Below are 576,716 nucleotides of genomic sequence, written 5' to 3'. Positions count from 1 at the left end.
ATTTCTCCTGTGCAGTTGTCTCAGCTGTGCAGTAGCCCATCACTTTCTTAGGTCATTTGTTCAAGTGTCCTCTTCAGAGAGAGTTCTGTCTCTCCCAACTCCCTGGCACCTTACTGAATGATAAGACATTGTCTTACTTTTCAATGACTGGTTCGTCATTCCAGTCTTTCTCACACAGAATATGAACTTCAGGGCAGTGGGTTTTGTTTCTTGTTCACTCTTCTATCTCCTAGATTAGGCACACACAGAATGAATATTTATGCAATGATATGAATATTCATACCATCCTCCTAAAGCCCCATTCCTTGAAAGAAATGGCATTTCTGAGCTGGACATTGGTGGCTCATGCCTGTAATCCTAGCTACTCAGGATGCTGAACTCTGAGGATCACAGTTGGAAGCCAGCTCACACTGAAAAGTCCTCATGAGACTCCTTTTTCTTTCTTTCTTTCTTTTTTTTCAAAATTTTATTATCAAACTGTTGTACAGAGAGGTTACAGTTTCATACGTTAGGCATTGGATACATTTCTTGTACTGTTTGTTACCTTGTGCCTCATACCCCTCTCCCCCCTCCCTCTTTCTTTCTTTTTTCTTTCTTTCTTTCTTTCTTTCTTTCTTTCTTTCTTTCTTTCTTTCTTTCTTTCTTTCTTTCTTTCTTTCTTTCTTCCTTCCTTCCTTCCTTCCTTCCTTCCTTCCTTCCTTCCTTCCTTCCTTCCTTCCTTCCTTTCTTTCTTTCTTTCTTTCTTTCTTTCTTTCTTTCTTTCTTTCTTTCTTTCTTTCTTTCCTTCTTTCTTTCTTATTTTCTTTCTTGCCAGTCCTGGGGCTTAGACTCAGGGCCTGAGCACTGTCCCTGGCTTCTTTTTGCTCAAGACTAGCACTCTGCCACTTGAGCCACAGCACCACTTCAGGCTTTTTCTGTGTATGTGATACTGAGGAATTGAACACAGAGCTTCATGCATGCAAGGCAAGCACTCTACTGCTAAGCCATATTCCCAGCCCCAGGTTCCTTTCTTATTGCTTCCCTTCTGTCTTAGGACTTTGTCTGAATGCTGGAGGTGGAGTGGGTTGTTGCTCAGAATTAGCTATTTGCTCTCCCAAATCTCTGTGGGAAGTGTACTCTGCTCTTCCCCTTGAATTTGAACTATCTTATGTGACTCACTTTGTCTGCGGAGAGAATGTCAGCAGGTGTGGCTCAAGCAGAGCATGGAATGTGCTGGCCTGGTTGGACTTGCCTGTTAATGCCTCTGCCATGCCAGTAAGAACTTCCCTTTGTAGTAGGTCCCTTCAGCCTGAGCTTGAGAACAGACACATGTAGAACAGAGAGTTGAACCCCAGCAGGGAGGCAGGCCCTCCCAGATCTATAGCTGGAAGGACAGCCATTTAGGGAACTTTCTAAGTGAACAAATGATTGTGAGTCTAAACCCTGAACTATAAAATGATACCAAAGCTTGAATCTTAAATCTCCCTTAGAGATCCCTGGGTTGAAATCTTGGTCCCCAGATAATATTGGGTTATTGGGAGATGGCAGAACCTTTAAGAGGTAGAGCCCAGTGGGAGAAAGTTAGGTTAATGGAGGTATATCCTTGAAGGGGATATTGGGACCTAGCCCCTTCTCTCCCTCCTAACTTCTAGGCTCCCAAGAGGCGAGCATCTTTACCATATACTCCCTAACATGTTGCTCTGTCTTGTCTCAGACATAATAGATAGCCATGGTCCTGAAACCATGAGCCAAAATAAACCTTTCCTCCACTTCATTTGATTATTTTTTTCAGCTATATTGTCACAGTGATGGGAAACTGACTAACACAGGTCATTTGTTACGTAGTGAAAGCTGGCTTTTGGTGGGTCCATGCTCACTCACAGAAAAGCAATAGAGTATAGAGGAATGATATAGGAAGGCCTGGAAGTGACATAATTCACATCTACTCACATTCCTGACATTGGTACACATCTGCAGGCTGGGAGCGGGGTGGAGCTGGGAGAGCTTCTCTGTGGCTGGGAAGCCATAGGTTTAGCTACCACTCTATTTGTATAGAAGAAAGGCAGATGGACCTTAGGGGCTGGGTAGCAGTAGCTGCTGCATGCAAACAATGAAAGGAAATTCTTACTCTGGTGGAGTGAAAGGCACAGTCAGAGGAGAGTCTCTAGAAAAACAAAATGCTTGAACCAAAGCTGGGGGGAATGAGTGGGACTTTGCCAGATGGCAAAGAAAGGATTCTTGATAAAAAGCATTCTTGATAGAAAAGAAAACCCACCAATATTCATAAAAAAGAGAGATATATGGGATTTCACTTAATAATGATGTGGTAGAGAGTGACTAGAGAATCTTTGATTTTCTAGAAAGAGAGTAGATGTAAACATAGCCACTGCCTATTTGTGTAGCTGAGAGAGCACATGGTTTGTCTGATTTTCACTTTTTATCCTGATGCTTTTTTAAAAAATGATTTTTGCACTATCACAAAAGAAAACAAAACTGAGGCAAAAACTTTATAATTTGCAACATAGGTTATGTGCAATTTTTTCATCTTGAGTTCGTTTGTCCTAAAGGATGAGGATCTGGGCATGCACTCTCACTTGGGGGTTCCCCTCACTTTTTTATTTTATTTTTTCTCTTTTGGTCATGTCACTTGAACTCAAGGCCTGGGCACTATCCCTGCTGTCCTTTGCTCAAGACTAGCACTCTGCCACTTTGAGCCACAGCTCCACTTGTGGTTTTCTGATAGTTTTTTGGAGATAAGAGCCTCATGGACTTCCCTGCCTGGATTGGCTTCAAACATTAATCCTCAGATCTCAGCCTCCTAAGTAGCGAGGATTGTAGGTGTACACCACCTCACTTTGATATGGCCTTCATCCTGGTGGCCTCATCACTTCGCATCTGTCCTGAACATCTATATTCCCATTCAACCTTCCCATCTCTCCCTCTCCACCTGCTAGCTGAGAGGCACCTCCCTAGCCTCTCACTTCCTTGGAGAAACTAAATGAAAGTGCCAGATTATCTCTGCACCAAGAGATGAGGCTTGTAGTTTTCATTGAACATTAGAGAAGAAATACAGGCTGTCGTATAGTGATTGTTACATGGTGGGTTGTGCCCTCTAGGTGGGCTAATTCCTGAGTCCATTATCCAGACGGTAGCCTCAACTCCTGGGAAGCTGGTTGTGATAGGCCTCTCTGTCTCTGCTTGCTCCCTCACATTGCCCTAGCTAACAGAAGCTAGAGCCTACATTTGATGTGGCTTCCTGGTCTTTATTCCCTTTAAGCGATCCTTCCAGGCAGGAAGCTTTACAAAGAGATGAAATTTATGTGGCATCAGCAGAACCCCATCCCAGATGGTCCAAAGCTGAGAGAATTCTACCAGGCAGGTGCTGCTACGTGCCTGCATCACTTAGGGACTGATAAATCACAGATGTCTGCATTTGCAACCATAAGTATGAAGTTTGGATGCAATCACTCAGGATTCCTGAACTCATCTTCTTCACATTCTTACAAAACTGCTCAGCTTTCAGTATCCTAAGCCAGCTAAATTAAGAAAATGGGGGGGGGGGTGAGGGGAGGGAGAGAAACTTCTGGTAAGCCCATTATTTTCTACATGAAAGCTCATTAGCCATGTGATTTTTTGGAAAAGTTCCCCCATGACATAATGTGCCTGCAGTTATGCTAGGAAGAGGAGGTAGTGGCAATCCTGCTGAGAAAGTATTCTATAATTATTTAAGATAGAAATCCTTGCAATGAGACTTTCAAACGACAGTATGGCTTGGCAGCTTCTCACAACCTCAAGCAGAATACCTGAGAAACCAGAAGAATGTCAGTCCACTTCCTGGGGGGCTGATGGTACAATCAAGGGAACACCAGACAACCTGTGTTCCAAAAGTGTCCTAGAGGAGGCAGCCCAAGGTGGATCCCTGCCCTTCCCTGATCACCCCCATCAGCCTTCCCATCTCCCCTTCTCCACCTGCTAGCAGAGGTCTGAGTAGCTTATAGCTGTGGGGGCCGGAGATTAAGCACCAAGTGGGCTAAAGGAGCCCAATAGAATTAGCTACCAAGAAAGATTAAAAACTGTAGAAATAGATATGTATATTCCCAACTTCTCCCCCCAAGACCAGGATTCTGTATCTGATGCTTTTACTCATTGGCTGGTGCTCTACCACCTGACGTGTGCCTCCAACCCCTCAACTTTTTTTTTATCATTCTATAGAACAGAGAACTCAAATTATTTGTTATGTACCTGTGAATATAAAATGTTACCAAACTTCAGACCTCTAACCTTTCATTTCTGTATTTACCTTAGTGCCAACTGGGAACAAGCAGGCCACAAGCACAATGAGTAGTGTTGCTCTAGAGAATACCAACTCTTTCTTCCATCTTAGCTAGGCCATCACCTCCTCCAGGAAATCTTCCTGATGATCTTCTCCTATCCCACACCTGAGCTAAGTGGTTTCATAGGATCCTCTGTGTTTCCCCTGTCAGAGCACTGATAAAGTTACTCCATGCTCAGCACCCCTGAGTTGGGAGTGCTGCTAGTTGCCTCTATATGTGTCTACTTTGTGTAAAGACTCAGGGTACCAGCAGAGTAACAATATCACCTGTAAGTCAACTGGACAACAGAAGTAGGTTTCTGTAGAACTATTTGTGTAGGTAAAAAAATAAATTCTGTATAAATTTAATTTAACATGGCATGAATTATAGCTTGTGTCCCTAGTTTAGCAATGTGAGCACAGAGTTGTAATATGCTTCCAGATTTCAGAGATGGTAAGATGTAGGAACATGTGTCTTTGACCTGATGACATCTGACTGTTAAATCCCATTATCTTTCTTTAAAGTAAAGCCTTAACAGTCAAGTGAAGATTTTTTACAAAGAAGGAATACATGCAGTAAAGCATATTTACATTTCTGACTATGAATGCTCTTGCCAATTAGGGCTTTGTGGCTTCTGGTAATCCTTTACAGATATTGTCATTAATCTTTCCTTCATTCCTCCAAATTATGTATGTATGCCCTCAGTATCCCTATTTACTCACCCGCCACTTACCACTCAAGTCAGTAAAGCCCTGGTTGGCTAAGTTAGTTACCCAAGAGGTTGCCCAGAGTGAGTCAGAAAACAATGGAATTTCCATTCTCTGTACCCCCAGGTAACATGGCCTAAGGAGATTCTGGGAAGATCACCCACTAAGACAGTCCAGTAAACTTCATTAATGAAACAGGCCTGGTCTTGCCTCTCTTTTTCTGTCTTCATATGGATAACTAGTGAGTAAGGACTATGACATCTGGTCTGGGAAATCATTTCTTTGAAATGCTCATTATTCAATCTGTTAAGAGTATTATCAATGTCTCAGGACTAAACATAGCCATAGGGGACAGAATCTAATGATAGATAAACATGAATCTGTGTTTCTTTGAATTTAGGACTCAGAAATCTCCTAATGGCCAAGTTTTAATATATTATTTTGCTCAAGTATGACAAGTGATTTCATAGCTTCCTTTTACTTACTGGGAAACATTGATAATTAGAGTGTGCTTGTATATGTTAAAAATAGCTATTAACTACAATGATTTGGGACTTAGCCAACTGGATCTGATGTCAAGTGTGAACAGTGCATATATAATCCATATATTCAAGGGCTACCAGTATAGAAATAATTAATATTAAAGTTGAACAATGCAACAAAAATAACAATAAGAATACCAAGATTTCCAGGTAGGTCAGTGGTAATGAGTGGAGGAATGGAATATTTAGAAATGATGAGCTAAAAAATACCTTATCACCTCATGTTAATAAAACATGCGGCCATAGATACAAGATGAAAGCAACCATTAAAGTCCTATGTCTTTCTACAAATACCTGTGTATGACTCAGTAAACACATTGTGTTATCCTAATGGCCTAAGCTAATTTCTGACAAAGCCAGCACCTAGAGACCAGGAGAAGCAAATGTTTGCCTCGGAGGTCATCCTTTCTCAGTCTCTCTGTCTCTCTGTCTCTCCCTCTGTCTCTCTTTGCCTCTCTGTCTCTCTGTCTCTCTCTCTGTCTGTCTCTCTCTCTCTCTCTCTCTCTCTCTCTTGCCAGTCCTGGGGCTTGAACTCAGGACCTAGGCACTGTCCCTGAGCTTCTTTTGCTCAGGGCTAGCACTCTACCATTTGAGCCACAGCACCACTTTAGGTTTTTTCTATTTATATAGTACAGAGGAATCAAACTCAGGGCTTCATGCATGCTGAGCAAGCACTCTACCACTAAGCCACATTCCCAGCCCTGCCTTTCTCTTCGTGAAGGTCTTCTCCAAAAAGCAGTGCTGTCCAGCTGTCTTATTAGCACCCTACCTGGGCTCCCTCTATTTCTCTGAAGAGTCCCAGCATTCTAGTGGCTTCTCTCCTTTTTGCCAAGGCAGAATTCTCATTCCCTTTCTCTCTTGAAACTTGGAAAGCACTCTGATTGAGCTGTTAGCGATTAGTATTTGACTGATCATGTCCTATAACTTTCTGTTCTCAGCTCTACATTTTTTTAAGTCTTCAAACCATGTGCTAATGGTGGAAATCAAACAGTAATAAAAAAAAAGCTGTGTGTGCAGACAGAAGATGGTATTTAAACACACATCCATAAACATGCAATATAAATGTACATCCATTTTCTTGGTATATCAGTTATGTTAGATATCAATGAACAAAAACAAATTCTGACTAATTTCAACAGAATAGCATGAACTTGATGTTATGGAGCAACAGGTAGTAATGGTAAACTTCAAAAGGGAAGTTGAATATTCAGGCAGGATGTCACAAAGTTTGAGTGAAAGGAGGTTTGCGTTAAATGACTCCTTTTACAGGGGTATCAGCTCCACCAGCCATTTTATCTCTGTTCAAGATCCAGTTTCTTGAATAGCATCTCTTGAATCAAGGACCCTCTCTTCAGCTGGGGGAGGCAAGGCCCCTTGATTGATGAGTGAGAGAAGGCATTGCAATAGTGTAAGATGTGGCTACTATTCCCAGAAGAGCAAATGGTCACCTGTTAGATGGCTGGGACTGTGTGTTTTAGTCAATCCCTTGACTCTTCACAGTTTCTCCCTTTCTTATTTTATAGCTTGCACTTTCTTATGAATCCCAATGAATTCATACAATAGTTCCCATAATAATAGCAGCCTTAATAAAGTGCCTGGTCAGCCCATCCTGCTCTCAATACTCAGTTCTTTGTCCACCTTTTTTTTTTTTTTTGCCAGTCCTGGGCCTTGAACTCAGGGCCTGAGCACTGTCCCTGGCTTCCTTTTGCTCAAGGCTAGCACTCTGCCACTTGAGCCACAGCGCCACTTCTGGCCATTTTCTGTATATGTGGTGGTGGGGAGTTGAACCCAGGGCCTCATGTATACAAGGCAAGCTCTCTTGCCACTAGGCCATATCCCCAGCCCCCAATACTCAGTTCTTAATATGATATTCAAGCACATATCCATAAACACAAAGTAGAAAGAAAAGTCGAGAGTTGTTGGTGTAATACTTGCCTGCCATAGGTTCTATCCCCAGAAATTGAAAAAAAAACTGTGGCTGTAATAAACTAATTATTTTAAAAAGAAAGTCAAGTATTAGAAATTCTAATAGCTTTCTGTGCACACTGTGTCAGTATCCAGGTGTAGCATACTTCAGTTTAGTCCTTTGGGAAGTGTGCTAGTTAAAATGAAGAGAAACCCAATTAAATCTAGTGCCATGCTCATCTCTTCACTAAATGATTGGAGTTCTGTCTTAGTTGGGCACTGTTGGCTCACGCCTGTAATCCTAGCTACTCAGGAGGATGAGATCTGAGGATCATGGTTCAAAGCTAACCCTGGGCAGGAAAATCCTTGAGACGCTTATCTCCAATAAACTACTAAGGAAAAGCCATAAGTGGTGTCCTGGCTCAAAGTGGTAGAATGCTAGCCTTGAGCACAATGAAGTTTGGGGACAGTGTCCAGGCCCTGAGTTCAAGCCCCAGGACTGATAAAAACAAAAAAGAGTTCTGTCTTTGTGATAGCCATAGATCTGTCCTCTTAGAATGTACAGAAATCCTTGTGTTGCTTAAAGTAACTTTTCTGGAAGGTAACTCTCAGAATCACTTATTTAAACAAGGTCTGATTAATGCCCAATTGAAGGAACGGTGCCACAGATTAATATTTAACCCACTAGAAGGGGTAACTGTGTGTCAGGGGTTCAGGAATAGGTCTGATGCACAAGTTGACTCAGTTTCTACCTCGTTAGCACTCCTAGGGTCACCCCAGTCCCTAGACCAAATTTCTCCTTGCCTTCATTCCCCAGCCTCGCCTCCATGAAGAACTTGGGAGGAAACATGGAAGGCGAAGACTCAAGCTATGACTTGCTAACCAAAGGCGTAGCTGAGTTTAAGTTTAATATTTACTTAGCCAAGAAATGCTCTAATTAAGACTAGCTCTTCAAATCTTAAAGCCCCGCCCTGGAAGGACAGAAATGAGTTCTCCCAAAGGGTTTTGTCCTGAGGGATGAGTAATGCTTTCTGCCCTACACCCAGATGTTTCTGAGTTGGGGTTAGGCAGCTCTTCCTTTCAAACTCAAATGACAGCACCACCCAAACTATGGACTGAACTTTCATAGGATGGATCTAAATCACTTCCAGAATAGGAGGTGCTTGTGTAGATCTCCAGGGAAAAAAATAAGAGCTAGATATCTAGAGTGGAAAGGAGTGTGTGTGTGTGTGTGTGTGTGTGTGTGTGTGTTGTATATAGGGGGCAGTTTAGTATAGGAATAAAAGCAACAATCAAATGTCCTGGGTTGAATCTAGACTCTATCATTTTCTATGTGATCTTTTCTATCCCCAGTCCTGGGGCTTGAACTCAGGGCCTAAGCACTGTTCCCTTGCTTCTTTTTGCTCAAGGCTAGCACTCTACCACTTGAGTCACAGTACCACATCTGGCTTTTTCTATATATGTGGCGCTATATAAGAGGGCTTCATGTATGCGAGGCAAGCACTCTACCCTAGGCCATTCCCAGCCCTCCCATGTGATCTTTGATTGCTCACATCTCTATGTCTTAGTTTTCTCATGGATAAATTGTGATGATTGTTTTGCCCTCATGGGCCCTGGAGAGAATTAAACAAAATAATCCATGTAAAGTGTTAAGTACATTATAATTGCTTAAAATATCTCCTATTTCCATTTTATCATTCATGTGATCATCCATTCAAAAAAAAGATTCCCTGTGCCCAAATTGTACCAAAAACTGTGCAAGATAATAATACATGAAACTGCTTTTCCCAAAGAAGCTCACAATTTAGAAGGGAAACTAACACAGACTTTATCCTTCTATGTTGTAATAATTTCAATAATAGAGGCACAATCTAAAAGTATGATTAATGTGCCCACAGCGAAGTCTTTCCATGGAAAATTTTAGGAAGGCTTCATAGAGACATTTAAACTGGGTCTTTAAGGATGGTTCAGTTTTTCGCATAAGGAATGAAAAAAAATAGTTATTCCAGAAATAAGGAACAGCCTGAGCACAACAATGAGAAAAATCCTTATATGTTTGGAAGACAACAGAAAATATGGTTGAAGTAGAGGGTGCAAGGTGGACTTGATATGTGATGAGGCTAAAAAGTCAAGGCCAAAGATGCCGTAGGTCAATTATTTTTCATAATTAGGTTTCCATTGAAGAAAAGAGGAATATGAAAATCAGATTAATTTTTTAATGTGACTATGGCCACAGTTCAGCACAGAGACAGTTGAGATGTGTAAATATGATGCTTTATTCAGTCTCAGTCACACTACACACAAATCACTTCTGTTGTTATTTTATTTACAGCTCATTTTAAGTATGAGAGGGTAGGAGTTGCTAAAGTGTTGAATGTTTCAGAAGCAGAATCTTTAGAAATATCTAAAGATTTTTTTTTGCCAGTCCTGGGACTTGAACTCAGGGCCTGAGCACTGTCCCTGGCTTCTTTTTGCTCAAGGCTAGCACTCTACCACTTGAGGCACAGTACCATTTCTGGCTTTTTCTATATATGTGGTTCTAAGGAATCGAACCCAGGGCTTCATGTATACAAAGCAAGCACTCTACCACTAGGCCACATTCCCAGCCCCTATCTAAAGATGTTGACAGAGTAATTATTCATAAATATTTATCCCCAGAAAACTAGGTAATCTGTTCAGCAGATCTCTTAGGTGCCTTCAACACACACATTTATCACTTAAACTGGAACCTATGCTGTTTTTCTTCTGATTCTTTTTTTCCTCCTTTCTCAGTAATTTTTGTTTGCTTGCTTGCTTCTTTTTGTTTCTTGAGCCTGGGTCTTGCTATGTAATTCAGGCTGCCTCTAGAGTGCTGCGATTACAGGCACTTGTCTACACACCCAAAATTTCCAGTGATTTTTAACTAGACAGTGTATGTGTGTGTATATGTGTGTGTGTGTGTGTGTGTGAGAGAGAGAGAGAGAGAGAGAGATGGTTTTTACTTTTTTGTCTGTCTCAATTTCTTTATTAGTTAGGTTTCCCAGTTGAAAGTGACAGAACCAAGCTTAATGTAGAAGAAGATGAAGTAGAAGATGAGGAGGAAGATGAGAAAAAATGAAGAGAAGGAAGGGAACTAGGAGGAAAAGAAGGAGGAGGAAGAGGTGCAGGAGGAGGAGGAGGAGGAGGAGGAGGAGGAGGAGGAGGAGGAGGAGGAGGAGGAAGAGGAGGAGGAGGAGGAGGAGGGAGAAAAAGAAAACTAGGAGGAAGAATAGGAGTAGAAAGGAGAGGAAGAAGATGATAAAGAAGATGAGGACCCAATGAAGACAAAGATAAAGAAGTTAATGATGATTAGTTTGTATAACAGAGAGTTGAGAACTCCAGGGATTTGAATTTCAGGCACAAGTAAATCAATGATCAACAGATTCCATGAGCCAACGTATGTTCCTAGAAGATGCAATACTCTAATTTATCTTATCGTATACCTACTTCTGTGGTAGAACTGAATCAGTTATCAAACAAGGGGTACATGTGAAGTTTTAGACCAAAAGAAAAAAATATGGCTACAGTACATACAAAAGTGTTGGTGAGGCTGAGTGCTGGTGGCTCACACCTGTAATCCTAGCTACTCAGGAGTCTAAGATCTGAAGATCACAGTTTGTAGCCAGCCAGGGCAGAAAAATCCCCATGAGACTCTGATCTCCAATTAACTAATCAAAAACAACAAAAAAACAAACAAACAACAACAACAAAAACTGGAAGTCGGGCTGGGGATATGGCCTAGTGGCGAGAGAGCTTGCCTCGTATACATGAGGCCCTGGGTTTGACTCCCCAGCACCACATATACAGAAAACGGCCAGAAGTGGCGCTGTGGCTCAAGTGGCAGAGTGCTAGCCTTGAGCAAAAAGGAAGCCAGGAACAGTGCTCAGGCCCTGAGTCCAAGGCCCAGGACTGGCCAAAACAAAACAAAACAAAACAAAAACAAAAACTGGAAGTGGTGCTGTGCCTCAAAGTGGTAGAGTGCCAGCCTTGAGCAAAAGAGCTCAGAGACAGCACCCAGGCCCAGAGTTCAAACCCCATGACTGACCAAAAAAAGGAAAAATTGGTTAATTAGAATTTCAGCAGCTTATTCTTAGGCTGTGTGCTTCACAAACAACAGTACTTCTAGGCAATAGAAATGTAGTTTCTATCCAGTGCTAGTGGCTCATGTTTTTAATCCTGCATCTCAGGAGGCTGAGAACTAAGGATTGCAGTTCAAAGCCAGGATGGGCAGGAAACTCTTATCTCCAATTAACTACCAAGTATCTGAGATGGAGCGGTGGCTCAAGAGGTAGAGCCTTAGCCTTGAGCAAAAGTAGCTCAAGGACAATGCCCAGGTCCTGAGTTCAAGCCCCAAGACTGGAAAAAAAATTCAGGGAGAGCTCCCAGGTCCTGAGTTTAAGCTCCCAGGACACACACACACACACACACACACACACACACACACACACACACGGTCATTTGCTGTAAATTCTGTAAGAAAAGAGTAATTCTTTGAGGAATCATTACAAAAATGGTACTAACCATCTGGTTGTTATTACAATCCTGGGCTATGGGGTGGAGTTAGCCAAAGCAGAAGCACCTTTTCATTGGCTAAGGTCACCTAGCTTTTTAAAATCTTGGGGATTCTTGCGTTTACATTCTTGGTTTGGGGATTACTCTGGATTTCTGTTTATGAATTCTTCTTAATTCAGAGGAAAAGACTCTAACATTACTATACCTCTTCACCCAGAGATATGCTTGTACTTTGCCCAGCCCTCAGTTACATTCCCTGTGCCCTTGCAAACACACACGCACACACACATGCATCATTATTACTAGATCTGTTTCCTGAAAGCTGACATTAACATATTCAGGAAATTTGCAAGCCAATGAGTAAACACAGTATTAATTATGTTTGGATCAACATTAATAAATTGTATTAAAAGGAAATATAATAAATTCTCAAGAATTCATCACTCCTTAATAAATAACTGATATTGTGTCTATATGGTGAGACTATCTCTTCCTAACTCTGAATTTAGGAATTCATGTTGGCAACTTGAAACTGGCCATGGTGGGACCATTGACATCATGGAAACTGGCAGACACTTCAAGGCCAGAGCTGGTTGTTAAACTTTCCCCAGCATAGCACCTGCACACACTCACAGCCCAATGGTATAATTCTGGCTTAATTTATAACATGAGTATCTCCGCCTTTACTGTATGTCTCAGTATAACATATCAAGAAAAAACTTGTCATGTATCAAAATATTGTAGTATAAACATCATTCACAATTAGAGCTTCTTACCAAGATATTTATCTGCCTACCAATGCAACTATTAGAAATTTAGATTTCTTTTTTTATATCCCTTTGAAAGCATCCCATATTATGAAAAGACTCATGCAAAGAAGAAACCTATGGTATCTACTTTATTAGGTGTGGCATCTTTTACTCCTTTGCTTTAAAACTGCATTTAAGAACACTTCTGGCTCAGAACCAGAAGTCTTGACAATTTCCCAAGTCCTTGAAAGAGTAATCGCTCAGTAGTGAAGGATAAATTTACATTGGATGACTCTTCTGGCCTTTCTTACTAACAGAAATGTATTTATGAATTCAGTGGTTTTTCACTCTATGATTTCCTTGCTTAGTACAATTAAGCCAAGCATAAGCTCAAAATAGAACCAAATCCTGAATAAATACTGTTTTAAGGCTGATGTAATTTCTTGCTTTTTGCAAGCTGCAATTGAACATGCATATCTAACAGACCAGCTGTACAGGGGGCCGGCCAATGGGTTAGATTTTTAATCTGCTTAATGGGATAAAGGTTAGCCATAATTAAATATCTTTGAGCTTGACTCTTTAAGTGCAACAAGTAAATGACTTTGAATTAAATCCAACTGGGGAATAAGACAAAGGCATTTATTAAGGTAGCTATTTTTGAAGGAATAACTCTCCTTCTAGTCAAGATACTTGAGCCAAAGGCTGTGTGTGTGTGTGTGTGTGTGTGTGTGTGTGTGTGTGTGTATTTACATATATACTTCAGCTTATTTCTTATTTATGACATTCATAAAAAGGGTAGGTAGATTAGTTTCTTCATTTCAGCTTTTCCTGAACCTCACACTTTTCCTTTCATACTTTGATTTCCATATTGTCCTGTGAATTCACGGGAAGAATGCTTAAAATCCTGAAGCACCAAATGCCTTGAGTACCAAAGATCTGTTCTAAATCAGGCACACTAGAAATTCTGCGTTTCATATCTAAAGGCTACAAAGGGCAGGCAAATTTTGCTTTGGGAAGAGTAGTTTCCTTGAAGAAGAAAATGTGAGTCCGAAAGTGATGAGCGATGGCCTTGACCAGGGGAGCAGCATTCCCATGAGGTGCTCACAAGTCTAACGTCCCGCATGCTCAGATCCTATCAACAGCCACTGTTTCGAGATCCTGAGTCTAGTCCAACACGGAGCTGCCATGAGTTGACATGTCAGTCCTCTGCTACTTTGCCCAGGATGACTGTGGTCTGAGAAGCTGCCTTTGCACATGTAGCCTTGCCTCCAAGCTCCATGTTCTTCTTTCTATTCATTGACCAGTAAAGAACCCATCCACCCTGCTAGCCACTGAAACAAATCCAAACCAAATAGCCAGGTTGTCAGGATTCATTGCTGATAATTCCATCTGATTGTCTGAACTACTTCTGTAGAGAAGTCAGGGATCAGAAGACCAGAGGAGGAGTGGATGAAGGAGAAAGAGAGGTAGGGGGCTGTTTCATCAATATCTTACTCAAAGACAAAATAGCATTCATCGTGTGAAAGCAACAAGAATTTCCATTAGCTTCTCTGTTGCCTTTCTCTAACAGCTCCAAAGATCTCTTATAGCCTAAAATTTTAATCTTGGCCATTATTATTACTTTTGCTTCTTGAAACTATGCTAGAAAGACTGATGGCAAGAGGATCTTGACATACCTTCACTTCTCTAATACATATACACATATACAAAGTCACATACACACATAAACTGTACATATTGACACACAAACATATAGACACATACAGATATAGATATATCACAGATACCTATCTTATCTAGCTAGCTAGCTCTCCTATCTGTATCAGCCCTGACACCTGAACTACTTCTGATTATGTCTCCCATGTTAACAAATATTTTTCTGGATCTCTGCTTTGAGAGCACCATGTTGTCTGTCCTTCCTTCCTTCCTTCCTTCCTTCCTTCCTTCCTTCCTTCCTTCCTTCCTTTCTTCCTTCCTTCCTTTCTTTCCTTCCTTCCTTCCTTTTTTCTTTCTTTCTCTCTTTCTTTCTTTCCCTCTTTCCTGTCCTTCCTTCCCTCCCTCCCTTCCACTCTTTCTTTCTTCCTTTCTCTCTCTCTCTCTCTTTCTTTCCCTCTTTCTCTCTCTCTTTCTTTCTTTCCCTGAGCTCTTCAGCTCAACGCTAGTGCTCTACCACTTGAGTCACAGCGCCACTTTCAGTTTTCTGGTGGTGAATTGGAGATAAGAATCTTGTGGGAGGAGAAAGATGGCGCCGACAGAATAGGGAGGCACCCCGACTCGCTCCAACTGAATAGCGAGCTGGGAACTCCAACACCCAACACCCCATCAAGAACCCAGCAAAACCAGCAGCCAGAAGCAGTGGAGAAATGCAGGAAAACAAAAAGGAGCAAAAAAGAAGAACGGAAAACCTACACGGAGCCGGAGAATCTCTGGGGCACCCTCGCCCCACCAGCTGACCCTGGCCCAAACAGGGCCAGGCTGGGAAAGGGGAACCCGGCAATCAGCAGACAGGCTGCCCGGAGCGCAGAATTCATATAGCAGGAGACCCCACGGACACAAGGGAGGGTGCGGAACAAGACACACACCGGCAGCGATGAGAAGTTCGGGTCCACACCGGGTTCGGACAAGGGAACCCAGCGCCGCAGAAAGAGAGAACCGGGGAAGCCACCACGACACTTCGCCAACCCCTGAAGGACCAACGGCTGCGCGGGACACACACACAAAGCAGCAAAAGTGAGTCCCCCATTATCCCCTCCCCCAACGGAAGACCAGCTATCAGAGACCCAAGCCCTACAAAGAAGCTAGATCTCCCTCCCTCCCCCTCCCCACCCCGAGGGAACAAAGAACCCCCAAATCAGGCGGGGAGCTCCCTTCAGGCGCTGGGAAGTCAGTTTAGCAGGGGAAGGGCGGAGCAGCCCCAAGGCCACACAGGTTCCTGAACTGGCAGAACCGGCCCCGCCCCCTTCCTAACAGGGGCCTGGGGACGGCCGGCAGGGCAAGCCCCACCCGAGGCGCCTGGACCTCGCAGACTCTTACAACTAAAATCACAGGCGCTGGTGGGCAATACCAGCACAGTAGGGTCACCTGAGCCTGATCACGTCCCCCTCTCACAACGGAGGCGAGGTCTGAGGGTGCTAACCCACACCCGGACAGTCGATCCCACTGGGCCCCACACATACCGCCCCCCCCGCAACGGACTTGCGGGAGGGCGCAAACACAACCTGACAACCCAGGGCTCACCCTGGGAGGCATACCCCGCTAAAGTGCCTATTGTAGTGGACGCACAGTGCACAGGAGGGTGGGGCCCCCGGCGACAGCGCCTGCTCTGGTAGGCGTACCCTGCACCGGTGGGCGGGGCCACAGCGACAACACCTGCTGCCATAGACACGCCTACACAGGAGGGAGGGAAGAGCTACAAACCAAACCTGAGAAGCTATTCACAGATCTCCAGATGCGCAAATCACAAAGAAACATAACTCAGTTCATCAAAGGGCAAGCCAACTCGCCAGCTCCAAAAAGCAGCACGACTGAAGAGGAGATGGAGACTAAAAAAGCAAATGAGGCCATGTTAACAGGAATGATCGAAAGTGTCAGAAATGAAATCAGAAAACAATTCCAGGACTTTAGAGCGGAAATCTTGAAGGACACCCAGGAAGCCAAGAAAGAAATGGAAGCAAAAATGTATACAATGCAAGCCTCGTTTAAAGAAATGGAAGCAAAAATGGATACAATGCAAGCCGCCTTTAAAGAAAATCTCCACATCCTGAGAATTGAAATGCATGAAAAAATAGATTTAAAATACAACTCTTTAAAAGAAGAAATTTCCACTACCAGAGCTGATATGACAACCATAAATAGCTCTCTGACATCCATAAACTCCGCAATTGAAACCATAACACAAAGAGTGGACCATATAGAATCCAGAATCTCTCGCCCGGATGATGAAGCAGCCGACAACAACCAGAAAATGACCACACTCCAAGAAAAGGTGAAGCTTCAGGGAAGACTAATCCAGGAACTAATGGACAAAGACAAGAGATATAATCTGCGCATAATTGGAATAGAAGAAGGAGCCAAATACCAGAGCAGAGGGCTTAATCATGTTCTCAATAAAGTTATTGCAGAAAACTTCCCCAATCTCACAGAGGACCCCATCCAGGTAACCGAAGCCTATAGGACACCTGGCAGACCAGACCCCAGGAAAGCCACCCCAAGACACATAATATTCAAGACTACAGACCTCAAGATTAAAGAGCAAATTCTGAATTCAGCCAAAGTGAAGAAGGAAACTTTCTTCAATGGGAAGAGGATTCGAATAACATCCGACTTATCCACACAAACTTACCAAGTTCGAAGTGAGTGGAAGAACACCATCCAAGTACTTCAGAATAACAATTTGCAACCTCGGATCAAATATCCAGCGAAATTGGAGTTCACATTCGAGGGGAAAACCAAATCTTTCCACACCAAAGAAGAGCTAAAGGAGTATGTGAATAAAAAACCAGCCCTACAGCGAATTCTAAGAGGGGAACCCCAGCTAACAGAGATCGTAAAAGACACACAGACAGAATCAGAAAGAAACTTCAATAGCCAAAGTCCAGCAGAAAGACCAGCTCACTAAAGACAAGAAAAAAAAAAAGAGGAAAAAACAGCCCAACAAGAAAATGGAAGGAGAAAAAAACACCCTTATCCTTGATCTCTTTAAATATAAATGGTTTAAACTCCCCGATAAAGAGGAGCAGACTGGCAGAATGGATTCGCAAACAAAAAGTTGACATCTGCTGTCTACAAGAGACCCACCTTACAGCAAGGGACAAAAACAGGCTTCGAATGAAAGGATGGAGCAAAATCTACCAAGCAAATGCACCCACCAAAACGGCAGGTGTAGCCATTCTGATCTCAGACAAGCTGGACTTCTCATTAAAGTCAACTCAAAAAGACAAAGAAGGACACTACATATTAATACAAGGAATAATCCAGAATCAAAAAATCACGGTGATAAATGTATATGCACCAAACAAAAGAGGCCCTACATATGTCAAGCAAATTCTCACAGAATTACAGAACAAGATAGACGCAAACACAATCATAGTGGGTGACTTTAATACTCCTCTCTCTCCAAGGGACAGATCCAACACCCAGAGGATTAGTAAGGGAGCTGAGGACCTAAATAACACCATTTCCCAAATGGATCTAACAGACCTATATAGAACCTTCCACCCTACAGAGACCCAATACACCTTCTTTTCAGCAGCCCATGGATCATATTCCAAAATAGATCACGTCATAGCCCACACAAAGAACCTCAGCAAATACAAAAGTATTGACGTCATCCCATGTATTATATCTGATCACAGTGGATTAAAGGTAACCCTCAACAACAAAGGATACCACAGAGGCTATACACACTCATGGAGGCTAAACCCCACGCTGCTATCCAACACTTGGGCCACAGACCAAATTAAAGATGAAATCAACGAATTCATAAGCCACAATGACAAAGAAAACACATCACAAAGAAACCTGTGTGACACAGCTAAGGCAGTACTGAGGGGCAAGATCATTGCCCTCAGCACTCACATTAAAAGAATGGAAGCAGAGCAGGTGAATAACCTCACGATGAAACTAAAACAACTGGAGAAACAAGAAATGACAGAATCTAAAACGACTAGGAGGGAAGAGATCACAAAGATTAAAGAAGAGATAAATCTGATTGAAAATAGAAAGGCCATTCAACAAATAAGACTAAAAGCTGGTTCTTTGAGAAAATAAACAAAATTGACAGACCCCTTGCAAGACTTACAAAAAAAAAGAAGAGACTCATATATGTAAAATCAGGGACTCCACCGGAAAAATTACAACAAGTACACACGATATTCAAACAATCATAAGGAGCTATTTCCAAAACCTCTACTCGGCAAAAAACAATAATTTTACAGAAATGGATCAATTCTTAGAGAAGTACAAACTGCCCAAACTGAACCAAGAAGAAATAAATCAACTAAATAAACCAATAACTTACGGTGAGATACAGGAGGTAATCAAGAACCTCCCTACTAAGAAAAGCCCAGGCCCAGATGGATTCACCAACAAATTCTACAAAACCTTTAGTGAGGAGCTAATACCAATACTCCTCAAACACTTCCACGAAATAGAAACAGAGGGAGAAATCCCAAACTCATTCTATGAAGCTATCATACTCATTCCCAAACCAGGCAAAGACCCAACAATAAAAGAGAACTGCAGACCAATATCACTAATGAACACAGATGCAAAGCTCCTCAATAAAATATTAGCTAACAGGATCCAGAAACTGATCAAGAAAATCATACATCATGACCAAGTAGGCTTCATCCCTCAGTCACAAGGATGGTTCAACATCCGTAAATCAATCAACGTAATTCACCACATAAACAGATCTAAAATTAAGAATTACATTGTTATCTCAGTCGATGCCCAAAAAGCCTTTGACAAAATACAACATCCATACCTATTAAAAGCTTTGGAGAGAACAGGAATAGATGGAACATTCCTCAAAACAATAAAAGCCATATACAACAGACCAACTGCTAATATCATATTAAATAGAGAGAAACTTAAATCATTCCCCCTAAACTCAGGAACAAGACAAGGATGCCCACTCTCCCCACTTCGGTTCAACATAGTGCTGGAATCCCTAGCCATAGCAATAAGGCAAGAGGAGGACATCAAAGGGATCTACATCGGCAAGGAAGAAATCAAGTTGTCCCTATTCGCAGACGACATGATCTTATATCTGAAGGACCCAAAAAACTCAGTACCCAAACTCCTACACCTAATAAACCAATCTGGCAAAGTAGCAGGATACAAAATCAATCCACAAAAGTCAGCAGCTTTTCTGTACACCAGCAATAGACAAACAGAAAAGGAAATTATGAAAACAATTCCATTTACAGTAGCCAAAAAAAGAATAAAGTACCTAGGGATCAACTTAACCAAGGACGTGACGGACCTATTTAATGAAAACTACAAAAATCTAATAAGGGAAATCAAAGAAGACACAAGGAGATGGAAAGACCTCCCATGCTCATGGGTAGGCAGAATCAATATAATGAAAATGGCCATATTGCCCAAATTGTTATACAAATTCAATGCGATACCTATCAAAATCCCAGCCACATTCTTCACTGAAATAGAGAAACCAATCCATAAATTCATATGGAACAGCAAAAAACCTAGAATAGCCAAAGCAATTCTAGGCAAAAAAAGCAGTGCAGGAGGTATCACAATACCAGACTTCAAGCTCTACTACAAGGCCATCATAACAAAAACAGCATGGTATTGGTATAAAAACAGATCGGAAGACCAATGGATTAGAATTGAAGACCCAGAAATAAAACTGCACTCTTACAGCCAACTGATATTCGACAAAGGAGCTAAGGACATACAATGGAATAAACATAGCCTCTTCAACTACTGGTGCTGGGAGAACTGGGCAGCCATATGCAGAAAACTCAAAGTAGACCCAAGCCTATCACCATGCACCAAGATCAACTCAAAATGGATCAAGGACCTCAATATCAGACCTGAATCCTTGAAACTACTGAAGGACAGAGTAGGAAAGACGCTAGAACTTATAGGCACAGGAAGGAACTTCCTGAATAGAGTCCCAGGGGCACAACCAATAGGGGAAAGACTCGACAAATGGGACTACTGCAAATTAAAAAGTTTCTGCACAGCTAAGGTCATAGCCTCCAAAATAGAAAGACAGCCAATGATATGGGAAAGGATATTTACCAACACAGCAACAGACAAAGGCCTGATATCTGTCATCTACAGAGAACTCAAAAAACTAAGCCCCTCCAAGCCCAATAAACCTATTAGGAAATGGGCAAAGGAGCTAAAGAGAGACTTCACAAGAGAAGAGATAAAAATGGCAAAGAAACACATGATGTTCAACATCCCTGCTAGTAAAGGAAATGCAAATAAAAACAACCCTGAGATACCACCTCACACCAGTTAGAATGGCCTATACTCTGAACTCAGGAAACAACAAATGCTGGAGGGGCTGTGGGGAAAGAGGAACCCTTCTCCATTGTTGGTGGGAGTGCAAATTAGTATAACCACTTTGGAGAACAGTATGGAGGTTTCTCAAAAAGCTCAATATAGACCTACCCTATGACCCAGCCATACCACTCCTAGGCATCTATCCTAAACAGCAAAACCCAAGATATCAAAAAGACATTTGTACTTCCATGTTTATCGTGGCACAATTCACAATAGCCAAAATATGGAATCAACCCAGATGCCCCTCCACAGACGAATGGATCCAAAAAATATGGTACTTATACACAATGTAATACTACATAGCGATTAGGAATGGTGAAATATTATTATTCGCAGGGAAATGGTCAGAACTCGAAAAAATAATGTTGAGCGAGACAAGCCTAGAACACAGAAAACAAAGGGGCATGATCTCCCTGATATATGACTGTTAACAAAGGGAGACGGAGAGACAGTAGAGACCAAGTCTGTGAATACTGTATATGTTTTTGATACATTGTATATTGTATATATGTCTACCTGACCTAGAGAAGGGATAGAAAAACAGGACGTAAAATATCACAAGAAATGTACACACTGCCCTACTATGTAACTGTACCCTTTTTGCACAACACCTTGTAAAAAAATTTGTGTTCAATTAATAAACAAATAAAAAGAAAAAAAAAGAATCTTGTGGACTTTCCTGCCTAGGCTGGCTTTGAACCATGATCCTCAGATCTCAGCCTCCTAAGTAGCTAGGATTACAGGTGTGAGCCATTGGCACTCAGCATCTTGTGTTGTTTTTTCTAACCAAAACTTATCTAATGTGATCATTCACTTTTTTTATTTGAACCACTGATTCTTGGCATTAAATTTCTCACACTGTATATTTTAACTTCTGTCAGTGTGATCTATAGAATAGAATTGTTTGGTCCTAATGCCAATAAAGAGAATGCTTGCTTACCAGGAGAGTTAATTTTCCTTTCTTACCCTTGCTGACTCACTTCAAATCCTGGTTAAGTGGAGTGCCTTGGCCTTACCAGCCACCTGATAACCATGGAAATCACCTTATTTGACTAGAGGACATGGACAGAACAGAAGAAGAAGCCTTTGACTTGGTTTAGACTAGATAAGAAACCACTCTCCCAGACCAAATGCAGGCAACAAATTTTTCCCTGAGATCCGAAGGAAGTGGAGAGAAGTTCATGAATGACAGATGCTAGGGAGGGCAGACAGCATTGGGATTATAAGTTCACCCACGACCAGATCCCTTCAGGTCAGAACCAGTGGGTAGCTGAGAATCCTAATGACTACTTCCTCCTCCTTCTTCCTGTCCCAGTCCCTGTCCCCTGCCACGGCACGGCACGGGTTTTGACTCCCTGGACACTTATCTCTGGAATGTTGGCCTCAAGCATTCCATAGCCATACTGAAGAGAGAACTCAGCCAGTCATGTTTTTTAGTATTGTTTCTGAAATAACCGCGATGCAATTGTTACTGTTAAGCAGTGTTCAGTAAATATGATTATGTGCTGTATGACTTTGATTCTTTGGTTACAGTATCTAAAATTAAAGAGTACCATTCCAATGGTAGGAAAAAGGAAAATAAACAGGTGAAGGAAAATACAACAGAAGAAGGGGGACTTTTATTGTGACAAGAAGTACCAGTGGATCCCTAAAAAGACACACAGAAGCCAGAAACGGGTGGCTCACGCCTTTAATCCTAGCTACTCAGGAGCCGGTGATATGAGGTTTGTGGTTCAAAGCCAGACAGGGCAGGAAAGTCCATAAGATTCTTAGCCCCAGTTCACCACTTTAAACACACACATGTGCACACACACAGAGAAGTGGTCAAAGTAGTAGAGCGCTAGCTAGCCTTGAGCAAAAAAGCTCCATGACAACACCCAGGCCCTGAGTTCAAGCCCCACAACTGACCAAAACAAACAAACAAAAACATGCGGAACAGTTTGTGAAGTCTGATTGCCTGAACAGCAAAGAATACCTTGGGACTTAAACTGAGCAGTCGTAATGGGGACTGGCTGTCCCAAGCTGTGGCTATTTAGGGTCTTGGTTTGGTAATGGAAATCTCTTCATGTGAATTGTTGAGGCCACCTTTAACTCCACCTAAAAGGATCAAGGCATAGGTACCTGCTGCCTCCATAAGAAGGTGTTTGTTGATCATAAACCTAGAGTGCTCGTTACTTTTGGAATGTCTCATATGTGGGGACCAGCCTGTTTTCTGCTTGGACTTTATGACCTGGCTTTCTGCTTACACTAACAATACTACACGTACTAAAGGGGTCTCCAAGCTGTGGGTGCCGCTTTCCAAACCAGATGATTCTGCTCTTTACCCATTGATGTCTGAGATATCATGAGTAGAATGCTTAAGGTTCAGCAAAGCATCTGAGCTGTTTATATGAGTGAATTCAGGCCCAGGGATAATCGGAGAGGTGCAAGTTTATTGACATGTATGGAAGGCTGCTCATGTCTAGCTACAACTTTCATAAATCTCTCTCTCTATTTTTTTCTTTAGTTATACAAAGAAGTTGCCATTCAACATGTCAATTTGTAAGTACAAACATTTTGATTGCTATCAGCCCTTTTTTTAAAAAGAAAAACTTATTTAATTTAATATTTTTTAATGTAGTTCCAAGGAATTAAACCTAGGACATGATAGTTAAGCACTCTACCACCAAGCCACATTCTCAACCCTGATATCAGCCTTTTATCATTCTCCTCCATCCCTCCCTTCACTTTCCCAGTTTCATGGGATTATACCTTGAATATTATGACTGCTTTCTCCCCCTCACTAAAGAACTAATGCCACCTGAGCAAGGATTTGAACCCCGGACCCTCAGTCTGATGCTCTACTGACTGAGCCATCCAGGCTTCATAATATATTTTTTAAACAAAACAAGCAAAAGAATAAATTAGCCCACACATTTCAAATAACTGATCATTTCATGCCAAAGTTCCCTAAACCTACAAAGCCCTCCCATGGTATTTTCCCCACTAGCAAAATCTTGTACTCAGCCATGATGCCCATGTATTGACAATGTCAGCAATTTCTATTTAGAGACAAACCCGAGACAAAGAAATCTTTGCTATAAATTGTTACAGCAGTGTGACACATGGCTGGTCTGCCGCTGAGGTCACAGCACCATGGGCCTCTCACTTCCTCCTCAGCTTCTGGTTCATTCCACCAGGTTTCCCCAATCTCAGTGGCACTTGTAGGACAATTCTGCCTGCCCTGCACTTATCACTGGTAATAATAATAACTAGTAAAAAAACAAACAAACAAACATAAGAAGCGTTGTGATCTTTCACATCCTCACATAGTGATCCGAGTCTTAGAAAGCTTCCCAAACTCCTTGAGCCGCCCCTCCACACCCCCCCCTCTGCGGGGGCCAGGCCTCTTTTCCATTCTCAGTGTGACATATCAGGCTCAGATGCCGGGCTGTTCCACAGTGTAAGAGCTTGTAGGTCACGGTAACATCCAACAGATTCATTAAGATGGTAATCACGAAAGAGAAAAGGCCAGACGATTTGGTTGAATGCTGAGCCTTGTTCTAAATCCTCATATAGAATCCTAATAGGCCTGGGAGGGAGAAAGGGATTTGAGGCACTGTTTTTGCAGAAGAATTTCAGAGAACACAGCATGGGAATGGAGTTGTCAGAAAGGAAAGCCATGCATTGCAAAGCCCTACTGCAAACAAGCTGAACTCTAAGGGAGAGGTCTTAACTAAAATATAGCATGCCATATAAACAACTAGCTCTCCAGATGCCTACTCCACTGTAACAGGTGAAATAATGTAACATTTTTGAAGTAAGGGGAAGGGGCAGGTAAAATCAGGAATTCCCTGTTTCTAGTCAATGGCTAGTCAATGGCAGTGACTTGTCTAAGAACATAGTACCTTTCTTCCAGCCCTGTCTTTCTGAGCTAGGCACCTTGCTACAACCAGCAGATGTTCCTGTAGATTTCCACAGACCCACCTTGGCTTCAAATGTGGGAGGCAGAGTGTGTCAATCAAATACAAACTCCCTGGAGACACATCTCTTCAGCAAGCGTGCCTGAGGGTCCTACCTCCCCCTCTCATTTCTGCTTGGATGTGCCCTGCCTCAGTGGCCTTCCAGATGAACCCATACTGGCTTACACAGTGGACTGTGAGGTTTTGCACACGGGGAGCCACAACTCAGTGCAATCTACAGGCAACCATGATCCTCCATAGGTAAGGTCTGAAGAACAGACCACCTTGAATGTATAATCCTACTCTGGGAAGAAAAGTTGATGAAAGAACAACAGTACTATGTAATTTCAAAGAGAAAGAACTGTCCTCTACCTTTATCTACTATTTTGACTACAAATTCAAGGAAACTTGTGAAATTGCTTATTCTAGAAGTCTCAACTAGAAGATAAGTCCAAAACATTTTCCTAACAATAAGTACTCTGAACAGTCACTTTCTATTAATGGATACATGTAGCAAGTACTAGATTTAGAAATTTAGAACGCAGCAAACAAATCATCTTTCCTATAATCTTAGTGGGAGGTTGCATGCTTGCTTTTGAAGTAACTTTATTTCTTTCTCTGTCTACTTTTTTTTGTGATAAATTATTGTAGAGAAACCCTAATGCTCATCACAGCTTGCTCTGGGCTAATGTTCTTCATTAGCGCTCTCCGCCCCCCCCCCCCCACTTCTTTTGATCAAAGAACAAGTCAAGGACGTCAGGGCGATCTGGCTGCAACATCTGTCATCTCATTGATAGCCAGGGTTGATTCGGCTGATCTGGCTGGCTAGGCGGGTGTCCCCTCCCTCCCTCACTGCTCCATGTGCGTCCCTCCAGAAGCTGCGCGCTTGGCCTAAGAGGATGACCATCCCAGATAGAGGACCAGTCTTCCGTCAAGGGTATACAAGTAGCTGTGCTCCCCTGCTACAACCTCCAAACGAGCTCTCAAAGAGCAAGTCAAATCCCAAAGGAGGACTGGAAGAGTCCTGGAAGCCCCTGGTGCTTCCTTAGGAGGCCCCACATCATATGCTTTTTAATTTTGATGGGATTCTTGTGCCACAGCAAGAGTGGCTGCCATGGGAGTGGGAAAACAGGGACTGAGAAGACTGATTTTGGGGGGTATTAGGAAAGTAATCAAGCTGGGGATGCGTCTTGGAAGTGCAGATGGAAGGAACAAAGGGGCAGGAGAGGCAAGCTCTGAATCTGTAGCTGTTGGGGACATGTGCACTCCTGCTACTGCCTCCTAAAAAGCCAGCAGGCAGGGATGCCCTGTTGTACAACTCCAGGATCACATTCATGCTGGGAATTGTGCAGGTGAACTTGGTGCATGGATTTCAGCCTCCCTGCCTGAGGGGAAGAGGTGATCAGGACTAGGAAAGTCTTATCATTGTCCCCCTACCCTGCCTGCCTCTCCATTCAGAGTCATGTGGTTGATCAGGCAGGCCGTGGAAGGGCTGAACAAGTGGGTCCCTGAGAGCCAAGATGTGCTCAGTGCAGGAGACGCTCTTCATGGTTTTCCATATCTGGAAAATTATCCTACTCCTCCCCCAAAGAGGCCAATGACCAAGGAAGAAGTGAATGAGTTTTTTTTAATGTGGCCTTCTAAATTATAGTATCTGTCCTATAGATTTCCCACCAGATCCTTTTCTGATGTCTGTTTCTCTAAGTGGCCCAAGGCCATGGGTGTGACAACCAAGGTTGTAGTTTGGAGCCTGGAGTAGGTAGCTCATCAGGCTCTGAGGTCCTGGAGGACCTCTCAGGCTATAGAGCAAATGTTGAGGGGCTGTGGTAAGGACAGATATGGGCAAATCAGGAGATGGGGATCCCACAAGAGCTTAGAATAGAGAATACAGAGTTCTCAAAGAAGAGAGGATAGAGTTCAAGAAGTGGAAAGATCTCAAGCTTCCATGCTTATCATGTTCCTCTCTGAGAGCAATAATTCTGTATCCCTATCCTTCTGCTGGCTTAACTCCTCTTATCTTTCCTTGGCTTTTCCTACCACCTCCCACTATCTGTAGGTGTCTTCTGTCAGCAAATTTAGCTACCTCAGAGACTTGTGCCTTCTGCTTACTCATAGCTGGCTCATCTGTAAGCTGCCCATCATTGCTCTTCTTTCTTACGTCCAAACTGCAAAGACAGAGCTGACCATCCTAGTTAGGACACCAATAGCCCTCTCTATTTTAGGAGAGGCCACTCGCCAGTGTGTAGAGTCCCCCACCATTGTGTCCCTTAGGAGGAAAATGGGGATCTTTTCCTTAGAAGAGGACTCCTAGTTTACAGCACTTGGTTTTCTCCATACAAGACAAAGTGTGAGGGCTGGGAATGTGGCTTAGCGGTAGAGTGCTTGCCTGGCATGCATGAAGTCCTGGGTTCGATTCCTCAGCACCACATAAACAGAAAAGGCTGGAAGTGGTGCTTTGGCTCAAGAAGTAGAGTGAGCAAAAAGAAGCCAGGGACAGTGCTCAGGCCCTGAGTCCAAGCCCCAGGGCTGGCCAAAAGAAAAAAGACAGTGTGAAATTTTCTTCTGTTCCACACTAACCTGAAATATCCTTGCTGCTGAAGGTCCTCTTAGCAAACACATGGACCATTTTTACTATTTCACAGTCTGGAGGTCACTGGCCTGAAAGCAATAGCTGACCATTATCTACCTGCCATTTTATAACAAAACAAATATCCCTAACTAAACCTTTATTCAAGGCTGTGAATAATAAAACTTGCTGAAGGAAGTGGTGGGAGCCACATTGCTTAAATCCTTTCAGAATTGCCTGAATGAAGCTCTTCACTCCGGCTGCACAGAGAATAGACTAGAGCTGACCCTGAGGGCCATCCATAAGATGACCTCAGAGCTTTTTTCCCCTGTGTCTAGTTTCTATGAAGGAGAAAGGCCGCAGCTGAACCAATGAAACAAAGATGTAAGCTCACAGCCCCGCCCACCTCAAGCCCTTTAATCTTTAGTTGGGTTCTAATTCCAGACCATTTCCACCAGAGATGTTTTCAAAGCATCCACACATAATGTCATTCTAAAATATAAGATCATCTTCTCTCTTTAAAGACAGAACTCATTTCAAAGAGCCTTTCGTGTTTCCATTTCTTTTTTCCACAATTACTACCCATGTCATCAGGAATGAACTCTGAATAAGTCTCCCAAGTCCCTCTGGAGCTTCAAAATGCTCTCCACATTACAGCAGTGCAATGCTCCCTTGCAAGGCTCTGGCAGCCTGTGTCATGAAATAAGACTTGTTTGCTCTTTGGGACACAGATAATTACATGTCAGCTTCTCAGGCAACAGCTAGAATCCAGAAAAGAAAAGTAACAGCAGAAAGAACTGGGCATCTTCTGCAGGAAGGGTAGCTTTGCTTTCTTTTCTTCTTCTTTCATTCATTCTCTCTTTACAAAGCAGAAGTATTATTTATCAAGAAGGAAGTGTATGCATTAGCTACCATGGTAACTTGTTACTACTGGCACTGTCCAGGCCAATTAAGTCCCTTTCATAACACTCATGTTCTTTCTCTGACTTGAGAAAGCCACTCAAGTCAGAGACAGATAAGTATCTTACAAGCACTAAGCATCAGATGTCCCTCCATTGACTTTCCTGGAAATCTCTCTGCCCACAATCCCAGGTTTTTGGAAGGGCCCTAGGTCCTAGACTGTGCCCAGCTCTCGCTCTGGGCAGAGGGAGAGCTCCTTTAGCAGAGATTAGCCTTGCCACTCTACCCCTCTGCACTCACTTCGTATTCCCTTTCCAGTTAGATTCTGTGTCTCCCTTCTTTGACTCTATGGATATCTTCTCTCCTAAGGCTTTTTGCTAGGCTCCATAGTCTCAGCTCTCATATATTTTAGGCTTGTCTGTAAGATCTAGCACTTATCCATCTACCCATAGATCCATCCATTACATATTTATTATATACACTACCATAATATGGTATATATCATATTACATACAGGGTTCAGGGAAACTGAATTTAGTAAAGAGTTTTTTTTCCCTTCCCTTCCTTTCCCCACTCCCTTTCCACCTTCCCTCTGTTGGTCCCTCCCTCCCTTCCTTTTTATTTTTTGTAGGATCTGGCTTTGTGCCTGAACCAGTCTAGCCCACCATCCTCCTACTGGTGTTTTCCTGTGTCTCTGGGGATGAAAGGCACTGCACCCAGTCATTGTGTTTTCCCCAAAGCTGGAATTACAAGCACATATTGCCATGCCCAGCTGTCGAGTGAGATGGAGTCTTGAGATTTTTTTTTTTTTTTGTAATATCAGTCATGGGGCTTAGACTCAGGGCTGGGACACTGTCCTTGAGCTGGATTTTGCTCAAGGTTAGTGTTCTACCACTTTGAGCCACAGCTCCACTTCCACGTGTGTGTGTGTGTGTGTGTGTGTGTGTGTGTGTGTGTGTGTGCGTGTGTGTGTGTGATTTATTGGAGATAAGAGTCTCACAAACTTTGCTGCCTGGACTGGATTTGAACTGTGATCCTCAGATCTTAGCCTCCTGAAGAGATAGAATTACATGTCTGAGCCACCAGCACCCAGCTGAGTCCCAAGAATTTTTATACTTTGACTGGCCTAGAACCACAATATCCTGATCTCTGATCCCAGTAGAGCTAAGATTACAGGTTTGAGTCACTGCACCTGGCAAGAAGAATGGTTTCTATCTTCAAGGAACTTCTAGTATAATGGATAAGGCAGATAATTATTTAAAGGCTGGTCATTTTATATATGGGACTATTAAATTCTTATTATATGAAATATTTATAGTAAAAAATTTCACTCTCACTCTTATGAAGATTGTCAGTTCTCTATCCTGCAAACTTCAACAAATTCATTGAAATCAGTCAATGTACATATCCATGCATCTGGGTTAGAGTGAACATACAGTAGATAGCCAACAATAGTGGACAGGAGAGAGACCACATCAGAATAAAAATATTGTTGTGTAACCCAGTGAGTAGAGTTGAGCGCTAGTGGCTCACCATGTGGAGAAAATACACATTGCCTCAGGATTTGTAGTGGAAAAAGGCTTAATATGTTTAGCCCAGTAGCTCGGGACCAGTACAGTAGCTGTTCATAGCCGGTGTGTTCCTCAGTACTTTGTGTCCATGCCACACAGATTGGAAATTACTTCAGTGGTTCATAGTGTTAATACAAAGAAGTGCTTCATGGAACAGTTTCAAGTGAAGAATGCCCATATTTTATGTATATACAATTAAGTAAATATTAGGACTATGATTTTAAAAAGAAATTCCTGTTGGGCATGATGACACATGGCCTTCATCCCAGATAGGAGGGAGGCTGTAGGTATGAAGATTACAGTCCAAGGCTAACCCTTGGCAAAAACACAGACTTTATCTGAAAACAACCTAAAGCAAAAAAGGCTGGAGTTGTGGAGGGATTGCCTAGCAAGCAAGCCCCAGGCCCTGAGCCCAAACCTAGATACCACTAAAGATGATGATCATGATCATGGTGGTAATAATGGCTTTTCTAGAACCCCTTTCCTTTAGAATTTTTCCCAGGTGCCTTATTTATAAGGCAGGACCTTGGGGTTCCCTCTTTCTACCTGTACTTATTCAATGCACCCCATTAATTAGAAAGAAGATTGAAGCCCCAGCCAGATTGTTGTTGGGTATGTGATGATCATACTCTAGGGCTATTTCTGGAGGCCCTGGAGATGCTTAAAGAAGAGCACCTAATCCAATCTAGGGAATATGACATGGCTCAGGAAAGACTCCAGTGTGACTTCTGAATGAGTGTTAAGGGATGGACAGTTGTTTCTTTGGAACAGAGTTAGTAGCAGTTGAAAAGCCCCACAAATAAGCAAAGAAAGTTCACCCTTTTCAAATCGTTGCAGTTACTTAATGTGACTGGAGGCTTTGGCATAATAAATTCCTAAAAAGGTAAGCTAAGGTAAAATGATCCTACCTCAACACCCTCTCTGTGTGTACATTTGGCAGCCTTCGACCAAGGCTCTGGATATGGTTGGCACCTCACTGACCTCTGAACTTCAAACCCAATTCACAGTTCCAACCATTTTCTCAGACGTGCTTATGCATGACTGGGTGTGAGAGACTGGATATTGAACTCAGGCAAACTCACCTCTGTCTGCATTTACTTATCAGCCTGCCTGAGCTCCATCAAGCTTGAGGCCGGGTTTCTCTAAACTAAGTGTTGAAGTCAGGCTAGAATTGGAAACATCATAAATGTCATTACCCCATGATGGCTGCAAGGACCTGTGAGCTCATGGGAACTGAAGAGTTTAGTTCACAGTCTATAAGAGGCCCCCTTTCTAGAGGGGAAACCATCAAGTCCTATACTGCTTATTATGGTCTTCAAATTGTTGATTGTGACAAAGCAAGTTGTGTACAGGAAGCAACCGCTTCCTCTCTCCTTTAGAAGGCTGAAGTTTTTTGATCTTAGATAAGAAGCCATAAATAAAATTATATAAACAATGATTCAGCCTTTGCCTTTTCTTTCTTCTAATCTTATAATGGTACATCAGTAACAACTTTACTACTATTTTCCTTCAGTTTTCACAGTGCATAAAAATAGGAAGAAAAATATAAATATGGACAACAAATACTTGGAATTTGTATTTCAGACTTTTTGAAACTTTCATTGTAAGAAGACAACTGATTCATTATTGGCTCTTTACTTTGCTAACCATGTATGATTATGCAAATATTCCCCAAAACAGAAAATATAACTATATTACCCCATGCCATTGGGGACATAAGTTTTAAAGCTCTGTGAAGTCCCCATATTAAAAGTATTCTCTCAGGCATGACAGCAGATCCAATATTTAATTCTGAATATTTAAAATTTAAATTCTTGCAACCATAAAGAAGTGAAAAGCCTGCTCATTCTCTAAATAGAGGTTGAGCTTTCCAATATACTATTTTTTTTTCAAGGATAAAAAGAACGGTAGTCACTCTCTGTATGTTAAGCTAGTTTATGCTATGTAGCTTCTTTGTGAGAATTGGGAATACAAATATGGCCCATCCAATATGCACAATAAATATTTGTCATGTACATAGTGATTGAGTTAAACATCTCATATTTGAGAATATTCTAGAGAGAAAAGCCTGAGAATAAGACTATCATTAACAGGAGAAAAGAATTTTTTATGTTTAATATAGTAATACAAAACAGTTTTAATATTTAACATATATATTTATATTTGTATAAAACCATAGCAATACATGCTTATAATTTGAATCTTATAATGCTATAAAATCTGCTATTCATAGTAAAGCTTATCTTCCAAGCTTATCAAGGTAAAAGCTTCATTCAATGCTATATAACAGTTATATAATTGTACCTTTGTTCTGTTAAGCTTATTTCCTTCATACTACTTATTTCCCAGTATTGGGCTTTGAGCCCAGGCCCTCAAGCTTGCTAGGTAGACGTTCTACTGCTCTAGTAATGCCCTCCAGTCTGCTTTTGATCAGAGGACAGTCTTGTGGTTTTGCCTGGTGCTAGCCTTGATTGTAATCCTCCTATCTATACCTCCCAGCAGCTGGCACCAGAGGTATATATACCACAGCCTCAGCTTGTTTGTTCACATGAGGGTCTTGCTAAACACGCATGCGCGCGCGCACACACACACACACACACACACACACACACACACACACACACACGCTGGCTTTGAATCTTGATTCCCCAATTCCAGAATAGTTGAGATGACAGCTGTGTGCTACCATGCCTGACCACTCATACTAGTAAATTTGATGGTATAAATACCATGTCTATGACTCTAAACATTTCCAAGATGCATATTCACTCAATCATTTAGTCTACCTAACATATGTTGAACTTGGGCTAAGCCACTCTGTCAGGCATGAGGAATCCAAGGTAAGCAAGACAGGGCTTTGCTCTCTAGGAGAAAAAAAAGTGAGGTGTTTAATGTGCACAGGAGGAATGAAAGAGGGAGGGATTGGGTCCAGATGGACAGGCCTTGCTCTATGAGTTCCTTCTATAGCATAAGACTGACTTGTTTGACTCCTTGTCCAGGTACTTAATACGTTTATGAGTCTGGTTTAATAGATTTATTCCCTTCAATTCCTTAACTTGTCTCATCTACAAAATAAAAGCAATCATAGCTACTCATCCATCTCACAAAAGGAGCCAGTGCCTGGAAAAATCTCTTTAAAAAGTGTGTGTGTGTGTGTGTGTGTGTGTAATATTTCCACATTATGGACAGTGTATTACATTACAAGTATTATGGCAAGTTTAGAGTTGGTTGTGGAAGAGGGAGATGAAGAACTGCTGAAGGACTCAAAAAAAATGACTAAGAAGGCAAATCTAGAATAAAATGGGGGATCAGAGACTAAATGTGTAATAAACACAGGAAGGGCTCCAGGTGTTTCCTATCTTTGCCAAGAACCAAACAAGAAGAAATAGATTTAAATCCCAGCACAAGGCGTTTAAGTTAGGAATAAGGATGTTTTGCTCTAAAGAGATGTTCAAATCTTAAAAAAGGGGACTGGGAATGTGGTTTAGTGGTAGAGTGCCTAGCATGCAGGAAGCCCTGGGTTCAATTCCTCAGTACCACATAAACAGAAAAAGCAGGAAGTAGTGCTGTGGCTCAAGTGGTAGAGTGCCAGTCTTAAGCAAAAGAAGCGCAAGGACAGGGCCCAGGCCCTGAGTTCAAGCCCCAGGACTGGCAAAAAAAAAAAAAGAAATCTTTAAATGGCTATTAAAGGGAGACTCAGGTTCTCCTCCTGTGGAAGTCCTTGCAAACGGGGAGAATACAACCATGTTATATTGGCCACAGTTCAGTGCATCTTACATACAATAAAGCTTAAATACAAGAAATGCACAATTGAAGGATGGTAGAACTATAAGTTATCCCTGTAGGGGAGAACCCAAATCTAAGACTGGAATCAGGCCCCCCATTCATCCTTCTAGACAGAACAAGTATTCCTTCTCTCTGGCAGGCCTTCATTATTCTTTGTTCCTTTGTAACTTCAGCTGCCTCATAACATAGCTATATAGACCAAGGTCCACAAAAGCCATTCACCTTAAGGCCAACCAACAGCCAGCTGCTTTCCCTTAGGCACTTGAGCTGATCCCCATTGTCAGTGTAATGCTAGTCCCATGCCCAGTGCTGTAAGGCTAGTGAACAATGACTAACCCAAACCTGTAAGTTATGGCCTTTACTTCAGTGGTGTGTGGCTTGAGGATTCCCATAGGTGCTTGGCAGGAAACCGAGAACACTGGAACCTAAAGAAAACAATTAATAACTTGGCTATTTTCCAGATTCTATAAGTAAATGTTGTACTATTTGAATCAGACCCATTCCTGAATGGCACGGCTCTTTGTTAAACTAATTGCCCCATATGATTATACTATAGCTTGGAGCATGGGCTAGCTACTTTTTCCATTCTTCCTCAATGGGAAGGCTGCCTCTGTATTTGTATAGCCAGCAGAGAAAATGGCAGAAAGAGGGAGTTTCTGCTGTAACTATTTTTAGTGGCTCGTAAACTCAATATTCCTTGGCCCGAGGCTGCACATGCTTGATCTGAGCCCAAGGGGAAGTAACTTTGGAAAGTTTGAGCAAAATCCTCTCCACGGCTGCTTGGCTTGGGTAAGGGTGACAGAAATAAGTGGACTTTTAGAAAAACAGGTCTGTAACTTTGGGCTGTTGTGGCACTAACTGCTGGAATTGTATCTGAAGCATTTCCTTTCTGATTTGCAATAGAAGAGGGGCAAACACTTATGGTGCTCTTTTTGGGGTTTCTCTTAGGATTTTTTTTTTGGGGGGGGGTCAGAAGTGGGGCTTGAACTCAAGGCCTGAGCACTGTTGCTGAGCTTTTATGCTCAAGGTTAGCACTCTACCAACTTACGGTTTTCTGATGTTTAACTGGAGTTAAGAGTCTCATGGACTTTCCTGCCCGGGCTGGCTTTGAACCTTGATCCTCAGCTCGCAGCCTCCTGAGTAGCTAGGATTACAGGCATGAGCCACCAGTGATAGGCCAAAGGAAGCAGTTTGGCTCCATCTCCAATCATGCTTTTTTTTTTTTTAAGTTCTCATTCTGATCTGGAATAAAGGAAAGGGAACTTATTTCTTTTTCAGATGAAGGCATTCAAATAACTAAGAGGGAAACTTGTCTTCATGTTTTACAGACATTGAAACCAAAGGACAAGATTTTGTGCCAGCCCCTATGAAGAATATAAAAAGTGGGCTCTTGAATGTTAATATGTAGAGTTCTTGTTTGTAGAGGTGGAGGTGCAGAAGAAATCTAAACAAAACTGATGACTTTTATACAGAAATCCCCTGTCACTTCCCAGAAGTGAAGCTATTTGTTCAAAGCAGAGGAAAACCAACTTTTTCTTCCATAAATGCAAAAAAGAAAATCCATGTGTTTATTTATGCATCTATTTATTTCTTCAACTAATATTTATTGAGTGCCCACAGATTTATACCTTCTTTTTTCTTCTGGGAATGGGAAGTTAATAGGTAAGGGGAGAGGTAAAGAAAGAATGTGATTGGACAACTGGGAGCACTGGAAACAACTGGGAGACTTAGAACACTGCTAACCAGTGATCAGATGCCTCCCTTGAATGTTTGTGCTTGCAGGTTTTGGAAGCACATCCCCCACCCAGCTGGCTATCAAGATGCCCAGACTCTGTCCTGAGACAGTTGGCAGGATGCCATCACACCTACATCAACCTTCTCGATTCCTTGCTCTGTCATCCATTCCCATGGGAAGCTCTGAGTTCCCACACATCCTCAATCAGGAAGGTCAGCACGGACACATCTGTGTGAGGCAGGGCGCGGCTGATAAGCACCAGCTGCAGGTCCCTGCTTTGCCCTGAATGCCACATCCTCCTCTGTATCAGCTACTGCAACAAAACCACAGACCCGTCCCACAATCCTGTTCACAGCCAGCCTTGGAAAAGGGGGAAAAAAAGGAACGGTCAGGGAGTGTGATTGGGATGCCTGCCAAACAGGCTTGACAGACCTGGCATCCGTGCTGTTGCTGTAAGCAGAGGTGGAGGAGATGTGGAGTATACTTCTTCTGAGGTTTGGCCTTCACACTGAGAGAGAGGAATACATGTACTTTCTTTTTTATTATAATAATTAGCACAGGGTGTGCAAACTGATGGCATTCATCCCAATTTGTGCTATTTTCATACATGCGTATCTCATGCATTGATCATGTCTGTCCACCTCCTTTTAACCCCTTTCCAGTCCCAACCAACTAATCTCTCTTGTACTTTCAGGCCTTTCTAATGCTTACAGTTTGTGAGGTATATGTGTGTGTGTTCTTGTGTGTGTGTGTGTGTGTGTGCAAGTGTGCACATGCACCAATTCCTGGAGCTTGAACTCAGGGCCTTAGGCACTGTCCTCGAGCTTCTTTGCTCAAGGTTAGCACTCTACCACTTGAGCCACAGCTCTACTTCTGGCTTTTGAGTGGATAATTGAAGAGAAGAGTCTCATGAGCTTTCCTGCCTGTGCTGGCTTCAAACTGATGTCCTCAGATCTCAGCTTCCTGAGTAGGTAGGGTTACAGGTATGGGCCTCCAGTACCTCGCTATTATCTGTTCTTTTACCAACTGCAGTTGGAGAAGAAAAAACAGACCCTTTAATTTTTTAATGTATACTTTTTTTTTTACACAAGGTCTCATTGTGTATCCCAGCCTGATTCCAAACTCTCTAGGTACCTCAAGTTAGCCTCAAACCAATGATCCTCCTGCCTCTTCCTCCACAGTTCTAGGATTACAAGCATGAGCTACTATGAACAACTCACCAAAATTCCTGGGGGGAGGGGAGTTCCTGGGGCTTGAACTCAAGGCTTTGTACTTGAAAGGTAGATACTCTACCAATGAAGCCATGCCCACAGACCTTATTTGCTTTGGTTAATTTCAAGGTTGAGTTTTAATTCATGCCCTGGCAGATGTGAGCTGTGACACCCCCCCCCCCGGAATTGTGCTTCCTTTGCTGCTGGGAATGACAGGCCCACACCACTATGCCTAACCACTATGCTTCCACCATAGCTGGGATAACAGGTGTGTGTCATGACATGCAGTCATTGGTTGAGATAGAGTCTGGTGACTTTATCTTTTAATATCTGGGCTGATCTTGAACCTCTATCCCTGAATCTCCACATCCCAAATAGTTAGGGTTACATGCTTGAGTCCCTATACCCAGCTAAGCACTTTCATTTTAAACAAGATCCTAGGTGAAGGAAAATTGTTGGTCCCTGAACCACACTGAGAAGCAAGGCTCTACTTTAGTCTTCCCTGTACCCCTCACCAGGAAAAAAAAAAGTAATCACAAACTGTATTAGATGAATGATAATATCTCAGTGTGAAACATGGGGTGGTCATTTGCCCATGAAAAGCAATCAGACATTTTTTGCCCTTTTTTCTAGTAGGAGGAGGGTTCAAAACAGCAGAGAGAAGGAAAGCTCTCTTTTCTCAAGTTGTCAAAGTGTGAGCTAGAACCACTGCTATCAATGATGCCTTTCTCACAAGTAGATTGCTCTACATTGCCCAGACAGGTGAGAGAGATAGAGGAACAGAGAGGAGGTTAACTGTGTTCACTGTCCTTGTTCTAGTTGTTCCTAAGGGCAACTCTGCCTGACCCTTCTAGTACTTTTTTCCATGAGTGTGTAAGTTATCCTTTATTGCTGAAACCAGTGATTCCCAACCTGGTTTCCCACTATAGTCTGATGCTAGAGACTTTGATTTGCTGAGTCCAGGATAGGACTTGGGCATAGATCAGTTTTAAAGGTCCTCAGGTGGTTCCAATGTAATGCCAAAATGGAGGCAAGATAAATGAAGCTCATTCAAGTGGAGTGTCCCTCAGCAGCCACTGAAAGGGTCTAGGACACCACTGGTCAGACACCACTGGTCTAGGAGAAAAGGCAGATAAGCTAGACAGTGGGACAGTCTTCAAGGAGGATCTACACCCAAAGGATCTGAAATGGAGTAGAGGTCAATGGTCAGCCTTCAACTACTGATCTGCTCCTTAAACCCTGTGCCATGCGATGCCATATCTGAATGATGTGCAGTGCCCTGTCTTGCTTTGTTGCTGAGGAATTCATTCGTGCTCTGTATTATATGCTCCTTAAGGGCAGGAATGGTGTCTAAGGCCTCCTTCATTTTTTCCAAAGCATCAGCCACTATATGCATTTGCTGACCTCTCCAAGTGAGTCATGGGTATCCAAGCATATACAAGAGTGGGTCAGAAGCTGGCCTCCAATTGGCAATCTTCCTGTTTCCTTCTCCTCCTGAATGCTGGGATTACAGGCCAGGGCCATCATGCCTGACTTACCAGAATTGCTATCTTAACAAGCTTTGAGGTGATGACCAAATTGTTGATCTATGAACATCACTGGGAGTAGCAAGGTTCTACTTTAGTCTCCCCAGTGCCCCTCCCAAGGGTAGAAACAATCAGGAACCAAATTGGACCAGTGATGTATCCCAGTGTAGACCAAGGAATGGTCACTTGTCCATGGGGAGCAATCAGAGTTGTTTTTTCCTACTGGGGGAGGGGCTCCAAACAGATCTAACTCTCCCCAATTTCTTTAATTAGAACAACACCCTAGGGCAGTTGACTTAGTTCCCAGCGAGTGTTTTGGAAGAGAGGAAAGAAAGGTTGGTCAAGTGCTTATTTTGTAGTTTAGACTCACTTTTCAATCACGAGTGGATGGAAGGTGCCAGAAGTGGGAGGATCAAGGAGTTTGTGAGCTCTCTTGCCACTTCAGGTTTAACAGCTTGTCCTCTTGAAATAGAAATAGCTGCTCACTCTTTTTTTTTTTCCTCCAAGTTCAGTCTCTTTTCTCAGAAACGCAGTTGCTGGTGGAAAACTGACACTCCCTCCCAAGTCCATAACAGCTGTCAACCCCAGAGCAATAGTAATTATCCCTCAGCCTTCTTGCTAAATTCCAGTGATAGTGTCTGCCAAGGCCTGGGAGCAGATGTGGTGGAGTTGGCAGCACCTCCTGGTGCTCTCTGGGTGGTATCCTCTCCCCTTCCCTCAGGAGACCTGCGGGAGGGGGCCTCCAGGCGAATCATCCAGTGCATGGGGTGAGGGCGTGGGGATGAATGGGTAGATAGGGAGGAATCCTTGGAGAGTGGGTACAGAGGCCTGATGCGAGCTGCAGGACGCATTCCATGAGCTCAAAGAATCTGAAGCATGGGGCTTGAGCTGATGACCAAACTGACATGTAGCTTGCTAAGGAAAAACCCTAACTGAAAACTCATTAATGTGGAAGATTTTTGCAAACATAAATACTCATTCTTTGTTATTTTTGCATGGATAAGAACAATAGCATATATAAGATACCTTCTGTCAACAAACCCTCTTTCAGAAGCCCAGTGCTTGGCTGCAATCTTTAAGCACTTATTCTGACATTAACTTGCTTCATAGGCTTGGACACATTCAGTTAAATTGTCTAGGCCTTGGATTTCTAATGGCTGGATATCTATCTACAGTCCATTCTAACAACATTTTTACAATTCACCAAATTTTCATTGCTAATGCTAGGCACAAAGGTCAGTAACCTTCAAATAACACATGTGTGGAAAACTAATTACAATTATTGGAAAGAAGGGCAGGGGGCAAGTTTCACGTGAGTTGAGTCTACATGGATGTTAATTTCTTTTATTTCATGGAGATTTCTTGCACAAATAAAAGGCTAATAGGGAAGAAATTGTTGCCTCTACAATACAGCCTTTGAATATTAAATCTCTTTGGCTTAGGGAGATTCCTTTTTCTAGCCCTTTAAGAATTTCTGTTGTGGGAGGGGGGTATGAGGGACAAGGTAACAAACAGTACAAGAAATGTATCCAATGCCTAACGTATGAAACTGTAACCTCTCTGTACATCAGTTTGATAATAAAAATTTGAAAAAAAAAAAAAAAGAATTTCTGTTGTGCTGGTTCTCCTTTCTTCCCTCCATCTTCCCTCACTCAGCTCAGTGGAACCCAGAGATGTTTTCTCCCATCACACCTGGTAAAGACATGAGCATTGGGGCAGGAATGGGCCAAAAGAGTCAGCAACTATTTGCTGTATAGGCTAAAAGAGAAAGAGGCAAATGGCAAAACATGTCTGGCCAGAGCTCCCCTCCCAGGCCATTCATTCCACAGGTGGAATCCAGCCATTTCTTCCCAGCTGGCTCTGAAATCTGATGCCTCAATGATTGATTTCACCATCTGACTCCCTAGATCTTGCAGGCATGCATGCATATTAGGGTAGCAGAGCAAGAAGGATATCTCCAAGAGTGTGATAATTCACACTTCCTGATAAGGTTTCAAATACCATCCTCCCAGTTTCTTTCATGCTTGGTTGCAGATCTTTCTATGGATAGTCTAAAAATACTCCTCACCATTATAATAAAGCAAGTTGCTTTTCAACTTTATAATGGTATGAAAGTATACCCATACAGCCATAATATTTTTGCCTTTCAAATATTATTCAATGTTACATGGAATATTCAATACTTGATCATAAAATAGGCTTTGTGTAAGATGATTTTGCCCAATTGTAGGCTACTGTAAGTGTTCTGAGCACATTTAACCAATCTAGATAAATGTGTCTATATATATATAATATGTTATATAATATATATTACATGTATAATTATATAGTTATATAGCTTTATATATAGTATATAAATGTGTCAGTATATATAGTTGTCAGTATAATCAAATTACTGGTTAAATCATTTTTCTGTCTTGAAAATAAGACTCTCAGATAAAGTAATCCTACGATGTTTTAAATATATAGAAGGGGAAAGCATACATATCTATTATCCACCCACAAGTATTTATTAAATGAATGGAAAAATGAATCTCTTAGTAAGTAGAATATATACATATACACATATGTATTCCATTTAGCTTTCTTTGATGTGTTATTTGAAACAAAACTGTGCATGTAAGTGAGATACCATGTACATGTGGCATGGCCCATGGTATATGAATGTTAGCATTTTATATTCTCACTGAAAAAAAAAATCAGTGGCTCAGGATCAGAATGTTATTTTGCCCAATCTCTCTTCAGAGATCTGACTGAGTTTGGTAGCCATTGGCTGTCCTTTTCACTCTATCTCATTCCATTTCCTTTGTACAAAACTTGATGAGGATGATTAGCTGTGATGCAGGGCCCTAAACACTTCTCTAAAGTGGGGCTTGAAGAAAAGGACAAGACGTGAAGATGTCTCAGTCTGTTTGTGTTCCTGTAAAGGAATACCGCAGACTGCTTAATTTATAATGAACAGAAATGTATTGGTTCACAGCTCCAGTGACTGAGAAGTCTAAGATTGGGGAGCTGGGTACAGCAAGGGTGTCTGGATGCTTCATCCATGGCAAAAGATTCAGCATGGTGGGAAAGAGCAACAGAAAAGGGGGCCCACTCCTATGATAACAGCATTTTATGAAGAGCCCACTCTCATGATATGGCATCAGTCCAATCATGAGGGCGAAACTCTCACTGCCCGTCTCTTGTTTTGTTTTTGTTGCCAGTCCTGGGGCATGGACTCAGGGCCTGAGCACTGTCCCTGGCTTCTTTTTGCTCAAGGCTAGCACTCTACCACTTGAGCCACAGCACCACTTCCTGCTTTTTCTATATAGGTGGTGCTGAGGAATAGAACCCAGGGCTTCATGTGAGGCGAGCACTTTACCACTAGGCCATATTCCCAGCCCCCACTGCCCGTCTCTTAATATGGTTCTGGTGGCATGAGTTTGGGAGGGAGCAAACACTCACATAATAGTAAGACAGTGAGGACATCCAGCTAGCTTTCCAACTCCCTCCAAGTCTCTATTGGGCACCATGGGTTTCTACAGATCTCCTTCTCCCACTAAAGGGATTAGACATAGTTTCTGGCCTCATACTACCCTTGGTGTCCCCACATAAAGGCAAAGTACAAGAGTCATTCCAATTTGAAGGGCCATTTTTTTTGCTATTTATGGACACAAGGACAAACAAGAGATAGCAAGCCTTATAAAGTACATAAAGCCACTTTATGTGGCCTGGAAGCAGGCTCCCAATGAGGGTGAGGCAAGTGATGGTGAGTCACACAATTACTGGGTTGGATCTATCCCTGTCCTCATCTAAAATTGTGTTTGCTCCATATTTTATGTATTAAAAGAATTATTTTGCTTTTTGATGTTTTGGTACCCCTTTCCATTTTGACTGAGTCAACAGAGTTTGACAACATTAGGCAACTGTGACAGTGTCTGGTTCACTGAAACCCAATGAGGGCAGGATGTCTTTCTATCACTCAAGTGTGGAAATGTCCGAAGCTTGAGGGAATCTCAATGCTATTGTGGAACGTGGAAGGTGAGCGTGTCTGTGGTTCTATTCACTACCTGGAAGAATTGTTCTTTCCTCTCATTCGGCAGCCCGCCTTTGAGCTCCCTCAGTACCTTGGATCACCTGAAAGGATAACTGTTTGGACTAGCATATTGGGTCATGTGCTACCTCCCGTAGACCTGTAAGTTTCTATGCAAGGATGTTGTTTTCACCCTTTCTACCTAGCACCAAGCACCATGCTTGGCTTGGGCTTATTCAATAAATTTTTATAGCATGAATAAAAAATTAGTCAGTGTGTCTGGCACATTCGAAATATTTCTGGAGACACCTTTTTACAGTGTTTATTATTATGTTGCCATGAATTTTTTTTTTTTTTTTGGTCAGTCCTTGGCTTGAACTCAGGGCCTGAGCACTATCCCTGAGATTCTTTTGCTCAAGGCTAGTGCTTTACCACTTGAGTTATAGCTCCACTTCTGGCTTTTTCTGTTTATGTGGTACTGAGGAATTGAAGCCAGGGCTTTATGCATGCTAGGCAAGCACTCTGCCACTAGGCCACATTCCCAGCTCAGGCATGAACTTTTTGTACCAGAGATTATCTAATAAGTCAGAACCCAAGTGCTTTATAGTTCCATTTGTGAGAGAGTTCTGTTACACCTAGAGCCTAGTCGTTGAGGAAATTCCTTAGTAACTTGGTAAACCATCTGTCATTTGACGCCATTATTTTAGTGGATGAAAGTTTTATGGAATTAACAAGGGCCTTTGGATAAAATCCAACTCAAATTGATTTAAACAGAAAATAAGAATGAGAGCAGGATATTGGTGGTTCATGCCGTAAATCTAGATACTCTAGAGGTGGATATCTGAGGATCATGGTTCAAGGTCAGCCTGGACAGGAAAAGTCCACAAAAGTCTATCTCCAATTAACCAGTGAAATGTTAGACTGGAGGTGAAGCTCAAATGATAGAGTACCGGCAATGAGTGAAAAAGCTAAGCAAGAATGTGAAGCCCTGAGTTGGAGCCCCTGTTAAGGCACAAAAAGAAAGCAACAACAACAATCCAAGGGAATAGAATACAATAGGATTGTATCCTAGTATTGTCAAACTCTGTTGACTCAGTCAAAATGGAAAGGGGTACCGAAAATATAAAAAACGAAGATAATTACTTTAATACAGAGTAAATAAAATCTCAGCTTAAGTAATAGAAAAGTTCGGGGTGGCTAACAGCTCCCAGGATTAAAATGATAGAAAAAGACCTCTTCTCTCATGTATGAAGGATAGGTTCAAGTATCCTGGGGCTCTTAGGCGACCTGCTTAACAGTTCCTGGTGAGGAAGAGTGTCTTCATGTTAACTACAGGGAAGTCCTGGGAGCAACTGACTGACGGAATCCCAGTCATGTGCTCACTTGTGAATGTGTCATGGGGCCAAAGAGAGTGGCAGACCTCATTCAGATCTGTGTTATCCCCATACCTGTGTCAGAGGACAAGCAGGAAAGATCAGCTTCACCTGCCCTGCACAGCCAGGGCTCCTAGCAGGAAGGGAGGTCCATCACGGGAGAATGGAGTGATCTGTGGGCGGGTCTAGTCTTCAAGTGCCTGCTGTCCTCCTACACTGCCACACCACGTTCATCATACTTGCTTTTCACTTCGTGTGTGTGTGTGTGTGTGTGTGTGTGTGTGTGTGTGTGTGTGTGTGTGTGCAGGTCCTGGGGCTTGAACTCAGGACCTGAACACTGTCCCTTAGGTTTTTCTGTGCATGGCTGGCACTCTACCATTTGAGCCATAGCTCCTTTCTGGCATTTTACTGACTAATTGGAGATGAGTCTCACAGGCTAACATTAACCACAATCTTCAGATTTTAGCCTCCTGAGTAGTGAGGATTACAATCATGAGGCACTGCTGCCCAGCAGGAGACTGTCTGTCAACTTTGTTCTAGAAGCTTAGAAAACCTTTGGCAAGGGCTGGGGATATGGCCTAGTGGCAAGAGTGCTTGTCTAGTATACATGAAGCCCTGGGTTCAATTCCCCAGCACCACATATATAGAATACGGCCAGAAGTGGCCCTGTGGCTCAAGTGGCCTTGAGCAAAAAGAAGCCAGAGACAGTGCTCAGGCCCCGTAGCCTTGAGCATAAAGAAGCTAGGGACGGTGCTCAGGCCCTGAGTCCAAGCCCCAGGACTGGCAAAAAAAAAACCAAAACAAAACAGAACAAAAAACCTTTGGCAAGTATTTGAAGCATAACTCACCCCTCTACCCAGCATCTTCTAAGCAATACCTCAGATCCCTGCTCATCTGAGAACACACCCATCTGTTTGTGTACATATTGCCATATGTAAATGTCTCATTTCCCTTATTACATTGTGAAGTTCTTTCTGGAAAATGACTCTGTGTCTTTATTCATTTCTGTTATCTGAAATCTAGTCCAATGTCTGGTTTATACAGTAGTTACTAAATAGGGATAGAAAAATGTGTAGATCTGTTCAACTAAAATGTTTTAAGTGGCAGGTTACTATACCCCTTTTGTTTCTATCGCTCAAAGTGCTTGGTTAGTCTGGTGTGAACTCGATCTGAATGTTCTTTCAAGCTCTTCCTATACTAGACTGTCAGAATTAGGAAGATTAAATCAAGAGCAATGAGCACAACCTGGACATCCTGGACATCCCAAGGGTCCTATTGTACCCTGGGCGGTGTCTTTATTATGCACTGGTTGAGGGAGGACGGCAGGTCCCATACTTTGACTGGAATTCCAAGACTTGCAGGTGAGTGCAAGTGAGTGGGGATGAAAATGGGGTCCAAGAGTGAGGATAGGACCACATCAGGACCACACTGCTAGGTAAAGAGTCAGAAAAGGATTCAAAATAGAGAATCTAGAAGCCAAGAGAGCCCTGGAAGGAGATATTCCACACGATAGACAGGATAGGGCTTGGCACTGCAAACCTGCCATTGAACCTGTGAGGAGAGAGAGATCATTTGGTGCTAACTTCTTAGGTTCATGCAGTGACAAGCTGAGGGCCACCACAGCATGCCACATGTCACAGGACATGATGGAGACAGAAGTTTCAGCTGGGCTGCCCTTGCAACCTGCTTTTGGAAGCAGTGCATACAAAAGACAGGCTGTAAGACAGGTTCTTGATTCAGCTGCTCTTTGGCAACCCAGATTCTAAGAGCAGTGCTTCTCCTCTCACACTGAGGCAAAATTGGCTTCAATGCATCTGGTTAATATGGTCATGGGCAGTGCAGATAAACAGCCCAGGCTCAGCCCTCCCTGGTCACCAAATGTGCCATTCTTACTCTCTGAATAGCTGGCCAGTACTTGCAGCCCATGTTGGGAAGTAGGGAAGACTACGATGAGCTCCCACAAGGAGAAAACAGGAACGTGTGTTTCTATTCCTTTATAATTCAATAGAATTTAGCAGGATTTTAAGAACTGAGAAACCAGATTTGAGCCACTTTCCTCTCGGAAGGAGATACTTTTATTCCCAGCCAGCTTACGTCAGAGCAGAAGATGGGGCTCTGATAAAACAATGTCTTTATTTCCTATGTATATTTCTTTGTTCCGAAAAGAGCACTAATGTGTTTTCACGTTGGGTTCAAAGAAGAAATTGCCCTGAGAGGGGGAAAAAAAGAAAAACCACATCTCTTCTAGAAGGGCAACGAGGACATGAAAACCTTTTCCACTAAATCTTCACCCTGCTAAGCTAAAGCACTAGATTTCCTGAGCCAGGGTGAGTCTCTGGCTCAGGTGGTTTTTAATTAAAGCAATTTATATTCCAGGAATGTGTGCACACACAGGCTCACACAAAATCAATGAACTCAAGAGGGGAAATGGATGGAGAAAAAATAAGTAACCAAGAAGCACTTACATGAAAAAGCAAAAGAAGTTTAAAAAAAAATTGTGTGCATTGCCTCATTTCAGCCCAAAGTTGGTGTGTGTTACTCACTCTTTAATATTGCCCCCCACCCCCGCCCACAAAGTGAGGCTGAGTTTTATTGTAGGTAAGCTCTGCTCCTATTTTCCTTACATATAAACGGATTTGCACGTGGAATAATCAGCTGCCTCATTGCTTAGAGCCACCCAGCATGAATGAGGTACTAATGAGTGTCCCCCTTGAACATGTACCGCCCTTTTGTCATTTCCATCAAGTTTTCTGGCATATAAATATAACCCCACATTCTTTTATGAAATACATAAATGCAAGAAAATAGTCGCTTTGCTTCTTTTCTGGAGGCCGAAGGAGAAAAATGTCAAACACTCATTGTTCTGTGCTCCTAACAGACCCCTTTTGTATAACTGGTATGACTTCCAGCACAAAGTTCTTAAGTGCAGATAATGGCTTAAAAGGCAATCTGAACTCGTTCTGTTATGTAGATGAAAGAAAGTCTTTAAAATTAATCTATGGCATCTCTGAAGAAAAAAGAAGGGCACTCATCCAATTCATTTCCTTGGGCCAAAGCAGTGAGCAAAGCAGAACAAAAATGCCAACATTCTGCTGCTCAAAACCCAGAGTCTGCCATGGCCCAAGCACAGAAGACTTAGCAACCCAGTTTTTGCTTCTAACCTATCACAGTTTGGAAACAGGCAAAGGTGTGTTATTAGTCAACGTTATCACTAAATTAAAAGTTGGTATAAGGGATCTGATTAAACAAAATGCGGCAAAGGCTTAAGAACCTTTTACATTGCTATTCTGTAACAAAGTATTTATTTTCTGAGATGCAAATATTTAAAGGAGATAAAATAATCTTTATTTTAAGATTAGAAGACAGTCTGAAGACTAAAGGAAAATAACTGAACAACGGTGTGTGATAAATTAGGATTAGTGTCTTGGGAAATAAGCAGGATACCTCACCTTGGAGTATCAATTTTATTAATAAAATCATATCTTCAAAAAACTTCTATTAAAAAAAACTTCTATTACAATAGACACTACATCAAGGAATCAAATACAAGTGTCATCACCAAAATAAGCAAGATTAGAATAAGAAAGATTAAGGATTAAACAATGTAGTTATTTGGAAGGCTAAGGTTTCTGGAATGGTAGCTTAAAGCCAGCCTAGGGAAGAAAAAAGTTCTAAAAACCTCTTCTCAATGAAGAGCTTTTATCCTAGCTACTTGGAAGCCTAATATAGGTGGATTATGTCTAGATTGGCACCTGATCAGGAAGTGAGACCCTATTTTTAAAAATAGCAAGCAAAAAGCCAGGCTGGAGGCATGGATCAACAGTAGAGTGCTCATTTAGCAAAAGGGTTTGATCAAAATTCAAACCCCAGAATCTCCAGGGGATTAAAAAAAAAAAAAGGCATCTGCCATTAATGAAAAGAATTGGAAGTGCCTGATCAGAATGAATAAGAATTCAGAGGGAGCAGTTAAAAGAATAATTATGTAATCAATACTGTTGTATCCACATGCACAGCATTAAGATATATTTGTGCTATGGTCTGAATGTGTCTCCTCCCCCCAAACTCACAAAATGAAATGGAACCCCCAATTCCATAGTGCTAGAGGAACAGAGCTTGGGGTCATGAGTGGGATTAGTGCTCTTATAAAAGAAATCCCCGAGAGCCCACTAGCTTCTTTGCTCCATGTGGATACAGCAAGAAGGTGCTATCCATGAGGACAGAGCTTAACCAGACATTGAATCAGCTGGTACCTTCATCTTGAAATTTCTGGCTTCTGGAATGAAGAAATAAATTGGTGTTGTTTATAAGTCACATGATTTGTAGTATTTTTGAGCAACCCAAACAGACTTAAAGACACACAGGACTTTTTTTAAATGTAGGAAAAATACCCCTGATAGTTTGTTAGTATATTTTGTCACTTGTTTCATTTTGAGAAATGTGAAAGAGAATATAAACCATAAAAAATAATTTGAATACATGAAATATACTATATATGCTATACTACTGTATCATTGCCCATAAAGGAACAATATTATTAAGTCAATCCCTTAAACTAAGCTCTAATAAATATATTAGTAAATATGCCAGTACGATTTGAGTAGGAACTTGGCAAAAATATTCTAATGTGCATTTTTTAAAAGCCCCTATATGAGTACCAAGAAAAATCCTAAGTATAATGATCCTAAGTACAACTTCTCAAGTTTCAAAATGAACCATGAAACAATTACAATTAGAACAGCATGGTAGTATTAATGAACAGATTAGTAGGAAGCCATTCTTAAAAGCTCCATAGTAACCTAGGAAATACATCAAAGGTTTTTAGTGTTTGATGGAAGAGTAGATTAATATACGAAAAATGTGGATCTAAAAAAAGAAGTGTTTAATAACGTTAGGAAAATATAGTAGCTTTGATCTCAGGTTGAAAGTTCCTGAGGAGTCACGCTGGATATGCTTTCTAGTTCTAGCTAACTTGAGAGGCTGAGGCAGGAGGATTCCTTGAGCCCAGAAATTCAGAGCCAGGCCAGGCAATATGGCAAGACAGAGAGAGGGATGGGGAGAGGAAAGGAGAATATGAGATGGGGGGGGGGGCTAAAAAGGGAGGAAGAAAGAGAACAGACTGAGAGAGCAAGAGTGAGAGAGAGGTTTTGGAAAAATTCCTTTATACTGGCTAACATAAGAATGAAAATTCCTCTAGGTGCTGGTGGCTCACACCTGTAATCCTCAGAAGGCTGGGTTCTGAGGATCATGGTTCATATTCTGGGTAGGAAAGTTCTTGAAACTCTTATCCCCAATTAACTACCAAAAAGTCGGAAGTGGAACTGTGGCTTTAAGTGGTAGAGCACCACCCTTGAGCACAAAAGCTCAGGGATAGCACTTAGACCGAGTTCAAAGTCCAGAAATAGCACACAAAAAAGAAAAGGAAATTCCTATTTAATAAGACTAAGTCTTAGCTAATGTCATCAATGTTTCTCAAATTTGATAAATTTATAGACTACTTTTAATGGAAAAATTTCTAGTTAGTTCAAGCAATGAGTCAAATTATCTTTTTTTTTTTTTGCCAGTCCTGGGGCTTGAACTTAGGGCCTGAGCACTGCCCCTGGCTTCGTTTTGCTGAAGGCTAGCACTCTACCACTTAAGGCACAGTGCCACTTCTGGCCTTTTCTGTTTATATGGTGCTGAGGAATCGAACCCAGGGCTTCATGTATGCTAGGCAAGCACTCTACTACTAAGCCACATTCCCAGTCCCTCAAATTATTTTTTATAGTCAACAATATTTAAATATAAACACAAAAGTAGCTATATACTTTTAAAGAGTTTTAACACTTAAATATTAAATGTATCCATTAAATTTTTATAATTTAAGTTATAAAAATTCATAATTAAGACTTATAAAAATTTTAGGATCAGAAAAATTCTAATAAGCTGCACTTTTAGAATGTGATATAGAATATTCTATAGAAAGTAAATTGCTAGAGTTGGATTTAGTAATAGGAAGATGTGCTTGGTTGTTTTCTGTTTCACTTGGTAACTTGATTCTTTGATCTGGACTATGATGAACCATTTATTTGAGGCTTCTTTTTGTTGTTGTTGTCATGCTGTTGTTTTTAATGCTCACAATTCAGCTTTTATCTATTGATTCACGATGTTGGTTGTCCAGTCAATTTAACACGTTGTCTTGTATACAAAGTTGTGTACAGGGTGGCATTGAAGGTTTAGCACCAGTTCCCTTTGAAACACAGATGCAGATAATGAACACCAGACAGCATTTGGCTTCAAGATGATCATCTGGATGATCCAGAACACTCTGAGATTGCTTTCCTTAGATCACAATCCAAAGGAGAGCCCAAATTTTAGAAATTCTTTTAGAATGCGTACATCTAAGCTTTAGAAACATTACCTTGGTTTTATTCCAAGTAGCAATCTCTTTATTATTTTTTAGTACAGGATAGCATAACACATTAGGAAGTCTTCTACGACTGTTACAAATGAGACTTTGTGACTTGATCTGTATTTCAGATACCAATCTTTGGTGGGAACAAATTGATACTCTTTTGGAGATAGACAATGCATATCCCATTCTGCAGATTCCTGAGTGGAGGCAGCCAACAGTACTCCAGGCGCACAGAAAAGTATGAGTAAACTTAGAGGTCAAAGTTGTTCCTACTTAAGATGGAAAGTTAGAGGTAAGAGGCACAGAAAAGTGAAAATAAAACTTACATCAGAGGTCAAAGTTGTGCCTAATCAAGAAGGAAAGCTAGGGGTCATCACTAAAACCACCCAGTCTTTGACTTGGTAGGGATCATTTCAGCTTTATTTTTATTTTTCTGCCTTGGTATATCATGCCTCAAGGCACACGGCTCCTTCTGGGATTTATGCTTAATACACACCCTGTACCTGGGTGTCCTGTCCTGATACAGAGGACTAGATGAAAACTGATAATCTGAGACCAGGAACCAGCCCTCGGCTTGCAAGGTATGATCCTCTTTTAATTACTGGTCCACATGGGGATAGATGCTTACCATGGGAAGCCACTGGTCTTCTACAAATACAGCTGTCCCTCATTGGACAGCTGCCAGATGCTCAGCAGCTTAGGGAGCCCTTCAGATAAGTAGCGCCTGGGGTTACCTTGCCTCAGCTACGACATGTGGAGGCACAGAACTCAGGTATCTGGGCGTGAACTTGCCTTAGTCACAGAGAGACTGGAGAGAATGTTCCTTCAACTCAGACCAAGTTACAGCCACCTCCCCAAATACCAAGAAAACATCACCTATCCATAGTTACTGTTATGACCAGAAGAAATCATTTGTGACCAGAGCATCAGAAGTTGTGCCAAGTAGAGTCACTTCTGAGTGTTAAACAAGATAGCAGCCAGTATTAAACCCTAGCCTTCCCGTGATTGAAGCTTTGGTGTAGCACAGCTATATAGAATCAGAACATTAACTCAGTTCCATCATTGTTAGTAGTAACTATAGTAAGAACTGGAGTCCTGATTTTCAGTGATTGGATTTGACTTGTTTGTACATTTGGGGTGACATGCCAAAATCAGATATGCTCTCCTCCTGTACTTACGTTATTGTTTTTGTTTCTAGGATCCCCAAAGTAGAATTTGGTATATTATGAAGGGAGAATTTGTCTTACTATTGCTAATAAGGAGCTTTTTAACATTAGTCAAAATTTGAAAGCCAGACACATATAAACATGTTCCTACATGCACAAAAGGGAGGATGTAAACTAAACTGTTAACAATGATTATCTCAAGGGAGTGGTATCAAACGGGGAAGGAGGGGTGGAGTAGCACTTTCTGTTTCATATAGTTGTCTAAGCTTCTTTGTTTCATTGTGACTTAAAACTTTGATTTTCACAAAACACAGGGTGTTTTTTTTTTTTAGAATAACTGCATTCACTTACTGAAAATGCAACTAGGTTTGCACCCATGCCGTAAGTAAATGTGACTCAAGGCTTATTAGAATAAGTTGATTTGGGTTGATTATTAGGAGGGACCAACATAACCCAGAGTATAGCCTCTCTCTACACACAGGAGGACTGCTTTTTCCCTTTCCTGTCCTCCAGACCTCTGGATTGAAAAGTAATATGAAAGAAAGTGGGAAGATTATCACCCTTTGTATGATATCTAGGTAGTAGTGATGGTAATTCCCTGGGATCATCCATGAAAGCAGAAAATCCAGCCTCAGTGGCATGAAGATGCCAGAACATAGGCATGGAAAGACCTCACCCCAGAGATGAAATTGCTCAGCCATGCTATGGCCTCTGGGCCAATACATCCATGATGGCATGCTACTGTAGAACCTGGTATGTTCTAGTGTGTTGGGCTGTTGAGAAACAGGACATGCTGCTTCTGTTCCAGATTGAAATGAGGAAGACTTTCAGCCTGGGCCTTGGTCTGCTCTTCATCCTTTAAGTGAGTCTCAATTCAACAAGGAGACTGAATTTCCTATGTCATCTCTGTGGTCTCTTGTAGTACAAAAGCTTTATGACCTTTAAAAGTGTTCCCTAAACCAAGACTTAAAGTTCTTTCCCAATCCATCTTTTTAAAGCCTGACTTTAGAGCTGGAATGTGGGTCAGAACTAGAGCACTTGCCTAGTATGAGTAGTCCTAGATTCTATGTCCCTCTCCGTTACCACAAAACAAACAAACAAACAAAAACCATGCAAGAAGCCTGACTTTGAACACAGAAACTCAGGCAGGTACATAGAATAATAGGTCAGTTACAGTTGGCAGAACCTATTTTTTCAGGATAGAAGTGGAAGAACTCAGAGACATGCTGTGCTCAAGGCTTTCCCTGGATTTGTGTCCTCCATACTCCATCACTGAGATGGGAGATAGAGGTAGGAAGTCTCTCCTTATCTCCACAGTGCCTAAGACATTAGGACCATGCCAACCATTCTTCAAATTGCATGCTAGCTCAGGGGCAGAGCTGCGTATGGCCCAACATCTCTTAGGGGTGTGACGTGTCTCTGATGGTTCTTACTTCTCCAATGAAGAAAATGGGACCGCTAAGAAGAATTATTGCAAAGGTGATTATAAAGAAGGGTTTCAAAATGTAGAAAGTTTTGGACAATATCTAGCAGGTAAATATTCCACAAGTGTTAGTTTTTATTGCCATAATTGATTACCTTGTTGTTGAATACCAATAATATGTCTCATCTAGTTTGGGGTGGGTTTCTGTGAATTTCACAATCATGGATGTAAAGTAGGAGTCTCCTACCCCTCCCCCCCACTCACCCTCTCTCACACAGGATATCACTATGTAGCCAAAGTTAGCCTGGAACTTACTATGTTACCTCAGGCTGGTCTCTCTTAATCCTCCTGTTTCAGCCTCCAAAGTGTTGGAATTACAGGTAGAGGCCATCATGCCTAGCATCCTGTGTTACTTTCTGCTAATCTATGTGGCCGTTATAGAAAGAAATTAGACTGGCTATCATATTGGTTAATTTTCTGTCATCTTCATAATATTCTGTGTATATCCTATTATGAATATTCACATGTGACCAAATTGAGAGCAGTTGATTTTTGAGTCTTCCAGAATAGTAGAGATTTAAATATTCCAATTAAAATTTCTTTAATGCAGTATGAAAAATTATACAATATTATACAAGTTAATCCTTTGAATCTTATAGTATTTCTTGCATTTCCCCCTGCACTACTTCTGGTTGTAATGACTTGAAGTTACTAGGGTATTGATGAGTGAGTCTATGCCAGGAGAGACACAGCATGAATGACTCTTAGATCCAAGATCAGGAACTGCCAAACGCTTATTAAACAACGGGCTGTGGCATTGCCAGTGGTCATCTTGAACTAGGCTGCAAAAGTTTTGCTTCCAGCACCGAATGTGCTAAATAAATTCCTCTCCCTAAGTATACATATTAGACTCACTGCCTTTACTCAGGCAGCCTCTTATAAACCAGTGGTAAACATTTTGATTAGTGAGAAGTGTTTTCACGTCTGCTTCGTTCAAGCAGAAGTGCTTTTCTCTTCTCACAGAAAAATTGGGACAAGGCAAATATCATCAGCCCCATTCATTTCCACTTGCAGTTTCAGCTAGTATGTAAATACAAGGTACTGAGGACCAGAAAATGCCTTAAATTAGCACAGTATTATAATGGCATTGCCCAGTTGCCAGGGTGTGATGGGAAATTGGCATTCCTAATGGAGCTGTGGTGAATATTCATTTTTCCATCTGGAAACGAACGAAGCTTGAGTCATTTAGGAGATTGGAAAGTAGTGTGACTTCAATATTGCAGCTACCTAAACTTTACAATCGTGACAGTGGAATTCATAGTCAAAACTGAATGTTCCTGTAAATGTATGTAAATGAGAATGAGAATGGAAAGTAATTAAGTCCATTTTTCAGAGGTAACCTGGGGCTCTTCATTAGAAAAAGAAGAAAAAATCCTGGGTAGGCAATCCAGGACTACACTTGATCACAATTATAGGGCCATAGGAATTTGGATAAGTTCTCTGCTCATTTCACCACAGGAATCCAATTTCAACAGGAGTTGCCAGTCTCCCCTTAGAAATACAGAATATTGGGGAAGTGGAAGGAAATTGAATAACTCAGAGACATACCTACGCCATAAATAAAATCCTGTAGTTGGAGCTTGGATTGAAAACCTCCTGGGGATCGACAGCTCCGTTCCTCTGTTAGAATTGCTCTTTGGAAATTAATGGGCTTGGCTTTGTATCTCCAACTGTTCTGCACAAATGAACCAAACTGAGAATCAGTTGGAGTCACTGAAGCTTAACACAACTCCAGCTATTGTTTACATGGCTCCCATGAACCCCCTGTGCCAAACTGATTAGATTTACAGTTCATTCGATAAGCCTGTCTGCTCATGGCACATAGGCAATGAACCTTTTCATAAAAAGAAACCAGAGATGGAAACGGGAGAAAAACACACAAAATCTTCAGTGTAGAGGGAGGCTGTGAGACTGGTAGGGATCATGTAAGTGTTTGGAAAGCCTCGCTTGTGCTAGATCCTTGGGCTCAGTGTTGAAATGACATTTTAGGGTTTGCCTCTCTGCTTACTAGAACCTCTGCAATACTGTTTGAAAAATCCTTCGTGGTCTTGGATATGTTTAACACGGATGCGACTAAGGACTAGGAAAGTCTCTTAAAAATAGAGAGAAACTGGGTCAGGGAATACTGTGCAGAGCTGTGGAAGCTACTGACAGCCACACAATGACAGACAGGGTTGCTTTTGTCTCTGGTTCTTCCCCACCCCCACTCCAAGCTAGAGGCCAGTGGAAAGTGTATAAAACTTACTCCATCGGCACATGCATAGGTCCATTATTAGTCATGGAGTCATGAAATCATCACTCTCAAAATGCTTGTCTAGTCACCATTTAGGCAGAATCATTCATCTCATTTCTTAGCATATGATTCAATAACTTTGTTAACTATAGCCTGGTAGGGCAGACTTAGTTACTCAGTGAAAATGCATTGGAGGCGTCCAACTGAATAAAAGCTGATACCCACTATCAGAGGAGTACCATATGGGCACTTTATAACATACCTGTTTTAGCCACTCTTCATCATAAAGTATCCCAAAACTAGGAACTTGAAACAATACCCGTTTTATGAATACTGCACAATTCTGTGGGTGTTGTGGGATTCAGCTAGGGTTTGCCTGAGTGATTCTTCTGTAACATTTCATGTCAGCTGAGTTTACTGGGTAGATTTTAGCTAGTGGCTGAGCAGGTTCAGAGTCCAAGGTAGCTTCACTTCCATAACCTTGGCAGGACCACCTGGAAGGCGGGGGCTCAGGGTCTACCTGTTCTCTTGGCTACTCTACCATGGAAGTCAGATTGTTTACATGGTGGCTCATGTCTAAGAGCAAGTGCCCCCAAGGATCCCAGGAATAAACTAAAAGCCCCAGAATTTCATATTTGCTGATTTCTATTGGTCAAGAAAGTCACCAAACCGATTTTGATTCAAGAAGGGGAGTAGAGCTGGGCACTGGTGGCTCACATTTATAATCCTAGCTATTCAGGAGGCTGAGATCTGAGACTCAAGATTGGAAGCCAGCTGAGGCAGACAAATTAGAGATTCTTCTCACCAATTAACTACTCAGAAGTGGTATTGGGCACAAGTGATAGACTAGCCTTGACAAAAAGAATCTCAGGGACAGTTCTCAGGCCCTGAGTTCAAGCCCCAAAAGAAAAATGAAGAGGAGTAGACGCTACCTCTCAGAGGAACAAAAATATCTCCCACAAAACTCAGATATCTTAAACTTGTCTCAAGCACTTTCTTGTACCTGAGAAAAAGAATTCTGTAGTATATGTCAATTATATATCTTACTCAGTTATGGAGGGGGAAAAGAAGAACATTTCAAGGTAACTTGACAAAATCCCTGCTACAAAAGGCATATCCCTTACTCCAAAGATGCTATATTCTTTACCAGGCTTGGTTTTAAATTTGGTTTTATTGATGTCTCTCTCCCCACAACATGGCTTTTAATACTGATACGCACTGGGTACTTAATAATATTGAGTAACATTTGAAAGATGCATTAAAGAGAATATATTACTGAGCAGTATTATACTGCTTTCAAGTGGTAACTCTTAGCTGGAAATTTTACCACCAATCTTGAATAAATCACAGAGAAAATTGATGTTTATGCAAAATAATTGAGCTTGTATTAAACACATTGGATGTCTTTGTTTTTTTGTTTCCTGGTCTGCCATCATGGTAGTGGTACCTTAGACCCTCACTCACCACAGAGGTCTCCAGAACTCTGGGTGAACAATGGTTGTGGCTTTGAACCCTGTCCTATTAGCACTTCAGGTGTGAGCAGAAGCCAATTTCCTTCCATGTTTAATTTTCACTGCAATACTAAGTCCTGTCTCCAGTGTTCTTCAAGTTCATGGGCCTCAGCCTTGATGCCCTACTATTCAATGCATGCCTTCTCTGAGGAATGTTTCCCTAAGAAAGCCTTGCTGGCACAGAGCTTTCTGCCAGCTGGCCAGTGCAATCTGAGTGGGGAGAGGGGAGGGTGCAGTTATTTACTGTTGGCTGGGGTAGGTAGTGAGAGGGTGGTTAGAGGAGGCTATCCCCTGAGCCATTTCTTTCCTACTTCTCATCTCCCTGTCTTCTTTTTGCTTGGTTTCAGAACAACGAGACACACTGAGTGTGGCAGTTTTTTGAGAACTTTGGGAAAACACATCAAAGAGTGAAACAAATACGTTTTCTAATTTGGGTAATTTAATTCTCCAGAAACCTGTTGTTTTGTTCAAAGGATTTCTGGATTTGATCTCTTCTCAAATACACCCCCTCCTCCCCCATTCTCCCTTTAACTACCCCCCTCCAAATTATGTGCTAAGAATTTCCACTCCAGATTAAGCAGTCTACTTTCACTTTTTTCCTAGGTATTTTTGAATTATTGGCAAGATTATAGCATTAGAGAATCTGTCCTGAATAGTGCCTTAATAATTGGCCAACTTGGTATGGAGCTTTTCCCTTTCTGTGAGAATTACTCACCTGGGCAGGGAACATATGCACTTTGGATATGGTGTGCTGTGGGGTGTGCTCCATTTTAAGCACAAACAAAAATAAATAAATTTAAAACCTTTCAACTTTAAAGAAGTCCCGGCATAAAATAATGATTGATGAAAAGCATTAGATATTTTTAATAACATTCATGTTCAAAGCCCAATGTTTGGCTCTAGATACACAAATGATTACAGCATGGCTCCTACTGTGAAGGAACTAGCAGCTTAGGAGCAGATAGCCATTCAAGCAGATAAATCCCAGCATCACTCAATATGATTTAGAGGAGAGGTGCACAGAGTGCTGGTCTAATCTAAGGACAGTGAGCCTGAGCAGATGGATAGGTATCTACTTAATGGTTACTTTCTTCTTTGAATATTCATCTTAAATGGCAAATATATGTATATACTACAAAATACATGTATTGTTGAAAATACTTGAAATATATATACATATATACATACATATATATGGTGTGTGTGTGTGTGTGTGTGTGCGCGCATGCACACGTGCCAATATTAGGATTTAGAAGTCACTCTCACTATACTTTCTGGCTTACAGATGGTGCTCTCATACTTAATCACGGCTTCAGTCTAGCTTACTTGCTAGTTAATAGGAGGAGGAGAAAGAATTTTGACAATTTTTCAAAACCCAATTCTCTAGGCCTGAGTCTGCTGAGAGGATTATAAACATGGGCTACCAGCATATATATACATATATATGTATATATATATGTATATATATGTACATATATATGGATTTGTTTGTGATATGATGCGATACACACACACACACACACACACACACACACACACACACACACACCTATTTTTTTGTGCTAGTCCTGGGGCTTGAACTCAAGGATCAGGCACTGTCTCTAAGCTTTTATGCTCAAGGCTAGTGCTCTGCCACTTGAGCCACAGCTCCACTTCCAGTTTTTGGTGATTAATTAGAGATAAAAAAAATCAGGACTTTCCTGCCTGGACTGACTTCAAACTTCAATATTTAGATCTCAGTCTCCTGAGTATCTAGGATTACAGGTGTGAGCCACTAGTACCCAGCTCAAATATACATACACATACAAACACACATACACATATGCACATATATATACACACATATATATGTATATGTATATATATATGTGTGTGTATAAACTTATTTTTTTGCCTTTGACTTAGATTGAGGCCAGGCATGACAGTCCATGCCGATAGTCCCAGTCCTTGGGAGGCTGAGGTCAGAGTATCATGTGTTTGAGGTCAACCTTGGCTACTTAGCAGGACCCTGCCTAACAAACAGACAAATAAATAACAACAATAAGCCAAGCAGATGACTCTATAACCACTAACAACATCCTTAGCTACAGCCAGCACATGAAGGGTATTTTATAGAAGTATGTATAACTTTAATTATTTACAGAATGTAAAATAGAAAATTCAAAAAGCCCTTCAAAATCAAAGAAGTGATGGTTTTCCTCTCTCCCATGCTGTTTTTCTTTTTCTTTTTCTTTTTCTTTTTTCTTTTTATCGGTTATGGGGCTTGAACTCAGGGCCTGGGTGCTATCCTTGAACTCTTTTGCTCAAGGCTAGCTAGCGCTCTACCACTTGGAGCCCTGGGAGCCACAGCTCCACTTCAGGTTTTCTGGTGGTTAATTAGAGATAAGATTTTCTTGGCTTTTCCGGCTTGGGCTGCCTTTGAACCATGATTTTCAGATCTCAGCATTCTGAGTAGCTAGGATTACAGGCCTGAGCCACCAGAGCCTGGCCCTCCCATACTTTCTTACCTCCTTTTCAACAAATATGGCCTTCTTTACCTAACAGTTTCTGTAACCAAAGGCAACTAGGGTGGGTTGGCCACTTTGGGCAGATTAAGCTTCTGAAGCAACAGAGTGGAAGTTCTGCATCGTAGGAGAGTCCTTCCGATTTGTGAGACTGGGTAAGGACATGCATCCCCCTGGCTAGGCTTCTGAGTCTCCCACCCTTTTGGAAGCAGGAAGAGCAAGGAACATGTGTTTATGCACAAATATCCTAGCCTAACTGACAAACTGTTGCTGGTGGCTTTTCCCTGCCAGAAAACACATTGGATGAAGATCACACTTTCTGAACGGGTACAATTCCTTGTTCAGAAGCAGGAAATTTGGTCTCAGTGGACGATTTGCCTGCCAAGGTTGAAGAGTGGGTCCGAGGGAGTAGGTTGGGTTATGAGATCAGAAGTCAGGAAATCCTGAATCTTAATTTGGTCAGACAAACTGGCATCTGTCTAAATGAAAAGTCCCTGCTTTGGTGTCTCCAGACATAAATTGAAGAACAGGGCTTTTACCTTATAAAGATACACCAATTTTAGGGTTTCTATAGATTTTTGAGATGTGATAGAAAAACAGCAGTGAGATCATTCTTGTTGTCAACGGGGAAGTCCAGAAATACATTGTATAATGCAGAAACATTTGGCCTTTTACTTTTGGTCATGTGACCTGAGACAGCAAAGCCATTGTTATAGGGACATTCTCAGCTATTCTGTGGTTCAAGTTTTTGTATTCTCCCACTTTTTTCTTTGTTATTTATCTATATAGATCACAGTGCAAAATTTACTGCATTATTTTTTTATTTGTTTTGTTTTTGTTGCCAGTCCTGGGGTGTGGACTCAGGGCCTGAGCACTGTCGTTGGCTTCTTTTTGCTCAAGGCTAGCACTCTACCTCTTGAGCCACAGCGCCACTTCGGGCTTTTTTCTATATATGTGGTGCTGAGGAATTGAACCCAGGGCTTCATGTATACAAGGCGAGCACTTTACCATTAGGCCATATTCCCAGCCCTACTGCATTATTCTTAAATATTATTTCTGGTGTTAGCACTGGGGCTTGAACTCAGGGCCAGGGGACTCTCCCTTAGCCTTTTCTACTCAGGGCTGGTTCTCTACCACTCTGCCACACCTCCATTTCCAGCTTTTTTGCTGATTAATTGGAGATAAGAGTCTCAGGTACTTTTCAGGCTGGGCTGGCTTGGAACTACAATCTTCAGATTTCCATGTCCTGAGTAGCTAAGATTACAGTTGTGAGCCACTGGAGTTCAGCTTGCTCTTAAATATTCTGTTAAATATGCCAGTAGAGATCTGTTAAGTACTTATAATAATTAGGTACTCTTAATTATCTATATGCAAATGACTTGCTTCCAAGATTCAAATATTTTGAAGAAATTTTCAAGTTCAAGGTATAATTTTCCTATCCAGTCACATGCTTTCTTGACTACTTTGTCAATTTATTTTAAGTCATATTGCCATTTTAATATTAGCAGAAAGATATATTCAGTAAGCTAGAGCTCCAAACAAAATTAATAGTGGTTTTTATGTTGGCTGGGATTTTGGAACGTTTACACCATGAACTTTTCCACTGGTGGAGTGGATGGATCATGAAAAGAGGAAGATGAGAATCTATTTAGAAAAGTCCTTCTGGGGCTGGGGATATGGCCTAGTGGCAAGAGTGCCTGCCTCATATACATGAGGCCCTGGGTTCGATTCCCCAGCACCACATATACAGAAAATGGCCAGAAGTGGCGCTGTGGCTCAAGTGGCAGAGTGCTAGCCTTGAGCAAAAAGAAGCCAGGGACAGTGCTCAGGCCCAGAGTCCAAGCCCCAGGACTGGCCAAAAAAAAAATAAAAAATAAAAAAAAGAAAAGTCCTTCTGCTTCCACTTCATCCTGTTATCAGGCCCCTACGAGCAGGCTGGTCCTCTTAGCTGTTTGTTTTTTCTGAAGTTATGATGCTGTGTTTAAGTTACCTTGTTGTTTCTCCAAACATTGGCAAGCTATCCAGAGCAAGCACAAACCAGATGCTACCTAACCCTCAGGCACTAAGAATCAGTGATATGATGAGGGCTATTTGTCAAGCTATAACCAGAAGGAATGGTTATCTTGACCATTTATGCAAGCGAATTTGGGCACAAATAACCTCATTTGAATATCCCATCCCCCATGGTTGGTTCTCAGTAGCTGAACAATCTTATTTTGTTTTCTAGTAGGCTTTCTGCTCCTTCATTTTCATAGCTATTATTTTACTCAGCATATATTTAAGAGTACTATATACTTCACACACATAAATTCATTTAATCCTTGTCACAATCTGTTGTGCACAAGAATGAATTCTGGCCACTTAGTAAACTGAGTCCTAGTGAAGTAATTTGTTCCAATTCTTCAGCTGGATAAATGGATTAGACTAAGCTACTTTCCTTCAGTGCTTGTCTTCACCTGAATTGATACATTCTCTAGAGATCATTGGCTTAAGATTTAATTCAAAATTAATTGTTGCTTTGCCTTTTTCAGAGCATTTTGTTTTGTTTTATTTTGGTGCTGGTACTAGGGCTTGTACTTAGGGCCTGAGCAATGTCCCTTACCTTTTTTGCTCAAGGCTAATGCTCTACTTCCAGCTTTTTCTAGGCTAATTGGAAATAAGAATCTCACAGACTTATCTGCCTACACTGGCTTCAGACCAATATCCTCAGATCTCAGCCTTGTAGAATTACAGGTGTGAGCCACAGTAACTGGCTTAAGGAGGATATTTTTATAGAAAGCAAATGTTAGAGTTTGGATATAAAAGGTCCCCCACAAAAGGCTCATTTGTTGAAGGCTTAGTTCCCAGATGGTAGCTCCAATCTTTGAGAGGTGATTGGATGGGGGGCAGGGCACTTACCTGAGGAAGTGGTCATTTAGGTATGTTCTTGGGTGCTACATCCTGTACCTGGATGTTCTCTGTTCCTCTCTCTCTGATTCCTAGCTGCCACTCCATTCTCTTTCAGTACCATGCTGTATCTTACCACAAGCAGTGGTAAGGGGCAGTTAACCTTGGGCTAAAACCTCTGAACCCATGAGCCACAACAAATCTTTCCTGCATTAAGTTGTTTTCTCAGGTATTCTGTCCCTTAAATAAATTAATGAAAAAATACACACTCCCCATTTAGCCTTTGGAGACTACATTGTGTGTGGCATGAGATACATATAGTTTCATGCTTGTTTCTAATGATGGCTGGAATGCAAAACCAAACTTGCCAGGTAAGGATTTTCTCCTAGCCTTGGGAGCTTACTTTAAATTTAGCTTGATTCACTCAAGGTTTGAATTTATTTCTGGGTAGCAAACTGTGGCTTCTTAGCTAAGAAAAATTCCCTCAAAACAAACTGAAGTACTCTACATTTTAATGAGCTCATTGTAAGTGAATTCCAAATATTCTAAGGCAATTACTTTAAAATAGATCGGGGTGTTAAAATAAGCCAGTTTTGATTCATCTGATCTCAACCAAAGGAAGGTTTGCCTTTATCATATGTGTAGTGATTTAGAGCCAATAAAATATCTTATTTTAAAACTACTCAGGTTCAGTGTAAATGAGAAAGCCCCTGGAATCTTTATACAAAAGACAATTAAGAAACGTTGTGGGAAAACTCTTTTACTGAAACAAACAAACAAAATCTGCTGTTGAAAAATAAAATCTCTACTTGAAATAATTTTACTGATATCTAGATCACAAATACTATATGTATAACATGAGTCAAATGCATAGCCCATGAAAGATGTAATTTTAAAGCCTGTACCTAAGTAGAAATTCTGGCTTGAGAATGACTAAAGTAGATTCCAGGAGATGGAAACTGTATCAAGCATGACATAAATTTTTCACAGTTTTCCATGGGGGACCAATATTGATTTGTTAGTTCCCCTACCAGATACAATATTGAACAAACATAATTTTCTTCCAGTAAGGTACTGGTAAAACATAAGAATTCCAGAGCTCTTATCTGAACAAATACCTCATTCATAATCTCAGTCTTCATTGCCTTTTAATGTAAAATTTTTATTTTGTAAGTATCTTCTTAGAATCTTTTCCTTTTACGAGGCAGTTTTGCTAGTTGACTGGATTTGCAGCACCCCTTTTGGCAACATGTATATTTTATTACACACACACACACACACACACACACACACACACACACACAGCCCAATCCCCATACTGTTAGCACATCTTCATCTTTCTTTTTTTTTTTTTTTAATCAAGCCATATCTCTTCCTTTGGTTTCAGATGAGCATCTTCCTTGTCTTAGCTTTATCTTTCTATTGAAACTATGTACCTCATAGTTTTACCTCATTGATTTTAGCCATCTCAATTGCTTTCATTCCTTTAGCCTCAGAGACAGAAATATCTATAGTGAATCCCCAATGACCTTTAAAGTTCTCTTTCATAACACTTTTGTAAAATACTCAACTCTATTTGACCATGGAAATGATAACCAAGTCACTAAACTTGATTGTGGTAGCCAGGAAGAGATCTTAATCTTCAAAGAGTTTGTGTTAAGAGTCTCAGAGTTTAACTCAACTTGAAGTATGTTCAGCATCCTAGGCAGGAGATATATGGAAGGTAGGCAGGCTTATAGCTGACAAGTTTTTCATCTGTGATATGTCCAAGGCATAAGGAAAAAGAAAACAACTAATCTCTCATTTTTCTTCTCTCTCTCTCTCTCTCTCTCTTTCCTTCTGTCCTTCCTTTCTTCTTTTTCTTGGTGCCAGTACTGGGGCTTAAAGTTAGGGCCTAGGCACTGTCCCTGAGCTTTTGTTTTTAAGGCTAGTGTTCTACCACTTGAGCCACAGCTCTACTTCCATTTGTGTGCTTAATTGGAAATAAGAGTCTCATGGGATTTCTTGCCTGTATCAGCTTTGAACCATGACCCTCAGATCTCAGCCTCCTGAATAGCCAGGATTACAGGCATGGGCCACCAGCACAGGGCTCATCTTTATTTTCTTTATCCCATCTTTCACCTTGACAAGTCATCCTTCAGTTTAGTATCACCATATGTGATATTTAGAATTTCTTTTTTTTTTCTTTTTGTGGGTCATGAGGCTTGAACACAGGGTTTAAGCTTTTCTACTTAAGGTTAGTATTCTACCACTTTGAGCCATAGCTCCACTTTTCTGGTGGTTAATTGGAGATAAGAGTCTCACAGACTTTCCTGCCTGGGCTGGCTTTGAACGAGGATCTTCAGATCTCAGCCTCTTGAGTAGCTAGGATTACAGGTCTGCATCACTGGCACCTGGGGATTTAGAATTTCAATTGGGCAGAATCAGTGTTTGAAATCAAGTAAGAAGAACACTAGCATTCACACATGTAAGAAGAATCAATGAATGCCCTGCAAAACCAAGAGAGATGTGTTGTTTAGAATAATTAACAGCTGTATGCCAATCATTTGGAGCCATTACAGTACTAGGACTCATGTAGAACCTAGTGAGTCCTAGGTAAGTGGTCAGGTTGTGGGCTGTTGCTCTTGGGGAATCAGGGCACCAGCTTTTCCAACCAATTCACAAGTATTTAGCAGCCATGTCACTGGCTGAGAATGATTCTGGTGAGGCTCATACTCAAACATAATAGTGTAGATCCTGTCTCTCTGGATTAGCACATGTTTACCATGAAAGAAGAAAGGCTAACTGGTGACTAACCTGCATGAAAGAAATCACACTAGTTTACTAGATGATTATTTCCAAGAGGTTTTCAACCTTGAGTGTTCTCCAAGATCATCTACTGCATTTAAACTTTGGACGATATCTGCCTGCAGTTACTGATTGTTGGGAAAGTGGTACAAATTCCTAAGGTACTATGGAGGGACTGACTCTGGCAGCTGCTACCACCTGTGGAGATCCTTGCTGTTCATGCAGCTTTTCTGAGTGCCTCTGGCTGTTCTTTTGGTAGTAATTCTCCTTATGCAGAAGGATGCCTTCCCCCCCACCCCACCATTCCCCACCCCCCAACACACATTGCTCCATCTCTTTCCCGGGACTGCATCCTGCTTCTATTTCCAATGCAGGATTCCAAAGAGAGCTCCCTGGGTGCATTCCAGACGCCTTCAGGCCAGCACTTTTTTAACCCTTTCATGCCATGGGATCCCTTTGGCAGACTGCTGAAGACCATGAACCACTTGTCAGAACATTTTGAATGCATAAGCTAAAACACATGAGTTTTAAAAGGAAGCCAATTATATAGAATCTTACCAGCAAAAGTTTTTTAAATTGTGATAAATGTACATATTCTTCTTTATTGATATACTATACACCATGTAGATGAAGCTCTATTAGCTACTGTAATTTGAGACATTTGCAACTGTATTGTCCTGTAAAGAAACTATGGCTTCTACTGGTGATTAAACCATTGACACTTAATCCTCTTGCCCTTGTAATTTGTTGCCTGCATTCATAATGGAAGGAAATGCTAAATGTCACAAGTTACTAAAAATAAAAATGTAATTTTTTAATTCTCCTAGTTTTTTCTGCTTTTTGGGGGGGGAGGGGGGCTGGTCGTGCAGCTTGACGTCAGGGCTCTGGGCACTGTCCCTAAGTCTTTTTGCTCAAGAAGAGTGCTCTATCACTTTGAGACACAGCTCCACTTGTAGCGCTCTAATGGGTAGGAGGTATAGATTTTCCTGTCCCTGCCGGCTTCAAACCGCAATCCTCAGATCTCAGCCTCTTGAGTGGCTAGGATTACTGGCATGAGCCACTGTGGCCCAACTATCTTCCTAATTCTGAGTAGCTCTGAGTTAATTCTTTGTATTCTAGCTACAAATCCTAGCAAAATAAAGCTGTCACTAGGACGAACACTTCACGAAAGCTCTACTTCATGCCCTGTAGGTAGATATCTTCTTAACCACTGTGTTGCCTTTTGGCCTGATGTTTCTCCCACTAGCTAGGCCAGGAAGTTTGGGACTAGGAAAAAGGGACAACGCATGCACCCCTGAGTGCTCTCTTTTACTGCTAAGAGGTTTCTTCCCAGCATTGGTACCATAGGAAACCAACATTTAAATTTCTGGTTCTAGTGTGACTTCTCCCATCAGCTCTCCTCATCACCTGGCCACAGATCCCCTGATGATCTTGGGGGCAAAGCTAGGCTTCCATTTTCTTATCTATTGAAGAAAAAAAGCATTTCACAGGAGAACTAGGAGTAAATGAGGTAATGGCTGCGTTTAGTGAATTGTACAGCATTATCAAGGTGTGCGCTGTTACCATTTTTCCACCGTAGGGTCTTTGAGGAACCAGAAAGTATGCAGTGCCCGCCTGTAAGAGTTGGGCACAGGTCAAGCAGTCCACAGGCCCGCCTAGAACTCGCACCTGAGCTGCAAGCCCCAGGCTGCTTCCGGCAAGCAGGCCGCGGCAGTACCTGCACTTTTCTTTACGGACAGGTAGTAGACGACTTTCGGGTTCCGCGCACCGCAGGGCAGCAATCCAAGAGCTTCCCTCCCGAGAGGCCGCGGGGAGAGGCTGCTTGGTCCGGGGGTCGCCCCGGGGTCTCCCCGACAGGTGCGGGGCGGCCGACGAGGCCAAGGGCGGTGGGGGGTGGGGGGAGAAGGGAGCGGTGGGAAGGGCAGAAGTGGACGCGCGTTGGAGGGGGAGGCCGCGGAAGGTGCGAGCGGCGGGCCGGACAGCGCGCGAGGAAGGGCCGGAGGGGCGGGACGGGGCGGGGCGGGGCGGGGCCGGCAGCCTCGTCACTTGATAAAACGCCTGTGAGTCTCCAGAGAACAACGGGCTCATTCAGCTATCGGGAGCCGCGGGCGAGGCGGAGCGGCTGGGCTGTGAGCGGGACCCGTCCGGGGGGTGGGGCCGGGCGCTGTGGCGAGAAGGGGCGAAGGTGGCCCCGGCCGTACGAGGCGCGCCCTGCAGCCTCGGACCCGGAGGCGTACGCAGCCCGGAGCGCAGCGCGGGCGCGGCAGGTCCCGGCTCCTCTCCCTGAGCTCCCGCTCATGGCGGCCGCGGGGCAGCTGTGCTTGCTCTACCTGTCGGCGGGGCTCTTGCCCCGGCTCGGCTCAGCCTTCAACTTGGACACCCGCGAGGACAATGTGATCCGGAAATCTGGGGAGCCCGGCAGCCTCTTCGGCTTCTCGCTGGCCATGCACTGGCAATTGCAGCCCGAGGACAAGCGGCTGTGAGTTCCCCGACTCTTCCCACACCTCCCCTCTGCCCCCCCCCCCCCCCACCGGGACGTCGGACCGGCGGGAGCCCGGGCGAGGGCGCGCCCCGGAGTTCCCGCCCGCCCCGCGTGCCCGGCTGTGCCCGGCCCCGCCCGGGACTCCGCTGGCCTAGAGAGGAGGAGCAGGGTCGGGGTCGCCGGCCAGTGGCGCTCAACACTCGCGCGCTCCGCAGGGCACCGGCCCTCTCGCGTGCAACCTTCTCCTGGAGAGAGTTTACTTTTGTTGCTGTTTAACGAAGTGCTTTTCTGCCCGTTCGCTCCCAACTCCCCCTCGCGCCCGCCCCCCCCCCCCCAGGCTTGTGTGCTGAGATCCCGGCAGGTGGCACGCTTTGCTCAGCCTCACGTGTGTGTTTCTGGCTGGGGTGGAATGGAGGGGCCGCGCCGGGCTGCTGTGGGGTTGCTTGGGGCGGTGTCCCAGTAAGATCCAGGCCCACGGAACCTGGGGTCTCCTCGCTGGAGTTGGGAGAGCCACTTTCCTAAGAGTTCTGCGTGACTTCCCCTGATGGCTGGGCGCTCCTTGTAGGGGACGCTCTTTTGCCCGCTTTTTTCCCCTAAAGGATGGATTTAACCAAGCACCTGTTAGCTGGACTAGATCAGCTGAGAAAACAAGTTTCTGTAGGGGTGTTCCTGTTGCCCTCCTTCCCCTGCCCAGCCCCCTAACCTTTGGACCACACGGAGACCCATGGGGCCCCTGCTTGGGTTGGGCTTGGCCAGGGGTTTAAGCGAAATGCCCGATCTGAGCTGGGATGTAGCAAACAAGGTTCGGAAGTGACAATCGCCCCCCTCCCCCCCAGCAGATCAACGCTCCTCCCAGGAGAAAGTGGAGACTCTCCTTTTCTCTTTAAACAGTGTTTGGTTCCCACATGACCGAACTCTTTAGACTGGAGAGAGTATGCTGGAGCTTAGTCGCCCTAATCGCTGTGGGGCTGCATTCTTGATCCCTTGCTACTAGGGACAACCACTCTGAACAACAAAAGGTTCCCACCCCCCACCCAGGCCCTTAGCTGAACCTAGGTCCTTCCAGGACCAACAGACCAGAGAAAGCAAAGTGCAGCCACAATTTAATAAGAGACTGTTTAGAAGCCAGTGAGAGTTTTAGATCTGGAGGAAATCCTGATTTCCGCTAACAAGTTTGGAATTTGTAGATACTGAATCTTAATGTCAGGTTTTTCTGGTAGGTGAAGCATTGGCAAGGCAGGTGGTCTGAGTTTGCAGGCCTGGCCAACTGTTTATACCCTGCTTTTTCTCAGGACTGTTAACTTGTGAGTCTGAAATGAGAGGTGGATTCTGTTACTCAGTTTTTGAGTCATGTTTAATGTCTCAGAATACTATGTGTGTATGTATCTATTGGAGTGATGGAACTTGCTCATAGGAAGTGATTGTGGGCAGGCAGAGGGAATGCATTCTCCCTGACATTCTCTCTGCCCCAGAGACCACTCAGACTGGTGGTTTCCTTGATATACTTGTCCACGCAAACATGGTGAAGGGGAAATATTGAGGCAAGAAATATCCTCAGATGGAGTTTGCAAAATGTACTTTTAGCCAGGAATCTCTTGTCATCAAGGTGAGCCACATGCCTGTTGAAACTTGTCACTACTGTTGGGCTTTTGTGGTCTTAAAGCTGACACAGGTCTTCTGAAGGGCAGGAAGAAGAATGCTATTGTCTCCTCACACCTTCCAGAAATGCTGTCCTTAGGTGCTCATAAAGCAGGAGACCCACCCAAAGAGACTCTACTTTTCCCTAAATTCCCAGGGTAGAAACCACACTGTAGGGGGCTGTTGCTTGTGTCCAGTTCTGCCCCACTCTATCTTAGACTATTACAGCTACTTTGGACCTCCCTGGAGAATCCATATACTTTTGCCAACCATATCACACAGCCTTTTGCTAGAGAAGAATGTGCATATAAATGACAGCTAGTGATTTGAGACTTCTGGTCCAGTTTCCCAAGCAGGAATATTTCAGGGAATTGATGGGAGAGAAATAAAGTCATTCCATTTTTGGCCATTATAAATAATGTTCATTTACTTTGAGCTTTGTTTCTTTGAGATATTACAACTTGATCAGGTTGTTGTGAAGATTAAAAGAACACAAGAACTGCTCAGGGCCTACCTGCCTAAGTAGTAGATGCTGATAGTGATAAGTGTAAAAGTAGTAACTGTAGGCCTACTGTGTGCCAGTTATGGCAGACATTTTGTGATACTAAGTCTGCCTGAGAGAAAGCAAAAAGCTATTGTTTGGTTAATATCCTACACTCTCAGCCATGTTTCTGAAATCCAAAGCAACTTAGCCTTAATTAGACTCATAATAGAGGCAGATTTACTGAACAAGTGACTGTGAGGGAGAAGATATATGAGAATTGCAAATAAACACATTGTTACAGAAAACTTAGTATATATTTTTCTTTAAAATTTCCTACAATGCCATCTACATACTTAATACCTTTAACTCTTAAGATTTTATGGCAGAATAATATTGTGTTTGAGAGCCCCGAAACAAAATTTCATGAAGGTTTTTTAGGCTGCTCAAGAAGTCTAAGACTGTAAGATTATTATTAGGTGGATGGATGCCTGTGATCTTTAATTTCTCTTAGGTAGGTAGCATTGAATCATCCTCAGAGATTGAAGGTATGTGGTTGTGACTGGTTATGTCCATCCTATGAATCATCCCACTGCTCTTCTGGGAAGAGATGAATCTATGTATGACCACAGGGTAGAATCTGGGAGGAGGAAATCATGCACAGTGAGCCTCACCTGGGGAGATTTTGGATTGCTCCCAGTCCTCTTCTTTTAAAGGGCACCTCTCTCTATCTTGTCTCTGTTTCTCCTCTCCTCTCTTTCTCTCTCATTACCATTGTTTTCTAGAAGACCTAACTTTCTGACTATGATATTTCTTTCCTCTTGGTTTGACTCAAACTTGTCATGTTCTACCTTTAAAAATCATATTTTCTGGGCTGGAAATATGGCTTAGCTGTAGAGTGCTTGCCTTGCATTCATGAAACTTTGGGTTCAATTCCTCAGCACCACGTAAACAGAAAAAGCCAGAAGTGGCGCTGTGGCTCAAGAGTTAGAGTGCTAGCCTTGAGCAAAAAGAAGCCAAGGACAGTGCTCAGGTCCTGAGTCCAAGCCCCAGGACTGGCAAAAAAACAAAAACCAACAAACCATATTTTCTGAACTAGATAGAGATCCAGTCTCATGGTCTCCATTTACAGTTGAAGAAACTGGAGTTGAAAGTTGTGAAATGTCTTGTACAGAGTCTCACAGCTGCTAAAGCAGAATCTTAACCGAATCTGGATTTGAAGATGGTATTTCTGACTCATACTCATGCCATCTCTAAAAGGAAAAGTCAAAAACGTCCTTCAGACCTGCAGAAATTGGCAAGTAGTTCAGTTTTAGAAATGAACTATGTCATGTTGATTTATTATACTGTTTCCCACATGGATCAGGACTATCTATGTGACTATTGGTGCCTGGAGAGTCTCTTCCTATTGACTCTTACTCCAGCTGGCCCTGGACCAAGTTCTAGGTTCTCCTTCTCTAAAAGCCTGGTGCAGTGAGACTGTCATTAGCCAGAGACGGGAGTTGTGTCCAGGAAGTATACCTAAGTTCTTGGCTTCCTTCATTCTTTCTCTATTAGAATGTCATGTGGCCTCGGGCTATCTTCCCAGAATGGTTGGGTCACCTTGAGTCCCAAGAGTAGAGATAAATCCAAAATGTGCAAGGAGATTTAGAGGAAACATCATGATTGTGTGTGTGTGTGTAACAGAAATAGACAAGTTTAATTTGAACACAGGCCTGTGTGAGACTTTCTAAATGTAATGACTTGGTTGGAAAAAAAGGGGGTCAACATATTTATGTAGTATAAATACTTTTTCAGCAAACATCATAGGACAAAAAAAGTTATTCTGCATTCTTAGTAATATGGCCTATTTTAGCCTAACAGTATACTAAGGGTTTAAATCTTTGTAATCAAAAGTTCTGGGGCTGGGGATATGGCCTAGTGGCAAGAGAGCTTGCCTCGTATACACGAGGCCCTGGGTTCGATTCCCCAGCACCACATATACAGAAAACGGCCAGAAGTGGCGCTATGGCTCAAGTGGCAGAGTGCTAGCCTTGAGCAAAAGGAAGCCAGGGACAGTGCTCAGGCCCTGAGTCCAAGGCCCAGGACTGGCCAAAAAAAAAAAAAAAGTTCTGGAACTGTGATGCTTGGTTCCCTGAAGGCCTGGGCTTCGCATGTTAATTGTGGCTAATGAATTCTTCAGCATTTTCAGTAGGGACAGTGGACACAAAGCAGAAATTCTGTCAATGCTTAGATGACAGGGCCAGGTGTGCCTGAAACACTGATCCGGGCAGAGTCTATTATCTCAAGGAAGAATATAATCAGATCTCAGGGACCCATCCCATCCTGCAATTCCTCTTCCCTTCACTGTCTGCCGCACATGTGCCTGACAGCTCTGACGTTCACCTGTTGTCCATCATCTTCGAGGGTGATCTAATCTCTTCCCAACAGGATAATAGGTTCTGGGAGGGCAGGGTCTTAGGCTCATCTTTGCCTGATAGCACCTGCCATGTACTTGCAGATAGAGCAGAGTCATATCACACACTCAATTTAACTTGTGAAATCAGCGATCCCTGCTGAGGGGACAGAATGGGAGGAGAGGGAACCATCCCTTTACTTAACCCTTTGCCCTTCCCTGCTCAGACCTAAGTGTCTGTTGTCTCTGGGGAAAGAAGCTATGGCTGTGGTGGAAAGAGGTGTACAAGAAGTTCATTCAGTTTTGGCTTTGAGTTTAAGGACCTAGGTCCCAGCAAAGGGATTTTTCATGGTGATTTTTTTTTTTTTTTTTTTTTTTTGGCCAGTCCTGGGCCTTGGACTCAGGGCCTGAGCACTGTCCCTGGCTTCTTCCCGCTCAAGGCTAGCACTCTGCCACTTGAGCCACAGCGCCGCTTCTGGCCATTTTCTGTATATGTGGTGCTGGGGAATCGAACCTAGGGCCTCGTGTATCCGAGGCAGGCACTCTTGCCACTAGGCTATATCCCCAGCCCTTTCATGGTGATTTTTAATGACACTTGGGTTTTGACCTAAAGGCAGACTTTTGAAGTTAATACCAGAAATACAAGCTGCCTTGTCCTACATTGGGGTGCTCAGGGTTTGTTGGATTGGTTGTATAATGAGTCTAGTTAGAGAAGAAGGGCTGTGGGAATAGAGCTCCTGAAAGCAACTTGATAGAGTATGGGGTTAAATGGAAATAAGCACGTGTGGGCACTTGCAGATTCATAGTGGAAATTTTAGCTATCCAAGGAGAGTAAAGGAATCTTGGGTATACTTAACTCCCTATGTGGAATGGCAAGGGCTCCTTAGTCCTTAGTAGGGTCCTGAGAGCCACAGAGTGGCATCTGGAGGTTGGTTTGACCTTCAGGGAGGATGGTAAAGACCAAGTCCTGCAGAGTGCCGATCTTGGGGGCTCCTAGGACCAGATCTCTTGTGTCAGTTTCCTTAAGTGTGATCCAAGAATCTGTTTCTACAGTTAGTTATCTGGGTTTGCAGTAGAAGGACTTTCCTGCTGGGTACTGGTGGCTCATCCCTAGCTACTCAGAAAAGTAAGATCTGAAGATCACAGTTCAAAGCCAGCCCAAGCAGAAAAGCCCAATGAGATTTTATTTCCAATTAACAGCCAGGAAAATTGAGTCAAAATGCTAGAAGTTAATGCTCAAGCTCTGAGTTTAAGCTTCAGTATTGGCATTAAAAAACAAACAAACCCCAAAGGGACTTCCCTTGTTTGCACCAAAGGCAGCTGTGATGCAGTGATCCTAGAGTCAGCCGGAGTCAAATCGCCTTCTGCCCTTTGCTAGCTAGTTCAGGAGTTCTCACTGCATTGTGCTTCCCTTTCTCCTGCCATAAAGTAAGGATAACTAAGCCTGAGACTCATTCTGGCCCAAAGGAAGCCCTTGGTGCTTGTTAAATAGACACAGAAGGCAAAGATATAAGAGGCAGAGTGGCCATGATGTGCTGGGCAGAGTAGGTCTGAAGTCTGGCCTGCCTGGCCTGCACATTGTGCATGCTTTCTTCTTTTGATAACGTTTAAGTTTACACTTTCCATTTCTTCCTTTCTTTCATTCAGCGGTTACTGTATGCTGGGAAAACACACCTCAGAACTGTGTCTGTAGCCTTCTATAGCTGCCAAGCACTAAAGGTTTCAGTGTTCAGTGGTGGGTATACAAGCAAGATGAGGTTTCTGGGAGGACAGTGACTAGAACACCTTGGAGCATGGCTGGACAGTTGTAGGATAAGTTCACTGGTAAGGACTACCAAGTGTTTGGTTGCCAGGACTTCTCGGGGTGTGTGTGTGTGTGTGTGTGTGTGTGTGTGTGTGTGTGTGTGTGTGTGTGTGTTTGCCAGGACTTCTCGGGTATGTGTGTGTGTCCCGCTAGTACTGGGGCTTGAACTCAGGAACTCAGTTTGGCTTTTTCTCCCAAGGTTGGCATTCTCCCTCTTGAGCCACACTTCCATGTCTGGCTATTTGCTAGTTAGTTGCAGAAGAGTCTCAAGGACTTTTCTTCCCAGTTTGGCTTCAAACCATAGTCCTCCGATCTCCGCCTCCTCAGCAGCTAGGATGACAGGTGTGAGCCATGGGTGCCTGGCCCTTCTCAGACATCTGACTCTGAAAGGACCCTCACACCCCATCTTTGATGGACCATTTATATTCTATTTAGACCAGGCTGATGATTTATTTTTCTTAGTATTTTGAAGTTAATGTATGGCAAGAACGAATTTGCATGGAAATATCTAATTATTGATGACCCTGCTGCCTACAGTTGGGAAGATACTTGGTCAGATATCCTTGAAAGTAGAGTTTTCTTCCCAGATTTGTTTGTTAAACTGACATTTAGAATAGCAAACCACGATTCCACAGAACTAAATTAAGAGGCTAATTGTGAATTAGTCCAGAAGTTGGGCAGGCAGCTGGACCCTTCACCAGACTCAGTCCCTGTCAAATAACAGGGTGGGATGACCACCGTCTCATCTGTTGCTGTCTGGCTTTTCTGTTTAGATAAACAAGGCAGGACAATTGCAAACCAGCATACTGGTCCTGTGGTTGGCGTGCTTGTGTAACAACACCTTTCACTGGTGTTTGGGGGAGCCGGACCCTGTCTCACTCTCATGCTGGATTCCAATGTTGGGTATCACTGGTGCGTTGTTGAATCCAAATTGGCACAGAAACTATTTAGAAAACCATCAAGTCTCTGAAACCAATTAAAAGATAAAGAAGAGTATTGAGTTCTGGGGGGACGGAAGTGCCATTCAAAACAGGTGCTCAGAAGCCAGACCCAGTGACAGGCGCCTTAAGTGCCTGCTGTGGGTCCATTGCCCACCAGCTAGCTCTATTTTCATGTCATATGATCCGAAGCTTGCTCTGTGTGTGTGTGTGTGTGTGTGTGTGTGTGTGTGTGTGTAAAACCATGTTAGCCTATTTCTTTAGAGAATTTAGGCTTTTTAAACCTTGAACTATCAAAACAAAAATAAGCCTCAGGGTAATTTGAAAGAGGCCTATTAGGTTAGTGATAAGAGGCAATGGGGAAGCACCCAGTAATGCCTACTTAGAAAAAGTCTGCTCTGTTTGGTGATATCAAGGCTATGGAGGCTTCTTTTTGAACTGAGGCTATTTTGATTGTTGGTGTGCCAGGGTTTCACGCAAATGTGATGAGCATTTTAGACTCAGAGGATAGAAAGACATCAAGTTGTCCTGAGATGATACCCAGTTGGTACTTGTGGGATGAGGCCCTTCTCTTTAGAACATGCTGACACTGCTGTAAAGCAGCTTGACATAAAATTAACTAGAGGACCCTAGTCACTGTTGCAGCTGTTCTGGGTGGGGTGCTGTTGGTAGATCTGGGGGTGTGGGGCTTCCCTGATCTCTCCCTTTGCTGAGGAGAAGTCCTTCCTCAGCGGGTTTCTGCTAATGCATTTGTCAGATGATGGCTTACTTGGCTGTAGGTGCTTGGTTCTTTAGAACAAAGCTAGTGATAATAACAAGCGGTAGGGTGGAAGTGTTTAGAGTTTCCCAAGGCTCCAGGGAGACTGGAGATAGGTAGGAAAAGGCTATTTGGAATACTTGAGCAAGTGATGTGGGGAGTCTGCAGATAGGAATTAAGGAGCCCAGCTTTCGGTGACATAAAGGAAACTTGACTTTTCAAACAAAGGAGAACTCCAAGAGGCTCAGACACAATCAGGTGGATGTGCAGAGACAGTTCTAAGAAAATATGATATGGATGCTCAATATTTGGAAAAGGCTGGGGGCTGGCTTTTAGGTCAAATGTATTAGTCAGCTTTCTGATGCTTTGACAAAGTACCTTAGAAAGTCAACTTTCAAATCACTTTTTGGCTTTTGGTTTCAAAGGTTCTATTGACTGGCTCCATTGTTTTGGGAGCAGAACAACAGTGGGGAACAAGGCAGAAAATTATGGTAGGGATCATTTGCTGGAGCAAAACAGCTCACTTGGCATCTAAGAAGGAAAAAGAAAAGAAGTAAGGGAGGAGAGGGGGGAGGGGAGAAAGAAGGAAAAGAAGGATAGAGCTGAAGGAGACTGGGAGTGAGGCAAGGAGAGACTGAGGGAGGAAGGAGCTGAGGTCCAGTCTTCTCTTCTAGGGCACAGCCCCAATGACCTAACTTCCTTCCCCTAGGCTTCATGTCTGTCACTGCTCAATAACACTAACACAGGCCTTTGAGGACATTTAAGAGCCTGTCTATAAGAATGGGGGAGGTGGAAAGAGACAGAGAGAGAGAGAGAGAGAGAGAGAGAGAGAGAGAGAGAGAGAGAGAGAGAGAGGCAGAAGTGGGTATGAGTCTTCTAGAGAGGCTCAAGGACAGAGACCTGAGGAAGACCAAGGGAAAGGCCTACCACAGCAGACAATCCCAAAGGAGAGGAAACTTTAGGAGTCTGGTAAGTAGTATCTTAATGCCTAAGGTACTGGAAGGCCATCTCAGTTATAATTTCAGATAAGCCAGTTTGGAAAGAAAGGGCTCTACCTCTGAGGAATGCCTCTAGCTCCTTTTATTTATTGATTGATTGATTATAATTCCTCCTACTGGATACTTGGAGATAGGGTTGCACTTTTGCCCCAAATGCTGGCCTAGTCCCTAGCTACTACACCTACCTTAGTGGGTTCTAATGCTTTCTTCGTATTCAGTAAAGTCCTTTGGCTACTCTGAGGTTGACTGAAAAGGGTAGTCAAGTGTAGGGAGGCTCCTAGGACAGGATCCTGAGGACTCACTCAGACAAAGGTGGCAGGAATTAAGATCTGACGGACAGTGATATCCTTCTTGGAACTTAGCTGCAGCAACTCTACTATCTGCAAAGATTTTTCAAGGTCTTAGGATAAAGCTTGGTTAATTCTTTGATTTGTGTTTGTTTTCTATTTCAGCCTAAAAGGCACATGGAATTTTATTATTATTTGAATATCAGGAAGAAATAAAGACTATTTTTGTGTGTGCTGGTTCTAGGGCTTGAACTCTGGGCCTGAGCCCTGTCCTGGAGTTTTTGTGCTCAAGGCTAGCTCTACCCATTGACTCACAGCCCCACTTCTAGCTTTTGGTGGTTAATTGGAGATAAGAATCTCACAGGCTTCCTGCCTGGGCTGGCTTTGAACTATGAACCTCAGATGAGAGCTCAGCTTCCTGAGTAGCTAGGATTAAAGCTCTGGGCCTACCAGAGAAATCCTAGTGAACATCTTGATTTGATTTGCTTTCCTGTAGGAGTGTATTTAACAGGTACTCACTGAGTATTTATGGTATTAACACTGTACACGAGTGCTGGAGGTACAACAGCAAATGGAATAGACAACAGCCTTGCTTATGTTCTAAGGGAGACAGACAGTAAACAGGTAGTGGGCAATGAATGAGGGTAAAGTAGAGAAAGGAAGGGATGGGGAATGGCTAGACAGTCAGGAAGTACTTCACTGAGAAGGTCAGGTTGCAAGAAAGAACATTGCTGACAGAGTGGGCAACAGGTGGAAAGGCCTGAGGGAAAAGCAAGCATGCTGGTGAGTCAGGAAAATCCAGGTAGTCTTCTTGGAGGCAAATTGTGTATGGCTGGGGCTGGGAATACGGCCTAGTGGCAAGAGTGCTTGCCTCGTATACATGAAGCCCTGGGTTCGATTCCCCAGCACCACATATATAGAAAATGGCCAGAAGTGGCGCTGTGGTTTAAGTGGCAGAGTGTTAGCCTTGAGCAAAAGGAAGCCAGGGACAGTGCTCAGGCCCTGAGTCCAAGGCCCAGAACTGGCAAAAAAAAAAAAAAAAAAAATTAAAAAAAAAATTGTGTATGGCTTTCTAGGTCATTTTACTCCTGATGAGATGGAAAGCCATTGGAGGGTTCTGAAAAGAATGTGGCATATTCTGAATTTGGTTTTGATTTTATGTAGTGCTAAATATCAAACTCAGGGCCTGGGATATATAATATAAGGTAAGTGCTTACTCCACAGAGCTACATCTTCTAGATTTTTTTTTTTATGCTGAAAATCTTTGTCCTTAACCATGCTAGGCAAGCACTCTATATCTTCAGGCTAGCCATGTCCACAGTTCTCAATTTGATTTTACATGGATTTCTCTGGCTGCTTACATTGACGATAGACTGGGAGCAAGGATGATATAGTGAAACTGCGTGACATGGTGATGCACACTTATAATCCCAGCACTTGAGAGGTCGAGGCCAACCTGGGCTGTGTAGCCAGCCCTTTTTTTTTTTTTTTTTTTTTTTTAAGGCTTCTGTTATAACACAGCCACAGGTTGGATTCTGGAACCAACAGGATGTCCTATGGACTAGATATGAAGCAAGAGGGACAGGGCAGGAAAGAATGTGTTCAAGCCTTTGGGCCTGAGCATCTGGAAAGATGAAGCTGCTCAATGGTTTGGGGAAAATAGTGAGAGTGATTGATTTGGAGACAAGCAGGAGTTTGTTTTTCGTCATGTTAGGTTTAAGCCTTCTAGACCCATGAGCAGAGTCATTGGCAGTGGAATGAGTCGGGTTCACATGTAAAGGTCTGGATTGAAGCACAGCTGGAGGCTGCATTTAGAATTGATGAACTGGAGGAGGACCCAGGGATAGAGGATAAGGCTGGCACTCTTCCTTTATCTGGGGTTAGGAGATGAGAGGACCCAGGCCCAGAGGCCCAGATGAATGGCCAGTAACATAGGTGGGGGCTGTGAGAAGCACTGTCCTGTAAGCCACCTGACAGGACAGAGGTCAGTAGGGAGGAGGCCCTTGGTGATTGTCCTAGAGCCCCTGTGGAGGAGGAATGGGGACAAGGACTGATTGACTTGTGAGAGGAAAGAAGCAGTTAGACAGATCAGGGACTTGGGGATTTGCTGAGATATAAGGGACATGTTCAAAGCCATTTCAGGCAGGAAAGTCCATGAGATGCCTATCTGCAATAAACTATCAAAAAGCTGGAAGTGGGGCTGGGGATATAGCCTAGTGGCAAGAGTGCCTGCCTCGGATACACGAGGCCCTAGGTTCGATTCCCCAGCACCACATATACAGAAAACGGCCAGAAGTGGCGCTGTGGCTCAAGTGGCAGAGTGCTAGCCTTGAGCGGGAAGAAGCCAGGGACAGTGCTCAGGCCCTGAGTCCAAGGCCCAGGACTGGCCAAAAAAAAAAAAAAAAGCTGGAAGTGGAACTGTGGCTTAAGTGGTAAAGCACTTGCCTTGAGCAAAAGAAGCTCAGGGACAGCACACTGGCCCCCCGAGTTCAAGCCCCAAGACCAGCACCAAAAACAGCAATAACAATAACCAAAAAAACCCTCAATCTCATTCTTTGGTGCTTCAAATCTCAGCCTTCTGAGATCTGGGAAGAAGGAGGAGAAAGAAAATGGGTGTGTGTTTAAAAACCATTCCTAATCCCATGTCCTTAGCTTGTATTTGGGCTACAGAGAGCTACAGCTTTTTATTGAGCTGAAGTGTGTGTGTGTGTGTGTGTGTGTGTGTGTGTGTGTTATGTGTGAACTCAGGGCCTACCCACTGTCCCTTAGCTTTTTTTACTGTACCTCTTGAACCACACCTCCACTTCTGGCTTTTTTTGAGTGATTAATTGGGGATGAGTTCCCCAGGCTTTCCTGTACAGCTGGTTTTGAACCTCATTCTTCAGATCTCAGCCTCCAGAGTTGCTAGAAATATAGGCATGAAACACTGGCACTTAGCACTGAGCTGAATTTTTACAGTCGCTGGCCTAGGATAGCTGCTGTTCCAGGGTTTAGTATTGCTCTGCTGGTGTGGTCTCTATGTCCCCTGGAGGCAAAGTAGACACTAGGGTGTGGAACAGTGGGTGTGTGTTGCACAGTGTGGAAGTGGGTGGCAGGAATTCACAGGCCTGAGAGCCAAGCCCTCCTGTTCCTCCTACTGGCTAGTCAATTTAGCCAATATCTACTGCACTAACTGAATAAAAATAAACTATGGCCTTGAGTTCTCTGGGGGGTGGACAACTTAGCCCTTTGATTCTAAACTACTGTCTGTTTTCAGTCTCTTTGTTCAAGATAAGTAGTGTGGACCTTGAGGTAAATCGAATGTGAAAGGAACAGAGGCATCTTTGGAGTTATGCAACACTATGACTCATCAGGATGTTGGCATTCATCCCCCCAGGTGTTCCACAGTTTGATATGCTGCATCTTCCCCAGGAGACAGGAATGTTTATTTTGTTAAAAAAATATGACTGGGCACCAGTGGCTCATGTGTGTAATGCTAGTTACTCAGGGGCCTGAGATCTGAGAATCACAGTTCAAAGCCAGCCCAGGCAGGGAAGGCCATAGGACAACTCTTATCTCCAGAAAACTAAGCACCAGAAAACTAGAAGTGGAGTTGTGGCTCAAAAGCTTGAGCACCAAAGCTCAGGGACAGTGCCCAGGCCCTGAGTTCTAGCCCCATGATTGACAAAAACAAACAAAACTAAAAATGGAGATATGGCTTAAATGGCAGTGCCTGTTTGAGTGAAACAGCTAAAACTGGAGGTCCCGAGTTCTGTATATCTAAGGAAAAGGAACTAGGCACCCCCCCCCCCGCACCAAATTTAAAAAAAACCTACACAGACACATACAAAAGAAATTTCAAATCTTCATAATGCAGAATGAAATATGTATACTATTTTAATATGAAACTCAAGACTTTAAAGACATTTTGAGCTTTTGGTAGTTACTTTGTTTGTACATGTAAGGTTGTCTCTATCATTGGGTGTTGTTTGAAAAGCACTAATAGTCCAACCTCATTTCTATACAAGGAAGACAGACCTAGAAATTTCAAGGACAGCCAATTAGTAGTGAGGTTTGATGCCTGATGCCACTCTGCACTGTGTCTACGTACCTTTGCTCAGTATAATTGTGTCCTTTAACTTCAGTTTTTGTTTGTTTGGTTGGTTTGTTTCTTGCCAGTTCTGGGGCTTGAACTCAGGGTCTTGGCACTGTCCCTAAGCTTGTTTATGCTCAAAGCTAGCACTCTACCACTTGAGCTACAGTGCCACTTCCAGCTTTTTATGTTTATGTGATACTGAGGAATCAAACCCAGGGCTTCATTCATGGTAGGCAGGCACTCTACCACTAAGCCACATCCTGAGTTTAGTTACTTTAGTTACAGATACTATTACACACACACACACACACACACACACACACACACACACACACATCCACTGTTGCCCTTTCTTTCCCTTGCTAAAAATTGGACTGAGTGACCACAGTGTCAGCTGAGTCTCAGAATTCCTTGGGACCATCCATGTAAGTCAGCATGTGCTACTGTACAGATGTTTGCATGTTACATGAGCACCTCTCTGCCTTGCTGGCCCATGACAGGCATTCCATCCGTGTCTGCCTGATGCATATGGCGGCTGTTGGTTTGTGAGCCAAAAGAACAAGACTGACATCTTGTCCATTTTTCATTCAAATCCAGAGAAATCAATATTCCATAGGTATTTCTAGAGCTCTGAGTTAATTGAATTGCTCAGATCTATTAAAAGCATCTACAGAATAGGAACTAGGCTGACAAGTTCTTTAGAGTAATTCTTTCCACCTTTGTATTAAAAAAAAACTTGTAGTAAAATATGGCTGACATAAAATTTACATCCTAACCATTTCTAAGTGTAGAGTTCAGTCATGTTTACATACAGTCACATTGTAGTGAACACTGATACTTGTTAAGCTGATTCTGTATTGCTCAGAAATGATGACCATCATAAGTATTGGTTAGCTAAGCTTGAACTGGATATAGACTAGTGGCAGTGGAAATAAGTTTAACACATTTATGGTAAGAATTGAAATTCAGTCTCATACTTAAATTCATTTTTCTGTCTGGATAAGTTGATCTTGCTAAGTTCAACTACTAGTTGAATTTGCCAGTTGTGTACCTGGCTACACCTGTGACCCATCACCAAAAGCCATTGAGAAGTTAGAGTAATTCACCTTAGGTCCTTAATTGAGTCTTTAATATCTTGCTATTACTCTTGGTGTCTTAAAATGAAACTGAGAGCTACTTCAGTCCCACACTGAAGGCAGAAGCTGACCTTCTTTATGACAAAGGGGTTGTACTCAGGGGTCAGAGTTCCAGAGGAAGTGCCTGTTTGTTCAGAGATTACTAGTTGCACTATGTGTGGTGTGGTAAGGCCATCTTTAGTTTGTCTTATGAATAAATGCTTTCCTCTCCACTGACTTATCCTCACTTTTCTTCTCTTTAGTCTTGTTAATCTGTTACCTCTGAATGTACATATTCCTTTTCTGTACCTCATATCAATTCTGCAAACACTAATTTTTTCTTTATTGTCAAAATGAAGTACAGAGGGGTTACAGTTTCATATGTAAGGCAAGTACATTACTTATACAACTTGTTACCTCCTCCCTCATTTTTCCCCCATCTTCTCCCTCCCCAGTTCCCTCCTCTATGAGTTGTATGGTTGGTTTACACCACTTGGTTTTGTAGGTATCGCTGTTGCAATGGTTTGTCTTTTTATCCTTTGTCTCTCATTTTTGGCATTTCCTTTCCCTTCCCTAGTTCCCTAGTTCTGTCTGCCCAGATGCTGTTAAATTTAATTGGCTTTGTTATTACTCATGTGTTCATGTTAAAACTTCTAATAAGTTCTTTAAAAGCTCTCAGAAAAGGAGCTTCTTGAAAGTTCTGAATTGTGGGACCTCTGAAGACCATCTTGGGGTTGATTTACATGTTTTTTCCTAGCATTTCAGTGTAGAACCTAGCACTTGTCATGTCTCAAATCAAAATGTGCTTTAAGAGAAATCTAAACCAAGATGTGTGACTTGTGTGTACAGTAGGCATAGTCTAGTACTACTACCCAATAATGTTTTGTAAATTCTTGGCCACTGAAATGGTATACCATCTGCCCAAATCGGGAGACAAACCAGGGAAGGTCTAAAGAAGCATATACTACTTCCTCCATTTTATAGATCATGAGATGAGGGCTTATAACTGGTCATAGCTGAGCAGCCAGCCTCTAACAGTGCTTTTCCCATAGTCCCCTTCTCTGCCCTCACAGGTAAGTGGACATCCGTCTTTGTAAAAATGTCAGTGCTGAAGTAGATACACAGGTCTGTCTAAATTCCGTCTATCTGTTTTTCCATCTTAGAGAGTTGTGGAGATGACCAGCATTCCTCAGGAGTCAGGCTTAGATTTGCCTTCTGACCACAAGCACAGAAGCAGCTTTGTGTTCCTTGTATTTTCTCTACCCCCACTTGTTATCTTGGAGCCCTCCACTCCCTGAGTGAGGCTGGGGATAGAACCCAGGCCTTGCAAGCCTTACCTCTGAGCTTCATCCCAGCTCTCTGAACCTCTGTACAAGGAGTCCTGATTCCTACCCCCTCCCCACCCTGCCACACCTCTCCTGGACTGCTTTAGATAGAAGGAAGGTGTCATCTCTGCCTCAGGGGCTGACTCACCTGTGTCCAGTTAACCCTGTACTTCCTCCAGGAAGTGGCTGCTGCTCCAGCCTGGTTTGGCCGTGTCCCTAAGGTATTGGGACCCTACAGCTATATAAGAACTTATTATACTTTCACTCCAAATAGTGGGACTCTCCGGGACTAGACTGACTCATCCTATCCTTCCTAAGGGAGGACATGAGGGGTGAGGTGTTTGTGTTTGATATTTTTCCAAAGCTGAGTGAAATTTTTGCCAACTGACAACCGTCAGTCAACATTGCATTTTATTCTGCACTTCCTTTAACTGTGGTGCCATTAGAATGCTCACCTCCCTCCTCTGAGCTATTGGCATTCTCTTTGTTTAAACCTTTCCACTCTGCTTTACGTGGGCACTTTATTGTCGTGGCTAGCTTGCCAGCAGTGCGTGCTTCCCAGTAGGTGTGTGCCCATGCATTTTTGGTAGATGCGTTATACCTCGGTAGAGTATGCTGTAAAGAATCAGCTTTGACTTTTCTGCATGCAACTTTCTCTGTAGAGAGCATGTGTGAGCTTGTTTGTGCAATCATAGGTTTGTTTTATGACCTCTGGCCACTGATTTTTACCTCTATGACTATATGTCATTTTCTTTGCAAGACTTCAGTGGCTCTGGGATCTGTTGATAGACATTATTTTTTTAATTACATATTAAATAAGTAATACAGTTGTGTGGTACAAAACTGGGAGAAAATGAGGGAGGGGTGGCACTATTCAAAAAGAAATGTATTCAATGCCTGATTTATGTAACTGTAACCTCTCTGTACATCACCTTTACAATAATTTTTTAAATTAAACTGCAACAAAATACATGAATACATTAAAAACTACCAAGAATTGTGGAGTGAAAGTAATACTCTATGGTTGTTCTGTAGTTGCCTTGTTCTTCTTGGAGGCAGCCATTGTTTTACTGGTTTGTTGTGAATTCTTTCCACATACTTTGTGGTTGAGATATGATTTGTCTCCCAGAGGTTCATGTGTTAAAGCCCTGATGCTGAGAGGCGCTGGGACTTACAGAGTGAGACCTAGTGGAAGGTCATTAGATCATGAAGGTGTGCCTTCAGAATTAATAGTTCTTGAGGAACCCCAATTAGTGCGTGAGAGTACGTTGTTATAGGAAGGAGCCTGGCCCCTAAGTATCTGTTTTCCCATTCCACCCTGTGATGTCTACATGTACTCCCTCCATAGTGGTATTGTTAGTCATGGGTGTTATCAAAGCCCAAACCTATGAGGCCACTCACCTAATCTTGGACTTCCAGCCTCTAAAACTGTCAGCTAAATAAACCTCTTTTCTTTACGAGGACCCAGCTTCATGTATTTTGTTGCAGCAACAACAAATGGACTTGTACAGTACTTCCATGTATTTATAAGAAAATACATACCTACATAATATTGTAGCATGCCAGGTATATTCTGTACCTTGTTTCTTTTCTATTCTTTTCTCTCTTCACTGGCATGTTTTTGACTTGTGTCTGCATGGTATTTACTTCAAAGATGAATCATGATTCATTAAACCAGCCTGAATGCTTAGGTAATTTCAGATCCTTAGCTGTTTAAAGCAGCGCTGCTATGGAGAACTTTGTACCTCCCTGGTTTGACCTAGATGATTACTTCCTCATGCAGTAGCATGCCCAGTGTTTTAATGATGTGGCTGATTCTGGAGGAGTGGCTGCCTTCTCATTTGGTTCACAAAATGTCCTAGCCATCTTGTATGACTACAGGCCATGCTACCAGTGGGGTTGGCTGAGTATGGTTTTGCCATGCCAGCCTGTGATGGGGCAGACAAGAAGATATGAGCATCTAGGAGGGGGTAGCTTCCATAAAAAATGAGTTGATTATCCTAATAGGAACAGACCCAAGGAACACAAATGCAGTATATAGCAGTTAAACATACTGAAATAAGCCTATTCCAGTTGGTAAATAGTTTTGCACCAAGCTACCTGAGGGTCTTTTCCACTGAAATGGCCCCTTTTTCCATAGGACCTCTTCTCCCTATCACATAGACTCCCCACAACCCAGCACCAAAATGGCAAATGTCCTAGGAAGCCTCTGTGCCACAGCTTTAGTGCTGTGCCACCGCTTGTGCTGATTAATAGGTTCACAAGCTGTACTGGCTCCTAAATATATTTTAAATATCTATCTAAGTGCAGGAGTGGACCAATAAAAGATACAAATGTATAGCCATGTAACTTGGTTTCTGTAAATATTTATGTTGATTTTTTAATATCCTTCCAAATCTAGCTTAAAAATTATTTGCTCTTATTGCACTATCTCTTTTGGTTTTGCATTTTGCTTTGTTCCTTCCTGGGCTAGGAAAGTATGAATAGCTGCTCTGAGGCATCTGTAACTAACTTCTTGCTTCACCATTTGAGTTCCAATCTTGTATCTAAGATGGCAACATCTATATTGTAGGCATGTGATAACAAGAGCAAAGAGCAGAGCCAAAGGCACATGCATGCCATACCACTTTCTATGGAAGATTTTTAGAAGTGATGATGGTCTGCCTAGAAAGGGAGGCTGGTACCAGAAGTCCTCTTACAGAGTGGCCTAATAAAAAGCCTTTCACCAACCAGGCTCCATTGGCCACATCTGTAATCCTAGCTACCCAGGAGGCTGAGATCTGAGGATCTTCGTTGGAAGCCAGCCTGGGCAGGAAAGCTTATGAGACTCTTATCTCCAGTTAACCACCAGAAAACCAGTAGTGGAGTTGTGGCTCAAATGGTAGAGTGCTAACCTTGAGCAAAGAAGCTCAAGGACAGTGCCTGGGGCCCTGAGTTCAAGTTCCACATCAACAACAAAAACAACAAAACCCTTTTACTATGGGAAAAGGAGAGAAGCAATTCTGAGAAAAGCTAGCTGTCTCTGGCACAACTAAGCTGGTTGTTTTACCTATCTCATTTAGAAAATAAGCTATGTGATCATATCCTTTTCAAAACTGCAATTGTGGATTTCTTAAGCTTTTGGAATAATAAAATGAATATGGCAAGCAAACCAATTGTGAGTTTGTTAAAGATACCTTTTCTCTTCTAATTTTTTTTTTTTTTTGGCCAGTCCTGGGACTTGGACTCAGGGCCTGAGCACTGTCCCTGACTTCTTTTTGCTCAAGGCTAGCGCTCTACCTCTTGAGCCATAGCCACAGCGCCACTTCTGGCATTTTCTATATACGTGGTGGTGAGGAATCGAACCCAGGGCTTCATACATGCTAGGCAAGCACTCTGCCAGTAGGTCACATTCCCAGCACCCTCTTTCTGATTTTTATTCAAAACATTTTTACTTAAAAATATGAAACTTGAAGTCATTTGTTTCCTTTGCAAATGAGATATTTATATATTCTCTTGCCAGTCCTGGTACTTGAACTCAGGGCCTGAGCATTGTCCCTGGCTTCTTTTTGCTCAAGGCTAGCACTCTACCACTTGAGCCACAGCACCACTTCTGACTTTCTTTTATATATGTGGTGCTGAGGCATCGAACCCAGGGCTTCATGTATGCAAGGCAAGCACTATACCAACTAGGCCATATTCCAAGCCCTGATATGATTTATTTTGATAGCATCTTTTAAGAAACTTTTGAGTTAGCATTGATATGATGCTTGTATACTTGACATATAAAAACCTGTTTGGTGTTGAGCATTGGTGGCTGATAGCTACAATCCTAGCCACTCAGGAGGCTGAGATCTGTGGATCATGGATCAAAGTCAGCCAGAGCAGGAAAGTTCATGAGACTCTTAACTCCAGTTAACCACCAAAAGCTTGAAGCAGAGCTGTGGCTCAAGTGGTAGAATACTATCTTTGAGCAAAAAAATCTAAGAAACGAACACGCAGGCTCTGTTCACACTCCAGTATTGACAAAAAAAACAAAGCCAAAATTATTAATGATGATGAATTATAAAAATAAACATTCTCCAACAAAGATGTACTAGACAACTACTTTTGCCAAGGCCTGTATGAAGGCCAAGGATGAGACTGTGGGCTCCTATTCCAGCACAGACTTACTCCTTTGGAAGAAAAACTCACTAGAGATTGGACTCCTATGAAGACAAATGTAACCTTACAATTGAAAAGGCAGGTGTCTGATAATTTAGAAGAAAAGGGATAAATGCCACATTTGACAAGATTTGGCTAAGTTTGTGGAACTAAAGCTTGGGACAATTGGAACTTGGGACTTTTCCTCTTCCTCTTTCTTACTTGATAGCATTGTTTTTATTTTAATACTTGTGACTGATGTCTTACCAGTATAAGTTGCTTGATCAACTGCAAAACTCTTTTTAAACTAAAAGCTTTATTTTTATGTGAACTGTTTATAGATTTATGCCTATACTTTATGAATTTTTTTGAAGTGGAATCGTGTGTGTGTGTGTGTGTGTGTGTGTGTGTGTGTGTGTGTGTACGTGTACCCTGCAATTGTTTGAACTCGGGGCCTTGTGCTTTCAGTCAGCATTTTTGCTCACAGTCATTGCTCCACCACATGAGCCATATCTCTAACCCAGCATTTTTGGCAGTGGCTCTTGTGATTTTTACATTATTGGTGCTAATGGTATTTTTCCATTGAGGTCTTTAAATCACACTGAAAACACATCACAGGGATAGAACCTTCCTCATCCTTCCTCATCCCCTTCTCCATTTTGCTGCTCTAGACACTTGAGCTGGTATTCCCTCTAAGTGGTAGAACTCGGTGTCTGCAGCTTTCCTTTCTTTTTTTCTTTCTAGCACATGGGAAAGATATAGGAGCTACAGGAGGTGAACTGTGGATCATAAGAACAGGATGTTCTTTATGCACAGGTTCTATTGCTTTTAGTCAGAGTCATACCTGATGGAAAATGCACAGAGTCAGGTAAGAACCAGGACCCAGAGGCTCAACATCACATGATTTCATAGTGACTGGAGCCTAGGTTTAGTTTCAGCTTGCTCTTTCAAAGTGATATGGAGGAAGGGAGCAGTTCTTGTGAAATTTTGGGGTGGCAAGGGCAAAATTACTGCTCTTATGATTCAGTTAAAGACAACAAGTAATTGTTTGGGCTCCTGTGGTATAGATGATAAAGCACTTAATAGTCCTTAATTATAACCAACTCCTTATAAATAAATACTTTTTTTTAAAAGTGGTTAAACAAAGTGCTTGACTGATATTATCAAATCAAGCAGAATGCAGACTGGGGTCTAGTGGTTCAGAGAAAGATCAGAGAGCCAGGGAGGAAAGCTCCCTATTGTCACTAAGCAGCCTCGTAGCCCTGGGCAAATTGTTTCTCCACTTAGAATTTGGGTCCACATTTGTGAAATGGATGTAGTAATAGTGACTACTGAATGAGCTCATAATAGAATGCTTTTTACATTGTAAGAGAATGGGAGATGGAGGCTTCCAAGGATTACAAATAATAGTTTGGGGCTGGGAATGTGGCTTAGTGGTAGAGTGCTTGCCTAGAATGTATGAAGCCCTAGGTTTGATCCCTCAATACCACATAAACAGAAAAGGCTGGGAATAGTGCTGTGGCTCAAGTGGTAGAGTGGTAGCCCTGAGCACAGAGAGGCTCGGGGACAGAGCTCAGGCCCTGAGTTCAACACCCAGGACTAGAAAAAAAAAATAATAGTTTTCTTTTTTAGTTGGGCACTGGTGATTCATGCCTGTAGTTCTAGCTATTTGAAGCCAACCCAGGTAGAAAAATCCTTGAGACTCCTATCTCTAATTAATGAGCAAAAAGCCAGAAGTTGAGAAGCAGATCAAGTGATGGAGTGCCATCCTTGAGCAAAAAAAAAGCCTAGCTTAAACTGGGCACTGGTGGCTCATGCCTGTAATCTTACCTACTCAGGAGGCTAAGATCTGAGGATCCTGGTTTGAAGACAGCCTGGGCAGAAAAGTTCATGAGACTCTTATCTCCAATAAACTACTCAGAAAAAGCTGGACATGGTGCTGTGGTTCAAGTGTTGGTACTAGCTTTGAGCACTAAGAGGCTCCCGGACAGTGTCCAGGCCCAGAGTTCGAGCCCCAGGACTGGCAAAAAAAAAAAGTGCCTAGCTTGGGTTTGAGGCCCTGAATTCAAACCAATGTCTGCGCGCACACAGAGTAGCTTTTTGAACTAATTTGCAGGTACGGTATGTTTTTCTTGGTGATTTCTGGAAACATAGTGTTCTAAACATGACTTTGTAGTTCATAGACTAGAGAGACTCAGCCTTGTAATCAACTTTCTGTGTAAACACGAAAACTCCATGCTAGAAGGTGAATAGATTTGTTCCACTGTGGGTTGTAGCTCACACTTGCCCAACTGGATCAGCCGGTTAGCATAGTTAAAGCTTTGATTTTTCTTGGCCACATGCCCTTGAGGTTACAAAAATTAAGCTAAGCTTTCTGCCCTTGAGGAGTATATAGCCTGATTAAGTGAGGGTGACAGAGAGCCTGGCCCCAAGGAAATTCACTTCGGAGAGGGTGAAACTTGAGCGAGATCTTGAAGACAACTTGGTCGGTAAAGCCTAGAGCTTAAGGAATGGTGGCTATAGAGCTGCTGCAGATAGAGGGGGATATCAGGAAACAGTGTGACAGAGGCCTGATGGTGGAGGAATGGCTGGCTCTAAGTTGTACTGGGAAGAAGTGTGGTCCCTTCTTCCCAGGCTTGTATGGGACTATCCATTTCAAGAAAATGTCTGATCCTGGAGTTATGCATCTTTTTTAATTTTATTTTTATTTTTTTTGGTCATGGGGGCTTAAACTCAGGGCCTGGGCATTATTATCCCTGAGTTCTTTTGCTCAAGGGTAGCACAGTTACCATTTTGAGACCCAGTACCACTTCCAGTTATCTGGTAGTTAATTTGAGATAAGAGTCTCACAGCCTTTCCTGCCTGGACTGCCTTTGAACTGTGGTCCTTAAGATCTCCGCCACCTCAGTAGCTAGGATTACAGGTGTGAGCCACCAACACCTGGCTGAGTTCTGCATCTTAAAAATAGATGGAGGTATATCTAACCCTCCAACTACTGAGACTTATTTGAATGCAAGTATAATATGTAAGGACTTTGTATAGTTAATGAACATCATATATATATATACATATACACACACACGTTTTATATATATGTGTGTTATACGATTTATATGTGTGTGTGTGTGTGTGTGTGTGTGTGTGTGTAGTTAGTGCACTACTCAAATTTGCTGCTTCCTTTGCCCAGAAAAAAATTAGGGTGCATGAGTAGTATCTGTTTAGGATTGTATGGGTCCTGATTATTGAGTGCTAACAATGTACTAGGTGCCACTCTAGGGACCTTTTTCAGGGGACAAGCGTCCCAACAGCCATGAAGCTAGTGGCATTCTAGTAGAGGAAAGGCAATGGTAGAATTGCATTACCTCAGGCACTGATGAGGTCTGAGAAGATTATCCCATAGAATGAGTGCAAGATGGAATTTAGGGAGAGCTTTTAGCTAGGATCATCAAGGGAAAGCCCTCTGAGAAATCAGTTGAGTTTGACCTACGAATAATGAAGAAAACAACCCATCTACATCCACAGCAGGCGTGTTCTGAGCTAGGGGAAGCACTTGAAAAGGCTATGCAGTGGAAGTGAGGGTAGTGGGTTCAAAAGAACAGAAGGAAGATCCTTGTGGCGGAGAGCATGCAGATGAGAGCCGTCCACTGGGAGCCTCACTTGGTTGGCCGTGGAAAGCTACACAGGTCTGTGAGCAGTGATGGGAAGTGACTTACGTGTAGGCAGAAGAATGCACTGTGGAGGATGTGTGGGGGAGGGGGAACAAGTGTGGACTCAGACCAGTTAGAATGGATATATGATAGTGGCTCACATCCTGTCATAGTGAAGGAGCCACTGAGGTATGAACTAGTCAGATTCAGAGGAAAATGGACAGGAGCCCATGCAATATATTGATGCACACGGGATGTGGCTTAGAAGGGGAAAATGAATAATCCAGGGTGTGACTCCTAGGTCTCTGGCTTCAGTACCTGGGTAGATCTGTACATTTAACACCCTAGGGGAACTTTATATAGGGGGCCCACCTGTTAGAAATAGCTTAGGATGTTGGAGGGGGTCAAAATAGGAATAAGGACACCAAATGGAAAGGAGCAAGGCCATGTGTACTTCTGCAGAAGGGTGCACCATCAGCCAAAAATCTGGCAGGCAAGCATACAGAGTAAGCAGGCTGCTCCCTTTCTATCCCTAACTCCTCTGCTCACATTGGCTGAGCTCAGGTTCACAATCTGCAAAAGGCTGGGGCTTAATTAACAATATGGAACTAAAATTCAAGGTGCTTGTAACAGGATGTCTTAATTAAAGTGGAAAAGGATGTATGTAATTAAAATGTAATTAGCAAGGGCTAAAGCTACCTAGCTAAAACAGGAACCTTTCAGAAAAACAGTTCACTCAAGATTAATAGAAAGGAAGCAAACTACTTTGATAGAAACTATCCTCACACACCCATGGGGAGAAGTTGATTCTGTTTAGCACATAGTAAACGTGGGATGCTAAATGGGGGTGTATAATAGACAATTGGGTGTCTCTGAGTATGGAGTTGAGGGGAGAAGTCTAGGTATAAGAGAAGCTTTGAGAGCCACTAGTGAGGAAATGTTTCCAGCTCCAGGAACAAAGTGGGAAGGGTCTAAGAAGTGATGGAAGAGAAGCAACCAGGGATCCTAAGGATATGTTTGGCAGCCATTGAATGACTCAGCACATCAGCCTCATTCTCCATCCTCCCATCATCCAGTCTGGTTCCTAATTGAACCTGATTAGAAAGTCAGAACTGAACTAGATCTGCAAAGTCCCAGAGATAGTCAGGCTCTTAAAAGTTCAGAGAAGTGAGCCCTCAGTTTCATTCAGTCTCCTCTTGTGGGGCAATTGGAGCAATGATCATAGTAGACACACAGATAGTGGGATCCTTTACACAGGGGAAATGGCTATGTGGTAGCCTCCTAGTGTTACTGCTTCAGGTGTCACCAGTGAGTAGCTGTCCCTGGTCCCTGTCCCTGTTCTCACTGCCAGCTTTACCCACATTTGCTATTGGCCCATTGTGTTTCATGCTTTGTGTCAGGAGCCCCCTCTACTGCCCTGAGCTGCAGCAAGCTGCACTGGTCTCATACTTTCCAAGCATAAAATTAGATACTAGGACAAGAGTCCCAGCCCTTCCTGAGTCTGTTATAGTTTTGAAATCACATAATACTTAAAGATATGTGTATTATCTATCTTACCTGCTGTCTTTTCTCTCTCTTATTTTTACATATTAATTTCCTTCTCTTATTTTACATATCAAGATCACAAGGGAATTTGACATTCTGGGAATTCTGCTCAATGCTGTAATGAAATGTGGTTTTGAAATTTGACTCTATAAGAAGTAGAATGTAAGTCAGTTTATGATTATTTGTTATTCAAATAGCTGTGCACGGGAGTTTCAACTTAATACATCTGTTTATATATATAGTGCATCTTGATCATCCTCTCCCTCCCTTTTAAAGCCCCACCAGTCTCTTCAGTTTCCAAGTTCCATTTTCATATATATATACATTGAGTATATACCATTGAGTATATACCATTAGCTTTCTTTGTCCAGCTTCCTTCCACCCTCCAGTTCTTCCAGGTGGTTAATGGATGACGCCTTCAGAGGTCCCAAGTGCAATCTATGCAGGTGCTCTCTGAATCTTCATCCCTGTTTCTGCAAAACTTGGAGCTCAGATGGGATCAGGCTGGGCTCTTTGAACTCTTCAGGTAATGGAGACCATGGGCCATAGATAAGCAGAAAGCCTGCCAGAGAGATGGATGCTGTGTCCAGTTACGGTACACAGCAACACAGGCTTCACTGATGGTGGAGAAGATGTTTGAGATCAAGGAGGAGTTGGGGACAATGGAAATGCAGATGAAGAACCTAGCAGGCTGATGTGGGACTTGTTCAGATGCCTCTCCATCAGGCTGACTGTGGGTGAGGCTTGTTGTGGGGGGCAGGAGGAATAATGGTGGTGGTGAGGCTGCATTGAATGATACTTCTGCTGTAATTTCTGTCTCTGAGTAGCCATGAGAGAAGCCAAAATCAGTTCAATGGAGAGAGTCAAAAGTATCAGGGCTGTTAATGCTACAGGTATAAGACTTGAATAAAAATTTAATCTTCCCTTATCAAGTTGACATTTCTTAAGCTTTTTCTTAAGACCTCCTAATAGGTTCATCTTGGTGTTTGTTTTAGCTGGTAAGCCATAGGAAGAGGCCTTTGCATTACTTATCTACCTTTTCTTTTTTTGGTCATGGGGTTTGAACTTGGCCTGGACGCTGTCCCTGAGCTTTGTGCTCAAGGCTAGGGCGCTACCATTTGAGCCACAGCACCATCATTTCTGGCTTTTTTTATTTTTTGAGTAGTTCATTGGAGATAAGGGTCTCAATGGACTTTTCTGCCAGGGTTGGCTTCGAATCACAATCTCAGATCTCAGCCTCCAGAGTAGCTAGGATTATAGGTGTGAGCCACCAAGTGCCTGGCACCGAGGCACATATTTCTGCCTTTGGGGTCCTTTTAGCCCCTTGTTTTTCCCAGAATGGTGTTTGGGGCAAACTGCTCTGAGACCTTGTCCTTAAGCTTTTGCTTTTGATGGACTGATTCCTTTGTGTGTGTGTCTCTGGAGACTGTTTATTAGGAATCCTTAGAAATCAAAACCTCAGGCTCCTGTAATAGGTCTGGTTAAAACACAGAGGTGAAGGCTGGGAATGTGGCCTAGTGGTAGAGTGCTTGCCTTACATACATGAAGCCTTGGGTTCCATTCCTCAGCACCACATATATAGAAAAGGCCAGAAGTGGTGCTATGGCTCAAGTGGTATAGAGTGCTAGCCTTGAGCAAAAAGAAGCCAGGGACAGTGCTCAGGTCCCAAGTTCAAGCCACAGGGCTGGCACAGATTAAAAAAAGAGAGAGAGAGAGAGAAAGAGAGATGGGGTGAACCAGACACAGCTAGGACAGAGTAATATCTGGGCTCGGAAAGTACTTGCTGTGCCAGGCGCCTCTGGCTCATGCCTGTAATTCTCTAGCTACTCAAGAGGCTAAGATCTGAAAATCACAGTTCAGAGCCAGCCTGGGTAGGAAAGTCCAAATAAACTGCACAGAAAAAACAAGAAGTGGTACTATAGCTCAAGTGGTAGAGCATTAGCCATGAACACAGAGAGGCTTAGGGACAGCACCCAGGCTCTGACCAGTTCAAGCCCAAGGACTGGCAAAAAAATATATATATATATATATGTATGAATGAACAAATGAATGCCCAGATAATTGAAAGGTTGTGCTCAAACAGAATATAAGATACACACACACACACACACACACACACACACACACACACACACACACACAGCTTTTCTCTGCTTTGAGGCCTAGTTTGAGAATCAGTGGAAAGTTTTAAATCTTCTGTGTTAAAACTTGAAATTTCTTTTACTTGTGTAATGTACTTGATTTGTTACCCATAGGGTGTTCTTGAGGTGCCTAGCATGGAGCTGGGTGATGCGGAAAGCGAGTGAACAGGACAGATGGGGCCTCTGGCTTGAGGGCTCTGGCCTTCTGGTGAAGGAGGAAAAGGAGCAAGAATCACATAGGCTCTAACTGAAGTAGTGGTTTGTAAGGAGTAGGGCTTGGTGTGACCTGGCAGGTATGGGAAAGACACCCCAAAAGAGAGAAAAGCCTTGGCAAAAGCCCTGGGCCAAGAGAGAGCTTGGTGGCTAGAGGGATGTGAGTAAACAAACCCATTGTGGCTAGAAGTCAGGGCGTAAGGGAGAGAGTCAATCCAGTGCTCCTTTCACAAGTACTTGACGTAAAAGGTTTAAAACCAAAGCCGCCATCACAATTCAGGTGTCAGCACATAATTTAATGTGACTAAGAAAGAGCCAGTGTAGATTTCCTGCTGCGGTAGGCAGAATGTTGCCCACCCACGAAGCCTGTGAGTGAACAAGGCTAAAGGGGTAGGGGTGGGAGGCTCAGGTCGGTAGTTCCCTCTCCTGGATTATTCAGGTAGCTCTGACAGTCACAGGAATCTTCATATTGTGGAAAGAGGTTTGAAGATGCTGTAGTGCTGGCTTTGCACTTAAAGGTATCACACAGCAAGGAAACTGGGTGGTTAAGAGCCTGGAAAGGACAAAGAAACCATTTCTTCAGAACTTTCAAAAAAAGAACACAATACTGCTGATGCCTTAATCAAGAGATCTGGGTTGCACTTCTTTCTGAACTAAGGAACTGTAAGAAAATCAGTGTGTATTTTAAACCTCCAACTTGTTAATAGTAGCAACTGAAAACGAACACACCAATTGGTCACCACAGGTAGCTCACATCTGTAATAGCTACTCTCTAGCTACTCAAGAGACAGATCTGGTGAATCATGGTTTGAGGCTAGCCTAGGCAGAAAAGTTCACTAGACTCCCATCTTCAAAACAACCAGCCAAAAGCAGAGCTAGAGACATGGTTCACGTGGTAGAGCACCAGCCTAACCAAGTACAAGGCTGAGTTCAAACTCCAAGACTGCCAGAAACACCACTTGTTGAACCCAACACATCACTGCATCGCTGCTGTTACACCACCTCACTTAGTTATAAGGACATCAACCGTTTCCCTGATAGCAAAGAGCAGTGGAAGACATTCCTGCAAGTATTACCCTTGCTATGATTGAGCTGCTGACCATTCATTCATTCCTCAGCAAATATTTGTTGAGGGCCTGCTCCCTGAGCTTGGGACAAATCTGTGAATAAAAGTAGCAAGAAATGTGACCTCAACAAAGTCTTATTCTAGATGTTCCATAACCCTGACCGGTGCAGAGGGCAGTAAGGGGCAGGGGTTCGTGTCCAGCATTCCACTCAACAGTGAGCAGTGCTATGGAGCTGGGAAAATGGCGGCCACTTTTCCTTGTCTTAACTGCTGGTAGAAAAACTATAGTTTTAGGCAATGTTTATACTTCAGTGGTTTCCTTTTAGTTTGTTTTGAAGTGATTTTAAAGGACTGATAAAACCAGACCAACTAAATCGAATAATGTCTGTGAAAGCACAGCCCACCACTGCTGGATGTAACTTTGTAAATGCAGAGTTCTGAGTATTTTTAGATCTCTAAATAACCACACCAAATAGGAAAATAGTCATTTCATAATTCTCCTTAAAAAAGAAAGTGTAGCCGGCTGCCTGTGGCTCAAGCCTATAACTCCGGGGGCTGAGTGCTAAGGATTAAGGTTCAAAGGCAGAAAACTCCATGAGGCTCTTATCTCCAATTAACCATCAAAAAACTGGAAGTGAGGTTGTGACTTAAGTAGTAGAGCTCCAGTTAAGCGGAAAAAGCTAAGGGGCAGTGCCCAGGCCCTGGGTTGAAACCTTAGCACCAGAACACGTGTGCGTGCATGTGCATACACCCATATACACACACAGGAAGGAAGAGAGGGAGGGAGGGAGGGAAGAAAGAAGGAAGAAAGGAAGGGAGCAAAGAAGGAAGGAAGGAAGGAAGGAAAGAAGGAAGGAAGGAAGGAAGGAAGGAATAATAAGAAAAGGCAAGTGTATAGTGGCTTAAAGCCTAATGGGGGAGGGGGTTAGTCTGAATGACTGACAGAGGCAGAAGTGCAAGGCTTAAGTAAAAGTATGGGCTGTGTGTGTGTGTGTTCTGGGCCTGGGCCCCTGTCCCTGAGCTTTTTTGCTTAAGGCTAGCTAGCACACTAGCATTTGAGCCACAGCTACTCTTCTAGCTTTTTTGGTCATTAATTGGAGTTTCATAGGCTTTCCTACTGGGGCTGGCTTTGAGTTGTGATCCTCAGATCTCTGCCTCCTGAGCCGCTAGGATTACAAGCACTAGCCTCTGGCTCCTGGCATTTGGGCAAGTTTTAATGTCATCTCTGCTAGTCTCTGGGCTGGGAACACAGGGGAGGCGGTTCTTCATTTTAGAGAGTGGAGTAAATGGCAGAAGTCCCCAGTCCTCTAGCATTCTGCTGGTGGAGGGGCAGGGACATTCCTGTGAACCACTGGCCCTAGGAGAACAAGCATAGTGCCCTTCGCCCACAGGTGGAACAGTGGCTGCCTGGAGTATCAACCCTGGGTGGGGGGGCAGGAGGAGGAACCTACTGGGCCATTGGAGCTTTGGTGACCAGACAAGCTGCCCTCAGCCTGGTCATGGGGAGCCTGAGAGGTCTCCCAGGTGGCCCTAACTCACCAGGACTTGACAGTGGCCACTTCTGGCATGGCCTCACTCTGGAGTTCAAGGTGCTGTGTCAGCACTTTGTTCAGCCTTTCATCTAAGGCTGGGCTGATCAGAATGTTTGTTTTCCAACCTGGTATGTTTTTGAATGAAAGGGGGCAAGTGACTGCTGAGCTTGCAGTCACTAGGTGTGTCCAGGTACTATCCTCAGGGAAACTTAGGTATTCACTCAGCCTCTCCATGGCCTGGAGGCACTATTTCCTGGGATGTCTGAGCTCCAAAAATGTCATAGTACAGACTAGCCTTTATGGAAGGACCTGAGTCTCAGAAAGGAGTAGCAGCCCAGGTGTCCTTCCAAACACACTTGTCCACAGCAAGGAGATTTGTGATATCATGGTCCAGAAAAGATGGTAATGAAATTCTTTATGCCCATGCACATGAAGCAAGATTTATTTAATATTACTTTATTTTTGTGCCAGACCTTGAAATCAGGGCCTGGGTTTTGTCCAGGACTCTGCTCAATGCTAATACTGTACCACTTGGTGGTAAATTGGAGATCAGAGTCCCACAGATTTTCCTGCCTGGGCTGGCTTTGAACCACAATCCTCAGATCTCACCCTCTTGGGTAACTAGGATTACAAGCAAGAGCCACCAGTGCCCTGCTTCACTTCTGGATTTTTTGGTGGGTAATTGGAGATAAGAGCTCATGGACTTTACTTCTTGGGATGGCTTTGAATATCCATCCTCAGATATAATTCTTCTGACTAGATAGGCTTACAGGCCAGAAACTGTTATATGGTAAATTATCCAAGAAGCAACATATTGAAGGATCTAATCTTGGAGTTTTTATTAGAGCATTAGCAGTTTGCAGGCAGCCAGTTGCTACAAAAGCCTGCAGCCCACAAATACACTAGCAGGAAACAGGCCAGAGAGAGAACAAAAACAATTCCAACAAACCAATCCAGCTTCAATGGAGAACTGACTTGGGACACTGTGGTGACCGGAGACGAGCCAGAAGACAGGACACGGGACTCGAACATGGAGACATGTGGCATGGCATAATGGCGCCTGAGCTGACCCTAAATAGGGTCAGGTCAGGGGGCTCGGTCACAGGAAGCTCCCAGTCTCAGGCACTTGACTGACAGGTTCAGTAACCTATAGGCCAGGTGCCCACCCCTACCCCCTTCTCTAGGGATTCAGGAGCACCTATCACCTGAGGATGGGATTTCCTTTCCTCTAGGAATCCAGGCACACCCATCAAGACACAATGCCAAATAGTGCAACTCACCATGTGGCCAATGATGATGCTGGCCAGATCTGACCTCCATACTACAAAACAGGCTGCAAAATATATTTTTCACTCTCAGATTCCTCCACCTTACATTTGTGCCTTTACTTATTTAATTAATTTATTTATAATTTGGACAGGCCTCATGAAGCCTGGATTGATTTCAAGCTTCTTTTGAACTCTTGACCCTTTATTCTCAGCCTGTCTGTGCTGTGATTACCACTTTTTACTTTTTGAATGGCAAAAGTTAGACTAATGAATACATCACCCTAAAACTTTCTCAGTTGTTTCTAGTTGTGGATGCCTATACAGGTTAATTTCATTTTAAAAACACACTAAATAAAATACATTAAAATTTGACTTAAAAAAAAGTTCACTGGGGCTGGGAATATGGCCTAGTAACAAGAGTTCTTGCCTCGTATACATGAAGCCCTAGGTTCAATTCCCCAGCACCACATATATAGAAAACGGCCAGAATCCCCAGCACCACATATATAGAAAACAGCCAGAAGTGGCGCTGTGGCTCAAGTGGCCAAGTGCTAACCTTGAGCAAAAAGAAGCCAGGGACAGTGCTTAGGCCCTGAGTTAAAGGCCCAGGACTGGCAAAAAAAAAAAAAAAAAAATGGAAGTTCACACTCAAATTTCATTCCATTCAGAACTAATTCTTGGGGTGTTGACTTGTGGTTGCCAGACTTGGCCGCTTGAAGTATTCTGGGAAATTGTAGTAGACATTTCTCTCTGGGGTAAAGTCAAAGAAGCTTACAATGTGTGTGACAGAAATAAAACCATTTTTAAATGCATAGTACATTTTAAGTGTTTGTATAAATTGAGTGATTGAATGTTGTCAGTTGTCTATTTCATTTAGTTTGCAAGTTGCCCAAAAATCCTTTTCTGGAGGTTTTTCCCTTTATTTGACTCACACATGCTATTTGTTGTGGACTTGGTGAGTAATGGGTACTTGAAGCTGCTGTGGTCAACAGTTCGGACATTGACCTTCAAACTAGGGAGACTATCTAGGCTAGGATGAAACTGATTCTGTAAGAAATAATTGGATTTTTCCCCGGTGGTTCCAGATAGATACTGGCTGGGTATCTTGAGTTTGCTTCTTAGTTCTGCAAGGTTCTCTCTCAGACGATGTCTGTCTCTGTCTCTCTCTTTCTCTTTCTCTCCCTCTCCTTTCCTCTTTCCCTCCCACCGCCCTCTTGTGCTCATACTGGAACTTGAACTCAAGGCCTGGGCACTGTCCTTTAGTTTTTTTGCTCAAGGCTAGTGCTCTACCAGTTGAGCCACAGTTCCACTTCTGGCTTTTTTTGTTTGTGTGTTTGTTAATTGGAGATAGAGTCTCATGCAGTTACCTGCCTGAGCTGGCTTTGAACTGTGTTCTTCATATCTTAGCCTCCTCGGTAGCTAGGATTATAAGTGGGAGCCACTGGCATCTAGCCAGGGTTATTTCTAAAAGGCAGAAGTGCAGTGGAACTAGGGTCTGTGACCTTCATTGGGAGGAGCCTCAAGGAAGATAGGTGTGGTCAGCTCTGTGACACCTCTCCCACCACAGGACCCAACCAGTAATCTTCCTGAAGGCAGGGACTAGTATAGAAGGGTGGTGGGTCTGGAATCTACTGACCCCCAAATGACATCTTTCCCACCTCTATGCAGAGTACAGGCTGCTGGTGTTTAACAAGTGAAAACCAGTAAGAACAGGCCACAGGATTGAGGTAAGGGTGTAGGAGAATGTTGATGTGAACATTGTACAAAGCTGAAATGGATCACAGTGCACAAAAATAAGGGATGAAGTCTTACAGAGACAGGAAAGACCAAGTCATGACAAAAACCAAACCAACCCCAATAATAGGGCTTCCAGTATGAGTACTGGCACTTGGAGAATTACACCCTCCCCTGCCTGGGGTTTGAAGGGGTGCTATGCAGTCTGAACTAGCTGCTGGAAGTGAATCCTCCCCTGAAGTCCCCACCCAGACTGCCTTTCATAATTTCTGCCAGAGTGAGACCACCCCAGAAGTAGATTGTTTTATACTACAGCTGTTGGGAAAATTGAGAATGGAAAAGGAATAGGCCAGACTTGATCCTCAACAGGCAAAGACTGTTTATTGAGGAACAGTGAGGGGCACAGACCTTCTCATGGGATTGGAGGCTGTGCCTAGAACTGGATTTTGGGGTGGGCTTATATAGAGCTTAACAAGGAAGTAGAAAACAGAAAGAAAATAGGTTATGGTCTCTTAGGGACCTATTTTCTGTGGCCAAGCCCACAGTGGAATGCTACCTGAGGCAAGGGGCTATTATTGTCCCTTGGGGACCTAGGGTAATGTCCTTGGCCAGGCCCTGGTTGGAATAACTGCCTGCCAACTGGCATGTGGCCAAGCTTGTCAAGCTTGACCTTGGGAATAAGGCAGGATTCAATCCTTCATATTCCATCTTTAGGTGCGTAGAAAGAATGAGCCTAGGAGAGTCAAGTCCTTCATATAAGTTCTTTGATACCTAAAAAGAATGTGCTAAGGGCTGGGGATATAGCCTAGTGGCAAGAGTGCCTGCCTCGGATACACGAGGCCCTAGGTTCGATTCCCCAGCACCACATATACAGAAAACGGCCAGAAGCGGCGCTGTGGCTCAAGTGGCAGAGTGCTAGCCTTGAGCCGGAAGAAGCCAGGGACAGTGCTCAGGCCCTGAGTCCAAGGCCCAGGACTGGCCCCCCCCCCAAAAAAAAAAGAATGTGCTAAGAGGGGAGCAACATGGAGTTATGAGAACAAAGCAGATTCCCGTCATTTGAAACCCTGAAAGAGTGTAAAAAGTTGAGGGATGTTGTCTTTTCTGGCTACTTCCTGCTGACATGGGGGTGTTGAGTCACTGGAGCTGGAGTCTTCGGGGTCCAGGTCTGTACTGGGCAGGGCAGGGGGGTGTAAGGGAAGCCTCCAGTTACCTGCAATAATAGGACAGCCTTGACTTGCTTTCGGGTAGTATCCTAAGTGAGGGCTGCTATCCTATTTAAGAGAAACTTCTGAAAAGAAGATCAGGCAAAGGCTGACAAGGTGACAGTACCTGGTGACATCAAGCCAAAGGCTGACAAGGTGGCAGGACCAGTTAACACACACTGGCCACAAGCCAGAAAAATTCCATTTGGAGCATATGCCCAGTTGAGGATCATTACAAGGAAGGAGGAATAACTGGACTGGGGGCAGGAAGGGAGTGTCTAGGGGTTTTGGCAACTGGGTAGTGGACTGGTTGGGAGTAACTAGTCAGAGGCTACTGTATATAGAAATAGCATGTAACTGTAAGGTCCACCCCGGGAGGGCTCCAGGCAGATGCCCCTGCATTACCTAGGTAATTGGCATACCACAGCCCCCTTCCCTCACCTGGCCGCACCTCCCCACCCTTGCCCTAGATAAGGCAGCACTGGTCAGGGGTCACCCCTTCTCCCTGGCCATGTATCATCCTGGCCATAGGCCAGCTGTTTGGAAATAAACTTTTCTCTCCTGCCTGAACACAGGGTGGTGTTTTCTTTATTGGCTGCCTACTTTAATAAACCTTATAGTAACAAAGGCAAGAATGTAAGTTCCTGTCCAGTTGGAAGGTAGACAGGTATGGATATTAGATGGGCAAGCTTATTAACTAGCTCCTGGCTCTGGTTAATTTTGAAAAGGTGAATATACAAAAACCCCTTTTACTTCCAATTAAAGGAGATCAAATAGAAATATAGTTATTCTGAATTGCAATATAACACTTTAGAGTACTAATTGAGGTTAAGACATTGTAGTTGTCACTAAGCCTTCGTGATTACAATAAAGAATGCAGGAGTTGGTGTATTAAACACAGGGAAAAATAGCATTTGAGTTAAAAAGGTGTTCATTTGAAGGACCCTGACATAAACACTTATTCATACACTCATACCATCTGCTACATATTTTCTGGGGAAGAAACATTAAGATAATTCTTACTTTCCAAATCCTTTCTTACCCAGAGGAAATCATTTTTGTTGCCTCAATTCTTTCCCAAGGCTTTCTTTACTTTCCTCTTTACAGTTTTGTACTGTGGAGGTCAGATCTGGCCAGATCTTTGGCCACAAGGTGAGTTGTACTATCTAGCATCTTGTCTTGATGGGTGCCTGAATTCCTAGAAGGGAAGTCCCATCCCTAAGTGATGGGTGTTTGTGAATCCCTAGGGACAGGGGTGGGCACTTGGCCTATAGGTTACTGAATCTGTCAGTCAAGTGCCTGGAACTGGGAGCTTCCTATGACCCAGCCCCCTGACCTGACCCTATTTAGGGGTCAGCTCAGGCACCATTATGCCATGACACAAGTCTCCATTTTCGCGTCCAGTGTCCTGTCTTCTGGCTCAGCTCTCCATCCGAGCAGAATTGGTTTGTTGGTATCATTTTTGTTCTTTCCTCCCTCTCTGGCCTCTTTCCTGCTAGTGTTAAGTGTATTTGTGGGCTGTGGGCTTTTGTAACAACTGGCTGCCTTCAGACTGTTAATGCTCTAATAAAAACTGCATTCAATCCTTCAATATGTGGCTTCTCGGGTAATTTACCATATAAGAGTTTGAGTTTAAAACTTTTTTCCCTTGGCTTGTGGGGCTAGGTTTTAAAGAATCTGTCCCAGCCATCCCAGGGGACCATGCAGAGATAGAGATAGTCATGGACACGAGAAGGTTTATAAGGAGGTTTATTAGTGGGGCCACATCTCCCACGAGAGAGGGAGAGGGAGCAATATGACATCTGCACCTTAATCCAGGTGGTCGCTTATATAACTCTGGGGCTAAGGGGGAAGTAGGCAGGTCTGAATGGTGAGTGGGAGCGGGCCATTTTAGCTCTAGCACAGGGAGTTCAGGTATGGGTAGAGCTGGGGGCTAGTGGGATGGGCTGAAGACCTGAGGTGGGGGAAATACTAACAAGGTTATCTTCAGAACTGCCTAACTGGGCTGGGGTTATGGCCTAGTGGCAAAGAGTGCTTGCCATGTATACATGAAGCCCTGGGTTCAATTCCCCAGCACCACATATACAGAAAATGGCCAGAAGTGGCGCTGTGGCTCAAGTGGCAGAGTGCTAGCCTTGAGCAAAAAGAAGCCAGGGACAGTGCTCAGGCCCTGAGTCCAAGGCCCAGGAATGGCAAAAAAAAAAAAAAAAAAAAAAAGAACTGCCTAACTGCCTCAAGGTGATTAACTGTGACTCCACCCAGCCCTTAGCTTTGGCAGGATAATTTGTTACATTTTAGGCTTATATCATAGCTGGCTGGCTGGCTGGGTCTCATTTCTTTTACAACTTCCATTAGTAAAGATTTTCCCTTTTAACAGTTGCAATCAGAAAGCCAATAATTTTTATACCATGATGACAATTTTCATGTATTAGGCATGCTTAGGTTTTTTAAAAAATGAAAATCAGCCATAAGATTTTTTGGAATTCCAATGGCAAAAGACATTTTTGCCCACTGTGTGATAGAATCACATGGTCAATGCTAGGAAAGCATACAATGCTAAACAAAATACAAGGCAAAACTTAAGATTTAACCAATAACAGAGTTTAACAGAAAACCTTTGAAACAATTTTGGCAAAGCTTTGGGGGAGAGTGGAAGTCACATGAAATCCCACCACGTGGCCTTTGTCTCTTCCTAGGTGGGTGTCCATCTCCTGGGCCAGTGGAGAATTGGGGAAGGGAGGGTTGGAATGTGGCCTAGTGGTAGAGTGCTTACCATGCATACATGAAGCCCTGCACCACATACACTGAAAAAGCCACAAGTGGCGCTGTGGCTCAAGCAGTAGAGTGCTAGCCTTGAGCAAAAAGAAGCCAGGGACAGTGTTCAGGCTCTGAGTTCAAGCTGCAGGACCGGCAAAAAAAAAAAAAAAAAGTAAGAATTGGGGGAGGTAAGGGCTCCTCTAGGGGCCTAGAGCAACCTCATAGAGGAGTTTTGCCTTAAGGGAGAAATTAAATATCCAGATTTTGAAGCAAGCAAGCTCTGGAAAGAGAAAAGGAATGGATTAGTGTCCAAGTCCTGAAGGCATAAAGGATAGGTTTGTTCTGGGTATGCTGTTTGTCTAACTGCTCCAGGGACAGTTTTCCCTGAAAAGAATCCAGACCCACTGCAGAGAGGAGGAATAAAGGATGGGGACAAGATTTGGGCTTATGGAACTGCTGATCCACAGCTGGTAGCCTTTAAGAGGGAACCTAGAGGGGGGTCCCTGGGACCCTGTCTGCTGCTCACTCTCAAGGGAACAAGTTGAAGGGCAGTGAGTGGGAATGGAGGTGGTGTAATGGTAAATGATCTCTGGGCTGGAGGTCATCAGAGAGACAGAGAAAAGGGAGGGAAGAGATGGAGATTGCTACGAGGCAAGGAAAGTTCCCTTTCTAGAGGAGGGAGCTGGGAGGCTTACAGGATCTGGTGAGCAAGGCAGGAGAGCAGAGGGGACAGACTTGAGTGGAGGTCAGAGCAGGGTTTGGTGGGCAGAATAGGATGAGGGGTGGGAGAGGGCTTGGGTGTAGGGGACCTTGGACCCCTTGCCATTTTGTTGGAGAATAGTTTAAATCAGTGAGAGTAAAATTGAAGGTTCTGAACCTCTGGCCAACAGTGGCCATTGTTTTCATGATAATGAGGCCAGATTTCAATAGACAAACAGGTCAGTTTTCTTTGACTGTAAATCTGTCAGCCAGAGAGCTTTAAGATTAGCCCACAGGCAAGCCAATAGGGTATCTCTGGGAGACAATTTGAAAAATTTGGTAAGACTATGGAGCCTGTCCCACCCTTCAGGTGTCCCTAGAGCTTTGGGAAGGCAAACAGAGACTGAGATCTGAGGATTGCAGTTCACAGGCAGCCCTGGCAGGAAAGTCCACAAAACTCTTAGCTCCAATTAAGCACCCAAACCGGAAAGAGAGTTTAATTGCTCTAGTGGCTGATCACTAGCCCTGAGCACAAAAGTTCTGGGACAACACCGGGGCCCTGAGTTTAAGCCCTAGGAAACACACACACACACACACACACACACACACACACACACACACTCACACACTCACTCACTCACACAGTGCATGATGGGAGGAGAGGGGGGTGATTATGATTCAAGTACATTTATGTGTGTGAGAAAGTGTTATCATGAAATCATTAAAAAAATAATAAAATGAAAAAAAAAAAGCAGTGGATAGAGCAAACCAAAAGAAAAGCTAGAAAAAACAGCCCAGGAACACAAAGCAAACTTCTGGAGAAGTCACAGACAAAACAGACTTTTGAGGACATATTGAATGCACACAAAAGAATAGGATCTGTTCTGTTAAAGGCACAGTCAGAACAAAGGGGCCCTTCTAGAAATGTCAAACATAACTGCTGAAATTGTTAAAGCTCAGTGGAGATACTAGGAAGTAAAGCTGGAAACTGCCAGAACCTAGACAGGAGAAACCAGAAAGAAAAGATAGATTATCCCCAGAGCCCAATACCTGACTAAGAGGTTTCAGAAAGAGAACAGAAAATATAACTACCCAGTGAGATGATGAGTGTAGAATAAGAGGTATTCCTGGAAGGTAGTGTCCTAAGCCCATAGCATGAATGAGACTGGTCAGAGATTAGTACATGAATAAGATAAATGGCTTGTTCTGCTGACCAGAAGGCCCAGGTAAAGCTAGAGCTTGCAGGTCACCCTTCAAGCAATGCCCCTCTCATAGCAGAACATGGGCTGGATGCTGGAGTACATTACAGCAGGTCCTCCCATGGATCTGAAGAAAGTTCTCTGTAGAGTCATCTATACCCAAACACAATTAAGACAGTTTTGTTCATATAAAGACTAGATTTATCTATCACATACTGTTAGGACAATATTAAAGTAATTTCAAGTAAGAGTTAAATATAGGATCCTGTGGCAAAGCAGATCACTCCAGAGTAGCTTTGGAGGAGAATGTAGCCAGCGCCTGGAGAGGAGACCCAGAGGGGTGAGCCATGGGTCTGTGTACAAGAGGCCCAGGGAGTGGGGCTAAGGGAGTCTAAACAAAGACAAGGTCTTGATTTAATATAAGGCATGACTGATGCACCAAAAAACATCAAGAAAACCAGAAGTGATCGCTGTGCAGCCTGCAACCAACAGCATGTAAGGGGCAAATCTGTCTGACCTTCACACTAGAGATAGTTTCTGTTGAGCCAAGGGTATCTGATATTGCTCTCAGATAGAAGAGAGGATGCTTTAAATATAGCTTGGTTCAATACTCGATAATAGTTACCTGGCTGTGTCAAAACAGATGGCTAGACTGTGGCCAGACACAATACAATATAAATGTATTGATTGATGTACTGATGTATAGACAGAGGGCAGGACTTGGGTAGGTGTCAGAATTCCCATAGCTTTGTCTTATCAATTGGGGAACCAAATGTTAGTCGTGTTCTGGTGGCTCATGCTTGTAGCCCCAGCTACTTGGGAGGCTGGGAAAAGGAGGATTGCAGTTTGAGGTCAGCCTAGGTAGAAAAGCTCGCAAGACTTCCCCCCAGTAGTGTGTGCCTGTGATCCCAGTGACAACAGGAAGCATAAAAAAGAAATGGTGTAGAGAGGCCCAGGCACATACCTGGGCAGAACACAAAACTGAATCTCAAAAACAGCCAGCGAGAAACAGCTGGGAGCATGGCTCAGCAGTAGCAAGTGTGAGGCCCTAAATTCAAACCCTTACTACAGCCAAAAAGAAAAAGAAAATATAAATCAAACATTGAAGGAGAAATCAAAGTTTAAGTATTTAAAACAGCAGCAAACAGAACTATAGTTATTAACTGTAGACTAGAAAGTAGCAAATAGTTTGTCTTTCTAGATTTGTAGGGCCAAAAGATGATTAATCAGCCCCAAACTGATTATAATCCAGTCATAAACATCATAATCCAGGGCCAGGAACATTCCAAGGTCCCTATCTCAACCAATGGCTGGGAATAGTGGTATGTGTCCATCATTCCTAGTTACTAGGGAGGCACAGGTAGGAGGTACAGGTAGGAGTAACACAGGTAGAGGCTGGTCCTGGGTAAAATGTGACAGTTTTTTTTTTTTTTTTTTCCTGAAAAATAGCTAGCAAAAGGGATAGCTTTAGTGGTAGAGTGCTCACACAGGGTCCTGGGTTCCCAGTCCCACCAAACAAAGCAAAATCACATAATCTAAAGTACCTCTAGAGTAACAAGAGATTTGCCTGTGTGGGCTCTAAGATGACTTTGAAATTCTTTCCTTTGTTTTATTTATTTATTTTTAATTTCTTATTCCTACTTATTTTACCAAAACATAAATATTGAGTTTGAAGGCGAGTTAATGTAATAGTGACAAAGTTGCCACAATAATACCATCTTCTCATTTTCTTGTTTTCAGATCTTAATATGGAGCAACTAGGAAGGCTGTATGAAATCAAGCCATAATGGTGTCCTTGTTCTAATGAAGCAATCTTTCATGTTTCTTGGGACAGAGTTGCACAGCTAGAGGCAGAACCCTTAATCCTTGAGGAAATGAATTATTGCCAGAGACAATGAAGCAAAGCTTGCTATTGTCCTTAAGGTTTAAAAGCACCCCAGTGTTGAGAATGTTTGAGTAAATCATTATGCACAAGTGTAACACTGTCCTTAGAGGAAGACTTGAACGCAGAGCAGGGGTGTGGCTTATTTGAAGACTTGAAATATCCTGCAGCTAATAGGTAGGGAGTCCTGAAGATTTTGAGCCTGTGATTATGGTTTAGACCTGTAATACAGGAATTTATATCCTATCCTCAGTTTCTGTCATACATTTATATCACCATTTATTACTTAACTGGTAGATTAAAAAAAATTCTTCCCAAAATATATTTCTTTCCACAGAAGAGGATGTTGTGGTTTCTCAAGATTTGTCTTTAAACATGTTTCCAGTACTTTGGAATCCCCAGGCATTTTGAAAACTCAGTGGGGATGCCTGTCCCCAGGCCCTTGTCATGAGCAGTTTGCAGCTGGACACAGTGCTCCCTGGAGTGTGCCCCTCCTACTGCCCTGGTCCTAGTAAGGAATTGTTGTGCACATGCCTTGTTGTCACACCAGACTGTCTGGGGCACTCACCATCAACAGTGCTTGAGGGAAGAAAGCTGGGATTGGTGCTGAAGCCAGATTTTGGCTTGGGCAGTGGGTCCCCTGGGTGGGCAGACCCTTCAGCACCAGGAGTATTCTTCTAGCTCAGGATCCCACAAGAGCTGAGCACCTTAGACCTGTTACACAGGGCCTTGATACTTGAGGTTAGGGTTGTTCTTGAGTATCATTGTTCAGACACTGCTCTGTTTATGCTTAGTTATTTGTTCCTGCCAGGCATGCTGGCTAATGGACTGCAACCTGCCTTTACGCCTGTTGAAAGGGGAATTAAGCCATAGCTTGTTTTCCAAGTCAGCCTGGCAGCTTTGAGGATTAAGAGCCTGCCAGACGACTCAAGAGTGCAACTGGGGCTTGGATTTTGTGTATGGAGTTTCTACCCGGCCTTCTCCCTGACTCCATTTTACCTGGGGGCCAGGTGTGATGGAGGAGGGTGCCACCTGCTGGCCATGTCGTCTTGGCTCCTCTTCCATCTGCTCTGGGACTCACACATCCAAGGTGCATGCTGAGCCCACAGGGACACCGGGCAACAGCTCGCGTTGTTCTCCATTAGACACATTGATATCCTTGATCTTGTAGAGACTTAGTCTTTTCCCTCAAATCACCCTGCTGGTTCCTTCCTTGTGCAGTCCACTGTCATCCACAGCAGTGGCCCCAGGTAAAATGGGACCTCCTCTTCAGGAGGTTGGCATGATGGGCCATGATGTGGCCCCAGCCCCTACTGCCGCATGTGTATTAGCCCATGAAACCAGAGACACCCAAGGGTGGAAGAACAGGGAGAAGAGGGCTGGAGGAAGCAGACCTAATCAGTTCTGAAGGATAGTCTTTGGCCTCTACAGTATGTTCCCTGACACTTCTCCCCAAAACCCCAGCTTGTCACCACACTGGCCCCCTACTCTCCTCCTTTCTTCAAAGAGCAAAAACTACCTTTGCTCAAGCTGTGCTCCATTGCCTCCAGCATGGCTGTCACCTCTTGGTGACACTTGCTCCCAGGTGGGTGTAGGTGGACATAGCCCTTGTCCTATTATTGCTGTATGGCCCCAGGCTAGAGGTTGAAGAGTGTGGGCAATTTCTGTTCAACCTTAGGGAGATTCATTACTCTTCCCAAGGACTCTCCATGCAGGTTTGTTAATGGAATAAGTGAATGAATGAGTGAATGGAGCATTCAGGAAATTTTAAGCCTCCTAGGAGCCTCCTTGGGTATGAATACAAAGAGGAAGTGATTAGAGGAGACAGAAAAACCTTAGGGCCTCCTGGCTGCCCTTTACAGCTTGCCACTGGCAGTTGGTTAACTTTACCCAGCCCAGCTGCAATAACCCTCCCTTTATGCTTTGATTTGCCAGGATTGGGTCTTAAACCTATCTATATAAAAACAGTTCTTGTTTCATGGCTCTCAGTTTTGCCCTTTCAACTAGGTTGTAAAACTCCTTAAAATCTGAAGGAATGGAGACATCACCCCAAGGTAGCTTTTATCCTGCCTTTTCTCCCACCTAGAGATGTTAAGACCAGAGTCATGATGAACCTCCCTCCAGGCCTCTGTGCCTTCAGAGACCTGAACCCAAGCCCTAAGCTGGCCCAGCATCCCCACTTTCTCTCCTGGTCCCTTTGCATTTCTATTTCACTGTCATCTTGGCCTTGTTTCTGCAGTTGTATTTGTGTGTGTTGTGTGGACCAATCAAAGACTACCACTATAGTCTTTGTAGCTGCCCAAGCTGCTGAAGAATTAGTGGATTCTTCAGCAATCTTGGTAGCTCGGGGCTCTAGTTCATTTCAATAGTAAATGTATATAAAATTTAACCCCCCATATTCTCTTCCTTTTGTCACCAGCTTGCTCGTGGGAGCACCTCGCGCGGAAGCCCTACCATTGCAGAGAGCTAACAGGACAGGAGGCCTCTACAGCTGTGATATCACCTCTCGAGGACCGTGCACACGGATTGAATTTGATAATGATGGTACGTTCTGTCCTTACTCATATTTATTTGGCCAGCTCTCCTGTACCCTTCCCAAAAGAGGTGGAGTTTTTTATGCTTACTGGATAGAGGGCCTATTAGTTGTATCGGTCTTGACTTTATTTTCCCTCAAAATACATACTTTGTGAAGAACACTAGAATGCCACCTTTTATTGCATTAATATGGTGTGTTTATGTTGCCATCTAGTGGAGTGTTGAGGTTCTACAAGAGACTGCTGTAAAGCTGAACTTGCAGAAGTGGAAAAAAAATAGAATGCGCATATCTTATACTCAAACACGCTTAAAATATTTGGGAGAAAATCTGTTACTGTTAAAAAATATTTGGGGCTGGGGATATGGCCTAGTGGCAAGAGTGCTTGCCTCGTATACATGAGGCCCTGGGTTCGATTCCCCAGCACCACATATACAGAAAATGGTCAGAAGTGGCGCTGTGGCTCAAGTGGCAGAGTGCTAGCCTTGAGCAAAAAGAAGCCAGGGACAGTGCTCAGGCCCTGAGTCCAAGCCCCAGGACTGGCAAAAAAAAAAAAATATTTGGGAGAAAATTTTTCTTTTTAAAAGTTATTTTCTAGTATCAGAATTTGAATTTGGGGCTTCATGCCTGCTTGGCTGGTACTCTACTACTTGAGCCACATCTCCAGTCCAGCATTTTACTGATTATTTTGGAGATGGAATTTCGCTGATTTTTTCTGCCTGGGCTGGCTTTGAACCATGATCCTTTAGTCACAGCCTCCTGAGCAGCAATTGTTATTTTTCAACTGATTAAAAAATGATACATATTAGTTGTAGGAAACTTAAAAGTACATAGACCTATAAAGAAAGGAAAAACATGGGAGGAGAGAGGAAGGGGAAAGGGGGGAGATGAGGGAGGAGGTAACAAGTAGAACAAGAAATGTACTCACTGCCTTTCATATGAATCTGTAACCCCTCTGTATACCACTTGTCAAAGTGGTATATTGTCAAATAAAGAAAAAAAAGAAAGGAAAAACAAACCACTGATAAACTCAGTATCTAGACATATTGGCTGTTGGACATTTTGGTAATTTTTCCCCTCTGTCTTCTTCAGTGTTCTCATATTTTTATAGTGATTCAAAATTGAAATCAGTTCTGTGTTGCTTCTCATTAAGGAAGGAAAAACCTTGGGTACAGAATCATAAAGTGGGCTTGACATGATACTGAAGTAAGGCCAGGTACTGATGGCTCAGTAGCTATTCAGCTATTCAGGCAGCTGAGATCAAAGCTAGCCAGGGAAGAAAACTGTAAGACTCTTACCTCCAATTAGCCATCACAAAACCAGAAGTGAAGCTGTGGCTCAAATGTTAGGGTGCCAGCCTTGAGCAAAGAAGCTAAGAAATAGCACTTGAGGCCCTGAGTTCAAGCCCCAATTCTGTCATACCAAAAGGAGGGGGTACTGAAGTGAGCACCAATGATATTCATGGTCTGCTCCCCCAAAATATACTATTTGCCAACTGATACGGAATCTCAGGCATTATCTCCAATAATAATTTTTTAAAGAATAATTTAGAAATGGCAATACAAAGAAGAGTAACCACTTTTTCTTAGTTTGGTTGGTAACTGGACCTTAGAGGGTGGGCTTACACTGTCACTTTAAAGAGTTTCTGTTGAAGGGCTTCCTCTAGTTACATAATTATCTAATACCTTACATATAGGATTTTTCTGAAAGAGTCTTACCAATGAACATTTATTTGTTCTCCTAATAAGAAATCAGTGTTTTGGACTGAATAACTGGCTTTACTAGATGGCTAGACTTGGAGTCAGACAGTTGGGGAGGTTTTTTGTGGTTTTGTTTATATCTATGGGCTCCTAGCCAGTGCAGTCACCTAGAAGTGCTAACCGACTGTGTAACCTGTTGCTCTCCACAGCTGACCCAATGTCAGAAAGCAAGGAAGATCAGTGGATGGGGGTCACTGTCCAGAGCCAAGGGCCAGGGGGCAAAGTGGTGGTAAGTAGAGAACTGCATTCCTCCCATCAAGCTGGAGGGCTTGGTGTCAGCAGTACTCAGCCCTGCCCATGTGGAGTTTACCTTCTAGCAAATTCCCTGCTTTAAAGCAGGACTTGGTGTCAAGAAGACTCTACTATACTTCTCCTATGATTTCTAATGTACTGCTAGACAGTCAGACAGCTTGCTACAATTTTCAGATCCTGGTCCAGGTTAGCTTGGGCAAAAATAACGAAAGCAAAAAGGAGTAGGGGTGTGAGTCAAATGGTAAAAGTGCTTGCCTAGCAAGCATGAGGCCCTGAGTTCAAACCTTAGTCCTTCAGGGGGAAAACAAACAAGCGAAAAACAAGACATAGTTTCTGTCCTAGGGACTTTTTGGTTTTATAAATAAATTATTGAGAATATATGCTTGGAAGGTGTTATCTAGTAATTTTTTTGACTTTTTTTTTTTTTGGCCAGTCCTAGGCCTTGGACTCAGGGCCTAAGCACTGTCCCTGGCTTCTTTTTGCTCAAGGCTAGCACTCTACCACTTGAGCCACAGCACCACTTCTGACAGTTTTCTATATATGTGGTGCTGGGGAATCGAACCCAGGGCTTCATGTATACGAGGTAAGCACTCTTGCCACTAGGCCATATTCCCAGCCCTTGACATTTTTTTATTGTGAAGATGATGTACAGAGGGGTTATAGTTACATACTTAAGGTAGTGAATACATTTCTTGCCACACTTGTTATCCCCTTCCTCATTTTTCTCCCATCTTCCCTCCCTAGCCCTCCTCCCCTCCGGCTTTCAACATTTTTTTTAAACCTTCCCAATGATAGACATCGTCATTCTAATCTACAAAGCTTATGAACTCTATGAACATTAATAATAGGACAATTTCTTCCAGGTTGGGTGATATGTACATTTCTTTCCTTTTGCCTAGTATAATCTGTTCTCTCTTTTTCTCTCATTTCCTCCCTTCCCCCACGGCCCTTGGGTTACTTAGTTCACTTTCAACAATGTCCATTGCAGTTGTTGGGCCCCCTCTACTGTATTTTTTTCTGTGCCTTCCTCCTATTTTCCCTCAGATGTGCATGTGTATACAACACATGTGAGGTATAGAATATAGATAGGGTCCTGTAAATACTATAAAACTAATTTTTATTTTATTTATTTATTATTATTTTTTTTTTTGGCCAGTCCTGGGCCTTGGACTCAGGGCCTGAGCACTGTCCCTGGCTTCTTCCCGCTCAAGGCTAGCACTCTGCCACTTGAGCCACAGCGCCGCTTCTGGCCGTTTTCTGTATATGTGGTGCTGGGGAATCGAACCTAGGGCCTTGTGTATCCGAGGCAGGCACTCTTGCCACTAGGCTATATCCCCAGCCCTAAAACTAATTTTTAAAAGGTCCATTGTTTCCTTATCTTTGGAGTTCTTTTCAGTCTGTATATTGTTTTAGGTACATTTGAAGTAGTGCGTGGGTCTTACTTTTTGGTGCATTTCACCCAAGACTCTCTTTTTGGTCTCACTGTGTATTGATATCTTGGGTCCTGTTTGCTTTGTTGTGTCTCCTTGCAATTTAATTCTATCACCCGCATATCAGGGAGGCCATGCACCGTTTGTCTCTCTGTTCTTGGCTTTTCTCTCTCATCATGATTTGTTCTAGTCCTGTCCATTTCCCTGAGAATGCCATTCTATCATTTCTATTGGCTGTGTAGAATTCCATTGTATACAGGTACCACTTTTTTTTTGACCCATTCATCTGTAGTGGGACATCTGAATTGTTTCCATATCTTTCATCCAGTAATTTTAAAGCCTGATTTATTCTAAACATCTTACCAGCAGTGGAGGCAAAAGGAAAAAGAGGGTGTGTTAGGTACATTGTGCCACATGGCTGTGGGGTGCTTCCGCACTGTAATTTGATCTTCTTATTACAGGGAAAGGGAGTGGGTAGTAAGAAAGTGTCTTTGTTTTAAGTATGTTTGTTTGATCCTTGTGAAAATAAGACCAGGATTTGTCTCCTCCAGAATGTAATTGTTTTCACATTGATGTGGTAGAAGAGCCACTAAAAGCCAATGAAGAATGTGAAGTAATACGGTATTTCCCCTTGTTGTTTATGTGTCAGGTAAATTTACAGATAATTTGCCCATGGAAACAAACTGGCATTTCAGTATTTAAAACATTACTCTGTAAGTGAGAGTAAGACAGAAATCCTGGCTAGACACCATGGTCTCTAGTACCATTGTGGGGAAGGTTTACTGGTTTGAGACCCTGTCCCAAGATTAGAGCACATTTAATCATCCTACTTAGAATTACTACCTTGACAACTTTATCAGTTCTGTGAACATGAGTGGCCTCTCCTATTTCATGTTTGCAGACATGCGCACACCGATATGAAAAAAGGCAACATGTTAACACGAAGCAGGAATCGCGAGACATCTTCGGCAGATGTTATGTCCTGAGTCAGAATCTCAAGATTGAAGATGATATGGATGGCGGGGACTGGAGTTTTTGTGATGGCCGATTGAGAGGCCATGAGAAATTTGGCTCTTGTCAGCAAGGTGTAGCAGCTACTTTTACTAAAGACTTTCATTACATTGTGTTTGGAGCCCCTGGTACTTACAACTGGAAAGGTATGATGTCTGAATTTTCAAAAACAGCTATTAGAGTCGCTGAGTAGTTCCTACAATATGCTTAGTATGGAATTTAGGCCATGTTACCTTTAAGTGTATTATAAAACACTTGTATGTTATAAACGTGGGGGGGATGTTACATCTCTAATAAAGTAAAATCATGGGAACTGGAGGCATGGCTCCACTACAGAGCACCTGCATAGCAAGTGAGAGGCTCTGAGTTTAGGGCCCAGATTACCAAAAAGAAAAATTAAAATAAGGGAACATGTTTTAGTGTCCTGTTTATTTTTAAACCCCCATGTACTAGTACATTAGTACATTACATTAGTACACATATTTAATTTTTTTCTCTAGGAATATAATAATTACCAGAAGTTGTTTTTAGCTAGTGATTTGAAAACTGAGAATTTAGTGGTATGTACCAATAAGGGTGTTGATATGGATATTTCTTTCATCATGCCTTATTGTAAAAGGTTTTTTGTTTGATAGCACAGAAAGTTAGGAGAGCAGATACTTGGCATATTGGAGAACTTTCAGGTGGTGATTTCAGACAATATGACATGGAATGGTTCGTGACATTATGTAATAATTATTATGCATGAAAGGAACTGAAGCAAGAGGAGGGGGATGGCTGCTGTATTCTAATTGGATGAACCTGGTCAGTTCCTATAATAAAGTTTAGCTTCTCTGAAGAAATTAAGCAAGTATAGAAAGCTGCTGCTATGTCATTTAAAAACAAACAAACAAAAAAGCAACCTAACTCTAATCTAGGCTGAAGAGAAACACATTGATCTGGACAAAGACTTTTTTTTTTGCCAGTCCTGGGCCTTGGACTCAGGGCCTGAGCACTGTCCCTGGCCTCTTCTTGCTCAAGGCTAGCACTCTGCCACTTGAGCCACAGCGCCCCTCTGGCCGTTTTCCATATATGTGGTGCTGGGGAATTGAACCGAGAGCTTCATGTGTAGGAGGCAAGCACTCTTGCCACTAGGCCATACTCCCAGCCCTGGACAAAGACTTTTTGAAAAGGATTTTTATTAAAACAAATAATAAGATTGTCATGCTTCAGAAGACGCTTAGGAAAAAATTTTCCCACTGAAACATTCTTGTTTTCATTGCTATTAGAAATTATTTTGGGGGCCATGAGCCTCTGTATGTCCACCCTAGTAGTCTTGGAAAATGATTTCATTTCATGTACATATATCTATGTCATATAATGCAATCAATCAGGCTAGTTTGACCTAATTAAAATAATATGCTCAATTTAGGAATAGTTTTATTTTAGCAATAATAAGTGACATCTGGTCAGCTGTGGTAGCTCAGACTTGTAATCCTAGCTACTCAGGGGGCAGAGATTAGAGGATAAAGGCTCAAGGCTAGCCTAGGCAAAAAAAAAGTTTGCAAGATTTTATGTCAGCCAATGCTGGGCCTGATGGCCCGTGCCTTTTATCCCAACTATGGGGAAGAACAATGATTGGATGAAATGGCATCCTTCTATCATCTCCAAGACCATGGGGAGGTACAAGTAGGAAGGTCACAGACTACAGTGGCCCAGGCATAAATCAAGACCATACCTTGAATATATCAAATGCCAAAAAGGGATTGGATGCAGTTCAAGTGATACAGTGCCTGTCTAGCAAGCCCGAGGCCTGAGTTCAATCCCTAGTACTGCCCCCAAATGGTGCTATCTCTAGTAAAACAAAAACAATAAAAATACTCATCAATTATGTGTATTTTAATTAGTGGAAACACATGTTTTTATCAGCCTTGACTTTAAATATTGCTGTTTTAAAAAGTCACATTTTAGTTAGTGCTTATTTCTATATGAAATATTTTTAATACTTGTAAATATTTCTGAAAGATGAAATTTTGGTCTAAGCAATTTAAAGAGAAGGTCAATATCTTGATTTTGATTGATACACAATAGAAAATAAACAATTTGATGTAGGATTACAAAGAACATAAAATACCGTGTCTGTCAAGTTCATGTCATTTAAAAAATTAGTTTTCTGCAGGCCTTGTTGACTAAGTAGACATTCCATTTTCCATCTAATAAGATGACTTTTGAAAAATGCATGCAATTATTATTATTATTTTGTCATTTATGGCGCTTGAACTCAGGGCCTGGGCTCTGTCCCTGAGCTTTTTTTGCTCAAGGCTAGTGCTCTACCACTTTGAGCTACAGCCCCATTTCTGGTTTTCTGATGAGTAATTGGCAATAAGAGTCTCATGGACTTTCCTGCCTGGGCTGGCTTTGAACCATAATCCTCAGATCTCAGTCTCCTGAGTAGCTAGGATTACAGGTTTGAACCACCAGTGCCTAGCTACATGTAATTTGTTTGTTTGTTTTTAATGAGTGGAACAAATTTCTTTTACATAGATTTTTACATGAACATGCTCAACTACCTTTAAAGTCACCTCTCTAATCTACCTTTTTTCTAAACTTTTCTTCCTGTATTTCTTGATGACACGGGATGTTTATTTGGTGCCATTTTATTTTGTTTCATCTTCATTTTTTTGTTGTCGTTTTTATCATTTCATTCCTTTAGGGATTGTTCGTGTAGAGCAAAAGAATAACACTTTTTTTGACATGAACATCTTTGAAGATGGGCCTTACGAAGTTGGTGGAGAGACTGACCATGACGAAAGTCTTGTTCCAGTTCCTGCTAATAGTTACTTAGGTAGGAGAGAGGGCAGGTGGCATGCCTCCCTTTCAGATGTGATCCTTCCTAAAGGCCTCCAGACCCCTGGACTTCTAGGCTGATTCTAGGCCTGGAGCCAGAAGACTTGCTATGCCTGGGTTATCTAGAGGCACCCCAACTGCTGGCTGGGGTCCTTCCCTTTTGGCTTAATACTCCATCAAAGGAGGACGAGACCTGTTACACTTAGAAAATCATTTGTCCTTCCTCTTGGAAGTCTGTCTCTTGAGCAGACTTGGTGTCTAACCTGCAACAGGCCATGTGTGTAACCAGGAGAAAATGCCTGGGTGTTTATAGTGGGCTGAGCCGCCTTTGTGCTCCCCGCAGAGCCTCATTCTAGAAATACTCTTAAGAGCTACACTTATAAAGTTACTTTGAAGTGGCAGGTCAAGATCTCTAGATCCTTCCTCTGTGATTGCCATTCTCTCCAAGGGTTGGCCGTCCATCTCGATTGGGACTTCCATGTCATGGCCTGGTGGGCGGCACTGGGGCTCTTGGCTGAGGTTGAGCAGGATGGCTAACACAGCCGGAGGACACCCAGATTGTGTCTAAGTGCCAGTTCCTTAACTCCTGAGGCTCGTTTGCATTACTAATGGTGGCCTAAATTATTCTTGTGCATTATGGTAATTACACAAAGGCTTTTAAAAGCTTTAATTCTTGGTATGAATTGACATAAAGAATAATTACTGTTCATTTCTTGGAGGAAAAAAAGACATAAAAAATATTCTAAACCTAAATAGTAACCTATTTGTTAAAATGATGAGAAAAGGACCCATATGCTAGAGATATTGCTAGAACAATGGAAGATAGAAAAGGAAACAAAGCAGGTATAGGTACATAAATAACCCCAAACAATGTGTTAGTAAACATATTTCAAGTTATTTTAATTCTATAAATATGTATGAACTATACTATTAATGGGGAAAAAACACTTTTAAGTCATACATTCCAACTTCCATAGAAAAACTGGATATTGGGGCTGGGAATATGGCCTAGTGGCAAGAGTGCTTGCCTCGTATACATGAATCCCTCAGCACCACATATATAGAAAACGGCCAGAAGTGGCACTGTGGTTCAAGTGGCAGAGTGCTAGCTTTGAGCAAAAAGAAGCCAGGGACAGTACTTAGGCCCTGAGTTCAAGGCCCAGGACTGCAAAAAAAAGAAGAAAAAAAAAGAAAAACTAGATATAGAAGAGAGAAGACTGAAATTAAATAATATACTTGTTAGGTACAGTCTGTGTGCTGTGAGTCAGTTATTCTCCGCCCCCCCTCCTTTTTTTTTGTGGTGCTGGGAGTTGAACCCAGGGCCTGTACATTCTAGGCTGCATGCCCAACTATATGTCAGCTACTGTACTCAGTACTTTACATATCTGTAATACAATATGAATTATTACCCAGTACCCCTTTTTTCTTTGCTTTTTTCAATTGATAAGTAAACCTCGGATAGAGGGAGCTTGATTTTGTAGTCCAAGTTAGACCACTGATAATACACACGCACACACACATACACACACAGAGAAATCCTTTGGAGAACTGGAACTGGGAAGCAGCTGGCGTGTGAACGGTTTGTTAATGGCTCAATGGCTCCACAGGATAGGAAGGGAGCTCAAGGCTAGTGGTTTGCAGTCTCACATATTAAACATGGGTTTTCATAATAAAAGCCTTTCAAGGTAAATGTCAACAAACCAATATTTTATTGGAACATATACTAACCAGCAACCTAGCTTTCTTCAAATGTGTTATTTAGGGATTATGTATGATGGGAAGTATTTAATTTTAATTGTTCTGGTCAGGAAGGTAGCACTTTGGTCTTCTTTTAGATGGCTATGGATTTCATAAACTGTTAAAGCATAGGAACATGTAAAGCATTTTCTTAAATGCATTTTTCCAGTTTGGGGAAAGGATTTCTTCCAAAGTAGATGTCTGAAAAAGAAATGGAGTTTGTATTGTTACATTTCGCTTGTCTGTGCTGGGAGGGAGGCTGTCATTTCAAAATATTACTGGGTTTGGCGACTAAAATGATCTGCCTGAGGTTTTGGATGTAGCAAAGAAGATGGCTTGCCGGGTACGACAGTGGCCTCATCCTTGAGCGAGAATGGCAGTGGTAGTCCTGCCTGTTACCAAGCATAATTATTTTTTCCTCAATCTCTTCCATCCCGTGCATGTGTACAGGCCTGCTGTTTCTGACCAGCATTTCCTATACAGATCCAGATCAGTTTGTTTATAAAACACGGCCTCCCAGGGAGCAGCCTGACACATCCCCTGATGTGATGATGAATAGCTACCTAGGTTTGTGACCTCTGAGATGACAAATAAATTGTCTTGGTCATGGTCATTTAAAAAAATTTTTTTGATCCATACAGAGCATAAATCTTTTTATTTTCAATTTCATTTCAAGTGAAGCACACACAAAAAGCATGGCATGATGGAGGCTCTGCTGCCAGATGGTTTTCAGAGCTGGATTCAATTATATCACCCTGTTCCAAACTTAGGGCTCATGGTATTTTTCAACTCATTTCACAATTTGAGAACTGCAAGGGTAGTGGTGATGCGTTTCATGAGTAAAGCTCATGGGGGGGGGGGTGCTTATATAATGCTACTACTATCCTGCCTTTGAATGAAAAGATTTGCTTAATTTTTGAAGAGTTTTAATAATGAGCATTTATATTTGCTATCTAGCAAATCTTAGTGCCCAGAATCTGATATCCTAATTTGTGCTTTATAATTGGGCATTCCAACATTTTCTCCCCTTTGAACTAATATGTAACTGACTCCCTAACAATCACCTCTATTTTTTACGTAAGTTCTCAAATACTGTGTGGCATCATGCATGGCTTTGTTTGCATGTTTGTGTCTGAGAACTAAATTGGTTCAAAATAATGAAATGGTGTACATGATGTATCAAGGAGATTGATGAGCATTAATTCTGTACACATTAGAATGCTGGTTACTACAGCAAAAAATCTATAGCATACAGTAAGAGCTAGGTCCTGGTGGCACACATCTGTAATCCTACCTACTTCAGAGGCTGATATCTGAAGATCACGATTTGAAGATAGTCCAGGCAGAAAAGTCCATGAGACTCCTATCTCCAGCTAATCAGCAAAATGCTGAAAGTGTAGGTTTGGCTTAAGTGGTGAAGCACCAGCTTTGAGCAAAAAAGATAAGAGCGAGCATGATTGAGTTCCAAGTCCCAATATTGGCACAGAAGAGTAAAATAAATAATACTAATGCTGTGGATGGGATTGTGTTTTCTGTACTGATGTGAGACTTTAGACTCTAGCTTGCCCTCCTTTATCAGGATTGTAATATTAAGATAGAGTTCAAATCCTAAAGATTCATAAATACTTCATAATTGAAATTATACAAGTGTTAAATAGCACAAACCTTTTTTTTCTTAAAAGTCTTAATATGCACAAAAAGCAGCAAAATGTCTCAGTACTTTTTACTCACGTTAAATCTCTTAGCTATATAACTCGTATTATAAATATGAGTGTGGGGTGGGGTGACAGAGGCAGTGTCAGGAGGAGAGTGGGTGGGTAACAAGGGGAAGGTACCCATGCAGGGTACTTCCTAAAGTACAGGATGGATGTAAGAGGCTGCATTTTGTCTTTCTAGGCTTTTCCCTGGACTCAGGGAAAGGTATTGTTTCCAAAGATGAGATCACTTTTGTATCTGGTGCTCCAAGAGCCAATCACAGTGGAGCTGTGGTGTTGCTAAAACGAGACATGAAGTCCGCACATCTTCTCCCTGAGCACATATTTGATGGGGAAGGTCTGGCTTCTTCATTTGGCTATGACGTGGCCGTGGTGGACCTCAACAAAGATGGGTAAGAATGTCATGTATGTATTCGTTTCTCTACAGGAGCTGCTTGAACTTAGGGCCTGAACACTGTCCCCTAGCTTTTTCACTCAAAGCTGGTGCTCTACCACTTGAGCCATTTTTGCTGGCTAATTGGAGATAAGAATCTCACAGAGTTTCCAGCCTGGGCTGGCTTGGAACTGTGATCCTCAGATCTTGGCCTCCTGAGTTGCTAAGATTACAGGAATGAGCCATCAGCACCACGTGTGTTTTGTGGTTCCTTAAAGGTGTTGGAACATAAAAAATATCCTGTTGAAAGCCGGGACTGGTGACAAAGTCAATATATAGATGATGGGTTGCTCTTTGGGGTATGGAGTAGTGGAACCTGTGCTGGTAGACCCCTATTGCACTGTGGCTGTAACTTGAGAAAATGGCTTTGAGTTCCTACCGTCAATAGTTTTGGAGTGCGTGTATTCTAATCTATTCGTATTATTTTTTATGTGTGTTAAATGTTTTCACCTGTGAGATATAAACTGTCCATTAGTGGTCCTTTATATTCTATCTATCTCCACCTAAGCTTATCAGAATTCTGGCCAGTGGTTCACAGTTCACCCCCTTCGTTCTGGTTTTAGATGGCAAGATATAGTTATTGGAGCTCCACAGTACTTTGATAGAGATGGGGAAGTTGGAGGTGCAGCATATGTCTATATTAACCAGCAAGGCAGATGGAATAATGTCAAGCCCATTCGTCTTAATGGAACCAAAGACTCTATGTTTGGAATTGCAGTCAAAAATATTGGAGATATTAATCAAGATGGCTATCCAGGTAGATAAGAGATGGTAAATGGTTATAATTCATCCATGGATTATGTGGTTGGGGAAAGGAAGAGTGCTTATGGCATCTTATTTCAAAACATGGTACTGGAGTGTTTGAAAATGTCACGTTTTTACAAATGTGATATTGTTGACAGATATTGCTGTTGGAGCTCCCTATGATGATCTTGGGAAGGTTTTTATCTATCATGGATCTGCAAATGGAATAAATACTAAACCCACGCAGGTAACTGGATAACCTGGGTTTCTACATGTACAGGCTCAGCTTTTTTCTTTGTAATGTACTACTTACAAAGTAAATTTTCATTCAAACCTTATTTTATTTACAAATCTACAATAGTATATGTGTGTATATATGTATATATATGTATATGTATACATACATACATACACACTTTTTTTTACTTATTTTTTGGCCAGTCCTGGGGCTTGGACTCAGGGCTTGAGCGCTGTTCCTATCTTCTTTTTGCACAAGGCTAGCACTCTACCACTTGAGCACATAGCGTCACTTCCAGCATTTTCTGTTTATGTGGTGCTGAGATATCGAACCCAAGGCTTCATGCATGCAAGGCAAGCACTCTACCGCTAAGTCTATTTTGTATTTATATTTTTAAAAATGCTACTAACTCAGGTGTTGGTGGCTCACACCTGTAATCTATCTCAGGAAGCTGAGATGTGAGGATTGTGATTTGAAGTCAGCCCAGGCAAGAAAGTCCATAAGACTCTTTATCTCTGATTAACCACCAAAAACCTGAAAGTGGACTGTGCCATAAGTGGTAGATTGCCAGTTTTGGGTGGAAAAAGCCAAGTGAGAATGCAAGGCCCTGAGTTCAAGCCCTAGTGCTAGCATAACACACACACACACACACACACACACACAAAACATGCTGGAAGATAACTTGAAATACAGCTAAATGCAATGCCCTGCTTGTTTTAATCATAAAATTTTTTGGATGTTAGGAAAACAACGCAATCCAGAGCAAAAGACTGTTCTGTCCTGACAGCAGGAAAAGATGAAACTGTGACTTATTTTTCTTAGTACTTACTAAAAATGAAACTGGGAAAGCAAAGTAAATGGTTGTAATTACATGGAGAATTTAGATATCAAAAACTTTAAATTGCTTTAGAAAAACAACACATTTGAAGGACATGTAAAGGAGTTAGGTTTGAAATTCAAGTAGACACCAAGAATGGGTTCATTTGTTCTTTGAAATATGTATAACTCAGATGAATTTAAGAAATACAATATATTCAGTATTAGATCATACGAATATTTATAGTTTCTTTGTAAGTGAGCTGAAACTTCAAGAGAAACCTTTGGTCTATTTCCAAGTGTAGCATAACAGACATGTTTGGTGCCCACTGTCCATGCTGGTGTGTCTTTCTTCTAGGTTCTTGAGGGTACCACACCTTACTTTGGATACTCAATTGCTGGGAACATGGACCTCGATAGGAACTCCTACCCAGACATTGCTGTTGGCTCCCTTTCAGACTCAGTTGCTATTTTCAGGTGTGTTATCTTTGACTTCAGCATATTCTTTAAGTTTTGATCTTTGAATTAAAATTTGTAATACTTATATTATCAAGGTACAAGTTTGTATGAATATTAAAGTTTTCTTTTGGGGGGGTTATACTAATATACTAAAAGCATTGTGTAAAATCTTGTTAGTATTGAACTAATTGAGAAATTAGTAAATGATTTGTCTTCATAAACATATCTTCAAAGCTGGGCACTGGTGGCTCAAGCCTGTTAGCCTAGCCTCTCAGGAGGCTAAGATATGAGGATCACAGTTTGAAGTCAGCCCAGGCAGGAAATTCTGTGTGTGTGTATGAGGAAGGGGTGGGGGGAGGGAAAGAGAGAGAAAAAGAGAGAGTTGTGGGGCTTCAACTCAGGGCCTGGACACTGTCCCTGAGTTCTTTTGCTCAGCTCAAGGCTAGTGCTCTACCACTTAGAGCCACAGTGCTCTTGACTTCTGGTTTTCTGGTGGTTAATTGGAGATAAAAATCTCATGAACTTTCTTGCCTGGGCTGGTTTTGAATGGTGATCCTCAGATCTCAGCCTCCTGAGTAGCTAGGATTATAGTCATGAGCCACCAGCATCACAAAATGCTAGAAGGGGAGCTATAACTCAAGTAGTAGAGCACTAGAGAGTGCTAGCCTTGAGCCCAATAGCTCAGGGACAGTGCCTAGGCCCATACATAGTTCAAGACCCAGATCAGGGGGGAAAAATTGTGTGTGTGTGTGTGTGTGTGTAAATACATACATATACATACACACACACATATATATATATATACATATATATAAATAACCTTCATTTTCTTTCTGTTGATGAAAAAACAGAATTTCCCAGCTGAATAATACGATGTATGACATAAAATCTGACAGAACAAGGGGCTGGGAATATGGACTAGTGGTAAAGTGCTCGCATCATATACATGAAGCCCTGGGTTTGATTCATCAGCACCACATATATAGAAAAAAGCTGGAAGTGGTGCTGTGGCTCAAGAGGTAGAGTGCTAGCCTTGAGCAAAAAGAAGCCAGGGACAGTGCTCAGGCCCCGAGTCCACGCCCCAGGACTGGCAACAAAAACAAAACAAACAAATCTGACAGAACAAAGAACATAAAGAGGGAAATTCTTTGTAATTCAGCGTTCATTCTTTCTAAAATTTTTGATTTGTATTCTTTTAGTTTTACTTTCTGTGATTGTATGTGTGTATTTCACAATCTTCACACCATACCTCACAACCTTCACACCATACCATTTGTATTGTTTGTAGCCTGGTTTTGTCCATTTATGATCACAATGACCTCTCCTATGTCATTGAGCACCTTCTGAAATGAAGGAGTCCAGGGCTTTTGTGCCCAGGGCTAGCTTCAAACTTCAGACCTCTGAATCTCAGCATCCTTAGTAGCAAGGATTACAAGTGTGAACCACTTGTGCCTGGCTTTTTACCATACATTTCTGAAAGGGAAGGTGGCCGTGTACTTGGAGATTTGATTCTTGGACACTGGGCCAATGCCTACCTTTGCACATCCCTTTCCACAACTTTTATTGTTGCTGGATATTGCCACTGGAAAATGGTTGTTTTTTTTTTTTTTTCCCTTTTTCCTCTTCTTTAAATTATGTATTCATTCATTGGTACTGGGCTTTGAATTCAGGCCTGAGCACTGTCCCTTAGATTTTTGTTCAAGGCTGGTGGTCCATCACTCGAGCCACACCTCCACTTCTGGTTTTTTGCTAGTAAATTAGAGATAAGAGTTTCCTGGATTTGTCTGTCCAGACTGGCTTCAAACCACAATCCTCAGATCTCAGCCTCCCAAACAGTTAGGATTACCGGCATGTGCTACTTGTACCTGGCTAGATAACCAAAGTTTGGGTTAAATATTTGTTTTTGTCTGTGTATATTGATATTTGAATTTTTTTTTTGCTTTCCTATCATCACAAGTAGGTTAATGATGTACCCTAAAAACTAGCTTCATTCCTCAGAGACAGTCTTGCAAGCAAATTTCAAAATCCCTTGATAAGAAAAGGAGAATTAATCCTTTTATTTTATAAATGAGGGAATTGAAATCAAGGCTTTGTTTTGGTTTCTAAGGCTGTCTGAGAGTGAGGTATAGTTCCTAAATCTTGTCAACCCCAGTTCTTGGTACCTTACCACTGAATCATACTATTCCTCAGAGAAGCTAATAAATAAATGCTAATTCAGCATAGGAAGAAGCTAGGAAGATCTGCCTTGTGTGGTTAAAAGATACATTTTCCCTCGCTTTGATGTGTACTATATTGTTTCTTCAAATTGTGTATATTAGGGTGCCGTTAGCTCACACTTGCAATTTCAGCTATTCAGGAGGCTGAAATCTGAGGATCATAGTCTTAGCTAAGCTCAGGCAGACAAATCTAAGAGACTTATTGCCAATTAACCAGCAAAAAGCCAGAAGTGAAGTCAGGCCCTTGATGGCTCACATCTATAATCCTTGCCACTCAGGCATATGCTTGCAACCTTAGCTACTCAGGAGGCTGAGATCTGAGGATGGTGGTTCGAAGCTAGCCCAGGCAGGAAAGTCCGAGACTATTTAGTAACTACTAAAAAGCCAGAAGTGAAGCTGTGGCTCAAGTGGTAGAGTATGATAGTCTTGAGCACAAAAGCTCAGGGATAATAGTCAGGTCCTGAATTCAAGCCCCAGGGCTGCCCAAAAAAAGGCCACAAATGGAGCTTTGATTCAAGTGGTTGAGCATCAGCCTTGAGCAGAAAAGCCAAGGGACAGCATCCAGGCTCAGAGTTCAAGTACTACTACCGGCACATACAAACACAAAGAAATTATGTTTGTTATACATTTAAAAAAGAAAGCAGCACATCCATGTTTATTGCTGCACTGTTGACAGTGGCCAAGACATGGAAACAACCCAGATGCCCCACTACAGATGAATGAATCCAAAAGGTGTGGTACCTGTATACGAATTCTACACAGCAATTAGAAATGATAAAGTAATGGCATTTTCAGGGAAATGGACAGGTCTAGAACCAATCATGTTGAGCGAGACAAGCCTAGAACATAGAAATCAACAGCGCATGGTCTCCCTGATGATGTGGGTGTTAGAAATAAATAACAAAGAGACATGACAAAGAAAGCAGGACCCTAGGTACCAATTCACGGGGAAGAGGGAAGAAATTAGAGAAAAAGAAGGAACATATTACACTAAGCAAAGGAAAAGAAATGTATATGTATGTATCACCAGGTCTGTAAGGAATTGTTTTATGGTTAATAATCATAGAGGTCATAAGCATTGTAGATTAGATTGACAATGTACATCAAGGGTAAGATTTTTTTTTTTTGGTTTTTGAAAAAAAAATGAAAGCAAAGGGGTGAGGGGCTAGGGGGAGGGAAGTAGAGAGAAAAATGAGGAAAAGTAGCAAGTATGACAAGAAATGTGTATGTATTCACTACCTTAAGTATGTAACTGTAACCCCTCTGTATATCATCTTGACAATAAAAAAAAAAGAAATAGATCTTAAAAAAGCAGGCCTCAGACAGAAATGTGTGTTAATTTATATCACATCAGTTTGCTAATAGCATTATGTGTAAGTACTCTATAAGTATGGAACTGATTGTAAAACACTTAGGTGAATAAGTACAGTAAATGAGAAATGTGAATATTTACCTCTTAAATGTGCTCTCAACACTGAAATTAAGTATGTTCCTAGTTGATTAGTATCTTAAAATCTGAAACTGTCTAAATATACAGTAAAATGAAAAGGTAAACATACAAAATAAGGGGTCATGGAGGAACAGGAATGCAGGCAGTGCTTTCCCTTTTACTGGCCTCTGCCTTTGTTGTGAATGGACTCAGGCCCTTTACAGCCTACCAACAGATTGATTCCAGAAGGCTGAGCTGGGATTTGGAACAAATTTTCCTATAAAAATACTGTTCTCCAGGATGGCTGGGTTTACCACAAGCCCACCAAAGTAAGCCTAACTGAATCCATGTGGAAGTGAAATTGTAGACCCATTCAGAGTTTTGGCTGGGGAGCCATGGAGGGTGGGACATGGGATAGGATCTTACCCGCCCACCTGCATCCCTGCCCGCCCCCAACTGCTATGAACTAGCATGTCATCTTGGCTTTGACATTGCTAAAGCCACAGGCCCCAGGTAACCTTTTGGGCTACCCTAGAGTGAAATACAAGAGAGAGTGAAACTTTGTTTTCACATGAGGAACAGAGTAAAGGTGAGGAATTCCAGATGATTGAGGGTTGACAGAATAGAGATGGGAAAAGGATAGTAGGAACTCACTTTTCTGCTGACAGAGCTACTGTGAGGTTAAAAAGGTTATAGTCTGTTTTTTAAGGTTGGGGATGAGAGATTCTGAGAAGGGATAAAGGACAAATTTTTGCAAGATGGAGACTTAAAAGTTTAGGATTGGTGTATTGTCCAAATTTGCATAGAGACCCTGACATCAGCCTAGAGTTAGATGGATTATTTGTATAAATTTCATGGAAAGTATTTTAACATATAATTATATATTAAATCCTTATAATTAAAAATGCTTATATTTGACAATAAACCCTATAAACTTGAATAGTAAGAGACATTTTACCAAACAGCACACTACAACTTATGCCAAAAAGACAAAAGGTAAATGCTGGTGAAGATGTGGAAAAGGAGAACTCTTTGTGTCCTACTTGTGGGAATGTAAGTTAGTGCAGGCCTTATGGAAAACAGTGTGAAGGTATACACACACAAACACACACATATACACACAAATTAAAATTAATATTTCAGAAGTATCTACACTCCTATGTTTGCAACAGCACTATATACAGTAACCAAGAAATGGAAACAACCAACGTGTCCAACAGCTATTGAAAATGAATAAAGAAAATGTGGTGCATATGCACAGTGGAATACTATTCAGCCATTAAACATGAAATCTTGGCATGATGATGTGGCTAGAATTAGAGATGATTATGTTAAGTGAAATAAGCCAGGCACAGAAAGACAAGTGCCCCCTGATCTCACTCATATGTAAAATTCATAGAAGTTTGGAGTAGGACAATGGTTACCAGTGGCTTGGGAAGATGGAGTAGGAGCGGTTGGGCAGAAGGTACTAAGTTATAGTTAGTTAGGATAAGAAGCTCTAATGCTACTTCTGATAGGGGAACAAAGACACCAGTTAAGTACTTGATTTTGAATAGTTTCTTTTTCAGTATGTGGGATTGAACTCAGGGCCTTGGATAAGCTAAGCAACATTTCTCATTACCACTTGAGCTGTGTCCCCAGCCCTTGAATGTATTCACCATAAAATGATAAATATGATAAGTTCACCTGAATTTAAACATCACACAAGCCAAGTGCTGATAGCTCACATGTAATTTCAGCTGCTTGTCTGACTGAGATTTGGAGGATCACAATTTAAAGCCATCCTTGGCAAAAAAAAAAAAAAAAAAGCCCATGAGACTCAGAAATAACCAGCAAAAAGCCCAACTGGCTGGACACCAGTGGCTCACCTGTAATCCTAGCTAGCTATTCAGGAGGCTGAGATCTAAGAAAAATGTGCAGATACTTTGAGTGAAACCTCTGTTAGAATTTATCCTACAGCTAACCTCAGGAAGCCCAACTAAGATGGGTTCTATACTGACCAGGAGCTGGTAAAAGATGCTACAATGATAGAGCACACTACCACTAGGTACGAAAAGCCATGAAATAGACACATGTGTACAGACAGGAGGAAACCTCCAAAGTATTTATGAATGACAGTAATAAGCAACATATAGAAGAAAAAAAGCCCCCTTTCAGTTTGCCCTGTATGCATTTTTACTATTTAACTATAACAGAAACATATTAACAGATACCTTTAGGCTACCTGGGAGGTTTGAGTATACCATAACAGAGATTATTTGCTCTAAGACAGCAACTTACTCATTGATAGTAAGTTTGTATATTTAGAGGTAGTATAATTTTAAATTATGCAAGAAATATACATTTATACCTACTTGAACAGTGGAGAGGAAAAGCACCTATCGCCAATTAACCATCAGAAAACCAGAAGTGGAGCTGTGGCTCAAAGTGGTAGAGCACTAGCCTTGAGCAAAAGAGCTCAGGAACAGCATCCAGGTCCCTGAGTTTAAGCTCCACAACTGACCAAAAAAAAAGGGCACCAAAGGCTGAACTGATTCTTCATTTTTTTTGTCTTAAGATCCCGGCCTGTGATCAGCATTCAGAAAACGATTACAGTAACTCCTAGCAAAATTGATCTCCGCCAGAAATCTGTGTGCGGGGCCCCCAGCGGGATCTGGTAAGTCTTTCTGGATTCCTGGGAGCCTCTTTTGCTTACAACCATTCTGCTGCCCCCAAGAGCCAAGGAAGGTCAAGGTCCAGGGTGAACAGGGCAAAGGCAGAAGAAACCTGTACAGTGACTGTCACATTTTTATTCATCAGTGGCCAACAATTGGGGTGGGGGGGAGAGGCTCAGAGGGAGAGCTTGGGTCTGTGTTGGGTGTTTTTCTCTGCAACAATACATCTTTTAAGAAATACTTGTTTGATTTTTATACAGCCTCAAGGTGAAAGCCTGTTTCGAATATACTGCCAAACCCACTGGTTATAATCCTTCAATCTGTGAGTACCTAGTACATTACAAAAATATCTTCTCTCTGCCAGGTTGAACATTCTGCATAAATTACAGAAAAACAAAACTGCTGTAGCCCAAGTAGATCCTTCAAGTCCCATTTAAGAATTAAGTGTATCTGTGGTCTCCCCTTTAATCAAGAGGGCATAGCACCGTGAGGGAAGGACAACTTTCCATTTGGTCCCCATTTGAATTTTCCAGAGCAGATGGTTTGGGACAGAATACATTGGAAAAGTACTTATTTGCTATCGCAATGGTTTTCTTGGTTTTTGTCTTTGCAAAGCAGTGTGGAAAATTGGCTTTGTGGTTGTGAGGTGGGTGTGTATGGGGAAGAGGGGGTGTAGAGGGACAACTATTGGAGCCAGAGCACAGCTGGAGTTGAAATCAATACCAGGGACAACTCCTGGGGCCCCAGATCCCCAGAGCTGTGCCCCTAGTTTCCAAGGGCCTGTGTACTTGAAGAGTGGCCCTGGGAAGTAGGAGACAGGCTCTGAAATGCGTTGAGCCTTGAAGCTGAATGACCCCATGGTACAGGGCAAGTCTTTAACCTTTCCATTTAAATTTTCCCTAAGAACAAGGCCTCTAATGGCCCTCAATTCGTAGGATTATAGTGGTGGCCACATGAGAAGAACATGATGGAAAGCAGTTTGTCTTGTCCATTATTCTGCTTCCTTACTCTGTAATCCAAATTAGGATTTTTGCCAGGTTTTTGAGCCAGCTAAAATAGTATTTATAGCTGAGGTTCTTCCTGGTATGTTTTAAGAACAGCCATCGCTCTTCAGGTATGAGCCACTTCTTGACCCAACTACAGAGTAGAGACAGTAGTGTGTGGGTATTTAAAGACAATCCTTTCTTCAAAGAGCAGAGCTTGGTGTAGTCAGTATGCTACCTAGAGTCGGTGGAGGATCAGATTGCTTGATATGTTATTTCATCAGTCTTTATTTCACTATGATTACTAAATTCTAAAGTATTCCTGTTTATTTTAAAAGATGAGCCCATTGCTGGGCTCTGGTGGTTCATGCTGTAATCCTAGTTACTCAGGACACTGAGATCCAGAAAATCTCAGTTTAAAGCAGCCTAGGAGCCAGGGGCCGGTGACTGACACCTGTAATCCTAACTACCCAGGAGGCTGAGATCTGAGGATTGAAATCCAAAGCCAGCCTAAGCAGGAAAGTCAGTGAGACTCTTTATCTCACAGAAAAAGCCAGAAGTGGCACTGTGGCTCAAGTGGTAGAGTGCTAGCTTTGAGCACAGCACCCAGGCTTAGATTTCAAGCCCCAGGGCCAAGGGAAAAAAAAGGAAAAGCATAAATAAAGCCAAGCCAGCTTAGATGGAAAACTCCATGAGACTCCAATTCCAAAATAACCAGTCAAAAGATGGACTGGGGACATGGTACAAGTGGTAGAGCACTAGCTAAGCAAACAAACTAAGCCAGTGTGAGCCTCTGAGTCCAAACACTAGTCTCACCAAAAAAAAAGTGTCTCTTAATATCCCAGAATTTAACCTAATTCAAATACACTCTGACTCTGCTCTTGACTGTTTCTCATTCTTAAGGTTTTTTTTTTTTTTTTGGCCAGTCCTGGGCCTTGGACTCAGGGCCTGAGCACTGTCCCTGGCTTCTTCCCGCTCAAGGCTAGCACTCTGCCACTTGAGCCACAGCGCCGCTTCTGGCCGTTTTCTGTATATGTGGTGCTGGGGAATCGAACCTAGGGCCTCGTGTATCCGAGGCAGGCACTCTTGCCACTAGGCTATATTCCCAGCCCCTCATTCTTAAGTTTTGATGAAGTTTTATGTAATTGTAATGAATACTTAGGAAATAGAATGGTTACCTTTGATTATATTCAATGGGTTATGAAAAATAATGGTTTAAATATTCTGGGTATATTATTATTTGTGTGTGTGTGTGTGTGTGTGCATGCGCGCGCATGCATGTGTGCCAGTCTTAGGGCTTGAACTCAAGGCCTGGGCACTGTCCCTGAGCTTTTTTTTTTTTTTTTTTTTGCCAATCCTGGGCCTTGAACTCAGGGCCTGAGCACTGCCCCTGCCTTCTTCCTGGCTTCTTTTTTCTCAAGGCTAGCACTCTATCACTTGAGCCACAGCCCCACTTCTGCCTTTTTTTATATATGTGGTGCAGAGGAATCGAACCCAGGGCTTCATGTATGCAAGGCAAGCACTCTACCACTAGGCCATATTCCCCTGAGCTTTTTTTATTAAGGCTAATGCAGTACTACTTACTTAATTCTGTTTTTGTTTGTTTGTTTTGTTTTGTGTTTGGGTTTGATTTTTTTGGTATTCATTTGGAGGTAAGAGTCACATAGACTTTCCTGCCTGGGCTGGGCTGGCTTTGGTCTGCAAACGAGATCTCAGCCGCCTGAGTAGCTAGGATTATAGGCATGAGCCGCTGGCACGGGGCTATTGTTATTATTCATTTATTTGTGGTTTTTTGCCCGTCCTGGGGCTTGGACTCAGGGTCTGGGTGCTGTCCCTGAGCCTCTTTGTGCTCAAGGCTAGTGCTCTACCACTTGAGCCACAACACCACCTCCAGCCTTTTCTGAGTAGTTTTTTGGAGATAAGAGTCTCACCGACTTTATTGCCTGGGCTGGCTTTGAACCACAATCCTCAGATCTTAGACTCCTGAGTAACTAGGATTACAGGCGTGAGCCACCAGCCCGGACTGTTGTTAATATTTTTAAGTCTGTTTTCACCCATTTTTTTCACAATTGAGGCTCCATTGGCCTTCATCTTCAAAGATTTTAAGTTGTTCTCGGGTGGTTTCTTCATCTCCTTCTGTCTGCTGGCAGATTCTTTGTCTGGTCTCTGCAGATCTGCACAAAGCATTTCTGATGCAGTTGTAGCAGGATCTTGTTCACAGGTGCTGTGGTTTTTCACTTTGCCTTTTCATGCAGCTGGCGTTTTGCCATGTGGCTTTTAATAACAAAGACCTACACCACAAATTCCTTGGGGTCTCTTATGCTTTTATTATCACTTGTGTAATTTTACCCAAATGTAGTACCTTACCCTGTCTCCTGGGTCACAGGCCTCTACTTGTGTTTGTAATGGAATAAGAGAAACAGGAAGAAAGCTGTGATTCTCAGGTACCGAGTAGGAATGAGAAAATGTTTATATTTTATTATTCTAACAAGTGTGTGTGTGTTGGTAATGGGGCTTGAACTCAGAATCTGAGCACTGCCCCTTAGCTTTTTCACTCAAGGCTAGCATTCTGCCACTTGAGCCATAGATCCACTTCCAGCTGTTTGGTGGTTAATTGGATATGAAAGAATGTCTCACATACTTTCCTGCCCAGGCTGGCTTCAAATTGTGATCCTCATATCTCAGCCTCCTAAACAACTAGGATTACAGGTGTGAGTCAACAGTGTCTGGCTGACTGCCATTTCCTTTTCAAACCACTATAGATTATTTGATTCTCAATGTAAAATCTCATCAGAACACTCTTTCCTTTACATTAACTTTGATATAAGAGAAATCACAGACTAGCTAGCTTTAATACAACACTAGATACTATGTATATTGCTTTTATATTCTATAAGTGTTCCATTTGCCAAGTGTTTGTTGTTGGCCTGTAATGGTTGGAACTTTTCCTCTTGAAGACAGAGAACACTTGCTTTCATTACTTGTATTTGATTGGTGTTGTGAACTTCTAAATGAAATAAAAGAGCTTCCATAGAGCTGCCTAATACATCTAGAATCTTCTCCCAGTATCCCAAAATGTGAGCGTATTGTTTGGCCAGAATATTTTTACATGGCAGTCCTCAAATGCAGCGTTCCTGCGTACAGATATTTATAATTGAACCTTAATGAGTATTCTACTTGGCCTGGCCCTCAGAGGGTCGGCCGAGGTGGCTTGCCAGGATTTTAAGAGGATGTGAGTTGTCTGGGAGGTTGTAGAAGGTTACCATGGGTTTGGTAGATAAACGGTTTTAATGCATCCACACCCTCCCATACTTTGGCTATGGGGCATTCAATATGTGAGCCTTTGTCTCGCTCATTGTGAAGTTAGCAGGTCACTGATAAGTGGATGATGTCAAGGTTACAGAGGGCCTAAATTGGGGAGCATTCCATCTGGCAGCTGTGACATTTAAGAATTCTTCAGATAGACACAAATTACTATTGAAACGGATGATGTTTCTGAATTTTGGTTTCAAATAGCTGTCAGGAATAATGTCACATGTGTGTGTGTGTGTGTGTGTGTGTGTGTGTGTGTGTGTGTGCCTGCCTGTGTCTGTCTGTCTCAAATGTGTTGTAGAGCCAGCTACCTGACTTCTGCTCATGTGTTTACATACCCTGTTTCTCTCAGGTGTTGGTAGTTGCTGGGACTCTGGTAGTGACCAAGCTCTGCTGTGGTTCTTGGCCTCCACTTGGCCCCTTAGTGAAGAGTCAGCAATCGCAATGCAGTGGGCTTGGAGATTTGGAGACAAAATACTCCTGGTTATGCAGTAGGGCAGGTTTCCTGAGGGAGGAGGTCAGAAGGAGACTGAGAGCTAAAGGAAGAGGAGGGTTAGCCAGGAGGGAGGAAAAGGAGGCACAGGAGACTTGCATCTACGTGGCAGTGTAGAGCAGCCAGCTTTGTTTGTGATAAGAGATGCTAGCATCTCCACGCCTTACTGTAATGACCTTGGGTCTTCTTTTCTTGCAAAGATGAAGAGAGTATTCAAATAGATGCCTTCTATTTGAAAATTTATTCCAATCTTAACATGAATATTGGGAATAAGCTGTTCATTTTCTGAAGCAGATTTATTTTTCCCCAAGGCTACCTTCTCTGGGCCTTGGCACATGTTTAGTTTGCTTTTCCCTTCTGATGGTTAGTGAGTGCCTAATGAATGTCACCAATTTAAGTATTGGCCCATGGAAAACATAGTGAGCACCTCTATCCAGTGACCCGATGAAGAATGCATTGTCAAGTCCAGAAATGAGATTTTGATAATCCAAATCCTGGCAGGCCTCCAAGGTCCATTAGTAGAGGTAATCAAGAGCAGGCTGCTGTTCTAGACTGGCAGGTTGCAAACTTCAGCTTTATTATTCTGACACACATGCGTGTCAGCTTCTAAAAAGAAAATTGTTGACCATTTGTATGTGTGTGCACGCGTGCATGCACACGCGCGTGCATACCCACATGCGCACTGGTACTAAGGTTTGAACTCAGGGCCAAGATGCTGTCCTAGTTTCTTTTGCTCAAGACTGGCATGGTACCACTTGAGCCATAGCTCTGCTTCTGGCTTTTTGCTGGTTTATTAGAGATAAGAGGTTCTTGGATTTATCAGCCCAAGTTAGCCTTGAATTAGGATCCTCACTCAGAGCTCAGCGTTTGGAGTAGTTAGGATTACAGGCCTCAGCCACCAGTGCCTCGCTCTCAGAGAGTCTTACATAGCAAAGGTCCTACTCAGGAGGCCACTGAAACCGACTGCAGGAAGCAGGTACTGAGGGAGTGTTGGGCGTTTGTAGTGTCTTTAGTCCTCTGTGGTTTTCTGAAATTGAGCCAGAAACAGATTGATTTGCAGCTGCTGCAAGTTTTGGCTTATTCTGGAGCTCCCCCAGGTGGCCCAGTGAGAATTTAGCTTTACAGTGCTGTCAGAAGGAAAGGACAATTTGATTCAAAGTATCACAGATTATCCAAAGATTCCTTGTTGAGAAATAGGAATGAAACAAGGGCAGCAGGGAATTAAATTACTTCAAACGGAGCTCAACATACCTGTAGCTGGATGGTGCGTGAATATATTATGAGTTAATACGGGTTTGTTCATTTTATCTAGCAATCTTGGGCACATTGGAAGCTGAAAAAGAAAGAAGAAAATCAGGGCTGTCATCACGAGTTCAGTTTCGACGCCAAGCCTCAGAGCCCAGGTACACACAGGAGCTCACTCTGAGCAGGCAGAAGCAGCGCGCCTGCATGGAGGAAACCCTCTGGCTGCAGGTGAGCTCAGGCCTTCAGCTGTGAAGTGATGCATGCGCAATCATGGAACACATTCATCAATGCAAGGCCATCCTCTTGGAACCCCCACTTGTGTTTTGATTGTATGTCACTGTGGACTTTGTAGGAAAACATCAGAGACAAATTACGGCCCATCCCCATAACTGCTTCTGTGGAGATCCAGGAGCCCAGCACTCGCCGGCGTGTGAATTCCCTCCCAGAGGTTCTTCCCATCCTGAACTCCAACGAGCCCAAGATGGTCCATACAGACGTAAGTCATCCTGACTGATTGTACTGGAGATTTTGCCATATTCTAATGCTAAATCAATGTCTCCAAAAGTAGTAGAACTAGTATGTTAATAGTATGTTTTTGAAGTATGTAAAATTGGACTGAGAAGGCCTTCTTTGCAAATTAGCATTGAACATAGAAACCTATGAAAAACAGATTGAGAGCCAGAGAGTATTTGTCTTATTTTTGGAGACTATAAGGTAATTGAGACTGTAACTGGCAGAGCTTATGTTCTCACGTTGTTTATCCTATAGCTATGTATAGAAAGAAAAATAGGTTTTACCATTAAAAACAATGAAATGGGAAGTAGAGCTGTGGCTCAAGTGGTAGACTGCCAGCCTTGAGTGACAAAGCCAAGCAAGAATGCAAGGTCTTGCGTTCAAGCCCCAGTACACCCCCCCACACACTTATACCCCCGCAGAGAGAGAGAATGGTAAAATGCACCTTGGTCCTGGTGGCTCATACCTGTAATCCTAGCTAAAAATCTGAGGATCACAGTTTGAAGCCTTCCCAGGGAGATTCTTATTTCCAATTATCCAGCAAAATTCTGGAAGCGGAGGTGTGGCTCAAGAAACAAAGCACCAGCCTTGAGCAGAAATGTCAAGCAAGAGCATGAGGTCCTAAGTTTAAGCCCCAGTACCAGTACCAAAAATTAATTTAAAAAATTTAAATGAAGGAAAAATATCATTAGAACATTAACGAAGGCATATGAAATTCTGTAAGACAAAAATACATTAGCAGTGAGTAGTCATTTCATGCCTAATGCAGCCTAGGTCATCTTAGGAAGAAAAAAATTGTTACGTGGCTTGCTGGAGCTGTTACCTGGGCTCAGGATTGTGGGATGCAAGGTTAGTCTGGGAGCTATAACATCTTGATCTAATATTATTATTTTGGTGCTGGGATTGAATGCCCAACAAGCTAAACCCCTGACCTCTTTATCTATACTTTGTCAGTTGTTTTTGTAACCAAATAGAACCTTTATACTTGTGTATACTTTGTGTCGTTTGATGTTAGTATCTCTTGTCAGTATATGGTCAGCTCCAGAGCCAGGTTAAACAAAGCAGGAAATCATTTTCCTGCTCAGCAGAGTGACAATTCAATGCATTATTGAACATCATACTAAATGCCTCTCACCATTTGATTTTCTAACTGGAAGCTTTCTCTCTCCCATCTTAACAATGAGGCTCACAATAATGGTATGTCCTCAGAGGTTCACTGTGAGATTAAATGCTGTAAAATACATAAGTCACCAGGTGCCAGTAGCTCACTCCTATAATTCTAGCTACCCAGGAGGCTGAGATCTGAGGATCATGATTCAAAGCCAACTGGGCAAGAAAGTCTATGTCCAATTAATGACTGAAAAGCTGAAAGTGGAGCTCAGTAGAGCACTACTAGCCTTGAGCAAAAAACACTCAGGGATAGTACCCAGGCCCTGAGTTCAAGCCCCAGAACTAACACACACACACACACACACACACACACACACACACACACACACACACACAAAAGTATTAACTAGCATAGAGGTTATTAGTCATTCTTACAATTAGCTGTTTAAAGTAGAATGGCAGTATCCCTATGTAACTATGGAGAAACTTAAGTGACATGTGTGGAATCACATTGCTCCACAATTGGCAGAGCTAGGTTCAGAGCCCAGATCCTCTGGTTTTAAGGCTCACACCCAGCTGCCTTGAGGCTCTAGTGAAAGCATCTGATACAGGAGACAGCAGGGCAAAGAGGTAGGGCAAAGCATGTTGGAGCTTGAACTGAGTGATGACTTTCACCTGAGGAAATGGACTGTATGGAAACTTCTTTAGATGCCTTTCTGCTTTTGTTTTCCTACAGGTACACTTCTTAAAAGAGGGATGTGGAGATGACAATATTTGTAACAGCAACCTTAAACTAGAATATAAATTTTGTACCCGAGAAGGAAATCAGGACAAATTTTCTTACCTTCCAATGTAAGAATTACTCTATAGCACTTAGCAACAATGACTCTGGCTTGGATTGGCTTGTGGTTAAGCCACTGTTATGGAGAATGTATTGAGGATTCTCTCTCTCTCTCTCTTTCTCTTTCTCCCCCCCCCACCTCCCTCTCTCTCTTTGTCATTACCTTTTAATAGTCAAAAAGGCATACCAGAACTAGTTCTAAAAGATCAGAAGGATATTGCTTTGGAAATAACAGTGACAAACAGCCCTTCCAATCCAAGAGCTCCCAAAAAAGATGGAGATGACGCCCATGAAGCTAAACTGGTTGCGACATTTCCGGACACATTGACTTACTCTGCCTACCGAGAACTGAGGGCTTTCCCTGTAAGTAGTTTTGGGGAGGAATGGGAGGGGAAACCTAGCACCATGTGGCATGTGAGTAGATGGTGACCTAGTGCCTTTTTCTGCTACAGGAGAAACAGCTGAGTTGTGTTGCCAACCAGAATGGTTCCCAAGCTGACTGTGAACTCGGAAACCCTTTTAAAAGGAATTCCAGTGTAGGTGATTTCATCACAAACGAACCATGTTTCACCGTGCTGAGTGCCAGGACCATGTCTATATGCTTGGCCCATGTTAACAGCTATTTCTATTATTTTTTTAGGTTACCTTTTATTTGATTTTAAGTACAACTGAGGTCACCTTTGACACCACAGACCTGGACATTAACCTGAAGTTGGAAACGTAAGAGTTTCTCCAGCCTTCCCGTTCAGAATTATTTCATGAAAACCCTGGCAGTCAATGAATTGGCACTGATCTAACTCCTAAAAGGAGTGTAATTGTAATGAGAAAACTGACTGTTAAAATAAAACCCTATTGTTTCCTTTTCATTTTCAGAACAAGCAATCAAGATAATTTGGCTCCAATTACAGCGAAAGCAAAAGTGGTTATTGAACTGCTTTTATCGGTCTCTGGGTAAGTGTTTGTATTTAGCATAACAAATCAATGTTTGAAAGAACCATTTACAATCCTCACTAAAACTGGTGTTTTTTTAATTTAACAGAGTTGCTAAACCTTCCCAGGTGTATTTTGGAGGTTCAGTCCTGGGTGAGCAAGCTATGAAATCTGAAGATGAAGTGGGGAGCTTAATTGAATATGAATTCAGGGTGAGTTGGATCTTTTTCATGTACCAGAAGCTAAGATAACTTGGCCGGTTCTGGAATTGGTAAATTTGATAAATGAGTAATTGTACATTAATATTCAGTTAAAAATGAGTTTGCCAGATATTTTATTTATTTTTTATTTATGGCCAGTCCTGGGGCTTGGACTCAGGGCCTGAGCACTGTCCCTGGCTTCTTTTTGCTCAAGGCTAGCACTCTGCCACTTGAGCCACAGCGCCATTTCTGGCCATTTTCTGTATATGTGGTGCTGGGGAATTGAACCCAGGGCCTCATGTATACGAGGCAAGCACTCTTTGCCACTAGGCCATATCCCCAGCCCCAGTTTGCCAGATTTTAAGTAACATATTGATATACAGTAAAAACTTTGTATTAGTTTTTGAGTGGAAAACAAGTGTCAGTTCACATAGACTTTTAAAATCTAGTTCAGTTTACTAGCATTTTCCTATGTATGTGGTACAGAAACAAAGTAGTACTTGATTGCTTCCCCCAGAGTCTTTCAAACAAAGAACTCTCCAAGTTATTTCTATTTGACTTTCGAAGGTATAATTTCTTTCTTCCTCCATTATAAGGTTGTCTTTCTTATTGGTCATGGTTGAAAGAATACTGTTAGCTTCCCTTTCACATTTTGCATTGGTTTCTTGGTACTCTACCACTTGAGTCACAGCTCCACTTCCAGCTTTTTGGTGCTTAGTTGGAGAGTTTTGCTGGATTTGTTGCATTTGAAAGTGCTTTGGGGATGATTTTGATGCCCCAAGTCTCTTTTGAAAATGAGCTGATGTGCTTTTCCTCTAGACAAATCTCCTTGCAGAGCACTAGGGCACTTAGAATTCCTCTGTAACCTGCAAGCTAACTGAAAGGCCCAGGGCAGGTGTTTAATAAATGTCTGCTCCTAATGGTGTTCATGGTCTTAGTGTATCTTTTCTCTTTTAAAAGAACTGACTTAACATTTCTCTACTTCAATCTCTCCTGTCTCTGGAATCTTCTTAAAGTAGAGAGTTCTGGTGAAATGAAGAAGAGGAGGCAAAAATAAATCCAGAATATAGACTTACTATACCATTTCTTATCTTGTCAACAAACAAGCATCTAAGAATTTAGTTGAGAAATTCCAACCATCAATTATTAAATAGGTCACTGTGGTATTTTTTAATCAAAGGTACATCAAAACATTTCTCATGTAACTGTACAGCTCAGTTTCCTTGTCTTTATGCAAATTCCAAGCAAGATCATTAATAGGCTTTTGGAGTAGGCTTTGAATGGCAGGGTCTACTTATTGGAAGTACAGCACACATTTGGCTCCTTCAGATAAGACTGGGTGGAGAAAGTGGAGAGACAGACAGAAAAGACACCAAGGCTTTCCCTGAGTCACAGGAAGGAAAAGAACATGGCATATGTTTCAGAGTCAACTGTGGCAGCCTCAGAAGATCAACTGATGGAGACAATATTATAGGGGAAAATATAAAAAAAAAAAGCTGTGTAAGACTTCAAACAAGACTTTGAATGGCAGTCTGGGTGGTGTAGATCTAGTGACAGATTTTATGCAGGAAAGGCAGGAGAAGAAGGCAGAGTCATTTGGCAATATGAAGAAGATGCAGCTAAAGAAATGTAGAACTGCTGAAAGAAAACTTGGAAGGAGGACTTCAGTGATAATGCTAAATAGTCTACAAGCATGTCCTGAATTCTGTCCATGATCTGGATCCATGAACGTTGGGTGCTCATAGGATATTTATGTCTGAGTTCATGCTCATCTTTGTGCCTCCCTTTAAAATGTTGCTTCTTTTACCATGTGGCTTCAAAGTGGTCTATGAAAGAGAAACATGTCTGTGTGCCTAGTAATATTTCCACTAAAAAGTTACCAGGACATCTGCCATAAGTATTGTTATATGTTTGCTAATAAACTCTAATTAAATTTAAAAAAAAAAAAAGAATCTCACAGATTTTTTTGCCTGAGCTTACTTCAGACTATGATCCTCAGATCTCAGCCTTCTGAGTAGCTAGGATTACAACTGTGAGCCACAGATGTCCAACACAAACCCATATTTGTGGTAGTGAATGTAGCTAGAGGTGGTGTACAATAAGGAAGGCTCATGATGGGCTCTGAGTCCTCTCAAAGCAGGTGGTCACAGTGGCTGTGTCAACTAAATGATAATAAAGATGAGTCTGAAGACCTCCCATAATTCATATGTGGGGCTCAATCTGCTCATGCAAATCACATTCCCAAAAGTGCAGTGAGTGTTGAGATGAACATGCAAAATGGCATCAACAGGCCTAAGCCCTGACTCTGAAGGATGAAGAACAGGTCGGGTTCTCTTCTGGTATCACTTAGAACAGCTGAGTCAAGGAAATGGGTGGTTGTGGCCTCTGTGCAGATCTGGAGGGACAAGAAGTCTTCAGGTTCTGCAACAGTCCTCCCCACCAAAGAGGACTCTTCTTCCTTTGGGCTCCTGCTGCAGGAAGTGTCTCTGTTCTCAGCTCTCATTCCCAGGCACATGTCTGTCACATAGCTTTCTACAAAATCTCCTCCAGGCAGAGGAGGACAGAGGCAGCTTTGTTTTCCAGTGGATGGATTTCCCAGAAGCAGTTTGTGGGTAACTCTGCTTGGCCTAGGCTCTGTCCTCTGCCAATCAGGTGTTATAGTATTAGTTACTTTTGTGTAGTGATGACCAAATATACTTCACATAAACAATCTTAAGAGAAGGACTTATGTTGGCTCACTATGGTCACTTAAACAGAACTTCATGGTGAATGTATAGAAGCTTGTGGGAAGTCACTTCACCTCATGGTGAACAGGAAGCAATGGGGGAAGGCCAGCACTGAGCTAACTCTACTTTCTCTGTCTCTCTCTCTCTGTCTCTGTCTCTGTCATTGTCTTTGTCTCTGTGTCTGTGTCTGTCTCTGTCTCTCAGTCTCTCTTTCTCTCTCTCTCTCTCTCTCAGTCATAGGGATTGAACTCAGGGCCTAGGCACTGTCCCTGAGCTCTTTTGCTCAATGCTAGTGCTCTAGTACTCTGAGCCATAGCACCACTTCTGGTTTTCTGGTGTTTAATTGGAGATAAGAGCCTCATTGACTTTCTTGCCTGGGATAACTTTCAACCTCAATCCTTAGATCCCAGCCTCTTGAGAGTCACCAGTACCTAGCTTCCTTTTTTTCTTTATTCCATTGGGACCCCAGCCTATGGGATTATGCTGCCCACACTAAGCGCCCCTCCTTTTTCCCCATTCCCAATTCCCAGCTAATTGTCTCTGGAAACTCCTAGACATACCCAGAGGTATGCTTTACTAATTTCCTTGGTGCAGAGGTATGCTTTACTAATTTCCTTGGTGCTTTTCAATTCAGCCAAGTTGACTGTCATTAACCATCACACAGAACAATTCACAAGTGTACCCAGGACTATTACCTGAGTTTGTTTAGAGAATGGAGTGTATCTGTACTGCTAATAAGTCTGTTGTATACAACAGTTGGATAAATTTAGCCATCATTTCTCTTTGCCATTTTTTTGTTTTTATTGACAAGAATCTTTAAGCACAAATCACTGCTTTGAGCACTCGATACCAGTCCATTTTTGGAGCCTATACAGTTATTGTAGGATGGTGTTTCTTTTTCCCCCCTTGACAATAAGAGTTGCTATTCATTTTATTTTATTTTTTGAAGATTACATTGATATAACATGTATTGTTTTCTAACAGGTGATTAATTTAGGTAAACCTCTTAAAAACCTTGGCATGGCAACCTTGAATATTCAGTGGCCCAAAGAAATTAGCAATGGCAAATGGTTGCTTTATTTGGTGAAAGTAGAATCCAAAGGATTGGAAAATGTAGTTTGCGAGCCACAAAAGGAAATAAACCTCCTGAATCTAAAGGTATGTTGGGGTTATCTAAAGTCTCTGCAAATGTAAACAGGGGAGGCTGACCTTTTGAGGGGGAAATCATGACGACTCTGCTAGGAAACTAGCATTCTGACATGTTGAGACATTTTTCCCAATAACTGACCATTACGGTACTTAGAATACATAATAGTCATTCAGTGTTTGTTGAGACAAATGACTTTTTTTTTAATGTTTTATGACTTAACTGTATAAGGAAGACTAGAATGTGCTTCTACAGGCAGACCAGCAGTATTAACTCTAAATTGGATCATGACGAACACATTACAAAAGATATGTATACCTTACCAAGTGACCTTGAGAGTGATGTCATGTAGATACATCATCATTAGATGACAAAATGTACTCAAGGCTATACATATTTCTTACAAAGTGAATGTATTTTATTGAACTATGCTTATGCATCACAAAATTAAAACCTTTTGTTTTATTGGCATGTGTTTATTGCATAGAAACATGTATTCAGTGTGATTATGTGTGTGCGTGCACACGTGTACACTAGTTCATGTGTCCCTCCTGGGGCTTGAACTCAGGACCTGGGTGCTGTCCCTGAGCTTTCTTTGCTCCAGGCTATAATGCTCTCCTGCTTGAGCCACTGCTCCACTTCCAGCCTTTTTTCTGGTTAGTTGGAGATAAAGCGTCATATAAACTTTCCTGTCCCTGCTGTCTTTGAACTCTGATCCTCAGATCTCAGCTTCCTGAGTAGCTAGAGTTAAAGGTATGAACCACTGGCATCCAGCTCATTCTTTTTTCTTTCTTTTTTTTTTTTTAATGTGTCGTGGAGCTTGAACTCAAAGCCTGGGTGCTGTCCCTGAGCTCTTTTGCTCAAGAGTAACACTCTACCACTTGAGTTGTAGCTCTACTTCCCATTTTCTAGTATTTAATTGGAGATAAGAGTATCACTTTCCTGCCCAGCCTGGCCTTGAACCGTGATCCTCAGATCTCAGTCTCCTGAGTAGCTGGGATTACAGGCATGAGCCACCAGCACCCTACTTTATTCTTTTTTTTTTTTTTTTTGATGGTTCACGCGCCTCAGCCTCCAGAGGGCGGGGAGAAGAATTTATTATGATGACAAAGGCGGAAAGGGAAAGACTTGGGGTGACTGACTGATTGGCTGACTGGGCTGTCCATAAGATGATGTCATGAAACTTCCCCTGTGGGTGGGGATTACAATCCCCCAAGGGCCAGACCTCTGCCATTAGACACGTGGCCGAACCTTCTCTTCCGGTTGAGGCCGGAAGGTGGGAGGGGCTAGCTTTTACACTGTCCCAGGGCTGGGGGAAGGTTATTCTTATTTTTAATAGTAAATATTCATCAGGTATTTATTGTCTCTGATGCTCTACTATGCATCATGCTTACGTTTTCTCATTTTATTCTCTCAGTAATCTTCTGAGGTATTTGTAGTATTCCCATCATCACAGGTGAGGACATTGAGATTCAGAGACAATAAATAACTTCCTCGGAATTGCTCAGCTTTTAACAGCAGATGATTCTTATTTAAACTCCTCTTTACTTAAGTCTATTTAAATTCCCTCTTTACTTAAGTCTATACTGCTCTATACTTAAGTCACTGGCTTATTATGTTCCGGATTGATGAAGGTTTGCATTATCATTGCCTGTCTATTTTATTTTAAATTCTAAGGTAATTACATATGATGAGTAGGGTGTTCATAATTGGAAGGCAACAATCTGAAATGTAGAAGAGAAAGGTGGGAGAGGTGACACTGATCTAGATGCATTGTGTCCATAAAGTGACATGTTGAGTTGAACATGTAAGTAGTTGTACAACTACTTAATGACCAAAATGGTCCAAAAGAACCCAAATCGGAACCACTTTTGGTGCCAAGAATTTTCACTATGGAACCCAACTTGTGTAAAACAGATGTCGTTTTAAAAGTTTTCAATCCTCTTCTCTGAATTAGCTTCTCTTTCTTTTCTTCAGTGTCTCATAGTCATTCCATATCTACTGACTGTCTGCTGTAAGTTAGATCCTGAGCTAGGCACCCAGGAAAAAAGCTGATTCTGGTCACAGTGGTGCCATTTGCTTACAGTTTGGGGGAGACAAAGGAAATCTCTTTTTCTTTCTCAGAGTTCAACTCAAGGTATTAGTTGAATAAACTACTCAAAACAGTCCAATGAGTGAGCCAGAAGTTAGAGTTGTCTTAACACTTACCTGGTTTTACACTTGAGTTATTTCTGTGTTTTGGGTGGTGATGGGGGAATTGATACTAATTATGTGAATTTGGCTTTGTATGAGACGAGACTTATATGATAATACCAAAGAGTGAGATAAAGTAGAACTATTGTGGTCTAATTCTTTTTCAGGAATCTCACAACTCAAGAACGAAACGGGCGATTGCTGAAAAACAGATAGATGAGAGCAGAAAATTTTCTTTATTTGCTGAAAGAAAATATCAGACCCTGGTGGGTACTTCTCTAGACTGTGCTCACATGACAGAGGGCAGGGGAAGGGACATCCAAGTATGGTGGATTCTAATAATGGCCAGTTTCCCTGTCTCTCTAGAACTGCAGCGTGAATGCAAGATGCGTGAATATCAGGTGCCCACTGCGTGGGCTGGACAGCAAGGCCTCTCTTGTTCTGCGATCGAGGTTATGGAATAGCACATTTTTAGAGGTATGGGTCTACCATGAGACTGTCCCGGGTGTTATTTGTCATTTAACTGATGTGCTTAATGTCTCCCGCAGGAATATTCTAAACTCAACTACTTGGACATTCTTGTGCGAGCTTCCATCGATGTGACCAATGCTGCGGAGAATATCAAGTTGCCCCATGCAGGCACTCAGGTGACAGATTCTTGGCTTCCAGCAGGCTCAGGGCCCAGGATAAAGCTTCTTCCTCTGTCCTATCCCCCTGCCTGGGGTCCTGCTCTTTAGAATCCTGTCCCCATTAAAGAGAAAATGGGTGTGTGTCTTAGACACTGAATTTTATTAGAATCACTGAAAGGAAAGAAGTAAACTTCAGGTACTCTAATAAAATCTATGGTTGATGAGTTGTTAGCTCAGTGGAAAACTGAGGTGGGGGGGCGTAGCTTGAAGAAACACTGTTGGGATCCATCTTTCCCCTTGATGGAAGGGGCTTGATGCCCCTCCCCCAGCCCTGGGGAATGCGGCCCTGCTACCCTCTCTGGATCGGAATCCAGAGAAACCGGTTGGGCAAACAGCCCCCAACCCAACCCGCTAGCCAGCCTGGCGCCTACCAACCCCGCCCTGGTTCGGCGCATTCGAGTGACGATAGCCCTTGGGGGTCAGGTGATACCTTTCAGCCTATCGACATCCTGGCCAAACCCCTCCCTCGGAATCATCTCCCCTTGTCCTTGTCTCAATAAAGTTAGTTCGCTCTAAGAAGCTAGCCCCGTTGCATGTGTACGCCAGACTTCTAGCGATAAGGAGGCGGGCACACATCTGCGGCAGATCACGTGCGCGACAGGTCGGAGCTATCTCCCCCGTTCCACTCTAGCTTATCTGCAGGTCGGATGACTAGGGGAGAGGGCGTGAAAGGGAGGGTGAAAAGAAAAAAGTAAGAGTCCGAGCCAGGAGGGGCAAAAAAGCCCAACAAAACACAAATACAGCCCTGAAGCTACAACCACTCTTGGAATGCCTGTGCTCTGTATAGCCAGCCACAGTTGTCTAAAAAAGAAAAAGTCTCTCTAGGTGTATCTAAAAAGGATATTTGTAAAATGAGTGTCTGATTGTGAACCTTAGAGCAAGTGTAGAATCAGTTCTTTCTTTTGCCATATATATGACTTTTCAATAATGGAAGGAAATTATCATGGCTCTTGGGACACATCTCAGCTGATTCTGTTCAGAGAGTTGGCACACATGTTCTTGGCTGGCTCTTGTTGGGCAGTGGGATACCACAGGGATGAGACAGCAGCGGTGGGTGCCACCCAGTTCAACTCATCCTGAGCCTTTATCTTGCAGCATCTTAGTACTAGCCTAAAATGTTAAACAACAAATGTTGCCTGAGCTTTGTGATAGAATTTGCAGCAACTGCTGTTTTTTGTTGTGCTTTACTGTAACTCCCAGGTGGCTGCATCAAAATGTATTGTAAAGCTGTGTTTGCTGTCTGTATCTTCTTGAGCAACAGGAACAAATGTAAATGTATATCCTTAAATGTGGCCTTGTCTTAGAGGGTATTTGCTCAGGCTCCATGTTTCCATTTGTAACTTTGAATCTTGATCATTTGTTTTCTTAACTTTCTGTCATTGTAAACTTTTGTCTTTTTTTAAAACTGAGAAGTAGGTTCTATATGTCTTCATCCAAGTAGGGGATCAGACAAGATGCAGAACTTTATGGTAACCACTAGTGGGGATTTCTTTCTTTTCTTTTTTTTTTTTTTACACATTTTTTTCATTTATTTATTGTAAAAGTGATGTACAGAGGGGTTACAGTTTCATACATAAGGCAGTGAGTACATTTCTTATCCAACTTGTTACCTCCTCCCTCATTTTCCCTCACCTCCCCCTCTCCCTCCCCCCCATGAGTTTAAAGTTGGTTTACACCATATAGTTTTTTAAGTATTGCTATTGCATTGGTTTGTCTTTATCCTTTTTCTCTCCATTTTGGCATTCCCTTTCCCTTCCTTAGTTTAGTGGGGATTTCTTGTAGGAGTCTACATCAGGATCCTAATAATTATTACATATCATAATTGGGAATTGGGAATGAGCTTGTTCTTGAAGAAGACACTGGAGAAAAAAAGGCTATTATTAGAACTCTTAATTTTTTCCCCCAATACTGGAGATTGAATTCTCAGTGCTTTGGTACTAGGCTTGCATAAGCAAGTGCTCTACCTCTTCAGCTACACTCCTAGCCCTTTCATTTGGATTTTATTTTTAATTCAATGTCTCATTATCTTTGCCTCTGCTAGCTTTGTCCAAGTTCTTAGAACTTGTAGAATGAATACTTCTGAATGAGAAGTAGAATTCGTATGCGATCTTACTTTGTTTAATACGTAGATATCTTGGCTAGAACCTATTTCTTTGGAAAATAAAGACATTTTCTTATCTCTAGTTTTCTGATACCTCCTGCATTTTCTGTGATTTCTGAGATACAATAGCTTAGATATCCTGCTTTTTCCTTTCCTTGAGCATTTTAAGGTGTAGTTTTTCTGGGCTTAAAGATTTGATCCTAATTCAAGTGTCAGGATGCCTTCCTTTTTATTCCCTCATTATGGGGTATAGTTGCATCTTTACTGTGGTTTCATTTATCTTTTCCAGTCTTTAAGATCATTTTCTTTAGAGATGGGAGGGAAAAGTTATATAATACAGTCTTGTTATTAATATCAAAATAATTTCTCATTGCTTTTACTCTGATCCTGCTTTAAATAAACAAAAACTTAAGAAAAATCTTTTTGTTTATTACCCAATTTCAGGAGTTTTCTATTAACTTCTTAAAAAGGGGTAGGGGGCAGGCACTAGTGGCTCACACCTGTAATCCTGGCTACTCAGGAGGCTGAGATCTGAGGATCACACTTGAAGCCAACCTAAGCAGAAAAGTATATGAGGCTCTTATCTTCAGTAAGCCACCCACTGATGAGAGTTTAAGCCCTTTTTCTCTTATGAGTATAATGATAGATGAAGTTCACATATGTAGGTTACCACATAATAAATTTTAGTGAAACAAAAATACTATTTTTGGAATTCTGAAACTCTGCACGTTTCTACTCGCCTTAATCTGTCATTGTTCCTTAATAACAGTTGCTATGTCAGTATGACATAGGCTTCTCTGGGGATTGTAGCCAACTGGGTCTCTGGGGAGACCCAGTTGGTCTCCCCTTGACCTGGTCCTACAGCTCCCTGATTCCTCTCAATCCCAACTGAAGAAAGGCTGTTGTGCCAAACAAGAAACAAAACTCTTCAGTTGACAGTGTAAGTAAACAAACAGTCTTGCTGATCGGCTCTTATCCTGATTCACAGAGCATTGCTGACCTGTAAATGTGTAGCTAATCCAGCTCCTGATTTGAGCCCTCAACCTTTGATGCTCAATGAGTCATTTTCACAGTGTCTAATAAAATTCCCAATTCTGACTTAAATGGTATGTAGAGCTGGAGCTTAGAGATGCTGCTGGATTCCCACCTATCCACTCACCTTATTGTGTATTCTGTAAAACCCAAAATTATCTTGTTCAATTTTTAGGCTGTTGGGCAGCATCCATTTATGGGTGTGGCTTTTCCTACTATCTGCCACTTTAAAGGAAATGGGTCACCATGTGATTATAATATGGGTGAATCCTTGCCACAGACCAGTCTCTACTTCTGAATTGACCAGAACTCTTTTTTTCCCAGTCCTAAGCTTTAAACTTGGCATGGGTGCTGCCCCTGAGCTCTTTTTGCTCAAAGCTAGTACTTTACCACTTTGAGCCCACAGCTCTACTTTTGTTTTTGAGTAGTTAATCAGAGATAAGAGTCTCACAGATTTTTCTGCTCAGCCTGGCTTCAAACCATGATCCTCAAATCTCCGCCTCCTGAGTTGCTAGTATTACAGGCATGAGCCACCAGTGCCCAGCTTCAAAACTTATTTTTACAAATGATGATAGCTTTTCGTATGCTACCATCTACCCCAAGGATCACCAATGCCTTCCCTGTAGTACATAATAGGAAACCAAGGCTAAGTGAGATTACCACTTAGGTTAACAGAAGTCATCATTGATTACAGTCATCTTATCAGCCATATGACTATGTTGCTTCTTCATTTGTCTCTTGATTTATTTCTTCTTTCCTCCTTTCTTTATGGATGTTCTTATGCTGGACCAAATAATCTCAAGGAAAGAGGGTTTTAGTTTTAATCTTACTCATATATAGAGATGGAAAGGCAAGGGATAGCCATAGGCCATTTGGGGGCTGGGAGCTTGGGGAAAACCTCATTTAGAGTCTAAAAGGAAACATTGCAGCTGATGCTACATATACTAATGTTAACTCATGGGTTTAAAAAAAGCAGTCTTCTACTATTAAGTTTTTCTGTAAATCAGATGAAGTTGATAAACTGTTTCCTAGTAGTAAGAATGGAAATCCTTGAAGAAGATATGTTTTTAAAAGAATTATGGTACAGTGTAGAAGTACACATAGAAGAATACTTTGGCAGAATTTGGAATTCATTGCTAATATAGAGTCTTAACTGAAACAATTTCTTACAGATTAAGTCTTCTCTGTGAGATTTATTTGCTGTTTTCTTTTCTTTTTAATGATTCTAGAGGTAGAGCCAGAACCTTTACCATTAGTTTGCATTGCTAGGCAAGCATTCTAATTCTGAGCTACAACCCTTTCTCACTTTATAGTCTCTTAATTCAGAAATATCAGGAACATGTATGTCTCTAATTAGTGTGATTTGCAAATTACGTTCATAGCAATCACCAGGGCTTTTAGGCAAAAAGTGTGTGTGTGTGTGTGTGTGTGTGTGTGTGTGTGTGTGTGTGTGTGTGTTGGGACTTGAACCCAGGGCTCCACATGCTTATTTAGCCTTTTTTACTTGAGGCTGGCTCTCTATCACTTGAGCCACACTTCTACTTGCAGCCTTTTGCTGGTTGGTTGGAGATAAAAGTTTCTCAGATTGGTTTGCCTGGGCTAACTTCAAACTTCAGCCTCAGATCTCAACCTCTTAAGTAGCTAGGATTACAGGAGTAGCTACGATTAACTATTTCTTTTAGGGGGATGAAAGGGAGGCGCCCCCCCTTTTTTTTGGTACTGGGGATCAAACCCAGAACATTGTACTTGCAAGGCAAATGCTTTGCTATTGAACTTCATTCTAGCTCTCTTAAATCTTGATCAACAGTTAAGACCTTTCAGACTGCCAAAGTACTGTTAATAAAGAATCCTGGCATCATGAAGCTCTTTTGAATTCTAGTGGACATCATTTAGACAGTGGGCATACCTAAGTTGTTACCAATTGCCAAGAGCAAGTTTTTCAGCTCCAAAATAAGTACTTCAATTGACATTTGTCTGATATTTGCTATTAAAAGTTTATAGAATTTAAGCTTCTATTCAGCTGCTCTAAGCTGCCTCCAAATGAATCCAGGGTCTAATTTGTCCACACACATTTTTGTAGAAGATGACACTGAGCCATGTCAATTGATTATATTGTATATTGGGTATTTAGGGTGGTATCCTAAGAAAAGGTTAAAATAGTATCTATCCATCATGCATCATTTTACATTTTAATAACATATTTGAAGTTTGAGAGTTGTAAGCTACTTGTATATAGACTGACTCTTCTGTCCACTACTGAACATTAAAAGTTTTTTTTCTCAAAAGGATGTATGTATATAGCTCAGTGATAGACACTTACCTAGCAGGTACAGGTTCTGAGTTTAATCTTAGCACCAGAAAAATAAATAAATAAAAACAATACCAGCTAATCTAGTTGAAACATGATTGCATGTTAATTGATAATTGTTGAAATAGGATGATGATTATGTGAAAACTCATTACACACTTTACCTTTGTTAAATCTTTGTAAAGGTAAGTTTGCAAGAACTAGTTTGTCAGAATATAATCCACCTTTTTCCAGGTTATGGGGAAACACTTTCAGGGAATATCTTATTACGGGAAAGGAGCCCCCAGGAGAAAGTCACATCTGTCGGCTTTGTCCAAAGTGTGTTCAGAAGCAGAAATAGAACAGTGGGTTGCTGATGTCAACTCATACTCCCATTTATGATGGTCTGTTCTCTTTTGTGCCCTTTAGGTTCGTGTGACTGTGTTTCCCTCAAAGACTGTAGCTCAGTATTCAGGAATAGCTTGGTGGATCATCCTGCTGTCTATTCTTGCTGGGATTTTGATGCTTGCTTTGTTAGTATTTTTATTATGGAAGGTAAGTTATATCTGGAATTTTAGTTCCTTGATAGAAACTTGATTTCAGGCTTTAAAAATGTGTTAACACTGGGCCATATGTGTTTTTTTTCCTTTTCTTTTCCTTAACACTTTTATCATGAAAATTTTTCAAAGTACAGCAAATTTGAGACAATTTTACAGTAAATGTCTATTTGTCTACCTAATAATTTGTATTTAAATATATTTTATTTTTACACAAGAATTTCTTATGAATAAATTTTAGTGTCTTTTGCATATAATTTGGCATGTTTGGCAAATGACAAACTTAAATTTTACTCCCTTAGTACTTTCTTCACCTAAGATCAAAGTCTTGGATCTAAGCAAAATTGTTGAGTATGAGATTTAATCTAAATTTGTATTCCTGCTAATTTCCTGTGAAGAAATGTTTGTGGCAACTATTGGTTTGTTACACTTGCAAGTAAATTAGAAAATTGAAAGTGTGAGACCAGATGATTAACTCCATCTCAAGAGCATCATTATAGCCCATATCAAATATGGGTGAGGTCTGGTTTTAATATGATGTTCATTATTAGAATTTGGCCTTCTAACTAAAGATAATTTAATGTCTTCTCCCTGCTTTTCACCTGTAAACAGTCTATATTATGAAAAAAAGTTTCTGAGATGATTATACACCTCTGTTGCCCAAGTTTATAAACTGTAAGGTTTGCACATTTCCAATAAGAAAGGGAGATCTAAAGTTCCTTATCTGTAATTCCAAATTGCAAAGTAGTTCTGGAGACTAAAAGTTTGCAATCACTTTTTCAACAGCAAAACCTAATATGATATGAAGAAAAGCGGCATATAGTTGATTTCACTGAAGAAATGTTAGCTTTTTAAAAATTATAATTGAATATGTGTACAGCTAATACTTCCAAAAATGCCAAAACATCTGGAATCCAAAACATATCTGATCCCCAAGGGTTTGGGTTAAATTAATAGTCCCCTGGGATCAACCCATCCTTTTCCTTTCCTTGGATCTAAGTGTATACTAGACAAGGGTTCAAAGATATTTTTATTTCCAAATTTTGGACACCTCTTGTTTTGCTTTATTCTTCCAATTCATTTCCTTTTGAGGTAATTTTCTGATGTTCTCCCAGACATAGGAGGACACTATAGGAGTTGCTCTGAAAATGACTTACTGAAGAAAAGTTAATTGGGGGATTTAGTGTTTGAGGATGGTTTTGTACTCTCTAGAAGAGGTCACAAAGACAGTGTTTTTTTTTCCAGAGCAGATCTTATTGTCAGTCTCTGTCCTGAAGAAAACATAACAGAAATTGAGAGTTAAGAAACCCAAACTATGTATAATCTTGGGTCCCTGGTCTGCTCAGCTGTTCAGTGGTAGATTGGACTAGATGATCCCATTAGGTGTTTTGAAACTCTATCCTTATTTTCAAGAAGACTCTAAAATATCAGATAATATTGATAATGCTCACATGAAAGTAAACCTTATAACTACTTTATATTCTTTTTAAAACTGAATCATTTTTAATCAGAATGTTAGTGTTAGGATTGTTGGGGCAAAAGAATGGATAGAAAGAAGGAGTATAGTCCAGGGACCTTTAAATTGAGTTTTGTACATCTGCCGAGTGGCAAATAAACTAAGATAAAGATCTCTTCCTTAACCAGAGGAGTTCTGGTTTTAATCTGCCATAAATATTGCCTTTTGTATAAGATTTCCTTTGGATATAAAAGAGAAAAAGTCCTCCAGGCTGATCTGTTCACTTTAATTGTTTTTACATGAAGACTCTCATGCCCAGGGATATTAAGAATGTTATGAATTGGAAGCTAGATCAGAGCTCTTGGTTTCTGGTTCATTCTTCCTTCTGCCTAATACTCACATTTCATTATTATGTTTAATATGCATTACACCAGAACCCACAAATATCAGGATAGATAGTCTAGTTCAGTGCTTCCCTGTAAAACTTCCTATAATGATGAGAATGTTCCAGTATGATTGGTAGCTTAGAGTCACTGCAATTGAGCACTTGTAATATGGCTAGTACAATGGAAGTATGACATTTTAATTTAATCTAAATTTGAATTAGCCAGGTGTATCTAGAAGCTACCACGTTGTACATCTGCATTTAGATTTTTACCTTCAGCAGTTACCAGACTAGGAAGCAGAATTTTCCAGGAGGGATGTATATTTCAGAAGACACTACCAAGGCCTTATGAACTTGATGAGAGCTTTTTGTAAGTTCTTTATCATTGAATGAAGGAAATGGTAATAGAAAGTAGAACTATACTTTTATACTCATTTAAAGTGACCTAACCTGAGGAACAAAGGGTCCTATCGTTAAGGGTTTCGTGATAGTTCAGAATTTGGGAAAATGACAGCAATCATTCTATCACGATGATATATTCAAATTTGTGTTGTGATTTATCCCACAAATCCAAGGCCTTACGTCAATGGCACTTGTTCCATAAAATTTACCATGAAAAGCAGGAAAACAGTATATCTGTATTTTATTTGCTCTTGTGCTAAATTCTAGAGATTTTATTTTCTAGCCTTTGTCTCAGCAGACTACAGAAGTCAATTTTTTGCCTTTTTTTTAAAGAGTGCATATTCTCATGCAGGATGAAAGTACCTAAAGCCACAATCAGATGTGTGTGTGTTTTCCTTTTTAGAAAGAACTGAGAATTTCTGCTACAAATAGAAAAGTCAGTAAGCCAGCTATCCATACAAATGCATGGCTAGAAAACTCATGGTAATAGAAGGTGCTGAATGCTGTCACATTGTAACATAGTGCTGTGACTACTACTCCCTTCCAGTTGATCAAAAATGGTTTATGTCGCCAGCATTGTGGCTCACACTTGTTACCTTAGCTACTTAGGAGGCTGAGATTTGGGGATCACAATTCAAAGCCAAGTCTGGGCAAAAAAGGTCCATGAGACTTTTACCTCCAATTAACCAGCAAAAAGATGGAAGCATGACTCAAGTGGTAGAGTGCCAAACTTGAATGAAAAGCCAAGTGAGAGCTCAAGACCCTGAATTCAAGCCTCTACCTACACCTACACACACACACACAAAAATGGTCTCTGTAAATGAACTTAAGTAGAAAACAGGTTAAACCCTCAGTAGTACTTTTGTTTAGCTTTGTATCCTCTAAACTGTAAAATTGACTGAATACCTTGCTTCTTTGTAGTGTGGTTTCTTCAAGAGAAATAAGAAAGATCATTATGATGCCACATATCACAAGGCTGAGATCCATGCTCAGCCATCTGATAAAGAGAGGCTTACTTCTGATGCATAGTATTGATCTACTTCTGTAATTGGTAATTGATCAATGTTTCATAATTGCTAGCTATGTGGGACCTGCTATGGTTGTGGTGGCTAACTTGTAAGAGCAACAGCTTGCTGTGTGTGTCCCATTAACAGATGTTTCCAAATGTCCACACTGGCTTGCCTTGCTTGGATTTATTTTATTTATTTCACTTGAAAGCACACAGTTTTTTATTTAATGCACAAAAGAATCAACACAGGTGAGTTACATGTTCTTATTTAAGATAACCTACATCAATGAAGAAAATCTCTGTATTGTGTACACACAAAAGGAGGCTTTAGACCTTCTCAGTACCCAGTTGTTAGTCCTGTATGGAGCATCCCACTTGGAATTTCAGAGATGCATGAGAAATCATTCCAGATTTCTTGTCTATTTTGGAATTTCCCAGGGATAGAAGCTTGTGTTGACTGGCTGATTAACCTGTTGCATGCTGGAAACATTGGGTTTCTCTTGACGAAGAGGCTTCTTCTCCTCTTTTTGTTCTCCTTGCTATATAGAAGTGATGGGGCAGGCTTCAAATGCTTTTTTACAGTTGCTCCAAAATTGTTTTATGCCAGCTTAGCATGCAATGTTCTTTCCCTGCATATCTCCTTCAAGCCAAAGACCATTACAACAAAGAATGAGCATCAGTGTGATGCACCATCTCCTACTTTAGGATATGGTCTTCTACCTTTTAAAGCAACCTACACTCTACAAAATTCTGGTATGAAACATGTTTTGAACAGTTTTTATTTCACTATATTGTAATGGAGTTTGACCCTATTTCATCATCCCTCAGATTTTACTCTGCCTTGGGTCTCAGTTGATTTTGAATTCATGTTTTGCTTTTCTGATTTGTAAGTCTGTGGGAACATGAATCGTTGATGATTCCTTTTTCCATGTTTGTGGGCATGAGAGGATAAAACTACTCATGTAGCTCCCTTTCATGGCACAGCCATGTGAACCTCAACATGCAGTTTTGATTTTAAGGTTCACCCTTTATTTCCTCCTTTTTTAAAATGGCCAGGCAGCAGTCATCATATTTGGAGATGGATAAGTACTTTGGCTTCTTGCACAGAGTAGTAAGTGAATCTATGTAGAAATAGCTCAGCACAAAACTTCTTAGTTCATTTAGCCTGTTAATTTAATAATTACCAGGAAAATGATTTCTGCCTGACTCCATGATTTTTTTTTTTTTTTTTTTTTTTTTTTTGCCAGTCCTGGGCCTTGGACTCAGGGCCTGAGCACTGTCCCTGGCTTCTTTTTGCTCAAGGCTAGCACTCTGCCACTTGAGCCACAGCGCCACTTCTGGCCATTTTCTGTATATGTGGTGCTGGGGAATCAAACCCAGGGCTTCATGTATAGGAGGCAAGCGCTCTTGCCACTAGGCCATATCCCCAGCCCCTCCATGATATTTTTATATCATAACATTTTCACCATATCTGTCTGTTCCTGTTACATAATAAACACATTAATCATCTATTCTAAGTATCTTCATTTTTATTTCAGCTTACATTTTTAATGTGAAAACTCCTTAAAAATTTTTTCTCATTCATTAAAAAATTGAATCTGATAAAAATTTTCAGGCCTATTCTCACAGTAAACTTTGGGTCAAATTGACTATTTTTAAAACAGGGAATAAAATACAGATTCATTTGCATTATGAATGTAAATATTGTCTTTTCTTTTTGCAAGAGAAATTAGAGAATATTTCAAAATTCACTATAGCAATGCCTTCCTTGAATCCTTGATTGATTTTTATTGCAGAACACAATTACTTTGTGGTTTCTTAATGAAACAGTCTAACTTAAGCACAATAACAAATCTAGACAATGCTAAGGAAAAACCTTCTAGCTAATGAGAGATATGATAACGTGTACTGATACTTTGAGAGCACATCCATTGGAACATGGCAAATTCAAATAGTAGTTTATAAAATATTTATGGTCTGATTTATATTTTATTAGCAAGAAGCAATTTTTAAGTTGTACTTTTTTTTTCTTAAGCTGGGTGAGTGTAGTAACACCTATAACCCTAGTGTGAGGAAGCTTAAACAGGAAGATTGTGAATTCCTAGCCAGCTTGGGTTACATAGCCAAATCCCATGTCTAAAAAGATTTTGTTGTTGTTATTCTTATAATGATCTGACATCTTTTATCTTTGATGTAGGGACTTTTTTTTTTAATGGAAGCAGTTTGGCAAATTCTTAAATTGTTAGTTAAAAGGTAGCAGCTAACATTGTTATAAAATGTAAAAACAGCATTGGACTTGGCTTTCTTCCAGTTTGACAACCTTTTTCTTCCTCTGTTTATTCCCCCTGCTGTTAGGTCTTTTTAACCTGTTAGTTTCACCCCTTAGTTCAAAGGTACACTAGCCAGACAGAATACTTAAACATTCCAGTTTAGAGCACTTCCCAATTTAGAGCATTTTTTTTTCCAGATGAATTAATTGGTGTCTGTTTCTCTCTCCCCCTTCTCCAGTGTGGATTCTTTAAACGCTCTAGGTACGATGATAGCGTCCCCCGATACCATGCCGTAAGGATCCGGAAAGAAGAACGAGAGATCAAAGATGAGAAACACAATGATAACCTTGAAAAGAAACAGTGGATTACAAAGTGGAATGAAAATGAAAGTTACTCCTAGGGGGGGAAGGGGTGTTCAGAAACAAAACATCACCATGCCCAAATGCCTTTTTCTTTCCAACTCAGCAATTCAAATGGATTTGAAGGCCTGTTCAATACCTGGAAGTTTGATTTCAGACTGACTACACAGTACAAACGAACCTACTGTGGATATTGTTACACAGCCTAAGGCTTCCTGTTTTGCACAGCCAAATTAAGACCATTGGAATGGACTTTTTTTTTTAACTGCCTTAATTGAACTTTCCAGGTTGCCTTTGTTTTTGGTGTGGCTGACTTACATGTGCTGGGGAAGGGCCTGCCTACTTACACTCCCAGGGCTTCCGATTGGGATCTGGAGGAGGGCATCTAGGATCACCCACACCACCAGAGTGACTGTCCTAGCCTACACAGCCACCCTAGAGTTCACTGTCCCCGGGGGTCCAAGGCTTTGCCCTCTGGGTAGCCATGTCTCAGTTGAAAGTGCTGTCTTGTGTTAAATGTGCAATAGAAGGTGATGATGCCATCCTGCCCTGTCTCCTACAAGTGTGAATTCTTGCACACGCCAAATGCATACAGGCTTCACTACAACACACCGGTGCAACAGACTTGAATGCTAGTTATACTTATTTGTATATGATATTTATTTTTTTCTTCAAACCATCTTGTTATTGACTAGTGGGCCAAAGATCTTTCAGGTAGGTTTAACCGAACTGAAGTTTAAAGAAAAGAAAAACAACAACAACAACAAATAGGTGGTCATTGGTTTAACCTAAATTGCTTCCTGTGAAAAGAAAATAGTAGCCCTTTATAAATGTACCAGAGTTGCTTTAATGATAGAAACAAACCTTTTTTTTTTTTTTTAATGACAATCCCTTCCCTAAACCAGAGACCTTTTCATTCTCATCCAACATTTGGTATTTAGTAATTTAGAGCCCTATGTGATATTTCTAGATTCCATGCTAAACTTTCAGGATCTCATGGAGAAAATGCCCATTGAACTTTGGGGCATGTTTACTCACTGCTGCAAATACTGTGTATTCAGAACTTGAAAGGAACAGTGAGTGGATCCAAAGGGACCCATTGTGATACTACTGAATGAGTATCTGCCACTAAAATGGCAATTCTAGTTAGATAGAAGAAACACCATGGCTCTTACCTTTTGAAGTGTCATTAAAGCTATTTAATCCGTGAGTCTATTTTTTTTTTAACTGTACTTTCTCTCCTGTCTAAATTTCCCAAATGCCTTTGCCACTACATTAGCAAGATTTTTAGGGCTGAGATTTAGCTCAATAGTACAGTGTACTATTAGTACCTAGTGTACCTATAGTACCTAGTGTGCACAACACCCTTGGTTTGATCCCAAGCACTGGCCAAAAAAAAAAAAAAATTCTAAGTGGTAGAAGTGGGTAGAGAAAATTTTGTGTGTGTGTGTGCCATTACCATCTTGAACCCAAGGCACTGTCCCTTGGCTTTTTTGCTCAAGAGTGCCACTCTACCACTTAAAGCACAGCTCACCTCAGCTTTTTGATGGATGGTTGGAAATATGAGCCTCACAGACTTTCTTGCTCAGGCTGACTTTGAACCATAATCCTCAGATCTCAGCCTTCTGAGTAACTAGAATTATAGATGTGAGTGACTGGTGCCCAGAAAGACTTACTCTATACATTCAATAGAGGTTGAACAGAAATGAAAGACTGTTGTTTTCTTAATTATTGTGCTTTAAACTGTTATATGGGGAGCAATAGCAAACAGGTGCTAATTTGCTTGAATATAGTATAAGCAGTGTCTCAAATCTTTTAAAAGAACAAACTACAGTTATATGTGCCATTTTTGCTTTGGACTTTTAATCTTTTTTTCCCCTTTCCACAAATCTACTCTTAAAATGCTAAAGACTTTATTCTGGGTATAGTTTGGTATTTTCATTTATAAAAATAATTTTACAAATGATACTTTGTTTACAAAAATTCTCTAAAACAGGTCATAATAAAGTTGCACTTTCTTACTGGAGGAAGTTGGAACCTAACACAATGGCTTGATAAAATACTAAGAAGCTGTTATCCTGACATGTTTGTAGACCTTTATTATAAAAATGAATGTCCTGAATGGGTGGGGGGAGGAAGTGTAGTTTGACAGGAAAAAACAAGAATGTTGTGGTGTTTAAATTTATAGTTGTTAAAAATGTCATCTCAAGTCAAGTCACTGGTCTGTTTGCATTTGACACATTTTTATACTAACTAGCATTGTAAAATTATGTCATGAATAGAAAATACCTGTGGATTTTTGTATAAAAGTGTGAAATAAATTTTTTATGAAAGTGTTTATTGGTTAGTAACAGCATTGTATATGTTAAACTCTAAAATTATAAATGACAACCTGAATTGGCTTTTCTTTTTTATTTCACCAAGCCAAACTGAAGTTTTCAATATTTTTATTCTGAAGATTCCCATGTCATGTCATGTCCCATGTCAGATCACCCAGAGATATTGGTATCCAAAGGAATGCAATGTAAATATAATTGGAATTTTGAAAATCACATTTTAAATCTGGTGTGTGATGGATGCTTAAATCTTTAGAATTTCTTTTTTCTAGAACAGAAAATGGATGTGTACATGGCTTAGTCGACATGCTTCTAAGCTGGGGGCTGTCTGTATTGATTTTCCTTGCTTCAAAGGTTTATGTCTGTAAAGGGGTCAGGAATTATGTAATGATACTGTGACAGAAAAAGAAGTTCTTGTGATTTAGTTGCTTCCTTCTAGGTACATGTCTGCTGTGAGAGCAGTCCAGCTGGAACATGTATGTGCCCTGAATTTATCACTAGGGCTGGTTTTATACCAATTGGAAATACTTTGTTCAAAACATTTCATTTAGATTTAAGCAGTGTTATGAAGTCTCTAGCTAGGTTATTAGAACTTAATAAATGAAAATAAAGCATGTATATAGTACCTAGACAAGTTAGCTCACTTGGGCATGAATAGATTTTCTATCCAAGATGTATTTTCTGTCTGACATGACATGAGTAACAGTTTTTTCTCCTTCCTTTCTTAATATTTGTATTGTTTTGATCTTCTTTGGTGTTTGAAAACAAGCCAATATTACCACCAAAACCAAACCAAATAAAACAACAACAACAATGGTTGTTGCACAGTGGCTTTTTCTTTTTCTTTCTTTGTTTTTTCTTTTTTTTTTTTTTTTTGTTGCCCCTGCTCATATATCCAGGGCCACCCTGTGACAGAGTCTTAAAAGAAAAGTTGCAAATATGGACACTTCATTATTATCACCAAGAACCCACAGTGGATTATTGTGATGGTTTATGTTAGAGCATCCTGGCTGAGAATCTTCTAGAATATAAGGAGATCATAGGTGGAGGATATTTTCAGTTGTCCAGATTGGAGAAGGAGGAGTCTAACCAAAACATCCACATGACATAAAGACAGTATAGGACAACTGTGTAGGAGGACAGGTTGGGATTTGGAGATGAGTTTTAAAGGAAGAGTGAATGCTGGGTGCTGAAAAGTGCGTTCTCGGGACCGAGAAGACAAATTGTGGGGAAATTGTTTAGTTGGCATGAGGAGTCTAAAGTGAACAAAAGATGATTCCTCAAGACCAAAGGATAGGGGCTGACTACTTAGGTTGAGAAAAAAGGCAAGTTGAACATGGTGAAGACAAACAATGATTTTCCTAGTGGCTATTGCATTTAGCATCTATTCAAACCCATAGGCTTTGATTATGGCCAGGAATAAGTGAGTTCTTTACTCTTCTTAATATTCAATGTATGTATGTGAAAATAGAACTAGGAAAATTCATTGGATGGGTTTAGAGAGATGGGGGAATGATGAAAGGGATGACAAGATGCAGTGGGGTTGGAGGTGTGGCTCAGGTGGTAGAGTGACAGTGAGCAAAAGCATCAGATACTGAGTTTTGACTTGGGTCTGAGGTGAGTGGGGCATAGGATTGGGAGGGGAAGTGTAATATAAAGACATGATGAATTGAAACTCCTTTATACAACTTCTAAAAGGTGTTAAAATTAAGCATACAAACAGGAGTTGCCAGTCTAGGAATGTGTCCCATCCAGCTGTTTAGATACATGAGTGCCAAGGCCAACTCAGCCCTGGTGTTCATAAAGGGGAACCCGGCACTGGTGTCACACCCCTGTAATCCTTGCTGCTCAAAAAGCTGAGACCTGAAGGTCACAGTTTGAAGCCAACCTTCACTGAGACTCCAATTAATCACCAGAAAACTGGAAATGGTGCTGCAGCTCAAAGTGGTAGAGCACTAGCCATGAGCAAAAAGAGCAAAGGGACAGCGCCCAGGCCCTGAGTTTAAGGCCCCAGAACCAATTTTAAAAAAAACAAACTCATGGCCAAGTCATCTAAAGATACATAAACTAATAAACACAAACCAGAGTGCCCCATGGGCAAAAGTAACCAGGTAAGGGGAATGCTTATGCTAGAGAGTCAAGAGTAATTTTTGTAGCAGCAAAGCTTAAATGCCTCAGTCTGCCTGGGTCTATCTCAGTCAGGCTGCCTGTGTCAGTGCATGGACAGACCCACTATAGGAGAGGTTGTTGTAAGGTTAATGTCAGTCATGAGAAGTCACATGTTGAGAGGCCAAATTGAGTGTCTTATCAGAAAGCCAGCATCTACAGGTGGACTCTTCTCACAAAGACCTACATAGTCCCACACAACCTGCACCAAGCTTCTCAAGACAAAATCAACATGTTTGAGTGGTGATGAAACACCATGATAAAGGGATACATTTGCATCCTCTCTGGGGCTAAACAACATGATTCATTTGCATATCCTCTAAAAGAGTGCTCTCCTTGCCCTACCCACCGAGTTAAAGGATGGCTTGTCCCACTTCTAGGCCTTTGAAGCTGGGTGGAAAGCCTCCACCACCCCGCTAGACATCAGGATGTCTGTGAGAACAAGGTAGCACCATCTAGACCTGGTCTCCCTACTTCAAGGTCAGACTTTTTTTTTTTTTTTTTTTACTATTCATCCTTCTAGAACATCTGTGAAAAAAAAAAAAAAGTCAAACTATTGGGTCAGAATGTGCTGCTTTTATCTCAGCCTTGTAGGCAAGTCTTCAATTCACAAATAACTAGTAGAAAGATACAGTGAATGTGCTCCTGGGGGTTTGTCATTGTGAGATACTTGTGGTTTTCAATCATTTTCTACTGGAAGTAAAAATATCTAGGTGTGTTGAATTAGACTGAGTGCACATACAAATAAAATTGTGTGTGTGTGTGTGTGTATACATGTTTGCCCTGGGCTTGAACACAGGCTTGGTACTGCCTCTTAGCTTGTTTCAGAGTGGAGCCACCCAATTCACAAATTGCAGTCTGCTTAAATAAAGTCTTTAAAATTGTAATGTGCTGATATTTTTGCCAATTCCAGTTTTTCCAAGTGCAGAATGCTCTCTGTCCATACTTATAAATATTCAGGGCTGTACTACATAACCTTCCCCTTCCTCCCCTCCCCCACCTCACACACCAAACCCACCCCTTCAAACTCCTGTGGAATTGTCTCCACTGGTTCTGGTACTTTTTTTTTTTTTTTTTTTTTTTTGCTAGTTCTGGGGCTTGAACTCAGGGCCTAGGCACTGTTCCTGTGCTGCTTTTGCTCAAGGCTAGCACTCTACAGCTTAAGCCACAGCTCCACTTCTGGCCTTTTCTGTTTATGTGGTAATGAGGAATCCAACCCAGGGCTTCCTGCATGCTAGGCAAGCACTCTACCGCTAAACCACATTCCCATCCCTTCCAATACTCTTGAAAAATTCATTCTCCTTTTCTCTCCCCCCCCCCCCCCAGTTTACCCAAAGATACAAAAGATCTGGTCACACTGTTGTTCATTGTTGTTGTAACCTATTAAATGTCTGTGTTAGGAGCACTTGCACAGTGAACCACCCTTAGCAGTCTTCCCCCTTCTTCCCCTTTTCCTTTCCTTAACAAAGTGAATCCCTCTCCAGGCTTCCAGCAATTTGTGAGCCTTCCCAGGGGATCTCAGCTGTAGCAGGCAGAGCTGAGCGGGTTGCAAACATAAAGCTGTTTCCTCTAAAAACAAATCTTGCTGAATAGATGCCCTCCCTCCCCTGTCTGTGCATAAGTAATAACTTGAACTGATGGCACTTCTTCAAGAAGGCAAATATATGCAGGGCAAAATTGTGCTTCAGTGGAACACCAGACTTTGTTTAAAGTAGAACTTCCTTCTCAGGGTATTTGTCATTGAACTATTTCACAACTCTGTAAATTGCAACTGATAAGGCACATAAATCTGTCAAGTAGAGGGGACTGTGCTCCTGGGGTCCCCAGTAAAAAGCTAGATTTGCAATCTTTGCAAATCCCCATCTGTATTCCTGTTGTTTGACTTTTCCACTGAACGTGTCACACCATTATTTTTCCGATTCCCTCATTTAATTGGTATGTTACATTTAAAAAAATCTGATGAGGGCTGGGGATATAGCCTAGTGGCAAGAGTGCCTGCCTCGGATACACGAGGCCCTAGGTTCGATTCCCCAGCACCACATATACAGAAAACGGCCAGAAGCGGCACTGTGGCTCAAGTGGCAGAGTGCTAGCCTTGAGCGGGAAGAAGCCAGGGACAGTGCTCAGGCCCTGAGTCCAAGGCCCAGGACTGGCCAAAACAAAAAACAAACAAACAAAAAAATCTGATGAGTTCATTTTATACTTGCATAAGTCTTGATTTTCCTTTTTTTTTTTTTTTGTCTAGTATCTGGAACTGAAGGTTGAGGCAGGAAATGATAACACACTCAAAAGGGTGTTTAATGGCTCTTTTTAGGGATTCAGGCTGAGTTAAATAGCCAGAGATAATGAAGAATCCTGTTAAGCAACACAGGGTGTCTCTAGGTTCTTTGGGCTTGTGGAGGGAGCTGTAGCCACACTTAGAGGAACACAGACTCTGCCCTGCAGAAAGGGATTAGAGAAGAAATGACTGTCTCCTCTGTTTTTGGTCTCCGAACCCTATGAAGCCAAAGGGAAATGAAGACAGTCTAGCTTGTTTCCCATCATTTTCCCCACCCTTTTCAGCCAATATAGAGTATAGGAACTTAGGATCTGGCCCAAATATGTTATATAGGAAACACTTATGGAGGCTGAAAGTGTGGTTATATATTGTATATAAACAAATATAAATCTTCTTTGCTAGAAACAGAAGCCACAGTTTGAGAGGTTGAATTGGGAGTCTTTATTAGAAAGTCAGTGTCTGCAAGTGGGCTCTTGTCACAAAAAACTGCCACCTTGCAGAGCCTGCACCAAGCTTCCAAAGACAAAAGCCACAAGCTTGAGTGGTGACAAAGCCCCAGCACAAACAAAGGCACTGGGAGCAGGGCTATCCTCTCTGGGTCTAAACAACAGGATTCATTTGCATAAATAGAGCCCTCCTAGCCCTACCAACTGAGCTAGGCACCTGCAATTCAAAGGATGGTCTGTCTTGCCTCTAGGCCTTTGAAGCTGAGTGGAAAGCCCCCACCATCCAACTAGGTACCAGGATGTTTGTGAGAACAAGGTGGCATCATCTAGATCTGGTCTCCCTACTTCATAAATAAATAAAGCAAGTTCTTTAGTAAAGTCTTGTAAGATATCCTCCACTCTGGATCTTAAGCCTTTGCCAAAGAAGAAAAAAGTAATGAAAAAGAAAAGGAAGAGTTGACATCCATTTATATGTGACCTTATGGAGGCTTGGGGATTTAGCTCAGCGGAAGAGCGCCTATGGCAAGAGCAAGGCCCCGAGTTCCGTCCTCAGCTCTGGAAAAAAAAAACAAAATACTATAAAAGACCAAAAAAAAAAAAAAAAGGTAATGTGACCTTATTGCCTATTCTTTGTATATCACATTCTGTGTATATCAAACAAGTTAATTTTCAGTTGGATGTTTTAGATAGCATCAGAGATGCAAATAGGCGCTGGGGGCTGAATACTCTTCCTGATAAAGTAAGGCCGGAGTCCAGAAGGAGGGCAGAAGATAACTTGAGAGGCTGAAGTAAAATAACTAGCATGGTTGAGAGCTGTTTTAAGAAAGTCTAAGGAGCAGGGGAGGCCTCAGAGGCTCATGCCTGTAATCCTAGCAACTCAGGAGACTGAGATAGTAGGATCAAGGTTCTAAGCTGGCCCAGGCAACAAAGTCTCTAAGACCAAGCACCAAAACCGCTAGAAATGGAGTTGTGGTTCAAGTGATAGAATGTTAGTCTTAGGTGAAAAGCTCAGGGAGAGTGCTCTGGCCCTCAGTTCAAGCTCCAGAACTGTCACACATACACAAAAAGTCTAATACTAAACTTTGTTTTCCTCCAAACTTTGATAAAGTCTGTTTCAAGAACAGTACAGATACACATATAAGTGGTTCTTATAAAATCTTAATAAGATAATCAAGAAGAGTAATAAAGATTTTCTTAGAAAGATTGTTGGTGTTTAGTAAGTCCTGGATTGGTCCTATACTGACAGTCTATTGTTTCACTATTTATGTCACCCAAGGACACAGATATTATGCCTCTTTTTTTAGGTAAGCAGCTGGAGGCTCAGAGAAGTTAAGACACAGAAGGACACATAGCCAGCAGATTGCAGAACCAGGATTCAAAACCCAGGCTCTTTTCATAAACCTCCCTACATCATCTTTGCCAAGCTGGGGTCCAGGCTATTGACTGTAGGTCATTGACAAGAGCTGGGTCCTCCTCTAAGGCTGCCCATCTCGTGGGGAATTTTTGCCCATACACATTGAGTTTTGTCATGTCCAGTCAGATCTGCCTCCATCCAGGGTTTCTACCTTCAAGCCTTCTATCTACTGTCTGGGCAAACAACCTCATTCTTCTTTCATAGAGGGACTCTCTAATATTTGAAGATATGGAAAGGAAAGGAAGGGCCTGGTTTAAAAAAAAAAATAACAAGGCCACAAGACTTCTGTCTTGGGTGTCAAAATGCCAGCCAGGAAAACATACAGGTGAGTAGCTGACTGCCCCTGCCAACATGGGTGTTGAGACACTTTCCTAAGAAAAACAGGACTCTGTTTTACAGACCTGAGAGGCTAAGTTTTACAAGGTTGCCCTTTCTTGTGTGCTGTTTTGCAGACAGTTAAATTTTATATGCTTTTTGTACAAAAACAGAACTCTCAAAGAATAATAGCCAGTTAAAATTCATTGCTAGGTGAAGCGATCTGACCTCTAATTCACCCTAGTTACAGAAAAACTGGTCAATCCATTAATGCCATAAAAAAAAAAATCCACATCCCCCACGCAAAATATAAACCCCTAGACTCTGAGCCTGCTTTGGCTTGAGTTTCCCTCTTGCCTTTCCTGTGTCAGAGCTTTATTCTATACTCTTAATAAACTTAATTTGTTTGCTACTATGTCATTAATATTCTGGACATGAAGTTGGGAACCCAGAACTACTTACTGTTTCAGTCCTGCAGGAAATTAATAAATAAATAAATTTAAAAAGGAAAACAAAACCCAGTAGAAGTATCAAAGCCAAAAATGAGACACAGGTCATGTATTTGTGGCTCTGGCCTGTAATCGTAGATCCTCTGGGGGCTGAGATCTGAGGATTGCGGTTCAAAGCCAACCCAAGCAGGAAATTCCACGAGACCCTTATCTGCAATTAACCACTCAGTAACCGGAAGTGAAGCTATGGCTCCAAGTGGTAGAGTGCTAGCCTTCAGCAAAAGAGTCCAGGAACAGCACCCAGGCCTTGAGTTCAAGCCCCATGGCCGACCAAAAAAAAGATAGCTATTTCTCTAGCGTGTGTGTGTGTGTGTGTGTGTGTGTGTGTGTGTGTGTGTACGGATTTTGAACTCAGGATCTTGCACTCTCAGCTTTCTTGCTCATGGCTGGCCACACCTCCAGCCCGGCATTTTGCTGGTTAATTGAAGATGGAGTTTGGGGACTTCCAACTGCGCTCCTCCAGGGCTTAGCCCCCTGAATAGCTAGGACAGATAACAGGCGGCCAGTCGCTGGGAAAGTGACTTTTACTAGTAACTGGTGTCTTTGCAGCTCTCCGGGTTGCATTCGCCATAAGTGGCAGGAGAAGGGGCGAACCACAGCGCGGGCCAGACAGGACGACTTAGGAAAGGAGACCCGGGAGAAGGTGGCTAGGCACAGCCCCGACAGCACCAAGCCCCGCGTCGCCCCCGCCTCCACCTGCGGAGGTCCCGCCCATACGGGGGAGTGGCCTTGCCCGGGGCGGAGCTCCGGCGGGGGCGGGCTCCACGGCGGTGACAGCCGCGACCCGCCACGTCCCGCACGTAGCTCCTGGACGCGGCGGGGAGCGGGGGGCTGGTGTCGGGGGCACGGGCTCCTCGGGCGGCGCTCGGCATGAAGCTGGCGCGGCTGCTGCTCGGAGCCTCTTCGGGGGGCCCCGGTTTAGGGTGGCGCCCCGCGGGCCCCAGCGTCAGCCGCGGCCTGACCTCGGATTCCAGCTCTGGGCCGGCGTCGGAACGCGGCGTTCCGGGCCAAGTAGACTTCTACGCGCGCTTCTCGCCGTCGCCGCTCTCCATGAAGCAGTTCCTGGACTTCGGTGAGTGCGGCCCGGGCCTCCGCCCTTTGTGCACGCCCCGCCGGGGAGCAGCCACCGCGCCCGTCCCTCGCGGGGCTCAGGGCACCGGCCCTTCCCACCGCCTCCTTCCTGTGCAATGGCGCTTCCTTCCTCCCCGAAGGTCCCGACGCCTGCGGGCCGGGTAAACAACTGGGGGCGGTGGGGTGCCTGGCGCTGCGGCCAGGAGTCGGAGAGCGGCCGCCTCTTCGCGCCCGCGCGGCAGGTGCGCCCGCGGGGCCAGGCCCGTTGCCCCTCCCGGTGTTGCCCCTCCAGGTGTCTAGTTCGAATCTGCCCGGTGATGATCCGTGCAGTCACACGTTGACTGCCTACAAGTGGGGTGATGTTAGGGAAACAAGTTCTAACTGGCCCGGTATTTTCCTCGGAATGTTTTCTTTAACCCGTAGCTCCCAGGTTTTCCACCTACGAGCGCGTTCCTTTTGCATATGCAGCGAAGAAGTCGTGTACAAGTGTAAAGTGCACGGGCAGAAGGGGTTGTCCAGTGTGCGGCTTTTCACCCCGCTGTTCCCTGGAGGGTGTGTGACAGATTGCAGAAGGGAGACATTTGACTTTAATTTCTCATCCGGGAAAAATGAAGAAAGGGGCAAACAGAATGTACACTTTACAGCCCTCAAGTTTAAGTAGAATTTTAGTTTGCTTTGGTGAGTGCTATCAGGTGAACACCATCCTTAGCTTGAAAGATAACCCGTAGTCTCTTTATCTTAAAACTGGTTTACAGTGGTAAGGTTTCCTCCCCCCCCCTCTTTTTTTTTTTTTTTTTCTCAAAGCCCTCAGGTATTGTTTGTACTTTCAAGTGACTAGAGTGTGGTGAAGGATGAATTTTACCTGGTTCAGAAGATGTTTTTCTCTAATACTGTAATTCCTGTTGCTGACTGTAAGTTTTGCTACTGTTGACTGCTAAAGCAGCAAGATTGGAATTAGTGTAGAATGCAGTGCTGAGATAGTAGGACTTTTTAGTATAACCTTTAAGAGAACCTGGTCATTATGATGGTTCTACTCCTCTGGCCTGCCAGGTGGCTGACTCTCTCTGGGTTTTCACCCTGTTTTCTGGCTTCTGATCTCTTATGGACACTTACTGCTTTTCCCATTGTGTTCGGTTTCAGGATCCGTAAATGCATGTGAAAAGACCTCATTTATGTTTCTGCGGCAGGAGTTGCCTGTTAGATTGGCAAATATAATGAAAGAAATAAGTCTTCTTCCAGATAACCTTCTCAGAACCCCATCCGTTCAATTGGTACAAAGCTGGTAAGATTCCATCTTGTGTTGTCAGTTTCAGTGGATTTATGGGCTTTTTAAAGATCTAAGGCAATTTTTTTTTTTTTTTACTATTTAGTGGAGTCTTAAGTAGTATCAGTAGTCCTCTTCCGCCTTATGTGTGTGTGTTATGAATGTATGCATGTGTATTTAGGCTTACTTTCCTTTTTTGTTCTTTTTTTATAATTTAAGATTTATGTTACTAAATCTGCAAAAATGTTACATAGAAATAGCTATCTCTCTCTCTCTCTTTTTTTTTTTTTGGTCAATCATGGGACTTGAACTCAGGGCCTGGACACTGTCCCTGAACTTTTCTGCTCAAGGCTAGCACTCTATCACTTTGAGCCACAGCTTCACTTCCAGCTTTCTGGTGGTTAATTGGAGATAAGAATTTCATCTACGTTCTTGCTCCTGCAGGCTTCAAACCACCATCCTCAGATCTTAGCCTCCTGAGTAGCTAGGAATACTGGCATGAGCCACTAGCACCAGGCAAGCTACCATTTGTTGATGGTCAAATATTTATGTACATTTCTTTTAATTCCTTAAGTAATCCTCTGGGACTGCAGCTCAGACTCATGAGTCACTATATAATGTGTCTGTACATCATCAGAATGATGAATGTCAGAGATTTTTTTTTTTTTTTTTTTGGCCAGTCCTGGGCCTTGGACTCAGGGCCTGAGCACTGTCCCTGGCTTCTTCCCGCTCAAGGCTAGCACTCTGCCACTTGAGCCACAGCGCCGCTTCTGGCCGTTTTCTGTATATGTGGTGCTGGGGAATCGAACCTAGGGCCTCTTGTATCCGAGGCAGGCACTCTTGCCACTAGGCTATATCCCCAGCCCAGAGATTTTTTTTTAACAAAGTGAATTAATTTCATTGTATGTCTTATTATAAATTACAAAAAGTGGGCTGGGAATGTGGCCTAGTGGTAGAGTGCTTTCCTAGCATGCATAAAGCCCTGGGTTTAATTCCTCAGTACGCCATAAACAGAAAAAGGCTGGAAGTGGTGCTGTGGCTCAAGTGGTAGAGTGTTGTTCTTGAGCAAAAGAAGCTCAGGGACAGTGAGTGTCCAGGCCTTGAGTTCAAGCCCCAGGACTGGCAAAAAAAAATTACAAAAAGTTAAAACTTTTTTTCTTCTAGGTTGTTTATTTTGTGTGCTGGTCCTGGGGCTTGAACTCAGGGCCTGGATGCTGTCCAAGAGCCTTTGTCCTCAAGGCTCTAGCGCTCTTGCACTTGAGCTACAGCTCTACTCTGGCTTTTTTTTTTTCTTCTTTATTGTCAAAGTGAAGTACAGAGGGGTTCCAGTTTCATATGTAAGGCAAGTACATTTCTTATCCAACTTGTTACCTCCTCCCTCATTTTTTTCCCCATCTCCTCCCTCCCCAGTTCCCTCCCCACCCCCAGTTGTATGGTTGGTTTTCTAAGTATCATGTAATCTGTGGGATATACTCTAGCTTTTTAGTGGCTAGAGAGGCGACTTTCAGGGACTTTTCCTGCTTGAGTTGACTTCAAACTGCAATTCTCAGATCTTAGCCCCCTAGGATTATAGAGGTGAGCCACTGACACCTGCCTTAGTCTTCTGATTTTTTTTTAAATTTATTGACTACATGGATTAATGAGTTCAGTGTGATATTTTAATATGTGCACGCCCCAGTTTAAAACAGAAGTTTCTGAGTATTGGTGGCTCATGCTATTTAGGAGGCTGAGTCTGAGGATCATGGTTTGAAGCCAGCCCAGGCAGGAAAGTCTGTGAGACTCTTATCTCCAATTAACCACCAGAAAACCATAATTGGAGCTGTGGCTCAAAGTGGTAAAGTGCTAGCCTTAAGCATAAAGGCTCAGAGACAGTGCCCAGGCCCTGAGTTCAAGCCCCATGAATGACAAAACAAAAAAACAACAACCCAAAACTGAAGTTTTTGAAAGCTTGTTGTTCCTCCAAAAAATTGATAGTGAACATTTTATGTGTTTATTACTATGTGACACCTAGCTGTAGCCTTTCTTAATGTTATTAATCTTTAAAGTGTTATTCCCTTTTTTTTTTCCTCTTGGTGCTGGGGTTTTAACTCAGGACTTCACACTAGGCTATAGCTCTCATCACTTGAGCCACATTTTCAACCTTTTTTGCTTTAGTTATTTTTTAGGTTGGTACTGAGATTTTTGTCCTACTGGTCTGTACCTCAGTCTTTCTATTTTACCTTCCTGTGTAGCTGGAATGACAGGTATACTATCATGTCCAACTTTTACACTGAGATGAGTTCTTGCTAACTTTTTGTTCTGGCTGGCCTTGAACCATGCTCTTCCTGATCCTGCCTAAGTACCTGGGATTACAAATGTGAACCACCTTGTCTGGCTAAAAGTTTTATTCCTTTAAGCGCTATCTATACATCTACCTATCTATGTTGTAATTGGCCGGAGTGGAATATATTTGGCAAGCACTCTTACCATCAGGCCACATTCCCAGCCCGGAAATAGCCTTTCTGAGGAAGCTTTTTTCCTGTTCGTTCTTTTTGTTTTGCCAGTCCTGGGCCTTGAACTCAGGGCCTGAGCACTGTCCTTGGCTTCTTTTTGTTCAAGGCTAGCACTCTGCCACTTGAGCCACAGCGCCACTTCTGGCTGTTTTCTGTTGTATATGTGGTGCTGAGGAATCGAACCCAGGGCTTCATGTATACGAGACCAGCACTCTTGCCACTAGGCCATATTCCCAGCCCTCCCGTTTCTTAAAATTCTTCATTAAAAATTGCATAATCCTGTTTTTTGAAATCTGTTCTTGTTCAACATGGGACAGGTATCTCATGAATAATTAGTTTTCTTTTTCTGGCCAATATAAAGAAAGTTAAGGTATAAACAAAACAGCATCTATCAGAATCACTTGACTACAGAAGAAAAAGTCTTGTTGAAGTCTGTTATTTGTCAGGAACAGCTTCCCAAATATACATACATATTCATAGAATTTAAAGACACTTTCATTGCTCCTGGGTAAAGTTCTTAAACCAATCAGGACTTAAAACTGGTGAAAAGGGTAATTGAATGTCCTGTGTGGTAATTTTAGCCCTGGCCCTTGTAGTGTTTGCCTTTGCCCTTGCCTGCATGACCTTGAGAAAATAAATTGCTTTTTTTTTTCTTTTTGGTCATTTCTAAATACTTTGTTGCCTTAAATTTTAAGATAAACCAGGAGCCTATATTTTTATGACTTTCATGTTTTATTCAGTTTTGTTTTTAAACAAGCATATAGCATTATGTAGGTTTCCAAGAAATATTTGTTAATTGGACCCGAACAGCCAAGTTTCAGGGCTAGAAGCATGGTTCAAGTAGTAGAGCTCTGCCAAGCAATTTAGCTGAACAAATATGAGCCCTAAGTTCAAACCCAATTACTACTACTACTACTACTATAATAAAATAAAGGTTTTTGCTTGCCTGCTTGGCACTCTACCACTTGAACCATATTGCATTACTCAAATATGAATGTGTATAAAAATCCTACTTCAGTCATAATTTATAACAATATTGTACTTTTAAAATTATAGAATATTTAAAATAGGTTTTGAGATAACTTTCACAGTATTTAATTTTTGGAATGTGGAAGAGCAAACCGCTATTGATTTGCATTTTAGGTACATCCAGAGTCTTCAGGAACTTCTTGATTTTAAGGACAAAAGTGCTGAAAATGCTAAAACTATTTATGAGTAAGTACCCTAGTTGAACCTTATTCTAAACACAGTTTTTATATCTTCAAACATCATATGAAAATTAATCTGTTATGCTTAAATGTGCTATTTTTGGGGAAATTGAATAACTTTTAGATTCCTACTACTTTTGGAACATCTGGTAGTTAAAGCAGCCCGTATAAACAAGGCAGATGCTTCATATTCCTCGTTACATATGAAAAGCCAAAGCTCAAGTGTGATGATCAATGGAAATAAAGGTGTACAGTTTGGACTGTTGAGAGAATAGATACCTTCCCTTAGCTCCCTCTGAGTCTTGTGTTAATGCTCCCTAAATAAGCTGCTTTTTTCTATTAACTAAAAGTTGAAGCTGGGTATGGTGGCTCGTGCCTTTAATCCTAGCTACTTAGGAGGCTGAGATCTGAAGATGACAGTTTGAAGCCAGCCCAGGCAGGAAAATCTGTGAGACTCTCATCACCAATTAACTGCCAAAAAAGCTAGAAGTGGAGCTGTGGCTTAAGTGGTAGAGTGCTAGTCTTGATCACAAAAGCTCAAGGACAGTACTCAGGTCCCAAGTTCAAGCCAGCATGTACATATACACATGGAAAGTTGCAAGTCTGTATTTTCACTGTAAAACTCCCAATTTTGAAAGATTGGTAACTAGTTACAATTCTTTTGTTATACTGGATGACAACAACAAAACAAAACACCTTGCCTATGGATCTCTATGACCTGTGATTTATAAAATAATGTTAAGTAATACGACCAATTTCATAATCAACATGCCAGAATTGATAAACCCTCATAGTCACCTCCATTACCTGATGGTGGGAAACATCTGGCCCACAGGTGTACACGGTCTCATCATTGGATATACGGACACAGAATGCTTCTTGTTGGCTAACCACTTAAGTCTTCTCATATTGATAATTTTGTGGCCCATAACGATCTTACAAATATCCAAATGGCCCATTGCATTTTGATCGTTACAGAGTATGCTTTCTCTGCTTGCTCTTACTCAGAATCTCTGGAATTCTAACTTCAATAATGAGTTGTCAGATGACTCTAGTTGATAAAGGATAAGGAAAACTCTTAACCCATTTACAGTTGTGTTATGTGGCAATCTTACTCTAAGAAGTCAAGAATTAAACCGTGATAGTCTTATTCTGGAGGGCCTTAATCTTTGATAGATCTGGTATATTTTATTATCCAAAATATATTTCAGTTTAGGAAAATGCACATTGATGTTTCGCTTACTGAGCTAACTGTTTTCTAGTCTACCATTGTTAATTAAGTTTATATTTTGGAATTAAACCCATTTGTCACAATATTTGGCTGTCTTGACAGACAGGTTTGTTTAGCTTTACAGATACTGTGATCCGGATCAGAAACCGACACAATGATGTCATTCCCACAATGGCACAGGGTGTGACAGAATACAAGGAAAGCTTTGGAGTGGATCCTGTTACCAGCCAGAACGTTCAATACTTTTTGGATCGATTCTATATGAGTCGCATTTCAATTAGAATGTTGCTTAATCAACACTGTAAGTGTCCCAAAGCCAAGAGAAGCATTTAGAAATGTCTGTTAGTATTTTAAATTTATTCAAACATTTATACCAAATGTCTGTTGGTATATTCTAAATTTACTTAAACTTCCTTTAAAGAGAACACTGTTTTTTTTATTCAGAAAAGTGTAAGTAGACTTCCATACAAAGCAGATTAATTTTTTAATGGTAAACTGAATTAATTTATTAGAAAAAAATAATTTAAAAAACTTTCATTTTTAATTTGGGTAAATAGCTTCAATTGGGATACACATAATCATATATAATCTTAAAGACAAAATTACTTGGTAATTTCTGGTGAAATTAACATGTTATTAGCACAGTTTTGTGCAAAAGGTCTTTCACTGTGACATTTCCATACTTGCATATAGTATATCTTACCCTCTCCATCACATTCCTTATCTCCCTTCTCCCTTAAAATAAATTCAACAGGTATTGTCCTATTTTCTATGTGCTTATTTTGACTATTTATATCCACTTTGCTTTACTGTCTCCATTGGCTCTCCTTACTTGCTCTGGTACTAGCCCCACCATCAAAGCCTGTTTTTACTTCCTGCCATTTTTGGTATATTGTACAACATTTTTTGTTTTGTTTTGTTTTGTTTTGATGGTCCTTGAGCTTGAACTCAGGGTCTGGGCACTGCCCCTGCGCTTCTTTTGCTCAAAGCTAGCTCCCTACCACTTGAACCACAGCGCCACTTCGGGCTTTTTCTGAGTAGTTTGTTGGAGATGAGGAGTCTTATGGACTTTCTTGCCCAGGCTTGCTTTGAACCGTGATCCTCAGATCTCAGCCTCCTGAGTAGCTAGGATTGCAGATGTGAGCCACTGGCACCCCGCTCCACAAAAGGGTTTTACTATGACATTTTACACCTGCATGTATTATATTTTAATCAGATTAACCCCCCTATATCGCTCTCTTTTTCCTCACCCTCCCTTCCCTCTTATTGTTTGCCAGCTTTCAGTGAGTCTCCTATTCCATCTTTATATGATACATTTTTATATTATTTGCCCTCTATCTTTATTGAATATGAATACTGCATTTAAGGACATTCAGTAGATTTGCTTACTTTTTATTTGTATTTCTAATAGCTTTATTGTTTGGTGGAAAAGGAAGTCCTTCTCATAGAAAACATATTGGAAGCATAAATCCAAACTGCAATGTGATTGAAGTTATTAAAGGTATTCTTTAATTTCTAAAAGGATGCAGAAATCCAAATGTTGACTTGTTTTTGCTATTAAAACATCTGTTTGTGTCATTAGATAAAATGTTAGGAGCAAGTATGTGTCGTTAAATTCCTTATAACATTAGTTATTCATTATTTGTAAGATGAATGTTGATAGACTTCTTTGCAAAGTTTAGTGGTACAATCTAGTGTATCTGTTTCCCAATCTAGTGTATTAATTTCCCAAAATTTAAGTCCCTAGTATCCTCTTTCTAAGTCCTTACATCAGAAACAATTTATAAGTTTGTTTTATATCTTTTCACACTTCTTTTTCTATTTATACCCCATATGCCCACCCACAGACAAAATAATTGGTTTTACGTTTTTGGTTGTTTTTAGAAAGTGGAATGTTAACAGATATTTTGCTAAGACAATGCATAGGGATGTACTCCAAGTTTCTTAGTAGCTATGTAAGATGTTATCAGTATGTGTTAATCTGCCCTCCTGTTGAGATACATTTGGGCTATTTTTATTTTTTTCCCATAGCCAGCAATACTACAGTGAATGTCTTTATATATATTGATTTTTTTTTCCTGGTCTGGAGTTTGAACTCAGGGTTTAAACATTGAAGATTGTTTGCTATGCTTGTTTATGGTGTTCTGATATCTGATCCATATTTGCAGCCTGACTTTTTGCTGATTATTTTTTGGAGATGGAGTCTTGAGGGCTTTTCTGTCCAGGCTAGCTTTAAACCATAGTCCTTTAAGATCTCAGACTCCCGAATAGCTAGGATTAGAGATGTGAGCTACCCGTACTCATACTGGTTTTTTTTCTTTTCTTTTTTTTTTAGTATTTTATCAGGAAATATTTCTAGAATTGAAAACATTTATAAACATTTAAAATGGGTTACTTCCAAAAAAAAGCAAAATAGATTAACAGTACATATTCTGTATACCTTCTCCAGTTGTTTTGATTAATATATTATAAATATTTTCTTTCTTTTTCTTTTTTCTTTTTCTTTAGCTTCTTTTATGGTATATTTTTCTGTGCAGATGTTATTAATTTTTGTAATTTTTCCTTTGTAGCTGTTAGGCTTTGTTGTATGAAAGACCTTTACCACCCTAAGATTGTAAAAGTATATGTTTTTTTTTTTTTGCCAGTTCTGGGGCTTGGACTCAGGGCCTGAGCACTGTCCCTGGCTTCTTTTTACTCAAGGATAGCACTCTGCCACTTGAGCCACAGCACCACTTTTGGCCGTTTTCTGTATATGGTGCTGGGGAATTGAACCCAGGGCTTCATGTATATGAGGCAAGCACTCTTGTCACTAGGCCATATCCCCAGCCCAAAAGTATATGTTTTCCTGTAATGAATTTTATTTTCATTTGTCAATACTGTTGCTCTCTTACTGCATGAACCAAGTAAATTTATTTAATGCTTTTTTGTTTTGTTTTGAATACTAGATGGCTATGAAAATGCTAGGCGTCTTTGTGATTTATATTATATTAACTCTCCTGAACTAGAACTTGAAGAACTAAATGGTAAGCCTGCTTTGTGTTGTCCTTTCCTCAGTGATTAGTGTTATCTTTACCTGACAAGAAATCATAGAGAACTAAATTTGTTTCGCTAGAGAAAGACTTTTTCCTCAACTCTTCACGGTTACAAAGGCTGAAGAGCAATCATATAGAATACATATATGTACACACAAACCCATATACATATATGTATGTATAGTTAGATTTCTTATGAAAAGCATTTTAACTTTTTCTGCTCCATTTTTCCTTATGTAATTGATAGTTTTGATTCTTTGCTTATTTTTAATTTTCTTGATAGTCATAGAAAAATGGTGCCAAGAAAATTACATTTGACTTTTGTATACACTTTAGTAACACAAGGATTATCCTTTTTTTCTTCTTCTTAACTCGTAAACCATTTTTATTATTGAAGAAGTCAGATGGCTAGGTGTGTAAGAGAGTTAAAAAATGAGCTCATCTACTTGAATCTGTTTCTTTCTGGTGGTCTTTCCTTTACCCTGACTAGTGCCTTTTGGACAAAAAGGGTTTAGTTCTCTTGGAAGGAGATTGATGAGGCTCAATGTTTTCCTGGCGGTATGTTAGTTTGACGGAGGAGGAAAGCATTTCCTAGATTCAGATGATAATTTAAGAAGGTAGTGGGAAGAATCAAATTAAATAGGTTTTTCTTAAGCCATATTCTTATCCTCAGAGTAGGAGAGTAGTGGAGGAACTTACCAGTTGAAAATAGAATTTCCTTGTGGTTTTCTAAAGCTATATTGATCCTTGATTCACAATGGTACCATTTAGTAAATAATCACAATGTACACATGACAGCTGAGGAGCCTGAACTGCTATAGGCAATGTTCAGATGTCCCATTCTTGTTCCCAAGGGCTAGTTTACTTAGAGGAGAGTCTGATTATTGGTTGAATTAGAGTTGATTTATTGGTTCAATTATTCTAAAGTATGATGAATTATTCCTTTGCTGTACTAGAGGTCTGTTTTACACACACATAGCCTCCCTCCTCCATTTGCCTCTTCCCTGGGCTTCTGTTAAATGTTTGAATGTAGAATTTGTGCTTCTTGACAAATTGATGCTAGCTTACCATATTTTTGTACATTGAAATGTCTGAAATAAGGTAGACACCTAGGTGACACATTCAGAAAACTAGAAAATAGCTTTTTTTTTTTAAACCTCTCTTTGGAAAGTATAATTTCTACATAAAGATTGAGTGTCCTTTCAAAGACTTGCCATGAAAAAGAAGTCAGGGAGGATGGTTTAACTTGCTAGACTGGATTGTAAGGGATGGCTACAGGGCCTTTGTCATTGTCAGCTGTAAATGTTAATGAGGGTGGGGTTTAAGCACAAATATTGCAAAGAAATGGTGTGACACATTAATACTGTCCTCCATAATTAACATTTTCTTTTCACCACTACACAATTTTTTTTCTTAAAAATGCTGTAAGCACATCTCTCTGTACTTTCATATTTTTCTCTTCTGCTCTGTAGCAAAATCACCAGGACAGCCAATACAAGTGGTTTATGTACCATCCCACCTCTATCACATGGTGTTTGAACTTTTCAAGGTTTGTAAAATGGTATTACATAACCTCTATCGAGCCCTTGCCTCAGGATAGGAATCTACTCCGTGAGTCAAATATTCCTTTGGGTTCTCCTGCTTCCTTAAAATATGCCATTTCATGTCATTCTCACATAACACTACTAGAGATAGGCCTTTTGTTAACATGACAGGCACCTCCATATAGTAGTATAGTCCAGATTTAGGAGTCAGAAAGGCCTGAGAATTACTCCACTTATCGCATGACTTGTCCAGTAGGTCACTTAAGCCGTCTGAGCCTCAGTTTACTCTTCTGTGAAACAGGCATGATTCTATCTAGGATTATGAAGATCAGGATTACCATACTAAGTGACCAGTATAGTAGCGGCATATTATAGGTGCTTGATGAAGTTACACTCATATTTTCATAAACTAAAAATGTTTAGAAGAGTGATTTTTTTTCCTACCACTGGGCCCCAGTAATAAGCATACCTTGTTTTTTCCTCCCTGAGAAAGTAATTTATATTAGGCACGGTGGTGCATGCCTATAATCCTAGCTGATGGGGAGGCAGAGGCAGGAGAATCTGGAGTTTGAGACTAGCTCAGGCACAATTGGCAAGACCCTAATTATTGTAGAAATGAAGCATTAAAAAAATGAAAGACTACAGTATGGCGAGTGTGGCAGAGACCTTTCCTACCAAACTTAAGGTCCTGAGTTCAATCCTCTATACTGCCACGTACACACACAAAAAAAATCAAGACAAGTTATTTATATTATTATGTTATTATATTGGCTCTTTACAACAAAATTTGACAACTATGTCTGGCACCAGTGACTCACAACTATAATCCTATTTGCTTAAGAGGCTGAGATCTGAGGATCGAGGTTTGAAGCCAGCCTGGGCAGGAAAGTCAGTGAAACTCTTACCTTCAGTTAATCACAGAAAAAGCTAGAAGTGGATCTGTGGCTCAAGTGGTAGAGCACTAGCCTTGAGCAAAAAAAAGAAGCTCAGGGGCTACTACCCAAGTCCTGAGTTTAAGTCCTGGGGCCAGTACACACAAAATTTTTTTTTTGAAAACTAAATAAAATTATGCTGGTAATGTTGAGAGGACCTTTTGCTCCTCAGTGAAACTTGCTGGTTGTCAAGGCGGTGGGTGATGAGTGGCACCTATCTTTGTGGCTGAGCAGGACTGTCCTAAATCAGACACTTGTAGTCTTTCAAATAACTGGTGGCTTTCTGTCTGATGATACAAAAGAAAAGTGTGATAAAACACAGAAAACTGTCTCAGAAAGCAAGAGTTCAACAACGCTCTATGCTAAAACAATAAGAATGTATCTAATATCTTACACAAATTTCAGTGGTAGAATAAATAGCACTAGGCACTTAAAATGTTAAAGCTATTTTTCCCTTGAAATTTCTGTCCCACAATGACTTGTGCACAATGATGCATAATAGAATCCTGTATTCTGTAACATTTTACAAAAGTCAGTACCAGTGGCTTTCGTCTAGAATCTAATATTAAACTGCCTTTGATAGAGTAGATGCAGTCTCTTCTGGGATATTTGCTCTTGTTTCCGAATTCAGCCCAGATGTTTGCATGTTTTACTTATATTTAGTTTTAAGCAGGTTCTATTCCAGTGCTATGTGCCAGGTTGATAGTATTTAATGTTTATGATATGTTGAAATGGATCAAAAAGTTTTACAATGTAAATATTCTTAGTTTTAAATCAGTAGTAAGAGAAACAGTCATTTTAAGACCATTACTACTATATGAAAATTTTAATTTCCTCTTAAAGAAAGTGTGTTGTTAGATCTCTGCAGGAGATGCAGGCATGAGGCCCAATCTGAAAAGTAACTAGTGCAGCAAAGGGATGAGGACATGATTCATGTGGTGGAACACTTGTCTACTAGCACAAGTCTGAATTCAAGTCCCAGTACCACCAGAAAAAGAACAAAAGAAAGATAGAGGGAAAGGATGGAATTTGGACAACTGGTTCTTAAAAGATACATTATGTCCATTATCTAATAAAATTATAAAAATGGGCAGAATTTCCTGCTCTAATGTAAATTAGTTAAAAGTGTTTAAAAGACTAGTTTTGGAAAATAAGTGAATCTTGGTTGGAGTCTTTAAATCAAAATATCCCGCAAGTCCTTTAAAATTAACTTTTTAGTAAAGCAACTATGACTATAAAATTATTGTTCTTTTGCATACTATTATTGGGATTATTTTTTAAGTTTATATAGTACATATGTTTTTGAAAATTATGATTAGCATTTTTTCTTCCAAATTTCTATTTTTAATGTAACCCTAATATATTTCAGAATGCAATGAGAGCAACTATGGAACACCATGCTGACAAAGGTGTTTATCCTCCTATTCAAGTTCATGTCACACTGGGTAATGAGGATTTGACTGTGAAGGTGAGGTTTTTTTTTTCCTTTTTCTAAATTAATGGATAAGCATGCAAAAATAACCATACACATACTTTCTGGAAGATGTAATTTATTCCTAGGGGAAAGAAATCTAGTCTACAGGTAATAATTACATTGCTTTATTCATCTGGCAGATTATAGAATCATCTAGAGTCTGTGTCTATTCTGGTTCCTAATCCAGGTGATTAAACTGAAGTAAATCTGAAGACAGACAATTTAGCCATTATCATGTATATCTACTTTTATAAACCTAAAATAAACTTAAATTTTGGCATAAAAATAAGCCTGAAATTTGGGTATTTGCATTGTAATAGAGTAAGTACATTAATTTTTCATTTTTGAAAATTCTTTTTAGGAGAGAAAAACTGGGAGGGAGAGAGGGGACGGAGTTTTTTTGTCCAAAAAGAAATGTATTCTTTACCTGACTTATATAATGTAACCCTTCTGTACATTACCTTTATAAACAATTAAAAGATTACAAATACTTTTCAAAGCCAGGTACTGGTGGCTTATGCCTGTAATCCTAGCTACTCAGGAGGCTGAGATCTGAGGACAGTACTTCAAAGCTGTTACTCCCAAAGGAAGCTTCAGTACTTCCATTCTCCATTTCCATCTTTTGCCAGTCCTTGACCAGCGCTAATCTGTTTTCTCTCTATGGATAGCCCTCTTTCTAGACATTTCATAGAAATGTAGTATATGGTCCTTTGGGTTTCTGGGCTTGAACTCAGGGCCTACATACTGTCCCTGCATCTTTGTGCTCAAGGCTAGACTCTACTACTTGAGCCACAGCACCACTTCTGGCTTTTTCTGAGTAGTGTGTTGGAGATAAGAGTTTCATGGACTTTCCTGCACAGACTGGCTTCAAACCATGATCCTTAGATCTCAGCCTCCTGAATAACAAAGATTACAAGTGTGAGCCACCAGCACCAGGCAGTATATGGTCTTTTGTGACTGGTTTCTTTCACAAACTATAGCCTTACAGCACAGATCAGTAGTGCATTCCTTTGAATAGTATTCCATTAGATGGGTATCACATTTTCATTATCAGTTGGCAGATATTTGCTTTGTTACCATTTATCTGAGTCATGAACAGTCATGAGTAAGTTTTGGTGTAAACATATGTTTCGGTCTTCTTAGATATTTATCTAGGAGGTACTATGTGAGTTGAGTCATAGGTAAGTCTATGCTTTTTTTGAGGAACTTCCAACTTGTTTTTCAAAGTGACTGTGACCCTTTACATTCCCATCAGCAGTATGTCACAGTTCCAGTTATTCCCACATCCTTATCAGCATTTTTTACTCTCTGTCTTTGATTAAATCCATTTTTGAAGGTGATGACTTACCGTGATTTTTATTGGCATTCCTCTTGACTGATGATATTGAACAGCTCTTCCATTGCTGATTGGCCATTTGTATGTCTTTCAGGATCTATCAAATAAGCTCCTATGCACAGTTGTGTGGGCTGTTTTGTCTTTCTTTTGGTGAAGTGTATGGATTTTCTCCAAGGCATGTTATGTATGTTGTAGATACTAGTCTAATAAAATCTGATTTGTAAATACGTTCTTCCATTTGGTTGGGTTATTTTGATTTTCTTGGCAGTGTCCTCTGAAGCACAAGTTTTAAATTTTGAAAAATTCTAGTTATTCTGTTTTTATTACTCAGGCTCTCAGTCTCACAGTTACGAAACCATTGTGTACTTGAAAGTCTCAAAGATTTGTTCTTGTTTCCTTCTAAGAGGTTCATTGTTTTAGCTTTTAAACTGCACAGAGCTATGGCTTAAATAGTAGAGTGCTAGCCTTGAGCTGGTTTTAGCTTTTATGTTTAGGTCTTTGATCTATGCTATATTGATTTTTTTCTTCTTAAGACTATCACTCTTGCGCCACTGCTCCACTGGCTTTTTGGTGTTAGTTGAAGATTAGAGTCTCATGGACTTTACTATTCAGGCTTGCTTTGACGCTGGATCCTTAAATATCAGCCTCTTGAATAGCTTAGCTTTCAAGTGTGAGCCACTAGCACATGGCTTAGGGTGATTTTTGCATGTGGTTTAAAGTGGGGGCTCCTTCTGAGTAACTAGTTGTCCTGGACCAGTTTTTAAAATCATTAAATAGTTGTACAAAGGAGTTCCAGTTCAACGAAGCATTTTATGAATACAATGAATCTTGATCAATGTTACTCTTTCATCATTCTCCCATATGCCTCCCAACCCCACCCCTGCCCTCAATTTTCTCTTTCTTTCCTTCCTTTTTCTTTCTTTCATTCTCTTTCTTTTCTCTTTTTCTCTCTCCTCCTTCTCTCCCTTCTTCCCCCCTCTCCCTTTCCTTTCCTTTCCTTTCTTTCTTTTTGTACCAGTCCTGGGACTTCAACTCAGGGCCTAAGCACTATCCTTGAGGTTTTGGGGGTTTTTTTCCTCTCAAGGCCAATGTTCTACCTCTTGGGCCACAACTCTACTTCCAGAATTTTGGTGGTTAATTTGGAGATAAGAGTATCATATTTTCCTGCCTGGGCTAGCTTTGAATCATGATCCTCAGATTTCAGTCTCCTGAGTAGCTAAGATTACAGGTGTGAACCACTGACACGTATAATTTTGTGTATAATTTTGCATTTATTTTTCTTATGTATTATTGATGTTATTTGAAATGGAATTGTTCTCTTGGTTAAACTTTTTGATTTTTCATTGCTAGAAATACAATTGATTTTTTTGTACTACATCTTCTACCACTGAACTCCACTCCAAACTGTCTATACTGGTCTTGTATCAGTATAGGTTTGCCGAACTTATTTATTTTTACTTTTATTTTTTTGCCAGTCCCGGGCTTTGGACTCAGGGCCTGAGCACTGTCCCTGGCTTCTTTTTGTTCAAGGCTAGCACTCTGCCACTTGAGCCACAGCACCACTTCTGGCCGTTTTCTATATATTTGGTGCTGGGGAATCAAACCCAGGGCTTCATGTATGCGAGGCAAGCACTCTTTGCCACTAGGCCATATTCCCAGCCCTGAACTTATTTTTAACATTAATAATTTTTTGAGAATTACTTAGGATTTTTCATATGCTATCTGCAAATACAGATTGTTGCATACCGGATACCCAGGTGGGCCTCGAACCCACAAAAATAGTCCCCCGCACTCAGTCAATTGGACTAGGAGTCTGTTTAGCTGTGCACAGCTTCTGTTTGCCACCACTGGGATGGTGACAAAAAGCTCTGGGGCCAAATAGGGCTGGAATTTTTTTTTATTCAAATTTTTATTATCAAACTGATGTACAGAGAGGTTACAATTTCATACGTTAGGCATTGGATACATTTCTTGTACTCTTTGTTACCTTGTCCCTCATACCCCCCTCCCTCCCCCCAGGGCTGGGATTTTAAGGGCAAGTATCTCATGTACCACTTGCTGGTGGTCATGGTGTAAGAGTCACATTTACCACACTCAAGAGGTCTGGCAAGTTAGGCCAAGCAAGCAAGCAAGCAGATATACAGAAGCAGAATTGCTGTTAGTGATTACAATTCCTGTAAACTCTGTAAACAAAGCAATCAAAGCAATACAATTCTTGGTTCTGGGTGACTGGTTTTAATTAGCCTTAAATTTTTCTTTTCCTAGAACTTCCCCTAAACTGAGTGGTCTTCCTCATTCCTTTCTTTTGACAAAGTATAGCAGCTTTGGGCTCCTGTTATTTGGCTTAGGTTTGCCCTTCCCTAGGCCCACTACCTTGTCTAAGCCTGCTGTTCCTAGGGACTCAAAAAGGGGGTTCCCCTACACCTTTCACTTGGTTTCCACACAGATTTTACTTAGTCCCTTTCAATCTGATATTCTTTGCTTGCCTAGTTGATGTGTCTAGTCTTCTAGTACAAGGTTAAATAGAAGTCTCAGCTCAGAAAGCTTAGTGGTCATCTAGTGATGGAGCTAAGATTTCCTTAAATGCCTGGAACCATTAAGTCTTGTAGTGTTTGCCAAGGGACTCTGTAGGCAAGAAAATTCCTTAATTTCTCAGACTGGCATTTGGGAATTCTGCCTTCATATTTAGATCCAGCTTTTACACAGCCTCTAGGTTTGTTAGGATTGAAAACTCAGGACCTTCTCAGGTTTTTCTTGAGCTTTAGCTTAGCTTAGAACATGAGTATGGCCTTCTAGATTCCCAGGATTTCACTGGGCTTTTCAAATTCCCTGTGGCCATCTCAGTACCTGTTTTTTTTCTCTGTTTAGCTCTTTGGTTATCTTTAACATTTGCTCTAGCATGTGCCCTGCCTCTGGCAGTTCTTACATTCCTCCATGACCTCTAATTGTTTTTGACGTGTATTTCCAGGAATAGGGTGTGGGTTGTTAGACTTTTGTACAGCTTTCCTGGTGGCTACCAGTTGCTGGCTTCACCGAGAAGGCATGTTATTGATGTTGGCTGCGGGGGAAAGTGGGGAGGGAGGGCAAGGAGGCTGATGGATGGGATGGAAGAAGTCAACTGCCTCAAAGCTCTTCTTCTTTTTTTTTTTTTTTTTTGTCATTCCTGGGGCTTGAACTTGGGGCCTGGCCACTGTCCCTAGGCTTCTTTTGCTCAAGGCTAGCTAGCACTCTACCACTTGAGCCACAGTGTTACTTCTGGCTTTTTCTGTCTATGTGTTACTGAGGAATTGAACCCAGGGCTTCATACATGCTAGGCAAGCACTCTACCACATTGCTAGCCCAAGCTCCCTGTTCTTTATACAGATTCAGCAAGCCTCTGGTTAATATCCGTGATTCTGACCATTTTTGCCTTTTTTAGTGTCTTATTAGAGAAGAAACATCTGGAGATCCTTTCTCTACTATATTTACTATTGCCCTTAAGCTATTCCTTTTGTGAAGATTTGTGTTTAATGCAATTTCTCTTTAATGTTTTAAAATTATGATAAAGTTGATATATAAAGGGGTTGCAGTTATATAAGTCAGGTAAAGAGTACATTTCCTTTTGGGCAGTGTCATTCCTTCTCTCAATCTCAGTTTCTCCCTCTCATCCCCACCCACAAATTCTATAGTTTATTTTCAACATAGTGTGTTCAGTGAGTCCCACTGCTGTATTTGTTCACCCTTTGTCCCTCCCTCTCCTTACCATCTCAAAGACAGATAAATGAACCAACAAGATGAAAAGAAAACAAAAACAGCAACCAAGTAAAAACTTATTTCTACTTCCTGGAGTTCATTTCAATAAATATTATTTTATATGACCAGAGGCAAATAAACATGATACCTTTGTGTTCCTCTCCTAAGAGTATCCTTCTTTGGTCTTACTGTGTGTGAGTGCCTACAGTTCTGTATAATTTACCATGTCCTAGTGTATTTTAGATCTAGCTTCTGCATAGGAGAGAAAAGATGTACTGTTTGTGTCTCTGGGCTTGGCTTACCTCACTTAACATGATTTGTCCTAGGTCAGTCCATTTTTCTGCAAATGCAGTTTCTTTTTGCTCAAGGCTAGCACTCTGCCACTTGAGCCACAGCGCCATTTCTGGCCGTTTTCTATATATGTGGTGCTGGGGAATCAAACCTAGGGCTACATGTATACAAGGCAAGCACTCCTGCCACTAGGCCATATTCCCAGCCCAATGCAAATGCAATTTCTGTTTCTTTGAATGCAAGCAGTTTTAGGTTGCTTGGTCTGGTTTGTTTTAACTGAAGTTTTTAGATCTTTTCGAGTTTGTTTTGTAATTGTACTGTCATTAGACTCAATGTGGACCTTTCTTTCCAATTCCACTGGACCTTTTGGATTGACCATTATTTCCTTAAAACTTTCCTTCTCATCATATCTGGAGAATGCTGGGCCTCAGTAAATTATTCTCTGATTTTTCCTTTTCCTTCTGCTTTCAATTCTTAATTTTTTTTTTCATTTTTTTGTCAGCTGTGATGCTTGAACTCAGGGCCTGGGTGCTGTCCCAGAGCTCTTTTTGCTCACTGCTAGTGCTGTACCACTTTGAGCCACAACACCGCTTCCAGTTTGCTGGTGGTTAATTGGAGATAAGAGTGAGGACTTTTCTGCTGGGGCTGGCTTTGAACTGCTGTTCTCAGATCTCAGCCTCCTAAGTGGCTAGGATTACACACATAAGCCACCAGCAACCCAGCTTACTCTTTTTATTAAACACTTTCCATGTAGCTAGGATGACAAGTGTGTTCTTCCTCATCCAGCTCTTGGTTGAGATAGGGTCTTGTGAACCTTTTGCCTGGGCTGACCTCAAATGCTGTTCTCCACTTCAGAAGAAGCTGGGATTTTAGCTGGGTGTTAGCCACCAGTCCTGGCATTTCCTTTGTCTTTTAATTGTTTATTCTGTTCTTTGGGATTTCTAAGACTTTGAATTCCTATCTTTTTATTGGGTTTTTCTATTATCTTCTAAATTTTCAGAAGTTCTTAGTTACAGATAAAGCTGTTTAAAATGGAATGTTCAGCTAGGGTCTTGAAAAGTCGGTTCTAGGAGAATTCATTATAGAAACCCTACCTGTATTAGGCCCTGTCTTCACCATTTCTCCTTTTGAACATGTTCAAGGTCATATGAATGCACCTGTCTTTGTAATTTTTTAAAAGATATTAAAGGCTTGATTTAATTTCCTTCAATGGAGATTTCATCCCCAGTAGTTACTCATCCCCATTAGTTAAGAAATCAAGTATTGGCTTTGTTTTGATTTGTTTCCTTATTCTTTTAGTTTGTTCAAATGATTGACATTTTTCACCTTTTGGGGGGACTATCCTCTTGGGGACCATATTGACACTTTAACTTAAGAGTCTTATGTTCCCTTAGATTTTTTGTTTATGTTTGGTTCTCTATGACTTGAACCATGTCTCTAGTCCAGCATTTTGCTGATTAATTGGAGAGAGTCTCACATACTTTTCTACCTGGGTTGGATTTGAACCTTGATCCTCCCTCTAGATTTCAGCCTTTGAATAGCTAGGATTACTGGTGTAAGCCACTAATGCCTGTCCATTTTTCACCTTTTATTCTGCAAAAATCCTGTGGATGAAGTTTTGGTTTTTCTTTTTTATTTCTCTGTTACAGCTGCTGCTCTTTCAGATTTTGTGTGAGGTCTTTATTCAGTAATGTAAGTGTTTTGGCTCTGTGTCTTTTCAATAAAAATGTAAATGTCTTGAGTTATTCACTGTTGCTGATTTTATAGACTTGATCATGGAAATCTGTTGGCTAAGAGACTAGGAGTACCAGGTGAGTGCAAGGCTAGTAAATGCCAAGGCTTAAAGCTGTCATCCAGAAGTGATTCCTTTCCTGTTTACTACATGAATTAGCCCAGGGATTCAATGTTAAAAAGAATCAGGAGGTTAAGAATGGCACATGTAAATTAGATGACATTAAATGACAATTTGTGCATTGAAGAGAAAAGTCTTAAAATAATTTGGCAGACTTTTCTTCCATGGCCTTCCTGCTGATAATACATGACTTATCACTTCCCTCATTTCTTTGTCACAGGCTACATTAACCTTTTGGATTTCGTTTCCTCTTAACCAGAGGTTTCTTGTTTATTTTTCACATCTCTCATCATGTTTGTCAGCAGAGTACCATTCTTACCTTGAGTGTATACATGAAATGTCCATGTCTTCCACGATCCCTCCTTTCCTCTTCTGAAAGGACTGAGACCTGATCATCTGGTAGTTCTCTCGGAAGCTCTGGTGGCCACTGTATAATACACTGATTCTGGATTATTGCGTTGTTCAGCTGCCAAAGGCCTTCCCTTTATCGGTTTTAGCCAAGTTCCCAACATTTGCTTCTTTATCTTTAGTGAGATGCCACTTCCCATAGCCCCTCCCTTGGTCCTTTCTTTCAGCTTACTGCTGAAAATCCCTTCCCACTTTACTACCATACTGTTACAGCTTGTTTGGCCAGGTGATTAATCTAAGAAACCAATGAAATATTTATTTTGAAACTTAATATCTATTCTATTCTAATATATTGTTTACTTAATAGTTACAGAACACACATACTTCTTACTAATGTTACCATGAAATGCTTCACAGAACATTGAATGTTTTACAAAGTCATAGACTTTAAAACACACCGCGAGTTTTAAAATCATTTTATTAAAATAAATCACAAGGCTTTGAATTCATAGTGATGAGTGATTTTATGTATATATGTATGTATGTATATATATCGGTTGTGGGGCTTGAATGCAGGGCTTGGATGCTGTTCCTGAGATCTTTTGCTCAAGGCTAGCGCTCTACCACTTTGAGCCACAGCACTGCTCCTGAATTTCTGGTGGTCAACTGAAGACTGGCCTTCCCTGCCCAAGCTGGCTTTGAGCCTTGATCTTCAGATCTCAGTCTCCTGAGTAGCTAGGATTACAGACATAAGCCACAGTACCCAGCTGACTTTGTTTTATTTTGTAGTGGGAACCACTATTAGCTCAGGCTCATCTCTAACTTGCAGTCCTCCTGCCTCAGCCCTTGGAATGTGGGGATAACAGCCATGTACCACCATAACTAGTGCTAAAAACAATTGTAAGCATACTGCTACATGGAAGTTCTTAATGAAGTCCTTCTATACTTTTAAACGATAGTTACTTAATTTTAGATGTATTAGAGGTAGATCTTCAAGTGATATCTTCAGACAGAATTTGTGGAGGGCTACAGATGTGGCTCAAGTGGTAGAGCATAGCAAATATGAGGCCCTGAATGCAAACCCCATTACTACCTCTTTCCACAGAAGACAGACATTTTAAAAATTAAAAATAGGAGGCTGGAAATGTGGCTTAGTGGTAGAGTGCTTGCCTAGCATATACAAAGCCCTGGGTTCAATTCCACAGGTCCACATTAACAGAAAAAGCTGGAAGTGGCTCTGTGGCTCAAATGGTACAGTGCTAGTCTTGAGCAAAAGAAGCTGAGGAACAGTCCCCAGACCCTGAGTTCAAGCCCCAGGACTGGCAAAATAAATTAATAGATAGATAGATAGATAAACAGACAGGAGTGAAGATGTAGCTCAGTGGTAGCTGAGCACTTGCCTAACCTGTTGGAGACTGTGGGTTCAATATCCAGCAATACTAAACAAATGAACACATTTTAATTTCTGCTATAAAAGTAGTTTCATTCTGTAAAGATTCTTAAATAATACATAAAAACTCCAAGCTATTTACTCCTCAAAAATATATTAACCTTATACAGATATTAAAAGAAAATTTGTTACATATGACAACTCTGAAAATGGCTGTAGTAGATTAAAACGTAGGCTTTACTACAGGTAGGAGTCTGTATTAACTGGAAAGGAAAACAATATGTATATAAGTGACTAAGTTCATCTACTACATAGTTATTTGAGTTGATAAATATCCCAGGACTAATATAAAGAGCTCAGAGCTTCATAACTCACTAAAAAGCTGCCCAGAGTTCTGTGTTGTAAAACTGTTTTTAGATTTGATCACAATGAAGTAGTTCCAGTTTTTCCTCTCTAAGAAAGAAAATTACAGTTTTGTTTTATAAAGAAAGCAATTATTTTTTTAAAAAATTAGAAGTAAACACAGAAGAAAGTTGTTCTAAATATAAAATTGTACATCATTTGATGATTTTTACAGACAGAATTATAAATGTTTCTTTCTAACTTTGTCATTGCTGCCTAACTCATTGTCTAGACACCTGTCATGCTAGCACATCTAGTTGTACATTTATAATGTACTTACTCCCATGTTTAGGCTGTTCTACTTTAGCACTGAAGTGGAAGCTTTTGTTCATACTTTGCTCATATTTTGTGTTCTTTTATTATTTTTCTTTTGCTTTCTGTGCTGTTACTGGGGGTTTAATTTAGTGCCTCATGCTGTCATGCAGCTTTTTTCACTCCCTGCTGCTGGCTTACTTTACCACTTCAGTCATGCCTTTAGTCCCCTTTTCTGTTTATTTTCTTAGGATTAATTTCTGGAACTGGCATTCCTGAGTCAGAGTGTTACTTGCATTTTAAATTTGATTGTGGTTGCCACACTGCCCACCAGAAAGGAATATTAAATCAATTATAAATAGTGAATTATGTATTAGAAATTCACATAGAAGAGGAGCGGTGATAGCTACCCCAGTAAGAGCATTTTGTATTTGCAACTTTGTGGTATTTATATTTAAGAGCAGAAGTCTTTGCCAGCCACTAAGCTGCGATGTTGTACGTGTTAGTATTTTGTTGCTGTGAGAATTGATCATCTGACTGATCCTTTTCTCATCTTAGATGAGCGATCGAGGAGGTGGTGTTCCATTGAGGAAGATTGACAGACTCTTCAACTACATGTATTCAACTGCACCCCGGCCTCGTGTTGAGACATCCCGAGCAGTGCCCCTGGTATGTGATCCAGAAATAATGATGAGAGATTGTGCAAATTGCTTCAGCAGGCTCTGACTGCCAAGTAAATTAGCTAAGCCTACTGTGTAAAGAATGCCAGAAGGAAGAAGAGAAATTTTTCTCTAAGTTTAAATATACTTGGAACAGTTTTTATCTTTTATTAAAATGGATACAAGGTAGATGTTTTGGAGTTTTGTGGGGTTTTTTGAGCTCTCACTGAGCTTGGTGCTGCTATCACAGGACGTTTTTTGTGATAAGCCACATGTGGTATTTGGCTCCATGGAGCAGGCTTCCATATGCCCACAGGCAGGTGATGCCAAGTGATAAAGCTAGGCATCTTCTTAGAGTTTTACTTTTACTGGCATAGAGGGACAAAGAAGGGAGGTGCAGCTTTGGTATTGTAGGACTGCTGTGGAGCACAGCATAGATAGATCTAACTTGTCTTACCCCATGTCCCAACTGTACCACATCCCAGAAGTGAGTCTCTGGGAACCATGGCATCCAGCTGCTGACATCTTAATGCCCAACCTCCTCAACTTGACAAATGGAGTTATTAGGAAAATTGACTAAATGTTTGCAAAAATATTTTTTGTAATGAGTACCTAATGTATAATAAATATGTAACTGCTTTGCAGGCTGTAAGATTATGTGAATTCTTAAGAAAAGTGACTTGACATGGGGGGCAGTCTCCCTTGTATGTCTGGTAGCCTTTGCTGGCCTCTTGCCTGCTTATGTGACCACTCGGTAATTAGACCCAGGCAGCAAGCACTGGGGAACTGGAGAAAGGCTGTCTGATAAACACAAGAGGGGTGTCTTATATACCTAGTTTTGCTGAGAACTTTCTCCATGTGGACATCTTCTGATGGCTGATTGTATGGACAAACCATCTTCACACTGGACGCCTACTCAGGGGAGAATACATGTATCTTTCTCAGGCCTGCTAATCCATTATCAATTTTGTTCATTCCAAGTCCCTAGCCAGCTAGCCAACCTGTTTGCCACTACCTGTGCTGGTAGAATGCACTTCCATCCCTGTCTTTCAGGCCTGTCCCACCCTGAGAGGGTGACAGTAAAGAGAAGTCTCTAGTGAGCAAGGGTGGACATGTGGTAGGTTCATCAGACCTGTACCTATGCTATTTTCCATCTCTGCTATTCATAAAGGAAGCCCACGAGTCCACAGGTGTGGTCAAGTGGGAAACCATGATTAAATCAAGTTGGAGAGGAACTATGGGAGGCACTTGCATATGTAGTTTCTTCTGGAGACAATGTACAAGCCAAAGTACCACCAAAAAATATAAGAGCTCAGTCAAGTTATAGTAATTTGAGAAAGCTTATTTACAAGGAGACCTACTATGTGAGCAGTCAGTCTTCTTGTAAATAGTATTAACAAAGCAACATGGAACAAAAGGAGAAGTTAGCAGAACGCAGAAGAAAAGATAGTTTTAGAGCAGCTGTTTACTCCCAAAAGGACTTCCTGCTGAAGGCACTATGGCCCCTTCTGACCTCCTGCTGTTTTCCTAAGGACTAGACCCTTTGGAAATAGAAGACAGAAAATAGCATTGTTCAACCTCCCAGGGCAGGGAGTAATATGGAAATTTGACAGTTGTTATGCAGGGACAAACAGAAACTCTGGCTGGCTGGAAAAGTTAAATAGCAATTGGTGAAAGGTAAAGCCCGAACCTGGGTTTGTTACTAGCACTCAGATTCCTGAGCTAACTTGCTGTATGCCGAGCCATTGAGCATATAATTTGGTAATAGAAAATATTTGTACCTTTATATACGTGTTTTGTTTCATGTTAAAGAGCTAGTAGGATTTAGAAAGGACCAGGTACTCAGAATAAAGTAAAACACAGACTCAGAAGTACTATCTAAGGAGCTAAAGGAAAAGAGATGGGAAAGTGGGAGGCAGTGAACTGATCTCTAGTCTTAAGAGCTCATGTTAGAGGCTTGGCTTTTTATATCTAAGGTAGTAAGTAGGGATAGTGGGAGTGCTGGTAAGCTTTGAAGATTTCTGAGCAAGGAACTACCTACCAATGAGGAAAGTAGACCTACTATACATTATTTCCAGGTTCAGAACACGGGCTGGACATTAATAGTGTAAAATTATGAGGTCATTTATTAAAGCTGCAACAGGGTTCTTCCACTCTTGCTCCATAAAGATAATATGTTTTATATGATAGTGATATAAAGAAGTTTGGGTACCCTAAAGCAGAGAAAAGCAGCATATTTTTTTCCAGACTACTGCAAGCTATTTTATAAAAATATAAAGAGTTTTAAAAGCTCCATGTGATCAGATAATATGCTTAATCACTACGAACACCTAAGAGTTTATCAGGTCTCTCAGATTTCGGCTCCAGGAGCCCTGAGAAGTTTGTGTGAATTAGTGAAGTATTTTAGCATGGCTGTCTGAATAGAGTTTTGTTTTTCTCATTAAACAGGCTGGCTTTGGTTATGGACTGCCCATATCACGTCTTTATGCACAGTACTTCCAAGGAGACCTAAAGCTGTATTCTTTAGAGGGTTATGGGACAGATGCAGTTATCTATATTAAGGTAATGACTATAGTCTTCTTTTTTTTAATATATATTTTTTCTTATTTATTGTCAAAGTGATGTACAGAGAGGTTACAGTTTCATATGTTAGGCCTTGGGTACATTTCTTGTACTGTTTGTCACCAGCCTAGTGGCAAGAGTGCTTTCCTCGTATACATGAAGCCCTGGGTTCAATTCCCCAGCACCACAAATATAGAAAATGGCCAGAAGTGGTGCTGTGGCTCAAGTGGCAGAGTGCTAGCCTTGAACAAAAAGAAGCCTGGGACAGTGCTCAGGCCCTGAGTCCAAGCCCCAGGACTGGCAAAAATAAATAAATAAATAAATAAAAATAAATCACACTATAGTCTTCTTGACTGTATTGTTTCTGAAAGGATATGTTCTGGCCATCCCAGGGGACCATGCGGAGATAATCACAGACAGGAGAAGGTTCATAAGGAGGTTTATTAGTGGGGCCATAGTTCCCACGGAGAGGGAGCTACATTGGGTCTGCACCTTATCCTGGTGGCAGCTTCTCTCTCTGGGGGTAAAGAGGAAGTAGGTAGGTAGTGAGTAGGAGTGGCTCATTAGGTATGGGTGGATCCAGGGGCTAGTGGGTGGAGCTGAGGACCTGAGGATAGGGAAATGCTAACAGTTTCTTTGATAATTAAAGAAGTGCTAATATTTAACTATTATGACATCTTGCTCTATCTCACACTGTTTAATAAAGACAAAAACTTTAACTTGATATCCCACCATTTTAACAGTTGATTTCCCTTGACTATGGGGAAAGAAAAAATTCTTCTCTGTATGATCAGGAATTATTGCTAATAGGAAAAAGTTGGGATAGAGTAAGGAGTCATAAGGTTAGGTATCCTGTAAATGTAATTTTCATGTGTTCATACGAGTGTAAATTGATAACTCATGTTTGAGACAATGCCACGACCTTTTCTTTGCATGTGGGCCTGCAGATTGCAGTGTCATATTGTCTTTTTAGTGAATGCATTATCTTAGTTTCTTAAACCCAAGAAACTACCAAGTGCATAGTCCTTTTGAGTCTTCCTGCAATTTTTTTAAAGATGTGTTCTGACTCAGATTTGATAGAAGTTTCTATATGATTCTTTCATGAGTTTTTCTAAAGCATTCCTCTTAGTTTTCAAAGACATCCTTCTGTGTGTGTGTGTGTGTGTGTGTGTGTGTGTGTGTGTGCACGTGCGTGTATGGTTTTTACATTATTTTTCATTACATGTTATAATCCTACTGTCATATAATTGAATAAGCAGATTTGGGGACAAATACAGGTGACTCTTGGGAAGTATATAGTTTATTTGATAAAAGCAGAGACACTTAGCTTACTGGCTTGGGTGGTCACTGCACTTATGGAGTTATCACTATATTTTACAGGTTTGGAAAAGCCTGAGGCCTCTTCAGTGATTAAAAAGCAGTTTTATTTAGAGACTGTAATTTCTCATTTTGGCCACTAGATGGCACCTATTTTGTAAGATGTGCTGAAGAATTCTTATGAGAAAAAAATTGAAGTTAAATTCTTTTAAAAAAAATTGTTGTTATTTTGTTTTATGCTGTGATGGGACTTGAACTCATGGCCTAGACACTCTTCCTTAGCTTTTTTTTTTGTTCAAGGCTGGTGTTCAACCACTTGAGCTATAACTTCAGTTCTGACTTTTTGCTGGTTAATTGAAGATGATTCTCATGAATTTGTCTGCCCGGGCTAGCTTTGAACCGTGATTCTCAGATCTTAGCCTCCTATTTAGCTAGGATTAAAGGTATGTGCCACTAGCACCCAGCAATAGAAGTTAAATTCTTTATTGGTAATATCCTCCCACCTCTCTCTCACTTACCACACAATTTGTGAAGCACATAAGTACAGGGCAAAAAATACTAAAATATTTCATCACCTAATGTAACATTTTGGTCTAGTTTATAGACAAGACCTTTTAGAATATTTAAAGAGAATATATAGGTGGAAAGATTTTAGTTCCACTTTAGAAGATAAGAGGCCTTATAGAATTATTACAATTATCAACAATAAAGACCTTAGCCTTGTCAGGAGGTTATTTCTATTTAAATATTGTCTGTATCTTGAAGGGGGAATGCCAATGCCCTAACATTAAAGACCTTACTTAGCCTTATCAGGAAATTTCTAGTTAAACATTGTCTGCATCCCATTGGCCTGAGGGTAAAGTTCTGAATATTCCTAAGTGGAATAAGATGAAAGGAATTTAGTTTATCTCTTGTTCCAATGGTTTACAGAAAACGGAAACAGAAGAATGAATTAATGGTAATGATATATTGGAAGTATGAAATTATGCATGATGCAGCAATCACATGTTCTGTAACTAAAATTAGTTCCTGTAAAAGCAGTAGAAGACAATACAGAGTCCAGATTGTAAAGTAGCTGAGTGAAAATAGTGCTTACCTTGCATGCCCAAGACTGTGGTTTTAATTCTCAGCACTTCAAAAAAAAGGAATAAAGAAAACAAAATCAGACCAAGGGTGAAGAATTATGCAAGAGCCAAGATACCTTAGACAGTTTTATATTTAGTGATAGTCATATTGTATGGTAAGTTTTTAAAAGTACAGTGATTATACAGTTAAAAAGTAATATTCTAATATTTACAGTAGACCTCATTAAATCTATTTGTATTTATTAAAGTATATATGTTAATTTTTTGTGCTTTTATACTTATCCTGTTCTTTTTGCCAGTCTGGGCTTTGAACTTAGGGCTAGAGCACTGTCTCTGGCTTCTTTTTACTCAAGGCTAGCACTCTGCCACTTGAGCCACAGCACCACTTCTGGCCATTTTCTATATATGTGGTGCTGAGGAATCGAACCCAGGGCTTCATGTATTTGAGGCAAGCATTCTTGCCACTAGGCCATATTCCCAAGCATTATCCTGTTCTTTACAAGGCTTTTTTCACCTCTTACAAATAAGAGGTATCCACTATTTCCATCTTTTGGCTTTTAAGCTGGGTATGCAATTACTGCAAGCAACAAACCCCCTGTTCACATCAATCAGTAGTATCACATGTAAATAACACCTTTCAAATATAAATCATATACTATGATGATTAATAGGACTCAAGTAGAAGAATATCATTTAGTTTATCGTTACCTCTTTTGCCATTGTATGTTTTCTCAAATAATGAATTCTTAGAAATGTTAGGCATAATCTGGGTTTGGTGGAATTTCCTATAATCTCAGCTACTGAAGTCTGGGTTAGTAGGAGGATCTCAAGTTTGAGCCCACCTGAGCAAATGTAGCAGCATGATTCTGTCTCAGAAACAAAATAGTAAAGAAGATTGGGATGTGGCTCATTTGGTGGCCCTGAGTTCAATCCCCAGCACTGAAAAAACAAAACAACTAGATTTACACTGTCTGCTTTTGGTTTTCAGGCCTTGTCAACAGAATCGATTGAGAGACTCCCTGTGTACAACAGAGCGGCATGGAAACATTACAACACCAACCACGAGGCTGATGACTGGTGTGTCCCCAGCAGGGAGCCCAAAGACATGACCACATTCCGCAGCGCCTAGGTGCGCCCGCACACCTGGAAAGCCCAGACATGGTCACCTTACATTTGGAGCTACATTGTTCCAAAAACTTTATGTGTCAGTTTACAGTTAAGTCTTTGGATACAATAAATGGAAAGTCAGTTCCATTTGTGCCTGCTCAACTGGAAGGATTAAATTTTATACAGATACCTTCAGTTATTTGAACATATTTTTAAACAACTGTCGTGTTAGCCAACTTTTCTCTTTATGACTGGAATCTGAAGTATAGATAGAGCCTTTGGGTTTCTATAAGGAGGCTGTGGGTTTTTTTTTTTTTCCTTTATTTTTATAGTAGGTTTTGGTGTGTCTCCTAGAATCATTTTCTAAGTAGTGATTAGCTGGTTAGAAATCTTTCTGGTACTTGGAAGAATTCTGCCATCGTTTACTACATAATGGCACCCAATAAGGTTGTCCTGGACTTCATGTTTACCAGCAAAGCTGAACACAGTTGATAGTGTGAGCCAGCTGCCTTTCAACACCCACAAACAGCATTTATCTCTGAAGTTAGTTGATGATGTTCTAATCTTATTGTAATGGGTTCTAATAGTTTAGTTCCCTGTGAATCTAAGCCAAGATCCTGGGCAATTTGTTCTGAGTGTGCTTATGATTGTTGCAAGGGAAATTTTTATACTAAAAGCAAATGAACTAACAGCTACTGGAAGTATACATCACAAATCAGGGGCAAAATAGTGACCCTAAAACTGAGCTAATTAATTATTATGCTCACTTGAGGGAGTGGTCTTTTTTTTTTTTTTCTTTTTCCAGAAAGGAAAACACGTTTCCTGAGTTCTGCTTTTGTCATACTGGAGGAGAATCTCCAGGGATAGAGTTCAGGGATCTAAATTTTAAAATTTTTCCAGATAAAGAAATGCCTAGCTTAGTTGAGACCACTCTGTAGTACATAAATATTCTACTACCTTTGCCAAGGTATCAGAGAAATCATTAGGTTTTGGTTCCACTTATATAAATGTCAGATTTCGGGATTCAAGGAGAGACAAACTGAATCTCAGGCCTGGTGCATTAGAAGCAGGAAAAGATGATTGATAATAGGGGAATAGTCAGATTAACCAAAGAGCCACTTTGTTTTTAGTTTAAGTGGTGATGAAGAAAATGTATTTTCTAAAAGTATCCCAACTTTGTTATCAGGGAACAGTCTACTTGGGCTGATTACAACAGTCCTTCACATTTGTGTGTTAATCTACACTTTACAAATGCCTGAAGTAGTATAACTTTATTGGTCTTCAAAATACAGAGCTATGGAACAGGTGGTATTATCCTGACTTTCAGGATAATACCTTTTTACTCAGGGTGAACCAGAGTCGCCCAGAATGAAGCCAGAGCCCATATCCCTGTTGGTCTTATCATCTGGCAAGTTCAGAGGACTACAAAGTTCTTTCATTTTCTTGGGAGGTAAGATGATTTGATCTAGCAAATATATGGAGTTGAAACCTTTACTCTGAAAGGAATTTCAGATTATCATGCTGTGCTCCCAAAGTACTTTTTAAAATAAATTTTTTTTTTAAAAAGCCCAGCCACAAAAACAAAAAGCTAAAAGAGAAAAGAACACAGGAGGGGAACTAATTCAGAACCAGCCTTAAAAAGTGAGGCTGCTTCCTGAGGCTGAGGAACTGCTGGCCCAGTGCTTCTTAGCTCAGCAGACCACATGTCAAAAAAGAGACCTTATCCTCCCTAATGTTCTTTATCATGGATTTCTGAAAAATGATAGAACATGTTAATATGTGACACATATTAGTTCCATATATTTCCATTTTAGCTTTAAACTAAATTTTCTTGCGATGGAATATTTTAGAATCTCTTTAAGTTGAGAATACTCCTACATGATACATTGTATAGCTAACATATACTTGATGTTCTTATTTATGAAATACTCTCCCTTCCAAAAAATATTAAAGTTTTTCTCTGTAGACTTAAGAGCTAAGAAATGGTGTTTTCAAAGGAAAAGTGAAGTATTTTGCTTTAGCTTCTTTTTAAGATATAACAGATTTTTATTTTGTTATCTGTTGCAATAGAAAATTGCATACAAAAATATTCTGGGAGAGCCTTTTCTTTGTTGGTTTTAAATCACTGAGCTACCTGAAAGATTGTTACATGAGCTATTTTGTCTATCAGCATTAATTTTATGTAATATAGATATAACAATGTATTGGTGCCTGGTGTATGGTACATGTCTACCATTCCAACACTACAGAGGCTGAGGCTGGAAGATTGCTACTTCCTGGACAGTCTAGGTTACATAACAAGAACCCATCTCAAGTAAAACTAAAAACATGTGGAAGATCAAGAAGTAGAAGCTAAGTGATATTTATAACTGAGGAATTTAATGGATGTGCCAACATAGTGTAGAAAGTTTAGCAAAACATTTTGTCCTCTATCTACTTTGCCCTCTACTGGTTTGGTTTGCTGCCTTCATACCTAATACTGATCAGTTTGTATCACTGTGTACTGTGAAGTTTTTATATGACAATATTGGAATGAAAATCTACCATATTGTTTTATAAAGTATGTCAATAAACTGAAAACATGAGTCAACTCTTATTTAAAGAAAAATAAGCAGTCACATTAGGTTTGCAAAAAATATCATCAGATCTTTTCAATAGAAATTTCTTTGTTCCTCAAGATTCAATAGACTATAAACACTAAAAGAATTGTACCTTGGTGGCTTGTACTAAGTAGAACTATTTGGAACTTAGATTACTTTTTTATGTGTAAGTCAGGTAATGAGTACATTTCTTTTTGAACGGTGTCACCTCTTTCCTTGTTTCCTCCCAGTTTTGCACTACCAAATCCCCTCCCCAACAAATTGTATAGTTCATTTTCAACATAGTCTCTAATGAATATCACTGCTGCATTCGTTCACCCTTTGTTCTACCATTTCTATGCCCCTCCAATACCCTCTCCCAAACAGATAAATAGATACAAGACAACTTAGATTTCCCATATGTATGTCCTGATTAGGAAAGCAAGAGGTAGGATTTATATGGTTGAGATATCCTAGATTCCCATTATCCAGACAATGCAGATGTTTTATTGCATAGACCTGTGGTGTGGGTTTCAAAAAGTATATATGCATCTGAAAAATGTTTCATAATAAATTTAATCAGCACTCCTCTCTGACTTTTACCAGTTGAATGTCGAAATTAAACTTCCTAGTCAATATAGATCTGATGTTTATACACAGGTATTAGGATATAGGCACTACAGCTTGCCTTGGTTGTTGAGACAATAAGTTCTATAACAGGACTCTTATTTATTTATTATTACTATTATTGTTATTCAGTAGTACAAAGAGTTACAATTCCATAAGTCAGGTTATGAGTACAATGCTTCTTGGTCAATGTTACACCTTCCATTGTTCTTTATTTCCCCCTCCCATCCCTACCCTCAAATTGCATAGTTCCTTTTTTATATAGTGTACATTGAATGTAAGGACTGCATTTGCTCACCCTCTCCCCCATTCTTGTGCGCAAAGTTCTTCCACTTCCTGATGTTCATTGTGATAAATAATATACTAGTTGTTCAGAGGAGTTACATGTTTAGATTTCTCCCCTATATTCACCTTCATTTAGTCAGTTGGTTTGTGTTTAAATGCACTGAGCCCTGTATATGTTATTATACATAGTTGTATTTTGTATTTAGCTTCCACATATGAGAGAAAACATGTGCCACTTGTCTCTCTGCGCCTGGCTTTCCTCACTTAACATGATTTGTTCTAGGTCCATCCATTTCCCTGTAAATAGCATAATATTATTTCTAATGGATGAGCAAAATTCCATTGTGTATATGTACCACATTTTCTTTTCTTGTTTTGCTGGTCCTGGGGCTTGAACTCAGGGCCTGGGCACTGTCCCTGAGCCTTTCATACTCAAGGCTAGTGTTCTACCACTTGAGCCATAGTGCCACTTCTGGCTTTTTCTGAGTAGTTTAGTGGAGATAAGAATCTCACAGACTTTCCTACCCCAACATGCTTTGAACCATGATCCTCAGACCTAAGTAGCTAGTATTACCAGCATGAGTTACTGGCGCCAGGCTAAATACTACATTTTCTTGATCCACTCATTTGTTGTAGCTCATCTGGGCTATTTATATAACGTGGAATAGTGCAACAGTGAACATGGATGTGCAGGTATCTTCACTGCATCCTGACTTGTAATGCTCTGGGTAGAGGTCTGGCAGTGGTATTGCTAGATCATAGTTCTATGGTTAATTTTTTTTTTTTTTTTTGGCCAGTCCTGGGCCTTGGACTCAGGGCCTGAGCACTGTCCCTGGCTTCCTTTTTTTTTGCTCAAGGCTAGCACTCTGCCACTTGAGCCACAGCGCCACTGCTGGCCATTTTCTGTATATGTGGTGCTGGGGAATTGAACCCAGGGCCTCATGTATACGAGGCAAGCTCTCTTGCCATTAGGCCATATCCCCAGCCCCTATGGTTAATTTTTTGAAGATTCTCCAAACTGCCTTCAGGAGTGGTTCTACTCATTTCCATTCCTACCAACAGTATAATAGGGTTCCTTTCTCCCACATTCTTGCAAGAATTTGTTGTTCAAATTATTGATGTTGGCCAGTCTTACTGGGGTGAGATAGAATCCTAGTTTTGACTTGTATTTCCTTTATGGCCAGGGATGTTGAGCATTTCCTTGTGTGTTTATTTCTTCTTCTTCTTCTCCTCCTCCTCCTCCTCCTCCTCCTCCTTTTTGGCAGGGAAGTTTACTTTCTTGAACTCCTTTCATATTTTGGATATTAGTCTCTTGTTGAATGTATAACTGGTAAAAAAAAAAATCTCCCTGTGCCCCCCCCCCCCCTCTGTCTCGTCATGGGGCTTAAACTCAGGGCCTTGGTACTGTTTCTGAGCTTTTGTGTTCAAGTCTAGCCCTCTACCTTTTTGAGCCACAGCTCCACTTCTGTTTTTTTGGAAGTTAATTGGACTTAAGAGTCTAATGGACTTTTCTGCCTGGGCTGGCATTGAACCACGATACTCAGATCTCAGCCTCCTGTGTAGCTAGAATTACAGGTATAGGCCACCAGCACTGGGCTTGTGTTGGCTGTCTTTTTAATTTAGTAACTCTGTACTTGGTTGTAGTTTGATTTAATCCCATTTGTCAAGTCTCTCTCTTCTTTGTTGTGCCCATGGAACTGCAGAAAGTTCTGTCTATGCTGATAAGTTCCAGTGTTTTCCATATTCTGTCTTGTATTAGTTTCAAAGTTTTGGGTCTGACAACGAGGTCTTTGATCCTCTTGAGATGATATTGGTGCAAGGTAATAGATAGGGATCCAGTTTTAGTCTTCTATCTATGGAAAACCAGTTTTCCAAACACAATGATTGAAGAGGCAGTCTTTTATACAACATATTTTAGGCTTCATTGTTATTGAGACCTGCTTTTGTTTGTGTGAGTGTGTGTGTGTGCGTGTGTACACATGTGTATGCATGCCAGTCCTGGGGCTTGAACTCAAGGCCTGGGAGCTGTCCCTGAGATTCTTTTTCTCTAGGCTAGTGCCCTACCACTCAAGCCATAGTGCCTTTTCTGAATCATTTTTGCTGTAGATAAGAGTCTCAGTCTTTTCTTCCCACACTGGCTTCAAACTTCGGTCCTCACATCTCAACCTCCTGCATAGCTAGGACTACAGACATGAGCCATCAGTGCCCAGCTGGGCCTGTTTTTATGCCATTACCAAACCTTTTTTGTATTATAGTAGTAAAGTTGGAGGTCTAGAATTGTGATACCTCCAGCACTGCTTTTTTTTTTTTTCCTTAAAAATTTTTTGGCTATTCAGGGTCTTTTGTGATTTCATATGAATTTGGGGTTGTTTTCTCTATCTAGGAGAAGAGTGACGTGGGGATTTTGGTGGGTATTACGAGGCATTTGTAGATTGCCTTAGGCAGTATGATCATTTTCATGATATTAATTCTATCTATCCATGAACATAGAGGTTTTTCCATTTCCTGATATCTTCTTTGATTTAAAATTCTTTTTATAGTTTTTTTCTATAGCACTCTTTAACTTTGGTTAGGTTTATTCCTAATTGTTTTTAAGGCTACTGTAAATCAAATTGTTTTCCTGATTTCCCCCTCCATCTGCACATTGTTGGTATACAAAAAGGCTACTGATTTTTGTGGGTTAATTTTTGTATTTTGCTACTTTGCCAAAGTTATTGATCAGCTTTAGAAGCTTGGAGGTGGATTCTTAGATCCTTTAAGCATCAGATCATCTGCAAATAGGAATAGTTTGACTTTTTCTTTCTCTATTTAAGTCCCTTTTATGTCTTTATCTTCCCTTATAACTCTGGCTATGAATTCCAGTATAACATTATCCTTATCTTATTCCAGATTTTAAAGGAAATAGTTTAAGTTTTTTTCACTATTTAGTATGATGTTGGCTGTAGGTCTGTCACATATAGCCTTTATTATGTTGAGGTTTGCTTCTTCTATTCATAGCTTCTTCAGAGCTTTTATCATAAATGGATGTTGGATTTTGTTGAAGGCTATTTCTGCATCTATGGAGATAATCATGTGATTCTTTTCTTTACTTCTGATAATATGGTATATTATGTTTACTGATTTACATATAGTAAAACAGCCTTGCATCTCTGGGATAAAACTTGGGATAAAACCAACTTGATTGTAATGAATTCTGTTAGCAAGTATTAAAGAACTTTGTGTCTGTGTTCATCAGAGATTAGTCTAGCTGGGTGCCTGTGGCTCACGCCTGTAATCCTAGCTACTCACGAGGCTGAGAGCTAAGAATCCCAATTTGAAGCCAGCTCAGGCAGGAAAGTCAGTGAGACTCTTATTGCCAAGTAGCCACCAGAAAACTTGAAGTGCTGCTGTGGCTCAAAGTGATAGAGCACTAGCCTTGAGTAAAAGAGCTCAGGGACAGTGTCCAGGCCCTGTGTTCAAACAAAAAGGAGAGAGAAAGAAACTAGTCTGTAGTTTTCTGTTATTATTGGATCCCTATCTGGTTTGGGGATAAGTATAATGCTGGCTTCATAGGAAGAATTTGGTCGTGATCCTTCTATTTCTATTTCGTGGAAATTTTTGATGAATACTGCTGTTGGTTCTTTAAAGATGTTATAGAATTCAGTTGTAAATCTATTGGGACCTGGACTTTTTCTAGTTGGGAGAATCTTATTACTTCCTTGATCAAATTGCTTATTATGGTCTGTGTAAGTGGTTTATATCATCTTTCCACTTTAGCAGCTCATTTGTCTTTAGCAATCTCTTCTTATCTACTAGATTTTCCATTTAATTTGAGTTTTGAAAATCGTTCCTCATAATCTTTTAGATTTCTTGGGATTTTTATTGTGATGATTTCTTTTTATATCCAATTTTGCATTCTTTTTTTGTCAAATTGGTTAGGAGCTTGTCAGTCTTTTTTTTTTTCTTTCAAAGAACCAGCTTTTTGTTGCATTGATTATTTGTACAGATTTTTAGTCTCTAATTTGTTTATCTGTTCCCTGATCTTTACTATCTCTCTCCAGTACTTTTGGGTTTGGTTTGTTCTGTTTCTAGAAGCTTTAGTTGCATCATGAGGTTGTTTACTTGAACAATTTCTGTTCTCTTTAAGTAGCTGCTTGGAGCTGTGAATTTTCCTCTCAACTGTGCTTTTGCTCTATCCAGAGCTTCTAGTATGATGTGCTTTCATTTTCATTATATTGCAGGAACTCTTCCTTTCTTTATTTCTTCAACGACCCAGCTATTATTCAACAATGTGTTGTTCCATCTTCATGTGTTTGAGTATTTTCTGTAATATATTTTCCTGTTGAGTTCTAGTTTAATTCCATTGTGCTCAGATAGAAGACAGGGGTTTATATCAATTTTTTGTATTTGCTTAGGCTTCTTGTATGTCCTAGGATATAATCTATTTTGGAGAAGGTTCTATGGGCCACTGAGAAGAATGTGTATTGTGTTGCTGCTGGCTGAAATACTCTTTAGATGTTTATTAAATCCACTTGGGTTATGGTGTAAGAGTTTTAATTTTATTTGGGTGCTCCACAATTTGATGCATATATATTGACCACAGTAATTTCTTCTTCATGGATTATTTTTGTATTTTGTATTACTTAAAGTTGCATTGTGTAGACCTTCTTCATCTCTTCTTACTGATTTTAACATGAGGTTAATTTTACCAGATATCAGCATGGCTGCTCCTGCCTTTTGGAAGGAGACATTTTCATAAGTCTTTTTCTATCCCTTTACCTGGAATTTGTATTTATCTGTTGATAGTGAGATGTGTTTCTTGAAGCCAACAAATGGTTGGCTTTTTTTTCTTTTGAGCCAGGCTGCTGTTCTATACCTTTTGATAGGAGAATTGAGTCCATTGGTATTTATTGTACTATAAAGAGATATGCCATATGTTTCCTGCCATCTTGTTTCTGTGTTTTTTTTTTTAATGGACTGCTTCACAAATTTGCTGTCATCCTGTGCAGGAGCCATGCTAATCTTCTCTGTATCTTTCCAATTTTAGTATATGTGAGGCCGAAGTGAGCACTGTTGCTTGCATCTTTGCTCTTCCTGTTTGATTAAACCAGTCCTCTAGTGATTTTTTTTATTGTTGTATTTCTTTGATTTCGATTGTCTTCTTCTGATACTGTGCTTCCCTTTAGTGTTTATGAATTCCTTTAGTTCTTATTTATAATGGAAGGTCTTAGTTTCTCCATCAATTTTGAATGATAGCTTTGTTGGGTACACTAGCGTAGTTGACAGTTATTATTCAGAGTTTGAATTATATTTTTCCAGGTTCTCCTTAGGTTTAGAGTTTTCTTTGAGAAACCTGCAGTTGGTCTCATCTTCATAACAACTCTTCAGACAAGGGGAACAATTAATTTTATGGTCCCATTGTGGCTTTGCAAGGCTAACCAGAGGAAGCCAAGTCAGTCAGCCACTTTCAGTTTAGGTTTTAATTGTACATACTGTCAAACCTAAAAGGTGGGTAGCCAGGGTTGAATCAAGTGGTTTGCCAACATGGCTTTTGCTGAAGGAACTTTTCATCTTATGTGATTAACTTCTGACTTCCATACCTAGTTTTCTTACAGTCAAACATAATCCACTTGAGAAGTAATGTAATTAGTGCTGTGGGAAAGCCTTTTGTATGTTTAAGAACACACTACTAGTTTGATTAGTTCTGGCATTCTTGAGCTACTGTCCCATGTGTATGTTTGAGAAGAATTAAGCATAATCCATTTCTTTCTTGAGTCTTCATATTCAGCAATAGCCATAAATTATCTAGCTATAAGTTAGCCATAAGATTTTCATAGATGATAACATTGTTATTTTTGCTTGCGGAACTTTAGTCTTTTTTACTTGAAGTCTTTTTTTTAGTTTTAGTTTTTTTTATTATTGACAAATAGTAATATCTCTTTTACTTTGTTATAAAGTTCCGTATAAGGGTGGTCTTCTTTAGGAATTCTTTTCTGAGAATCTAGGAACAAACTTTGTATGTGTGTACATGTGCATGTATGTGCATGCACCTGGGTGCTATCTCTTGGCTTTTTTACTGACAGCCGGTGCTCTCCCACCTGAGCCACATTTTTGTTGTTAATTGAAGAGTCTTATGTTCCTGCCTAGCATAGCTTCCAACCATGATCCTCAGATCTGTTTCCTGAGTAGCTAGGATTACAGTTGTAAGTCACCAGTGCCCAGCTTATAAACACATTTTTGATGGTTGTCACAGAGATTGCTGTCAGAAATTTAAAGCTGTGATTGAAATGTAAGATGTTAAAAATGTTGGAAAAGTTCCTTTTGGAAAAAACCATTATGAGGCCAAGACATTTATAAGTTTAACAGAAATCTAAATCACTGTAATATTCTTGCCATGACTTCGTACTTAGAGTAAAACAGTTATATTATTCTAGTTCTCTCAAGGAAAAAAAGTTAGAGTAAAATGTGAAAATACTATAGTTTTCTAGTTACAGGATTGTATGAAATTATTTGACCAAAAACGATTCTATAGGTATGATGTAGCATGAGAATGAAAAAAATACTTACATAGCTATTAACCCATTTAATTTTTTTAAATAATTACTTATGTCAAAGTGATGTATAGCGGGGTTACAGTTTCATACATTAAGCCTTGGGTACATTTATTGTACAATTTGTTACCTCCTCCCTCATTTCCCTCCCTCCCCCTTCCCCCTTTCCCTCTCCCCCCATGAGTTGTTCAGTTGGTTTACACCAAATGGTTTTGTAAGTATTGCTTTTGGAGTAGTTTGTCTTTTTATCCTTTATCTCTCAATTTTCATATTCTCTTTCCCTTCCCTAGTTCTAATACCAGTATATACAGTATCCAGGGTACTCAGATGAGATACAGTGATAGTGTGCGGACAACCACAGGAAAGGGATACAAGAGGATCATCAACAAAAAAAAGTTACTGTTTCACATGGCATGTTGAAAGTAATTACAGTGATATAACACTCATTTCCATAATGTGAAGTTCATTTCATTTAGCATCATCTTATGTGTTCATAAGGGCATAGCGTCAGGCTCTTGTGATCCTCTGCTGTGACTAGCCTAAACCTGTGCTAATTATTCCCTATGAGGGAGACTATAGAGTCCATATTTCTTTGGGTCTGGTTCACTTCACTTAGTATAATTTTTTTCCAAGTCCTTCCATTTCCTTATGAATGGGGCAGTGACATTCTTTCTGATAGAGGCATAAAATTCCATTGTGTATATGTACCACATTTTCCTGATCCATTCGTCTACTGAGGGGCATCTGGGTTGGTTCCATATTTTGGCAATGACAAATTGTGCTGCAATGAACATTGTTGTGCTGGTGGCTTTAGTGTGTTCTTGTTTGTAATCTTTTGGTGGATGCCCAAGAGTGGGGCTGCTGTAACCCATTTAATTTTGTTTTAAGCTAGCCAAACACTGTTATTAAATATCCCATATGTGAAGTGCACTGACTTTTTTGTGTGTGTGCTGGTATTGGGGCTTGACCTCAGGACTTGGGCATAGCCTACTGAAGGCTAGCACTCTACCATTTGAGCCATAGCTCCACTGCTGGCTTTTTGTCCTTGGAGATAATTGTCTCACAGGCTTTCCTGCCTGGGCTGGCCTTGAATTGTGATCCTCAGAACTCAGCTTCCTAAGTTGCTAGGATTATAGACATGAGCCACCAACACTCAGCTTAGTGCACTAGTTTTTAAATGAGTTTTAAGATAGAATTAAACTTAAGAATATAATTGAGTAGTTATATAAATGATTCTTATCAAATTCCCTGTTAGGGACACTTTTTATAAAGATGTAGTTTGAACCAGCCAAAGATGATAGCTTCAATGGCCAACAGTTGTCTCCCACTTCTGGGCTTGTGTTATACCAAAAATTGGACTTGTGTTGGCCTGAGACAGGTTGATTGTCATGGCTTTGGAAGTGCCACCTCTGTCACCACAAGCTATCATACCAAGCTGAGCCCAGTGTTTTATGTTTTTGCCCCTGGATAGAGTGGCTTGGAAAAGACAGTCATGGTGAGCCCAAAAGTATGGCTCTGGGAATGAGGTTGGGGCATCTCCGTGGAGGCAGATCCTGGATGTGGGTGTGGCAATCTCGCTTAGGGAATTAGGTTTTAGAGCAGCAGCAGGGACAGAAAGAGGAACAATGGACGGGGAACCAGCGAAATAGTTATTGACATCATTTAGAATCTAAAACTCCGAGTTCAGAACAGCCCATCACATCCAGTGTATACTCCAAGATGTCTTTAGGAAAAACAGTTTAATTTTAAAGAAGTTATTCTTAATTGACCCATAATGTACATATTTGTGGTATATAATGTTACACTGGAATATGTATACAATCAGGAAAATTAACATAGCCATCGAATACATTTCACATTTCTTTGGAATAGTCAAAATCATTGCAGCTTACTTTGAAGTTCACAATAAACTTGCTAATTATAATCATCTTTTTGTGCTTTAAAACACTAGAATTTTTTTTTCTTTTCTAACTGACTTTCTATGCCCAGTTACTAACCTCTCTCAATCCTCCTACCTGTCCCAGCTCTACTTGGTATTAAATCAGCTTACCCAGCTTCTGCAGCTGAGTAGAAATGTGTGCTTGTTTTTCTGTGCCTGGTTTATTTCAGTTAAAACTATGTTCTCCAATTCCTTCCAAATTTCTATAAGTAATGGATTTCATTTGCTTTTATAGATGAGAAGTATTACATTGTATGTAGATGCCACATTGTCTTTATTCATCTTTTGAAGATACCTAGGTTGATTCCATATCCTAGAAGAAACAATTTTTAAAAGGAGTTATGTTTATTTTTATAACCTAGATGTCCAAGCAGTATCATTTGGTGTGCAGTTTTTGTTATATAAGCCAAAAACTGAGTAAAGGTTATGAAAAGAGCCTAGATAATAATTGACTCAGTTGAGAGTGATTGAAAAAGGTAAATTTTAGGGCAGGTGCCAGTGGCTCATGCCTGTAATACTAGATACTCAGGTGGCTGAGATCTGAGAATCACAGTTCAAAGCCATCCTTGGCAGGAGAGTCTGTAACACATATCTCCAATTAAATAACAAAAATATTGGAAGTGGAGCTGTGGCTCAAGTGGCAGATTGCTAGCCTTGAGCACAAAAGCTTAGGGCTAATGCCCAGCCTCTGAATTCAAGCCCCATAAGAGGCACACAGACACATAAAAAGGTAAATTTTAAATTCCCATCATGTGTATCATTCACTGTACTTGTTATTATTCATTTAAGTCTGCTTATATTAAGAACTTTACATAGATTTTCCAGTGGCCATTTAACACTCTCCAATTTTATCTTTGATTCTTTTGAATTCTCTCTATTTCATTATCTAATTGAGTAACACCTGCTGTCCTCACATCAGATATCATTATTTTATGGAAGAAACCTCGACTTACTAAGAAAATTAAATTAATTTATAATAATGTATTAGACATACTACTTTTAGTGCCCACTTGTGGCTTTTTCTGTTTATGCAGTGCTAAGGAATTGGACCCAGGGCTTCATGCATGCTAGGCAAGCACTCTGCCACTAAGCCACATTCCTAGCCAATTCTTGACATTTTAAAAGCATATATAAAACATGCATCAAACTCTTACCCTTTTAAAAATGAAAATGAAAACATAGCTGGGGATGTGGCTGGTGGTAGAGTGCTTGCCTAGCATGTGTGAGGCCCTGTATTTGATCCCCAGCACTGCAAAATAAAAGCAAAAAACTCAAAAAGCTGCTTATAAGCATTTTTCAGCAATGTAATTCTTTACTTATTATAATGTTTCCCATGTCAGAACTCAGACAGGAAAGGTAGAAGTGAAATTGGTGATGATAATTTCCTCTGTATGTGGCAAAGTTAGGTTTAGACACACAGAAGAATACACATTACATTCCTGTAATTCAGGAACTGTCTGGAGATGAGTATGATGGAGGGTAAAAACAATACCAGTAGACATCATGCCTATGTATGAAGATGGCATAAGGCAGCCCACTCAAAACTGTTGAAAATAACATGGGGCCAGAAGAAAAGATAGAGCAGAGCAGTAGAAAGGGCTAATCTGACGATACAAGCATGTGTGAAATCTCATGGTAAAATCTGTTGGCCAATTAGTATACACTAATAAAAACAAAACCCCCAATGTTCTGCATAGGGAAAACTGCAGAGAAAACTAATTTCTTCTTTTTGGTAGTTTTTGGCTACATAAAGACTACTGAAAAAAGATATCTGGACTTCAAGTAATTTGGCAATCTCTTGAGATCTTCTGAGTAAGATATAAAAATGGAGCCAGAAAACGAGAGGTTTGGAGATTTGGGATCCAATGAACATGTAAAGGGACTGGAACATGGCCAAAGCAAATTGTCACCATATAGATGGCACTGGCATCTGTGACATGCCAGGGGACCCCTAGGAAAGCAGGTGCAAAGCATCAGACCCCACCTATGTGGGTTCAGTCTGCAATGTTCAGAGGAAAGAAAATAATACATTTCTGGTCATTATGATTTGTCTCCAAAGCAAACAAAACCACTGGGATGCTGGAGGCAGTCAGTGACCAGCAGGGTAACATCATGGAGATTGACTTGCTCGCTCCTCTGCGCAGAGACGTGGCAAGATGGATGGCTTCTAGGCGCTCCCAGCAGCCCCAGTGCACTTGGGGGCAAGGCAAGGAAGGGCCAGTGAGCTGTCACCAAGTGAGCTGTCACCTCCAAAAAAAAAAGTTTCACATCATTTACTGAAAAAAGAGTGTCTCAGAATTTTACTAAAGCCTGTGTCCATTTTATGGTTCGTGACTAGTGATATTAATGGAAGCACTAAGTTATGATAGACAGTAATAAAGATCCTAAGCATGGACTTTTAAATCATATTCTAACAGGATTGCTATGGTAGTTAATTTTGCCTTTGTGATTTAAGGCAGTCTATTTTTACACTAAACTTAACCATCCCCCAGGAGATCGATAAACCTCAATTTAGGCTAAAGACTGAGGTGAAACTGCACTGCTTCAAAGCCAACACACTAGTGAACATATAGACATTAAAAAGTATAACAGCTCTAGGCTTACAGACACGAAGTGACAGGGCTCCACCCGAGGCCCCAGGCTGAGCCACTCCCATTGTGCCCTGTCTGAATTCTGAGCCAACAGGAGCCCCCAAGATAAAAGATGACTGTAGTGGTAAGTTAGTACATTTTCAGCAACTTGTGAAGGGAAAGATTAAAAAATAATTGTCATCTTAGTTAAGACGGCAGATATTTTGTTGAAAAAAGGGGGAGGGGCTTGTTGAAAAACCCTATTGTGTTAGCAAGTGTGTTGGTGGTAATATCTGTGTGATTCCATGGGTGATTGATTATAGGGCCTGTATGGTGGGCGAGGCCTTCTCAGGCAGGAGCAACAATACTCAGCTACAAGACATGGACTCTCAAATGAACCTAGACAGATGGTAAAGACTAGGGCATCTGTGTTAAACTCGCATCTACCTAGTTGGATGGTTGTAGCAGAGATGCTGTGTCATGTCCCCCCAACCCCATTTCATTTTCCTCAGAGGCCCAGCCTACTCTCATGTCCTAGGGGCTGTTCAGTTGGTCAGGATGATCAAGTTCTGGCTAGTGGCCCATTCATGGATCCATAGTGTACTATTTGGAATGCTGTACTTACAACCTAACCCCTTGTTTGGACCCCAGAGAAGCTAGGAATTAAAGATGAAAGAGCCTCACTGACACCTGTGGCTCACACCTATAATCCCAGCTACTCAGGAGGCTGAGATCTGAGGATCGAGGTTCAAAGCCAGCCTGGGCAGGAAAGTCCTCCACCCAGAAGTCAAAAGTGGAGCTATGGCCCAAGTGGTAAAAGCACTAGCCTTGAGCACAAAAGCTGAGTTCAAAGCCCAGAGTTCAAGTCTGTCACACACATACAGAAGGAACACAATGAAGTGTTTGAGGTGTAACTCAGTGGTCAGTGCTTGCCTAGTATGTGCAAGGCCCTGGATTCCACCCACAATATAGTAAGATACAAATAACCAAGCAAAAAAGTAACTGCTTTTTTGTTTTGTTTATAAGCTAGAAATCTCTATAGACTTCATTTGTATTATTATAAAGATAGAGCTTTGAAATTCAAGTATAACACTTCATTTTTGGTGAGATTGATTTATTTCAGAAACAAATTGGGAAAAAAACAAGTAAACTAATTTACAAAAACATATCGATAATGTCAAGGAAGGTATCATTAACTACAGTGTCTCAGCTCTAAACACTTTGATTTATGATTTACAAGATTAATTTTTGCAGAAAGAAATCCATTCCTGCACAATTCTGAGAAAGAGAGTGGAAGAGTGATCAAAGGGGCTTCACAATTGCCATAAGAATGAAACCTGGCCCACCACATACTGAGGGGAAGTAAGCAGTGTGGAGGACTGGCTGGCAGACATGATAAGGAACCTTGTCTGCAGTTACCTGTGGATCGTCCCAGGCTCGCAATTTCTTGGCCCCTGTGGTCTTTAGTTCTTATAGATTCAGCTCAACATTCAGACATTTTCTGTGATATAAGCTTGATGGACACATTCTGTTCTTCATGGAAATAGCTTCTATGAGATGTGAAATAGTCTGCTGGCTAAAAGCAAGAGCCACTGATGGAGTTTATAAAGAAGCAATGTCCAATGTGATGAACTTTAAACATGCCTAGTGCCTAAAGCAAACACTGACATAAGAGAGGCAAGAGAACCCAGGGCATGCTTCTATTTAAGGACAATCAAAATGCAAAGCTTCTCCCAGGCAAAAAGCACAAGACTCTATCTGAAGAAGAACTAAAGTTGTAGAGGGCTGGGGGCTTGGCTTAAGTGATAGAAACCGAAATTCAGTCCCCTGAACTTAATGCCAATTCAAAATAATGAGAACAAGATTTAGGGGAAAAAACAAAGGCTAATTTTGCCAGGAAAAAATGAAGATTGCACATTGTTTTCAGGGGAAAAAAAAGTATAGTCCTAGTCTCTTGGGAGAAGGGAGGACAAGGCTTTATAGAAAAGCCCAAGAACATGGGTTTCTAGATGAACATGACAGAGTCAAGACTTTGGGTTGTATGATTGCCTTGGGTCTGCTTACTTCCTGATATGCTGGGACCCCATAGTTGCATTCCTTGCTATCCTGAATGTTCCTTCACTCTTGGGGTCAGTGAGACAAGAAGAGCGTGGTGACCGTGAATGGGGTTGTAAAGACATTCTTGAGTTCTCTCACATAGTTCAATGGGAGGAGGGAGATCAAACAAAGAGAAAGAAAAAAAAGTCTCTTAAAAACTTGCATACCTGAACATATCCTGATCTGTAAAGTGCATTAGTGAGCTGAAATGACAGTTTGAGTATAGCCTGGTGTCTGTTTCTATTACACAAGGCCCTGAGTTCAAATGCCCATACTGCTAAAAATAAGCAAAAATGAAAGTAAGAAACCTACCACTGTTTAGCTGTACTCATAAGCTCTCTAAATTATTATATGCACTACTTATTCTAATAATTTATAGTATTAAGTACATTGTCCTTATTAGCATGTGATAGTTATACAGAGGGAGATTTCTTTGTGACCTTTCCACTTATATATACAGATTATTCCAATCAATTTCATTCAGTCACTCTTCCTTCCACATCTCAAAACAATTTTAACTGCTTTCATTATTCTCTTTTTATACATGCAAAGTGATTTGCTTCCACCATATTCATCCTCTTTCATTTTCCTTGTCAGCCCAAAGCCCATCTGCTAGTACTTACCCTCCAACAAAGCTTGTTTCTCTTTCCCCATCACCCCAGCCCCTACTGGTCTATATAGTTTTCATTGAAGGTTTGGGGTTGTTTTTTTTCTGTTTTCATATATAGTTGTAATGCTTTTCAAAATTATTACCCTCTATCTTCTTCCTTCTCCATCTCTTTTTTTATAATTTATTTATTAATTAAACAAAAATTTTTGACAAGGTGTTGTGCACAAGGGGTACAGTTACATAGTAGGGCAGTGTGTACATTTCTTGTGATATCTTACACACTGTTTTTCTTTCCCTTCCCTAGGTCAGGTAGACATATATATATAATACACAGTATGCCAAGAACATATACAGTAGCCACGTGGCCTACTCCAAAGAAAATTCACCTAGGGCTTTAAATGTAATGTTGACAGTAGACAATATGTCAACAACAGTCTTATATGAACGTACATACATAGCTTTTGAGCTATTGTGATTCACTGAGAGGTCTATTTTTGACCTTTATATGTTGAGCAGTTGTTTGGTTTTGGATACATAATGTGGGGTCGCTGACCTACACCTGTGGGAAATACCATTTGGCAAGAAGTTTTTGGTTTTGCAGACCTGGTCTCTACTGTCTCCCCCTCCCCCCTCCTTAACAGTCATATATCAAGGAGATCATGCCCCTTTGTTTTCTGTGTTCTAGACTTGTCTCGCTCAACATTATTTGTTCAAGTTCTGACCATTTCCCTGTGAATACCAGTATTTCACCATTTCTAATCGCTATGTAGTATTCCATTGTGTATAGATACCATATTTTTTGGATCCATTCATCTGTGGAGGGGCGTCTGTGTTGTTTCCATATTTTGGCTATTGTGAATTGTGCAGTGATAAGCATGGAAGTACAAATGTCTTTTTGATATCTTGGGATCTGTTGTTCAGGATAGATGCCTAGGAGTGGTATGGCTGGGTCATAGGGTAGGTCTAAATTGAGCTTTTTGAGAAACCTCCATACTGTTCTCCAAAGTGGTTGTACTAATTTGCACTCCCACCAACAATGGAGAAGGGTTCCTCTTTCCCCACAGCCCCTCCAGCATTTGTTGTTTCCTGAGTTCAGAGTATAGGCCATTCTAACTGGGGTGAGGTGGTATCTCAGGGTTGTTTTTATTTGCATTTCCTTTACTAGCAGGGATGTTGAGCATTTCCTCATATGTTTCTTTGCCATTTTTATCTCTTCTCTTGTGAAGTCTCTCTTTAGCTCCTTTGCCCATTTAATAATTGGTTTACTGGGCTTGGAGGGGCTTAGTTTTTTGAGTTCTCTGTAGATGACAGATCTCAGGCCTTTGCCTGTTGCTGTGCTGATAAAGATCCTTTCCCATTTTGTTGGCTGTCTTTCTATTTTGGAGTCTATGTCCTTAGCTGTGCAGAAACTTTTTATTTTGTAGTAGTTCCATTTGTTGAGTCTCTCCCCTAACTGTTGTGCCCCTGGGACTCTATTCAGGAAGTTCCTTCCTGTGCCTATAAGTTCTAGCATCTTTCTTACTCTGTCCTTCAGTAGTTTCAAGGATTCCAGTCTGATGTTGAGGTCCTTGATCCATTTTGAGTTGATCTTGGTGCATGGTGATAGGCTAGGGTCCACCTTGAGTTTTCTACATATGGCTGCCCAGTTTTCCCAGCACCAGTAGTTGAAGAGGCTATGTTTATTCCATTGTATGTCCTTAGCTCCTTTGTCGAATATCAGCTGACTCTAAGAATGCGGTTTTATTTCTGGGTCTTCAATTCTAATCCATTGGCCTTCAGGTCTGTTTTTATACCAATACCAAGCTGTTTTTGTTATGATGGCTCTATAGTAGAGCTTGAAGTCTGGTATTGTGATACCTCCTGCATTGCTTTTTTTGCCCAGAATTGCTTTGGCTATTCTAGGTCTTTTGCTGTTCCATATGAATTTATGGGTTGCTTTCTCTATTTCAATGAAGAATGTAGCTGGGATTTTGATGTCTCCATCTCTTTTTTTTTTTTTTTTTTTTTTGGCCAGTCCTGGGCCTTGGACTACGGGCCTGAGCACTGTCCCTGGCTTCTTCCCGCTCAAGGCTAGCACTCCGCCACTTGAGCCACAGCGCCGCTTCTGGCCGTTTTCTGTATATGTGGTGCTGGGGAATCGAACCTAGGGCCTCGTGTATCTGAGGCAGGCACTCTTGCCACTAGGCTATATCCCCAGCCCTCCATCTCTTAAGTAGTCCCCAAGTCTCATGTTAAGAATATTAATTTTTGCTGGGTGCCAGTGTCTCGTACCTGTAATCCTAGCTACTTAGGAGACTGTGATCTGAGACTCACAGTTCAGAGCCAGCCCAAGCTGGAAGTAGAGCTGTAGCTCAAAGTGCTAGAATATTAACCTTGAGCCAAAATAGCTCAGGGTCAGCACCAGAGTTTAAGCCTCAGGATTGGCATGCGTGCGCATGCACATAAACACAAACAGTCCTGGAGCTTGAACTGAGGGCCTGGGCACTGGCCCTGAGCTCCTTTTGCTCAAGGCTAGCACTCTACCGCTTGAGCCACAAGCCACTTTAAGATTTTCTTTTGTGATTAATTGGAGGTAATAGTCTCATGGACCTTCCTGACTGGGCTTCTGTTGCATACCAGAACCCACAAAAATAGTGACCAGCGCTCAGTCAGTTGGGCTAGGAGTCTTTATTTAGCTGTGCACGGCATCTGCTCTCCACCACTGGGATGGTGACAAACAACCCTGGGGCCAAATAGGGCTGGACTTTTAAGGGCAAGTATCACAAGTGCCACTCCCAAGTGGTCATGGGGTAAGAATCACATTTACCACACCCAGGTGGTCTGGCAGGTTAGGCCAATCAAGCAAGCAGACATAGAGAAGCAGAATTGCTGTTAGTGATTACAATTCCAGTAAACTCCGGTAAGCAAAGCAATCAAAGCAATACAATTCCTGGTCTTGGTTCTAGGTGTGACTGGTTTTATCCTTAAATCTTTCTCTTCCCAGAACTTCCCCTACACTGAGTGGTCTTCTTCATTCATTTCTTTTACCTAGGTCAAGCTGCTTTGGGCTCCTGTAATTGGGCTTAGGTTTGCCCCTCTCCAGGCCCACTACTTTGTCTAAGCCTGCTGTTTCCAGGGACTCAAAAAAGGGTGTTCCACTACACCTTTCACTTGGTTGCCACAGCTTTGAGCTGTGATCCTTAGATGTCAGCCTCCTGAGTAGCTAGGATTATAGGAGTGAGCCACCAGTGCCCATCTAAAAATTATTATTTTTGTGGGGAGAGCCTATTTTCATGCTTTGCTTGTAGTCTTTTTTTTTTTTTTTTGCCAGTCCTGGGGCTTGGACTCAGGGCCTGAGCACTGTCCCTGGCTTCTTCTTGCTCAAGGCTAGCACTCTGCTACTTGAGCCACAGCGCCACTTCTGGCCGTTTTCTGTATATGTGGTGCTGGGGAATCGAACCCAGGGCCTCATGTATACGAGGCAAGCACTCTTGCCACTAGGCCATATCCCCAGCCCGCTTGTAGTCTTTTTTTGTTATGGCAGTGCTGGAGATAAAGCACATGCTCAGCAAGCAGTCTATAAACTGGGCTACATCTTGGTCTTTGCCAGTAGCTTTTTAATTCAAGATTTTAAAACTGTAATACATAATGTAAAACACTGGCATTTTACATTTGCTTCAATTCAAAAAATTTCTTCCCTTTAATGAAAACATAAGGACTGTAAGGGTTGCTGAAAGGAAACTCCCACGGGCTTCAGAGAGAAGAAGGTTTAGAGAGAGAGACCAAACTGCACTTGCACAAGATGGAGGCGTGCAGGGCAAGAGAGCTTATGGTGGAAGAAAGATTGGGGGGAGGGGGGAAGAGGCGTGGCTACTGTGGATGGGGAGGTGACCTCAGAGGATGGGGAAATCAGAGCCTGAGGGACCTCCCACTGCCCCCAGGCATGCCAGTTGCCTGGGGTACAGGTGCTGGGTGAGGACTTCTAGGGTGCATGGGGAGAAAAAGAACCAAGGGAAGGGGCCATTTTTCCCTGTTGGGTCTAACAAGGACAAGTTTTGTTTATTAAAATTATTATCTATCTTTCCTTTTTATGTGCTCATGTCTCACCCTCTCCCAAAGAAATACTCAGCTACATTTGGAGTATAGCCAGTTTACATGTTGTCTACTTTTATTACACATAATTAGGTCCCTAAGTGATGATATACACTATTGTTTTGTAAACTTTAAACTTTCACCTGAGTGACATTCACCTGAGTTCTTGACATTCTGCAACTTCAACACTGTTTTTAATTCCTGCTATTAATACATACAGACTTTATTTTTAATTTCTTGAGATGCTCTTGAGAAGTTAAATTTACTGAGAGCCATTTAGGTGTTTCTGTTTGTTATTATAATCTCAGCCGCAGTGCTTGAACACACTTCCTTTTTTATGCTCAGCTTCAAAGGATGTAGAGGAATGTACGCATCATCAGAAATACTGAGATCTCACTGGATTGCTTAAGCCTGTGTGACACTGCACTGGTCAGTATGTGATGTGATGTGCAAATCTGGTATTTATCTGAACACTTATCCTACACTCACTTTTATAGCCACAGCATAAGATTTACAAAACTGCACATTTATTTCACACCAGTACTTAATTGCACCAGAAATAAGTACCTATCATCTTACTCTATATTTTCTTAGATTCTGCATTGTCTGTTTGGCATCTATTTCTTACAAGCTCAGTTATATTCATTCTATTTTATTTTGTATTCTTGATGCCCTGACATTTGGAGGCATTATAGTGAGATTGCTTCATTTGGGTTTGATTATTCTTTAACACAGTGAACAATTTACATGTACACTTTTCATATACCCAGTTTTTTCATATACCGGTTTTCATATCCTTTCATATGCCAGTTTTTTTTCCTTCCCTAAGTCATATCAACTAAATAAAGACCACCCAATGTCCCAAAGCCTGCTGGAAAATTTCAAACCAGCCAGTCCTAAATGTCCCCCTGCCCTGCTTTTCCTGGAAAAAACAAATCTGATGAAGCCCAGGTTCCTTTCTGCCTCCTAATCAAACCTGGTGCTTTCCTGTTGCTTCTTTAGAGTATAGTATATCATGTCCTTTTGTCTTGGGAAATCTAAGTAATAAGTCCTTGCAATGGCATTGGACTCTCTATGTCAGCATTTGATCAACTAGGTAAATTAAAATCCCATGACTAAAAATGAGACCTTGTCACAAGAGAAGGCCTTCTATGTTATCTCCCCACCAATACCAAATAAAAAATGCACACAGGAATTTTAAAAATAAAAAAAAACTAAATTGAACCAAAGGAAGTAAAAAGTAAGTTTGCTTCACAGTATAGACTTTCAGTTCCCTAGATCCCACCTCAGTTTATAATAGAACAGGTTATGATATTGCAATATTGTGATAGTAGCAGACATAAAAGTCTAGCATGGGTTTATCTATCATAGCAGGCCTGGCTTGAATCATTTCTATGAAAGGCAACTCTGTAGAAAACTTTCAAAAATGGTATTCTGAAATAGTCCTTGGTGTCCACTCGGACAAGGTGCAAAGTGATTTCCTGCCCTGAGCTACTCAAGGTTCTAATCCCCAGTGCATTCTGTGGTAGAGGGCATGCACCCCTCCTGTGGACCATTCTGTCTGATTCCTGTGTCAGCATGTGCTTTGAGTGCTATCAAACACTCGCAGGCAGTCCCATACCTTATACTTTAACCATCTCAAATTATTCTTTTATCAAGAATGACTAAATGTTGGGACTCTTTTGCCTATGGTATTCTTTTTGTTCTTAGGAAACTTTCAAATAGTATCAGTGAATATCTTCACTTTTTCTGAAGTCCTGGGAATGGACCTCAGGGCCTCAGGCATGCTAAGCAAGCGTTCTACCATTGAGCTACACCTGTAGCCCCACTTAGTGACTTGGGCACAAAGAAAAAGACCCATTTAGTCTGTCTCAGTAGTTTGAGTGGATATGTAGAGAGCTTGCCTGGATCTCTTGGTATTGTGAGCAAGCTATTTCAGAAACAGATCTGCTTGTATCTTTCTTTCTACAATGTCTGAATTTATTAAGTAACAACAAATGCACAAACTGCATCAATTTTCATTGGTGTTAATTCATCAAATACTCCAGAGGTCACTTGATAGTCTGGACCATTGGCAACAAACTTATGTTCCCATCTGAATTACTAATATTAACTCAGATCACACAGTACACTTCACAAGGGTTTGAGTGGCTGCAGGGTTCAAAGAAACTTTGCTTGAGACAATAAGGAGAACAAATAGAATCCAAGAGAGTTGGTGTAGGGAGTCAGATAAGATACTATAACCACCCAGTCACAGAGCTATCCCAACCCAGTACTGCCAAAACACAGTCCTGCTGGGTGCTGGCGGTGGGCTTCTATAATCCTAGCAACTCAAGAAGCTGAGATAGTGGTTTGAAGTCAGTTTGTAAAGAAAGTCCTCGAGACACTTGTCTCCAGTTAAACAAAACCAAAACACACAAAAAAAGCTAGAAATAGAGATATGGCTCAAGTGGTAAAACACTAGTCTTGAGCAAAAAAACTGAGCAGGGTACTAGTGTCTCACACCTATAATCCTAGCTACTCAGGAGGCTGAGATCTGAGGATCACGATTGGAAGCCAGTGTTGGTGGGAAAGTCTGTGAGACTCTCATCTCCAGTTAACTTCCAGAGATGGGAAGTAGTGCTGCGGCTCAAAGTGGTAGAGTACTAGCCATGAGTAAAAAAGCGCAGTGACAGTACCCAGGTCCTAAGTTCAAGCCCCATGACTGACAAACTTTTTTTTTTTTTAAAGCTAAGTGAGAGTTCAAGGTCCTGAATTCAAGCCTCCCACTGATGGATGGCAGGCAATTTGAGTGGTAATGTCCAGCCGGGTCTTGTCAGGCAGGGGGGCGGGGGAGGGAATGAAGCTTAGCTGAAGTTCCAGGGACAGAGTCTAGAGTTCATACCTTTCAGTCCTTGGTGTATACACCTTGATGAATATACTGGAACAAACCAGATGGTCTGATGATGGGTCCCTGTGATGCTGTGTCCCACAGCTGGGTCCTTTTATATAGCTTAGATGAAGAGGTTGCATAAATCACTGGGTCTGTTAAGTCTAATGAATTTGTAGTCCTGGTGTTTGTGATGTGATTAGATTTATTTGCTGATGTGACTTTTTCTTGGCACTAAGAATCCATTAGTTTGTGCCTCAAGGTGTGCTAACCGGCTGTGTTTCTGCATATACCTGATAAGCCCTGAGCAGGCTCCATCCTGCTTTCTAAGTTGGTATCACAGGAAGTGAGCAGCATCAGTAAAAGACTCATACCAAATACCATGGCTGCCAAGATGGTGCTTGCTTGTCTAATTGCAGAAAAAAAAAAGGATTAGAAGACATTATTGTCACTAAGACTTTTTTAGAATTTACTATGACTTTGGAAAATTGCATATACTTTTCCTTTTCTTGGTTGTTGTTTAATGTGCAAATGGATTTCCTTGTTGACCTTAATCTCCTGTGTGGATACTGCTGGGAGGATGGGCTAGGAATGGTTGGGAAGGAAGAAGGAGGAGCCATCACAGATCCAAATCAGAAGTCTCAAGTTTAAAACCTGGAAATTTGTTACAAACTTGTCATCTCAGACTCCATGGGGATTTACTGACCTAAAAACTCTCCAAGGGGAGGCTGGGGATGTGGCCTAGTGGCTAGAGTGCCTGCCTCGTATTCATGAGGCCCTGGGTTCAATTCCCCAGCACCACATATACAGAAAATGGCCAGAAGTGGCGCTGTGGCTCAAGTGGCAGAGTGCTAGCCTTGAGCAAAAAGAAGCCAGGGACAGTGCTCAGGCCCTGAGTCCAAGCCCCAGGACTGGCCAGAAAAAAAAAAAAAACTCTCCAGGGGACTCTGATAACAAGACATTAGAATATTCCAGAACTTCAGAGATAATAAGGTGGATCTGGTGTGCCTCACTGAAAATTGTTAGCACAGTGGCCTTGCTTGTCACTAGATGTGGCCGGGCCCTCAGCCTCCCCATTGCAGTGCTCTGTGTCTGTGCCAAGGTGCCATTTTTCTCTTCCTTCTTTTCTCTCTTCCTCCCTCTCTTCCTTCCTTCCTTCCTTCCTCCCTCCCTCCTCCCTCTCACTCTCCTCTCTTCTCCTCCCCCCCTCTTTCTTTCTCTCTTTTTCACTTATGAAGTGTGGCTCCACCATATTGAATCCCTTTTCCCCCCTTGCACTGGGACTTGAACTCAGGGCCTGGATGCTTTGCCTGAGTTTTGGCTCTTCCACTTGAGCCACAGCTCCACTTCTGGCTTTTTGTTGGTCTATTGGAAAATAAGAATCTCACAGAGTTGCCTGACTGCTTTGAAGCCCAATCCTCAGACCTCAGCCTCCTGAGTAGCGAGGATCACAGGTGTGAGCGCTTTTTTTGATGCTGGAGCTTAGGCAATTGAAATGTCAAACTTTTAATTTTAGGAAATCATATGCTTTCACACTCAGTGAACTAAAAGAAGAAAATTATTCAAATAATTTGCATTCTCAAGAGGAGCTTTACAAGGATGAAGTACAAAATCAGATTGCATAGAGAAGAATGTTAGGTATCTTCCCTTTATTTAAACTGAATTTCTTGGAATGTCGTGTTTATTATGGCTTATAATATTCACTTTCACAGTGGTCTTGTTGACATTAAGAGCAAACGGGTAACTTTTAGCCATTGGTATGAAACTACCATTTCATAATGATACAATTCTAAGTATGAAAGCTTGGCACCAGAGGCTCACACCTGTAAGCCTAGCTACTCAGGAAGCTGAGGTCTGAGGATCATAGTTCAAACTCAGCATGAGCACAAAACTCCCTATGACTCTTTTCTCCAATTAACCAGCAAAGAGCTGGAAGTGGAGATGTAGCTGAAGTAGTAGAGTACCAAACTTGAGGGAAAAAGCCATGTAAGAGTATGAGGCCCTGCGTTCATGCTCCAGTACTGTATGAGAGCATAGGTGACCTCATTTCATCCCCTTGGAGAATACTTGAGTCATTCAAAATGAAGTCTTACCACTTCAGAGCTGCCCTTCAGGAAGCACATACTCACGTTGCCTTGGACTTGAGCTCTGTGCTTTGGAAGGCTGGACCCTGGGGCCCCTTGCAGTCTTGGGCACCCATTCCAGGCCCTGGGCCCTGGATTTGCCTGCCCAAACCCCCTGAGTCACATCCAAGGTTGAAGCAGGCCTGTTCCTCAGAGGGGACAGGCTATACCTCTGGTATGTACAGTGTAGATGTGAAGGAGGACTGGCAGCTGTGTGCTACTTGGATACATGGGATTTATAGGAGCTAGCTCAGGTGGCCTGGGGGTAGGAAGAAAAGGGGACAGGGCTTGAGTTTGGGCCTGACCTCCCTGCCTATCAAGAAACATTGAAGTCCAATAATTCCCATTTCAAGCTTGGCTTCCTAAGGCATTATGAAGAACAGAATCAATATGTTTTACAAGTTTACTAGCTACCTTGATTTATAAACCTAAGTATTTAGACAAGTGGTTTGTGGGCCTGTATTATAATATACTTGCTCAAGGCCTCATAAATTTTAGGGGTGAGCTGGCCACCCACACTGATGTGGGTGAACAAGTTCATAAGTCCTATTATGTGAAACTCGACTCTTCTGTTCTCATGACTGAGTTTCCAGGTGCCACCCAGAAAGAGTGGTTCATATCACAGAGCATGACAAGTTTATAGCAGGCAGCCTGGAGAGCAGCTCTGAGATAAGGAGAAGGCACCCAGTGCCTCTGTTCCCAGTGAGCACCTGCTTTACACAGACAAAGGGAGGACTATAGTTCAGGCAGGAAAACTTTTTTGAAATGTATTGTAGAGCTGGGCTATAATCAGGAAGATCCTCATCAAACAGAGTTTAGGGACTGAATAGGATAATCTGATAGTTAAGAATCCAATCTCAGGCTGGGGATATGGCCTAGTGGCAAGAGTGCTTGCCTCGTATACATGAAGCCCTGGGTTCGATTCCCCAGCACCACATATATAGAAAAAGCTGGAACTGGTGCTATGGCTCAAGTAGTAGAGTGCTAACCTTGGGGAAAAAGAAGCCAGGGACAGTGCTCAGGCCCTGAGTCCAAGCCCCAGGACTGGAAAAAAAATAATTTTTTTTTAAAAAAGAATTTAATCACTAGGGCTGGGAATATGGCCTAGTGGTAGAGTGCTTGCCTTGTATACATGAAGCCCTAGGTTCGATTCCTCAGCACCACATATATAGAAAATGGCCAGAAGTGGCACTGTGGCTCAAGTGGTAGAGTGCTAGCCTTGAGCAAAAAGAAGCCAGGGACAATGCTCAGGCCCTGAGTTCAAGCCCTAGGTCTAGCCAAAAAAAAAAAAAAAAAAAAAAAGAAAGAAAAAAAAGAATTCAGTCTTTAAAAACATTTGCCAGAGGCTGAAATCCTGGTTCTGATAATATTAGTGGTGTGTGTGACCTGTGGGTAATTTTTTTTTTACCTCCTCTGTGCCTGCATTTCTTGCATATAAAGTGAGAACTGGTCCTGCTTTCCAGGGTGGTTGTGAGGATAAGTGGAAATGAATTCAGTGTGTGGTATAATAAACAACAGCTGTTATTATTAGTTCTCTTGGGAAATGTTTGATTGTATGGATAATAAGCAAATTTCAAGTGCAAAGTAAATTCTTGGACAAATGGCTCCAGCTCTGAGCCTTACAACAGGTAGATACAACTTGAACCCAAGAAGAAAGGATAAAGTCCTCAGAACAATGGAGGAGTGGCTTCACATTCAGTGCAAAAGATGTTAAGACCTATTATGCTTTGGGTTCATCTGGAAGGATTCAAGTGAGAAGGTTAATACTGATAAAAGATGAACTTGCACAGATTAAAATTAAGGGTTTATTTGAGCAGGCAGCGATGTACAAGGTGTGTTCAGAGTGTATAGAGTGGTTCAATGTTTGACTAGGGTAGAGAGAGAGGAAGACTTTTGTCAGGGGCTTACAGAAGCAAGATAAAATACATATATTTGAAGGCTGAGGGAATGGCTTATTAATGGACTGCTTGCCTAGCAAACATGAGGCTCTAGCACCACACACAAAGAAAAATGGCCGCAGCAACAACAAATCACATATAATTTGGTTAGAGTGAAGTCTATAGCTAAATATTAGCTTTAGCATATTAATAGTAGTTATTTTATCTGTCTGTCTGTCTATCTATTGGATTAACTATCATGCCAGTACTGAGGCTTGAATTCAAGGCCTAAGTGCTGCTGTTCCTTAGCTCTGTGTGTGTGTGTGTATGTGTGTGTGTGTGTGTGTGTGTGTGTGTGTGTGTGTGTGTGTGTGTGTATGCTGGTCTGGGCTTAAAATCAGGGCCTGGGAGCTGTCCCTGAACCTTTGTGCTCAATACTAGTTGCTCTACCCCATGAACCACAGCTGCACTTGCAGGTTTTGGTTGATTGATTGAAGAGTGTCACAGATTTTCCTGCCCTGGCTAGCTTTGAACTGGGATCCTCAGCTCTCAGCCTTCTGAGTAGCTAGGATTACAGATGTGAGCCACAAGCACCTGGTTTATTATTAGTTTTTAAATTTTCTTTATGTAATTGTGCAAAGGGGTTTCAATTTAACATGTCCGTTTATGAGTACAGTGCATCTTGATCAATGTCACCCCTTTCATCATTCTCCCAGCCCTACTTCTTCCCTCAATTTTTCTAGTTCCCAGCTTCTTGTCTCACGGACTTTTCTACCTGGGCTGTCCTGGAACCATGACGTACCCAATCTCAATCTCCCATCTAGCAGTTTAGAGTGACAGGCACATACTGCTGCATCCAGCTTTGGGTTGAGAAAGGGCTTCAAAAGCTTTTTACCCAGACTGACCTTGGACTCTATACTCCCATTCTCAGCCTCCTGAGCAGCTAGGATTACAGCGAAGAGTCACTAGGGCATGGCTTGTCTAACTCATATTTGTTAGTAGAGTATAATAAGATTAGGTTTACATCAAATTTAATCATTTACTGCATGACCCTGAACAAATGATTTGGCTTTGACTTCCTTATCTGTAAAATGGAGATGACATTGACATGACTGTGGAAATATGAGTACATGAGCTGTTTCTGAGACTTACACACAGTGGGTACTAGAGCCAGTTTGTATTTGGGGCAGATTTAATTGTTAAATTTTCAGAAGTTTTACAGCCTGTTGTTAAAAAATTGAGTAACTTTAAATTAGTCATGATGTGCCGCAGAAATCAGCAAACACTGAAGGTCAAGCCCTTACCCTCTGGAAAGCCATTTACCAACACAGCATGGGTTACAAAGGGATAAAGATCACATTTTGCACCCAGCCCACAATAGGAACTTTAAATTGGTAGATATTTTAAAGTACTACTGTGCTCTCATTGTGCATCTACATGTATTTTAGGTACCCATAGCTTCAAAGCTGGAAGAGAGTGGATGTACACACAATGTCCCAGGGAGAGATGATTTACACTGTGTCTAGAGGACAGGGTAGGTGAATGAATGGGGCATCTTTACAGATGTAGAGACTGGTATGTGGGTATGCAACCTTCTCCATCTCTACCAGTGCCTGTTCTTTTGTTATATTTCTCCTGTACTCAACACAGTAACCGGCAGAATGGATTCTGGCTGGCTAAGTAATTGAATAAATTGGTTTAACTATTCAGTGACAAAAACTTGGATGGGGATTGGTTTTAGGTTAAAAAGTGATTTTCGAAGAATTTAACAGACCCATTGATAAAGTCAGTCTATTATGGGTAAACAGCCAAAACACCTACTATAATCCTTTCCTTTCACTTTGAGCATATACCTTTAACAAGGACACATCATCAAATTACTAAGTAAATGAGCATAATTGCACAAGTTGAATGGTCTCAGTTGCCTTATTATTTACTATGGAGTTTGTTGTGACTAGATAATAATGCACAAAATTCATGAATTAAGGCTTGACAGAAGAATTCTTATATATGGGGTATGAGGGACAAGGTAACAAACAGTACAAGAAATGTATCCAATGCCTAACGTATGAAACTGTAACCTCTCTGTACATCAGTTTGATAATAAAAATTTGAAAAAAAAAGAATTCTTATATATGTCTGTTAGAAAGTGATTCTCATTATATAAAAAGATGAAAATTTAATTAACATATATACATTTTTGAAAAGCATTGTTTCTTCCATGGGAAAGATGCTGGAAGTGTAAGGAAAAAGGATGTAGTACTGTGTTAAAATATTTGTATCACTGTTCGCAAACAAGAATCCAGCTTTCTTCCCTCTGGGCTGACAGCTTTATAGGGTCACTGACATCTTTTTGGAATAGTTTAGATAATACGTGAACAAAGGAAAATGTCAATTTAGGGGAACTTCAAGGTAAACACATTCAAGTAAAACAAACAAACAAACTTAGAGCAGTTGCTTTGTGTAGATTTTAGACTGGAGAGTTGACTTGGGTTGGTTTGCCTATGATTTTTGCTAACTATAAGAAAATATATTTTTAGTGCCTCTCACAGGTCAGCATGCATAGGAATTCCCTGGGAAGCTCATTAAATACTAATTCCTAGTCCCACCCCCAGAGTTTCTGCTTCCTTCTATCTGAGAGGGGCTCAAAAAAATTGCATTTCCAACTTGTTTCCAATGATGTCTGCTTAGTCTACTCTCTCTCTCTCTCTCTCTCTCTCTCTCTCTCTCTCTCTCTCTCTCTCTCTCTCTTTCTCTCTCTCTTTCTCTTTAAAGCTGGCCCTGGGTTTGGACTCTGAGCCTTGGCACTGTCCCTAAGTCTTTTTCTTTTCTTTTCTCCAGGCTAGCGCTCTACCACTTGAATCACAGCTCCACTTCTGTTTTTTGTTTGATTTGCTTTTTTGTGTTGTTTTGTGTGTGTGTGTGTGTGTGTGTGTGTGTGTGTGTGTGTGTGTGTGTGTGTTTAATTGGAGATAAGAGTCTCATAGACTTTCCTGCCCAGTCTGGCTTTGAACTGTGATCCTCAGATCTCAGCCTCCGGAGTAGCTAGGATTCTAAGCGTGAGTCACCACTGCCAGCTGCTGACCAGTTGCTGACTAGTAGTGTTCTCTGAAATCAACAAGGAATACACTCCCTTAACCTATGGAGTAGAACAGTGATAGCCACGCATGCTCCAATCATGCTTTGAATCACCATCTATGAGATTTTTGGTTTTAGCTTCATGAACTCTAGATATAGGTTTGCATCAGAGTTGCTAATTCAGAGTGCCAGGAGGTTGGCTCAAGGAATATATGAATCTGAAATGCTATGAAGGCAAAGGTCTACTGTGGCAGATCTTGGTTGCTCTTGGTAAGCCAGCTTGCTAGTTAGGACAATGGGATTTAGGATGAAGATCCAAACAAAGAAATTCAAGTAAGAAACTCTGTGTGTGTGTGTGTGTGTGTGTGTGTGTGTGTGTGTGTGTGTGTGTGTGTGTGAGGCAGATACAGAGATGTCAACAGGACACAGGCATAGATAAATAGACAAAGCAGCACTGATTTTAGCTATAAAATAAATAATGATAGTATTTCATTATAAATCTTTGAAAAAAGTTAAATATCCATGAATCTATACTAATATCAATAAGCAATTGAGTAATTATGGGACAAAAGTACTTCTTAAAGTCCAATTAGTATATGTAAAAGGATTGAGAGTAATGGAGTCACCCTTAAACATTACAATAATAATTGTTGACCACCAATGTGTGCTAAAATTGGTTGGTGAAAATTTAATGAGAAACAGGACATTGGCCTGGTCTCAAAGTAGTTCTCCATAAAGTGTTTATTGGTTTCTCAGGAAAATACAGTATTCACAGTGGGGAAACCCAGCAGACACTAACTTCACCAAGTATTGAATAAATGTGTGAAGACAAATCATGATGGACTTTGATATCATACACCAAGGAGGATATCACAATGCTTTGCTTGGATACTATCATGAGGAAATACTAGACAGACTTTGGAGTCAATTATAGAGTAACTCACCAGTAAACTTCAAATATTTTCAAGATCATAAAATACAAGGCTTGAGAAAATGTCATCGGTGGGAAAGGCTAAGACAGAAGTCAGAACTTCCTGCAACATGGGATGTTGGGTTGAACCCTAGACTAGGAAAAGAAGCCTGGTATAATTCAAATAAAGGTCTACAGTTTTGTTAACAGTGTAGTACTAACTTTTTTTTTTTTTTGCCAGTCCTGGCTCAGACTCAAGGCCTGAGCACTGTCCCTGGCTTCTTTTTGCTCAAGGCTACCATTCTGCCACTTGAGCCACAGCGCTACTTCTGGCCATTTTCTGTATATGTGGTGCTGGGGAATTGAACCCAGGGTTTCATGTATATGAAGCAATCACTCTTGCCATTAGGCCATATTCTCAGCCACATGTTGTACTAACTTTAATTTCCTGTTTCTGATAATTATACAATGGTACATAAGACCCTAACTTGAAGGGAAAAAATAGGTCAAAGATATATAGGGATAACTATTATTTTTTGTAACTTTTCTAAATGATTATTCCCTTAGGCTATATCAGCAGGGTTGTGGGGGTGGTGATTTTTCTGTTTGTACAATTTTTTTGTATGCATCATGTACATATTGAAAAGTTCTAATACATATTGAAAAGTTCTAGGATGTGTAATTTTTTTTTTGCCAGTCCTGGGGCTTGGACTCAGGGGCCTGAGCACTATCCCTGGCTTCTTCTTGTTCAAGGCTAGCACTCTGCCACTTGAGCCACAGCGCCACTTCTGGCCATTTTCTGTATATGTGGTGCTGGGGAATCGAACCCAGGGCCTCGTGTATACGAGGCAAGCACTCTTGCCACTAGGCCATATCCCCAGCCTAGGATGTATAATTTTTTAATTGATTGATTGGCTAATTGATTGTGCCAGAAGTAGGGCTTTAACACAGGACCTCTCGTTCTCAGCTTTTTCACTCAAGGCTGGTGCCTAGCACTTGAGCCACAGCTCCGTTTCTGGCTTTTTGATGGCCAATTGTAGATAATACTCTTTTGGATTTGTCTGCCTGGTCTGGGTTTGAACTGCCATTCTGTGTAGATGTAAATGGAGCATAGTAACAAATAAGAGTACCAATAGATGAATGTCTTTGAAGACTAAAGTCATAGATCTTTAGAGAACAGTGAGAATGGCAAGCTAGTAAGAGTAAGCTGATAAACTATACTTTTTTTTGGAGTAGAAATTAGTTATTTAATTACGATGTTGTTTAATTAAAACACAAAACAACAGAAGTGGTACTGTGGCTCAAGTGCTAGAGTGCTAGCCTTGAGCTAAAGAGCTCAGGGACAGTGCCCAGACCCAGAGTTCAAACCTCATGACCAACTAAAAAAAAAAAAAAACAAATGAAAAACACAAGCAAAAAGTTACCATCACACCAATAAAAACCCTATGGTCTTGGTTTTATTAAGACCTATAGTTTGACTTCTACTTCAAGTTCTCAATTCTCAGGACAATTTGCTTTATGTTTACATAAATCTTCCTTCAGTCTTAAAAACAAAGATCCAATTTCCTTTATATGGTTTCTATAAATCTAAATGAAGCAACAGATGTGAAAGCTTTTTATAAAATTTCTTCTAGGTCCTTGCTTTTATAGACCTTTATGAATTCCACATTTATTCCTAAAGTTAGTCCTTTCTCAGCTGGGAACATGGCCGAGTGGTAGAGTGCTTGCCTCACAAACATGAAACCTTGGGTTTGATTCCTCAGCACCACATATATAGAAAAAGCCATAAGTGGGGCTGGAAATAAGTCTAGGGGCAAGAGTGCTTGCCTCATATGCATGAAGCCCTGGGTTCGATTCCTCAGCACCACATATATTGAAAATGGCTAGAAATGGAGCTGTGGCTCAAGTGGAAGATTGTTAGCCTTGTGCAAAAAGAAGCCAGGGACAGTGCTCAGGCCCTGAGTTCAAGGCCCAAGACTGGCAAAAAAAAAAAATCCAGAAGTGGAGCTGTGGCTCAAGTGGTAGGGTGCTAGCCTCGAGCAAAAAGAAGCCAGGGACAGTGCTTAGGCCCTGAGTCCAAGCCGCAGGACTGGCAAAAAATAAAAATAAAAAAATTAGTCCTTTCTCTTTGTCTATAAAAACAAAACAAGCAACAACAACAACATTACTCCTACTAACTGCCATTGACATTAATTTTGTACATGTTTTACTTTATTTTATAGAAATAAACCTATGTTTCTGTGGTCATGCTGGTTATAAGTACTTAAGTGGTTTATAAGCAAAATAGTATGTTGTAGTTTATATTTAAGTAATGGACAAGAAACTATCTGTATTCAAAAGAGCATAAATCAAGAGCTCTGCTCTTAAACAAATGGTGGTTTAAAATGAACTTTTCTCCTTCTGCTTGGAATACAGCTGGCATTTGCCTGATTGGTGGCCAATCAATGAAACAATCTTCACCAAGGTGGGCTGACATTTGATTACAGCCTGTAGAGCAGCCATCTACCCAGGCCCTGATTTCCTAGGGGGCAAGTGCAAGACAAGAAACTGAAATAATTATTTAAGCAACATTTTTGACATATTAATACCCAAATTTCTCTCTGTAGCTAAGCTGTAAGAGTTCAAAATTAAATCATGAAGGGTGTATACAGTTTATTTAGCTGGAGAAAAATAATAATCATGGAAGTGAATCACAGGTTTATGAATCACACATAATTACTGTTTTCTTAGTGTAGGCAGTAGGGATAGAAGATGCACATCTGGGAGTTAATAGGGATATGATTCTGAAGATTTCTTTGGGTCTCTTAAACTTTCTTTCACTGCCCCCAAATAGAGAGACCATGCGCTCCGGGTGTTAGAGTTTTCCTAACTGATCCATTAGTCCTGGGTTTGTAGTGAGTGACACGTAAGAGACATTCCAGACCAGATTTCTAGATTTCAATCAGACTTACTAGGATTCTTTTTTTGGAAGGAGTTCAATCAGACACTGCAAGTCCAGCAAAGTAGAGAAACCCTCCCTAGAGGTTCCCTCTGACGCTCTAGAGTCTGTCCTTTTAAGCAGGCCTCTGATTCTAGGCCAGAAGTGAAACCATAATTAGCTCAAGTGTTATTATGGAGCCCTTCTCAACAGCAGGAGCATAGACCTTGCTCTCCTTACTGCGTAACACTGCACAGGAAGCATGAAGCTGAGGGTCAACTCCTAGTTTTGCCATTAATTAACAGGGCTACTGGGTAGAACCTGTGGGGTGGCAGCAAAGGGAATTGGTGGTGAGGTAGACTTTTTTTTTTTTTATCTCTGTGACAAAGCACCTGACCCAAACCATGTAAGGGCAAAAACATTTATTTTGGCTAATGATTTCAGAGGTTTCAGTCCTAATCCTTGCTCCGATGATCCATGGCCTGTGAGTAAGGCAGAACCTTGTGGCAGTGGGAGCCTATAGCAGAAGCTACTTGTGTAACAGGTACTGAGAAAGTTGTGTTGTTTTTTTTAATCACTCTCTCCTGACTTGGGCCCACAAAGGAATAGAAAGCAAAATAAAAGCATGACATCCACACTTCTATTTTACGTCTTTTTTCTTCTGAGTCTCTATGTCTCTGTCTCTGTCTCTCTGTCTGTCTGTCTGTCTCTCTGTCTCTGTCTCTGTCTCTGTCTCTCTCTCTATTTCTCTCTCTCTTCCCTATAATCACCTAGGGTTTTAGGAATGGCAGGACTGGTTAACACATCTTTATGACAGGGGATTGAAACTATCCCCAAAGAAGGGAAGATCCATCCTGGCAGGGCAAACCACCCCCAAATGATGGTGAGGCCACACTCTGGAGCAGGAGTAACGGTCTCATGGGAACTTGATTGCTCCCCCAAGTGATGACAGCAATTACCATTGTTTCTGGAAATCCTTGCAGAACCAAACAAGTAGAACTGAGATGATGATCATCCAGGACACACTTTCCTGGGACTACTTAATTATTTATACCGCTCTCCCTCTTCTCTGATTCTTCCTCTAGTTAAACCTAAAGCTCATGTCTCTACCTTGAAGATGGACTAAAGTGCTTACATAGCCCCTTCCTGTGTTGTACCTCTATCATATATTACATCTTTCGTTGCCTTTTACCACTAACCCAACTCTGTTGGCATATTAGGACATGTTGGCTGGACCTAGCATGTTTGAAATCCCTGAAGTTGGGCCTCTAGCTTAGGAATTTGGTAACTCTTATCCTATGGCATACAGAAAGCAGGGGGAGGGAGGGAGAGAGAGACAGAGAGACAGAGAGAGAGGCACTGAGGATCTGATATAACTTTCAAAAAGTCATCTTTAGTGACCTACTCCCTCAGCTAAACACATCCTCCTTAACTTCCTACCACCTCCCAAAATAATGCCAAAAGCTGGGGATTAAATCTGTAGGAACATTTCATATTTAAAATCATAACAGGTTACATTTGCTATTTTATTTAAAAATTCTGTAGCACTCATTCAACTTTTTTTTCTAATTGGTCATGGGGCTTGAACTCAGGGCCTGGGTGCTGTCCCTGAACTCTTTTGCTCAAGGCTAGTACTCTGCTACTTTGAGCCACAGTCCTACTTCTGGTTTTCTGGTGGTTAATTGGAGATAAGAGTCTCAGGGACTTTCCTCCCCAGGCTAGCTTTGAACTGCAATCCTCAGCTCTTAGCCTCCTGAGTAGCTAAAATTACAGGCATGAGCCACCAGCACTAGACCTCATTCAACCTTTTCTGATAATACAGATTTTAGTATCTGTACTTAATAGAATGCAGTACCTCCTTGTAGAGTTGCTTGTATCAACCAAGAATGTGTTATTTCGTGTTCTTCAGTGGGAACTGGGGTAATTGCATTAACATGTGTGCAACTGCTTTCTGGTTTGGGTAGTTAAGGCTTTGACATCAGGACTTTCTTCTCGGTATTAAGTAATTTCTAGAGAGAGCAAACACCTCACCTTTCCTATGCAAACCAACCAATTCAGAGCTTCCACTTCCAGCCAAGCCTTTATGGGGGGTCTTAACGCTTGGGGTCATTACATCCCTTTCCTAATCACCTCAGAATCAAGCACCTCACAACTTGAGTCAGCTCTTACATGCCCCAATGCCTGCTAAAATTATCCAGCCTCGCTAATCCTAAACCTGCTTTCTTGCCTTTTCCTTCCCTTGGGAACCACAGCAAAGCTCTTGTCAATCTCTCCCCCTTGCTCCCTCTGACTCCTCACTGTCCCCTGGGCTTCTCCCTGTGGCCTTGACTCCTTGTAGGGTGACGAGTCTGTCGACAGCTAACCCCATTTTTCAGTGACGTGTGGTTGGACAGTATCTTCCTGGCTCAGCAGGACTCCTGAAAAGAGGCAAGGCAGAGCTCACAGACACACATCTTATACTTGAGCTTGCTGTCATGCATGCTGTTTTTGACCTTGAGAGGCGCTGTTGTCCAGATTTCTGCTACAGAATTAGGACCATATAAACAGCAACTTGTTAAGAGGAGGTTCTGGAGAATCTAGGTAGCAGCTCTTCAGGAGAAAAGAACCAGGCCCTGCAAATATAATCCTCCCATTCAACTCTTGCTTTATAAGTAATCTCTACTAAAATTCATTCAGGCTGGGCTTTGAGTCCTTCTTTGGGCTGCCAGTGTCATCCCAGTGTAGAGGAATGCAGTGCTTAAGACCTCCCGGGGAATGCACACACCACTCTGATTTCCAGAACTCTGCAAGTATCTAGCGTTTTTGGTTTTTTTACTCAGAACAGAAATTCATCTGTCTGTGTGCCTTGACATGCTTGATTCAAACACATTCTGAGTACCTTTCATAACAATGCATTTTTCACAAATGTGTAAATGAAGCATTAAACATGTAACTAGTCCAAAGTCATGTAGTTCTTCTGAAAAATAAGGATTCCTTCACCTCCACGTTTATTGGTTTAATTCTTCGTTTGACTGGAGGCCAGCTGTGGTGGCACACACGTATAATTTCAGAGCTTTGCTTGGGTACTAGAGGCAGGAGGGTCACACGATCAATGCCAGGCTGAGATACATAGAGAGTTCTAGGCTAGCCAAGACCCCCCCCCCCACACACACACACTGCAAGCACCCTATGAGCAGGAAACTGCTAGAGAGTAGAAATCCATGTTCTGATAACGATAAAAAGATAAGGAACTCTTTTGTACCTATCATATTTTCAATATAGAGTGGATGTTTTCTGAGTTTTCCCATTTGGAGTCCTAGTTGCCCACTGCACCGTCCTTCTGCTCCTCTGTCTCTTCTCTTCCCAAATTAGCACTGCCCTGCTCCCTGCATCTCCTCCTGGCTGGTGCACAGCACACACCATGCACCTGTTCTCTCCCACGCCTGCAATGGTCTTGCCACACTCATACTCCTCATTGGCAGTGTTTCCTCTCGTCTGACTCCTGGAAAAGCAAGCTTTGTATTTCATAACGTGAACTGTGAGTTAATAAGTGAATAAGAAATTTGGCTAATGATTTGCTTTAGTGGACATTAAAAAAATTCTTATTGATAAGTGGGACTATTACCAATGAAAGTCCAAAATGAAATGTTCATAGACTACTGAAGAAAGGTCACTAGGAGAATGTGTACCATTCTCTCCAAGCTTATCAATTGTTGTAAAACTTGAGCTTTCAAAACTATAATTGGCACATAAAAATAGTATTGCGATGGGTAAATGAGACCCTAAGCAAACATCTGAAAATGATCAGCTCTGTCATGCAAAGTTTGAAAAATCTCAATAAATCAAGGATTTAAATCCTTATAAGTAGGTCTTGGACCAGAGACCTAAAACATAATGAGCATCAGTGCTCATGCCTGTAATCCCTGCTACTTAGGAGCCAGGCATATTGACCACATGTTTGAGAACCTCCTTGAAGATGGCCTCATGGCAGTGTTGGTGAGTGTGATCTCAAGTTTCCCGCCATCTGTCCCATCCTCTCTACTCTCTTCACCTTGTCCTCTGACATCAGAGAGACAGGCACTGGTGGCTTACATGTGTAATCCTACTTACTTAGGAGGTTAAAATTAAGAATCATGCTTCAAAGCCAGCCCAGGTGGACAAATCCAAGAGACTCTTATCTCTAACCAACCCTTCCCCCCAAAAAAAACCAGAAGTAGAGCTGTGGCTCAAGTGGTAGAGCACCAGCCTTGAGCAAAAAATAAAGGAAAGTATCTTAAGTTCAAGTCTAAGTACCTGCATAAAGAAAAGAAAGGAAGATATTCTCCCAGGATTAGTTACATTGAGATATTGATCCACAAGTCATCCCAAAGAAATAGCCCCAAATTAATAGTATTTTTAAGAAGTTGGTATCATAGTTTTGCTTTGCACAGTATTTACTGTGTAGGTATTTTGCACAGTATTTTGTCATCCTGAGGTGAATTGCCTGGGCATCCCACACCCACCAGGACAAATACTGAAATAACCAAGCTTTATAAATTCCCTCAGGAGTTGTACAAAGTGATGAAATCATTGCTTTATGAAGCATGTTTTGATTTTGTGTCATCTAATTTTCCTCCCAAATTAGCTTATCTTTCTAGGGCAGATGATAAAAATCTAATATTTTCCTCAGATCTGGGTGCCTTTAAAAAAAAAAAAAAGCACAGATATCTTTTTCTTTTCTTTTCTTTTTCTTTTTTCTCTTTTTTTTTTTTTTGCCAGTCCTCAGGGCCTGAGCACTGTCCCTGGCTTCTTTTTGCTCAAGGCTAGCACTCTGCCACTTGAGCCATAGTGCCACTTCTGGCCATTTTCTGTATATGTGGTGCTGGGGAAATTGAACCCAGGGCTTCATGTATATGAGGCAAGCACTCTTGCCATTAGGCCATATCCTCAACCCCTTTGCATAGATATCTTTTTTTTTGGGGGGGGGGGGCCAGTCCTGGGCCTTGGACTCAGGGCCTGAGCACTGTCCCTGGCTTCTTCCCGCTCAAGGCTAGCACTCTGCCACCTGAGCCACAGTGCCCCTTCTGGCCGTTTTCCATATATGTGGTGCTGGGGAATCGAACTGAGAGCTTCATGTGTAGGAGGCAAGCGCTCTTGCCACTAGGCCATATTCCCAGACCCTTTGCATAGATATCTTAATGTGTCATTCTTGAAACTGTTATTCTGAGTATGTCTTCTCTAATATGGGGTAAGTGTATTTTTCAATTGCTTGTTTTGAGTCATCTTGTCCTCTTCAATTAAATATATAGACTGCAGGAAAATAGGTTTATTTCTTCTCAGCAGTCATTGAAACCCTTAGGATTTTGTCACCTTATATATCAATATTACAAATAACTATAATATATAATTATACATTGCTATTTAGTAGTTAATATTTATTGATAGAAGCTATGTAATCTCAAAGATAGGTTTTGTTCTTTAGAAATTTTCAAGTTAGGTCTAGGTGGATTTGAATATACCTATTAGGACAATACTATTCCTTTCAAGCTCTTAAGGGTTACTTTTTCACAGGATTAATTATTTCTCTCATCTATTAGGAGGTTGTTCCAGAAACAACGTGAACTGAGAGTTGTGAAAACCCTTTGTAGACTGTTGTTCTTAAGATTACATTTGTTATAAAGTTAGTCGTGGCTACAAAACTTACTGACAATGTAATCAATGTGGGCATAAGTGAATAGGAAGAGGGAGTTTCATGTTTATGTATTTGTGTGTCTATGATGGACCATGGGACAAAAGACAAAGAGGGGGATCTTAGAAGAAAATTACCCTCAGGATATCCTTGGACAGTTACAAGGAAACTGAAGCTATTCAATGGTGCAATCATATAATATACTTAAGAGAAAGAAACCGAAGGGAACTGGAGATAGGTCCCCAAGAAATGAACTGGGCAAGAGAGTAGAAAGCCAGCATCTTTGTTTCCTCTACTTTTTCTGTGGAAGGGAAACACAAGGAGTTGGGAGAGGTGGAGGGGAGGCAACAAAGAGCATCCCCGGTTTTGAAAGAGATAAAAAGGTTTTCTGGGGTGTTAGTAGGTCTGCAGAAAGCAAGATAAATGCAGAACTGCTGATTGCATATTCATTTCTGAGCCAGCTGAGGCTCCCATTTCCCTCATGGCCCTGCCCTTTCAAGCCTAAAGCTTCCAAATTAGCATCAAATATCAACACAGAATCTCTGGCTAAGCCACAGCTCTCCTCCAGTGGTTGTATTTTTAGCCATGAATCACCGAGTTTTCTGGATGACAGACTCCCTTTCCTTTATTCCTTGCTAAGTAAATTTGTTTCTGGTATCAGTGTTTGTTCTCCGCACAATGTCAAGCACATTTCCACAACTATTAAGGATTTGTGACTTCAGGCCCTGAATCATGAAGGCTGCTGAGATCTCCCTATATTTTGCTTTGATTTTAGAATGGAAAATAAGTGTCATTTTTGGAGATCAGAGGGTGAAGTAATTTTATTTCCTTGGAGGGAAACAAAAAGTTCTGGATTTTTTTTTAGTTAGGGTGCAGCTAAGTCATGCTTTCCTCTTTCCTCACTGTCTTAGTTTGTTTTACGCTGCTATAACTGAATTCCTTAGGGCGGATAACTAATGAGCAATAGAAGTGTCCTATTTGGTTTGTGGCTTGGGAAGCTGAGAAGTCTAAGAGTGAGGAGATGCCTCTAGCGAAGGTCCAGGGAAGGTAGTCTTGCTGTGTCTCCCATGGTGGAAGACAGAAGGAAAGTGTGAATGTGTGTGTGTGTTTTGCACTCCCTTGCTGGTGCACATGCATATGTGTGAAAGAGAGAAAGCATGTGCAAGGGGAAGGGCAAACTTACTTTCATAACAAACCTACTCTCAAAATAGCAAAGTCACTTCTGCAATCTGTGCATAATCATGCCAGTCACCAATCTGTTCATCAGGGCAGAGTTCTCCTGACCACCACCGAAGGCCCCTACCTCTCAATGCTCCCAGCACTGGGGATTCCAGGATGTGGACAGGAGGACATTTGCCAGCTGTGGCATTTATGGACTTCCTTGGCTTGCAAAAGCTCATCTTCCAGTGGATTCCCAGGGCAGTTCCATGGTATTTATATAGATACTGTTGTCTTTAGTCTGCCATTCTGCTGGATTAGCTATGTGGCTGGGTTTGTAATCCTAAGGGAAACTAGTTTTCTCCTTAGAATTTGAAGAGAAGTCCCAAAACAAGAGTGACTAAGTGAGAGCAGCAGTGGGGAAAGAAGCTAAGCGGGACAAAGGGGCATGTGGGAGACATGGTGTGCAGAGCCCCATGATATGCACTGAAGGCCAAGAGGAAGTCGGGGAGAGCGGGTTGAGTTCTTGGCTCTCCAGCAGGACTAAGACAGAAGAAGGTAAACTAGAGAGGCAACGATGGCAGCAGCTCTGGAGAGGGAAAGACCTTTCATTATCCAGAATACCGTGGGGGGTGTGGTGATTTATTTCTTGAAAAGGAGGAGGGAGATTTCTATTTTTGAGCCGTCGTGATAAGGCTAGTTCTGTTTTAGAAGAAGTGGTGGCAGGGAGGAGGGTGGCTTTGAGGGAGAAAAGGAAAGCTTTGTAGGAATTTATGAGACCAGTAAAACAAACTAGGGGTGACTCAGTCTCTCAAGCGTCTTGGGATCAATACCCGAATGACTTTTACCAAGCTAAAGGGGTTGACTGTGAGTGCAATTTCTCCTCCAGACCTGGTTCTTTATCTGCAGCAGGTGACACAAGCAACATCACTACCTCCTCAGTTGCTCCTGCCAGAAGCTGCTAGTTATTTTTAACACTTCGCTGTCTATCCTATGCCCAATCAACAGCTCTCATAAGAACTCCCACGTTCCCTCCCACCATTGCTATTCACCACCTTCCCCTAAGCCCTTCAGAGCCTCTAAGTCTTCTTCCATAAAGCCCCTCCAGGCATCTCTGGGCTTCCCTGCTTTCCCTTCCTCCTGAATGAATAGAGACAGATGGGAGAGAATGATGAAAAGGGCATATTGATCAAGATGCATTGTACTTACAAACCGACAACTTGAATGATAACCCTCTTGTTCAGCTACTTATATATAATTAAAACAAAAAAGACAAAGCCCTATTTTGGGCAAGTCAATTTAATCAATATCCTTCACTTCAGTTTCATCATTTGTAAAACTAGAATCATATTTTCCTCACTAGGCGGTTACTAAGTTAAATAATAAGATATTACAAGAATAAAGAGTATTGAGCATTGAATGATACATTTGATCACCATAAATAAGCAGAATCTGCAATTAGCACAGCACCTGATAAATGCACCCAAGACATAGCTGTTCATGATAAGTCAGCACTTGAGGGTTCTAATTATCTTTGGTGACATTTTATTTCTGTTAGATTACCTCAGAACTCCATACCATTTCACTTGATGTGATTCAGACAGCTGTGCATAATTATTTTCAGCACCATATTACTGCTTTAAAAAAAAAGTCACTGTTTCTTCCAGGGCCTATGAAATCAAGTTCACATTCCTCAACTTAGCATTTACATTTCCCATCTCTTCAGTTTGTACCCTATGCTCTTGAGAAAGGAACCTCAAACAAAACTTCTAGGGTTACCACAAAATTTAAGAATCTGTGCTAGGTGCTGGACATTTAAATTTATCTGTTGACTTATAGGATGTAATTTTGGCAATCAACTGCAATTGCATTTAAAGAAACAATATAAGGGGCCAAAATCCTTCTTCAAAGAAATAATGTAAGGGGCCAAAATCCTTTTCCTCCTCTTCCTCCTTTTCTTCCTCTTTCTTCTTTTGGTGTTGTCCTTAGGTTTGGACTCAGGGCCTGAACACTGTCCCTGAGGTTTTTTTTGGCTTCAGGCTAGCACTCTACCACTTGAGTCACAGCTTCACTTCTGTTTTTTTGCTGGTTAACTGGAGGTAAGAGAGTCTCAGAGGCTTTCCTGCTTGGGCTGGCTTTGAAGTGCAATCCTCGTATATCAGCATCCTGAATAACTCTGATTACCAGGTATGGGCCACGGCCACCCAGCAGGAGCTTCCTTCATGTCAGGTACTTGTGGCTCCCAGTAATCCTCCTGACTTGGAAGGCTGAGATTGGGAGGATCGCAGTTTGAAGTCAGCCTGAGCAAAACATTTGTGAGAGTCCAGAGCTAAGCAAGCTGAAGAGAAAGCCCATTGTGTCTCCTTTCTTGGGCATTTGGGACAATCAACCCCCTCGAACTCTTGGTCCAGCCCCAATCCTCCAACCATATTAAAAGCCAAAGCCAGTCTCTGCTCCTTGTCCTGTCTTAGGAGAGTCTCAGATGTTCATTCACAGCCTGACCTGCTCTCCCCAGGAAGGCTCATTATGTGAAAAACAAACCCATTCCAATGTGTACATGCAAGCCAATTTCACATGTGTTGGGTCCATCTCATCTCCACAGAATGCGCCAGACAGACAGATATGACACCTGGAGGTGGGAGAGGACATTCCCTATCCTCACACACATTCCTTGCCCTTGCTTATTTCTTACTCTTAATCCTTACTCTCGGAACCGAATCCTCAGAGCCCATGGCAAACACTCTTTCTGATCCCTAACACTGAGCTAAGAGAAATAACCTTGTGCGGTAATTTTGAGTAAGGATCCTACATTGTCCTACAACAAATTCTTAAACTAGGAAGATCAAAGACCAGGTTCCATGAATGTAAGAATTTAGCATTCCGGGGCTGGGAATATGGCCTAGTGGCAAGAATGCTTGCCTTATATACATGAAGCCCTGGGTTCGATTCCCCAGCACCACATATATAGAAAATGGCCAGAAGTAGCGCTGTGGCTCAAGTGGCAGAGTGCTAGCCTTGAGCAAAGAGAAGCCAGGGACAGTGCTCAAGCCCTGAGTCCAAGGCCCAGGACTGGCAAAAATAAATAAATAATATATATAATAAAATTAGCATTCCAATTTCTTTATACAGAAGCCACTAGAATCTGATTGATTAATCTAGTTCTCACAAGCCTCTGACATTTCTAAGGATATTTCTCATGTGGATGTTAGTTACACTAAGTAAAACACTGGCCTGTTACTCGTGATGGTTTGAGCAATGCTCCTTGTCTTTGAAATTGCTGAGCAATAAGCTAAGCGCTGGTGGCTCACTCCTGTAATCCTAGCTACTCAGGAGGCTGAGATCTGAGGATCACAGTTCAAAAACAGCCCATTCAGGAAAGTCTGTGAGACTCTTATCTCCTATTAACCACCAGAAAACTGGAAGTGGAGCTGTGGTTCAAAGTGGTAGAGTGCCAGCCTTGAGTACAAAGAGCTCAGGAACAGCTCCTAGAACCTGAGTTCAAGCCCCATAACCAACAACAACAACAAAAAAAACCAAAAAAAAAAAAAAAAGAAAGAAAAAGAAAAGAGAAAAAAAGAAAATGCTGAGCAGTGATGATCTACAATCCTTGCTGAGCTCAAATGGAAACACAGTCCTCAGGGACGTGGAGCAACAGTGATTAACCTCAACAATTAATTAGGTCTGCCTTAAATCTACTCAAACAGTGAGATAGTAATCTCTCAACAAGTAAGTGTACTCTGTGTGGCCAGTCTCTTGATGGAAGGACCTCTCCATTCCTCAGTCCTGCCTCTGCATAGCGGAAGTCTCTCACTCATCTTGTGTTTCCATGGCAACTATTTAAGCCCAAAATGCGCAGTGTAACCTCACCATATGCTACTTGCTAATTAGGAGACTTGGAAACACTGCCCCAAACATTTACCATGGCAACCACCAGAAGTACCTCATTAGAAGCATGGAAACCCTATCAAATGATCAAAATCCCAGCATTTGTTTCTTCTAAAGAGGGTCCTGAGCCCTAGGCCTGACACTGTCTCTGCTTGTGGTGACTCGGGCTACAGTGTCATTTTTATGGTAGGAAAAAAAATGACATTACAGTCTCCTTGAGGGTTACATGAGCTATTTCTTTGAATGACCAATGCAATTTTGCACTCTCTTCATCCTTACAGGTGAGCATAGATATTCTCCCATTGTGTTCTACTAAGTACTTAAGAACTCCCAATCTTCAAGCCCTCCAGCTTCTGATTACTTTCCTGCCTCTCCTTCCTTTTTTTCCTCCAAAATCTCCATCTTATAGAAGAATATATCTATATGTATGTATGTGCATATATATATACTCACACGCATATACATGTATGTGTATGCGTGTGGTGTGTGTATGTGCTAGTTTGTGTCACTTACTTGATAAACTTAGAAAAGCATCTGAGTTGGAAATGTAGTAAACAACTGTAATTCCCACACTCAGGAGGCTAACATAATGAGACTCTGTCTCCAAAAACGAAAACAGGAGCAGAAACAATAGAAGTCTTCTTTAGTGAGTTCAGCCTTTCCATCCAAACTACCACAGAGCTTTCAACACTCTAAGAGAGGCATTCCAAGCCAGGTTCAGGAGCTCATGCCTATAATCCTGGCTACTCAGAAGGCTGGGGGAGCAACGATTGCAGCTCAAGACCAGCCCCTGGGAAGAAAATCCATTTGACCTCACCTCATCTTAACAGAAGTAGATATGCTTGTATCATCCCAGCTATAAAGCTAAACAGAAGGATTGTGGTGTAGAATATGGCAAAAAGTAAGACCCTATTTAAAAAATAACATAAGCAAAGAGGTCTGGGACATGGCCCAAGTAGTAGAGCACCTGCCTAACAAGCATGAGTCCTTAGCTTAAAACACTAGTACTGAAAAAAAAAAAAAAAAGAAAATCCAGAGACTCTCCAGCTAAGTTCCCACCATTTGTTAGCGATATTCCCTGCAAAGTCCTGTTCTGATACTTTTTTTTTCTTATTTATGGTCAAAGTGATGTACAGAGAGGTTACAGTTTCATACATTAGGCCTTGGGTACATTTCTTGTACTGTTGGTTACCTCCTCCCTCATTCCTCCCTCCCCCTCCCCCTTTCCCTCTTCCCCCATGAGTTGTTCAGTTGGTTTACACCAAATGGTTTTGTAAGTATTGTTTTCGGAGGTGTCTTTTTATCCTTTGTCTCTTGATTTTGATATTCCCTTTCACTTTCCTAGTTCTAATACCAGTATATACAGTATCCGGTGTACTCAGATGAGATACAATGATAGTGCGGGTACAACCACAGGAAGGAGATACAAGAGGATCATCAACAATAGAAGCTAGGGTTTCACATGGCATGTTGAAAGTGATTACAACAGTGATATAACAGTTGTTTCCATAACATGGAGTTCATTTCACTTAGCATCATCTTATGCATTCATAGGGGCATAGCTATTAGGCTCTTGTGATCCTCTGCTGTGACAAGCCTAAAGCTGTGCTAATTATTTCCTGTGAGGGAAACCATACCATCCATGTTTCTTTGGGTCTGGCTCACTTCACTTGGTATAATTTTTTTCCAAGTCCTTCCATTTCCTTATGAGTGGGGCAATGTCATTCTTTCTGATAGAGGCATAAAATTCCACTGTGTATATGTACCGTGTTTTCCTGATCCATTTGTCTACTGAGGGGCATCTGGTTTGGTTCCATATTTTAGCTATGACAAATTGTGCTGTGATGAACATTGTTGTGTTGGTGGCTTTAGTGTGTTCTTGTTTGTGGTCTTTTGGGTAGATGCCCAAAAGTGGGGCTGCTGGGTCATTAGGGGAGCTCTATGTTTAGCCTTCTTTGCAGAGTGGCTGAACCAGTTTACATTCCCACTAACAATGAAGTAGAGTTCCCTTTTGGCCACATCCCCTCCAACATTTATTAGTGTTAGTTTTCTTGATAAAGGACATTCTTACTGGGGTGAGGTGGTATCTCAATGTTGTTTTGATTTGCATTTCCTTTATGGCCGGTGATGTAGAGCACTTTTTCTTATGTCTCTTGGCCATTCTCATTTCCTCATCAGAGAAGTCTCTTTTTAAGTCTTTAGCCCACTTGTTGAGGGGGCTGTTGGTTCTTTGCGGTTTTGTTTTGGAGGAATTTAACTTTTTTAGTTCTGCATATATTTTAGATATGAGGCCTTTGTCCGTTGTATGGCCGGTAAAGATCTTTTCCCAATCTGTGGGCTTTCTGTTTATCTTGTGAGCTATGTCCTTTGCCCTGCAGAAGCTCTGCAGTTTGATGCAGTCCCATTTGTCCATCCTTTCCTTGATTTGTAGCATTTCTGGGTCTTTGTTAAGGAAGTTTCGTCCTGTGCCAAGGAGCCCAAGTGTTTCTTCTACTCTTTCTTTATTTCTCAAACTCTTCAATGAAATTGAAAGAGAAAGTTCACTACCAAACACATTCTATGAAGCCAGTATAACCCTCATCCCAAAACCAGGCAGGGACTCATCACAAAAAGAGAACTATAGACCGATTTCCCTGATGAACATTGATGCAAAAATTCTCAACAAAATTCTGGCCAATCGACTTCAACAGGTCATCAAAAAAATCATACACCACGATCAAACTGGATTCATCCCAGGGATGCAAAGTTGGTTTAATATACACAAGTCAATAAATATAATCCACCACATCAACCGGAGCAAGGTAAAGAATCACATGGTTATATCTCTAGATGCAGAAAAGGCATTTGATAAAATCCAGCACCCATTTATGATAAAAGCCCTGGAAAAATTGGGATTCCAGGGAACATTCCTGAATATAATAAAGGCAGTCTATGACAAACCAACAGCAAGCATAATTCTAAACGGTGAAGAGCTAAAGCCATTCCCTTTAAAATCATGAGCAAGGCAGGGATGTCTGCTCTCTCCCCTCCTCTTCAACATAGTACTAGAATTCCTAGTCAGAGCAATTAGGCAAGAAGAAAACATAAGGGGATACAAATAGGAAAAGATGAAGTTAAACTTTCTCTCTTTGCAGATGACATGATCCTATACCTAAAGAACCCCATAGACTCTACCCCCAAGCTACTAGAGCTGATCCAAAACTTTGGCAAAGTAGCAGGATTTAAAATAAACCCTCAAAAATCAATGGCCTTTCCATTGACCCAAAGACTGAGGCTGAAATCAGGAAAGCAACTCCTTTTGCAATAGCCTCAAAAAACATAAAATACCTAGGAATAACCTTAACCAAAGAAGTGAAAGAACTCTATGATAAGAACTTTAAAACCATGAAAAATGAAACTAAGGCAGAACTAAGGAAATGGAAAAACCTCCCATGCTCCTGGATTGGGAGGATTAATATAGTCAAAATGGCAATGTTGCCAAAGGCTATCTACAAATTCAGTGCAATACCCATTAATATCCCAACACCATTTTTAATGAAATAGAGGAAGCAATCCAGAAATTCATATGGAACAATAAAAGACCACGAATAGCAAAAACAATCCTAAGCAGAAAGAACAGTGCTGGAGGAATTACAATACCAAACTTCAAGCTGTATTATAAAGCTATAGTAATAAAAACAGCTTGGTATTGGCACTGGAACAGGCCTGAAGACCAATGAAACAGAATTGAAGACCCAGAAATGAACCCACAGAACTATGCCTACTTAATCTTTGATAAAGGAGCTAAAAAATTAGGATGGAAGAAAGACAGCCTTTTTATCAAATGGTGCTGGCAAAACTGGTTCAACACATGCAACAAACTAAAACTAGATCCTTATATATCACCGTGCACCAAAATCAATTCCAAATGGATCAAAGACCTTGAAATAAAAACAGATACCCTGTTCTGATACTTTAAGTCTATTGGTTTGATCTTTAGAGTGCATGGGAATGCCCTGCAAGGATGACCTACAGATGGCTGGGCTCCGCCCCTGAAAGTTTTGCTTCCCTAAGGCTGGGGGAGCCTCAGGCTTTGGATCCCAGGTGAGGCCATGCTGCAAGCCCAGGTACCCGCCTTGAGAGCTAGTTTCAAGCAATGTTTCTCAGCCTCTGGAAGAGTTACGCAGCTTGCATACCCAGGATCCTCCCAAGACCCAGTGAGTCAGGACATCTCTGATGTGGGCCTGGTTCCATCTTGTGTTATCTTTCTAGAGTTTTCAAATGCTTCTGTGTTGTCAGAGGGTGAACCACTGAGGTGGGAGGGGCTGATGCCAAACAGAAGGGAGAGTAAGGGTGAGATCTGAAGAGCTGCTTTGGCTCAAAAGCACCTGAATAGAGCCTGTAGATTTGAGGATGCATATTTTAATATTTCAAAAGTCAATGAACAGTAGTATATATCACATGGTCCCGGCATTTTTTGGTATCCAAAAAGCATTGCTCATGGTGCCTGAATTCCTAGCTACTTCAGAGACTAACATCTGAGGATTACAGGTTGAAACCAGCTTGGGCAAAAAAGTCCATGAGACTCTTAATTTCCAATTACCAACAAAAAGCCAGAAATGGAGCTGTGGCTCAAGTAGTAGAGCACTAGCCTGGAGTGGAAAAAGATGAGGGAGAGGGCAAGGCCTTGAGTTCAAAAGAAAAAGAAAAGGAGTTATAACAATAGAAACTTTTTACTCCTTGGTTGTTGTGGCTGGGCGGCTGAAATTTATGTAATTCTTAGGGTGAGATAAACATCACTATTTTTTTTTTTTTTTTTTTGGCCAGTCCTGGGCCTTGGACTCCGGGCCTGAGCACTGTCCCTGGCTTCTTCCCGCTCAAGGCTAGCACTCCGCCACTTGAGCCACAGCGCCACTTCTGGCCGTTTTCTGTATATGTGGTGCTGGGGAATCGAACCTAGGGCCTCGTGTATCCGAGGCAGGCACTCTTGCCACTAGGCTATATCCCCAGCCCAACATCACTATTTTTTAAGGGAAAATGAAAGTTTGCAGAATTTGAACACAGTGAAAACTTACAAATTACATGGCAAATGTATTTCAAGAAAATAATGATCAGAAGGTCTCAGCTGAGTAACACTAGAGATTCTCAGTGAATTGGAGCTATAAATAAATATGGACTCAGAAGACTAAGTTCCTGCAAGTAGTCAACCAAGTCTTTTATATTTTTTGTAAGACTCCTAATTTGGAATACAAACCATTCTGATTTTTTTAAACATTCTGGCTGCAAAAGTTAAAATCAGTGCCCTGGATTCTTTTTTGGTAAAATCACTTAGCTGCCATACGAGTCAGGGACTGCATTCTATTTTCAGGCTTGAGTTCCTCTGCCTAACATAGCACCTGGCACAGTGGTAAGGTTTATGGCATAGATAATGCCACAGAAATTTACCAAACCTAGTCAAATAATGTTGCATTATTTCAGAGGAAATTATTTTCTTTTCATTTTTAATTTAATTTTTATTTGTAACCAAACAATAGATGCATAGAGGTTAAAAGTCATGATTTTTAACAAAAACTACTGCCATATGTTCCATCCTCCTGAACTCCCAAGTTCTACTGTTCATCCACCTCATGTTTCTTCTGATAAGGCTGTCCAGAACTGTGTGTGCAAGTCACCACAAAATATTATCTTGAGGGGCTGGGAATATGGCCTAGTGGTAGAGTGCTTGCCTCGTATACATGAAGCCCTAGGTTCAATTTCTCAGCACCAGATATATGGAAAAAGCCAGAAGTGGTGCTCTGGCTCAAGTGGTAGAGTGCTAGCCATGAGCAAAAAGAAGCCAGGGACAGTGCTCAAGCCTTGAAAACAAGCTCCACAACTGGCAAAAAAAAAAACCCAAACCAAAACAAAACAAAATATTATCTTGATAAAAACTGACAAGTTGCTGGGTGTTGGTGGCTCACCCCTGTAATCTTAGCTACTCGGGAGACTCAGATCTGAGGATTGCAGGTCAAAGCCAGCCCAGGGAGGAAAGTGTGTGAGATTCTTATCTCCAATTAACCACTAGAAAACTGGAAGTGGCTCAGAGTGGTAGAGTGTTAGTCTTGATCAAAAGAGTTCAGGGACAGCACTTGAACTCAAGTTCAAGCCTCATGACTGACAAAAAAAAATTATTATGAAAACAACACCACACTAAGTTTAACAAAAATTTGTCAGACAACAGCAACTATCAAAACAATTTAAATCAAATCCTGAGCCACCTAAGTATTTGGGTTTTACACAAAGACTGAAGTGGAGTTAGTCATGGGTGGTTGATAATGAATTAGAGGCAAAATCTGGGCAAGTGATGGAGAAGTGGAAACCAAGACTCATCCAGGTTCAGAGGAGTGTTGCAGAATTCGTTGTATAAACAGGCAGTGTGTTGCTTTTCCAGAGCACTTCAGTCTAAAAGACCTGATAGCAAATTGATCCTAGGTTTATTATCTTGATAGAACAAAGGTTCTATTTTCACCACATTTTGTGTTACATATTTTGAGGACTGACAGCCCCTGGTTTAGGATGGTTCAGCTTTATAGTTTTTTTTGTTTTTTGTATTTTTAACTGGTCCTGGGGCTTGAACTCAGGGCCTGGGCACTGTCCCTAAGCTTCTTTTGCTCAAGGCTAGCACTCTACCTTGAGCCACAGCGCCACTTCTGGCTTTTTCTGTTTATGTGGTACTGAGGAATCGAACCCAGGGCTTCATGCATGCTAGGCAAGCACTCTACCGCTAAGCCACATTCCTAGCCCGAGCTTCATGGCTTTTCAACTCTACAATGGAGTGAAAGCAAGACGCATTCAGTATGAAACCATACATCACATTTTGAATCTTGGTCTTTTTTTGGACTAGTGATTTGCTTGGAATGCTGGGAGGGCGGTGGGCATAAGGCCTAGTCACGTTATACAGAGGGCCTATGATCCACGATCTGCAGTGTGCCACCTTAAGTTGGGATGGCCAGAGGGGCAGGAGCATTCCATGCAATTTCAACTTATGATATTTTCAACCTACAATAGGTTCATCAGGATATGACCCTGCCATAACACACATGCAGAATTAGAACTGTTGTATGTTCCTAGTGAGCTGAGCTTTTTATTATTAGATGTTCCCTTTTGTCTGTAGAAATGTGTGCATGTGCCTGTGCGTGCGTGTGTGTGTGTGAAGGGGGTGGATGTGTAAGATACAATACAGGAACCTACTTATTTACTGGGCCTTTGTTAGCTGAGATTACTCTGCTCAAGAGATCCTATTAGAATCTCATTTAGTACACATGTGCTGCTCACAAATATTCTTACTATGGGTTTGTTAGTAGTGCTATTTTTCCCTTATTTTGAAAGTATTTCCACTTGGTATGTTGTTATCTTTTATAAAGGACTTATATTTGCTTATGGAGAATGACTAGGTCAAGGCATTAACTAACTTTTTCAGTTAAAGATGAAAGAGACTCAGTCCGGGCTGGCTCATTTCCATTTACCCTTGCTCCTAGGGCTATTTCAGGGCTCTAGAGACAAAGGGCACTGCCCGGGAGCTCTCACTGCTAGAGGAACAGCCCTTGTCTCTCTTCCCCATTGGTTTGCCCAGAGCTCTGCTCAGCTTGTCTGCCTTATCAGTGACTGTGTTTGCCATTGGTATTTGCAGTTGGTGAAAGAATCAAAAAATACAGAGCTTATCCTTTATGGTTGTCTCTTTTTCCTTTTGGCATTATACTCCTCCAGTGCTTTAAATGCACTCAAACACATGAAAAGAAAAAGCAATTTATATCTTTTTTTTTTTAAGCTGTTGTTGATTCTTAATCAACCTATACCACCATGTTAAGGTAGGGATGATTGGTGCCCCGCCCAGATTCTTTGGTAATACTTATTCCAAGTCCACTGATCTAATGGGTTCTTCTATTGAATTATAGAGTAAAATAAGACAAGAAGCCTCCATCCAGGAGGGTCTAGAGGATAGGGCTATAACTCAGTAATAGATTGTATGTTTATCATTCAAGAAGCTATAGATTCAGTCTACACTAGTAAACCCAAAACAAAACATCAGATCCTAATCCCTGAAACCTTTAAATATTACTTTGTAGCTGGGTGTTGGTGGCTCACACCTGTAATCCCAGCTACTCTGGTGGCTGAGACCTAAGGATTGTAGTTTGAAGCCAGCCTGGGTAGGAAAGTCTGTTGTCTCCAACAAACTTTTGGAAAAAAACAGGAAAAAGCTGGAAGTGGCACTGTGGCTCAAGTGGTAGAGTGCTAGCCTTGAGCAAAAGAAGCTCAGGGACAGTGTCCAGACCGAGTTCACGCCCCAAGATGGCCCCCTGGATTAGCCAGGTAAGGATATGATAAGAGCCGAGAAGGATTTCATATCCCAGAGGCAAAGTGAAGTAATGACAGACACTAAGACTGGAGTGATGGCAGTCACCAGGACTTGTAAGTACTCTAGAAGAGGTGGTGAGGTGGGAGTACAGTGCCCTTGCAGCCTGGCATGGTGGTTAGTCTCTCTATACTCCCCGTGCGACCTTGGCTGGCAAAGGGAGGAGCAGGACTCATACTAGGAACCATGATCACCGTTTTAAAGAGTTTATTTTGTAAAAAAGAAGGAGGAGCAACAGGACCTGGAAACCGGTTGTCCCATGACGTGTCACCTCTATTCTCTCTTCTTTCTCTCCTCCCTCGGGAGCTCTGTCCCATAATGATTGGTATGTTTGAAGGAGGATGGATCTTCTCCAGGGAGATGGTCACAGGAAGGCGGCCTGGCCTGGGCTCTTGATTGGTTTGTTTGAAACTGGCTAGACCCTCTTCTCAGTAGTGGTCAGAGGAAGGTGAATTTAGCCTGAGACATGGCAAGATCCAAAGCCCTCCCTTGGTGGTCCACCAGTGTGTGTGGTGGTGGGGCAAGCCCCTGGATGGTGGCTACCAGTGGGGGAAAGGACAAACTGGCCTAACTGGTGTGCTGATGTCCTTCAAGACCATCTTGTTTTCTATGAAGTTTGGCTGGGGTACAGTATCCAGAAGTTCTCTGGCTTGCTGGGCTGCCCTTTCCTAGCCTGGAGTCTGTGGGAGGAAGACAAGGATGATTGTCATTTAACTCTTGCTTAATTTCAGGCAGCTCACACATCCCTGTGGTGGCAGGAGTGGCACCCACATGGTCCTCATTTGGCAGATTTTCAGCATGCACCAATTTCAGTTACCACAGTTTAGTTCACAACAGCACAGCTCAAGTTTCAGTTACTGTGGTGCTGTAGTTTGAATGGGTTTCCCAAAGTTCACAAATTAAAAACTCCATCTCCAAAGCTGTAGTGTTGAGAGGTAGGACCTTGAAGAGGTTTTCCTCATGAATGGATTAATGTCAGTGGTGCATGAGGGGGTTTAGTATGAAAGCAAGCTTGGAGCTGGGTGTGGTGTCTCATATTCTTTAGCAACTCCGGAGGCAGAGTCCAGGAGAGTGGCTGTTTGAGACTAGTCCAGGCAAAGAAAAGAGTTAGTGAGATCCCATCTCAACCAATAGAAGATGGATGTGGTGGCGCACACCTGTCACCTTAGCTATGTGGGAAGCTTAAACAGGAAGATCACAGCACAGGCCTGGGCATAATTTGAGATCTTATGCTAAAAATACCGAAGCACAAAGGGCTAGGTGTGTGACTGAAATGGTATAAGGCTTTCATAGCAATCACAAGGCCCTAGGTTTAGTCCACAGTACTGACACGAAAAATAAAAAAATACAAATTAGAAAAAAAGTGCTTGTCTTCTGAAGTAAACTGTGTCATCAGAAAAAACTGTAAACACTATTCAAAGTTATCTTTACTGTGTGTGCGCGCACACACAGGTGTACGTGTGTGCACCAGTCCTAGGGCTTGAATTTAGGGCTTGGTTCTCTCCTTGAGCTTCTTTTTGCTCAATGCTAGTACTCTGCCGTTTGAGCCACAGCTCCACTTCTGGCTCTTTTTCTTGGTAGTTCATTGGAGATAAGAGACTCACAGACTTTCCTGCCTGGACTGGCTTCCAACAGTGATCCTCAGGTCTCAGCCTCAGAATTGGTTATTTTGTTTACAAAGGAATCAAATAATGATCACTATTTCTTATTGTTTCAATCAGATGAACTAAAGGCTAGTTTTGCTGTTTTTTTCACTTTCACTTTTATACAGTTGTAACTGCCGGTGACAGTTTTAATGTTCTGATGAAAATTGCTAAATGTCGTGGATGTGTACAATCTCACTTAAATCCCTAAGCAGTCTGCACATTGTCAGCTTGTCCTGGGTCATTTTTGTTCTGTTCTACCACCTGAGAGTAAAATCAGCAAACTGATGTGGCCTTTCTTTTCCCTATGTCTGCCCGCCCTCTGCTGGACATACCAGGCATTACCACAATGGTCCAAAGGCTGGCAGCACTGGCCTAGGAGACTGCTACTTTTTTATTCTCTGCACAACCCCCACCCCCTCCCCCGTCACCCCCTCTCCTATAGAGAAGCACAGCTTTCCCATCTGAAACAAGGCTACTGGGGGTTGTTGCAGACTTATGCCATTAGCAATCACGTCATGTATTGAATTCCCTTAATTGAATTCTGTGCTCCTAGTGTAACCTGATACAAGCCTATTATTAGAGGGAATGTTGGAAGTTACTCAGTTCAAATGCAGGCTAGTGCCAACTTCTACTGCAAAACTTAAATGTCTTCTAAGTTGGAAATGCAAACTTAGAGGTCATCATCTTTAAGCCCAGACTGAGTTTTTGATTTATGCCAAGTTTTAATTGACATTTTTCTCTTTTGTCCCATTTTACAACTGTCCACACTAGGGGGAACAATGACTTCTGGCTGTGTTCAGTTTTAACAGCTATACAAATTTGCCTCTGTGACTTATATGAATGGCTACAGTCTCTGTAGAACTTTCAGATCTGCTTCCAGGCTATTTGAATTTTTTTTCTTTTTGTCAGTCATGGGGCTTGAACACAGGGCCTGGGCACTGTCACTGAGCTTTTTCACTCAAAGCTAGTGCTCTACCACTTTGAACCACGACTCCACTTCCAGTTTTCTGGTGGTTAATTGGAAATAAGAGTTTCATGGACTTTTCTGCCTGGGCTGGTTTTCAGCTGTGATCCTCAGATCGCAGCCTCCTGAGTAGCTAGGATTACAGGCATCAGCCACTGGTGCCTGGCTAGGCTATTTGAATTCTGAGTTAGTACACTAATCTCCTCTTTTATCCCTCCTTGTACCCCATCCTCACACTTTTCATTGTTAACTATTGCCAATTATTGCAACATTAATTCTCTACCTGGTGTGGCATCAGCTAGGTTCACTAAAGTTTTCCAAAAATAATTAAATGAGTTATGTACACATACCATTCTATGGTCAAGTAAGCATGCCATGTTGGCTAGCAACAGATCATATATGCAGTAGTGTCCTGTAAAGATCAGATTGCCTAGGGATGCCCTGGCCTCGGTGTAGGCACACTCTATAATGTTTGTTTGGTGATCATGTCACCTGATACTGTATTTCTCAGAAGAGTCCCAATCATTCATTTCCCTGTGTTTATTTCATTTCCTTAAGATAGCCAACCAAAGTTATCCCATGGTGTTGAGAATAGGAATTGGGATGTTGATAGAAAGCTGGCAAGCTTCATCTTTGTCAAGAAAGGAGATATCACCTAAGATTTAGGATTGATTATGGAGTTAAAACTATTTTATCTAGATAAGGTTCTGGTAGTTTACATCTGTAATCCCAGCTACTCAGGAGACTGAGGTTCAGAGGAGCTTGGTTGGAAAGCAGTCTAGGGAATTAAAGGCTGAGAAACTCTACCTTCAATTAACCAGCAAAATGAGACTGGAGATATGGCATAGGTGGTAGAATGACTATGAGTGAAATAGCCAAGCAAAAGTGCAAGGCCCTGAGTTTAAGCTTCAGTACCAGCATGCATACAAAAGATCTTTTACTTGCCTACACCATATTTCACTATTAAAAGAATGTTATTTCGATAGTAATGCAAATGCATTTATATTTATGTAAAAATCTAGTCATGTTCATATTTATTCAAATATATATCAAGGCAGTAAAAATTGTAGGTTAAAACGAAGTTGAAAGCTATTATCTTAAAACTCTGAAAGTCTCAACTGTTTGGTTTAAACCTACGAGTTTTCAGGTATCTATAGTCAATTCTAGAAAGTATGAAAGAAAAAGATAAGGGCAACCTGTCATCAGTTCATGTGGAACTTCATATACAATGTGGCATACATATGAATTTTTTCTCACAAGAATTCTATGGAGTGGCTACACTCTATGCTTGCTACAAGGAAAACTAGCATTATTTTATATTTGGAGAGATGAAGACAGATGGAGAAATGGAAACAGATGACTATTACAGTAGTTCTGGGAACAGAGCACTAGGGCCACTGAATTAACTTCAGTATGGCAATAATTTTTATTTTATTTAAATTTTGCTTACATATTCCCTAAAATCATTTTGAGAGTGGATGTGACTTCCCACACATTTTTATATCAGTATTTGAAATTTTCCTAATAGGCCAAAAGGTAACAAAGCATGTAAATAATATTTAAAATACTGACTTATTAACGAAAACCATTTACATCACTCTGTTTGAAGTAGACTGTATAAGCTGAATACCAGGAGGCTAAGATCTGAGGATCATGGTTTGCAGCCAGTCAGAGCAGGAAAGTCCATGAGACTCTTACCTTCAATTATTCACCAAAAAGCTGGAAATGGATCTGTGACTCAAGTGCTAGAGTGCTAGACTTGAGCACAAAAGCTCAGAGACAGTGCCCTGGTTCTGATTTTAAGCACCAGGACAAGCATGAAGAAGGAAGAGGAGAGGATGAGGGGGAGAGAGGTTAGGGGGGAAGATCTAGAGCTCCCAATACCTGTAGATCTTCTGTCCCAAGAGATCAACAACAGAACTGTCAGAACTGTCATAAATATCACCAACAAAAATTCCTGGGTGCCAGGAAAGTAGATGTAGCATATCACTGAAAACATTATTGCTTTCATAGAAAACATTTCTGAAAAATTGCCAGGGATGCAGCATAAACCTCCTGTCTGTGAAAACTGAGAAGCTGGTATTCGTTCCTTTCATTTTCCTTCCCAGCAACTGTCGGAATGCAGTCAATCCAGTGCCTTCCACAGAGGGAGGAAGAAAGAAAGAGATGAAGCAGGAGAAATGAGAAGAGGAAGCCAAAGGCTCAGAAGGCCCTGGGTTTCGACTCTGGGCCTTGGCACTGTCCCTAAGTCTTTTTCTTTTCTTTTCTCCAGGCTAGCGCTCTGGCATGGTGCTGGAAATGAGGGGGGCCCTGGTGGAAGACCCCAAGCCCTGGAAGGAAAAGGCTGAAAGGGTCAAAGGTCGATCTACAGTGTCAAACAAATTTTAAGATGAAGTGCCTAGAGAAATTCCAGATGAAGAAAATGTCAAAGGCATACAAAAACGCCACAGGAGATACCAACATACCTTGTGGCAAGAAGAGAAAGGCCCAGACGGCTGGAGAGGCCCCAGTGGCTGCAGAGCCTGAGACTCCATGGTAAGGCCCAGGAAAGAAGCCAAAAATGCAACAGGAGAGAAAAGAAACTGGGAGAAAAAGAGACACAAGATGGAATCCCAAAAGGCCAAAAGCCACATTTTTTTGTTACTTCTATTTTCTGTGGGGAAAAGCTACCTAAACACCCCCAAACAGAGGTTGAATAAAAACAACCCAAACTGACCCGGGCTATCTAAAATCACTGGCTCAACCAGAAGGAAAGAAATTTCCCAGTCACCAGGAGAGATTTTTGAAAACTGTCTGGCTGGTGAGGTAGGCTTGGTGTAACTTAGTGGCACAGCCTTTGCCTAGTATGCTTAAGACCCCGGGTTCCATTATCAGCACCACAATAAATGAAACTAATAAAAGTACTCAGTTTGGGCATAGTGGAGCATATCTGTAATCCAGTAATTCCAGCATTCAGGAAGCTAAAGAAAGAGGATCATGAGTTTGAGGTCAGTCTGGCTATATAGAAGAACTTGTCTCAAAAACTTGTAAGATAAAGACAATTTTTTTAAAAAATGCTAGATCCTGATCTTTTCTTTAACCTTCTTCAAAGAGTGTGGCTGGGAGTTAACTGTTTTGAGAAATCTCCGCAAGTAACTGTCTTACGTTTCTACGTGTGAAAACCAATGGTTTGAAGTCAAATCTGTTTTTTTTTTTTTTCAAATCTGTTTTTAATTGCTCTTCTGTGTATTCATTAATGTAGCAGAACAGGAATGGAGTACTGCTTTCTTATTATTGAAGTATAACATTTGCCTCTGGGGGGGAAAGAAAAGACCTCGCGGAATGGGTTCATCTCTCTCAGAATTTCTCTCAGTTAATACCTCAGGCTGTTCCCAGTTTTTCAAAGCCTCTAATCTGCTTCCAGTATTTATGACATGGCTTTTTCCAGGATGTCTATCAATGGAATCATGCAGTTTGTAGCTCTTCTAGGCCTTTCTTCTCATTTAGCATAATGCAGTTTAGATTGCCCAGGTTTCTGGGTGGGCAGAAGTTCACTGTTTTGGTGCTGAGTTGCATTGCTTTGCCACGCCTTTGTCCTTCCATTATTTGGTTTCTAGTTTTAGACAGTTATAAATTAATTATAAATATTGATAATAGGGTTTTGATTTTTTTTCTCTTGGACAAGAGCCTATGGGGTTGTAGCTAGGTCATATTGCAAGATATGTTGAACTATATTAAGAAAGTGTCCAGCTGTATTCTAAGTGACTATATGTTTGTAATATTCATCAGTGAATGTATGAGAGTTCTTACTGCTCCCTCTCCTGGACAGCGTGCAGTATAATTTTTTGTCTGTGTGTGTGTGTGTGTGTGTGTGTGTGTGTGTGTGTGTTTTAAGTTCACATTCTGACAGTTATGGAATGATATTTCAGTTGGTTTTGATGTGGTGTTATATGTAACACATTTTTGTTTATCTTTTTGATAGATAATTTAAGATACAAGTCTTACAGACTTTCCTGCCTGTGCTGACTTTGAACCACAGCCCTCAGATCTCAGCCTCCCAGGTAGCTAGGATTACAGTCATGAGCCACTGGTGCCCAGCTAATAACAGTTATTTTAAATGGCCTGCATGATAATTCTAATATTTGAGTTACCTGAGTCTTGTTCTGTCAATTTCTTCATCTCCTGAGAGTGGCTTGTTATTATTATTTTTAAATAATTACTTATTTATTGTCAAAGTGATGTACAGAGGGGTTACAGTTTCATACATAAGGCAGTGGGTACATTTCTTGTACTATTGGTTACCTCCTCCTTCATTCCCCCCTCCCTTCCCCCTTTCCTTCTCCCCCCCCATGAGTTGTTCAGTTGGTTTACACCAAATGGTTTTGCAAGTATTGCTTTTGGAGTCATTTGTCTTTTTATCCATTGTCTCTCGATTTTGATATTCCCTTTCACTTCCCTAGTTCTAATACTAGTATATACAGTATCCAGTGTACTCAGATAAGATACAGTGATAGTGCGGGTCCAACCACAGGAAGGGGATACAAGAGGATCATCAACAAAAGAAGCTATGGTTTCACATGGCATGTTGAAAGTAATTACAACAGTGATATAACACTCATTTTCATAACATGGAGTTTATTTCACTTAGCATCATCTTATGCATTCATAAGGGCATAGCTATTAGGCTGTTGTGATCCTCTGCTGTAACAAGCCTAAAGCTGTGCTAATTATTCCCTATGAGGGAGACCATAGAGTCCATGTTTCTTTGGGTCTGGCTCATTTCACTTAGTATAATTTTTTCCAAGTCCTTCTATTTCCTTATGAATGGGGCAATGTCATTCTTTCTGATAGAGGCATAAAATTCCATTGTGTATATGTACCTCATTTTCCTGATCCATTTGTCTGCTGAGGGGCATCTGGGTTGGTTCTGTATTTTAGCTATGACAAATTGTGCTGCTATGAAGGCTTTTTTTTTGTCTTTTTGTTTGTCTCATCATTTTTTGACACAATGTCTTATTTATAGCTCAGTTTGGCCTTGAATTTGTACTCCTTCTGCCACTGTCTCCTGAGTTCTAGGATTACAGGTATCTACTACAAAGCTCGCTTTTTTCATCATACCTGAATGCCAGAAATTGTAGGACAAGAGAGTAAGGAGACTTATTTGTATTTAGAAATGAGCATACATCTTTGGTTAGTCTATTTTGTAGGTTAATCTAGTGACCAGCTGAGCCGGTTTTGTGCTTAGCTTTAATGACTTCTGGCTTCAAATCCTTGAAGCATTAGCTTGTTCTTGGTTGGCTACCTTATGTCTGCTTTCAGCAGTTGCTGTAATACCTGCAATATGGAGTGGTCTCCATACTCTTGCCATTGCTCATTACTTGGAGTTGCAAAGTCTTCTTGCATTCCCACGTGTCAGGGGTGAGGATCCTAAGTGACCTTCCCCTTCCATGGCAGTCAGACTGTCCTTGATCTTTGGCAAGGTTTGTATGAGAATTTTCCTGCATCTGCTCACTGTGGGAAACCAGTGGTTTGGTGTATGAAGCCATGGGCTCTCTCTGCTATTGGGATTCTGTGACTGAGACTCCCAGGGTCAGGTGGGTCCCTATTGTGTGGAAAGGTCTGAATTCAACCTCTCTAGGCTTGAGTCCCAGTGAACACAGCAAGGTGGGGAAAGGAATGAGGTCAGGGAAAATAGTGGAAGAAATCAGGATCCTTCAGGAAAGACTGGAGAGAACTGGGCTATAGAATTGCGTGGTTGCCTGTTCCATGGCCGGAAAAACAAACAAACCAACTTCTATCTTGTCTTCCTCTTATATTAAGGCTGATGTTAAGGACATTTTTATCCTTCCTACATGGTGGACTTGGTATGGGTTCTGAAGTCCCGAACTTTTTTGCACCTGCTCAACGATGCAGGGGAATTCTTCCTTTCCCTTTCCCTGGCTGTAGTGGACCAGTTTCTGCCTTGTTCCAAGTGCTCGAGGCTTCTGTTCCTGAAAGAAGCATCTAAATGAGGGCTTCAGAACACAACTACAGCAGCACCCCACAGAAACATTCCCCTAGTCCCCACCCAACCCCAGTCTTTCTGGTGAGCACCCAGTGAAAGTTTATGAAGATCCTGTCAGCGCACCTTCTTTTGTGTCTCGAGATGTCAGTATTGTCACGTTAGTTCAGACTTGTTCAGTTTGCTAGGAATTTTCATTGCATTCTTCTTCGTTGAGAACAATGAACATCACAGTGTCACGAGTCTGCCCCAGGTGAGCAAGAGCCTGCATCTATGTTCTCGGAAGGGCTCCTGCGTTCAGGGTATTTGGCTGTTTCATAGCCTCAGCTATATGATGCGTTCCTGAAAAATTACATTTTATGTTTTGTCTGAGTTTTTTCTTATTTCTAGAGTTGGAATAATAATGTTCTTACTGGCTTTCTACACCCATTACTCTCCTGTCCTACAAGAAACGTGGTGCTCCTCAATCCTTCTTTTTGAGCAGAGATGGTACTGACCAAGAAACAATTGTTTCCACCTATAGTGAACCATGGAGAAGAGTGGGTCTCCTGGGAACTGTACTTCGCAGCTCACCTACAGTCAGGTACAGCTATGCAATGATGTTCTATGCAGTGTGGATGAGAGCCACTCATACCTGAGCCATAGGAGCCTCTCATGTGGAGCTCCTCTACCTCCTCTCCCACCTACCAGGTAGAAGGTAGGCTGGAGTCCAGAGTTCAAGGTGGCAGAGCCTCCATCTGCTGGATCCCCATTAGACACGCAGACTGGAGCTTGCCCCATACTCCTATACCTGGCACTAACTTGGATTTATTTTATTTATTATTAATGCATGTGTGCTTGTGCATGTGTATGTATACACTGTGGCTTAAACTCAGAGCCTCATTCTTTTGGTTAACTTTTTTTTTTTTTTGCTCAAAGAATAGCACTCTACCACATGAGCCACATCTCCAATTTGGGCTTTTTTCTGGCTGGTAAATAGGAGATAAGAGACTCTCAGATCTTTCTGCTTGGGCTGGCTTCAAGCTGGGATCTTCAGATTGCAGCCTCTAGGATTACAGGTATGAGCCCTAGGCACTTAGAAAACTTGGATTATTTCATGAGCAAGAAATATCCTTCAATTATGTTTTAGCTATTACACCATTGAGGCCAAACTATCCTTTCCCTTCTCATCCTTTCCTTTCCTTTCCCTCCCTTTCCTTTCCCTTTCCCTTCCCTTCCCTTTCCCTTCCCTTCCCTTCCCTTCCCTTTCCCTTCCCTTCCCTTCCCTTTCCCTTCCCTTCCCTTCCCTTCCCTTTCCCTTCCCTTCCCTTCCCTTTCCCTTCCCTTCCCTTCCCTTTCCCTTCCCTTCCCTTTCCCTTTCCCTTTCCCTTTCCCTTCCCTTCCGTTCCCTTCCCTTCCCTTTCCCTTCCCTTTCCCTTCCCTTCCCTTCCCTTCCCTTTCCCTTCCCTTCCCTTCCCTTTCCCTTTCCCTTCCCTTCCCTTTCCCTTCCCTTCCCTTCCCTTTCCCTTCCCTTCCCTTTCCCTTTCCCTTTCCCTTTCCCTTTCCCTTTCCCTTCCCTTCCCTTCCCTTCCCTTCCCTTTCCCTTCCCTTCCCTTCCCTTTCCCTTTCCCTTTCCCTTTCCTTTTCCCTTTCCCTTTCCCTTTCCCTTCCCCTTTCCCTTTCCCTTCCCTTCCCTTTCCCTTTCCCTTCCCTTTCCCTTTCCCTTCCCTTTCCCTTCCCTTCCCTTCCCTTCCCTTCCCTTCCCTTCCCTACCCTTTCCCTTTCCCTTTCCCTTCCCTTTTCCTTTCCCTTCCCTTCCCTTCCCTTCCTTTCCCTTTCCCTTCCCTTTCCCTTTCCCTTTCCCTTCCCTTCCCTTTCCCTTTCCCTTTCCCTTTCCCTTTCCCTTTCCCTTTCCCTTTCCCTTTCCCTTTCCCTTTCCCTTTCCCTTCCCTTCCCTTCCCCTCTCCCCTCTAGGCCCTGCCATTTATGTTTAGGTGGAGATGAAAAGTAAAACTTAGATGAGATTTAGAAGAATATTTTTAAGTGTTATAAAGACTCCATCTGTTGCCTGTAGCACTGTGCTGGGAAATGGTCTGAGGTAGTGCCCTGGCTAATGGAAAAGAACACTGGGATTAATTAGCAATACTGTCATGGCCAGTGATGTAAGAAGGATGGCATGGGTTCAACACCTCCGTCATCCCTGGGCCTGAATCCAACCCCTTGAATGGTACTGAGGGCTGTTCCTAGAAATACAACCCAGGGTTCTAAGTGTCCAGAAAGAGGTGTTAACCCCCAGCAACCTCCTTGCCATGGCTCTTAGTCTGTGAATTGGTTTGACTTATTCAAAGCCTGTGCATGCAGTTATGGAATGTTGCCTTCCCTTTGCCCCAGTCCTACTTATTTACTTCAGGAATCAGATATTTTTCATAACTCAGAAGTGATAGTAAGTGGCTGGGAATATGGCTTAATGGTAGAGTGCTTGCCTTGCATACATGAAGCCCTGGGTTTGATTGCTCAGCACCACATATATAGGAAAAGCCAGAAGTGGTGCTGTGGCTCAAGTGGTAGAGTGCTAGCCTTGAGGAAAAAGAAGCCAGAGACAGTGCTCAGGCCCTGAGTTCAAGCTCCAGGACTGGAAAAAAAAAAGTGATAGTAAGACAAGTTTTTTTTTTTTTTTTTTTTTTTTTTTTTTGTCTTTCTTTGAGACGATGTCACTATAAACCCAGTCAGGACTCCAATTTGTGATTCTCCTGCCTCAGTCTCCCAAGTGTTGGGATTATGGGTGAGGGCCACCATGTCACATCCCATTTAGTCAGCTTTTTTTTTTAAATTTTAGTTTTAGTGGGACTGGGGTTTAAACTCAGATGAAAGCATCCTTTTAATGGGGTTCAGAGCAAGAGCCTAGAGTTTATTAGCCTTTGTCCCCTTGTAGCAGTCCTTACTGGGTCTCAACTTCATGACATAATTTGAGGTGTTTATATTTTTATTAATGACTCTACAATTTAGATTTCTAAGTAAGTGTATAAACAAGCATCTTTGTTGGTAGTTTTAGGTATGTTGTGAATACTAATTTTGGTATGAATTTCCATAGGTAGGTTTCTGGATACAGTTACTTGTTTATGGAAGTCTTGAAATACTTCCATTATTTGTTTTGAACAATTAAATATAGTTTAAAACAATAGCTGAAGAGGAAGCTTAATAAAAGTGAGCTATTTCAACCAGTTACCATTCTTTGCACCTGAGTATTTTTAGATTGCTGACACTCCTCCCCCTCCCAGCTACTTATGGAACTTTGGGTCTGTCTTTGCCACACTCTACTCCTTTAGGTGAGTCAAACTAAGACTCTGGACACCAAGAGGTCTGTGAGAGTGGTAGGGCTCGTTAAGCTTTCCAGTGTTTCATCCTTCTATTCGCATTCAGCTTCTTTCTCACAAGAAAGCACAGGCATGTGAATTTAGAAGTGGCATTGCCATCCCCATCAAGACTTGATAGCATTCCATCCCAGCTCTCAGCCCAGATCTAGGCTACAACCTGAGACTCTGGGCCAGAATCCCCTAACGAAGCTGTTCTGGGCTCCTGACCCATAGAATTCATATGACATAAAACATACCCATTGTTTTTAGCTGTTCAAGTGTCAGAGTAATTTATCATGCAGCCGTAGATGACTAAGTAGGATGTGGCCATAACAAAAGATGTAGGCAGACAAGAGCTTCACAAAAGATAGCTAAGTAATCATGAGCTCCAAAGGAGTTCATCATTAGTCATCAGGAATATATATATATATTCAAACTCTATTCTACACCCACCTGAAAGGTTAAAATTAAAAAAAGATTGACAATTCCAAGTTCAGGGTAAGGATGTGGAATGATTGGGACTCTCATAGATTGCTGGCAGGAGTATGAAATGGTGCCACCACTTTATACTAACAAGAGTTACATAGATCTATCACCATTGACACAGAAAGTACACTGCTACAGTTATACCAAGAGAAACTATTGCATGAATCTAAGCTAAGAAAGAAAAAGTACATGAATGTTCTTAGCAGTTTCGTTCATTACAGGCCTAAGTTGTAAATTTTCTATTGTGATACATCCAAGCAATGCAACACTATTTCACATGAAAATAAATGAAATTCACATAGAACAACTTAGAAGGCTCTCAAAAGCACTATATGGTTCCCTTGGTACATTGTTCAAGGCCAGATAAAATCAATCTATGATGATAAAACTAAGATAGTTACCTACGTCTGTAAGTTGGAAAAAAGCCAAGTGAGAGTTCAAAGACCTGAGTTCAAGCCCAATATGAGCATTTACACACAAAAATGATACCATATGTTTAGGTATAAAAATTATACCTTAGGTTAGGGCATGATTTACTATTCCATGTAAAATATACCTTAATATATTAAGAAAACAAAACAAAACAACAAAAACCACTTGAAATCCCGTTGGGCCCAGAGATCACATCTTTGGCTCCTTTTCTGACTTCATCTATTTACATTCTTCCCTTTGGTCACTCCTGGCACACTTTGGCTTACTTCTTGTAAACCACTGGGCATTGCTGCCACCTTGGGGCTTTGTACTGGTCTTTCTCTCCACATCTGGCTTTTTTGGTGCTGAATTGGAGATAAGAGTCTCATTGAACTTCCTGCCTTGGCTGGCTTTGAATGACATTCCTCAGATCTGAGCCTCCTGAGTAACTAGGATTATAGGCATGAGCCACACATGCCCAGCTTTCCACCATATTTTAAAAGCAAATATTAGTGTCACCTAGTTAAAAAGTACTCAAATTCTTATTAGTCAGTTGAGATTTTATATGTCTTTTTTTTTCTTCTTTTTTTTTTTTTTTTTTTTTTTGCCAGTCCTGGGCTTTGGACTCAGGGCCCTGGCGGCTTCTTTTTGCTCAAGGCTAGCACTCTGCCACTTGAGCCACAGCGCCACCTCTGGCCGTTTTCTGTATATGTGGTGCTGGGGAATCGAACCCAGGGCTTTAAGTATACAAGGCAAGCGCTCTTGCCACTAGGCCATATCCCCAGCCCTGAGATTTTATATATCTTACCACAAATGGTAAGTCTCCATTTTATTCCCCTCAAATTCTGCATGCTCTTAATATAGTGAGTATGACTTTTAGCCTTGTTCTCTTTCCTGTACTTATTTTCTCTGTGGAACCTACTATAAAAAGTAATGTATTTTTGAAATATATAAGATCTCATATTGGATTGTTGGTGAAAGAGAAATTGTAACAAATATGAGGAGAAATTGACTTGAAATTGTTTTTTGTGGTATTTTTCTCTGTTAATGTGAAAAGTGCACATAAGAACATAAAGCCAGGCACTGGTGGTGCACACCTATAATCCTAGCTATTCAGGAGGCTGAGATCTGAGGATCGAGGTTCAAAGCCACCCCCCCCCCCACAGGAAAGTCCCTGACACTCTCATCTCCAATTAACCATAAAAAAACTGGACATGGCACTGCGGCTCAAAGTAGTATAGCACTAGTCTTAAGTTGAAGAGCTCAGGGACAGCTCTCAGGTCCAGAGTTCAAGCTCTGCGACTGACAAAAATAATAAGAACATAGGCAGAGACTTTTGAAGTTGAAGAACACACTATGTGTCACTCTTACCATAATAAAAAGCAATGGCACCTTGTTATTTCACTAAAATAGATGTACTCCACCAGAAAATAGACCTAATATTAAAGTAATGTCATGGTGACATTTTCATCACCTCAGTTTTTTGCTGAAGGTGGTTACTGAAAACTTTTCCAACTCAAATGGAGGAGAATATATACAGAACCCTTTCCTAAGATGCTAGAGCAGCCATGTCTTTGGTGAGAGAAGATTTGGTGTGCAGTAGAGTCTTAAGCCTGATTGGTCCTTGCCCCTAGTTTGGATCAGCATGATTTGCATATCTGTGAATTATCATTCAGGGTTTCCTGAGAAATAGTCCCTTTCACAGACACCTCCTGAGTTAGGCAAGGAGTCCATATGGCACATGGATTAACACAATGTAACTGCCGATTTCCTTTACTGACCTCAGTATGCTTCCCAAGATTACAGATGTGAGCCTGCCTTTGAATTGACTTTTACATGCTACAGTGACAAAAATACAAAAACAAAAACACGGCTTTTAAAACTCACAAGGAAATATATTGAATTTAGCATAGTAAATTTTGAGACCACTCAACATGGGTTATTTGTAACTGTGTTACAAGATATTCAAAAAATAAAATTTATGTTATTGCAAGTAAAAATTTCCTACAAGTAATTTAACATTTTAAATCCTAATATATAACCTCTCAATGGACACATCTTCAGAGTTTTAAAGCAAAACCACATATTGGGGCTTTTTTTTTTTTTTACTATAACCCACAAATTGGGGTTTTCCTGATCAGATTAATTAATTTCTTCTTTAGGGAGCTCAAAATTTCACAGCGCTGTACTTTTCTAATAACTACAAGGTTCCTTTTAGCTCTCAGGTGAATAGCCCTGTCTACAAAGGCAATTGTCTTGGTTGAGTAGGAGTGAATATTGAAGGTGTAAGAATGGGAGTATACTTGATTCATAGTCTTCACTAGTTTAAAGCACAGATGTTAAACTGCAAATGTCATCTGAGGCACTGAAGCAGAATAGATACAAAATTTATGAGACTCAAAAGTGAGTTGCCAAGATCTAGTTTCTCAATCAGAATACTAAAAACCAGGCTCACAAGCACAGAACTCTCCACCCAACAGAGGAAATAAAAGCATGTAGGAGGTGGAGACTGATGAAAGGCTTTGTAAGGAATTGTTCACTTTATGTATCAACTTGATTGGGCCACGGGGTGCCCAGATTAAATATTGTTTGTGGGTATGTCTTTTAAGATTTATCTGGTTGCAGAAAAGTATATTGCCCTTTTGGATAAGATTGGAAATCATCCAACCTATTGAAGGCCTTGATAGAACAAAAGCTGGTGGAAGGAAGTATTTATCCCCCTTATCTTTGTCTACCTGTTAGAGCTGAGACAGCTTGCCTCTGTCCTCTGATTGGGATTTAGGACATCAACATTGGTGGGTCTCAGGCCTTTGAACTAGATGAATTATACTACCTTTTTTTTTTCCATTTTCCATCTTCGAGACAGCCTATTATGGGACTTCTCAGCATCTACAATCTCATAAACCATATATAATTAAGTACACTCTATGATACAATTTCCAAGAATGGGAAAATATGGGGCTGTTATTGTACGGTTGATCTGTATATTGTAGTTATTATCCAGTGCTATATATGTGTAGCTTTCAAATGAAGAATGGCAGAGCTACCAGAGTATGAATGGAGTAGACTGTGACACCCAGTCTAAAATAGCTTTGGTAGGAAACATGAAGTATGTCTCAAAGAAATCTATTCCTGTCAAAATGTGCAATTTACTGATGTTAAAGAAGGCCCTTTAGTGTAAGGGATTTAAAAGGCGGATTGCTAGGTTCCTATGAAATGTAGAGGACATCTTCTATTTATCTGTATTGCACAGAGAAGGATAACTTTGATTGTTATAGATGTGAAAAAGAGGCTTAGTGAAGTTCTTCACTTAAGACTCAACTCTTAAGTGGAAAATGGAGCTATAACTTGAACTTGGCTCCCTACCTCCAAATGCCTAATTTTGGACCTCTGCTCAGGTGAACAAAATGCATCTTGAACATTAGGCAACTTGCAAGAGTCTACATGGCACTTATAGACCTGAGTTATATAATGATTGGTTCCATTTTTTTAGAAGTTTCCAGTGAGGATGTTCATCTGTCTTATAGAGACGCCTTGAGTACAAAAGCCCAGGCCTTGAGTTCAAGCCCCAGGACCAGCATACACACACACACACACACACACACACACACACACACACACACACAAATACCAATAGATATGAATTTCACCATATCACATTTTAAAGATATTCATAGTTCTTTTTACAATAGACCCTTCCTGCCTTTGCCTCTTGGAATGTTCTAGCCTATAGCAAAGGGTCTAAGCATCATTCCTCTGCCCCCTCCTCACCCCAAAAAGCCCAAGCTTATATGATACTTAAGTAAATTATAGATATACATTGGTGTATTTAGTAGCCAATGATTTTTAAAATTTTCTATTAAATACTTTTATTGTTATCATTAAGGTATTGTACAGAGGGGTTAACATTTCATAAACCAGGTTCTAGTTGGTGGCTTACACCTGTAATCTTCACTATGCAGGGTGCTGAGATCTGAGGATTGCGTTTTGAAGCCAGCCTGGGCAGGGAAAGTTTATGGGACTCTTATCTCCAATTAACTACCAAAAAAAAAAATCTAGAAGTAGAGCTGTGGTTCAAGTAGTAGAGCACTAGCCTTGAGCACAAAAGACCAGGACTTGAGTTAAAGCCCCAGGACCAGCACACACACATCAATAGATATGAATTTCATGATCTTTTCAAGATATTCATAGTTCTTTGTAGAATAGAATCTTCCTGGCTTTCTTCTGAAGGTTGAATGAGTCAACCCTTGTGCACAGGGCTACATGATATTTAATACTTAGTGGAGGGCACACAAATGGTGAATATTTGTAGCACTATGGCCTCTTCCTGAGCCTCTTCAGAATGACATGCGATGGGCTGTCTTTCTTTTCTCTAGCTATTTCCTCTAGTATTCTCTGAAGCTTTTAGTGACCTTGAAATGTTTCAGTAGCTCTCCAATGAGACATATTTCCTCTTCCATACTTGTAGCATAAAAAAAGGCACAGGATAAGTAGCTTTGGTAATCTTTTACGGGACACTCTATTACATATTAGAAATGAACAGGGTGCAGGTCAACCGAGGCACAAGCCTTGAGCAGGTAGATGCTGTCAAGGAACAGGGTGGCATGTCTGAAAGCAGATCCTGGCTATCAGAGAGGAGGGGGAAAATAATTTTTGTTTCATTTGGAATACAAGCATTGCAGAAAACACCTCGTTTGCCACTTCACAGGGGTAAGTGAGAAACAACAGCAGCACCTGGAAGCAACCACAGAACAACACCCCCCCAAACCAAGTGCAGAAAGCAAAGCTATGTTATTTTCTTCCATTTTTGTCTATTTCCAAATGTCTATCAAAACGGTGCTTGGTAGATGTCCAAAAGACTTAACTTGTCCTCAAATTCCTGCACAGCCGTCTTTGTCAGATTGATTTTTGGCAGGGGATAACCAAACAACTTGGAGGCAAGGCGTTTGCTGCGGACACCTACAGGACATGGCAGTGCGCCCACTCTCAGCATGGGGGGCGAGGGAATCCCATGTGGGCAACCACCCAACTTGACGGAGTGCGTTGGGAACTTGGCCCCCGGTCCTGAAACCGCATTTTTTGTTTTTCACCTGCGCCCTCCTTTCTGGATGGGATTTCTTTTCGTCAGGCAGGTAGTGGGAGCCCAAGCGAATCCGATTTGCCCTCATCTGCCTCCTCCCAGTCACCCGGGGTTCCTCGCCTCCCTCCGGGCCCCCCCCCCCACTCCTCCCAGCCCTCCCCGGGGTTCCACACCTCCCGGGGCCACGGGGGTCCCCATCCCGAGCCTCCCTAGCCGCCCCCTGCATCCCTTCCCCGTCACCGCAGAGGTGAGTCCCGGAGCCGCCAAGTTTTGACAGCTGCCTGGGAAGACGAAAGGGTTTCTAAGGAAACCGGGAGGCAGCAGCCATTTTAGTGGCATTTCCTGTATGAAAAATGTATAAGCCACCGACCCCCGGCCCCCGCGCTCCCGGGTCTCGAGTGGGGGTGGGCGCGGCTCTTCCGGGACCTCGGAGGCTACCTGCCGCAGGTGGACAGCCACCCCCGGCCCCACCGCCCACACCGTCCCGCAGCGGGCGGGACCAGGGGTGCCGGCGGGAGGCCCCGCCCACCCCTTCCGCGGGCGCCCCGCCCTCCACCGCGAGAGGCCCCGCCCACACCACAGCGGGAGGCCCCGCCCACCCCCAGCGCGGGCGCCGCAGTGCAGCGCGGCCCTCCCTCCTCTGTCCCCGCCGCTGTCCCCGCCCCGTCCCCGCCCCGCGGGACGCGGGAGCCCGCAGGAGGGGCGAGGAGGAGGAGCGGGGTCCACGGGCCCGCGGGGGCGCAGGCACCAGAGGCAGAGTGAGCGCCACCGGGGATATCACTACCCATCATGGTCGCTGCGCACGCTGCCCATTCTCCCTCCTCGGCCGAGTGGATCGCCTGTCTGGATAAAAGGTACCCGGCTAGAGTCCCCCATCCCCGGGGCCGCGCCTCCGCGCCGTCGTCCCTGGGCGGGCACCGACCACTGCGGGGCGCGGCCGCCGGGAGCCGCAGTGGGGTCGGCACCTGGGCGCAGCGCGGTGCGGCGAGGCTGCGGGGATGGGGTTCCCAAGCCGCGCAGTGGGGGGGGGGGGCTGAGGTCCTCGGCCCGCGGACCCAGGCCCCCCACCTTGGTGGGATGTCACCTGTGCGAGGTGATTCCACGTGGCGGGGAGGATGCGGCGGCGTGTGGGGCACAGCAGGGGCCCCTTGCGTGCCCCCCCACCCCTTCGCCCCGCAGCGACTCCAGGGTGCGCTCCTGTGCGTGCGTGCGTGTGTGTGTGTGTGTGTGTGTGTGTGTGTGTGTATGTGTGTGTGTGTGGTGGGGGTTATTTTGTCTGAGCATCGCAGGACTCAAGGATGGATATGTGTGGTCTTCCATTTAGACCCTGGCTGCATGTAATTGAAGTTTTCAGGAGGGCGGGGGTTCAGGCAGGCAGGTGCAGAGTAACATTCTGTCTCTCTCTCTCTCTCTCTTTCTCTCTCTCTCTCCCTCCTTCTCTCCCTCCCTCCCTCTCCTCTGTGTGTGTGTCTCTGTATCTCTCTGTCTGTCTCTCTCCTCTTTTAATGTTTCTGAAAACAAAGTGTGAGGGGTGCAGCTGGGCTGTCAGATAGTGCTGAAATTCACAGCTCCAGGGCCCGCAGTGCCTGGCTCAAGGTCTGTGTTAGGAAGGTCACACGGTAGGCTGCTCTCCTCTTCAAACCTGCCTCTCTGGGAAAAGACCCTTACTCTAAACAAACGCCCCCCCCCCCCGCCCCCGTCCACTCCTCACAGCTCTCGAGGGTGGTGGTGCTGTGTGTGTGTGTGTGTGTGTGTGTGTGTGTGTGTGTGTGTGAGACAACCGATTGTAATTGTTTCCGGCCTCTGACAGCCTAATTTTCTGTTTGTCCAGATTGCAGGTTTAACAGTAAACATTACCCAGTATGTTAGCAATTAGAGTTTATTACCCTGATGAGAAGGTGAAGCATATGAACTTTCAGGAACTGAGCTAGAAATCTTGCCTAGTGACCTGCCTCTGAATTCTGGAGTGGGGATGGCAATGATTCACATCTTGCAGCTACCCACAGGGCATTTCTATTTGTATTTGGGTGAAAAATATTTTATGCCCTGCCATATTGAAAATCATCCAATTAATAGATTCATAAGCAGATCAAACTTGAGAACCTTGAGTGTGACGTGCTGTGTGCATATGCTATGATAGGCCTTTGATGAAACATACTAATCTGAGAAAAGCTAAATGTAGTTCATTTGAGTAACTTAATATGAGAAATAATCTTGACTTTCAATTATCATACAGTAGCAACAGTTCAGGGGAGGGAGGGGGAGGGCATTGTCCTATTTGTGTCTAAAATGATCCATACTAATATTAGAAGAATTGTAGGCAGTAAATAATAAGACAAGTGAAGTGATGGTTTAATCATACAGAATTATATAAAGAGGAACTAAGAGCATATTTAAGTGTAGAGTTTGATAGTTTGCTAATGTGGTAAGTAATCTAAATTTAATAGTTTAGGAAAAGTGAATTATCAAACAAGAGACAATCAAGATCTTACATCTAATCTATAAATAGTACTGCTTCCTCATGAGTGAAAATTTTGGATAATGAATAACATTTCTATTTGTAGAACTGCCTGGCATGTCATTTTTTTTTTTGAACAGTTGGTAATTCACAGGAAACCCTGTAGTGGATAAGTACTTATGGTAAAATCAGAGCAATACTAATACAAGTGGGTCCTGACTGGCTCTGTCTTTTCATGATGTGCTTCTGCCTACCTTTTATTAGGATAGACTTATTAGGATAGATTTTTAGAACATGGCACTGCAGTGTAATACTGCCATTCATAATGGGAGAAAAGCTACCAGGAGAAACCAGAATCCTCCACAAATACTGAGGCCAGCATGAGCGGAGAGCAAGTGAATGGACAGATCAATGAGATGAGGATTTGAGGCTTAGAGCTGTCACCAGTTCTTGGACTTGTCACTTTTACTTCCTCTAGTCTCTGAAAAATGAGGCTAGGGCTCTCAGGCTTGCCTTGAAGGGATGAGTGGACAATTTGAGAGGAATGTAAGGTTCTGAGTGCGTTTAAGCTGGGAGGTTTTTGGTATAAGCAGTTTACTTTGTGGTCCTAGGACCACCTGATGTGTTCTGTTCTCTGCAGTGTCCTCACCATAATTACTATGCAGAGCAGTTGAGAGGGGCCATCTTCCCAGAGGGGTGGAGTAGAGGTTGAACTTATTCTTTTACTTAGCTTGTTTATTTTTTAGAGACGGGGGAAGGATAAGAGTGCTCATGGAAATGGGCTGGGAAGCCCCCAGAAATTCCTCCTTAGTGGGGCTGCGGCCTTCCTTCATTATGACTGGGAAATGCAATCTCAGTTTCCCTTCCCAGGCACTGTGCCTGCAGTGGAGATGCAGTACAGATGAGAATTCCCTAGTGGCCTGGAAGGATGGAGGTCTGGGTAGGGGAACTTCATAAACAACTCACCACCATATGATTGTAAGTGCTTTAATGGAGATGTGTAAAGTGCTTTGGGAATGCACATGAGAGAGTCATCAGGTCTGCCAGGGAGCCTTCCCATGGGTTCCTGCCTGACCTCAGAGGTGAGAAATGTTTTACCAGGCAGGGAGTAGGAGAGAGAGCAGGCCAAGTAGAGGAACAACTTGAGACAATGCCTGTCTATCAATTTAAAATAGACAGGATAACAGTATACAAAATTTGCATGTGGAGAAGAGAGTTGAAAACATGTAGCTATTGTAGAAAGAAAATGCAAGGGCCTCCTGTGGTAGAATGCACCTGTAGTCCCAGCTCTGTGGGAGGCATAGGTAGGAGGATTATAGTTCTAGGCTAGACTCTGGACAAAGCACAGGACTGTATCTGAAAAAAACAACCAGGACGGGTAGGTAGCTCAGCACTGGGTTTGATCCCCACTACCAAAACACCAGTTATATTGGCTGGGCCCTGAGGATTGCCGTTTGAAGCCAGCCTGGCCAAGAAAGTCCATGAGACTCTTATCTCCAGTTAACCACCAGAAAGTCAGAAGTGGCGCCATGGCTCAAAGTGGTAGAGTGCTAGCCTTGAGTGAAAACACTCAGGGACAATACACAGGCCCTGACTTCAGGCCCCACAACTGACAAAACAAAAATAAGGCCCCCAAACAACCAAAAGCATACAGGTATAGATGTATGTTTCAGGACACTGAGACAAACTGTAGTATATTTTTACCCCCTGTAAAAAAAAAAGAAAAGTTTATCTATTTATATATTTTTGGTGGTACTGGGGTTTGAATTCAAAGCTCAGAGCTTGCTAGGCAGATGCTCTACTAAGCTATATCTCCAGCCCTGAAAAGCTTTTTATGTATCTATCAACTATTCAGGGTCTTAGAATAAGGAGATGAATGTCTACAAAATATTAAAATAAGAAAAAACATGAAATATGGATGGATAACATTGCAGTGTCTTAGCATAGGCATTGTTGAAACAAAACAAGCTTACTCTCTCATGGATCTTTTTTGCAATAAATGCTTTTTTATTGTATGCTCATTTCACTGAGTAACATTTAGAAATTATAATTCTACATAACAGTGACGTTCTTATTTTACAGCATGTGTCATGGATCTTATGTTTCTATTTTTTACAAAAATCTATGATCGTTCACTAGGAATATATTATGTAATTCTCACTCTTTGAGATTTAAGATCTATAAACTATCTTTTTTTTTTTTTTGGTGTAGAGACCATTGTTTAATTCTGTGAGAATATTTTTACCATGAGGGGTAAAGTCTGCCAACTGTGAACTTGAGAGCTATTTGTAGGTCAGAGTTGTTGTGGCTGAGAAGGAGCATTATGAAGGGATAGAGAACTCGTGTGCCCACACATATTTGGTAAATCATCACCTGTGTTAATCATGACAAGGATTCAGCCAACTGTGGCCTGTGGCCACATGTGACAGCTGTTTATCTCCTAAGAATATGTTTTTTTATTTAAAAATGTTTATTGTTATTATAAAGGTGATGTACAGAGGGGTTACAGTTACGTAAGTCAGGTAGAGTACATTTCTCTTAGTACAACATCACTCTTTTCCAGTTTTTCTACCACAAGTTGCATAGTTCATGGAGCCAGTGAGTATAGTGCCCCTTTGTTTAGAAGAATGGTTTGTCTGAGGGAAGAACGTGTGTGTGACACTGTTCAAAAAGAAATGTACTCATTACCTGACTTATGTAACTGTACATCACCTTCACAATAAAACTTTAAAAAGAATGGTTTTTAAACTCTAAAAAAGGAGTACTGTTGCATGACCCAGAAAATTTATATCAATTAAAATTTCAGTGTTGAGCAACGTTTGTTCAGTTTTATATTGTCTGTGGCTGCTTTCACATTTGAAACTTGTGGCCTACAGAGCTTAAAACATTTACTGTGTGAACTTTTATGGAAATTCAATATTCTTTGCTCTAGATGGGAAGCAGCCTAGCTAAGTGATTGACATAAAACCCACTGGACATGAAAGTATTGTCTTCTTTGGGGAAGATTTTCACAATGTTCGATTTTCTGTACTAGGGATTAAACTCATATCCGGTGTTCTTGCTTGCTTTTTTTGCTTATGACTGAATTCTGCCACTTGTGCCAGACCTCCACTTCTGACTCTTGGCTGGTTAACTGGAGGTAAGAGTCTCATGGAGTTTTCTGCTGAGTTTTGAACTATAGACCTCAGATCTCAGCTTCCTGAGTAGTTAGGAATACAGGCATGAGTCATCAGTATTCACCTTAAGGCTGTAATCTTTTAAAAAGTACCTATTTATAATGTATATATATGTATATATATTTATTCATGTTTCATTAAAAAAATACCTCTTGGACAGTTTGTTTGCACCTTTCCCTCAAAATAGATGTTACATTAAGCGATGCAGTTGAATGAAAGAAATCAAAGAACAAATTTTCCCAAACCCAAATTCTTTGTAGCACAAATGGTGTGAGAAGGTGACTCAGATATCAAAGATGTATCTGACATAGTCCCACCCTTGAGGAATGTAGGAGATCAAAGAGACATACAGAGCAGAAGCCCTCCCCAGGGGGAGGCTGGTGCCTTCCAGGCAGGTCCCCAGGGGTGATAGTAGCCTGGTAATTTCTCCAGGGCCCAGGGCTGGCCTGCACTCTTGGAATCCTGATTTGTCAGCACATCAAGAATTGATGCATCTTTCAGGGACAGATGCACAGGCACCAGCCTCTTGATATCTTACAAACCAGGCAAGTCATTAATTTGAGAATAGAATAAAGCCAGCAACATCAGAGAAGTGGACATTCACTTCCTCTGGCTAATGCATTCTTTGTGTAGGCCAGCAGAGTGGGGAATTCAGTTGTTAGCAGATGGACTATTCATGCATTTCCAAATAGAAGCGAAGGTGCCCGGGGTCAGGATGCTACGTCTTCTGGCATGCACAGATCCCTCCTTTCTTAGAGCCACAGAGCCTGGGAATTGAATTCTAATCAGAAGGAAGGTCTGGGAAGGCTTCAGGACAGCTTGGCCATCTCCTCTTCAGTTAGATGACCATTATAAGTGTTCCCATAGCACACTTGGTCTCCCACTGTAATAACACAAACCAGACTTGGTGGTAATTGCCTGTTTACCTCTCTTTTCACATCCCTTGATGTTAGTCCCTTTACTTTATTCATCAGCAGAGCTGCATCTGTACAAGGCGCTGATGCAATTGGGGTGAGGAAGCCCCCTGTGCCCTCCTCCTGGGGCTGGGTGGCTTCTGCAGTCATGTAGCTAGGGGCTTTCTTGGGGAGAGAGGTGGGTAGGAACCATCAGCAAATGTCCTTGTTGCTACTTCACACTGAAGTCTGGTATGAATCCTATTACATATATATATACATACAGGTATGCGTGTGTATAGTTATTGTAAAAGTTATGTACAGAGGGATTACAGTTACATGAGTCGGGTAATGAGCACATTTCTTTTTGAACAATGCCACCCCCTTTCCTTGCTGTCTCTCAGTTTTTCCCTCCCATCCCCACCCAGAAGTTGTAAAGTTCATTTTCAACATAGTGTCTAGTGAGTATCACTGATGCATTTGTTCACCCTTTGTCCTATCCTTTCTGTGCTCCCAAACAGATAAAGTCACAAACAAGACAAACAGTAGGGGCTGGGAATGTAGCTTAGTGGTAGAGTGCTCACCTATCATGCATGAAGCCCTCGGTTCAATTCCTTAGTACCACATACACAAAAAAAGACAGAAAAGGACAGTGCTCAGGCCCTGAGCCCAAGCCCTAAGACTGGCAAAAAAAAAAAAAAAGACAAACAGTAATGTAAAAAAGATATCATATAGCTCTCTTCAAATTTACTCTTTTAAAAATTCAATCCAAGCTGTGCACCAGTGGCTCATGCTGATAATCCTAGCTACTACTCAAGAGGCTGAGATCTCAGGATCATGGTTTGAAGCTAGCCAGGCAGAAAAGTCTGCAAGATTTATCTCCATGAACCAGCAAAACAAACAAACAAACAAACAAAAAAACTGGCTGGGAGTGTGGCTTAAGTGGTAGAGTGTCAGTCATGACTGAAAAAAACAACAACTGGACAAGACCTTGAAGCCTGAGTTCAAGCCATAGTAATTACACACACACACACACACACACACACACACACACACACACACACACACACACACACACACCCTCCCTCACTTTCATTATAGAAAACTTCAAAATATATAAGCTAGGGATGTGGCTTAGCAGAAAGTGCTGCCTGGCATGCATGAAACACTGAGTTTGATTCCTCAGCACCACATAAACAGAAAAAGCCAGAAGTGGCGCTGTGGCTTAAGTGGTAGAGTGCTAGCTTTGAGCCAAAAAAAAAAAAAAAAAAAAAGCAGCTCAGGGACAGTGCTTAGGCCCTGAGTTTGAGCCCCAGGACTGGCAAAAACAATTTAGTGTCTGGGGGATGTCTTATCATGATCCGGAATTAATGTGCACTCATGATAGATAAACGTGGTTTGGTTAGAGGAGTATATAGCCTAATATATAATCAGGGCTAAATTCTGTGCCTCTAACTTTGACCACTATAAGATTTCAGCCAGCCCTGGGTTTCCTCAGATGTGTGAGTGGGAGGTGGGGAAAGAGAGGGCTCCCCAGGGAGCAGGAAGTTAGTTCAGCATACCCTTGGCCTGGCTGCTGTTCTCACATCCAGCCATGAGCCTGAAGGAGTTGGGAGAAGTGATGTCCTGCAAAACCAATGCAGCTTCCATGTCTTTGCTGAGTTCCTCTGGAAGGATTTCTGGTGAGAGAGGGCCTGACTTGTCTATGGGTTTATAAGATCGTCTAGTCCTTCCATGTAGTCCTGCTTAGTGTCTAAGCCAGAGGCAGCTGGTTTTTCCTTAGTCAGATGTAGGTCACCTTCATGTACCCATTGCTTTCAGCCACAGACATGTGAGGGAGAACATGGCCTGAGGAGTGCAGAGAAGCCAGAGGAGCAGGATGGAGATGACAGGGTAGGGGAATGAGCTGGCAGGAGCGAGCCTCACATGAGAAGGAAAGCCATGACTGTGGCCGTGAAAGCAGCACAGTCCTTGCTTTGTTGATTCAGCTGCTGCCTTGTGCAGCAATGTGCACGATCTCTCCTAGGAAAGAAACACAAGGGTGCTGCTCCTCCCTTCCCTCTTCACAATGCTCTTTCTTGGAGCATGCATCCATCTTTTTTGCTTTATGCAAATCACTTAAATTTTGTATTCTTGGCTTGTTTTCCAGACTGGATGAATTTTTGTGTTTCTGGGATATTCCCAGTTGAATGTCTTATTTATTTATTTATTTATTTATTTATTTATTTATTTATTTATTTATTTATTATGTTGGTCCTGAGGCTTGAACTCAGGGCCTGGACACTGCCCCTGAGCATTTGCGCTCAAGGCTAGTGCTTTACCATTTGAGCCACAGCGCCACTTCGGGCTATGTTTGGTAGTTCATTGAGGATAAGAGTCTCACCGAATTTTCTTGTCTGAGTTGGTTTATGACTGAGATCCTTAGATTACAGCCTCCTAAGTAGCTAGGATTGCAGGTGTGAGCTGCCAGTGCCCAGCTTCTTATTGAGATGTTGTGGCAGACATTGTCTTTCTTCATCTGCCTTTGCTGCAAAGGCTGGACAAACAAAATCCGTATATTCTCAGTCTCCCTTCAGGTCTGGGGTCCATGTGAAAAACTTCTGACAGTGTGAATCAGGAGAAGGCTACTGGTAGCTCCTAGCAAAGGCTTTTCTTCATTGATTAGAGCTATTTGATATCTCTTTCTTCTATTTGTTCTGCCCGGGGTTAAAATCTGTGACCACAATCCCTAGAAGGAAGGACCAAGAGAAACATAGACCCCAGTTATACCTCTGCTCAGTTGCTGAATCTAAATCAATAGTTGTGTATCTTCAGCTGTTTTTGTTTTGTGAAGAGAAAATATACTTTCTATCTTTTGCCTCCAAAGCCATCTTTAACAAGCTGATTCATGTCCCTCTCTCTCTTAACCCTGTCCCCATTATTAAGTTTTTCATCTTCCTTTCCTGATTTATTAATGACATCATGCCTCTCTCCTGTTCAAAACTTTGAAATTGCTAATATTCTCATGTACTGTCTCCTTTTTGACATCCTGTTGATCACTGGTTTTCCTTTGGCCTTTATATTCTCTTTATTGTTTCTGGCTTCTCATCTAGAGAATTAATATGCTCAAATCAGCAATGCTTTAGGAGCATCCATATTTGAATTCAAATTTTATCACTTCTGTCCCCTAGCTATGTGATTTTCATTCATTTATCTATGCAAGCCAAGTTATTACTTGTTCTGAGGCTACCAGTTCTGACCATGAGGACTGTGTTGGAGGTTGTGGGTTAAGAAAGCAAGTGAATCTGGATGGTTGTTACTGAATAGAGAGACAATAAATAGGGCTTGTGAGATCGAGAGTTGGAGTATACGTTCAAATCTTGAGTTTTGATTTGGGCAAGTTATTTAATTCTAGTTGCTTTATAGATTCTTCAGGCTTTTTTATATTGATAACTATGTGAAGAGTAGAAATTTTACTTACTCTGATGATGATGATGATGATGATGATGATGATTATTATTATTATTTTGCCAGTCCTGGGCCTTGGACTCAACTCAGGGCCTGAGCACTGTCCCTGGCTTCTTTTTGCTCAAGGTTAGCACTCTGCCACTTGAACCACAGCACCACTTCTGGCCATTTTCTTTATATGTGGTGCTGGGGAATCGAACCCAGGGCTTCATGTATATGAGGCAAGCACTCTTGCCACTAGGCCATATACCCAGCCCCTTTGATTATTTTTTTTAAAGATAGGCTCCCATTATTGAGGCTAGCCTCGAATCTGCCATCCTCATGCCTCAGCCTCCTAAATGCTGGGGTTTCAGGTATGTACCACTACACCCAGACTTTTCTGATCTTTATGTCTTCTATTATTCATGAATTTGCATGCCATCTTTGCTCATGGGCCATGCTAGTCTTCTCTGTATTGTTCCAGTTTTAGTATATATGCTTGCTGAGATGAGCACAATTTATTTTTCTTGCCTTATTACATTGACTAGGAGTTCCAGGACAAGAGTGAAGCAAAGGAGTGAGAATGGACATCATTTAAAATAAACCGTGTTATTTTTTTTTTGACAATACTGGGGTTTGAATTCAGGGCCTTGTGCTTGCTAAGTAGTTCTACAACTGTAGCTATAATCACAGCCTTTTTTGGCTTTAGTTAGTATTTTTTTTAATGGGGTCTCATATTTATGCCTAGACTGGCCTTGGACCACAACCTTCCTTTTTGTATATTCTGCATAGCCAGGATGGTGGATGCATGGCAACATGTCTGATTTTATTGGTTGAGATGGGATCTTGAGAACTCAAGATTGAGAACCTCAGTTCTGACCTCTGCCTTCCCAATTTGCAAGCATTACAAGTGTGAGCCACAATACCAGGCTTAAAAGAACCATTTTTTATTTGATTCTCTGTTGTCTGAGAAATTCATTCATTTCTACTCATTATCTTTCCCCTTATTATCCTTACTTTGGGTTTAACTTGTTTCTCTTTTCCTGGTTTCTTAGAGTGGAAACTTAAGGTTATTGTCTTTAAACCTTTCTTCTTTACTAATAAAAACATTTAAACTATAATTTTTCATGGCCAACACAGAGAAGGAAGCACATATTTCATTATTCATTGTTTTCAAACTAAAACTGTTATTGCTAGAAGAAAACAATGTCTAATTTCTGGGACCTGTTGACCCCTTAAGCCTCAGGGAGAAATAGGATGGAAATAGGATGAACAGTATTCCAACATTATCCCAACAGTGAATGGCCAACAGTAATGGCTTTCAAAAAACTACAGGGACATTAAGGAAGAATAATTCTCCTAAGGGACAAATATAATGTAACATATACATGTGTAATGTAGAATGTGTAATAGAATATATTATATAATAAAAGTATATGTATACATATGTATATAGCATGTAACTTTCTGATGGCTTAATATAAACCAAAGATATATTTTAGGAAATTGTAGGCATAGATGAATTACTACTCTTTTAGGAAATCCTCCATACATACTGTTTTTTCACATCTGAGGCATTTGATAATGATTAATATGTTGTTGCAATAACTGAAGTAATATTTTCTAGTAAATACGTGAAATGCTGTATTCTGTGTTGTTGGTTAGTTGAAAAATAATGTAACTTTAGAGTCAGCCACAAATAACATCCTCAAATGTTAACCAGACAAGAACATATGCCTTCATGGTGGTTTGCTTCTCTTTTGAGAGAATGTGGGAGGATGGGTGTTTCCTAGAGGAGGAATGTGCCATGCCTCAAACACACAGACAGATGGTGGTCAGAACTCCATAGGTTATGCTGTGGTCATGGACCCATAGCCGTAAACATGGAGACAAAGCTGATTGCATTGACATCTTAAAATACTTCGCTCTGAGTGGCCTAATTTTTATTTTTTTAAACCTTTTTTTTTGTTTTTTTATTTTTTATTTTTTGCCAGTCCTGGGCCTTGGACTCAGGGCCTGAGCACTGTCCCTGGCTTCATTTTGCTCAAGGCTAGCATACTCTGCCACTTGAGTCACAGCGCCACTTCTGGCCATTTTCTGTATATGTGGTGCTGGGGAATCCAACTGAGAGCTTCATGTGTAGGAGGCAAGCACTCTTGCCACTAGGCTATATCCCCAGCCCCTTAAACCTTTTTATTAAATAAAAGTGATCTTAAAATACTTAGCTCTGAGTGACCTAATTTTTATTTTTTAAACCCTTTTATTAAATAAAAGTGATGATAAAATGTAAGCATGCAAATAAGACGACTTGCTTCATAGGAATATATTAGTTGGTTAAAAGTTCAAAATCTTAAAAAAATATTTTTAAAGTTCAAAATCTTCTTATTTTTTGATTAAATGGAGGAATAATTTTAATGGCCCTTAGAAAATGATTAACAGTTATAGTATTGAGAACAGTAGAAAAGACCTTTGATGGAAAGCAAACATTATTTACAACTTAATAATGTGATTCTTTGTAGTATGTGAAATTTCCATTCTGTTTAAACTCCAAAAGAAGGATTAATTTCCTACTTGGTTTTTGGGAAGACTTGTCATTTAGTCATTGATAATTGTTTTACATCTTTATTGAGGTATAATTAAATGACAATTACATGTATTTAAAAGGTAAAACTTGATTTTCTTTTCGTGTGTGTGTGTGTGTGTGTGTGTGTGTGTGTGTGTGTGTGTGTGTATATGTGTGCTAGGACTGGGACTTGAATCAGGGCCTGAAGGCTGTCCTTTAGCTTTTTTGCTTAATGCTAACTCTCTATCACTTTAGCTCCACATCTGACTTTTTCATGTTTAATTGACTTAGGAGTCTCATAGACATTTCTACCCACCTTGGCTTTGATCCTCAGAGCTCAGCTTTCTGAGTAGGATGACAGGCATGAGCCACCCATGCTTGGCTTATTAATGTTTTTGTATTTGCTTTGTATAGTTTTCTCATTATGATATAGCAATATGTCCCCTCCCCTTTTTTTTTTCTGGTCTTGGGGCTTGAATTCAGGGCCTGACACTGTTCCTGAGCTTTTTTCCTTAAGGCTAGTGCTCAGCCACTTAAGCCACAGCTCTACTTGTGGCTTTTTGGTGGTTAGTTGGAGATAAGAATCTCACAGACTTTTCTGCTCAGGCTGACTTTGAACTGTGATCTTCAGAACTCAGCCTCCTGAATTGCTAGGATTACAGGCACGAGCCACCAATGCCTGGATTGTTTTACATTTTTTACCCCTATGTCAAAAATTGAAGGCAATTTGAGAATAGTGAGTCTCTATTATGATGTTAGGGCAATGGATAGACATCAGACTTGTAAATATTTTCCAATGGTATTTGAAAAAATATGTCATGGCTTTCTAACTATCTAGAGGTTTTATATTTTTATTTACCTAAACTACTACTACCACTACTACTAAAACTTGTGACCAACAGCTTCTGTTAAATCATTCAGGTGGTCAGAGCATAAGCAAAGAATAGCTCTATAGACAGACCAGGGAGCAGTAATGGAAGATATCTTGGCAATCATGTGACGAAGGAGTCAAACAAGAAGACAGCTGTATCTGTAAGGGAGATTTCTGAAGCATAGCCAAACTGGTTAAATATGAATAGAACATAATTTCATCTCCTTGAGCCATAACTGCAGCAGTGTGTTATCAGCTTGTGAATGCCTCTTATCTTTCCTCAATTGAATTTTCCATTATCTCTGCTGCTTTGCTTCCTACCTGTCCAGCAATTCAGTGGATATTTATCTTAACAACTTTAAAGGCTTATTTTGGAATTCAACATTCAACAGGTGATGGATGTCCAAGTAAATTTAATTTTTAAAACGTGATAGATTCGAGCCCAGCACTGGTAGCTCACACCTGTTATCCTAGTTACTCGGAGGCTGAGATCTGAGGATTGTGGTTTAAGGCCAGCCCAGATAGAAAAGTTCCCATGAGACTTTTTTCTCCAATTAACTACTCAAAAACTGGAAGTGGAGGGCTGGGGATATGGCCTAGGACACGAGGCCCTGGGTTCGATTCCCCAGCACCACATATACAGAAAATGGCCAGAAGTGGCGCTGTGGCTCAAGTGGCAGAGTGCTAGCCTTGAGCAAAAAGAAGCCAGGGACAGTGCTCAGGCCCTGAGTCCAAGCCCCAGGACTGGCAAAAAAAAACAAAAAACAAACTGGAAGTGGTGCTATGGCTCAAGTGGTAAAGTGCTAGCCTTGAACACAAAGAGACTCAGGGATGGCACCCAGGCCCTGAGTTCAAGCCCCACAACTGACAAAAACAAAACCAATATGAACAAACAAAAAAACACCTTGGTTTCAAGCCAGGCATCAGTGGCTCATGCCTATAATCACAGCTATTCAGGAGGTTGAGATGTGAGGATCACAGTTTGAAGACAGTCCAGGCAGGAAAATCCATTGAGACTCTTATCTCCACAGAAAAAGCGGGAAGTAGCTCTGTGTCTCAAGTGGTAGTGTGCTAGCCCTGAGCAAAAGGAACTCAGGGACAGCACCCAGGCCTAGAGTTCAAGCCCTAGAACCAGCAAAAAACCAAAGCCAAACAAACAAAAAACAGCAGAGAATTACCTAAAAGGGAGACTTTCTCCTTAGTTGAACTAATCTCAATTTCTTTTTTCTTTCTTTCTTTTTTTTGCCAGTCCTGGGCCTTGGACTCAGGGGCTGAGCACTGTCCCTGGCTTCTTTTTGCTCAAGGCTAGCACTCTGCCACTTGAGCCACAGCGCCAGTTCTGGCCGTTTTCTATATATGTGGTGCTGGGGAATCAAACCCAGGGCTTCATGTATACGAGGCAAGCACTCTTGCCACTAGGCCATATTCCCAGCCCTCAATTTCTTTTTTTTATTTATTTACTTACTGTTGCTTTTTATCTGCCTTCAAAGAGTCAAATTCTGCCATATAAGAGTGCCTCTACAGATAGAATAGCATTTAAACTTCATTCTTTTGACAGAGCAAGCAACTCAGATATAATTTTCTGTCTTCTACTTATTTATAAAGCTATACAGTAGAAAACTCATTGATGGGATATTTATCCCATAGGACTGATACTGAAAGAAAAAAGAGGGATCTCAAAAACTGGTGATAAGGGAAATTATAAAAGAAGACAACTTTTTGCATTTTAACTCAAGGCCTCATGCTTGTTAGGCTGGTCCTCTTCCACTTGAGCCCTAGCTTTATCCCTGCTCTTGCTGGTTCTTAATTATTAGTATTATTATTGCTGGCTGTTTTTGAGATAGGATCTCATGAAATTTTCTGCTTAGGCTCACCTCAAACTTTCATCCTCCCACTCCTGCCTCCTGAGCAGCTAGGATTATGCACACAAATCTGTTGTACTCTGATTTAAAAATAGAATCCCACTCTGTTTGGATTTTAAAACAGGAGGGTGAGACATAATAGCTTTCTTACTGAAATGAGTGACTTGTAACTCAGTGATTTTACCTATCCCTCACTCTGTTTTGGGAAGGGTGTCTGATGGTCGCCAACAATTCCCCTATCCTACTTGGACATCTTTCTGAGAACAGTTTGCATCTGACATGTGTTAACATACTTCCCCCTTCCCAGATGGATGATGTCAGAAACTTATGAAAGGTTACAAACTCTGCTTTATACTATGTCTAATTGGGGCTAAATCAAACCATTTTTGGCTTGCGATTATTAATTTATTTCTACAAACCTTATTACCAGAAATAGACTGGTCATAAAACTTGAGCATATTTCCCTGTGCTAGGTTTGGCATAAGTACTATTTTAAAAACATATTTCAGGGGGCTGGGGATATAGCCTAGTGGCAAGAGTGCCTGCCTCGGATACACGAGGCCCTAGGTTCGATTCCCCAGCACCACATATACAGAAAACGGCCAGAAGCGGCGCTGTGGCTCAAGTGGCAGAGTGCTAGCCTTGAGTGGGAAGAAGCCAGGGACAGTGCTCAGGCCCTGGGTCCAAGTCCCAGGACTGGCAAAAAAAAAAAAAAAAAAACAAAAAACAAAACAAAAACATATTTCAACTTGGACTTCATGCCCTTCTCCCCGTTCTCCCCCCCCTCCAGCACCATGAACACAGACACACACACACACACACACACACACACACACACACTAAAATTTGAATACAGGCCCTCACACTTGCTGAGCTTCCTTACTTAGTTGGTGCTCTACAACTCAGTCTACCCCATTGGACCTATTTTTTGCTAGTTATTTTGGAGATTTTCCTACCTAGGCTGGCTTTACACTATGATTCTCTGATCTTATTCTTCTGAGCAGCCAGGATTACAGGCATGAGCCCCCAACACATTGCTAATTTCATGCCCCTTAAAATTGGTAAACAGATGATGGTATTTTCCTTGGTTGCTAAAATTAGTTATGAAAATAATTCTTATTGACCAAATCATATAGTTTACATTTTTTGGTATTCTTAGAAATTAAGACTTTCAAGTAGTGACCATTGGGGTTACATATAATTCACTAATCTTTTATATAATTTTTAGGTGAGTGTTAGATCCATGCTTCCTTAGGAAGAGAATAGCCATAGACATAAAATTAGCTAATATGTGCAGAAATTTAAGATTTCCTTTTTTTTTTTTTTTTTTGGCCAGTCCTGGGCCTTGGATTCAGGGCCTGACCACCTTCCCTGGCTTCTTCCCGCTCAAGGCTAGCACTCTGCCACCTGAGCCACAGCGCCCCTTCTGGCCGTTTTCCATATATGTGGTGCTGGGGAATCGAACCGAGAGCTTCATGTGTAGGAGGCAAGCGCGCTCTTGCCACTAGGCCATATTCCCAGCCCCATTTTTTTTTTTTTTTTTTGCCAGTCCTGGGCCTTGGACTCAGGGCTTGAGCACTGTCCCTGGCTTCTTTTTGCTCAAGGCTAGCACTCTGCCACTTGAGCCACAGCGCCACTTTCTAGATATGTGGTGCTGGGGTATCGAACCCAGGGCTTCATGTATACGAGGCAAGCACTCTTGCCACTAGGCCATATTCCCAGCCCTAGAAATTTAAGGTTTTTGACACATAATTTCAAATTTATTTTCATAAAGGTAGAACAATTGTTGCTAGAACCACACTTCATAAATAAAGAAATAGAAGCCAGTTCAGTTATTGTCTAGGGTCACATGACTGGTAAATGCTAGGGGCCAACATGGGGTTGAAGTCTTAGGCCCTTAGGCCCTACCACCATGGCAAATTATTTTTCCCTTTTTTTGTGTGTTGGTCCTGGTTCTGGGTCCTTGGACACTGTCCCTGAGCTTTTTTTTTTTTTTTTTTTTTTTTTGCTAAAGGCTAGCACTTTACCACTTGAGCCACAGCTCCGTTTCCTGCTTTTTTTGGGTTATTAATTGGAGGTGAGAGTCTCATGGATTTTCCTGGCCAGACTGGCTTTAAACCAGGATCCTCAGATCTCATTCTCCTGAGTAGATAGGATTACAGTGTGTCACCTGTACCTGTTCTATGGCAGGTTTTAAGCTTGGAATGTGAGTAGAGATAGTGCAAGGATAAGACTCATGATGAGAAAAAGAAAACTTTGGGAAATTTCAAGTTAAGTCTTTAAAAAATTCCTCAGAGCCTCAGACATTACCATAAAGACAAGGAGCTATGAAGTCATTGGTCATGGGGGATGGGGGGTGGCGGCTTAGGCTAACACAGGCAAGTTTCACATCTACTGGCTCAGTACAGAATTTTCACTTCAGAATGCATGCAAGTCTAACATCAGCCCCTCTTGTTCTTAGGAAATGACCAAAGAGAAAAATCATCAAGTGATATGATTAAAATCTTAGAAAGACCAGGGGCCCTGTAAGGTGTCATTTTCAGCCCACTTGATCCGCCCTCCTGTCCCTAGTTGACTGATTCAAATCTCTTTCTCTCTTTGGTTGCCTTGTGCTGCTCTTGTAACCAGAATTCACATAGGTAAAGTATGCTAGACAGTTTTCAGTTATCCCTGAAGGCAGACTTAATGTAGTAGGGCACTCACTATGCCTTGCCAATTTTTTCTACCTTGCTTCTGTTTGCTCAGTTAAAAGCCTTATAGTCCCAGATTTCCTAACCATTAAAACACTAATCTAAGATAATATTTTAAAGCATTGAATGTGTTATCCTTTGCAAAATTGATTGAATGTCAGATAGAGAAACCTTTAATCTTAAGAAGATCAGGATTGCAAGTCATACAAGAAGAGCTGTGTGGCTCTTTGAAGTCACATAGCCTCCACGTGTGTCTTCTAACCTAACCTTCATTCTAATATACCTACTCCAGATTCGTTATATATAGCACAAGCATTTTGACCCGCCAGTGGTTTTCCATATACAAGAAAGTTCAAGGGGCTGGGGATATGGCCTAGTGGCGAGAGAGCTTGCCTCGTATACATGAGGCCCTGGGTTCGATTCCCTAGCACCACATATACAGAAAACGGCCAGAAGTGGCACTGTGGCTCAAGTGGCAGAGTGTTAGCCTTGAGCAAAAAGGAAGCCAGGGACAGTGCTCAGGCCCTGAGTCCAAGGCCCAGGATTGGCCAAAAAAAAAAAAAAAAAAAAGAAAGTTCAAGTGACCTAGTGTTCCAAAACCATGCAGAAATCTCAAAGCTTATCACAAAATTAATTTGTGGATAGATAATAAACAAATAGCTGAAAGCCAAACAATATGGTTATATGCTGTCAGTTTGCACTTATCTAGCATCAGAGAGAAGTTCATTTCATACAAGTGTATAAATGATCAAAATTTAGCATTATTTAATAATTCTGAAAGAAATACTATATGGAAGTTGATATGACTACTTTTCTAAAGCAAACAGAATATCTTTTTTTTAAAACTTGATGAAGGAGGCTCAGTAACTTGAACGGTAAGTCAGTATACTATATGATAATATTGTGACTTTGAAGTTGTGAATTATCTGTCTTGGTGTCATTTACCTCTACTGTATTTGGCTCTGCCTGCTTTGGTTTTATTTCTGTCTCTTGCTTACTGCTCAGAAGCTCTTGCTCTTTGCTTGCTGCCTTTTATGTTTCTGGCCAATCTCTTCTTGCACAAACATAGCATACTGCTTCTAGTCCTTTAGGCTTAGAATCCAGATAGCCAATCTCGTTGGATCTATGTGTGTAATAAATATAGGTGTGTGTATTTTGCCTCCTGAGTAGTCTTCTTTGAGTAAAGTATCTGAATCTCACAGTTTTAGAGTTGCTGCACGATCTTAGTCTTGTTATTTCTTTTTAATACGTGGATTGTTAATATCTGGATTTAAATATCCTTTTAATATCTGGATTTTCAGATAAATACCTCTGAATAGTGGAGGCATTACTAAAATGAGATTTAGCTTGGCATTCGACATTGAGTTACTGATTGCCCAGGAAGCATATGCTAAGTGCTTGGAAAACCTTGATTTTCATAGAGCTTATTTTCGGACAGAGAAAACAGATAGTAAGCCGGGTGCTGGTGGCTCATGCCTCTAATTCTAGCTATTCAGAAGGCTGAGATCTGAGGATCGCAGCTCAAAGCCAGCCTGGGAAGGAAAGTCTGTGAGACTCTTATCTCCAATTAACCACCAGAAACCTGGAAGTGATGCTGTGGCTCCAATGTTAGAACAGTAGCCTTGAGTTGAAGAGCTCAGGGACAGTGCCCAGACCTAGAGTTCAAGCTCCACCACCACCACCAACAACAACAACAAAAACGAAAAGAAAGTAGACAGTAAATAATAAACATAATGAACAAATAAAGCACATGTTATGTGTTTGAATGTGATATGTATTATGAAAGATAAAATAAAAAAACCAAGTAGATCTGAGTAAGAGATTGGCAGTGCTAGTCAGGTGGTTAAGATCATAATGTTAAGCAGTATAGTCAGAATAGGCTTCACCGGGAAAGTGATTTCAGCAAATAAGCAGCAGAATTTAACAAAATGGACATTTGTGATGAGAATTCCTACAATGGGAGCATCAGTGCCACGGCCTGGTATTGGTGCTTGGCTGGATTGTTTGAGGACCAGTAAGGAGGCTGTGGAGACTAACATTTATAACTCTGATACTTGGCTTAAACTTTGAGTGAAATAGGAAGCCACTGAAGGATTTTGAGCAGATGGCTCATATAATCTGGCTTACATTTTAAAAAGATCACTGAAATTATAATATTGCGAAGATGTGGGTAGGAGGGCAATAATGATGGAAGAAGAGGACTCATTAGGAAGTACTTGGAATCGTCCAGGGAAAAGGTGATGATAACTTGGATCAGGGTGACAGCAGTGAAGATGGTTAGAAGTGGTAGGATACATTTTGGAGATAGAGCAGTATTTGCTTAAGGATTGGGAATATGTAGCGAAGAAGAGTTAAGGATAGTTCCACAGTTTGGACCAGGCAGTTGGAAAGATCATGGGACCATTATTGTGTTGGAGAAGGTTCCATGTGTTATGGGGATAAAGCATCTTTGGAGGAAAGAGGAAGGCAACTCTGAACCTGTTGAGTTTGTGATGTCTATTGTATACTCAGCTGGAGATGTTGAGTAGGAAATTGGAGATAAGCTCCTAGAGGGTGGGGTGAGATATAAATTTGGGACTGATTAACACACATAGATGATATTTAAAGCCACAAGGTTAGACAGCACCAAGGAAGCCTGTGTTAAAAGAGAAAAAACTCAGGGGCAGGGAATGTGGCTTAGCAGTAGAATGCTTGCCTCACTTGCATGAAGCCCTGGGTTTGATTCCTCAGCACCATATAAACAGAAAAAACCAGAAGTGGTGCTGTGGCTCAAGTGGTAGAGTGCTAGCTTTGAGCAAAAGAAGCCAGGGGCAGTGCTCAGTCCTTGAGTTCAAGCTCCAGAACGAGAGAGAGAGAGAGAGGAGAGAGGAGAGAGAGGAGAGAGAGAGGAGAAAGGAGAGAGAGGAGAGAGAGAGGAGAGAGGAGAGAGAGAGAGAGGGAGAGGGAGAGGGAGAGGGAGAGAGAGAAACACTCAGGAGAAAGGGGAGTCACTAACAAAAGAAACGATGTAGGAGTGCCTAGTGAGGCCAGAAGAAAACCAAGGAATGTGGAATGGCTGCCAAAGGCAAGTAGAGATGTTTTCAAATATCTAGACAGATTGTGTTATATTGACAACACATAGGAGACAAAAAAGTCAGGAAGGAGAAAGCTACTGTCTGGATTTGCATACAAAGTTTTGTGTCTTACAAGTAATGTGGCTGAAGGTGTCCTTTCCCAGCCTGGTTTGCAGGTGGGCTGATTGTAGATACTGTGCCAGGTCCTGGACTGGTGTTGTGAAGAAAGTTGTGCTCAAAGTAAAGATGCACACACAAAGTTCAGGGTAAATCCATAGCTTATGACTTAGGCTCACATTGCAGTCCTTCCACTAGAGTTGAGGTAAATGGAAGAATTCATGGAAGAGAAAGTGAACATGAAGACATGGAGGCACAGAGGGCAAGAGGGAAGAGAGCGTGCACACAACTGTGTTATTTGTCTATAACAGATGGAGAAAAGAACAGAGAACTGACATCACTGAGATAAAGACTGAACAGCCAGGAGGCAAACTGTCACAGCTGAGGCATGCAGGCTGCTGTGAAACTCAGAAGTGAGATTATCAATAAGCCAGAGTTGGCATGTGATTAACAAATAAACAACATATGGCTCATTGGTTGCCGTGTCCCTAGAAACATATCCTCCTAGGAGTCAGGGTGCCTCTGTAAATGAATTTCTGGTTTGTGAACACTTGCTTTTGATATATGGCAGTTGTGAAAATATACCTGCTCAGTTTACTTAAGAAGACTGCTGCTAGGACAGTGTGGATTTTCTGGTTCTGGATGAGATGGAATAAGCGCAATCATTCCTGTTCCTTCCCTTTATGCCTGGAAACGTAGATATTTATATATAAAACAAATAGGAAACAGAGTCTAAAAGGTGGAGAGAAAAAGGCAGATGTGGTTGAGATCTGTCTGCCTAGAGAATGACACAGTGGTGAGTCTGAGTTTTCTTTTGGCCTCATACATCCTAGGACAATTGCTGGAATAAATAGCAACTGAGGAACACACAAAAAAGTGTGTACCCAAAGGCCTGTTCTCTCCTGTCATAAGACAGGAAAGAGAACGTGTAAGAAAACTGAAAACTTCTAGAAACTACTATCAATTTTAATGGAACACTATAGGAAAACCCACAGGCTTACATCCACTTCTACTAGCAAAGATCGATTGAGAGCATTTGTCCTTCACTCTTGTGTGGCTGTCAGGAAGCAGCCCCTTCCTCCAAGACTGGAAAACAGCCATCAAAAAAGTACTCTTACAAGAAATTATGAACAAACTTGATGCACATAGAAAAGAATGTCTATGTCTGAGCAAAGGGATAGAAAGCTTTAAGCAAAGCAATAACAAAAAAGCGTTAAAATGGAAATGTGTGTACTGAAAAATACAGTAACTGAAATTAGGAAGTCAATAGATAGCTTAATAGCAGATGGGAAAAGACTGAGGGAAGAATCAGTGAACTTGAAGATAGGACAACAGAAATAATCTGATTGGAGTAACAAAGAAAAAGCAGACTGAAAACAAAATGACCAGAGTAGGGGTTCTGCAACAGAAAATCTAATGTTCATAAGTTTGGAATCCTGGAAAGAGTGGAGAAAGAGCATGAAGCTGAAAAAGCACTTGAAGTAATGGCCGCACATTTGCCAACTTTGGCAAAAGAAATAAACAGACTGACAGTGGACTTCTCATTAAAAATCATGGAGTTTAGGCTGAAAAGAAACAGCCTTTTTCTCCCAAGTGTATGAAGAATTGTCCACTCGGATTGTATATTCAGTGAAAATAGCCTTCAAGAATGGAAAGACAAACAAGATGTTCTCAGGTGAAGGAAAACTAAGAAGATTTATCACTAGCTGTTCTATCCCACAAAAAAAAAATACTGAAATTAGGTTCCTGAAACAGAAAGAAAATGAGGAAAGAAGGAATATAGCAGGTAAGGAAAGGAGAAGGACCAGTGGCAACTAGAAAATCATGGGGTACAGGAAAAAGGAGATGGCACAATGCACAAAGTATGAGATCAGCGGATAAAAGGCAATGCCTGTCTTTGGCCTAATAGCCTGAAATCAGACTCTGTTTTTTTCCTATGTACTAGAATTTCATCTTTTTAAAAAGCTCTCCTAATAATGCTCTGGTACTGCCCACTCCGAGTCCAAGAATTATATTAAATAATGAGCGTGTATAGTCTCTTCTTTCTCCTGTCTTGTACCCACTGGTCCTTCCTTTGAAGTAATCCAGCTAACCTATATGTAAGAGTGACAGTGGCATATACTGTGCTGGTGTGCGGTTGGAAGAGTTGGCTGGTGTTAGTGCTGTCTGCTACTTACTGAAAAAGGAGCAGCTTTAGCTTAGTTTTTGAAAGTAAGATCCATGGGAGAGCCTGCTATGCACATGTGGATGGTAAAGTCTTCACGAGGTGAGCTGGTGAGTTGGAGAGATCCTAGAAGAACAGCAATCCTTCGGATCCCACTACCTCACTTTGTTTTGCTGTCTCCCTCCATAGTGTAACCCTGTCCTACACCCTCACGCCTCCCACTTGGCCACTTTGGAAAGAATCCTTACCTAACTTTCATGCGATGCATTCTTCTTATATGGAGCGACAAGCCATGTTTGGATGCTGACTTGTTCTTGAGAAGGCAGCAGAGTCCAGGCTGCTGTAGAACTGCCTGGGACAAGTAGCCAGAAGAGTATTTAATGTAGATTTTATGTGTGCCATGAAGGACCCGATTAGGTTGTGAGAATGTGAGTGGGTATCCTAAAATCAGATTTCCTCACAGGGAGCAGGAGGAGAAGCAGAGGAAACAGCTGGGGCTTGCCAGTCTGCAGGGCATTTTGATTATCATCTCATCTGGGCCATCATCTCCTCTTATCAAGTCCACCTTTATCCAAGAACATCTGAAGTATGAATTATTTTGATGTAGTGACATACTGATAGGAAGAACTGACCTACAAATTTCTATAGTTCCAAAGGAAGGAATTAAAAAAAATAGCCAATGTTGACTATTCTGGTTTTATCTAATGAATATTGTCTATTTTTTCTGCCTCAGGCTGTTGGATATTTATAACATGATTCATGGGCTATATAAAATTATTACTACAGGCAGCCAGCCTCAGGCAGACAAGGAGAAGCACACAAGAAGCATATGTATCTACCCTACCATGTACCACATGATTTTGTGGGCCTTATGTGGCCATAGACTGGATGTTCTTTACTCCTGACAGTTTATGCTTTTTAAAAACCTGCTACAAAAACTTAAACATATCTATACTCACATTTCCTTTTACAGAATGTCAAGAAAGGAAATACTACTTAATATAATAAAATACTACTCAGTACATTTCAGTCTTCAAGTCTTTCCAGTTTACCATCACACACACATTATGTCCTAGCATGATTCCGAAGCACACTAGGTACAAGTAAAATTTTGCTGTTTGAACAAATATGGAACCTGTAGAACTTCCATCTAGAACTATCACAAGTTGATGAATTCCCTTCCTTCTTTCCTTCCTTCCTTCCTTCCTTCCTTCCTTCCTTCCTTCCTTCCTTCCTTCCTTCCTTCCTTCCTTCCTTCCTTCCTTCCTCCCTCCCTCCCTCCCTCCCTCCCTCCTTCTCTCCCTCCCTCCCTCCCCTTCCTTCATCCTAGTTTTAGAAAGGATTTGTCTTTCCTTCCTTCCTTCCTTCCTTCCTTCCTTCCTTCCTTCCTTCCTTCCTTCCTTCCTTCCTTCCTTCCTTCCTTCCTTCCTTCCTTCCTCCTAGTTTTAGAAAGGATTTGTTCTAGTATGACAGGTTAAAGTAGGGAGAAAGAGATAAAGACATTTCTTGCTCTCAGTGCAAGAAATGGGACTTCTCTTTTTGTTGTTGTTTTTGATGGAAATTAAGTCAAAGGAGTAGGCAAGATGGTGCAGCAAGGTGTGGGTGGGAGATGTCTCACTTGTCCCAGTACAACAGCAGAGAGCCCAAACCCTGTGAGCTGCAGGTAAGAGGCTTTGGTTTGGATACTGGTGGAGAGGCCTTAAATTGAAGAGCATCCATGGCTGTGGGACTACTTGGGAGAGCCACATGAAATATACTCACAGTATTGTCCAAAGAATCTGCCTTCTTGGTTATGGAAATTGCCAGAGAGTTTATCCAGACTACTTTCAGTTTAATTGCTTTGAAGGAATAGATCTGGACTAGCTCTTGGGCAGATTTTCACCAAATTTTCTATTATCCTATGTTTTTCACATTTCAAACAATTCTGAAAGTATCTTGAAGTAAACCCACAGGCAATTTCTGCATTTTTGGTTTGGTTTTAGTTTTGACGGCCTTGTTTCCAATCACATCTGCTGTTTTTTGCAGTTAAAAAAAAAAATCTGGTTCCTTTCTTTTCACATGTACCTAATTGGCTTTTGGATATTGTCAGAGTCGTGATCTTTATAGCTCATCCAAAAAAGAACAAGGTTTGAGTTCATTCATATCTGTGCAAAGATAGACCTTGTATCTCAAACAAATATAAACACATCCTGTGCTTCTTAGAGCTACTTTCGTGCATGCCATTAAGTGATTGTCTGTGGGATGGAGTTACCAGCATCTCTTTTAAATTGATATGTGTGCTATCTTCGGCAATTCATATTATTCTTATGCACAAGATTGTGTGTGCATATGTGCTGGTACTGGGCACTGTCCTTTAGCTTTTTTGCTCAAGACTAGCATTCTACCATTTGAGTCACAGCTTTGTTTCAGCTTTTTGCTGGTTAATTGGAGACAAGAGTCTCATAGACTGCTGGGCCTGGCTTCTAGCTGTGATCCTCTGATCTCAGCCTCCTAAGTAGCTAGGATTATAGGCATGAGCCACTGGTGTCTGCCAATACACAAGATTTTTATGGGCTAGAACAAAATATAACACTACTTGAGCACAGAGAGGCCTAGATATACCAGGTGAGATCTTGAGAGTTATTAAAGGCAGGGGGTATAAGGTCATTAAAATTATGTGTTCACTGTTAGCCATTCAGATAAGAAATGTACACCCATTTTAAAATGCAAAGAGGAAAAAATATCTATCATGTTTAAGTACCCCTAAATTTTGATTGATTTTATACTTCGGAATGTAACAGAACAGGAAACGAAGCCATTTGTAGTCTTGTGTTTGTACACAAAATATTTGACTTATCACGTTTTTGAGACAGTCACGCAGAAAGCAGCACTCGTTGTGGGAGCCAGTAGATATTTTTGCAGCCAAAAGTTGAGTGTGGGGTGGTGAATGCTTGTGTGGATTCATTAAGAAGAGTCACTTCCTGGCATGAATATACAGGCAAGAGAGTGCCAGCTGTGTGCGCTGGTGACAATAGCAGTTAGCTGTCACCAAAAACAGGGCTCCCTTAATTTAGCACTGCAGTGATGATCCTGGGGTTCTCTTCCCCATTCCCGGTGCCCAAGGTTACCAACCCTCAATGTGCACAAAAATATTATATCATATCTACTGTTTTATTTGTGTGTGTGTGTGTGTGTGTGTGTGTGTGTGTGTGTGTGTGTAGAAAAAGAAAACAGTAGCTAAGGTGAGAAGCCAGAAGTCTACAGGTTCCTGTGACAATTTATTTTCAAAATTCAAAAATGTTAAGCTTGTCTTTTCAAAATCTTTCAGGAAAACAGATGCTCTGGTTAGGTGCTTCCTCTTTAGTGTGTAGCTCTCCTGGCATCCTACCCAGAAATCAGTACATGAGTTCTCAGTGGACATGAGCATTCCACACCAAGAAACACAGACCCAAGGCAAGGAGTATAGGTCCTGGGTAGCTTTTCCTAGTGCTTTGTTTGTTTCCTAAGGACTAACCTGAGAACCTGAGTGACTAAATATAGTAAGTTTTAGCATTAAAATTATAACAGCTTTTAAACCCTTGTAGTTTGACATTTAAAAATATAGGGAGCCCTTGTTTCCCTCTGTACCTAGGTAGCAACCATGGTAGCGGACAGTAAAAAATGACCATAGTCATAGACTATAGAAATAATCATAGTAGTAGTTATAGGAATGTCATGGTAACTGTCGGGTTGGTTTACTTTTGATTGAGTACTGGATTGTTTTAGCCTGCTCATGCTTGCTTTGTGGTAATAGGGAAACATGGTAGCAGTTGTTAAAATAAAGTTGGTACTAGGTCAGCCTCTCCGCAAAATTCTGCTTCTGTAAACTCCTTGCTTAACCCATTTGTGACTTGCTCTACCCACTGCATTAACCCTCTGCCTCAGTGCTATGCACAGCTTCTACAAAACTAGTACAGGACAGTTCCGGGTATGGAAACCAAAATAGGTAACTGTAAGGGTAGATAGCCAATCAGGAAAACCCACGCTGGAATTTCCCTTGTGTGAGCCAATGGTGTTAAAGGACAGCTACTGGCAACGCAGATTTGTGGTTTGCAGTTCTTTTTGCTTTAAAAGTAGCCTGTGAGATCAGGGAGGGATCGCTGACCAGTCAGCTAGTGATCTCGATGCTTGACGCAAAATAAACTTTGTTATACTTTTGCATTGGGTCAATCTCGTTCCTTTGATCACGGACCCCAAGTGTTTGTTTGCTGGTCCTGGGGCTTGAACTCAGGGCCTGGATGCTATCTCTTAGCTCTTTTACTCAAGGCTAGAATTCTACCACGTGAGCCATACTTCCACTTTTGGCTTTTTTTGAGGGGAGGGAGGGATTAATTGGAGATAAGAGTCTCATGGATTTTCTTGCCTAGGCTGGCTTTGATTTTCAGCATCCTAAGTAGGTGGGATTGTAGGTGTGAGCCGCTGGTACCTAGCTTCCTGTTTGTGTTGAATGTGGAGCTTATCCTGGTACTGAGGAAGAGCTAGCATCAGCACTGGGTTGTGCTGTGAGACTTCAGAGCAGCTGTTTGGGGACATGAACCTCACAGATGTTCCCAACAGCAACAGTAAGATGAAATGGAGAAACCTAGATTTTTCCTGGGTTCCTGGATAAAATATGAGATACAACTAATTTGAATTTCAGACAAACAGCTATCAAATGTAAAATACATGGATGTTCCAGTTGTACCAACAGAATTGTTTACACTAAAAATAATTCATTGTTTACCTGAAATTCAAATTTAATTTGTCTTGTATTTCTGTTTGCAAAATCTAGTAACTGTCATCTTACCAGAACTCTTCAAACCCACAGAAAAATACTGCTTAAGGGATGAGAAGTTCAGCAGGTAGGTGGTTGAGGTGATCGCGACTGACCACAGAAAATCTCACTCCCTTCCAAGAGATTAGGGATAATGCAATGTTCATTTTAATTATTTTTGCTGTTGACCTTTGTGCCTGTGATCTTCTATCTGTTGAGCAGAATATGCAAATCTGGGCTATTGCTGAACTGCTGGAGGATGTAGCTTTGCACAGCTTTCCTGCTCAGTTGTGTGTGTGTGTGTGTGTGTGTGTGTGTGTGTGTGTGTGTGTTCTGCATAGCTTCTTCACAAGATAAATATTGGAGCAGTAGTTAGAGAATATGAAATCCCATTCTCTTCCTGCCTTGGTCAGTCATATCTCTGGGTAGCACTGATGAAAAATCTGATGGTAAACAGAGTAGATGAATGTATTTGTTTCCAGTTTGGGTTGTTTCCACTGACAGAGAGTTGAGGGAAATTACTGAACATCTCCAAGTTCAGTTGTAGGGTATACCCATATTGTAAGGCTTATTAATAGAGAATTAATGGAATTAATACATGAAAGCCAGTATACATGGATCTTTCCCTAACAAGATCACAGTAAAATGCTAACTGATACTGAGTGCTTTGCAGGCTGTGATGTGAATGTACACACCCTGAGGACAGGGGATATGTCCTATCATGTTCATACATCCATGGTCTACAAGATAAATGTTGATTAAACTGGAAATAAACTCCCCGTGGATTCCTGAGCAGTCACACTTGCTGTTGTTCTGCCTGAGGGTTTGATTTCTGAAGCCATTGGGGTGACCTCTGTCAAGCAGGTAGCTTGAGGACATGTATCACATTTTACCAGTGCAACACAGATGTCATTTTCTATGAGTGAGGAAAGATCTTGAGAAAAGATTGGGAAGCATGGCCTAAGCTGTCATGTAAAATATCCAATAATTACAAAATATTGCTCAGTACCTATCTTAGTCTGTTTTGGTTGCTATAGCAACTTACCATAGAATGAGTAATTTGTAAGCAACATAATCTATTTGGTATAGTTCTGGAGGCTGGGAAGTCCAACATCAAGGGATGGACATATTTGCTATATGGTAAGGGCCCCTTCTCTGCCTCACTGATGATGCCTCCTTGCTGTCCTCGAAGTGGATGGTCAAGCCCACAGACCACACTCATGAAGGGTCATGGCTGGATCACCCTCCCAAGGGTCCCACTTCTCAATACATACCATGGCCTTACAGGTGAGGATTGCAACCTGTGAACCTGCGCAAATACCAGTGCTCACCCATAGAAGTCCCGTTTTAGAAAAAACAGAATAAGGTTTTGATTCTAGCTACCTGGGTTAAAATTGTAAAGATACAAAATATATAGTTATTTTAGAAGTTGTTATTGAGATTTTTTTTTCCCGAGTGCATTTCTGTAGTTAGGAGAGGATAAACCATTATCAAGTGCCCTTCTTTTTGTCACTTCTCTTCCATTTCTTCTTTCCTCTCATCCCTTTTCTCCCTTCCTTTCCCCTCCTCCCCCTTCCTGTCCCCTCCCCTTTCCCTCCCCTCCGTCCTCCCTCCCCTCTCCCCTCTGTTTCCCTCCTCTCCTCTCTTTTTAATTTTCTAGTACTAGAGGTTGAGTTCAGGGCCTTGTGCTTGCTAGGCAGATGCTCTATCACTTGAACTATGCCTCCATCCCTAATTTTTCCTGGCTCTTTCTGAGATAGGGTTTCATAGCCTTTTCTGTTGGGGCTTGCCTTGAACAATGATCCTCCTGATCTCAGCCTCTCAAGTAACTAGAATTACAGGGGTGAGCTACCAGTGCCTAACTCATCAAATGTTACTAAAATTAATGTTTTACTAAAACGTTTATTTATGGGCCTCTATAATTATAAGTAAATGAAAAAATATGGCAAGAAGAGTGGTTTTATATGAACAATAGATCAGTCTTCAATAGGGAAGTGAGGAAGGCAGGGGCAGGGTAAAGCTCATATTTAACCTACAGGAAAAGTGTCTGTTTCTTACAGAAAAATGAAAAGAGGTCTATCTATAAGGAAATTATATCTGTTGAATCTTAAATATTGACACAGAAAGAAAATTTGAGTTCAGAGAATAAAAATAAACGTATTTAAAACAAAATCAAGCTGGGAGCCAGTGACTCATGCCTGTAATCCTAACTACTTGGGAGGCTGAGATCTTAGGATCATGGTTCAAAGTCAGCCCAGGCAGGAAAATCCATGTGACTGTTACCTCCATTTAACCATCAGACAACTAGTGGTGGCACTATGGCTTAAAGTGGTGGAACACTAGCCTTGCAAGAGTTCATGAACAAAGCCTAGGCCCCACGACTGACAAAAACCCAAAAAATGTAAAACACCCAAACCAGAATCAAGTTATTTTAAAGTGAAAGGAATCTGATGAGTCATCAAGAACTTAATGTGTTCACTGAATTAATATGTGTGACTAATCCAAGGCAGGTGCTGGTGGCTTATATCAGATCCAGGAAGCTGAGATCTCAGGATAGCAGTTCAAAACCAGCCCAGGCAGAAAAATACTAACTTAACCAGCAAGATGCTGGTAATGGAGCTATGGCTCAAGTGGTTGAGTGCCAGCCTTGAGGGAAAAAGTCAAGTGAGAGCCTGAAGCCCTGAGTTCAAGCTTACGGTATCGGCACCAAAAAATGTGATAAACCTCTCACTGACTAAGAGCCTACTAAGTGTCAGGTGTTATTGTGGGCAGCCAGAATAACAGATGTGATTGCTGTGCTAAAAATTGCTTACCATCTGGTAGGAGATGGAAGCTTACTTTCTTACTGAACATTTTGTCTTCTTTATTTCCTTGCATTAGTTGTCCCAAACTTAGAATTGTTACTAGTGATAGCAAGTTTTGGCCTTTGTTAGCACACAGGCACTCCAGGAACTGTCAGTCATCACTCTTGAATCCCATGGGAACTACTGGAACCTCCTCTTCTCCATTCACTAACCTTGGCCCACCCAGAATGCACTGCTGCTTTTTGCACACTTGCATTGGCCTTTAAAGATCATTTCTGTTGGCTTGGCGTTTTCCTTCCTACAAAAGTCTCATAGATGATGGAAAAATCCAGATCTTTGAACAAATTAAATGATTTATTAATAGTAGAAGCAATCAGGGCTGTACTCAGTTTTGTGTAACAAACCATAATTATGAGGATGTATGGGAAGCTCACTACTATAATCAAATAAAGCTACCAGAAGAGTGATCTGACACCTTTCATGATTTACATATTTGTTCTTGGACAACATTGTAATTAAGGAAAAATGGTTCATATGATATTTAACTAAATGTCTGTAATTAGTATTATGCTCAGGCAGCCCAGCCATATTTTGTTTTCCTAAAACCATGTACCCGTTTATCAGCTTTGCCAGCCCAGTGACACTTGCAGATGAGAGAATTGAGGGTCTGGAATCTTCTCCTCCAGCTGGGGAGCCCTTGTTTGCTATCTCTCTCTGCCCTACATGTGAGAGTTTGTGTGTCCTCTTCTAGATCCTTCCCTGCCATGCCATTCCAGCCTTAGCTCCTCAGAATCAGGACCTTTCTATTGCTCTGTCTATGGTTCTGGAGCTGGGGAACTTACATCCAGCGAGTGAGGGGGAAGGGCTGAAAATGTATGAACCAGCAAAAGATCTGATATGGAGGACAGGACCTGCAGAGAGGTAGAGAAAGAGAAGTGTTTTTGTGTTTTTTTTTTTTAAGTATGAATATCATTTATTGTCAAGCTGGAATACTGTTGAGTGTGGGGAGGGAGCACTGTTAATAATTCCAGTGGGCTTGTAGATATAAGTCTGACTGTCTTCAGAAGAGTTTTACTTTCTGACATACTACTTTTAAGTGGGCAACTGAGAAAGAGAAGGGAATTACAGCATTGTCACACCTACATGAGACTGTGATGCTCCCAGTGTCATGGAATATTGACAAGAGGATGCTACATGGAGTCCTCAAAACATGGTCCCTTTCTCCCCCAGTCAATTTCCTGCTAGAAGATTATTTTCTAGAATGATAATTCTGATTCAAAAGAAATCTCTGTTTGCCAGGTACTGATGTCTCATATCTGTAATCCTACCTACTCAGGAGGCTGACATATGAGGCTCAAGGTCCAAAGCCAGCCAAGGAAGAAAAGTCTTGGGGAGACTCTTATCCCCAATTAATCAGTGAAATGCCAGACTGGGACTGTTATCCAAGTAGTAGAGTGCCAACCATAAGGGAAGAAGCTGATTAAGAACATAAGACCCTGAATTCAAGACGTGGTACTGGCACGCACGTACACACTGATATCCCTGTTCACTCCCACCCCCAGCTCCACATGGTTAGCAGAGTAAAGTCTGCACTTGACTGACTGACATTCAAATCCTACACCAATCAGACCTTAGTCTTGGTTTGCAGAGGAGTCACATAAACTTTCACCAAGACTGTTAGGTCTTCCCTAGGAACTTCCCTACTTTATTGTCTGGCTGCTCAAGAACTCTGCCCTCTCTTTGCTTCTACACAATTTCTGCCTGCTCTCCTTGACCTAGTTAAGGTATCAGCTGTAATGCTGTGGAAGGGGCTCTCTGCAAAGCCTTCTCTGCTTGCTCTTATTTGATCTAGCTCTGAACCCTTGCAGTTTTCACACAGCTCTCTGTGTACTTTCAGATGGAGCCATGTGCTGCTACCTTTATCCTTGTGTTTCTTTCCATCATTTAGCTAATGTTTTTGGTTCCCTAACAGATCAGAAACTGTTAAAAGGTAGATATCAAATCTGCTTCTTCCTTTGAGTACTCAAAGAACTGTGTGTGTGTGTGTGTGTGTGTGTGTGTGTGTGCATGCACGTGCATTCCTGCATGCATACTTGGTTTGTGTTTAGAAGACATGCAACAATCTTGGTGAATGAAGAGTTAGAGGTCGAAATGTAAAATACAGATGCCATTTATCTCTACTTTGCTTACTCAGAGACTTGAGACTGGGATAGGCATGGGCATCTGATTCTTACAGGTTATTTCGGGCCTGGCTTCTTTTCCCTCGTTAGAAGACTAGAAGAGGGAGATAAGTTTGGTGCGTTGAGGACGTCTGTTATATTTCACATCAGAGTTGTGTTTTGATATGCAGGGTCCAGTAGAGTCTTCTCTTGCTGAATGGACCATTCCTGACTGTAGCAAGGTCTCTTTCTATACCAGTATTGGCAGTCTATTGGCTTTTTGGGTGTTCTATCTCTAGGCAGCCTATTACACTGGTAGTCATTACTGCTGAAGGTAGTAATTAAATGAAAGAATTTGAACTTTGCTTAAAATTCCATGCCGAGTCATCTTTCTATTGCACACTAGCCTCCCTGCTTTGGACTATTAATTCTGGTCACTCTGAAGCCCCAAATGACTCACAGCAAAAGGAAAGGCTGTGCAATTGAATCTTCACCCCTAGCCAATCCTCAGCCCTGCTGTATTGTCTATCCTTGGCACAGATGGTGCTGCCTGGGGCTTTCCATTCTATGCAGTGAGGCGTGCTGGAAATGTGTGTTGGTGAGAACTGCTCTTGTCATTTCACACACCGAGGGGGGTACCGAAAGCTCTTTCCAAAAAGAATGAAATTCTGGGCATCTGTTTTCTCTGACATTTGTGGTTTAAAATAGTAGGAATGACATATATTAGATGTGGCAGGTATGACAAAGGATTTTTGTCTAATAAAAGTTAAAGATCGTGGTAGATATTTTCTATACCAGCCACCTCACATTTATTTAACAGTGTATTCATGATTAAAGTACTATGAAAGAAAGAATAGACTGTATGTGTACCTTGAGTAATCCTTAGTTTATTAATACTCTTTAGCTGTAGGACACTGCTACTATATAATCTTCAATTATATAGTCAGAGCCAGATACAGCATAAAGAGAACTATTCTAACCAAATTTCTAAGTGCATTTTGACTTAGCATTGTGCGTAGTGGCTCCAGACACAGTTGGACTAAGATACTTAGATTCTGAGACGCCAAGGGATTAGAGTGATGTGTTGACATATTCTCCTGGTTTAGTTTTATTTACTGGCTCAATATAGGAGAAACTCCTCTTCAAACAGAGACTTTTCTAAAGCTGGGCTGAATCTCAGACCAAGTTAACTCCCACCTCCCAGTTATGTACGAGAAGGCAAGAGCCAAGGAGGTCAAGCCAGTTGCTCCGAGTAGGGTCTATTGATAGTCCCAGGGCAACGGAAGCATCCAGCTAGACTCCTTCCCTGACGAAGAGAATGACTACATATTTGTGTCTACCTTAACTCACCATACTTCCAAAGCAAAAACTTCACTCCTTAATATTCTACACTCTTGGGATATTTGCTTTATTTTTAACTGGAAAAATAACAGCCACAAATTCTCAAATTTCCCCGCTCCATTCTTGGTCTTTTCTCCTGAAGTTTCTATCACATGCAGGTTAAAAACTCTTAGTTTTGACTTATCAGCCACTGATATGTCTCTGCTTTTTAATTTTCTTGTTTGTTTTTGTGCTGGTCCTGAGCTTGAACGCAGGGTCTGGGAGCTATCCCTGAGCTTCTTTTGATCAAGGGTAGCTCTCTACTACTTGAGCCACAGCTCCATTTCTTAATTGGTATTAAGACTCTTGAAGATTTTCCTGCCTTGGCTAGCTTTGAACCTAGATTCTCAGACCTCAGCCTCCTGAGTAGCAAGTATTACAGGCATGAACCTGTCTGTCTCTGCTCATTTTTGCAATTGGTTTTGCTTTAGTTTGGATAATTTCTATTGCCTTCCATGAGATTCATTTATCTTTTTACCTGTTGTGCCCAATTGACTCTTAATTACACTCAGTGAATAAACTTCTTTGTAGTGTTTTTTTATATCTCTACTGATATTCCCTATCTGTTCACTCAGTATGTTAATTTTTTCCTTTAAGTCTTTAAACATATTCATCATAGGTGTTTTAATGTTTCTGTTTGGTATTTTCAGCATCTTTTCTAAATGTAGATTTGTTTATCTTGACTCTACCTTTCCCCAGGTAATGGGCCATAATTTCCTATATTTGCATACATAGCAACTTATTACTATACATTATATTTGTGAATATGCTAATATTGAGAATTTAATTTTAATTTGATTTTTTAAAGGAATGTCAGCTTATGTTTCAATAGTCAGTTTACTGGCCAATCAATTTAATTCTATTAGGCTTATTTTTAAACTCTGTTTAAAAAAATCATTTTGGGGGTCATGCGCCCTGCACATTCTACTCAGCTCACTTTCCAGGGTACCATTGTTGGCCAGGAGGATTAGTCCAGTCCCAGTTTCTCCATCATAGAAGTGGAAGTTCTCCTTTTTTTCCCCCTTTCCCTTTCCTTTCCCTCTTTCTCTCACTTTCTCGTTTTTTTTCTCTCTCCCTTCCCTTTCTCTTTCTCCCTTCCCTTTCTCTCTCTCTCCCCTCCCTCCTCCCTCCCTCCTTCCTTTGCTTCCACTTGAATTCGGGACCTGGGCACTATCCCTGAGCTTTTGTTCTCAAGCCTAGCACTCTACTACTTAAGCCATAGCTCCACTTCCAGTTTTGTTCTGTCTTTTTTTTTTTTTTGGCCAGTCCTGGGCCTTGGACTCAGGGGCTGAGCACTGTCCCTGGCTTCTTTTTGCTCAAGGCTAGCACTCTGCCACTTGAGCCACAGCGCCACTTCTGGCCATTTTCTGTATATGTGGTACTGGGGAATTGAACCCAGGGCTTCATGTATACAGGGCGAGCACTCTTGCCACTAGGCCATATCCCCAGCCCCTGTTCTGTCTTGTTTTCTGGTTTATTGGAGATAAGGTACTCATAGACTTTCCTGTCAGGCTGGTTTCAAGCCATGATCATTAGATCTCAGCCCACTGAGTAGCTAGGATTACAGGCACGAGCCACTGGTACCTGGTTGAAGTTCTCTTTCTATTAATTCCTTTTTGTTTTTCAAATTTGTAGATGTTAGGGTTTGAGTTCAGTGCCTTGTGCTCACTAGGCAGGCACTCTACTGCTTGAGCCATGCCCCTAGCATAGTTGTTTTCTTTTCTTTCTTTCTTTTTTTTTTTTGGTCAGTTCTGGGGCTTTGCTTGGCTTGCTTGCTCAGCTGGTGCTCTACAACTTGAGCCATGCCTGTAGCCTGGCATGTTGCTGGTGAATTGGAGATAGAGTCTCATGGGTTGGTTTCACACTTCAGTTTCCCCAGGTATTAGCCTCTAGAGCAGTTTGAGAGTATTTTTCAAGCCTTCCCTGAAACATAAGAATATGTTTCCATCTTCTGCTGCTCCTGGGTGTGCCTCCTATGCCTTGTGTGGGCTCAGGTAAGTAAAAAGTGGAGAATCATTGGGCCTTTTAAATCATGTCAACTTTATAGCCTCACTGCAGACTGCTCTTCCCCTAGGATCAGTGTTTGCCCCTTTCCACATTCCTTTTCCTTCGAGGAGTCCCTTCTTACTGCCCAAGAATGAAGAGCTGAGAAGAGATAGTCAAGAGGATCTTCCTTGAGAGATGCCCAGCCCTCACACCCCACACCCAAGGCCCTCTGGGGACAAGCAGAATGTTTGGTTGCAACAACGCACTTTTTTTTGTTTTGTTTTGTTCTGTTTTTGAACAGTCACATCTCATTTGAGTGGATCAATTAGTGCCTTGCAATGATGTGGACAGCCTCTGCTGCTTACCATGGTGCAAACACATTTTTTTTTTATTTTTCATTAAATTTTATTGACAAGGTGATGCACAGAGGGGGTACAGTTACATAATAAGGTAGTGAGTATATTTATCATATTTGTTACACCCTCCCTCGTTTTTCTTTCCCTTTCCTAGTTCAAATAAGCATATGTACAATATCCAGTGTGCCAAAATCATATATAGTGACCACAGGGGGTACACTACAGGAAATTCACCTAGTATGTAAAACCTACTGACAATGATAAAATCCTCCTGTTTCCATCTCTTGGAGTTCATTTTGCTTAGCCTCATCTTATATAATCATATATATGTAGCTGTTGAGCTCTTGTGAACCTCTGATAGGTCGATCCTAGACTTTTTTATGCTTATTCAGTAATTGTTTGGTTTTAGAGACATAATGTAAAGTCGCTGACCAAAACATGTGGAAATACCATTTGAAAAGAAGTTGGTTGTTTTACAGACATGGTTTCTACTGTTCTCCACCCCGCCCCTCAACAATCACATATCAGGGAGACCATGTGCCTTTGTTCTCTGTGCTCTAAGCTTGTCTCGCTCAACATTATTTGTCCAAGATCTGACCAATTCCCTGCAAATGCCATTATTTTTATCGTTTTTAATTGCTATGTAGTATTCCATTGTGTACAGGTACCACATTTTTTGGATCCAGTCATCTGTAGTGGGGCATCTGGGTTGTTTCCATATTTTGGCTATTGTGAATTGTGCAGTGATAAACATGGATGTGCAGATGTCTTTGTGGTATCCTGAGACCTGTTGTTCAGGATAGATGCCTAGGAGTGGTATGGCTGGGTCATAGGGTATGTCTATGCTGAGTTTTTTGAGGAACCTCCATACTGTTCTCCAGAGTGGTTGTATTAGTTTACACTCCTACCAACAGTGGAGAAGGGTTCTGCTTTCTCCGCATCCCCTCCAGCATTTATTGTTGCCTGAGTTCAGAGTATAGGCCATTCTAATTGGAGTGAGGTGGTATGGCAGGGTTGCTTTTATTTGCATTGCCTTTACTGCCAGGGATGTCGAACATTTCTTCATATGTTTCTTTGCCATTTTTATTTCTCCTCCTGTGAAGTCTCTCTTTAGCTCCTTTGCCCATTTAATAATTGGTTTACTGGGTTTGGAGGGGGTTAGTTCGCAAAAACATTTTTTTTTTTTTTTTTGGCCAGTCCTGGGTCTTGGACCCATGGCCTGAGCACTGTCCCTGGCTTCCTTTCTGCTCAAGGCTAGCACTCTGCCACTTGAGCCACAGCGCCAGTTCTGGCCATTTTCTGTATATGTGGTGCTGGGGAATCGAACCCAGGGCCTCATGTATACGAGGCAGGCACTCTTGCCACTAGGCCATATCCCCAGCCCCTCGCAAAAACATTTTAAGAAGCATCGGTATCTTCCTGTCTCACCCCAGAAGCTATTCTAAAGTAGAAGGCACCAAACAAGGGTTTTCTTTACCTTCATACATAGAACAGATGTACTGTAGAGGGAGAATGGTGATTGGAGCTGACTGCTAGGTGCTGTTTGGAGTTCATTCAGTGGAATCTGTGGCTGAGGGGGTGTGCAGCTCCATGCTTAGGCAGTCAGAGAGGAGGCTTGCATTTGAATTGTAATGATAAGAAGGAATTTTCTGCTGCTGCTCACAGTGAGCAGCGCTCACACAGCCAGAGACCACCAGGATGACAGTCCTGTAGCTGGCAACACCTGCTCAGTGTGGCAGCCCAGTGGCAGTCTGTGCCTGCCAGTGTTGTAGCTCCATTGCCAGCGCTGCTGAGCCTCCTCAGGTTCTTGTCTCAGGAATTCAGTGAACAAAGTCCAGGGTAGTGGAGGGTGAGTGGGAAGAACTTTATTCAGAAGAGAAGGATCTAACTTAAAGACAGCTGCCGCCATTATTGTTGTTGTTGCTGCTGCTCCGTCTGTCCATGTGTATTCTCTCTGTCAGTCTTCCATCCTCCTCTTCATCTCCTGGTGCCTCTCTCTAGGAGCTCTTGAGCTGTCCTCTGGCCAGTTGTCCCTATTATAATTAGGTGATTGGAAAGTAATACTTTATTGGTCAGTTTCACAATATTCTGATTGGTTGTTAATTTCTAATCCGGTCCATTCTGCAAATCCTCCCTTAAAGGTGATGGGAGGGTTATTGAAACTGGAAAAGGCTAAAGAAAGATAGAATTAAGATGTTTTGAAACAATGTCTCTTTTTAAAATCTCGTTTCAAACTGCTAGGCCAAGATAGTTGTCCAGGGGGCTCTGAGTTCTAATTTTATTTTCAATGAGATAGAGCCTGGTTTAACACTCTGAGCCCAGAGAGATTGTCTTCCCCCACTGTCTGTGCACAAATCCAGGGCCAGACATTTAGGCATTAGCAGGTACAGTCTTGTCCTCCATGTAGTAGTGGGACTTCTCAACTTGGAATATTCCTGGGCCCCAGGATTGGCGTCTCCTGTTTCTCCATGGGACATAAAACAGGGTAGTTGTCTGTAAGGGAAATGGAGGTATTTGGGCCTTCTTGCTTCCGTTTGGAGTCACAATACTCTGCAATGACACCAGTCACACCTCTCATTTCATTTGGGACCTGGAGGAAAACCTGTCTTTATCTTTATTTCTAGAGGCAGAAAAGCCAACAGGCATGACTGGTACGCAGGAATCTATATGTTCCATGAGTTCCGCTGTCTGTGGTACATATGTGTATTTGGAAGGATTTCTGAGACATTGACATGTCTTTCATTTATGAGTCATAAATACCAGGTGCCCCTGCGATCTTGGGCTTCAGCAAAGGGTGTTTCTGAGGGCTACCCTCCATATGGGTACAATCAAGGAGCTCAGCCAGGAGAGAATTTGGGCATTTGAGTTGATGGGTATGTGTACATGTATGTCTACATGGCTGTGTCTGCATGTATGTGTATCGGTATGTGTATGTATGTATGTATGTATGTATGTATGTATGTATGTATGTATGTGTGTATGTATGTGTGTATGTGTGTATGTTTAAAGTGGCTCTAATGGGAGGGCCACAATGATACAGTGACATATTCAGACTTCACAGGCTAAATGAGTGGTGGTCCCAGTTATTAAGATAAATGAGAAGGGACTGACTTTAGGGAGCTCTTAAAGTCATGTTTTCCTGAAGTTTTTATCTGACTTTCAGCAATAACAGTATCTCTTCTCTTCTGAATTTGTATCTCTTCCTTTCCTGTTCGATTGAGCTTTTTTCCCCTCACCAACTCCTCTTGAGGTAATTGTGAGAATCTCTCTCACCCTTGGGTGCAAGAACCCTGGTCTTTCTAACACCTGAGTGCTCTGTTCTCCTCTCATATAGATCTGTAATAAATATTTACAGATTCAATGAATGAGGCTTCAATTCCTTCTTTCTGAATTTTGTTGACATTATTGGGAAAACTTGCAATTAGTCAAGGGTAAACATTCAGTATTCTAAGTGGTTAATAATCGTATAATTAAAATGATAACATGATAAGTGGCAAACATCTTGAGTTTCACAGACTTTTGATACATCTATGTCATCACTGGCATTATAAATACACATGATCTTAGCATACAAATAGTCACCTAACCTCTGTAACCAAATGTTTCCGCGAGTAAAACAGGGTTCATTAAACCTGCTTCATATAATAGGACTATGATGATCAAAATTTTCAGTAGATGTCAAGGCTCTTTGAAAAGTTAATAGTTTTATAGAAAGACTGAGATTTTTTTACATGTGTAGTCTTTAAGATCTTACTGTTACAATACACAGGACACATGACATCTATCTATAAAACCTACAAAGGCACACACATATTCTAGGATGTGTTTTTAAGCGTTATATTCCTTGCTTTCATTACATTCTTTTTAAAGATATTGATGGCTAATAATGACAATGATACTAGTAATAATAATAGATTTTTTTATCCATTTATACTTTATAAAGCTCACATATATGACCTCAGATTTGAGTATTCCTCATTAGAGGAGGGGTGTAGCTCTTTACAGTGTTAGCTTCCCGTTGAAACAGAGTCAAGCTGAACTACATAGTCATTGTAATGCAAGTGTATTTGGTGAACACTACACTCACTGTTCTGAATACACTTGTCCAAGGACACAGAGCAGTGTTGTAAGGTACCTGGGGAAACAAAGCCTCCTCCATTCCTTTGATCGTCCATGTTGTTCACTTCATGCCTGACTGAACCCTCTGTGTGTAATTATTGGAAACAGCTGAGCTGAGAGTGGTCCTGCCACACTCTCCTGTTCTTTCCCTTCCCTCTTTTGTCTATTCCACACTCCCAGATCCCACTGTTGGGATGCTGGCTCCATCACCCCAGGAAATCCCCAAAGCTTCAGTGTGCGGCAACCTAAGGGTTCTTTCTACTCAGCTGACTCCGAGGCCATGGGTGCTCTCCATGGTTTGCTGGAGACTCTTCTGTGTCATCCAATAGATGATTATACAGGACTCTAGGCATTCACGCATAGTGAGACCAAAGGAGAATATTCTTTTTTTAAAAGTTATTGTTATTATACAGAGGGCTTGCAGTTACATAAGTCAGGTAAAGAGTACATTTCCTTTTGGACAACATCACCCTTTCCCTTGCTGTCTTTCTTAGTTTTTCCCTCCCATCCCCACCCACAAGTTGTACAGTTCATTTCAACATAGTGTCTAGCTGCATTTGTTCACCCTTTGTCCCTGTGTTTTTGTGCATCTCCTTACCCTCTCAAAGACAGATAAATGAACAAATAAGATGAAAAGAAAAGAAAAAACAGCAACAAAGAAAACAACCTCATGTTTCCATTTCGAAAGGAGGATATTCTCAAGAGAGGAACACAAAGGCTGAATGCTTTTATATAAAGTAATATTTATCCGAATGAACTACAGGAAATGAAAACAAGGTTTTTTTCTTTCTTACTGTTTTCTTTCCTTTTTGTCTTGTTTATCTCTCTTTGAGATGATAAGGGGAGCCACAGAAATGGAAGGACAAAGAGGGAACAAATGTAGCAGTGGGACTCATTGGACACTGTTGAGAATGAACTATACAGCTTGTGGGTGGGGATGGGAGGGAAAAACTGGGAGAGAGTGAGGGAAGGGGTGACATTGTTTGAAAAGAAATGTACTCGGGCTGGGAATGTGGCTTAGTGGTAGAGTGCTTGCCTAGCATGCATGAAGTCCTGGGTTCGATTCCTCAGCACCAAATAAACAGAAAAAAGCTGGAAGTGGTAGAGTGCTAGCCTTGAGCAAAAAAACAAAGCCAGGGACAGTATTCAGGCCCTGAGTTCAAATCCCAGGACTGGCAAAAAAAAAAAAAAGAAATGTACTCTTTACTTGGCTTATGTAACAGTAACCCTTCTGTACATCATCTTTATAATAACAGTAGCACATTTTAAAGAATAGTTATTTTATATTCTTTCCCCCACATGCCTATATGTTATTATCCTCTGCTCTCTTTAATTGAGAAACTAGTTACTTATTCCCTAGATAACACAGAGAGGACTGAATTAAGACTTAAGAGAACATTGACTTTTCACATTAAGTAATATATGTGGACACCAATCTGGACACCAGAACATTTGCTCCTGTTGTTCACCTAATTTGTAGTTCCCAGGTTCACTGGCCTAGTGAACCCAGGCCTGCCCAGAGCATTGTGGATCCCTCATGGGTAAGGCTGACATCTGGATGGTCTTTAGATTTCCAGGGAGCAGGATCTACTGAATGATAGGAAGGCAACATGGCTTATAGAAGGTAGACCTACTATGCATGTGCATTTATGAAAGGATGCATCCAGAGAACAGTTATTAACAATTCCGTAGATTTGGTAATTCATATTCAAAGCCAAATCTTCTTAAATGTGAATGCCATTACTTTGAAAGGTAGGTGTGGTATAAATCTAGAAAGAAGTTTTCTAACTATTCTTTCATGATTATCATACACACACTCCAAGTAAATGATCTCATTTTGATATTGCTAATAGACATTGTTTACAATTACAATTGTTTTGTTTTATTCTATTTTATTTTTTGCCGTGCTGAAGATCAAACCCAGGACCTTGCACATACTCGGCAAGTACTTTACCATTAAGCTGTGTAATTTATTTAGTACTTAAAGAATTTTATGTCTTTAGAAATAGTTTTAGTTTGAGGCTTTTGGTCTCTCAGATGAGTTGCTGTTTGAATTAGAAAGTTTTCAGTGGCTCACTTTGAAATTCATCTTGGAGAAGATCCAAAGAACTATGAAGAGAAGAGGAGGAGAAACAATAAAACAGGAATTCACTTGTGTGTAGAAGGGAAAACCCCAAGGAGTACTAGCTGGATGCAGGTTAGATGAGTGATGTCTCTTTCCCAAACTTTTGCTTTGGGACAGGCTGCCCACTGTCACTAAGGGGAAGGAAAGGAGCCCGGAGTGAGTCATCACCAGTGACTCTGCATTATCGTTTTGATATATGGCAAGAAGTTCCAACCTATCTTGTGACTGCTGGCCTGGACTATTTCCCATCTGCCTTTACTCACAGTCAAGGTGATCTTTCCAAAGTACATATCCAATCGTGTCACGGCCCTGCCTCAGATGCTTCTGTTGACTTAGTGAGAACCCAGCATTTGATGCCCTAGGGCAGGGCAGCCAAACTGTTCACCCTGTGTCTCAACACAGGCTTCCTGTGCCCTTCATTTATGCTCAGTGGCCCAAAAGGTTAAAGGAGAGGATGGTTTTGAGAGATGTTAGCTGGTAGAATTATCTGAATATGAGGAGGGGGGTATTTTAGTCCCTTTTTGGCTGCTATCACCAAATGCTAGAAACTAGGTAATTTGTAAAGAATAGAATTTTATTTCTGGCAGTTCTGGGTTGTCCAAGATCAGGTGATATTAAGGTCATACCTCATGACACCTCATCACATGGCAGAGGGTGGCAAGGGCAAATATACTCCCACAGCCCTTTTTACCACAGCATTACAATTCAGGTGGGTGGAGTCCTTATGACATAAACACCTCCAATTATGGTGTGTGTGTGTGTGTGTGTGTGTGTGTGTGTGTGTGTGTGTGTGTGTGTGTGTGTGTACTTGAACTCAGAGCCTGGGTGCTCCAGTGTTCTACCACTTAAGCCACAGTGCTACTTCTAGCTTTTTCTGAGTAGTTTATTGGAGATAAGAGTCTCATGAAGGGTTGGATTCAAACCATGATCCTTAGATCTCAGCTATCTAGGAGTATACATATGAGCTACCAGTGCCTGGCATATACTCCTCTTTTTAACACTTTTGCATTCGGGATTAAAATTCGAAACCATAAATTGAGAGGACATATTCATTCTATAGTGGAAGGTGTGGGGATATAGGAGCGCAGATGCAGTGTGTAGGGGAGAGACAAGGCGCTCAGTCAGAGCTTACAAGGACTTCTTGCTTACCTAGTCCTCTTGGCCCTGTTAAGGCAATGGCAGACATCGCCCATACAGAGATTAGGATATATGCAGCATTAGGAATTAGAGATTCACAAGAGAAGAGAGTTGATGAAGATTATCACTAGTGGTAAATTCCAGAAGCAGACAGTGAAGGTGTCAGTTAATAGCTAGAGGAAACGGTCTGTATGCTATGAAGAAGACCCCAATGAAGGTAATGACAGATAAAACATAGCTCTCCATTGTTTCTGGGGCTTACATGTTTTAAAACTTAATTTGAGGGGGTACACAAATATCAGGAAGAAAGATCTCAATCTTGTCTTGGTTATCTCAAATTGATTTTGTCTTTTTACCTAGTGGTGAACCTTAAAGTTCTTTTTTGCTTGCTTTGGACAGTAGTAGAACAGAGACAGTTTTCTTCTATTGCTTTTTAGTGTCCAGTTTCTTCTGGAGATTGTCAGGCCAAGGACCTTTGAACGCTGTCCTGGACTGGCATGCTCTGGGGAGAATAAGTAAAGGGCACTGCTTTGCTTTTTGATGGAAGATGAGCTCTAAACTCCATTTCCCATGTTCTCATGTAACAGTAGAATCCACTAGGTTAGTACTCAGTCGGTGTCCAGATTACCTGATTTTTCGGTTCCTCCTGGGGTCATTTTTATGTTGCCTTTATGTTGAGCCAACTTTCAGTGCCAGTGCTTTGTGGCTGGGACCCCCAGCTGGTGCCAACAGTGCTTTCTAGGATATGTGGCATGTGCCCACTGTTTGGCTACCCACCGAGAGGCATTGCTGCCAGCTACAGTTGGGAACCTCACTGCCTGAAAGTGCTTTGTGTCCATACATACAAAGATTCATTGAGCACCTTATTTATTGCTAAAATTCTAGCCTCTTCCATTTTTTTTGGTTGGTTGGTTGCAAGGCTTGAACTCAAGGCCTAGGCACTGTCTCTGAGCTTTTCTGCTCAAGACTATTGCTCTACCACTTTGAGCCACAGCCTCACTTCTGGTTTTTGGGTGGCTAATTAGAGGTAAGAGTCTCATGGACTTTCTGGTGTAGGCCGGATTTGAACTGTCTTCCTCATATCTCATCTTCCTGAGTAGCTAGGGTTACAGGCATGAGCCATTAGCACCTGGCCACCTCTGTTCTTTAGAATAGAATCTTGACAGCTTTGTTTGTGGGAGGGAGTTTAGAAGGCCCTTCAAAGGATGATGGGTGGAAAAAGGCTCTGATATTTTTTTTACTGACCTAGCTTTTTTTTGCTTTCTCTCCCCCATGTAGGCCATTGGAAAGATCCAGTGAAGATGTGGACATAATCTTCACACGACTGAAAGAAGTCAAAGCTTTTGAGAAATTCCACCCAAACCTTCTCCATCAGATTTGTTTATGTGGTTATTACGAGAACCTGGAGAAAGGAATAACATGTAAGAAATGCAAGTCTGTGGTGTGTTTGGGTGTGTGGGTGAGCTCACTCGTGCTCTCTTGGGGACAGGGCATCTATGTGCTAGTTATTTGGGCTTCGATCACCATAACTTGGTCCTCTCTGTTTATTCACCTCTTGAAGGCATTTCCTCCTCTCCTCTTTCCCCAACAGTAGGGCACATTTGTCCTGGGAGCCCATTTTCCTGATGGAGTTAGAGGATCCTGACTCAGTGACTCAGCTAGATCCTTAGAAATTCAAATGTTTTCCTCTGCTAAGCCAAGAAATATATGGAAGCTTATGGATATTACAAACAGAGGAAAGTCTTCCTGACTAATATTAGCTGTCGTGTTTTGAGTTAACCTCATTCAGGTCAGCTGTTCCAAGCATGAGTAAGAGACAAGGAGCATAAAATAATAGGGCAATGGCTTCAGTCTCTTAAATACAGTGTTTTGTTTTTTTAACCAAAAATAATAGCTCTCCATCTCTTGGTGTGCTTTATGCTGAAGTAACAGAAAGTTCCATCCACTGCTTGAGGATCAAGTAGTCATACAGGAAGGAGGAATCAGTCACCCATCTAGGAAAGGCCGGAGGTAAGATGAGTCAGGGCTGGCTAGTGGCACGGTGCGGTGGCATCATTAAACACCCAGGCCCTTCCAGTCTCTCTGTCTCTCTGTCTCCTCATCTCTGTCTCTCTCACATTCTATTTTTGTCACTTTCTCTTGCTTTCTTTCTGTCTCTGTGTTTCCCTCCCCCTCACATACATACATGTACGCACGCATGCACACACACACATACACACACACACTCACTCACTCTCAGGTGCTTTTGTCCTCAGGCTTATTACAAATGGTCCTCAGACAGCTACAGCAGTTGGAGGCATTTCTGATACAGAAGTGCTGGCCTGAAGGACTGTTCTTCTTGTGTCTTTTTCTCGTGTCCTTCATCAGACTTTCCGTATTGTCTCCTAAGCTGGATTTTATCATATGCCTTGTGTAACCCCATCACAGGCAAAGCTAATGGGAAAGCCAGGGTTGATTTAGAACAACCATGACTGCCTTGGTGGAGCAAGAGCAGACCTTACCTCCTCTGAGCTCCTGGCCCAATGGACAGGGTAGAAACTTGTACACTGTCTGGTCCAGTTGGTAAGAGGCATGCATGGCACGGATGTGGAAAGCAACAGAGATCATGACAACATCACTGTGGACAATTTAGAAAATCAGCACAACAGAAATCACCTGAAATCTTCAAACTCACAGATTACCCACTTTTGTATGAGTCTCCATAGACACATGTATGACCCATTTGTACAATTTTTTTTACACTTGTTTCCTTTCATACATTTTTATTGTTATTGTAAAGGTGATGTACAGAGGGGTTATAGTTACATAAATCAGATAATGAGTATATTTCTTTTTGTACCATGTCACCCCTTCCCTTGCTCTCTCATAGTTTTTCTCTCCTGTCTCCACCCCTGAAGTGTATAGTTCATTTTCAACATAATTTCCAGTGAGTACCACTGCTGCATTTGTTCACCTTTTGTTCCACCATTTCTGTACCCATGTTTAAACGTGTGTGTGTGTGTGTGTGTGTGTGTGTGTGTGTGTGAGAGAGAGAGAGAGAGAGAGAGAGAGAGAGTTCTTTCCAGTATTAGAAACGTCATTTTTAGAGGCCTTCTTTCCCCTCCTCTTTTTCTTTTTATGATACTGGTGTTTTGAACTCAGGGCCTCATACTTGCTAAAGCATGCTACCACTTGAACTACTGTACTTCTAGCCTTAGAATAGGCTCTCCCACATTTTTTGTCTGGGTCAGCCTGGACCATGAACTTCCTATGTAACCTTCTCAGGCAGATGGCAACATAACCCCCCGTACTCATCTTTTTATTGATTGAAATGGGATCTCAAGAAATTTTTGCCCAAGCTGGCCTTGAACTACAATCCTCCAGATGTCCACTTCCTGTATTTCCTGTTTCTTCAAGCCATTTTCAAGTAAGTCTTCTGTGATATGTAATGTGAATTTGGCTGGTAAGTATCATGTCTAAAGGCCATGGAGTCTAGGAAAGCAAAGCCCTAACTCCAGGAGTCACTTACCAAAGCTTGGAGCAGCAGAGTTACCAGAAAGGCTTCATCTCAAGCAGGAAGAGGAAGGAGGTCATTGTGCTTTGCCTTGCAACAGCATAGTCCATTCAGACATTTAGAGCAACTGTCTCACAGAAGCTTGCTTCCATGTGCCAAGCCCCAGCCCTGCCTGCTGTCCCACTGGGCTGGCCTGCGAATTTTCTCTGAGTTGTGTCATTTCTGCCTGGAACTGTGAACAGACTTGTTAAAGTATCAGATAATTACATTTGGTTCTTTCATGAGGATGTTTGCAAAGTTCATTTTTTAAAATCTGGTCTTAACAGAATATGAGAACTAAGGTTTGATGAAAGTATTTCCTCTCTGAGAAGCAAACTTAAAGCAAAGTCAAGTTCAGAAATTTTTGATGAAAATAATTTCCAAAGACCTACGAGCAGTGAATTTATATAATGAGCAAGAAAAGGATCTTTGGTAGTACAGTCCTTAACAAAAAGAAAATATAATCCATTCATTGGCTAGCTTTAAAAGAGACTTTATTCTAGAAAACATGTTACTTTTGATATAAATGTAAGAAATGGAAGTAGTGTAGTCTGTTTAGTCAAATAACCTTCTTACTGTTTACATCTACCTCCATGGACAGCCATGTCATAATTTTCCAAGAATCACAGTCCTGTGCAATGGATTTAAGATAAATTAAGCAGAAGGTTAGTCATTTCTTCCTTCAGAGGATCCTATAGCAGTTGGAGCAACCATTTCTTACTCCAGCTTTGTGAGAGGGAGAGTTCAGTGTCGGGGAGTTCCATTGTGCAGTGTTGACTAAGTGGGATCTTAGCTTTATTGGTGGATGAGACAGAAAAGACATGTCACACTAAGGGAAAGTTGGTGATTCAGTTAGATCCAAGTGATGCTTATAATAGCCATTGCAAGCTGTCAGGTTATCCAGCAACCTATACTAGGCCTATTTACAGCCCTGTTTCTCTTGCAGTATTTCGCCAGGGTGATATTGGAACAAACTGGTATGCCGTCCTGGCCGGGTCTTTGGATGTTAAAGTGTCTGAGACCAGCAGTCACCAGGTAATCTACTGTATTCTTTTTTATTTCCTTTTTTTTTTTTTTTTTAAAGCAGGACTTGTTTTTGTGCTGGTCCTGGGGCTTTGAACTCAGGCTTGAACACTGTTCCTGACTGAGCTTTTGTGCTCAAGGCTAGCACTCTACCACTTGAGCCACAGCTCTACTTTTCTGGTGGTTAATTGGAGATAAACATCTCACAGACTTTCCTGTCTGGGCTGGCTTTGAATCGCCATCTTCAGATCTCAGCTTCTTGAGTAACTAGAATTACTGGCTGAGCCACTGGTGCCCAGTTAGAACTTATTAATTTTTAAAGCCACCTCATCCCTATGTCTCTTAGACCATCAGATTACATGGCCAGATCCATTCCTTGTTCTTCATGGTAAGGAGTTCAATAGTATATACTGAATTCCTTTATTAATTACTCACCATATCTTATTCAATGAATGTCTTACATGGTATGAGCATGGTGCCAGATGCTGAAACCTGCAGTATAGGACATTGCCAGCTTCCTAGGACCTTGCTGTCTCTGGGAAGGGCAAGCGGTTCCATTGCAGTGCTGATAAATAATATGATTGTTGCTGCACAGGTGAGATGTGAGACAGACAGTGGTGGGGAGTAGAGAAGTAAGTCTTCTTCCCTTCCTTTTGAGCCTTTCCTCCATCTTGACTTTTTAAAAAATTATTGGTTTTGGTGGCACTGAGGCTGAATTCAGGGCCTTGTACTTGCTAGCCTAGTGCTCTACTACTTGAGCCACACGTACAACCTTTTTTCATTTGAATTTTATGATTTTTCAACTGGGCCCTCTCACTTTTTGCTTAGGTTAGCTTGGACTGCAATCCTCCTATTTATGCTTCCTGTGTCATTGGGATGACCGGTGTATGTTGACTTTCCTTCATCCTAGCAGTGATTCCCTTCATCTGCCTTCTAGGAGCCACAAGAATGCTGGGAAATTTTCTACCTTGGTTTTTCAAATAGAAGAGGTGTCTAATCTTCTAGCAATCTCAGCTTCCTTTGTCCTCACTAGTCACCTTTGGAGAGCTTGACTTTCTAGTTGATAGAAATCACATTCTTTGTTCTTTTCACAGTATTTGTAAACACTTATAGTTGGGCCTAGAACCTCCTTTTATACCATCATGGACCTTTTCTATCATTATACCCCATGGGCTAATGTACACACCCACTCTCTTTGTCGCCAAGGTAACTGAAGTCTGAGTAAGTACAACCATGCAGATTCAGGGAAGAGAAGTGAATCATTTTAAAAGTAGGAGGAATTCTCTCAGAATAATGGAAGGGGCAGATAACATACAACCAAGTCCATATGGTAAGATACTGCTCCCGAGCCTGTTTTGTCAAAGGAGGAAAACCTTTATAACACTAAATTTGAGACTCGAATTTTGTAGCACCTTGAGGGGTATTAGAATGAAGGGCAAACACCAACTTAAAAATGGAAGGGTATCCCAAAAGACTGTTGTTAAGGTGAGCACTGGGAATTCAGAAAGTGGTTCCCTGTGTGGTGTCCTTTGGAGATGGCTCAAGTTCCAGCACAGTGCCCAAGTTCCCATTACCCATGCCCAGCAACTCTTGGCCCGGCTGATGGCAGTCCCTTCAGACCCTGGCTTAGACCTTGCTGCCCAACCATGTGCCACTCTGTCCCCTTGGCCTCTTTTCCGGGGTTATAAGGGTCAAGATGAGTTGGTTCTTTCTAGATGCTCAATTTCCAAGTCAGAAACTGTTTTTGTTTTTTTTTAATAGTTGGATAGTCACCCCATCAGACATATTGGAAGCATTTAGCAGGTCTATATTTACTGTCTGTATATATATGCAGAGAGAGTGGGTGCCCATGGACCACCCTTGTAATCCTAGCTACTCAGGAGGCAGAGATCTAACCATCAAGGTTTGAAGCCAACCCTGGGTAGAGAAGTTCATGAGGCCCTTATCTCTAACTAACCAGCAAAAAGCCAGAAGTGGCAGTGTGGTTCAAGTGGTAAATCACTAGTCTTGAGTGAAAAAGCCAAGCAAGAGTGTAAGACCCTGATTTCAAGAGAGAACGAGGACAGGGAGAGGGAGAGGGAGGGGGGTAGGGAGAAGGAGAGAGAGAGACTGGCTCGTGGGGGTTGGTAAGTCTGATATCTGAGGGACCAGGTGTAACATTGCCCTGGTGCTGTGTGTCAATGGCCCTGTGCCCCTGTGCCTTTGACTCTGTGTTCTCTCTTTAGCTGCTGTCCTCAGGGGCATCTTGAATGCCTCTGCTCAGGGCAGCTCACCCAGGTGTCCCCAGTGTGCACCCATTTACCAAGGAGACAGGGCTTGGAGGAAGATTGCCTCATTCAGGCAGGATCTGCATTAGTCATGAGGCAGAGAGGGAAAAGCTGAAAAGAGAAAGAAAAGGAAAGGTAAGGAAGGCAAGAGGGGAGAGGGAGAGGGAGAGGAAGGCAAGCCAGGGATGGGAAGAGGAGGGAGGAGGAGGAGGAAAGGAAGGGCAGCTGTGCCAGAGGCCACAGCTGTAATAGCAGCAGTGATGTGCCCACGCATCAGATGGTTGGAGCTAGTGTGAGATTTCACAGGACTAAAATAGTCTATGGCAGGGAGTTGGGGAATACCACCTGGGACCAGTGATCTCTCTCCATAAGGTTGTAGCAAAGAATTGCTGAGTAATACTTGGCTCTAGGTCTTAACATTTTTATTTTAGTGAACTTTTAATTTTAGATTTTGTCTGTAAGTTTGATCTTAAGCCCAATATTACTTCACCCCACCAAGTTTGCTGGTTTTCTGGATAGACTGCTAACACTAAGATCCCAGGAAGAGAGGGCACATCGACCCCCCTACCCACCACAGCCTTCTAGTACAGCATAAGATGGGCTGAGATGAGGCTGTCTGAAAGGGAGAAGAAAATCCATTCGATCTGATCTGTGTGCTGGCCTTGCCATGGACTCTGGGTCTCATAGCAATATGGGGAAATCAGGCTGACTGCTTAGTGTGGCAACGTCGTTCTCTGTATACATTGAGGATCTTCAGAGAAACAGAAGCAACTGGGAGAGGGATAGAGACAGAGACAGAGACAGAGGATGTATATGGAGAGAGAGTAGATGAATATGTATGTGGAGACAGAGAGACATTGATTAAGAGACTGGCTTACATGATTGTAGGGGCTGGGAAGTATGAATTTAAGGACCAGCTGTAAAGTCAATGTAGTTGAGCACTGGTAGCTCATGTCTGTAATCCTAGCAACTTGGGAGGCTGAGATAAAGAGGACTGCCTGGAATAGCAAAAGTTCATGAAATCTTCTCACTTCCACCCGACACTGGGTGAAATGGCATGAGCTTGTCACCCTAAGCTACGAGGGAAGCTGAGATTGGGAGGATCGAGGTTCCAGGCCAGTTTGAGCAGAAAAGTTCACAAGGCTTCGTCTGCACAGAGGAAAGCTGGACATTGTGGTACCTACCTGTGATTCTAGCAATAATAAAAAGCCTAAAGGTAGGCAGATTGCAGCTCAGGCACATGCAAGAAGCAAGAGTCTATCTAAAAAATAACCAGTGGAAAACAGGGCTGATGTGGCTCAATTGTAGAGGACCGGCCTAGTAAGCTCAGCACCTGCATCCAAACCTTAGTACTGTGCAAAAAAAAAAAAGAGTCGGGGCTGGGGATATGGCCTAGTGGCAAGGGTGTTTGCCTCGTATACATAAAGCCCTGGGTTCGATTCCCCAGCACCATATATACAGAAAATGGCCAGAAGTGGCGCTGTGGCTCAAGTGGCAGAGTGCTAGCCTTGAGCAAAAAGAAGCCAGGGACAGTGCTCAGGCCCTGAGTCCAAGCCCCAGGATTGCAAAAAAAAAAAAAAAAAAAAAAGAGTCGATGTCGCAGGGCTGAGCGCAAAGTCTGGCGACTCAGGCAGAATTTCTAGGTTGTGGCTTAGAAGCAGAATTCATTTTCTTTTCTTTTTTTATTTGTGGGAAAGTTTGAGGGAAATCTGTTTTCTGTAAAGGCCTTCCACTGAGTGAATGAGTCCACTCACTACATGGAAGGTTTTTACTTAAAATCTGTAAGCTATATATGTTGATGATGTCTTTAAAAAACTGTCTCTACTGAAACACCTAGAGTAGTATTTGACCAGTGGTCACCAAGTTGACATAAAACAAAGTTAACCCACGTCCTACTGAAGAGTGAAGTGGGTTTGTGTGGAAAGAGGGCAAGAAAAGAGGTAGAGTTCTTACACCTTTACTATTTCAACCCTAAGATGCTATTGCAGCACTGGGCTGGCAAACAAGGCGCCATGACAGTGGGTGCAACAGATTTGAATTCAAGGGTGACATACACTGTACCACGTGTGCTTCCTGCTGCCCACTCGTGAAAAATGATAGGTGGGAGGTAGGTTGTGATCAGAGGAGAAGAAATGTTACCAGAGACAAAGAGGAAACTGAGGAAAGACAGACATGACCTGACAGCAGAGTCAAGGTGCTGTAAGGAACAGTTTTCTGCTAGGTGGCACCTCCATTTTTTTCATCCAAGTCCCTCCCTGTGTTGTGTGTCTGTACTCTCACCCAAGCTAAAAGGGGAGATGGTGACAATCATCCACACATTTCAGCCTCTGAGTGTGGTGCTAGCTGCATCTTGAGCTGGAATGGCTTCTGGTGTTGGAGCGCCTCCTACAGGCAGCTGAGTGCTGAGCACATTATACAAGCATCTTCCTCATTGGCCGCTCACGGATGGGGTCAGTCTCCCCTATGAGAGCTGCAATTAGCCTCACATCACAGGAGGGAGGTTCAATAACTTGCCCTCCATCTCACAGCCATCAGGTGAGGCAGCCAGTTCTTTGTGACTATGGCACTCAGTCTTTGGCCAGGATGGTCAAGGACATGAAGGTGAGGGCTGAGCCCCTGTTTCCAAGGCTCCTCCAACTACTCTCCAGCATGGGTGTTTGTTCCACCTGCTTCTCTCCCCTCCCCCCGCCTCCAGCACTTCTGAGGTCTGGAGACAGCTAAGTGAGCACAGTCCCCCCATTCCACAGGGCTCTGGGTTAGAGGGTGGGATTGCTCAGGGCCTGTGATAAGAATGGAGAATGGAGGCCCTGAAGGGAGAGGAAGAGGTTGATATGATTAGAAGGGGCGTTGCAGTTGGATGGATGGTCAGGAAAAAGGAAGGACACTGGCTGGGATGTAGAGGAGGGCTGCTTCTCAGGACATCCAGCACACAAGGAAGAAAACTGGGTTCTGGTTTTGTATTTATTAGGTTATACTGATGTGATAGGGTTTTTTTTTGTTGTTTGTTTGTTTTTGTTTTTGTCAGTCATGGGATGTGAACTCAGGGCCTGGGTGCTGTCCCTGAGCTCTTTCATTCAAGGCTACTACTCTACCACTGTGGCTCTAGCCACAGACCCACTTCCACTTTTCTAGTGGTTAATTGGAGATAAGAGTCTCATGGTCTTTCCTACCTGGGCTAGCTTTGAATCATGATTCTCAGATCTCACCCTCCTGAGTAATTAGGATTACAGGCATGAGTCACCAGCACCTGGCTGGTATGATAGATTTTTTTCTGAAAAACGAAACAAAACAAAAATCCTCCCTATTTTTATGTAATGATAGTAAATTATACCTTTGTTTTAAAAAACTTTTTGTTATTGTAAAGATGATGTACAGAGGGGTTACAGCTACATAAGTCAAGTAAAGAGTGTTTATCTTTTTCGACAAATGTCACCCCCTCCCCTGTGCTTACTCCCAAAGTTATACCTTTATATAGACTTTGATGATACATAGATAAGTAATATTCCATCTGACCCAGAAGTTCTTATTACCTTCCTGCCAACCAATACATCTTATTTTCCTTTCTTTCTCATTGTTCTCTTTTGACTTCTGCATACCAGGTTAGACACAACTTTCACCTGCTATGTGACTAGTTTGGTTGGTTGTTTTTCTGGAATTCTTTGGCACCCACGATGAAGGTCCTGCCTAGTTTTCACTGGTGTTTTCCTAGGAGGATGTGGCAGGAGCTCCCACCATCCCAAAGCTTGTCACTGCTGTCTTTTCAGTCTGCTGTTGCCCACTGCGCAGAGCCTCTGTGCTGGACCGTTCTGCCTCCACAGGTGGGCATGTCACGTGGTAGTGAGCCACAGAGCTGAAAATTATTTGCACTCTTTCAGTCAGCCCAGTGTTGTGTGTCAGTGCCCTCAACATTATTCAGCGTGTGCGGCCACTTACCTGGTATGTCAGCAGTGGGACTATCTGGCATTCCGGGAGTGAGGGTGATGATGCAGATCTATCTTGGTTCCCTGGCTTACTGGTATCTGCAATTACATTGTGATAAAGGAAGCTGCTGATGCTGCTTTAGGGAGAAGCAATACAATGCACATACCAGAGGTGGTCAAGTCAGCCTCAGGCTCTTTCCCTGGGAGGGGAGGATTGGTAAGCCACTGGGCTTCAGGAAACAGATGACTTACCTCCTGTTGTTGCATGGGATCAGCCCTGCTGATCAGTTTAGAAGCAGAATAGGACAACAGAGGGGGCAGGACCTGCAGGTGAATAGCCTGACCTTTGGGCCTTCTCCTGACTCAACGCTGGGCAATGTCACATGTTATTGCCTTAAATCATGTCTGTGCTAAGAGTTCTGGGAAATGTATAGGTCATTCTGTCCTCACTACATCAAGGGATTTTCAAAGACTTGTAAATCCTTACCCATAACTTTCTATAAATTTACGGAGTCTCTGTGCCTCTCCCAGGATCTCAGACATTCTTCTGTCTTGGCCGGTATGCTCAGCAGGGGTTCCGCCACTGACCACCTCCTGACCAGAATCCCTTCCCAGCCTGGCTCCTGCGTTCATGGAGCTTTCCCCTGGGAAGCAGCAACCCTGACTCCTCCCGCGGTCCCTAACCTGGGTACACCAGCACCCACACACCTGCACAGCCCATCACTAGCCCCACATGTCCAGGAACCTCTGCTGCATGGAGGCCTGTTTAGCTTATGCAGCCTAAACATTTCCTTCCAATGAATAATAAGAATATCTTTTTATCAGTTAGAGTGAACACTAGAGCAAGCTACAAACAATAAACAATAAGCTTAAAGATGATGAATAGGATTATAAACCTCACTATAGCACACAAAAGCAACTGATTCTCTCCCTTTCCTCTGTGTGTGTGTGTGTGTGTGTGTGTGTGTGTGTGTGTGTGTGGAGAGAGAGAGAGAGAAAGAGAGAGAGAGAGAGGAAACCGAGAGAATGAGAGAGAATGAGAATGGAGATGTGGAAAGAGAAAGAAGGTTCTGTTTTTCTTTGTAGACTTTATAGACGGAAAAATCTTTCTAGCATAATAAATATTTAAATCCCAGGAATAAATATGTATTTAAAGTAATCTTTAGCCCAACAAAATATAAAAATGTTCCAGTTTGTTAAGGCTGTAAAATAGAGAAGGGAATGCTTTACTAATTTATTAAAACTTGTATATCCTGTAACAGATGTATATTAGAAGTGTTATTGTACATTGTTAATGTGCAATGCAAAGCTCTGCTTGCATTGTTGGCTCTGGGTATGGCCCCTTAGATTGCCTATAAATTGCGGGTCATGTTAAGTAGTTATCACATTGAAAGTGCTTAGAGCAAAGCTCGGAATAGCTTTGGAAAAGCTTGCTGTGCTTTTTAAAAGGGCTTTTCTTGCTTGGCACTGGTGGCTCATGCCTGTAATCCTAGCTACTCAGGGAGCTGAGATCTGAGGATTGTGGTTCAAAGCCAGTCCAGTGGGAAGTCCCCAAGACTCTTCTGTCCAATTAATCGCAGATAAAGCCAGAAGTGATGCTGTAGCTTTGGAGGAGTGCTAGTCTTGAGCGAAAAGGAGCTTAGGGGCAGTGCCCAGGCCCAGACATCAAGGCCCAGAACTGGCAAGAAAAGTTTTCTCATGGTATGCTATTTGTATTTCTCATGGTATGCTATTTGTAATATATACATATATATATACATATATATATATATATTAAAAAATGGTTAGCCAAAGCAAACTTTGAAGAAAGAAGTTGGTTGCCTTGAGTGGAGGGAGTGCAGTGGTGGCTAGCTGCCACAAGAGGGCAGTGTGAGAATAGGAAAAGCAGAAATGAATTTCCTGCTTGAAAAGGCAAGAAGTTTAATATTGTTCAGCCATTTCATGGAATCGGAGGATCTGGGCTGCAGTTGGCTTGGGTCTTCACTTGATTCTAGCTCCTCTGTCACTGAGACATTATCTGGAAAAATTTTAGCCCTGTTTTAGAAAAACACTTCTTATTGGCTTTCTGTCTAAAGTAAAAATAATGTGCTTTTATTTTTCCTCTCAATCTTTGTCTTTGCAACCAAGATGCTTTTAAGCACCATGTTTTTTTTTTTTTTTTTTTTTTTTTTTATAAAATTGGAAGGGTAGGCAGGTTTCTCTGTAATGTGGATTTCTCTCTCTGTCTTTGTTTCTGATTCTTCCTTTCACTCCCTTATTTTCAGAAAACATCACTTATTGGAGGCATTTTTCCCCCCTGAAGGCATTTAGTGAGCCCATAAAATGTAAAAGGTGGCAAACCCACAGCGGTTGTTTGTAATCCTTGTCTGCTCTCTGGCTGGCTTTTGGTTAGGGATGGGTGGGCTTTTGCTTAGCATCCTACATATCACACCCTACGTGAAGTTTTATTGCTATATATTTCTTTGTTTGGGTGCATGCGAAGCTGCACACAGAACTGGGCAGATGGGTTCTGGGTGCAATGGGGCTGGCCTCCTGATTTGGTTATCAGAATGCCAAGGAGAGGCTATCCTACCAGCCTCCGCACCCCTTTCGCCTCATCGCAAGATGTGTGGCTTAGCAAGCCGCCTCCAGGGCCAGGCTGGAAACATAATAGACCTTGTTTTTACTCTGTGTTGGAAAATGCATTTGACTTGGAATGACTTAACCTCCCTGCTTGGCAGTGAGTCATTTTCACAACACATACGGTCTTGGCAACACCCAAGATTGGGTACCATTGAATTTTATTATTTAAGTGGCCTTTTGGAACTCAATAAACTCCAGGACTAAATTCAAGATCATGAACTAAGCATACTACAAAACTTAATAATAGCTGAGCACCGATGGCACATGCCTATAATCGTAACTACCCAAGAGGCTAAGATCTGAGAATCTTGGTTCAAAGCCAGCAGGAAAGTCTGTGAGACTTTTATCTCCAATTTATCACTAAAAAGATGGAAGTGGTACATGGCTCAAGTGGAAGAGCAGCAGCCATGAGTGTGACTGACAGTGGCTAGGCTCTGAGTTCAAGTTCTAGTACTGTCTCACACACACAAACACACATACCATCACCACCACCACCAACAACAAAGAAGCCCTACTAGTAATTACCTTTTATAGGCCTAACATGAAAATTGTAAAGATACTTCCTTTGTAAACATTTGTTTATTTATCTATTTAGTTTATTACTTACTTAATGACAGTGGGATTAGAAACTCTGGGTCTGTGTTTTTTAGGAAAGGGCTCTACCATTTGAACTATGCCCCAGCCCTGGGTTTGCACATCTTAAAGATCTAATTTGTAACTTAGTGTTAACACAACATGTATCCAAAACAATAAATTTGCCCTGAGACAACAAATTCTTGGATCTCTAATATGACAATGAGTAAAAGTTCTGATACCTTAAAATTATAGGGCCATATATTTTGAAAACTAATCTGTTGTGCAGTATTAAGCTGGGCGCTGGTGGCTCATACCTGTAATCCTAACTACTCAAGAAGCTGAGATCTGAAAATTGCAGTCCAAAGCTAGCCCAGGCAGGAAAGTTCGTGAGACTCTTATTTCCGATAAACTATCAAAAAAGCCAGAAATGGAGCTGTGGCTCAAGTGATAGAGCCCTAGCCTTGAGCAAAAGAAGCACAAGGACAGAACCCAGGCTCTGGGTTCAAGCCCCAGAATGGACATTAAATATAAGAATATCCGGTATGTCCAATATAGACTTCTTATATCATGTTTATGTTATTGATTGTAAACTGCCTTAAATTTCATGGAAACATCTATAAATTGTGTCAGCTGGATTTCAGCTGATGCCTATAAATATTAACAAGGCACATGTTTCCTATCTCGGACAACACTCTTATTGGCCAGTGATGTCTAACCATTGCTTTCTTAACACTTGTCCCATTTTACTATTTTAGAACTCACCTATGTTTACAAAGAAACAAACAAAATGCCTCCTGAAAGGCTGCCTGCTTTAAGAAAAGGCAGTGCAGCACAATTCCGATATACAAAGCAGATAAATTAAGGGGTGATTAGTGGCAGTACAAAAGGATTCTTTGATTTTCAGCAGGGTGGTTCGAAGGGCTCCTTTGAACACAAGCTCCCCCAGAGAGCTGAAGTGTTTTGCAGATCACTCAAACCACTTGACATCCAGACTGGGGGACAGAGAAACTTGGAATTTAAGTGTGGAAAGCCATCATTAGGTGAAGATTAGTACAATACAACTATAGAGATTCTCTATGATTTAAATAATAGAAAAAATATCATTTCTATGGAGTAGCTACTATGCGTCAGAAGTCTTTTGCAGCTCTTGTTTCTATGTTGTTTTATTTCTGTGGTAATCCTGCTAATAATCTTATAAAAAAGAGACTGTGGCCATTTCGTAAACACGGGTACTGAGGCCCTGGGGAGCATTTTACCCAAAGCCACAGGCCGATGAGGAGCAGAAATGAGTTTGAATCTTTGTCTTGTGAGGCTCTCCTAAACACGACTGGATGACTCCACATATGTCGCTTGGTCTGATGTTCCTTGCCGGCTTTCTTTCTTAACACCAGCATTTATGAATGGAGATGGATTGTAACTCTCCTGCAGACAACACACTGCTCTAGATCATGTTCCTGACCCTGCTTGTGACCTCCTTGAAGGCCTAGGCATGTGGCAGGCATACACTGAGGCCTGGCGTGGGGACGGGGAAGGAGTCATGAAGGGAGCCAGTGGCAGAGCTGGTTAGTTGGGCAGCTGGGTGCTGAATGAAGAGGTCTGGCCACAGAAGGTGTGGCAGGAATGACCTGGGACCTGCACAAGCTAGGCAGGGCCTCTGCCACCCGAGACACGCCTGCAGCCCTTTTTGTTTTAGCTATTTTTCAAATGAGGTCTTCCATTCATACCTGGACTGGCTCCCCACGGAGCTGGGATGCCAGGAACATACTACTATACCCAGCTTTGCTTGTTTGAGGGGGAATCTCCTGAGCTTTTGGTTTGGCCTTCAGCTGCAATCCTTCCTATCTCAGCCTCTTGGGTAGTAGGATTAAAAGCATGCACTGCTGCTCCTGCTCCTGGCAGCCATTTTTATAGTAGATTTGGCCTTGGGTGACTAAGCATGCTTTACCAACCTAAGTCTTAGGTGTTACCTAAGCAATACTGGTAATTGCTTCCTAAGCCCCCTCAAAGCCCTGCCTAGGGTTCTAATGACCAAGAACCCATGCTTTATAAAGGCAGTGGCTCGTATCTAGATAGATAGTTCTTTTGCATTTTACTTTGCAAAACCTTTTTTCTACCTAAGCTGCATGGATTGTGGCAGTAGTCATAATTCATGGTGCATCTCTCTCCAGTTTTAACATAAGAGTCAGCACTGGAAAGTATGTTTTAGGCACAGAGAATTCTTTCTGAAGGGTTCAAGTGACAGGGAAATGAAATTGTCTACTGGGCGCCTCCAGGGAGTCTCCTATTCTAAAGACGTTGTGAAAAGCCTGTGATGTGTCATAATCTAATTTATGGTTTTTAATAGAATTTGAAAATTATTCAGAGGTGCCTAGCTCACTGAGTATTGATGTTTCAGTTCTGGGAGTGCTTTCCTGAGTGAATTTGTTTACAGCTTCCTTTCTGGAAAACTTATTAATGGAGTGCTTTTAAGTTTTCCCTGATCTTTCTTTTTCCTTTTCTGAAATATTATTGATTTTTATTTTCCTGAACAGAATTTTTTTGTGGTAATATCTGTATAGAAGCAATTTGCCATGGTTTGAAGAACCATGTAATGTGATTACCAAGCCATCGACTTGATCTTAATAACATTTGCCTGTTATCATGTATTAGGTACATGAAAGGAAAACTGCCTTCTAACTCAGGCTTTCCCGAGTGGAGCTCCCTAAGTGTATAAAGCCTTCCAAAATTAATGTCCAGAAGGCTCTTATTATTATATAATATTGTATATTATTAATATCAATCTCTAGTTAGGATTATATCCAAATATTAATGCCAATATTGCATGTAGAGAAGAAATTAGGTTTTAAGTTCTTACTCAGAATTTTTAAACCTTCAACTCACAATGTTTTATATTAACGATACACACTATCCTCCATCAGATGCTGCTTTTACTCTTCCGTGGCTGTAGGCGGCAGTATGATACAAGGAGTTTGGAATCCGTCTTCCCACTATTTATTTACTGTGTGCATGGGACTGCCAATGAGCTCAGACCCTTAGTGTTCTCATTTCTTTCAGAAGGATATAGTGTTGGCCCTACTTCATTTCCTTAAATATTGTAACTGTTGTCTCTGTAACTAAAATAATGACTTCATCTTCGCTAGGTCTTTCCCTTCTACTGAGAGCAGAACATTTGTGAAAATATAAGCTTTTTGCTAACAGCTCTGTCTCAAGATCCCCAAGCTAGAAACAACACAAATGGCTGGCTGTTGGTGCGAGAATGGCTACGCCATGGTTGGATGGAAAATCTGCTGACTAAACAGGAATGTGATTGATGACTGTGTGTGTGTGTGAGAGAGAGAGACTCAGAGAGAGAGAGAGACAGAGAGAGACAGAGAGAGTGAGTGAGTGAGTAGGAGCTTGAACTCAAACCTTGTGCTATTACTTTGCTTTATTTTGCTCAAGGCTGTTGCTCTACTGTTTGAGCCATACCTCAATTTTCTGGTTTCTGCTGGTTAATTGGAGGTTAGAGTCTCTCGGATTTGACTGTCAGGGCTGGCTTTGCACTGTCATTTTCAGATGTGGGCCTTTGGAGTAGCTAGAATTAAAAGCATGGGCAGCCTTTACAAGCCTGAGCACCAGCCTTGAGGAAAACAGCTAAGGGATAGCACCCATGTCTTGAGTTCAAACCCTAATACGAAAAAGAACAAGTTCTAAGCATTGATCTTGGCAGTGATTATACCAGTTGTCTATATTTTCCAAAACATGTTGAATTGTGTAGTTACATTGACTGTTTGTTTTGTACAAATTGTACTTAGAAGAAAAGCAAGCCCATGGATCCAGTAAACGTTTCATTTTCTAATGTCTGGCTTTTGGGGATTCTCAGGATGCGGTGACCATCTGTACCCTGGGGATCGGGACAGCCTTTGGAGAGTCCATCCTGGACAACACACCCCGCCATGCGACCATCGTTACCCGTGAGAGCAGCGAGCTGCTGCGCGTGGAGCAGAAGGACTTCAAGGCATTGTGGGAGGTGAGCCCGAGGTGTCCTTGTCTAGAAAGGGAGCTCCCGTGCCAAGTGGCATTACGGGCCAGCCTCCATGCGTTCTGTTCTGAGCTGGGAGATGGAATTTCATTTTCAAAACTTGTTTTTGAAATGAGTGAGTGAAAAAGCCATTTTGACACCCGACGTCGTTTTCTTTTAATTTAGTGCTTGTGCAATTTTCTGTAGTTTGACATACCTTATAATTATTTCTTGAATGACCATAGAGTGTTTTATGTCTTTCTCCCACTTACTCTGCCGGATGTATTCTTAACCAGGGAACAAAATACTTTGACATTTTCTTGTTGCATTTTCAAAATCATTATTGACGTGTGCCTTGAGAAAGTGGAATGAATGGGGCTCACATCTGCTTCATTTAAATGCTTTAAAAAAAATGATGCGCCCTGTTCTAAGGTATGGGAAATGGAGGTGCATAGAGATGTCTGATTCCTTGACAACTTCAAGAAGCATGCATGGCCCAGCAATGAATGCATGAGACTGGCCTTGGGGGCTTCTGCCTTGAGGCATTCGTACCGATGCCCCTTCGGGTTATTGTACACATTTATGAGACGTATGAGGAAGAAATCATCTTAGTCTTGGCAGATAGAACACTTATAAAGGCCTAGCCAAGCCTTGCATCTTTTATGCTCCTTCCTCTTCAGTTCTTTCAAGTTCGGATTTTTAACCTGTGCTCTCACTCCTTGTCTTTGTCCTAGGCGCTCAGTATGTCCCCAAAGTGAGCCCATGTTGCTGGCAGGCTCTGTCACTTGTCCCCGTGTGGCTAAGATTTTTAAAGTTGATCTAAAAAGAATTTTTGTGTAATCAAATCATTTCCTCCAGAGCCAAACAAATGACAGATGTCTCATGGGAGCCAACCAGCGAGTGACTGAGCGGGCCTTTGCCTTACAAGTCGAGCAGCACCTCCGAAGGCCTGGCTGGTGAAACCTGTTACTTTTGTTCTTGGCAGTAGTGAATAAATTGCAGGGTTACTTGTTTGAAATGTTTCTTTCAGAAAATATTAAAGAGCTCCAACTGCTCTGTAAAGTTCAGAGACAAAAGCTAGTTTTAGGAAGGAAAAGCCGAAGTCAGTTTGCATGAGGTGTGGGAAGAGGGGTTCTGTCAATTAAAAGGGACCAGGCTTGAAGCAAATAAGCCTTTATTAAATTTTTTTTTGGATCTTTCATTTTAGAAGATAAACTGAGAAGTCCTTTTCAAACAGGGAATTTGGAAAACTGGTTTCAGAACACAACAGATCCGCGCCTGCGAGGTGTGTCCTGATGGTCACTTTTTCTGGGGTGGCTTACTCACATGGCTGGCAGAGGGTGGTTGAGGGGATATCAAAACCTTTATTTTAATTAGGAGTCTTCAGTGGTGCGAGGGAAGTTCTTGAGAAGTTGCTGCCCAGGAACATTCTCACAACTCTATTAAAAAAATATTTTCAAGCAAAATGAAGAGAAGAATATAATGAGCTCCTGTCCATCCCTGCTTAGTTCAGCAGTGAACATACCGCCATGTTGGCTCCATCTGTAGGTTGTTTCTGAACTACTTCAGTGTACATGGCAGCATCCCACACGTGTCCTGGCCATGCAGCAGGTGTCTCAGAAAACCAGTGTCCGGCTGTATCCCCACACCACCATCATTGTGCCTACCAGCCAGTAGGAACACCTGAGAGTATCTAATACCAGCTTCTGTTTCATATTTGGCCAGCTGTTCCCAAAGTAACTGGTGTGTGTGTGCGCGCGCATGCATGTGCATGTGTGTTCGTGCATGTGTGTGTGCAAACACACCCATACTGAGGCTTGAACTCAGAGACTTACAGTCTCTCTTAGCTTCTTTTGCTCAAGTCTGATGCTCTACCACTTGAGCCACAGCTCTACTTCTGGCTTTTTGGTGGTTAATTGGAGATAAGCTTTTCACGGACTTTCCTGCCCACCAGAAAGTACCTTTTGTAGCTTACTTTTGAAACCAGGCTCCAAAACAAAGGAACAAACAAACAAACAAAAAACCCCACATATATTATTTGGCTCTCTTGCTGTCCCTCTCCTATTTGTATCCTGTCTCTTTCCTTTATTTTCTTTCACTCTTTCTCCTTCCTCACTTCCTCTTGGCATTATTTCTCCCAAATTCAAGATTAGTCAAATCATTTTCTCATGGTGTCTTTTATACTGCTACTTCAGGCCTATAAATAAGAATAAAGGATACAAACTTGGGTCAAGTCAAACATTTATGGCAAGAAAATGGCGAGGGGGTCATTATCAGGAGATTTATAATGTGTACTAGCTCACTAAGGGTCAGGCTAAACTCTATCTTGAGGTAAGCCTATTGCCACTGCTACTCCGCTTACAGAAAACACTACTAAACGGGGCCCCTGGTGCTGAAGGCTGTCTTTGCTTCCTTTACTTCTATTCTTTGAGTCCTGGCGGCTGCTGATGGCAGATACTACTAACTGTAAAGAAAATATCTGTGAACTAGAACACTGAGTCCTAGATTATGTCAAATAATAGGGTTTATAGTTCAGGCATCCATTGTACTAGTACGTGAGATCACTTAGTAAAATTAAAAGCCAGGCTCTTACCGTTACCTGAAAGCTAAGATCTGCCAGCCTTGTACCAGAAGGGAAGGGCTTTGTAGGGAAGGTTCCAGTAGCTTCTGGATAGGATCCAGTAGGTTCTGCCTCTGTGAGTAGCAGAGAAGGCAGCATCTCTAGTGTCAACAAGGAATGGGATGTGGAGTCAGGCTAGGTCTGAGGTTCCATATTGTAAATGTGGGAGGCCCCCAAATTGTAGTCTAAATATGCATGTTCATTTCATTCAACTGTTTACTTCTGAAAAAGGCCCTTGCCATTTCTGGCAAACATTCTTGTATTTGCTTTACATCCTTCTATATATGGTTCTTGATGCCACTTAGAGGGACTGAAACCTAAAATACTCCCAGCAGGAGTCTAAATAACCTCCAACTGGAAGCTATGGCCTCTAATCATTGGCAGGTACATGGCCTAAGAATAGTTTCTTCATCAGGGGAGTGAACACTATTTTGTGTCTTATATTTGAATTGTGATGGTAGCACAGAGCCAGGGAATTCCTGGTTTGTTTTTTTAACTCACAGGCTGATTTCCTACCCTTCTACAAGTACACATTCAGAGAGTGCATGTGGGCTTTTGAAATCTTGTTTGGGTCCATCCTAAATGCCTTTGCCTTTCTTAGCTTCTTTTGTTGTAAGTCTAATAGATAGCCCCAGAATATTAAAAAAAAAATCATTGTCATTAGCTGGGTACTGGTCCACCATGCCTGTAACCCTAGTTATTCAGGAGGCTGAGATGTGAGGATGGAGGTTCAAAGTCAGCCTAAGCAGGAAGGTCCTTGATACTCTTCTGAGATATGGTCCAAATGGTAGTGTCAGCCTTGAGTGAAAAAGCCAAGCAAGAGTATGAGTCCTTGAATTCAAATACCAGTACTGACACACATATATAAAAATGATCATAATGTGTGCAGAAAGCATTTATTCAGTTGCCTAGGTGAATACATAAAATAAGAGAATAATTATGCAAGATATTACTGTGGCATGGTGGCTCCATGCTTTTCTTTGTGCCCTATATATTTGCTAATGACAAGTGCTGTCTTTCTCCCTCCCCTTTCATGTTTTAGTGTTTTTTTGTTTTTGTTTTTGTTTTTTTTTTTGGCCAGTCCTTGGGCTTGGACTCAGGGCCTGAGCACTGTCCCTGGCTTCTTTTTGCTCAAGGCTAGCACTCTACCTCTTGAGCCACAGTGCCACTTCTGGCCATTTTCTGTGTATGTGGTGCTGGGGAATTGAACCCAGGGCCTCATGTACACGAGGCAAGCACTCTTGCCACTAGGCCATAACCCCAGCCCCCATGTTTTAGTTTCTAATTTATGACCAGAGATGAGGGGACTGTACTGGTCCATCTTAAAGTCAAATCATGCTTTCTTAGCTTAACTTTATTGAGCATCGGTCAGTAATACCCTCCTCCCTTGCCTCTTTGGTATTACAATTTCTTAATATTCACTAGGGTAGAGAACAGGAGGGAGGAAGAGACAGATAGAGAGGGGAAGGGCAGAGGTTGGAGGTAGCTATGTTTCTGAATTTCATCCAGAAGAGAATTAATTTAAAAGTCTTGGAATACCATTTTTAGTTCTTGAGACAATTATAATTTATAATTTAAACTCCTTGACACCAGTGGCATTTTTTACTTTCAGTAAGGAAGCTAAATGGCAAAGCAGTTAAGTGTAGGCTTGGGAGTTTAAGTCAGTTATTAATAGTTGATCCAAGATTATGACTATTTATGATGGATGGCGGTTCTTGGAATAAATATAAAAGTGATTTACAGTCCAGTTACATGAGTCTCTTCTCAGCACATAGGACAGAAGAAGGTTTCCAGTGGTTTGGAAGAGGAAACACTGAGGGTGTGTTTGTTCAACCTTTACTTATTTTATGCCAGTACTTGAACTCAGGGCCCTGTGATCTTGCTCAGCTTTTTTGCTCATGGCTGGTGTGCTTTTACTTGAGCCATGCCTCTAGTCCTGTTTGTTTACCCTTCTTTATATCGAAGATGGTGTCTACATGAAGGCATTGTCGTGTGAGAGGCCGATGTTATCTTAAGTCAACTTCAGGAAAGACATTACAGAAAGACTCTGGTTTACCTGTGTTTCAACATCTTTTTGACCTGAATTTTCCTTTACTGGGAGTCATGTTTCCATTAATGGAATATGTTCAAAATAATAATATATATTTATGAAAAATTTTGTTTTGAAAAATTTCAAGACAGTAGTAAAATTGCATAGGCATTACAAAATAAAAGCAGTATTTTAAGTTTGTAATCTGATCCAGGCTGATAAAAGTGGTTTCTTAACTATAATTGTCACACACACACAATTGATAGTACCCTATTGTGATTTTATTCTAAGCAGAGCAGAAAACCACTGCTTGGATATAATTACTAGTAAAATACAGTTTATTTCTCAAAAAGTACTTGTGGCCTCCTCAGTGAATGTTAATGCTAATCCCCCCCACAAAAAAAAATCTATCCCATGTTTTGTGATATATAAAACCGAGTAGTAAAAATAAGACAGACACACGATTCTATCTGAGGAAAAGAAAGAAATCAGTAGACAAGATTTCTCAGACTAATGAATGAGGTTGAAGAAATATATTTATGCCTATTTTTAGCCTCTAATTTTCAGAGTAGTAAAAAAAATTTCAGAGTAGTGTTTTTTTAATTGACGATTCTATCAGATAGGTTGGCAATTATAAAAAGCTTTTTAATATATTTCTGTCTACTGCCTCCCTTTTAATATATTGGGGGGAAGCCCTTTTTCATTAATAATCTCTTTAGCTGCTCTGGGAATAAGAATTGCTGAAAACCATAGCAGCTTGATCTTTATTGATGTGTTTTAAGAACTGTATTGCAGTTATACCTTGCAGAGACATCTGCCCCTGCCCCAGTAGGTTTGCTGTTCCTATTTGCCTGTAGCTGTCAGAAAAAAATGAAAGCTGGAGACCTAAAACATAGTATCTCCGAGTGTAAGCATCTCAGGGATTCTTTGGGTGGATTTTTCTGGCATTACTTGGCATGCTCACGATGGCAGATTGTTTCACTTTTGTATTCGTGGTAGGCTTGCTGGGTGGACCAGCATGTCGGATGGATGCTGAGGGTGTGGGATACTGAAGACTGTTCGCCCATCGGGACTCACAGCCTCCTCAGAGTTGGTGCTGCAGCCTGGACGCTCTGGGGCCCTCCTTCTCCCAAGGCAGAAGCCTGTGCTGACTTTGAGCAACTTTGGACCTTGTACTGTAGGGTTCCTTCCCAGGCTAGAAATTTGCATCAAAGGGCCTAAGAAAAATACATCCAAAAATAAACATGAAAGCCAAGACTTCATGCCAGGAACTCCAGCCACACACATCCTGTGGGCTGGTTCCCTTGTCTCTCTCCTCACGGCTCTGATTCTTTTCAACTAAGCGGAAGCCTGTGCTGATGACTTGGACCTTATGTCAGCCCTAGGGTCGCTCTCCTCTGTCCCGGAGCTCCTCCATGGAGTGACAAAATGATTCAAATCCAGAAAGGAAGGGAGTTATTAGGAGCTAACTAAAGTTAAAAAAAAAAAAAGAAGAAAGGAGGGGAAAAAAGAGGAAGTCTTTTCTTCTACCTTTGCCTGCCCAAGCTTCCCTGGAGAGCCGTCAGCACTGCTTCCTGCGCTTGGACTGAGAGGCTCACAGTGGCACACCAAGCAGGAGTTGCTGGCCACGAAGGTACATTTTTCTGTGCAGACAGGCTAGCTATTTACTGGATATCTGAGAACTTGGAGGGACAGAAAAGAAGGACATATGCTCTATAAGGTTAGAGGTTTTTTTTTTGGGGGGGGTTCTTTAGTGAAGAATGGGAGTGTGGGGAAATATGACATAGCACAGTTTGCATTTGGTTTGAGAAATTATGTTCAAGAACGTCTCTGGCTCTTCTAATTATGTTCCACCAGACCTAAGTACACACCCTGGCATGGTTATAATTTGATTTCTTCTTTGTTTGTAGTGTCTGTGTTGGGGGTGGGGCAGGTGGCAGCTCATCTTTCCACTGAGTGTGCAGGACGTTTATTTACCTACATAGTCCTCAGTGTGTTTTGAAGAGATAAATAAGATGACTTGTTCATAGCTAGACAAAATTACATTGATCATATCAATATTAAATATATGTATTATCAAATGATGTAGCTGAATGATGTGTATTAGATGCAAATTTAGGGCCAGGAAACAGATTGAGGGTGATGGTATTTTCACCTTCTGATTGCTCAGTAGGAATCCTGCCTATTATTCTCAGATTACATAGAAGCCTTAGTGTTCATGGGAATTCTATTACATTATTGATACCTTGAAGTCCAGCTGCTTCGCAGGCTGTGATCTCACTGCTTCTCAGAGAATGATTAGTGGATCAAGGTTTGGCTGGCAGGTGCCAAGAGTGGCCAGATTCTCCTAGCAGGCACATGGGCTGGATCTGTAGCCAGGACATTCCCCTTAGTTGAGAGTATACAGCACATACTGAAGCCTTTCAGAAATGGTACTAGCAGAGGATGTAAGTGGTGCATCTTTCTGTGCATCTGTCTCCATGTTGCCCAGAATTCTGCCTGCACAATGGCTTCTTCACTCAGTCAGCTAAGGCCCTTGGCCAGTGTGCCTTCTAATAGCTGCTCCACTCACTTTTGTTGTTGTTGTTTGTTTGTTTGTTTGTTTGTGAAGGTTCTGGAGCTTGAACTTAGGGCCTGTGAACTGTACTTAGCACTCTACTACTTGAGCCATACCTCCTCTTCCAACTTTTGTGGAAGTACATTGTAGATAAAAGAGTTTCATGAACTTTGCTGCTAGGCTGGCTTCGAACTGTGATCCTCAGATGATAGCTTTCTGAGCAGCTAGGATTATAGCCATGAACCACCAACGCTTGGCTGCTTGACTCACTTCTAAGAAGCTGTGGTCACACTCAGCAAACACACTTGCATGTGGAAGGACAAAATCCAACCCATCTGCCTTTCTGTGGTTTCAATGGGTGGAGAGGGCAGACAGACATAAACCCAAATATAAGATAAGCTGAATATGAGACAAATTGAAAAATACTCTGAGAAAGATAATGGGCTGAAGGCTGTGGAGACTTGGGGGGTATTTATTTCTATCTAGGGTCTTGTTTCATCAAAATACAAGGATCTGTGGTTCTGAACTCTTGTGTGGCTGAAAAGGCCATTTCTCAGCATCTTTAAAGGATGAGAGCCAGCTAACCAAATGATAGCTTCTGGCAGTCTTGCCAGAGGGGAGGGGCCCGGTAGGTCCTCGTGGTTGAGAGTCTCTGCTCTCTGCATTCTTCTCCTCACAGAGCCTCTGGGCAGGCTTGGGAAATGCTCAGCCTTTCCATAGAGGTGTCATGTGCTCTGTTTCCAAATGCCTGTTTGTTATTTTTGTTGTTGTTGTTTTCAGTCATCATCTGCAGAAAAATCTAAGCCAGAACTAGATCCCTCAGGCAAAGACGTTTGTAATCAGGAAAATGTTAGGAACTTGAGACTTCCAGAAGGAGCTCCTGGGGTAGACTGGATGATATTCTGTAGGAAGCTTTTTGGTCATGGGATTATCCTACTCCTATGGGTCCAAATTCCACTTGAGGTCATCTCTAGGCTGTCAGGAGAGGTTAGGGCACCCTGGTGAGTATCTGACACCAAGAAAGAAGCCACAGGAAATCATCTTGCTCACAAGCCTGACCTCTGAGTTCCTGCTGTCTTGAGTCTGATTGGTCTTCCTGACCTCAGGGTTTGAACTTATCTAGCCCAAACCAATAAGAGCAAGATAGGCATCCAAGGCCATTCATGTGGTCCAGTGGTCTGGCCTGAAATGTCAGTCTATTCCTAGTTTAACCCAGTGTTTGCTAGGTGACTGTGTGCTGAGGCTGCCAGCTTCCTGGGCCACCTGGTTGTCAAATAGAGCTAGCTACTTGCGCGTATGTCCTGCTGCATCGCCTGTGGGAGACCATGTTAATGTCGACTGATTACTGAGACTGGCATTGAAAAGTTTCGTGTGCTCTCTCCTATTGGTTTGTAAATGAAGGAAAGCAAAGCCATCGATTAGGGGAACAGAAGGAATCAGACACAGGGCAATGATTCATATTATACCAAAGTATATTGTTTGAAAGGGATGAAGAACTTTTTGATAGCCTTCATCATTTGTAACCATAGTTCTGAAGACTAGCTCCATTTTAGAATTACCTGAGGAGCTTAGATATTTTCCTCCATGTCTTCACACCACCTACTCAGACCAAGAAAATGGGGCCTGGCCATCTGTGGCTTCTGAAAGTGCTCCCAGCAGGTGTGCTGGGCAGCAGGCCTGAGACCTTGCCTTAGAGCCACTCATTCTCTGTGATGGAACCTTACTGACCCAGTGTCTTACTCTGGGATGTTTGTTCCTTACCAGTGTGGGTTATATTTCCTAGCCTATTTTTTTCTGTGTTCATACAGACATCCTACTCTCACATTGGGGTTTCTGCCTGTTTTAAATGATCCAGGTACTCACTACTGGACAAAGCCTTGGAGATTATCCAAGGCTTTAGGAATCAGAGGCTGCCTGTGTGTTCTGGTAAATGAAAGTATGAGAGTAAGGTGTGAGGTCATCCAAACTCCATTGTCCTTTCTGCACACATTCTCTTAGCTGTCAGTGCAATGGTATCTTCTCTGTCAGGTAGCTGGCGGAAATTCCACTGTACCCTTGAATGAGAGAATGAGAGTAAATGAAAGCCAGATAAACTGGACCATGCACCGTGGCCCGTGCCTGTCATTTCAGCTACTTTGGAGATGGAGGAAAGAAACCATGAGGACATTCCTGATCTTGATTTTTTCCCCTCAGCTTTATATCTTCAAGAGAACTATAATCTTTTTAAACCATTTTCTTCATCTGTGAAATGAGAGTCAAAGTAATCCTGCCATAACTGGTTGGATACCAGGAAGGGGAATGGATCTAATATTATCTATCTCTTGGCCCTGAGGAAGTGAACCAATGTGCAGACAGAGCAGGGCTTCTACTGTACCATGATTTCTTCAACACACAGTGTGGCCATTGCTGTTGCAGGGGTAGAAGGAGTGAGGGGGGAGGGGTGTGTCGAATATCCAAATTGTTTAGCCAGCATTGGAAACTTCCTAAATTTGACCCCTTCCCAGTCTTCTTGCCTCTATCAACTGACACATACATTTTCAAATCAGCCAAACACATATCAGCAGGGCTGTGCTAGCCACCGAGGAGACAGAAATGAACGTGTGGCCCTCAGAAGCTCACCGTCTAATAAAAATAAATGTGTGGGCTGGGAATATGGCCTAGTGGTAAAGTGCTTGCCTTGTATACATGAAGCCCTGGGTTTGATTCCTCAGCACCACATATATAGAAAAAGCCGGAAGTGGTACTGTGACTCAAGTGGTAGAGAGCTTGCCTTGAGCAAAAAGGAAGCCAGGGACAGTGCTCAGGCCCTGAATCCAAGCCCCAGGACTGGCAAACAACAACCACAACAACAAAAATAAATGTGAAGATAATTGTCAAGGTAGAAGGGGAGGACAGGGTACAAGAGAGACTGGAGCAAGGAGGAAGAAAGTATGTGCCCAAGAGAATCTGCCTGAGCCATTGCCATTTCAGGACCCAGAGGAGCATCACTGCTAGGGCAGGGCTGTTAGACACAGGCAGATGACACATAGCTTCTGGTGGACCATATCTTCCCACTAAGGAGGAGTAGTAGTAGCCCAGGCAGTGTTCAGGACAGCTTCTTCTCATCCCTAAGTTCTTAATGGGGTATGGGTGAGGTCTCAGAGCCTACCTACCTTCCCTTCTCTATCCTTCCTTTCCCTCCCTTTCCTCCTCTCCTTTCTTTTTCTTTCCTTGTCCAAACATCTGACTGACAAGCTGTGGTGGGAGATTTGATCACCTCGATAGTTAACTGTAGATCATTTATGAGACACACTCTTCTAGGCCCCGCCATTCATGTTTAGGTGAAGATGAAAAATTAAAACTTAGATGAGTTTTAGAAGAATATTTTTAAGTGTTATAAAAACTCCATCTGCTCTCTGTAGCACTGTGTTGTGAAATGGTCTGCTGGGCACTGGTGGCTCAAGCCTGTAATCCTAACAACTCAGGAGGCTGAGATCTAAGGATCATGGCTCGAAGCCAACTTGGGCAGGAAAGTCTATGAGACTCTTAACTCCAGTTTACCACTCCAAAACCAGAAGCGGATCTGTGGCTCAAAGTGGTAGAGCACTAGCCTTGAGCAAAAGGCTCAGGGGCAGTCCCTAGGCCCTAAATCTAAGCTCCATGATGACAAAAACAAAACAAACAACAAAAGAATATAGGCCAGACTAGATACTCTATTCTTCTCCATGGGGGAAAAATACTGAAAATTCACCTTGACTTTACACATTATTACACACTTGGGATTGAAGGAGTAGAAACAAAAAAATGGTTATCAGGTTTTCAGGCTTTCACATTGCTTTCTGAGGAAAGAACTCTTTCAGAGACCATTAGGAAAAAAAAGTGAACTGCTAAGATCAAAACAAATGTGTTGTAGTTTAAAGAGATTCTACAACTGCCTTATTTTTCATTATTCTTTTATTCTCTTTAGTTGTACAAATGAGTTATTCTTCAGCAAGTCAATTTATAAATACAATGCATCTTGATCAATGTCACCCCTTCTATCATCCCTCCTAACTCCACCTCCTCCCCTCAGTTTATTCTCCATTTTTCCTCTCTGCTTTTGTTTAACCTCCTACTCCTTGATCTCCTCCCACAATTTTCAAGGGCCAGTTTCATGGTATTCATTTTGTTGGACTGTGAGTTTGTTTTTAAGGAATTATACCATTTGAATTCTCCTCTGCAAATACCACACTTCGGTTAATACATTTGCATACAATTCCATATGTGTTTACCTATGTATTTATAAATCAGATCTAACTTCCACGTGTGAGAGAAAACACGCATTCTTTGTCTGTCTGGACCTGACTTCACTTAACATATATTTCCCTCCATGTCCATCTATTTCTTTGTGAATGATGTAAAATCATTCTTTCTTATGGATGAGCAAAATTACATTGTGTATATATACACATTTCCATTGAGGGGCATCTGGGCTGTTTCTATATCTTGACTATGGTGACTAGTGCTGCAAGGAATATGGTTGTGCAAGTGGTTTTACTGTATTCTGATTTGTAATCTTCTGGTTTTTAAAAGCTTAAGAGTGATATTTCTGGTTAGTTCTATATTTAGTTTCTTTAAGAATCTCCAAACTGCTTTCCAGAGTGGTTGAACAAGTTTACATTTCTATTACTAGTGTATTGGGGTTCTTTTTCCCCCTATGTCTGAGTCAACATCTGTTGTTGTTTGTGTACTTGATGATGTCATTCTCTCCGGGGTAAGATAGAATCTGAGTGTTTATTTGTTTGTGGTTTTGCTTTGTAATCCAGGTGTCATAGACCTCATGATCCTCCTTCCTCAGTCTGCCAAGTGCTAGGGAAACATATGTTCCGTACCTGGCCACAAAGCTAATTTTAATATAAATACTTTTAATTTATGGATTGACTGGCTTTACTTAGACATTTTGTACTTAATTCCAGAAGGAATGCTCTGAGGTATGGTTTCATATTTTTAGTGATGTACCTTCCCTCTTGTCCCCCCCCAAAAAAAAAACTGTTCACACTTAATAAGGCCAATATAGTTAAGTGGACAACTTCAGAGGATGGTACTTTTAAAAATTAAAAATAATATAGCTTATCATACAAAGTAAAACTTTTCTTTGTTTTACATTGACGTGATTACCTAACTTACTGAAATTATTTGTGTGCACTTGGTACACAGCGTATGCAGTGGGAAGTATGCTTTTCAGCCACCACTTCTCTTGGCTAGAAGCAACCTGAGGTTACTGGCTCCTGTCCAGTATTTATGCTCATTATTCTCTATGATTGTCTATTGGGTGACTTCCCAAACGTACACTTGACTCTTCTCAACTTCTTGGGAAGAAAAACAAATTAAAAAAAATTTAAACTAACATTTTGAGTCATTAACGTCATACAAATTGACTCTAACATACTTGCAGGGTTTTAATTTACTTGACCTTTTTGGTTTACTACTTTACTGTCCTCTAACACTATACCCACATTCTACAATGTCTTAAACCCTAGAACATTACTGCAAAATGTGATAGCTTCCTATGTAAACATTTGAACCAAGTATGTAAAAGTCATTGTGCAATAATTAATTTTAATTTGTACTTTTCAAGAATGAATGGTAATATTAAAAGGTAAATGTAAAATGACTCCCTTCACTCTTGATAGAGATGAGTCATTTTTAGCTGTAGGAAGTCATGTTGACACTGTGTTAGTAAATGAAACATGAGATATCTTTCTGATATTAATTTCTGAGACATTCTTTGTGAATAAGCAGTACAGATCATCTGTATTTCCTGAGGGATGTATATGTCCCAATCAAGGCAGGCAGCCCTTATGCTGTAGATGGCCTTGGACCCATGTTACTGGAGAGAATAAATATGTGGACAATGCAGCTGACATGAGTTGAGCTTATTAAATTGAGTTTGGGTTTTTAAATCTGGCATATTCTTCTTGCTTAATTTCATTGTGCTGACTGTGGTTCCAGTGCTGTAAATCAGGAAGAACAAACGACCACAAAAGGAAAGGAGAGTAGGAATAATAGGATGCAATATTCCTTTGTTTGTTAATAACGCTTCTTCATTGGGGTACCGTTAGGATCTTGCTGTTATTTTTTTTTTTTAGAAACAGTTCTAAAACAGATTTGAGCTAAGAGATAAGATAAAGGGGTGAGGGGTGAGGTAAAAAGAAACATCTCTTAACACACACAAGTAGGATACACACACACGCGCACACACACACACACACACACACACACACACACACACACACACAAAATGCAGATATTACCAGACATGATTTGTAGGACTAAGCTCCAAGTAAATATATGGGAGTATTTTCTTCCCATATATGGGAATGTTTTACATCTCTTGGAGTAAAACAAAGTGTTTTTAATGGTACTAACTTATCAAGCTGCTCCTTTCCCCCTGCATTCTCTTAAGCTCATCACTTTGTTCTTTATTTGCTACTTAATGTTATTCTAAGGAAAGAAAAAAAATCAAAAATTTAAATTATTAGCATAGATTTTCTATTTACCTTTTTGTGGTTCAATGCCAGTTTTAAATGCAAATATAAGAACATTTAACTTGTATGCAGAGTCCCTGAAATTACCTATTTATATTTCTCAGCTTCTACATGCATATGTATTTTATTCTTATCAGGATAGGAGAAGCTGTGCACAAAACTGATTGAACTGCTTATATTTCACTTCTTGAAGCACATATATTCTCCTAACACTTTATCTCCAGCTTGCAAATGAGTAAGGAAGGATTAGAAGGAAAAAGAACTCTGGGTTGCCCCATCTCCTTTTCCTTTATGACATTATTTCCAGCATAAGTGCTTGGCTAATGCTTGGAAATAATGTGATAAGAGAGGATGTGAGTTCCTTGGCCAACATCATTACACTATTTCTGTACTCAGAGCAAGTTCAAGTTAGAACAGAAATGAGGCCTCTAGGGCTGGCTGCAGCTGGATTTTACTCATCAGAGAAGTACAGCATGCTTGCCTTGTGATTGCTTTGGAATCCTGGGCTCTTGGGGTGTTGTAAACACTAGGTGGGAAATAGAACAGCTAGACACACGCATGGGTGTATCTTCCCTTTTTCTGTGCATGATCCATCATACTACTGGGCTTGATTTGCACAATACAAATTCAAAAACAAGATTAGGAAAGACCTCAAGGTGGTAACCACAGAGCAGTAGCCCAGGTGCATGGAACTGTGCCTTGGATGACATGCAGGGAATGGTACAGCTGCACGTCTCTGCCTCTGCAGCCCACCTTGAGGACAGAAATGCATGGAATGAGCTGTAAGTTTCTTCCTTGCTTTCCCTGCTTGCTTCTCATCTCCTCTCCCCAGAGGAAATTAGCTTAATAACATTCCAGATTCTCAAGAGGGATACAGATGCAGATTTATAGATATGTAGATAAATCTTTTCCAACTTTTTGTCCCAGATCTATTTTGTAACCAGTCATTTAAAGCTGGAGAAACACTTCCTGGATTGCATTATGATTTCCATCCTTTCTAACCTCTTTGCTATGAGCCCTATCCCAATTTTAAGATCATCTTTCTACTCAAGCAAAACTTTTTGAAAGTCATCTTATTGTCTATTCTTTCTCTTGGAAATTATTTCATTGTTTTCATTTAATGTTATTTTTATCCTTTTGCAATTGGGGCAATGCCACTTCAGAAAGCGAATCCCAAATTGGTTGGTTGCTGGATCTGTTGGCTGCAAAATGTTCCCAGCAATAATTTATCTTTATTTTCTGGAGAGAGGCTAAAAAGAATGTGCATTTTTGAATTATATCACATGCTGTTTTTCTTGGCTAAATCAATGGCTTACCACTTTAGTACATAGCTTCTCATTCTTTTTCCAGATCAGATTGTTTAGTGGGCTTGTTTTGTGTGATTGAAACTAAAGAACCCAGGACATAGAGATGAAGTAATTCCAGTTTCATGCCTGGAATCATCTTATCATTCCCAGATGTTCAGTGCACTGAACCTTAGATGGTTCTGGAAAATTGGACTATAACCATGTGTGGAAGATAGTAGAGGTAGCTTCAAAAAACCTCAGGGCAGGTAGACTGATAAAAGGATTTAAGATGGAATGAAATTATAAAGTTAAGAAACTTGGTTTGGAGGACTGAGTGTGGTGGCACATACCTATAATCCCAGAGATTTGGGAAATTTAAATAGGAAGATTGTGGTCTGATTACAAGTTCAGCCTAGCCTTTGCTTGAGAACTAACTACAGCAAAGTGATTAGGATGTGGCTCAAGTGGTAGAGTGTTTGCCTGGTTAAGCACAAGGCCTCAAGTTCAGACCCTAGTACCACAAAACTTGAACTTAAACCTGATTGGTGATTAATGCTTCGGGGGTGGTAAAGGTGCTGGTGAGTGGCAAAGCAGAGCCTATGACCCTGATTGAATGTGAAAGGCTCTATGCAAGATTGGTTTATGATAAAAGGAAATGGTCTTTCTTGAAAACATGTATTTTTTGAAAGAAATATTTATATAAATTACTTTATGGTCTGTTTAGTCTACTGTTTTATTAGATAAAGTATTAAATTTGGTTTTCCTGTGATAGAATGATTGGGCCAGCTTTGAACTTGTGCACATATGCTATACAGGGCTACCATCTGAGGCTTCTGGCGAGGTTGTGGCCCATAGTAATGGGATACTAGTACATCACAGGATTCTCCAGCTTTCCTGTTTGTCCCTTGCTACAGGTTTCCAGCTTTTGCTTTTCTCTGAAGTAGATATCCCTGCCCCGAAGTCCCTTTTCCCCCTTCCCCTGGTCCTTTTCTCTGTTCATACCTGGGGAGCTAACATAGCGGAATTCATCGGCTGCCATCAGAATAAGTAAATAGACCCCCAAGAAGTCAGTCTTGTACTCTCAGTGCAGGATCTGTTTTGGACTCTTGAGGTATAGAACAGATGTTATATTTATTTTGGTGGCTCAAGAGACTTATTTGTAGGTCTTAATTGAATACCAATCAATTAGGGGATGTGTTTAAATGGCCTCTGGATTACTGGTGTGCTGTTGAAGTGATTTAAATCTTTGTAAGACTATATTTCTAAATTGTTTGCCAAGCTACAAGCATGTTGTATCTATCTATCTATCTATCTATCTATCTATCTATCTATCTATCTATCTATCTATTTATCTATCTATCTATCTATCTATCTATCTAAATTCCTTAGTAAGTAGAGAGGGAGTTTTTATGGTGGAAGATACATGTCCTCGGTGGCAGATAGTCTTGAATCTTCCTGGTGTGTTGATACTGGATCAGAAGCTCATGGCTCAATTTTCTCACTATAAAATAAGAAAATAAAACATAGTTTTTACAGTGGCTGTGGAATGCCTGAGTATCAAGCACATAGATAACAAAGAAATGAAAGAATTTAACAAACAGTACAAGAAATGTATCCAATGCCTAACATATGAAACTGTAACCTCTCTGAACATCATTTTCACAATAAAAAAAAGAAATTAAAAAAATGAAAGAATTTCATTATATGGTAGTAATTTTAGATATGTTAGGTGGTATTAATTTAGATATATTTTCTAAATGTAAGTCATTAGAATTCATTCTGAATATTTACAACATTAAAATCTCATAGCCTTATCAATTTGTAACAAGATATACAATTATAAGGTGCTAAAATATACAGGTCTTATAATGTCTGTGGACATTATATGAACCTTGAAATCAAGCCCTTGATACACAATGCTTCTCTCTGCCTCTTGTAGGCAGCTCACAGCCTGCTGCTTGAATTGATCGTTTTGGATGGTGCAAGTCGTGTTGGTAATACCCAAATGGCCCTTGGCAGAAAAAAAAGAGATTTCTGTCCTACAAAGTTCAAGATTGGAACTCAGAACAGTAACTGAAAAGAGTGTGAGATGGAGCATTGCTCTTCCAAACTCTTCCCACCTCTCCCCTCAACCTTGAGCGGTACTTCTGGCCACTCCAGGTCTTCTGAAAAGAAGTGGCAGATGAGGGAACTCCTTACTCACTGAAATGCAAACATTTCTTCTTCACTTCAGAAAAGACTTGGTATATATTCAGGTTTTTTAATGCAAATTGAAAAAAATTAAAAAGCATATAATCTTGGCAACAAAGATCTTCACAGGAGCTCCCTTTGCATGCCAAATATGTGCAAAAACCACCCATGTTGCCTACTCCCATCTATGCCAATGAGTGTCACTTTTGAAATAACAGAATATGCTGAGAGGGTCTTAGGTCTCTGTGCTTTTAGGCTAAAGGTTTGTGCTTTGAGACCTGAGATGTCATTAGGGTATAGGGTCATAGAACAGGCATTTGCTTATAGTGAATGATGTCTTCCAGGTCAGGCGCTGGAGTAAACTCACAGCCTGATCTTCCTTTCGGAGATGTGAGCAAATGTGCTATTTGGGTGTTGCCTGGTAGCTGGTAATAATAATAACACTGCTTGGGTAAGAAGGGCATTGTCCTGAGGCGTGGTGTCCTTTTGACTTCCTCCCCCCCAGTGGAGTGCTTCCTGCTTTCCAGCCGAGTGATGACTCACGTGAAAAGACTTGAGGATGTGACACAGGGGGACCAGTCAGGCCACAATTATTTGGATGGCATGAGTGACAAAACTGCTTTGGGCACAATTCCCATCCAGGTAAAGCCAGGCCTGGAAACAATGCATGGTTAGTATTTCCACCCAGTTATTTAGTTAGTGTTTACCAGGAGTGTCATAGCAGATCCAAACATTCTGATAATTGTTTCTAGTTATTTCTGGCAATTGGGAACCAGTTTTAGTTTCTTCAGATTGAGACTCATGATGTGTTTGATATATGCCTGGGAAAAGCCTAAACATACGCAAAATGGCTGATGGAAGCACATGGCCAGCAGTGCAGTTGTTCCAGAAAACTCCCAAAGGTATGTAAATAGGGAGATGACACAGATTGTGTTTTCAATTGTGTGTGGGTTTTTAGTTAGTTTGTTTTTTTGGTGGCAGTCCTGCAGCTTGAACTCAGGGCCTGGGTGTTGCCTCTGAGCTTTTGTGCTCAAAGCTAGCCCTCTACACTTGAGCCATGGTCCCTTTTGTGGCTATTTGGTGGGTAATTGGAAATAAGTCTCATAGACCATTCTGCCCAGGATGGCTTCAAATTATAATCCACAGATCTCAGCCTCCTGAGAGGCAGGACCCACTGGTGCCCAGCTAAATTGTGTTCTTATAGAACATGAACAATTGCATTTATTACATGTCAGGACCCGTGTAAGGGCTATGTGTTCATATAATTTGGATGAATCCTAACTATGACCTTATGAGGTAATAATAAACATCAAAATATCTCTAAGCTATCTATGCTTGCTATGGGCTTGCCACTGTGCTAAGTGGACACCTCAGTTACAGCATCTCATTTAGTCCTCCTTACAACCCTGGCCAGTAGGGATTATAACCTCATTTTATAAGAACACAGAGAGTAAATAAATTGAACTTTCCCAAAGTTGTATAAGTAGTAAAGTGAAGGAATTTAGGATTTAAATTAGACCTGCCTTACTTCGAAAGTTATGACTGGTCACATGCTTTCTTGACTGCTGGCACATTACTAGAAGCCAGCCAACCAACCAGTAAATGAGTAAACAAACAAAAATACTAATTTCATCCTTTTTAAATGGAATACATATGAGAAAAAATACTTAAATTCATGTGGACAGCAATCACCCAAATATCGTATAATGTTCCTCTAACCAACCCTCAGGACCAAATTGCAATGGTAACATTAAGTTAATTTCAACAGACACACTTTATAGTAGAAGTCTGCTCTTTCTATTTTAGTTTCTCATGCAATTACACATTATTATTTATTGATTTTTACAAGAAATGGCCATCCAGGGTTTTCCTCCTGGTTTTCCAGAAGATGAAAGATGCTTATTTCTGTGTTTATATTATGATATACAAGAATGTCCTCCTCGGGGGCTGGGGATATGGCCTAGTGGCAAGAGTGCCTGCCTCGGATACACGAGGCCCTAGGTTCGATTCCCCAGCACCACATATACGGAAAATGGCCAGAAGCGGCGCTGTGGCTCAAGTGGCAGAGTGCTAGCCTTGAGCGGGAAGAAGCCAGGGACAGTTCTCAGGCCCTGAGTCCAAGGCCCAGGACTGGCGCAAAAAAAAAAAAAAAAAAGAATGTCCTCCTCAAAAGTGCCTTCCCAAGACAGATGTGGTGACACACACCTATAATCCTACCAGTTAAGAGACTCAGGCAGAGGATCATGAGTTCAAGGCCAACCTGGGTCACACAATGAGTTTAAGTCCAGCCTAGGCTACATAGCAAGATCCCATCTTAAAAAACAAAAGTCTTGGGGCTGGGAATATGGCCTAGTGGTGCTTGCTTTGCATATATGAAGGCCTGGGTTCGATTCCTCAGCACCACATATATAGAAAAGCCAGAAATGGTGCTGTGGCTCAAGTGGTAGAGTGCTAGCCTTAGCAAAATGAAGCCAGGGACAGTGCTCAGACCCTGAGTTCAAGCCCCAGGACTGGCAAAAAAAAAAAAAAAAAGTCTTTTAACCTCTAACCAGCTCCAGAGGAGATGGAGGTCACCCAACACTGGTCCATCTTACTAAGATGATCAGCCAGCCTAGAATGCACTAGGAAACCAGGGTGAAAGATACCCCAGTGCTTCTCATCTTTGTTTGCCCTACAATTTATTTTTATTTTAAAGGATGTCTTAGGGAAATGAAGATAATATTACATGAGCCAGATTTAATGTACTTGATTTATAACCTTTATAACCAAAGGAAAAGGATGCAGAGACAACTTTGTCTAAGAAAATCTAGTAGTGTGAAGTTAAGAACTTAAATAAATTTAAATGCTTTAAGTATATTGATGATGTTTGATGGTTAGATCTTTATTTTATTTGTTTTTTAAACAGATAGATATATGTGGTTTAAAAAATTGTTGTAGTATCTCTTGGTCTGGGGATGATTCTACAAGATTTTATATGTGTATCTAAAAAATACAATTTGAAGGCATTTCCTACCCTAAACATTTTCTATGCCCTAGGTATTTAGTTCACATATGTATACATTTATCTAAACAAGAGTTGTATATGTACAGAACATCAAACACAGAGTACTAGGGGAGGGAACAAAAAAAAATTGCATGAAACATGTATTGGAGAAACCCCAGGCCCATTTACCCATACATTTACCCATACATTGCTATTATTTTTCTTTAGAGGGACAGATTAATGTAGTCACAGTTTCAAAATGTGAGCAATAAATAAGATTATCTCCCAGTGGGGCCCCGGTCTCCATACCATGAGCAGAGAACAGTGTCTTCCTGGTATAAATCTCTAAGCTCCTTGAGGGTTTGCACTTACATTTGTACTTTTAAAATAATGTTTGTCTTTATTATTATTATTATCTTTGAATAGTTGTAGGCAGGAATTTCAAGTCGACATGTCAGTTTATGTGTACAATGCATCCTGATCAATGTCCCCTTTTCATAATTCTCCTTTATTTCTTCCAACCCCATTGTACTTTTAATGAAAGAAATATATTGTGGATGCTAATTCTGGTGAGTTAGGAGCGAGTACTCAGCTTTTTAAAAAATAAAACCAATTCTTGGTTTTATCACCATCCTGGGATTTTGGGAGAAACTTCTATTTATTCATTAATTCATGGAATACTTATTAGAGGCATATCTTTATGCAAATATGGTACAAAAGCAAAGGGCATTGGGTCTAAGAAGTGACTGATTCAAGAGGCAAGTTGTGTACAATTAAAAGGTTAAGCATAAACATAAATGTTAGAAAATCCTAGCATCGAGGGGAAAGTGAATGGATGAAAAAATAATGATCACTGTCTTATTTTTCATCTTCTTGACTAGGAAAATCTTGTATTCTCTATAATATTTTGTCCTGAAACGATCCCCATTTCATCTCTAATTCCAATCCTTTATAAGTCTTACTTTCTTCATTGAAATCTTTGAGCATGAGAAGAGTTACAGTCAGATCATCTTTGGGGCCACATTCCTGATTATATGGCTTCACTTCCACTAAGCATCTATATTAATTGCTTTTTGTTTTTGCTGCTCTATTCATGTGAAAGCTGTTTTCAGAGTTCAGAGCAGGTGTTCAGTTACTCTCTCTCTCTCTCTCTCTCTCTCTCTCTCTGTGTGTGTATGTGTGTGTGTGTGTGTGTGTGTGTGCGTGTGTGTGCGCTAGTCCTAGGACTTGAACTCAAGGCCTAGGCACTGTCCCTGAGGTTCTTTTGCTATCACTTGAGCCCCTTCTGCCTTCTTTTTTGTTGTTGTTGTTGTAGTTTATTGGAGATATGAGTCTCATGGTCTTTAGTGCCTGGTCTGGCTTTGAAGCTTGAGCCTCAGATCTCAGCCTTCTCGGTAGGATTACAGGAATGAGCCACCAGTGCCCAGCTCTACTTACCTATCATTTTTGTTTTGTTTTGTTTATTGCCAGTCCTGGGGCTTGAACTCAGGGCCTGAGCACTGTCCCTGGCTTCATTTTGCTCAAGGTTAGCACTCTACCACTTGAGCCACCGCACTACTTTGGCTTTTTTTATGTATGTGGTGCTGAGGAATCGAACCCAGGGCTTCATGTATATGAGGCGAGCACTTTACCACTAGGCCATATTCCCAGCCCAACTTACCTATCTTTAAAGAAAGACTTGACTATGGGGAGGAAAGCTATTGTTTTAAATGATCATATAGTTTTAGAAGGTAAAGGTTACATAAATGGACATCCACTTAATAGGACCAGTTAAATAACTTTGGTCATAAATGGAGTATTATGTTTCCACTTGAACACTTGCACAACTCCTACCTTACTGCCTCTCTTGTTCTCTGGGCCTTTCTCTTACTTTTTGCCATCTTGACCACTTCCCTTCCTGAATTATATGCAGCGTTAGGTGAACTATTCAGTAAAGATCAAGTCTTAGAAGACTGAATGAAAAGTTCATGACTGATGACTGCCACATGGTGACATTCAATTATTTATTGTCAGTAAGAGTGAGTACTTGGATACAGATTTTTTTTTTGCTTATTTTAATTTTTCCTTTCTTCAAATAGTTGTATAGGAGGTTTCAATCTAAGTCCATTTATGTGTACAATGCGTCTTTGTGAGAGTTATCCCTTTCATCATTGTAATGAAGATGAAAAGTATTATTCTTTTATAGGAAAGATAGTCTTTAGGAAAAGCACCAAGTGAGGCAGTCCTCTTCTTTCTCATGTTCTTTCTTAAGGGAACTGTGTTGATAAGTCTTAGTAGCTCTAGGGGGTCTTAGAAATCATTTAGTACAATTGAGTGTCCAGAAGCAAGTTCAGAGTGCTTTATGTCCAAGGTCCATGTGGTAGACACTGGCAGAGCCAGGACTAGCCTTGGTTTTCATGGTACTGGATAAGAGCTGCCCAAACTGCAGAATCTCTGAAGTGTGTTCACAAAAGAAGTGAGGTAAAGTAAAGTATGTAATCAACAGTTTTGGATTCTATACAAGAAATAGATCCTTTCAGGGCTGGGAAGGTGGCTTAGTGGAAGAGTGCTTGCCTAGCATGCCTGTAGCCCTGGGTTCGATTTCTCATTTCCACATAAATAGAAAAGCTGGAAGTGGCATTGTGGCTCAAGTGGTAGAGTACTAGCCTTGAGAAAAAGTAGCTCAGGGACAGTGCCCAGGCCCTGAGTTCAAGCCACAGGACTGGCACAAAAAGAAATATTTCCTCTCCTTAGGAGAATGGACACATACACATGAGCTTCATGACACTCATCCAGTGACAGCCATTCAAACTTTATGATCCTCATTTTAAGCAGTCCTGGTACAGATGGTGCCTGACAAAAAACAACTCTGTCTGCTGCTGAACCCTGCCATATTCTAATTACCCTTGAGTGATTACATGATTGGAGAATGGATACTGCTATTGCTCAGAATGCCTGTTTAGAGTTTAATTGTTCATGAGGGAACAATTCCCAAAGCAGATCTCCAAATCTACATATTGGCTAAAATTTTTGTTTCTATCTCTCAGCCTCTCTCTCTCTCTCTCTCTCTCTCTCTCTCACACACACACACACCACTTCTGAACATTAACTGTCAAAAAGCGCCTTCATTGTACAGCTTCTCAATCTTCCATTGAGTTATTTTTATTGTCCTCATTCTCATATTTTATTTTCTTTGCATTAAACACCTATCACAATGTGTACCATTTATTTACCTACTGTGTGCTCACTGCATTTCACTCTGGAGGCTAGAAAATTAGTTATCCAGTAGGTAAATATAGACCTGAGAGATGATGGTAAAGGGCTCCCAGGATAACACAGGCATCAAGTTTTTCCTCAAGAAATTTATAGTCCACTTTAGAGAACATGATGATATTAACATGCACCAAATAGTAGGTCTTTATTGAGTGCTAATCATACTTAAATATGAGAGAGAGAGGAAAGACAGAGACAGAGAGACAGATCACAGGCAAGCTTAACTTCATGAAGAAGATGAGGTCTTAACCATGCTTTGAAAGGTAGGTAGAGTTTTAGAATGCCACAACTGAAAAGGAGGGCCATTTATTCTGGTTGCTTATTATTATATAACAAACTATCCCAAATACAGTCTCTTGAAGCAACACTTCTTTATTTTGCTCATGAACCCAAGATTTGAACAGAATTGAGGAGTGAGACTGAGAGCAGTTTACCTCTGTTTCACCTGTCACTCATCTTCCGGGACAACTTAGAGGAGGAAGGGATGAACTGAAGGCTTGCTCATGGCATGTCTGTCAGCTGCTGACAGTAGCTGAAGCTGGTGACCAGACTCACATAGGGCTTTTCCATGTGGCTGTCTGGCTTCCTCCCAGCATGGAGGCTGGGTAACAACAATCCCTAAAGAACCACATAGAAGCGCCTTTAGTTCTATGATTATGAGCTGCCTTAGAAGCTGTTGTCATAGTCACCCATGTGTTCAGATTCAAGGGGGGAGCTCATTAACAAACAAGGCCCATACCTCTGAATATACCGAACTCACACCACAGCAAGAGCATGCGGGATGAGAGTATGGCCTATCACTGGGGCCGGCAGAGGAGGAGGAGTTAAAGGTGTTAGGGAATGGGTTTGGGCAGAGCATAGAATTTGTAGAATAGGAGCCTGGGGGAGGGAGACAAGAATCCCAGTGAAAGAATCTGGCCTGAGTCCTGCTTTGTGAGTTCCATCACAGGCATCAGGGACTGGAACCATAACATGGTGGAGAGCAGGATAGTGTGTGGGAGATGGAAGGAGTGCCATGAAAGAAGGACTCATTACAGTAATCTAGCTATGTGTAGGGTAAAGCCAGACAAGAAAGCAATGACAGGAGTGAAAAGTGTGGCCAGGCAAAAATATGATGCTAGAAATGGAGTGTGAGATCTAGGGGGAAACAAGCAGCAGTACTGTCACCATTTGGGGACTAGTGAAAGCAATAGTCTCTGTTCTGAAAGAGCCAGGTAGAAGCTTTCCAACAGAATCATCCAGGAACAAGTCAGGAAGAACACACTCAGATAATTAGTGTTTCCTGAGCTCCCATGGTGAGTTCTGTGCAGATACAGAATGTAATTGACTTTAATGTATTTATAAAATTAAGACTTTTTCTCAGTATGATCCTCTGACCGTTTCATTTTATCATGTGTTCCTTTGTAAGTTGCTACAGATCTTAGCCCAATTCTGAAACTCAGTATTGAAAAACCAAACATTTTGATAAGCTTTTTTGTTGGCGAAACCTGACTTGGGTCTATTTACAGTTTCTATTTATTCCATTTAGTGTGAATAATTATGTATTTCTCCTCCTCCATCTTCTTTTTTGGTTATACTAGGGCTGTGCTAAGCAGAGCACTAGGAAACACAGAACCACTTCCATCTTGGTTTTTTTCTCCCATAAAGGCTGACTCTGCTTTTTCATGGAGAGAAAATGACATGTGGACTTCACACCTCCTCTCTTAACCCCATCGTGAATCAGCTGTATACTCTCAAGCACTGGATTCCACTACTTTTATTGTTAGGCATGGCTATGATTGTCTTTAATAGTCAGACATTTATCCAGCATCTAAGAAAAAAAAAAACACATTAAGAAGCTCATCCACAGTGACTCTGATTTTTTGGCTGGTGCTGAAGAAGTATTTCCTTTGGGGAGTTCTTTCAGTCTTTTGGCATTTTGTGTTTGCTCCCTATGTATTATTTTATAAGTGGAAAGCTGAGTGTTTATTTTTTTCCAAATGAAAGCATCAGTTTAATGTCCTCTCTGGGGTAGAATATATGTGATAGCTAATAATCTTTAACTTTTTTGTGCTTCATCAAGCAAATCTGTGGGCACTCAGCATGGTTCTAGCCTTAAGTGAATTAACATGTTTGTTGCAACTTACTAAGTATGTCTACACCTTGTCTCAATGGAAAGAAGGAAAGAAAATTGTAACTTGCAGGGCTAGATTTACCTCCCCTGGTGCAGGGATGCTAAGCTTACTCCCTTATCAGTGCTCCCCTTTTCACCCTCTCCCCTGGGCACCCGACCAGCGGGCAGCCAAGGTGGAGCAAAGGGACACGGGCTAGCCTAAGGTGCATGTGGCCGAACGAGATCCCCTTTTCCTCCCTCCTTACCCACCAAGGAAGCCAGGCATAGACGGATCTCGGAGACGCTTCGGAGAGCAATCCAATTTAATCGGGAGGGACTCACAGTAATATAGTAGTGATGATGAGGATTGAGCATGAGCTGGCGATAGGCTGGTGAGCTTGTGCATCCAAGAGCGGCTCCCAAAGACCTCCCTCATGGGCTAACGTCACTTCCCATAGTACCGCCCTGTGGGCAAAGCCCACGCGAAAAGGGAGCATGAGAGCACACGTGCTCGCTGGCGCAAGGTGGGGGATGGTCTCAAAGCTACCCCTTCTGCTTCCGGACCCAGAAGGAGATAGGTGTGGCTCACTTCCACACTGCCCCAGGGCTGGGAGAAGGGGGCGCTCTCATTGCCCTTCCCCGCTTAAGGCCAAGATGAATCCCCAACAGTAACTATCCTTACAGATTGTATGATGGGAATACAAGTCTCTATGATAGTGATTAAAAGAAATCTTCCAGGAATTGGAGGTATGGTTCAAGAGGTAGAACGCCAGCCTTGAGCAAAACAGCTGAGAGTGCCAATACCAGCACATTCATATACAAAAGAAGGGAGGAAGGATAGAAGAAAGGAAGAAAGGAAGGAAAGAAGGAAGGCGAAAGGAAGGAAGGATGGAAAAAGAAACCTTCCAGGAATTGTTGCTATCAGAGGCATAGGTGTTGGCAGTAGGGACAGAGCTGGGTTAAGTTATAGGAAACTAGGAAGGCCTTGGGCTTTGCTTTACGAACCTATAGCATTGTTGGCTGAGCCCGAGTTTCACAATCAGCCTAGGCTAAGTGCATTGTAGAGGAAGGCGTCACCTCTTCACACTTTCAGGGAGCCAGGAAGCACAGTTGCAACACTTAATGAGAAGGCGGACAGCTCAGGGAATGTCCCTGTATGCACTGTTTTGGATAATGCCAGCCAGTTTCAAGTGGGCAGGATTAAAATGCAAACCAAGCCCAGTTGTTTTTTTTTTTTTTTAATTTAATTAATGTCTGGTGTTTGCCAACCAGAGGGAAGGTGATGGAGTACAGCATACAAATTGCTTAGAGCTGCACGGTCACTTGGACTAAGGCATCCTGACCTGGTAGAGCAGGGACAGCTGCTGGCTCCCTGGTGGTACTGGGAATGGATTTGCCAGAGAGAAAGGGAATGCGAAAATATTTTTGAAACCTGCTCTGTTTACATGCAGACTTTTAACTTCAAATTGTGGTTAGATATGCCTGACGTGTACCATTTTAACCACTTTATAAATTGTGTGATTCAATGGCCTAAAGTATAGGCAGTGGCACTGAATACAATCATAATATTGTATAACCATCACCAATACCAGTTTCAGATCTCTATCATCATCGCATAAGGAAGTTCAGATGCGTGAAGCCTTGTGTGCTTATTCTCTCCATGTAGCTCCCCCCCATCACCCCCCAGCAGCCACTCATTTGCTTCTGTCTACAAGCAGACTTTCCCTTCTCTTTCTCTTTCTTCTTTCTTTCTTTATTTGTTCTGGCACTGAGGCCTGGACTCAGGACTTGATTTCTGAACCTTAGCTTTTTTTTTTTTGCTCGAGGCTAGTGCTCTACCACTTGAGCCACAGCTCCACTTCCAGATTTTTTTTTTTTATTAATTGAGGATAAAGGTCTCGTGGATTCTCCTGGCCTGACTGGCTTTGAAACTCCAATTCTTAGATCTCAGTCTTTTGAGTAGCTAGATTTATAAGCAAGAGCTACTGGCACTCAGCTCCTCCTTCGTGTTTTGTAGTACTGGGGATTGAACTCAAGCACTGCACCATGGGAGTCACACTTCAGTCCTGTAAGTAGACTTCTTAGGATGGCTTTGGGGGGATGGAAGACATTGGATTTGGGGTTAGCAAATGGGAGTCTTTTGAATTGGAGTTCCTGCCTTGTTTTCAGCAACATAGCAAGCAACTCCCTTTCTTAACAGCAGGAGGGCAACTGTACTTCTTTACAAACTTCTTAAAACAACCTTATGATAGTATATTTAATATACCACAAACTCTGAGTCTGAGTATGATTCAGTCACTAAAAAACAAACTCAAACAAGGTAATCCGTATTCCCAGTTTTACTAGTTTTATGTTCCCAATAAAATTCTGCATGTCTATTTATGATTTCTCCCATCCTATCCTTGTCCCATCCAACCAGATTTACCTTTTGTCATGATAAACTCTCCTTCTCCGACATGTTATGTACATGGATCGTACAATACATGGCCTCTGTATCCAGCCTTGCTCACTGATCTCAATGTTTTTCATATTCATCTGTGGTGTGGCATGTCAGTAGTTCCTTTGTATTGCTCAATAGTAATCCATAGGCCAAATGTACCCTCTTTTATGTCTTCATTAACCTGCAATCATATTAAAGAGAAATATTTAAAATCTGTAATTGGAGAGGGTTGGATTGTTAGATGACCTATGAGATCCCTCTCTTCAAGATTCTGTCCAACAAATACTCCTAGGGATAGATTCGATTTCTTCTGCCATTCAGTAAGTATTTGGTAAGCCTTCAAGGCAGAGAGGACTCTGTGCTAACATTGAAGAATATGGTCTTGCATTCTTGGAATTTCTGCTCAAAGATGGGAAGAAAAGCCCTTTTCATGCATGTACAGACCCCTTCTGCTTGATCAAAGAGGCAGGTGCAGTTGGGTGGGATGGTGGTTTTGTGACACAGGCAGCTCTTGCTCTTCCCTTCCCTGCCTGTTCACTGAGGCATGATGTATATCTTCCTCCCTGGTGCTTCTTTCCGTCCTGAGTTCCCAGCATACTGTATTGGAATTGCTTGTTTTCCTAGCTCTCCTGTTTCTAGAATGTGAGCAATTTGAGAGCAGAGTGGCATTTCTATATGACACACATATGCAGTGCCTGGCATGGCCAAAGGGCCAGTGCCTGGCATGGCCAAAGGGCCAGTGGCTGTTTGGTGGGTGAATAGATGAATACAGACCATCCTGGAAAGGATCAAGAGCAAATAGAATTGGGCACCCATTGTCTTCTTCTAATATCCCAATTCTAGACACTCTTGTTCTTCTCCTCTCTCGAAGCTGTCACTTGTGTGATGGCTTCTTCAGGGTGGAGGAGGAACACAGAAGAGAAATATAATAGCATCATGTTCTCTGCTCCTCAGAGCACAGGCTTGACACCATCTCCTTAGTCCTGTCATTAGCATCTTTGTCATGTTCCCAGGGTGACTCTGAGGGCAGACTATTTAGGGAAACAATATGAAATGGTCTGGTAGGGCGGCTGGGCCCACATGCCAGAAGTGGTGACAGAGTGGCTTCTCCAGCTTGGGCTTAGGCCCCTCCTTCTTTAGTGCTGCCACCACCCTGCTACCTGCCCTTAGCTCATCCTTGACTTCTGCCCTTTGCCTCCTTGCCTGACCAGAAAGCCAGGAGTAGAGAGCAAGGACCACATGCATTGTGCCCTGTGTGTTCCTGGGAAACACTAGGCTGGAAGCAGAAGCCAGAGGACCCAGGAGGCTAAACCAGGCAAGGTGTACCATGTGGAGAAGAAAGCAGGTGGCTCTTGGAGGGCTTTATTGTTACTAGGGCAGGTGGCTGGGGTAAAAACTGAGTTTCATTAGGTTACTGGGATAAAATACTAAAAAAGGAAGAGACATGGACATAGCTAAGTCTAAGAAATTGTTTGAAACCTACTAAAACTGACTATAATTTTACTTAAAATTAAGCTCTCCTGTATTACTACATATATATGCGTTGTCTACTTTAGAAGGGCCATGTGTTAAACCTTGTTCATCTTGAGATTTTCTGTCTCTGGGTGCCATGTTATTTTCATGGTCGATTTGGTTCCATTGATTTGGTCTACCGTAGATGCATTGATTACATGGATGGTGGCCACAATTCACTGTAGTGGTTTCTGCTTGGATCCCTGTGAATTTTCACCCCTTATAGAAAGACTCAGTCTTGGGGTAGGCTATCATCTGCCAGATTTTGTTTCTTAGTGGTAGACAGAGATTAGGTTGCTACTTGGAAAGAAATTACCTTGGGTTTGAGTTGATTCTGTCTATGGTTGATGAATACCTTTGCCATTTAAAATGAACCCAGGCTTGGGCTGGGAATATGGCCTAGTGGCAAGAGTGCTTTTCTCGTATACATGAAGCCCTAGGTTTGATTCCTCAGCACCACATATATAGAAAATGTCCAGAAGCAGCACTGTGGCTCAAGTGGCAGAGTGCTAGCCTTGAGAAAAAAAAAAAAAGCCAGGGACAGCTCAGGCCCTGAGTTCAAGGCCCAGGACTGGCCGAGAAAAAAAAAAATGAACCCAGGCTTGAAACATACCAGTTACATTCTACTAAATTCTAAATTCATACTTGGAGTGCTGTTCTTTGTTCTTGTCAAAATTCAGTGACACCTGATATTTCATCTGGCCCTAATCTTGTGAAACAAAAGTCAAGAGTCCTTGACACTTCTTCACCTTTTAACTCACACTTAATCGTTTCTGTTGAGTTAGTAGTTTCATGTATAGTATAGAAATCAAGTTTAATTAAAACTTACTTGCCACTTGAAATGATAATTTGTTTTATTTAGCATTCTTAATTACTTAGAGTAAATTGCCTATAGCGGCATTTGTTTGTTCAAAGTATTAGTGTCATTTGCATATTTTGAACTACACCACTTTAATGAAACACTGGGGTGGAGTCAGGGCAACTATTAAGGGAGGGTCTTTCCACTCCAGTCTGTTTGTTCAGCTGTAAGATACTCCTTTTAATCATTCTGTTGAGATCTCTCAAAAAAAAAATCAAAGTTTTAAAAGACTTTAATAACAGTAAAATTTCTTGGGAAGGGGTGGGGAAGAGTTATGAGCAAGCATTTGTCAAGCCCAGCTGGGGCTACCCCTAGGTATGCCTTTAGCTTCTTGTCATGATACAGGTTTGCCTCCTCTTAACCCCTAGGTAGCTGCCTGAAAATTTGAATCCTACTTCCGACACATTAGAGGAGCTTACAAATAATTAGTTTGAAAGTTTGACTGAACTAGCAAAAAACATGTGATGCAATTTTTTAATTTTATAACCAATAATTATTCTTAATAAATAACCATGGATAGGAGAGCACTTTAGAAACTTTTATAGATAAAAAGAACAAGTGTGATTACTTATTTTCATATCAATTATTTTAGGTTTTGTGTTCACTTTTAGCTGATGAGCGTTGGGAATACTCTTTTGTCTGTTTTTTGGGAGCCTTTTCTTGGCAGAGAGAAATATTAGAGTTGCTTTATGGTTCTGGATAACTCAAGAGAATGAATCTCTGATGTACTGAATTTCAAGAAATTCCCAAACCTAGTCACTGACTTACTTCTAAACTTGGGAAAGAGATTCATAGTTTCCCATGTAAAAAAGATGATGGAAAAGCCATTGCATTAATTCAAATATCTCCAGCTTTTTTATTGCCTGTAACAAGATGTGGAAAAGGTTCTAATAAGAGCCCTTCAGTAGTATTGGTTACTAATGATGTGCTGGAAGATACATTTAAACAGGGAGCCTTCTCTCTTTTCCACTAAGAGACTATAGGTAGAGCAAATGTATTGCCTCTCATGGGTGATACAAATGAAGGGAAAAGAATAACTGTTAGGTTTTGGGTCTATGATAAAGACAGTTTTGGGGCCTATGATAAGGAAAGGAAGATCACTTTCTTCAACACTTGTTAAGCTGGCATCCTAATGCACTCTTACTTTTTCTGACTGTACTGGTAAAATTCTACATGTCTTTTCCTTTTTGTACTGACAATATGATGGATTACACTATTGATTTCTAAATAGTAAAACTGTCTTAAAAAAAACCTTTCCTGAGATAAACTCGATTATTATATTCAAAGAATGACCATCTTTCTCATAGATTTCTGGCTTTGATTTGCTAATATTTGTTAATGATTTTTGTTTCTATATTCATAGATTTTTATTGACTTTTACTTTTTTATATTATCTTTATCAAATTTTGGCATTAGACTTAGCTAGCCTCAGTATGAGTTGGAAGCATTCCATTTTGCTCCTTTTTTCTGAAAAATTTGCTTATGACTGGTATGATTTTATCCTTCAATGTAGGTATAATTTACTGTGAAACCATTTATACTAGAGTTGTTTGTTTTTTTTTTGACAGGGGAGGATATCTAGAGCTATTTCTTTTTTATTCCTTATAATATCAATTTATATTCCTCCCCACCCCCCTCCGCTTTTTTGTTGTTGTTGCCAGTCCTGGAGCTTTGAACTTAGGGCCTAAGTGCTATCCCAGAACTTTTTTGCACAAGATTAGAACTCTACTACTTGAGGCACAGGTACACTTGGAGCTTTTTGGTGGTTAATTGGAGATAAGAATTTCGTAGACTTTACTGCCTGGCTGACTTTGAACCATGATTCTTAGATCTCAGCTTCCTGAGAAACTAGGATTGTAGGCATGAGCTACTGGCACTATGCTTATATTCCTTCTTTTTAGTATTTTTATGTCTTTATCTCAGAAATTCTTAGTTTTATTATTTTTTAAGGAATAATTTTTGGTTTTCTTAACTTTTTAATTGTGTTTTTATTTCATTGTTTCTATTCTTTTATTTTACTTTTTAATATTTCTTAGCTGGGCACCAGTAGCTCATGCCTCTAATATTAGCTACTCAGGAAGCTGAGATCTGAGGATTACAGTTTGAAGCTAGCCAGTCAGCTTCAAGTGTCTGTGAGACACTTGTTGGGGTTTTTTTGCCCCTCCCGGTTCGGACTCTTCCTTCTTTCTTTCCACCCTCCTTTCTCGCCCTCTCCCCTAATCACCCGACCTGCAGGTAAGTTAGAGTGGAACGGGGGTCAGCTCTGACCTAACACGCACGGGATCTGCCGCAGATATGTGATCGCCTCCTTACGCTAGAAGTCTGGCGTACATATGCAACGGGGCCGGCTTCTTAGAGCGAACTGACTTTATTAAGAGAAGGACAAGGGGAGATGATTCTGAGGGAGGGGTTTGGCCAGGATGTCGATAGGCTGAAAGGTATCACCTGACCCCCAAGGGCTAATGTCACTCGAGCACGCCGAACCAGGGCGGGTTGGTAGGCGCCGGGCTGGCTAGGAGGTTGGGGGGCTGTTTGCCCAACTGGTTCCTCTGGATTCCAATCCAGAGGGTTGGTAAAAGGGCCGCATTCCCCAGGGCTGGGGGAGGTGCATCAAGCCCCTTCCATCAAGGGGAAAGATGGATCCCAACAGACACTTATCTTCAATTTACCAGAAAAATGTTGGAAGTGGAGCTGTAGCTTAAGTAGTAGAGTGCCAGCATTGAGTAAAAAACCTAAGGGAGAGAGCCTTGGCCTTGAGTTCAAGCCTTAGTACTGGCTGTGTGTGCGTGCGTATGTGTGCGCTTATATATTTCTTTTCTTCTCGTTGAATTGAAACTAGATTGCTCTTTTCCCTTAGCACAGAAGCATGCAAGCTTGACTCATTGCTTTTAGACTTTCCTTCTTTTCTACTATAAGCATTGGGAGCTATAAACTTCCCTCTATGCTCTGTTGCAACCAGAATAGCTTGAATCCACTATGATTTCTTCTTAGGCTGAGAAGTGTTTTAGAAATGTGTTGTCAGTTCTTAACAGTTTGAGTTTTGTAGCTAACTGCTGTTGATTTCTAATTAAATTATAGCCAGAAAACATGCTTTGTTTCATTTCTTCTAACTTATTTAAGAAGGGTGTATGTGTGGTCTGCCAGTCTCTTGTGTTTACTCACATTCAGTGGTCTTTATTCTTTTGTATAGGTCAAAGTAAACATCTGAGACTCACACCTGTATGCCTAGCTACTTCCATGGCTCAGATCTGAAGATCGCAGTTTGAAGCCAGTCTAGGAAGAAAAGTTTATGAGACTTTTTTTTTTCCCCAGTCCTGGGGCTTGAACTCAGGGCTTGAGCACTGTCCCTCCCTGGCTTCTTTTTGCTCAAGACTAGCACTCGGCCACTTGAGCCATAGCACCACTTTTGGCCATTTTCTACATATGTGGTGCTGAGGAATCGAACCCAGGGCTTCATGTATACAAGGCAAGCACTCTTGCCACTAGGCCATATTCCCAATCCCTATGAGACTCTTATCTTCAATTAACCATAAAACAACAACAACAACAAAACTGGAAGTAGAGCTGTGGCTCAGTGGTACAGTACTAACCTTGAGCAAAAAAGCTTAGGGATACAGTGTCCAGCCTCTGAGGGACCCCCTCCACCTCTACCACACACAAAATAAAATAAACATCTGGTGTTTCTTGCCTCTTCCTGAGGGATTTCTTCCACATTTCAAGTAATGATGATTAAGTATCTAAGGTTTTGTTTTCCTGAAAATGTGTTTATTTAGCCCACATTGTCTAAGAATATTTTTTCTGGATATAGAATTCTAGTTTGACAGTGCTTTCCTCTTGGTATCTCAGATGGATGACATGTTCCATTAATTTTGAAATTGGGAAGTTTGAATTTGATGGGCCTTGGCCTGGGATTTGTTTTTGTTTTCTTATCCCTCCTTGGTTTGCTGAGGTTTTTGAATTTATAAATTTTTGTCTTATTTTAAACCACAATTTGAAAATTTTAGGTTATTATTTCTTCAGATTATTTTTCTGCCTATTCTTTTCTCTTCTGTGGTTGTAGATATGCATACATTGAACTTCATGGTGTATATTGCATTGGACCCTAAGATGCTGTTTATTTTTTTTTCTCCCTAAGCCAGGCTCTGATCTTTTCCAGTGCACACCTGCACTTGAGAGGCAGGAGGATCAAAAGTTCACATCCATTTTGGGCTACATAGTAAGACCCTGTCTCAAAAAGAATTTTTTTCTCTATTCTTCTGATTGGAAAATTTCTCTTGTATATTCAAGTGGACAGACACCCTGTTTTATGTTATTATTATTATTTTTACAAATCAGATGTTAGATCTAGCCAGTGAAACTTTTTTTAGATAGCATAGTTTTTAGTTTAGGTATTATAGCTTTAGATATTGTGATTGTCTATATTTCCTCCTCTTCTATTGAGATTTCTTCTGTGTAGACCTTGGAAGCATGGTTATAGTGGCTGCTTTACATTCTTTGGTTGATAACTGCAGTATTTGCCTTATCTCAAATCGTTTTCTGTGGATAATTCTTTCTTTTGAAAATGAGTTACGTTTTTCTATGTCTTTCAGATGTAATGATTCTGAAATGTATCTTAGACATTGTGAATGATATTTTTAATTCCATTATGTGCTTTAAAAAACCTGATTTTCTGTTCCTGCAGTCAGGTGACTTAGGAAGAACTCAATTTTTGTCTTCCCTGGAATAGACAGTAGTAGAAATCCATGTTCATTTTTTTCCCTTCATAGCTGGGCTGTGAAGAGTTGGCTCCATATATATTGGGATCTATCAGAAATATGATCAGATCTTACGTACTGGATTTACCACTTCCCTCTGTGACTGTCTTTCTCTGAGATTTCCTCCTTCTTTTTTTGGCCAGTCCTGGGGCTTGAACTCAGGGCCTGAGCACTCTCCCTGGCTTCTTTTTGCTCAAGGCTAGCACTCTGCCACTTGAGCCACAGCGCCACTTATGGCCGTTTTCTAGATATGTGGTGCTGGAGAATCGAACCCAGGGCTTCATGTATACGAGGCAAGCTCTCTTGCCACTAGGCCATATTCCCAGCCCTCTTTTTTTTTTTTTAAAGTTGCCTTCATAACATTTTTGTTGTTGTTGTTGTTGCAGTTTCCCTTTGCATTGTATTGTGTTGACAACTGTAATTTGAATCAGATCTGAAAGAGGTCCAGAATAAAATATATTTTGATATTAAAAAAAAAATAAAGTTGTCTTCATCTCCCTGCATTCTGTTTTCCTGATTCCTCAGCAGAAGACTGCAGGGTTCTCTCTGAGCGTGACCACCATGGAACTGATTGGGGCTTGCTCTTGGATAGAGATCTATAAAACTTGGGTGATCCAAATGTCATTCTTCTGTCACCTCCTCCCCCCTTTAGTTTCTACTTTCTTTCTGTCACTCTCCAGTTCCTTTAGATAGCTTTATTGTTACTGTTGTTAGTTTTTGTTTTAATAGTTGATCTAGAGCTAATAATTGTTATTCGGGGGAAGATTGATCTAAAATAAGTTACATTCAAGATCAGAATTAGAATTCTCTTACATACTGTGTAGTGAAATACATGCACACACACGTTTAAGTACTTTATTCAAGGGCACACAGTGAGAAGTGACAGAGCTGTGATTTGAGAACAAGCAGTTTGGTTCCAAAGTCCTAAGAGTTTCTTTTAAGGGGAGACTTTCAGGGTATAAATCATCAGGACAATGGGAGGAAGTACAGGAAATATTTTGGGACTTGTGGAGTCTTATACAGGCAGTTCCTTATGCACTGAACTTGTCCCAAGATGTCTACATCAGCTGTCTTTAAATGTTTATGATATTATGATTATGATTACTAGTGTGTGTCTATGTGTGTGCGTGTGTACCCACATGCGTGTTTGCTGGTACTAGGGCCTGAACTCAAGACCTGATGTTACTGCTTGGATCTTTTACTCAAGACTGACACTTTAGTCACACTTCCATTTCTGGCTTTTTGGCTAGTTAATTGGAGACAAAAGTCTTACAGACTTTTTGGCCTGGGCTGCTACCTTCAAATTGCACTCCTCAGATCTCAGCCTTGAGTAACATGCCCAGCATGTTTCCATTATTTGTTGTTGCTGCTGTTGTCAATTATGGGAATCGAACCTCAGGGCCTGGGCGCTGTTCTTAGCTTTTTCATTCAAGGCTAGTCATTCAAGGCTATTTGAGTCACAGCTCCACTTCTGATTTTCTGGTGGATAATTGGAAATGAGACCTGCCCCTGCTGACGTTGAGCCTTGATCCTCAGATCTTAGCCTCTTGAGTAGCTAGGATTATAGGCACTAGCTGCCAGTGCTGTGTTTACATTATTTTATACCCAAGTTTATACATAAAATCCTGTGATATTGGACTGCTGGTCTCATCTTAAAGACTGATGAAGTTTATTATTGTGATTAAAATAAAGACCATTTTTGGAAAATAGTATCAACAATAAAATTTATAGAATGAAGCTGACTCTTCCAAACACAATGAGCTGAGGTGAGCTGTAGATCTTGTGTTTTGGAATTGTATTCCTTCTTGATGGTTTCCTCTTTTCTCTTCCAGCCTAACATTCATTTGAACCACATCTTACTCCTCTTCCACCTTGATCTCATCTTCACTTTGCATTTTCAGAATTCAGCTTGCTCCATATTGGTTTTTCTGTAAGATAATTTGTGGGCTAATGAAATGTTGCTCATGTGTGTTACTTCCAACCTGAAGAGGAGGCCTGTGTATTTGCTTTTGGGATTCTCTCAGCATCCTAGACCAGTGCTCGGATACCGTACATGAGGGACTGACCAGTGAAGAGCAGAGGCTCAATACCTAGTTGATTGATGGCTCTGAGTCCCAGCCAGGAAGTTCTGGGAAGGTGGGCTTATATTCCCAGTGAAATAAAATAGTCCTTAAAGGCCATGATAAAGATTTTGGCTTCTGTCCTAAGAGTAATGAGAAGCTGAACAGAGTTTTAAGCAGTCATGTGACAAGCATAGATTTAAAATTTCAAAGTAATTTCTTCAGTTATTTGTTAGAATAGTTTTTTATAACTAGGATAGGCAGGCAGACACACACACTCACACGTGCACGTACACAGATACAGTCTACACACACACACACACACACACACACACACACCAGGTTACAGTCTAGAAGAATTAATACCTGTATAGTTGTCAAGCAGCCCTGCCAAGTTATATTTCTCCTAAATGAATGTTTTTTTTTTTTACCTTAAGAGCAGAAAGGTTGAGATTGATTTGAGTGAGGAGAGCATTAAAAATTGATATTTTCTTGAAATGTGAATATTTTGTATTTCTAATTAGAGACATTTTATTTATACAGTAACGATTGTGGCAATGCAAATGTCAAGGATTAGGGAATTGAATATAACTCAATTAAAAATGAGAAGCCTGTATTTCATGCTTATGGGAAAGTAGATATAATTTGTTAACTTTAAAGAACAAAAAATTTTAAATGCAACAGATATATTTAAAATGATGGAAAAAGTCACATTTTGTCTTAACAAGAATACAAAAAACAAAGAGGGAACTTTTGTACTTGTCAGACAGTAAATTCTGTTGTTTAAAATGAGGACACTAACTTAATATGATTTTTGTAATAAATATTGTAAATCTGAGCCCAAAAGCTTTGAGATTCTGCTAAGATAGCAATATTTTTAAGAGATAAAAAACATATACATTTACATGAAAGTATGTGGTGTTATGTTTTCCTTCCTAAACATTTATGCAGACCAAGAAAATATTTAGTATGTCTCATAGACAGGAATTGACAGCTTATGAATTCAGTACTGTTTTTAGTTCCTGTGTCAGCTCCTGTGACAGCAGGTTACATCAAGGTTAAAAATGATTTGTTTGATGGATTTCTCTAGTTTTTGTAGGACTTTATGCTTCTTGCATGCACCTTGCAAAATTATAGCACTCAAATTTCTCACTAAAATAAACCTCCGAGCCTGTATATGAAAACTGAATATTGATGATAAAATGAAAGTGATTTCTCAGAAGAAGAAGAGGAAGAAAAAAAGAATCATCTAAAGGTAAACTGTACCCAAGGCAGTATTGAGTTACTGCTTTTGCAAATAACGTTTGTTCTGAATTCTGGGCTGAAAAGCCTGGTAGATGACAGCTCTCTCTAGAATTCCCTGAGGCTGTGTACTGTTTTAGAGCAGAAATCATAAATATACCTTTGAACTAAGGCAGTCTCACTGGACTCTCTCCTTTCCACTCTGGCTTCTCCTCTCAATGGAATATTGAAGGGGAGGCTGGATAGAACGAACAGTGGGATCCTTGTCCGGGAATGACTGCCTGGCAATTGTTTTCATGGAAAACAGGGAGGGGTGGGGGGACAACAACCCTGCTCTGTTCACTGGCTCTTTAATTTAGATTACCAATGATAAAGCCCCAGCTACGGCTAAAAGAAAGGTAGGATGCATACGCAGATACATTAGTGCTAATATGCTGCAGAAAGACAAGATAAATCAGTCGAGCTCTCATACATCACTAAGGGAGAAGCTGATTGCAACTTGACCATGTGCCTGAGTAGCCCCATCAGTGAGAAGAACTGATCATGGATTAACAAAAACTAGACTGTACCCTTAGGGCTACTGGCGTGTTGGACCTGGGAGAAGTGGCTGGTGTAAGGTACAGCTTGTTTTATCCATATTTACAAGTGTTTTACATCTGGGAGCTTGTTTCTCTCCTCTGTGTTTTCATGGAGACTCAAGCCTGTTTTTTTGCAGTAGTTGAGTTCATTCGGTATAAATGGGATATCAATCTAATAAAGTTCTGAAGGGAAGACAGTTCTGGTACAGTGTTCATCCAGAAGAGAATTCTGAGAAAAGGGTGGTTGTCGTTCTTGTCTGGGGGATGTCTGTGGGTGAGACTTGGGATCTTGTTTTGTTTTGTTTTGCTTTTTAAATTTTTATCTGATGAGGAAGTAGGGACCAGAAAAGGTTGATTTTCAAGGAAAACTCTTGTAATTTTGCTAGTCTTTTAAAAAAAAAGTATATTTGTACTTCAATGTTTTACTCCTATGTAGTCTTTTGTTTTGGAAACAGTGTTTAAGTATGTAAGCTAGATTGCTCAAATGCATTCTGTTTTATGACTGGGATGTTTGTATTGTCTCATATCTGTTATTAGACAAAATAATCATAAGGGGTGTTTTCTGTGGACCTTTTTATATTCCAAAATTAAGTACAGATGGTAATTTCCAGCAGTTTTAAAAATTTGTCAATTATTTAATTTAACATCACTTAAGCATCTGTGCAAGGAGAAAGCTGAGATGGTACAGAAACTGAATGAGCATTGATTGCTCGTCTGAATTGCTCTTTAAAGTTTTCGCCTCCAATCTTTGATTTCACAGTGTATTTTTTTGCCAAATTAGATTATCATATTTTATTATCAAGACGATGAATGGGTGGAACTCTTTCGAATATCCTACATTTCCCTGTGAAGAGCAGAGCTTCCCAGAGTCTGTGCTGATTATTAAGCCGAGGCTAGTTCTCATGCCGGTTCCCTGGCTCACTGAGAAGATTGCTTCAATAATGCATGGGTGTGTGGGAGCGAGGCAAGATGCAATTTATGGCCCAGACACTCAGATCAGGCTTTTTGTTCAGAGGAGAGACTATTTAAGTGTGAGCATAGAACATACTCCAAAGCTCTAAGGGATGAATGTACCTGAATGAAATTAGTGGCCACATGATGCTGTCCACATATTATTTGCAAACAGCCTTTGGCGGGCACCTATCCTGTAGCTGGAGGGAGGGAGGAAAGGGAATCTTACTGTGCCCATTGGATCCAGAATCCATGGGACAGACTCAGCAGTGAGGATGACCCAGGGGAGGAGGGTGGCCCGGAGAGCAGATGTTAGACTGATGCAGAAGGCTGGTCTTGTCAGGAAAGAATAAACCTTGACCAGGCTGCAGCATTCTATGTCCTATGTCTTCCATCCTATCCTCATTAGAGGAACATGTCTGTTGAATCCTAATATCTTTCATTGTTGATAGAGCATGCATGTGATTGGCTATAAATACACACAAGCATTCATTTCTGAAATAATGGCTGTTTCCAAATATATTAGGCCGACAGGAGTGTTGGACGAGGGGAGCTGTGCTGAGTAGATGAGTTTTAGAGGTAATGGACCAGTGGACAATCACTGCACAGCTGGGCCAGCAGCTGCACCCAGTGCTCTGTCAAGTTTGGCCTCTAATTTCCTTGAACTTATCCTTGTTTACCAAAATGATGAACGTAGCAAGAACTTGCTTGCAATGAGCCCAATGCAAGGAAAAAGAGACCCTATCTAAGGCGTCTCTGTCACATGTGCAGCCAGTAGCAGCCATGGCTACAAGAACTATTGAGTCAGCAGTGGAAGCATAAAAATGAACACCAAAGGCAAAAGGTATGGAAAGGGGCTTGTTGGCGGGAGATCAGAGTACATTTCAAGGCAACATTCGGTCATCATCACCCAAACTAAAGGACATATGGAAAAATCCCATAATAACATCCAGCAGTAATTATTTGGTAGTTAGGAAAAAGTAAATAGTACTGCAAGTTGGAAGACAGCCCAGCAATTTCAACGCCTTTTTCCCTGACTGTATTGTTCTGATATTCTTGGGATTGGGTCAAATGGAGGTGTCAGAGAGAATGTTTATATTAAGAAGCATCCTATGACTAAATGCAATTAGTGGCAAGCCGACAAAGATTTGCTTTCCATTCCCTGGTCTCAACCAGCTAAAGCAAGGATTTTTTTTTTTTTTTTTTTAGCATTTAGTATATACCTAGCATGTTCTACATGCATCCTTCAATTAGGTTAAAAACTCTTTGAGAACAGACACTTGGACTTCTTTCTTATCAAGCTTTACCCTTGAAAACCATTGGTATTGTATTTCTGATCCCTTCACTCTAAAGAGATGAAACATCAAATCTTAGTTGTGTAGAGGCTTTCATTTTCTCTTATGGTATGGAGCACCCTCCCTTTTTAGATCAGAGAGTCAGGGACTGGAACTTGCAAGTTAAGAGATTTGAGAGCAAATACTTAAACACTGGGAGAGTTAGTGTCCTCACTTGGGAAGTAAAGAAAGGGGCAGACACGGAACCGAACTGTGAGAATTAAGGGAGAAGATGTCCTTGCCCTCCCAGGATGTAAGCAGTGTGGTTCACCAGATAAGCATAGTGTGTGGTGAATGCAGTACATGGGCAGGGGGAAATGAATGGGTGGTGCCGTTGGAAGTGAGGATAAGGGGTTAGTAAGAAATATGTCTTAAAGACCAGCCAGCAGGGGCGCGGGGGAGGGAGAAGTTCTTAATATCCTGTATCAATCACGTCATTACCTCTGTAGTTCCAGATATTCGGGAGGGATAGGTTGGAGGTTCCTGTGTCCCAAGTCAATATGTGAGACATTTCCTAAAAGGGACAAGGGAATGGCTCAAGTGATAGAACACTTGCCTAGAAAGTGCAAGGTCCTGAGTTCAGATCAGAGAGAAAGAGAGAGAAGGAGAGGAGGGGGAGGAAGAGAAGAGAGGGGAGGGGAGTGAAAGGAAGGAAAGAGAGAGGAGAGGACAGGAGAGGAGAGGAGGTCCCAGAGTATAGCCGCAGGTTGAATTAGAGAAGGATGGAGGAGAGAGAAGCGTATGAAGAAGAGACAAGATATAGAGCAAAACAATTGTGGATTTGTGATAAGGACAAGTTATGACTTTATCTGTGTGTGTGCGTGCGTGTACACGTTATTGTAAAACAAAAAGCCTCAAACAGCATATCTTTTCAGGGACTTATAAACTAACAAAACACATGAGAGAACAAACAGTTGGAATGTGCTAGTTAACTTATGTACAGAAGCAGAAAAAAATCAATAATAAGGCAATAATACAAGACTATTGCTGACAATTGAGTGAGAATTCAAAGGAATTGCTTAAAGTGGTACATCTATGTTTGGAGTTTTTCCCAGACAAGACCTACAGTCAACAAATAATAAGGCTCTTTTGCAATCTTGGAACTTATTTAAGTTTTCCTGAGTTAAAAATGCCACTGAAAGGATACAAATAGTGTCACAGTTGGGAAGAAAAAGAGCATAAGGAATGGTGATTCTCAAAATAGTGTGGCTTTAGGAAGTAGCAGTCAACAGCCAGTGGACCTTTCATGATATCAACTATTCATTGTGATTTAGCAGAGGTTTGGCAATGGGCACTCTTTAAAATAGCTCGTTGTGACTTTTTTTTTTTTTAAAGGAAATCCAAACAAGAATCAAACTTGCAGCAAACCCCTAACTTGCAAATAGTTTTGGTCTGGAAGCTCATCTATAATCTTTTTAGGAATAATATTGTAAACACCTTGAATATTCTTTCCAAAAGCCCACTGGGCCATCCCACAGCAAAGATCACACACAATTGCAATAAAAAATTAATAGCAAAATACTCTCAATGTTAATAATTAAAATATAAGTGGGAACCATCAAGAGAGAACAGTGTTGTGAGTGCTAGTGTTTGAGGAACTGCAGGGAATTGCTGGGTGATATGGTTGTGACTGACTCACAGTTCTTCCTTTTCTGACTTCAAGAGGCTTTAGCTTCTTTATGTTTACATTTTAGGAGAAATGTAAAGATTTCTTGGTTCTCTTTTCAGACTTACTATGGAGTCTACTTTCATCATTATCTGCCATGATTAGGCATGTTGTTTAAAAGGGAATGAAGTTGGGGAGAGAGGTAGAGAGTGGGCCCTGAGCTTGGCAGTAGTTACAGCAATTGGAGGAAGAGCAGATTAAAGGAGTAACCTGTCTGAAGGAAAACTAAGGGAGCTCTGAACAGTGAGGAAAAGAATATGAGAGTGTATGTATGGAAAGAATATTGGGTCTATTAGCTTCTGGACCAGCCACTAGGGGGTGCATAAGAATCAAAGAAGTTGTTTCTTGAGTCTGTTGCTATATTGTGTATCTGAGTAGATGTGAGGTATCTCCTAAGATGCTTTAGCCCATCTCTGAGGGGCCATCACTTCCTTCATTATTCAGTTTGAATTCCATAGCTTATTATTTCAAACACTCTTTGCTAATATTCTTTAGCTCTCCCATCCAATCAACCAATCAATCAGGATCTACTGAATGATTCTGTTGTGTCATACATTATGGTACTACATACTTAAAAATGAATAAAACAATCCTGTACCTGACCTTGGCACCTACTATATTAAATACATGCTAACTTGGAACAATTTAGTTGCATGTTTTCTCTTTCCTACAGATAGGCGGCTAAGCACTGCTAGAAATATTCACACCACAGTGCAGATTGAGAATGTGGTAAGTTCACTACCTTCCACCTCAGTGAACCCCACAGTGTCACTCCACAGTTCCTACCTGTTTTCTCACAAGCTCCTCCATTTTCTCAAACACATAAATGAAGACCTTTCCACATGCCGTAAGTGCTTAATCAAATCACTTCCCCTCACTCTGAGTAGATAGCCTCCTCTTACCAAGCAAAACTTCACCTTCCTGACCTCAAATTGTTTCCTGCATAACAAATAAAACCATCTTTCTTGAGGACATTTCAGGCCAGGGAGAGTCACATCTGACTGTGGGAAGCCTTGGAAGACAATGGAAGTCCTTACTGGAAGTTTCTTGAGGAATCAGCGAAGAGCACGATTTGTACATATTTCCCTTCCAGTTCCATTTCTCTAGAAGCTCTCCATTTCTTTTCTCTCTAGTCCTCCTGTGCCCTGTCATCTCATCTTCTTACTCCTGGTCCTTTATGGGTGAGCAAACTAGCCTGTTTTGATGTCTTCTATCTTCTACCTGTCACCTCTATCAGCACAAGTCTTGGCCAAGCAAATTATCTGAAGGTGTTGCAAATATTGGCAACTATATATACATTATATATATGTAAATACATATGCATCTATTTTTGTATGTGTGCTGATAGTAGAGTTTGAACAAAAGGCCTCACATTATCCCTTGGCTTCTCTGCCTAAGACTGGTGCTCTACCACTTGAACTCCACTTCTGGCTTTTTGTTGGTTAGTTGGAGATGGAAGTCTCACAGACTTGTCTGCCCAGGCAGGCTTTGAACTATGATACTCAGATTTCAGCCTCCTGAGTAGCTAGGATTACAGCCATGAGCCACCAGCATCCAGCCTAAATGTGTATTTTATATATGTCCATTGGTACGCATCATCCCATTCCCTTCAGGTTAGAAGTTTTCATTTTTCCTCCAAAGATTCCACCTATGATTTGGCCTCTGAAACCCCCATCTACTTGGAGTGTTTTCTTCCTATACAGTTTCCTCCATTTTCTGCAACATTCACATTTTCATTCCTAGTGGATCTTTCTCATCAGAGTGTATGTTGGGTGCCAGCCACTCCAATCTTACAACAAAACAAAACCCTCATCTTCCCCACGTAGCTTTTCATCTTCTCTGCCCTTACCTGTTTTACAGTCTAATTTCTTAAAGGAACAGTTAACATTTATGTATCTACTTCTTCCCTTCCAAGACACTGTTGTACACACCACCATTTCATTTCTACCCCATCACTTTCTCTCTACCCCCACATACACTAGCTAAGTCATCTCAGCATCCTTGACCTGAATTGGAAAAGATGCTCAGTCCTTAATCTTTCTACACAGTCATTTTATACTGTAGCTTGTTCACTTCTTGAAATATCATTTCCTTAGAGCTTCTTTGTGCTCAAGGCTGGTACTTTACCTCTTGGCCCATAGTTCACTTCCATTTTTGTTGTTGTTGTTGTTTATTGAAGGTAAGAGTCTCACAGATTTTCCTGATCAGGCTGGCTTTAAACAAACACAATCCTTAGATCTCTGCCTCTTGAGTAGCTAGGATTTCAGGCATGAGCCAGTGGTGTCTGGCAAAACTTTTGATATTTTAAACGACACTAGGAAAGAACAGGAAAATGGGTAAGTTTTACTTGTGGTCAGCGGGATCATCCAGGAGAAAACGTTTTTGACCCTGAACATGATCTCCAAGGAAAGAACTAAACGTACCTTGATCACTTGGAAACTGGAAATGATTGGAAAATTCTAATCTTTCTGTATTTCGTGAATAAAATGGATTGAATGTTGAGTGTTCAACAATTAAGTTGTGGTGAAAATGATAGCCAAATCTATTGGCTGTGTCCAGTTTCATCCTGGTCAAAAAGGCCCCAATTAGTGTCTACTAGGCCGACCTGCACAGGTAAAGTGGCTAGGAAGTGGGTTGGGACCTCTGAGTTCTGAGTAACTTTTGGAAAGTTTCCATGTGATATGTAGGATGTCTAATGGTTCAAGTCAGAAAAATTAAACTTCCCATTGAGCTTCTTTTTTTTTTTTTTTTTTTTGCCAGTCCTGGGGCTTGAACTCAGGGCCTGAGCACCGTCCCTGGCTTCTTTTTGCTCAAGGCTACTAGCACCCTACCACTTGAGCCACAGAACCACTTCCGGCTTTTTCTATCTATGTGGTGCTGAGGAACCCAGGGCTTCATGTATACCAGGCGAACACTTTACACTTGGCCATATTCCCAGCCCTCATTGAGCTTCTTGAAAGCCATTTTTTTGTTGAAAATTGACTATATTTGACCTTTTGAGGGATAAAGTAGAATATTTTTTCTAAATTCAAATTGCATCATAGCTAAATTAATCCAAATTTTAACTGTTAGTCAATGATAGAGAAACTGGAGAAGGTGCGACATGCTTCAATTGTTGGCCTTTACCATAGGGGCATGCAGTTGCATTTTGAATAGATTGGAATCACACAAAAAAGGTTATTGGACCACCTAACTAAACCAGCATCCTAGTAATCAATCTGCAATAATAAAAGCATGAATTAAATGGTTTTGATCAATATTAGTCTCACAGCTCATATCCTTAATGATAATGCTTAGTTGAAAGAAAGACCTTTGCTTCAAGGTTCATTTGAAATCCACAGAGAACTCTAAATTTGTTTTGACAACCCAGTGCTTCTGAAAAATGAGTCTGTATTTCATTTTGTGGAATTAGAGTCTACTGCGAGATAGTGTACTGAAGAGATAACAGAGGCTGTCTCTAATTTTCCATCCTGCTTTTTCCTTTTCTTTCTTTCTTTTCTTTTCTTTTTTTGAATGTAGAAGTCAGTGCTGTAGGTTAAACTGAAGACCTTCTGAATACCACATTTTACCACTGAGTTGGACCCCCAATTCTAAGAGTGTTGCACTTTGTTGTTTTGTTTTTTTCTTAGGGCCTTGCTATGTAATCCAGCTTTGACATACACTCTTGATCATCATGTCTCATGATGAGTACTAAGATTATAGGCATATGCCACCATTCTGGCCATTGTAAATTTTCAATAAGAGAAACCACTAGAGACGGGGGAGAAGAGGAGAGGGACTACAGGAGTTAGAGAAGATTCATGGCTGCTCCTTCCTGCTAAATGTGGCTGTGCCTCTTTACAGACATCTGAACAATGGACATAGCTGTCTGTATGGACCTGTGAAACACCACCTTTAATGCTAAGGACAGGATTAACATTTCAGTTTTGTCTTTATTAAATGATGCTCTATTGTTCTTCCACCTTTAGACAGAGAACATAGAGCTCTTTAAAATTTGATTCTAGAACACAGTTGAGGGTACAGGTGGAAGTTCCTGCAAAGTCCAATTCGGAGCACTGAGAAGGGCAGCTTTATAACCATGGTATAAGCTTGACAGCCTCCTCTCCCATAGCTTTGGCATGCTCCCTTCCTAAGCAACACTAGGCCTATCTACTAACGGCAGTAAATAATCAGCCTCCAACCCCGCTTCCTTGAGATGGCACTCCTTTAGGGCAATTATGACCATATAAGGCAACGAGATCCCCTTAGAGTGACCTTCAGGCCTGGGCAGGACCCCTTATCTACCATTTGGACAGCAGCCATAAATCCTAGGTCAACATGATGAAGCCCCTGGTCTGCATGTCCACACTGAGGTCCCCACCTTCAAGACCTCCTAGGTTATATATGTCACCCCAGACAATAGACCACACTTCTTCTCTCTGGCCCCCTTTGCCGGCAATAAACTTTTCCTTTGTTCTTCTGTACCTGGATGTCTGCGTGGTCTCTGGAAATGTCTAATATATTCTAACACATGGTCTTCCCAAAATGCAAGCTTAAAGGCAGACCCATCAGTGGCCATGCCTCTGCAGTCAGTGGATTGATGTGTTGAGCTAGAAGAGAGGCATTGCCAGGCGCCTGTGGCTCACACCTGTAATTCTACCTACTCAGGAAGCTGAAATCTGAGGAGCATGGTTCGATGCCAGCTCAGGCAGGAAAGTCTGTGAGACCTTTTTCACTTTTTCTCTAGCTAACCACTAAAAAGTCAGAAGTGGGGCTGTGGTTCAAATGGTAGAATGCCAACCTTGAGCAAAAAAAAACAACCCAAAACTAAGGGACAGTGCCTAGGCCCTGAATACAAGCGCGCACGCACACGTGCACACAAAGCATTATGTTTCCACCATTTATTGGTTTTTGCAACATTTAGAAAAAAATTGCAGAGTGAATCCTGTGGTATCCAGTGATCTCTAGGCATATGGTGAAAAGAGCTATACAAAGATACCACCATCATCCCATTTGTCCTTTTGCCTTTAGAGCTAGGTGTGACCCTCTTCAGCAGTTTGTTCAGAAACTGCCTGACCCTTTTGCAGTTGCGAGCTCATCCTAACTTTGAGGTACATGATCCTATCTCATAGTTCAAAACATAAAAGTTCTGATCTTTGATTTATGCTGTCATTTTTGAGGTATAAGAAGCACATGCACTTCTAGTTCATACTATAAGCCAACTTGATTTCTTCAGATGTGCGGTAAGGCTATGATGGATAGCTTTAGCGTCCCTGGATCTCTGCTGCACTCACAGGCTTATCCCCTACAATTGCACTGACTCTGCTGCGTGCTGGGTGCTATGGGCTCAAGCACTGGCCAGCCTGCTAATGCCGATGAAGACGTGCTCAGTGGAGCCGGCTCCAAGTACTCTCCTTCGTATGAGAGCTCCATATCCTCCCTTTGTGTTGGCCACAGCATATGCAGAAAAGGAAATTGTTGTTTGCCTGAATCATAGAGCATAGAAAGAATAGGAATCTTCAAGTCTTTAGTTTCTCAAGTGGAGGTTCACCTGACATTTTTGTGGTAGTATGTAGCATTATCACATTACTCATCCATGAACATGTGACCCACAACAGATAGCAGGGTAGCCTACCTGAAGAGCAGCAGCTCATCAGATGATTTTTGTGACATGCAGAGGTTCTTACCTGAGCAGGTATTCTGACCCTGGGGTCAATGCAGCAATATGAGGACTTGCCTTCCTGCTTAGGTGTTTGACAACCTATGAGAAGAAACCCTCCAACTAAGACTAAGACTCGCACCAAACACCTGGTATCCCATACAGGCTCCCTACATGTTCTGGCTTCAGAATCTGGAGCCAACCAGAATCTTAATCGAAAGCCAAAGGTTAAGCTAAAGAACAAAACTGAATTTCCCCCCATGCTAACTGAATCTCTACAATGATTCATTTCTTTATCTGTAAAATGTAAATGCCAGTCCTTACCTTCTGGGGCTGTTAGGGGGATTCAGTGAGATCTCACAGGCAGCTTCTTCATTAAGTCAAGTTCTAGTCAAATAGAAAGCTTATCACAAAAAAAGAAGCCCACAAATTTGAGGTCTTGATCAACTCTTGCTTACTATGTTCTTATTCAATAGCAAGCAGTTAAATAAAATCTAATGTCTACTTTTTACTGATTAAATGTTTTGTTATTTTGTTTTACGCCAGGGCCTTGAACTCAGGGCCTTATCCTCTAGCTTGACTTTTCTGCTCAAAGTTGGCATTCTACCACTTGAGTCACGCCTCCACTTCCAGCTTTTTGCTTGGTAATTAGAGATAAGAATCTCAAAGATTTTTTTTTTCTGCCCAGGCTGGCTTTGAACCAGGATCTTCACCCTCTTGAGTACCTAGGATTATAGGCATAAACCACCAGTACCTGGCTTTAATGTCTACTTTTAAAAGAATAATTTTGAACATCTCAAATTAAAAATCTAACATTTCCCCCCTACTGAGCAATTTTGTCCTTTATATTTTGAGCCCAGCAGTAGAAAGTACAGGGCATTTTGAGTGGAGTAAAAGGTAAATTTTGTCTTTTGAAAATCATAGATGAAAAATTGGTTTTTTATATTTAGGGTCTTTATTCACACTGCTGTGTGGAGGAATTTTTATTTTCTCACAGTCTCTGAGTTGTTGACTCCTCACTCAATTTGATGATTTTCATTATGCCGAATCCTGTGAAATTGCTGACAGGTAGAGGTTGGCTTGTGTATCTAAGAGTGTATTGTATTTGTAAATTGTCTGATAAGGACATTGGAGGGCCTAGATTGTATCTGACACCTAAAGTTAGTTATAGAGTCTAAGCTTAGACTATGTAAAATAGGAATCTTAAATGTAAAACGTTTTTGTATGAACTGCACGTAGGACTACTGCCAGCTTACATGGAGAGAATGCCCTGGAAATAACAGGTGGTCCGAGTGTTTAGCTCAGGTGTGCTGCACAAATCCTGACCACATCTTTGTTCCTGGGGCTTATTTCTTTCCTTTGTGTCTTCACTTTGTCCCAATGCTGTCTGCAGATAGCTGCGTCTGCTCTTGACTGCAGCTTCCCCAGTTCCCGGGCTTTGGGTGTTCCCTTGCACTACTTGCCATTGTAACCAATTCCTATCATAACCACAGCAGGAATACATTATGCACTGTGACTCAGTATATAGTGCCACACTCTGTATCTTTGCATCCATATTTTTACATGTGTGATATCTATTTGTCTGTCTATAATTGTATGCTTTCTCACCAGTTCCTTTGGGGGGATAAAGGGCCCAATTAACCTTGCAGAGACTTTTATGCTTCCTGAGAGAAGAAAAAGAATGCCAGCTCCATCTATAAGCTTTTTATCCCTGTTAAGAAGCTGAAGCCTGTGCCGGTTTCTATCAGGATTGTTTTTTCCTATGCCTGGTTTTGAGAAGCCACAACTTTGCAGACAAGCCCCAGGATGAAGCTGTGACTTTATCAACAAAGTTCTGAAACTCTGTGATTAATTATAGGTGCATTGGCTTATTGTAGTTGCCTGTGGAATGGTTTAGTTTGACCGTGAACATCACCAGCAACCTGCTACTGTGTGCATAGCTGTAGCCCGGTGAGCTGATTTATCTTTTTGTCTGCTTCCTATTCCTAATATGACCTCATTTATCTTGTCTATTGCTTGAGTTAAGTTGCCCAAAAATCGTATGTATAGCTGTCTAGCTGATTATAGACTCTAGGTTATCCAAGTAGAATCACCAATTTGGGATATTTTGGCTTTTGATCAAACTTCTGAAATATGTTGAAGAACTAGAGTACCTTCCACCCAATATAATATTTGGTGTAAAGTATCTATATTTATGTCTATTAGAAGCAAAAAAAAAAAGAACCACAGGTGATTACTCAAATAACCTACTTATATGGCTTTTCCAGTGGTCCACTGCCTTTAACTCAGTGACATATTTTGTAGGGAAAAGGAGACACCATTGCTCCCATATATAGGACTCTAGTATAACCAGACTGTCACAGTCTGGCAAGACAGACGCATGACACCTTCTTGATCAGGTGCATTCAAAGTGGACTCAGAATGCTGCTCAGACGGAGAACTTGCACATTAGCTTGCCCTGTGCTTTCACTCATTTTGAGGTGCTTGGAAGAGTGTTTTGATTGGTATTGGCATGCTGTCCGTGGAGGAGAGAGCTGACTTATGTGAAATGTGGCAATCGTAGGAAATTTCCTGTCGAGAACTCAAGAGAAATGCCTTATCATGTCTGGGAGTAGGTGAAGGACAGAGCACAAAATCTAGATGATTTGTTTTGGCCTCTGACCCATTTTATATCCTTGACTACTTAAGTCACTCACAAACCACCCCACCCCCCCACTCTAGGCTTTCAGCTTTAAAATGGAAATAAGCCTTGCATTTCCCAGGCCTACCAAAGGGGATACTGTACATTTTGACAAAAGGAGATAAATTTATTTTTTCACTGAAGTCAGTGGGATTTATAGCAGTACATTGAAATGACAGCATGATTGACATACACTAATGACCTTCCAAGGTAAACATACACTGAAACCAGGGAAGGAGCTGGGGTGTAGCTCAGTGGCAGAGCAAATGTTTAGCATGTGTGAGACCTGGGTTTGATCCTCACCAGCAAACAACAACAACAACAACAACAACAACAACAACAACAAATAACTGAATAAAGGAAGCATCACAAACAAAATCAAAGAACCAAGTTAGTTCTTCAGATTCAAAAAAGCATTCATTGGGAAGCTTCTCTGCTCCACATTCTTTCTAGTTTAGTTTTATGTGATTATCTAATCCTCCCAACAGTCCAGAGTGGCAGATTGTCATCGTCCTATTTGTGATAGTGGGTTTTGAACTCCAAGCTTCATACCTACCAGGTGGACATTCTACCACTGGAGCCACACACAAAGTATTTTTTGCTTTGGTTATTTTTTTGGTTTAGGATCTCATCTTTGTGCCCAGGGCCAGCCACATACAATGGCCCTCCTTCCTATGGCCTCCCAAGTAGATGGAATTATAGCCATACAGCCACATTAAACTTAGTTGAGATGGAGTCTTGATGAACTTTTGACCAGGCTGACCATTACCCATAATTCTCTTGATCTCTGCCTCCCCAGTAGCTGGGATTGTTGACATGAGTAACCATTCTAGTTTCCTATTTATAGTTTTGTGGATAAATGAGGTCATAGAGGTTAAGTAACTTGCTATGAGTTGGATGGATGAAGAGCTGAGTGAACAGAGACCTGCTTTTCCTCCAGCATCTCATTCAGCATTTGTCTTGAAGGTCCCATCTGGCGTCAGGCTCTACATGTCTGTGAAAATTCACACTACCTGGAACTGTTTATTGAATTCCATTACTGGGATGCTTTAGTCAAATGCAATTGATCCCTTTGAGAGGTTATCAGATTCCATAACTGAAGGTTATTTACACTCAGAAGACAGAGTGTGAATCACTGAAGACAAAGTCCTACCCCCCAGTGATCATATCTTGGAAGACAGATATGCCAGAGCTGGTGGCTCATGCTTGTCATCCTAGCTACTCAGAAGACTGAGATTTGAGAATCATAGTTTGAAGCCAACTAGGGTAGAAAAACCTGTGAGTCTTATTTCCTACTAACTAGCAAAGGGTCAGAAGTGGACGTTTGACTCAGTGGCAGAGTGATAGCCTTGAGCATAAAAGCTAAGCAAGAGCAAGAGGACCTCAGTTCAAACTCTAATGCGCACATACACACATACACACATACACACACACACATACACACACACACCGATACAAAACATTCTGTGTTCAAGGTTAGACATCAAGAGGTTCCTAAGAGCCTTTGTCAAGATTCATCCTGGTATTGATTTTTTTTGAGGCACAGTTCAGAGGATAAATGTTTACGTGCACATTCAAGATGAGAGTTAAAATAGAAGATAAGTTACTGGGGAATGCTTTGAAGATCCAGGACATCTCCACTGTCCTGTCATACATTCAGTGTGACCTTGACACCATGTGTTTCACAGATAGGCTCTCCAGCTGCTGTAGTTCTTTCTTACTTCAACAATGACGTGTAGTCATTCAGCACAAAGGAAAAATGTGTTCATACCCAATGATTCTGATAAAGATGTTTTGTGTTACCTCTGTGTTGAAGGAATAGATTTGGAGTTCAGTACAAGCCATTGCTAAGTACTATCCCCTGCTGGGGCTATGTCTTTTCTCTCGCTTTGCTGGGCTATGTCACCGGGTAGAAGCCAAACCTGTTCTACACCTCAGCTGACCTTTCAGGCTCAAGAACTCTCCTCTCTCCCTTCTGCCTTGCTGCAGATACCATGGGGAGGCTCTGCCATGTGCTGGGCTGAGCCTTTCTGCATTGCTGCCCATAAGCTCCTGGAGAGCATCAAATGCCAGGGACCTTATTTTTAATCCGTGCTGTGGGAGCGTGTGAATCTCTTAACTACGAGAAAGATGGTGTAGTGTCATTTCAAACACACTGCAAGTCTGCTGTATGAATAGATCCTAAATATGTTTTGTTCTTGCTTGAGGATGATTGCTAAGAATAGAGGCAAGTAGTCGCTGAGAAACTTCGTTGTGACCCCTGTGTGACTCAGCCAGCATTACTAATTTGCTGTGGGAGTTAGGCTTTGAATCTGTTAGAACAAATTACTGAAGTTAGTGTTCTTCTCATTCTGCTCTGCACTTCAGATGAATTAATTCTGCACCCACCTGGCACGGAAAACAAAGTGTAATGTTAGGGAGACAGCTATGCGGAGCTAGGGATAGGAGAGTGACATTGTTTTTTTTTTTTTTGTCTAGGTCTTTCTGATTTCTTTTTCTTCAAGCCTTCCTTCTAAATTTATTTTTTCCCTCTTCCCCCCCCTGCCTTACCCCCAAAATAGTGTTGAATGTCTTCAGATGGAGACATCCGCATCCTAGTCTGCCTCTGCCTTAAGATACTCTAGAGTCCACCGGCTGTTGCCAGCATTCTGTTACATTGATAAGAAGTCCATTTCTAGCTACTATAGCTGGCTCATGGCAGCTTCCAGGTTACCATGTGGTCGTGCTGACTGTTGACGTCAATGTGGTTACAAGTTGTGGAGAAGAAAACTTGGGAAAGGGACAGGGCTTTTAGCAATGGTATCAAGCCATTATTCTACTAGTTATCTACTAGATGGTGATAGCAGATACATCAGGTAAAGCAGCTAGACTGATCTAGAAACTGGACAAAATGTGGATGAGAAATCTTATATTTGTTCCCTCCTAAAAGAAAAAAAAAGTTAACAAGGACTGTCTACCAGCTAGGAAAATGAGAAAACAGAAAACATTGGCAATTCACAAAAGAAGGAACACAAATGGACAATCAATCTGTCAATATCATTAGTCATGGAGACATAAATGAAGACAATGAGGCATGCCTTTTCACATATCAGATTGGTAGCAGTGGAAGTAATGGGTGAATATCTGGTGCTGGAGAAGCCATGGGAAAACAGGGGCTCAAACTCTGCTGGGGGAGGCTGCAGATACAAATCACATTTGAAAGTACTTGACAAATCTGAAAACACAATCACCATTTGTCAAAATACTTCTAAGTCTAAGTATAGAATCTATGGAAATGATTATATCTATTCATAAAGACATGTATATTGGAATTTTCTTTTTTCCTGTGAGCGGCTGGCTTCTGCCTGTAATACTAGCTGCTCAGGAGACTGCTTTCTGAGGATCCTAATTCAAAGCCAGCCTGGGTAGACAGATCTGAGAGACTTATTTCCAGTGAGCCAGTGAAAGTGGTTTAAAATGTAGAGAGCTAGCTGTGAACAAAGTAGAATGAGGACATGAGTCCCAGTACACACACATACACACACACATACATACACACATCACCACCACCACCACCACCATCACCACCACCATCACCACCACCAAACACACACAAATATTTTTTTTTAGTATTGTTTGTAATAATAAACTCTTGGGAAAAACCCTAAATACCCAGCAGTGAAGAACTAAATAAATTGAAATTCATGCCCAGTGAATAAAAAAGGTGTTTAAAATGCTAAGAGAAATATCTATGTGTATACGGAATGGTCTCCAAAGCATATTGTTGATTCAAAGTAAGGAAACTATCGGGCAACACATAGAGAAGTATGATTCCATTTAGTTGAAAATGAGCCTACACTGTAAATCTGTGTCTATACTTAGATCTGTAGGTAAATGCACAGTTGTGAAATGCTGCAAACTAAATTGTTAGCTGTGGAGAGGGGAGAAGAATTAGATGAGGAGATGAAATGGGATGCTAATTTTTAATTTTGCATACTCCTGATCTTTGATCATTATCAATAACAATGAATGAGCAGATTATTTGTGTAATTCCTTAAACTTTATATAAAAATAGAAAGTTGTAGCTTAGGCTTCTGGGAAAAGCATTCTGACTTGCTTCCCAAACAGACTGTTCAGGAAACCAAAGGTGGGTGTAGTGGAAGTTTTCTCTTTATTTTCGTAGTGGTTGATCTATTTATATAACCAAGCATGTGAGAGGTTTTTTCCATAGATGTTTTGGGAAATATACCTGCATGGCCTGCAGATGAGGTGGGTGTGGACACAGCTTTCCCAAGCTGCCATTTACCTGCAGATTGAAGTGCCCACTCGTTTCCTGGAACCAGGGAGACCATCATTATAGATGGTTAAGCATACGCTCTTGTTCAGGCCCTTCCATCCCCAGAGTGTGGTAGCATTTTACAGCTCAGAACTCAGGAAAACTTAAGGAGGCCCAGGGCTCAGTTCTATTACTTGCATTAGTAGAGCTTGCTCTCTGTAACATTGCTTCTCTGGGCCATTAACAGTCAGGCCTAGTGGTGTAGCTCCCTTGATAGCAGATATTTGCCTGTACATATGTAATGCAGTGTGATGACACATAGAGGTACGACAGTAGTACTTGCTTGTGTGTCAGGCTCTTGTTCTGTCTACTACCTACTTCAGGACGTGCATTATATTCTGTTTCCCTCTGTATCCTCAGTTCTTGATACAGTGTCTGACACACTGTTGATATTCAATAAATGATTATTGAGTGGATGTTGAAAAGTTAATTTCAAACAACTGAGTTTTAAATAAACTTTTGGTACTGTGTTTGGATATATACTAGTGAGTTCTCTGCCAGTTTAGTTCACTTAACAGTTGGTGACTTGACAAATCACTTCCCTGAGCCCCAGTGTCTTCCTGTATAGACACAGTGACCAGCATACCTTGTGGGCTGAGTGCCATAGAGAATCAAGATGCTTTGGCTGCAGGGCCCAGCCTGTGAACATGCTCATCCATTGCTATGCTTGGCAACTGTTGTCTAGACCCATAGACATGAGTCATTCTGTGAGTTGTTTTCCAATAGCCCTTAAAACACCAACTGTTTCTTATTTTACCAACTCTGAGATAAATCTTTTTTTTTTTTAATGGATCTTACTTCCAGGAAAAATATCTGAGTTTTTAGACAGGAATATCACCATAAACAGCAATTATGTCCTGCGCATGACAGGAAGAAACACAGCTGAACCTCGGGAAGTGCTGGCATTGTCATGCTTTCCTGCTGCTCTGCTTTTTGATGTCCTCAGTTTTAGCTTCCTCAATGGTGGACTCTCAGTTCTAACTATTCTCAATGGTCTCTGTTTCATATTCTTTCATCTTTTTCTAATACTCTGTAGTCTTAGGATTCAGATAGCATAAATGACAGCGACCTGATGAGGGTCTTTATGAGTTCTTTTCTTTCTTTCTTTCTTTTTTTTTTTTTTTCCATCCCTGATGCTTGAACTCAGGGCCTAGGTGCTGTCCCTGAATTTCTTTTGCTCAAGGCTAGCTCGCAGCACCCTTTATCAGTTGAGCCACAGTGCCACTTCCGGCCTTTTCTGTTTATGTGCTACTGAGGAATCGAACCCAGGGCTTCATGCATGCTATGCAAGCACTCTACCACTAAGCCACATTCCCAGCCCTTTATGGGTTCTTGAATGAACTGAGTAAATGATTTTTGCAATTTCTATGTTGGTTGAGTCTTTCTTGTTTGATAATCAATATCCTATATTATTTAAAACAAAGTCTTTTCACACTCAACAATGTTTTATTCTATTTCAGTTGTTTTCAGAGAGGGTCTGGCTATGTAGTCCAGGCTGTCTAGCCTGAGCTGGCCTTAAACTTGTGATTCTCCTATTGCAGCCTCCCCAGTGTTGGGGTTATGACAGGTATGCTTCACTGTGCCTGGATCTCTCCTTTCTACTCTACAGTTTTAGCTTGAGTTTACTACTGTCCCAGACACAGCTAGTACTTTTAGCATTTCCTTTAGTCAGAAGGAAGCAGCCTAGGCTACTTAGACTGAGTTTAAGTCCAGGGTCTTCTAATTCATTCTTATGTGAGTCCTATGTCTTCTTCTCCAATAAGAGAAATAAGCTTGGCTCTCAGCTGTCATAAGACAGTCTCTGTTAATATAAGTGAAAGTATGTTGTTAATTATAAAATGCTAAAATTTTGTTATTAACATTACTTCAACATATGTTTGTAGTTTTATTTTTATTGCCCTAAGAAAGAATCCTATTAACCTTTTTTTTAACCAGAGAAACTCATCAGTGACCTTTTCATATACTTTTGTTTGAAGGATTCTATAAAACTATAGTGAAGCTATTCTCTGATGAATGATAAATAAGCTGGAGGATGACTAATGAAAAAGCCATTCCATGAGGTAGCTACTAGATTTTGCCAATAAACTCTTATACATATAGATGGAAGAATTAAAACAAGTATGTGGTATGTTCCTGGGCTTTAATAAGAGGACTGTTGATAATTAAGTAGATCCATTATTCATCTTATAAATTTATATCAAATTTCTCATATTAAATTATTTTGGCACTATCTGTCTTGGAGTGCACAGTTTGACTTCCCATTGGTGATTTGGTAATATTCAGTATAAAATTAGCTTTAGTGGTTATCTCTCTCCCACCCCATCTTTACTTCCTAATCTCTGTAGACTTCTTTGGGTATCTACTAGAAATGAATTTCTCTTGGCTGCCCCATGTCCTCTGAGACTAGCAGATCTTGTGGATATGGGGATGGTCCAGTTTTGCTTTAGTTTTTATGGAGCCCCACCTAGAGCCTGTTTAACACCTCTGTTTAATGAACTATGGGAACTTTAGATGCCTCTCAGGCGAACATGCATATATTTGAGAAACAAGGAGGGAAAATTTCAACCACAAAGTTCAAAATGCAGTAAGAGAAACGTGGAGAGGAGGAGGTTGTGTGTTATGAGAAAGTATGTGGGACTTAGAATCTCAAGGTCTGTGTTTATGTCTTGTATTTAAAGTGTGTGAGTCATGTAGCATTGCACAAATCTCTCCATCTCTGAGACTCAATTTCATCAGTGATAGTGATGGTAATATTGTCTCTGTGGGTGCCCTAAAGGTGAATAGAGCTCATGAAAGTGCTTTACCAACTGTACAGAGCTAATGTCCTTGTCCTTATCACAATCACTATTCTAACAGTTGTGAAGGAGACACAAAAATTCAGAAGCCCTGGCTAATTGGAGCTCTTTTCTTACTTTTAATCGCCTCAAGTCAAATTGCTACACTAAACTCAGGTTTTATCACTCAGTGTGGAATTTGTTGACTACCTGTTATTAGCTGATTTAGAAGGATGGAATTTATGGCCAGGAACAAGCTCAGAAGACAGGACAAGGCTAGCTTTGAAATAGTGTATTTAATATGTATGCAAAACCAAAAAGCTAACCTAACTTCAGAGATAACCTTTGCCAAGAGGTCAAAGACATTGTCACTAAAGATGGATGAAGAAGACTCTTGAAAAGAGGAATTTAACTATCAAACATATGATAGAAGAAGAAAAATGAGGCCTGATTGGCATGAAGAAAAATTGTGTGGTGGCACACCCCTGGAATCCCAGCACTTGGGAAACTGAGACAGAATGATCTTGAGTTCAAGGCCAACCTGGCTACATACCGAGACTCTGTCTTAGATGAACAAACAGACCAACCTGCCAGGGAAACACCTGATTGATCTCCATCCCAATTTTGCTCTGTTAGGAGATATTTTCTGAGAGGCGGGTTGGGCTGTAAGCTCCATCCATCAGCAGTGTCTGTGAATGGACTTAAGATATGGAGTTGATCTTCACAGGATTACCTCCGAAAGCGCAAACCAAACCTAACTTCAAGTAGTGTAGAAATGAGCTGCAAAGTGTGGTTTGGAAAAGGCAAGAGAGTCAGTCCTCCATTCCCTTGTACTTAGGTTGAGAAAAAGAACAAAGCAAGGGTCTTGAGTTCTTTTTTGAGCAAAGAAAGGAACATGTAGTCAGTGAATAATTGAACTCATAGAGGTGGGACAGTGACTGTGGTATCAGACCAATTTTTGTCTTTATTGATTAGGCTTCTTCTACTACCTAAATTGTCACCACAGCAATTTTCCTACAACAGTGACCTGTGATCACAGTGTTTAAATTCAGTCTTGTTTTGTACCTCCACCCCAGGACCAGGGAGCCCACAGTGAGCCGTTAAAATGCATGAGTGCTCCCTTGCTGGGAGGCTGCTCTGACCACAGTCACTCCAAGTTGGAAGCTATGAACACGGCTTGAAATGTTTTACCTTCAGATACACAACCTTAATCTCATGTTGACCTTGGTCTGTAATTTGGGTAACCAGCACTTATACAGCAGGGAGGTAGATTGGTTAGAAATACCTATGTTTGTAGTTGGTAGTGTTCATACCTTGGGGTCCATATAGCTTGTCTTGGATGTACATTTATAGTGTTTGTACCTTCAGTAGCTGTAGGGTGTTGATTCCAGGCTTGGAGTCCCTTATATTAATTACATGATATACTATAGCCTGTGCATTCACCATCTGTGGCATATTGTTTGTGGATTTATTATGCTTCAGTTTGACCAGATGTGGTCAGTTAATAAATAAGTGAATGAGATTCGAACAGCACAAACATTAAGTTCCCTCGTTGCCCGGCTCAGTGGATGCAGAGAAGTGTTCAGTCAATTCTGGGTTATTTTCAGTTGTGTTTAAGTCACTGTGTAATCTGCCAAGTACTCCCCTGTACTTAATTTTGTGAAAATCTGCCTCCCATGAAGCCCATGGTGCTCCCAAAGAAAGGTGAAAATGAATATGCATCAGCTAAGTGATAAAGTAAAACATTGAGATTCGTTGAAGGTGGTGTCATTAGTGGGGGTTGGACAGCATTATGGGAAAACGGAATCAAGCACCGGAAGTACAGTACTGCGCTGGATTCATCTGGGCATTATGGTTTTCCCTCAATGATGTCTCCTTGGAACCACATAAGAGCAGATGATAAGGATCTACAGTTCTGTATTCATTTGTGGAATAATGACAAGAAAAGCCAGAGCCTTGTGCTTTGCCTTTTAGAGCATTGCACATTTGCAACAATATGACTTAATTTCAGTGCTTATTTAATGCTTAGCCTCTCTAGACTAGGAATCTGCACATATTTGAGTTTCATCAACACTCAGCTGAGCCTATCTGTCTCTATATCACATGGGTTGTTGGCGCTATACCCACACAGGGGGCCCTATTTGCAAGAGACCTACAGCACTGAAAGCAAATATTTGCCAATTAAGTGTTACCTAAAACTTGGCTAGCCCTTTCCTTACATTGTGAACTTGTTGAGAATCAAGTTGCTCACTACTGTGACCTAGCATAAGGCATTACTCTAACACAAAATAGACAAAATATATTATATTGTCTGCCTGGAAATAAGGTGCTGTGTGTTTTCACCTTTCTTTCCCCTTCTTACAATTTGCTCTTGTCATATGAGTTGTGAGTGTGTGTACCGCAGTGCTGCTGACAGCAAGAAGACATTTGCAGACAGTCCAGGGTGTGAGGAAATGGCACCATCTCTCTACAGAACTCTGTCATGCACAAGGAAGATGTGCTTGCTTCCATGAAGGTGTTTGCTGTCTTTATAGGCAGTGCTTTAATACTAAAAAGAAAGCTCACTTAAAAATGTTATTTAATGTTATTAAATTCATTTTATTTTATTTGAAATTTCTGGCTAGGTTGTTTCAGACTAAGTGGAATATATTGGCCATTGGCATGGGCAAAAAAAAAAAAAAAGAATCCCACTTCTGTGGCTCATATCTGTAATCTTAGCTAGTCAGGACTCAGATCTGGAGGATCTATTACAAGTCAGTCTGGGCAAAAAGTCTGAGAGATTCCATTTCCAAAGTGGTCAGCAAAAAAGCTGGGCTGAAGGTGTGGTTCAAGTAGTAGCATGCTACTTATGAGGAAATAAGCCCAACACCTTGAAATTCTTGAGTTCAAAATTAGGTACCAAACCAAGCTGGTGGCTCATACCTGTAATTCTAGCTACTCAGGAGGCTAAGATTTGAGGATCACAGCTCAAAGCCAGTTTGGGCAAGAAAGTCCACGAGTCTGTTATCTCCAGTTAGTAAAAAAATGGAGTAGAGCAAAGGAAAAAAGCTCAAGAACAAGACCCAGGCACTGAATTCAAGCCCCAGGCCTGGCACCCAAGCCCTCCTTTCAACCAAACCATAACAAAAACTAGTACAAGCACAAAACAACAACAGAAGCTAATGTACATCATTACATCATCTAGACTATGGCTCCACTATTTTTTTTCCTTTGGCTCCATTAATGGTCATTGCAGTATCAACCAGGTGCTCAGGTTTGTTAGAACCAGCTTAATATTTTTCACCTTTTCTGTGAGAGATCAGACTGGAAAACAGAAAGCATCCCTTTCTGAGTTGCCCATATATGTCTGAGTGGTGGTGACTTCATGTTGCTGGAGCCAGGGGACTGCTGAAAGGTTCATAGTCTCCGGTTTCCCAGTGGGGGAGCATTTGACCTGGCAAAGTGCCCAGTCATCCATCTTCCTAGGGCGGGAAACCACTCACAAGGCTGTAAAGATGAGCTTTAATTGACTTCGAGACCTCTGGCCCTGAGGGAGGCATACCAGTGAGCTGTGTGTGCTGAGGCACAGTTCTGGGTGTTGATGGGTAGCTTGATCTCATTTTAAATACCAGGAAAATCACCAAAGATCATATTGAGAACTTAGAAACTAGTGTTTTTAAATACTTATCAAGTTACATGAGAGTATAGATACACTCTTTTTTCCCCCTTGCTAAAGAAATAGGGGGAAAGATCACATGACACAACATCCTCTCAAGTGAATGGGGCTTTTAACATGTTGGGTTTTTTTGTTTTGTTTTGTTTTGCCAGTCCTGGGGCTTGGACTCACGGCCTGAGCACTGTCCCTGGCTTCTTTTTGCTCAAGGCTAGCACTCTGCCATTTGAGACACAGCGCTACTTCCAGTGTTTTCTGTTTATGTGATGCTGAGGAATTGAACCCAAGGCTTCATGTATACGAGGCAAGCACTCTACTGCTAGGCCATATTCCCAGCCTATAACATCTTTTTGGCATGCTTTATAAAGAAAGAAATTTATTTCACTGGATTTTCATTGTTCAAGCTTTGGCAATATACTTAGGCATAGGAATCATGTCAGTGAAGAGGTCTTGTTTGCTTACAAACAAATTTCAATTGTCGAGAGACCACATTAGGTCCTGTTGCTGGAAACATGGGCAGCATTTGGTCTGTTCATGCAGCTACTTTGTAATTAGGATTGTGTCCAAGTAGCAAATGCCTCTTTCCCCATGGAGGCCATTACAACTTGCAATTCTCACTGACAGGAAACAAGGAGACATGTCGATATACATGAAAGAACTTTAATCAAATATAAATGTCTGTACACGTATACCAGCTAGGCATTGCAACTCTAATGTCAATTAGCAAGGAAAAAATATCGATAGATGTTTTGTGAGATTCAAGTCATAGCCAATATATGAACTTCTTAACCAAGTAGCTTCTCTTAGCTAATTCTGTAAAGAAAAATTTGCTCTCGACATGCCAGCCTGTTTCAGGTGTTCTGTATGGCTACTGTTATGTCTCCTTACCTCTGAGAATGTCTCATGGTACTTGGGACATACTTATGCATAGGAACAAATGGTGGATGCTTTGGCATTTCAGATCTGTCAGGTTAATCCACCTGCAGGAGTAGGTTCTAAATATGTATCCTATTGGTAGCAGTGAATTTAGAAACCAACAGCCAGTGTAAATCATAAGTCATTGATTGGCTTTTGATTTGGCAGCTGAGGTTCTGGTGTCACATCCCTGATTTGGTCTGTGGAATGCTGCTAAGCTGTTGGTGACATTTGTACTGGTTCTATTTAAGGAGACTAAACTTGATGACCGCTAAGAGCCCAAGCTGAGAGGCAGTATTGGATGACTGACAACAGTCATTTCCATAGTTGTCCCTGGGGAGTATTAGGTGACCTTTAGTGGCCTCTTATGTTTCCTCTTCTTTCCCTCCTCCCCTTCTACTTTTGTTGTTGTTTAGAAAAATAGAATTCTCATGCCAGGTCCTGGTGGCTCACAACTGCAGTCCTAGCTACTCAGGATGCTGAGGTCTGAGGATCACAGTTTGAAGCCAGCCCATACAGGAAAGTCTGAGAGACTCTTATCTCCAACTAACCAGCAAAAAAGCTGAAAGTAGAGCTATGGCTCAAATGGTAGTGTGCCAACCTAGAACAGAGAAAGCTAAGCAAGAGCACAAAGCCCTGAGTCTTAAGTCCCAATATTGGCAAGGAAGGGAGGGAGAGAGGGAGAAAGAGAGGGAGGAAGGGAGAAAGGGAGGAAAGGAAAAGAAAAGAAAGGAACAGAGCAGTAGATTTCTCCTGGGGCTTACTGTACCAGAGCAGACTCTAAAGGGGTTCTCTTCATTAGGAGATTAGGCTTTTTATCTAAGTGAACTTTCTATCAAAGAGTAATTTTTTAAAAAATAGTTTCCTGCTTCTTTATACAAATAATGAAACCAGCTCAGGGAGATTTAGAACTTTTTTTTTTTTTTTTTTTTTGCCAGTCCTGGGCCTTGGACTCAGAGCCTGAGCACTGTCCCTGGCTTCTTTTTGCTCAAGGCTAGCACTCTGCCACTTGAGCCATAGCGCCGCTTCTGGACATTTTCTATATATGTGGTGCTGGGGAATCCAACCAGGGCTTCATGTGTATGAGGCAAGCACTCTACCACTAGGCCGTATTTCTGGCCCCAGATTTAGAACTTTATAAAGCAAGAGTTCTTGCTCTTGGCACTAATCATCCACTAACTCCCATAGCTACCCAATACACCTGATATTCTTTGCGTCTTTAAACCAAGAGAGGCAGCTTAAAGTGAGTCCATGCAAAGGAGAGAGGGAGTGTTTGGAGAATTCCCCTTCATGTAATTTCTTCCTATGTCAGATTGCAGAGCGGAAAAAATATCATTCTACATTTTTTAGTCTTTTACTCAGAACTGTCTATAAAATTGGTGGCAATCCAGGGCAAAATGAAAATGTGGGGCCCTTTGTTCAAAGATAAAGAATTTCAAGATGACAGCAGCATGGGGTGAACCCACATCTAGTGTTCTCGAATGTGAAGCTTGTGCCACTTACCGCACAGGTCCCACAACCAGAAAGCCAGCCCTGGTTACTTTCCTTCCTTTGGTGAGTTTAATGGCTGGTGTTTACTTAATCTTCACAAATATAACACTGAGACATGTGACAAATATTACATTTCAGGATGTGTCTCAATACCTTCTGATTTCTCTTCATGTGGTTTTGTGCCTCCTTACCTTTCTCCTCTTCCTTTCTTTTTTTGAAAAAAAAAAAAAACACCAAACACATTTGCTTTAAAAGCCAGCTTTGATTTTATTCAACTCATTGCTGTGACATCTGTTTACCTCAAAATTCAGGGCAGGAATTAAGCTAAAAGGAAATGATGGAAAAGCAAGACTGATTGCAAGGAAACTAAGAGCTAAATGTATGGGCAGTTGTGTGTGTGTAGGATCAGAGACAGGTGAGTGAATGGAGTGCACATGCAGCCAGGGGCCAGGCCCTATTACACAAACATTACAGTGGCTCTGTATAAAGACAACAGGAAGAGGAGATAGGCAGATTGCCCTTTTCCCAAATGGCATAGAAACTTCTGGTAATGATGAGCATAAAGAACTTTATGAAGACTTGGAGAGGAACTGAAGGTATGGTTCAAGTGGTAAAGTGCCTGCCTAGAAAGCATGAGGCCCCCTAAGTTCAATCTCCAGCACCACAGAAGGAGTTGGAGCCAGCTAAGTAATATGTAGAGGGGTTTTTAGTGAGTTCCCCCAATATGTAAGGGGGAATTCTTTCTAATCCAACATTAGAATGCAAGAATGGGGGAGAAGAGCTACCTTTAAATGGTTGAACTTCCACAGGTAAGCAGGTGTCTGCTCCTTTTCCCTTCAGTGCCCAACTTCCATTTCACTTCTAACTTACATAGCAAGTAAGAAAGCATATGCATGTTCATTCTTAGTTCTTTCATGGTCTTAAATGATGAGGGCAGAAAGTCTTTTGGGGATGGTAGTCAAGTCGCGGGTGAAGGGTATATAATAAGTCTTGGGAGTTGTCAAGCATCAGCTGGTAATGTCACCCATTGCCCTGGGAACTCCATCCCTAAAACATCCTTATGGCTCAGTCAAACCCGTGTGTGTGTGTGTGTGTGTGTGTGTGTGTGTGTGTGTGTGTGTGTGTGTGTATTAGTACTGGGACTTGAACTCAGGGCCTTACATTCTTGTTTGACTTTTTCATTCAAAACTTGTACTCTACCACTTGAGCCACTTTCTGCTCCACTTTTTGCCTTTTGGCTGTTAATTGGAGATAGGAGTCTCACAGACAGATTTTCTGCCTGGTCTGGCTTCAAACTGTGATTCTCAGATCCCAGCCTCCTAAGCAGCTAGGATTACAGTTGTGAACCAACAGTGTGTGGCCCAGTCAAGCACATCTTTCAATGTGCTTTGGAGTGGTTTCATTAACCTGCAGGAACCTGGTGGAAGACCTCATCAATAGTGCCATGTGTTCTGGTCTTCCTTCCATTTCAGCTGCAGTTGTGATGGACAGCTCCCAGGAGCACTTGCTTTAGCATGCCCTACTCTTTCTTGGCATACTGGCTACAGGACTTTTCCTTAAAGCACAAGAACTTCCAAGCTAAATGGGATATTTGGAAAGTTTAGAGAGGAAGGTCGTGCCTCTGAGGTACTCTCAGATATGAGTCTTCAGATAAACGGCCCAGATTCTCAGGTTTTTTTGTTTTTGTTTTTGTGCCAGTCTTGGAGCTTAAATTCATGTCTTAGGTGCTGTCCCTGAGTTTTTGTGCTCAAGGCCAGCACTCTACCATTTGAGCCACAGCTCCATTTCTAGCCTTTTGGCAGTTAATTGGAGATAAAATGTCTCATGGCCTTTCCTGCCTAAGCTGGCTTCAAAGCCTTCAAAGCGTGACCCTCAGATCTCAGCCTAGGAGTAGCTAGGATTAGGTGTGAGCCGGCAGCATTCAGCAGACACTCAGGTGTTGGAGATGTGATTCTGAGGTGTTTTAGTCAAGGGCCCCTCAACTCATTCACACTTTTCATGTTCTCTTCCTCCATCCCTGTCTTGTTTTTCCTGCATTTCACTCCTGCTTCCTGGAGTCACCTAAATTCAATCCCAAGTTCTGCCGTCTGAGCAATGTAATTAAAACAGGCCCATAAAATGAGTAGTAATCTGGCCAGGATGACCCTGGCCTTAGGTCCACTGAAGTATCCTCTAGAGCTCTCGTCTTTGAACTGAGAACTAGAAAACAGAAAACTTGAGAATGTTCCTTATGTTGAAGTTTCCCCATATATTTATGGCATCTCATTATATATTCATCTATACAGTAAATATTTCCAGGCTCACCCTCTTTGTCAGGCACCATACTGGGCTGGTACTAGAAAGAGAAATAAGTGGGTAGCTCCTGTTTATAATGGAAGTGAATGATCTACTAGATATGATGCTAGAAATCTGCTCAGAGTACAGTGGGAACCCAGGGGCTGTATCTGTGGTTCAGACTGGAAGATAACAGGGTGAGAGCCCAAGGACAGAGCAAATGCATTGCTAAGCATTTCCAGGTCAGAGGAAAGGAAGGGCTCAGTCCTGGAGGGAGGGTGAGCAGCAAGCTACTGGGGCACAGCTCAAGGTAAATTTAGAGCTGAGAAATGACAGCAGGAACCCTATGTCCTGTGTGAACGACAGAGAGGTTGGTGAAGGGACAGGGAGCATTCTGAAGTGTCATAGATGCCACAATAGCATTGCCATAACCTTTGCATTTTGTGATGCGGATTCACAGATTGCTGCCCTGAACCATAAGATTTGAGCACAATGCCTTTGACTCAGGACTATAGGCTCTTTTCCTCTTTCCTTCTTTCCTTTCTCCTCCTTTTTATCCTCTTTTCTCCCTTCCTTCTCCTTTTCCTCCTCCTCCTGATTTTAATTTTATTTTTTTTGGTACTACTGAGGTTTAAACTCAGGGCCTTGAGCTTGCTAGGCAAGTACTCTACCATTTGACCGTTCCTCTAAGTACTTTTTACTTATTATTTGAAAGGGTCTTACTATTTCGATGGCTTGCCTGGACCACGATCCTTCTATCTGTGCTTCTCTTGTACCTGGGATGACAGATGTGAACCACAACTCCCAGCTCCTTATTGGTTGAGATGGCAGCTTGATGACATTTTGTCTAGGCTGTCCTCCCAATCTTCACCTTCCCAGTAGCTCAGATTACAGGCATGAGCAAACTATATCATGCTTCTTTTTAAAAGTAACTTAAAGTTTTAATTTTTAAAAATGAGTCTCTATATTTAGTCAGGGCTTGAGGGGTAGAGGTCCACCATCATACTTAATGTGATAAATTTATTCAGGGCAAATATAAACTTTGTCTTCTTCAGAAAAAGGGGCTCTAGGACCACCTGAATGTCTCAAAATATCAGTCTCAAATTCCTTTGATGAAACTTGATTCATTTGTCAGAGGAAGGTCTTGATTACTCTTGCCCTGTCCTGTTTCAGGCATCTCTAGTTGGATGCCCTCACTTTCAAGACTTTGAGTGTTGCTCAGTGACAAAGCACTTGCCTAACACTTGCATGAGCCTGAGTTTATCCCTCAGCACTATAAACAAAAACAAATGTGCCTTCAATCTGGGCATGCTCACTGGAGTGTTGATGGCCACAAGGCCACAGTGTGACCCTATAAGGTCTAAGCTAGTAGATGATTTTGCCCAAGTCCTTGGTAAAGATGCTACTAAAAAGGTGCTGTGTTATTTCATCACTCCATGGATGACCTCTTCTTCACTCTTGAGCTTAAAGACAGAGTCAGAGCCAGTGTGTCTGTATATGCAATACATGAGCAATTGCCAGGATTATCCATTGCCTGGTTTCCAAAGACTACTCTGCCCTTTGTTTTACTCTCACTGCCTGTTTGGTATGGGGGCTCATCGCGAATATTCCAAACTACTGGATTCCCTGTGCAGGGTTCTGCATAGACCTCTTCAAGTTTATTTACAACATCATAGATGCTCTCTTGAAGAAATAGTGACTTCACAGGAATACATACTGGCCTGAGATTCTAGACTCTTTGCACTAATGCATTGGCTTCTGGGGAGAACTTTGATTTTTTTTTTCTTTCTTTCTTTTTTTTTTTGAGAGTATTAGAGTTTGAACTCAGGGATCTCACTTGCTAGCCATGCCCCACTTCCAGCCCTTTTTGGCTGTAGTTATTTAGTTGTTTGTGCCTAGGCTTCCCTTAAGCTCCACTGCTTCCATCTATGCCTTCCACTAGAATTATAGGTGGGAACCACTGCTATACTTGGATTGTTTCTTGAGAAAGCAATCTTACTAACATTTTGCCTAGGCTGGCTTTCAACAGTGATTGTCCTGTTTCATGCCTCCGAAGTAGCTAAGATTATACACACATTCATCACCACACCCAACCCCACCAGGATTTCAAATGTGTGTGTGTGTGTGTGTCTGAGTCTGTGTCTGTGTCTGTGTGTGTGTATGTGATGATATTGGGAGTTGAACTCAGGGCCTCAGGCTCTTAGCTTAAAAAATATATATATAACATTTAACAGTATCCAACAGATAATATCACGGTAGGTTTCCTTGAAAACTATTGATATGTGCTATTCTGTAGATATTTTACAATGCTGTATTCCTTTTGAATTATAATTCAATACTCCATTTGGTGCATGTTTTTCAATTGTAGCACACCTCTAGTTGTTCTACTCACATTATTTTCTTTTTTCCAAACTTTCAGCATTAATACTTTCTTGTTTGACACAGTTTTTATTATTCTCTCATCTCATTATCCTCATTGTGTCATTTTAACATGCAAATAAGAAAATTCACTGTTCCTGGTATGGAGTCCATTACTGTGATTCCATTAAGTGACTGTGTGTTATGTACCAACATGTAACATGAAATGATTATTATATTTAATACATATACTATAATTATATTAATATGTTATATACACTATTTGTTTTATAGCATATATTATATGATATATGTTATATAACTATATAGTACATACAATTGTATATTATAAATTACATAATGTACAATTTATAATTATTGAGTTATATATCACATATTATAGAATTACATATCATATATTGTATACAGTAGTATATATTGTATATTATATTTTATATGACACATACTATATAATATATAGAATTTTATATATTCTATAATGTGGAATTATATATAATTCTATAATATATGATATATGTGATTGTATTATAATTATATTATGATAAAATAATATAATATAGAAGCATTATATAGCAATTAAGATGATATAATGTTGTGAAATTAAGATAACAGAGTATTTTTAAACTATGCCATGAAATTGAGATAATACAGTACCATTAAACTGTGCCATGAAATAATTACTATCAGAACTATAAAACAGTAATATAAAACTATGCCATCACTCCCCCCTTCCTTTGTAAAGAATTTATTTTATGTAGTAGCCCTCACCTGGGCCCCTTCCCTGGCAACCAGTGGACTGTTAGATGTCCCTGGAGTTTGGGCCACTTCCCAGCAGCCTCTGTCTGGCCTACAGTTACTCCTCCCCACCTTCACCCCCTGTAATTAGGCCCGAGAGAATGCCGCCCAGCTGTCGTGCCTCCAGTTGCCTTTAGAAGAGCCCACTTCTCCAGGTGGAAGCTGCCAGGTCTTCAGGCAGTGATTATCTCCATCTCATCATTTGCATCAAGACCGTGGAGTCCTTGCAGGTGCTTGATACCAGGCTGTGGCAGCATAAGCTGCTCTGTAGTTGGGTTCTCAAGGGGCCAAGGCACCCTAGCCTTTCCTTGGTTGTCTTCAAACTTCACCTCTTCAAGAGCTTGCCATTCCTCTAAAACTTCCATGTTAGTAGTGCCCAGGTGGTCTGGGGAGGCCTCAGCAGGGGGGCTCTGGGTGGCTGCCCAGATCTGGTACTGGCACTCTGTTCCCTCACCTGCAAGGTGCAACAGCAGCTCCTGCAGCTCCTTCTTCTTTTCCCTCTTCTCTTGGGCCAGCCAGCAGACACAGTTGTCTTTCTCCTGATACAGCTCATCCAGGACTGCCATCTGTTCCTTATAGAATACAATGGACTCTTCGATGGTGGCCATGTGTTCTGACAACTGGCTGCATTGATGTTGGAGGTCATCCGATTGCTTCTGGTAGTTCACCTTGTCTGGCAGGTCATGGGTGAAGCAGATTCTTAGCTTCTTCTTGGGTGTCTGTGTGTTCTGCTTTCTCTCCACAGACACCCCATGGTTCCAGTTCTTGGGGAAGAGGGCTGGAGGCTCCAGCTTTGTCTGGAACTGGGCTGCTAGGTTGGCCAGGCACCCACAGCGGGCCTGCTGCTCCTGCAGCTGCTGGCCAAGCTTCACCTTCTTTGATTCAGCAACTGATAGTGCTTCAAGGTAAAATTCCCACATGGTTTGTGGGTTGTCTACGTCCTCTGGGACAGTCACATCTGATGGAGTCACCTCCTCATTCTTTTCCTCTTTGCTCACTCCTTCACCTTCCCTAGGGAAAGCCAGGAAGCTCAGCTGGGCCCTCAGCTGTTCGTTGTGATGTCTGGTAGCTTCCAGGCACTTCAGAGTGTCCTGTAACTTTTGATTGGCTATCTGGTCCTCCAACTTGGTCTGCGCCTGCTCCTGCTCCAGCTGCTCCAGCAGCTGGGTCTGCCTCAGCAGGTGCTGCTGCAGGTCGTCCTTCTCTGAGGTCAGTTGCTGATTGGTGGCCATGTACTGATCACAGGTGGCACTGAGTTCCTGCAGCTGGGCCAGGTACTGGTCATGCTGCTCCTGCAGATTCTGAGCTGCTTGGCTCTTTAACTCAGCCATCTCTTTCCATTCGTCTGACTTCTTTTCTAGCTGGTCCAGCTTTTCCTGCAGATGTTTCTTCACCTGCTGCTCTGAGTGCAAGATACTGGCCAGCTCCTCCTTCTCACCACTCAGCCTATGAAAGGCATCCTGCAGCTGAGCCAGCTGATCTTTCAGCTCTTGGTTGTGTAAGATTGTGCTTCTCATGGTCTCATCTCTGTCTGTTGTCTTGTGGAGCTGGTGCTGATCCTGGGTATGTTCATTCCATACCCCAGCTTGCTGGTCCAGAAACCACAGCCGCTCCTGCTGCTCCAGATTCTGGAGACTGAGGCTCTGGTTTTCCTGCATTTGGATGTAAAGTTGTTCCTCCATGTTCTGTAGCTGCTTCTGTAACCGGTATGCCTCAGCCTGCAGCTGCAGCTCAGCCTGAGATGGCCCTGCAGGCAACTGCAGGGGCAGCAGTTCTGCCAACTGCCTTCTAAGTTCCACCAGGTTTGTCTCTAGTTGAGAAACCCGCCTCATCCCTTGTTCTTTCTCCTCTTTCAGTAGGCTCATCTGCTCCAAGAGCTGTTGGACCTTGTCTTTCCATGTGGAGCTCTCTACCTTCACCTCCCCTGCAAAGTTACCTCTCTTTAACCTAAATTTTGTCACTAACTCTTTCATGTTCTCTAGCTCTCTCTCCAGCTGTTCCCACTCCTCCATTCCCTTCTGTACCTGTTGGTGACTTTCTTGAGGTAGAGATTCACTAGAAAATTGGATAAGTGGGACTTCTGACATGTTGGTACTGATTCCAGTGCCGGTGGAAAGGACACTGGCAGGGAAGGACACAGGGAGAGGCTCAGGGTCAGTTTGGTCTTTTGTTACACCTTTTGTTGTTTCACATTCCCCAACAATGTTTGCCTTGGGGTTACCTCCCTTTTTAATTTTCTTCTCTTTGTTGGCTTCTGGTGGGTCCACCAGGACAGTTCCTCTCCAGAAATTCTTGCAGTAGTTTCTTGCCCGGAACTATTTTTTTTTTTTTTGTCTTGTTTACTAAGCCATCCTATGTGATTGGTGGGGCACCCACATTCCCAGGCTTTCTGAAATCACCTCTGTTGTCACAATCACCACCAACTACGTCTACTTCCTATAGAATCTCCAAAATCACCTTGATTCTCTAAGCTGCTGGTTGTGGTGTCAGAAGGGAATGCCAGTGGAACTAGGTAGTGTGGAATGTGGGCGTGGCCTGAATTCTTGTATCCCATTGGTCAGAGAGAAATATGAACCAATAAGGGGTGTGGCCCAGGCCTTGGGATCCAGGCAGAATGTGTGCAGTCACAATGAAAGCTGTGTCTGCAGCCCTCCCTGACCCACTTCGCTCACCTTGGGGGCAGAGCAGGACCAGTTCTAGCTGGATGTCTTCCCAGCTGCACTGGTGACTACGTAAGACTCTAACCTTCATGACACAAATGCAGTCACTCAGGGATCCTGAAAGGTTGCTCTCAGGCCACTTCCCTAGACCCTCTTGTGCTGTAGACTCTCATGACCAGGGTGTGGGATCAGATGCCAAAACTTAGAGTGTGAGTGAGTGACCAGGGATACTGCACCACTTTGCAGTCCCTTCCCTCACTTCACAACTTGGCCCTTGGATTGTCATGTCTTAGAAATACCTTCCAAAGTATTTGCCATCCAGTCCTTTAGACTCTCCAGTCCCACAACTCCCCCACTCCTTTCTGAGAAGTTCCTGATCCCGGTAATGTATCTCCTTCAATCTGGATCTAGTCTTTGATCCACTTACTAGCTAGAGGCTCCTCTCCCACCCCTGGTGGGCCCTGTTCCCACAAGAGAGGGCATTCCAATCTGCCTTTTTCTTGGGATCCTACTCCAGGCCTGAATCCAAACTGAAAAGTTGCCAGGGGGCCTCTAATACACAGTACGTTTGTGCTCCTCTCTCCCACCCTGATAACTGCAGCCCACCCGTCTCAGCTCTCTTCAAGATCTTCCCTCAGTAGACCTGTGTATGGACCACATTTTAAATGCTTAATAACTACATGTGACCCACTAGTGGCTATCATATTGGGCATTAGTTTTCATTTCCATTAATTTTCCTTACTCCTAATACAAGGATGATTAAGCACAAATAGCTGATGCTAAAATGCTTATTTTTAGTGCAAGTTTGATTGTAAACTAGCAAATACAATAAACAATCTGAAAGTACTTTGCATATAATAAAAACTCCATCCTAGTCTTTCTCTGCTTCAGGGTGTTTGATTGACAGGAAATGATGCTTGAACTGGGGAGCATTTTTGTGATCTGTTCTTCCTTATTGCTGTTGTGAGAAAAAGCAGTCATCTTCTGTCAAACCAAAGTCTGTCCATCTTGTAACCAGTCACCATTCCAAATTCCTGGAATTTGCTTCTTCAGTTCAGACTATAAACTGTATTGTTTGTAACTAGGGAGTCATGTCAAGAGTATAAGTCCTTCCTAACAGGGTTAAAAGAATAGTCCTTCCCCCAGTGGGAACTGTTACATTAACCGAAGGCTTTCTAGTTTCCTCAAATCATCCCCTGATAGCCAATCACAGTATGTGAGCTCCACTCCTAGTAGGGAGGGGGAATAGTACCACTCCTTGTATTAGGAAAAATTCCTAAAATCTGAGTGGGCTGCCCCACCCCCTGTGTGCCTGCTAAACTCTGGCTAGAGTGTCATTGCACCCTTCTGTGTAGAGCCATACTTTTAGTCTGGCATTTTGCTGGTTAATTGGAGGTAGGGTTTCACTCTCAGAAACTTTTCTGCCCTGATTGGCTTTGAGCTGCGTTGCTCCAGGTGTCAGCGTCTTGAGAAGCTAGGATAATAGGGATGAGCACAAGTGCATGGCTAAGACTTCTACATCTTAAACTCTCTGTAACTGCGAGGTGTCAGTAGAAAATTAGAAGCTAACCTTTTTGAAAGTTGTCATTCTAGTTCTTTTACTTTTCTTTCTTCTCTAGGATGAGAGTAAAGATTTAGAAGAGAGTAATAGTTATTTTACAAAAACAAACAAATGCTTTTTTGGAGTAATCTTAGTCTATCTGAAGAAGTAGGAAAAGAATGAGGTCCGTTCATGTTAGTCCAAAGAGGAATTTAGACTGCAAAAAGTAGGAGTTAGTGAAAAAGGAAAGCTGACCCGGAACTCTGTGAGAAGCAGGTGCTGAAATCTACCAGTGCTCTTAGAACACACACGAGAGGAACTGGAAAGGATGGTCGCGGTGTCTTGCTATCCAATCTCTTTATTATGGTTTATAGCAACCCCTTAACCTGCACACATTGTTCTGGCCTTTACAGTGGGCAATGGACATAGCATAATAATCATTGCAACATTGGATCATTGCTTGATCCAATTGCAACATTGATCATTGCTTGAACTTTCTGCATTAGCCAAGGGATACTTTGTATATTGAGCATCTTCAATGAAGGGCAAACGGAAGACCTGTGTTTGAATTTTCTTGGGAGGGGTCTCCATTGCTCTGGCATGTGAGGAACCAGAAATGAGGAGTGGAGGGGCTGGGGATATGGCCTAGTGGCAAGAGCGCTTGCCTCGTATACATGAAGCCCTCGGTTCGATTCCCCAGCACCACATATACAGAAAATGGCCAGAAGTGGCACTGTGGCTCAAGTGGCAGAGTGCTAGCCTTGAGCAAAAAGAAGCCAGGGACAGTTCTCAGGCCCTGAGTCCAAGGCCCAGGACTGGCAAAAAAAGAAATGAGGAGTGGAAAGCAATTGGTTGTGGCTTTCTGAGTCTGTCTTAAATGCTCCCTTGGTAGCTTCCCTGTGACTATTTTGCATTCATGTTTTCCGGTCTTCTTTGTTTTAATCTTTCTGACACACAGCTGGATTCTGCTTCCACTACTTACTCTGAATCCATGTCCTGTTGTGAGACATTCTGGCTTTTTTTTTTTTTTTGAGGCATGTGGCATCCTCCTTTTCTATTGTATTTAAATACAATGGAACTTGTCCTTGATATCTACTTAAAAAGGAGCCAGTGCATGTCCAAGGAGTTGGAGACTTTTCTTTATGTTTACAGTTTCCTCATCTGAGAACTGAGGGCTTCCTACCTACTAGAAATGAATTGCATGTGTTGATTTATCCCTCACAGGACAGACATGTCCCAAAGGGTCTGCTTCCTGGTTATCGTTCAAAGTTTTCTATGAATTTAGTTATTGCTGAAATGATTTTACATACAGCAGTTCTTCTACTTCTAGCTTGATTCTCTGAGACTGATGCTTTCATTATTGTCTCCCAATCTGTGTATAGGTTGCCACATGCATTTTCTTAGTCCATGTTGTTGATGTCACAAACAATCACAGACTGGGTTTCTTTGGCTCCCAGTTCTGGGGGATGGAAAGTATGCAGTGAAGTACGTGTACCTGGTGAGGTTCCTTCTGCTACCTGATATCCTGGCAGAAGACCTTGCAATGGTGGGACATAACAGAGGCCCTGATTTGCTTATGTGACACACCTGTGCTGCTCTAACACCAGTAATCCATCCATATGACATGATTGACCTAATTGCTGCCTAAAGGTTGCAAGTCCCATCACTGCTGTCCTAGAGGATATACTTCCAACATGTGAATGTGGGGGACACATTGAAATTGTGGCAGGCAGGCAGAGATGATAGTCTACTTGGCTATGGGAAAGAAGGAACTGGGGAAGGGAGGGATAAAAATAACAGCCAAACAACAACTGCTGTTGGAAATAGCCAGAAGCCATTCAAATGATTGGTTTCCTCAGGTTATGGATTTATAGCAAGAGCTGTATTATCTTTACAATTTAAAAAAATAAACTCACTTTTGATCTGGTTTCTTGCTTTTGTCATGATATCCTCTTCTATCACAGCTTTATTTTAGAAAATAATAGAGGAAAAATAGAAGCTTTTCTGGGAAACAAACCAACAATAAGAGATATCATTAAAATATTCTCAGAAAAAATCAAAGTTAAAAAAGATTCCCATTATGCCAGATTATAAAAACTGCTAAAATCCATACAATTGGAGAATCTTGGTATGCAATTAAAAAAAAAAGAACTGACTAAAGCCAGCAATATTTATTAGCCTCTTTTGAAGTTCTTACACCAAATGCCCTTATTGAGCTAGGACACAATGAAATTTCCCAGTGAACAAAGCATGTGGGATATAAGAGGAAAGTTACCATACTACGAGGAACGAGGAACGTTACCATTCTTCCTTGTTTTTTTAAATACTTTTTTGAGGTAACCATTTTCAGGATACATTGTTATGACACACTGAATTATAATCTACAAATTAGAATATAATTGTGCAATTTGTATCTAATTCTCTTGTTCACATTTTATATTAGGCATATTTCTGTACAGACTTAGCAGTATTGTGAGTTTTTCCATAAACAGCTATTTAGAGCCATTCACACAATCAAAATAATATTTATAGATATTCAGGAAATGATTATTTTTAGGATTGTGACAAAGCAGAAAACCTCGCTACAGCTACCTTCCCTCAACTTAAAAAAGAAAAAAAATTCAAGTTTTGGTTAAGTTCCTTGAATGAGAGTTGTGAAAATTAGTTTCTTTTGGAACGATCATACAATTGAAAGACTAATTTAAATTAGGAGGGCACACTGGGCTTGGAAGAGGGTATTGTGAAAAAGCAAAGCATAATTTTCCTCCAAACAAAGACAAGCTTGTTGGAGAGCATGCTTTATTGCCTGGAAATTCTATATATATGCAAAGTTGCTCATCAATTCACTGTTGGGTTTTGTGTGCTTGGTTTCCCCTTTTGTTTGGAAAACTCAAATGTGGAGGAAAAAAGTCGCATAGCTCTGTGTGCTATAGGCATGGAGAAACCTACACATGCTAGTTCTCTTGGCATGTGGCATTCCTGGGTGGTGGGCTGCCTGCGGGAGGAATGGTCACACTTGGATGCTTGCAGGCAAAATCAGTGCAGATGCTTCAACAGGGCCCACTTGAAATTTCCAGAAGATAGTACCCCATATCTTGTTCTGAGCCCTCCCTCTAGCAGTCAGTAGGCTTCCTTGAGCAAGTTAGATTCATGTCCTGAAATCCACTCAGTTCATGCTCTTTCCCTTCCTTGCTCTCTCTCCCTTCCTTGCTATCTGTTTCTCTCCCTTCTCTCTTTTTCCCTCCTTTTTCTCATCCTTCTCCTTCTCTCCTGCTGCTTCTGCCTCTTCTTCTACCTCTGTCCCCCCTTTAATAACCTTATTAAAGTATAATTCCCACACCCTATCATTTACCTGCTTACAGTGTACAAGTCAGTATTTTTAGGATGTTGCGTAACCATCCTTACAAGTTTTAGCACATTTTTATCAGTCTTAAGCAATATCACATGTCCCAGTTAGTCACCTGAGATGGAGATTTGGATCAATTAATTCTGTGAAATAAAAGTGAACATTGTTCAGGATATTTTTGAATGGGAATTCTTATCTTTGGAATTGCCTGTCACTCAGTGTGACTGCCTCATCCTTAGAACATGAATGCTTTGTATATTGCCAACTGGTTTCTGACAAGTTCCAGCATGACCAGGTTAGAGGTGTGAGGAAGAGGAAAGGCTGTGTTTGTTTGGCACAGTGATCATCATGGTCTGGGGAACTGCTACCTGACCACTGTTGTGTTTTTTTGTTTTTTTTTGGCCAGTCCTGTGGCTTGGACTCAGGGCCTGAGCACTGTCCCTGGCTTCTTTTTTGCTCAAGGCTAGCACTCTGCCACAGCGCCCCTTCTGGCCATTTTCTATATATGTGGTGCTGGGGAATCGAACCCTGGGCTTCATGTATACAAGGCAGGCACTCTTGCCACTAGGCCATATTCCCAGCCCCACTGTTGTGTGTCTGTGGTGGCAACAGTAGGAGGGCTAGTGAGTGGCCAGAAGTATGTCTGATCTAACAAAATGGATACAGGTACCATATAGATTTCCATATAGGAAATTAGGGGGGCTGGAAATATGGCCTAGTGGCAAGAGTGCTTGCCTCGTATACATGAAGCCCTAGAATTGATTCCTCAGCACCACATATATAGAAAAGGCCAGAAGTGGTGCTGTGGCTCAAGTTAGCAGAGTTCTAGCCTTGAGCAAAAAGAAGCCAGGGATAGTGCTCAGGCCCTGAGTTCAAGCCCCAGGACTGGCAAAAAAAAAAAAAAAGGAGATTAGGGACCCCAAACATCAAGATGGGAGATGATCAAAGCAGGAATTAAAGATTTAAAAGGGAGGTAGGGATCATGGCAAACCTCATGAGGACCAGGCCCAAGCCTAAGGAAGGAGGAGCTGGAGTAGGGCCTGGAGAGCCTACAGTTCCATATAGCTGTTGAATCCTGGACACGGAAGGAATCCCTTTCATGGGCACAGCTATCCCCTTCTTCGTTGTAGCTGAATAGATTTGGTGCTTTCTTTCCCTGAGCCCAATACCTTTTCTGAGGGACCCATTTGGACAGACCTTCCCCCTCAGACCAAATCTCTCCCCCTGGCCATCACCTGACATACCTGGATGAGCAAGGAGGCCTTTGGGCTGCTATCCTACTTCCTTGGTTTGCAGAAAGGCAGAACCATCTGACTTCCAGTTAGGGCAGAGGACAAATTAGAATATCGTCATTCAGGGCCCTGGGGGTCATCTGTTAAACTTGGGCAATATTTTAGGTTAGAACTTGAAGTCAGATGGACAAGAACTACCCTCTAGGGAGGGAGGAGCAGGACAAGGGCAAGGCAGGCTGTGGGCTGTGTTTAGGACCAGCTCTAGGCCAAACGAGGCTGTGGATTCACAGACACGGGTGGAATAAATGGAGAGAGAAAATCATAAAGATTCAATTCAGACTCCTCTTCAGTTTTCAATAACTTTTCATTTTGGTGTAATTTAAGTCTCCCCAGCAAAGTTGCAGGATCAAAGGACTCTCCTAGATTTTTTTAATTCAAATTTTGCCAACTGTTTACATTTTCCCTCTTTATATTCATCTCCCCCTTTTTGTACATGCTTTGGGATATTGTGGCCCTGTGCCCTTAATGCTTCAGGACACGTTTCCATAGAACAAGGATTTTTTTTTTTTTGTAACCACAGCACAGTCATTAAAATCAGTAAATCTGGTGCCTTTGAACACAATTCAAACACCATTCAAAACATTTCCTCACCTCATTTCTATTCTTTTTACTTTTTTATTGTTTTTATTAGAAAATGCTAAGAAGGGTTACAGTTGTACAAGTCAGGCAAAGAGTACATTTCCTTTTGGATGTCACCCCTTCCCTCACACTCATAGATTTTCCCCTCCCCTCCCACCCACAGGCTGTATAGTTCATTTTCAACATAGTGTCCAGAGAATACCATTGCTGCATTTGTTTGCCCTTTTTTCTATCCTTTTAAATAGTCATTTTTATTTAAACAACATTTAATTCAAGTTTTTTTTTCTCCTGACACTACTGAGGAAGAGACTATACAACCTCATCTTTCTTTAATTGTATTGCATGCAAACCTTTTACCAGGTTTATAAAATATAGTCAGAAGCCAGCAGAATTGTAGCCTACTAGCCTACTAGCACCAACGTACTGGCACCAATCAGAGAAATCAAAGAAAATTTCTGAGTGATCAGCTTGCATATCTGGTTGCCTTGGAATTCAGTTTGTACAGTGCAATCTTATTTTTCAGCATAAAACTGAGATCACACACAGTCATACACACCTGGCTCTTTTAAAACTAAATTTCCCCCACGAATGTTTTTCTTTGTTTTGTTATGTTGGTGGTGGCGCTTGAACTCTGGGTCTGGGTGTTGTCCTTTAGTTCTTCAGCTCAAGGCTAGTGCTCTACCACTTGAGCCACAGTGCCACTTCTGGGTTTTTTTTCTGGTGGTTTATTAGAGGTAAGAGACTTTCCTGCCCAGGCTGGTTTGGAACCATGATCCTCAGATCTCAGCCTCCTGAGTAGCTAGGATTATAGGCATGAGCTACCAGTGCTCGGCTTATAAGTGTATTTTTTATACCAAGCCTGGTAGTACATACTGGGCTCTCACTCTCTCTCTTCTTAGTCTCTTTGTATTCTATTTTAAATTATGCAGTTATTAGTATTCCTAGATTTTTGATGCATTAAATTTAGATGTTTGCTTTTATCAGTCTCCCAGATGGCCACACTCCTCTCCCTGTCCTCTCTGAAAGCAAGAGGCTATTTCTGAACAAACGCACAGACCTTTACCTTGCTCCTCAGATGATGGCAAATACCTTCTTTCATCACATCCCACTTTACTAGATTTAGATTTATGCTTGTAGGCCTTCATGCATTAGGCTGCTTTTTCTTTCAAGCATTAGTTTTCTAAATGAAAATGTACCCTATGGCAGAGTCAGTACAGTAAGAAATGATGAGTGTAAAGTAAACAGGAACTAATATTTATTGGGCTGTTAGGGGCTGTACTTGTGTTATATAGTCAGTGCTTCTATCAGCCACGAGAGCAATCATGGTAATACTGATATATGTCACAGGAATGGTGTTAAGGGACAACTCAGAACTCAGAGTGGTTAAGAAATTCAGTCAGCCACGAGTTACTCACCAAACACTCACTGAACACCTCTGAGCTTTTGCTAGAGTCCAGGTGTATAGTGCGGGAGGATATAGCTGTGGCCCCTCCCCTGTGTTAGCCTGGAGTAGAAGAGGAAAGGGCATTGGACCAGTGTATACTCAGTTACAGGAAATGTCAACACATTGCTTGTGTGACTGATGGGAGTCACTGTGGGAGAGATCACAGAACTTAGATGGTCTAGGGCCTTGGGGTTGGCCAATCCCAGGGGATGATGAGTCAGCTCAGATGAGTTTGGCCAGGCTGAGTGGCAAGGAGTGAATTCCAGGCAGAAGGATGCCTCAAGAGGAAGACTCAGCATGTCTGAGGCTCTGAAGTTGCCAAATGGCTGGAAAGGCATGAACAGGAGTGGGGTGTGGGTGCTGAGGCAGGATAGGAAGGCATGGCCTACTGCTAGGATGAGGCTCCTAAGATCAGAGTTGAGATTGGAGCTCATGTTTGCATGTATCTTAAAGCTTGTTTCCCCCCAACTATGTGGCACCCAATGTTCTCTTCTATGCTATTTTCCAGAACAGCTAAGGTATTGCTTTCTTTATTGGCTCTTCCTAGTGCTCACACTGGGAGAAGTGGGGCCTGATCTTTGATGATATTACAGAGTGTAGCCCCTAAGGGAGACTGCAACCCCATCCTGCAGAGAAAGAGGGGTGCGGATGACCAGGAGTGGAGAGATGACAGAAACCAGGATCTACTCAGAGAATTTAGGGAAACCACATTCCATGAACATGGAAACTTCTAAACCCCAGCTCATTCCCTAGACATGTGCACTAAACACATAATGCTTTACATTGCTAAAGATGTCTCACAATTGGTTGGAATTTGGAACAGAAAGAATAGAAACGATGCTAATGGAAGAGAATGAAAAGTGGGGACAGAGAAGCTGCCAGAGTTTGGCACACATGGAAGGTAGGAAGTTTCTAAAGGCAAAGAAGGCTGGAAGCTAAGTAGTCATATTCTCCCAGCTTCTGCGTGTACAAAAACAGACCAAAGTTTCTGTCCTTGTGTGGTTTACATTCTAAATACCCATGTTTGTGTAAATATGTGTGAGCGACTGTCCTCATTCATAGGCCAGGAGAGACCTGAGTGGTCTGAGAGGACCCGTTAGGCCTCCTTTGTCACAGGTGAACAGGCATCGGCCAACATTTGTTAACTAAATGAGCATGAATTTCTCATCCTTGCCTTTAGGATTAAGGTGACCATCCTCTATGAGGAACTTGGACTTGGTCATATTCGGATTCCTCAGTCAGTAGTTAGATCCCCACCCTACATGCCAGTGTCTGAAGGGGGCAGCATTTCAAAGGGGGTAGGTCTGTCTGCCTCTGCTTCATTTGCTTACTGACAGCTTCATCCTCTTGGGCTCAGAGTGGGCTTTCTGCAGGGACTCGGCCTGGAGAGCTTCCTCCTTCAGAGCTCCTCAGTGATGGCACACTCCCGGATATTGCTCTTGGCAGATTGGTGTGGATTAAAGCTGGCAAACAGAATTGGGCCTCCACTTAGGGGGAAGTGGTAATGGCAGCTCTCCATGCCCTGTTATACCAACACTGTAGAAATCAAGTAATGAGGAAAAACTAAACCTAAGAGACCACCTCAGTCCAGCCGCAACAGGCCATAGAGAAAGCAGTATATGTGGCTTGAAAATGGTAAGGTGGAAAATTCTACCTGCAGATTTGAATTTATAACTGCTTTTATTTCTACTATCCATTGCATGTAAGAATGTTCTAGCATGCTGAGGTTTTAGAACAGTATGCCCCATCCATTTGCAGATCATACAGAGGTTGTGAGAGAAGTCTTGCTAAAAAACAACAACAACAACAACAACAACCCCAAAACGGGGGTAAAATGTCCTGCGGCTCTTCTATGCTGTGTGATTCAGGTGACTGGGTAACCACGGGGCTTTTCAGAGAAAGGACCAATGGCCACTTTTCCATCCTTACCTTTTGTGAGCCTAACTTTATTGTGTGGGGAGGACCTAGTAATGAGTAGTATATTAGGACAAAAATATTCCTACCCCCCAGAATTGACCCCTGCTATTCTTTTCCAGTTCTAGAAGCTTCTCACAAATTTGCCATTAGTCTGGCCCTGTTCTGAGCTCATCTTCTCATTCTTTCCCACTCCCAGGTGTGGGAACAATGCCTGTCAATCATCCTCAGGACTTCCTGTTTTTAATGCTTTTTCTGTTGCCTCAGGGTTGAGTTGCAGCCTGCTGAGCACTGGGGGAGAGGGACAGGCAAGGGGACAGTTCCTGGGAAGGCAGCAGCCAAAGCTCAATTCTCTGAGGCCAGCAGTCTTGTGTTGCCTTGGCTGCTGTGGCCACGCTGGTGGAGGTTCCTGCAGACAGCCTGGACAGCCTCTTTGGCATTGAGCAGCACGTGGAGAACCCACAGAAGAGGCCTGACCAGAAGACCTTGACACCCGTGGTAGTGAGTCTTCTCCTGCATAGCTTCAGCTGCAGTTCAGGCTGCCAGCCTGCTTTATGAAGTCCGTGCTATGCAATCTGTGACTCAGTCCTGGGAGAGCAATTCAACTCTGTCTCCTTCCTTCCTTGGGTGACACTGGGCCAACAGAGAGCCTTGCGTACATTAGGAAAAGGCTCCCCTGTTTTGGGTAGGACTCAGCTGCAGAGCACAGTTGGATCTAGCCCTACCACCCTCAGGCTTGCCAGCCTTTCAGCCAGAGTTCCTCAGTGGCCTGGATGGGACCAGTAACACTGGCTGCAAAGTTGGCTAGATTTTAATCTTTCTAAGACTTCCATCTTTTTGTCTCTTCTTAGGAAATACTTCTATAGTCAGTAACACATTTACATCTCCATTTGGGAAAAGCCAAATATCTCAATTCTTTATAAACGTCTCCCCTTTGTGTGCTGCCTCCCCCTTTCTTCCTTTTTCCTTCCTTCCTTCCTTCCTTCCTTCCTTCCTTCCTTCCTTCCTTCCTTCCTTCCTTCCTTCCTTCCTTCCTTCCTTCTATGCTTTAAAAAGTAGCTAAAGCTGGGTGCCCATGGCTCATGCCCATAATCCTAACTACTCATAACACTGAGATCTGAGAATCTTGGTTCAAGCATGGACAAGAATGTTTATAGTCTCTTATCCCTAATTAACCACCAAAAAAAGCCAGAAGTGGTGCTGTGGTTCAAGTGGGAGAGTGCTAGCCTTGAACAGAAAACACTAAGGTAAGTGCTCAATGAGTTTTGAGTCACTGTACCAGCATAGAAAGAAGAAGAAAAAAAGACTGGTTAGCTGTAATTTTAAGATTAGATTTTTTTTAATAAGGGGATTTGTTAATAATAATTTGTCAATAATAAGCAACTCCATGGGCTAAATTCTTGCTGGTTATTTCCCAGCTCTCTCTCTCTCTTTGGCTTCTTTTTGCCATTACCTGTAACTTACTGCTTCTTTAGGGGACTATTTTCTGTGTGACTACAGAGTGAATTGCACATTACAAAATGATTTAGGAAAGTCTATGGTTTAAATTTTTATTCTTCCCAGCCCCATGCAACAGAGATCAACAAGTAGATTACAGGTCTTTCTATCCTGTGCTTATCCATAACCTCACTAATTCAAATGTGTAATGGGGGAAGATACCTTTTCCTCAAATGATGCTGTTTGGGAAATATCAAATGTACGGTGGTTAGTTTGATTCAACCTTGGTTTCTCATCTGCATTATTAGATTATCAGCAACCATTTATTAAGTGCCTACTATGTGCAAGGCATTTTTATAGGTGTTATTTCTCAGAGAGGTCTTGGGAGATGGAATGAACTTCCCAGGGTCTTTACCTTGGAGACTGAGGCAGTCAACTTGGGTGAGTTCAGCCAGGTAACATAGCTGTGCTTCACATAGCATCCGTGGTCCTTGGCTTTTTCCACTGAAGTTCCTGAATGCAAAGGAAATCAATACCTCACACCCGGGGTCTAGACCCTTTGTAGCTACAAGTAGCCTGCAGCCAGTTCAGAACTGCTTTGAAGTTTCTGCTTTAATCTTTTAAATGTATGCAAATTTAGCTTTCTACTCCATAATAGAAAAGTATAAAAAAAATCCCTGTAACCATACTTGACATAAAATAAAATTTCCACTCTGGGAAGAGCTGCTTCTTTCATCCCCTCCTGCCTTGTTGGGTGTCACAGGGTGTGGAGCTGGGGAATGTGCACCTCTCTGGGAGAAAGTCAGCCTCACATGGTGGGTGGGGTGTTTTTCCTAAGTTTTGTACTTTATTCTGTGCTGAAGATGGAACCTTAGAGCCTTGTGCATGCTAGACAAGTGCTTTACCACCAAGCTACATTCCCCAGCCCCTTGGATCTTGCTGTGGGTCAGGCTGAATTAGATAAGTAGAGCTGGCCTCAAACTAACTCACAGTCCTCCTGCCTGAGCCTCATTTTTAGTACCAATGATGTTGACAAACTTTTCATTGAAAAGCCATCCTCATAACTAACTCACAGTCATAGGCATCTTCTTAACAGAAAGTAGAGTCCCTAGCACCTTCTAGACAATGCTAAATTTGTCTTGGCTATTAGTTCAGGATGATCTTTGAGTAATTTTGAGTGATGTTGGTCTGGCTAGATAGAGGTCTCTTGACATCTTGGAGAGGATTTAATCTTGTGGTTTATAAACTTTCATTTTGGTTCTAAAAGCCCAAGTCATTTCTTCAGATGAAATTGCTCTTGGAACTCTACTTCATAAAGCGTCTGAGTACAGACGCTCTGGCTGCCATCGGGGCTGAAGGCCGCCGGGCTTGCGTGGAATGCCTGGCTGAGGCTCCTACAAGGTCCTCCAGACTCTGCTAAACAAAGGTCAGAGCCCCGTTCTGATTCAAATCATGCATTTTACTGAGGGAGCTGAAGCCAGAGAGTGTGAAGGGCTTAGATCCTGCTCATTAGTGACCAGCCAAAGGGATATCTGATGGCCTCTGGGACAGAAGTAAATCCAGATTCCTGGTCTGCTGTGCCTCACCCTGGGCAGGGCCTCACAGCCCCTCAGCACAATGCCTCTGTCACAGAAAGTCAGCTGTTACCCAGGAGGCCACGTCCTGAGGGCCACAGTACAGGGCTTTGGGGCAGCCCCAGAGGTCAACATTCCTTTCTCAGAGCACCTGACTCTTGATTTGCTTCTTTCATTCACTGGCCTTTCAGCACTCAAGTGAACCTCATAGCTCCTCCCAGGCTCAAAGCCACTTGCAAACACCAGAGGGAGGCCATCTATGCAGGCTACTGAGGTATTGGAGGGTGTAGGATCTGGGAACAGGGTGTGCATGGAGATGTCACTCTGTGTCCCCAAAGAAGACACTGCAAAGGAGTTAGACTACCAGACCCCTCAGCAGCTGGGCTGTGGAAGATGTAGGGTGGGGCCATTAGTGAGTGACAGCCATAAGGACTTTCTGGACCACCTCCAAAACATTGGGGACAGCTGACCTGCACTACTTTACAGGTTCAGACCTTATTAAGTACAGCTTTGACAGTGCCCTTGAGTTCTGTCTTGTTTTTTCACAAAAAGGGAGGTGGCTTTGTTAAACTTCTGCACAGGTGTGAGCTGCTCCACAAAGTGGTTTGCCAATCTAGTCACCTCGGTCTTATTTTTCAGATCATTTGGGGAACACTCATAAACCTGACTGTGTGGTAGGCCAGTGTCCACTCTTCGAGTCTGTCTTGGAAGGAGCACTCTGCCTGCACACGTGGCTCTCTTTATTCCACTGCTGTCATCCTCTCTGGCTGCCAGGTGTCATGGGAAGCATTTGCCTATGCTAGCCGCTGCCAGGCAGACGTGTGTGACACATATCTCAGTGCTCACTCAGCCAAGGGAACTCCAGACTGGGGGCCCACATTGCTCCCTTAGTTTGGCATTTGTCTGTGCAGAACTCCAGGCTCCTTGCCTGTCCAGGAACCCGTGGGCAATTCCTCCATTAAACTGTCTTCCCACAGCAGTGTTTGTACTCCATTTGGATGACCCTGTGGCACAGTGGCTCATCAGAGTCCAATGTATGACCTTCCCACCCTTCCTCTTTGTTTGAGATGCTGGAACTGAGAATCGCACACCTTTCATCCTGGTGGGGTACTGTTTCTTTTATCTGATGATGTCTGACAAACTGCAACAGATGTAGTGGTAGGAACAAGCCACCATTTTGTTATCCATAGGCAGCTATGGGGAGTTCTCAAAGTGCACAGGGAAAGACTTGACAGCCTGACACATCTTTTCTTCCTTCAGCCGGAAAGACCCACATGGCTGGAACTGATTCTTACATGGGATACTGAAATAATTGGGAAGGTTCAGACTGGGCTCAGCAGGATGGGCCAGAGCACCTCTAGGTGGCCTCTCCATGGAGCTTAGGCTTCTCACAGCATGGTCACTGGCTTAACAGGGCAACACCCCAGGAGAGAGAGTTTGGAGAACAAGTACTCCAACACATCAATGTGCATCAGCTAGGTATCCTGACCGAGCCACAGAACCTCACAGCTGCTGCACCCTCTTGGCTACAGAGAATTGCAAAGGTCAGCCCAAGTCCAGGGAAAGGGATTTTGGTGTTCCCCTTTGTTACAGGAAAGAGAAGGCATTTAGGAGAGCATGCTGTTGGGGTTCAAGACCCCTCTCCCTGCTTCTCCCAGGGAGATGCCCAAATCCCAAACTATGAAAGAAACTCGGCTCTACCCCTCCGGCCGGCAGAAGGAGTAAAGCGTATCTTTGTGGACTGCGCTAATGCCGAAATCCCCTTCCCTGTCCGTCCCCCTCACGTGTCCGGAGCCGACGCAGGAAAGAAATTCCGGAGAGTCGGTCTGGATGGTCCACGGGTCTCAAAAGAATCTTTACTCAGGGAGGGGGTTTACATAACGGTAATGGCAGGAACGAAGAGGAGGGACTTGGGTTGACTAGCTGATTGGCTGAGCTGGGCTGCCCATCAGGTGATGTCATGAAACTTCCTCTATGGGCGGAGACCACAGCCCTCCGAGAGCTGGGTCTCTGGGGGCTCCGCTGCCATGATGGCACCCACGTGCTCTCCCCCCAGGGGCGGGGACTTCTCTTCCGGTTGAAGCTGGAAGATGGCCGTGGCTAGCTTTTACACTGCCCCAGGGCCGGAGGAAGGGCAGCATGAATCCCCAACAGCATGCAGGATGGATAGAGTGCTGTGGTCATCATTAGCAAATGCTGTGTATTTGTCTCACCATTCTCACATGTAAATGGCATCCCCCCCACCCCACCCCCAGAGTCTTTTTCTGTGTTGACATTAACTCAGAGTTCAGGATCCCACACCATGTAAGTTGAATCTAGGAGTGGACGTGGCATCTCAGATGCTAATTCCCCTGGTTTGCTTCTTGGACTGAGACCTGGGAATAAAAGAGATGAGTTATATGCCCTGCCCCCTGATACCCAGAAAACAATGGAGGTAGTTGCCTAAGACACACATGTACATGTATGGCCTTTTATTTTTCTAATTCCTTCTTCTTTAAGAATTTTGTTTGGCTTGGTGTTCTGTTTATTTGTTTGCTTATTTTAGTTATATGGCAGCCTTCCTTCAAGTGTTGAGACAAGTTCAAAAACACACATGAAATAGAACATAAACTGCTCTGAAATCCCAGAGTAACAGTGGCACATGGAACAAAAGTCCCATGTTTTGTTTTTTATCAGTCCTGGGGCTTGAACTCAGGACCTGGGCACTTTTGCTCAAGGCTAGCACTCTACCACTTTGAGCCACAGTGCTATTTCCAGTGGTTGGGTTTTTTTTTTGTTGTTGTTGTTTTGTTTTTGCTGGTTAATTTTGTTGTTAAGAGTCTCAGGCTGGCTTTGAACTTCAATCCTCAGATCTCAGCCTCCTTAGTAGCTAGGATTACAGGTGTCTGAGCCACTGGCTCCTGGCAAAAGCCCCAAGTTTCAAAGGATATATAACCACATGAAATACAACCATGAAGATCTCTTTCCTGACCCTTGCCACTCACCCAGATCTCTTTCCAGAGACAGTCTTTGTTACTCTTTTCTTGAGTATCTCCCCAAAGGTTGTCTATGCATTTGCAAAATGAACACCAATATATGACTATTCATATACAGATGTCTATGGCTCCCTCTACACAAAAGGATAGGTTGTTATTTATTACTTAAAATATATTACAGAATTCATTCCATATTCATATAGGTTGTGCTGCTTTGTTCTTTTTCATGGCTGCATATGACTCCATCATTATCTACTTATCAAGAAGTAACCCATTGTTCTCTACTTGTCAACAACTAGTTACTTTCTGTTTGTTGATCTATTCCAAACAGGTACACATGCTTGCATATGTATTCAGTTATTTCAGTAGACTATCCATCTCCTCTAAGGAAAGTTCCTGATCAGTCAAAGGAAATATGCATTTTAAAAATGATTAATACTTCCACATTGCCATTGGGATTGTGTTATTTTATCCTCCCATCAACAACATATGAGAAAACATTCATTCTCAGCAACATTGTGTTAGCAAACTTTGGAAACATTGGCAGATCTGACAGGCAAAAAAAGGATAGTACACTGTTTTTTGGTTTTGTTTTTTCTCTTTTGAAACAGGTCTCACTGTGTAACCCAAGCCATCCTGGAATCCGCTGTCCTCCTGCCTCAGCCTCCCAATGCTGGGATTGTAGGTGCATGCCACCACACCCAGCTGCACTGTGGTTTTAATGTCTTTCTGTTATGAATGGCAACATTTGGTCCTATAGTGAACTGCTACCCAATGATCCAACAATATGCAAATGGTCTTTCATAGGGTGCTTTGGAAGTTGTAGTGCTATCCAGTGATCAACCAGTATGCAAAAAATGTAGGAATCTCAGTTTTCTCATGTAAGTTTTATCCCAGTGTTAGGTGTTTTTATTCTACTTTATATGAAATACTCTTCAGGGTACTGCATAACAAGTGTGTTATTCAGCTTTAGTTTATTAAAAGAGTGCTCTTGAAAGGTTTTTATTTTTTTTGAAAAGTATAAATATTTCACCCCTGCTTTTATTAACTCTTCTTGTAGCAAAAGCGATAACATTAGAGCCAATGTTGTCTTATTAAATAAGCCATTTTAAAATTGAATTCAGCAATGACTTTTTTCCTTTTTTTTGTGATAGTTCTGAAATCTGAACTCATTGTCTGACACTTGCTCAGTTTTTTTTTTTTTGTTTTTTTTTTTTTGTTTGGCCAGTCCTGGGCCTTGGACTCAGGGCCTGAGCACTGTCCCTGGCTTCTTCCCGCTCAAGGCTAGCACTATACCACTTGAGCCACAGCGCCGCCTCTGGCCGTTTTCTGTATATGTGGTGCTGGGGAATCGAACCTAGGGCCTCGTGTATCCGAGGCAGGCACTCTTGCCACTAGGCTATATCCCCAGCCCACACTTGCTCAGTTTGATAGCTCAGCTGGCACTCTACCACTTAAGCCACATCTCCAGCCCAGCCTTTTCTGGTTATTTTGGAGATGGAGCCTCATGAACATTCCTTCTTGGGCTGGCCAACAGTGGTGTTTTCCAATTTAGAAATTATAACACCAACTCAATATTATTGAAATTTTTATCTGTGATAATATTATGACTTTGCTTTTAGAAATGTATCGTCTTTTAGAAATTCCTACTGAAACTTTATATCTGGAATTTGATTAAAAATAATCCTAAAAGAGTTAAGTATATAGATAAAATAATATTGGTCATCAATTAATAATTATTGAAACTGAGTATGGAATATATGGTTTTCTGTCCACTGTATGTATATATGTATGTATGTATGTAAGTATTAGCTTATTATTGTTCAGAGCTTGCCTATACCCAAAGCCAGGGGAATAGTTCAGGGAATCCCAATGGTTCTCAAATAAACCAAGCCATTTTATTTGACCACATAGAGTATTTGAAGGTCACAAAGCAGGCAGGTATGAGGTGTAAAAGGAAGTAGGTAAATAGAAGCGAATGGGCTGCTTTCAAAGAGGTGGTTTGAGAGGGATGCATTTGCTTTGGCTTTGAAAGAGGCCAATCCAGAGCATTCACCTGGGAAGAGAGCAGTATGTGTGTTTGTATCTATGCCTGTAATAATAATAATAATAATAATAATAATAATAATAATAATAATAAAAGTATTACTAGCTAAGTATTAAGTTCATACAATCATTCTTACTTTATCCCTGACTTACTTTTGGTTAAATATGGTCAACTCTGGACCAATTATATGCAGTGCAATAGAGAGTAGTAAGTATATTGGTCTAACTTTTATTACAGCAAGCTGTTATAAATAGCTGATTTTATTATTTGGCAATATTTTACTCTACCTGATTGGTTGATTGATGGATTTATTTTTTTTTTTTTGCCAGTACTAAGGTTTGAATGTAGGGCCTGGATGCTGTCCCTTAGCTTTTTTCACTCAAGGCTGGTGCTCTACCACTTGAGCCACAGCTCCACTTCTGGCTTTTTGGTGATTAATTGGAGATAAGAGTCTCATAGACTTTCCTGCCTGGGCTGGTTTTTACCTCGATCATCAGATCTCAGTTGTCTGAGTAGCTAGGATTACAGCCATGAGCCACCTGCACCCAGCTACTGCACCTCACTTGTAAGTGAAACTTCACCATAGCCTAGGTAGGACTCTGTTCTGGCAGTAGTCCAGGCACCTGCTGTGGGTATTTCGACACATTCCCTAGGGATGAGACATTAGAGACCTAGCCTTGTGTTGCTGTACACAGACTCCTCACAAATCAGGCCACTGGCACTGCTTGCTCTCTGTGGTGATCCAGTGCCTTGGACATGTACCCCCCTCACATAGTAGGTGCTCAGTGCACACAGATGTCTTGAAATCCAGTTTCCACACTTCTCCTCAGTGAGTGTCTCTGTTTTCTGTCCCACAAAGGGCAACTGGGTGATAGGCTCCAGGAGATCAGCAGCCCGGGTGCTCTGGATCTTGGAGGAGCATGAAGTCCAATCCTTCAGGGGCCAGGGCTTCTGTGGACTTTGTGGGCTTGACATCAAGGTGTCTAAGACAATGTCATAATGTCCGAGAGAACAATTCTAAGCAAAGTAAAATGTTGCCCTTAACTTTGTGTGGACTACTTTATTTAGGAATCTATTAAGAAGTTGCTGATAGGAAAATGAATAACTCAAAAGGTTATTTGGGGAAAGGGGTGTCACAAAATCTAACACAAGGACCCTCATTCACAACTTCACTGGACCTGTTTTGTTGAGAACACAGAATCAGCAAATGTCCAACTGAAGTCTAAGACTAAAGAGGAGTTGGTGGTGTCCTAGAAAGAATAAGATTAGACTTGAGAAGGGAGCAAAGGAAAAGCCAGGAGAGGGGTGACACACTGGTCCTAGAGGGACGTTGGTGTGGTTAGTGAGCTCAGAGGCAGAGAAGATCATGACTTGACAATGTGCATGCAGATGTTCGCATAGTTGCCTCTGAAAGAGAGTAAGAGTAAAGAAGTAAAAAAGAAGTGCTAGTTACATCTTGAAGAGGTTCCTTGGAAAAAGTATTCATGTTATGTCACAATGCCAATTGGATTCTCCATTGGGTCACGTGGTAGCCAAGCACCCTGTGTCACCAACTGCCCTGGATACTGATGAAGTCTTTGCTGTCAGTGATTGTATAACCCACAAGCACCTTATAAGGTGCTGTTTAGCATTTCTGTGTCACTGTATTATATATATGTATATATATATTTGTAATTATATCAATATCTATATATCTGTACACACACATGACAGCCACCAGCAAATTAATACAGTTGCCTAGCATTCCTTCTGGATGGCTGGAGACTGGTCCTTGCCTGAGAAGACAGCTGGCTAGTGCCCACTTTCTGTAAATGTCTCTGCTCTAACTGGATGCTAGTGCCTGCTTTATGCACAGGCAGTCTTACCCCCACCTCATACAGTGCAGACTCCTTGGGCTGGTATTTATTTCTGAGCTCCAGGTTTCATAGCTTACCTGTACCAAAAGCCAGGGGAAGAAGACAATTCAGGGGAATCCAAATGGTTCTCAATTAAACCAAGCCATTTTATTCGACAGCATCCTCAAAGTGTTTGGAGGTCACAAAGCAGGCAGGTGTGAGGCGTAAAAGGAAGTAGGTAAATGGAAGCGAATCAGCTTCTTTCAGGAGGTGGTTTGGGGAATGCATTTGCTTTGGCTTTGAAAGAGGCTGATCCAGTGCATTCACCTAGGAAGAAGGCAGCATGTGTGTTTGTATCTGCATCTATAAAGACCAAATGCAGGTTCTCTGGACAAAAAGCGGAGCATGTGTTTGCAGGGGTGAAGGGGATTTGAGGAGGGGATAAGAAGTGCACACAATTCATCCAGACACAAGTGCATAAGGGAACGGGACGCTAGGCGGAGGGCACATTCAGTCTCACCCCTGTTTGGAATCCAATATCCCTTTCATGGCTCAGCTGCTTCCTGACACCTATAGTTTCTGCTCTCTAACATGTAAATAAACAAATACTCACAGCGAGTAAATATCTGTGTGCTGAGTTTACAATCTTGTCTTTCAGAAATACCGACAGTATATGGCAGGACTTCTGGTTCCTCCGTATGGTGTTATGGAAACGAGCTCTAACAATGACAGTAAGTGATTGCCAACATTTTATATCTAAAAGTGGGGCTTGTGGTGTGTGTTTTCCTGTGATCAAAAAAATATGTCCTGGGGCTGGGGATATAGCCTAGCGGCAAGAGTGCCTGCCTCGGATACACGAGGCCCTAGGTTCGATTCCCCAGCACCACGTATACAGAAAACGGCCAGAAGCGGCGCTGTGGCTCAAGTGGCAGAGTGCTAGCCTTGAGCGGGAAGAAGCCAGGGACAGTGCTCAGGCCCTGAGTCCAAGGCCCAGGACTGGCAAAAAAAAAAAAAAAAAAAAAAAAATATGTCCTATACCAGCTTGACAGCGAGTCTCCAGATTCTTTTGTACATAGCCCTGCCAGCTCACACGAGATATTTAAAGGATGCTCCTTAGAGCACTATTATTTCGTAGTGCTAGCTAAGGGGAGGAGGCTGCTCTGGGACTGACTGAGACTTTACCTACTTGGCATTCTCAGGGAGTGTGCACTTTAGTGAAATGCAGGATTGTTTCAATGCCCTCTTCAAACAGGGCTTGTGAGAGCTGAGAGTGGTTGGAATGTATGGTAAACATATGTGAAAATATAATGGTGAAATTGCTATCATGCAGCTAATTAAAAAATGGGGTTCCTGATCTGAATTTTATCTTGGTCACATTTAACTACCAAGAGGCTTGCCTTGTTTCTTGGACTCTGTGCATCCAGCACAGAAGCCCTGAATGCAAAGGAGTGTTGGAGTGGTGGGGGAGGCATCCCTTGTTCTTAAATCAGGGCCCCTGAAAATCCAAGCCTCGGTCAGGTGCTCTTGCCGTATATATGAGGTGGCACAAAGGTGTGGTGGACAGGCTAACTGCAGTTGTTGTTGGTGTTGTGTTGTTGTGTTGTGTGCATTCTATAGAGAGGATTAAAGAAAAAAAATCCAGACCTTTTAGAAGAGACTCATGTCTGGCTGATGGTAAAAGAAAGGAAGGTATTCACTGTGAAACTCTACTACATGTCCATGGCCTGAAAAACATCCGGGTCATTTTGGTTTCTGGGTGTCCATGCTGCCTGCATGTTTAGCTCCACTGCTGCTGCTGGTGGCAGCTCCATGCACTCACTGTGAGTCTCCTTAGGAAGCTCTGTGTGTATGGGGGGGGGGTGGAGGAAGAGGGGGAGAGAAGGAGAGAGAGACAGAGAGAGAGAGAAAAAAAAAAGAAAAAGAGAAAGAGTGAGAGAACCATGTATGGAGTGCTTGAAGTTGTAGCACTTTGGTTCCCAGACACAGTGTGTTCTATCAGGCTTCCATTCCACGTGCTTTCTATTTTTTTTTTAAACTTTTTTTTGTGGTTACTTGAATTTGAATTCAGGGCCTTGTGCTTGAACCATATCCCAACACTGTTTGCTTTTGTTATTTGTCAGGTAGGGTCTCATGCGTTTGCCTTGGTCACGTAGATCCTCCTCCTACTGCTTAGCTAGTATTGTAAGTCACCACACTGGACCACTCGAAGCACCTCTAGAACAGGGAGTCACACTTCCCTCTCTCCTTGGTCCTTCAGTTCCCCCTCCCCTCCTGAACCAGCACCTCCAATCTCCTGTTCCTTTCCAGACTTGTTTTTCTCTCTGCAGGGTCCCCATTCCCAGGTAACCAGCATCCTCCAGGAGCTACCTCACCTCCCTCCCCTGCTGCTTCCCACTCAGCAGCCCCTGCCCTCTTTCCCCTCTGCTTCCCCTCTGTTGTGCAGGGGCAGAGGGAGGAGAGAGGTCCTTTTTTTCTTTCCTTCCCCAATCTTTCTTTTGTCTCCTGGCTCAGACAGGAGCTCCAGGACCAAAACCCTAGCTGTACTGTCTCCCAGTTGTGTGACTTTGGCCACTCTGTCTGAAAAACTCCTCATGGTGGTCCACAGTCTGCCCTGGCAGCCCATTGTCTTAGCCTGTTGTTCAAGGTCATCAGTGGCCTCAAATCCACTTTTCATATTAACTCCCATTCCCATCCCTCAGACATGATTTATGCAACTGGGCCTTTATTGCTTCTGTTCCATTCTGTGTCTCCTGATGCCGTCACTTCTGGTCCTGCCACATGGTGATAGCATGGCTAGAGTTGCCATGTGTCTATGGTGGGCCACCCTCGTTCCTTCAGAGTTGTTGAGGATGTTATAGCGGACATGCTTGGTGACACTGTCCATTTCAGGAGACAGCTCTCTCTGTCCTCTTGCTTCCTGCCTGAGCATTTTGTCCTGAGTATGTCCCAGTTTAGGGAACAGAACTGTAGGCCAAGTTATGTAGCAAGTGCACTGTATTTTTACAATGCCAATTACCTCACACTGCTCCACTGGTTTGAATGAGGTACAAACCACACGTGAAACCAACTCTGCTCAGTATGACACCACTTGAGCCCACTGTGTGCCCACTGCCCTGGGAGGTTCATCTGCTGAAGCTGTGACCTTCTAGTCAGCTACCCCTCTCCCTGTCGGTTAGCTTAGCAGTCACAAAGGAAGAGAGAAGAAAGGGCCTAGCCATAGTAGAGGAGCCTAAGATGTTTGCAAATGAATGAACAGATGAGGCAGGGATGAGCTGTGAGCTTTTAGCTAAGAAAACAGGGATATGCCTGGAAACTGTTAACTGCCCTGCACAGGCCTGATTTGTGGGCAATAGGAAGTTGCTTTGCTCAGAGTAGAAGTTGCACTCTGCAGGTGTTTCTACACTGCTTGTCCCTAGCATGTGAGATGGTTTATCAATGTAGATGTGCAGCCTGTCCAGCAAAAGAATTGCTGCATCTGCTCACAGTCCTGAGTGTGCTGGTCCCAAGTCAGTGGCTATAATCGCTTACATGGTGTAAATGAATCAGGGAAGGATTATTACTTCTGGAAAAAGGAAGTATATATTGGAAAAATAAAATAATTGTGCGTTTTATGGGAATAGAATCCTACTCTTGCTTCATCGATTTATTAAAGATACAGATTTTGATCAGTACAGCTATTTTTCTAAGTAGCATCTTTTAATGTATGTTTTTATGGAAACACAAATGGAAAGCCTCAAAATGTTATTTTTTTAATTCAACAAAGGAGTTCATTTCCATTGTATGGGTTAATCACACAACTTATGGCCTCTCTGTCTCTTTTTCCCTCCTCTAGGGATTCCTGACAAGGAGAATGTGAGTAGCTACTCTCTCTGCCTAGCTTCTAAACACTGTCATAAGGTAAAGAAAAAAAAAATAATCCTGATGGCCCTACTAACAAAGAAAGCTCTTGATATGCAGTCAACACAGCAGGAAATACTTTTCTAATCTTGCCTTGGCATCTTTGGTGAGTCACTTTAAAATACCAAGGGGCGACTGCCCTGATGCAGTCATTGCATGGCTGTGCTGCTCGAGCCAGAGAAAGATTATTCCAGGGACAGCCCACACAGGCACGGAGGGGTTCCTTTTTCCCATGTCAGTGGAACACATCATTAGTTTAATAGAACGTAGGAGACTAGTTGCTTTGCTTTAATGGGAATACAAAATAGGCCATCCAGGGTCAGTTGATAAATTTGTCTAATTACATCCACATGCATCAAAGTCCACATTTCTCATTGGAAACTGAAAATAAGTGATTACTGTCATTGTGTTTGGAAAACAGGCAAGAGAGGAGGTTTAGAACAAAGCTTATGCAGATCAGTAGCCTGTCTTCCTATGTGAATATTAGTTGGACTCTGGGGTTAGGCAGCAGCATAGAAAGGTTCATGTGGGGAGGCGTAAGGGGTTAATCTGTAGTGGCATTGACTTGATATGTAGAATCCTCACCATGTAAATTGTGTTCCAGGCGGCAATGTCACAGAATTGTCCCCTTTCCTTTCCCAGCTTTCAGTCTTGTGTCTGTGGCCAGATGCACTGTCTTAATTACATTCAGATTCTTTGTGTGTCCCTTTTGAGAGAGCTGGTTTTAACATTGTATATGTCATCCTCTTTATAGAATGCTAACTTTTAAAACTCTCCTTGGGAATTCTGGCGCACAACCATATCACTACAAGTATGGGTTCCAGACCTAACCGTGACACTTTAAATGTCACCAAAATTTAACTCCACTTGGGTCAGCAATGGATTCCAGTTTCCAGCCACAGGGCCTTGTGCAAATGGCTTGATTTGTCTTGTCCTGACTTTAGAATATGGATGTTAGTCATGATTCCCTTGTGAATATTGAACGAGATGATCTTGGAAGGCACACACACATACAGAGAGAGAGAGAAAGAGAGAGAGAGAGAGAGAGAGAGAGAGAACAACTAAGTTCAAAAATGTTAGGACGATCCATAGTTTGTGCTTTCTCCAGTCTTGTATTTTTTTTTAGCTGTCCTTCTCACAAGTGTCCTTTTTAAATGAAGTTTCTATCCTCTGCCTTTGCGGGGCTCTCCTTAAAATACTGGGCTTTACTGAACCTTACTGTTCATCTTTTCTGTTAAAAACATCTCTGTATATTGAGGAAGGTTCTAGACAAGCAGCAGCCCCATAAAGATTCTAAAACAACAGACGTTAGAGTAGCAAACAGATCCTGTTGATATTTTGGACTTGGAGGGCACAAAGTATCACATACAGATCATTAGCCAAGGCAAAATGATAAAAAGGGCCCTGGACTTCCTCATCAAGGGACAGCCAGTGCGATGGGGACACACACAGAAAGTCTAAGCCCTGGGAGGGCTAAGATGCTCCAGGCTTCAAAAGGAAGCTGGCATCTCCCTCAGGCACTTGGTGACCTTTAGGCTGGGTTCCCCTGCAGGGGCATGACAGGCACAAGGCTCTAAGCAGAAGAGCCAACATCTGTCATCACGGGTTCACCTCCTGAGAAGAGAGGAGCTTAAAGTCTGCTGAACACCAGCTACAGGCCCTGGTAGCAACATAGTGCTCTGAAAGATTTGGAGACCTGGCCAGGCTGACACCCCAGTATTTGAGGTAGTATAAATTTCATTGTGTTTGTTTGGGCTATGCCACATCACATCTCTTGCAAGCAAAAAGCAGACTCTTAGCAGACAGAGTAGATGTCACCATGCCACCTGCTACTTGGAAAGCTATCCAGTGCTATCCGTCAGACAAAGCAAATGAGATGAAAGACATTCATGAAGAGAGTTGAAGTTCTAGAAAGATAAAAAGAATCCTAGGAACCTTGAAGTAGTGTTAAATGAAAGTCAATTAAAGGGGCAAGTTGTGTTATGATGATTTATTTCATCCTTTGTCTTCTTTAATTACATACTGAGAAATATTGTGTTTGCCCTGTGTTTCTAAATAACAATGTTTATTAAGCCTATGGCCTGTGCATGGTCTGTGTTTCAGTGTCTTAAGTAGATCCTTTGCAGAAAGAATATCTCTCCCTTCCCAGTGTCAACTCAGAGTCTTATTAGTTACAGCTTTTAACTTTTAATCAAATATGCAGGTATCAACTTGTGGTGTTTCATACTGCCTTGGCCATCTGTTTATTTCCAGGCTTGGCCTTACCTTGCTTAAAAAGAACTTTCTTCTGGGAGTGGTGATTCAAATCTGTCATCCTAGCTACCTGGGAGGTAGGGATCAGAGGATCACTGTCTGAAGCTAGCCTAGGCAGAGAGAAGTTCAGGATGGTCTATCTCAACCAGTATCTGGGATCCATAGTTCATGCCTGATATCCCAGCTATGGGGGAAGCACACCAGCCGGGTGCAGTGGCATGTATCTGTCACCCCATCAACACAGGCAAGCACAAGTAAGAAGATGATAGCCAGGTCAGCCAGAACATAAAATAAACCCTGCCTGGGCAGAGAGTGCAGAGGTGTGGCTTAAAAAAAAAACAAAACAGGAAAAAGCTTTCTTTTATTAACTTCATTTACTATACCCATTAGGGTCATTAAATGTGGGATGGCACAGGACAATGGAACCTATAAAACAATTAAGAAGAATATTAGAAAAGTGACCCTGGAGGCAGTAATGTGGGTGGACTGTTTCAATAGGGCTGTGGTTGTTTTCTGATCTGTTTAAGTGGGATTTCCCACCTTCTATATGCTCCATACCTGGCTGACCATGTTTACCACTGAAGTTAAAAACCCCACAGTTCTAAGATTTCCCATCAAATGTTACAGATGTCCTTTGAAGAAATGAGATGTGTGTGATTTTTTTTTTAATACTTATGTTGATTTGGTTGTTTCTCAGGCTCCACCAGAGGAGCAATGGCTTCTGGAGTTTGCTATTTTAGTGAATCCTTTTCTTTATCCATTTAGAAGGAGCAAGAGAATAAACTCAGGGGAGTCTTACAAAAGAATCCCATTTCTTAAGTTGCCAACACATGGTTTCTGAAAGATTCGTGCAAAGTCCTCATTTGGAGGCAGTTATAGTGTAAGTAGTGTGGGAGTATGAGTACCTTCTTGCTAAATACTGAAGAGTGCTTTCCCAAGGTAAAGTCAGTTCAGAACCCAAAGGTATTTCCAAAGCACAGGAACCACCCACATATGGGAGTAACTGGGACTGAGCAAGCCTGGGGTCCTTTCATGGGTCTCATGTGAAGAAGATTAAACAGGAATTTCTCAAACTTCTGAAGATCATGAGTCATGTATATGAAGAACAGTTATTTTTTTTTAAAGAAATTACTACATAGAAGGTTGTAGATGGCCACTGGTTAAGAAATAATTTATTCAGTTTGTGAAAAATCTTGTTAAGGAGAAGTCCAAAGGCTAGGCATGATGAGTTCTGGAGGATGAGGTTTAAGGAGGTCAGCTTACATAAAATGTTACTGCGACATCATTTCAGCAAAGCTAAGTGGTCAAAGCCTATAATCCCAGAGACTACGGAATTAGCCACAAAAGGATCTTGAGTTTGAGGCTGGCCCAGGCAAAAATATCAAGCAAGACCCTATCTCAAAAATAAAATAAAAATTTAAAAGGGAGCTGAGAGCATATCTTAAGTAGTATAGTGCTTGTCTGGGAAGTATGCAGTCCTAGGTTCAAATCTCTATCACTGAAAAAAGGAGATGGGGATTCCGTAAGATAATAAGCAAAGTAACTATTTATTGGGGGTTAAAAGCTAGAGAACTTTTTACTATATATATATCATACGTATATATACATATAACATACATACATGTGCACATATATACATGTAGTACACACATATATAACATTTACTTCTTTGTTTTGTGGCTATTTTTCAAAGTTAGAGAAAACAAGTCAGAATACTTTCCACTTGCTTTTCTGACCCTTTATTATTTACCTGTATGAATTGACCAGGACCATGGAATTCTGGCCAGATAAAAAGAAATAGTGGGGCTGGGGATATAGCCTAGTGGCAAGAGTGCCTGCCTCGGATACATGAGGCCCTAGGTTCGACTCCCCAGCACCACATATACAGAAAACGGCCAGAAGCGGCGCTGTGGCTCAAGAGGCAGAGTGCTAGCCTTGAGCGGGAAGAAGCCAGGGACAGTGCTCAGGCCCTGAATCCAAGGCCCAGGACTGGCCAAAAAAAAAAAAAAAAAAAAAAAAAAGAAATAGTGTATTACCGTACAAACTTAAAACATGAACACATTCAGATAATCCCCTCAGATTGGATAAGATGCTTCCAACTCTAGCTACGAACACCTGCCAGATTCAAACCAACAGTCTCCTGCAGACCACATTTTTGCAACTCTGTTTTCAGAGTGATTGAAAGCAGTCATCTTGCCCAGACAAGATGTCTTTATGGGCTTCAGGTCCAGAGCCCAAGAAGGTATCTTGCCCTGGGTTCAAGGTTTTCCCTTAGCCACTGTGTTCTCTGTCTTGGGATATGAGTGGCTTTGCATGTGCAGCTGACCCTGGGTGCAAATCTCTATATAATAGGAGAACAGAACAACAAAAAGCTAAAGTCTTAGAAAATCCAGAGCCTGCCCGTTGTGAATTTGAAGGACAAATCACTTATCGCTGGAGTGAAGATTAGATCTGCTGCTAGTCCTGTGACTGGGGTGCTGTGTAAACACTCATTTCTGGAGCATGACTGTTAGAAAGTGTGACCCAGCCAGCCAATGCTTGCTGTGCCCACCTCCTGCAAAACCCAGTGACTTCACAGTCAACGTGCCAACACCAACGCCACCCTCGGCTTTCAGGCTCCCAAGAAATGTTTGTCTTCGTGCTTGTGAGTTATGTATTTTATGGGTGGAATACCCTTGCTGGACTTCTAGCTGGCTTTTCTCCCTTTCGCTTTTCTCTGCTCTGTCACAAAAGTTCACTGGTCTGGCATATTTCTCTCTCTCTCTCTCTCTCTCTCTCTCTCTCTCTCTCTCTCTCTCTCTCTCTCTCCCTCTACTGTATAGATGCCAGGGTCTTGGTGTCTGTGTGTGTGTATGTGTGTGTGTGTGTGTGTGTGTTCTGTACAGATGCCAGAGAAGATATGTAGTTCCCATCCAACTAAATAGGGAATAGGAAGTGCAGGAAGCATGGTAAAATCCTGGCCCTCCATCTGTCCCCAGCTACACGTGTTGCTGTATCTGAACATTCTTCTCTGCATTGTGTCTGGCACAGGCTTGCTGTGAGTTTGTGGGTGAAAGGGTATGTATGGGGGTGTTATTGGGGTGATGTCTCATTAGAATCTTTAAATGATTTTGAGAACATATAAAGCACATTTGGTGATGGCCCTACCATGTGTACATTTTGTTTCCTCACACTTTTTAAAGTATCTTTTATGAAATAGGTTATTTTCATGTTCTGCTCTGCCAAGGGTTTTCCAGGCTTTCCATATGCCATCTGCTCAGGCTTATCATTTGACGCGGGCAAGAGATCCCGGAGAAGCCAACCAATATAGTGGTGGATGGCCAATCATAATAATAATGATAAACATAGGAGACATGAAGTTTCATCCATCTCGTTAGCCAGCAGCTTCTCCCTGTTCTTGCTGTACTGCATGCCTTGTCCTCAAGGTGAGGCTGCTGGAATCCTCAGAGCCGAAGGACATGATGTCATCCTAATGGGTAAACACTCCACTGCTGCTTCCAAAGTTGCAGGAGGCTGTATTGCTGTCTCCAGAAAGGTTTTCTCTTCTACACTGAAGGCAATTATCCTCCTGACCAGGTACTTGGGACTATTAGAGCATTACATCAATTAACTGGGGATAAAACATCCAGTATCACTTATTTACATATGATGTATTTGAGTGTTTCTCACCTCAGTGTTGAGAGATTGAGACCAAATTATTGGCAAATATGTGTTATGGTTGGAAGAGGAAAATTCTAGTAGTCTCAGATTAGATAGATGAATTTAACATTGACATGCTATTTAGATTTTGAATTCATTCTAGTAACGATCCTGTCAGGCAGGTCCACAGGTATTAAAATATTCTGTAGTTCTCTTTACCTTTAGGTAAATTTAGATTGAAGACAGATTATAGTTTGATTAATGTTGATACACACACACATAGATACTGTATATACATAGGAATTCACAAATGTATATTGAACTATTTCCATTCCTAGGAATTGCCAGTGAAGAAGATACCCAGATCACCTTCAGTAATATGTTAGAATATATTGTCATACATACATCTACGTTTGATATGTTTTACATATTACCTATTTTATTATATAATATATTTTGGTATATTTTATATATAATATATAGGCTTCATATGTTTTTTATTTATATTTCAATAGCTATATTGAGTTGATTGTTCAGAACTCTCATTGCCAATTTCTTAATATCAAAATCATCTTCACTTTAAAATACCTAGCCTCCACCTTACCCCAGTTTTACAGCAAAGGACCATGCAGAGTTTCATGCTGAGGGACGATCTAGAGTTAAAGAGTAAATACACCCCCAGAGCAAAATTTTCAACTGTGTTGTTCTATTTTACAAGCTACCTAGGTTATAAACCTCTTAACTTGGCACTTTTCTTTAAGAGATACATGCTGCCAATCTCCTTATAGCCTTGTAAAATTGTCCCCTTATCTGTTCAGTACCTAATCTCCCTGGCACTAACTAACCATATGTAAATTTTGCAGTTTCTGCCTTTAAAAACCCCATTTGTGGAAGTGGCACTATGGCTCAAGTGGTAAAGCTCTGGCCTTGAGCTGAAGAGCTCAGCAACAGTGCCCAGGCCCAGAGTTCAAGCCCCATGACCAAACAAAGATGAAACAAAAAAACCCACTTCCCTTCCCTTCAGGGCCCATGGATCTTTTTGGGTGATAGCCACTTTCCACCACTAGCTTAAATAAAGAACCTTCAAATTTCTCAGCATGTGGAGCTCTTCTATTCCGGCTGGCATGGGTATAACAACTTCAATGTAGTTTTATTTTCTATTTTCTATCAAAGAATAACTCAGAAATATCTAATACAATAGGTCATCTCCTTCCTTGAAAATCTCTAACAAATCAGTTGATCAATCCAGTTTCTGATGGGACCCATGAAAACATATGCAATATGTGGTCTTGCACTGCAAGGGAAGTAGACAGGACACCCAACCCAGTAAGCCCCATTGGGGCATCTGTGTAGGCACACTGGTGTTAGGACATGGCCCTTGGAGGAGCTGTTGGTCTGGAGCTGGAATCCCAGCTCTCTGACTACCCCAGGGGCTTTCCAAGAGCATTAGAGGGCCCCTGCTGCCTGTGCTGGGCCTAGGGTCTGCTTTGTGGGAACCAGGTAGGACTGGGCAGTGGTGGCAGGGAATTTAGGGAGAGAAAAGGGGCTCAAAATGCTTCAGGGATAAGGCAGGTGCCCATGTGGATTCACACTTGGTAAAAGGTGGGATACCCCATGGATTGAAAGGACACTCTAGGCATTGCATGAACAAAGGATCTAAGTACTAGAACTTTCTGCCTTGAAGCTATCTACAATTTTTTTTAACTTGCATTGTTTTTGTTCTTTCTAAGGATCTCTTTTGTCCTTGTTATTGTTGATTGAATCTTTTTGATATTTTATTTTATTATTAGAACATTTAAGTAGTTGGACAAAGGGGTTTCAGTTCAACATGTCCATTTGTGCATACAGTAGGTCTTGATCTCTTCCAAAGTTATGACAACCTACATTCCAAGCTCTAGATGTTTGAGGGTCTCAACAAAACACATTTTGTCCTACCGTCCCAAAGCTTTACCTACATTGGATCTAGAGGGGGAATTTGCTTGAATTTTCCCATTTGTACTTCCCCAAATCATGCCTTCTTTGTACAGTGACAGAGCCAGATCGCTGATGCCTTTGAGGCCCATTGTTCCCTCCGACCTCCAGCTCCTTTTCTGTTCTAATTGCCCAGTCAGCCTCCCTCCCTTCTGGGGTTCTCCTTTGTTTCTTTCTCCCCTCTTTTTGAATGAATTCTTTTGCAAAGATTTCTATTGAATTTTTGCCTTCCCCCCCCATTTCTGTTCATCAAGGTCATTTTAAATTTCAATCCAGTTTTCTAAACTGTCAGCTACCCCCACCCAATTGGGCGTCTTTGTTAAATTTGATAAGAATGCTTTTGATTGTATATCCCGAGCATTAATAAGCATGTTGAAATGAGCAGCGTTCAGCTGAGGACCTAACCCTGTAGAATTCAATTTGTTTGTGCTAATCTATTTGCATACATTATAAAATTACCCTATCGGGACATGAAAAATAAACTTAGGAAAACATACCATGAAAAAACACTGTGTAAAATAAGGGCTTAGTCATTGACTTCACTTCTGACAGGCTTTTCACTCAATTGTAATTTAAAGGAAAAGGAAGACAGTAATTTATGATCTCAGAAGACGTGAGGATGGCTGAGTCCAATACTGGCTCATTGTTTCACATCCCTGTCTCCACTGGTCCAAGTTCCTCAGTTTGTGTCATCTCTTAATGGCCAGCAACGGGGAGCAAGTGACTCACCTCTGAGCTTCAATTTCCTGAAGATAAAATGGTGACACTCCCTGACCTACCTCCCAGATAAGAACAAGATAAAGCTTAGGGAAAATTCTAGAACTTGTCACTGCTCTTGATATAAGACATTCTATTCAGCCTTCCCAGAGCTTATCTCAAAACAAGATCACAGGGTTTGTATAGCCTCAGTCTCAGGACATTTTCCAGTCGAGGGGGCAATCACTGCGGTGGAGCGGTGGGTCTGGTTTGTGTGGAGCTTGGTTCTGGAAAGGCTTGTTCAGAGTGTCTTACATCCTGATAGGACTTGATCCAATTCTCAGTTGTAGGAAGAAAGTCATTCTTCTAATGCCCTCAGAACTTGGCTCAGGCAGAAGAATGAAAAACTCCCAAGTCACACCAAAGGCTGTCATTTGATAGCTCAACCCCAAAGTGAGGAAGCCACACCCAACCCTCCCCCATTCCCCCTGCATCAACCTGGACAGTGGACCAGAATAGCTGGGCCCACTGGAGCCTTAAGATAGGCGGGAGAAGGCTTGTCTGGGGCACAGCGGAGACTCATGGATGCTATCACAGCAGTTTCTCCTGGACCTTCTAGTTTTAGGGTACGTGTATTTAAAAAATCTTAATGCTTAGCTAATTGTCCTTTTATGTTATCAAAGCATTTCAATGGACTACTGCTGAGTAAAGGAACTGTTAACATAAATATTTTTTAAACCCTATCCTTCCATTCATAAGATATTCTTTTAGATCACTAAAACAAGTACGGCTCCTCCCTTTCCTCCTTTCCAGTTTTATATTTTATGTGTTTTCTTTCTTTTTCTTGCTTTGGTGCACGATGTGTTCAGAAAAACACACGGGCTCCCTCTGGTGGTTATTGAGGTGTTTTTGCATATCTAGCCTAGACGTTTTTGTTACATAGCCCAAGATGTTTGAATGAAAGTGGAAATATTAATAGTGAATGTCCTTTTCTTTTGTAAAATTCTTGAGATTTGGCAACCTCCACAGTAACAAAATATTCATGCTATTGATTCACATGTCCATTGATATGCGTATATACATACACTCTTTGTTCTATCATGTGGATAGTTAACTTTCCCAAGGGAACCTGTTGTGCAAGTACATAAAGAAATATGAGTTCCATCCCTGTAAGTCAGACACACACTCCCAAGAAGTCAATCTATTTATCAGCAAGGTTTTATAGAGAATATACTCTATGTTACACTAGAGTTAGGCATGTAACAAATTATGTCTTGTTTAAAAAATTAAACGAACAAGCTTCTCAGTGGTTGACAATATTCTATTATTTCTTTTTCTCCTTTAAATCATATTCCCAGTCCCCCCTCCATAATATTCATCCCTATCATATAATGTAGTATTTCTCTACATTAATATGCATGTGCAGCTTCAATAGCAAAAGATCTAGACTTACTGCTATTATACATAAAGTAGAAGATTCTATTTATTCATGTTAGTTTGTCCACATGTGGCTTTGAGTCCTCATTACAGTTTTTCTTTTTGATTGAGTTGTGACACTGGTTCCATATAATTACTTACATTTTGTCAGTCCCTATTAACAATTGTTAAACATTAAAGTGAATTTGTTGTTAGAAATTCTGCAAGACTGAATGACAGTGGGGGGGGGGATCTTTTGAAAAATGGATTTGCTTAGCTTGATTAAATAGTTTCACACTGATTCCTTTTGGGGAGTGTGTCTGTGTGTGTGTGTGTGTGTGTGTGTGTGTGTGTGTGTGTTTTGGTACTGGAGCATGAACTCAGGATCTGGATGCTGCCCCTTAGCTTTTTCCACTCAAGACTAACAATCTACCACTTGAGTTTCATCTCTGCTTCTAGCTTTTTGGTGGTTAATTGAAAATCAGAGTTTCCTGGACTTTCCTGTCCAGGCTAGCTTCTACGCAATATCCTTAGGCTCCTGAGTATCTAGGATTACAGATGTGAGCCACTACCTGGCCTCTTTTTTTTTTTTTTAATGTATTTGAGACTGGGAAAACCCATTGACATTAATGAGCACATAGGTATGGAAATTAATTAATTGATTGATTAATTTTTGTGCCAGTAGTAGGGCTTGAACTCAAAGCCTTGATCTCTTGCTTCACTTTTTCACTCAAAGCTGGCATTCTACCCCTTGAACCATACATCTACATCTGGCTTTGCTGGTTAATTGGAAATAGGAGTCTCAGAGACTTTTTTGCCCACACTGGCTTAGGAACTAAGATCTTCAGATCTCAGCCTAGCATTATAGATGTGAGCCACCAGCACTGGGCTGAGAATGGAAATAATTTTAAATAACAATGTTACCAAGTTCTTTCATAGTTAGGAAACTAGCAGAGTACTTCACAGAGAGCTAGTGGCAAGGAGGGTGTGGACTTGGTGGGTAACGGTGGTACATTGGGATGGATTTGAAAGATGGAGTCTGTAGAACTTTCTAATGGATAAGAGACAGGGTAGCAGAGAAATAGAGGTCTCAAAGATGACTTCAGGGCTTTCGGCCTTAGCCTGAGGAAGAACTGAGAAAGGGAAGGATGGAGTGGGCATGGCTTTGGAGATCTAATTTCCAGGCCATGGTGGTAGACAGGCTCCAGGAATGAGGTGTGAGTGGGCTTTGTGCCACACCTATTTCCTAGTCTATAGCTAATAACAACAGCATTAATTTAGAGATTGGTAACAAGGTAGATACCGGGGGCCCGTACCTAAGAGCATTTGTCTGGGGCACAAATGAAATTAATTGCGTTTGAAAGAAATGAAATTGTGAAACATAAATCAGCAAGAATGCTCTGAAGTTCATTTCACCCCGTTATTATATTTTGCAGATTTTAAGAGAATTTATATTTGTAAGTAAACTGGGTATGACTGCAGGTGTCACCTTTCGAATTAATTAGAGGTTGATTTATGGAATATTTCAAGTGCATATAGTGAATGAACCTGGCTAGCACAGCATTGCTCAATAGACATCCTCAGGGACCTAATTTAATGAATAGGTAGAGGGATATTATTTGTAACCTAGCCCACAAATTACTCCTATATGACTTGGTAATTTTAGATGGTTATGGCCTGCTTGAAACAATTTATTTTCTTAATTAGTTTAATCATTCTCTTTACACTTTCTAACACAACTACATGGGTTAATAACCACTTTTTTCTTGAATAAATTAATTTTTCCAGCCTACTCATAAATTTCCAATTAATAAAGTTTGAGGGGGAGAAGTAATGCTGCTGCAATAGGAAATAGCAATATTTTATCGAATCCTTTCAAAATCAGCTACCATTTATTGAGTGCCTACCACATGCCATGCAGGCTCTGCACTTTGATTCTAGAGATTCCAATAAAATAACTTTCTTTTGGTGCAGTATTGGGGGCTTTTACTCTTGCTTAGCGTTTTTTTTGCTCAATGCACTCTACTACTTGAGTCACACGTCTGCTTCCAGCTTTTTGCTGGTTAACTGGAGATTTTCTGCCCAGACTGGCTTTGAACTCTGTTCCTCAGATCAGCCTTCTGAGTAGCTAGGATTTCACGCACTAGCAGAACTTTAAAACCTTAATTTCAAAGATCCTAATGAGAAAGAGAGGTAGGTCAACAGGTAATTATATTAGTAGGTAGTACCAAAATACACACAGTTAAGAGCCACATACTCACAACCCAATGGTGTCTAAGAAAATATTATCATTTATCTTACACTGTTCTTCCCTTTTCATAAGACTATTAAGTTCCTATCTAACTACACCTCTAAATTTGAGGAAGGGCAGGTGCAGAAATCAGTATCAATCCACCTCAAAAGTTCTCACCCCCAGCCCCAGTAGAGGCAGATGTAGAGCTGGCCATGCTTCTCACTGCTTGCTTTTGGTCAGCCTAAAACCATGGCCCTCGTTTCTTGCTTCTTTCCAGCCATACTTCTCTACCAGTTTAGCGTGTGTCATGTGAGCCCACCCCTGCCCTGGCTCTGAACTTGTGTGGGTGAGATACCTCTGTGGGCCTAGCTTTGGAGATGGGGGCAGGGGGATGACAGAAGTGCTCCTTGTTCTCTGCTTCTCCTTGGAGATGTGCAGACAGCTGACTACTAAAAAACCAGTGCCTTTGTCCGATGTTCTCAGAACATCCTAATGCAATCAATATCTCATTTGGGGAACTCTTCATCCCATTGTTTATGAAGAAATTGGACAGAAGCACTTAGGAGAATAATGTTGACATCACATTTTGCAATAGCTTTGATTGCAGTAAGTTTTGCGCTTTAGAAATCCCATGCATTCCATCCGACCAGAATCATAATTTTGCTCTCACTGTCTTCTTAACATGTATGGTGTGGAGATGAACGAGAATTGATCTGGTTAAGCATTATGTGGCTATGGTTGTTCTAATAGTGTGTGACACAGCAACCCTGCTTTTCCTGGAATCTTAAAAGAATTCTTCTTTTCTATGGATTTGATTGTGACATTAACAATCACTAAAGTCTGATAGCCAGATTTACATTCAGGCTAGTTGCTAAAGTTTGGAATGTGTACATAAGGATTTCTGCCGAGACTGGGTAGGGAGAACAATGGAAGAGGTGACATTGATCAAGAAGCACTGTACTCATAAAGTGACAAATTGAATTAAAATTTTTGTGTGCAACTACTTAAAGATAATAAGTTTTTTTTTTTTTTTTGTTTTTCATTTTGCTAGTCCTAAGGCTTGAATTCAGGGCCTGGGCACTGTCCCTGAGTTTCTTTTGCTCAAGGCTAGTGCTCTACCACTTGAGCCACAGGTCTACTTCCAGCTTTTTTTTGGTAAGATCCTTGGATATAGAGCCTCACAGAGTTTCCTGACTTGGCAGGCTTTGAACTGCAATCCTTAGATCTCAGCCTCCTGAGTAGCTAGGATTATAGGTGTGAGTACCTGGTACTTAAAATGAAGTCTAGCAAGACACTTGATTTAAAACAAAAAACATAATGGTTATTTTTTCCTGATCATAAATAAAACTGCTTACATTGAATGTACAATCATAAAACTACCATTCAGAAAAAGCTCTGTGTATTTGTGTGTTTAACATATAGAAATATATATTCATATAAAATTTAATTCACATTATATATAATGTCATATCCTATCTTTTAAATTTTAATGTTTTAAAATTTTTTTAATTAATGAATTCTTGACCATATTGTGGAAGGAGTTTCCTCTGTGGTGGTTTTTTTTAAAAGCAGCTATTTGAATCTGGTTGAAGTTAGCTCTCTCAATCTCCTCTCCATTTCTAGAATTATTTTTGGTCACATCCCTCTGTTCTTCCTTCATGTCTGATATTTTGAGTTTCCCTCTGGTGTCATTTCCTTTCTGTCTGAAGAACTTCCTGAAGAAATGCTGGGAGAGCAGGTGTTCCAGCTACACATTCTCTTGAGCTTTTTCTTTATCCAGTGAAGGCTTTCTCTTAGCTTCATTCCCAAGGATTTGTACATGGGATGGAGAATTAGCCAGTGAATCCCGCTGTTATCCATTTTCCCCTTTAGCCTGTCTCAGTGTACCAATGTGGACTCACTCTCATTCCTCCCCCTAGCTTGTCCACATTTCCTTCATCATCTCCCACTGTCCTGCCAACCCATCTGAGACACCACATTGCATTTGCCTCTTTAGGCAACTTATTGCTGTTACAGTTTTTCCGACCTGGATTGCTTTGGAGGATACTGGCCAGATGTTTTGCAAGCTGCCTCCCCCCCACCCCACCCCATTGGGATTTGTCTGCTATTCTTGTCAAGGTTAGGCTGAGTTATGGGCTCCCTGGGAGGAGAGGCATTCCCCGCTCATGGTGATCTTGTGCTGTCAGCTCAATGTGACTTTGCGGTAGTTAGGCTAAAGCAGGGGTGCTTTGCAAAGTCCCTGTGGTCCTGTCCCTCCCCTACCCCCCCCACTCCTCAGCTTCCCACTTTTTTGTTTGTTTGTTTTTTGCAATTCCTCAGCCTGGGAGATTTGTCTCAACTCCCAAGCTTAGGAATTTATCTGATCATTTGTTTATGTTCCTGTACATATGTGAAGATTTGTCTTCTGTTTTGGATTGTAACGCAGTACTCCCATATTCAGAGTGTTGTGTGTGATCTTCTAGCTTTGGCTGGTGGGAGCTCTGTGTGGTCCCCATGTTCCTTTTACACTTGCTAACACTGGGTTTTGTGGGTTTATTGGGGGGGTTTTTGGGGGGGGGGTTTGTGTTTTTTTTTTTGCTTTTTAAGCACTCTCATACTTCTGGCCCAGCTAGCTGTATGTTCTCTTCCCCATGCTGATTATCAGCCATTTTACCAAAGCATCCTCGGCTCCTCTGATTGAAGGATGCTATGAAGAACCATGGTTTGGGTGGTGCGTATGCTTTTTGCCTATTGGAAGGACTAACCAAGTATAAAGCATGTGCATATACAGCTATTTTCTGTGATGGAGATTGCATTCAGGGCATCATGCTTGCTAGGTAGGCACTTTACCACTTGAGCCATACTTCCAGCCCCCTTTTACTTTAGTTTTTAGATAGGATGTCACACTTTTTGCCTGGAGCTAGCTTTGGACCATGTTCTTCTTAACCTATGCCTCCCATGTAGTTGGTACTATAGGTATGACCCATCCTGTGTGGGTTATATGTTGAGATGGAGGTCTCACTAACTTTTTGCCTGTACAGACCTTGAACTATGAACCTCTTGATTTCTATCCCAAATAGCTGGGATTACAGGCATGAACTACCACACTGGGCCAAAGAGATTTTGTTGTGTTTTGTTTGCGGGTCCCAGAGCTTGGACTCTGGGCCTGAGTGCTATCCCTGAGTATTTGTGCTCAAGGTGAGCTCTCCATTTGAGTCACTTCTGTCTTCTTGTAGTTAATTAGAGATAAGAGTCTCACAGTCTTTCCTGCCCCAGCTGGCTTTGAACCGTGAGCCTCAGACCTCAGCCTCCTGAGTAGTTAGGATTACAGGCATAAGCCACCAGCACCCAGCCTAAAGAATTTTTAATTTTAGTAAAGCCCAGTACCCTCCCCTCTCCCCCAGAATCCTCCCCCCACCATAGATCATATTTTGTGGATCTAAGAACTTACTACCAAATTAAAAGTCACTTTGATTTTTCTCCTATATGTTCCAGTAGACATTCTATGGCTTTTTATGTACATTAAGTTCTGACCTTTTTTGTGCATGATGGTCATGGTCCAGGGGTTTGAACTCAGGGCCTAGGCGCTGTCCCTAAACTTCTTTTGCTCAAGGCTAGTGCTCTACCACTTGAGCTACAGTACCACTTCTGGCTTTTTCTGAGTAGTTTATTGGAAATAAGAGTCTCACAGACTTTTCTGCCTGGGCTAGCTTCAAACTGCTGTCCTTAGATTTCAGCCTCCTGAGTAGCTAGAACTACAGGAGTGAGCCACCAGCATCTGGCTAACATCTGATCGCTTTTAAGGTGGGGATATGTGGGCATAGGAGGTCTGAGGCAAAGTTTACAGATTATGTTTAGGTTCAGTTGTTAGGTTTGTCCACGTACAAGATTTGCAGCTCCATTTGTTGAAAGACATCTTTCTGCACTGAATTGTCTGCTTCTTGGTTGACGGTCAGCTGACCATACCCTCTATGTGGTTCTATTGCTGGGGTCCCCATTCTGTTCCATTCTCTTTAAGTCTAGTCCTTTACCAGCATTTTACCTTAATTGCTGTAGTTTTATTATGGACATGAGGATGGGTGTGAGTCCTCTAGCTATGTTCTTCCATATTGTCTTGGCCATTCTGGATCCTTGACCTTCCCATAACTTAGGGATCTGTTTGTCTATGTCTGAAGTAGCTGGAGAGAATTTGAACTGGGATTCCTAGATCTATAGGTCAACTGTATACTAGACTTCAAAAACTGACATCTCTCTCTTTTTTTTGCCAGTCCTGTGGCTTGAACTCAGGGCCCGGGCACTGTCCCTAAGCCGCTTTTGCTTGAGGCTAACTAACACTCTACCACTTGGGCCACAGTGCTACTTCTAGCTTTTTCTGTTTATGTGATACTGAGGAATCAAACCCAGGGCTTCATGCATGGTAGGTGAGCCCCCTACCACTAAGCTACATTCCCAGCCTGTGAAATCTCTTTTTTTTTTTTTAAATAGATGCTTAGCTCAAATTCAAAACTGCTACTTCTGTTTTCAGCAAAACTAAAGAGCACATTCATATTTTACACTAGAGATGGATGGCATTTCACTGTTCCCCCTTCCCAAGAGACCCCCACCTTTAATTAATTATCCACTATTCACCTATATTGTGTCCGCTGCATACCTCAGCATGAGATGCCACAGAATAAGACATGCGTGCCCCTTCGCTGACCTTACAGTCTAGCTTAAAGAGTCAGCTAGCAAACAGATGCTTACAGCCATGATGTAGGCTGCTAGAGCAGATGCAGAACACTCTAGAACAGCACTGCCCAGTGTATGACACATGTCACTTATGTGATTTAAAAGTTGCTAGTAGTTACACTGAAAACAGAAAGGGAAGCTGATGAAATTCAGTCATGTGTCTTCTGGAACCTACTATGTCCAAGATCATCGCATGTCCAAATGTGGCCATTAGAAAACATTGTGGATGTTATATTTCTCATCCGTCATCTTCACACCTAGGTGTGAATTGTGGGTCTCAGTGGACACTTTCTAAGGGCTCATGGTCACATGCAGCCAGTGGCCACCAGAGTGGACATCACAGGTCCCAGAGGCATACTGTAGAGAATCTGGGAGTCTCTTGCTAAGACTTGAAAGACAACAACAATGATCACGATGACGATGATGATGGAGGGCAGGAAAAGGACAGGAATGTATATTTTTGGCCAAGGGAACAGATTATATGAAATCTCCCAAGCGGAAGTGTTTGGTTTATTTGAGGAACTGAAAACCATAAAAGATTAGATCAGGCGAGGGATTGTTGGCAAATGAGGCCCGAGGAAGCAGGGCTGGCATTCTGAAGAGCCTTTAAAGCAGCCTTCAGAAGTCTGTCCCAACACAAGTGAGGAGGCACTGAAGGATAGGAACACGACACAAGCTAATGGACTTTAAAAAAAATCACCCATGCTTCACAGACAAGTTGGGGCAGGCTATTTTCCTTCGATGAGGAGGCAGGGTAGGGTCACGATTAGCCAAAGGGTGGATCTCCCAGGGCTTCCACCCTGCAGCATGCGATCCTGCATGAGGTTTGCAGCCTTCCCTCGCCCCAGTTCCCCAATCTGTACAATGGGAACAATAAGAGTTCCTTCACCGAAAGCTTGTGGTTAGTATTCTGCAGTCATTGTGAAACACTAGAACACAGAATGTAATTAATAGTCACTATCATCCTCACTTAAGCCCACAATAGCTTCTTATATAAGAGGATCCATACACTCCTTTCCTCCTCCCCCATCTCCCTCCCACACCCCCCTTCCACTTCCCCTCCCCTATACACTTCAATTACTTAGCTCTCCAGTGAGCATCCTATTCAGATAAGCTAGGAATGGAATGTCTCCCCCTCCCTCCACTAGCCCAAATCAGATAAGGAAACCATTGTTTTGGCCTTAGCCTAGTTTTTGTTTGTTTGTGTGTTTTCTTTGATAAAGGAAGGTGTTTATTGTTTTTTCTTTCTTGGTAGTGTTAGAGATTGAACCCAGGACATTGCGCATGCTTGGGTGAGCATTAGGAACAGTTCCTGTGGGCACTGTATATGCTTAGGAGTTTTCTCTGCTCCCATCTTCCCAGAGATTTCTTCTTGGGCAATGTAAGATCACAGAGGTTTCCATGCTTAATAGATACTCAGAGAGAAATGATTCTCAAAATGACTGCTTGAGCGGGAAAAAGCAATGATAGTGCCAAGAAGTAACAATCCAATTATTGGAGGTGTTTTCAGGTGTAGTGGGCCACCTATGGCATTTCACTTGCAGAGGTTTTTGTTGTTGTTGTTGTTGTTGTTTGCTCAAAGCTAGTACTCTACCACTTGAGCCACTACTCCACTTCTTGCTTTTTGCTGGTTAATTGGAGATGAGAGTCTAATGGACTTTCCTGCCCAGGCTGGTTTTAAACCTTGAGCCTTAGTGCATGGCTTGCAAAGTCAAAAGAAGAATATTTAAAACAAAGTCTAACCCACATGGGAAGGCTTTCTTGGCTTTTAGTGCAAACAAAGCATGTGGCCATCTCAGCTGTCCCTCCCTCCCTTCCTACCTTTTTCCCTCCCTCCCTCTCTCCCTCCCTCCCTCCCCCTCTCCTTCCTGGCCACGCTCCTCTTACTGTGGAAGAACTTCTTTATGGGGAAAGGAATGAAACTTTTCCAGTTCTTGGTAGTTCAGTGAGATCTTAAGTGGTAAGAACAATATATGAACAGTTCTGTTTTCATTTGGCAGAAATTTACTTTGAAATGTAGCTTATCATTGTGTGTATGTGTGTGTGTGTGTGTGTGTGTGTGTGTGTGCGTACCAGTACTGGGGCTTGAACTTGGGCTTCATGCTCTTGTTGGCTTTTTCCCTCAAAAGTGGTACTCTACCACTTAAGCCACAGATCCATTTCTAGCTTATTGATGGTTAATTGGAGATTGGTTTTAGACTGTTCTGCCTGAGCTGGCTTTGAACCATGATTCTCAGATCTCAGCCTCCTGAGTAGCTAAGATTACAAGCATGAGCCACTGTGCTTGGCTCACTTTAAAATTTTTGAACTGCACAAATCAGAGACAGTGTTTCCAATGCCATGTGCCACTTGGAGGAGACACAGTATCCAATGAGACTTTTCTTTACCCTAGGCCAGTGCCCAGAGCGCGTGTCACACACTGTGTCACAGTGAGTCCTGGTCTGTCCAGGTTCCTGGCTGGGAAACCTAGCTCCTCTGCAACCTGAAGCCTTGGGTCAGGGAAGCAGGTAGAGCTGGGTCATTAATGCTTTCTCTGAGTACAGCCTGTTTGCTTTCCAGATCTTGCAGGGTTAACCTCAGTCTGGTTGAGAGCATTGTTGTAAACCATGAAACATTTCTCTTTTCTCAGGAGATGAGAATCTGTCCTGGAGGTGGACTGTAGTCCTCACCTTATTTCCAAAAAATATCTTTTCCACAGTCTCAGTTTCTACTCTGTAATAGAGCATAATAATAGTTGATTTCTTTCTCATTGTACTTGCAAATGTGTCAGGTATTTCTAGAGCCTTTCAAATTACTTGGAATTAAAATAACTGTGACCCTCAGCTAAAATGCCAGCTTTCTAAAGCATACTTAAGCTTCCATTGCTTAATATTTCTCAGTAATAAGAAGGTTTTACAATTTGCACATTGTAGGAAATGAAAAAGTGCAGAAAGAAGGAAGAAAAATATGAGGGAAATAAAAGATTTTAAACTTTATCACACTATTTGTTTCCTTGCCCTTCAGAAAGAGACTGTTTGCATATCTTATTAAAGCTATCACCTGCTTTAGTACAACTTTAACCATAAAGAAGAAAAGAAAAAAGACTGTGCTTGGGAGACTACCTGGTTTATGAGCCAAATCTGAAATGAATTTGGTGTTTTATGCAGTGTGCTACTTTTCTGGCATGCTTTCATATTTTATAGGGTTTGCTTTTAGGCCTTTGATCATTTTTGACTTGTTTTGTTTTGATGAGCTTTGAAAAGGCTTAAAAGGTTTCTTGCAAACGTTAATAGAGTTTTACTATTGCAAGAATTTTGTACTACATAGATTAAATATACTGCTGCTCTACTGTTTTCAAGTTCCCAAATCCTTAAAGCTAATCAGAGTCATTTGTGTGTAGGTTTTGTCTTGTGTTTGTGCTAAGGTTGTGCTGATTGTAGCTTCACCCATTGATTGTTTGAGCTAGTAAAAGGATCTTTTACAGTTTCTGGCTAGATATTTTAATTCAAAGAACTCTTTTTTTCAGCTATAGTAATTATTTTACCTGGCCCAACTGGGAGTTACTATGCTATTAAAGTAAAAGCCTAGGGCACTTTGGAGAGCATGCATTTAAATGCTAGAGAAATATATTTGTATTTTCTTGTTAGAAATTTTTGTCATAATTGACTAATTTGTTCTACATTAATATTTATGAGTCTTAATACAGAAACCAGTGACTATATTCAAGGAGCCAAAGATGATCACTTCTCCAAGTGTTCATCGAGAAAGAAGTGTCCTGCCCTAAGTTGCCCTCAAGGAAAGAGTCTCAGTTTGTCCATAGAGGTCTAGAGCACTAATCCATGACTGAAGTTTTCTACTTCTGGGAAAATAACCTTAAATATAAATGGCTGATATGTGGCCTAAGCATATTCATATTAGTGAATTGTTAAAGACAGACTTAAAAGCACAATGATAAGAGAATCCTTAAGTTGTACTATATGCATTTGATGGGATCTCTGGTTGATGATTACAAAGAATTTAGAATAATGTGTGAAATTGATGACAGCTTAAAATTGTATAAATATGGTGAAATATAAAATTTTTTCAGTTGAAAATAAAACAATCTACACATAGAGACAAAGGAGATTCATGGAGTTCCACGGGCTAGTGCCTGTTATCCTAGCCACTCAAGAGGCTGAGCTCTAAGGATCATAGTTCAAAGCCAGCCTGGGCAGGAAAGTTTGTGAGACTCTTATTACCAATTAACCACCAAAAGCCAGAAATGGAGTTGCAGCTCTATGCCCAGGCTCTGAGTTCAAGCCCTAGTATCAGTACCAAAAAAAAAAAAAAGAGAGAGATTCATATTAATATTCTAAAATAGTAATCATTCTTTATTTCATATGATCAGAAGCTTTTACTTTGTAATGAGCGTGCATTTTTTTGTAATAAAAAAGTTAAAAACCAGCAAGCAAGTGATTGATAATTGGACTTTCTGGTGTCTACTACTAGCACCAGTATCCCTCTGACCCTGGGAAACCCACCTGTGGCTTATTAGCACAACACTGATGGGCAAAAGACAAGTAAAAAATGCTTATAAAAGTATATGTGCTTACTAATTTCATCTTAAAGCCACTGTAGATTTCCACAAATATTAAATGTAGTCTATTTAAACTGATACATTACCTGAAATCCATTACCTTGTGAGATAAGCGTGGAGGTACATGCCTGTCATTTCAGCTACTCAGGAGGTAGAATTCCATAGGTTTAAGGCTGACTTGAACAAAAGCATGAGACCCTACCTAAAAACAAAAGAAAAGCAAAGAAGGGATGAGGCATGGCTTGACTAGTAGATCTCCTGCCTGGCAAACTCAAGATCCTCATGTATTCAATGCCCAGAACCACCCAAAACCAAAAAAGTATCTGTGAGAATTACTAAGGCTTTTAAAAGATTTGATCTATTCCTGAAAACTGGTAGTTGCCAGTAGACAACTTGTCATTCTCTTGAGTAAAATCACCTGGGAAGATGGTAACTGTCGTATTTTCAAATAAATAAAAATGTCATATGATCTGTCAGAAAACACACATATTGCCAAGTGGACTGAGTAAACACTCAGTAAATCACGCAACTATAAAGCCTTTAGTTGTATGTTGGCTTTCTTTGTTGTTTCAATTTTTGTTGAGTGTACATTCCCTGAAAGCTGTTATTTGTGTCTAAAGCAGAAGACACTTGACGTTTGCCATCAATATGCTTGATGTTCCTAGAAACATTTAAATAAATGAGGATTTCTGAAAATGCCAGATGGCCAGCTAGGTTCCCTCTCTAGCCAGGTGTCCACTTGCTGAACATCATAGTCACATTTTTGCGGAGTGCTTTTCATGCATGTAAGCGGAAATGCTCTCCCTTTGCTCTTTGAATCACTCTCAACGGGAAGTTCATAGTGGTGGATAGCACCATGCCAGCTCTGTGGGAAATTAAAAAACCCAAGACCTTCTTGACTTTCGTGTATGTGACATCTATATCATGAGAGCTTAGTACATACCTTCCTAACTTCTTCATGAAGAGATGAAGTCAATTTCTTGTTCTAAAACAAGCTCATCTGTTTAACTTTTTCTTGAGGTACAGCATATGTAGAAAATGCACACACACTGCATTTAGATCAATATATTTTCACAAAGGTATGAGTGTGAGTGTGAGTGTGATTCAGACCCCTCATCTCCTAGAAGCCCACCTTGTGTTTCCATCTAACTACTCCACTCTCTCCTGCCTTCTAAGAGAATTGCATTTTGCCAATGTTAACCATTGTAAACACACTGCCGAATCCAGTGACTTGTTCAGCCTTGCATCTGAGAGCTTTTAAAACCTGTGTGTAAGCTGGCTGCCCATAGTTCTCACCTGTAATCCTAGCTACTCAGGAGGCTGAGATATGAGGATCATGGTTCAAAGCCAGCCTAGGCAGGAAAGTCCATGAGAAATTTATCTCCCATTAACCACCAAAAAGCCAGAAGTGGAAATGTACCTCAAGTGCTGGAGCACTAGCCTGAGCAAAAATAAATTCAGAGACAGCACCTAGGCACCGAGTTTAAGCCCCAGGGTCAGTACAAAAACATATAAAGACACAAAATACAACTTGTGTGCAAGTATAAATTCATGCACTGTGTGCAGGTGTAATTTTTTTTTCATTCTACTCTGAGCATACATTTAGTATGCATGTACTCTGTTGTGATAGAGCTGCTATGACTTGAGGGCTCTAGCATCTCAGAACTGTCTTTTGGTGGGTGTTTCTACACATATCTTGGGCTTTTCTTCAGTGGTGATTTTTGAAATTCTTAGGAATATACATGCTTGGGTTTGAGTTAGGATCTGTATATGAACTTCAGCAGTCTGAAATTGGAAGCAGAATGTTGAATATGTGCATATCTGCCATTTTATTAAATTCTCAACAGTGTCCAAAAGAATTGTAAGTATTTATCCATACAATGAAAACTCAGAAAAAAATGGTCTTATTTTTCTCAAGGGAAATGCAAGAGGAAATTGAGATAGCAGAAACAGATATTTTTCAGAAACAGAGTCTCCACTTGAAATCAGCATTTCTCATTTCCATTGCACAGCAACTCGCCTCAGAATTGAAGTGGAGGAAAATATTATTTCTAGGAAGAAAGAGGCATCAGGAAAATAGTTCACAAATTAATTGCCATTATTCAATAAACTTGGCCTTTCTTATCTAAGTATGAAGGGTAGCACTGGAATTGCAGACATGAAAAGAAGAAAATTATTTCCCTTCTTGTCATACCATTGCTAGGAAAAAGCTCCTCAGAGATTTGCCCACATATTATTCAAATCAATATTTAATGAATACCTATATGCACAAGGCACCACAGGGATACTGAGATAAGAAAGGCACAGGTTTTGATTTTAAGGAGTCCATGTGTTACGCAAAGAAGCAAAAGCAGCTGTGGTACCTGCTGTGGTGGGACTAGAGGAGGAGATCCAGGAAATATTGAGGGGCCCCAGGGCAAGCCTAGGACATGGTGGATGTCAGGAAGAAATAAACTCCATAGAGGCCTCAAAGCAGAGAAAACAACAAGTCCCCTTGCAGACCATTTATCTCCGCGACCCCCCCCCCCCTCCGGCCTTGCTTTATCCAAACCAGTGAATGCATCTTCAAAGCCCCCAGGCTGGGACAGTACTGCTCACATTGTCTAGGTGTGGGTCTCTCATTGAACCAATCTCATATTTAATCTCATATTTGTTACCCAAACCTAGGATTACAACCTAAATTTAGCATGATTGACCCATGAAGTCCCTTTTGAACTCTCAAGCAATCAAGTTAGCATAGCACCGATGACATTCTTTAATCTCCATGAACGAGATGGATATATGTGTACATATGAGTTCACATTTAAATTATAGCATATGATGCCATTACATGCTGTTGTAGAGAGGATGTTATTGTAAGTTTGTTATTATGTTAATTTTAAGGATAAATCTATACCCAGTGGATTTATAAAAATATTCCCAAATTTTAAAAAGATGAGAGCTTTACCTTTTTTTCAAGTTGTCTAAGACAACTATACTCTTGATTAGTTATATGTTATGTAAGTACAAATGTTTATAATATTTGTAAGTTGATCCTCTACCATTAGGTTTTAATCCTCTCAGTCAGTGGAGGTGAGACTTTTCTCTTTGGGATTTTTCACACTTGGTAAGTCCAGCCACCCTGATCACAATTCAAGCTCAAGCCATTCCTGGTAGTATCCAGTTTTTTTCAGTAAGGGCCGAAGAGAAGAGGCTGGTTTGAGGCTCCATCCTGTGTGTGTGTGCTAAGGGTCTTGGTGCTGCTCCACGGGAGTAGCGAGGCGATAGCTTGGTTAAGGCCATCCTTACTTGTTCCTGGCTGTGTCACCCCTCAGCCCATCTCTGGGGCTCTTCCAGAGATTATGGGATTTCTATTAGCCACTAATAAATTTCTGTTTCTTTCCATAACTAGAAGAATAAGGATATGACCTGTCTGTCATACCTAACCAGCTCTGAAAATGTCATTGAACTTTAGACTCACCTTATAAATGCTTTTTAAAATGTTAAGTACTAATTTCATAAATACAGAATGTAATTAGTTTTTCCTATTCCTGGTGGACACTGATCTGAGGATTAGGTTACATTTCACCTATTCTTGGAGTCCTTATTAAGTGTTTATATAATAAATTTGGTTGTTACTTGTAATTTAGAAATTGTGAAGTGTGTTATTTGTGAATATTAAGTATATCATTCAAATACAGGTCTTACAGGCCACAACATTACTTTTAATAAATTGTAAGCATTTAGTTTTTGTGTAGATACTTGGGTATTCAAAACAGTCAAGGGCCAAGTGTGGTGGCAAGAACCTATAATCCCAGATAATCAGGAGATAGATCAGGAGGTCAGCTTGGAGGGGAAAAAAGTTAAAAGTTGGTGAAACAAATCAGGAATTGTGGTTCATATCCTTGGATCCCACCTACACAGAAGACATATGTAGGATTTCAATCCAATGCTTGGCAAAGTAAAATAAAAACACAACCCTATTTAAAAAGTAACTACAGCAAAGAGGGCGGTGGGCATGGCTTAAGTGGAAGAGTACCTGTACCTGCCTTGCAAGCCCAAGGTTTTGAGTTCAAACTCCAGTACCACCAATATCAACTTGGTCTAGTCTCTGGAAACATGCACATTTCAATGAAGGCTTATGAAATCTTAGAGCCAACCATTGATATCATTAAACTCTCTACTATTCAAACTGATTTGCATACCACCAACATCTATACTCCTTGGCTAAAATAAAAGGAAGACTAAGTCATACTCCAGACCAAACTCTGCTTTTTAATGAGCTTCTCGTGTGACTAGTGTAGATTTGTGTTAAACTTGGAAGTCATTGGTTTTCTGAACCACTTTGTTTTTTCAGACACACGTTCCTTTAGAAAAACACAAGTCAGAAGAACATAGCATCACTTACTCATCACCCTGTGTGTGAATAAGTCTCAGGCACAAGCTCTGGAACCCAGATCTTCTAGAATATCATTGGAAAGTGCCAGTCATCTTCCTCCTAACATTCCTGCTTATACCAGAACATTCCAGTTAACCCCTCAGTTTTATCTTTGAGCCCAATACATGAAGTCTGCTAGTGTGAATGAATTAATGAAGAAATCTCTCCATTCATTCAGAAACTATTTGTTGAGTACTTCTGAGTGCCAAGGGAAGTCCCTTGGAGCTGTAGCAGGAGGGCTAAGGAGCCCTGATTTGGGCAGGAATGGGAAGGGTACTCTAGTCTATAGTCTGGTTAGCCTGTCTAGTCTAGTCTACTCTTATCTAGTCTAGTCTAGTTTAGTTTAGTGTATATCCAATAGACTATAAAATGGAAAAGTAGCCAGTCTGGCCAGGTATATTTGGGCAGAGACCTGAAGGAAGTGAGGGAGTGAGCCATGGGGCCATTTGGGAAGAAGGTGATCAGGAAGAAGGAAGAGTGGGAGTCAAGGAGCCAGCTAGATAGACTGCACAACATAAAGTTCAGCTTCACTCTGAGTAGTAGGAGGAGGGCTTTAGCACAGTATGGAGATCTGAGCATGTTTTTTACAGAATGTTCTGGCTATGGGGTTGAAAGTTTTGGGCAATGGGGAAAAGTATGCAGACCCCTTAGACACCACAACAATCGGGCTTTGGGAAATGAATATTTACATTTTAATTAATTTAGATTTCGATGTTGACCCATGGCTAGTGGTGCCACATTGAGTGGTGTGATTGTAGAGGTTGTAGGTAACATAGCTGTGTCTTCAGTTTAGTTTTCTCTGTTAGTGTAGTCGTGTGCTGGGAAGATCAGCAATACAGAAGAGCAACTCATGAATTAATGACAAGATTATTTCTCTGGCCCCTTCTAGCCCTAAAATATCAATGCTGTTTTAGGTCAAGAAAGTTCTAAACTATTCTAATGTGTCCTATGTGGCTGCTACTACATTTAGGGTTTTGAGATGCTGTACTTTAGTGTATGTTTCCTGGGACCTGAAAAACATAAAGTACCAGAAAAATTAGATACAGTGATTTCCAGGGCCCTCTCTTAGCACATTGCTTTCTGTTACATTTAAACTGTGCAACGACGTCAAATTTTAGGAAGTTGTTGACACATTCTGTGCACATGTTCAAAGGCTTTATGAAAGACAACAAAATATATTTGCAACACTGTACTTTTTATCTTTTAAAAATCATGTAAGAAATAGGATAATGCTTTTCTATTGCAAATGATTAGAATAACTTTGAAACATACCATGCAATTCCCAATTGTACACAGATGTGCAAAGGATGAGGTAGCTGTTTATTTTCAGATCTGAAAAGATTGCCAAGACATTAGAATTTTTTGTTTGTTTGTTTGTTTAGAACTGGTGTTTGAACTCATTGTCCCTGATTGGTAGGCAAGATCTCTTCCACTGGAGTCACACTCCAGCCCTTTTTGCTTTAGTTTTTATTTTTAATCAAAATGCAGCACTCTTCTTCATTCATAATAATTTTCCTTGTTCTGAGGTCTTTGTGTGAAATTAATGTACCTACACCAATATATTTTTCAAATTAGTGTTAGCAAAAGGTATTGTTCTCTACCCCTTTACAGTTACCCCGTCTAACCTTTGTGTTTTCAAAGGAGAAGGCATCCACTTGGGTCCACATTGTTAATTAATCTCCACCTTTCTATTTGTGCATTTAGATAAGTCACACTAAAAGTGATTATTGATATAATTCAATTAAGATCTGGTGGGTTTGGAACTAGTTTTTCTTTGTTTCTTCCTTTTCCTCCTTTTCTGCCATGTTGGTTTTGAGATTTTTATGTGATTTGATTTTATCTGTTAACATGCCAAATATTCTTCCATATATTTTCAACTGTTTAATTTTAACTTTAAAATCTTAAATTTTAAATTGAATTTTCATTTAAGTGAGTTTTTAATAATAATTTATGTGCTAGAATCAATACACTGCTACTGTTTTTCACTTCAAACAAACTTACCACTTAGACTAAATTACAAATAAGAGAAATAAATCTACTTTGCTTGCGTTTATTATTTCTTTGATGTTCTTCCTTTCTTTATGAAAATCTGAGTTTCTGGCTTGACATTTTTCTTTCTGAAGAATTTTTTTTTAACATTTCTAGCAGAGCAAGTCTACTAGTGACTACTTCCCTTAGTTTTTGTTGGTCTTCGAAAGTTTATATTTCTCATTCACACTTTTTAAAATTGTGGTAAATATGTATACTAAAATTTACCATCTATACTAAGTGCACATTATTGTAGTTCTTCACTTTTGAATTGTTTTTGCTGAGTATACAGGTAAGGTTAGTGAGGTGGGTTTTTTTTTCTTTTTTTTCCCCAGTATTTGTGAGTGTGTGTGTGTGTTTGTGTGGGCATGCATGTGCTGCTACTGGGGCTTGAACTCAAGGCCTGGGCACTGTCACTTAGTTTTTTTCACTCAAGGCTGATGCTCTACCACTTGAACCACAGTTCCACTTCTGGTGGTTAATTGGAGATAAGAATCACAGATTTTCCTGCTTGGACTAACTTTGAACCACAGTCCTCAGAACTCAGCTTCTTAAGTAGCTAGGATTATAGACAGAAGCCACCAGCACCCACTCTGCATGCTTTCTGACAAGAATTCCTGTGCAATTGTTGTTTTGGTTTCTCCATGGTTAGATGTTTTTTTCCTCTGGCTTCTTCCAAGAGGGTTCTTTTATATTACATTTTCTGATCAGTTTGCATCTGGTATGCCTACTTGTGGGTTTTGTTGTCTTCATGCATTCTACTTGGTGTTGTCTGAGATTCCTGAATCTGTGTTTTAGAGTCTGTCATTCATTTTTGAGAGATTCTAGCCATTGTTGCTTCAAATATTTCTTTTCCCACGGGTAAGGTTGATCAAAATGCATTACACTCACAAACTGACATGCTGAATTGAAAGCCCTTTGTATAACTAATTTAAAAATTAAATAAATAGATTAGGGTATTTTGGAGATGATTTATTTTTGTTGTTTTGAACTCATGTGCTATCTTGGTCTGTTGTTTTCAAAATTTGTTTAATTTCCAAGTGTTACATTGGACTGTGAATAATAAAATCCACTAAAGAAAAACAAATATTTCTTCTCCTTGTTTTCTTCTTCTTTCTTATGGGATTTCAATTATGTTTTACCTTTTGAAACTGTCTTCTCATTCTTGTAGTGTTTTTTTCTTGAAGGGTACTTATTCCTATTATATTTTTCTCTTTCCATTTCAGTTTGGGAAGTGTCTATTAACTTTTCTTCTGGATTGTTGAATCTCTTCTTGGCTAGACTCATTTTACTGATGAGCCCATCAAGGTCATTTTTCATCCTGCAACACTGATTTTGATTTGTGGAATTTGATTCTTTAAATTTCTACTGTACTTAGTGTTTTTTTTGTCACCTATAATTGCCTAAAATAACATTTCATAATTAACATTGATTGTAGGTAGGGAAGTGTCTGACCGACCAATGGGCCCGTGTTCCTGGGGTGTAACCTTCACAACCTTAGCTTCTTTTTCCTCTTTAGTTGATACAGAATGGCTAGAACCAGAGAACTCTCCTCGTGGATGGGCTAAGATTCCAGTGTAGTCTTTTCCCTGGAGAGTAGGCCTCTGCTATGGAGAATGCCCTGGGTCCACATCAGAATGGTTACTGTTTCTCCCCTGTTGCCAAAGTCACAAAGAGGCTCTCTTTGACTCTTCACGATGAGAACTGGCTGAGGCTGAAACAGCTACTGCTCTCAAAAGGTGTGGGGCCCATCTACAACTGAGCCACCCCAGGATTTCTCACTCTCAAGCTAGTCCAATTTAGTTTACATCGGAAAACTATTTAAGGGTCACTAAATCTGCTGTAGGTCAACCAATCTGAGCATGATTCTGGGGGCGCCTGTTTCCCCAGATTTCTGGCTAGTAGTTTATGGTACAATCTCAGTTCTCTGAGGAACATTGGAGAAGTCATGATTGTTCCTTTCACAATACAAGGACAGAAGTGAAAATTCTCAAGCTCTTTATTTGTCACAGTTTAAACTGGACATCTGGAAGCCCATTTTGAAACAAGGAAGACTTGGGGAAGAGAAAAAAATAAATGGAAGCAAAAAAAAAAGCCTATGGATATTTTCCCATTATTTCATAAATGGAAAAACTTAGATAGTTATTTCAGGGTAGTGAAATCACCTCTGAGTCTGACTTGGGTTCTCAATTTAATTTCATCTGGTCAGTCCAGAGTGATGACACTGTGATGATTATGAGAATGAGACAGACATTTCTAGGCTTTATTTGATAATCCCCAAATAAGGGAAAATAACTCCCAAAAGAATACAATTTTCACCATAAATAAATAAATATCTCCCTAGAGATTTCCTCATCAGAAATAAGGAAACGAGATTGGAAATCCATGGTGCTCCAGCATTTATTTGTAGACCAGATGGTCTTACTCAAGGCTAAACTGAAGATGAGCTCCTCTTGCCCAACAAGATCAAGAGCTCATTTAGACTTGACACTTTGTCTACGTAAGTCCCTTGCTTCAGCCTCAGGCTCTGCTGCTTTGTACTCCAGAGGCCTTCATGAAATCCTTGAGTCCCATTGGATGTGGGATCTCATGACTTTTCATTGCGCTGGGTTGCCAGGGTCTGCCGTAAGCGTCATGTTCCCAATCTAGCCTGTTATTCTTGTCTCTTGGCTTAAGATGTTGGGCCTTGCAAAAGGCTTCTGTGAGCAAATACTTGTGTAAAAAGAATTATCCCCCTTTCAAAAGGGTCTGAATATGGTTTTTCATGAGGCCTATTACAGGGCTTTATACCTCATTATAATCTACCAGGGAGTTATTGTGTACTTTGTTATGGAGGCTAAATTCCTATTTTTTATCACCTGATTAGTATTTTTGAATTGGTTCTGGTGCCAAAAGGAGCATATTCCCTTACTCTCTCTCCCTTTCAGTGGTAATATAAACATAATAAAAAGCAGTAGAGAGAGCATCCCCTTTCTAGAAACAAACAAAAACCAATTACAGTCAATCCTGGGGGAAGTCTTCAGGGGAGACAGCCAAGAAAAGCAGAGAGAAAGCAGAATGCTTTTGCCTTTGTCTGTCTCCCTGCTTAGCATTTAGGATCACATTTTCACAGATGGGGTTGGATTCTTTCATGCCCAGGTAGGAAGGAAGAATTTTTATCAACGCATGATTGATGTGTTGAAATGTATGAAATTTAATCAGAGAGGGCTGCATTCCTTGTGGGGCTCTTTGTGATACGTGCATTCTGGCAATAGGTCAAAATGTGGGATAACTCTAGGAAACCAACTGGTCACTAATGAAGCCCCTGCTCTATGGTAGCCCCTGCCTGCCTTTCTTGCCTACAGTCAACAGAAACAGGTCTGGAAGCTATGGGATGGCAAGCGGGTGAGAGGGTTAGGGTACCGCATGATGAGGGTAGTCTGAGGCAACCGTCACCACACTGTGGCACTGGGCCCTCAGCAATCTGCTTTATCCTTCCTGTACATCTGCTGTGCATTACTGCAGAGTATCTCTTAACCTCTTCTCCATAGCATGTCTCAGACCCTCCTGTGCCTTTTTTTTTTTTTTTTGCCAGTCCTGGGGCTTGAATTCAGGGCCTGAGCACTGTCCCTGGCTTCTCTTTGCTCAAGGCTAGCACTCTACCACTTGAGCCACAGCACCCCTTCTGGTTTTCTCTATATACATGGAATCAAACCCAGGGCTTCATGTGTAAGAGGATAGCACTCTACCACGAGGCCACATTCCCAGCCTTTTGACTGGTTTGCTTGCTTTGATTCTCAGTAATATCACCATACTGCTTGCTTCTCTCTTGTTTAACCTAGTCATATATACTTTTCCTAATGCTCAAGCTTTTGCTAAAGGGGTGATTGGACATAGTGGGGATCTGGCCTCCCTCTTGGCAGTGGGCTGATGGTATCTCCAGCGGAGGCTGTGTAGGTGGTCCTGACTCCCGCTCCCCAGTGTCCACCCAGACACCTGGCTGGAGCCTGCTTCCCCCACCCCCTCCTCCTGAGGTTTCCTGTCTTACTAGCATGTCGGTTAGCTTGGACTAGTCCGTTTGGCTTTCTCACTCTTTCACCATCTGTCAACCATTTCTCAACATTGAATTCCTCCCTGTGGACAGTACTCCAAGAGGTTACCATTTTCCTGGGTGTACTTTACTGCCGCTCCTCCCCTTGGTGTATTTATCTGAACTCTCATGAGACAATTTCTTAAAGCTAAGTGTTTCAATCTTATAAAGTTGATTTTTAGTAATCATTCCAGATCAAGCCCAATGCATGGGGCCAATGTGTAATCTCTGTGGATCAACATCAAGTCTGATGCCTGCAACTTAGAAGGACTTGCATGCACCTTAGTCAAATAGGGCACATACTCCTTCATGGGGGAGCCAGGATGCCATAGAAGAAATGGTCAGGGGACATAGGGGTAACTGTACCTGCAGTGAAGACATAAGAGTGAGCTAGATCTGGACTCAACTCTTACTAGCTGAGTGAGCCCAGACATTTCCCTGCATGTCTCTGGCCCTCATTTTCTTGGTTTAAAAAAAAAAAAAAAAGAACACAACAATGTTCATCGCAGCACAATTTGTCTTAGCTAGAATCTGGAGCCAGCCCAGATGCCCCTCAGTAGACGAATGGATCAGGAAAATGTGGTACATATACACAATGGAATTTTATGCCTCTATCAGAAAGAATGACATTGCCTCATTTGGAAGGAAATGGAAGGACTTGGAAAAAATTATACTAAGTGAAGTGAGCCAGACCCAAAGTAACATGGACTCTGCGGTCTCCCTTATTGGGAATAATTAGTACAGGTTTAGGCAAGTCATAGCAGAGCATCACAAGAGCCCAATAGCTATACCCTTATGAACACATAAGATGATGCTAAGTGAAATGAACTCCATGTTATGGAAACGATTGTTATATCACAGTTGTAACTACTTTCAACGTCCCATGTGTATCTGTAGCTTCTATTATTGATGATCTTCTTGTATCACCTTCCTGTGGTTGTACCTACACTATCTCTGTAATCTTATCTGAGTATATTGGAAACCATGTATACTAGTATTAGAACTAGGAAATTGAAAGGGAGTACCAAAATTGAGAGGCACAGGGTAAAAAAAGACAAACAACTACAAAAGCAATACTTGCAAAACTGTTTGGTGTAAGTGAACTGAACACCTCAGGGGGGGAAAGGGAAAGGGGGAGGAGGGGGCGTATGAGGGACAAGGTAACAAACAGTAAAAGAAATGTATCCAATGCCTAACGTATGAAACTGTAACCTCTCTGTACATCAGTTTGATAATAAAAATTTGAAGGAAAAAAAAAAGAAGAAGAGAGTAGCTATGTGGAAGGTAGCTCAAGTCCAGCTTAAGAAAAGGCAAAATCCTATCTCAATAAACAAGCTGCATGAAGCAGTTCATGTCTATAATTCCAGCTACACAGCACGCAGAGGTAGGAGGACCAAATCTAAAGCTTGGACTTGAGGGAAAATAAACTAAAAGCAAACAGAATTAAAAGAAAAAAAGGGAGGGGCCCTCTGAGCTCAAATAGTAGAACATTTGCCTAGCAAGCACAAGGCCCCGAGTTCAAAACCAAGCACCTGAAAAAAATAAGAAAGAAACAAAAGAACAATAAAGCTAGTGGATGCACAAAGAAAAAAACAACATGGCAGATGTGCAAAAGCCTGCTTCTCAGGCTGGTTTTCTTCAGCATGCTATGTCTTTCCTCCTTCTGCCTACCCTAATCATTCATAAAATACAATTCTTGCCCTCAATCCTCTATAGTACAGTTAAGGAGGAATTCTCATAAGGAAATTCACTTGAAAGCCAAGAGAAACAAACCAAAGAAGAAAGAAAGAAGTTAATCCCAAAGTGATGCAGTCCCTCCCATAGCATATGGGTTCCTGACTGGGCCTTGCTGGTGACTGTTCCCCAGGGACAGCACCTGCCTGTCCAGATGCTGGCTCACACACAACTTCAAAGCACCACCACAGTTCTCAGAGCACAGGACACTGTCTAGGTGAATGTCCTGTCTGTTTCAAAGACCATGTTTGCTTACTTCCCTGGCATGTGTCCACTGGAGGTTTTATTTAAATAATGAGACATTTTTCTCCTCAACATACCCCTTCTTGGTGTTGCTTCTAAACCTAAAGCCTCTGAGGAGGCTCCTAGATTGCTGCCTTGCAACAAATTAAACAGCTTCAGCCTTGGGGCTAGTTCTAGGATTGCATGTCCAAAGACAACCTTGTGTATGCTTTCTTTATGTCCCTAGAAATTGCACATCAAAAGCAAACTTCTGCTTGAAGCTTGATGCTTTCTCTGCTTTAATAATACTTTTTTTTAGCCTCCAAAGAACCCCAAATGGAAATGAACATAAGCTGGGTACCCCTGTCTAGCATTTTGTCTAGCATTCTGTAGTACTGAATAAAAGGATGGCATCTTCAAAGAATGTTTCATTGAGCCCACCAAAACCAAATGTTTATCTGCCACCCTCAGGTCAGCCAGCTTCTCAAAGAAGTAGTGGTAATGGGTTGGAATTCAGTGCTTTGAGCTTACTAGGCAGGTGCCCTTCAACTTGAACTACATCCCAGCCCTGTGTACTTGGTTTTTCACACAGGGTCTCACATTCTTGCTCAGGGCTAGCCTGGAACTGCAATCCTTCTTCCTATGCCTCCCAGGTTGTCTTTAAACCATGGTCCTCCCAATCTCTACATCCAGAATAGCTGGAATTATGAGTGTGAGCCACTTCCCCCAGCCAAAATACAGATACTTCATAGGAAGGAAAAAGTGAGCTCATAATGTAATCTCACATGCATCTACTTATTCTAGACTTCTTACTTTCAAGACAGGAAGAAGTGGCTTTTTATTATTATTTTCCAGCATAACCTGAAGCTTTTACAGTTCAGATCCATAACTGGCAGATTCCTAGACATGCAAATCCACCTGTGTTGCCTAGATACAGGATACAGGAGAGCTTGAAGCTCAGGTGTAGAGATGTTCAGTGTGTTTTAACTCATGTTTCCAGGCCTCTGCTAAATGATGGCCTGGCAGTTTTGAACATTGTTACAGGTGATTATTTCTATCTTCATCAAGGCTTTGGTACAAGAACAGGCTCACCAGGTACCCACATTCGTGAGCTGTCGGCTGCTACAAGGAACTGAGGCATTTCCAAGACAAAGTTGGTCTTTATTAGCATTGCATTGGACCCAACAGACAAGTCTGGGGTCTAAACTGGTCATACAGTGTGTTGCTAAATGACATAGCAATACTCAGCAGTCATGCTTGGGCATTTCAAAGGGGGAAAAATCTATTATAGGCCATTGTGATGATGGAAATTTTTAAGGCAATAAGTCCAATGAGATTTCAGCCATTCTGAATAAATCTGTTTCTCGTTTATGCTGGTTTTGCATGTGTGTATATGTGTGCAGGTATGCACATATAGTACTGGGGTTTGAATGTAGGGCCTCAGTGGCAGGTGCCCTACCACTGAGCCCTGCCATCAGCCCTTTTAGCTCTGGTTATTTTCAAATTAGGGTCGTGTTTTCCTGCCCAGGTGCCCATGCCTAGGCTATACTTTGCCTATTTTAGGCTCCTGTTATGGCCAAGAAAACAGCAGTACCACCATATCCACAACTTCATTGAGAAGGGGATCTCACAAACCTTTCTACCCAGGCTTTCCTGGAAATGCAATCTTTTAGTCTCTCAAGTAGCTAGTACTACAGATCTGGGCAACTAATGCCCAGCTATACTGTTTTGTTTTTATCTTTTTCATTTGAAAATGCTAAAAAAGTTACATAGGCCAGGCAAATAGTTATAGATACATAAGTCAGGCAAAGAGTACATTTCCTTTTGGGCAATATCACCCTTTCTCTCTCTCTGTCCTAGTTTTTCCTTCCTATCCCACCCACAAGTTGTGTAGTTCATTTTCAACATAGTGTCCAGTGGGTACCACTGCTGCATTTGTTCACCCCTGGCCTCTCCATTTCTGTGCCTCTCCTTACCCTCCAAAAGACACATAAACAAATAAATAAGACAAAAAAAAGAAAATGGAAACATCAAAAAACAAAAAAAATCCTCACTTCCACTTCCTGGAGTTCATGTGGATAAATATTATTTTGTATGATTAGTTGCACATAGGCCTTTCTGTTCCTCTCCTAAGCATCTCCTCCTTTGGTCTCAGTGTGTGTGAATGCCCAGAGACCTGTATAATTTATTATGTCCCAGTGTATTTTAAATCTAGTTTCTGCATATGAGAGAAAACATATACCATTTGCCTTTCTGAGCTGGCTTACCTCACTTAACATGATTTAATCTAGGTCCATCCATTTCCCTGAAAATGACATAATACTATTCTTTGTAATGACTGTGTCAAATTCCACTATGTATAGGTGACAAATTTTTGGGACCCACTCATCTATTGTAGAGCATCTGGGCTGTTTCCACAACTTGGCTATTGTGAATAGTACAGCAATGAACATGGATGTACAAATGTCTTTAGGGTGTCCCAGCTCATGACATTTTGGGTAGATGCCCAGGAGCGATATGGCTGTGTGGTAGGGAAGATCTATGTCCAGACTGCTGTCCAGAGTGTATTAGTTTACACTCCCACCAACAGTGCAATAGGGTAGTTTCTCCCCCACATCCCTGCCAACATTTGTTGTTATTCAAATTCACCATATTGGCCAATCTAACTGGGGTGAGATGGAATCTCAGAGTTGTTTTGATTTGCATTTCTTTTATAGCCAGAGATGATGAGTATTTCCTCATGTGTTTTTTTGCCATTCTTTCTTTTCAGAAGTCTCTCCTTAGTTCCTTTGTCCATTTAGTGATTGGTTTATTAGTTTTTTGAGCTCTTTGTATATTTTGGATATATATTTGTATATATTTGGATATTGATATATTGCTGGTAAAGATCTTCTCCCAGTCTGTTAACTGTCTTTCTAGTTTAGTAACTATGTCCTTTGCTGTGCAGAAATTTTTTAGTTTGATGTGATACCATTTGTCTAGTTTCTCTCCTATCTAGTGTGCCCCTGGGACTCTCCAAAAGGTTTTTGCCTATTCCTATGAATTCTAGTGTTCTTCCCACTCCCTCCTGCAGTAGTTACAAACTTTCATGTCTGATATCCAGGTTTCTGATCCACTTTGAGTTTATATTAGTACATGGTGACAAACTGGGATCCACTTTTAGTTTTCTGCATATGGATGTCCAGTTTTCCCAACACCAATTATTGAAGAGGCTATCTTTTTTCCAGTTTATATCTTTGGTTCCCATACCAAATATCAGATAACTGTAAGTATATGGTTTTATTTCTGGGTCTTCTAGTCTGTTCCATTGATCTTTGGGTCTATTTTTGTGCCAGTACCAAGATGTTTTTGTTATTATAGCTCTGTAGTGAAGCTTGAGATTTGGGATTGTGATACCACCCACATTACTTTTTTTGCCTAGCATTGTTTTAGCTATTCTAGGTCTTTTGTTGCTCCATATGAATTTTAGAAATATCAATCCACTTGAAATTTATTATTGATAAAAAGAAAGTAATGCATATACATGTGTATTTGTGTTTCGGCAAATAAAGTGTTTTAAACTGATACTGACTTTTCTTTCTTTCTTTCTTTTTTATTCATTTTGTTGGTCATGGGGCTGTCCTTGAGCTTTTTCACTTAATGCTAGCATTCTACCACTTGAGCCATGGTACCACTTCTTGTTTTCTGGTGGTTAGAGATAACTCTCAAAGACTTTCCTACCGGGCTAACTTCAAACCACAATTTTCAGCTCTCAGCCTCCTGAGTAGCTTGGATTACAGGCATGAGCCACTGGTGCCTGGCTAATACTGACTTTTATTTCCCCCATAGGTTATATATTTTTTAAAATTAGGATTAAAAAAAAACATCAATTTATTTTCACTGTAAACTACTTCTATTTGCAGTAAGTGGGAGGATATTATAAAGCATAATAATCTCACTATTCATTTTATGTTATGACTGTAATGGATTGACACAAATTGAATGGTCTGAAAGAATATATGTTAATAACCTCAGACTTTCATTTAGAAATCTGACATAAGTCTCTCTGGGTCAAAAAATCCAGGTGTTGGTAGGATTGTGTTCTTTCTAGATACTCAAGGGAGAATCTATTTGCTTGTTTATTCAATTATCTAAAAGTTGCCTACATTCCTTGGCTCTGGGCCTCTTCCATCTTTAGAACCAATGAGTTGACCAAGTGCTTCTCAAGATGCTTTCTCTGGTTCACATTCTTCTCCTACCATCTCGTGTAACACCCTTATGATTACACTGGGGCCTCCTAGAAAGGTCAAAATCTCCCTGTTGTATTCTTAGCCACACCCACAGAGTTTATTTTCCACCTAATCTAACATTCACACGTTCTGGGGTTATGACATGAACATCTTTGGAGAGCCATTTTAGTATGTGTTTGGTAGGGACTACTGCTTACTGAAATCTTATAAGAAGTAAACTACCATCTTACTTTCAGAAGCAACATAAACAGCATTAGATTGACTTGCTTTCTTCTCCTTATGGAAGTATCATTAGTAGATATTTCAGAGAAAGAAAAAGAGCCTTAGGTAAGACTAGGGGGGCCAATTGTGCAGCTAAGTAACAAGAATTTCCCCTCAGACTCACATTTATCACCTCTATCTGAAGAATATGGGTAATAATAAGAGCTCATGGCTGATCTGACAACTGTATATAACTTTGCCAAAGGAAGTGCAGTGTCCGCTTCAGTGGTAGATACCTGAGTACATAGAAGCTCTGAGAAGCTGCCCTTGAAAATTAAACCTTTTCTTCTAGTTTGGCACAGGTAACTCATGTCTGTAATCCTAACTACTCAGGAAGTTGAGATCTGAGGATTATAGTTCAAAGCTAGCTGGGCAGGAAAGTCCATGAGACTCTTACCTCCAGTAAACTACAAAAAACAAAAAACAAATCTGGAAGTAGAGCTGTGGCTCAAGTGGTAGAGAACTTTAGCCTTGAACAAGGAAAGCTCAGGGTCAGCTCCTAGGCTCTGAGTTCAAGCCCTAGAACCAACACACACAGACACACACACACACACACACACACACACTTCTAAAAGTAAAAATTGCAGAAAAAGATTCTGAAGTATCAGGAGAGAATGAAATAGTTCATTTCTCTCCCAAGGCGATCTGCATCCCCATCATCTGAGACAGGTCATTTTAATCTGTTTGTGTTTATCTTGCTTTGCTTTTCCCACTGTGCTGATGTTTGCTGTGCTTTGAGTAGACATTTATTCCTGTCTCATTAAGCCTACAAACATCTAATCATTCCTATCTGTTTGGTTTTTTCATTTTTAATAATTTATATTTAAATGCTGGCAAACTGAATAGTCTAATTTTGCCCTTTGAATGCATACGCATTCAAGTTCTTTAAACAGCTTTTCTCTCTTGTTTTTTTTAATTCTATTTTGAGTTTTATAAAAATTGGTATTTCTTATTATCCCCTCAACCCATAATTTTCTTTACTGAACTTTTTGTTTAATTTTCTTTTGCCTTAATATTTTATTTTTCAGACACCTCTCATTGAACCTCACGTTCCTCTTCGTCCAGTAACACCATTACCAAGGTAATGGGATGTAGGTGGGTTGATGAGCCCTCCAAGCTCACTTCTTAAGTACCGCTGGAGGTGGTCCAGATGTCATGGCATCACATCAAGACACCTCTGATCCATTTTCTAGAGACAATAAATATTCAGTGCATCTCAGTTCTCAGCATAAAACAGTTACATGTCACACAAGCGAACAATGTAAATATGTATGAGTTAGTTATGTTTTTCTAGCCAGACTCGGAATTAAAAGGTGGTTTAAAGATTCATTGCATTTTTCTCTTCTATTAACTCTTCTTATTTCTCCTCCCTTCCTTCTACTTGAAAAACCAGGTCCCTTCAGAGAAGATCCTCAGGGCTGGAAAAATCTTACGAAATGCCATTCTCTCTCGAGCACCCCACATGATAAGAGACAGAAAATACCATCTAAAAACATACAGGTATGTGTGCTAAAGCTAATGGCTGTGGCTCTTCAGATTCCTAGGTAGTAAGCTCTCAACAAATATGCTTCAGCCTACTTTGTAGTGTCTCCAGGTCCTGAGTCTGATCTTGTCTGTGCATTGTACAGCTTGAACTCAAGGCCTGTCTTCTTGCTTATTTAGCTTTTTGACTTAGTGCTTTACCACTTGAGCCAAACCTCTACTTCCTGCTTTTTTGGTGGTTAATTAGAGATGAGGCCAGCCCAGACTTTCCACACTGGTTTTGAATCATGATCCTCAGATCTCCACCTCTTGTGTAGCCAGGATTATAGTCATGAGCCACCAGCACCTGATTGACCTTGTCTGTTTGATCCTTATTAATCTCTTGAGTATCTCATTATTCTTAATTTTCCAAGCAGTCAATCCTGGACTGAACAATGAGGAGAAAGATTTTACATTTCTGTTTGTTGGTGCTTTTAGGAAAGCGCTTATATGCAGCTAACACTTACTAAGCATTTATTTATGCTTGCATACTTGCTGCAGGTCTTTCCAATAGTTATCTCCCATCACCAGCAGCATGGCCCTGTGAGACAGGTGGATAGTCATTTTCACATGACAGAAGAGGGATAGCTCAAACGGATTCTAGTATTCTTTGTCCAAGTCACAAGTCTAGTGTCTCTCTTCCTGTGGGTGTGGCTAAGCATCAAATTAGGTAGATTTGGGTGTTTCTAGGGGGTACAATATAGTCATAAGAGTGTTAAAAGATGGGAGAAGAAGATGGAAGAGACAGAACCAGAGAGAGCATCTTGAAGAGGCTTGGGCTGACTCATTGACTCTAAAGATGGAGAAGGCCAAGAACCACTAGAAGGTTGTTTAGTTTCAAAGTCAGTGATTTTTTTAATTCACATAATCATTCCTTCAATCCACAAGTTTATTAAACACTCCTTGAGATCCACTGGTATGTTCTCTTCCCTAAGGAATTGGCACTGAACAAAACGTACTAAGATTTTTATGAGGCTTATTTTCTAAGGAAAAATTTCACTCTAGTATTTAGATAATAAGATGCAGAACCTTATCAGGTCTATAATCCGATAGGATAAGGATTCCTCACCATAGCTGAGACTGGTGTTAAGAAATGCCAAGAGACAAAGAAGACTGAGTCTGGGCACTAGTAATACATACCTATAATCCTAGCTACTCGGGAGGCTGAGACCTAAGGATTACAGTTTGAAGCCAGCCTAGGCAGGAAAGTCTGTTACCTCTAATTAACCACCAAAAAAAGAGTCAGAAGTAGAGCTGTAGTACAATTGGTAGAATGCTAAACCTTGAGTAAAAAAGCTCAGGGACAGTGCCCAGACCCTGAGTTCATTCAAGCTCCAGGACCACCACACACACACACACACACACACACACACACACACACACACACATACACACACACACACACACGTGGACAAACAGAAAAGAAAACCAGAAAGTCTGATTAGTTAAACTTTCTGAAATGACTGAATAATGGTGAACTAAAAATTTGAGCCTAATCCTTACTTTTGATTTTATCAGTTCAAGGAATATTATGACCAAGAATGGTCAAAACACTACACATAGCCCTCACTCTGTCTTTCTGAACCCATGGCCCAGACCCAGATCTCTGTCTTTAGTCATTTAGTCTACCATTAGCCTTACCAAGAGCCAAAACCCATTTGATTAACATGAACCAAATAAGAACAGTGAAAAGCTATGATAAAAACTAAAGTTACCCTCGATGTCTGTCTTTCTAGCAAAAACCAGCGCTATGGTGAAACTTATAAAAGAATTCCCACTTCATCCCCCTGAAGCAGATCTGCTCTGCACTTCAGCATCCAGGCTCTGTCAAGGACAGAGAAGGGAGGCATCACAAATCCTTCCTGTGTGGATCACTGTTAACACATGCTACACAAACATAATTCTCTTCTGCTTGCATTGATATGAATGTCACAGATCGCAAAGTCACAGTTTGTAACATTTAGGCTGGCCTCTTCTTGATAGATTTAGGAAATGACATGCAATTGGAAAAACACCACATCTTGGATAACAACACAGTTCTCTTGGGAGACACACCCTCTTTAGGATAGAATTGTCCTCTGTACCTAGGTTCATACTATCCAATCATTTGGATGGTTACATTTGCAAATCTTATTTTCCAAATTGATTCATTTTGAAATTTGTGACTGCTACAGTTAAAATCTTATTTTATTTTTTAGTTATATTTTTGTGTTGGTCCTGGGGTTTTATCTCAGGACCTTAGTGCTATCCCTGAGCTTTTTTGCTCAAGACTAGCACTCTCCCACTTCAGGTTTAAAAATGTTACATGTCACATATCCTTAGGCTTACTAAGTTAAACTTGTAAGTTAAAGACTTAGTAAGCAGATGTAAAAATCTGGCTAATGAATTTTTTCCTTTTAAAGATTTTTTTTCCCTTAATTTAAGATGTGATTACGCTTTCCCAAGGACTGACTTATATTAAGGAAATTCATTAAATCTGTCATGTTTGGTGACACAGAATGGAAACTAGAAGTCAGAAACCACAATCTCTTTCTTAGCCCAGTGCAGTAAGATTTTACATTCCTGAAATGTAGGTGTTATGTCTGCTCCACACCCTATGACACAAATTAATGATCTGTTGGTAATGACAGATGGGGGGTGGAGGACTCCACTGGAGTTTGAGCTCCTTGTCCCAGACCTTTATTTCCCAGCTCCACCACTTCCATCCAGCTCCTCTGCCCATGATATCTGCAGTGGTAGGGGGCCATCGCCTGTCCCCATGCAGTCTCACCCTAGATTACCATATTAGATGTTCACTGTCAGATATAAGTGAGAATGCCCAGAAATTCCACCAGCTACATGTGACCCATGGATAACTGTCTAGTTATAAGAGAAATTCTTTCAGTATCTGATATTTTTGGCTTGGAATGAATAAGAAGGTCTCCTTTGACCCTTAAAGCTCTAAAATATGGACATCATCTAGAATAAGGGAAATCCCGGAAGTGCACAGCCTTCTCAGTGATCCTGGTTCATGGTTGGTGCCAATCAAGGAACCCCTAGAGCCGGTGGATTTCAGAGATCATAGAACATTAGACCTGGAGAAGACTCAGAGGCCATCTTTTGCTCCTCCTGTCCTCTACAGATAAGAAACTGAGAACCAGAGAATTGGCCAAAGTCATATAGCTATTAAGTGGCAGACCCTGTGCTCTGTTTCTTTATTTTCTCCTAATTTAGGATTGTTCCTAAAGTTGTCCAGCACAAGGAATCTCCTTCCATTCACACTAGAGAGGAGCTTTCTGGGTATGACCTGGTCTCAGTTCATACCCAAAGGTAGTGCCACCCTTAGCACAGGAGGGGAGCCACCAATAACTCAAGGCAGCCAGCTGCCCTGTGTGTCCCTGCTCTGTCCCACTGTCCCTTGGGATGCTTCTCTAGAATTTGAGATTCCACTTCTGTCTTTGTACCTATGCCATACAACACCATCCTGGTCTCTCATCCCACAGAAGATTTCAATATTTCCCTTGCGTGAGTATATAATCATGTATTTCCTAGCTGATGCATGAGGTGTGTCCTTTCAGAGCAATTCACCACCAAGGGGCAGCATGGATTTATGTATGAACCTACAGAAAAAGCCAGAATGCATCTTGTACTCTTCGATGACAAGCTAGTAGAAGTACCGGTGCTCATTACACAGAATTTTTTTCAAGATTTACATTATTAATTGCTAGTTTCTTCCAATACCCCTCTGAGAACGATCAATCATATTACTTCAAAACAAAGTACCACATAATTTTACTCTTACATAGCCTCTCATGGAGTACTTCTGAGTGCCTGACAATGGTTCATTCATTCCACACAAGACTTGGGTGAAACAAGACCGTATTTTGCTTTGCCTTCATCTTACCCTGAGATTGTCTGGGAACAACTCATGATGATAGAGTTTTATTTGCCTTGTAATACTCTCCTGCCCCCTTCAGTGGCCTGCATTCTTTTCTGGTACAGCTTATTATAATTCTATTCATACACCTGTTGGAAATGTCTCAGGATACAGGTGTTACAGGAATCAAGATACCAGGGTGTTGTAGGAATAAGGACGCCAACTCAAAAGGAACTTAGCAAGTTAAAAGTTCATTTCTGCAGAAGGGAAATCTACTGACAGGAGGTCAAGAAAGCAAATGCTCTGGGAAGGCAGTCCCATCCAGGTTTTATCCTAACACATTACTGCTTTTTCTTCTGATTGGGGAGAACTTAGGTTCACAATATTTTATGATTGGTTAGTTTGAAAGGGGTTAAAAGTTTAGCCAAGCAATCCACCCAAACCAGGAGGGTTGGCTTAAGTAGGAATTTGTCAGAAAAACAGATCTTATTCAGCTTGCACTCTACCATTTGAGCTGTGCCTCCAGCCCCCCCCCCCAAAAAAAAAATTGCCTATAACAGGCTGTGGCTTAACTAAAATAGCTTCTTGTAAGATGGTGGCTACCCTTAAAATGGCAATGCTTATGTCAAGCAACCACTTTGACAGAAAAGTTAACTCCTATACATACTTAGTTTGAACATTTTCTCTTGAAATGTCTTAGTCTGTATCCCACTTGAGAGCCTGAGGCTACATATTGGGCTGCTTTGTTTGCTATAAGACCTATGATGGTAGAAGACCCACTCTGTGCTTTGGGAGGTTTTCTACTTCATCTCTCTGCAAAAGGTTGTTTTCCTCATCCTTTGTGTCCCATCTCCTGTAGACAATGCTGCGTGGGAACTGAGCTGGTGGACTGGATCATGCAGCAGACTCCATGTGTTCACTCCCGGACTCAGGCTGTTGGCATGTGGCAAGTCCTGTTAGAAGATGGTGTCCTCAATCATGGTAAGATGAGCCACGGGGCCTGGAAACCCTTCAAGAAATGCTAAGTGCATTTCCCTGGGTAAATGGCTGCTGAGCTCCCAAATGGGCAAGAAAGAATTACGGTCCCCTTAGGGACCTCTGAGCTGGTATCTTCATTTAGCAGTACAAATGCACCAAGTGCATGCTATTGATTGCCGTCTTCTACCATTGTACCTTCCTAACTTCCGAGAATGAAGGGAAGGAAAATGAAATTGCAACCCGAGTGCATCAGTTCCAATTATGTTTATTAGTTTGCATTCACGGTTCATTGATAGTGTGATTATACTCAAAGCATGGCATAGCAATCCTGATGCAGGGACAGAATGAAGAGCAATGAAATGTGTAGCTGGGCTGATGACATGAAAATAAGTAATGAATTCAGAAGCTGCCTTTTTACTGTGCTGCTGTCTGGGAGAGTCAATTTGTATACCCACAGGATGACCATATTTAAAATCAGGAATGTGCTTTGCAATTGCTGGCCCTGCTAACTGCAGCAGCTCTCGTTGAATGAGCGAGTAGCTATTCAGGACTGGGGTACAAGCTGACTGCTCATGCCATTTGTTTAAGACCATTTCTCCAAATAGACAAGACTGTTAAATCATCCATTTCATTTGCTAACACCTGGGAACCTAATATCAGTTTTTTACCAGTGCTTTTCCTACTTCCTTGAATGTGCATACCAATCACCTGGGACTTTTGTTAGAATGCAGTATCTGATTTAGCAAGTCTGGGATGGCTCTCACGCAGCTGCTTTTGCAACAAGCCAGTGATGGTGCTGTTCCTGTGTCACAGGTTACTTTGAGTAGCAAGGGGCTCCCACTTCTTTTTCTCTTGAGAGTATTGATGTTTTATCCTGAACCCAGTCCATTGTGGGGGCTTTGTTTGCTTGTGTTCCTTTTGTGCCAGTACTCAGGTTTGAACTCCGAGCCTGGGTGCTGTCCCTTAGCATGTTTTTTGCTCAAGGCTGGTACTCTGCCACTTGAGCTACACCTCTGCTTTGGATTTTTTGGTGGTTTGTTGGAGATAAGAGTCTCAGACTTTCCTGCCCAGGCTAGTTTTGAACCTCAATCCTCAGATCTCAGCCTCCTGAGTATCTAGGATTACAGGTTTGAACCATGGGCAATCATTCTGTTTGGCCTGCTCAGATCTACATATTGTGGTTCATAGCAACAAGAGGAGGGCTGGGATGTAGTTGTGTGGTACAGTGTTTTGCCTTGCTCGAACAAAGCCTTGGGTTTAATCCCCAGCATTAAAAAAATAAGAAAAAGGAAAACATAATAAAAGCTTAGAAATCAGAATGGGAAGAAAAATACCACAACACACTTATAGGTGTCTATGATCTAGACACTTGGTCTGATCAGCTTTGTTCAAACAGTCCATTGATTGCTTTTTTTTCCTCCAAGATTTTTTTGAATTTCTCAAAGTTCAGACAGAAACATATATATATGGTACATATTGAAAGAAAAACATAAATTTTGGCCCTGACCAAGGAGCTTCTCTTGTAAGGCATCATGATTTGGCACTTGGTTATTTTCTGGTTTGGAACACATGCCCTGAAGCCTAGGGCATGTCATCAAGGCAATTTTTATAGGTCAAAGTGCTCATCACAAAAGCTGGCAGGTTCTCAGCAGGAGTCACAGGGCGGTGGGGAGACAGGGTGGGTCAACAGGGCTGTGTCCGGTGTGACTGAAGCCAGAAGGATGTGGCTTCCAGCTGTTCTGCCCTGTTGAGGCGAGTGCAAAGGGTGCAGAGTCCCCTGCTTGACAGGCACTTGGCTCTCCAGGCCTGTGCCATCCACTGCTTCTGGTAGAGGGGTGCTGAGGGGCAGAGCTCTATGCCCCGGCTGACACTTGCCTGCATGTTTCCCCTAGTGGACCAGGAGCACCATTTCCAAGACAAATATTTGTTTTATCGATTTCTGGATGACGAGCACGAGGATGCCCCTTTGCCTACTGAGGAGGAGAAGAAGGAGTGTGAGGAGGAGCTGCAGGACACCATGCTGCTGCTGTCACAGATGGGGCCAGACGCCCACATGAGGATGATCCTGCGCAAACCGTGAGTGAGGGCGCAGGGCTCACCGGGCCTCAAGCCAGCCAGTGTGTCTCAGGCACATCCGGGTTGGGAAGTGTGGTCCTCACCTGGGGTGAGAGACCCCTGAAGGGGTGACACAGCAGTGTTTGTCTCTATCTTCTTTTTCTTTTGGAGCCATAATGATTCAAGCCAATCATAGCTTGGGATGTTAAAACTGAGTCCTCCATTTTGTGTGTGTGGGGGGGGTGTCAGTGCCAGTGTTCGAACACAAGGCCCTACTTTGTTTGGATGGTATTTACCACCTAAGCCAGACCTCCAGTCTGGCTTTTTGGCTCATGATTTTGGAGATGAAGTCTTGCAGACTTTTCTGTCTGGGCCAGCTTTGAACCACAATTCTCTGGATCTCAGCCTCCTAGGTAGTTAGGATTACAGGCATGAGCTACTGGTACCTGGCCTCTGAGCCCCCAGATTAAATGACCTTTGACCAATGGCAAATAGAAACTGGACTGTTTCTTTTCTAGACTGCGGTAGCTCTTTTCTTCTTAGTGCCAGAGGTTAGAGGTCATGAGAGCCATAGTCCCTGCACCTGGGATTGCATTCATTTATCCATCAAGCACATTCTTCACCCCATTATATACTACATTTATTTTTCTTTCTTTCTTTTTTATTGGAAGAACTAGAGTTTGAACTCAAGGCCTCATACTTGCTAGGCAAACACTGAGCCACACCTCCAACTCTTTCTTTTTGCTTTCTTTTTTCACTAGAGTCTTACGCTCTTTGCCTAGACCACATTGGGCTCAGGCCACAATTCTCCTACCTACATCTCCCACCAGAACTGGGATTACAGGTGTAAATCACCATATCTGGCTCTATTTTATGAGAATACACTGTCCCCTTAACCCTTCCAAGGCCTCATGGGGGACATGATGTGACAAAAATGGAATATGCTGAATAGCCTCAGGAAGCAGCTTATCCTTCTGTCTGAGCTGACAACCACCTTGCCTGTAGTAGCTGCTCGCTAGCTCAAGTTAAGGACCTAGAAATGTACATTGGATCAAATTTGGCAAAACATCCTGAGCACCTGTTAGATGCCAGCATTCTACTAAATGCTGTGTGGCATCCACGTACTGCACATGAGCTACAGTAACCGTCCTTGGAGACCTATTGCAATAAGAGAAGGTTTGGCGCTTGGTTCCATAACCACATACAGGCTTATGTTTTTCTGCTGGAAATGAAATTGCCTTCCACCCTGAAATTGGTGCTAGCCAGCTGTGGATGTCAACTCTGAGTCACTGGTTTGGCCGGCCCTTGTGCATTATAGCTCTGGATGAGAGCATGAGACTTTACATGTCTGCTGGGCACCTCCCAAGAGAGTTGTCCCTCAGACTGCCTGTCCCACATCTCCCCTACACAACTCACAATAGCCTCTCCAGGCACAGCTTTATGTCTGGTCCCCAGGATTCTGTCCTTTTCACTTGCCCATCCTCAGTGCTACAGAAGCTTTTCAGCACATCCATTTTGTCACATCATGTCCCCTTTGTCAAAAATTTCTCTTGGGTCTTAATCTCCCACACAGTGTGTTTCAAAGGCCTTCCCTCATTTGGTACCATTTGGTACCATCATCTTTCACTTTAGAACCATATCTTTCAGCTCTTTAGGCCTCAAAACCCTTTTTTCAAACAAAAAATTTAACAGAAAAGTCTAAGTTATCAAACAGAAAAGCCAGAGCCTCACTGACCTAAGCAGGATAGGGTCCATGAAACCTGCCCAGCCAATTTATGTTCTCTCAGCCTGCAGGATCACAGGGAATGGGTGGCCCAAGGGCACACAAGGAATCCCTAGAGCTTGAGGGACTCAAGTGAATAATGCCATTGTAAGCCATGCTTTCTTTCCAGAGCCTGCCTCCCCTTTCTGTGCCCTTGACTATCATTTGGGCTTACCACCATTCAAACTTTCATCATACGGTCATTCCAAATCAGGGATGAGGCAGCCACCAAGGGACACTGGGAAATGTGTTGGACATGCTTCAGCTGTCAGAATCCATGAGTGACACACTGCTGGCATTAACTGAGGAGAGATTAAGACCAAGGATGCTATAGACACAGCAATGCCTAGAAGTCCTTAAAGTAAAGAGTCATACCTTTCATGACAGATAACACCTGGCCTATCACAGCACTTCTTATTCCCAGAGTGCCATGGGCTCTTGCTCAAATACTTCTTCCCATAATGCCCTGGGTACTTACTCAACCAATGAAATAAAACAGGTGGCACATGCACAAGCCATAAGCCATGGAGCAACCAGCTCAAAGCCCAGGGGAGGAGATATGAGAGGAGACCTGAACCACAAAATCCCAACATCCAAGAGGACTCCATTGGACTTTTCTTTAGGACTCCTCTCCAGATGGAGACTCTTGTTACTTTCCGGCTTTTCTTTTCACTTTCAAATACACTTACTTTGTTGACTTCAAATTTAAAATAAAAAAAGAGGCAGGCGCCAATAGCTATACCCTTAGGAACACATAAGATAATGCTAAGTGAAATGAACTCCATGTTATGGAAACGATTGTTATATCACAATTGTAACTACTTTAAACGTGCCATATGTAATTGTAGCCTCTATTATTGATGATCTTCTTGTATCACCTTCCTGTGGTTGTACCTACACTTTCTCTGTATCTTATCTGAGTATATTGGAAACCGGGTATACTGGTATTAGAACAGGAAGTTGGAAGCGAATACCAAAATCGAGAGACACAGGGTAAAAAAAGACAAACAACTACAAAAGCAATACTTACAAAACTGTTTGGTATAAATGAACTGAACAACTCATGCGGGGGGTGGGGGGAGGGAAAGGGGGAGGCAGGAGGGGGGAATGAGGGACAAGTAACAAACAGTACAAGAAATGTATCCAATGCCTAATGTATGAAACTGTAACCTCTCTGTAATTCAGTTTGATAATAAAAAATATATATAAAAAAAGAGGCAGGATATACAACAGACCAACTGCTAATATCATGTTAAATGGAGAGAAACTTAAATCATTCCCTCTAAACTCAGGAACAAGACAAGGATGCCCACTCTCCCCACTTCTGTTCAACATAGTGCTGGAATCCCTAGCCATAGCAATAAGGCAAGAGGAGGACATCAAAGGGATCCACATCGGCAAGGAAGAAATCAAGTTATCCCTATTCGCAGATGACATGATCTTATATCTGATGGACCCAAAAAACTCAGTACCCAAACTCCTATACCTAATAAACCAATTTGGCAAAGTAGCAGGATACAAAATCAACCCACAAAAGTCAGCAGCTTTTCTGTACACCAGCAATAGACAAACAGAAAAGGAAATTATGGAAACAATTCCATTTACAGTAGCCAAAAAAAGAATAAAGTACCTAGGGATCAACTTAACCAAGGACGTGACGAACCTATTCAATGAAAACTACAAAAATCTAATAAGGGAAATCAAAGAAGACACAAGGAGATGGAAAGACCTCCCATGCTCATGGGTAGGCAGAATCAATATAGTGAAAATGGCCATATTGCCCAAATTGTTATACAAATTCAATGCAATGCCTATCAAAATCCCAGCCACATTCTTCACTGAAATAGAGAAACCAATCCATAAATTCATATGGAACAGCAAAAAACCTAGAATAGCCAAAGCAATTCTAGGCAAAAAAAGCAGTGCAGGAGGTATCACAATACCTGACTTCAAGCTCTACTACAAGGCCATCATAACAAAAACAGCATGGTATTGGTATAAAAACAGATCGGAAGACCAATGGATTAGAACTGAAGACCCAGAAATAAAACCGCACTCTTACAGCCAACTGATATTCGACAAAGGAGCTAAAGACATACAATGGAATAAACATAGCCTCTTCAACTACTGGTGCTGGGAGAACTGGGCAGCCATATGCAGAAAACTCAAAGTAGACCCAAGCCTATCACCATGCACCAAGATCAACTCAAAATGGATCAAGGACCTCAACATCAGACCTGAATCCTTGAAACTACTGAAGGACAGAGTAGGAAAGACACTAGAACTTATAGGCACAGGAAGGAACTTCCTGAATAGAGTCCCAGGGGCACAACAAATAGGAGAAAGACTCGACAAATGGGACTACTACAAATTAAAAAGTTTCTGCACAGCTAAGGACATAGCCACCAAAATAGAAAGACAGCCAACGATATGGGAAAGGATATTTACCAGCACAGCAACAGACAAAGGCCTGATATCGGTCATCTACAGAGAACTCAAAAAACTAAGCCCCTCCAAGCCCAATAAACCTATTAGGAAATGGGCAAAAGAGCTAAAGAGAGACTTCACAAGAGAAGATATAAAAATGGCAAAGAAACATATGAGGAAATGCTCAACATCCCTGCTAGTAAAGGAAATGCAAATAAAAACAACCCTGAGATACCACCTCACCCCAGTTAGAATGGCCTATACTCTGAACTCAGGAAACAACAAATGCTGGAGGGGCTGTGGGGAAAGAGGAACCCTTCTCCATTGTTGGTGGGAGTGCAAATTAGTACAACCACTTTGGAGAACAGTATGGAGGTTTCTCAAAAAGCTCAATATAGACCTACCCTATGACCCAGCCATACCACTCCTAGGCATCTATCCTAAACAGCAAAATCCAAGATATCAAAAAGGCATTTGTACTTCCATGTTTATCGCAGCACAATTCACAATAGCTAAAATATGGAAACAACCCAGATGCCCCAACACAGACGAATGGATCCAAAAAATATGGTACTTATACACAATGGAATACTACATAGCGATTAGGAATGGTGAAATACTGTTATTTGCAGGGAAATGGTCAGAACTCGAACAAATAATGTTGAGTGAGACAAGCCTGGAACACAGAAAACAAAGGGGCATGATCTCCCTGATATATGACTGTTAACAAAGGGAGAGGGAGAGACAGTAGAGACCAAGTCTGTGAATACTGTATATGTTCTTGATACATTGTATATTGCATATATGTCAACCTGACCTAGACAAGGGATAGAAAAACAGGTCGTAAGATATCATAAGAAATGTACACACTGCCCTACTATGTAACTGCACCCTCTTTGCACAACACCTTGTAAAAAAATTTATGTCCAATTAATAAAAAAAAAATACAGGAAAAAAAAAAGAGGCAGGGGGGCTGGGGGTATAGCCTAGTGGCAAGAGTGCCTGCCTCGGATACACGAGGCCCTAGGTTCGATTCCCCAGCACCACATATACAGAAAACGGCCAGAAGCGGCGCTGTGGCTCAAGTGGCAGAGTGCTAGCCTTGAGCGGGAAGAAGCCAGGGACAGTGCTCAGGCCCTGAGTCCAAGGCCCCAGGACTGGCAAAAAAAAAAAAAAAAAAGAGGCAGGTGTCAGTGGCTCATCGCTATAATCTTAGCTACTCAGGAAGCTGAGATCTGAGGATAGCTGTTAAAAGCCAGCCTGAGCAGGAAAGTCCACGAGACTCTTATCTCCAGTGAAGCACCAACAAAAGCCAGAAGTTGAGGTGTGTCTCAAGTGATAGAGTACTAGCCTTGAGCACAAAAGCTCAGGGAGAGTGCCCAGGCCCTTAGTCTTAGTTCAAGCCCAAGACTGGCACACACACACACACACACACACACACACACACACACACACACAGCCACCCCTAAAGCAACACCCTTGTTGAGAAACAATGCTATGAACATAAACTTCTTGAAGGCCAAGGCCGATTTCATTTTACTTCATGCTCTGATCACCCAACACTTACTGATCACCTGCTTTGTTCTCCATACTATGGTAGGAGCTAAGATATTACAGTAGGCAGGGAACAGAGGGTTGCTCCTACCTCCTGTAGCTCTGTGTAGCACAAGAGATGGAGCTTAAGACTTGCAAGCAATCATTTCATCACAGCTGGGTTACCGCCTACAAAGAAAACTATAGTGCATGTTAACAGAGCTTGCTGTGGAGAGGAGTTAACATGCTGTGAAATGGTAAGGCCAAATCCCTGGCTCTGCATAGCAAGGAAGCCATCAATAAACCTTTGCTGAGCGAGTCCACGGCCCCCACTAATGGTGCCTAAAACCTTTAGTTGCTTGGGTGAGTGGGATCAGAAATGCCACTCAATTCACTAATATTTTTTAACATCTACCAAGTTTATTTAAAAAACAATAACTGGGCAGCAGTAGTTCAAGAATGTAACCCTCACTACTTAGGAGGCTAAGACCTGCCACCAACACTGGGTAGGAAAGTCCGTGAGACTCTTTATCTCCAATTAAACACCAGAAACACCACAAGTGGAGCTTTGGCTCAGGGAGGAGAGTGCCAGTCTCAAGCGAAAAAGCTGGGACAGCCCAAGTTCAAGCCCCAGTACTGGCACAAAAATCAAAAGTGATTTTTGGTCTTTGAGGAGCTTGTAATCCAAATTAAAATACAGATGGAATAAGCATCTATTGAGTGCTTGCTGTGTACTATAAACATTCTTGCTTACCATAACAGACTTCAGAGCTGCGTTTCACAAGTCAACCTTATGAGAGCTTAAATATGAGAGCTTTCGAGCTGGGGTATAATAGCTCAGTGGTGCAGTGATTACTGATGTGGGTCAGCCATGTATTCAACCCCAGCACTGAAAGGAAAACAAGATATGGAGGTGGGGGGGCTCTGCTGTCTTTTTTCTTTCTTCTTTTTTTCTCTGTACAGTATTGAATTGCATGAAACCTGGCAGCCCAAAGATTCCTTTAAAGGGGAAAAAATTGTTACATTGCCATGCTTAATTCTTCCATGCTGATAAAGTACGGGTTTCATTATTTCAAGGTCCATCCTTAGGAAATCTCTCGTCTTCCCAGTTTTATTTTTTTTAATTTGGTAAACACTAGCCTTGGGCTGCAGGTCTCTTGGCACTTTGGGAAAGACAGCCACTACTTTATTTTGTTTATGAAAGAAAATAAGATTAGATGTTCAAGAATTACTAATATCACTGTGGTCCTTAATGAGATCCACTGAGCACTTTGCTATTAGAAATTGAGAGCATGCTCCTTGGTCATGAAAATGCTAACTATCCTTACTCTCCAGAATGCCAAGGTACTCAGAAATATGGAGGCAAAAGATGTGCTGGCTTTGTGTCCACCAGGACAAGGCCCCTCAGTTTTGAACTCAGCACAGCTGCATTCTATAATAGTCACCACCGCCAGAGAGGTTGCAGAACTCTGATAATTACTGGGAAAGAAATAACACAATATTCTTTGATGAGAAGATTACTTTGAGAATTTGATTGTATAATGAAGATGTTGCTTTGAAAGGTACTTCCTATTGTTCTGAATCTGAGACTAGCTAGCCAAAAAAAAAAAAAAAGTGTCACTTGTTTTGACAGGCTACTTAGAAAAATTCTCTGTTTATTACATTAACTGCAGCATTTTAACTGTCAAACTATGAAAGAATGTTCTCCAGTTTAAAAAACAGAATAGAGCTTCAGGGGAATTTTTTTTGGCACACTTTTGTTGCTATTGGTATTGAAAAAAAACATACATTCTGGATGTGAAATTAGCTTTTCATGTAGTGGCAGTCGGAATGACTCACAATGCCCATCCTGGTTTTGCAGGTGCAGACCTGATGGCATTTGGGGGGCAAATGCCACAAGAACCAGTGACAGTTTGACGGTGCTGTTATTGCGGCTGAGACAGGGCCACCAGACACAAAATGAGCTCTGGGAGCTTATTGTTTTGATTTGGCTTTGTTTATAAGTCTAAAAACAAAAGGTTACCCTACAGCAAATAGACACAATAAAGACCCTCACCAGCAGAAATAATGCAACATCAAAGCAGGTACTCTGCATAGGACACCTTGAACAAAAAATTATCGAGTGACCAGGTAAATAAAAGTATCATGAACTTGAGGTTAGCTGGATGCTGAGAGTTCAAGGAGTCAGGATGCTCTTACCACATGAACCTTCTGAGGAAAGTGAGACCCAGTGATCTATAAGGTCTGAGAGACTGGCCTGGGGTGGAAGGGAAATGAAGCAGATGGTACTTCCCCAGTATAATTCTACATCTGCAGTTCCAGCATGCCCTAGTTTAGAAGCCAAAGTGTTCAGAAAGAAAGAAGCTCATTGAGCCTGAGAAGAGGAAAAGAAAGAACACAAGAAAATGATGATATTATACTGTTAGAGAATAATTGGCAAGGTCTGGAGTCTTCCACATGGCTCTGAAACTGAGAAACTGGAGTTCACCTACTTCCTGCACTCAAATAATATTTTCCTAACATGTGCTTTGGGGCATAAGGTGGAAAGAAAATAAAATGAATCAAGTAATATGAGCAGATACCTTGGAGAGGATAAAGGGTTGTTTGTCTACCCATAGTTGTTGGTGGCTCTAACACCAGACAGTCCTGCAGCTGCAAGGGAGGACACACCCCTTCCCCCCACCCCCCAAATGTTTCACATGCCTGCACTTCTACTCTTGCCAGGGGCGGTGGGGAAGCACTTACAGAGACTTGTGTTTTCTTGGAATTAGCAGAACTTGTTTCAACAAGATCTTTATTTGTCCCCACTATTTTTTGAGGATGTGAAGGTTGAAATCCTGATCATTATCTGGGGGTTGAGGGGTTGGTTTTCCACCAGGGAATTTCAGGATCAGCAGGCCTAAAATCATTGGTACTGAGGATGTTGATTTCTGGCACCCAGACCCTACTGATAGCTAAGCAGTCCACTCAGTACAGGTCAGAGGAAATGGAAAGCTGTAGAGAAAGAACCCCACGTTAGAAAGGAAGAGCCACATCAGGAGTCCTTTGTTTCCCTGAATGTGTTTACTGCAAAGACTGCTATGCCCTCATTGAAAGCTTGTAGAATGTTCTGAGTAAGTGGTGAGTTGTTCCTTCGGTTTGGATTTGTGATTTCCCTGTAAAAGCAGTTTTCCCTGTTTATCTCGTGCCTGCATACCCACAAATGCAACCACTGGATTGCTGCCATTATGAATCAGACTTAGGGAAGGATAGATAAGGCTGCCTACTTACAGTTTAGGGTTCATTATAAGATTATTTCAAGTTTTTTTTTCTTTTTGCTGTTTTTCTTTTCTTGGTGTTTATCCATATTTCTTTGGGAGTATTAAGGGAGGCACAGGAATGGAGGGACCAAGGGTGAACAGATGCCCTAGGGGTACTAACTGGACACTGTTGAAAGTGAACAATACAACTTGTAGGTAGGATGAAAGGTTAAAAACTGGAAGGGAGGGAAAAGATGACATTGTCCAAAAGGAAATGTACTCTTTGCTTGACTTATGTAACATTTATTTATTTATTTATTTATTTATTTATTTATTTATTTATTTATTGCCAGTCCAGGGGCTTGGACTCAAAGCCTGAGCACTGTCCCTGGCTTCTTTTTGCTCAAGGCTAGCACTCTGCCACTTGAGCCACAGCACCACTCCTGGCTGTTTTCTGTATATGTGGTGCCGGGGAATTGAACCCAGGGCTTCATGTATATGAGACAAGCACTCTTGCCACTAGGCCATATTCCCGACCCCTACCCTTGTGTTTAATAAAGATTTTTTTTTTAATGAAAAAAGAAAAACTAGACATCAGTAGCTCACACCTGTAATCCTAGCTAATCAGGAGGCTGAGATTTGAGGATCACATTTAGAAGCCAACCTGGGCAGAAAAGTCCCCATGAGACTCTTATCTCCAATTAACCACTCAAAAACTGGTGGTAGAGCTATGGCTTGAAGTGTTAGGGGATCTAGTCATTAGCAAAAAGCTCAGGGAAAAATCTTATGAACTTATCTGCCCGGGCTTTGAAGATAAAAGGCATGTGCCACTGGCACCGCCTCTTTTTTTTTTTTTTTTTTTTTGCCAGTCCTGGGACTTGGACTCTGGGCCTGAGCACTGCCCCTGGTTTCTTTTTGCTCAAGGCTAGCACTCTGCCACTTGAGCCACAGCGCCATTTTCTATATATGTGGTGCTGAGGAATCAATCCTAGGGCTTCATGTATACAAGGCAAGCACTCTTGCCACTAGGCCATATACCCAGCCCTGCCTCTTATTTTTAAAGTCAATTTGTTCAAAGTGACTTTAACATTTGGAAACTCCTAGAAGGAGTTACAGAAGAATAAATAATACTTCCAGTCACATCTCCCAAAGATATAATTACTATTAATATTTTGGTGCCTAGTCTTATGGTAATTTTTCAGTTCTTAACTTTTTATACTTAATAACATGCCATTCTCTCATGGCTTGAAGCCAGCTTGGATAGAAACCTCTGTGAGCATCAACCTCCAGAAAATAACCAGAAAAATGCTAGGCTGGAGGCATGATTCAAGTATTAACGTATCAGCTGAGGGGCCCTGATTTCAAACCCCTGCCAGCCCCCATGACATTCTCTCTTAAATATTCTTTACTGCTTGGATTATTTTTTTAAAGAAAGATGCATTTATTCCACGATCAGTACAGATACTTAATCACTGTATCAAAAAGAGGTGCAGAATTTCTTGTCTTCTGAATGCTCCTTAATGCGTCCATTTTGCAATGGCTGGATGTTTAGTTTGATTCTGAAACCCTTTCTTAGAGGAACAACAAAGAATATTATTTTAGTGCTTCCCCCCCACCCACCCAGAACAAAGAAAGAGCTCTTAGACTGGCCAGAGCACAGGGGTGGGAGTGGTACCAGAAAGATGTGAGGAAAGTTCCTGCAGAGAATGATGAACTGATTCACTCTGAAAGCATCCAGACCAGGAGCATTAGCTGATGAGGCTGCAGAGTTAGGTCCCAGGCAGATGAAGGGGAATCTGCCATGCCCTCTGTGTGCCTTAGCTGGTATTTGTAGTCATTTAGGGCACCCTTTCATTTTAAAGGAAAGTGTGACACAATCGTATTTGGAATAGGTCAATTTCACTGCGAACCATGGAGACTGGATTAGAGGGGCTGAGACTAAAGACCATCAGATACTTGATGATACTAAAATCAATCACATTTTGAGAATTCAGTGATATTTGAGAAACATATTTGATCCATGAGCATGCTAAATAAATTGAAAAGAATATTGAGTACAGAGCTCGGGATTCTAATCTTAATTTACCATTCACACATCCAACATCTCCAGGGTCTAAATCTCTTAAGCTATAAAATAAATTTACCCTCTCCCTACTTTCCATGAGGACTGTAAATGGGAATACAAATGCAATTGTATTGTACTTAATCATAGACAATATTTATTAAGTGCATGGGTACTAGGCACTGGACTAGATAATTATTTAACTCAAATCTTTCAGCAGAACTATGAGGTTATTAATTAACATACTTCCCACTTTAAAGATCAGGAAACAGAGGTTTAGGCTAAGTCAGTTTCTCTATTGAGTGTGGTGGGTTCTGGATATGACACTGCTCTGTATGACTCTAGAACTTGTACTCTTTCCTCCTCCTCTTCTCCTTTTCCTCCTCCTATTCTCTCTGTTCTTCCTTCTCTTCCTCCTCTTTCTTCTCTCCTCTTCCTTCTCTCCTCCTCTCCTTTTCTTCCTCTTCTTTCTTTGCTCCCTCCTCCACTTCTTCTTCCTCTTCTTTTTCTCCTTTTTCTTCTCCTCCCCCTCCTTCTCCTTCTCCTCTTCCTGCTCAATTTCTAGAGCTTGAACTCAGGTCCTTAGCTTTCTTGCTCAAGGCTGGCACTCTACCACTAGAAGTACACCTCCACTTCCCAGTGTTCTTTCTTTGCTGTGTTTCCTTTTTTTTTTTTTTTTGGCCAGTCCTGGGCCTTGGACTCAGGGCGTGAACACTGTCCCTGGATTCTTTTTTTTTTTTTTTTTTTTGGCCAGTCCTGGGCCTTGGACTCAGGGCCTGAGCACTGTCCCTGGCTTCTTCCCGCTCAAGGCTAGCACTCTGCCACTTGAGCCATAGCGCCGCTTCTGGCCGTTTTCTGTATATGTGGTGCTGGGGAATCGAACCTAGGGCCTCGTGTATCCGAGGCAGGCACGCTTGCCACTAGGCTATATCCCCAGCCCCCTGGATTCTTTTTGCTCAAGGCTAGCACTCTGCCACATGAGCCACAGCGCCACTTCTGGCCGTTTTCTGTATATGTGGTGCTGGGGAATTGAACCCAGGGCCTCTTGTATACGAGGCAAGCACTCTTGCCACTAGGCCATATCCCCAGCCCCTGCTGTGTTTCCTTTAACTGTGGTCCTAACAGAATCAGGATGGCCTCATGGATTTATGCTCTGAGAATTAATGAGGGAAGATGTAAAAAAAAAAACTGATTTCAAAATAATTTCAAAATAATTTTACAGACTAACCTCATTTGTATAGAATTATAAGTCTCGCCAGGCACTGGTGGTTCATGCCTGTAATCCTAGCTAGCTGAGATCTGAGGATCGTGGATCAGAGCTAGCCTGAGCAGAAAAGTCCATGAGACATTTATTTCCAATAAACTATTCAGAAAATGCCAGAAGTGGCACTGTGGCTCAAGTGGTAGGGTGCTAGCTGTGAGCAGAAGAAGCTCAGGGACAGTGCCCAGGCCCTGAGTTCAAGCCCCAGGACTCAGGTGGAAGGGGAAATATGCGTGTGTGTGTGTGTGTGTGTGTGTGTGTGTGTATCACTCTAGATCTGGGATAGAAGTATAAAGTATACCATCTACTCAGTAAATAATCACCATATAGGACTTCCCATTTAGGAAGGACACAGATGTTCTGTTCATACATAGTAGGTTGTAGGAATAATGGAAACTAGTTTCCCCTAGGACAGTTGTATGTTTCTGGAGCCTGCAGTTCTTTTATGCCTATCTTACTTCCTGAGTTCTGCTGTTTGCAGTGGAGTCCAAATGACCATGTGGGACAACAGTTGTCCAAACTGACCTTACAGAACTGAAATTCTCATGATTAGTATTCCCAGGTAAATCCTGTATACCAGGTTAAATTGAGATTTCAGATGAATAATGAAGTGTTCGTTGTGTATGTTCATATGTGTTCATATGTGTCTGTCATATATATTTATCATATATTATATATATGTACAACTTAATGTAATAGTTTCTTTGCTAAATTTGGCATCTGACTTTGGATGATTAACTTCTCTTCACAGCATGTTAGATGACTTAAAACTAGCACAGAAACCACTGAGAACCCACAGCCCTTAGGAAATCACCTTACTCCACACCAAACCCTTAGCCAGAACCACAAACAAGACATAGTAAACAACAATTGGATAGCATGAATAACAGTTTACATAGTGGCCTCAAATCCATCACCTCTTTGAACTGCTAAATCACTTCATGAGTTAAGTAGGGCTAGTTTTGTAGTCTGCTGTAGAGAGGAGAAGACATTTTTAGCTGAGCAGATGCCAGTTGCTTTTCTTCTACCTTTCTTTCTTTTGTTGGCAATATTCTTTCCTCTGTGAAGCTGCCTAGGTTTGTCCATTCTGGTGTATGTAGTGAATAGGCAATGAAATTAACAACAAAAGTGAAATCCACCTGTTGCTGATTCAAAACTGATAGCAGGGAACAAGTAGTAATCCATCCATTACATAGAATGCATGCATTACATTTTCTGTGGCATGCCTGTGCCTCACACAAGCTGTACAAGCTGTACTTTCCTAGCTCCTTCCGAATTAGTTTGTTCCCGACTTGCCGTCGAGGTATTTCCAAGGAACCTCTCAAGAGGTTTAACCTTCAACTTCTGGAGTGTACTAGTAAAATACTTTTGTTGGAAGAATGCTGGGCATATTTGTTGCCTAAACATGATCACACCTGTTGCCTTAAAAATGCTCAGGTGCAGAGAGGCCTGGACCCCCTCCTCCAAGTCCCATAAGGAGGATTTCATGTTTATGTAGTCTTTATGTAGCCTTTATCCTTTATTGTATTTGTAGGCCACATGTATTTCTAAATTGCACAGAGAAGCAAACATCCCCTTCCCCCATGTACATAGGCTTTGTGTCAGAACTAGCTATTTTCCTGAGGGCGTCTAATAAACTGCTATCTCCTTTTCTAGGCTAAAGAGCCCCACAGGCAGATCTGTGCAGGGCCTTCTCTCCAGTGTAGCCACCAGGCTCTTTGGCTGCCCCGACAGACTTGGGAGGTGAAGAAAAGAAAAATGTTTTATGATACATCTCCCTTTCCTTTAAAAGAAGTGGGAGAGGCAATATCTCTAAAAAGTCTCAAAAGTGAAAAATGCAGCTGGGTGCTAGTGTCTCATGCTTTTAATTCTAGCTACTCAGGATACTGAGAACTGAGGATGGCAGTTCAAAGCTAGCCCAGGCAAGTAAATCTGAGATACTCTTATATCTAGTCAATCAGCAAAAAGCTGGCAGTGGAGGTATGGCTCAATTGGTAGAGCTCCGTCCTTGAGCCAAAAAGCCAAGTAAAAGTGTGAGGCCCTGAGTTCAATTTCCAATACAGTACCCAAAAAAGAGTGTTTGAAAAGGATCCACATTTAAGGGAGGACTTAGAAGTATGAGAATCAGATAGGCTGAGGTGGAGTCTTGCGTGAAAAACGAAGTATCCCTGTGCGTGCCAGTGTTCCCTAACTACTCAGGAGGTTGACACCTGAGGATCGCAGTTGGAAGCTAGCCCCAGCAGACAAATCTAGAAGTCTCTCATCTCTAATTAACTAGCAAAAAGCCAGTAGAGGAAGTGGAAGCATGGCTCAACTGGTAGAGTATCCACTGTGAGTAAAAAAGCTGAGCAAGAGCCTGAGGCCTGGAGTTCAAGCCCCAAAATAAAGTATCCCCTCAAAAAGTAAATTTTTTTTAAAAGATTGAAGCTTACACATGACCTACTCAGATATTTATCCCACTGGCTGGCTGGATATTTTCACCACACATCAGGGTCTGCTAGGTGTTAGGTCTATAGTAGAACCAGGTGATTTCCTTTCTCACTTGCATACTTTACCCCTGCCATGCCTACATGTTGTGTTGTGGCTGGATAAATCCCTCAATTTGTCCATGTACCCACCGTAACTGAGTAGCTCTGTCTCTGACCTTGATAAATTCCTTGATAAAATAGTATTTACTAGTAGCTTCCAATCTCACCTGAGCCCGCACCTCTTTTAATGTATAAACTGCTTCCTCACCTGTCCCCGGTTATTATCTTGTCTGTAAGTAGACGCTGCCGCCAGAATGCATCCCCTGCAGAAACTAGGCCTTTCCCCAGCAGGGTCTGACAAATCCACATCAATGTGGCACCACGCTGATCTGTAAAGAAGTGGGGATGCCTAATACCTCTCCCTGTGACATCTGCAGAAGGACAAGTAAAGACCAGGTACATTCACAGGCTGCCACTCAGAGCAGCCAGCGTCCAGTCACCTCCCCAGCCTTGTAGGCTCCTCTTAGGAAGGTGCATGGGCGCTGTCTCCTCCTGCTCAGGCTGTGTTCCCGTTCCTCTTGAAAGCCAAATTGCTTTCAGTCTTTGGGACCTTTCATTATGGTTGAAAGAGAATAGGGGCTGATTTAAAGGGTCTCTTGTCCAGCCATGAGAAACCTACTTTTAAAACGTGACTTTGTTCAATGTTTGCGACAGGGAATGCTCAGTGTTAGGTCTCCCCAGGTTCTCTTTGGAGAGTGGGGGTACAGCCAAGGTGACATCTGAGTGTGAAGAGTGGAGGGGAGAGAGGCAAGCTTTCCCAAGTTGCTAGAGGGTTCAGTGGCTGGGGACAGGTCAGGCTGGTGGCTGTTTTTCCTGCTGCAAATGTGAAGATCCACATAGCAGAGAAAGGAGGTTACGATTTGCTTCTCTTTAGTGGGCAAGGGTTGGTCACACTGATCGTGTTCTGTCTGGCTTCTTTCCTGAAATGCAAGGCCGTTGGTCCGGATGATGTGTGGAGACCACTGAGGGACAGGGTCCTGACTCCAGGCAGACTTCTCATGAAGGTTTTTGTGGCGTCATGAATTCTATTTAGACTCTGTTTCTGTTTTGTTTTTGAAGTTAGTCTCTTCACACTTTGCATCCTAGATTTCTCTCCCCTCCTTCAAACACCACCAAGGAGTTCTTTGCTACCTGAGTACATTGCCGAATGACAATGGCCTGCCCTGTGGTTCTGTTGGGCACCTCAGACCCAGGGTTGTTTTGTGTGGCTGTTGTGGCTTTCTCTTTGTTTCCTGTCATATGGAATGTTGTTTTAAAACCCAGAAGCTAACCTGGTTTTAGACCTACTTCCATTCTCTTTCAAAGAGCCACCATGATTTCTCCATAGCATCCCATGAGTCCCCAGTGCAAGAGTCTAGTTCTCTGACTGGTCTGTGCAGGTGTAACCACTTGAGAAATGGTGAGGTGCCCAAATGGCTTTAGCAAAGAACATGGATATCAGGGAACAAAAGTTGATAAGAGAAAAGACAGAAGAATGTGGAAAAGTAAATCATTACCTGGTTTTAAAGGACTGTGTATGTGCCAAGTGCTAGTGGTCCACACCTATGATCCTAGCTTCTAAGGAGATAGATCTGAGCATAACAGTTCAAAGCCAGCCCAGGCAGAAAATTCTGTGAGACTCTCATCTCCAATCAACCAGCAAAAGGCCAAAGTGGAGCTTTGGCTTAGGTGGTAGAACACCAGCCTTGAGTTCAAACCCCAGTAGTACTGGTTATATATATATGTGTGTGTGTGTATATATATATATATATATATATATATATATACATGTATATATGTATACATGTATATATATACATATATATATATATATGAGAGAGAGTGCACTTTGCATGGGGACAAGGGAGCACTTCTGGAGAGATATCTCATATCATGGATGGGATATAATCATTTTAAATACAGTGAGCCTTGTAGATTCTAGAGGCAGTACTTTAAAAAAAAAAAAAAAAAGCTGGATTCCAGTTGCTCGTGTCTGTAATCCTAGCTATTCAGGAGACTGAGATCTAAGGATTGCAATTCAAATCCAGCCTGGGCAGAAAAGTCCTGTGACACTCTTATCTCCAATAAACCACTCAGAAAATGGAAGTGGTGCAGTTACTCAAATGGTAGAGCCCTAACCTTGAGCTGAAGAGCTCAGGGATAGCGCCCAGGCCCAGAGTTCAAGCCCCACAACTGATCCAAAAACAAAAACAGAAGTGAAGCTGTGGTTCAAATGATAGAGTGCTAGCCTTGAGCACGAAAGCTCATGGACAACACCCAGGCCCTGAGTACAAACCCCAGGACTAGCACCCTCCCCAAAATAACCCCCCCCAAACAATCTGTGAGTTGAGCAATAGAGAATTCATATTAATGTTATATAAATACTCCTAAACAAAGACCTGATCCCAGAATGTCAGCATGGAATCATTCTGTCAAGATTTTAGAGCTGAATTCTCAGCCTTTCTCTTCCCAGCTGAGTTTTCCTCCGCCATCCATCACAGCCTACCCCATGGAGGTGAGAAGGAAACTTGGTGCCTGTTTTTCTCTTTCAGCCAAGCATCTAGGAGAGTTCTGTGCTATTTGCGGTGGATGTCAAGTAGCAAGAACAGCAGGGCTGCTCCTTGTGCTGAAGTGCTGTAATCCTATTACACCTGCCTGAGACATTCACGTTAGCTGCCTCCATGGTAGTAGATGGACAGAGGTGACTCGATTGACTTTTAAATCCCCAAGGGTCCTAGTTTTGAAATCCCCATGACTAAGTCAAGTAGTAGATTAGGCCCCTTGCTATGAAGGCCTGGCTCCTTTGGAGCCCCTGTGGCTATAGCTTTTCTCCAGTGTCTTTCTGGGTCCCATACCTTCTGAGTTCCACCACTAAGAGCTATGTTGGTGTGCAGTTACATCCTTTTGCAGTGATCCTTAGCAGGAGGTGAACCTGGCGGGCATATCCTGCATCAGGGATTTAGCATCTGTCTTTGTTCAGCAAAGATTAGGAAACAGAGTCTCTGTTAATTCTGGAAGGGAATGCAATGATGGTATTTTGTGTGTGGCAAAGCTGCCCTTGTGAAGGTAATGAGCAGAAATTTCCTGCCCCTACCAAACCTGCTAGCTTCCCCATGTGAAATTATTTTATCCAGTCTTCTACTTTAGAATATTTACAGTTTAGTTTTGATTGCTCAGAGGACTAATCTAATAATTGGATAAGTACCAGATATAAATTGTTGGGTCAAATATTATACTCTGTAGGTCTGATTTGGTCCCTAAGCATGAGTTTGAGTTTTGCATATTAATATTAGTTTTTTTTTTCTTTCACTTAAACAAGTATCTAGGCACCTTCCCACTCACTGCTTGCTTGGGTCGCTTCAATATCTCTCAGGAAGGAGCCATCCCCAGCCTACAGATCAGACAAAGGTTGTGCCATTACATGCTAAAGAGTAGCACTGAAATTAGAACTATAGTAATGAGAAAAAGTTAGGCCAATCATCCATCAACATACAGATTGTCTCTCTGCTCATTTTCTAGTGCTGTCAGGATTAATAGCCTATTTGTGAGTTTTAAAAACATATTAGTTACCTGGGTGCCAGGAGCTCACACCTGTAATCCTAACTACTAAGGAGGTTGAGATCTGAGGATCACAGTTGAAAGCAATGAAAGTTCATGAGACTCTTTATTTCTAATTAACCACTCAAAAACCAGAGGTAGAACTGTGGCTCAAAGTGGTAGGGTGCTAGTCTTGAGCAAAAGAGCTCAAGGACAGCACCCAGGCCCTGAGTTCGAGTCCCACAACTGACAGAAAAGGAAAAAAAAAGTATTAGTTAGCGTTCCTTATATTGTAGAGAAAAAAAATCCAAATTATGGATCAGTCCTATTTCTTATCATTCATAAAACTAAACATGACTAAATAGTTCCTAAATACTTATAGATACAAAAGATGATTGGTAATTCATGCAGTTTTCTCATTCCAAAATATCTCTAATATCCCCTGGCCCATTCCTTAACAGGCAGTTATATTGTTAGCTACTAATTTTATAATAATTTTATTTGAGACAGTCTCATTGTACAGCCCAGGTTTGTCTCAAACTCATGATCCTCTTGCCTCAGCCTCCCAAGTGCTACATAATATATTTTGGAATAAGAAAATTTACATAAACTGGTTAACATGTCATGGACAGATGTGAACCATGGAACAGTGTTTGAAAAATGCTGACATCCACCTCTGTTTTTTCTTACTTCCCACAATGATTACTTTTCTAATCTCACACCAGTTTAGGGCTAGAAAAGAAAACACTGAGTGTATGTGTCCTACATTTTGAGTCCTCTGGGAAAAATATATGTAGTCCAAAGCTACAATAGGTAGCTTTTTGTTAGGCTAAGAATTCTTATTGGATCCCAAGGAATTTGGATCCATAGTCAAGCCTAGAAATGACAAGAAGCAAGTTTTGTCATTATTGGTTTAGGTGGTGATGAAAAATCGTTTTTCAGAAGAGTCATCCATAAAGTGACAGCTAAGTTAGCCAGTGACAGTGAGAAAGCCCGGGTGCTGTTCCATCTGAGACAGGAAGGGAAGGGACACTGCATGTCCACTGCCTCTCAGGGCCCTCCATCAAGCAACACCAGCATTTCCAGTTCACTCGTCACCACCTATCATTCACGGCCAATATCTCCTTACTCTGAAGGATTCCCTTAATATGTTTCTGAGCCTGAGTCCTTCCCTGTATTTGAAGCCTTGGGGATGACTCTTTCTTTCTTTCTTTTTTTTTTTTTTTGTAGACCTGGCCAGAGGACTGTGGATGACCTAGAGATTATCTATGAAGAGCTCCTACATATCAAAGCCTTATCTCACCTTTCTACCACCGTAAGTTGTCTCTGCCTTGGACTGGTCAGGACTTTGAGTCAGCATACTGTATACAGAGGCTCTTAAGCATCATTCATAGGCTCATTTATCTTCCACTCCCAGCTAACTGACGGTGCTGGAAAGCTTTCTCCAGTGACCACACCTGCTGGTGGTAGGTGGTCAGGTCTAGTTCTATCCTGAGAGCAGCTGGACACTTGTCACAGTCCTCACATCCCTTCCACTCCCTATACTGAGGCTAAGACTTGCTCACTGCCATGGACTGTCCAAGGGTCAGCCCCTCCTACCTAGCCCTGCCCTGTCATCCTCTGTGTCCTTGGAAGGGTATGTCTAGTTCAGGGAGTTCTGACACACACAGAACAGGCAGCCAAGACTGCTCACCATATGCTAGGTACCCAGCATGCCCCTGTTCTGACTTCCCAGTGCTGAGGGATCTGAGAGAATGATGGGTGGTCATCTCTTCTGCCTGAAATCCCAGTATCTGGGCAGTGTGGTTAGGAGATTCTCAAGTTACTTGCTTCTTAGGGAGCCAGAATTATCATTTCAGACTACAATTTATCATTTTTTTAAGTTTTAATTTTAATTATCTAGGACTGTTTAGGCTTTTATCTGTCTTGGACTGTAAGTCTGCTCACCTAATTATTCAACTCCAAGACACTGAATTTTGCTGTGATATAGTATGTGTGTTGTCAGGAAGAGCCACAAATAGTAAAAAGGTCATATGATTCTCCAGGTGTCCCACCCTTCCAATCAAGATGACACAAACAAGTTTGCCTGTTAATGCATATGAAACCACATTGTCATATACAGGTCCATGTGTATATATATATACAAATATATTAACTAAACAATGGTTTATGCCGGGGATGATTGCAATGCTGTAACTCCTACAAAATTGCAATTTAACAAAATGAATACCAGAAAACTGAAATGAATGTTTCAGAAGAGGGGAGGCTAAGGGGAAGGAGAGCAGACAAATGGAGAGAGGAAGGGTGGGTAAATGTAGTCAACATATTCAATGTACATATATGTAAGTGGAACTGGGTAACTTGAATGGATGGGTGGGGTTGGGAGAGAGCAGGAGAATGATGGAAGGGGTGACATTGACCAAGATACATTGTATTCATAAACTGACATGTTGCATGTCAGTTGCGCAACTACTTAAAGATAATTATATATATATATTATATAGGTAATTTATATAGATATATATACATACATGTAAGTATACATGCACACATATGAAACCATGTTTTAAACTGTTTCTGACAAGAATCTGATAAGAATTAGCTATAAGCTGTTCTCTAAATAGCTTTTGGTACAGGCTTTGAGAAGCTAATGAAAAATCTACTAAAAATGATTCTAGATGAGCCTAACAAGCAGGAGGGTGATGATAGCAAGGGGACAGATAAGTGTTATGCCCACACAAAGCACAAATCCCTTTCACACATGCCCACCCCTTCCATGTGCTTTCTTTTCCTTTGTAGGTGAAACGGGAGTTAGCGGGTGTTCTCATTTTCGAGTCTCATGCCAAAGGAGGAACTGTGTGTAAGTGAGCTCCAGCAGGAGATTGTACTGGCCACTCAGGCCTGGTGCAAACGCTCTCCTGCTGGTCCCCAGTCTGATGTGACAGGACAGTGGATGACACTTGCATTTTTTTCAGTTATCATCCCAGCACAGATCAATTAACCTGAAAGATTAAATAAGGGTGCTAGGTGGTTTTCTGTCATCAGCATTGCCAACCTGAGTCTCCCTGGCTGGCTCCACTACTGGTTCAAGGTAGATTTGGGTCGGGCACTGGTGGCTCACACCTATAATCCTAGCTACTTGAAGGCTAAGATCTGAAGATGGCAATTCAAAGCCAGCTGGGGCAGGAAAGTCTGTGAGACTCTTTTCTCCAATTAACCACCAGAAAACCAGAAGTGGAGTCGTAGCTTACAGTGGTAGAGTGTAAGCCTAGAACAAAAGAGCTCAGGAACAGTGCCCAGACCCTGAGTTCAAGACTCACTGCCATTCAAAAAGAAAAGAAAGGGGGTGGATTTGGGCAGAACCTTGGTAGCATTTTGCCCAATGACCTCACTTCAGTTTGTGGCTTCAGAAGAACTCATCTGCCTCATGAAATTGCCCCTTTCAACATTTTATTTAAGGCATTCTGTTTTATGTTCTCTCTCTTCTTTCCACAATGTGCTCTAAGCCTATGAGATTTCTTTCACCCAAATATTTACACAACGATAAAATCCAGCATCTCTCCAGAATTCAAGTTGTATTTCAGTTTGTGGTCATATTTGGAAACAAGAAATTAAAGTGTGATATTAATAGATGTGAACAATATTATGTAAGTTGGCATTTCTCACTAGAACTACAAACTCTTTTGTGAACAACAGGGGTTGTGAATGAGCTAGAAAGGCCAAGACATGCTGTCTTGTCTAATCTATCACAGAATCATAAGACATAGCACATGCTGAAGGTTCTCAGAGGTTCTGCATTAAAGAAAAAATGATCTCTGTATGCAAACTGACATTTTCCCCACCTAGTGCAACATAAGACCACTTAGAAAATGGACACCAAGAGACACAGTTTGGAAAACTTTACCTTTTCTTTGGGCTGCCTGTGATAGTTAAATAAGCAGGGAATATGAATTGTAAAAGCAAGATGAATCTAAAAAAAAATGTCTCTCAAGCTGGGTGCTGGTAGCTCACACCTATAATTGTAGTTCCTCAGAAGGCTCAGATCTGAGGATCAAGATTCACAGCCAGCCCACACAGGAAAGTCTGTGAGACACTTATCTGCATTTACCCACCCTTCCTCTCTCCACCAAAAAGCCAGCTGTAGAGCTGTGACTCAAGTGCTGGCCTTGGGCAGAAAAGCTCAGGGACAGTGCCCAGGCCTTCAAGTGTAAGCCTCAGGACTATTGCACACACATGCACACATAAAGACCTCAGTGTTTTTTTTTAATTTTTCAGTCATCCAAAGTACTGTTTCTGACATCAATACCTAGTTTACTGAGTTTTCTTTACAGTTTAAGATTGACTTTAATATTTTTATTTTTACACTCACTCTGACAGTGTTGCTTTCATTCTTTTCATTCAAATTTATAAATTGTTTTTACTTTACTGTTAACCATTCTTTAGACATTTCATTTGAAAAATAGAGAATATTGCAAGTATCATTTTAATCTTTTGTTGTTGTTGCTAATATGTGTCATACTGGGGCTTGAGCTTAGGGCCTGGGCACTGTTCCTTAGCTTTTTCACTTAGAACTAGCACTTCACTTCTTGAGACATAGCTCCACTTCTGGCTCTTGCTGGTTAATTGGAGATATGAGTCTCATGAACTTTCTTTCCCTGGGCTGTCTTTGAACTTCACTCTTCAGATTTGAGTCTCTTGAGTAGCTAGGATTATGAGTATGAGCCCCTGGCACCTGTCTTACATTTTAATCTTTTATAAAACACCCCTACCATGCCATTTACTTTCATATTTTCTAAATAATGAAGTTATAAAATTCTAGTTGTAGGTTTCTTGCTCTCTCTCCCGTTTTTCTCTTTCCCATCTGACAGCAAGTCCTATCTTGAATGCCATGGTTACCATTCAACCAATGGTTAACCCATCTATAAACAAGATGGGGTGCTGATTTTCATGTTTCACATTGTTATTACTGGTCAGATTATTTTTAAACTACTTTCTGTAGTATAATGTTTTTGCTGAACTGTGGGATGACATGGGAATTCCTTCAAGAAATAGGTTGTTAGTAAGTGGATCTCTGATAAAAAGCTGTCTTTCAGGGCATAGACTCAGTGTACCATCTCCTGCCCTTTCATGGAGTGTAGAAAGATAAATAATATTCCACCTGAATAAGTTAGCATTTGCCAGTATTTTTTATTTTATGTATGTGTAATGTCGGGGACTTAAAATGATGATTTGATAAGCTATAATTTATATTGATGCGCTTCTATTCTTGTGATAAGTCATTTCATGTTTTTATGTCTAGTGTTTAACCAGGGGGAAGAAGGTACCTCCTGGTACATTATTCTAAAAGGATCGGTGAATGTAGTCATTTATGGCAAGGTACATATATTTTTTTTCTTTGGGAAATTTTAATATACTCCATTTAGTAGTGTGGCTTGCAGTATGAACAATGTAATGTTACTAGATTTGCAATAACATTATTACTTGATGTAGAAAAGTTATTATTGCAACTCTGATCATAAATCTTCTCAATGATTATATTCAGAGTAGTAGTATACTTTCTGGGCTCATCTCTTTTTAGGTTATAATACATATATTTAAGTTGGTGAAAGAAAAATTGCACATTGTGTGTTACGTATAAAATCCTGTTTGGGCATCCCTCTGTAGGGCCCATTTATAGGCACCATGCTTTTCAGGGTCAGTGGTGGGTGGGTATTTGCTCCATTTCACCAGAATGTGCTACTCTCTCCAGGGCGTAGTCTGCACCCTGCATGAGGGGGATGACTTTGGCAAGCTAGCACTAGTGAATGATGCTCCCAGAGCCGCCTCAATTGTCCTGAGAGAAGATAACTGCCATTTCTTAAGAGTTGACAAAGAGGATTTCAACCGGATCCTGAGGGTGAGTCCAAAGCAAAGTATGGCTGGGGAATCTCTCATGTTCCCTCCTCAAAGAAACCAAGATTGGAGTGGAGTCCTAATTAAGCATGACTATTGAGTATGAGTTCAATGTGCTGGTGTGCCTTCTGGAGTCCCGGTGCAAACAGCACAAGTAGGATGCTGTGCTGGACCAAATGCTTCTGCACATACCTGTTACCAGTCCATGGGAAGCCATGCACATGGGTGTCTGGGAAAATATTAGCTTAGGAAGTTTCTCTCTGGCTTTCTGGGCATCCATTTTTGTGTCCTTCTTCCTCCCCTCTCTTAGTGGCCCCTCCTAGTGGCTACCTCTCCCCTTGCTCCCCAAATTTGAGCCTTTCTTCTATCTTCTCAGTCTCTTGACTTTGATGGAGTGATCACGTGTTAATGAGAATTAACCCAATCTTGATTACTCTAACCAAGCATTTTCATTTCCAGTGCTTCCTCTTAAATGGTTTCACACTAAAGGCATTCTGGTTGTTGTTTTTTTTTCTTTGCCTCTGGCAAGGAGATGAATGATTGAAGTGATGGGAGCTGGGCAATCATACTTAAAGTTGGCTCTGAAGAGGAGCCTGCTCTCTAAGTGTGATAAGGTATTTGTGGGAGTGCAAGGTGTTTAGAAAAATTTGTCTGGGGTACTCTTCCACATACAGTCCTGGTCCTGTGGGAGGGATGACTGGCAGAGGCCCTAATTGTGGATGATGACAATGTCCCATCATCATACTCTCTAAGTAGCCTGTGTTCTTTTCATCTTAGATGGAGTTCCCCCAGGAGGCCTCGCTAAGCACCTCTGCTCGACTCCCCTCTTCCCAGAGCAGCTCCTTTCTTCCCCCTCCTAGTGGATGGACTGTCCCTCCTCCTCCCCCACTTCCTCTGCTTTCAAACACTTCCGGCAACAAATTTTTGTCCTAGGAATGTCTCAATGTCAAGAGAATTAAATTAAAATTGATTCCATTAAATAGTAAAAGAAAAAAATTACCACATAGAATTTAAATGGGTTCTTACCAGATGCTTGTTAAGATAGATGGAAGCTAAATGTTGAGGAAAAATACATTTAAAACCATACTGAGGGCTAGGAATATGGCCTAGTGGTAGAGTGCTTGCCTTGTATATGTGAAGACCTGGGTTCGATTCCTTAGCACCACATATATAGGGAAAGCCAGAAGTGGTGCTGTGGCTCAAGTGGTAGAGTGTTAACCTTGAGCACAAAGAAGCCAGGGACAGTGCTCAGACCCTGAGTTCCAAGCCCCAGCACTGGCAAAAAAAAAATTCTGAATGGGAAAGAATGGGAACAGATGACACTGTATGAAAGGAAATGTACTCATTACCTGATATATGTAATATATCACTCTATCACCTCTGTAATAACAATAATGTAAATTCTAAAACAAAAATAAATAAATCCATACTGAAGTAGAGAGGTAAAGTTGACAAACACTTAGAAGTTGACACACAGAATTTATACTCCATCAAAATATTCTTTGAAGGAATCAGATTTAGACCATTTATTGTTGATATAATTTATAAAGTCATTCAAAATGACTGAAAAAGACGTCTAACAGAATTCAAACTGATTTTTTAAAAGAGCAGTCTTGATTAGAGACAGAGGTGGTGCCATTGCAGTACAGGGGTTTGAAATCAGGGCTTCATGCTTGCTTGGTGCATGCTCTACCACTTGTGCCATGCCCCCAGCCCCAACGTGCCATGCCTAAGGAAACCAGATGCACTCAGAAGCAGAAAAGAACTTTGTGGAAGTCAAATGCGGTTCAGCACATATTTTTATGAGATATACATCCCCTCTCCACCATTGCAAACAATTGCCCAAAGATTTCTCAGAGCCAGGCATGTCACTCTGTGCTGCTGGTTTTCATCTGGAATAAAATTAGAGGGTTTTTTGTTTTTTTTTAAAGGCATGTCTCGAGCCTCATCTGGTTCTCCCTCTGACCAGTCCAGCCCTTGACTTTGAAAATGACTTAATTTGTAGACGCAACAATTAGCATCACAAGCACCAAATGAGTTTCTGAAACGTTGGAAATTTTTTTCATTGTCTGAGTATAAGGCAGCATCTGTATGTGGTGTAATTTGTATTTGCAGGATGTGGAGGCGAATACAGTCAGACTTAAAGAACATGACCAAGATGTCTTGGTGCTGGAGAAGGTCCCAGCAGGGAACAGAGCTTCTAATCAAGGAAACTCACAGCCTCAGCAAAAGTATGTGTTTGCATCCAACATTGTAATTGCCAGACTATGATTAACCTTTTCACACCACATCGTCATCTCTACAATAGCATGTTCTTCTTTTTTGTGTGTGTGGAAGATGGCAGCAATGTGACTTTTTTTTTCCTCTTTCTCTATTGACTAATCATACATCTTGTGGAGTATAAAGTATCCATATCTGGCACTGCTTTGAGACTGGCTGCTTGGTAATCTTGGAGAGAATATTCTCCTCCACTCAAAACCTTTCTCTCTGCACCCTATTCAAGCACCCGAGTGGAGGAACAATGGATTACAAGGCACTCAGTGGATGCAGACCTCTGGATGGTGGCAATATCTGGTATTTGAACATCTTGTGGAGGATTTTTCATGGTGTTTGCATCTGATCGGAAGGAGTGTCCTTGATGGAAACCCAGATTTCAAATATAAAAGTACTGATTTTAGCCCATCTCTTTGATCCCTTACTGATTTTGCCAGTGTGGCAAAGAGATTTGCTTGACATTGCTCAGGCTTCCTGTTTAATATGACTTTTTCAGTATTGCTGTATTCAGTTCTACATTTTGTTACAACCTCCTACCTGCATCAGACCTTTTCATTGAAGTAGTAAAGCAGGAGAATTGGGAATATGGCTTCAAGAAGTCCTAGGAAGCCTAGCTACACAGGAGGCTAGGATCTGAGGATTGTGGTTCAAAGTCAGCTCAGGCCGGAAAATCCTTGAGACTTTAATCTCTAGTTCACCAGCAAAAAGCCAAAAGTGGAGCTGTGGTTCAAGTGTCAGAGCACTTTGAGAGAAAAAGGTCAGGGACAATTGGCCATGCCATGAGTTCTAGCCCCAGTACTGGCATGTCTGCACACGTGCACACATACACAAAGAAAAAAGTGCAGGTTTTTATTAAGCCATTTAAGAAATATCCATGAGTACAAAATAATGCACTATAGAAAATTAGTTCTTTGGAAAATGAAAAGCCACCTTCTCAAAAGGTAATTTTCCATATTGAATATTCTGCAAATTAGACCAGAGTTGAAAAGAGTCTAAGTAAATAAGTTGGGACTAGCATTCCATTACATGCCAACAACTATGTCCGAGGAATGACCTAAATGTTGGAAAGGCCCAGAGTACCTCTGTCTTCAAAAATTGTGCTTTTGAAGCTCAGAGAGTGTTACCTCATTGCTGTCAATCACTTTTTCCTCTGAGAAATGCAGAAGAGTTTATGTGTACATTTTAACCTTCCCAAACTGGTAAATCGCCCAAGCAATTCAATTGTGAATATGACTATTGCAATGTCAGTAACAAGGCAGATACATCCTATGGGATACTTAAGCATTTGCCATTTTGTTTGTCTTCCTGTTATGTGGGTTCCGTAAGGAAAAAAAAGGGGGGGGGGACTTAAACTTGGGAAGGACACTTTCTGTTTTGCTATTGTTTTGCTTTTTGCTCCTATTGCTCCATTGCTGTCTCTCTCATGTTGCAAGGAAATGGTCTTTCCCTCCTCTCTCTAGCCTTTCTTTTTTCTTCTAGATACTGATAGAACAATCTTCCTTTGGAGACTTGGTATTAGGGAAATTTTTTTTTCCATCACTAGTGAAAAACAAGCTGCCACTTATATAATGTGAAGAAGTGAGGTGGCTTGACTTGATCTGTGATGGCTCTTTCATGGAGTAAACTGACAAGAGCCAGGCTGTCTGGCCTCAAGTGCTCTTGACCTCACGTTAGACAGAGGTTAAGCAGTAGGCTCCTGGCAGTGTCCCACACAAAAGAAAACCATAAAGTGGTGTGATGTTGCCAGATATGAAACCTCAAGATCACAGACTGATCTAGCCAACAGTTTCCAACCCTTCCTCTCCAGAGTTCCCAGCCCTTAAGGAACTCCAGCTCTGAGAATCTTTTATGAAGGCTGAGTAGGGCAGCCATGTGGCTACACCACTAGAGGGCATCTGAGAGCCAAAGAAAGATCTGGTGGGGTGTCCCACTGGCCAGGCAGGCATAACATTGTAACTAGTGAGGTGAAAGATTTATGACCAGCCTTAATTTGCTTTGTTCAGACCTAATACTCTAGCCAAGAGAAATCCAAACAAAGAATACCAGAATATGACCTCCACCTGCTAGCAGGATGAAAGTTCCCACAAAGGGAATAGATTTCAAACTGATGTATCCATCAACATTGCTGACCATAAAGCTTATAATTAATTCGGCAGCAGCTCCCCAATGCCATGTGAAAAAATAAACAGATGGTCTTTCTTTACAGATTGTTTTTTCCCAGCCAGTTTTCACCTGAAGAATGAATTTATACACTCATTTAAGTATATATTTTTTTTTAACTAACTGAACAAAGAAGGCCCTCTTAAGAGGAAGGTTTTTTTTTTTTTTTTTTTTTGGCCAGTCCTGGGCCTTGGACTCAGGGCCTGAGCACTGTCCCTGGCTTCTTCCCGCTCAAGGCTAGCACTCTGCCACTTGAGCCACAGCGCCGCTTCTGGCCGTTTTCTGTATATGTGGTGCTGGGGAATCGAACCTAGGGCCTCGTGTATCCGAGGCAGGCACTCTTGCCACTAGGCTATATCCCCAGCCCCAAGAGGAAGGTTTTTAATGACAAGGTTCCCTGTTCGAAATGACTGCAGGCAGTTACTTGTTCTCTGAATACAGCATCTTTCTATCTAGGCAGAAAGATTCTGTGGATCACACACTTGTTTTCTGAAAGCAGACAGATAGCTCATGCCACAGCTCTTCCCTTCACTAATTCTGACTTACACTCAATGCTCCCTCCCCCACATACATCTGAGTATTTTCTCCTTCTGCAGAGTGTGAGAATATTTAATTGACAGGAGTAAATATGACCTAATTCAGTGCTCACCTCGTCTGGGACATAGGAAGCACTGGACAGATGTGGAAGCACATATTCCAGGAATGCCTACAGGAGCTGAGCAGTATCCCCCAGTGAAGCACTGGGCATCACTTACAGATAGTCATTACCTCCAACATTCATTACCTTCAATAGAGTTGCAACCATTGTCGCCTGCCTTACTTTGAGAAAGAGGTCATATTGTAGAGATCAAAGTTAGATTATTTTTCCTGGTACTTTTCCTTTTTCCTCCTCTAAGTTGCAAAGCAGCTGGGTTTCCTCAAAGACTTAACTCTTTAGCTTCCTTTTGAATCTGTGTATGAATAATTTCAGGCATTGGCTACATTCCAAATAGACAACTCTTGTTCCTTATCCAATCCAGGTCACCTTATTGCCCCAGTCACCATATTTTCCAATGCTCAGGGTCCTGTAATAACATGCCTCTGCTCTTGTACTTTAGCAGAAGGAAAGACCTAGAGGTTTCACATGTTACAGAAATTCCTGAGATCTTTTGTCTTTTCTTTTTTTATGGTACTGGGGATCGAACCCAGGACATTGCACTTGCTAGGCAAGTGCTTTGCCACTGAGGTACATCCCAGCCCATCCTGAGATCTTAAAGCCTTTCCTACAAGGCCTCAAACAGTCAAAGAAACATACTGCTGAGGCAGCAAGAGCCAAATTCTACCCCTGCATTCTTAACATTAGAGAATTTTCTTTTCATTCGTGGCTTTTCTTTCCTGTCATTTTGCATTCAGCAAAATGCCAAGCAAGAAAGAAGAGCTGTAAGCTCCAGAAGACAAACGACCAGAATCAGCTTCATGTACTTTGTAGCTTCCATGAACTGCTTCTCACCATCTTGACTTTGACTTTGAAGCCACCTACATTCAATTTAAAGAGTAAATATTCCACCGTAAATTGCAAGGAATCTTGGATGGATCTCCTTAACTCATAGCTATTGCCAGCCTCCCCCAAATAATTTATGTTTGACAACAAAATTCATTATATACGTTTTCCCTACTGTTGACTTCTTTCCTATTCATGATGCTACTAGAGTTTGTTTGCTCATTGCTATTTGAAGTTTTGGTTTTTTCTCTTGTTTTATTATTAGCTGCATCTTCGAAGTACATACCAGTGTACAGTTGGGAAAGAAAGAATATTCCACAAATAGGCAGGGGTATCCACTGTGGGACTGAAATTTTGCTGCAGATCAGCCATATATGGATAATGAAGTTTCCTGTCATTCTACACACACACACACCTCTCTCTCCCCTGGCCTGTCCCATCCTTGCCCTGCCCTGCCCTGCCCTGTGATTTATATGTTCCTTTCCATTTCTCTTTAGAACAAGGCTGGTGTTCCTTAGTTTCTAGCCTGCTAAGAAACTTCTTCTCCAAGAAGTTTACTATAGTTCCATGTAGGGAGAAAAAAAAACACAGCATTTTTAATAACCGCTCACATTGTTGATTTTCTATTGTCTTCTGTAATGGGCATGGAGACTATACTAGCCACAAGTACTCAGATTTAAATATATATATGTATATGTATATATATATATATATATATAAGGAAAGTGCTTTATATACATAAGGAAAGTGCTTTTCATTGCTATTTGCTCATTTTTGAAAAAAAAAACTAAAGACAGTTTTATTTTTTATACAGGTATACTGTGATGTCAGGAACTCCTGAAAAAATTTTAGAGCATTTTCTAGAAACAATTCGCCTTGAGCCAGCTTTAAATGAAGCAACAGGTATGCACACAGACAAGGTTTGTGTAGCCACTAAACCCATGCATAGCATTGATTTTTCTTTTTTAAAATCCTGATTTACTCTCAGTGGCAGTTTTAGAGGGAGGTGATATGTATTGCTGCTTAGAGTATCAGCTGCGTTGTGACTCACCCTGTCATCTTAGCTATTCAGGAGGTAGAGATGGAGTTCTGTTGATATTATTTCTTATGAGGTTCATCCAAGTACAGCACAATCACCCCCCTGAACTACCACAGAGGAACCAAGGGATAAGAGCAAACAAATAGATGCACCTGCTTTCCTAATGGCTTCACAAGAACCTCACTTCCTTTTCTATTTCCCTTCCAGATTCCGTTTTAAATGATTTTGTTATGATGCACTGTGTTTTTATGCCAAATACCCAGCTTTGCCCAGCCCTGGTGGCCCAATATCCTTTTGTTGTGGTAAGTCTCTGCTCCTCGGAAGACACTGCGCAGATCCATAGCGCTTGCCTCAGCTTCTGAAAAGATAAGGCGTGGCCAACCAGTGTGTGCTTTCCACTCTCCGGCACACTCTAGGCAGGGCCAGCATTTTCCCACAGACTCCAGTTCTTTTACCCTGCCCACTTCAGGAATTTCTGACTCACTATCTGCCTGAAATGTAAACCCCCTTCCCTTAGGGTTTCAGTCCATTTTCTTTTGCATGCACAGAATTCCTGGGACTAGATAACTTAGACAGAAAAGAGGTCAGTTTAGCATATGCTTTGGGAGGGTGGAAGGCTTAGATGGGGCAGTGCATGTAGCAGGATCCTTGCAGTATGTTGCCACGTGGAGGAAAGCAGAAGGGCAAACAGGCATGTGCAGGAGCCATGCATCCACACAAGGGCAGCCTTGATTTCTAACAGCCAGAAGTAACCCATCGCACAGATATTCCATTAATCAGCTATGAGGGCCTTGAATGGTAGCAGCAATTTCACTTCTTAAAGGTGCCACGCCCCCCAACACCCTCACATTGGAAACACATCTCAACCAGAGTTCCAAAAGAGACAAAGTATACTCAAACATAGCACTCGCAAAGGTGAAGCTGGGAAGAATGCACAGGCCTGGGAAGAAGGAGGTGGACAGAGAGATCTGGGACTGTTGTTAGGGATGGTTCCCTAGCCTTGACAAAAAAGACTGTCTTCACAGGCTGCCTGTGTTCTTTGTCTGAGTTGCCATATTAATCCCTGCTCACCTGCAGGGATAAATACTAGGTGCCCTTGTCAGGTAGCTGCTTTTGCATTCTTCCTAGCCCATTCCATTGTCTCCTCCAGAGCCACATATTGCTTCCTCTGATGCCAGTCTTTATCATTGTCACATTGTCTTAAAGCACAGAGAGAAAATGAAATTCCAAGGAGACAGTTTCCCTAGACAGCTGGAAGAGTTCTAGACACTTCTCTACAGTGTTTAGAATCACTCTAGTGATGAACCATATCTTGCACAGAGAGACCATTCAGAAAATGTTAAGATGAATATTATGTTTTACTTCCACTTTGGGAAGCATGTGCAAGTATATTATTAAATAGTTTTATTTTAAAAGCAACAAAACTTTTTGAGGAATCAAATACATTGAAGGAGAGAATCAATCTTTCCTTCCTTGCTTCCTTGCTTCCTTCTTTCCTTCCTTCCTTCCTTTCTTCCTCTCTCTCTCTTTACCTCCCTCCCTCTTTCCTGCATTCCTTCTTCCCTCCCTCCCTCCCTCCCTCCCTCCCTCTCTCCCTCCCTCCCTCCCTTCCTTCCTTCCTTTTGTAATCCAATCAATATTGGCATGTTTTTCTTTTTCACAATTATAATTGCTCTACCAGATTCTCATTTTCTTGCTCTCCTATAATTCTCTTTGAAGTCAACAGAATGTGTGCTAATGGGAGGCTTGAGTTGAATGTGTTACTCAGAGGGAGCTGCAGAAGTGAAATGTGGGTATTTATTTTCCTGGAAACTATATTTCCAAGTAATGACAGCTTAATGAGACTTCCATATATTATATATTCTTTCTGGCTCATACTCACTTTTTTTTTTTTTTTTTGCCAGTCCTGGGGCTTGGACTCAGGGCCTGAGCACTGTCCCTGGCTTCTTTTCACTCAAGGCTAGCACTCTGCCACTTGAGCCACAGTGCCACTTCTGACCATTTTCTGTATATGTGGTGCTGGGGAATCGAACCCAGGGCCTCATGTATATGAGGCAGGTACTCTTGCCACTAGGCCATATCCCCAGCCCTCATACTCACTTTTTTCTCAAGTAAAATTAAAACAATTCAGGAGCTCTCTGCACTTTCTACTCCATACATGGTGATCATTATTAGTCCTTTGAGATTTGTTAGAAGGAAAATGAAAACTACTGCTGAGTTCAAGGTTCCTATTTTCCAAGGGTGAACATGTTGATAATTGGAACCTGAACAAGGTCCTGACACTAAGCTGGTGCTTTCTGTAAATTCTGATTTCGTCACTTAGTAACTCACTTTCTTCAAGACTCGACTGAGAACATTCAGATCGCTGACTTTGGTGTCTGTGCCATAAAACTATTGATAGGAAGAAGGAAGACAAGAAACGCAACAATATAGTCAATTCTAAGGACGGGAACATTGCTCTTGCCTAGCAAGTGTGAGACCCTGTACCTAAGTACCTCCTCTTAGTAGACTGAGGAAATTTGGGAAGGCTGGGTGTCATTTATACTGCCTGGTGTTCTCCGGTTCCCTCCTTCACACCTGGCCCTGTGAGAACTTAGATTCTCTTCATCCATCTGGTTTGAATCAATTCTGTATGTCCAGTGCCATTTGAAGAACATGGGCTATGTAATACCATTTTATCTTTATAGGATCCTGCTGGGTTACTGTCAGCTTTATAACAGATGGGGATCCTGAGGTATACTCTACCCCCCAGTGGCCTGGCCTTCGCAGGGCCAGTGACAGTCCTCAAGTCCTGTCCTTTAGAATGTACTTCTTTTAGAAGTTTGAGATGCTCAATGACTTTTTAAACCTTGAACTGGGGCTTTAGAAGATCTCTTCACAGTCTATGGCATGGCATATATTTGTTTTGTTTTGTTTTTTTGCCAGTCCTGCGCCTTGGACTCAGGGCCTGAGCACTGTCCCTGGCTTCTCTTTGCTCAAGGCTAGTACTCTGCCACTTGAGCCACAGCGCCACTTCTGGCCGTTTTCTATATATATGGTGCTGGGGAATCGAAACCAAGGCTTCATGTATACGAGTCAAGCACTCTTGCCACTAGGCCATATTCCCAGCCCTGGCATGGTATATATTTATCTGTGCTTCCTTTAGCCACGCAGGCATGTTAAAACCAGATAAAGTGGCATGTAGGACTTCTATCTATCCTACAAGTCTCTTGGTAATTTTCTAGGTATATTCCTAAAATATGTCACTTTCCATTTTCATAGTTTCTCCAACTGCACAAGGCCCTTGTGGACCCATCTTTCCGCATTCACCTGGAGAACTCAGGGACACCACAAAGGCCCGAGAGGAGGCCTGCTGGCAGCTCCGTTTTGAGGGAATAATCAAGAAAGGGCTTTGGATCAGTGAACTTGTCCAGCCAGTTCTTCCCAGTAGAACTTTCCACCACGGGCTAACCCAGTAGAGATTTAAAATTAGAACTGTGAGGAACTGAAATTTTAAATTCAGTGTTCATGAATTTAAACGTCCCCAGGCACGTAGGGTGGTGGCTACCACATGAAACAACACAAGTCTAGTTCTTAGATACTGGGTGGAAACAGAGTTTCAACAGGAATTACTATCAGTAGCAGTTGGGGATGGGAGGATGGGACACATCCTGTGAGTAAAAGGAAGGCTCTGTCCCCCAGGTTAGATCTGAGTGTGTGCCTCTGTGTCACACTCATCAGTACTCCACTCCCTCCAGGAGGTGATTTACAGGCCCTAACCAAGCTAGGTTTTTCTGGTCTTAAAGCAACATAAACGAACTTTGCCCAACTTAAGGAATGAAGTGATTCATCAGAAGATAATAGCACAACTCAGAGAACTGAAGAGATCTTTGGAATCTCAGGCCTTGGAAGGGAGCCTGGGGGCCGACATCAGCAGCCTTATGTTGGGGTCTCTGCGCCAAACCTCTTGGGCTCTTCCTCACCTCTTTCCCACATCCTTGGGAACGAGGGTCTAGTTGACCTTGTGGTCAGTCATTCGACATATTGGTCAGTTGGAGGCACAGTACTTTCCAGCATAGTTTCACAGAGACTGCCTGCCAACAAAAATAGCTAATGTACCAAACAAGTGACCAATTGGCGATGAGCAGGCAAACCTCACAAATACACTACTTAGTTGTTGGGGTTCTGGACACCCCCTTTCTCCCCCCACGGGGAGAATGGTAACTACAAACTCTATAAAAGAGCACCCAGCCTGGCCCTCCGCCAGCGGAAGGCCAAAGGCGTGCTCACATGGGCAAACGCTAAGTTGAGGACGGGTTGCTGAAGCTTCCCCTCCCCCCAGTTCCCCCCACATGTTACCGAGGGCGGAGGCGAAAGGAAGGCATCAGGGACACGCTGCGGTGGTGGAATGCGTCTCAAAGACTTTAATATGGAAGGGCACTTATATAGAAGTAATGGCGGGAAGGAAAGGGGGCTGGCCAAAGGGTCAGTCATAGGCTAGGGGTCACGTTCATCAAGTGACATCACGAAACTTCCCTTTGTGGGCGGGACAACCCCATCATGGTGGCATGCACGTGTTCACCTCCCAAGGGGTGGAGGTCAAAAGGTGGGAGGGGCTTCTATTGTCCCAAGGCTGGTGGAAGGGCAGTCTTTCCCAGGCCCTAATAATCCCCAACATCTCCCCCTTTTTGTTTTTTTCAATAAGCAGGGGATGCTGTAAACACATGGCATGTGTGGGCATAAGGCAAATGCTGACATAAGATCTGTGGGGCCCCTTCCACAAAACTGGGGTGAGGGGTAGGTAAGGGTCCATCCATCTGGCTATGTCCAGAAGTCAGAATCCTCAGCTGGTTTCTGCCAAGTGCAGGAAGGTGCAGACAGCAGCCCTCTTTTGTTGGTGAGGTAGAAGCTGAAACTCTGGCATTCCCGGCAGTTCACAGTAGCTGATAACTCAAACATAAGTGATTAGTAAAACATTCTTTTATATAAACATTGAAGCCAAGGTGTTAAACCTTTGCATTTACCCTTTTAAACATTTCTATCATAAAACATTGGGGTTGAGTGTCAATACCCTCAGCTCCTATTTTCTTTCCAACGGGACTCCCCAAGTCTAGCAGCAGGGGGAGAGGAAAGGAAGAAGCATGGTGCAAAATTCCTTTGGTTTCTTTGTGTGACGCTGTAGGCAGTATTGCCACAGCAAAACATTGAGCCATGAGATGCTCAAGAAGGAATCTAGAAAGCAAACAAGGAAAGGAAGCTTGGTTGCTTCCTACCATAGGTAGTCCTACTTTCCATGAGCCATGAGATGCTCAAGAAGGAATCTAGAAAGCAGACAAGGAAAGGAAGCTTGGTTGCCTCCTACCGTAGGCAGTCCTACTTTCCATGAGCCATGAGATGCTCAAGAAGGAATCTAGAAAGCAGACAAGGAAAGGAAGCTTGGTTGCCTCCTACCGTAGGCAGTCCTACTTTCCATATTTTCATGGGAGAGCAGAAGTCCAACATGGTCCTCCTTTTCCTGGAGAAAACAAGAAAACATTTCTCCAGAGTGGGTGCTCTGGGTTTAATTTTCCAATCTGGAAAAACACATATACTGTACTCCATCCCACACTGATTCGGGGAAAAACACATATACTGTACTCCATCCCACACTGATTCGGGATGATTTAAAATTTCTGGATAATTAACATAAGCATAACTAATCCTTAATTAATCCTAGGGAATCCTTAATTAATCCTGGGGAATGCCTCCCCCTTTTGTTTTTTAAAATTATGACACCGGCGGCCACCAGGCAGGGAGTATGGATGGAGGTCTCGTCTTCTGTAGCTACTTCCTGCTGTCAAGGGGGCGACGTAAATCAAGGGCCCCTGGTCAGCCTGGCAGTCCGGTGTAGCTGGCAAAAAGTCCCCATCATTACCATGAGTATGGTCACTAGGGCCAGAGAGCGCTATGGTTTTCTCCAGCCCCCCCTGAGTCTTTGGGCATACCCAGAAGTTTCCAAGGCTGGTGCCTCCAGGGTTCAGGCCTGTGTTAGGGTGACGACTGTGAACGGCAAATTCCCCATTGGTGATCTCAGCAAGAGATGTTATTCTGTCAAAAGACACTTTTGAAAAGGTCAGGCAAAGTATCGACAAGTTCTCAGAGCTGGTTGGCATGAATGGCATAGAACACACCCTGGGCATAAGCCAGGAACAGTTCCCTTTTGGAGCATAAACCCAATTGTAAAGTGAACGAGTAAGGAGAAACGACTGAAAGAAGTGGTTAATGATAGAAAACTGGTTTGGCATAGCCAGTCAGAGGCAAAATAAATAAATATATATATACACCTATATACAACTGGCAAAAGAGAAGGAAATGGACAGGAATTATCTCTCTCGATTTCCCGGCTCTGATCCATTTTGAAAGGGTGAAACAAGGCATCTCCCTTTAGGATAATATGGCACCATTCTCCTCTCACTCCACTCCACCTTTCCGTCTCCTGGACTGGCCAAGTCCCAGGAATTTCAACGTTTGTGGCTGGAATTGCATTTTTCCATCCGCATTTGAACTCGGGGCCTGAGCACTGTCCATGAGCACTTTTGCTCAAGGCTAGTGCTCTACCACTTGAGTCACGGTGCTGCTTCAGCCTTTTGCTCGCTCTCTGTGGTTGAGCTCTCAATCTGGCTCTTTGCTGTTTAACTGGGAGGTGGGATTTTGGAGAGATTTTTTCCTTTTGCCCGGGCTGGCTTTGAACTATCCAGGGAGTCATAGTCCTACAAGCCCTTTTTATTCCCAATTGAGCAACAAGGAAAAAACACAACAGAGATAATCCATTTGTAGGTCGTTGAGAACTGACCAAAAACTGCTTGTGAAGGTTTGGCTATAACACTTAGAAAACATGAGATTTACATGCCATCAACTTGAATCACGCCGTTGAATCCCACTGGCAAGTGAAAGAGAACACAGATAAATGACAACCAAGGGCAAAGGGTTAAAGCATTGTGGAATCCTCAGTCTCGGAAGTGGCTGCGTCCCTCATCCCCATTTGGCAAGTTCCATGCCATGCGATGGGGAACTCGAGGCAAAGCTGTAGTGGTATCTCTTGCTCACATCTTGCTCTGGGTTGCCTGCAAAATTTCTATATAGATTGGTTAGGGTGTTCAAAATTTTTCAGCACTTCTGGCTCTGGTATATCGAAGCCCTTCTGGTGTAAGCAGGGTGAAAGGACTTTCTTAATCACAAAATTTTAAGACTTTTTTAATCCCAAAATTTTACCTGGCTAGCTGTGACCACTAACATAACTATGGTGATTTAACCTGGAGTAACTGTTAAGATGGAACTATTCACATCCTACTCAAGGCTCATAAATCATTCGAGCAGCTTCCAATGGGAGAGAGAGCAAAGAATCATTAGTAGTGAAACAAGGCAGTTCGGGAACAGAATATGGTGGCATCTTCCTATCCAGGAGCTGCGACCGTCCATGCGGCTAGAACATCTGTCCACCTGTATCCTATAAAGCAGTATATTAATCCTGGGTCAGGAAAGTTGAGGTTAATGGTCACATTTGTATGAAGCAATCTCAATTTCTTGATCTTGAGAGTTTATGAGAACACAGGAGAGAAAATGGGAAGGTAAAATCTTAATTTATGCCAAAGAGTTGTTAAGGCTACATGCACACTTAACTTTTAACACACTGAGTATAAAATAACATACTGGTGAACTTTTACCACATGTTGCATATTTGAACCTTATGGAAATTTTTATAGGCACCTTTATCTCCATCGAACACCGGGATGGAAACCTATTGTTATGCTTTTAAATCTTACCAACAACCACACGCGTGCACACACACACACACACAAAAATACCTGAGCGCTCTTTAAAATTGCTTTGATTGGCCATTTAAATTTTCTGGAATTCCAGCGGCAAATGATATTAATTTGCCCATTATAGAACCACGTGGTTGAATAAAAAACAAAAGGGAAACCTGTTAATTACACACTCCCAACATGACAATTTTTAAATCACAGTGGACAAGCAAACCCTTTTATCCATCTAGAAAAACTCCAGTTGATTTTATCTCTTTGAACCGGTAAACATGGAAGTTTAATCAAATTACCTATTGCTGTATCAAAACTCTTTGTTTTCCTTTCAATATTCCATTTTAGTTCATAACTTCAGACTTAACCCCGTCTGCAGCTGTGAGTCTGACACAGAGAACGTGCAGGCAAGCACAGCGGGGTGCTTGCCTCTCTCACCTGCAGTGCAATCGGCCGGCCCAGGCGAGCCTGGGCACGCCCCTCACCTGGGGGGAATGGGCGGGGCCCCGCCTCCAATATGGCGCGCCCCATTGTGCTCCACGTGTGTGTTAAGTCAGAGAAATCAGGATTCAACCAACTCACCCGAATTTCTGAGCTTAACGACCATCGGCGGGCATAAAGCAGTTTGCCGGGCTGCAGCCGCCGCTGCCGCCCGCGCACCCCAGCGGGACACCGTCCCATGGTCTAAACTGCACGCCACGCCTTCTCTTTTTTTTTTTTTTTTTTTTTTTCCATCCGCGGGCTGGGGCCGCACTGGCTCCAGCCCAGCCATTGTAAATACAAGCCTTGCCAAAGCAGCAGCCATCCCCAACGCTCTGCCGCCGCCATGCCACAGCTTCCCACATGGCGGAGGCCGTACTCGGCCCGCCACACTCGGCTGCCGAAACGCTACCGCAAAGGACGCCTGGTGCCACGCGGGCTCCAGCGCACGCAGCTCGCGAACCCGGGCCGCGCAGAGCCCAGTGTACTCAGCTCAGCCCGCGCAAGCCAAACCGCTCCGGCGCTCGGCCACCCACTGCTTCTCAAGCGCCACTGCGGGTGCCTGCCGTCTGGCCCGGGGCGCACAGAGCAGAACTAACCGACCCCAGCCCGGGGTCGCATTCCTCTTGCTCCGGCCCCACTGCTCCACTGACATGCTTCCGCGGGAAGCGCGCCCCGCTCCCTCCGCCGCCCGGCGCCAAATCGCCACAGCGGGGCAACTCTCTGGCGCCGCGTCCCGCGAGCCCATGTCTCCATGCTTCTGCCCCGTCTGGATGGGCAGGACCCTCCTCTAAAATCCTACTTAGCAATCTGTGGGGATACTGTACCCCGAACTTCTCGGCCGTACAATTCGGTCCCCGTTCGGGCGCCATTTATGTTGGGGTTCTGGACACCCCCTTTCTCCCCCCACGGGGAGAATGGTAACTACAAACTCTATAAAAGAGCACCCAGCCTGGCCCTCCGCCAGCGGAAGGCCAAAGGCGTGCTCACATGGGCAAACGCTAAGTTGAGGACGGGTTGCTGAAGCTTCCCCTCCCCCCAGTTCCCCCCACATGTTACCGAGGGCGGAGGCGAAAGGAAGGCATCAGGGACACGCTGCGGTGGTGGAATGCGTCTCAAAGACTTTAATATGGAAGGGCACTTATATAGAAGTAATGGCGGGAAGGAAAGGGGGCTGGCCAAAGGGTCAGTCATAGGCTAGGGGTCACGTTCATCAAGTGACATCACGAAACTTCCCTTTGTGGGCGGGACAACCCCATCATGGTGGCATGCACGTGTTCACCTCCCAAGGGGTGGAGGTCAAAAGGTGGGAGGGGCTTCTATTGTCCCAAGGCTGGTGGAAGGGCAGTCTTTCCCAGGCCCTAATAATCCCCAACACTTAGTAGTACCCCCATAGGCAGCAGGGTATAGGATATGAAATTGGACAAGTGCATTAACCTCTATATTTTCAACATACAATATAAGGACAGGAAATTACGTAACCACATTCTGATAGTCAGCTACTTTGCCTGAGTGTTTTAAAGTACTTAATGTCTCTGACTTTTCATAGCAGCTCTGTAGAGAAGTCATTATTTTTCACCACTCATTTTCCAAATCAATACACCGGGATAATGAAAAATTATGATTTGCTCAGAGAAAGGTAATTACTACTACGGAAAAGATTTGAGGCCTGAGTCTGTGACACCTATTTCTTTCCTTAATCCACATTGTAGGTCTCTTCCAATTTTGCTTTTTAGCATGGGAGAAGATGGTAGAACTCTGTTTAATGTTAATGTAGCAGGGCTTTTATGTGCTAATGAGAGACTCTCTATTCATGAGATACACTCTGGACATGATCTGACCTGTTGAATACAAGTGCTTTATAATGAGACTGAAAATCATATTTGTTCAATTTCTATAGTTTTCGTTTCTAGCTTTTTAAATCTTTTTTAAAATCCTCATTTAAAAGTCAGTTCCATTTTCCTTTAATCTTAAAAAGAAAATTAAAATAGCCTGTGTATAACCCTATCAACTCTCAGGTGTAACTGTGGGTTAACAGTTTGGTGTGTATCCTTCTGGTCTTTTCTCTATACACATAGGTATGTGCTTCTAAATGTGAAAATGGGATCATACTGTGATTATGTATGCTCTTTCATCAAATAGCATCTTGTAAGTACCTTTCTCTGCCATTAAATATTTTTCTATACCAGTTTTCTAAATGCAAAAGCTTTGACATCCTTAAAACATTTTCATTGCAAGAAAAAAAATGTCTCAGTTGCCACCAAAAAGAGAACAAAATTTACCTAGTCTCTCACTGGTTCCTATTAATAATTTTATGAAGAATATTCCAGAATTCTGGAATGAATTCTGAAATATTTTCCTTTGGTTTGGGTTTCATTGCTAAGTTACTTTCCTATTGTCTTAATTTTTCTGCTTTTATGATTAAACTCTACCGTGTGTGTGTGTATGTGTGTGTGTGTGTGTGTGTGTGTGTGTAACTATCTCCTCGATTAGGAGTATTTTCACACTATTGACTTTATCTTTCTAAGACCTATTCCCCCAAATATGAGGCTAAAGAACTGCTGTATCAATTATTTCATTAGATATTGAGGAGGAATCAAGGCAGGTAGTACAAGATACTTGCTGAGGTGCTGCATCTCGTAGAGATTTTGGAGGATGACAGGGTAGCTCTAATGTGACTGTGACTTGCAGTGGACATGGTGGTTGACTCCCCAGTCCACGTGCCACGTTAGGTGGCCACTCCGACCACTCAGAGCAATTGGCTGCCCTTGCCAACAGCTGCTTCTCAAATTGCAGGCTCAAGCTAAACAAGGCCAATTTAATTCAAGGAGAGGCTTCTTTGAAATGAAAACACTGTGAACTTTAAGATAGAACACACCAAGTCTGTAACCCCAATTGCTAGCAACAATTATCTTTCAACTCTAAGGGAAATGCACCCTAGGATAAAGCTGAAATAAGTAGACAGTTAAAAAAAAAAAAAAAAAGCATGAAGTCTATGATGACATTGTCAGCATTGAAACCGGTTCTGAATCTTATCTGGCCAATAGGTTGGGTTTGTTTGGGTTATTTTTCCTATCAGGGAATACTAGTCAGATACAATGAATACTTTGGGACAGACTCTTACTGTGGCTAAAAGAATCTTAAGTGGTAAATGGTTTACATTTAAACTTACAAAGATTTAGACATAGCAGCAATTTTGGTTGAATGTTTTGTAGTAGCCTACTAATTCTGTTTGGTTTAGTAATCAATAAAAAATTATGCTTTGGGAATGGAAATGATTTATTTTGTTTTCTCAAGAAAGATAGAGTATGGGTTTGGCATTAAGTTTCAGCTAAAATTGCTTATTGTATGTTTTTCTCTAGACAGAAACAAATACAATGTTCCTAAGACAGGGTCTCTGTCATTTATAGCTCTGTGATGTTGACCTGAAAATGTTGACCTCAAAGAGCAACCAACGCACATCAAAATTTGCTTTACATGCAGATGAAAGGGTTACAACAGTGTTAGGTTCAAGCTCTAGAGACAAGGCTAACTTTTTACAAATAGTCTTCAGATTTATTTTCTTTAATCACCTAACATTTAATAGAGGACAAATGGTAGTGCCCCACTTTTGATTCTGAAAAGTGATTAAAGAGCCATCATCAGAGCCATTTCCTTCTCATATGTGTAGTTGGATGGCCGCTTCCAGTAAGCAAGACTTGATTTGATGACGATATGAAGGTGATTTCTTCTTAGAAGAAAGTAACTACCTTAGCAGATACATGAAAAGCATTGCACAGATATTTTCTTAACTGCAAAGCTATGAGGCGTAGACTTTTTTAATCCTGGTTTTTATAATCAGAGAATTTGAGATTGAGCAGCTAGCCAATTTGCCAAATTATGTAACTATTAAGTGTTAGAAGAAAATTTGAATCCAGGCAGTGTGTTGTATTGGGTCATGTCCTAACTGCTCAGCTGGTTTGAGATTTTTTTAAAGAAGAGTACCAAGAACTAGAGATTTCTAAAAACACAGTAAATTCTAAATGCCAGTAAGAACAAAGTCTTCTGAGCAAGAGATGGGAGATGTGTTGAGAAATGGCCAGTAGCTCAGGAGCTCTTGCAGGCTCAGAGTGAGCACGAGTGCACAACTAAGGAACAGCTTCCGCTAATGTCACCACGTAAAACCCACAGATACAGAGCCTCAGGAAAATTCTCCAACTGCCCACTAGAAATACTTTAAGAGATTTCCAGAGGACGCTCAGTCCTAAGACTGGTGGCAAGGGTGCACTGAATTTGTCACGTGTGCCAGACAGATGTGCTGCTTGTTACCTCATGTCATCCTGAACTGCAATCGTGGGAGGCTGCAGAGCAAACCGGGGCTCTAGAAATGAACTCACCAAAGCTTGCAGCCCTTCCCTGGGGAAGCCCAGGATATGGAGCTCTAGGTGATCTAAATGCAGAACTTGACCTTGCATTCAGGGAAGGAGTAGACCCAGTGGCCAGAGTTCAGGATATTGGGCTGCTCCTACAAAGGCAAGCAGGTAATAAAGAGGCCCCAGCTTCCAGTGAGAGATCTGTAAAAGTTCTGAAGTCAGCTTTGTCTTCAAGACCTGTGTGTTACAGGCTACATTACTCAGCAATTATCCTTAACCTCCTTGAACCCTGGTGTATAATCGGGGTAATTACACCTGCTCTACCCACTCACCTGCTTACTGTGAAGATCAAATGAGGTTATGTGTGTGTGAAACTACATCAGAAACCGTGAAATCCCCTTGACGATTGCCCTTACTATTGTACCATCATGGGAGAACTATGGCACTGTGTAGGCTTTGGCTTTGGTATCAGTGGCCAAATGACCCTCAAAGTTTGTTTCCAGCTGCAAGCACTGATCGCGCATGCAAAGCAGGGTTGTTGTTTGCAAAAACATCAACATTGAAGAGTATCAGTTTGAATGTTGATAAGTGTTTTATAAATAGCTGCATAATTAGCATGTACTTACTGCAAAAAGTATACATAATATTTTATTCCCTGTTGTAGGCTGTAATGAATCTGCTGCCTCGACATCCTGGGAGGTTTTCACTTACTTTCCCTGTGATCATTTTAATACATGGAACCATTATTAGCTGAATTAAGAATAAGTAAATGAGCAGTTAAAAAATAGAGAAAAATTACAGGTGCCTGTGGTGAGTAAGATAATAACTAGGTAAAAATATATGAAATAATTACAGTGTTTGAACGGCAGAGCCGGCATGAGGAAAATGACTCAATGCAATGTTAAGGCTGCTCTTGGCAGGGCGGGACGACTGTCGCCTGCTCTGTGACCTTCACGGCTTCTGCTCCCAGCCCTCACCTGCGCCGAACGCAGGTCCCAGCCAAAGGCCGTAGTGCCCAAGTAGCGGGCCCCATTCACAGATGGCAGTCACTCTGAGAGCATGTCTTCCTGTAGCTGAAATACCCAGAAAGAAACTCAGGGTAGATTTGTACCTGGTGTTTGGGTGTTTGCATAGACTTACTCTACCTGGTGATGCAGAGTGCTTTATGAACTTATGTAGACGAGATTTGTGATCTGAATTTGACAACTTCACAAAATAGGAATGCCAGTTCATCTAGATAAGATTTTAAAGATGTTTTTGAAGGTTTTTTGAAAGATACTTATGAAGATTTGGTGAAGGGGTGGGTGAGGGCCTGTATTGCGTATAATACTCCAAACTGTATGAGGATGAGTCAATCAACAAACACTTAAGGCGTTTCACTTGCTTGTTTGTCTCAGTGTTTCTGTGTGCCTGTTCTTTACCTAGAAATTATGGAGAGTCACAATGTCTTTAAAACCCAAGTCCTGCTCTCAAGGGTTCTGACTAAGAGAAATATTTGTTGGAATCCCAGCTCTGGCTGGAATTTGAATAGGGGTAGATGTGACAGTGTCGTTCAGCTGTAGGGCCCCTGCTTTCCTGGTAGACTGGGGTAGCAGATGGTGTACATCACACTCCGCACTTTGGCCTCTGTCTCAGGATAGCCAGGTGGCAGCCATGGCCTTTTGATTTGCCTAATGAACTTTTGTCTGGTTTGAAGATTTCTTTTTATTGGCATTCATTTTTCTCCATCTCAGAACAATTTCCTTGTTATCCAGCAAATGACTTCTTCCTCCTCCTCCTCCTCTCCTCCTCCTCCTCCTCCTCCTCTCCTCCTCCTCCTGTCCTCCTCCTCCTCCTCCTCCTGTCCTCCTCCTCCTCCTCCTCCCCCTTCTCCTCCTCGTCCTTCTTGTTCTTCAAGTCTAGCTTTGTAGCTTACATTGACATAGAACTTGGCATCCTCCTGTTTCAGCCTCTGTAATGATGAGGTTACAGGTGTACCAAACCATGCTCAGCCCCAAAAAACTTATAAATCATTGGAATTGGAATCTGCTACATAATATATATTTAAGGAAATTAATATTAACAGTAGGCAATGTTCAATAGCCTAGAACGGTAAAAAGAGTATTGGGGAGGAAAAAATGAGAGCTTAAGTTCTAGTTCCAAGAGTTCCATTAAGTTAAAAAATTCTAGGTTATTTTACAAACCTTCAACTATAGATCTTCTAAAAATCCTGAGGAAATTGTTGTAAATACTTTTTGCTCCTCTCGATGCCTGTAACCATTTCAGGCACAATTACACACAAAGTCTTTTCCATGTCCCTTAAGAATCTGACTTAAGGGTCTAATGTGGTGGTACTTTTCCTGTAATCTCAGCTGCACAGGAGGTAGAGGTAAAAGGATTGAGGTCCAAAGCTGACCCAGGCAAAAACAAGGCATTCTGTTTGAAAATTCAACTACAAACAAGAGTACTGGAGTGTGGCTCCAGTGGTAGGGCACTTGCCTGATAAACCGAAGCCTTGAGTTCAAGCCTTACTATAGCCAACAACAATAATATTCAATAGATAATTGAGGAAAAATTCAAAATCTTGCCTGTAGAGGGGCCTTGGAATTCAACTATAAGTACAAGATTAGCCTCACCTCAGTTCAATAAACAAACATTTATGAGGAGAAAGGTGAAACTGTATGAAATAAAATTGTAGCTTTCCCAGAGGAAAATAATTCTTAGAGCCAGAACTCATGACTCGTGCCTATAATCTTAGCTACTCAGGAAGCTGAGATCTGAGGATCATGGTTTGAAGCCAGCCCAGGAAGGAAAGTCTTGTCTGTGAGACTCCCATTTTTAACTAACCACCTAGAAAGCCAGAAGTAGAGCTGTGGCTTCAGTGATAGAACACTATCTTTGAGCAAAAAGGCTCAGCACCCAGGCCCTGAGTTCAAGCCCCCAAACACCAAAATAAATAAATATAAAATTTAAAAATCCTTAACATTCATGTGGCTGGGAATGTGGCCTAGTGGTACAGTGCTTGCCTAGCATTCATGAAGCCCTGGGTTCGATTCCTCAGCACCATGACATAAACAGAAAAGTCTACAGTGGAAGTGGCACTGTGGCTCAAATGGTAGAGTGCTAGCCTTGAGCAAAAAAGAAGCCAGGGACAGTGCTCAGGCCCAGAGTTCAAGCCCCAGGACTGGCAAAAAAAAAAAAATCCTTAGCCTTCATGATAAAGGGAAGTGTCCCCTCTCTGTCTCTGGCAGTGGCCAGTCCTGTCTCCCAGGAGACTATGCAATTGCTCATGGAGGATGGGGACCTGCAAACCTACTCAGGTCTTCTTTGTGCTGAGCAGCTCTAGAAGGCACAGAGGAGGAGGGGTAGGGAAGAGGGAAGGGAGAGAGGGTATAGGGGTGGAAGGAAAAGAGAAGAGAAAAAAAAAGTCTTTCTTTTCCATTAGGCATTTTGCCCCCCAAATGTAGCTCTTCTTAGTAACTTTAACACTGAGACACTATTGGCCTTGGGGTAGAGGGCAACATGGGAGTGGAAAGAGCCCTGTCTGCATTGGGAAACCTGCTGTTTACATACAGAATAGTTTGGGCCCATTTCCTCCCTTCAACGTCAATGCTTCATCTGAATATTTTCTCTTCAGGTTCTGTGTGTGTGTGTGTGCACTATGGGTTATGATCACATAAACAAAGGTATCATAAACTGGCACACTGAAACACATTCAAAACAGTATTATTAATCTCTCCAACTATGTACTGTGCCTTTCATTGTAGACAAAAGTAGCTTTCCACATCAGGAAAGAGGGCAAGAAAAATCTTTGTTATGGGGCGGGGATATGGCCTAGTGGCAAGAGTGCTTGCCTTGTATACATGAAGCCCTGGGTTCGATTCCCCAGCACCACATATACAGAAAACGGCCAGAAGTGGCGCTGTGGCTCAAGTGGCAGAGTGCTAGCCTTGAGCAAGAAGAAGCCAGGGACACTGCTCAGGCCCTGAGTCCAAGGCCCAGGACTGGCCAAAAAAATAAATAAATAAAAATCTTTGTTATGATACACAGAGATACGGCAGATTTAATGTTCTTGTCCTGCCATCCCCTGGATTACACACAGCTTACCTCTGGTACTGTTGTTCCAACATAGGAACATTTGTGCTGCTTCTTTGTATCTACATCAAGACAGCACGTGGAATGAGACATCCATTGCATGGCAGCCTGGTGTTTCAAACCACATTAGTGTCCCACAACTAGAAAAGACCAAATACTCAATAGAACGTAGGAGTTCAGCTACATGGAAAGTATATCACTGTGTCTTCCTCAAAGTCATCTCTTTATTATTAATTGGGGAACCTATTTGAATTATTTCTTTACCCATGACTTATAAAACACTTGGATTATTTTTTGAATCTTATATTCACTTAATTGAAAATACATTTGCTTCATAAAAACCACATGTCCTGTTTTACAGCTACTTATTTAAATGTAGGGTAAGGACTCCCAATATACCAACTCTATAAGTGCTTCATTTCCTTTGCATAGTATGGCCATCTGTGGGAGACTCAAGCTCATGTTGGGTCCATCATGAACTATGGTTAAGATCTTAGTTTCTATAGTAGGTTAGGGTACTCTGAGATGTTATGTTAAAACTGATGATGACAGATCAAAATGGTGTTTGCATATTTATTTTTCACAGCATGGATCATTGTTCCCAGGCATTTTCTCTGAGCTGTAGAAAAGCAGAGAAGGAAGATGCCTGGACTGAGAGGTCCAGGTGTGACCCCCAGTGGCATGTGGGTATTCACAGCAATCAACTGAGAGAGTGAGCTTAGCCTAGCAGGGACTTCACAACATAAGCTACATAGATTTCAAAAATGTTTGTTGGCTCTTACTAAGGTTGGTGTTCCCCCAAACCACACCTATGCCCCATCTATCTTACCCATGTCTTCCCTATTGGCTCCTACGGCTCAGAAATAGCAACAACAAAAGCAGATAGCACTTGCCAAAACCTGATTTAAGTCAAGTTTTCACATGCTTTAATCTATTTTCTGTTGCTTTCCTAGGATATCAGACCCTGGGTAATTTATAAAGAGAAACAAGTTTATTTTGCTCACCATTCTGAGAGCTGGAAATCTAAGATCAGGTAGCCCTCCCTCCAGCTTTGGGTGAAGGCTCCTGCCACTCCACACATGGCAGAAAGCAGAAGGGCACATGGGCATGTGCAAAGAAGACAGGCAGTAGACAAAGGAGCCACCTTTCTAGAACATCCCACCCCAGTAAGAACCCACTCATTCCCAAGAGAACAAATCTAGTCCCTCAAGGAAGATATTCATACTCAGCACTGCTGTGCTAAGGAATGAGGTCTAAACATGAACTTTAATGAGGACAAACCATCACCCACACACAAGCACAAGTTACACAAAATAACACGAAGAAGCAACATGGAAAGGCAGCATAGTTTTATTATGTTATTCTTGGGTGGTGGTCTACCTTGCTTGAGTGTTAGTAAATTTGGCAGCTGAAAGGGAAACTGGAAATGAATTCATTCTACTTCTCATTGCTTAGGTGAGTCAATGAAAGTCTGAAGCTGCTTAGTAAGTGACTCACCCAAATCGTATTGCTAGGTGAGGGTGCAAAAGACTAATTCTTGACTGAGAAAAGCCATGTTATACATGTAGACAAGCAAGAGACCAAAGGGTTAATCAGAGCAGAAATAATTCTCACATCAAGTGATCTTTCTTCCTTTTTTTATTGTAAGCTCAGAGAGAATTGTAGCAATACAGGTTGAGCAATTTTCTTTTTTTATGAATCTCCTGCTCAATTTATGAAAGCCATTTTGCAACACATTTACATGCAGTAAACCTTTGCTTTAAGGTTCTGTCATTTACCTTGATCATGATTATTTACGGTGCTTTTAGAAAGGCCCTGTGCTAGGCTCTCACAGCACTGCCAAGGCAACTTGCTATGGTGCCTTTTAAGTAAGTCATGGTTGTAAGCTAAGACATGGCTGGTCTTGCAGCCAGCTAGCTGTGAGGCTCAGGAGGGTTGCATAATGGAAACAAAAGTAACTGGATTCAGGAGTCAAAACCAACTCCACTTTGTTGCCATGTAATCTTGGTCTTTTCCAGTCTTTTCATGTCCATTTGACCACTTGTGGAAAGGAAACAGCATTTCTATCACATTTCACATAGCATTTCTATATAGTGGGGCTTAACCAACTGAGGTATCTTGTGTGTGAGTCACAGTATAAGATCTACATCCTAAGTTGAACTAATTGTCTACAATAAGAACTACTATAAATTGCTGAAAAGTGAATGCCATGGTTAACCTAACACGCTTATTGAGTGCCTGCTGTGCCTTCCCTACTGTACTCCGTGCCAGAGTGCAGCCTGGAGCAGGCTTTTTACTCTAGTAACAGTCTAGATGCTAGAAACAGTCACTCGTTGAAATATTTGTTCTATTCATGAATAATCAAATTTTCTAGGTAAAGTTATTATGCTAAGTATAAAACAAATGATATATCATCTCAATTCTCAAGTAGATTATAATTAAGATGGTCGGCTGGGGGCCAGGGGCTCCCACCTATAACTAGCTGCAAAAGAGGCTGACATCTGAGGACCAGAGTTTAAAGCTAATTTGGGTAGATAAATCCATGAGATTCTTATTTCCAATTAACCAGCAAAGTGTCCAAACTAGACATGTTGCTCAAGTGGTAGAATGATAGCCTTGTGAGAACACAAGGTACTGAATTTAAGCCCCTGGACTAGCACACATGTATACACACACACACACACACACACACACACACACACACACACACACACGCACACACACACACAAAGATGGCCAGCCATTAATGCATGAATTGCTAATGAAATAGGTTGTGATCCTAATCAAGAGAAGATTCTATGGAGGGCAGAGTATCTAAGGCTCAGAGGACTGATTGGGCCGGAACCTTCTCTTTCCAACATGGGGTGAGTTTCTCTGCGACCAGCCCTCAATGCATTCTGGACCGGTATGGTCTCAGCAAAACAAGATGCCCACTTAGAAAGATTCATAAAGTGAAGGGGATTAGAGAGATGTGGCAAAATTATGGGGCCCAACAAGAGGTGATAAGGCCCTCAATGTGAGCAAGTGACATCACCCCCCCCCCACCCAAAGTGGTAGTCCGCCTGTAGATTTCCCGAGAATCCTTGTCCACATGGATGACAATGTCAGCAGGAATTAACAAGGGCCTTCACACTTTGGGCACTGACGCTTTATGGGGGATTTTATGTGGTATTTTCTTGGAAGCCCAAGACAGGAATTCCGTCCATCTAAAGCTGGGGCCTATCACTTTCTGCCTTTGCAAGGAGCACAGTGAAATGAGTGTGCAGTACTCAGTGTGCAGTGCTCAGTGCATAGTGACGCAGTGTCTTCCTTGACTCCCTGGCACTTACCACGCACAGCCTTCTCAAGGTACCGAACAGGAGAAAATGGACTATGCCCTTAACAATAAGAGACGAGTCATTCGCCTGGTTCTGCAGTGGGCCGCCACATACGGAGACCTCCTACAAGAAGACGATGTGGCCATGGCTTTCCTGGAGGTATGTGGGGTTGTCCCTTTGTCTCGCCATATGGGCTGCGCAGTTGCCAGTTCCAGATCTAGGGAGCACATTCATTCATCAGAAGGGTGTTATAGAAAGGAAATGTACTGCTGGGTACCAGTAGCTCATGCCTGTCATCCCAGTTATATAGGAGGCTGAGGTTGGGGAGATCAAGGTTGCAAGCCAGTCTCAGGCAAAAAAAGTCCAGGAGACTCCAACTCAACAGAAGAAGCAGGGTGTGGTAGTACATAGGTGTCATGTCAGTGATGACATGAAGCCTAAAAGGTGGATCACAGTTCAGGTGTGAGCCTGGGCAGGAAACATGACTCTGTCTTTTAAAAAAGGACTAGCACTCTCCCAAAATGGCTAGAGACATGTTTCAGTGGTAGACAACCTGCCTAGCAAGCAAAAGGCTCCAAGTTCAAACCTCAGTACTTCCCAAAAACAAAACCACCATCCATATCCTGCCACTATAATTATTTGAATGCTTTTGTGTTCTATTATTTATGCTTTGCTCAGTTGTAGTGACTTTAGTACCCATCATTTTGCAGTCTGCTGTTTCTAATTTATATAAGTATTTTTCCTTATCACTTGTCATAGTGATAGAAATTTCTTTTTTTCTTTTTTTTTTTTTTTTTGTCTTTTGTCAGTCCTGAGGCTTAAACTCAGGGCCTGAGCACTGTCCCTGGCTTCTTTTTGCTCAAGGCTAGCCCTCTACCACTTGAGCCACAGAGCCATAGCGCCACTTCCGGCTTTTTCTATGTTTGTGATGCTGAGGAATCGAACCCAAGGCTTCATGTATACGAGGCAAGCACTCTACCACTAGGCCATATTCCCAGCCCCTCGAGAACACATTTTTAAAAGGTATGGTGAAAGTGAGTCTCCCTTAACCAGAAACCAAGATCCTGATGAGAAAAACCAAACTCTAGGCCATATTCCCAGCCAGTGATAGGAATTTCTAAAGACTAGTATTTCTAATGACCAGTAGCTATGCCACAGATAAGTTTACTTATGTCCATACTGTTGAATGTTTATAGCATTTTATATTTTCACCTTCCTAGAATTATTGTGCAGTGAACATTGCTATGCTATTAGAGAGATCTGGTCACTTGGTTGTCCCTAGAAGAATTACTAGCTCACTCTAGAGGTGTTTTTGAATGGAGGGAAGTAGTTAATCTTTTTGGAGGAATTATTAAGACAAGAAGCTGGAGGCCATAGGCTCATTCTGAAGGCTCACTGTTTTACCATTGCAAACATTCCTTCTAGCTCAACTGCCCTTTTCCTCCCTATGGCTGTGGCCTGTCATTTTTCATCCTGGATTGCAGATTCCTCCAATTAGCTTGGGGGTGGGGGCAGTCCTAAGATCCCCAGTGGACGCCTGAACTGTAAATAGTACTCAACCTTATATTTACTGGTTGTCCAACACATACATACATACTTGTGATAAAGCTCAATTTATAAATGAAGGACAGTAAGAGATGAGCAACAATAATAATCATAATGGCATATTCTAAGATTTTTTAATGTATAAATTATTTCTTTCTAGATTATCCATTTAATATTTCCAGACTACAATTGGTGATGGATAATGCAAAAACAGAGTTAAGGAAGACAGCTCTTCTCCCTCTGTCCTGTACAACCTAGTTCTGTGCAAGCCATAGGCAGTATAGCTTCTGTTTCAGGGTTGTTTTATTTATTTATTTATTTATTTAGGCAGTTTGAACTCAGAGTCTTGAGCTTGCTAGGCTGGTGCAATACCACTGAGCCACACCTCCTGCTCTATTTTTCACTGTTATGTTTCTTTAGTATAGAGTCTCATTTTCCATCTGGGCACATACTTGAGCCATGATCCCTTCATTTCTGGGATTGCAAGTTTGTGCCATTTGCAATCCTTGTATCCATCTTCCTTCCATGGAAATAGAGTCTCGTGGACTTTTTTGCCTGAGCTGACTTGGTACCTCAGTCAGGTATGGGTTGAGAAGGAGCTTGTAAACTTTTCTGTTCAGGCTGGCCTTGAACCTGGATCTTCCTCAGCTTCCAAGGTGGCTAGGATCACAATACCCAGCTTGTGTGTTAGCCTCTTATAGTCTGTGTGCTCTAAGATGAAGTCTCCTAAAGACACAAGTTCTTCCTTCCTCCTCCTTAATCGTGTTATTTCAAGTATGGGGTAATATACTCTGAAAATGTAAGGGATATAGGGACTTGGGGTCACGTGTTCAGCACTGAGCACAAGGCCATTTTAAGGGTATTCATGATCTCCTACGGAGGCCGCTCCTCTGGAGTGATTTGCTGCATGCTCAGACCACTCCCCGGAAGTCAGTGAAGAGTCCTGAGCCAGGGATACCAACTCAGCAAAAACTCACCAAACTCAGCTAAGTGTGGAAGGCAATACCTGTACCACAATTAACCACCATGGTGGTAAATATTAAACAAACAACAAATACTAAAATGGCATTTAAAGTGAGTAGTAAAATTTTCCTATAGCTGGGTACCATGGCTCACACTTACAATCCTAGGTAACTCATGAGGCTGTTTTGAGGATTCAGATTCAAAGCTAGCCCAGGCAGGAAAGTTCATGAGACTTTTGTCTCCACTTAACCACCCAAACAGCCAGACATGGAGCCCTGAATTCAAATCCAAGAACTGGCACCCAAATTTTTTTCCCATTAGAAAATTGAGGTTAATAAAACACTTTTATGGTCCAATACCAGTGGCTCACATCTGCCACCCCAACTACAGAGGAGATGGAAATGGGGTTGATCTCAGTCCCAGGAAACCTGGGCATAAAGTTCATGAGGTCCTCCCATCTCAACAGAAAAAAAAAAAAAATGGGCATGGTGATACGTAGCTGTAGTCTCAGCTACAGCCAGAAGCATGAAGAGGAGAATCATGATCCAAGCAAAGCCTGTGTTCAAACCCTAGAATAGCCAAAAACTGTCATTAAAATGCAGAATATAAAATGACTTGTTCCAAAACACTCGTTACATTGCCATTCACATAAATGTCACATAAATAATTTGTTTGCAGTTTGAAAATATTTTAGTAACACATATCTAACACAAATTTACTATTTAGCCAATTGTGGATGTATGTGTATGAGTGTGTGTGTACATGCTCCTGCATTTGCATGCACATGCAAGTCTTGGGGTTTGAACTCAGGGCCTGAGCACTGTCCCTGGGTATTTTTGCCCAAGGCTAGTGCTCTTACCACTTGTGCCACAGCTTCACTTCCAGCTTTTTGGTGGTTAATTGGAGATAAAAGTCTCTCGAGTTTGTCTCCCTAAGCTAGCTTCAAACTTCGATCCTCAAATCCCAGCCTCCTGAGTAGCTAGTATTACAGGCATGAGCCACCAGCACCTGGCCCATTGAACCATTTCTATGTATGCAATTCAGTGGCATTCATTTTATTACACTGTTGTGCCATCAATGCCTTTAAATCATGGTCTGGTGCTGCTTATGCAAATGAGATAGGATCTGTGCCTCTGTTGCTCTCTATAGAAGCGTGCAACCTTTGTAGTTCTTATTAAAAGCCCATGACCTTTGCCAATTACAGGAGTTTTATGTGTCTGTATCAGACGATGCCCGGATGATTGCTGTCCTGAAGGAGCAACTACCAGAGTTGGAGAAGATTGTGAAGCAAATGTAAGGAAGGGCTTGGCTTTGGGTATGCTCTCACAGGCAAGTGTCTGCCTTGCCATCAAAACAGTTCCCCAAAAGTCTTTCAATATAAATGGTCAGAGCTGGTCTTTCAATGGCTGGCTACACAGGGTTCTGATTTGTTCAGTGGGCCTAATGCACAGAAAGACCTAGAACCATGGCTAGCTGTCTTCCATCCTGAAGGGCTGCCAACAGAAAGCCTGGGATGAGAGAGACTCTCCTTTGGGGAGCCGGGTACATAAAGTTGTGTCCCTTAGGTTCAAAGCAAGGAACCCAGCAATCATACGGTAAATGTCATTTCAAGGAAGTTTCTCCTTGATGTTCTCGGTCAGAGCTGTTGATGGCAAATGTTTGTTTCCTCTCTGTGAAAACTAATGATTTTTCCATGCTGTTGTTTGAGCTGTTATTAAATAGTCGAATGAGCACACTGAGTTAGACTTTGACAACCAGGAATTTTGGCTTTTCGCATGTATTCTGCCTCGGATCCACCTGTGACAGCTGGTGTCTTTGTTGCCTTTTTGTGGTTGATCTCTGTTGTTAACATGAGGAGAACGCCCATTGCTTCCCGAAGGGATTCTGTGATTTCATCTTCTAACATAAGATTAAAGCTATATGCAAATAGAGCATTCTAGAATAACAGTAGTGATGGTGTTAAATAATGTGCTTCTCTATTCTCGTAGCTCAGAAGATGCAAAGGCTCCACAAAAGAAGGTAAGACATCGGCTTGGAGTTCCTCACTGACTGTTCCTTGTAGCATTATAGTTCCTGTAAAAGTGATGTTGTGTATGTCAGTACTAAGGCTTGAACTTAGGGCCTGGGCACTGGCCCTTAATTTTTCCCTAAAGGCTGGTACTCTACCACTGATGCCACACTTCCAGCTTTTTGCTGCTTCATTGGAGATAAGAGTCTCATGGAGTTTTCTGCCCAAGCTGGCTTTGAACCTGTATCCTCAGATCTTAGTTTCCTAAATAGCAAGGATCGCAGGCATGAGCCCCTGGCACCTAGCAAAAAGTGATACCATTTTGTATAAGGAAAATCTATCTCTTGGCTTTGACTGCTTCTGCAGTATATCTTGTCTGAGCTGCTGGCATGTGCTCATCAGCCCCCATTGCATCACTGTGATTATTGTTCTTACAGCACAGAGTTCTTTTGCAACAGTTCAACACAGGGGATGAGAGATCCCAGAAGCGCCAGCCAATCCGCGGCTCTGATGAGGGTGAGAACTCTCTTCTAACTCATACAAAGCCCTTTACCTGCTGATTCTTTATATCCAAGTCTGGTGCCCAGAGCTGACATGTTTAGCCACACTTCCTGACGCAATTCCTCCCCACTCCCTGGCTGTCACTCTCCTTTAAGGAAATATGGATTCTCCCTGGGCCTCACTGAGGCCTGGCTGGAGGTTGCTACCTCTGGGAAGAGCCAGAGGGAAGGCACCTGGGAGAAGGTGAGGCACCAAGCTTGTCTGCAGAGCAGGACTCCTGCCCAGTGAGAGCACTGTGGCCCTGAGCACATCCAGCCTCCCTCAGCTGCCTCCTGGGGGGAAGATGCCAACACTTGCTATTTGCTTGTCTAAGAGTTCTCTAATCATAAATGTTCATCAGAATGCTAAAATTGTCATTTCAAACCATAAATAAATCTTGTCATGTAAGAATTCTTCAAAAGCTGGGACTGTGTTCAGAATCCATGGGTTCAGAGGGGAGCTTGTGGGACCCGTTCTCCAGGCTGCTCAGCTAAGTGTATCTGAGCTGAATGGCTGGCCCCAGCGCAGCAAGAGGAGTGAAACAAGTGAGCCAGTGGGTAAGGCAGGAGCAGCAGAGCCTGCACAGGTGTTCCTGTGGGCTGCAGTAACCTGCTAATCAGCTTTTCAATATGGTACTTGTGGATTATCAAATAAAGACTAGGGAGAAAGGCTAATCCAGAATGCCAGCCAAACATACTTCTCATTTTTTCCCATGTCCTATTTGTGGGCTTCTCACAAATAACTGTGGACTTTTTTTTTGTTTTTAATGGAGAGTGGCAGCCATATGTGTTCCTATTCTTAAACCAATGCCAAGGAAAGCAGGGCTAGAAGTAGCCAGGCATAGGTGTAGATGCATGCACATAAATGCAACAGTAAGCATAGTGGGATCATGCAAAGGTGAGGAAATGTCTAAATACTTTGCATAGCTTCTGGTTTTCTGAGAACTCTCAGGACCACTTTCCCTCCTGATTAACATCTTTGTGTAGTTTTGTTTAAGGTCTACTGCCTGGACCACACCTATACCACCATCCGGGTGCCCATGGCTGCCTCAGTAAAAGAAGTCATCAGTGCTGTTGCTGATAAGCTGGGTTCTGGGGAAAGTCTGATCATCGTCAAGATGAGCTCCGGGGGAGGTAGCAGACTTCATTAGTACCTAGACCTTTGGCAAAATGTGGCATCCAAGCAGGAACCACTCAGGGAGTTAGTGTGGCCATTCCAGGCCAACCAAATGGATGACATGCAGGATGGGGGAGGGGGTAGAGAGGGAAAGAGAGAGATAACACCAGGAAGTTCAGTTTCCCAGTGATAACTGGATAGCCATTTGATGGGTTCTTCCTTTTTGCCCTGTCTAAATAATCCAAATGACTTCATTGATGTACAATTTTTAAATGCATATTTGATTTTCAAGATAGGAAAATTTTGAAGTTTTCTTTTTGCCAGTCCTGGGGCTTAAACTCAGGGCCTGGGCATTCTCCCTGAGCTTCTTTTGCTCAAGGCTAGCACTCTACCACTTGAGCCACAGCACCACTTCTGGCTTTTTCTGTTTATGTGGTGCTGAGGAATCAAATCCAGGGCTTCATGCATGCTAAGCAAACACTCTACCACTAAGCCACATTCCCAGCCCAGGACATTATTTTGTGGGTGCTGGTACTGGGGCTTGAACTCTGAGCTTTGCACACTGTCTTGGCCTTTTTTGTTCAAGGCCGGTGCTCTACCACCTGCGTCACACCTCCACTTTCAGGTTTTTGCTAATTAATTGGAGATAAAGTCTCACTGGCCATTTTGCCTGGGGCTAGCTTCAAGCCAGGATCCTTAGAACTCAGCCTCCTGAATAGGTAGGATTACAGGTGTGAACCACCAGCACCTGGGTTGGAAGGTTTTTCTTTCTTCCTGTTTTGTTCTTTAAAGTATTATCCATGTCTGACATATTTGTTAACTATTTATTAAGTAAGCTAATTTTTAAAATGTAGACAGAGGCTTAATCTGGTTATTGTTGCTACCTTCCAAATTATGAAATGGGTGAAAAATAATACATTTTTCAACAATATTCCTGCAGTGTCTGAACCCCTACCCTCTTAAGTTTTATAAAAATGATCTTTCTATATTCAGAGTGCTGGATAGTTAGACCATCTAGCAACTTAACTTGTTCTTATATGTGCAGTTCTTATATGTAATCATGGTCGTGTACAGAACTGGGTGAATTAACCCTGGGGTGTTCCCCTCCTTGTTGTGTGGTCATTTCTGATGGCATCTTGAGTGTCGTGTGCAAAAGCTGTGTCCTTTTTATTCAGTGGGTCCTCTCAGTCGTGTATTTTCTGCACTTGCTCTGCTCTGCATGTTCCGGTAATTCACCGAGCTGGTAATTTGTTGGTGTGATTAGGGCCGTGCAGCCAGTCTCAAATGTATTTAATAGGCAATCTCATGCTTTTTATGTTCACAGAAAAGGTGCTGCTCAAACCTAATGATGTCTCGGTATTTACAACGCTCACCATTAACGGACGCCTGTTTGCTTGCCCGCGAGAGCAATTTGATTCATTGGTAGGTGGGTGTGGATGGCCTCCTCCGAGCGCCATCTGCAATCAGGAAAACTAGTCTGTAGCTTCATTTCATACAGGCTTTGAACCTGGTGGCTAAAACCTCATGAATACTTCTTGGCGTGTTCTGCACTGCCGGCTATGGGCAAAGGCTTAGGTGTTCACTGGTGATGCTCTGAGCTTAGATCTTTCTCTTGTGGGAATCAGCACAACTGGCATCTCACAAGTCGGTTCTAACTCAGCTCACTAGCATGTCCCCAGCTCAGATATTACTAGAAAAGTCTTGGGTTCTTAGGCAAGGATAGAAATTACCTTAGTTTTCCAAGCAAGGCATTACTACCTATCAGACACCGAGGTGCTATTGTGCTTATTGTCCTTCATTTTGGAAATGCCAGAGGCCAGCACCGTCCCCTAACCATCCACAATGCTTACTCCCAGCCCCACGAAGCTTCCCACAACCTCAGGACACACTTGTGTCTTCCTGTTTATCCTATAAGAATTAAGCATTGAAGTGAGTAGGTATTAAAAGATTTTAGGAAGCTGATGGGACCAGCTCAGAGAGTGAAGAACGAAGTTGCTCTAGGCTCTGGACCCACAGGGTGTGTCTTCTAAGGAAAAACAAAAATCAGAAGGGTGAGGGATAAACTGCACCAAATTTAGGGAACACAATTTAACCACTGATACATGAATGAGTTCAAGTTTAATCACATCAGGCTCATGAGGTAACTCAAGCCTCTCCGGTAGGGGGTAGTTCCGTGGCAGAACACTTGCCTAAGCATATGGGATTTGATCCCCTGTACCATGGGAGTAGAGGACTGTCTTCTTCAGGCTAGAGTTTGGTTTTTCTTATCAGGATCTTCATTTCTGGCTAAGGGAAACTGACTTTTACCATACCTTTTAAAAATGTGTTCTAGAAGCAGGCTCTGTAGGCCAGACGAGCCTTGAACTTGAAACCTTCCTGCCTCAACCTCTGGAGGGCTGGGATTGCAGGCATGTGCACAAGACCCAACTTAGAATACTCCCTTGAATTTATATTTGTGAGAAAAACTTGCAAATCTGGCATCTGTTTCCTTTTCTCCCTCAGCCCTGGCCCCATCCTTCCTCAGCTTCCAGCAGTGTAAGCCGAGAATCACCTCCCTGTCCTTGTCACGTTTAATCATCTGCATTTATTACTTTCTAAATAAATACTTCCAACATTGAGGGAGAGAGAAAAAAGTCATAAATGGGTTTGCCTACCCTATACTGGAAATAAATGCCTTAAAGAGCCACTGTCACTTAACCTCCATTGAAGGTGCCATGTGACATGTTTACCACACAGTGCATGGGGCCTCTCTTGCCAGCTGGTTCTTGGCCATGGCGTTGAGCAATGTGGTGGATGGCAAGGCATGTGGACTGTCTCCAGCTCCCTGGGGGCAGATAGTAACTTTTAAGCTTCTGTTTATTTGCACACCACCCTTCCAAGACCTTGCTTATCTTCCATGCTGAAAGCAATTGACTACTTTATAACACATACCCTGGACATGAAGCCCTTCCCTGTCAGGGACCTGCTGTTCATGGTACTCCAGGGGGTCCCACCCATCTCTCTCTCTCTCTCTCTCTCTCTCTCTCTCTCTCTCTCTCTCTCTCTCTCTCTCTCTCACACACACACACACACACACACACACACACACACACACACACACCTGGAGCCCTTGAGCCACTTCTTCAGCTTGCTGAAGTGTCCTGGAGGACAGACCTTTTAGGAAGCGTCATCCAGATCTATCAGCGCCTTCTTGCCATGTGACTATTTTGTGCAGTGCTGGGCTAGCTTCTGTGGCCAGTGGGGCAGAGGAGTGCCCCGGGCCTCTGTCCTCATGACCGACTGCTACCTTCAAATTAAGGAACTGAGAGTCACCCAAACAGCCTGGAACAAAAGGAAGTTGAGTGTGTTAAGGGCTTGGATTCTGAGCTTTACTCTTTTGACATTTTATTTAAATGTAAATATTAGTACAAAGCAAATTACAGGCGAATTCTATTGAACTATAATTTGGCTCTGCCTTTATCCATTCACTTCCTGAGACCTGTGTTTAGTAACCGACCGCATCATTGTACGCATGGCGGAAGGTTCTGGCTCCATGAACTACTTGTCTGTCCTGCATTGGGGTGGTTCTCTAACATTCACAATGTTGGAACCAACACTTTTCTTCCCTGGTCTGACCATCATGGATGGTTTCAGTGACAAATCCTACATGGGCTCTGCACCTTGAACAGCTTGCTGTGTCACGAGGGGCACTGGTATGTAATCAGTGAGGATCTTGTGTGACAAGTGCTGTCACACAGCTAGCATGGAGGGAGTGGGGCCACAGTGACAAGAGGATGTGGACTGCATCTCACTGTTGGCTTTTACTTTGTATATTTTCATCTCTCTCTCTCCCTCCCTCCCTCCCTCCCTCCCTTCCTCCCTCCCTCCCTCCCTCCCTCCCCCCCCTCTCATTTTTGTGCCAGTACTGTGGCCTGAACTCAGGGCCTCATGCTCTTGCTGGGCTTTTTTATATCCAAGGCTGACACTCTACCATTGAGTCACAGCTCCACCTTCAGCTTTTGCTGGTTGTTGGAGATAAAAATCTCAGACTTTTTTTTTTCTTCCTTGACTGGCTTTGAACCTTGATCATCAGATCTCAGCCTTCCTGAGTAGCTAGGGTTACAAGTGTAAGCCAGCAGTACCTAGCAATGTCTCGATTTGATTTGGGAAATGGGAGGCTAGCTGCTGGTCTTCTAGTCCCTGCTTCCTAGCTTTAAGAAAGAAGTCATTTCTCAGAAAGGTCAGGGAGAGAATCCACAGGGTCTCTCTCGGTGTCTATGTCTGAGCAGCTGTCAGACACCTGTGTGCTGCAGACAGTGCAGGAACTCTGCTGCGCCTCATTGGCAAGAAATTTCCATGGCAACATCTACAAAAAAAAATGGCTCAAGAAGATACTTCCTATGGAGCTGAGAGCCAGCATGTGAACCCCCATGTCAGAGAGAGAAGCATCTTGCCTTTGCTGCTTATGGAAAATGGGATTAGCGGCCTTTGACAAGGAGCAGGGAGGCCTAGAGAGATCCACAGGGCTTTTTGTTGTTGTTATCCCTAGATGCAAGGATGAGACGCCAGTATCCATCACCAAAAAAAAAAAAAAAAAACCTTCCATCTTTCTTTCGTTTTCTTTTCCTTTCTTATTGGGACTCCAACTGGGTACTTGACACTTTCGCTCATTGGCTTGTGCTATACCACATGGGCCTTACCTCCAATCCCCTTTTTTCTTCTTCTCTTTTTTTAAATTTATTTGTGGCAGGAAGGACGAGTACTAGGGCTTGAGTATATGGCCTGGGTACAGGGTCCTTAGCTTTTTTGCTTCAAATTGGTGCTCTACCACTTGAGCCACAGCTTTTTAATGGCTACTTGGGGATAAAAGTCTTATAGACTACCCTGCTTCACTGGATTTGAACGGCAGTCCTTAGATCTCAGCCTGCTGAGTAGCTAGGATAGCTGGAGTAAGCCACAGACACATGGCCCATCTTAGTGCAAGAGAAGACATGAAGCCTCAAAGAGAAGCACTGGGATGGCAGGTAGGCTGAGTGTCTCCAGTGTGTGGGAGACAAACCTTTGGAGTGAGGGTGTTGGGCAGCCACCAGAGGAGCAGAGGGGCTGCATTCACACCTGTAGGAGGGAAGGAAGGAAGGGAGCCATGGCAGAGTCAGGCTCATCTCCAAAGAGGTCCTAAGACCTATAATTTGAAGGCTTCTCTAAGACCTAAGACCAGGTTGAAGCCACTGCCCTTTGTTTCCATCGATCACTTGTCCATCAACCCCTGGTGGGTTGTTAAGTTGTAGGGCATGGCCATCAGTGCTTCTCTTCCTCCCTCTGTCTCTTGCGTGGAGTGAGGCAAGGATGACAGCATTTAGCATCCAAGTCTGAGAGTTGTACTGAGCACACTGTTCTGTGCATTTGCGTTGCTGTAGTACTGTTGGGAAGTAAAATCATTTGGGACAGGGGGCCTCCCTGTGCCAGGCGCCGTATTTGTGTGCTGCACTGAAATTCTCCCATCTAATCCTCTTAGAACCAGCCTAGGGGTTACGACCCTCATTTACCCACTTGGCTATTAAGACCCCAATTCACGAGCACTGGAGCCACAGTCAGGAGATTAAGGGATCAAGCCAAGTGTGTGGCAGTACAGTTCTGTGCAGTCTGCTGCTCTCTAAGCTGTCACTAACCTGGTCTATTATCTGGCCTATTACAAACCCCAAACTCCTAATTGCAAAGACTTTCTAAAAGCTGCCCATTTGGTTCCCTCCTGCTTTCCGTGCCTGCCAAGCAAGTCTCTTGACAGCCTCCCCATATTTAAAAACTTCTTACCACCCATCCACTTATGATGGGCCATCTTGAATGCTCAGGGAAGCGCAGAACCACCCAAGTTTATCTGCTCCTTTTTGTTGTTACTCCAGTACTGGGGCTTGAACTCAGGGCCTTGTGTTCTCCCTTAGGTTTTTCCCTCAAGGCTAAAAACACTTCCACTTCTGGCTCTTTGCTTGTTAACTGGAGATAAGAGGCTCTTGTATTTGTCTGCCTGGGCTGGCTTCGAAGCACAATCCTCAGATCTTAACCTCTGTAGTTGTGAGGATTCTAGGCATGAGCCACAAGCACCCAGATTATCTACTCTTCTTAAAGCCCCAAGAATTTCTTCTGGGCTCCACATTCATTCCCAATACTTCCATTCATGTTCCCTTAACTGTTCATCTCTGCACCTCAGAGTCATATGTGCACACACACATTAATGCTTGAATTTAAAAATACAAGAACCAGGGGCTGGGAGTATGGCCTAGTGGCAAGAGTGCTTGCTTCCTACACATGAAGCTCTCAGTTCAATTCCCCAGCACCACATATATGGAAAACGGCCAGAGGGGGCCCTGTGGCTCAAGTGGCAGGGTGCTAGCCTTGAGCAAGAAGAGGCTAGGGACAGTGCTCAGGCCCTGAGTCCAAGGCCCAGGACTGGCCAAAAAAAAAAAAAAAAAAAATACAAGAACCACCTACATTCTGACCACGGAATTCTTTAAAACTCAGAATGTAAGATGCACTGGCAACATGATAATGATGGTGATGAGGAAGGAACCTGTATAATATCACTACTTCTTATATGAACTTGCTTCCAGTTTTTGTAGTAATGGGAATTGAACCCAGGACCTTGCCCATGCTAAGGCAAGCATTCCGCCACTGTGCTATGTCTCCAGCCCTTTGACATGAACATTGAATGTCCAAATATAGCTTACATCACACTGGAATATATTAGTTTCACTTTTGTTATTTTGTAATATGTGTATGGCTGTTTTCGTTATGGAGTTTTTTTAATGTATTAAGTATATGTTTCTTTTATATGGAGCTCTTTCATGTTACTATGCAAATACACTTTAGATAATTTCCCATAATACAGAAACAAGATAAGAAAGTGAGATGAAAACTCTTGCCTGAGTCTTTCCGAAAATAACAATTTGATCTTCTAATGCCTTACACCAAGCCTGAAGGTCATGCGAGTATCATTCTCACGGTGTTGTCCCGCCTCACACTCCAGCTGCTGTGTGAAGAAGATGGCACTGTGGCAGCTTAACCACAGTTACCAGCAGTAGTGAGGAACACTGTGGCTGGATACGCAGAGCTGCCAGCCTGCCTTGCTTTGTAACTACTTCAGAGGGAAAAAGGAGAACAAAAGTATCTAAGAACTTTTTTTTTGTAGGTGTGCAAATACTGATGTTTGATCTCAGGGCCTTGTGTTTTCACTTGGCCCCTTCCCTCTTAGGCTGGTGATCTACTGCTTGAGCCACACCTCTCCTTTTGGATTTTTGCTGGCTAATTGGAGATAAGAGTTTCACTCCCTTATCTGCCTGGGCTGGCATGGAACTGTGATCCTCAGATCTCAGCCTCTTGAATAGCTAGGATTGCAAGTGTGAACCACCAGTGCCCACCTGCTCCTTCTTTCTCTACCAGGAGAAAGGAGGGGAGTTCTCAGGGACCTCCAGGCCCAGGTATAAGAGAATCTCCACATTTCGCCCTACATGGAATCCTGCTTGCTATATCCTACACTTTTCAGTCAGTGGGAATGATTCTAATGCTGCTGATGCCTCGAATGGTGATAGTGAAGCAAGTGACACTGAGTGCAAAAACATCTTTGTCTTCTGAGTGAAATCCTGAATATATCTCCAGAATCTTTTACTACCAGAAACTCCCAAGAACATCTAGCACCAAGTCTTCATCTCTGTTGAGTTCCTGAGCTATTCTTTTTTTTTTCTTCTCATTTATCATCTACAGACTCCCTTGCCAGAACAGGAAGGCCCAACCAGCGGAACAGTGGGAACTTTTGAACTCATGAGCTCCAAGGACTTGGCATACCAGATGACCATCTATGACTGGGAACTCTTCAACTGTGTGCACGAGGTAGGCACACGTGTGGGTGCCCTGGTGGGTAGAGGTTCTGAGTGGAGTCTGCTGGCCTGGTTCAGGTCTAAGTATTTCATATGGGTAGCCATGTGGAAGCCAAATGACAGTGGATGTTTGCATACCAAGTTTATAAATAAAGCCTGTCACAAATTCTTTGAGTGTTAAAGAAAACTTCATGAGGCCTTGTTGTGCTATATATGCATGCATACTAAGCCAACGACACCTAATTTATAATTGCATATTTCACAGGGCTCAATGAAAGCCCTTCAAATCCAGAGATAGCGGGTTAGTGAGTGAGTTCACATCTGCAGAGCAGTGAAATGCAGTCTAAAAAAAAAATTAAAAACAGAAAAGCAAGGCTGGCGTTTTGATTTAAAAGCAAACAAATAAATGAAATTGTTTCCCTTTCTGTTCTAGCTGGAGCTAATCTACCACACATTTGGAAGGCACAATTTTAAAAAGACCACAGCAAACTTGGACTTGTTCCTGAGGAGATTTAATGAAATTCAGTTTTGGGTTGTCACTGAGATCTGCCTTTGTTCTCAGCTCAGCAAGCGTGTGCAGCTCTTAAAAAAATTTATTAAGATAGCAGCCCAGTAAGTATCTCCAACTTGGGAAGAGAAAATAGCCTCAGAACTGTATTTTAATTTCATTTTCTTAGATGACAACCTTATAAAGAAAAGCAGTGCATAAGAGTTTCTTATGCACAAAGACGAGTCTCGGGAGATCACAAGTAACTAGATTCTTGTAAGAGATCAGTTTCCTCTAAGTTTTTGTAAATATCTGACATCAATATTTAAAGTAAGATGTTACATCACCAATACTAGAGTCTACTCCCTGACATCCTTTGGCCCTGAACTCAGAAAATCTTCGACTTAGAAAGTTCCCTGATAGAAACTTGTGTTTGACAAGGCTCTTGAAGCCCAGATGCGAAGTGACACATTCTCACCAGTAGAGGGCAGTAGAACATGCTTGTAGAGAAGCACATCCCACTAAATAGAATAAAATCAGCAAAACCCATGAAGGCAAACTAACCTGGTACAAGAAAAATCATCTCCATAAACATCAGAGAAAGAAAACATCTTATAAATATTCTATTTAAAAGCACTTTGTGGGAAACAATTTATTTACTGCAGGGGCCAGTTAGATTTCTCCCTGACATGAATTTAATCTCCTGCTATTTAGATATGCCTGACAACCTCCTGTTTACTTCCATGTTTTTGGTATCACCACAGTGCTAAAAATAAAAAGCTAAATGTGGCCTGTGGCTGTGAGACTCCTTCCCTTCCTGAACGCAGGGAGCTCAAGCACAGGAAGGTTGGGAGAACAAGTGACCCTAGCCAGGCAATTTTCTTGAGCCAAACAGTTTAGATCTCATGCCGAGCCTGATTTCTAGTGCTAAACAAAGGAGTAAAGGCTGCGTGGGGTTTTACAGACATCAGCTTACCAAATGCCTTGAGTCATTTTGCCAAAACTGTGAGGGTTCAACAAGATACTAGATCCTTCTGATTCATATTTGACTCTCTCTTCTTGGGGAAAACTGGCTATTCAAGAAAGATTTGGTAGTGGTGCATGGGAATTTCTGGTTCAGAGTAGAGTCTCTCTCTTGTTGCAATGAACAGATGGCTTCCCAGGTTTGGAGTGAGTGGATTATGGAAACTAGGACAGGATGTGCCTTCCTGTTAGAAGGCACACATTTGCTCTTCACCTTAGCCTGGTGGTACTCAATGCAGTGAAGATGGGGAAGATGACCTCTACACAAGCAATGAGGTGGTCAGACAACTGTATATAATCTTGTTTAGAAGTACCATGGATGAGCCACTCAAAATCCCCAACAATGCTTTGGGTTTGGGTTTTTGTTTTGTTTTGTTTGTGTCTTTGTTACATGTCTCCTTGTGTTCATTACTAAGCTGAGGTTGCTCTGATCACACAGCCTAACTGGAGAAGGTTTAGACTTTCTTAACTCCAAGGTTCACAGAATAACATAGAAACCTAATGGTCCCTGTGTCTATGTGACTTGATGACTTTAGCAAACTGCATCATATTCTGCTTAAGCTCTGTACCCTGTCCAGAGCTTTAGGAAGCTGATGGGAAGGACGGGGGCAGCTAATTATCTTTCGTTTGCCTACAAGGAAACTGAGGCATGCAGAATAGCACTGGTGAGCTCTTCATTTATTCTTTTAAGGCCACACAGGCAAGACAAAAGCAAACATATGTCCATGCAGTTACTTACTGCCTTCATTCTTGCTTTCAGGCTTTGGCCTGTGATCCAGTGCCCTCGCTCTAGGCAGGCCTTGCTTGTTTTCTCATGCCAGGAGCAGCCATGCTAGTTTCTCTGGCATGTCTTACCATTTTCACACAGATGATTGAAGAATTATACGTCACTACTTCCGTCTGAAGAACATGAGCAGCAAATGCAAATACTTCCCTAGCCTTCTTCCTGTCCATTGTAGGATTTGAACAGAGGGCCTAATAATTGTCCTTAGCTCTTTTGTCCAAGGCTAGCAGCACCACTTCCAGTTTTCTGAGTTTTCCAGTTTTTTGGTGATAAGAGTCTCATGGACTTTCCTGCCCAGTTTGGCTTTGAACCATGATCCTCAGATCTCAGCTGCCTGAACAACTAGGATTACAGGTGTGAGCCACCAGCACCCAGCTTTCCTAGCCTTTTACACATTTGTTAATCCAAATGGGTTGCATTTATGATGCAGTTAACTTAGATGGCCATATTGATTTAGGGTGGGTGAAAAGAGTTGTGCTTACTGCCAAAAGTTGTTTCCTTTTTCAAGGACCTGGTCTGATGAACTTGAAGTTGGAGGTTCTTTTTTTTTCTTTAAGTTAGACCAAATAACTGGGCTAAACATTGCCATTATTCTAATAAGTACTTGAGCCTTTTTTTCATTCCCAAGCACATAATCCTAAAAGCTCATAGTAGTAGAGGTACAGATTCAGAAAGATCTGCTTCACTGACATCAATAAAACACCATGAGAAAAAAGGTTGTTTTCACTTTGTTTCTTTAGGTCCCCCTGCCAACTTTGAACTACTGGAGATTGCATGCCTAGCTCACAGGAAGCACTTGTGTGGCAGGTAGAAGCCAGGCGGCTGAAGCATTTGTACTTTTAGTTTCCTCTCCATCTGCAGGAGCATGGCCGTCTCCAGATGTGAACATTTCCAGGGGCGTGCCTTTTCTCCCTTTCCATCCCAGGATGCTTTCCTGCAGGCCCACCTTGGGGTTATAACAAATTTGGGATTGTCATAACAGCTCCAGGGGAGGTGTCTTTAAATTACTTCTCAAAACCCAAGCCCCAGTGGTAAAACGCAGCAGCTTTCTACCACGACAGTGACAAATCAGACATCAGAGCATGGTCACCCAAGCAGAACTTACACCATGCCTTATAGCTACCCTTGCGTGTGCATAGAAAGGAGTCCTGACAAATAGTAATGACTCGCAGAAAATAGAATTGTGACTTGAAAAATATCACTCAAAGGTGGCATTTTACTCAAACATATGCCTCTTATGTTCCAGTTGTAAAGAATACAAGAATCTGAATTCCTTTTTTGCCATCGTCATGGGACTGAGCAACGTGGCTGTGAGCCGCCTGGTGCTGACGTGGGAGGTAAGCTGCCGCCCAGGTCCAGCTGTGACCGGAGTCTTCAGAAGAAAACCCCTAGCTCACCTGTGAGCTTTTATTTAGAAACAGCACTAACACTGCTATGACAGTGGAAGAGTGGGACTCTTGGAGGGAGGTGACTTTTCTCCTTTGACCACTTGCCTTCCCAGCAAGTGAGAACTGAAAAAGATACTGTCCTTTTGTGTATGGGAGAAGGAAACTGGGGGTGGAAGGGGGGTCTTTGTTGTTCTATCTATACACTGTAAACAATAATAAGCCCCAGCTTCTAAGTATACATAACTTGATTGGATGACTGCAAAAGAAGTTTTGTGCATCGATTCAGTGAGCTCAGAAATGTCTGTTTGTTCGGCTATGCTTATGCTTGTAATCCCAGCTACTTAGGAGGCTGCGAGTTAAGGATCATGCTTCAAAGCCAATCCAGACAGAAAAGTCTGTGAGATTCTAATCTCCAGTTAACTAGCAAAAAGGCAGAAGTGGAGGTGTGGCTCAATAAGTAGAGCTCCAGACTTGAGTAGAAAAAGCCAAGCCACAATGCAAGGCTCTGAGTTCATGCCCTACTATCAGCACATGTGTGCACACGTGCACACATACACACACACACACACACACACACACACACACACACACACAGGAAAAGAAATCTCTTCTTGGGGCTGGGGATATGGCCTAGTGGCAAGAGAGCTTGCCTCGTATACATGAGGCCCTAGGTTCGATTCCCCAGCACCACATATACAGAAAACGGCCAGAAGTGGCGCTGTGGCTCAAGTGGCAGAGTGCTAGCCTTGAGCAAAAGGAAGCCAGGGACAGTGCTCAGGCCCTGAGTCCAAGGCCCAGGACTGGCCAAAAAAAAAAAAAAAAAAAAGAAAGAAATCTCTTCTTGCCTTGTCTTTCTTTCAGGCCCTAGGACTTGAACTCTGGGACTGGGCACTGTCCCTGAGCACCTTTTGCTCAAGGCTAGTGCTCTACCACTTGAATCACAGCTCCACTTTTGGCTTTTTCTGTGGTTAATTAGAGATAAGTGTCTCACAGATTTTCCTGCCAGGGCTAGCTTCAAACCTCAGTCCTCAGCTATCAACTTCCTAAGTAGCTAAGACTCTAGGCATGAACTCCCAGGGTCCTGCTGCTTGTTGAAATACGATATAAGCTTCCATTTTTCTTACCCAATTAGACATTTTACACCTAGGAAAATAGCTATCCAGAGGCCAACTGTTCAGAGCAGCTGAGTACAAAGTGTCTCTAAATCTCCTGGCAGACTTCTCTCTGTGTAGAGGAACAGCCTTTCCTTGTAATTTTTTTGGGGGGGCGGGGGTTAAAAGTTATGCAGTTGTATTGTGAATTTCTACATCAAAATAGGATGAGTGGTTTGATGATTGTTCAAATGTCTTCACTTTTTATTTGCTTAATAATGAAAATGGGCTTGATCCCTTGCATGTAGCATATAGTTGAAGAAATACTAATCTTGAATAGAACATCCACACAAAAATAGACTCTTACTAAAAATAAAAGGCACGTGTAAGTGGAATACACATACACGCACACAAAAGAGCAAGGAGTGTTTAATAGTGACTTCATTTGCAATGAGCTACTTCAAGACAGCTGTTTGCATCTCCATATGTTTCTCTTGAATTTTTTTTCCTGTTTCCCTCTTGAAATGATTTTCCTTCTCTGTCCCTCCTAAGTATTTCCATTGTTTCCAGGGCAGGTCCTCACAAGTCCTCTATCTTGGGTTTCTCTTAAAATTCCAGACAGATGCAGCACAGAGCAGCTCATCCCCTGAATATAGGCATGAGGGAACTGGCGAGGCCTGTAAGCCATCCAGCTGCCTCAGCCTCCAGCGAGCAAAAGGACAGACTAAGCACTGCCGAGAAATCGGAGCAGTGGGGCCATTGTGCAGCCCCCGGCCGCACAGCCCCAAGCTCTTGGAGTCTCAGGAGACCTGGGGTTCCCCTCAGACAGTCTGCTTTCCTCCACCTGCTGCAGCTTCTCATCTCCCCAAATGAGTTGTTAGGGAAAAAAAAAATCACAAAAAGCCCAAAGCCTCCTGGGAGAATTAGGGAGGCCAAGGATAGGTACCATGTAATGGCAACCAAATAGTGTGACCATAGCATGTGGGAAATACTAGCTAGGTCTCTGGAGGGAAGGCCCAGCCAGCAGAAGGACAGAGCTAATCAGCCAGTTAGTAGTAAGCAAGAGGAGATAGCTCATGGGCTGGTCCTTCAGCCTCTCCAGGATAGGGGTGCCATGAGTCTCTAAGCTTCTCCTTTCATCAATACATGATGCTAACAAGAGAACATTAGCCTGTCATCATTAAGCCTTTACTTTTTAGGAGTGAAATGTGATTGTGTAATTCTGTAAACAAAGCTTTCCTTCATAGGTATCGGTTTTTGTGTGTGTGTGCCTATACTGAGGCTTGAACTCAGAACTTGTCACTCTTCCACTTGAGCCACAGCTCCACTATGGGCTTTTTGGTGGTTAATTGGAGTAAGAGTCTTTTTTTTTTGCCAGTCCTGGGGCTTGGACTCAGGGCCTGAATACTGTCCCTGGCTTCTTTATGCTCAAGGCTAGCACTCTGCTAACCTGAGCCACAGAGACACTTCTGGCCTTTTCTATATATGTGGTGCTGAGAAATTGAACCTAGGACTTCATGTATACGAAGCAAGCATTCTTGCCACTAGGCCATATTCCCAGCCTCTGGATTAAGAGTCTTTATGTGCTTTCTTTTCCTGGGCTAGCTTCAAACTGCAGTCCTCAGATCTCAGCTTCTTTGAGTAGCTAGGTTTACAGATGTAAGCCACTAGTGCCTGACCTTCATGAGTATCTTTTACTTGATTTCTCTCTCCCTATTTGCTGAGAACTTCCCCAGGGCTTCCTGTACAGCTCCAACAAGCACCCTGGTGGCCACATGAGCAGTCTTAGGAGTGGTACCTGACCTCAAGAATCTTTGGGGTGCACGACTTGCTCTTTCTTGTATCAGAATGGGAAATTATCAGATCTCTACTGGGTTTCACCCTGTCAGAAGACATTCAGCTATACCTATAGCTTTATCTATACCAATAGATCTACAGATGTAGGGAATGATGTTAAGCCACGTGCCAGCCTACAGACATGAGCAATCAATACATTGTTGGCATTAGCAATTTTTTGTACTGTAGCAGAGAAGTCAGACAGACATGATGTTGTGGGAAGAAAAGCAAAGAACGTGTAAGTAGAATGAGAAGGTAGGATAGGAGGCAGGGTGTGAATCCTACCCTCTGGTGATAATCAGCCACATGACTTTGGGGGAGCCATTTAAAGTGTATAATTCCTTCCATTTGTAACAGGTTTCAACTACTCAGACAAATTTTTATTGAGCATCTACTAGGTACTCAGCTCTCAATGAAGTACTGAGGAGATAGCAATAAAACAAAAACTGATGAAAAGCTGTGTTCTCACTGTAGTTCCTATCATAAAGGAAGGGGAAGAGTAAAATAGTTCCTAAAGTTTATTTAATTCTAATAGTATCAGGTTTCGATGTCTGGTTGTGGCTGGGCTCTAGTGGCTCATGGAGGCTCTAGTGGAGGCTGTTTAGGAAGCTAGGATCTGAAGATCAAGGTTCAAAGCCAGACTGAATAAGAAAGTCTATGTGACTCCTATCTCCAGTTAAACACCAAAAAGCAAGAAATGGAGCTGTGACTCAAGTGTTCAAACACCAGCCTTGAACAAAGTGCTCACTGCTAAGCTACAGTGCTCAGATTCTGAGTTTAAGCTCTTGTATGCACGCACGCACACATATACACACACATTCTGATTGTAGAAATAAAAGAATAAAGGGTGGGGGGCTGCATCAAAGGTCCAGACCAATTAAGGTTTCTGGAATGCAATCCTGTTTATGAATCATTCTGCCAAGAAAATGCTATAAAAGCAGTAAGACCAAAGCATTCAGTTTCTCTTGGTTCAACTAGATGAAAACTTTTAAAAGGCAAGTTCTCTCTGTTCTAGAATTTTATCCTCAAAATGACAGGACAAGTTACAGTTCAGCTTGTCTCCGAGATGTTTGATTAAGAGCCAAAAGAAATACGTGTCCCTAGAAATGGTAACTCACCACACATATCTAGCTATTGAATCTGACATATGCATGTGGCATTTTCATTTCATTAACAGAAACTGCCAAGCAAGTTCAAGAAGTTCTATGCAGAGTTTGAAAGTTTAATGGTAAGTGACAGTGGCTCTTTATGCTGTTCACTGCATTAATCCAATTTCTGATGAGCTGAATTGAAGTTCTCATTTTGGAAATTTTATCCGTCCTTGTATGACTTTAAGAAGTTTATGAGCCCTTTTAGTGCTGCTAAAACAAGCATGTCTGAGTAATGAATGGCACCCACAGGAACTAATGTAAAGAGGACTTATGTCCCACATAAGGTCAATTTGTGTAACCAAGAAAAGCAGCATAATGAGGCCTTTCCCAGGTTGACCATGGGCTGCAAGCTACACCTCTCCTGGCTTGCCAAAATTAGGTCTCCCCATTGGCTGGGAAATGTTCACAGGCAGGAAGGAGTGAGTGGAGCTCGCTGGATAGATGGGCTGGTTTCAGAAGACAAGTTAGGACGGAGGTGAGCTCACCTCCCAAGGAGGAGGCTGGCATCAGGGAAGAGGAATGTGGGTTGAGATTTGCTTTACATGTTTCCTACTTGCTTTCAAATCAGTCTCTCTCCTCGGCCCCAGGCAGGAAATGTCCTTTTCAACCAGAATGGGACTCAAAAGCAAAATAGTATCTTAACCCTATGTAAAGTTGTTTTAGAAGATTAAGTGATTTGTTTAACCAGAGCTATGTTGGCTCCAAAATATCCCTTAAGGAAGCCATGTGTGTAAGATGGTGGTGTCTGTGTCATTTGTCATTGACCAGCTTCTCTTGGTCTCCCCCAAGGATCCTTCCAGAAACCACAGGGCCTACAGGCTGACAGCTGCTAAGCTGGATCCTCCTCTCATTCCATTCATGCCTCTGCTCATTAAAGGTAATCCTAAGAAACGCACAGGCCAGGCAGAGCTGAGTTCTTGAGGAGTGAAGATTAACTACACCTGATGAGATTGAGCTCGTGGGACCCACACCTTCTGCTCCAGTTCTGCCCAGACTTTCTGAGAGTCAGAAGACAACTGGAGGAGCAGGGACTCATGATGTGGAAACCCTGTTAGGGAAACAGAGGATTCAGTTAGAAATTTTACTAATTTCAGATAAAGTGGTTTAGAAAGTTAAACACCTAACAATAAAGAAACTTATTATCAGCTTTTCTTCAGTTAGTGTTATGCAAATCCACTTGCATAGTCTAACAGTGTGATTGTGCTTTCTTCCTCTGACATATTTCGGTTAGTGATTCGAATGTGGCTTTTATTTCCTTACAGATATGACATTTACTCATGAGGGGAACAAGACGTTCATTGACAATCTAGTAAACTTTGAAAAAATGGTATGTACAATATTATAACCTTAACCCGCCATGGGTTTTTTTTTAAATAAAATCTGCATTTGTATTAATAAAGGAAATAATTTCCATATAGGCATCTGTGTTAAAAGGTAGTTACACATAAAGGAGTTTTGAAATATTTGGTTCAAATTGGCTACCTATTTAATTCTGTCAGTTCTCTTTTGTGAAATTGAACAGTATTTGTGCTGTGACTCCTAGCAGCAGCAGCCTTTACACTGGTTGTTTCCATCTCTGGCTGCCTGTTGCTAAAGAGCACAAATGTGCCGCAGTGACTTCTGGGTTGTGGTTGTGTTTTGTAAGGTTCGTGGAGCTGGGGTGCCCCAGCATGCCTTTGAAGTGTTGATCTGCCTAGCTTGATGTGTAGGTAAATGCAACTCCATAGCAGATCTTTATGATGATGTGTTTGATCTAAATAGGCAATGCTTATCCCAATCAAGTTCACCGAAGTTCAGGGAGGGGACTTTGGAAATCCCTGTAACAAAGAAAATTTCACAACAAATGTAGATCTAACACGCACTCGTATTTGGTATTGTTCAGTCATAGTCCTATATTGCATCCTACCAACAGGATTTTTTTTAAGTGTTGTCTAGTGTAGATACTTTAAAGTTCTTTTCCTTGTCTTCCATAAAAGCAGTGAAGCAGGTCATGACGAAACCTTTCTTTAGCTACAGAATGGAAGTTAATGTACTATTCCCTCATCTCTGAATCCCTTGGGTGGGGTGTGAGTGTGTTTTAGGACCACATGGGTGAGCATTTGCCGCAGGGTTGATGCTCAGTATGAATGTGGCATTGGGGGAAAGAGTCATGAAAGTCACCCCTTAGTTTCATCACTTTGGAGTCACCCTTGAATGCCTTCTCTGTGGGTTGAAAATGGGGACAATGCCCGGTCTTTCTTAGGCTCAAAAAGATGTGGAACATGAACAAAGAGAGGGCTCAACACCAGCACAGGTTTATGTGGAGGGAAAGAGCTGTAGATAGGAGCCTCCAGCCACAGCCAGAGATTCCTTCCTGGCTCACAGTCTGAGGTATTTATAGTGATCTGAAGGAATGCTGGTTGTCCCATGGGGGTTGGTATGAAAGTAACTTGGTGAGACACAAGTAACATGTGAAAAGGTCACAGCTGGAGGTCAGGAAGAAGCCCCAGGAGGCGGGGTGTTGGGAGCATCTGCTCAAGGCCCTCCTTGACAGTAAATATTGAATCTGGTACCAGTCACATGAGTTCAGCCAATCGAGGAGAGAGTGTGGTGGGAGTGTTAATAAATCAAGGTACTAGTCTGGAGCCTCAAGATAAGGACATCTGGCTGTCTGGACCTACCACCCTGTCTCTGAGTTGATGATAGCTCCAAGACATACAAGGTTTCCTGTAAGTCATGAAGAACTGTGGAATTCTTACAGCAAAACTGCCCTTCTAATTTGTTTCTAATCAAGGTAGACTCTAGGAGAATGTGAAATACCCTAGCAGGCCTGTAAGGATACAGCCAGCGTGTGGGCTCTGGAAAAGAGCCTAAGGTAAGGAAAGGAAGCACAGTTCTTGCTGGGCATTTAGTTCCTGTGTCTTAAGCTTCTTAGGATATAGCATTGGAGCGCGCGCACATACACACACACACACACACACACACACACACACACACACTTTACACTGGTGGGCAAGTCATTTTTCAGTGATTTTCTTCTTCAACTCCCACACCAACTACAAGTTTGAACATCTCCATCTCTGTGGCAGTTGGATGATTTTTTTTTTAATCAAAGAAGAAATTCTTTGTCCCTACTTATTAGTCTGGAGAATTAAACAATTTTCCTGCATTCCACTCTGCCCACTTCCACTATAAAGGAAAAAAAAAAGACTTGTTTTTCCAAAATGAAAAATTGAACAGACTGAGAGCCCTGTAATCCTAGCTACTCAGGAAGCTGAGATCTGAGGATCAATTCAAAGCTAGCCTGGGCAGGAAAGTCCATGAGACTTTTATCTCCAGCTAACCAGCAAAAAGCTGGGAGTAGAGCTATGGCTCAAGCGGTAGAGCTCCAGTGTTGAGTGAAAAAGCTCAAGGATAGCACATAGGCCCTAAGTTCAGGCACACACACACACAATCAGCAAGTGGATAAAATAGCTTCTGAACTAGAGAGAAAGAGAATCAGAGGTTGCTAAACCAGCTGTTGAAGTATGAAATACACACAGATGCAGGGATGTGGATGTCAGAGTTTCCTAAAGAGCTGATGGCCTTTGGAACTCTGGGTCACCAAAGCTAACTAAGTAGAGCAAGCAAGGATGGCAAAGTACACAAAGCCAGTCTCTGAGTTTTTAGACCTGTGTCCCACCCACAAAGGAAAAGCCAAGATGGCCGGGGACAGGTGCTTCTCTGTTTTTGTGTTTCATTCCTGCAACAATGGGATTCTGTGTCAAGCCTTGAGCAAATGGTCTTTACCACCCTGCTCTCTGGGGCAGCCGCTAAATAGCTTAAGATAGCATTCACATTCTGGTTCTCATACAAAAAAAAAAGTGGTGGTGGGGAGCAGACATCCTTTTATTCTTACTCCAAGAATACAAGCCCAAATTAATGATGGGTTGAGCAAGATGATTTTCTTTCTCACTGAAAAGCTGAAGTTGGTCACGGCAGCAGCATTGCTGTGAGAAGCAGGCAGGGGTCCCCACTCCTCTCTGGCCAATTCTTATGGTCTAAGATAACAGCCCACAGTATCCCCATTCTAGCTACTGGGAAGGGAGACAGGAGGGCGGAGGCACGCTGCTTCTCAATGGGGATGGGGAAGAAGTTGTCCTCACCACTCCCTCCCATTTCACTGGCTAGAAATGTAATCCCATGAAAGTGTAGTGTGGAGGTCAGATCTGGCCAGCGCCATCATTGGCCACATGGGAGTTGCACTATCTAGCATCTTGTCTTGATGGTGTGCCTGAATTCCTAAAGGAAGGGAAATCCCATCCCCAGGTGATGGGTGTTCCTGAATCCCTAGAGACAGGTGGGCACTTGACCTATAGGTTATTGAACCTGTCAGTCAAGTGCCTGGGACTGGGAGCTTCCTGTGACCCAGCCTCCTGACCCGACCCTATTTAGGCCAGCTTGGGCACCATCACGCCATGGCATGTGCCACGTGTCTCTGTTTGCTTCTGGTGTCCTGTCTCCTGGCTCGTCTCTGGTCATCATAGTGTCCCAAGTCAGTTCTCCATTGGAGCTGAATTGGCTTGTTGGTATTGTTTTTGTTCTTCCCTCTCTGGCCTGTTTCCTGAAAGTGTTAAGTGTATTTGTGGGCTGCAGGCCTTTGTAGGAACTGGCTGCCTGCAGACTGCTAATACTCTAATAAAAACTCCAAGATTCGATCCTTTAATATGTGGCTCCTTGGATAATTAACTCTATAACAAAAGTAAGACTAGCAAAGGTAGCCTTACTTTGGGTATCCCCACTAAAAGCTAAGGATTTCTATTAGTGTGAAAGTGGAGAGGGGGGAAAGATATTGAAAATACTCGCAGGCCTCTACTCCTTCATTTGATAAATCACACCATGAGCAGTATGTGCTTTCAGAAATGTCCTTCCATGAGTTAGATGGTACTAAAAAATGAAATGGGTTTAAAAAAAAAAGATTTGATTATGGTTTCTAAAACTGACTTTGCTCAATCTGGCACTGTTGCTAACTTTCCAACCTTTCCACTTCATAAACCACCTTGCCTCTGCCTCTTCATCACTGCGACCACTGCTGCTGTCCCTGTGTGTCTTGGGAAAAGAAACCCTCTTCCTTTTTAGATTGATGCCACTGCCACTTTCCAGTCATCTATCAGTTTGGTCCAGGTGTGAGCAGCGCTGGCAGCCTGTGTGGGGCTGGTAGGCTGTGTCCTCAGAGGGTGGCTGTCCCTGTCCCTGACAGGGACAGAGCTCACCAGGCTAGCCAGGAACACAGATGCCTTTGCTTGGTGGTAGTAATGCAGCCACATCAAAGGACCATGGAAACTCTTAAGTATTTTTATTTTGAATGTCTTCACCCTTGAGGAATGAAATGAGGATTAGCGAATTTGTTGCATATTGGTTTTCAGGATTTATGGATGCGCACAAAAGAGAATTCACATTCTGATCCTCATGTGGAAAAAAAAAAAAGAAGGCAGACATTCTTTCATTTGGGGAAACATAAAGGAATATTCAAAATTGTTTGAATAAAGCCCTTCATAGCTTTCTATGGCATGTATGAATATTTATAACACTTAGAAGGTAGACTGCAATGGATTAGAGGATAATATGCTGGCCGCCTGCCACTATCCCAGGCTGCATAAAGCATGCCAATAGGCACAGTTAGCGCTGTGTTAGGAGCTTGGTCTATTTCAGAAATCCCCATATTTAGGTATATTTATTTATAAGTATGACTTTAAAGTCATCATTTTATTTGGAATAAGTGGCATAGGGCAAACTTTTAGATTTGTGGAAACTTTTAACAGGAGTTAATTCATTAAGAAAATTTTGGAATACTTCTGTTTTTGTATCACTAGGTATGGTGTTACACAATTAGCAACAATTGGGTTTTTTTTTTTTAGCCACAATAATATTTTGAGATTTGTGGGGAGAGTACAGGACTTGGAACCTCAAGCTACGGAGAGAGTAATAGTTCAGTAAAAATCTGCATGTTCAAATCTACTCAATTCCCAGACCTTACCAATCCAAAGGCAACCTTTAAAAGTCCTTTAAGAGTTTACCTCTTTATATGAATTTTCCATACCAGACTTAATACAGGTTCTCCACCATGTGCACTCTAAAGCAATACAACACACAGAGTGTCCAAGGGAAGGTTTTCACTAGGAAATCTTCAAAGCAGTCTTTGTCGCTTAGAAGAATAAAGGCAGCCTAAAAGATAAAACACGAACCATCAGAAATCAACAAAAGTGACAAAAAAAACAAAACAGGTCATGAGAATAGTAAAGACATGTCCAAAGCAAAATGGAAGAAAGGGAACTTTATGTAGAAATATCAACAGAAAATGAAACCATGTTACATACCATAACGTGAGTCTAGAGCTTCCAGAAGCCCCTGCCCAACCTCATCTCGCACTTTATGTTCTCTGTGCTTGGTCCAGAGACCAGGCAAGATCAGCTTCCTTCTTTTCCTATCTGCCTTCCTTGCATGTTACCTTTGCCTGATGTTCTCTGCATCTTCACCAGCCTGGCTTCTTCTCATGGTTCAGGCTGGAGCTCTTCTTTGAGAGGTCTTCCATGACCGCCCTGCTAGCATTATTTAATCACACCAGCACTGTCTACCATAACCTTGCCCAATCAGAAATCATTTGACTTTCCTCATATCTGTCTCACCTACTGATATTTCTCTAATATGCATAACTATGACTGGCATATTGTAAGTATGCAAAAAATAGGTTTGAACTCAGGTCCTCATGCCCACTTAGCTTTGCTAGCTTGGTTGCCACCCTACCACTTGAGCCTAACTCTTTGCTAGTTAATTAGAAGCGAGAGTCTTGTGAACTTTTCTACCTGGGCTGGCTTTACATGGTGATCCCCCAGACCTCAGCTTCCTGTAATCTGAGCTAGGATTATAGTCATGAGTCACCAGTGTCTAACAAGCAATGGTTTTTACATAAATATTATATTATACTTATATAAGTATTATATTTGATTATATTTCAGTGATGGACTTGACACTAAAACCCCTTTAAAAGATTTTATGTAACCATAATTGAATCTAAATTATTTTCTGTCAGAAAGTTTGATCAGTCAGGGTGTTCCAAAGCATTTTTCATAACTGTAGTTGGTATGTATCTCCCTTAGCTGTTGCTCCTTTTGTTCTAGGTATTTCGGTTTGTTTGTTTTTTCTCCCTTCCCCACTGTGGCACCGGGTGTCCTATCCTGAGGAGAGAAGCACTCACTTCACATGTTCCTGAAGGCACCTGAGCTGCCATGTCCTGTAGCTGTCATATGTGATAGATCATGAGCATTATGTGTGGTACACATGCACACATGTGTCCGTATGTCACATACTACTTGGATAGTAAAGACTCATAGCTGGAGGCAAGAAAGTATTGGTAACTTCTTCTCCCTCTTCCTCCTCCTCCTCCATCTTCTGCTTTCATTTTTTCATAGTACTGGGGTTTGAACTCAGGGCCTCTCACTTGCTAGGCAGGTGTTCAACCACTTGAGCCATGGACCCAGTTCTTATGTTTGTTCTTCAGTGATGCATCCATGAAAGTTAGTTCAGCTCTGTTTATCTCTGGTCTCTATTGTGTTCATCCATCAGGTTGCTTTCCCAGACAGTCTTTGTAGAAGAGAGACTATATATTTCTGTATCATTTTGTGGGAAGAAAAGTTCTTGTCCTGAATATGTAGAAATCTGGGTAAAGCTACACAGTATTTAGAAGGGCATTTACTCATGACAAGCAAGGAATAATTGACAAGGGTTATATATTCAGTATGTGTAGAGGTAGGAGAAAGAATAAAAAGGAAAGAATAAAAAGGCAATCTGGTAAACTGTAAGAATAAGCTAGGTATGGCAACACTCAGGAGGCTGAGCTACACAGCAAGACCCTGTCTACAAAAAAAAAAAGGTATAAGATAAAATAAAAAGAGAAAGAGCTAGGCACTAGTGGCTCATACCTGTGATCCTAGCTACTCAGGAGGCTGAGATCTGAAGATCACAGTTCCAAGTCAGCCCAGGCAGGAAGGTCCATGACTCCTATCTCCAGTTAATCCTGGGAAAACCAGAAGTGGCACTGTGGCTAGCCTTGAATGGGACAGCACCCAGGCCCTAAGTTCAAGCCCCATGACCAAAAAAAAGAGAAAAAAATAGGGATCTTAAAAGGGCAACAGAGGGACCCCCCCACCCCCAAAAAATTAGGCAGTTAAGAAAGAACTGAGATCCAAAAGTAGCTCTTCCAGGGGGTAACTGATCAAGATGCTTTGAACACATGCCTATATAGGTAGATTGACATGTTAAACTCCTTAACTATTTGAAGAAAACAATAAGGAAATAAACACACACACACAAAAACAAAAGGCAACTCTTCCCAGCTAAGAGGCCAAATAGCCCAAGCCCAGAGAGGGTGGAGTGGGAGGTCTGGGAGCATTAACAGTGCCAGGCAGCATGGCCTGGAGGGCTGCTGGTCTGAACTTGAACACCAGACACAAACCTGCACCTCCTTAACAGCAGGCTGGGAAGGGGGACAAGAGTCAACATGGGGCTGGCTACAAAGGCTGAAGACATCAGGGCCTCGTGTTAGGTTAGCACCTTGTCTGGCTGGATGTGGCTTGGCCAGCCTGCTGCCAAGGGGCCATGGCTCCTCTGAATGGTACATGGATGAGGCCTGGACCACAAAGGCCAAGTCAGGCCTGTGAAAACAGGCACCTCCTGCCTCATTGGACCCAAGGACCCAAGTGTGGTTGCCTGTGTGAGAGGTTGAGGGCTGTTTGTGTTTGGGACTCTTACCTTGGGGCAGGGTCTTTGTACTGGACTCTCTGCATCTCCGGCCTCTCTGCATCTCCAGCCTCCAGAAGGACGTTTTCACTTCTGAGTGGCTCTGTCTTTAGCTATAAAGAAAACTGAATGCATGAGCTGGTTACAGTTTGTCACTCACAATCTCCCTTCTCCTCTGTGACACTTTCTCTGTGCGTGTCCATTCTGAGGGGAATTCACCTGCTTTCAGTTGGTCCCATCTCTGAGCCCTGCATGTCACAAACTGTAGGAACAAGTTATGTTTTGAAAACAAGCCCTGATCCCCATGCTCAGAATTCATCCAGAGAAACGTCAGCCCAGGTGGGGGCTGGGGTTCAGTTTATCCACCACACAGGCTTGGAACATCTTCTAAGGGAGCCTGTTCTCCTTGTTTTACCTTGGATTACCAGTTGCCGTCATAGTGAGTCAGTAGCTAATGGGAGTGTGTCATAATCTACAGGTTTGCTGGGATGGAAAGAAAAAAAAAAAAGCATGAGAAGCTCTGGTTTGGAGTAATCAGGCATTTCCCCCCTGGCCTGGCATGCCAGAGAGTTGCCTGGCCAGTTCCAGGCACGCCAACCTGCTCTGGCAAGACTGCCCAGCCGAGGGTGTCATTTTGGCCTCCAGCCCATTGTGCCAGTTGGATAATGAAGCCAGGGTCTTTTTGAACCTTAGTTGCAGGCAACCTTGACTGAGAACAAACCAGTGTGCCACCAAAGATAGCAGGTGTGTGGCTTAAGTCTTCAGAATGTAGAAGGGGGAATGATGCAGTCATAAAAGTCAATGCATATTCCACCAGATTAAGACAATTGGGTGGAAGCATTGGGTTGGGGGGATGAAGGAGAACAATGGGTGAAGATCCAGGTGCATTGCATTCATTAACTGGTCTCCTTGGTGCAACTACTTAGAGATAAGAAAAATATAATTTTAAAAATAAGGACCAGGTAGATTTTTTTGTGAAGATAAATAGAAAACCTGCAAAATCATCTGTACATTGATACAGCAGACAGCTGTATATAAAAGCAGCTTGATGAACCAGGCTGTGAAGTTTGATTCACAGTGAGTTCAACAGACGTCTGTAACATTAGATGTGTAACCTCAGCTAGGTCAAGGAGGGAGAGAAGATAATCAATCTGTACTGAAGTCTTACACTAGAGATTATCCAGAAGAGAGCCCAAACTGTCTTACAAAGAGTAAATTGGGACAATTTAGACTAAATAAGAAAGGATAGAGAGTAAAAGGCTGTTCATAATAGTTGTCTTCAATTATTTCAAGAACTGCCTCTTAAAAGAAACTAGATGTGTTTGTTTATGGCTTTCCAGGGCTCAGAACTAGTATAAATGAGTGAAAAGTAAAGGAAGACTTTACTTTTACCCAAAACAACAAGGACATTTACAATAATTAAAAATGCCTGTGTTAGACACAGGTAGTTCGTGCTTATAACTCTAGCTACTCAGGAGGCTAAAACCTGAGGATCACAGTTCAAAGCCAGCTGTGGCAGAAAAGTCTGTCAGACTTTTATCTCCTATTCACCAGAAAAAAAAAAAAAAGCCCGAAGTAGAGGTGTGGCTCAAGTAATAGAATGCTCACTAGTCTTAAATGAAAAAGCTAAGCCAGGATGTGAGGCCCTAAGTTGAAGCCCCAGTACCAGCACACACATAAACACACACAAACACATACACACACACACACACACACACACACACACACACACACACACACGCACACACCATATGACTATACATAAAAGGCACTGCTCTTAGATTTATGTAATGTGTTCCATTGGCAAACACAGTCACTCAGTGAGAAACCACAGGCTGGAGGTGGTTTGAGATAATATGAGGAGTTAGGCATTGCATGGGTCAGCGGGTGCATGGAGTTGACACAGCAGGTTAACCCTTCTCTGGCCCCTGCATTGGCCTGCAGTGCCGCTGGGGCTCATACATCATCACTGTAGGTTCACACCATTAAACACTATTGTCTGGACCTCACAAAGGAAAAGAATGGGCCCTCCTTATAAAGCCAAATTTGGATTTTAAAGTTAAACTGAAGTTATCTTGGAGTACAATTAAAAAGGATCCGTCAAAATTAAAACCATTGTTAAAATTAATCAAAGATTTAGAAAGGTAGAATGAACTTCAGAGCTGGAAATTACTGATTTAAACAATTGTTCTCACATTTTCAACTACATAATGAGCTAAAAATTATGAAGCCTCTGGAGTATAGCTGTAAAGAGTAGTTGAACACTGAAGTCAGAAGGAAATGTTTTAGCTTTCAAAACTAAAAAGCAGAACAATTACTCCCTACAAAATGGTATAGGAAGAGGTTTCTGACCCCTGCTAATTGTTTTATTATTCTTCAGAGGGACAAACTGGCAGCATTTCCCAGGGTTTTCGGTAATTATACGCCATTCAATATCTGAAGAATTACAATAATTCTACGCGGAATATACTTGTGCCCTTCCCAGGCAAAGCCTTCAGAGAAGTGAAAAAACAACTTAAAGTAAATTAGCAGGAAAATTATCATAGTTACTGTTTATTTCAGGACTCCATATATCAGAGGCTAATTATACATTGTACACTACATTTTCTTGCAAGTATTAGTGGTATATTTCTCATGCTGATCAACAGATAGTGCTGGTTTTTAGGATACTTTATGAAAGCAAAGAACTGACCTTTCTCATCGCCTCTCTATGTGTGAAGAATCAGCCGATGCCGACCATGTCACTTCCTGCCTGCCAGTGCCCTCAAAGCAGCAGTATTCATTGAGGGTTTATGATGTATATTTGTTACCTGTGTGGAGTTCCCAGGTCTAGACTCTTCTAAGATGATAGATAGATAGATAGATAGATAGATAGATAGATAGATAGATAGATAGATAGATAGATAGATAGATAGATTAGATAGATGAGCTGGGAATATGGCCTAGTGGCAAGAGCACTTGCCTCGTATACATGAAGCTCTGGATTCAATTCCTCAGCACCACATATATACAAAAAGGCCAGAAGTGGTGCTGTGGCTCAAGTGGTAGAGTGCTAGCCTTGAGCAAAAAGAAGCCAGGGACAGTGCTTATGAGTCCAAGCCCCAGGATGGGGGCGGGCGGTGGGGGGGGGGGAGAGAGAGAGAGAGAGAGAGAGAGAGAGAGAGAGAGAGGGGGGGGGGGGGAGAGGGGAGAGAGGAGAAGGGAGAGAGGAGAGAGAATATAGGTGTATATAATTGCTGGTCCAGGGGCTTGAACTCAGGATCTGAACACTGTCCTTGAGCTTTTTTTGCTCCAGGCTAGCACTCTTGTCACTTGAGCCACAACACTACTCCTGGCTTTTTTAGTGCTTAACTGGAGATGAACGTCTCATGGACTTTGTTGCCTGGGCTGGCTTCAAACAGTGATCCACAGATCTCAGCCTCCTGTGTAGACTGAGCCACTGGCGCTCAACTTCCTATGATAATTTTTAATACTACCTATGATTTTCTCAAAGTCATTTTCTTTGCTTTTCTCCTCCTTTTTATTTATTTGTTGGGTGCAGTCCTTTAGCTTTTCTGCTCAAGGCTGGTGCTTTACCCCTTGAACCACATCTTCACTTACCGCATTTTGCTTGTTCACTGGCGATAAGAGTCTCATGGACTTTTCTGCTTAGGCTGGCTTTGAATTGTGACCCTCAGATCTCAGCCTTCAAAGTAGCTAGGATTATAGGCAGGGGCCTCCAGTGCTAGTAATTAACTTATATATTAGTAAACGAAGGGTACATGAAAGTGGAAATCAAGACTGGAATTAGCTCCTCAGAAGTGGAGGAGTCTTTTTCTTGAATGGAGGGTTATCAGTTTTCTGTTCATCCATTTCTACAGGTTCTTTTCTTTAGAATCTGAGGAACAGAGATACCCTGAAGACTAGACAGGAACTGAGGGACCCCGTTGCTGGTCAGAATACTGTGAGCAAGAACCATACATTCTGGCTACAGAATGGTGCAGAGGTCTCACCCATGATTTTTCTCAGGGACCAGAGGTTTTGGTTTTTGTTCTTTGGTGTTTTGGGGGGTTTTTTTTGCGGCGGCGGGGGGGCGGGGGGGGACAGGTTGCCAGTCCTGGGCTTGGACTCAGAGCCTGAGCACTGTCCCTGGCTTCTTTTTGCTCAAGGCTAGCATTCTACCACTTGAGCCACAGTGCCACTTCTGGCTGTTTTCTATAATGTGGTGCTGTGGAATTGATCCCAGGGCTTTATGTATAGGAGGCAAGCACTCTTGCCATTAGGCCATATTCCCAGCCCCTCTTTGGTGGTGGGCTGTTTTTTTTCTCTTCTTTTGTTTTTTAATTAAACTCAATACAAAAAGTTATTATTGTAACTAAAATTTTACACAAAAATGAAGATGACTTCATGGCAAAATTAACAATCAAATTGGTTATGATCTGTCCATTTGATGGAATACATCCTCATGTAAAGATTTTTTTTTTTTTTTTTTTTTTTTTTTTGCCAGTCCTGGGCCTTGGACTCAGGGCCTGAGCACTGTCCCTGGCTTCTTCCCGCTCAAGGCTAGCACTCTGCCACTTGAGCCACAGCGCCGCTTCTGGCCGTTTTCTATATATGTGGTGCTGGGGAATCGAACCTAGGGCCTCGTGTATCCGAGGCAGGCACTCTTGCCACTAGGCTATATCCCCAGCCCTCATGTAAAGATTTTTTAAAATGCCAGTAGCGGGGCTGGGGATATGGCCTAGTGGCAAGAGAGCTTGCCTCGTATACATGAGGCCCTGGGTTCGATTCCCCAGCACCACATATACAGAAAACGGCCAGAAGTGGCGCCGCGGCTCAAGTGGCAGAGTGCTAGCCTTGAGCAAAAGGAAGCCAGGGACAGTGCTCAGGCCCTGAGTCCAAGGCCCAGGACTGGCCAAAAAAAAAAAAAAAAAAAATTGCCAGTAGCATGGAAAATAGTCATAATGAAATAATGCAGTAGGAAAATTTCAAACCAAAAGCAAAAATGTGTATATTGTATGCATATTATAATGCAGAATCATGCTTTATTTTTAAAATAGGTTTATGTACATACATATTTGTTTATATGAGAATGAAACATACTGAACTATTTATGTATTTTCTCTCTGACGTGATATTCTATGTGGTTTTTTCTTTGTTCTGGCATTTTCTGATTCCTAAAGTGTGCATATATTAGTGCTGTAATTAGAAGGGAAGTAAAAGGAAAAAAGGAAAATAATTGCGATTAATAGTAAACCACACACTTGCTGCAACACTGGAGAAGCTGGTATTGCATGGTGGGATAGCAAACCTTATAGCAAGACTATGTGACTTACTATTCAGTCAGTATAATCAAACACCTCATTATCCAGTCTTATTTAACACTGAGAAATTTGACAAGCCAACCCTTCTGCAAATCTAAGATCACTACCAATTCTCTTACAAATTTATGTTATCCTAAAGAAAGGATGGTGAAAACTATTTCTGAGTGTGAAAGTACAGTGTCACAAATGCTTTTCCCCCCATCACAGGAAGAAGCAAACAGTGAGACCAGAGCTATGTCATTAATACCCCTTACCTAAAAATATCTCATGCATGTACATGTGAACATCAGCACCCCTTTAAAATCATTAAACAGGTTATACATATCAGCCAGCTGCTTCCCGTAGTCAAGTCTCAGAACATGCTGTTTCTTGTGGTACTAAGTATTACAGGAATAAGTAATGGATTGTTTTCCTTTTTTGGATTATACACTAAGCTGACTTGCATTTGTGTCTTTCTTTCTTTCTTTTGATTCCTTGTAGCGCATGATTGCCAATTCTGCCAGAACAGTGAGGTACTACAGGAGCCAGCCCTTCAGTAAGTTCAATGCTGCTGCTTTCTACAGTGGCAGTCTCTGTGATTAAGTCCTTTTTAATGAGACCATGGAGACACTCTAGCAGTCTGGACAGCATCTGATTATATCAGAGGCCATGATTTAGGACCATGATGTCTGTGCAGTAGAAGCCTTTGGTCTGAGGATTTTTGTGTTGCTATTGTAAAACCAGAAAAAAATATTGACCTTGTTGTAAAACCAGAAAATAACCATCAGAATAATATCTTAATGAATGGATTTAAGGAGAATTAATTTGCTCCTTCCAGGGCAGCTAGAAACAAGTAGGACACCGTGACCAAGTGACCCAGCCTCCAACCACCTCCCTGTGTGACTCAGAGCTTAATGTTGAGCAACTCCTAGCAGTCTTGGATGACTCAGGGCTGCAGTTGATAAGCTGGGAAAGATAACAGTTATTGTCTCTGGGGAGTACGTTTATGTAGGTAGCACATTTGTAAGAAAGTCTCATGGTAGGATTTTATATTTATTTCTAGTTTAAGTAGGGAGTTTGAGGTACTTGTTTAAAATCTGAACATGAGTCACAAGAATTGGTACAAGGCTTCAATATGTATACGAACACTGCTACTACTAAGTTGCTGTTTCAATCTGTTGGAGGTTAAGTTACATCTTAAGACCAAAGAGCCATGCTAGACCTGTGGTATGGTCTCTTCTACACCAAGACTTGTCACCACTGGCTCCCACAGTCTGTTTGGAGACTGGGGAAGTAGGCCCTAGGAAGTTCTTTGCTAGAACTCCTTAACATGATGACATGGACATGATGGTGCAACTCCTATACCATTCTCTCCAGAAAACCCAATACCCAGCAACAAAAAAGGCCTTTGTTTCAGTAGAGTGATTTGCTGTGTGTCTTGCAGGACTTATTTCAAAGCCAGAGTTTGCTCCCATGGATGCAAAAACTACTAAAACTCATTTAGCAAAAATTAGCGAACATAACTTCAATTTGGGAAGCAAGTAGAACTTTGAAAAGTTCATTCTGGCCTGGCACTGGTGGTTCACACCTGTAATCCTAGCTGCTCAGGAGGTTGAGATCTAAGGATCACAGTTCGAAGCCAGCCTGAGCAGGGAAGTTCGTAAGACTCTTTTATCTCCAATAGACTACACAGAAAAAGCTGGAAGTAGCACTGTGGCTCAAGTGGTAGAGCACTAGCTTGAGCAAAAGAAGCTCAGGGATAGCGCCCAGTCCCACAGTTCAAGCCCTAGGACTGGCCAAAAAAAAAAAAAAAAAAAAAGTTAATTTCCCAGTTGGGCACTGGTGGCTCATGCCTGTAATCCTGAGGATCTGAGATCTGAGGATCATGGTTTCAGGCCAGCCCAGGGAGGAAAGTCCATGAGACAACCACCACCATGAGACCAAGGCTGGAAGTGGAGCTATGGCTTAAGTGGTGGAGCACTAGCCTTCAGTACAAAAGCTCAGGGACATTGCCCAGGACATGAGTTCATGCCCTAGCACTAAAAAAAGAAAACATTAATTCCAATGATTCTAGCATTAGAAGCATCATGCATATCCTCATCATTCCATCAAACTTAAAATGTCTATAATTTTCTGTAGCCCTCTACTATGTGCTTAAAGGCATGGTCATAAAGTAGAACAAGTGAAAATGAAAATGGATAAGTGACAGCAGTTACATTAGGAGTTCATAAATCTAGAATCCATGGCCCCTCAGGGGTGTCTGTCCAAGACATTCTTAAATTTCATGTGCAAGCTCATGTCTTTGAGAGTAGCAAGTGTAAGATTCTGAGTTCAAACCCCAGCAATGAAAAAAAATTACACTGCCATATCTTGACGAAGAGAAGTGGGAAGGATATATTTTACATCCCTGCTGCATTTGTTGAAGTTATCAGTTAACTGCTGGTAAACAACAGCTGCTCAGCTCTGAAGTCAACAATCTATAGATAAAGCTATAGGAATAGATTCATAAACATTGTGGGAATGTGTACAATGTAATTACAGGATATTGTACATGTAGAGTACACTGCCAGTGTAAGGCGGAGGAAATTGGGCACAGTGTGTTCGGCAGTTCACTGTGCTATTATTTCTATGTGATAATTATACTGATGAGTTTCTTCTCACAGTGATAGGGGCCTTTATACCACCACTACCACCACCATCACCACTACCACCACCACCCTCCCCATACGCACTTTCTGCATTGCAGGCTCCACTCTTGTGCACATGGCATTCTGATGAGCTTGGGCTGGCAGATGGCTTTACAGGGGCAACTGGACTCCAGAGAGCACTGTGCTGGGGCAGAGCTCTGCTCAGGAGGCCAAACTCTCACTTCGTCACCCCCAGGGCCAACTAAACTCAAGGCCTCACATTAGCGATCCTGGGGCACAGAGGTGGTCATGGCCCACAGCTGATATGTTAGGTTTAAACCAAGCCATTTTTCCCTGTTTATTTTAAAATTAGGAGAATTCACAGGGAAGAAATCCAGGTTTCCTAGTTCTTAAAGGGAAAAAGGAAACAATAAACAGGAAGATATGGGCATGATTCCTCTGTGACTTCCAGGGCCTGTATTTATTTCACCACTATGGAATTGGCCCTCCTTGTCCTTACATATTGCCTGCATAGGGCTGCGGGCATGACATTTCCTGGCAGCCTGGTGTGAGTGACATGGGTTTAACCTCGCTGATAGCCCAGGTACTCTCAGGCATGGAGTAAGGACTGGAATAGAACTGTAACTGGGCTTTCAGAGCAAGTAGCATGGGAAAATGGAAGTTGAAATGCTGACTTAAGCCTGGGAGTTGTTGTTTCTTTTGTCTTTTTTTTCCTTGTGCTGGTCCTGGGGCTTCACCTCAGGGCCTGGATGCTGTCGCCAAGCTTTTGTGATCAAGACTAGAGCTCTACCACTTGCCACAGCTCCTCTTCCACCTTTCTTGCATTGCTAATGAAAAGGTGTCTTTTGACATTAGTTCTTATGTGGATCAAAGGAGCTGGAGACTCAGAGTGTGAGACCAGAGGTGGGCTGGTAAGAGAAAATAATTTTCATCTGTCACCAGGGGCCATCACACAAATGCTTCCCTTTTTATTTGGTGTCTTCCCTCCCACCCTCCTTCCCTCCCCAATGAGCAATGCAAAGGAAAATGATCAAAACTGATAACTCCAGGAAAGAAAAGAAAAGTTGGAGGGCAAAAGGGAGACAATGGAACAACCAGGTAGAAGAATTTCAGTGTGTGTAGTATGTTGAAAGGCCTTGATGGAACCCAGATATTGGTGATAAATGTATTTCCCCATTGACAACTGGAGAAACAAATCTGGGTCTTATATACATAGATTATGCAATGCCAATTTTGCTCTCTTCTTTCAACAGATCTTGATGCAGCTCAAGCTAATAAGAACCATCAGGATGTCCGGAGTTATGTGCGGCAATTAAATGTGATTGACAACCAGAGAACTTTATCACAGATGTCACACAGATTAGAGCCTCGCAGGCCATAGACATCTAAAGAACAATGGTTTGTCTCCAGTCCACAGTCTTTCAAAAATGTCATTCCTGCTACTGCTGAATGTATTGCCACTAGAGAGATCGACAAAGCAAGCAAAAAACTCATCCTGAGACACCTCAGGGCTGCATTCAGCTTACCAACTACAGGACAACAGAGGAGATTATTTGACTTGCATAAAGCTGACACGCTCTAGCTTAGGAATCCCCCATCGGTAGTCACCCTGTTTCATTTCCAGTTGTGCCATCTTCACAAGACTCCCAGGAAGAGCTTGGTTACATGTGCCACTGTCAAGAGAAATATCACCAAGAGTGTTTACCTGATCTAACTTGCTACAAATGTGATTGATCTGGATGTATCGGTGGTGAGAAGGCTTCCTTATTTATAACTCAGTATCTTGATTGGGACCATAGAGTTAGGAAGGTACTGAGGAATTGCAGAAATTCAAATGCAAGGTTGTATTTTTTTCTATCTCATCTCCTTATCACTGAAGGAATAGGACCTCCCACATTACTATAAAACACTATGCTGATCTGTGTAACTGAGGAAGGAATGGTTGTAACTTCAGAATGATATATCGAATAACATTTATGTTTACAATATAACTTCTAAAACCTTATAAATCAGGATTCCATATATAAAAATTCTGCTGAAAAACACCAAGTTTCTTAAAATTGCCAGTGTTAAGAAAGATGGAAAATAACAATTCAGAAGAGCACAATATACACAAAACCTTTTTCAATGAAATATTTTCCTGGGCATTAATAACCTTTCAGCTACAAATAAATGCATTGTTACTGAATTTAAAAAATCATATTTTCTGGACTTAAATGTTATTACAAATATTTTAATTTTCAATGATTGTTTTGCACTTTCAAATAGATTGTAAATAGTTCGTTCAATCAAGGGTATAGAGTTATTTATTTGCTACATAATAGATATTGTGCCAAATATTTCTTTTTTTAATTTATTTAGTATGTAACTTTGGAGTACCTTTTTTTTGTTTTCACAGTTAGACTATATTTAATGTGTAGGAATTGTATGTATGTATATCTTCTGTAAATAACAGCTAGTATCTTCATTAAATATAATTGTTAACAAGAAAAAGTTGTATTGTTTCAATTCCTCTAATACAGGAGAATATAAACATTTAGAATGATGGGGTACTGATTTTTTCTTCCTTTTGGGGGAGGGTATGGGGGATTAAACCCTTAGGGCCTCATGCATAATTGATACATTCTCTACCGCTGTGCTACAACTCTAGCTTGGATTTGTTTTAGCAGTATCAAGGATTGAACTCAAGGCCTCATACTTGCCAGGCAGCTGCTCTACCACTTCATCCATATCTCCAGCCCCTTTTTGCCCTGGTTATTTTCAAAGTAGAGTATTGCTTTATTTCCAGGCCAACCTGGGCTTTGGTCCTCCTACTTATGTTTTCTTGCACTATTGGAGATAACAGGTGCAACTCACTGTGCCATTATGATTGTTTGACATTTCACTACAGCATCACTAACCTGCAATGTTGTCACACTGTATATCTGCAGCTCATTTACAAAGCTGGCAAATAGAACTGCTCATCCAAGGAATATCTTTGCTCTTATTTTACTCTTCTTTCTTCCTACCTTTCTTAAAAACTAGCATCTTACATACACAAGTACCTTTTCCCCAGTTCCATGATGACTGACTCCTTACAACCTTATTTTAATTTTGTTTCAACAGTATTAAAAATTAATATAACTCCCCATGTATATTCCCCTTGCTCTTCCAAATGAGAATAGTGATTACTATATATAATAAAGATAAGAGATTTTAATTATGTCTGCCTTCTATGAAAATGCATTCATCACCTTTATTCAAGGTAGTAATGGTGAAGTAAAAGAATTTATACTAAAAATGTAGAGTAGCCAAGCAATCCTTCTTGAGCCAGGAGGTGCAGTTAATAGTTTTAAACTTGCAAACAAGCCAAAAGAAAATGAGATGTCTAACAGGGTCACAAGAAAGATAATGAGGTTTGCTGAGAGACAAGAAAAAGAAGAAAAAATGTTGTTATGCAAAGAAAATTATACATTTGAGAGTTTAACATACTCACTTAGCAAGGTCACTTGCATAGTGACCAATAGGACCAATAGGAGACAAGCTTTTCCAGCAAGTTTTGAATACCACAAAGGTGAAATACACTTCTCCTTCATTCATGGCATTTCCTCTCAAGATATGATGACAGATCAATGACTACCAGTGTGAAAAATTTTAAAAGAAGTGTCATTCCAGTTTCAAATTGTGCTTCTAATAACAACAAAATCAGTACAATATGCAGTATAGTAAAATGAACTCTTGAATAGCATTCCTTTTTCTGCCAATCCAAAACATATTACATTTCTTGCATCCCAGTAATCTTAAGTTGTCCTACATAGAAGAGAGTGATATTGGATACATGAATTTCAGCATCCTTATAAGAAAACGTTTAACCCAGGTATTGTAAGCCATTTTTCTATACATGTACTCATTCATTCTTTCATCCATTAGCAAGTGATTGTGGTGTGTTTTAATATAGATCTTGAATGTTCTCCCAAGGCTTCATCCCCAGCCCAAGGTATTATGGGAAGGTGGTAGGATCTTTGGAGGAAGGGGGTTGCAGTGGGAGGCAGATAGGTCATTGGGACATGCCCCTGAAGGGGATATTGAGATATTCAGCTCTTTTCTCCTCTTTAGATACTAGGCTGTCTTCTCCCTTCCTTTTCTTCCTGATAACCATGAAGCAAGCAGCTTCTTCCACCGTGCACTCCCCACCAGGATCTTCTTCTACCTCACCACAGTCCTAAAGGCAACATGTCCAAGAGCCCTTGGACTGTAACTTCTGACCATGAGCAAAAAGACACTTTTCTTCCTTAAAAGCTGATTTATCACTGGGTGCCAATGGCTCACACCTGTAATCCTAGCTATTCAGGATACTGAGATCTGAGCATCATGATTCAAAACCAGCGTGGGTCTGAAAGCACGTGATACTTTTTATCTCCAGTAACTACCCTCACTGCCCCTGCCCAAATGCAGAAATAGAGCTGTAGTTCAAGTAGTAGATCCTTGAGCAAAAAGAAGCTCAAGAACAGTGCTCAAGCCCTGAGTTCAAGCCCCACGAATGGCACATCTTTTCCTCTCAAGCAGCATGAAGACAGAAGGCTTGAACAACTGGGCTGCACTTCCCATGGTACCCCTGGAAGGCAAGGCTACTGCTCCTATTTACTACAGTATTTGTGATTGCTGGTAAGCATCAACCAGGGTACCTTAATTACTGCATTATACAGTTTTAAAGGGAGGATAGAGGGAGTTGTCGATAATGGAAAAAATTAAAAAAGCAGATGTAGATTCAGCTAGCCACAGTAAAGTGCCATTCCTCTTCTAAATCTACAGTAGGTCACTTTTTAATTAGTTTATTCATTGTACCTGTCTTGGGGCTTGAAGTCAGAGCCTGGGTGATGTCCCTGAACAAGACCAATACTTCTATTTGACCCACAGCTTGACTTCCAGCTTTTTGGTGTTTGATTGGAGATGAGTCTCACAGACTTTCCTGCCTGGTCTGTCTTTGAACCATGATCTTTAATTGTGATAAAACATGCAAAATATAAAGGTTGCATGTTAAAACTTGCATGAATAAACAGTTCATTGACATTAAGTGCTGTATGGATTTGGCTTGCAATGACCCAGCCATCTTGCTTTATAACCAACATGGCTGTCCCAGACTAACCCTGATCATTTTTTTCCTGTTTAGTTTCCCAGCCAACTGCAAGTAGACAAACCGCTTAGAGTGGTATGTGAACCTTTACAACTGAACCCTGGAGCCAGAAATGTGCCTGAGATTAGTGTAAGATAAACCAGGTACATTCTGACTAGGATGAAGTCACTTTTGTCCTGGCCAGTCTATACACTCCTATCAAGTGCAAGGCTTTAACTTCAAACCCTAGTACTGCCAAAATAGAAACAAACTTTGAGTTGATTCTGCAGAAAGGCAAACTTTATTGGCAAGTCCGTCAGTTACTTCATGTATTAGTCAGAGTTCTCTGGAGAAACAGAACTAGTGGAATGAGCCAATTCTTTCTAATAAATTTCTTCAAAGGAGATGTCTTGTAAGAAATTGGCTTACACTATTAGAGAAGTTTGGCAAATATCAAACTGCAGGATGGGCCAGCAAGCTGGAGATGGAGGAGAGCCAATGGTGCAGCTCCAGTCTGAAGACCTATAGGTGAACTCCCAGGAGACCTGGAGGAGTGGGTAAAGTCTACGACATTCTGCTGGACAGGTAGCTCTTGCTGAGGGAACTGATCTTTTTGTTCTGTTTAGGTGTCTTCAACTGACTAGCTTCAATTTGGAGGGCAGTCTGCTTTCCCAAAGTTCATTGATTTAAATGTTCATCTTAGCCAAAAACACCTTCCAAGTTGATGAATAAAATTAAACATCACACTGAAACAAGGCGCTTGAAAATGTACGTTAACAACCATGGTTCATCTGTCAAAGGGGTAGATCTTCTAACCTGAGCCAGACGTAGCAGATGGGGATCAAGTCACACATCAGTGGAGCTAGGAAGGAATGCATCATCTCTGCTCTATGGAGCATGTCATCCTACAACAGACTCACATGGGCTTCTTCATGCGTTGGCAGGTAAAGTCCCCAGCTCTTGAGTGGCCAGCTCCAAATAGTGAGCATAACTTATGTAGCTCCCTGATGGCCAAAGTGGGCCAAGAGGCCAGCCAAGAGTCAGAGCGTGGAGACATAATTCTATTTCTTTAAGTGTAGAGCTGCAAAGTCATGATAGCCAGATCATGAACACAGGGAAAGGAAACCGCTGCCATTTTTACCAACAGTTTTCTAGAGTAAGGTGGTACTGAGTATGTGAGTGTTCTTGTTAGGGGAAGGATTTTAGGCCTTGTTCTGTCTAGTGTTTAAAGTGCTTGTTCAGGAGCATCTAGCAACCTTGATGGAGCATAACAGACTGGTGGGATGCTATCTCAGAAAATTCTTTTTCAAAGTCAACATTTTAAAACGTCTTATTTAAGCTGGGTGCTATTGGCTCATTCCTAGCTACTCAGGAGCCTGAGATCTGATGATCAAGGTTCGAAGCCAGCCTGGGCAGGAAAACCCATCAGACTCTTATCTCTAACTTTAAAAAAGCTAGAAGTGGATCTGTGCCTCAAGTGGTAGCATGCTAGCCTTGAACATAAAAGGCTCAGGGACAGGGCCTAGGCCTTCAGTTCAAGTTTCAGGGACACACACACACACACACACACACACACACACACACACACACTTTGTATTTAAAATCAAATTCCTTAGTGATTTTGCTTTTCTTCTAACTAGGAGACAAATTCTGAATTTCTTTCTCCCCCGCCCCCCCAATATTCAAGAGTACTCTAGTACACGCTTTGTCCAGTTGCTCCAAAAGTGTGTTTCTCTAACACATAAATGGACTCTGCACATTAAACCTATAAATCAACTGAGGATCTCAGTTATGCCCAGCGTCCCCCAACCCACAAATGCTTCACTGTTGACTTAATGTTATTCATTTGCTTATGTTGTTATTGAAAACAGATTCTTAATTAAAATGATCCAGCATCACCTAGCTCACATCGAGTGCCACAAGCAATAATCCCTAATTTAATGTATACTTTGTTCCTTACCTACAATTTAATTTCTGAAGCCAGAAATATAAATGGATTAGGTTCACTAATGAAGGCTTCTTTCTTAGGAAGCCTGCATAGCCATGTGTAATTGTTTCTAGGCTCTGGTTTGAGCATGTCAATGAATACCTTGGCTTGGCTTAGATCTAACTTCTAATATGATCTGTATGTATGTGGTTTGTGGTATACTTCAAGTCAGCTCCTTATATGCTTTCTATTCTCAATTATTTTATTTATTGGTAAGAATCATGAGTATTTTATTTTACAGTTCTACTTCTCCATTTTGCATCCAGTAATTTGAAATATTTTCTATTCTGTTACAAATTATTTTCCTTTTGTGGTACTGGCATTTGAACTGGGGCTTGAATTCAGGGTCTTACATTCTCACTCAGCTTTTTCCACTCACAGTTGGTACCCTATCAGTTGGGTCACACCTCTAGTTCTAGCTTTTTGCTATTTAATAGAAAATAAGAGTCCCTGGGATTTGTCTGTCTTACTGTCTTTGAACCCTGATCTCACATCTCAGCCTCCTAAGTAGCTAGGTTTACAGGCATGAACCACTGGTTCTAAGTTATCTTGATTTGGTGCTTTTTTTTTTGGCCAGTCCTGGGGCTTGGACTCAGGGCCTGAGCACTGTCCCTGGCTTCTTTTTGCTCAAGGCTAGCACTCTGCCACTTGAGCCACAGCACCACTTCTGGCCATTTTCTGTATATGTGGTGCTGGGGAATCGAACCCAGGGCCTCATGTATATGAGGCAGGCACTCTTGCCACTAGGCCATATCCCCAGCCCTGATTTGGTGCTTTTTACCTGTCAGTTTTGCCATTAAAAAAAAAAGAAAACATTTACTCCTTTCATACTAGATACGTACACACAGTATGTGATTGTAAAGACTGAAAAGATGAACAGTCTCACTGTTTATTGGTGAGGAACCCTGACAGAGATGAAATGTGTTGCCCTGGGTCATATGTGTTAACAAAGATAGAACTGGAATTGTTAAACTCAGGAGATTTGATTCCACAGCATTGTTACTATGAGGCTGCACTCATGTTTTAGGTGTTTGATGTCACAAAATAAATAAGAAGCAAAGGAATCAAAGCATTAAACTGGTTTTGTCAAAACATGGCTAGTGAGATTATTTGGTTAGTTACTTGCTTGCTTGAAGATAAGTTCTCTCTCTGTTGACCAGTCTGGGCTTAAGTTTCTGGGCTCCAGCAATCTTCCCGCTTCAGCCTCCTGAGTAATTCAGACTACAGGACCAATGAACTTTTAAGCCAGTGATTTGGGAGTATTTTCCTTTAACATTTTATATTTATAATAGAAGACAGTGTGAGGCCAGATACCGTGTTTCATACTTGCGATCCTAGATATTCAGAAGGCAGAGATTGGGAGGAATGAAGTTGGAAGCCTGCATAGGCAAAAATGTTTCCCAACTCAATCAATAAAAATTGGACATGGTGGGGTGCTCCTGTCACCCCAGCTATTCCAGAAGGATACACGGGAGAATCATGCTCCAGGCTGGCCTTTGCAAAAGAGCATGAGCCCCTATGAAAATAAATATCTTAAGCCCCCAAAGGACCAGGAGCACAGTTCAAGTTGTAGAATGTATACCTGGCAAATGCAAGGCCATGAGACAAAACCTCAGGACTTCCAAATAATAATTTAAATGAGAGGAGGGGGCTTAGAAGGTATCTATATGATCACACACACACACCTTCCCAACATATGGCACTGGAGAATTTCAATGAAAATGCTTAGTAAATGAAGCTGAAAAATACACTTGTATGCTTGGATCTGTGGAATGGGAAAGGATTTATACCTGCATGAACATTGTAGATAATTATCTCTGTCCCCACTTCACTTGACAGAACATTCCTTCCCCTGGAGCACTTCTGCAATCGTTCAGGCTATTGTGACAAACACTGCCTGCCTATCTATTACTTTGTATCTTGTCCCATGAGTTTGATTTTTCTTCCTTCATCAGGAAAAAAAAAATCAGTGTTAAAGATTAAGACAATTTCAAAAGAAAAGGTTAAACAAGGATAGTGACATGGATTTGTTGTAAACATATAACAGGCAAGGAAGAGGGGACTAAGCTGGGGAGATGGGTAGAGGCAGCAGGGACCAGCAAAGTGTCCTTTTCAAGGATCGGTTCTTGTAGCTCCTCTAAAATTTACACAAGATAAATTGCCCTGGGTGGGAAGTTAAATTAAAACACAACCCAATCAATGTCTTCAGCAAAGGCTCACTTCTTAAAGATTTCAAAACAACAACAAAAAAAAAAAAAGAAAAAGAAGCAAAGGAGAATGGAAGGAAAGAAAGAAGGAAGGGAGGAAGGAAAGAAAGAAAAATGGAAGGAAGGAAAGGAAGGATGCACAGAAAATTATTTTACTTTATTTCATTATGTCTTGCTATTTAAACTCAGAGATCTACTGTGAAATTTGATCTGTAAAATTATACCTAGTTAAATTAGGAATACTTGAAAATACAGAGAATTTTCTCTTCAAACATTAAATTCAGTACTCAATTGAATTCCAAGTCAAACATGCAAGGCCAGAATGTCCTTTATCTCTCACTGAAACACATTTCCCCTGAAATGCCATGGAAAAAAATCTTCTAAAAATATAGCTTTCAATTCTCATGAAAAAAATATATGCCTTTGTTGTGTTTCAAGAAAAACAGTAACTTATTTGCTCTCATACCTAACTTATAAAGCACTTTTACATAAGTTTCTGCATTTAAACTTGACCTTAACACTGAGGTGGCCAGGTGTGCAGAGGGGAAGCCTCACGGGAGCAGACGCTGGGTGTTAGAGGTTACAGAGACCTTTCAAGATGGAGAGAAAAAAGTTGCCATGTATCATAGTCTGATGACACTACAGAAAGAGATGAGAGAGACCTAGACAGAATGTAAAGAAGAGAGCTCTTAGAAATAGTACAAATAAATATGAAGACTAACTTCAGGTATGATCATTTAAATGTGCAATATGTGATCATAAGTAGCACAAAAGAAGGTAGAAAGCCTTGCTTGTTGAACATGTAAAGCAGCACCACAGAAGCCTAACGGTGAGGGGATGTGAAGCTCAGTCCTTGATTTAAAGGTGGCATGCTTGATTCTAAGATTAAAAAAAACTAAGTCACCCCAGATTTTCTAGTCATTAGGGTGTCAGGGGTAGATTAATTAAAAATATGCGTATGAACATCTAACTGTTAATATAAATATATAAAATATTACACTCTATGTAAATATATGCATGTGTGTATGTATTTACATGGAATATAAATGCATATGCATACACAGTGCAGACCTATGTACCATATATATGGTATGTACTTGCTTATAAAAAACATATTAGAATCTATTTCTTCCTACAATATTGATACTCGGCATGAGTAAAAGCAAATATTATGATTTTAAAGGAAATTTCTTTTTTTAATAAAGGGAATTTCTTAATGCAGAACATTTCTTAAATCAGTCAAAGAACATCCACTGAGAAAAAAAGACTTAATTTCCTTTTATAAATAGCTGCGGATTAGAGTACAACAATAGTTCTAACTCTGTTATTGCTGTGCATTTAAAGCCAAGATGATGACTGTATTGAAAAAGAAGGAAGAGAAGAATCAATAGATTATGGCTTCAATGGAGCTCACAACAGTGCTGATTAGAGAACACAAATGGATTGCATAATAGTAAAATAACTATAAACAGCGTATGGATTTAAGCCTATGTTAAGACCATTCTTAACTGGGTCGTGTCTTTAGAAAACATGCTTTGAAATTGCAATAGCAAATTAAGTCTATTCGACTGCAAAATTTAATACATAAGAAATAGCATTTTTTTAATGATCTGGAAGAGGGAGTAAATAGCATGTTAATGAAATTTGCGGATGCTACTAAATTGGAAGGTGTTACAAACACCAGGGCAGACAGGATCTTAATACAAGTGGACCTTATAAAGTTAGAGAAAAGATGATAATGGAAAAAAATAAGCAGAGGTCAGCTAGAGCCTACAAAAGCACAAGTAGGATAAATTCCTACACGAAAAAGCATAATGCAAATGTGATAGGGGTAGGAAAATGAATGAGATTCATCCAGAATTATCTGGTTATATAAACTGGTTGTGCACATCTCAGAGGCCCTGAGCTGAGTCCTAAGTAGTTAATTGTTCCTCCCCCTCTCCCCTCCAACAACATTCCCCTTGCAAGCAGATAGACCAAAGGAACTATATTGCTTAATTGTAGTTTTGGGGGGAGTGATTGAAATGATGAAAATACAAAAATTGGGCACAAAATTTTAAAAATACACGAGGACAGAAAAGAATTATTATTGAAGATAGGCATTATGTATTGATGTCATTTCATTGTATTTATAATGAAGAGGTTATGAAATATATAGACAACTGTTACTTGATTATTTATGAGTAATTATTAAGTGGACCTAAACATTGCATGATTAAATACAATTGTTTCATTTTCACTTATACCTATTAGTTGATCATTTATGAGTAATTATTAAATAGAACTAAACATTGCCTCATTAAGTAC

General features: G+C 41.7%; 3 protein-coding genes, 2 long non-coding RNA genes and 2 other non-coding genes across 10 annotated transcripts; 4 read left to right on the top strand and 3 right to left on the bottom strand.

Moving 5' to 3' along the window:
- Positions 1 to 66,438: 66,438 nt before the first annotated feature.
- Itga6 (integrin subunit alpha 6) lies at positions 66,439 to 158,695 on the top strand. Of its 3 annotated transcripts, none has more exons than XM_048345242.1 (26): positions 66,439 to 66,832; positions 110,075 to 110,199; positions 112,098 to 112,177; positions 114,532 to 114,787; positions 117,334 to 117,465; positions 119,655 to 119,771; positions 121,101 to 121,311; positions 121,916 to 122,109; positions 122,255 to 122,343; positions 123,509 to 123,627; positions 129,812 to 129,910; positions 130,169 to 130,230; positions 136,009 to 136,169; positions 136,294 to 136,437; positions 138,301 to 138,416; positions 138,579 to 138,768; positions 138,858 to 138,941; positions 139,046 to 139,125; positions 139,279 to 139,356; positions 139,445 to 139,547; positions 143,246 to 143,419; positions 145,769 to 145,867; positions 145,968 to 146,078; positions 146,150 to 146,248; positions 152,140 to 152,265; positions 158,028 to 158,695. In XM_048345242.1, exons 1-26 carry the CDS (start codon positions 66,651 to 66,653, stop codon positions 158,187 to 158,189), a joined length of 3,393 nt encoding a protein of 1,130 aa, XP_048201199.1. In that variant the 5' UTR covers positions 66,439 to 66,650; the 3' UTR covers positions 158,190 to 158,695. The 3 variants fall into 3 exon arrangements, with proteins under 3 accessions (XP_048201199.1, XP_048201198.1, XP_048201197.1); XM_048345241.1 differs by lacking the exon at positions 119,655 to 119,771 and adding an exon at positions 155,432 to 155,561 and having other exon boundaries at positions 158,028 to 158,168; XM_048345240.1 differs by lacking the exon at positions 119,655 to 119,771.
- LOC125350556 lies at positions 95,199 to 105,008 on the top strand. Its single transcript, XR_007210766.1, has 3 exons — positions 95,199 to 95,211; positions 102,834 to 102,836; positions 104,814 to 105,008. It is a non-coding gene; the product is annotated as an uncharacterized LOC125350556 (long non-coding RNA).
- A 9,678-nt stretch (positions 158,696 to 168,373) lies between the features above and the next one.
- Pdk1 (pyruvate dehydrogenase kinase 1) lies at positions 168,374 to 199,740 on the top strand. Of its 2 annotated transcripts, XM_048345238.1 has the most exons (11): positions 168,374 to 168,684; positions 169,824 to 169,965; positions 173,583 to 173,654; positions 174,995 to 175,179; positions 176,290 to 176,379; positions 177,824 to 177,901; positions 179,383 to 179,459; positions 181,756 to 181,854; positions 192,022 to 192,132; positions 194,571 to 194,684; positions 198,075 to 199,740. In XM_048345238.1, exons 1-11 carry the CDS (start codon positions 168,483 to 168,485, stop codon positions 198,213 to 198,215), a joined length of 1,311 nt encoding a protein of 436 aa, XP_048201195.1. In that variant the 5' UTR covers positions 168,374 to 168,482; the 3' UTR covers positions 198,216 to 199,740. The 2 variants fall into 2 exon arrangements, with proteins under 2 accessions (XP_048201195.1, XP_048201196.1); XM_048345239.1 differs by lacking the exons at positions 194,571 to 194,684; positions 198,075 to 199,740 and adding an exon at positions 192,885 to 193,474.
- A 6,889-nt stretch (positions 199,741 to 206,629) lies between these two features.
- LOC125350913 lies at positions 206,630 to 206,734 on the bottom strand. The gene has a single exon (XR_007210825.1). It is a non-coding gene; the product is annotated as a U6 spliceosomal RNA (small nuclear RNA).
- Positions 206,735 to 270,945: 64,211 nt separating this feature from the next.
- On the top strand, positions 270,946 to 568,188 carry Rapgef4 (Rap guanine nucleotide exchange factor 4). The gene is given in 32 exon segments (XM_048345237.1): positions 270,946 to 271,089; positions 315,624 to 315,766; positions 318,824 to 318,912; positions 332,148 to 332,294; positions 425,411 to 425,483; positions 428,585 to 428,604; positions 468,108 to 468,141; positions 468,144 to 468,160; positions 468,473 to 468,579; positions 473,316 to 473,437; positions 475,327 to 475,510; positions 495,048 to 495,132; positions 496,617 to 496,677; positions 499,117 to 499,193; positions 499,567 to 499,713; positions 501,825 to 501,940; positions 506,438 to 506,526; positions 506,870 to 506,948; positions 526,669 to 526,819; positions 530,373 to 530,461; positions 531,157 to 531,187; positions 531,614 to 531,692; positions 532,703 to 532,849; positions 534,157 to 534,254; positions 540,567 to 540,692; positions 541,113 to 541,291; positions 544,220 to 544,310; positions 548,466 to 548,516; positions 549,229 to 549,316; positions 549,702 to 549,766; positions 562,977 to 563,031; positions 566,377 to 568,188. Coding segments are annotated over 32 exon segments (3,033 nt in total). The 5' UTR covers positions 270,946 to 271,024; the 3' UTR covers positions 566,505 to 568,188.
- Positions 280,596 to 280,703, bottom strand: LOC125350911. The gene has a single exon (XR_007210823.1). It is a non-coding gene; the product is annotated as a U6 spliceosomal RNA (small nuclear RNA).
- LOC125350553 lies at positions 527,611 to 552,951 on the bottom strand. The gene is made up of 3 exons (XR_007210765.1): positions 552,328 to 552,951; positions 545,402 to 545,404; positions 527,611 to 527,661 (listed from the first exon to the last, which is right to left on the bottom strand). It is a non-coding gene; the product is annotated as an uncharacterized LOC125350553 (long non-coding RNA).
- Positions 568,189 to 576,716: the final 8,528 nt, after the last annotated feature.

This window comes from Perognathus longimembris, chromosome 4 (genome assembly GCF_023159225.1).
Source record: "Perognathus longimembris pacificus isolate PPM17 chromosome 4, ASM2315922v1, whole genome shotgun sequence".
Classification (NCBI taxonomy): Eukaryota; Metazoa; Chordata; class Mammalia; order Rodentia; family Heteromyidae; genus Perognathus; species Perognathus longimembris.
Note: the sequence above shows the minus strand (reverse complement) of the source record. Positions and strands in the feature narration are given on the sequence as shown.

What these genes read in the sequence shown, in the direction of transcription:
- Itga6 (XM_048345242.1), top strand. Translation starts at nt 66,651, where the DNA reads ATGGCGGCCGCGGGGCAGCTGTGCTTGCTCTACCTGTCGGCGGGGCTC. An exon ending in GATGATGAATAGCTACCTAG is followed by an intron (nt 119,772 to 121,100) that starts GTTTGTGACCTC and finishes TTGTCTTTCTAG; the next exon opens with GCTTTTCCCTGGACTCAGGG. An exon ending in CTGCTTTTATCGGTCTCTGG is followed by an intron (nt 139,357 to 139,444) that starts GTAAGTGTTTGT and finishes TTAATTTAACAG; the next exon opens with AGTTGCTAAACCTTCCCAGG.
- Pdk1 (XM_048345238.1), top strand. Translation starts at nt 168,483, where the DNA reads ATGAAGCTGGCGCGGCTGCTGCTCGGAGCCTCTTCGGGGGGCCCCGGT. An exon ending in AATGCTAAAACTATTTATGA is followed by an intron (nt 173,655 to 174,994) that starts GTAAGTACCCTA and finishes AGGTTTGTTTAG; the next exon opens with CTTTACAGATACTGTGATCC. An exon ending in CATCCCGAGCAGTGCCCCTG is followed by an intron (nt 192,133 to 194,570) that starts GTATGTGATCCA and finishes CTCATTAAACAG; the next exon opens with GCTGGCTTTGGTTATGGACT.